The 576,716-nt window shown below is 39.1% G+C and overlaps 3 protein-coding genes and 3 non-coding genes across 21 annotated transcripts; 3 read left to right on the top strand and 3 right to left on the bottom strand.

The window, feature by feature from the left end:
- Positions 1-1,116: 1,116 nt before the first annotated feature.
- On the bottom strand, positions 1,117-20,835 carry Mns1 (meiosis specific nuclear structural 1). The gene is made up of 10 exons (XM_048424212.3): positions 20,697-20,835; positions 19,896-20,117; positions 13,357-13,484; positions 12,262-12,364; positions 10,559-10,788; positions 9,910-10,126; positions 9,718-9,825; positions 6,281-6,538; positions 2,818-2,943; positions 1,117-1,389 (listed from the first exon to the last, which is right to left on the bottom strand). Exons 1-10 carry the CDS (start codon positions 20,697-20,699, stop codon positions 1,297-1,299), a joined length of 1,488 nt encoding a protein of 495 aa, XP_048280169.3. The 5' UTR covers positions 20,700-20,835; the 3' UTR covers positions 1,117-1,296.
- A 58,331-nt stretch (positions 20,836-79,166) lies between these two features.
- Positions 79,167-79,282, bottom strand: LOC125393786 (U5 spliceosomal RNA). Its single transcript, XR_007229945.1, has one exon. It is a non-coding gene; the product is annotated as a U5 spliceosomal RNA (small nuclear RNA).
- Positions 79,283-98,893: 19,611 nt separating this feature from the next.
- Positions 98,894-181,983, bottom strand: Znf280d (zinc finger protein 280D). The gene is made up of 22 exons (XM_085689339.2): positions 181,835-181,983; positions 168,023-168,084; positions 165,284-165,445; positions 162,784-162,849; positions 162,545-162,684; positions 158,447-158,564; positions 154,229-154,399; positions 153,736-153,845; positions 151,655-151,729; positions 148,294-148,517; positions 143,561-143,718; positions 143,064-143,164; positions 141,951-142,097; positions 137,720-137,854; positions 135,519-135,826; positions 135,262-135,402; positions 131,244-131,306; positions 126,953-127,071; positions 126,771-126,807; positions 113,215-113,260; positions 102,669-102,724; positions 98,894-100,756 (listed from the first exon to the last, which is right to left on the bottom strand). The coding sequence occupies exons 2-22, from the start codon at positions 168,048-168,050 to the stop codon at positions 100,156-100,158; spliced, it is 3,006 nt and encodes a 1,001-aa protein (XP_085545465.2). The 5' UTR covers positions 168,051-168,084; positions 181,835-181,983; the 3' UTR covers positions 98,894-100,155.
- Positions 144,556-144,697, top strand: LOC125393815 (small nucleolar RNA SNORA67). The gene has a single exon (XR_007229968.1). It is a non-coding gene; the product is annotated as a small nucleolar RNA SNORA67 (small nucleolar RNA).
- A 13,071-nt stretch (positions 181,984-195,054) lies between the features above and the next one.
- LOC148122223 (U6 spliceosomal RNA) lies at positions 195,055-195,158 on the top strand. The gene has a single exon (XR_015737775.1). It is a non-coding gene; the product is annotated as a U6 spliceosomal RNA (small nuclear RNA).
- Positions 195,159-317,972: 122,814 nt separating this feature from the next.
- On the top strand, positions 317,973-567,373 carry Tcf12 (transcription factor 12). Of its 16 annotated transcripts, none has more exons than XM_085689327.2 (22): positions 317,973-318,112; positions 318,816-318,912; positions 319,896-319,968; positions 403,635-403,708; positions 420,379-420,481; positions 469,114-469,185; positions 476,990-477,054; positions 495,575-495,710; positions 501,067-501,119; positions 528,477-528,582; positions 529,904-530,043; positions 530,464-530,608; positions 530,928-530,992; positions 537,920-537,998; positions 543,986-544,059; positions 544,985-545,056; positions 545,786-545,992; positions 555,461-555,575; positions 556,224-556,347; positions 558,606-558,838; positions 561,303-561,456; positions 565,062-567,373. In XM_085689327.2, the coding sequence occupies exons 2-21, from the start codon at positions 318,838-318,840 to the stop codon at positions 561,443-561,445; spliced, it is 2,154 nt and encodes a 717-aa protein (XP_085545453.1). In that variant the 5' UTR covers positions 317,973-318,112; positions 318,816-318,837; the 3' UTR covers positions 561,446-561,456; positions 565,062-567,373. The 16 variants fall into 16 exon arrangements, with proteins under 16 accessions (XP_085545453.1, XP_087761488.1, XP_085545451.1 ...); XM_087905362.1 differs by having other exon boundaries at positions 556,185-556,347; positions 558,609-558,838; XM_085689325.2 differs by having other exon boundaries at positions 556,185-556,347.
- Positions 567,374-576,716: the final 9,343 nt, after the last annotated feature.

Genomic DNA, 576,716 nt, shown 5'->3' with positions numbered 1-576,716 from the left:
CTAGGCAGAGGTTTTTTGGTTTTGTTTTCTTTTTAAGATATGAGCAATAAAGCAACTGTTACAAAGCTGTACAACAAAGGAAACAACTGCACAGAGAGGAAACAACTACATGGAGAGGAAACAAACTACACGGAGAGAGAACAAACTACAGAATAGGTTAAAAATGTTAAAACCCAAAACATGAGCCTAGCATGCTAGCGCACATCTTTAATCTCACTATTAGGAGGTAGAGGCCAGTTGATCTTTGGAAGTTCTAGGGTGACCAGGGCTACAGAGACCCTGTCTCTAAAAAAAACAAAACAACACACACAAAAAAAAAAACCCAGAAAACATGAACTCTAACTCAATAGCAAAGAGAGAGGGAGAGGGGAAGAGTGGGAGAGGGGGACAGAATGAGAGCAAAAAGACCTAAATAGACATTTCTTGAAGACGTACAACCAACCAGTAAGAATGTGAAAAACTGTTAACATTACTCTCAGGGAATAAACAGTAAAACTACAGTGAGCAAACACCTAAGACAAATCAAAACAGCTACTGTGTGTGTGTGTTTATACATATATATGCATATGAGACATAACATCACACATATCACACACACATATATCACATATATGAAATATGAACTGGAGAGATGGCTCAGCAGTTCTGAACACTGGCTGCTCTTGAAGATCCTCTACCCCCAGCAGGCAGCTCACAGCTGTCTCTAACTCCAGTTCTAGATCTGACACCCTCTTTTGGCTCCTCCAGTACTGTACACACATGATGTACAGACAAATGTAGACAAATCCTCATAGGCATGAACTAGAAATAAAGGGTAACAAATGTTTGAGAGGATATGGAGAACAAGGAACCATTCCAGGTTATCAGGAATGTAATGAGCAGACACATATCTCATAGCAAACAGCCAGTATGGGGGTTTCTGAGGATAATAGCCATTATCAGGAATCTATAAGTTTAAAAAAGCGCACTGAAGAAATATCTGCACTGCCATGCAGATGAATATACAGAAAATGTCTGAACAACAGTGGAAGCATTGAGTAGTTAGCTCTGTGGTCCTGTGGAATTCTGTGACACGACGCCATCGGAGAATGCACGATGAATGAAAGTGACTGATCCTTCAGTTAAACTACTGATGTGTTTAATTGTTGTCTAACTGTTTATAAATGGAGAAAGAGGAGGATGTTTTAGAACATGCAAACACCGGGACCCACTGTCACCAACGGAAAACAGCAGTTACACTGACATCTAGTGGTAGCATCTGAGAAACCCAGGTTTCCTCTGTCCTGCTGGTGTTGATCACTTCTCTTCACAAGCTTCACCCCTTTTCTGATATGCCTTCCTAAACTCTTCACCGAGCATGTCAACGTCGTCCTCTCTTTTAAACACTCCCTACGAAAAAGCATTTTGTTGGTTACTTTTGAATGTGAGAGCATTTCACTGAATGCTCTTGGGGCTAACTTGCGGGGACACAAAGCTAAAAAAGTTATCCGAGATAATGAAATCCATCCAACAGGTTAATGAAACTTAATTTAAAAATATTAGTACTTTCCAAAGACTATGTCTTCAAGTATATCCTGAATATTCTTGAGCTGCCCCAATTTCCTGATTTGTCACCTTCAGAGTAGAAAGGGCATAGAGGCACAGACCTAGAACATGTAACTGCAACCATGACTGCCTACACTGCCTGGAAGGGATGGAGCTTTGTGCCTACTGTACTCTACCCTTGTCTAAATGAGCTGTCAGAGTATATGGGGTGGGGTGGTAAGGGTGAGAAGGCTAGCCTGGGCTACATTACTGCATGGCTATGTTCTTCACACCTCAGTTCGAAGCTCATTTTGGGACATTGAGTTTAACTCTAATAGGTCCTGTCTGCCCTACAGACTATTTTCTCACTAAAATGTTGAAATTCAAAAGTCTTCTTCGCATTCATAGTCTGTTTTATTAAATAGAGCAATCATAGTAGGTTTTAGCATCAGTATATCATTCTGTTTTAAATCTGCCTAACTAATTAGACTGTAAGACCCTGTGGCCAGGAACTTTTAATAACTTTTCTTCTCCTTTCATTGGTTAGGGACTGAACACAAGACACACACTTGATTCTGCACAGTCAATAAAGGCCTCAAGCAATATGACTTGTGTATTCGAAGGACTATGGCTTTATGAACTAGGAAGCTCGTTATTTGCAGCCATATGTGTCTCGGATACACATGAAAATCCACGTTTACAACACGGTCTCATGTCAAGCATGTGTGTCACCAATGACATGGCCTTCACGTTTATCATCGTCTTCAATGTTGGCCTTATATAGTTGCTCTAGGGTAGTTTGTTTTTAGATTTCCCATGCAACAAGAAGAAAGAACCTCAAAAATGTTAGCTCAGGAACTGGGGATGTAGCTCACTGCATAAAGCACTTGCCCAGTGTGTACAAGGCTCTGGGTTAGATCCCCAGCATCGAATAAACTCGGCAAAGTTACCAGAAGTTCCAGCCCTCAGGAGGTAGAAGCAGGAAGGATCAAAAGTTCAAGGTCACCCTGAGCTACAGAGCGAGTTCCAGGTCAGCCTAGACCCTGGAACTAGACCCTGTCTCAAAAAGTAAGCAGGCAAGTAAACAATAATAAATAAAAAAAAGTTCAATAACTCTGGCTCAGATAGCTACTTATGTTCCAAGACCAACTCTTCCTATAGAGGTGTTTAGAAAGGACTACCAGGCTTCAGCCTGAAAGCACATAAAGTTACACCCTCCGACATCTAGAGTCGGGCTATTGTTTTCTCCATTATTACAAGTCATGAAGATCACACACTAAAGTTCTCACTCACTTTGGGGAGATAGCCTAGTAATTTTGCAGCATGTTCTTTGAGGAGTCTCAGCCTTTCTTCTTCAATAATCTCATTGATGCAGCCTTGCCGTCTTTGCTGTAGCTGCAATTCCTCCAGCTCGCGTTTCTGGAAACGAAGTAAAAGTGTCTTAACTGTCGCAAAATACATTAGTCTCTTATGGAGCTTACAGATTAAACTGTTCTTGCAGACACACGCCTGATGGGCTCATTGTAAGTTTAGAAGACAAGAGTGTATGACTTTTACATATATAAATATACATACCTGCATTTTTTAATAAAAAGATTAATTTTTTATTTTTTATTTATTGTACATCCTGGCCATAGTTGTCCCCCCCGCCCCAATTCTCATCCCCTAATCCACTCCTCCTCCTTTCTGCTTAGGAAAGGACAATGTACCTGTATTTTCATCATCGCTATTTCTTTAAATTTTTAAGAACAAGTTATGTCCCACCCACATTTTTGGTTTTCTTTATTAGTAGTGTTGGTGTTTGGACCCTGGGCCCTGCACTTACTGGGCACACACTCTATTACTGAGCTACAGTCCTAGCCCTTATGACAGGAAGTTTTAAAGAGGCAAGTATGTATTTTTAGGAAAGTTTTCAATCTCAAGAAAAAAATGTATTCAAAAGAGCAATTCCCTAATAAATTTGGCAAACATGTATGGAGTTCCCACCATATACCAGGTACCCAATACCCAAAACTGTTTACAGTATGTGAGCCAAAAAAAAAAAAATTCTAGTGCATGAAACAGACCAGGCTTGTCTGAGGGCCCATCTTCCATATGTAGGCGTGGAGCATGGCAGAGGCCGCAGAGGCGCTCTAGTGCTTCCCTTGAGAATCCCAAATTCTTTGACTGCCCTGAGCCATACAGTGCAGATGTGATGCTGTCTGAATAGTTAAGGCCCTTAGGGACACACAGAACTTTACCCAAATAAGACAAATAACAGGGTCAGCAGCGGTGGAACGGAACTTGGGTTTCCACACAGGCTACCTAAGAACGCTACCATTGAGCCAAAGTCCAGCGCCGCTTACGGCATTTTTATCAGATGACGTAGCCTCTCTAACTTGGGCACAACACAAGGTTTCCCTTCTTGTCCCGTGCTCCCCACACTAACTGTTCATCCCGGTGTCGCACAATTCTACAGTAAGTTAGCGCATGTGGGACAAGATCTGAAAAGATTGCCAGTAAGAAATGCCTTGGGGGATTTTTAGGATTTTGTCTAAACCACACAGATTGTTAGAGGTAGACAGGATGATAGACACCTACTTAGACTCTTTCTAAAATATAAATGGGCAGTTTAGTGCTTTCAGGGCTATACAGTGTCATGAACTGTTAAGACATCCACATCTGCCCCGGGGTCAAAACAAACTGTTGCCATTTCTACAGCATAAGTTGTGTCTGTGTGTCACTGGGTGGCTTTAGTACTTCCGTGTGTACATGTCTTGCTGGGTTACCTATGAGTGTTCTCGGCTCTGTAACCCCTAGACAGGACAGTCCCATCACTGGTCCTACCCTTCTACAGGAGAGAATTCAAGGCCTTACAGGCAATTCCAAAGCGGTTTCCTCTTCTGCCTTCTTAATTACTGTGCTCACAGTTATTGCCTTCATTAACTCAACATTTATAAATATTTAGCACGTCAGGCAAAGTGCACTTTATAGATCATCGTCTCCCCTAGTGGCTAGATTCAGGCCAAGACTGACTTACACCCAGCCTGAGCAATGGAGGCTTTAATCTGACTAAGAGCCACTGAGGCTCAAGTGTGAAAAGGACATGCTAATCTTAAAAGCCGCTGACTGGCAGACTGACCAGTTACAAGGAGACCAAGCAGAAACGTCAGGGAGCAGGAGACCCTGCTGGCCTCTGTTTTCTGTGATTGTGCCGTTTACAGTCTCTTAGCTTTCTGAACATGTCTTGGTCTTTCCTTCCTCCTCTTCTTAAAACTACAGTGTTCTCCAAGACTCAATCCTAAGCCCCCTGATGCTTTCTTGCTATTACACCAACGTCTCACATAAATCTCTTTGTGCTACTTAATTCCAGGTAAGCACTTCTCAAACAACAAACAAACAAACAAAAACAACCCAAGCTTCCCTCTAAAATGTAACTACACACGTGTTTCTTGAGTTTGACATACTTGGGATGTTTGGATTATTTTGATTCCTTCCTTCCTCCACCCTATATGCAAGCGGGAAATATCATACACAGTTTCATTTTCTTTTTTTTAAGAAAAGAATATTCAAACTCTTTCTGTGGCCTCCCACTGCTGCTGTTTACAGTGCACGTCTACTACTCACTGCCCAGGAGTCTGTGTGCCCAGGAAGCTGGACTTGCCACACTCGGGGTGCGCCATCTTTTTAAAGCCCTCACACATGGCTATGCCAGGTGCTTCAAACACCCACTCAGTCACACATCCATTTGAGTTCTCTTTCAGTTTTGTCAATGGAACATAAATATTTAAGTCGGAATGTCAAACTTACAATCTGGTTTCCTGTCCAATTCCTAAATCTATGTTTCTAACAATTCACCTCTTTTGGTCACAAAAATCAATGAAGGAAAATACCTATTCCTTCAAAATCTACTCTCCCTGTACATAATCTTTAGGACATGGCCTTCTCATTGACTATATTTGTGATCCATAGCGACCCCTCCAGGATTAACTCCCCCCACCATTGTCAGTGCTGCATGTCCGGCCTCCGAGGAGCCCCTTCTGTTAGCACACACCACCTCTTCTCACTGAGGTCCAGCGCACTGTCCACTGGTTTCCCTAGCTACAGCATCACCCACTGTACATCTTCCCTTTCTGCTGCCACGCCAACCTGAACATGTAATTTTCCTAATTCTTCAGTGAATTTTTGCGGGGGTGGGAATCCATCTTAATATACAAAGGTATGATAATGTGGAATTCCTCTCTGCTATACCAACACCTCCATACCATTATCATCACACATGAAATATGATTTATGTTTTTCTCAACCAAGACTGTAAATTCATAGATGACACAGATGTTGCCACATAAAAGCCTCATAACCAGTTTCCAGATGCTGTAATAAATGATCGCTCAGTAAACTTATAGATCATATGATTAATAAACAAATATTAACATAGTAGGACACATAAAAGGCTCAGTGGATAAAGTGCTTGCCACACTAACATGAGGACCTGCGCTCACATCCCCAGTACTCAGGTGAAAGCAGGTGTGTGTCATCTCAGGTTCTAACGAAACAGAGACAGCAATAAAAGAATCCCCGGAAGCTGCAGACTGTCTGGCCTCCAGGACCTCTGCAGCAGAGCTACAGAGACCCTGCCTCAAACAGAAGGAGAGGACCATGTGTAGAGTTGTCATCTGCTCTTCACACACACAGAGGTGCTCAGCAAATGTTTACTGATGAACAGAAAGGCTGGTTGCTGTTCAATGAGAACCGAAGAACCCAATGCTTTCCTTACTTTGTCTGCAAGGAACTGGCTGCGCCGCTCCTCAATGAGTTTCTCCACGGCCCGCTTGTGCTCCAGCTGCTTCATTCGTTGTTTCTGGGCATTCATGAGCTCTATCCGGTCGTCTTCAGCAAACTTAGCCAGCATGGCTTTTCTAAAGGTTTCCTCCTCCTCTTTTGCGGCCTGTAGTATTATTTCCTTCAGTGCCATTTGGTCTTCAAAGTCTTGCTTCATCTCCCTCTGCTTCCGCAGTTTCTGCTCTGCTTCTTCCTGCACAAGGATGGAGCGAGAGTTAAGCATTTCCTTGCACATTCAGGAGAGGGCAATCTCGGCACACAGGGGGCAGAAGCAGGAGGATCAGGGCCTTGAAGCCAGCCTGGGCTAGTGAGCTTGTCTCAGGAAACAAGATAAATGAGAAGGGCAGATTTGAGTTTGATATGCATTATACTATGAAATCATATAAACAGAACTAAGCCTTTCCATAACAACACTCTGTCTCACTTAAGTCCATCTGAATAAAATGTCATGATATGTTTACTTATATGTATATGTGTGTGCACATGCATATGCACATGTATATGCAAGGGGCCCAGAAGGCCAGAAGAGGATGTTGGATACCCTGGAACTGGAGTTACAAGACCTTGGGTCCACCAAGAGCAGCAAGCGCTCTAGTCAGTGGGTGCTATAACACGGCAGTCACTGCTTCTCAAATCTTAGCTGTAACGGCTGCTGTCTGATTTCTAAGCTCTGAGTTAACTGCGCTGAGAGGAGCTTCTGGGAGGGCCTCTGGACAACCCGAGTTTACTGATCTGGAACCACGGACAATTCTACCATCTGTCCACGCCACTTCCAGATCTCCAGTTTCCCTCTTCTTCCCTTTGTAAAATCAAAGCTGCATGTACCCACTTTAGTATTCCAAACCTCCTATCGTTTCCCCAAAAGCAAAACACACCTCCAAAACAGCTACAACATACTCATTTAGCAATGAAATTAAAAGTTTTTCAGGGAAACAGAAACTTACTGGACACAACTATTTCTTTCCTGTATGCTTGCATTTTCTAAATGTGAAATTTTTCATATTCAAAAAAATGTAAAAGTTTTATAGTAATCATTCACGTTCCTAGCACCTAAATTCTACTAATTACATCTTGCTCCTCTTGTTCTATCATCTGTCTATTCAACCAGAACTGGTACAAATTTTAACTCATCTTTTCTAACCTAATCATTTTGCCCAATCCCAGCACAAACCCTAGTCACCTAACATCCGTATGTTCAAACCCTTACTGTCTGTACCCGCCACTGCGTTCCATGTAACATGTGCCTTCCCGCTCCCTTCTGGAAATAACCCCACCACCCCTCAAAGACATACGTTCTTCTCTTTGAGGCTCGGGCACACGATGTTTACACTGAGTGTTTTGCACTTATTTGCCACATGCTGCACAGACATCAAAGGCTCGGAGAAGACAGTGTGGTTTGTGATATTTAGTCTGGAATGTGTCTTGAGTTTATCACATCCCATTACACTCAGTAATGTGCTCCATATAGTACTAAATCTAACACACACACACACATGACATTGGCAGTCCTGGGAATCTACCACCTATGCAAAATTTGATTTAACTCAACAGTGAAGACATCTTGAAAGAGTAAAAAAAGAGGGAGGTGTTTGGCCAAAGTACTGTTCTACTGTGAAAATGTCCACACACCCTCTGCTAGGTCTGTAATGAGGACTGTATTAGTTATCAGGATGAGCTGCCAAAGTTCCTGTCCTTTCCTGTGTTCTAAAGGTTGTTACATGGACTCGAAAACCTTCAAATCATTTGTTGTACATAACTGGAGTGGTGGTGCACACCTTTAATCTCAGCACTTGGGAGGCAGAGGCAGGTGGATCTCTAAGTTGAGGCCAGCATGGTCTACAAGCGAGTTCCAGGGCTACACAGAAAACCAGAAAAAAAAAAAAAAAGATCATTTGCTACAGTCACTCTTGACCCCAGCAAGTTTGCAGAGATTGTTTAGGTTCTCTGCCAGAATCACAGCACTAAACAAGGACACGTGTGTAGGAACTGTGTACTGTTTTATGGAGACAGTCCCAGGAAACAGTGGTGAGAAACAGAGTGTAGCAGGAAAGAAGAAAAGCCAACAGAGGGCATGCAGGGAAGATGGGCACCCGTGGGCACAGAGGCCGTCCTCTCAGGGCCTTCCCTGGCAGGGACAGAGGAGCGATCACTCATCAGTAACTGTCCACTTGGTGAGGGATGGGTGACAACTCGTCCCCCACAGTGGAGAAGGGCCAGCATGGTTACTCTAAGCTCTTACAAAGGTGCCCCGCAGCTGTCCCTGGATGGCAAAGCAACATGAATGAACTTCCGAGAATGATGCCCCAGGAAAGCAGCTGAGCTCGTGAGGCTCCACTCTCGTCATCCATTCAGAGCATTCTTGAGGACTCTCTGACACAGCCGAAGGCTCACAGACAGCACCATGTTTATGCACATCAGATGATGGACATGCAGGTTACTTTCGTGTTTTAGCGATCAGAAATCCTGCTCTGAACATCTGTGTATAAACATGTGTATAAACACAAGATCATTGATTTGTACCTATCCCTTTCCAAGACTGTATTTAAAGATAATACTTTCCACTAACCTCTGCTATGTCCCATGTGTTTTACTACATTTGTAAAAATTATTATCATTCAGTGCGAAGTATCTTTCCTTTGCTCATCGCTTTTCTACAAATACACGGCTTCATTACTGTATACTTTAGGACTAGACAGTCATTCTCATTATTGATTCTTCATTGTAGTGAGAAAACAGATTGGATATGACAAGATCTTGTGAATGCATAGGGCTTTGCTTTGTGTCCTAGGAGCATTTGTTAGGTGGAATCTTCTCTAACGTGGGCTGGCCCAGTCGGATCACACTCTCATCAGGCAGTGTGCTCTGCTGCTGAAGACTCAGGCACACCAACGGCAAGGACCGCTGAGGTCTCCCACTCTGGCTGAGCTATTTCTACTCCCCTCTCCCTCCCGTCAGTTTTGTCTCGTGTATCATGAAGTTGTGCTGTTAAAATTCATGTATCTTAGGGTTATCACAGTTACCTGGATAGATTTATTTTGATTAAAACATCCCTGCCCCGACGTTAACTCTGTCTCATATTAACACACACACTCCAGCCTGCTAGCCTTTCACCGGTATCGAGTCTTCCTCCATAATGCCCTGAGCTTCCTTCCCTGTGCGCTCACGTAAGCTGTGTGGACTGTGAACAACACAGGGCATCACGTTCTTCAGGATGCTCTACTTTGATCAAGTTTGAGATCTTGGTCTTTTAACTGCAGTACCTATGCTGCTTACAAACAATGCAATCACTAACGTGGCTGGGTTTGACCACACTATCTCCCTACAGCTTCAGCCCCAATCCTCTCCCCAGTCACTCTCCTGGCCCTGACTCACCTTCAGTTTCAGCTTCAGGATCTCGGCTTGCTCCTCCTGGTACAGCTCTTGCCGCACTTGCTCCAGATCCTCGCGCTGCCGCAGCGTCTCCTCCAGTTTCTGGATCAGCTGTTAAGCAGGCATGGTTAGAGGACCTGAATGGGTGACTGATTCAGGAGCTCAGGGCTCTTTAAAAAGCAGCCATTTCCATACCAGATTCTGACGCTGGGCCCTCTTTTCCTCAGTCTCTTGAACTCTGGCTATCCGCTCGCCTTCTCTCTGCTGCTGTATGTTGGCAAACTCTATAATTTTCCTGTTCTCCTCCTCCATCTCCTCACGCTTCTTCTGTCTCCAGAGGGCTTGCTCCCTCTGGAACTCGTCAATGTACTTCTGAGTTGCATTCATTTTTTCTAATCTTTGCTGTCTTTCCCTAAAAAGCAATTAGGGGGAAGGTTTTATAGTTACAGAAATAAAATAACAAAAAAATAATAGACTGTTTTGGAGTCACTAATGCAGCACACTTTCTGGGTATCAAGGGTGGACTTTCCATGAACACTACTGGGCCTCTCTTCTAATGGTGACATTTAAAGCACCTCATTTCAGAAAGGTGACTGTCCGCAGAGCCATACAGCACTCTGCACTTAAGCTGTGTGCCATCAAAAAACACGTGTTCTGACATACAAGACGTGCAGATTTAAGAAGAACAAAAGTTTAGGTCATTTACCAATTACATGCCCATTATTTTTCAGATCACCTATTAATATTCATGCTAACAAAGATGAGGAAGAGCTGTCCAACACACGGAACAGCTCGTGCTGGCCGAGGACGCACACTGGGCCAGGCACCTCTGGGGTATGCTTACAGCTGGTCCTCCTCGTAGATCTTCCTGACAATTTCGTCAATCATGAGTTTCTCTTTCAGCATCTGCTCGTAGGCCTCCTGCTTCCTCCGCTCCTGCTCTTCGAGCTGCTTCTCCAGGTCCAGGTGGTACTGCGCCTTCTCCCTGTTCCGCTGGTCTTGCTTGACGCTCTCTTCCTTCAGAAGTCTCTCGTGCTCCTCCATCATGGTCCTGGCTATCTCGGCATCACGTTTCTAGCATGGAAACAGAACTGAGCCTTCCACTTTTGGAGGGAACACAGTTAATTACAGCACTCTAAACAGACAGCTGCACGTGGGAAAACCGGCTATGTAAATATTTTTGATCTATTAGGTTAAAAGCAAGAGTAAGTCTTTGTTGTGAATGATGAGTCAGACCCTAAAGAAGTATTCTTAATCCTTCCAGAAGCTTAGGGCAACACCCGACAAGGATAATAAAGTCCACATTCAGAAAATAAAATGTAAAGTTCAAAGTATTTTATTAGTAGCTAACTACTTCAGCCACCAAACCATGGCTTCCTCTGGAAGCTGATCTATGCAGTGTCCGTTTCTAAGGCTGCTGTTTTCCAGCTACTGCTGAGGACCCCTCCTGCCCATCTGCTGTTTGAGGGCTCTGAACAACTCTCAAGCTCCCCCAGCTGAAGCTCTTTCCTGCCACACAGCCTTCTATGTATTAAGGCTCAGTGTGGTTGTTTCAACTGAAAGGTCCCAGCGTCACCGTGACTCTCATTCTCTCTCGTTTTCATTCTCGTCCGCACAGCGCCACGCCCACTGAGTTACAGGCGAGCCTCTTGGGAAGGTAAAACCCTTGCCTTTCTTTAGCATTTCCAAATCACTTAACTAGTAAGTTTAAACATACTGGAGTAATGACTAAAACTACCTTTTGTCTGTGTGACCCTTTCACAGGGTCGCACATCAGACACCCTGCATATGAGATACTTACGTTATGGTTAATAACAGTAATAAAATTAGTTATGAATCTTAGCAATGAAATAATTTTAAATTAAGGGTCACAACATTAGAAAGGTTGAGAACCACTGTTCTATAACCTAGCATAAGCTGTGACCATTCTTAGGAGTTCTCATGTTGTACCACACTGGTTTAACATTGTGTTATCACATCTATAATCCTATGTATATACACATGTTTGCTGGTATCCACAGTCCACATGTATAAACATACACTTTCATATTTAATTGTCTGGGTGACGCCATGCACCTTCATTTTGTTTGCTAACTCAGCAAACCTTATTTTCACACCACATGACAGGGCCACTGTAGTATCCCCTGGAACTTGCTCTCCTGGGAGCAACCTGGCCTTCAAGAATTAGACAAGGATGAAAACAGAAAACCAGGAAAAAGGGTTCCTTTAGAAAACAAGAGTTAGAATGGGGGATGGAAACAGGAGCCTGGAGAAGGGGGGGCTTCTCCAGCAGGAAAGCTTCTGCACAGACCCACCAAGCAATAACACTCAGACATACAACTGTGGAGAGCACTGCAGCCACATGCTAGGATACAGACAGTTGTACCGTGTTAGCTTGTCATAGCAAGTTCAAGAACAGTGAACGTGGGGGTTGCCTGGGCCTGACAGCTCGGTGGAAATTTCTCAGGGTCTTCGCAGAGGCCCTGCTCTCAGAACCTGGCCTGAGCACAGAGCCGAAACAACCGTGCAGATGCGAAGCAGCTTTACCATTTGCTCATATTTGATGGCGTCCCTCTCGGCAATCTGGGCAGCTCTCTCCTTATTCATGTAAGCAGCTTTCAATTTCTGTTCCAATTCTCTGAGTTCAATACTGTGGGGGAAATGCAGATGCAGCTTTAAACTTGAGAACAATGAAAGGATTCAGCCACACAGAAAATCTGGCGAATTCTTCTTTACTCATACTACAACTGGTATTTGAAGTTCACAGTTAACTCATTAGATTTAACGGATTATTCTTTCCTAACTTAATCTTCAAAGGAATGAAACGTATTTATTTATTTTAAATTGCAGGGGTCCTTTCCTTCTACCCTAAGGATCTGCAATCAAACCCAGGCCTTCAAGCTTGGCAGCAGGTTAATACTAAACTACCCAGGCTACCACATTTTATTCTGTCCTAGAGTAGTCTCTATCTTTGGTTGTCTTCGTAAAGTATTAGCAATTCTCTGGAAACTGTATCTCCAGTTCTGGTGCTCCTAAGCTGGAGTAACAGTAAGACATGGCTGGCTTAAGTAACTCAATCTTAAGCAGCATGAAGAAACGTAGTATAGGACAAGGAGTGGTGGCACACGCCCTAGAACCCAGAACTGGGGAAGCAAAAGCAGGCGGAACTCTAGCCTGCTCTACACAGGGAGTTCCAAGCCATCCAGGGCAAAACAGTGAGACCCCATCTCAAACAAAATAACAATAAAACCCAAGTATTCTAGATTCCGTAAGTCAGGACTTTTGTACTTAGAAATCATTTTAACATTCATCCTTAAAGGGAAAGACCAAAGGAACTAAAACTCAGATTTCCCTGTGAGCACTAACACTCCCTTCATCTGCTGGAGCTGATTTTCTCAGCTCTCTCTGCGGCTAAAGCCGTGATTCAGTGGAGCACGTGTCTAGCACATGCAAGGCCCTGGCCTCAGTAGTCGGCACCGTAACAAACAGAGCAGTTTAAATGAGCGTCTTAAGCTAAGGCGGCGTTTCCAGGGAGAACGTTCGCTGTAAGAGTGATGATCTAGGTAGAGTCTCACTTGCAGGCGCTAAGGGTGTCGGCGCGCAGGGACGGACTACAAATGCAAGTAGCAGAAGCCACGCCACCTGTTCTCTCGCACTTGCTGCCTCATCTTCTCGTCCTTCTGACTCTCGTGCTTTAGTCGGGCCAGCTCGTTGGCAAGTCTCTCCTCCTGCTCCAGCTGTCGGTTCCTCAACATCTTGTTCTCTTCTGCCTGACCAGGAAGTGCAGCGTTAGTCACCCGCATCCCCGGCAAACAGCAAACTAGCCACCCTGACAGCAACAGTCGACTGTGTATTATAAAATAAAAAAATATTTCAGCCGGGCGGTGGTGGCGCACGCCTTTAATCCCAGCATTTACAGATCTCTGTGAGTTCGAGGCCAGCCTGGTCTACAAGAGCTAGTAGACCAGGACAGGTTCCAGAGCTACAGAGAGACCCTGTCTTGAAAAATAATAAATAAATAAATACTATTTCAAAAAATAATATTTCAAGTATCTTACCAGAGAAAAAAATAAACAATACTAACATTGTGAGGAATAGTAACACACCTGTATCTTCATTCTTCTCAAAATTTATCAAGGTTTTACAATTTTTTCTCTACTCTTGCATTCCATTCCATTTTCTTATTATCTCGCTATCTCTACTACAATATTTTAAGTCAAATTCCAGGGGGCTAGAGAGAAGCTCCGAGATTACAGGCACTGGCTGCTCTTGCAGAGGACCCAGGTTTGGCTCCCCAGCACCCACGTGGTGGCTCACACCATCTATTCCAGGGGCTCTGACGCCCTCTTCTGGCTTCCTTGGCACCAGACAAGCACACAGTGCACAGATTTACATACAAATAAATACAGCTTTAAAATAAAACATAGCTTTGGCCACTGCTGCCCACCAGGGAAACAGCGACATTGGATCTACCTGACAAGCAGTTCTTTTTATAACCACACCACAAATTAGCAGTATTTTCTCAGTGAGGTCAAAGGTCTTGCCTACATTCATTTCCTAACCATCTCAAAGATGTCTTTTTCAAAACCAAACAAGGTCCACACATTGGACCTAGCTGTCTTTCTCAAGTCTAGTCTATTTCACACATTGGTCACCTGCCCACACACATACACATTTTTTATCCCCTAAACCATTGATGAGTGGCAATCACAGCCTGTCTAAGTTAGGGTTTCTGACGCTGGGATCAAACACATGACCAAAAGCAACTCGGGAAAGAGAGGGTTTATTTCTGCTTACAGTCCCACCTTACAGTCCGTGGTGGACAGGGGCCACGAGGCAGGGGCTGATGCAGAGGACGAGAAAGGATGCTTCTTAGTGGCTTGCACCTCATGGCTTGCTCAGTCTGTTTTCTCACAGAATCCAGGACTACCAGAGGTCCATGTCATGAGCTGGGCCCACCCACAGCAACCGTCAACCAAGAAAATGTACCACAAGCTTGTCCACAGGTCAGCCTGGGTCACTTTCTCAACTGGGGTTCCCTCTTGCTAAATGATGCTAGCTTGTATCAAACTGACACAACACCATCCTATTGTCTCCCCCGTGTTCTCTGGCTGCTCTCTCAGAGGTCCTTGAACTACCTTCTCTTACATTTTCTGCGAAATGGTGGACAGACATGGAGGCTCCGTGACTTCCTGAGTTAGGAAGTACATAGCAGAGCAGGCCTGTAACCTAGAATCAGGAGGCCGAGGCAAGAAAATCACCAGACATCCAAGCATATCTTGGTTCTTATCCTGAGTTCCAAGCCAGGGCTACATATTGAGACTGTCTCAAAAGTAAGTAAACAAATAAAACAAAAATAACATATGAACAATAGTCAACATTGTTAGCATCAAGAAATGCAGATCAGGAACTGGAGAGATGGACCTGAGTTTGGCTCTCAGCACCCACTGCAGGTGGTTCACCACTCCCTGTCACTCCAGATCCAAGGGATGTAATGCCTCTGGTCTCTGAGGGCACCTGCGTTCCCATGAACATAGCCAAAATTTAATCTACACAATTAAAAATAAGAAATCTTATAAAGCAAATTAAAATTACACCAGGACATCACAGCATACAGACTGGAATGTCCATTTACAACACAGAAACATCGGGTTTATCCAATAAAAAGATAGGTAGATAACTGGAATTTGAATTTCAGATTAAAAGAACAAAATTTAGACAAATTACTACTTTGCAAGTGTTTTCCGTATATAGTAGACTATGTATCTAAGAATATGTAACTACTCAGTACATACTTAAGCAATATTTGTTAGTTACCTGATATTCGGTTTTAACTTCTAATCTTGTGTTCTAATTTGTTTTGGCATCCTTACCCCACTCCTAAGGGTGTGTTATCTGACCAGAGTACAGCATACTCCACAGAAATATGTAATCTAACCCAATTTTAGAAATTATCATCCTTCTAGCTCTTTCCCTCTCCTTGGTCACGTGGTGATGTGCATTCCCCTCTGTATGCTGTGAATATGTTTTATTGCCATTGGTTAATAAAGAATCTGCTTTGGGCCTCTGGAAGGGCAGAATAGAGCAAGGTGGGAATTCCAAGGAGAGATAGAGGAAAAAAGAAGGTGGAGTCAGAGATATGCCATGTAGCTGCCTGCTGAAGGAGATGTACACCAGGGATCCTCGTGGTAAAATATAAAATAATAGGAATGGATTAATTTAAGATGTAAGAGTTAGCTAAAAGGACACCTAAGCTATTGGCCAAGCAGTGTTGCAATTAGTGTGTAAAAAAACAAAAACACAGACACATTAAAAAAAAAAAAAAAGACAGTGCAGATACCAAATAGTCAAAATTTCAGGAGAAGAAAACATGTTTATTTAAAAACCTATATTTAATATAGCACAATAAATACAATAAAAAAAATAAAAAGATCTCTTAAATTTTTTTTTTAAAAAAATCTGTATTTAAGCCAGGCAGTGGTGGCACACACCTTTAATCCCAGCACTCACGGAGGTGCAGGCAGGTGAATCTCTGTGAGCTTGAGGCCAGCCTGGTCTACAGAGTGAGTTCCAGGACAGCCAGGGCTGTTACACAGAGAAATCCTGCCTTGAAAAACCAAAAACCAACCAACCAACCAACCAAAAAAACTGTATTTAAATATTTACAGCAAATTTATTCCTAATATCCAGTATTGGAAATTCTTCACCAGGTGAAGGGTCCAAGCACACTGTGATACATCCACACTAAGGAACACTACTTAGCAATAGAAACAAAACAAACCATAAAAATAAAAAATAAAATGCACATAAAAACACAAATTTAAAAAAAATCTTAAGGAAGACGGGATCCCAAACAAAAACACTTAATTGGCACTATCTCTTGACTCCACAAATCAAAAGGGCATTTAGGCTGACAATTAGTCGGATCTGATTAATCAGAAGGGACTATGCCTTGGATGAGGCCAACCTCGTCAGGGGCCCGAACCATGGCCAGAAGCAGCTGGGCTCTAGGGAAGCAAACTCCACCTTGACTCCGGGGGGGGGGGGGGGGGGGGGGATGCAGCCCAGCACCTGGGTCAGCCCGAGAGACTATGGGGAATCCAGTATGCCTGTGTTTGTGACTCAGACAGCGTGGTAAACACCAGTTGTTGCAAGCTAATTTTGCAAGAATGTACTATACCATGGAAAACCACACTCTGAGCTGCACTCTTCAGAGTCAGCAAGGAACTCTCCCCGTCTGGAAGAGACACAGGAGACATGACACTACCCGTAACTTGTGATCTTAGACTAGAAGAAGAAAATTGTACATCTGAGTAAATCCTGTAGTTCAGTAATAGAATGTTAGGAAGGCTAATTTCTCAGTGGTGATAATTTTATGGCTTTTCATCTTCTATGTAAGACACTGGCATAAGAAGGCAGGAGAGAGATTTATGAATTCTCTATACAATTTTGAATTCTTTGATCAATCCAACTTTGCCTCAAAGTAGAAAGCTATAAAATGCATATTTCCCACATCTGTTCACCAAATAGTCCTAGAAGGAATGATAATCCGGGACCGATGACCACTCCCACCTTGGCACAATGGCTAATTCCAGGTGCGGCACAGGACATTTACAAGACGAGCCCTGTGCCGGCAGCTGCTCCAGAGTCAGCAAGCCCAGAAGCCGGATGGTGAGCCGACAAGCTGAAGAGCTAACTGTATCATCCTACTCCGAGTCTTATGTTGAAGAACCAGCCCATGAAATACTGTACTTCACGTTCAAGCCAAGGCCAGTGAACTTAAGGCACAGGAAGAACTGATGTGACAACCAGAGTCCAAGGCAAAAAACAAAAACAAATCAAAAGCCCCAAAGCAGATGCCTCAGCTTGAAGGTGGCTAGCAGACAGAATTAGTTCTTTTGGCAACGAACGGCCTTTGCTTTCTAGTCAAGCCTGCAACTGACAGGATAAGATGCTCTCTTTGGGCAAACTGTTTACTCAGCCTACTGATTCAAATGTTACTCTCATCTAACACACCCAGAATAAGGTTGGCTGAGGGTCCAGTAAACCAATAAATAAAATCAACCATTGTAAGCTATTTTTCTTTTTCTGTCAGAAAGCAAGAAAGATATCAAAGAACAAAGGTGTTTTATCAAAAGAACACAGAAGAAACATAAAAGAGCGCCATCTAGTCAAGGACAGGATGCTCTAAGGATCCAAAGATACAAGAGGCTACTAAGATGGCTCAGTGGGTAGGGGCTTACAGCCAAGACTAAGGCTTGTGTTCAATCCCCAGAACGCACAGGATAGAAGGAGACGCGATTCCTGCAAATGGTCCTCTGACCTCAAGATACACAACCTCAGCACACTTGTGCATTCTTCCCCTCCCCTATACACACAGAGAGAGGAGACAGAGCCGGAGAAAGGGGGGAGGGAGAGAGGGAGGGAGAGGGACAGAGAGAGATAGGAGGAGAGGATGAGAGAAATGAAGAGGGAGGGAGAGAGAGAAAGAAAAATTTAAATATTTCCTTAAAGTGAATAATAGAGGCTGGGCTGTAGCTCAGGGACAGAGTGCTTGCCTTGCATACATGAGGTCCTAGGTTCAATCCCAAATAATGCCAGGGGGGAGAAAAAACTAATTGTGATTAAACATGTACAAAGACTCCTGACTTTATAAAAATATGAACATGAGTTTTTAGAAAAGACTTCTTTTCATGCATATCAATGTTAAGCCTGGATGTGTGCATATGCACCATGTGTGTGCCTGGTGCCCATGGAGACCAGAAAAGGGTGCTGTATCCCCTGGAAGGGGAGTTACAGGCAGTTATGAACTGCCACATGGGTGTTGAGAACGGAACCTGGGCACTCTGCAACAGAAACAAGTGCTTTTAACTGATGAGCCATCTCTCCAGCCCCATAAAGACATATTTTTAAAGAAAAAGAAAAAAAAACACAAGAGACGAAAACTTTAAAATAACCACAATGTGTGCAGAAACAAATTCATGAAAAAGTAACTATTTTCTCCACAGTGTCCTAAGTCTTCCTGGAGACCTTTCTTTACAGAACACAGAAAAGATGAAGGCACACACCAAAGGAAGCAGAGGCAGATCTAAAATGTACAGTCAACAGGCCTGATGTCTCCATGAGGTTAGAAACAGGAAGCCCACAAAGGATGGAGGAAGAGCTGTCTATACTAACAGAGCCCTAGGTATAAAAACCATAATCACTGCATGAACCTGGCCTGGTCCTGATGAGAAGCCGACCCGAAAGGCAGATTTTGACGCAGTACTGGAATTTGTCTAAAGGGTGAGAGGATGACGCTATGACAGATGTGAAAGGAAACATCCCTGCTTCGGCAGGTGCACACCGGCAGTCGCTAGGCAGAGTGCAGGTGTGGGGGATTTTCCGTATAGAAAAGATGGAATGTCCAGGGTTTGCCTGCTCAGAGCTGAAGGATCGGGTCTAAGTTGCTGGGACTTGGGACAGAAAGAAGTCAGCACCCTTAGGCCCTCTTTTGCTATGCCCCGACCCACCTCAAAACACTGGACACACAGCTCGCTAGTGCGCAAAACTTAGCAAAATATGAGGACACTCTTTTCACACTTATGAGAAATCACCTATCACTTCCCGTCTGTTTCCTCTACTACAATCTCCTAAAAATATTTAGAAATACCCATGGTAGATTTAGCCAGTAGTACATCAGGACATAAACACATGCATATGGTGCCTGAATTCTTCAAAAATCAAAAATGTGACTATATGTATACCTCATACACGTTCATCTCCCACGGCTTAATAATCTCTATGCTTAATGTTGGGAATTTTTAAAAAGAAATCCTTAAAGATTTTTTATTAGAAACATATAGAAGGCAACACGGTTGTACTTACATAAAAACCTGTGACGTTAGCAATTGTGGACTTCATTTATGCTTAATATCAAGACTGCTTATTCTTATCACAGACTGTTCTAAAGGTTTCACATTTGCTCATTATTAAAGCAATCCTAGAAAGGGCGTACCATATCAGATTTTATAGACAAGGCATAAAAAGGGACGAATCGAACCAAGTTCTTCAGCTAAAACAACCCATACTCAGAAGGATTCGGTCACTTCGCAGCTTTCTCTGTTTCCTCAACTCCAGACTGGCAGTCATCTTCCAGATTTTCCATGAGAAGAAAATTAACAGCGAACACTGAAACTTACTTTTTGGATGGCTTCTTCCATGTCCAGCTCAAACTGCTCATTCTGCAGTATCCTGAGGAATCTCTTCCGTTCAACCCTCTCGTCGTTTTCATTTTGCACGACCTGGTTCCTGGCTTGCCTCTCTAACTTATTCAAGACTTGGACATGCAACGATTTGCGGAAGTTTTCATCTACTAACTTCTGGTGTCTTTCACTAAAACTCAAAGCTCTCCTTCTGGTGGCCTACGAAGTGAGGGGAGGGAAATACACATAATTCAATATTGCACGATCCGTTTTTCCAACAGACACTGCTGAAAATCCCTATAACAAACGGTGTAAAAATAGGCAACAGGCTAAAGGGTCTTTGACCCCCTTCCTGAATTCATAGTATACCAGATGAAAGTTCAAATGTGATAGGGTAAAATGATGACGTACTGATTAAATGGGTACTAATAACATTCCCTGTTTTGTAGGGGAAGCGGGAAAAGTTGAAGTAATTTACCTCAAAACTCAACAGTACCAGTGAGAGCGAAGGTCTCCAGCTGCAGTTTTACCACCATTCTGAGAGCCGCTCCCCACAAAAAGCAGATTTAAAGACATATTTATCTCGGTGAGAAGGGGGGAAAGTGTAGAAAAGCCTAGAGGGACTCTCATAAAACAACCCGGAACCTTCTAGAAAGCAATCAAAGTTTCTCACTGACCTCTCGGATTACGCACTTCGAATTATATTTCAGGCAGCTGTTCAGGCAGCGTGCTCTGAACTGTACATATGCATGCAGTCTGGAGGTCCCCGATCCCTGCCCCGGCCTCCAAGCTGCTCACCATGCTGGCTGGCTGACTTTAAACCTCCTCGGGCTAGGAAAGTCTCCGGTCTCGGTTGCAAACGCGTCTTCCCGAGCAGCAGCCTCCGCCTCACAGCGCGCGCTCGGGTGTTTACGCTGTGTCCCGGCAACCGACAAAGCGCGCCGCCCACCCGAGCTCAAGGCAGCCTCCCATTGGCTGGAACGATATCCAATCAGCCCGAGGAATCTTCGTTGCCAGGCAGGAGCGCGCCTTCCACAGGACCAAACCAGAAGGCGCGAAGTTCGGATGCTGCTCCCTAGCAGGAATCATTTACATCCGATGGGAGCTGATCTCCGCCCGCTGGAGCCCAGCAAAAACCTCAAGAGACACCACCACCACCACCAACAACAACAACAAAAACCTCGGACTTCTCACTGCGATGGACTAAGGGAGTGTCCTCCCTAGAGCGACCCCAGGTGGTAGCGAGCTGCCCAACTGTGGGTGCTGGGAGCTGAACTTCCTCTGGAAGGGTAGCAAGGGCTCTTGAGCACCCAGCCATCGCCAAGTCCTGATAAACTCATTTTAAAGATGATACATTTTGAGAATTCAGAAACACGGGCGAGACCTATTTGCTTAGCTGGATCAGAAGCCACTGGCTAGCTAGGGGAGCTAGTGGAAATACATTTGATTTTGAGACACTGCAAGAGATCAACGTGAGAACCGAGAACGCGCGGAAAAGCAGAGCAGGTGTGGTTGCCCACCTGGGATCCTAGTGCTCTGGGACCCCTCAAGCAGGCTAGAGAGCAATCTTTCTTCTACAGCCCAGACCCACCTGCCTACGGATGGCGCCACCCACTATGGGCTACGCCTGTCTATATCAATTAGCAATTAAGAAAATGCCCTACAGGCCAATCTGAGGGATGCAGTTCTTCAACTGAGACTCCCTCTCCCCAGGTGTATCAAGTTGACAACCAAGTGAGGCTATCATGAGTGGTCAGAATATATTGTATAACTCTTTTCAAAAAAGAAAAAAGATTGGTCATCATTATTATATATAAAACTGACTTGGGGCGATACAATGCAATATGGTTTTGAACTCAGGATGCAACTAACAATTCCTTGGGAATCTACACCAAAAAATATGTTTTTTTTAATTTTAAATAATATATAAAAACAAAAAATGTGTGTGTTATAGAATATCATGTAATGACCTGATGCATGAATGTATTGTATAATATTTAAATAAGTAAACATACATCAAATGTTATCTCCTCGGGGTGAAACCAAAATTATTTTTCTCTGGCTTTTTGTAAATGCACAGCACGTTACGGCTGTACACCCGCCTTGCTGTGCACACCTGTATCTCTGACTATATCTTAGTAACTGCAGTCCGGCCTTTCCTTATTTCTCCCCGCCCTCCCTCTCCCCAGCCTCTATTGTCAGTATTCCAGTTACGATTTCAACACATTTTTAAGACTCTCGCGTTCACACAATCACGCATTATCTTCTTTTTTGTCTTGCTAAGAATTTTTTGAGATTTGGTTTTATTCTATGTGCATGGATGTTTTCCTTGCATGTGTGTCTCTGCACCACTTGTATGCCTGATGTCCACAGAGACCAGAGGATGGTGTCAGCTCTCCTGGAACTAGGGTTGGAACTGATTACTGGAGCTGCCGTGTGGATGCTGGGAACCAAACCCAGGTCACGCAAGAGCAGGAGGTGCTCCAAACCACTGAGCCGTCTCTCCAGGCCCATTCCAGTCATGCAATACCTGTGTCTAGCACCTAGATTATTTAGCAGACGTCTCTAGTTCCATCCACACAGTCATTAATGAAAAGGCTTTGTTCTTCTCTGTGACTTTGTCCATCTCTCAGTTGATGGACAGAGGGTGTTATCCACGATGTGTGAGTTCGGAGGCCTCTTCGCATACTGATTCCATTTTCTTTAGATATATACCTACTAGGGATATGGCTAGATCAGACAGTGGTTCTACTTTTAACTTTGCAGGACCCTCGATGCTGTATTCTATGGTGGATGTACTAATTCACATTGCCATCAAGAGTGTACGAATGCTGCCCTTTCTCTGTGCTCTCAACAATGTCTATCAGCTTGTCTTTTTGAAAACCATTCTTTTTTATTTTATTTTTTAATACATCTTTTATTGATATTTATTGAGCTCTACATTTTTCTCTGCTCCCCCTTCCCCCTTCAATCCTCCCCCAAGGTCCCCATGATCCCAATTTACTCAGGAGATCTTGTCTTTTTCTACTTTCTACTTCCCATGTAGATTGGATCTATGTAAGTCTTTCTTAGTGTCCGCACTGTTGTCTAAGTTCTCTGGGATTGTGGTTTGTAGGCTGGCTTTCTTTGCTTTATGTTTAAAAACCACTTATGAGTGAGTACATTTGATAATTGTCTTTCTGTGTCTGGGTTACCTCACTCAAAATAATGTTTTCTAGCTCCATCCATTTTCCTGCAAATTTCAAGATGTCATTTTTTTCTGCTATGTAGTACTCCATTGTGTAAATGTATCACATTTTCCTTATCCATTCTTTGGTCGAGGGGCATTGAGGTTGTTTCCAGGTTCTGGCTATGACAAACAATGGTGCTTTGAACATAGTTGAGCACATGTCCTTGTGGCACGATTGAGTATCCTTTGGATATATACCCAAAAGTGGTATTACTGAGTCTTGAGGAAGGTTGTTTCCTAATTTTCTGAGAAATCGCCACACAGACATCCAAAGGGGTTGTGCCACATCCACGGCTGTCACGCCGGTGTAGCAGAAATGCTGACTGGACGGACTGAGGCTGGAGGATTGGGGTTTGTGCTCCATGGAGTTTATGCCCTGGGCTATTCCCTGGCAATCAGCTGTGGTCCTGATGCCACCTGAATTGCCATCTGCACTGACTCGACCCTCGCTGTCACTGGCACCACTGAAGCTGTTTCTTTCTTATTCTTTTGTTCTATTCTCGTATTTTGCCAACAGACCATGTTGTTCCAATGAATGAAACTGCTGAAAGCCTTTAAAGAAGTAGCTAGTTCTGGGAATTGGGAGTCATCGTTCGGATAATTCCTTAATGATGTGGAGCAGAAGGAGTTAGTCTTACTGGGAGAAACCTTAGAAGCCTTCTGCAGAGAAACAATTACAGCAGCCCCCACTAGGCATCTGCCTGGGAAGACACGTACAGCTGCAATTAGAAAGCAGATGGTGGACGCCCCCACGCTGACCCTAAAGTCTGGTAATTACCTTGATCCATTCCCATACACAGAAGGCCTATAAGGCCTTTCCTGTGGGTAGAAGAGGCCTAAACTGATAACAACATCCGAGCCTGGGTATCAGGAAGAGAGTTGAGATCAATGATGTGAAACAGTCTCAGAGAAATGTGAGATCATGTCTTTGAGCAACAACCACAACTAACGTTTAGAATAGACAATGGACACATAAATTTGCTGTTCTTGTTAAATGACAGTGCTGTTCCTTTTCTTTGTTTCTATTCTATGATCTGATGACGTATGCCTTTGCCAAGTTCCTTGATTGTAAAAGTATAAAAGCCTTACGCTAATTAAAGTAAACACAGCAACATATTCAACTACATCGAGTGTGTTTGCTTGTCATTTCCTTCGCCGTATCCTGAAATCTCCTGTCCCTTCATCCTGTTTTCCCTCGGTCTGAGTGTCTCCACGAGAGACGGTCCGTGGCAGGGTTGTACCAGCTTGCATTCCCACCAGCAATGCAGAAGTGTTCCCTTTTCCCCACAACCTCTCCAGCATAAGTTGTCATCAGTGGTTTTGATCTTGGCCATTATTACAGGTGTCAGATGGAATCTCAGAGTTGTTTTGATTTGCATTTCTCTGATGACTAAGGATGTTGAACATTTCCTTAAGTGTCTTTCAGCCATTTTAGATTCCTCTGTTGAGAGTTCTCTGTTTAGGTCTATATCCCATTTTTTTATTGGATTATGTGATCTTTTGGTGTCCAATTTCTTGAGTTCTTTGTATATTTTGGAGATCAGACCTCTATCTGATGTGGGGTTAGTGAAGATATTTTCCCATTCTGTAGGCTGTCATTTTGTCTTGTTGACTGTGTCCTTTGCTTTACAGAAGCTTTTCAGTTTCAGGAGGTCCCATTTATTAATTGTTTCTCTCAGTGTCTGTGCTGCTGGGATTGTATTTAAGAAGTGGTCTCCTGTGCCAATGCATTCAAGTGTACTTCCCACTTTCTCTTCTATAAGGTTCAGTGTGGCTGGCTTTATGTTGAGGTCTTTGATCCATTTGAACTTGAGTTTTGTGCATGGTGATAGATAAGGGTTTATTTTCATTCTTTTACATGTGGATATCCATTTATACCAGCACCCCTCGTTAAATATGCTTTCTTTTTTCCATTTTATATTTTTTGCTTCTTTATCAAAGATCAGGTGTTCAAAGATGTGTGGATTGATATCGGGTCTTCTGTTTGGTCCCATTGGTCCTCCTGTCTGTTCTTATGCCAATACCAGGCTGTGAAAACCATTCCTGCTGCAGTGAAGTGATCTCTCATTTCAGGTTTGACTTGGATGTCCCAGATCATTAATCATTAGAGATGTTGGGACAGATAACTTTCCACAGTGTCTTCTTATGTCTTTGTTGTTCGAAATGTCTAGGCATGTTCCCCTCCACATGGACACCCGGTTTCCCGAGCACCCCTACTGAAAAGACTGCCCTTCACGTAGTGGATTTGGGGGGCTCTCATGTTGAGCATCAGTGGCTTGCAGATGGTGGGTTTCCTTCAGGCTCTGCATTCTGTTGCATTGGTCCATAAAGTCATGTTGAATGACAGTTCCACGTGGTTTGATTACAGGAGCTTTTCAGTATGTCTTGGCTTAGGCCCCTGCTTTCTTTGTTTTGTTTCTCATGACTTTGGCTTGTGCAGATTCTCATAAAGCAGCTTCTAATTAAACTGTGTTCACTGACCTGTCACCAGCAAACTATCTCTTCAACCTTAACTCTTCCAGGAAGTTAAAGCAGTACCCAGAACTTATCAGTGAAGAGATGGTTGACGTCATATTACTATTTTGCATGTACAGACAGTACTCCCTTGAAATCACTTTTCAGAGGTAGTGGTCTTTACTAGCCCAGTGAGAATTATAAAATTGATAGCAATTTTATCTCTATTTTCTGAAGACATACTTTTTGTTTCATTTTTCTATTTCAATTCTGATTTCTCCTTTATCATCAGTATTTCCTTACTTATGTTTGCTTTTGGTATAGTTTCTTAATGTAAAGGCTTAAATATTTTAAAAAATTTATTTTAAGAAAAATATTAATTTTTCTCTAAACTTTAAACTTTAGCTAACTCTCGTTTAGATTTTGGAAGGTTGTGTTTAATGCTCATTTGTTTAAAAATAGTCAGGTTTATTAGTTGATCATTGAGTGTCTTAATAACTTTTTTATTGCAGTGATAAAACACTTTAATCAAGGTAACTTATTTTAAAAAAAAGTATTGCCAGGCAGTGGTGGCACATGCCTTTAATTCAAGCACTCGGGAGGCAGAGGCAAGTGGATCTCTGAGTTCAAGGCCAACCTGGTCTACATAGAGAGTTCCAGGACAGCCAGGGCTATGCAGAGAAACCCTGTCTCATAAAATCGAGGGGAGAGAGAGAGAGAGAGAGAGAGAGAGCGCTTTTAATTTGACCTATAGTACTGAAGGGCTAGAGTCCATGCTTGTAAAGAGGAGGCATAGAGGCAAGAAAGGCTTAGGGCTCACATTGAGGACTGTAAGCAGGAGAAAGAGTGAGAATTCTGGGAATAGTCACACCCCAATGACACATCTCTTCCAGAAAGACCACACCTCCTAAAAAGATCCTTGCCAAACAGCTACTGACTAAGGACCAAGCATTTAAATGCCTAAGATTTAGGGTGAACACCTCACTCAAATCACAGCATTGAGTTATATAGGCATGTCCTCTTTCCCTTGGTTTCTATTTAATTCAACAACAGCCAAAGTACACATTTTGTGTGGCTTCCATTCTTCTAAATCTGTGCTGGCTTATCATGTAGAGTACAGTCCTACCTTGGGTCTGGTCCATGTGCATCGAAAATTGTATTCTGGAAAACAGGATGTTCTGGTGTTGCTGGGTCCAAAAGATCGAGTTGGTTAAAGTCATAGTTTGGCATCTTCACAGTCCTTCTGTCTGTCTTATCAGTTACTAGGGTGTGTTAAAACTGTTGGGTGTGGTTCCGGATTGCTTCTCTTCTTGGCTTTTGTTTTGTTTGTTTGCTTCAGCCGCGTGTCTCCTGGGAGTCTGTGGGTGCACATACTTTGGGATTGTCTCCATGTCCTGGTAACATTTTGAAGTAGCCTCTCTGGACTTGATAACAATGTTGGCCCTGAGGTCTGTTTGATACTAGTCATCCAAGTTTTTTTTTTCACATTTAGGTGCTATTCCCATGCATAGTTATCTTTGCGTTTTACTTTGGATCTGTGTCTTCGTTCTTGTTCAATGGGAACAGTGTACACATCTTTGTGGTTAAAGTGACTATAGCCAAGGTTATTTATTTGATCTGACAACCTAGCTTTCAGTTGGCTTGTGTGTGCCATTTACATGTGATGTCATTCTGGGCATACACGGACAGAAGCTACATTGTGATCGTTTTTTAGGTATTTGTTGGGTCAGTGTTGGGGAATAGTATTTTAAGGTGTGCTACTTTTCTTTATGTTACATTTGTTTGACTCTGTGAAACTGTGATTCTTTACCTGTCTAAAACACCTGGTGGTCCTAATAAAGAACAGAATGGCCAAAAGCAAGGCAGGAGCAAGGATAGGCAGGGCTGGCAGAAAGAGAGCATAAATAGGAGAGACGAGGAAGAGGAGGAGCAATGAGAGAACAAAGGGAAGAGGACGTCAGGGGCCAGGCACCCACCCAGCCACGGGGTAAGAGTGAAAGGAAGATGTACAGAAGTAAGAAAAGGAAAAAGTCCAGAGGCAAAGGTAGTCAGGATAATTTAAGTTAAGAAAAGCTGTCAGGAAACTAGCCGAGCTGAGACCGGGCACTCATAACTAAGAATAAGCCTCCGTACATATGGGAGCTGGATGGTAGACCCCTCAAACATCCTAAAGAATAAAACATCACACAATAGGCCATCACACAATGGTTCATGGGGAAAGACACTGGCCACCAAGACTGATGAACTGAGTTTCAGTCCCAGGACCCACACGGTAGAAGGAGAGACCCACCTCCCACAGAGATGTCCTCTGACCTCCACACTCACATCGAGACATAAGCATGCATGTGCACACACAATGAATGTAAAATAGTTAACTAAAAGTAAGGTTATTTTTACATTTTTTCTTTGTTCATTTTCTTTATTGTTTCCCTGATTCCATTTTATTTTTACTATTGCCTTACCTTACTTCCTTAAACCTTTACTGGTAAGTGACATAATTCTACCTATTTGTCTTCAAAAACCATAAGACAATACTTATCTAGTGCTTCTGAGTCATCTTGGCTTTTGGCTGCTGTTATGCATTTTACTTCTATATATGTTGTAATCCACAATACATATGTTTCCAAAAATGTTAAATTGTTGGGTTTGTCTCAAAGTTCCCAGGTAATGCATGCATTCAAATGTGTTTGCCTTCTGCCTGTGATGAGCCACTGCAGGTATTCATCTTTGTTAGTTTTATTTTCCAGATTTATTTTATGTGTATGAGTATTTTGCCTGCATGTGTGTATGTGTGACATGTGTGTGCAGTGCTCTCAGAGGCCAGAAGAGGGCACTGGCTCTCCTCAGCTGGAGATTATAGACTGGCATGAGCTGCAATGTGGGTGCTAGGAACCGAACCCAAATCCTCTGGAAGAGCGAGTGCTCTTAACTGCTGCCTCTCTCCAGTCCCCAGTTTTGTTTCTTAGCTGACAAGTCCAGTTAACCCTTTCTTATGTTTACTGTCTTCTCAGCTGAAATTGCCCATTTTCCCATATAAACTGTCTGCCTTTTCTACCAGATCATTCCTGCATTCTGCAATTAGAATTTTCCTCTATCTGATAATTTTGATATTTGACTCATATGTTGATCACCACCCTTTTACATTTTGATTTTTTGTTGTTGTTGTTTTATAATTTCATTTTGTTTGTTTTACTGGGATTTTTTTGTTTGTTTGTTTGGTTTGGGTTTGGGGTTTTTTGGGGTTTTTTTTTTTTTTTTTGGTTTTTCAAGACAGGGTTTCTCTGTGTAACAGCCTGGCAGTCCTGGAACTTGCTTTGTAGACCAGGCTGGTCTTGAACTCCCAGAGAGATCCACCTGTCTTTGCCTCCTGAGCTGGGATTAGGGATCTGCACCACCACCGCCCAGATGTTTTATGATTTTGTATTGAATGTTAGACATCACATGTGAGACAGAAGCAGACTACAATAAACCAGAGCTACAGAGGAAATATGCAGGCCTCTGGCACTAAAGAGTGCTACTGTAACAGGCTGAGGCAGCGTAGCCAGGAGTGAAGCTGGATTTGAGTGATGTTGTTGCCATGGTTACTTTCAGCATACTTCTGCCTTCCGATTCTCCCGGGTCACCTTCATTCTACTTCCCAGGTATCCCCCTACCCCAACCCCACAGTGGTCCTGATCCTGCCTCCACTGTCTGCCTTCCCAGTGTTCCTGCCTCTCAGAGTATCTCTCTCCACCTTGCTACTTCTCCTTCTAGCAGTAACCAACACTTTTGATTGTGCAGGTTTACTAATAAGGTGGGGGAGGACAAATCTCTATTGTCCTGGCCAAGTCTTGATAGGAGAAAGGCCCTGTCACAGAGTCCTGGAATATATAGAAAGCATTAACAAGAATTCCCTGCACCCAAGAGCCTTTAAAGAAAGTTCAAGATCCTTACCCCAGTTTATAAATACCTTGATAGATCTGTTCAGATTTCTTCTTCGATTTTCAGGATTTCTTTGAGCTCCTGTCAGCCACAAAGCCTTTGCTGTGTGGGTCTGTCTGCCCAGTAGCTGCTTCCAGCTTCTCCGCCCTCACCCCCATGTTTTTAAAAAGATAATTTTACAAAACTTACTTATTATAAATTATGTGTGTGAATGGTGTGGGAGAATTGTCTGTATTCTGTCAATCATATTTTAAATAAATGCTGATCGGCCAGGCAGGAAGTACAGGTGGGAAAACCAGACAGGAAGTAGAGGTGGAGAAAAGAGAAAGGGAGTATTCTGGGAAGCAGGAAGCTTCCTCTGGCATTCCTGCCCAGATCACCGAAGAAACAACATGTGAGCTGACTGCTGGAAAAGGTACTGAGCCACATGGCGAACACAGACAAGAATTATGGGTTACCGTAAGATGTAAGAATTAGTTAATAAGAAGACTGAGCTAATGGGCCAATCAGTTTATAATCTTATGGAGTCCTGTGTGTGATTTTCTTTGGGGCTTGCCAGCTGTGGGGTACCGGGCAGGATAGATACCCCAACAAGCCAGCCCCTCATGTTACATGTGAATGTGTATGAGAATGTCCTTGGAAGTCAGAAGAAGTTGTCAGATCCTCCGGAGCTGGAGTTATGGGCAAGGATGAGGATTCAGGGAACTGGACTTGGGTCTTCCGGAAGGCCAAAAATTACTCTTAACTGCAGGGCCACTACCCCTCTAGGCTTGCCCGCTTCTGTTATGAGACCATGTGACAACTAAATCCCAAGTTCATCTGTGCATGAGGTGACTACCAGACACATACTGCCAGACGCAGACTGGAGAAACAGGCAGCCACTGTCCAAACCACTCCCGACTTCACGCCACAGGAAAGAAAAACAAATGCTTGATTTACGTAGCCTCTAGACCATCCTTTCCGTTACTCCAATGCAACCCTGATTTGATATAGCCACTTTTGCTCCCTCTCCTGGGAGAGACGCCTGAGAAAAACAAACTTCTGTGACGTGGTTTTTCAGCTCAAACTTGGTGAAGGTTATTTGTCCATAGAGTGAAAACTCCAGTCTCACCTTTCCCCTTTCTCCTTTCCATTCTGAAGCCACAAGCCAGTTTCCTTTTTTGGGGGGTGTGTGGGGTGAGGCAGGGTTTTTCTGTGTTGTTTTAAAGTCTGTCCTGGAACTAGCTCTTGTAGACCATGCTGGCCGCGAACTCAGAGATCCACCTGCCTCTGCCTCCTGAGTGCTGGGACTTTAAAGGTTTGCCCCACCAACCGCCCGGCTTTCATTTTCACCTGTCTTATAGCAAAAGGCAGACTAGATCTGGAAGAACACAGCTCTGACCTACATCAGGGGCATCTCTCCCAACAGAAGGAGGTCAGCAGCCTTTGAGTCTGCTCAGCCAGTGGGTTTTGACTTCAGTAGTATGCTTCCAGGATGACTATGTGATTTTACTAGGAACATGTTCTAAAAAGACTTCTCCAAAGCCCAGGTAAGTTATGCTTTCTTAGTTCCCTTTATCTAACAAGACTCAATCGATTTCTTGTCAAACAAATGATTTGCCATCCTGGCTGTGTGCAGTGGAATCGCCACTGTTCCCTTGAAATGTCCACAGACCAATATAAATGTCTATTTAAAAAATTGACATTTGAGGAAAAGGACTGCAAAGGAGGGTGGGGTATCAAAGAAAATTTTTAAAAAATTTAAAAATTGACATTGTATAAATCTTGTCACCACATACTTAAGGGGAACACAGTGCCGTGTATTGCTAACTTGAACAAAGAGACATATGAATGGTACTCATGCATTAGTTTGGCCGGGAAATAGTTTTAACTTAGAGACCAGTCCATTAATCAAATGTACACAGTACTAAACTCATCAATACACAGATATCAGCTTAGTCAGGCAATTAAATATATCCATAACATTCCCTTTGTAAAAATATGTAGATAATATTTTAGAATACTATCCACAATAGTCAATTGTTCGACTGTATTGCTAATTGTCTTAATTTATCAAAACATGCTCGGTACAGATCCTTAGGCATAAAATATCTTGACAAATGTAATTGAAAGAGTGACTATATATTTAGGACAGGGTAATCTGCATGTTAGGATGATTAGAGGTAAAAATTCAGAAGAAGGGCCTGTGTGGGATGAAGGAAGGGTGTCATGTGTAGACAGGGTTATGGAACTGAAGAGCCAGAAGAGCTTTTACAGAGCTGACCCACAGAGGGGATTTACAGTCACAGAGAGAAAAGCCAGGAGGTCAGTGGGGTCTGACCAAGTGGCGGCCTCAGAGTGCTCACATGGGGAGCAGCAAATGTGAGCCCCTGTTGAAGGCCCACACGTGAGGACTTGAGCTGAATCTCTTGAACCCACGTAAAAGTCAAATGCATTGAGGGAACATCTGGAATCCAGCACGCCTATGGGGAGAAGGGGCAGAGCCAGGAGAATCCCTACAAGTTCATGGGTCAACTGGCCTGGTGCACACAGTAAAAACACAACAGAGGGTCTCAAACAAGGTGGAAGGCAAGGACTGACACCTGAGGCTGTCCTCTGACCTCCACATGTGCCCTTGTACTCACAGAGCCTGTACACACACACACACACACACACACACACCATGTATGCGAAAGAAGAAAGCGCTAAAGGTGAGGCCATAGGCAATTGGGAGAGCACGTGAATGCACGAGATGAGAGTGAGAGGAAAAGGCCATAAACAGTGAACAAAGCTAAGCCCGAGCTTTCAAACAAGGTCGAGAGCCGCAAGTCTCTGGTATCTTATACCTCTGTTCTGAACTTGCTGTTCACCCTCTGCGTAAAAGGATGCAGGGCAGGGTCAGGCACACAGCCTGCTGCGTCCTTCTCCCCAGAGGGTCAGAGTCTCTATAGTGACGAGCCCAGGTTTAGGGACAGCGAGCATAACACATGTACTTGACTGTTGATTAGAATTTAATACCCAGCAGCACTGCAAAGCCTCTCGGGAAATGCGTACTCCTCCGTCAGTATTTACCTGTTTCACTGAAGACTTTCAGCTCGCAAAGGGATCTTAGTCACGGCTGCTGACTTCTTAACATGTCTGGGTGTTACAGGAGGATTGAAGGCATAGCTGAACCATCCAAGAAGAGAAACTGGGAAGAGGTCTAAACAATGATTACACTTTCTCAAGTTTGTGGGCTGTTGTGGAGCAGTTTGGGGTTAACAAGAGAGTGGGAGGTATGTGTGTGAGCCCCCTGTGACCCAAGGCTCACAGAGTTTCTCCTACCATATGTTAACATTATCAATCTTATAATTAATAAACCGTTACTGGTACATGATTGATAATCAAGGCTAGAGCCTGGCCTTAGGTTGGCATTGGTCTCCTGGATGGGACCAAGGCAATACAGGTCAAATTCTAGCGCCAATCATGAGTGATAGAATCACTAGCATCTAATTCTTCTGTGCTCCATCTACTCAGTCTCTCTCCCTCCCTGCTGCTGAAGCCCTGGAAACTGCTTGTCTTTCTATCTTGTCTACTGCTGGCCTTTTCCAGGATGACGTCATTTGAATCAAGAGTATGTAGCCTTTCCAACTGACTTCTTTCCCTTAATAATATGAAAGATGTTCTAAACTTTATGGTTGCTTGAGAGCTCATTTCTTTTTATCCCGGAATAAGAAGTCATTATTTACCATGAAAAACAGTTACTGGACAGGTAAGATGGCTCACCAGTAAAGACACGTGCTGCCAAGTCAGATGATCTTAGTTTGCTTTCCCTGGTGATGTACATGGGAGAAGGAAAGAATGGAGTTCTTTAAGTTGTCCTTTGACCTCCACATGTGTGCAACGACACACATACTCACACACATACATACATATATATACACACACACAAATAAAAAGAAAAAGTAGTTATTACATTTAAAGATAATTTCTAGTGGTAAATTATGGTTATAATGATGTTTATTATTAAAAGGTTATGGAAATAAATGGAATACCTGGATATCAATTCACCTACAAACACCTGAGTTTTGACAAAGAAGCCAAAAAATATTAAATAGAAAAAAGAAAGCATATTCAACAAAGGGTACTGGCATAACTGGATATCAACATGTAGAAGAATGAAAATAGATCTATATCTATCACCATGCACAAAACTCAAGTCCAAATGGATCAAAGACCTCAACATAAAGCCTGTCACACTGAACCTTATAGAAGAGAAAGTGGAAAGTACACTTGAATGCATTGGCACAGGAGACCACTTCCTAAATACAATCCCAGTAGCACAGACACTGAGAGAAACAATTAATAAATGGGACCTCCTGAAACTGAAAAGCTTCTGTAAAGCAAAGAACACAGTCAACAAGACAAAACGGCAGCCTATAGAATATATCTTCACCAACCCCACATCGGACAGAGGTCTGATCTCCAAAGTATGCAAAGAACAAAAGAAATTGGTCATAAAAAGAACAAATTCCAATAAAAAAAAATGGGATGCAGAAGCCAGGCGGTGGTGGTGCACGCCTTTAATCGGGAGGCAGAGGCAGGTGGATCTTTGTGAGTTCAAGGTCAATCTGGTCTACAAGAGCTAGTTCCAGGACAGGCTCCAAAACTATAGAGAAACCCTGTCTCGAAAAACCAAAAAAAAAAAAAAAAAAAAAGGATACAGACCTAAACAGAGAACCCTCATCAGATGAATCTAAAATGATTGAAAGACACTGAAGGAAATGTTCAACATCCTTAGCCATCAGAGAAATGCAAATCAAAACAACTCTGAAATTCCATCTGATACCTGTAAGAAAGGCCAAGATCAAAAACACTGATGACAACTTATGCTGGAGAGGATGTGGGAAAAGGGAACACTCCTGCATTGTTGATAGGAGTGCAAACTGGTACAGTTGCTTTGGATAGCAGTATGATGGTTTCTCAGAAAATTAGGAAATGATCCACCTCAAGGCCCAGCAATAACCACTTTTGGGTATATATTCAAAGGATGCTCAATTGTGCCACAAGGACATATACTGAACTATGTTTATAACAGCTTGGTTTGTCATAGCCAAAACCTGGAAACAGCCGAAATGTTCCTCGACTGAAGAGTGGATAAGGAAAATGTGGTACATTTACACAGTGGAGTACTACACAAAGGAAAAAAGATGACATCTTGAAATTTGCAGGCAAATGGTTGGATCTAGAAAACATCATATTGAGTGAGGTAACCCAGACCCGGAAAGACAATTACCATATGTTGGTGCGGGAGAATTATCTGTATTCTGTCAATCATGTATTTTAATAAAACGCTGATTGGCCAGGCAGGAAGAATAGGCGGAAAAACCAGACAGGAAGTAGAGGTGATGCAATGAGAACAAGAGAATTCTGGAAAGCAGGAAGCTTCCTCTGCCATTCCTGCGCAGACCACCGAAGAGGCAACATGTAACCTGCCCAACTGAAAAAGGTACCAAGCCATATGCCTAACATAGATCAGAATAATGGGTTAATATAAGTTACAAGGGCTAATAAGAAGCCAGAGCTAAGGGCCAATCGGTTTATAATCTTATGGAATCTTGTGCGTGATTTTCCTTGGGGTTTGCCGACTGTGGGGTACCGGGTGGGACAGAAACCCCAACAAGCTGGCCCTCATGTTACAATATGTACTTACTCATAAGTGGTTTTTAAACATAGAACAAAGAAAACCAGTCTACAATTCATGATCCCAGAGAACCTAGACAACAATGAGGACCCTAAGATCTAATCTATATGGGAAGTAGGAAAAAAAACAGGATCTCCTGAGTAAATTAGGAGCATGAGGACCATGGAAGAGGATTGAAGGGGAGTGGGGAGGAAGAGAGTAGAGAAAAATATATAGCTCAATAAAAACAAGTAAAAAAGAAAAAATAAAAACAAAGTCCATAAACATAAAAAAAAATACTTATGTTCTCCCTGCCTTAACAATAAGTTTTGGTTTGTCTTTGTCAGGAAAATAGCTTTTCACCTACAAACCTTCATGAAAGGTCTCGGCTACTGCAGAGATTTCCCCAATAACAAATAGTAGATCATGCCAATCAACTCTTCCCGATAGTCACAGCGCAGCAGGGTTGCACACGGCAGAGTCACAGGTCTGAGTTCAAGCATCCGCTAGGTTCTCACTACAAGTTGGTACTACACAGTAGAAATTATTTCCGAAGTTGCATTGCTTTCTCAAACGATGCAATTAGAATCAAACAACTCTCTTTCATTCAGAAAAATGCCCCAAAATGATCTAATTTGCTGCATCTGGACCCCCACCTGCAGAGGATGGGTAAAGCGCTCCGAACATCACACACTTATCTTCTCAATATTGATAATGCCATTTTTCATTTCCTCGACATGAAATCCCACAGGGAATAATTATGCTAATAAACCTTAATGATTCTTGCAAATAAATGATCAAACCAAATTGCTGCTGCTGATTTATATTAATGGACGCCTTTAGGAAGAGCCTGCCAGCGAGGCGCTGCCTCCTGAATTCTCAATTCATCTTATTTAGCTGAAGAGCATACAAAATTTGTTAAATGGATGAAGTGTTTAAAATATAATGTGTTTGCGCAGATTTTGTACTTCATAATGTTCGCGCATTACCATCGTGCCTTGTGGCAAATTCTCACTTAATGGCTTCGTGGTACATAACTTCCTTTCATACTTTGTCTCCAAGCTGCAGTGACAAAGTGACAACTTTCTGATTGGTTTGGGCTGAACCAGCTCTCCCACATCGAACACCGCTACTTCACTCTGCTCCTGAGTACTAAAGCCACGGTCTGTGGAGATCAGTTTGGTCACCTAACGATGCTGTGACCCAGCACTAACCATTTGCTTGGAGGGTGAGAGGACTTTATCTGTCATTAGTGACCTTCTCTCTCTACCTCTATGCTTTCGCACCAAGTCTACAAGACAACGAGGGGCTTTGGGACCAATCTGGTCTCCACAGTAAATTCCAGCTCAGCCAGGATTACATAGGGATCTTGTCTACAAAACAATAGACAAAAACATGGGGATTGTTGACTTTAAACTATAACTGGGGTCTGGAGAGATGGCTCAGTAGTTAGGAGTACTTACAGCTCTCGCAGAGAACGTGGGTTGGATCCCCAGCACCCACGTAAGGCAGTTCACAACCTCTTGCAACCCCAGCTCCAAGAAATTCAACACTTTCTTTTTACGTACATGGGCACCTGCATACGTGGGTGTACATGCATGCCCACTCACTCACACACATACACAATTTTAAAACGAATCCTATGATTAGAAGTGAATGACAGGATTGCTGGGACCTGGGAACACCAGACAGAGTCCTGGTCTCCCACGGATGGGAATATAAATTTAGCTGAGTAATTCTGTGAAAAGTCACTTTCATTTAAAATACCAGGCAACTGAGAAAAATGTCCTTGATCCAGACAACTGCTTCAGCTATCCAGACAACTGCTTCAGCTCTCTCTCTTTGTATATTCAAAGCCACAGAGGAAAGACACAGAGTGAAGACAGAACAGATGCAGACAAGGGAGCTGAAAAGCTCCAAGCGAGTCGGACCACTAGGATGGGCCCATCCCTCCCTCATGTCCATACCCAGGCTATGGCCCGTGCAGTCCAGTGCCGGATGCCGCAGGACTCACTGCACTGTGCTCAGAGACTGAAGCAGTGGGGGGAAGGGGGGCATGGTATGATTAATCTATTGTTAAAGGCAGAAGTGCTCACCTCAGATTGTGCATATTCTTCAAGCCCCTCCCCTCGTGGCTCACTGTGTAGCCCTGGCTGGCCTAGAACGCACAGAGATCCTCCCGCCTCTGCCTCCCAAGTGATGGGAAAATCCTTAAAGGTTAAAAATATGGATGTTGTATATACTTTCTTTTTTCTTTCAAAGCTAACACCTGAATAAAGAAAAATTTGATCTATTTATGACATTTTTCTCTTATGGAAAAATTAACCTAATCAAAAAATTTAAACTAGTTAGCGTAAATTTTTATTTATTGTGGAATTTGTTACTTAGCAAAAATGAGAAAGAAGCAAATACTCAGGGGCCAGTTAAGATAGTTGCGGTAGATGAGCGCTATGCTAAAACATGCAGCTACAGGGCCAGAGGAACAGGCCTTGGAGCAGTGACCTGGGAAGCCAGGGTGAACACTTTTATGGGAAGCGAGGCTGGCTGGCCACTCAGCTCTGAGGTCCTTGGGAAGAGAAGGATGCTATCACTCTCTGGGAAGAAGGGCAGATAGGAAAAGTGGCCCTCACTGAGGGGACTGGAAGGTACCAAGCTTGCCAAGAGCACAGAGGCAAGAAAAACATTGACACCAGCTGTTTACGCCTTCAGACCCAGCACCGACTTCCACCATTGGGGAGAGGGGCCAAGTTAACTAACTACAGCAACAAACAAGAATAGGATGGCAGTACCAGGTGTCAAGACCTGTGCAGAAATGAGGGGATGATGTCTGGTCATTAGAAAGCTAGCATGCTACCTTAGCATTTACTGTGTACTGCCTGCTGGTCACTTTATATATACTGACTACTTTACTCATCAGAACAAACTCACCCACTTTACATGGAGCAAGCTCATTCACAGGGAAAGAACGAGCCAATGGCACACACCAGTCTCTTCAGTTCATAATCCTTCCCGGAGCCCAGGGATTTCCAGAATGAGGATCATAGCAGAAAATAACGAAGTGTGTCCAACCTTGTAAGTGAGGCATCATTTCCTGAGATGTTTTAGTGAGCCTTAGAACTCAAATATTGTATCGTTGGGCTTCTTGCTACATATCTGATGTGTTTACTATTTTAGTATGCGTCTGTGTATGGCATGTGCTTATGTGCGCAGTACCTGCAAAGGCCAGAAGAGGGCATCAGATCCCCTGGAACTGGAATTACAGATGGTTGTGAGCCATACACGTGGGTGCTGGGAACTGAACTCTGGTTCTCTGTAAGAACAGCAAGTACTCTTAACCTAGGCCTGTGGGGGATAAAGAGCGAGAAAAAGCAGGGGAAGGCAGGAAGTGCCTTCAGCATAATGCAAGTGCTGACACCTGTCACACACACAGGAGATGGGAAGAAACAAAGGAGGAGTCTCAGTACAAAGTACAAGCCTGAAAAAGTCTCTGCCGGGCCACCAGGAAGTCCCCATTCGTGGTTTCCTGGTAGAGGCTCCCATTTAGGGGCACTGGTGGTTTGGGCATGGACTGGCAATCCTCAGGGGGATACTGGTCTCCACGTGGGCGTGGCAATGAATCCAAGGGGCTCCAGACAGAACTTTCTGAAGGAAAGTGGCTATCGGGTTCTTAGCGTAGTGTGACTGCGGTGCCGGCGCGGATGGCCACCATGCTCTCCTGGGTCCAGCTGCCTCTCCTCTACTAGTCTCATGTGTCACCTCCGTTGTCACTGATGCCTCACTGGACGTCTCTCTGACACAACTACGTGGGCAAGTTTGCTCTGCTCACAGCACACAAGCAGGAAGGTGGGATCCCTGGGGGACAGCGCAGCCTGCAATGTGTCACCAGGCTGAGACACCACGACCCCTGTTTCTCTAGGAGTCCGCATTCAGGCATTTTTCTGTGCCCAGAGTTTCCTTTCGGCTGTGCAAATAAGATAACCTCCACTGTCTCGCCTCTCCCCTCTTGTGGCCCTGCCTGCACAGGTAGTATGGAAAAGCCTTCAGAATTTGAAAATGGAGGCTTGAACCTTTGCAAAGCAGCATGAGATAATCCCAGATGACTTTTCTGGAAGGCTGTCACACAAGGACTGAGTCTTAGCCAGGTGTCGGGGTGCACACGGTTAGTCCATGTGCTAGGGAGGCCAAGACAGCAAATCTCTGTGAGTTTGAATCCAGCCTGGTCTATATAGAGAGTTCCAAGGCCAGCCAGAGCTACATAGTAAGATCTTGTCTTATGAAATTAAAAACAATAACAACAAAGACATTCAGCAGTATTTCACAATGGAACTCAGACAGACACTCACAAGGGCCCTAGGATGCAATGCTGAATCAACTTGCAGGGAACAGCGGCAAGGGTAGAAGTAGCTTTGACCTTCAACAAGTCATTTAACCTTTCTGACATCTGCTTCCTCCTCTCTGAAATGAAGAGGCTGAGCTATGTGATCCTTGAGGCCTCTTCGAGCACTAACGTTCTTTGAAATAAAAGTCAGCTCACAGATTAATTGGGTTTCTGAGCCTCAAGCAATTAATTCCGCCGTGGCTGCCCTTTAGCAGCCCCATCACAGAAGAAAATGAGACTCAGCCGGCAGAATGTAATCTACACCAACTTGCGTTCATTTAAGTTCAACACTGTTTTTAAAATTTGTAAATTAACATGTTGGCAAGGAGTTCCAGGCAAGGAGTTGGGCCTGGTAGATAAATGGTGACAACAAGTCCTCAGATCTTTCTGTTGAAACAGCGACTGTAGAGACACCGTGTTCCAGACCTGGGAAGGCGCTTGAGAGGTCTGTAAGAAGCTATACGGTAGCCTCCTGCAATTCCTCACCAGTTTCTCCAGTGCTCGGGGCTACGGGTGCCCCAGGAGGTCAGTCCTCCTAAGCCTACCTTACTATGTTTTCCTTATTCTTTGCTTTTCTGTGTTGTCTGTGTGTGCGCTGTGTGGATTGTTCATGAGTGTGAGTGTGCAAGTAGCTGTCACTCCACACACAAGTGGAGGCCAGAGTAGGATATCCGATATCTTCCTTTACCATTCTCTGACCAAGCTGCAGGCTTCCTGTCTAGGCGAGGCTAGACGACCAGTAAACTCTCGAGATCAATATCTGGGCTCCTCAGTGCAGGGGTTCCAGACACAAACAACTGTGCCCAACTTTTATGAGGTGCCAGGGATTTGAACTCAGGGCCTCATGCTTTCACACCCCGCACTCTGTGAAGGCCCAAAAATGTGAGCCTGATTCCATCCTGACAGATGGTCAGGATATGCAAACATACTCCTGTTCCTTCTCCTGTAATGTGTGGTTGCCTGGGGAGAGACTGCCTTCAGGATACTTGGTCTAGGGTAGCTTCATGGCCTAAACAATGTAATACTGATGACTTGATATCTCAAAGTGTTCAAGCAATTATATATATAATTATATATATATATATATATATATAATAACCGTTTAGAGTTGTCCTTTGTATCATGTTAAAGAAGTCTTTTGATGCCTTCTTTATCTTTTGTATTGGGGTATAAAAGTGTATGAAAATTAAACACGGATGATTTCATTATTCACTTAAATTATCCCATCTATCTTTTGCCTCTGGGTTTTTACCTTTCTCTATTTCTGTATATCTTTTCTTTCCTTCTCATTCCATGTCTGGCTGGGTGTCTAGCCCCTTTTTTTCTTGCTCTTTGATCTTTTCTTCCCAGATCTCTCTCCTCCTGTTTATTCTCTCTGCCTGCCATCCCTGTCTACCTTCCTCCTACCTTGCTATTGTTCGTTCAGCTTTTTATTAGCCTAGTCAGGTGTTTTAGACAAAGTAACCCAGCTTCACAGAGTTAAACAAATGCAACATAAAAGAATTAACACATTTTTGCATCATTAAAACAAATGTTCCATAGCATAGACAAATGTAACACACCTTAAAATAATATTCCACAACAGACGGGTATCATCAGTAAGCCGCTCTCAGCTTTGCTTCCTAGAGGAGATCCCAGTCATTCATGCTCCATGTCTAATACGACTCCCTTGCATGCAACACCAGCATGGCATGGTGGTGCACACCTTTAATCCCAGCACTCAGGAGACAGAGGCAGGCGGATCTCTGAGTTCACGGTCATCTTGGTCCACAGTGTGAGTTCTAGATCATCCAGGGGTATACAGTAGCCCCTGATTTAAACTCTCACACACACACTTTATTAAATAAAAATGTGCTATCATCTGCACTTTTACCACATTGTTTCTTTTTGATGGTGGACAGTCTTGTCTTAATGTTGACGGCTACAGACATGAAGGCTGGGATGTCAATGGCAATTTCTTAGAACCAAACAGTAAGGAGAGCTATCTTCCTTTCATAAACCAGTCCTCTGTGGCATGTACTACCTGGCAGCATCTTAAACTCATCTTCAAAGATGGAGTCTGTTTTCACAAAGCTACTGATGTTTGATCAACTAAGTGTGTATGGTTCTATTTTGTTGCTTTTGTTTTGTTTTTTCTTTTTTTTTATTTTCCAAGACAGGGTTTCTCTAGGTATCCCTGGCTGTTCTGGAACTCGCTCTATAGACCAGGATGACCTCAAACTGAGAAATCCACCTGCCTCTGCCTCCTGAGTGCTGGCATGCACCTCCATGACTTTTTAAATTTAATTAATTTATTTGAGGGGGTTGTTTGTGTGGTTCTAAACACTCTCTTATCAGAGTTCACAGCATCTTCGGAAGGTGACTCTGCCCCAGGTAAACCACTCCCTTTGCCTGTTCAGGAGCACAGTTCTTCCCAAACATTTGGTGGTGACCTTGCCTTGAGCCCATCCCTTCTATTTCTCCACGTCTAGTTCTCTTGCCATTTCCTCCACATCTGAAGTCACTTCCTCCCCTAAAGTCTTAAATCTCTCAAAGTCCCACATGAGGACTGAAAGTTAGCTTCTAAAAAAAATCCCATTGATTTTGTTTTAAACCTTGCCCCGATGTGACGGGTTGACGGAGAGTGGCTCCCATAGGCTCATACATAAACAGTTGGTGACGGCTCAGGGAGGAGTAGGCGCTCTGGCCTTGTTGGAGAAGGTGCGCAACTGGGGTTGGGCTTTGAGGTTTCACAAGCTCATGCCAGGCCCAGTCTCACGCTCTGTTTGAACTTACAGCTCAGATGTGAACTCTTAGTTACTGCTCTAGCACCTGCGTGCCAGCCTGCCACCACGCTTCCTGTCACAGTGGCACCTGCGTGCCAGCTTGCCACCTGTCACAGTGGCAAGCAAGACCCCAATTAAGTGTTTTCTTTTGTAAGTGGCCTTTTCAAGTTGTAAGTTGTCTCTTTCCAGCAAAAGAACACCCATGACCCTTGTGTCCTCAGTGGCATCTACAATGGTAGACTCTTTCCAGAAGGTCCAGATCCATCAGCGTCCCGCTCACGGCTGCTGTGTGGTCCAGATCCCTCTCATGGCTGCTGTGGCTCTATGAAATCTACTTTTTATTTGGTACGATTCAAAGGGCTAGGATGTAATTAGTAATATATAACTTAAACAAGACAATAGAAATTCTCTTGAGCTGTAGGCTGCCGAATGAATGCTATGCAAGAAGACATGAAGACAACATTCGTGTCATTTTTACATCTCTGCCAGTTCTTGTGCAGTGGGCCCCGTGTACTTCAGTCAGCTGTGACATTTAGAAAGGACTCATCCTTCTGAGCATGTCTCCACCATGAGCTAAAAAGAGTCAAGACAGTGTATACTAGCTACTTTCCTGTTGCTCTGGTAGAACGCTTCAACCAAAACCAACTCATGGAAGAAATATTTGATTAGGTTTGTGAGTCCAGAGAGATGTGTCGTCCATCATGGCAGAGCGGCGTGGTGGCAGGAAGCCGATAGATCACATCTAAACCTCAAGCACAGAACAAAACGGAAATGAGGGAGAAATGTGCAAATCCTCCCCGGTGATGCACCTCCTCCAGCAAGGCCGCACCACCTAAACCTCCCCAGACAGCACCATCGACTAGGGTTCAAGGGTTAAATATGTGAGCCAATGTGGGACATTCCCATTTGAACCACCGCGCTGTGGTGTCCTGCAGGCTGTGGGCTTTGTTTCCAGAGCACAGGCAGAGCAATTTCCCATAATTCTTAGCAGACTGAAGATGTTCAGGATGGTCAGTAGCATGGCTTTCAACTTTAGCATCTGCATTAGCTCTTAACTGGAGAGTGAGCTTGCCCATTCAAAACCTGAAACCAGGTACTGACATCTCTCTAGCTAAGAAACCCCTGGTGGCATATTCCCAGGAGGGGGCTATGCTTTGAGAATCTGTGTTCAGTAAGGCTACATGCATCCACTCATGGTCAGACCTTCTGGGTGATCTCCTGCCACTTCACCTGTCAACTGTATGTTATGGAGAAGGTGCCATTCCTTAAATTACCTGGACCGACTTCTGCTACCTTCAGCTCCCATGAAAGCACCCTCACAGGCTAGAGGGAATTACCACTCATTTCAACTCACATAAAATCTACCATCAATTACTATTTTAGAAACTTAGTTGTATAAATTCAAAGTATTTTCAGACTAGCCAGAGCTGGAAGCTCCACCCTTACCCCAGAAAAGGTACAAGTTCCTCTTGATAACATCCTATACTTCTAAACTCAGTCTTAGCAAATAAAGACCCATGTTTACTGGTTTTACTACCTGCTACCAGCACTCCATCTTTATTATCTAATTTTACCCTCTAGCCAGGTAGCGTGGTTGTTGTCAGTTTAGAGTTGCAAAGAAAGATCGCAGATTTAGCATTGTCTATGCCTACTCACCCATGAGGTGATAATGCTAGATTTGAGGGTCCGCATGTCAAGCCAGTGGACCACACTGCCATCTAACAAAACACTGACAGCAGCGATGGGAGCTGGAGGGAGCAGATTAACCTCTAACCTCGTCTCCAAAAGCTTAGGGCGGTTCAGAGAGAGGAGCTTGGAAGTGCTAGCCCAGATCAGAATTAGCTTTTTCTGGCAAGTAGATCATATGATTCACTGATTCTAGGTCAAAAAGGAGCAGAATTTACTAAACGAAACCACACAGGACTGCGTCAACAACCAATATGGAGTGTCAATATGGAAACCCTGGGTGGCTTAGGTCTGAGGACTAACCTCCCCTGTGCTGTAAGTGCTGTTACTGCCAGCTGCCTCCAGATAACTACCCTTGTTCCTGGGTGCTCTCTCACTGGGGGTCAGCTTACATCCAGTGATGTGGAAGAACGAACACCCAGACAGAGCCAGCTCTGAGAGGCTGCTCGACTTCGGGGCTCCCACAGAGATGGCCTGAGGCCTTCACTGAGGCTGCGCTGAGCCCGGCGTGCCTCCTTCCCATCCATGGATGCCCCATATTGCACATGTTCTGCGTACTCAGCTTCTTGGGAAGTCAAAATTGCAATTCTAGGCCAATCAGATCCTTTGTTTCTAATACATGTGTATGTTTCTTAATTACTTAATAATAGAATATGATATTGCGTGGATATTTTGGTATGGGTGTTCATGTGTGTTTGTTTGCATGCATCTGTGTGTGTGTGTGTGTGTGTGTGTGTGTAGGCCAGAGATCAACCCCAGGTGTCATTCCTCAGGTACCACCTAACTTGTTTTTTGGGGATGGAGTCTCTTGTAGGTCTGGAGCTCCCCAATTAGGCCAGGTTGGCTGGCCAGTAAGTCTCTGGGATCTGCCAGCAGGGTTCCCGGCACTGAGATCACACACACGCAAGCCCTCTCTGTCCTCTACTGGCATTGCACAGGTGAACATGGCAAGACATATACATAAAGAAAAAAATACCTGCAGTGTTTAGGGTAGAGGCTTGCAATACCCTCAGTGCAGATTGAAATCATAGAGCATTTAAGACTGAGCCTGCATCTGTCCTCAGGGGTTATGAATGAGTGAGTTTGGGTTTGGATCGAGCCCAAATGTTCAGATTTCAATTCCTCAGTAATTCTACCCTCTCTCCTTCAGGATGGACTCACGTAGCCCAGGCCAGTCTCAGACTTACTACAGAGCAGAGAATGTACTTGAACTTCCGGCACTCCTGTCTGCACCTCCTGGCTGCTGGCGTAGCAGAACATGCCACCACCTGTGTTGTGGCTCAAACCCAGGGCTTCACGAATGCTGAGCAAGAATTCTGCCAGTTAAGTCATATCCCAGCCCCAGCACGTCTCCTGTCAGAGTTTTCCAGAGAATCCAAGTGCAAGACCACTGCTCTGTAGATGGGTGATGAAGCCCGAATGATTAGAACAAAAAAGATCCTTGAAGAGACAGAGAGAAAGTGAGTGCAGCTGTCCTGAGACTGAGAGGCCCGTGGAGGCCCAAAAATGTGAGCCGATTTCCACCTTGACAAAAGGTCGGAGAGTTGGAACTTACCTCTATTCCTTCAAGGCTACAGTGTTCCTACCTCAAACAAAGCTCCCACCTAGGTTCAGAGCAGAGAGTTTTGCTCGCTCAAGGTTATTGTCAACAGGTGTGACTAATAGCCAGACCTTGTATTTCAGGAATAGAGAAGTAGATATAGTTCTACCTCAAACAAAAAGTTTAAGGATCCAACTAAGGTTCCAGTTCTCTTATGGAGATAACATTGGATTCCACCCAGGGAGTGGTTTGTCTACAGAGTGTTTTGGTCTAGGGTGTGAGTGTGACTTGTTTTGTCCTAGCAACAGAATATTTAACCACGGACGGACGTAGCCTGCGACTTTCAAGTGGTCTATTCAAGTGGTCTATCCATTTCTTTGTATTATGTTAATGCAGTTTTTTATCTTACTCCTACCTCTTGGGGTCAGGGTATTTTAGGCAATTGGAAATTAAACGTGGGCGATGTCAGTGCTGGAACTCCCTCCTGGTACTAGTTTATGTTTTTCTCTTATTATTTTTGTGTCTTTACATTCTTTACTATTTCTCCTAAATCCCCACGCCTCTACCCTGGAAAGTGGTATTTTTGTTGAGGCTGGTTTACAGCAGAGGTCTGTTCCAAGGATAAAATGGTAAATAGAGACAGATGTTGAGGAGATGCTAAATGCAGCAAGGAGAAGGTCAAGTGTTGAGGACACAGACATGCTTGCCCGACATGAACACAACTGCTGCCTCTTGAGTCCACTTCTATCTCAGATCAGGATCACCTAAGTCCTGGACTCAGTTTTAGTCTCTCCTGTTGCCTTTAGTCCAAGGGCTTGGATATCCTTTTGGTCTCTGGTCCCTTTAAGGGACAAGCCACGCCCACTCCCAGTACTTCTGACCTCTTGTCACCAACTTTCTCTCTTTCTGTTCCCTCTCTTGGCGTGTGCACATGTGTTTTCTGTCTTTTCTCTCTCTCTATTTCTGTCTTTCTTTCTCTCCCTCTCCTTCTCCCTGTCCCTTTCTTTCTCTGCTCCCTCCCCTTTTCCTCCATAACCCCGAATAAATATTTTAATCTCATTTTACATGTCCATGTCTCTGTCTCCTGCCTGCCTGCCCACAGCCAGCTCTGCCACTCGCCGCGGGGAATCTGCACCGCTCTGGCAGCCATCTCTGCCTGGATGAGCAGCTGCGTCCATGGCAATATTTTTTAAGGAATATTAATACCCAAGGACCCTCAAATAAGACCATCTCAACAACTTACTCAAGCAACAGAAGTTTCTCAAACTCATTCAGAATGTTCAACAAGCTCATACTGCAAACCGTCATTGAGCTATATATTTTAGGAGCTAGAAAGATAGATATCTTTCTAGCTCTGCAGTTCAGAGAGCAGACCACTCTCGCAGAGGACCTGAATGAAGCTCCAGAGCCCAGGCAGCTCACAACTGCTTGTAACTCCAGTTCCAGTGGATGTGGCATCCTCTTTTGGCCTTCGTGGTCACCTCCACACAAGTGCACATCTACCCACATATAAATAAAAGTGAAATAACTTAAAAAATAAATATATCCTTTTTGTTCTTATAGTTTCCAGTTCACTGACAAAAAAAAAAAATGTAACAACTAGAAGGCAATGATCTTATGGTCACTGTGTACGTCTGTTCTCCACCCTCCTTTCCGCCAATCCAGTTCTGACCTTGACATTTAGCAATGCTGTTCTCACCTTCCTGTTTATATCCCCTCTGGCCTGCCTCATTAATATAGCTAAAAAGCTATTGATATTTTCCTCTTTCTACAGCACAGTTATGCTCATAAAATTTTTTTATTGAAGAAACATTAAGTGGGCACCTACTAAACACCAGAAGAAATTTTAAAAATCTTCCCAATGTATGGCTGGGCTAATTTCTATTTCAAACACCTAAAGTGTAATCAGATGTGACCTTAGTGGGGATCTAGTTCATTCATGAATCTACTTTTTAGGAATCTCTTTACAAATAAGCAGAATGCTAAATAAATGCACATCTACCTTAAACTGTACATGTACTGATGGGTATTCCCTTCCCTTTCCTTCTTTTTTCTTTATTGGAGACAGGGCTGGCCTTGAACTCCTGATCTTCCTGCCTTCACCTCCCAGGTGTTAGGATTACTGGCGTGTGACGCCACTCCTCACTCCATTAAAAAAAAAAATCCCCTTTGGATCTGATGACCAAACTCAAGGCAGATGCTGCTGAAGCAGGCTCTGCATCCTCCAGTCAGTAGAGCATAGACTCTGCTTTAACCCGAGGAACATAGGCTGAGCCAAGGACACTAGAGGGAGCCAGGGTACGCGAGCTGGAGAGAAGGCTTCCAGCTCTGTGAGCCTCAGGTTCACTGACTCCAAACCATCCACTTAGATTGGCCAGGAAAACCCTCATTGTACATTCAAATGCTTACTATTTGGGTCATTTTTATTTTCACTGGCCCTGAACCTCTTATGAGGAGACAAATGTGAACTATTTGATGACTGTGCTGCTTATGATGGTTTGGCCAATACTAAACCATCCTCCTGAATCCCAACCATTAACTAAGCAGACGTTAAACAGCACCCTGCTAGGGGTTGTGAGGACTGGGAGCAGTCGCTGTACCTCCCCATATAGACGAGCCCAGAGCTGGGCTATCCCAGTGTGCCTAAGTGCTGGACAACTGTACCCTATCAGGGCTGGAGTCCAGGATGTGTTCTGAAGCGAAGCTTGCAGGACTGGTGTCGTGTCACCTTGCAGGACTGGTGGCATGTCACCTTGCAGGACTGGCTGCAGGACTGACGGCATGTCACCTTACAGGACTGATGGCGTGTCACCTTACAGGACTGGTGGCGTGTCACCTTGCAGGACTGATGGCGTGTCACCTTGCAGGACTGATGGCGTGTCACCTTGCAGGACTGGCGGCAGGACTGGTGGCATGTCACCTTACAGGACTGGTGGCGTGTCACCTTGCAGGACTGGTGGCATGTCACCTTGCAGGACTGGTGGCATGTCACCTTGCAGGACTGGTGGCGTGTCACCTTGCAGGACTGGCTGCAGGACTGGTGGCATGTCACCTTGCAGGACTGATGGCGTGTCACCTTGCAGGACTGGTGGCGTGTCACCTTGCAGGACTGGCGGCAGGACTGATGGCGTGTCACCTTGCAGGGCTGGCTGCGTGTCACCCCATTGCCTCTCCACACTACCCAAGCCCACAGACAGCCCTAGGCTATCAATGTTTCAAAGGCTGTGGGCAGCAGGATGAGGTCAGCCTGTCCATCAGCACCAGACAACTCTGATTCTGAGTCGTGATGGACAACTGAGACCAAGGTTGAAGCTCCTTCCTCTTCATGGTCAAGTAACGTAAGTAAAGAGCATTTGGGAGGGGAGGAAAATAATTGAGCAAATTATTGCCCTCCTTCAGAGTGCCGCCTTAAGCAACAGGAAACTGTACATCTGCTAGAGCCTTTGATCATTATTTTTCCAGCTATATAATAAAGGTGGATTTGTCCTAAACCTTGAGACATAAAATAAAAGATAACATGGTACTCGGACCCAAAGTCCAGCTATTAAACGGTGGATTGTGACCGCCCACACGAGCGTAACTGAATGTGGGCTGTGAACAATGAGAGGTTTCTCTTATGCAGCAGTCAAAAAATAACTCACAAGTAAACATGTATTGCATCCACCTGTTTCTGGCAGTGATTGCCTTTGTTGCTTCAGGCAACTTTGTCGTAGCCTCAGATCTGAACACACAGGGTGCCAGTCTGTACCAGGTGAGCCTTGTGCGTCACCCGTAATTACTGTCTGAGTCACCTCAGCGCAGGTTAGAGCTGTTGCATGTTCTCAGTTGTGTTTTTTCTGTACCCATACCAGGTACCCATGGAGGTCTCTTACCGAGACATAGTGGTTTGATTATAGGAAACAAGGGCGTTTAATATTTTTGTTCCATAATACCTTACCCTGCGAGTATCAAATTAGCATGCTGTTAGGCAGTGTTGTGTCAGAATGCTTGACTTTAAAACCTATTTGTATCAATTGCTGGATTGAGTTTCATAAAAGAAACCAAAAAAGAAATTTTGGCTTCAACAACTTTTGAAATGGCTCTAACGATGTGTCTAACATTTTGGGCTACACGTTTACGCAAAGTGACATTCTCAGCTTTTGACAATGATGAAATCAAAGGACTCACTCCACAGAGCAAAGCCTTCATGACAGAGTTCAGATACCACTGTCCCCATAAAATCAACCAAGTCCCTCGGCTGCTCTGTCTTTCCCCTGCCTGAGCTCTCTCCAGCTGTCTTCGCCTTCCGCAGAGCAATGGTTCCTCCTTCGATGACCTGTTACTACATCCTTTTTGTCAGGCCTCAGAGAAAGGCCTGAGACCTTGGCTCGGCTCTCAGGTACCTCTGTGTCCCAACAGCGCCCAGCGGAGAAACGGTTCCTCATGCTGCTCAAGGGAAAAGCTGCATAAACACTTCCACAAATGCTTGTGGAATGAGCACCAACCATATATTGGTCCCGTGTGTTTCTGACGTCAAAGATGTACAAGGCATGGCAAACAAGGGATAATTCGATATTAAGACTGAGAAGAATAAAGGACTAAATGATCCAACCCTAAAAGGAGCCAAGGAATAGGAGCAAAGCAAGTGGTCCAAGGGAAGAGCCAGGTGCTGAGAGAAAGAGCTGTGGATTGAGCTTTTGCGTGTGGGAGTTGCGGCAGCCCTTGCCTCTGCTGGGCTATCCATCCAGTGCTTCCCTGATCACTGATGCTTGAAAGTCGAAGAGCAGCCGGGAGCCCAGAGCAGCCCCTGGCAGAACAAGACGCCACATCCTCGGACTGGGTAGTAAGCCCCCAGTTGAACTTGTAGCAGTTATTGGAAGGGTCCAGCCTTCAAGGCTTTCTTGATTTCTCACATTGAGATCTTGAGGAAACTGGCATGGTCTGATACTTGGTCATCGCGATGAAAAAGTACCCAGTACAGGCAGCATCTTTGTCCGCAGTTCCTAGCGGGAAGCCTAGTCTTCAGGAAGCAGCTTCCTGACGATACTGAATCCCAACGGAAATGCCTGGCAGATGAATGACACCAACCAACGCAACCTGAAAGGCCTTGCGCCACGCAGTGATAAAAATCAGTATTCTCTGTCTCACTTCAGACAGTTAATCTGAAGCCTGACTTCTGGAAAAGCATCATCCCCATTGAGCGGGTGCCAATGGTCCTGCTTTAACAGATTCTGCTGTGGGTATGGGACGGGCACCTCTAGCTCACCTATTTTCCTAAAGGAGTCCAGTCACATTCAGTCACCGGCTCGGCTTGCAGCCCGTTTATCAATCAGGATGAAGCCTGCTCTCTAGAGAGAGCCCGACAGCAGGATGGGCCAAGCTCAGATGACAGTTTGCCCTGTGGAGATTGACTTGAATGAAGCAAGGAGAAACAGGAAGATTAAGTACAAGCAGAAACCAGCGACACGCTCTGAGCTCACCTCTCTGCTGGAACTGAAGGGCTTTCAGCAGCTGAGTACAGGGAGGCACCGTGTGATGGGCACTAATGATCCCCTTCCCCACATTGGCCCCTGTGTGAGCGAAGAGAAGTTTTCTCTCAATGTAGAGAGCAACTTCTGTGAGTTTTATTTAAATCTACCCACAAGGCATTTTTTTTTAAGATTAGAAAGTTTGAGATTGATTAGGTTTGAGTTTTTTTGTTTTTGTTTTTGTTTGAGACAGGGTTTCTCTGTGTAACCGCCCATAGCGGTCCTGGAACACGCTCTGTAGACCAGGCTGGCCTCAGACTCACAAAGATTCTGTCTACCTCTGCCTCCCGAGTGCTAGGACTAAAGGCGTGAGCCACCAGCACCCGGCTGAGAAAATAGTTTATAGACTGAAAATGACACCCTGTTAGGGATTAACAGTCACTCGCATTACTCTGCTATCCACACTGAGAACTCATGCCTACTCCGGTGTGGTGTTCGTGGCAAAAACGGGGCGCGTTCTGTCGGGACGCCTTACAGAGGAATGAATATCCTAGAGTAAACAGACAGACCAGTTGATCTTCATAAACAGTCACCTCAGAGGGACCTAACCCATCCCAGGACCCCACTGTTTCTGGCTCTTCGTTTCATGTATGACTTTTGAAAAATAAACTTTTAAAAAGCTGTTTCCAGACAGACAGTGGGCAAGTCCAAGATTCCCATCCACCTTTTGGAGCTTGAGGTTTCGCTGGCACTGATTAGCGTTTGTACCAGTAGATGGCGCTCCGATCCAGACTGATGCTCTACCCTCCCACTCAGAGGGTTGAGGGATGGTGACTAAACAGGACTCTGTTAATCTGTCAGAGTGTGCCTAAGTGAACACATGTGGCAATCCCTGCGCAAATCAAACATTTGCCAACTCTTTTATAAACGCCGATGTGGACAGCCCTACAGTGCCCACATTTAGCAAGGTAACCAGAATGCCTGAAACCAGATGAAGCCAGTATGCCTTTCCGGAAGGGCTTGGCTAACCAGCCTTCTCTGGATCGAACAGAAGGGACGTGAGACTTCAAGGCAGACATTCTGGGTAGTCAGGGCTTCTAAAAAGGTTTTGTGAAATCCAGAGACGTACATGGGAGGAAGATGGAACAATTCGGGCCTGCTTTGAGCAAGCCATAGGGGACCTGCTCACCGTAGCTATGCTTCCACTGGTGAGAAATTCGTGGAGAAGGGAAGGGAAATACACTCGGATAAAGTTTTGTCTTCTACTTTTGATTAGGAGGAAATAAAATTGAAATTAGTCAAAAGTACTTATATTTTTACTTTACATTATATAACTGGACTGTATACATATACATATACATAGTACATATATGTGTAAATATATTAAAAATTAAAAAGTCTAATGGATAGCTGGAGATATGTGGGTTTTTTTTGTTACCCTAACAAATGATTTCCTTCTAACTGCCTCCTGCAATCTTCATGGGTGCTTTTTTCTGTGTGAGAGTATACGCGCATACATGCTCATATATGTTCATGTCTGTGTTAAATATAATAAAAGAATAATAAAACAGGAGCAGTCAGTCCAGGAAAACAGCAGATACACAGTTCCCTTCAGAAAACCCGTTCGTTCATTAGGAGAAAGGGCCTAGAAGCCAAGATCACACCTAGATGTGCGGGGAGAGCATCAGACAGAACAAGTCAATATAGAGAGCTCGAAGCATGATGGAGAGGGGCTTCCCTTTAAAACTGTAAAGGACAGGCTGGAGGCTTGGTGCTGCACACAGGAGCACCTATTGCATGTACAGAAGACCTAGGTTCAGTCCCCAGCACCCAAATGGTCGTTCACCGTCCTTAACTCTAATTTCAAGTATCCAACATCCTCTCCTGACTTCAGTGGGTACCAGGTGTGTATGTAGTGCCCAGACATACATGCGGGCAAAACATTCACACATATAAAAGAAATGGTTTTAAGGAGCTTCATTACGAGTTGGGGGTGTGTGAGATGGATGGGGTGGGGGAGGGTGGAGTAGCCTCATTGGAATGACTGTCCTGAACAAACTCTAAGAAAAAAAAAATCACACTTTTATAAGTTTGGGGGAGCAGGCAGGAAGTTTCACATCATGTAATTTAGTTCAACATACTGTATGTGACGAAGGCCGTGAAGGAGTCAGTTATCACAAATTAAACGCTGTCAAGCTACGACACAGACCGTTGGTCACCTCTCCGTCCCATAGAGAGAGCCATGGGGAGGTGTCCCCTGAGCTCCCCAGGCTGTGGATCTGGCCCTTTAAAAGCGACTATTGTCTCTCAGGGACAGGTCTGTGTTCTAACAATGTAAAGTCAATGTGTCTGTGTGCACAGGCACCTGTGTGTGCGTGGGGGGGTGCAGGCCAGAGGTCAGAGCTCAGCATCTTTCTTCTTTTCCACTTGCTTCATTTTTAACACCACCAAGCTGTCCACGTGGCGCTCAGAAGACAGTTTGCAGGAATCTAGTCTCTCTTTCCACCATGTGGGTCCCCAGGATCACACCCTGGTCTTTGCGCTCGGCACTGAGTGCCTCTACGAGCTGAGTCATCTCACCACGGGTCCCCTTTATTTTCTGTGTGAAGACCTTGCCGAACCTGGAGCTTGCTGATTGACTAGTCTGGCTAGCTAGCAAGGCCCAAGGATCTTCCTGTCTCTGTCTCCTCAGTGCTGAGATTTCAGGTGTGTGCCAACTACACCAGCTTTTTATATGGGTGCTAACGTAGGCCTTCACGTGTGCGCATGGCAAGTCCTATATGTGATTTATTCTACCTAAGCTTGGGACAACAGAAAGGTCACAAGCAAAGACAGGTGCCACATCCAGCATGGCTCTGGGGATTGACCTGACTGGGGTAGCAAGGTAATGAAGATACGACAAAACACACAGGCTCACCCAAAAAGGCTGGGATCAGGGGGTCTGGGTGCTCTATGAATATCAACACTATCAATATCAATATTACAGCCCAGAAGAAGTTTTGTCATTCCTCTGAGCCTCACTGGGTCACAGAGGGGCTTTGCTTTTCCCATGGGGTTGAAGTACTGGGGCCCTTGACATGGTCATACATATCAACAGAACATTCACTCAGGACTGCATTCATGCAGGGCTTCGTCCGTTCCCCATAGGCATGTGTGTGTGGTTAGGATTAGCCTGTTCTGGTTCTGAGATCTCCCAGGGACTGAGGAGACCTACTGGTATGGTACTCTCTGGTAAAAACTCAAAGCTAAAGCAGGAAGGTGGGCTGTGGAGGGCCGCAACCACATTCTCCATTGCTTCAAGGGACAAAGGTAGAGATTGACCTCTGTGACCTCAAGGTGTGGTGGTACACGCCTTTAGTCCTGATGCCTGGGAGGCAGAGGCAGATTGACCTCTGTGACCTCAAGGTGTGGTAGTACACGCCTTTGGTCCCAATGCCTGGGAGGCAGAGACAGGCAGATCTCTGTGAGTTCAAGGTGTTGTAGCACACGCCTTTAATCCCAGCGCAAGTGCTTGGTAACTCTCTACTGCTGTGTCCCTGCCTACTTATGAGGCATCATCTGGGATAATGGGCAGCGGACCAATCCAAGAGTGACACGTCAGAAGCGAGGACTGTTTCCTTTATAAGGGCTGGGTTCCCCTCATTCTGGGTCTCCGCCATGTAAGCTTATGCTCTCCCTCTCAAGACGCATTAAAGCTTTTCTGCAGAAGGATCCTAAGTGTCCCGCGGGCACTTGTTCTTGCGGGCGAGACGGTAGGGCGGGACAGTGGGCTCCAAAGAATTCAGGAGAAATGACTGGTGAAATTAGCACTGACTGAATTGAAAGGCTAGAGAAATGTCTTTAAGGTTTCTAGGGGAGCACAGAGTTAACTTCATCTTCTACAGGAAGGAATTTCTATTCTCCATGGAACCAAGACTATTGTTAAAGTGGTCACTTGCTAGGACAAGCCTGAAAAACGCTGTGGGGGGGGCGGGGTCAAGTTCTAGAACCACTGGCTAGGTCAGCATTTGGCTTGTGGTTTTGAGCAGCATTGTGTTTTTGGTAAAAGAAAAAAAAATGAAGATCGTTTTTGAAGCACCTTCAACTAAGAAATCTGGTATTTACCCTTCCTCTAGAATGGGGGAAAGCAACCTTTAATGGGCTAGATATGTCATTGTTAAGCCTCAAGAATAGCAGCCTGCTGAGGTCGAAGGGATAGTCCAGGTTGCTTCATTACAAAGTATTAGGGTTTGCTGAAAGGAGCAAGGAATTTATAGTGCCACACTGTGACCAAGAGTCTGCAAGAAGCAACAATGTTAGCGGAGTCTGGGAAAGGGGAGAGGAGACAGCTGACTCTCCCAGGACCTTCAGCCTTGTCAGCCTTGGCTCTTGAGCTTGGCATTTTCCCCAGCTGCCATTGTCCTGTGTGGTCGTTGGCCTCACAGTTACTGTAAAATACCCACAGGCCTACAATATGGAGGTGTATGTGTTACCTGAGACGTGGGCTGAGTTAAGTGTGCGAGGAAATAGATTAACAGAAAGATAGGCAGGGGGTGTCACGCTGTGGAAAGCCTCTGATAGCCAAGAGTTTCTTCCCTCCCTCTCTCTCCTTCCCTTCCTCTTTCTTCCCCCTCCTCTCCCTTCTCTTCCTTTCTCTTTTCAGGGAGGGTCTCAAGTAAACCAGGCTGACCTCAAACCTGTGCTGTAGCCAAGGCGACCTTGAACTTCTGTTTCTTCTGTTTTCACTTCTCACGTACTGGGATAACAGACTTACATCCCGGTGCTCAGCTTGTGTGGTGTTGAGGGTTGAGCCCAGAGCTTTTAGCAAGCCGGGCAAGCACCTGAGCCACATCCTAGTCTTGGAGGAACAGAGTTGGGACCTAAGCCACACAGAGTTTTAATCTTGGCAGTTTGCTATGTATTTGCCAAAGCACTTGCAACCTAAAATTTTTATTTCCAACCATAACCCACAAAAGAAATTGTACAGCCCCTAAAATATTCATGTTACTACTGCTGCTAGGATTTGAGGGCTCGCTTTCGGCGGTACCTAGTGGAAAAGACAGCCACTGAAGATAATCAGAACGAAGCCATCCACTTGCTCATTTGCTCTCTTTCACTGTGAGACAATAAAAGAATTAAATCATGCCTCGTTTGGCTTTACACATTTGCATACTTCAATGTTTGGATACTGCCCTGTTAAGTAAATGGAGCCAGATAGGGCAGAATGCTAGTGTGTAAATACCTAACATCCCCAAACAGACTCATTCTTCTGACTGTAGGTGATTAGTGTTTTGAAGACAAGTGAATGGACTTTAAATATCCACTCCAGTCACCTGACGTCTAGAACTTTCTTACCCGTCGAGGCAGCGGTTCAGGGGTGACATGAAGAGTTTTCTCTTCTCTTTGCTCAGCTGTCTGCTGGCATCTCCGTTCAGAGCCGTGTGGTGCCACCTGTTCTAGCTCATGAAAGGCACACATACTTGTGTACACATGTGCATACGTACACTCACATATGCCTATGTACTATTGTCTTTCTCCAGACTGCGTGGTAGCCACAAGTCTTACATGTAAGCAACTTTTAAACACTTTCTTGGTGGAGCCAGAGAGACGGCTCAGCCAAATAAAAATGTTTGATACACAAGGCTGATGACCAGTTTGATCCCCGGAACCTATGGAATAAGACAGCACACATCTGTGATCCTGCATTCCTAAAGTGAAATGGAAGACAGAGAGGAAACTACCCAAACTGTCTTCTGATTGCCATGCATGTGCTGAGGTACAAGAGTGTGCGCGCACACACACACATACACACACACACCATACACACATGTTAAGCATATGTTTAACATCCTCTTGAACACCCCTTGGAGACAATCAGTAAATCTTCTTTATATCCCCTTCTTCCAAAACAAAAAACATAAAGCCCACACCTCAATTTAATGAGCTATCAGTGTAGCAGACTCAAATTGGATACACGGGATAAAAATAAACAAAGAAAGTCAACTCCCTTCCCCACCTCTCAGCCCACAGCCAATGTTTTCTCCAGTACTGAACTCTTGTTGTGAGACTTAAGTTCCAGGGGCCAACTTTCATTCAGACAAAAAAAAATTAATATAAGGAAGACTCAAATAACAACACTAAGAACTTGAGTCTATCAACAAAACATTTGTGTTTGCTGGTCGGGTTTTGAGATAGACTCTGTATAGTGCCGACTGGCTTGGGACTTGCTGTGTAGCCCTGGCTGCCCTGGAACTTGATTTGTAGTCCAGGGTGACCTCAAACCTGTGTTGATCCTCCTGCCTCTGCAGCTTGTGCTGGCTCATAGGTGCAGCCACCACCCCTGGCTTCAAGTTAGCTAATATGTATCTATTATCTCTAAAAGAAAATACATTTCTTTTTCCTGTACATCTGAAACATTTACACATAGCACTGCATAACAGAACACAGAGAAAGCCATGATCAATTCCAAAGAATCAAATGTTGTGCTACCTGACTAGAAGCAATAAATGCAAAAATCAATATACATGCCTAGAGACTAAAAAAAAAAGTATCAAACCCCTTTGAAAAATGAAATAATATGTGCCAGAGAAAACCTGTGGGGCTCATTATATCATGAGTCAGAGGGAAATGTGTAGCTCATCTTGGGGAAACTAAAATGGGGAAAGAGATAAAAAAATTTAAAAAAATATTCTGGGGAGAGAGCTGGCGGTAGGTAAAATCAAGATACTCCGTATACGTGTATGTGATTTTAAAAAATACGTTTCTTAAAAATAAATAATAAAATACTGAGCAATGGTAACACACACATATACACAGAAAGACAAAGAAACACAGCCAAAACAAGCCTAAATGTTAAAAGATCAGCCAACCAAACAAGCTTACTGCAAAAGTAACGAAAAACTTGCAAAGGCTGTGGGGCTCAGCAGGTAAAGGTGCTTGCTGCCACACCTGAAGATCTGAGTTCCGTGCCTTGGACACACACGGTTGGGGGGTGGCACCAGTTCTCACGGTTGTTCTCTGACCGCCATGTGCACGCTGTGACACACGCCTGCATGTGTGTGTGCTACATTCCCAAGCCATTGCAAATAAGATACGGGAAAAATTATAGATGTGAAACTACAAAGACATATAAACACACTAATGTAGTGAAATACAGGCAAAACCTACGTGTCATAAAGTACGCAGCACCAGAAATGGTACAAGATACGATATACAGTGAGAATAGAGTCAATGGAATTGGAAACATAACTCATTCTTCCCTTATATACAAAACCAAAACCAAAACCCTCCAGCCTCAGAGTTAGACAAGTTCCACCAAATTTTATAGAACTACCAATACCCACCACATGAAGGGGGCGCGGTTAAGGAGTGGGAAAAGAAGCAAGGCTGCTCACACATCCTGGGTTACAATACGATATGGAAAACATGGAGGATCATCAGCCTACCAGAATTCTAAAAATCAAAACAGGACTTTAGAGATCTGCCAAATACAGCATCAGTTCATAAAAACCCAACAGTGTGTCCATCCTACCAATAATAATTAAGGAGAAAACATGACTTGAAAATGATGTCATTTATGATTGCAACAACTGCTAAATAATATCTACCAGTGAAATAGTAAAGCACAAGGAAGACCAATGCTGAGAAGGAGCTCGCTCTTTTTTAAGAGAGAGAGAGAGAGAGAGAGAGAGAGAGAGAGAGAGAACCAGAAGAGGGCGTCAGATCCCCTAGAAGTGAAGTTAAAGGCAGCTGTGAGCTGCCCTAATGCATGCTGGGTCATCAGCCAGAGCAGTACTCTCTCCCAACCGCTATTGGTCTCCAGCACTGTCTTAGTTAGGGGTTCAACCGCTGTGAAGAGACAACATGACCACGGCAACTCTTGTAAAGGAAAACATTTCATTGGGGTGGCTTAAAGTTCAGAGGTTTAGTCCATTTTCATCAGGGTGTGACAAGGTGGCATGCAGGCAGACAAGGTATCGGAGAAGGAGCTGAGGTCCTACATCTTGACTGATGGAAAAAGGAAATGCACTGAGACCATGGGTATGGCTTGAACATAAATGAGACGTCAAAGCCTGCTTCCGCAGTGGCACACTTTCTCCAACAAAGCCATCCCTACTCCAACTAAGCCACACCTCCAATGGTGCCATTTCCTATGGGCTCATGGGGCCAATTACATTCAAACTACCAAGAACTAAAAGATCATTAAAAATACTTAAAGAAACGCAAAGATGTACTTGCTAATGGGTGGAAGACTTACTGTTTTAAGAGGGCAGTTTTCCTCAAAGTAACCATTTAAAAAAAAAATCGCATCTAAATTTCAGGAACTGTCTTTGAGGAACTTGACAAGCATTGCAAAGCATGCAACAAGGCTCTTTTCACGTTGTTTTATACAGAGCCTCGGTTTGCTTTTTCCTTTCATTATAACACAGGTGATATTTAGAAAAAAAATGTTAATGTGTTCACATCGTTTGCTTTGTAAATATAGACATCCCCCTACCTTGCTTGGGATACGTGTGCATAAGCTCCTGCATGTGAGTTGGGAGGAGCTGTGGGCTCTAAAGTCACTGGCATTCTGTCAGTTTCCCCCAGGAATTCCAGCTCAATGCAGATCCTGCCACATGAATGACACAGAGGGTCCCCTTCACTGCCTCTTTTTTTTTTTTTAACTTATCCACTCTGGATTGCTTTTGCATTTTACAAACCCAACTTACATGTCAAAGTTGCCCAAATCCACTGGGCAGTGGTGGTGCAGGCCTTTAATCCCAGCCCTTGGGAAGCAGACAGGTGGACTCTGTGAGTTCGAGGCCAGCCTGGTCTACAGAATGAGTTTCAGGATAGGCTCCAAAGCTACAGGGAAACCCTGCCTTGAAAAACCAAAATCAAAAAAAAAAAAAAAAAAAAGAAAGAAAAGAAAGAAAGAAAGAAAGAAAGAAAGAAAAAAAGAAAAGAAAAGGAAAGAAAAGAAAAGAAAAAAAGTCACCATCTCTCTGCTCGCTTCTACTTCACCCCTCCCCCCCAACCCTGTTGTCAAGTTCTTTCCATGGGCTGTGGGGTATTTGTTCACACCCACTGTCGGAGACAGTCAATGAAGTTTATCTTGCTCCTGAGGGTGGAGTTGGCAACTAGTTGACCAGAATTAGCTATAGAGGTTTTGGAGGAGCCAGAATACAGATAGACACAGGAAGTAGTAGGGAGGGACTTAGATTCCAGGGCCCTTTGGATCGAGGAAGGAGAGAGGAAGTCACAGGTCACTTCTCCAACACTTCTCTGATCAATGTTTTTACCCTGAGATCTGACTCCCAAGTTTTATTTAATAATAGAACAATATAAATAAACGCTTCAATGGGCTCCAGGTTTTGGGGTCACATGAAGTGTTGAAACAGAAGTATAGCATCGTCTTTTTTCTATGTCACCTCAGCATTAAGCAACAACAAGTCAACGTCTCCATTCCTCGCTTCCTTTTCTTCCACTGATGTTGTCATTTCGGAGGACTGGCGAAGGCTTCGTATCTCTTTCTGTGTTTTATACCAACAAATTCTTTCTAGGCAGACAGCTCAGTCTCCGTGGATGTCTTCCTGCATAGCGGGTGCAGTGTAATGTCTGTCTGAGCTCCCTGGCAACTTAGCTCCCTACACACTATATTTAGAAACTGCAATGTACTCTCGGGTCCCTCAACCATTCTCAGGATGGTGAAGCACAGCCATCAAGAACACATAGGTCTTAGAGGAAGATGAGCCCACTGAAATTTACCCCGAAGTTTACCCCCGGACTTCCCAACTTCACTTTCCCGCTGGGAAGGTGGCTGCTTTTTGTGTGTCATATCACCCAGTCAGGGCAGAGATTGCTGTGCTGCTGGCGTGGCCTGGCTGCAGAGACGGGCGGGGGGAAGGGGAGGGCGGAGGTGCCGGAATTGAGACACGAAGGCTTCTTTTCAGGTGGAAGAACGGCAAGCTTTATTTTACCCTGAGCTTAAAGCCTTTTTCTACCTCTTCTGCGTCTATGGAAAACCACCGGTCAGAAAGAACACAAACATCCTTGTCAATTACAGACCACAAGGAAGTTCAGCTGTCTATCAGGGGGAGTGAGGGCAGCTGGATCACAACAGAGATCAACTGGATTACAGAAGGAGACACTCCATTCCACACTGCGTGGAGGAAGGGAGGATGGTCACATCAGGATTCCCTCTGTGTATGCTCTACCTTAGCTTAGTTTTAGGAATGTGTCTTAACTCCCAGAGCAGGAACAAAGTACCTGCTTTTCCCCCAACACATCTTATCCCTATCTAGGCACCAAGCGTTGCATAAACCTGTCTAGGATAAATGTAAAACACTCACTCACCCTAAATAGGGTACCAGTGACAAACCAAAGAATTCAACCCAAGTCTGACTTAATGAACCAGTGAGTTTTTTGGGTTTCCTTACAGGAACCAAGTGACCAAAACAACTGCATCACCAAAACATCTTAACCCAGTATGGATAATGACTTCTCCGCAGCTGCAGTAGAGGGCCTTGTCCCCTCCTCCTAAATTAACCTCCCACACTCTACGTCAGTGGTCCTCAACCTTCCCAATGCTGCAGCCCTTAAAAACAGATCCTCATGTTATGGTATGCCCCCTCCAACCACAAAATTATTTTTGTTGCTACCTCATAACTGTGATTTGCTACTGTTATAAATCACAGTGTAAATATTTTTGGAGCTAGGGAGAGTTGGCATAGGGGTCCCGATCCACAGGTTGAGAACCACTGCTCTACACACTGTATACAGCACCTCCCAATACCACATGTAGCCGGGCCAGAATTACATAGAGCTGGATGCTGGGGAAGGACAGGACAGAGTATCTGGAATCTCAGTCGAGGACCTGATGGCCCTCCCCAGACTCTCCTAGGAGGAAATGTCAACCGGTCCAGATGTTGAGGGCCGCCTGTGGTAGTGGTCACCACTGCTTTGACGACAACAGTAACGGCTGTGCTCAGAGGACAAAGCTCCACAACACACTCATGACACATGACAAGGTACATAGAACACATGACACACACACTCATGACACATGACAAGGCACGTAGAACACATGACATACAACATTCATGACACATGACAAGGTACATAGAACACATGACACACAACACTCATGACACATGACAAGGCACGTAGAACACATGACATACAACATTCATGACACATGACAAGGTACATAGAACACATGACACACAACACTCATGACACAAGACAAGGTACATAGAACCACACTGGGGCCTGCTCTTCTTACCACGTGACCTGGCTCTGAGTTGGGGCCTACGAGGATTTACCCTGAAATTTTAGAGGTGAGCCAAGAAACCTGTAGGGGTAGCTGAAATAACGCCTGTGGGTCAGATCCATTTCTGTAAACAAACACCCCTCCTTTCCATGCTATGGGCAGCTTATCTGGAGCTGCGGAATTGGGTGATTTCAGCATAGACCATATAGCCTTCCAATGCATAAAATCTCTCTTCTCTGACCCTTTGTGCCCCAGGCCTTATGAAAGTCAGCAGGACAGACAGACAGACGAGAGATGGGGCCTTGGAGAGGCAGGAGCCAGAGGACAGAGCAAGCCTAAGGAAACTGACTCCCTTTTCCAGTCATGACACCACATAACAGAAGTCGGTGCCCTGCTGGGGACACACAAGTCCATCCAGGAGAGAAGCTGGGGTTCCGGGCCTGTCTGGCCAACATAGTGAGACCCTAAGACTGATCAAAGAAAGACGAAAGACTAAGCATTTCTACCGACAATTATGTTGTGCTGTGTAAAGGGGGTTACATTGTTTCATTGAGTCAACCTGAATACATTTTCCCCAACCAAAGGGTGGAGGCTGCCACCAAGTCCAGGTCAGTGGCCGGGGAAGGAACAAGGCTATGAGCCTTCCCATGTAACTTACAGTGTACAAAACTCCTGCCAGCTTACAGCTTCTCAGACCCGATGGATGCCTTAGAGACTTCAAACCCTGTCTCTACTGTGCAATTAAGAAGGGCCAGGAAAGTCCTTGTTCTTTGCTGGTCAGAGAGTAAATTGAGTCTAGAATTCAGTTTCCTGATCCAGTAGTTTCAAAAATACCCAGCGTTGGGGATCTGATGAGTGTTGTGTCCTGGAGGTCTCAGAAGAGAAGAGTCCATTTGAGCATCACAGATATGGGGATGTTTATTAGACTGATTGCGAAGCATACTCACAGAGGGGAACTGTGTGCAGGGCGTGCAACAGAGCGGAGTTTTTAACCTGTTGGGAGCTAAGAAGGGGGGGCACTACCCAAGGAGTATGGGGGTACTTAGGAGAGAAGGGCAACAGGAGTAGAGGAGCACAAAGTAACTCATCCATGATGGAAAAATCAGGTGCGTGTTTGGGGGCTTTGCTCTGTTTACACTCCAACATTCCTGTTGTCTCAGCTTTCATTAGCTGAATCCAGAATGTGTAGAAGCTCTGAAGAGCAGACCCCAGAATCCAGCCTTCTTAGATACAAAAGGATGAAGTTGAACTGTGCGTGATATGGAACCACGCCTGAGCCATGATGGCAGCGCAGGAGACACGCCACTGTGTTTTGCATTGGGGGGTGTGTTTCTACTGATCAGGAGACTCTTGCGAGGTTTTGTGAGATTGTTGCATAGTACAATATCCAGCAAACAAGCCACTAATCCCAGAAGCAAAGTCCTAGAAAAAGACGTTTCTTCTTTTCTTTTCTTCTCTTCCCCATCTCCCTCCTTAACTTCATTAGGTTTTTGTTGTTGTTGTTGTTGTTTGGTTTTTTTTTTCTTTGAGACAGGTGCTTGCTTTGTAGCACTACTAGCTATGTAGCCCAAGCTGGTTTTGAATGCTATGAAATCTGTTAATCCTAAAAATTTGAGGAGAAAGACTACTGACCCAAATCATCATGGCCAAATTAATTAAAACAATCAATTAACTAAAGAAAGATTTTTTTAAATTTGTTTATATGAACTCCTTCCCACTAAGGTGGGGTTTGAGAGGCCAGCCTTGGGTGTGAGGAAGACAAGGTTTTTGTAGCTCAGGGGTAAGGGTTTTCAAATGGGGAATTTGCCAGGCAAAATAGGCAGTTAGAGAAGCAGAACATAACAGGGTAATCATAACAAGGTGGTGGTAACAATGTTTCAAAACAAAGGTAGGGTTGCCAAATGATCATCACAACTGTTTGCAAAAAAGACACAGTTGCCATTTCCTGAAACAGGAAGTACAGAACCATTTGTAGTTAAGGTTACAGGTGGGACATAGCCCAAACCTTGGGGAAAAGATTTAATCATCAACAGGAATGAGCCTGGTTTGTCTTTACTGTAACATGACTTTTGAGCCTAAAATGGAGGCAGGCTTGTTCATCAAACCCTCCAGTCTCAGCCTCCTGGGCACTGTAATTATGAGCATGCGCCACCATACCCAGCTTTAGGCACAGGCTTCGGTTTCCTGATTGGATTTTTGTTTTCTGTTGCTGCTGAACAAATGGCCACTAAGGGACTTAAATCAACAAGACTGTGTGAACTCCTGGTTTGTGTGGGTTAGGAATCCAGGCACAGGTCAGCTGTACTGGATTTTTCTGTTCACTGGACAAATCAAGATGTTGATTCCAGTTGGGGGTCTCATCTGAATCTCGGGGTCTTCAAGTTGTTGGAGACTTTCATCTCCTTATGGAGAGAGAGCTTTGGAATGGCCACCCAATCCTCCCCTGCAGCTCCTGCATGTACCAGGAGAAAGGGCGTGGGTCAGAAAATGTGGCATTCTCTAGTTGCAAAGGATCCATGTTCTGGGTTGTCGTAGGTGTGGCTTCTTTCGTTGTTATGTGCGCAGCTCTCTGCTCAGCTTCTCTGGTATCTCAGGCATGTCACTGGCTCAGTACAGAGGGTCCCACAGCACCAGAGTCTAGAAGCTACAAGTGACAGTGAAGAACTGGTTGTCACAGGATGATGAATAGCTGTCCTCTGACATTTTGATTTGATTCTGAAATGACAAAGCCGGACCCACCAAGGCAACTTGGTCATTTTCTCCTGGGCTGCAGAGAGGCCTGCTGCTGAATACTGGGACACAGTCACCAACCCTCTGGCGGTGGCTGAAACAGCAGCTGTAATTATAAGAAGCGGAGAGGAGACTCTAAAAATCTCTTCTGGGTGGCAAGAATTCTGAAAAATCAAGATAATTACAAGCCAAGCTCACCCTGATTTGCATGGCTATTTATAGCTGGAAGGCGCTGCTGCTGGGGCGCTCTCCCTTCCTCCCGACTTTCCAGTTGCATGAAATCCTGTGTGGCTCTTCTCTGAAGTGTGTGCATATGCTGAGTCCGTGTGAGATGCCACCACGGGCACTTGTCAGAAGAATTAAATCCCTCTCAAGGTTGTTTACAGCTCAGTGCCTGTCATTCTGCTCCCTGGAGCTTCATGGCTGGCTGGGCTCTCCCCCACCCCCAGCTCTGCGGAAGATTTAATTTCTTTCTTTTTTTCTTTTTTGTTTATGTGTGTACTTACCCTCGCAGGTGCAGGCTAGAAAAAAAAAATGCTGTACCCAGATGTTTTGAAGCTGCGGCTGCATACACACAACTCAGATTAAATAGAAAAATTGCATAAGATACAGCAGGCATTTCTAGAACAGTAGCCTACAGGGTATTTAATAAACGCATCGTGTTTTCTTGACAATAAGACTCTCAAATATAAGTTCGGCAGCAGAGGAATAGTTTAAGGCGTCATTACTTCAATTCATTTACAGGTGACTTTACAATGAAATTTGTCATTTCTGAGTGGGGCTCATTACACGAACCCCATTTTCACTTTGCAAGTATCTTCCCAGAACAGAACAGCCTGGGAATTGGGCGGAACTGAGGCCCATCAAGCTGTCGCAGTTCATTACTGCATTAGTTAGACCGCAGGGATCCCAGACCAGATTGCACCTTTGCTTTGGAACATAGCGAACATAATCCATGCTCAAACAGCCCTCTTGCTGCTTGTTGGGATCTGCACTAATATGCAAGAGCCGTGGCCAAGCCGCAGATGGATAATGCTTCGGTGGATCCCGCTTGGCTTTTCAGTCACCCAAGGCGCTGGGTTAACTTACTTTGTACATAGCAACTGTCTGGTAAGGGGGGAGACTCGTTCCGGAGGAGAGAGGCAAGTTTAGAATTCTCAAGGCGGTCTGCCAGCTTCCAGAACTGATTTCCCAGGACAGCATGGAGGAGGGTGGCTCAGCCTCCCCCCCCCCCCCCCCCCCCCCCCGCAGCTAGTGGTGGTGAACATCCCCTCACAGCAGAAACCTAAGCCACCGGGCTAGTCAGCAGGCCATTCGGAGAACCCCGCCCCTCCCCCATGACACGCTACTGTATGGAATTTCTCCAAGGGGACCTGTTTAAGGTGTTAGTTTAAAAGACAGTCCTTTACTCGTTCAGCAAGGACCCTCAGGAGTATTGGGGAGTGAGAATTTCGGACTTCCATTTCTTCATAGAAGAAAGGTGGGGGGAAAGAGGAGAGAGACGCTCACATTTCAGCTTCAGCCTCTGTCCCGAGGCCCAGCTGGAAAGGTTGTTATCGTAAATTCTTGGCCCACAGTTCTGCTTCTGCGAGATCAGAGTTAATTAGCATCATTTCTTACTTGTGCCTCCAAGTTCTGCCAACCAGAGAGCACGCAGGGATCAGACTGCGGACCGGATGTTCCCTAACTGTCACAGAGCAGGTTTTCTGCTTGCACCGAGAGATCTGTAGTCCCCTCGGCATCCTAACAACATACAGACCCAGAATCTCTTCTAGGCATCTTCTACAACTTCACTTGGGACTCACAGATGTTAGGAATCTACATCTCCTGAGATGGCCACCTGGGGATTATTATTTAGGGTTAGTCAAAGACAGCAGGATGAGCCAAGCAGTGGTGGCACACACCTTTAATCCCAGGACTCAGGATGCAGAGGCAGGCTGATCTCTATGAGTTCTGGGGCAGCCAAAGCTGCACAGAGAAGCCCTGTCTCGGAAAAAAACAAAACAAACAAAAATCATCAACCACAAAAAAGCAAGCTGGTAGGATGTCGGAAGCATCTAAATTCTGGCAAAATTCTGGCTGAAAACCATGGATCAAATATTGCAACAAAATCATCATATACACGTGTATGTTGTGTGTGCGTGTATGTTCAGATATATGCACCCGTGTTTGCGTGTCCTCAAGAGTTGCTGTCTACATTATTTTTGAGCTGGGGATTCCCATACTGAACCCAGGGTTGCCTTTTTAGACTGGCTGGTCAGTAGCCTCCGGTGAGCCTTCTGTGTTTGCCTCCCAGAACCGGGTTTACAGATCCACACCCCTGTACCCAGCTTGTTCATGGTTGCTGAGGACCCAACCTCAGGCCCTCATGCTTGCTTAGGAAGCATATTCACCCATGGGGCCATCTCTCCAGAGTTTTACTATAGTTTGGATAGAGCCTATTATAGGGATTTCAGACACAAGAACCTTTTACATCTCAAAAGCCCATTTGAGCATAACTATTTACTGCCAGGCAGTCTACAGGTGAACTACAGTCTACAGGTGACTACAGTCTGTTTACAGGTGACTACAGTCTGTTTACAAGTGACTACAGTCTGTTTACAGGTGACTACAGTCTGTTTACAGGTGGCTACAGTCTGTTTACAGGTGGCTACAGTCTGTTTGTTTACAGGTGACTACAGTCTGTTTACAAGTGACTACAGTCTACAGGTGACTGGCTACAGCCAAATTAGACATCAAGATGGTAGCGGTTAGAAGGCGGCCAGCTCCTCACTGTGGCATGCAAATCCAAGTGATGGATTCAGACCAAGAAGTATCTGTTTCCCTGACCACAGAATATCTGCATAACCACATACAAAAGCATGCATGCACCTAATTGCTAGATTCAAAGTTTTATGCAAAGCAGTAAAGACTTCTGCTAAGATTCAAATGTACTGACTTCAAAGTAGCACGGGGAAGCCACTGTGTTTCTTAACGTGCTTACCAGATTCATTTCTTCCAGAGCAACGGGAAGCCAGGGAAAGGAGGGTCTGCAGTTAGCCGACGCTGACTCAGACCACAGAAGAAAAGGACCAGGAAAGTAAACTGGAGACAGAGGATACACTTGGGAGGAATGGAAGGAAAGCAGAGTGAACAGAGGCCTCACTGAATCAGGCAGGAGCTTGCTGATTTGGCTAGTCTGTCTGGCTATCAAGCCCCAGAGACACACCTATCTCATCTCCAATGTGTTGCAATGACAGGCGTGCTCTGCCAGGCTTTGTGGGCGTGCTGGGGATCTCAAATGTGGTCCTCGCGCCGGCATCATAAGCACTGATCTTACTGACTGAGTCATTGTCCCAGCCCCCACGGTGCCCTTTTTAAGAGACAGAGGATGAGGTATTAACAAATGAGAAAGCATTGCTAAGGTGCCAATCAAAGCTCCAGCTTCTTTGCTACAGAAGTTCAGTTTTTATCTCCAGGCAGGTGATTCTCAACACTTTCTTCCACTTCCATGGCAGAACTCTAATCCTGGCAAGTGCCACACAACCTGCAAAACCAGGGGAAAAGGCTTGAGGTCCTAACAGTTTGGAGGTGGACGCAGCAGCATTGCCAGCTCGCGTTGCTTCTTCTTGCATTTGATGGCGTGCCTGCCTCTCACACCTGGCTGCGGCTTCACCTCAGATCTCCTTTGCCCTTGCCTCAGCACCTGTTAACCACATGGTGTGGTTCCTGCCTTGGCCTCGTCTTGATCTCTGGCTGTTGTTGCGGTGGTTTAACCACAGCTCTGCAGCTGTGATGCTGGCCGCCACCCCAGGTACAGGGATGCACAGACTTCAGGGCTGTAGATGGCTCCCTTCCTCTTTGTTCATTCTTACCTGGGATGCCCATCACACTTCATCAGTTAGTGTATGTAAACCTCCCCCTCTTTGACTGCAAATTGGGTGAGGGAAACATCGGAACCTCTCCAGCTTCTTTTTCCTCTCACACTGACTAGTGCTGACGTTGGGAGGAGGAGGAAGGAAGAATGAATGGATGGATGGGAATGACCTCAGAGTTGTTTGTCAAAACTATAACTCGTCATTCCTCCCAGCAGAATGCTATAGCAGATTGTCTTTAGTTGCTTTAGTCTTCCCTTTGCCCTTGGAAACAATTGCTTTTGATTACTGACTACTCATACCAATAGAATGAAGGACAAAGGCACGTGATTATCTCAGTATAAGCAGAGAAGGCATTAGATAAAAATTTAACATTTCTGTAGGATAAAAAAAAATGAAGCAAAGCAGGAATGTAGCTCATCGCTTTAAAACAAAGTCAGCACCCTGCAGTGAAAAGCTGAATGCTTTCTTAATAAAGCCTGGACTGACAGGAATGCCCGCTTTCACTACTAATGCAAAACAGGGCTGGAAGTGCAAGCCAGAATAATCAGCAAAACAGAAAAGAAGGCATCCAAGGTGGAATATAAGAAGTCAAGCTGTCATGCTGCAGTTGACAAAAACTCTGAGAACCCCCACCAAAGAATTATAGGACTAATGTATCCACCAACATTGCTAATGGTGAACTCTCTGGAAAAGACACAAGAAAAGCAACCCCATTTACATTATCTACAAAATGTATCCAGCTTTAACCAATAAGGTAAAAGATGTCTTCAGTGAAAACTACAAAAGCATTGATGATTATTAGGAATATACACGAAAACATGGAAAGGCCTCCTGTGTTCCTGGGTTGGCAATGTTGTTAAAATATTCATGCCACTCCAAGTGTGAAGCACAATTAATAAAACTCAGAGACAGAAATTGGGGTTCAGGGGGCTGGAGAGATGGCTCAGAGGTTAAGAGCACTGACTGCCCTTTGAGAGGTCCTGAGTTCAATTCCTAGCAACCACATGGTGATTCAAAACCATCTGTAATGAGATCTGGTGCCCTCTTCTTGCCTGCAGAGATACATGCAGGCAGAACACTATATACATAATAAATAAATCTTCAAAAAAAAAACAAAAACAAAAGAAATTGGGGTTCACCCTTAAGGTCAGAAAAACAAAACAGCCGGCCACTGACTCTTACCTCTAGCTCAGTCTGAAAATGGCAATCCTGCCTCCAGGAATCACAGAATGATATTGAGATCTGTTTCCTCCTGTTTTATAATCCTCTCTAGTTCTGGATTAAGGGCATGCAACACTACCACAGCCTGGTTTCAAGCTAGTGTGGCTACTGGGATTAAAGGTGTGTGTCATTGCTGCCTGGTCTGTAAGGTTGGCCAGTGTGACTATTTTACTTTGCTGATCCTCAGGCAAGCTTTATTTATTAAAACACAAATGAAATGCCACTACATTTCCCCTTTTGGTCTAAAATAAAAAGAAGACTATAACTAATATAAGAAAAACTATATATAATATATACTGGCAATAAATACAGCAACAATGTCTAGTCCATTTGCATTTGACAAATACAGAGAAAATACTCCTTATCTATCCTATCTTGATGAGTCCAAAGTCTTGTACCTAATTTACTTTCTATCATAACTTACTTTCTGCATCAGGTAAAAAAACGATAATGATAACTGTCTAGTCTTCATTTCCCTCAGAGACCCAAGAAGGGAATAATATTAACTGAGTAAGCAGGAAGTGCAAACTAGTGACTTCCAAAAAATGTGAGTAATGACAGAAACAGCAACAGAGGTTGCCTCAACAGTCACCCAAAGTTCCTTTGCAACATTGGGGCATCGAAAATATATCTTTGTTTGACCTTGAAAACATACCTAATGTGACTACAGGTTCAAGTACAGTTTATAATAGAAGACTAATTACTAACCTGTATTTCCTTATTTTCCTAGACAGTTGGTAATAATAGCTTTCAAGGACTATAAATTTGCATTATATTGTTAAATGAGCTGTATAGGTAACTAAAATAACTTGAACAAGATTAGAAATGTATGTACTGTATGTTTTAACAAAATTTATCTCAATATACAAAATTTGTGTACAATATACAAAAGTCAAATCCAATTTAAAACCAGTAGTTGCTTTCTAAAAGTTGATTCAATAATCTACGTTTTTATCTTATCATATCTATATCCTCCCCTTTTTTTAAATTTAATTATCTACCCTTTTATCCTATCATACATATACCTCCCCCTTTTATTTCTTCTCAAAACAAGAACCTTGAATCTAATTTCCTTTGTTTAGCTTTTTTCCTGACCATTATCCATAACAACTTTCAACCAACACACTAAACAAAAACAAACATCCACAATTCATTTATCGGGGGATTGTGGGTATAGTTTTCCAGGCTACTTCCTACTGATTGGGGGTACTGATAATATTATGGGGAAACCAAAGAAAATTTAGTATTATGGTCAAGTCCTGACTAGAGTATTCTGTGAGGCTGGATCATCTCAGCCAACAGTCTTGAAGCTGTTCTGATGTAGAACTCAGGGGAAACTGCAAAAGAGCTGTTCTAAAATATTGGATCATCTGGGCCATCCACTCCGATTTTTCAGGAGGTCTTCCTTGATCAAATCTTAGTTTCCTTAATCTAGAATGAATCCACAGCCTCTCACTTCCTATGAAAACAAAAGCAGAATCTCTTTCCCAAAGTAACATATCTTTTGGCCTATATCTTGAAGTCGAGATTTTAAAAAACATTTAGATTGGTTTAATCCAGCAACATTTACAAACAAATGTCTTTTAGCAGCTGTTGTTCCTTCCTTCGAGTCAAACAATTCAAAGACAGCACAATAGCACACAGTATCCAGACTCTCTGTGTACTTTTCCTCTTTACACGGATGCTAAGCCTGGTAGATGGGAGCTGGGAGCGAGCACCAGTTTTTCTCCTGAACCAAGGTGGCTAGGCTAGGTTTGGGTCCAGCTCTGGCCTGTGCCGGTGGCTGAAAAGCCTCAGGCATATGGTTTTTTTCATGTATTGGTGCCCCAAAAGTTGGCTGCCAAGTAAAGCATGATTAATAAAAACACAGAGACAGAAATTGGGGTTCAACCTGAAGGTCAGAAAAGCAAAACAGCCAGACACTTCCTTTTACCTCTATCTCAGTGTGAAAATGGTAGTCCTGCCTCCAGGAATCTCAGAATGAGACTGAGAACTGTCTCCTCCCATTTTATAATCCTCTCAAGTTCCGGATTAAGGGTGTGCACCATATCTGTAGCCTGGTTTCTATGTTAAGATAGTGTGGCTTCTGGGACTAAAGGTGTATGTCCTTGTTGCCTCATCTGTTAGGCTGGCCAGTGTGACTGTTTTACTTTTCTGATCCTCAGGCAAGCTTTATTTATTAAAATACAAATGAAATGCCACTATACAAGTGATCTATGAATTTAATGAGATCTCTATCAAAATACCAACTATATTCTTCTCAGAGCTAGAAACAACTTGCTAAATATTGTATGGCATCACAAAGCACCCCAAATAATTAAAGCAATCCAGAGCCAAAACAGAGACATGCCATTACACTGTCTGATTCCATAATATACTTCCCAAGATATGGAAATCACAACATCATGGTATTAGTGTACAAACACTCAGGGCCCAACGGAAGCAAACCCACATCCCTGCCACCCACAGCTCTTCAGGAAAGGTGGTAAAAATGTGCACTTAAGAAGGGCAATTTCTTGAAAACGTGTGCTGGAAAATCAGATATCTACTCTAACTGGAGAAGAATAAAATTAGGCACCTATCTCTCATCACATATAAAACTCACCTAAAAAGCTTTAAAGACTTAAGACCTAAGTCCATAAACTACCAGAAAAAAAAACAAAAACAAACAAGAACTGAGTGTTTCAGAACATTGGAACAATTAAGAATATTTTGGATAAGACCCCATAATCTCAGACAACAAAAACAAAACTATGTAAACGAAAAATTTTTATCAAGTGGAAACCCTTCTGTATGGCAGAATAGGAGAAAATGCCTTCAGGCTATACACTAGATAGAGGCCTAATACAGAGCATGAACCGTACTCAATAGCAAAAATAAAAGCAACAAATACTATGAATAAATAATTATGTAGAACTAAATAGGTGTTTCTCAAAAGAAGTTATGTAAATGACCAGTGGGTCCATGTAAAACCATGTAAGACCCCCAGTGTCATCATAGGCATGCAGGGCTGCAGTGTTAGTGTAGACAGGAGAAACGGGCATGGAGTCATAAGTAATGGCAGCATGCTGTATATTTAAAATAACAAAACAAAATAAAAACAACCTAAAAGATGGGACTGGAGAGACACCCGGTGCTTCAGGGAACTGGTTGCTCTTGCAGAGGACCCAGGTTCAACTCCTAGCACTTACATGGATACTCACAAAGCCTTTAACTCCAGTTCCAAGTGATGCAATGCCATCTTTTGTCCTCTGTGGGCATTGGGCACACATGTGATACACATGCAATTAAGCAGACAAAACACTCCTATGCATAAAATATAAAACATTGAAAAAATAAAAAATTGAGTGTTTCATCACAAGAGAGCAAAGAATTCTGGGGACAGATATGTGCCCTGCTTGAACATTATACAATGTAGACAAATGTTGAAGCACCATGTGGTACCCCATAAATCATATCAATTTTGTATACTCATTAAATTAAAGCCAAGCGTGGTGGTTCATGCTTGTAATCCCACCACGCAAGAGGCTGAGATAGAAAGATCAGAAGTTCAAGGTTGACTTCAACTACATAGTGAGTTCGAGGCCAGCTGTATGAGACACTGGCTCAACAGACACACAAAAAATAAACACACAAATCAATTACTTAAAAGAGAGCTATTGGTTTTCAATTTGCCTAGATTTTTTTCCTTATGCAAATTGAGTGATGTTGTCTAATATAGTTCATGTCTTGCCAAAATGCTACATCTTGAACATTTTTATTTACTTAGAATCCATTTGAATATCTTCTTTGCTTACATTTTTTTCTAATAAATATGTCCATGTTGCATTTCACTATTGAATTGTAAAATTTTGCTCATTTTAATGTATTATTTAGAAACATTTTACCAAGCTTGCAGTAAGACTTTTTCTTTTTTAAAAATGTCTTAAATAAGAAAAGTTTAAAACATAGCCCACTTGACCAGTTTTAAAATAAATTATGCTTTAATCATCCTTCCTGATAAGTCTTTATCTAACTCAGTGTCACAAGAATCCTGCTCGTGCTTCCTTCTAGAATTCTATAGCTTTAGTTTTGCATGTAGGCCTCTGTCTCTGATTCCTTTGAGATGATTTGTGTGTGAGGTGTGGCTCAAGTTCTCTAACCAGGAAAGGAAATCGATGAATGCAGGTTGATATGTAACTAGCTCAACTCCATTTCCTAAGGAAAAAAGACCACCCTCTCTTCAGAGAACCGTTTTAGAATACTGCTCAAAACTCAACTGACAACAGATACACATATCTATTCCTGAACTGTCTCTTCCTTCACATTGATTTAGGTGTCTATCTATGCCAATACCACACTGCATTAACATAGATACAGAAAAAAAGGAAGTGGACCAGACAAACAGCATCCATCTCATTCACAGTGAAGCATTTCATTCTCATTCTGAATATTAATTCATGGCAAAGACAACTGTTCAGCCTTATGCAAATTAACAGAAGGGAATGATGTAGTTTTGTAATTTTTCTATCATATGGAACTACACTGGAAAATGGTAAAAGTCTGCATAATTATACTATTAGGAAAGGTCACATGAACACACATCACACAGGTCGAACCAAGTCACTGAGTAACCCAAGTGTTATTTCCAACTGGCTTTCCAGGAGGCTCCCATGGATATTCTTACTAATGTCCCAGCCCTTTGAACTTCTTTGATGTTCAAGTCAGCAAGCCTTGGAATGATGTGGGAGGTCCTTCTGTGTGTGTTGCTTTATTGGTTGATGAATAAAACTGTTTTGGCCAATGCCTTAGCAGAATAAAGCCATGTGGGGAAATCTGAACAGAGATATATAAAGAGATTAGGCAGAGTCAGGTAGATGCCATGTAGCTGCCAAAGGAAAAAGATGCCACCAGAACTTTACTGATAGGCCACAGCCTCATGGTGATACATAGATTAATAGAAATTGATTTAATTTAAGATGCAAGACCTAGCTAGGAAAACACCTAAGCTATTGGCCAAGCAGTGTTGTAATTAATATCGTTTCTGTGTGATTATTTGAGTCTGGGTGGCAGGGAAACAAAAGATCAGTCTCTTTAACATTGGAATCTCTACCAAGCCCTCATGCTCATTCATAGGTGGCAGTGGTGATACTGGGACTCTCTGCCACTTATTTATAGATGGCAGTGGGGTTGTGTTGTAGAGGCAGAAGGAACACAAGTCTTCATTTCTCTAGGATAAAGGACCAGGATGACAATCCCTGAGTTGTATCTCTGTGCATGTTCCATTTGTTGAGACGCTGCCAGGTTGTTTTCCAGTGGGGCTCCACCATGCTACTCCCACTAGCAGTGGAGGGGCCAGGGTTCTGGTTGGCATCGGCATTTTTTAGCCAATGACCAGATGCACTGTAATGCTTTATTGCGGTTGGAATGTGCAGTTCACTACCAATGACTGGCGCTGAGCACACTGCCACTTGCTTTTCGTCACTCATGTATGTGCCTCTTGAGTGAAATGGTTCTTTACATAGATACGACAAGGCTGTGGCCTCATGAATTCACAGCAGCGGCAGTGGCCTATGTAAGAATGAGTCCGTAAACTTTCAGTCCTGGTTTGGGAAGCGCATCAGCTGAGGTGGGCTGCTGGAGGAGAGGAAGCCATCGTCTTTAGTGACAGAGCCACTGCTGAGTTACTGCTGCTCTGGTGGGGGCTCTGGCTCTGGCTAAACCCAGCAGCAAAAACAAACAAATGAGACAGGTAGACCGGGGACTTGAGGGATGAGGCTGTTGAAGAGGGAGGAGGGTAAGAGAGGGTGTGACCAGAATGCATTATAGACATGCACTAAAATACTGAAGAATAAATCAATGAGAAAATAAAACCAAAACACCAGAAGTATCCCTTTATGTGTTTGAGCAATTTCTGATTAGACATGTTCTTTGCTGACACTTGAGCATTCTTGATACATTTTAGGCACCGGTACATTGAGGGACAAGATGTCTCAAACACATTCAGCTGCTGTTCTGAGGAGTGTTTCATTGTCCAGGTTTCAGAGTTGTAAAGAAAGCACCTCAAGACAAGTGTCTCATATACTTGTAATTTTGTTGTTATCATTGTGTCTCTTGCTGACCAAACCTTTCCTAGTGCCTGGAATGCAGCCCTTGCTGTCCCTAGCTGCCTCTTGATGTCTGAAATAGTTCCCTCCTTTGAACTGAAGTTTCCTCCCAGAAAGTCAAAGTTGATTGTTTGCTTGAGGTTCTGATTCTTTATTACAATGTTTAAATTCTTGGTGCCCTTCCCAGATGTTGTACCTCAGCCTTCTCAATGTTTACTTCCATACCAAGGTTTTCACTTTCTTCCATCACTCTGTTTACCAATGGCCTGCAGCTCATTTGGACGTCCAGCAAGTAGTGCTGTATTATCAGCAAAATGCAAGTTATTGATTTGCACGCCACCTAGGTGCATGCCTATCTCCTCATCCTCCAGAGCTGTTGCTATTATTAATTCCAGGATTATATTAAAGATTAGTGGCGAGAAGACGCATCCCTGCAACACTCCTACATTTATCTTAAACCGATCACTTATTTCAGGTCTCAGGAGGAGTCTAGGCATCAAATGAAGAGATAGGCTGTGCAACCATGACATTAAGAAATCTTCATCTACAGAAGGAAGTAAATACGTTGGGTGGCAAATCTGATAACTCTATCCTACATGCTGAAGGGTTTCTCTTATTTTTCCTAAAAGTCTTTTAGATTGTGCTTTATATTTACATGTGAGATCCATTCTGCCTTAATTTGCCTGAGTTGTGAATTCATCACTATTTGTTTAAAGGGCTGATGGTGTGTTCATTGAGTTGACTTCACACATTAGTCAGAGCCTTGAGGAAGGTGTGTGGATCTCTTGCTTGGCATTCCTTTCTTTCCTCTTAATCTAGGTGACTACCATGCAGCAATGCTATGAAGTCTTGATTGTTTTCACTAATCCATCTATTCATTCCACATAATTTCAGAAGAATCTTATCTGCTTCTAAAATGCATCTTGCTGAACTGTTAATAAGGACCAGGTACCCCTGCACACAGACCCTCAGAAGACAGATAAGGACCAGGTACATCTGCACACAGATCTTCAGAGGATGGATAAGAACCAGATATCCCTGCACACAGACCCTTGGAGGATGAGTGAGGACTGGGTACACCTGCATGCTGTAAACAGAAGTTTCTGTCCTTCCCAGACTGCAGCAGTGTTTCAGTCCCAAAGAAACACACAGAGGCGTATAGTAATTATAAACTATTTGATCTATTAGCTCAGGCTTATTATTAACTAGCTCTTACAACTTAAATTAACCCATAATAATTATCTATGTTTAGTCATGTGGCTTGGAACCTTTATCAGTAAGGCTTTCTCATCTTACTCTGTGTCTGGCTGGCAACTGCTCTTCTGCCTTTACTCTTCCCAGAATTCTCTTAGTCTGGTTGCCCCGCCTATACTTCCTGCCTGGCTACTGATCAATTAGTGTTTTATTAAACCAATATGAGTGACAGTGAACAAGATAGTGTAAAAGAGCATTATCCCACAGCAGCATGCAGATCCTCGGAGGACAGATAAGAATCAGGTACACCTGCACTCAGATGCTCAGAGGACAGATAAAGACTGGGTACACCTACGTGCAGATCCTCGGGGGCTGGATAAGGACCCGGTACACATGCACACAAACCCTCGGAGGACAGACTGGATCACCTCTTCAAGTCAGGAACTACAGCTTTACTCCTCACTTTTCAGCACTTTAATTCTCAGTCCCTAAGTCATGTACATACTTTGTTGAGACTCCACATTAGCATTTTTCCTGTGGTTGTAAATAAAACTTTAATTTTTAACTTTGGTGTTTACATGTTTATCTTTGGAGCATAAAAATAACTAATTTGTTGATATCCTAAACTTTGTTGATATCACACATCAGCACTTGATGGGATAAAGATACCCTGGATACATCCCACCAACAGCGGATAACTCACGAGGGCATTTGGGGTCCAGTCCCAAGTCCTCTTTTCTTATGGCATCTAGGGGCAAATAAAATCTCTCACACCATGCTTCTCCAAACAAGTCTGTTTATGCTTCTGCCTCTATTGTGATTCACCTGTTCTAATTCTAATTCCTCCCAGCTTCTTCTCCTCTAGCCTAAAATCTCTCTCCTTACAGGATTCTTGAAGTGATTAAAAAAAAATTATAAGAGTTACCTCTCATTAGTCAAAAGCACCATTTCTAGGGTAAGCAATAAGGACTTGAGCCATTTACCATGGCAACATAAAGGTTTCAGGAGTAAGACTGTGACCAGACCAGGGGCAGAAGGTGCAGTGTCCAGTGACAAACTTGAGGCCTAGGTCTATTCTCAGCAAACTTGGCAAGCAAAGAATTGGCTGATTTTCTCAGGGTGCTTTGTGCAGTAACCTTCGCTGGACATCTGCATACTCTGACCTTGTGCATAGCTGTAGTTTTAAACTTATAATCTATTTGCAAAAAGCCTTTATTTTAGTTTGTATTGCAGTAAAGGTTAAAGTGAGAAAATTGTGTGCCATTAGTCTGAGCAGAAGGAACAAAGCAGGCTTTTAAGTGTCTACAGTTCTGGTGGGACAGTATATCTAGTTATAATTTGTCCTAGTATATTTTCTATATATCAGTATTATACAGATAAATGAGAAGTCATCTTCCTGACCACTCAGAGATATATGTGTGCCTAGTAAATGGAATATTTTCATGAGATAAACACAAAAGCAGTGGGAAAACACTGGCTCAAAAAACAAAAACAAAAAATTATGTGTTGGATAAACACATAATTTGATTCATGCCATTTTTACATATAAAATATGTTGTTGCCCATATTTCTTTAAGATTTATTTTATTTCATGTGCCTGTCTGTGCACCATGTGCATGCCGATGCTTCACAGGCAGGAAGAGGACATTGGATCCTGTGTAACTGGAGTCACAATAGCTGTGAGTCACCATGTGGGTGCTGAGAACTGAAGCCAAGTCCTCTGGAAGAGCAGCCAGAGCTCTTAAACGCTGAGCCATCTCTCCAGCCCCAAGGTTTACTTTATTTTTGCTTGTGGACTCAGGAGGCTAGAGGTGTTAGATATCTCTGGAATTGGAATTAAGGCAGCCATGAGCTGCCTGGCACTGAACCTTCTCTCCAGGGTTACCAGCCCTGCTATTGCAAAGACTGCAAAGAAGTGGGTGAGAGTAAGAGTCGTTCCTCACCACAGAAATCTTTAGTTAGAGAGGAAAGACTTATACGGGGTGAAGAGAAACCAGAACAAAACTGGGAAGTTCTTATAGGACCTTTTAAACTTTTTATTACACTTGAATTAATTTTTCTCGTGTAAAATCCTGGTTCGTGAAGCACATTAAGATTACTCCAAAATGACATGGAATGAACTGGTTCTTCCTGTACTTATGGAGTCATTATCTTCATTACGTTTTACCGCACGTAAGGTTTACTTTGGCATAGGTTGTCTGGCTAACTGGAGACCCCATCTTTTCCTTATAACCCATATTCATCCTATACTAAATTCCCATATTTGTGGGACCTTATTGAAGGACTTCTTTCAATCACATTCAAGTGTTGATCAACAAACATACCTCTCTATATCTTCAGCTCATATCTTAGAGACAATGAGGAATTTCTCTGCTTGACTTATTTTCTTCCCTCCTTTCTTTATAAAATTTTGAGACAGGGTCTCACTCTGTAACCCTGGATAGCCTGGAACTCACTATGCAGACCAGGCTGGACTTGATCTCAGAGATCTGCCTGCCTCCTCCTCTGGAGCAGCTAGAATTAAAGGCACGGGCCACCACTCTTGGCCTAGCTAAATACTTTAATAAACTCAAAGCAAAACAGCAGCCTTTGAAATGTACTGCTTCATATCTAATTATAGTCATATTCACAGGCAATGAAAGTAAAAACTCTACAGCAAAAACTGTAAAAACACACACAGGCAGTGAGAAAGCACTTAATGTCTGACATCAGCAAATGAACTGGTGGCATAGATTATTTGCTAGAGACCTCTAACATAACAAAATCTTTTTGTCATTTTTAATGGACCCCTCCAGGGGATGAGAGGCAATTATGTTTAGTGAGGCAAATGGCGCTTCTCTGCTTTGCCACTCTAGTTCATTAGCACAGGGTTAGAGCGAGCTTATGCGCTTTGAATTACTCTGGGAACATGCATTCAAGTAAGTGGACCTTGACAGCTTTTCCAGACCGGTGTGCAAAAACCCCAAGGTGCCTTTATCCAGAACTGTTCCTTTACAAACCCAAAATTTGGCTGCCTACCTCTGTCCTTGAGAAATGGAAGGCATTAAAATAAGAACACAGGAGGAAAGAATCTTGTTTTAAATAATGGGGTGAGAATATATGAATTCTTTGCCAGAAGAGCTGCCCTTGGGATTTGTTGTTGAGTTTAATTGTGGTGGTGGTGGGGTTTTGTTTGTTTGTTTTGTTTTGTTTTTAAGACAGGGTCTCATGTAGCCTTGAACTAGTTGTGGCTCATCTTGGTGTACGGAGCCTTCTGCCTGCACATCCTAAGAGCTGGGATTAAGGTATAGATGACCACACCTATCTTGTGCCATGCTGGGGATGAAACCCAAGGCTTCATGCTTGCTAGGCAAGTACTTTCCCAAGTGAGTCACGCCCCAGCACCAGCTCTGTCACCGAAAGTAAACTATTTCCCATGGCCTCACCACCATGAGGTAGCCCCAGAGGTAGCCTCAGTATTCACTGGAAGTCCTATTGTGATGTCATCCTGTGTTCTGTGGATATTTTTTTATAAAATATGTAACTAGACCACATTTTGAAATTCATTTGGCAATCTGTTGTAGAGAGAGGGAGCGGGCCCTTTGTTTGTCCCGCCCACCCAGCTAGCTTACACCAAAAATAATCACACAGAAACTGTATTCATTAAATCACTGCTTGGCCCATTAGCTCTAGTTTCTTATTGGCTAATTCTTACATCTTAATTTAACCCATTTCTATCAATCTGTGTATTTCCACGTGACTGTGGCTTACTGGCAAGAATCTAACCAGCGTCTGTCTCAGGCAGAAGATCTATGGCGTCTCTCACTCTGTCCTTCCCAGCATTCAGTTCTGTCTTCTCTGCCTACCTAAGTTCTGCCCTATTCGGCCTAAATCAGTTTCTTTATTCATTAACCAATGAAAGTAAAACATGAACAGAAGAACCTCTTACACCAGCAATCTTTGTATTTCAAAAATCATTTTAAATCCTTATTTCTTGTGATTATTCATATCTTAAAACTCCCCACCACAATCACACTATTTTCTATTTTATTTGATTTTGGTTATCTATCAGTTTGTTTTTTGGTGTTTTAATTGATTGAGATTTAATTTTTCTTCTTTTACTGATTTCAAGTTCTTGAGCTCCATGATAAAAAAAAACTAAAATCAGCTGGGCAGTGGTGGCACATGTCTTTACTCCCGGCATTTGGAAGGCAGAGGCAGGCATTCTCTGAGTTCAAGGCCAGCCTGGTCTACAGAGTGAGTTCCAGGACAGCTAGGGCTACACAGAGAATCCCTATCTTGAAAAAAAAAAGTAAAAAGAAAAGAAAAACTAAAAATCAGTATTCTGTCTTCTTTTTTAGTTATTTTAGGTTGATTTAGGTTTTTTTGATTTTGTTTTCTGTTCTCATGAGTATGAATGTCTTACCTGCATTTATGTGCATGTACTATTTCTGACCTTGGAGGTCAGAAGAGGGCGTCAGATCCCTGGAACTAAAGTTAGGTTGGTTGTGAGCTGCCATGTAGCTCCTGGGAACTGAACCTGGTCCTCTGAGGGGCACTGTGCTCCTCACTGCTTAGCCTCTTTCCAGTCCCTCACTAGAGCCTCTTAACAATGTAAGCCTCTGTTGCAGTGTAAGTATGAACAACCCCATATGCTCACTGTTTGCACATCTGGTCACCAACTGCCAATCTGTGGAAGGCTGTAAAAACTGGAGGAATTAGAGCCTTGTTAGAGGACGTCGGTCACTGTTGATAGGTCTTAAACCTTTACAGCTAAAACTACAATTTTTAACATGTGAATAAGTTTTTATTATATTGTTATAATCTATTTCATTGTTGGCTATTAAAATCTTACTGTGCTCAATGTATTAATTAAATTCATCATAGCTATCTACTCATGAGGGAAAAGAGGAGAAGGCAGAATCTGGAACTAAACCTTTGTGGCTTCAGGCATCCATTGTGTGACTGAGAATATTTTCCTTGACAACAAAACAGGACTACTGTCCAGGGAGACATCAATGGACACAGAGGGAGGATTTACTCAGCATAGAATTCCTCTTAGAGATAATGGTTCGGGCAATGGTTATAATCCTGAAAATGTAGTCAACTGCCACTACATTTAACAAGGTTTTGCATACAGTGGTAAAGTTTGTATGGCATATATTTTATCACACACACACACACACACACATACAATTATTAAGTTAAAAGCAAATCTGATTAAGGTCCTAGAAGGAAAACAAGAAACAGAGTAATGTCTTCATTAACACTCCTGGGGATGGAATCATTTCACAGTTGAGAAACTCAGTAGAACTCCTTCAACCAATCTGGTTTCTTTAACAATAAAAATCCATGTGAGAAAAAGGAAGTTAAGTAGAAAATCGTAATTTTTAAAAAAGGACTATTTTATTGTATGTGTATGAGTGTTTGCCTGCATGTATGTATGTGTGTTAATAGAGGTTTCTGTCCTATCTAGTTCTGCAGTTGTTCAGTCCCAAAGAAACACACAGAGGCCTACATTAATTATAAACTGGTTGGCCTATTAGCTCAGGCTTCTTACTAGCTAATGCTTATATGATACATCAACCCATTATTTTTGTCTGTGTTAGCCACGAGGTTTGGTGCCTTTTATCAGCGAGGCATTTTCATCTTGCATCCTCTGTGTCTGGGTGACGACAGCAGACTGAGCCTTTCATCTTCCCAGAATTCTTCTGTTCTGATTGTCCCACCTATACTTCCTGCCTGGCTACTGGCCAATCAGCATTTTATTAAAGCAATACAAGTGACAAATCTTTACACGGTATAAGACCACTGTCCCACAGCATATGTATGCCATGTATGATGTGCCCCAGGAAGCCAAAAGAGTTTCAGATGCTCAGGGAATAGAGTTATAGACATGTGTGAGTCACCCTGTGGTGCTGGGCACTGAATCAAGATTCTCAGCAAGAGCAGCAAGTGTTCTTAACCACTGAGCCATCTCTCCACCCCCGAGCTAAAACTGTAAAACTCTTAGAAGATAAAGTTTATGATGCCAACTTTCACCATAATGACATAGAAAACACAGGCAACATAAATAAAGACAAACTGAACTATAAAAGTCTAAATTTTCTAGTCATCCAAAAACACAATCAGCAAAGTAAAAAATGAAACAAAACAAAAAACTCAGTCCATATAACAGGAGAAAATAGTTTAAGTAAGTTATGTGATAAAGTAGTAAAACTTACAATTCAGAAATAATAAGAATTGGGGCTGGAGAGATGGTTCAGTGGTTAAGAGCATTGCCTGCTCTTCCAAAGGTCCTGAGTTCAATTCCCAGCAACCACATGGTGGCTCACAACCATCTGTAATGAGGCCTGGTGCCCTCTTTAGGCATGCATGTAGACAGAATATTGTATAAATAAATAAATAATTTTTTTAAAAAAAAGAAATGATAAGAATTGAAGCAGACTTGAGTAGGGATGTCTCTAACAAAAATATAAAAGTGGTCAGGAGATACTGAAAAGATGCTCAACATTAACGATCTGGGAAGTCATAAGTGCAGGGTAACACCTGATTCACTAAGGTGATCCACTACCGGAAAGACATTAACTGGCTCTTACCTCTACCTCAGTCTAAAATGGCAATCATGCCTGCAGGGATCTCAGGATGAGACTGAGACTGAGTGATGTCTCCTCCTGTCTTATATTCTTCTCTAGTGCTGGGATTAAAGACATGCACCACCTGGTTTCTATGACAAACTAGTGTGGCTACTGTGATTAAAGGCATGTGTGACCACTGCCAGGTCTGTAAGGCTGACCAGTGGGGGCTGTTTTACTCTTTAACCTTCAGGCAAGCTTTATTTATTAAAATACAAATGAAATATCACTACAATCATTAACAACCAAAAAGTGGAAGCCACTCAAACATCCACATGAGTGAATAAAATAAACAAAATGTAGCATGCCTAAAGGCATCTGTAGTGGTTTGAATGAGCATGTTCTCCCATCCCACATGGGCTCACATATTTGAATGCTTGGTCTCCAGTTGGTAGAACTGTTTGAGAAGGATTAGGAGGTATGTCTTTGTTGGATGAGGTGTGTCACAGGGGGTGGGCTTTGAGGTTTCAAAAACCCACACTAGGTTATTCTCTCCCTCTCCTTCATAACTCCTCTTTCTCTCTTTTTCCAAATTTGTGGATAAGACATAAACTCTCAGCTACTGTCCAGTGCCATGCTTGTCTCTCTGCTTCCATATTCCCTATCCCCATGATGGTCATGGACTCAACCTCTAAAACTGTTAAGCAAGTCCCCAAATAAATGCTTTCTTTTATGCATAACCTTGGTCAAGAGGTTTCTACACATCAATAGAAAAGTAATTAGGATAGGAAATGAAACAAGTCAGTCTGAAAGACAAATACATGAGGAATTTGGTGAAGTCACTCATAGAATTGTAAAGAGAACAGGATGTGGGGCTGGGGAAGATGATAGTTTGATGTGGGATTCCCCTCTGTATTCTATGAATATGTTTTATTACCATTGGTTATTAAAGAAGCTGTTTTGGCCAATGACTTAATAAAGCAAGGCAGGAAATCTAAACAGAGATATAGAGAGAAAGTAGACAGAGTGAAAGAAACACCATGTGCTGCTAAAGGTGAAAGATGCCAGATGCCAGCTATAACCTTACCAGTAGACCACAGCATAGTGATGATACATAGATTAACAGAAGTAAGTTAATTTAAGATATAAGAGTTAGCTAGAAATAGGCCTAAGCTATTGACCAAACAGTGTTATAATTAATATAGTTTCTGTGTGATTATTCATGTCTGGGCAGCTGCGAAATGAACAAGCAGTCTCTTACTACAAAATGGTGTGCCAACATGGGGCAACTGCATCCACATAAAACATGAGAGAGCTAGGGAAGAAATTCTAGACACAAAGAACAGTTTAGTGCAGCTTCTTGGTAGCCACTTTTTTTTCAGATGGGTTTTGTTTGCTTGCGATGAGCAAGGGTGCCATGACTCCTTTTAGAGAGGTCTTCTGAACTCTCGGCTTCTTTAGGGGGAGGACTTCCTGGTTCTTGCTGACATGAAAAGCTCTGGCTCTTTTGGAAGGTTCAGCTATGGAGCATTGGGGTTTGTGAGCAGAGTTCTACAAGTTGTTTAATGGCAACATAGACCTGTTTTGCCCTTGGAGCTGGGGTGGTGAGCATGGTTCACAGAGCTGACAGACAACATGTCTATGCCATGTTAGACTGGGTGGAGCAAACAGACAGGACTATGGAATTGTTTCTTGTTATGCCTGCTTAGCATTTTTTTTAAAGGCACTCCTGGTCAGAAAATGATTCCAGATACACAATAAAGACAGATTCAGACATAAAAGACCTCTAAATGAGTCACAGTGTGTTTAAAAAATGTACATAGTCTTGAGAGAGTGAAGAAAAAGAGTCTAGACAGTTATAAAAAGAAATAGTTTAAAAAAATAAAACAAAGTATTTAAAGAGACAGAATACAGACAATCATAGATTAAAGGAGTAAAGAAAAACAAGCCAGTAAACATAGAAAATACACAGAGAGTCTGGATTATGTATATTATTGTGTTTTCTTTGAATTTTTGACTGTGAATGAGCTAAGTACAGAGAGACATTTCATTGTATGGCTGCTAAGCTAAATCAACATATATGTTTTAAAGATATCTTGACTTCAAAATTTGGGTCTAAAGATATGTTCCTTTGGAAAAGAGGTTCTACTTTTGTTTTCACAGAGGATAGAAAACTGTGAATTCCTTATTGTATAGTATGGTTTGATCAAACAAAGATAGCACAGATGGACCAACATCCATGACAGCTTCAAGACTGCTAGTTGAGATGGACCTACCACACAGGATACCCTCTTGACAGAGATTTCTGCCCCACTCAGTCCCACAGTCATTCAGTCCCAAAGAAACATGCAGAAGTCTACATTAATTATAAAGTGGCTAGCCTATTAGCTCAGACTTCTTATTAACTCATATCTTACAGTAGCCCATACTTCTTGTCTGTGTTAGCCATGTAGCTGGGTACCTTTTATCAGTGAGGCATTCTCATCTTGCTTCCTCTGTGTCTGAGTGATGATAGCTGACTGAGATTTTCCTCTTTCTAGAATTCTCCTATTCTCATCACCCTGCCTCTACTTCCTGCTTGGTACTGGACAAGCCGCATTTTATTAAAACAACACAAGATCATTGTCCTGCAGCAATTCCTTTTTGAAAAATCTGATTAACAATGTCCCCAATCAGCAGGAAGCAGTCTAGAAAACAATGGCCAAATTCCCTAAATGATTTGTTTACAAATGTTTGTTTACATTTAAAGGGGGATGTGCTATAGAGATGAATACTTTGCATTGATATGGATCTTGGTTTATTGATACAAATTTAAAGTCAATTTTGTTATATGTACATTTATGCTCTTGATTAAGGTATTGTGTTTGTGCAGCTCATTTAAAAATGTAATGTATAATTAAGAAATAGAGATTAATATATAGTCATCTATAATAGTCAAACTATAGTCATGTTAGTTAAGTTTTCTAGATGTACAGAGATATATTTCAGTTAGATAGGTATTCTTCAAACCTTTCAAAGACTAAAAGAATATGGCATTTAAAATGGTTTAAGAACTTAGGACTTAGCAGCTTGAGCTGTGGCTCAGCGGCTAGGAGTGGCTAACGCTCTGCTCTAGTGCCAGAGGACCCGGGTTCGAGTCCCGCCTGGTGCCGATAGCGATCGATAATCGATCGTTATCGATAATCGGAAAGAAAAAAAAAGAACTTAGGACTTTTCATGACAATGAGACTCATCTGTTCCTGGCAGCATCAATCTACTTCAAGAGAATAATGGGCATCAAAGAGGCTCCTTTTGGAATTTGTTAGCCATTTGGGTAAGTGATTGCTCTTGCCTGGACTGCTTGATGGTACACTGTATGAACTAGACTTTCAGGACCCACAGAAAAATGACTGCTGAATTTTCCTAAAGGTGAGGCTATCTTTCAGGGTTCCTGCATCATCAAAGAATCTGCTAGACATTCTGCAGTATACAGAAGAAAGTGACTGACAAACTGCTAAAAGAGGCAAAACAGTCTTTCAAATTTCCTGCTTCATGGAAAAGTCTGCCATATATTATTGGCCTGTAGGCTGAAGATGGATGCCCCAATGTTACAGAAAAACTTTGGGTGACTGTCCAGGCAGTGAGATATCTCTGTCAATTCTAAAGTTTTGGAAGTTGCTTACAATGCAGTTCCTGTTTATTTAGGTAATACATCCTTCTGTAGTCTTTGATGGAGTTGAAGAATAGATAGTTATAATTATAGTTTTCCTTAGTTATAATAAAAGATAAAGTAGATATAAATATTGTAACTGTAAGTTGTGCTTGATACCTGTTTTGTTATATGTAATTTTACTATTTTAAAACCTTCCTTTTATTTAGAAAGAAAAGGGGAGATGATGTGGGATTCCTCTCTATATGCTATAATTGTGTTTTATTACCATTGGTTATTAAAGAAGCTGTTTTGGCCAATGGTTTAGTAGAGTAAATCCAGATGGGAAATCCAAACATAGATATAGAGAGAAAAGTAGGCAGAGCCAGGGAGATGCCATCTAGCTGCCAAAGGAGAAAGATGCCAGTTGCCAGCCAGTAGGACTTACCGGTAGGCCACAGCCTTGTGGTGACTCACAGATTAATAGAAATGTGTTAATTTAAGATGTAAGCGTTAGCTGAAAATACGCCTAAGCTATTGGTCAAACAGTGTTGTAATCAGTACAGTTTCTGTGTGGCCAGGAATGAACGATCAGCCTCTTGCTACAGTAGTTGTTAGATGTCTCTGTTTCCCATGGTGGAAAGCATTCTGAAGATTGGTTATACCAGAGGGATGTGGTTAGTGCTACTACATTCTACAGTCCAATGATCCAATGGTATGTGTATCTGCTGTGACTTATTTTTAAATGTTGAGCATAACAGTGAAACTTTTAGAGAGACAGGAAAGGATTTCAGTGAGGAAGAGGTATGTCCATTTGTTGTCATTCTATCCATTTACAATAGCTGTAATAGCATTCTGGAAAAAAAGCAAAATATGAAGTTAAAGTATAGAAAGGTTTAACTTTTATTTTCCTTAGAGATCAGACCAACGGCCAATGTGTGAAGAACAGAGTAGCGTGAGAAAAACCTGAAGACAGTGGGGACCTGCTTTTGGAATGGACGTAGTCAAATTTGAATATACAAGCAGGAGGGTCACTTAGGATATATTGGAATTAGGTAATTGGTCATATGGTCTTTAAGAATATTTTCATTTTTTTATATATCAAGGATATCTCACTCCAACCCTCCTGCCTTGCTTATTTTGAAAAAAGCCCAATTGTCTATAATTTAGCTGTCAAGTGCTGTCCCCAGCAGCCACCAAAGCTCCAGACAGAAGAGCTTTTTTTTTTTTTTTTTTTTTTTTTTTTTTTAGATGTCTGGGTCCCTCTGGAGTCGTTTCATTGTTAAGGGCTTCAGTAATATGATCACAATGAGAACTTCAGAGCTTTCATTGCCTACAGATCTGGAAACGATGCTGAGGATACAGAAGGGGACAGACAGAAACCCTCTGTTCTAGGTCCAGTGCAACAAGAGCAGCTGTGTGCAGCTGCGAGAGGACTTTCCCATCGAAGGCTCTATAGAGTCTTGGGTTGGGTCTTAATTTCTCAGAATTACCTTCTTTTGGGGAATTCAAATAACTCTACTCACAGGGCAGTTGAATAGTTTGGTATGAAACTAAGCTAAAACAGTTCCTCCACAAGGGACTTATATTCCTGGGTCAACTCTGGCCAGGCTAAAGAAGCAGACAATTCTAATTTCTCCATTACTCATAAGAAGTCTCTCATGAGCACCCACAAGGCTAGTTGCACCAACCACCCAGTTTTAAGAATTTGAACAGTATGAATCTAAAGTCCTTCTGAATTTACAGATTCCAGGCCCCCTCAGCTTTACTTCCTTTCAATATTGGAATCTGGTTTGGATTATTTTCATCTCCAAAATTCAGTTCAACCTCAGGTTAATACTGGATTAGTATCCAGGACTGCCCATGCTATAGGTTCAGAAGGTGGCAGATTTGGAAAAGAGTTGCCATGACATGAAATTGCCAGCCATATGGAAAAAAACAAGCAGATCACATCCTTAAAGAGGGCTCCACATGTATCTACATGTGACCACTTAACTAATATGCATGAAGTACTGGGTTCCAGTCCCAGCACCACATAAAACTGGGTTTAAGAGATCACACCTGTAAGCTTAGCATTTGGGAAGTGGAGGTGAGAAGGCCAGAAGTTCAAGATCATCTTCAGATACGCAAACCTACTTTGCAACACAGGTTCTGCCGTGTGATATTTGTGATAATCCCATGAGGTTCATACATCTGTATAACGTATATATAATATGTGATATATGCAATTATTTCCTTGGAAAGCTTTAATTATTCTCAGAATTAAATTCACACGGAGTGAAAAAACACTTCAAACTGTACCTCAGTGGTGTTCTCTGATGCTTCTGTCCTTCCTGGAGCGGTCAGGTCTGAGTGGATGACATCCATCTTGGCTGAGCTGAGAATATACGGCAGACAGGTCCCGTTTTGTCTTGTACATCTCAGTTAGGGTGGTAAAGAGGGTCTACCCTTGACCAGCAGGAACCAGGATTGGCTCCACAGCTTGGCTTCAGTTCTTGCCTTAACCCAGATGACAAACAGATATAAATTCTGTATTTTGAAATTTAGGGTTGTAGAACAAAACATCACAAATTCAATAACTATGTTTATGTGTTGATTTATTCTTGTTGCCAAATGACGAAGAAAATGGCGATGATCACTGAGTTTGCACCAAACCAGACTTGGTGCTTACTTATTCATGAATGCTACACTGAGTTTTCCCCCAACTCATAAAAGATCTATAAGCATGAAAGCAGGAACATACTGAAAATTTTTTTAAATATTTAGTAATCGAATGGCAAGTTTTCAAATTGTGCTGGAAAATTAAAGTCATCTTTCTCGTTTCCCACACCAAACCTGCATTAGGATTCCAAAGTGGTTCTTTTGTTTTTGGTTTTGGAATCTTACCTTTCATGAGGATATGCCACTAGATTCAAGAAGAATGAAGCTTCACTAGTTCACTTCCTCTGATTTCCTCATCCCAAATGATCTGTTCAGACATTCTTTAATTTCTACTTTAAAAGCCACCCAACTGGGGCTGGAGAGATGATTTACCAGTTAAAAGTACACGCTGCTCTCCTTGTGAGTTCAGTTCCCGGAACTCACAGCAGGCAGCTAACTTAGAACCCTCCGGTAACTCCGGCTTTGGAGAACCTGAATCCCTCTTCTGGACTCTGCTGGGCACCTGCACTCAATGCACACATACCCTGTGCACATATATACACATTTTAAAAACATGCATCTAAACATTTAGATAAGTATTGGCCCCTTGAAGACAGTTTGGAGCCACGTCCTTGTCAGAGCCTTAATGGTAGTTCTCAGCATGGCTGATGGCAAGAACTAGTAAAGAGAACTAGTTAATTTAAGATGTCAGTTTTACTGCCCATTAGGTACCAACAGCCTTGGTTACACATTATTTCTGAGTGTGTCTATGAGAGAGTGTCTGGATAGGATCAGATTAGAATGAAGAGAGTAGGCTATTCTCCCGAAGGTGGGCAGGGCTCATGCAATCCAGTGAAGGCATGAACAAAAGAAAGTGAGTAAAAAAATGCTCGCCTCCCCCCCCCCCCAATGTCCTTATCTCAGATCAGACTGGAATTTTCTCCCTTAGCTACCTGGTTCTCACCTTTCAGATGTATCCTGCTTCATTGCTTCCTGGGGTTCCCCGACTTGTAGGTCACAGATCTTACATCTGTCTGCCAACTATTTCTAGTTTCTCAGTGTATATACGTACGAATGGGTGGTTGGGGTTGGGGTAAGATGGAAAGAAAAGAGAGAAGAACGAGAGATGACAGAAAGCGTTATATTCATGGCACCATTCTGGCAGCAGGTGCAGTTTGACGGTGGATTGTTTGTCTAACATACATCAGGCCAGACCTGATGTTCAATCCCAAGCACTGAAAAAAATTTGAATTGTGATACTAATATAGAGAGAAACATATAGACCAAGGGAATAGGTTGTAAGTTCAGAAGTAAGCCATATATCTTTGATCATTTTCAAATTTCAAATTGTGGTTAAATACATATTTAATATAACATAAATTCACAGTCTTAATTTTTTTGAGGTATAAAGTTCACAACATTTATTGTTGTTAAATTTTCACAAGATTTATCTATAGAATTCCTTTTATCTTGTAAAACTAAATCTTTATACCTTTTAAATAATAATTCTAGAGGCTGGGAGATGGTTTAGTGTGTCTAGCAAGCATGAGGAACTTCTGTGCAAACATGAGGAACTGAGTTCAGATCCCCAGAACAGACATAAAGTGCCAGGCACAGTGGTGCTTGCCTGTAACCTCAGGCTGTAACCTCAGGGCTGGGGCTGTGAAGACAGGCAGAAAATAGAGGCTCATTGATCAGGCAGTCGAACTGGATTTGCAATCTGTAATTTCAACAAGTGACACCATCTCAAAACAGATGATGGAAAGGTGGTTAAGGAAAAGCTTTGTGATGTCAACCTTTGGCTTCCCCACTTGGCTGCATGGGTAAGTGAACACACACACACTAATTACACAAAATTAATGTTCCTTAATATTCTTTTTCCTAAGTGCCTTGACACCACCATTTTATTCATGCCCTCTATGAATTTCAGACTCATAGAATATTTGTATCTTTATGACTGACTGTCTTAATTACTATCGTTTTGCTGTGAAGGGACATCATGAACAAGGCTACTTATAATAGAAATCATTTAATTGCAGGCTTGCTTACAGTTTCAGAGATAGTCCATAATCATCATGGTGGGGAGCATGGAGGCAGGCAGGCATGGCATGATATTGGAGCAGTAGCTGAGAGCTTACATCTTGATTCACAGGCAGAGAGACTGAGAGATGATAGAGAGAGACAGGGACAGAGACAGACACTCTGGGTCTAGTGTGGATTTTTGAAACCTGAAAGTCTGCCTCCAATGACACACACTGGAAGATGAGAACAAAGTCTATATATGAAATTCACTGATGTTTTACATATACCTTACATGCACTGGCTGAAGGTACACTTTTGCTCACCTATACACTTAACAAACATGTATTGCAGTTGATGGGGTCAGGAGGCCTTTTATCCTTTGAGGGTGCTTAGAAAACCGTGCAGTATACTTGTATTTTATCCTGTGAGATCAGGCGTGAGATTGCCTATCTAAAGTGCTCTATCAGCTTGGATGCTTGATTTTAGGCCATGACTTCAATACATGTAACTCCATCTGTATAACTGGAACTGTTGTGTTTGTCCTCTGTGACTGGCTTGTTTCACTAACATGTCACTGATGTTTTCACAAATAGCAAGATTATTCCTTCTCCTTTTGAAGTATAATGGATCGAAACCAGAGCACACTCTATGCAGGTGCTCTGCCACTAAGTTACTTCCCCAGTCTGAGAGAGTTCTTAAATTTTGTTTTGTTTTGTTTGAGACAAGTTTTCTCTGTTTAACCCTTATCTGGAACTTGTTCTGTAGACCTGGCTGGCCTTAAACTCAGAGATCTGCCTGCCTCTGCCTCCTGAGTGCTGGAATTAAAGGTGTGTGCCACCTGCCTAAGTCATTTAATTTTGAAAATGAGTATGCACACACATGCCATAGTGAGGACATGGTTTCAGAAGAAAGCTTCTGTAGTCAGCTCTTTCCACCATTACATGGGTTCTAGACAAGGAACTTGGGTCATCAGACTTCAAAGCAAATGCCTTTATCTGCTGGCATCTCCCTAGCCCAAGAGTTCTTTCTTTTAAAAGCTCAATAATATATCAGTGCATGTATATCCACATTTCTTATCCAGTCATCTGTCAATGGGCATTTAGGTCGCCTCCATGTCTTCACCACCGTGAACAATGTTGCAATGAACATGGGGATGAAATTAGCTCTAAGACCATGGCTTTGTGTGCTTTGTGTGTATGCTCAAAAATGAGTGTTGGGTCATGTGGTAGTTATGTTTTTGATGTTTTGAAGAAGCTCCATACTGTTTTCCATAAAGGCTGTAGAATTCACATCCAACAGTGTACAGGAACCCTTTTTTCTTTTCCCTACACCTTTGTATTTACCCCTCCCTCAACAGACATGAGGCACTACCTCAAGTGGCTTTGACTGATAATATCTTAGTTGTGTTTCCTGTTGCACTGATAGCACACTCTGACAAGAGCAACTCGAGGGAGAAATGGCTTTCGTGGTTCACAGTTCAAGGTTACAGTAAATCACTTTAGGTTAATCAAGACGGCAGGAACTTAAAGCAGTTAGTCAGGTATCATCCCTAGTCAATAGCAGGAAGCATGCTTGTTTGTGTTCAGCTGGCTTTCTCCAAAAATATAATGCAAGATCCCTTGTCCAGGGAACGGTGTCACCCACCGTGAGCAAGTCTTTCCACTAATCAAGACCATCCCCAACAGACATGCCCACAGTCAAAATCTCGACCATCTCTTATGACCTCCTTCCACAGGCTTCTAGATTATCTCGTTGACAAACTAAGCATCACAGCCAGTGATATTGAGTATCTTTCCATTCATCTGCTGATCAAATGTCTTTGTTCACTCACTTTCTGCTCAGCTCCTCGGTGTAATGTCTGGTCACAGTGGCTGACTTCAGAACACTTGCTACTCTTCCAGAGAATCCAGGTTTGATTCCCAGCACCCACATGGGCGCTTACAGCTGTCTCTAACTCCAGTTTCAGGGGATCTCCTGATGTCCTCACCTGACCTCAGTGAGCCCTGCATGCATGTGGTACACACACATGCAGACAAAATACCCATACATATAAATAAAACAAAAATAATTTCCTTCTTCAGTAAATAGTATTAGTGCTTCACTGTTGAGTTGCACCAGCTTTTTGTCTTTCATTTTACTGTCTCCTGTGCTGTTTAGGTTCTAGTCTGATGTAATTGCACTTTGTTTTTATTTTGTTGACTGTGCTTTTGGTACCATACCCAAGAAATTCTGTCAAAAACAATGTCAAGAAATTTTTTGCCTTACATAGTCTACTTCAATAGTTTCAGATCTTACATTCCTATGTTTTTGAATATTTTATTAATTCTCTGAAAATTCTTAGTGTATTTTGGCAATAGCTACTCCCAACTTCCCCCTCATCCACCCACTGCCCTAACCACAACTTTGCCTTTTTGAAATTTAAAACCTATTAAGCCCAATTTAAGCTGTTCACATTCTTCTGGTTGTGGGGGCATCCATTGGAGTGTGCTTGACTTGCTAGGGCCTGTACCCTTAAAGAAAACCAAAATTCTGACAGAAGCCGTCAACTGCCTAGAGTTCTTCAGAGAGGGTGGGAACTTGCATTCAGTGAGGTCAGGTCCTGTGTCATGACTTTGCACATGGATTTCCATCTTCCAAGCATGGTTTAACTGAAGACAGTCTTTTCCCTCTTGCGTATTCTTGAGAGAAGATCAGTTAGCTATATATAGACACATTTATTTTTGAGTTCTCCATTACTTTGAGTTTACACAGTATATTACTTTGATTACTATAGCTCTGTAACACTTTGTGAAATTAGGGAGTACAATGTTTCTAGCTTTTTTCTTGCCCAAAATTGCCTTGACTACTCAGTGATATTTGTGGTACTATAGATTTTTAAATGTCACTGGGATTTGGCTAGGGATTTCATTAAATCTGTTTGGGGATTATGAAGGTCTAGATAGCACTAACTAACTTCTAATGAACGTAAGATACCTTTCCAGTTATTTGTATTTGCAGGCTGCAGATGTAGCCCAGTGACTCCAAAATGTCACTTGCTATATGGTTTAAGACACCAAATATCCAGAAAAGAAAACAACTCTACAGCATGGATACCGTCGGTTTCCAAGATTGTGGAAAGTGGGCAATGGGGAGAAGCTACTTATTTGGTAAGACAGCTTCACTTTGGATGGAATGACTGGGAAGTAGATGACAGGGTTGCACAACCAGGAAACACTGTATGTGCTACTTCCATGTTTCCACTACTCACCTTAAAAAGCTTAATTTCCTGTTGTATGGTCTCACCTTAAAATTTTTAAAACAGCCAGGGCTACACATAGAAACTCCATCTCAAAGACCAAACAACAACAACAAAAAGATACTCTGTGTATGTGCAGGCGTGTGCAAGTGAGTGTAAGTGCTCTTGGAGGATGAAGGCATAGTATCCCCTGGAGCTGGAGGTAACAGGCAACTCTAAACCACCCCACATAAGTGACAGAAACAGAACTCAGGTCCTCTGGAGAGCAGCTTATGTGCTGGACCACTAGCAAGCCATTTCCTCAGTCTTCACTTTATGTTTTCAGTGCCACTCACTGTTGATGTGAGACAAGAGTTGAGCTTGCAGAGTGTACATAGGCACTGCTGCCCCAAAAGAATATTGATGTATCACTGTCAAAAGATTATTGCTTCATTGTTCCTGGTTCATTATCTCAGAGTGATGGAGGAGCACACCTACTTAACTGTCAAATTCAAATGCCCACACATCAATTCAAGGGAGCTGGTGAGGTGAGAAACTCTAATGTTTCATATATATATATATATATATATATATATATATATATATATATATATATGTGTGTGTGTGTGTGTGTGTGTGAATATATATATATATATGGAGAAAGAGGGGGGGCTTGCATAACTCATAGGTCAAAAAAATTACAACAGAACAACAGAAGCCTTTCCCTTCACAAACTAAATGGGTGCTACATGTCCAACTACTTCAGAGAACCCATTTTGATACTTAGCAACCACTTTATGCAGCTAACCTCCTGTAAATTCTAGATCTATGGATCCGATGCTCCTTTTATAGGCTCTGGGGGCACTCTCTCTCTCTCTCTCTCACACACACACAACAACAACAACAACAACTGTTTCTTTTTCTGAACTTTAAAAATGGGCATTTCATTTTTTTAAGCTGAACAGGCACTGGCATTGTAAAGTCAGAGGTTTGTAATTCCTCTTTAAAGCCTTTAATGCCTGATTTATAGTTAATAAAAGTGAATGGTCTTGAAGTTAACAAGTGTGTTGATGCATATGTAGTGTGAGTACAAGCATGTGTGCTTGTGGGTGTGTGCATGTGTGGAAGGCGAAAGGGCTTTTCAGCAGAGCTCAGAGCTTGTCAATTTGGCTAGTCCAACTAGTCAGTTCACTCTGGGGATCCCATCTCTGTCACTTCATTGACAGAACTGGAATTCCAGGCTGTGACCACACCCACCCTGCATTTATGTAGATGCGAGAAATCTGTCCTCTGGTCCTCATCCTTGTGCAGCAGACGCTTTACCATGGAGTCCCAGAGGAACAATTTTGATGGGAACAGAAATAATCATGTTAACCACAAAAACCATCTAACAGATGACTATACTAGTGTAATTACCCTAAAATTTCAATAAGCTACCGAAAGTTTATCTTTAAATTACATACTTTCTTTTCTAAATTTAAAGTTATATGCTAATCTCTCCCCTTGAGGCAAAGTCTTCAATTGCTAATAATACGAAGTACCACCAGGCCCCCTTTCTTTCATTTTAAGACTTGCTGCTGCTGTTTTGTGAGACAGAGTCTCACTAGAGAGTTAGGTTGGCCAAACCTGGAACTTGATCCTCCTACCTCAACAATCTAGAGGCTGGGTTATAAGGCCTCTGCTACCACACATGACTGGTTAAATCTTTGATTTCATATGTATAACTACTGTACAACGATAAATTAAGTTGTAATGACTCGCCAGTAAGAGTTATCAGTAAGGAAAATAGCAAGAAAAATAAAAGCTTAATAAGAGAATATTTAGTGCTAGTGATCATAGGTGTGGGGAAACACCAGCTTTAGAATCAGGTAAAGTTAGGCCCAAGTCCTAGCATTGTGACCCTATGCAATAATTGCCCGGGGCATTGGTTTCTTCACTTTTGTGTGTATAGCCAATATAACATATCTCATTAGCTTCTTTTACAAATGTTTAGAATAATTCTTTAAATATTCATGGGATAAGAATTGGAGAGATAGCTGGGCGGCAGTGGTGCATGCCTTTAATCCCAGTACGCGGGAGGCAGAGGCAGGCAGATCTTTGTGAGTTCGAGACCAGCCTGGTCTACAAGAGTTAGTTCCAGGACAGGCTCCAAAGCTACAGAGAAACCCTGTCTCAAAAAACAAAACAAACAAACACAAAGAAATGGAGAGATGGGTCAGCAAGGAGAGGGGTTTGTTGCACAAGCTTGATGACTTGAGTTTATTCCTGAACCCACATAAAGGTAGAGATCTACTTGAGTTTTCTGACTTCCACATTCCCACCATTACACCAACACCTCCCCAATCCTACATCACACACACAATATACATATATATATACATATATACATACATACATACACACACACACACACACATATATATAATTCATAGGGTGAAAACCTTACAAGGTCTTCTGTAAAACACTGAAAGGATGCAGAGGGGAAGAAATAACACAAGGTATTCAGTTTTAATATAAATTAAAAAGAAACCTCACAAAGCAATATTATGCTTCTCAATGTCATTTAACTGTAGTGTACCCACAAGGTAAATGATCTACTGAACTTGAGTGTATCACTAGCCTTTACCCAAACTCAAAGTAGGTAGAAGTGAATTTATGACCCACATCTACCCAATATACTTTGCAAAAAAAGTTATACTGGCTCACAAACAGGCTCAGTATTTACATACTCTCCTCTGCAGTTTCCATGCTATAAGCCACACAGACCTCAATATTTACTGTGCTTCTTAATTGCTCACCACTACTCAAAGGCTTGTTTTGTGTATCTGAATTGTTAGTTCCTGACTGGGAAGGAGGGGAGGAGGTTATAGAAGGATGAACGGTACTTTATTACCAAGTACAAGGCTCTTTGTCATTATCTTCCCTCTCTGGTTGTTTTACTTTCTCCACAAAGAAGAGTTCAGCACCAGTCCCTTCTCATCCAGGGCAAGCACAAACAGTTCACTCATCAGTGACTTTGAATACTACCACTCTGTATATGGGATAGAAGTGCAAACTCTACAAAGCTCAAGGGGTTGGGTAATTTGGAGCTTTACTTTGATTCTAAGGGTTTTATACACCAGAGTTTTATAGCATAGGGAAACAGGTTTGACAAGATACTTAGTGCTACTGAGAAAGTGGTCTTCATACAGACAAAACTTTCTTCTATGCCCTGACTTTTCTATAGGTTTATATTATTTCAAAGCAATCCCCTAAAGATTTGTTCAACTTGTCTGAGAAGCAAGAAAGATGAAAATATTCTCTTCAAATATTCAAGAAAACAATTCTATTATGTGTTTTTTTCTATTTAACTTCTTTTAAGCTGATGAGACGACAGTGTATAATAATACAGTTTCTCATGGTGTGAAGGAATGACTCTACAATGATTAGCAGTGCATCCCTTGTGTTTTCAGTTCTCGCTGTGTCAGGACAGCACATGGAATGGAACCTGCTGTACAAAGGACTACTGCATGTGACGCGCATAACAGCACCAAAGACAGGCTGACCAAGCGGGGATCTGAAAATAAAATTATCCAAAGACAGGTTTTTATTGTAAATACTTATTCAAAAAACTACTATATACAACAGAATTCTAACAGGCGTTGAAAACATTAAACATTCAGTGAAACAGTTTAAGAATTCAAAGCACATTTTAAGAAGTAAAAATGCAGCATTTAAAATAAAAATTTATTAGTACGTCAAAGCAAATTATTGTTTGTTATATTCATTTCTATATCTTAAAAATCAATTTAGTAGCTGACTTAAGAGATAAATCAGACTAATTTCCGCATCCAATTTTTTTTTTTTTAAAAATCTGCTTTAGGATCGCATTTGAATTTCTACTTTTAAAATTAAGGAGTGCATGCCAAGGTATGTTTTCAGTTCAATGCTTTCTCCTACACTATACCACACTTTGGTTTGGCTTCCAGGCCATTTTTATGGGTCTACTGCCAAAAATCATTGAAACAATATTAAAAGCATAGTAGCTACAAGAGTTTCAATAACAGATTTCTACTTTATACAACTAGCCCATGGGGGCAAGATGGGGTTCTGCAGAGCTTATACACTGACTAAAAGCACAAATATAAACTTTATTTTTATAATTTCACTTTCACTGAAAGTTTTATAAAGGTCAGCTGACAGCCTGGCAGGCTAATACTTGAATGGAGGTGCACAGTTTCTAAAATTCTGTTTGCATGCTTCTGACAGACTGGAATGTTATATTAAATCCAAACTTAAGTTTATATTCATCCAAATTCTTAACAGGTCAATTTAGCACTCTAGGCATGCTTCATTACCAGGATCATATTAAAAAATAAAGCCTTCATTAACAGTAACAATTGATAGGTAGTTTAAAGGTATTTCCAAAAAATGCATGGTTTCAAATCTCTTCCTTTAAGTTTGTTTATTAAAAAGGAATATACATGTGATAAGAATTTTAAGTTCAGGACTAATGAAAGTTTGAAAAGTCTGATTAACATAGCTAATATTCTTATAATAATTTCATACTGGTGAACAAGATTTCTTAAAAAGTGCTAAAAGACCTTTGGATGGCAAACTTAGTTTTCACTAAAGTTCTGCTCAGGTTTTTAAAAAGTTGGAAATTCATACTAACCATGCTATTACTGGCAAACTGACTTAACAAGATAGAACATACAGGTGAAGTGTATGAAGGACCTCCCTCAGATCTCTCACTGCTGACCTCTGCCACGGCACTTCCGTGCTCACCGGACAGCACTGCTCTAAGTGCTTTCTGCTGGGAACTAAACTTGGAATGACTACATTGCTTCAGCTTCTTTCTTTCTATCTGCCAGGTCTACTGCTGTCTCTGCTCTACTTCCTCCAGGACTGCCACCTGTTTGATCAGACATCGCATCATTGATACTGGCCGAAGAACCATCCCCCTTATGAAGAATCTCCGTAGCTTCATACTCAAGTACCTCTGATGGCGTTAAAGGTTCCAAACGAACACTGCCTTGCTCACTAGCATCAGAACTCACAGTTTCAGATTCGTCTCTTTGCCGTAGAAACTGATCAATGCCAACACCCCCTGACATTAACTGCGAATCCTGCGCAGACTCTGAAGAAAACTCAGCTGCAGGGGAGTCATGCTCTTCACTCTGTTCACACGAATCTGTGTTTTCTGAACTCTGGTGTGCCTTCAGTTCCATTTCCTCACAGGTGTGCTGTGTCTGTTCTTCCTTTTCCGTATTATCTGTTCCAGCATCTGAATCGTGACTGAAGATATTCTTTGAACTGCTTTCCTGTTCTGTATCTGAAACTGTTTCGTTTCCTGCACAGTCTACTACTGCTGCAGCTTCACATACACTTGCATCACACCCACCGTCTTCTTCTGATGAAGGAGCTTTATCCTGCTTACTGAAAAACAAAGCTGTTTATTATCCATTCATAAAGCAATATAACTCAAAGCTATCAAAACCTAAGCAAACTCTAAGAAGTAAAACAACTTAAAGAGACTTGCCTGCCCAAACAGATAGCCCTGGCTATTCTTTCACAACTTGGGAGGGAGCAGTTTGCTAGCAAAACTGTAAGAAATGCTGAAGGCACAAATCAAAAGGAACTTGGACCCTTAGTGTCTACCAGCTGCCTTTGTCATAGCTGTGATTGTTGCTGTCAGTTCAAAGCTCTGCCTGTGTCCAGGTCAAATTTAAATGTCCCTAATAGTAAGTAAAAGTATCTAACATAATGAATCTATGGAAAAGTTAATTTCTTTTGTTTTATATATTCTTTGCTTTCTTATATAAAATCAAGTGTCTTTCCTATATAAAAATCAAATCATCACTCACATTTTTCTGATTTTCAATAACCTAATATACTTGAAAACATGCAAAGAATATATACATGCATGAATACACGTCTATCTACACACATATTTAGGTATGTTTTTTCTGAGCTTGGTGTGTAAACTGGAATAATTCAATGAACCATAAAATGGTAGCTACAGCTTTGTAATAAGGAAGATTGTCATGGAATATTATTTGAAGGTGTACTACTACATTTGTATATGCATTGGAATATTTGTTTAAAGATGCAAAGATGTGTTGTATTCTTTTATGTTGCATTTGTTTAACTCTGTGAAGTGGCGTTACTGTGCCTGTCTAAAACACCTGAATGGTCTAATAAAGAGCTGAACGGCCAACAGTGAGTCAGGAGAAAGGATAGGTGGGGCTGGCAGGCAGAGAGAAAATAGAAAAAGATAAAAGCCCAGAAGCAAAAGGTAGATGGGATAAGAAAAGCTGGCAAGAAACAAACCAAGCTAAGGCCGGCATTCAAAAGTAAAAATAAGACTCTGTATGTGATTTATTTGAGAGCTGAGTAGCAGGCCCTCCAAGAGTAAAAAGTAAAAAACAACCAATTGCAGATGATTACTTTAATAAAAGTGAATCACCACACATTCCTGTTTATAGTAATTAAACTATCTGGAATTTAGACTCTTAATGTGCTGAGTGTCTACCCCAGTGAGGATCTCAGGTGTCATCTATTATGAAACCACTGAGCATACAAGCTACTTTCTTTGTAATTTACTTTGTTCTATTGATCTGCATTTAGACTGATCTTGGGGGGCAATTCTCTTAGTTTCCAAACAACACCCCACTGAGATTTTCAACTAAATATTGATTAAATTCATTTGTTGATGAATGAACAATTCATTCAAAGATTCATTGTTGTTCAGATTATATGGGACAGACTATAATTCACAGAAAGTCCGAGTAGTGTATAGATGATGCATTAATTTCCCTAATTGCTTAGATGACATTTTGTTTACCTTGTTTGCTCAGAACTTTAGGACAAAGGGGTAAGGAGGTTAGATCATTTTACTAGTGAAAGTGCAAACAACACCTTGACAAGGCCTTTACTCGACATTTTACTTTTTTGGGAGGATGAATGATTATTCTTGACAGATTAACAAGTAACCTACTATAAAATATAAAGATAGAAATGAAAAAAACTACATAATCTAACTGTCTAACTCATAATCTGTAGTGTCTTATAACTGTTTCCATGTAACAGGCAATCATTTAACAGATAGAGCTAAAGGTTAACATTTTACTTACAATAAATACTTTAAGAAATTTAATTAAGATATTACAGACATTTTAAAGATTGAAAGATTTTAAAATGTCTTGCTAAGTTTGAAATTTCAATTAAAAGTCATTATTAAAGCTGTATCATATACAAAAATTCAAATAACTCTTTGCCAGATGTCAGTGAAAGTATTAATTTATTTCAGTAAACTTGATCAAGAGACTCATTTGTCCCTTATTCTTACCCTTCAGAATGTGATGCTCCTGTTTCTCCTTCAGCTGTATTATGTCTTGCTGTTTCCTGAAACAATAACACTTTTACATTCATGGCTAAACTTAAGTAGTATCATAATACTAAACATCCTGGATAGGAGGAACTTATATGTACAAGCTAATAAACTAAAGGAACAGAAAATGACCTTTCTGATCTTAAGTGTACACTACAGTATTTTTATAATAGATAATAAGCATTTTTTTTCAAATTCATAACAATTTCAGTATACCAAAAAGTTTTGAGCTGAAGTCAAGAAGCAGAATACAATTTTATTAAGAGCTTTTTATTTCCCAGTTGAATGTAGTGGTACACATCTTTATTTCCAGCATGGGGAGGCAGAGGCAGGAGGATCTCTGTCAGGTCAGGTTGACAGAGATCGCCTGGTCTACAGAGCGAGGTCGAAGTCACTAAAGACTACATAGTGAGATGTTGCCTATTTTCCTCACCAAGTTTTTTAAATGTGGACCATAGTTACTAGGGGAGAAAACTAGTTGAAACCTGAACATAAATAACAAGATGACGTCCCCGCCCCTGAATCTTATATAAAATGCAGATACTTAGAAAAAAAATACCTTTGACATTTTTATTTCATATTTAAGAATTACAAAAATTTTGATAATTCTACTGTCAAGTCAAAATTGAAGAAATATTTTGCTTATTTCAAATGCTGAGGAAGGAATACTTAAAAACCTTGGTATACTGGAAGCCGCTCGGCATTCCCTAACAACCACCACTTTCCAAGCACATATGCTATGTGGAGTGTACTAAGAACTTTAATTTCATTAGCCCATAGTGAGATCACAAATGATATCTGTACAAATGAGAAGTAACTGGAGGAAGCAGAACATCCAGGCAATACAGCAAGGTGCTGACGTAAGTCTAGGTCTGGTCTTGCTCTAAACCCACTGCAGATTGACTCAAGACTGTGACATGAGTAGCAGCCTAACCAGTCACACACAATTAAGTTCTTATTCTCCCCCAATTCTGCTAAATAGAGACAAGAAATAATAGATATTCACTCATAAAAAACAAACAAACATGTACTTCAAAACTGTTTTAGAAAGTGGCTGAAGTAGTGGAAAAGACTTAAGATGGTAGAGGTGACAAGGAGATGTTTGAAGCAGGGCAGTGCAAGAAGTGAGTCACTTTGGACAACCTAAGACACATGGTTTTTAGAGAAACCTAGTCTAATGCTGAGCACATCAGAGAAAACTGAAGCACAGGACCTGCTCAGAGTCCAACTGCTCTTTCTCCAATACACACAAAAGGTAGTGATGCCTTCCATCCCTTCCCACAGAGACCCACAGTCATCTCTCTGAATCACCTAGTCAGGACTTACGAGTACCAGGAACAGCAAAGGCCAACATGAGTAAATGAGAAAACAAACAGACAAACAAAAACCAGAAAGATCTGCATTTCTCTTTGTAGAAAATAATCAGTCCCAAAGAAACATTTCCCATAAACGCTGTGGGAAAAATCTCTTTATAGAATCCCTCAGCTCAGCACAGCACACCTGACGTCACTTCAACAAAGTCTAAACAATATTCATGCAGTGTGGAGATTATATGCACAGAAACTCACATTAAAATTTATATCAGCGGGCCTAAAAGTTGTGATTTACAGATATCCAGGGATTCCATGTAACTTTTTAGGAAATAAGTTCTAACTCTTAGTATAATATAAGAGGAGGGGGGAATAAAAATGCTGGCACCACAACACAAACCAAGACAAAAGCACAGAACTGGTACCAGAAGTCACTGTATTCTCCATTACCACACACGCATAAGCAGAACTAACTTACTTTTATTATAATACTATTATTATTACAGTGCTGAGGGGGCAACCCATGGCTTGTAGGTTATACGGTGGTACTCTACTGAGCTATAGTCCACCTCCTATTGAGCTATAGGTTTCAATCTCTGAACTCATGTCTCAATGTTTTGTGTGTGTGTTTAAAGCACCAGGGTCCACGACTGAGTTGTGGAATGAATATAGACTTTCCTCCATAGAACATCACTTTTGCTTTTTGTTTGTTTTGATTTTTTTGAGACAAGGTTTCTCTGTGTAACAGTCCTGACTGTCCTGACATTTGCTTTGTAGATCAGGCTGGCCTCAAAATCACTGAGATTTGCCTGCCTCTGCCTCCCAAATGCTGGGATTAAAAGCGTGCTCCACCACCACCACCCAGGTATCACTTTTGTTTGGAATGAAAGTGCGTATTTTGATTTTAGTTTTCAGCAGATATGTTTATAGTAAAGTTTGAGTTTGTCATATGAAGGGAATAAATCATGTATTTATTGCTAGTCATAAAAAAACAAGCAAAAACCTCCTACTTCTGGAAAACTTTGTGCATCACAAATAAACTTAGTGCTGGTATTAATGAACGAGACTGACATTATACAATGCAGCATGTCAACATTTTGTAGGTCTAACTCAGAGAACAAAAAATTTTCCAGTCAGCAGTACAAAATTTATCCATAGATAAAAGATCTATTCAAAATATAATAGAGGATATCAGGACTAAAAATGGCAGTGTTCTTACAAGCAACCTATATGTGACTTTCTTCTTTTCATTATAAGATAATTTTATAAACTCTGTTGGTTATGATGGCTTGGACATGATTTTGACTCCATAAATGACAAGTAGATTTTATTCTAGAGAGAGGAGGAGGCAAAACATCAGGAATTAAAGATGGATAGCTGTAGCGCTGGTGACACAAAAAGGCTACAGAAATGACAGTGGCTAACATGCCCCAGTGCTAGCACATCCCCCAGGGAAGAAAGTAGAAGCTGTATCCACAAAGCCAGGCATCTTATTAAACACAGGTTGGCCTAGTCACAGGGTAAGCCCACAATTCTCACAGGCCTTAGGTCTAGTACGGTAATTAGTAGGATACAAACTCCTGTGTAGCAGACCAGCAGTAAATGGAGAAGAAATCCATTCACTACACCCCATACTGCATCACAATAGTCATCTTGAGAGGGAACCTACTTTTGGGGCCTGAACTAGTCTGAAGACCAAAAATAATGGACAATCAATCACAAGTCAGGGTGAGTGGAGACACTAACCACAGACAAGAGGATGGACGGTGGACAAGTTAAGCAGGTAGCTCATGTTAGGAAGGGCCAAAGGTCAGAGACACCCCCCCCCCCCCATTTTACAAGTTTGGGAACCTGCATTTACTAGGGAGGTGATAGTCGTCCGCCTGTGGCTGGCAGACTGTTCAGACTCTAGAGATGCCTCCTTGTAGAAAGAATGAGAAACTTGAAGTTTCCTTTCCCATCCCCAGGGTGATTCACTGCTACGCAGGCTCCTAAACTATTGGATTCCCTCAGATCTCTTCAGCACAGGTCAGTTTGATTGTTTCCTCTACTCTCTGATGCCCTTGAGAGAACTCCTTTGACATGGATGCTCCTCACCCAAGGATACACAGAGGTGGAAAATCTCTGGAGCAAGTAAGAACCTGCCTAGCCTTCAGTCCACAAAGCCAAGAGAGTGCCAGCAGTGGTTCCTCACGAACAAAGAAAGGAAGCTTCCACGGAGAATGACATACCATGCAACACTGGGCTCAGGACAGAGCAGTGGAAAAGAGAAGGGACTCCCAGTCCACACCACAGCTACCAGTCCGCAGGGTCAGAGGATCCAGAAGGCAGGCTCTAAAATCCTTCATTCTTTAAAAAATTTGTCTTTATTACACTCTATTGTTCTATTTTTCATTCTTCTCTCATAGCCACTTAATTGTATTCATATCTTTATTTTTTACTGTGTAATCAGATTCTCTTATTTTGTGCTCTTTTTGCTTTTATTTACATTATTCCATCATTTGGTGTAGGAGGTCCTTCTGTTTATGTATTGCTTTCATTGGTTAATCAATAAAGAAACTGCTTGGCCTGACAGGGCAGAACTTAGGTAGGTGGAGAAAACAGAACTGAATTCTGAGAGGAAGAAAGCTGAGTTAGAGAGCCACCATAGAGATGCCAGGTCAGACATGCTAAATCTTTCCCGGTAAACCATGACCTCATGGTGAACACAGATTATTAGAAATGGGTTAAATCAAGATGTGAGAATTAGCCAATAAGAGGCTAGAGATAATGGGCTGGGGAGTGTTTAAATGAATATAGTTTCTGTGTGATTATTTCAGGTGTAAGCTAGCTGGGTGGAGGGGACGAAAAGCAGGGCCTCCCTCCATCAACAATCATTTTTTCTTTAAACTTAAGCCTACTGCTTAAGTAAAAGGTAAATTTTATTTACACCATTACATGTCCACTTTTTAAAAATTAGCCCTTTACTTGCCTGAGTCTTTTACTTCATTTGTTTATTCTTATTAACTGACTATAATTTCTGACTTCAAGGCCTACTCAATACTTACCCATGTGTATGTGCATGCATGTGTATATCATGATGCAATACTCAATATTTATCCACGTGTATATGCATGCATGTGTATATCATGATGCTTGTGTTGAAGTCAAGAGGACAATTTGCAGGAGTCTTACCAAGGACAACTCAGGTTATTTGTGCCTGGTGGCAAGCACCTTTACCTCCTAAACCACCTTGCTGGCCTGTGCCATTTTATTTTCTCTTAGTTACTGGTGGCATAGTATTTGGCTTTAATTAATCTAAATTATACTTTCAGGCCTGGTTTTGTTTGCTGTTAAGGCAGTTTGTTTTCTTTTCTTGGAGTAGAACTACATACCGAGCTTTCAAAGAGGAGGCTGCTTACTTCCAAGTAAAACTGGGAAAGACACCCATCCCAACGGATACACAAGCCACAACTGAGAAACACAAGAAACATTAAAGAGCAAGGCAACATTAGAAATGCAAAACATAATAAAATAAGAAACACAATGCAACTTATCACAAATAGACTAGATCCAGCAGAGGAAAGAATAGAAGGGATGAAAAACAAGACTTAGGAAATATTACAGTCAGACATCATTAAGAAAGGAAATGAACAAACAAAAAAGATAACAAGCTTTATCACAATTTTCAGTAACTCTGGGACATGAACAAGAGACCAAACCTAAGAATCCATAGGTTAGAAGTAATTGAGATAGAAACAAAAGACACAGAAAACTAGTCAATGAATCTATAGCAGAAAAAGCCACAACTGGAATAAAAGATACATTCAAGTATAAGACAAGTTTAGAATTCCGACAAGACCGGGGGGGGGACGACGACGACAACTTTGTCACATTATAGTTGAAATGCCTTCACTACAGAACACATAAATAACATTAAATGGCTACTAAGAGAAAAATCAACGAACAAGGTTAAACACACAAAAATCTCTCAGTAAGGGAGTCAACCTCCCTCAGGACCCAGCAATTCCACTCTTGGGAATATACCCAAGAAATGTCCTATCATACTACAAAAGCATTTGTTCAACTATGTTCATAGCTGCACTATTTGTAATAGCCAGAACCTGGAAACAACCTAGGTGCCCCTCAATAGAAGAATGGTTAAAAAAAGGTGTGGAACATATACACATTAGAGTTTTACTCAGCGGTAAAAAACAATGACATCTTGAATTTTGCATGTAAATGGATGGAAATAGAAAATGCTTTACCGAGTGAGGTAACCCAGACCCAAAAAGAGGAATATGGTATGTACTCACTCATAAGTGGTTTCTAGCCATAGTTAAAGGTCTTTGAGTCTATAATTTGTGATCCTAGAGAAGCTGAATAAGAAGGTGAACCTGAAGAAAATCATATAGTTATCCTCCTGGATATTAGAAGTAGGCAAGATTGCCAGGCAAACTTGGGTGCACGGGGGTGGGGGCGGGGTGGAAGTACGGGGAGATGGTTAGGGAGAGGGGAGAGGGGGAGGATCAGGGATGGATTGGGGGAATGGGAGGGGGAGGGAGGAAGGATGGTTATGGGAGCAGGGAAGTTTATATCTCAATTAAGGGAGCCATTTTAGGGTATGCAAGAGACTTGATTCTGGAGGGGTTCCCAGGCCCAAGGAGAGGTCCCCAGATTGTACTCTGGGCAGCAGAGGAGAGGGTGCCTGATCTGGCCTTGGCCCATAACCATACTGATGAATATTTTGCATATCACCACAGAACCTTCATATGGTGATGGATAGAAGATAGAGACAGAGACACATATTGGAACACTGGACTTAACTCCCTAGGCCCAAATGAGAAGCAGAGGGAGGGAGATCGTGAGCAAGGAAAGCAAAATCAGAGGGGGCCTTCATCTGACGATGGATGGAGATAGAGACGGACACCCACATTGGAGCACTGGAAGTCAGGACCGCGAAGGGTGCGTTCACCCAATGATACAAGGGGTCCGATCGAATGAGAGCTCACCAAGGCCAGCTGGACTGGGACTGAACGAGCATGAGATCAAACCGGACTCTCTGAATGTGGTTGACATGGGGGTTGACTGAGCCCCCAAGGTCCAAATGAAGACTGAGAAGCCATTGACAATGGCACTGGGTCTTGTTTCGTCTGCATGGACTGGCTTTTTGGGATCCTGGCCTGTCTGGATGCTCACCTTCCTGGACCTGGAGGGAGGGGGGAGGAACTTGGATTTCCCACAGGGCAGGAAACCCTGACTGCTCTGGGGAATGGTGAGGGAGGAGGAGAGGGAGTGGGGGGAGTGGGGGGAGCGGGAGGGTATTGGGAGGAGGGGAGGAAGTGGAAAGAGTGTTTTCGGATACTTGAATAAACAAGTCTAACGGAAAAAAAAATAAAATAAAACTGTCCAAAAAAAAAAAATCTCCCAGTAGAAATTCTGAAAGCCAGGTTTATGCTAAACCCTGAGGGAAAAAAATGACTGCTAGTAAAGATTACCATGCCTAACGAAGTTACTGCATAAAATTAATAGGGGTAACAAGACCCTCCAAGAAATTCACATGCTCAGCAGTTAAGGGAGCTTGCTGCTATAGCAGGACTGGGGTTCTGATTGCGGCACCCACATTGAATGACTCTTAAATGCCTCTAAGAAGCTCCATGGATTCTAAATCTGCCTTCTGGCTTCTGTGGGTACCCACACATGTGAGTACACACAGACACAGACATACATAAATAAAATAAAACGTGACAAAGCATTCAATATGCATATATAATTTAAGCACATTTTAGAAATATGATTCCTATATTTCAAAAGTGACTTCCTTGACACCAAAAGAAAGGAAATAAAATAAAATTTAAGAGTCTGATGATTTATTCGAATTAAATATGATGTTAGCAGGACTGGATTAATAAAGTTTCTTCATATTTAGACCTTCACATATTTAGAAAGGAAAGGAAAAAAGCCTGTTGCCCTTGAAGGACAGGGACTGATTACAGCTATGGAAAAGAAGAAAAGAAATTCCAATCCTCAAGACCCAGAGTTAATTTAACAACTCATGCCAATCCTTACCTCCCATCACCAGGCTAACAACAGTGGTAGGTACTGCTATAAACAAGTAATAGAATACAGAAAGACACTCCAGAAGGCTCAGCTCACAGAAACAAAGAGCTGAGTATGTGAGCAAAGAAAGTATACAGCAGTGTAACCCTTACCCTCCATGTATGGATTTATTAATAAATTGAATCTAGTATGGCCTTGCAGTATTCATAGCAATGAAAACTCAAAAAGTCAGTCCCTGACTGGATGGACACAAGCCTCACATGAAAGACATAAAGCAGGAAAAAAAAGACATGTAATACACAGACTGTTTTCTTTAGTCCTAAACTTGTCTTTTAACCAAATATGTTATTAGAAAACAAGGGGAAAGGTGCACAATACAGATGCAGGAATTACCAGAGGGATGAATTTCACTTTTGTGCATGAGCACGTTCATGGATGAAGGTATATATGTATGAGCAAACATGTGGAAGCCAGAGTCAACATCAAGTGTTTTCTTCAAATTTATCTACTTTATTTTTTGAGACAGGGTCTTTCTTTGTGACCTGGGGCTTACTGATGAGGCTCAAAGCAAATCCCAGGAAATTATCTGTCCTTGCCTACCTCGAGCTGAGATCAGAAGTATGTGATACCATGACTGGCTCTTTACATGGCTGCTAGGATTAACCTCTTAATTCTCATGCAAGCCTGACAAACACTACACTACCAGGCGAGCTATCTTCCCAGTACTTCAGACAGAAAATACATTCATTAAAGATTTATTCATCTTTTATGTGCATGAATGTTTTGCCTGCATATACGCATATGTACCACATGAATGCTTAGTATCCACAGATGTCAGAAAAGAGGGTTGGATACCCTGGAACTAGAGTTATAGATGGTTGTGAGCTGCCAGGTGGGTAATGGGCAATAAACTCAGATCTTCTGCAAGAGCAGTAAGTGTTTTCAAGCGATAAGTATTCTCTCCATTCATTACCACCTCCTTGAAAACTTTTAAGATATTTATGTGTATAGATATTTTCCCTGATTGTATGTCTGTGTACTATATGCATGCCTAGTACCCATAATGGCCAGAAGAGAACATCACATTCTCTAAAACTAGAGTCACAGATGATTGCAAGATAATGTGGCTGCTGGGAAGTGAACCTAGGTCCTCTCCAAGAATAGTAAATGCTCTTAATAAGAACCTAGTCATCTTTCCAGCCAAGGAAAGTTTAAATTACTACAATTAATGGGCTAAATGCTTAGCTGAAAAGGCCACAGTATGCATAAGCAGAATGTAAATTTCAGTAGAGAATCATAAATGACAGCGAGAAAATACTCAAGTCAAACACTGCAAGTTTTTACAGATAATGGCACAAGTGAAAATTCAGTTGCAATTGTGGGTAGTCAGGACACAGACAATATCCAAACTGAAAAACAAAGAAAATGAAAAGAAGAATGGATTGAGAAATGGAAACCAGAACAAGACTTTTAAGAATAGGGGCTAACATCAAATGGCTTTAATAGATAAAGCTGGAAGTTAGCATGTAAGGACAGTTGAAAAAAATATCAGTTAGCATAAATGTCAAAAATAATTGAAGATATGAATCAGCCCATAAATAAGCAAATGCATCAACAGACTCAGGCACTTGAAATTCTAAGAGGGTACAAATAAAGATAAAATTATGAGGGAAACAAAAGAAAAATGCCAAGTTACATATGCAGAAATAATCAGGCATCTTGTCAAAAACCAGGAAGTAAGAAATTCTTTAAACAACTGAAGAAAATGACCAAACACTCCATTCAGAAATCTATACCCAAGCCCGGTGGTGGCAGCACACACCTTTAATCCCAGCACTGGGGAGGCAGGGGCAGACATATCTCTGTGAGGCCAGGCTGGTCTACAAAAGTTAATTCCAGGACAGTTTCCAAAGCTACAGAGAAATCCTGTCTCGAAAAACAAAACAAACCAACAAACCAAACAAAACAAAAAAGGAAATCTATACCCAACAAAAATATCTTCCAAAATGAAAACTTTTTTATTAACAAAAACAGCAAAAAGCTATCTAATGAGATATATGAAAGGAAGAAAGGTCTTCAAGTAAAAAAGAGGGGGGAAAAAGTTTACAAAGAAATGAAAAGCATTAGAAATGGTAAAATAAATAACAAATTGATTTTTAAATTTTTAATAACTCTAAAAGATTAGCCACGTAAAGTGCAAAATTTCATTCTTTGTATTTACAGCGTATAAAATGTAAACATGACATTACAAGGTCAAATTTTACTATTAAGAACAAAAGAACCATCACACCCTATAGATATTAAAAAGTACAACACAGAAACCACCATAAGCAACACTGCATTCAACATAGCTCAGCATCTTAGGGAAAAATGTACTGATTCCTTGAAAATCACCATACAGAAAGTCATTCAAGATGAAGTCAACATAAAAATCCTATCCAATAAAGAAATATATTTGTAGCAAAAATCTTTTAAATCAAAGAACACTTTCTATAGTTTAAAAAAATGCTGTTCAAACAAATTTTAAAACCTGACTCTCCTCTTCATTCTACTCATAAAGAGGTAAAAACATTGAAGAATTAAAAATAAACCACCATTAAGAAAGCAAAGGCTAGCTCAAAACTACTTCTATATTTCTGGTTGTGAGCCTAGCTATCCTTTAACGGTTGAGTCATTTCTCCAGCCCCAAAACCACTTCTAGATGATCAGGAAGATCCAGACTGTCTAGCAAAAGATGCTTACATGATGACTCTAGGCATCTATCCATACTGAAAACATAATCTACATGCAAGATACTTTTATTCTAAAAATATTATATGCTTTTGCCAATTTAAATGTCTCAAAATATTAACTCATCTGGAAATACTAATTTCTCATGAGGTTCTCCTGATGCTGGGATTCCACTCACAAATTTATCACCATCACTTTACAGTTAAGCTAAGCAATAGACAAATCAAAATAGATGATCTCTTTGTCAAAACAGAAACACCTTACAATTTACTTTAAATGAGACATTTTCAGTCTCAATTATCTTCATCCTACTAACAATAATAATTGTTACTGATATTCATTTGCAGTTGAAGTTTTTGAAAAATCGTGGCAATAATTCTTTCAAATGATAAAATTATGAAATTATAAAATAAAACAAACTTTACCTTAGACACAGATTCTTGTCCCTTAGTGGGAGCTTCAGTTTTTAATCTTAAAAACAAAATAAGTATTGATTATTTTATATTATACTTACAATTAGAAAATATGAAATTGGTTTTTGGCATGCTTAATTAAAATGTAAAATCTAAAGCAATGTACAGTCTATAATAGAATGAATGACGGTGTAAATACTTAATGTAAAAATAAAATACTTAGAACAAACAACAGGCTGAATGGGTATGCAAAGTAAATGAATGACATGTACTTCAGGATAGGACCCTGGTTGGGTTAGAGTGCTCGCCAAGTCTTGTGGGAGGCCCTTGGTGTTATCCCCAGAACAAGAAAAAAAGACATGTATTTAGACATCTCTTTAGGAACAACAGAATTTAAGAAACTGTCTCTCTGATAAGTATGGTTACAAAAAGAAAGAAAATAAAATATTAGTAAAACAATTTCCAAAAAATAAGAATGAAAAACAAGCAAAAGACCTGATCTTAGGATATAAAAAGTGAGAAATGATTTTGATTTATTGAAAAACTCAATGTGACAAACCTACTGCAATATATATTAATTACAATAACTTACTCTGAAGGCAGTAAAAAGTCAAAGAAAAATAATTTTGAAGGCAAATCCTCACAAATCTGCTATTCAAAACACATTTTAAAAATTCTTGAGTGCCAAAAACACTATAACATTCTAATTTTAACAAAGGCATGTGTTATTTCTATCATCTTTTTTAAAAAATTAACTTATTGGTAGGCTGAGGCAGGCAGATCTATGTGAGTTCAAGGCCAGCCTGCTCTACAGAACAAGTTCCAGGACAACCAGTGCTGCACAAAGAAAGCTTGCTAAAAAACAAACAAACAAAATCAACTTAATATAAATTAAGTTTTTCTTAAGGACCTTTGTTTCAGAAACTTGAGAACACTGAATTTGATTTTAAAATGCATAAGTAGGGTACCTGACTGACCTGAAATATATTAAGAGTTAACTGATTTGTAATTTTAAAAAGACTAGCTACATACAATGAATAATATACTTAAAATAAAGCTATTGTGAAAAATTTCATGTGTATTAAGTGCTAAAGAATCTGCTTCAGATACACAAATTTCTGCACTTAGTCCATAGTGCCAAAAAAGAGAAAGTTGTAATAGTTTTCCTAGATATTAGTAGTGAAGTTTAGAAATTACTTATCTATATTATATTTGTTAAATAAAATTGTAAACAAAATGGATAAAGAACTCTTTTTATGTACCACCATGTTAGAAGTATATTACAACAAATTATAATTAGCTTAAAATTGAAAAAAAATTTGCAAAATAAACTTGAGAAACTTAAATTTCTATTGCTTTTTTGGGTTATTAATTGTTTTAAATACTTAAATGAGAGCAACAACATGCAAAAAGATAGTGTAAATTATATATAGTATAACTACATTGTTTTAATGAAGTATATAGTAAAATATAAAGTTTTATGAAAACTATATAAAGATAAGAAAATAAAACAGTTGCCTGAAAAAGCAAAAAATTATATTTATGAAGTTTTGAAATTAAATATATCTATTGTAACTGGTTTCCATTTCTAAGCATTTAAACACCTTAAATTCAGTCTGAAAAACTTAATCAGTTCAGAGAGTATTTAAAAATATTAAGGTTTTCTTCCATTTTACTCTACTATTGAAAAAGGTAGCAAATATCATTGTTAATCACCTTGACAGGTCTCTAGCATTAAACTGGGTGAAAATGAGTCCTCTCATAAGTTCTGCAACAAAGGCTGGTGAAAGACTCACTATTCATTTTACTAGCTAAGAGACTAAGAGGTTAGAATACAAGAAGTTATTGAAATAACTGGCACTAAGAGGCTTATTATCTCAATCTTGTTTTGTATCTTTACCAAACTAGCTAGTGGTTTCTTTACAGTACAAAACTGCAACAATTATTAGGATTCAGAAAAGAACTCTAAAATAAATTAGAAATGTACACTGTAAATTTCATCAGTATAAACTTATCAATGAAAATATACTATAATTTATCAACAAAAGAATACTTTAAGATTCATAAACTTAAATATACATAATATATTATTCACACTTAGAGAAAAAGAATTATACCTAAATTAAATATATTAAAGATACTTGCTGAAATAGTTGTAATTTGAAATGTAGTCATTTTCCTAAGCTCAAAGTTCTGAGCTAATGACCTGCTACTAGGCAATTACATGGCTCAAATGTGAATATGCACTGTTTTTAGAGAATGTAGTACAGTATTTTAAATAAACAGTAAGCCTTCACTACAAGGAAAAGAAGCACTGATTTCATCATTAGTAACCAGATTTGCAAATAAGTTATTTTTATTCTCCATGAAAACACACTGAAATAGATCTCGTAATTTCTACATGTTAACTCCCTTTCTCTATTTTCTACAGATCGGGTGCTCAACACAAGGGTACACATGAAGCGAATATTCTGGTTCAATTTACAGTGTTACACTCTTCCGAGATTTCATTCATATTATAAATATGCCATGAGAGAAGGGAGAATCCACAACGACAAAAATACTCAGGTTCATTCTAGGTGGATCACACTCTTTTTGTTTCTAAAATATTTTAAAACTCAATACTTTTATGCTAGCTTTATAAAATGTAAATTTCAACGTGAGGATTTTTCCTAAAAGAGGGCTGTGGCTCAACGGGAAGATGCTTTTGCCCAAGCATGAGAGAACTGAACTCAGACTCCCAGCACTATGTAAAAAGCAAAGAAACACACATCAGTAGTAAAGTGAACCAAGTCAGACAGTCAGGACTAAATAGGACAACAGCAGACTATGGAATAACAGGGAAACACTATCAGAACATCTTTCTGACCATTTTCTCTAAATTGTGTCAACAAACAGATGCATGAACTAGATGTCTTAACATGACATTTATCATCTTGTGCATAAACCTGTGTGGTGCTAGGGTTCTGGTCACAACAAACAGTCTCTCCTCTTGAGGAGGTCATTGTCAAGGAAACTACAGAAACTAATACCTTGAAAAATGCAAAGTTTTAGAAAAGAAACATCTATGTGATATACTGGCCTCTTGAAGGACGGAACTACTATAATCAGGAAACAGCAAAGGGGCCAGCAAATAGCACAATGAAACTTGACTCTTTAGGAGGAACAGACATTAGCAAAGCAGAAGACCAATTCAAAAGAGAGAGGGAAAATAAAGGTAATATAAAACAAGATACAATATAAAACAAGATAAAGCAGTAGTTAAAGGACAAAAATCAAAGAAATAGCAGAGGTTACTCATTCAGAGAAGAAGACCATGATGTATATGTATGTGTATGTACTAAATCTAGGACTTAGGGATCCGATAAGTAAACTGGAAACAGAATTTAAGTCGACCAGACAAAGGTATATCAGGAGTAAGAAACACACCTCAGCACAAATGTCTGCCCTGACTAATCAGAACAATGATAGAGGCATTAACTAAGATAGGAAATTCAGAGGGTATGAGTCATTTCTGCCAAAGATAAATTCAGATCTGGGAACAAAGATATGATGCCTGCAGAACATCAGTGTGCTGGTACCAATCACTACCAAAGTTATTTCTATCCAGGTAACTTCAAAATCAACATCCAGAGCAAGATGTCCCATTTTTCTTAGTTTCCCAATCACCTGATAATTCAAATAAAAAATATAGAATATTTCCCTGGAGTCCTAAGATTTCATTATACAACTTCCTTAATCTTACAGATGAAAGAATCAGAAGCTTAACATGCTAAAGTTGCAGAACAAAATCAGGTTAAACACATGGGCTGCACATCACACTCTACCGCACTGCTTCCCAACAACCCTCCCTACCCTAGTTAAGTAGGCTTTCTTATGGCTACACCAGAAAAATGAAAAAAAAAAAAGATGATTTCTCAGCCTCAAACATTTTTGATCCTAAAACTTGAGTGTGGCTGTCAGATTAATCTTGCCAAAAGATTGGTTCTATGCGGCTCCTTGCTCTATTTTGTTGTCATGCATCAGAAGTGCTGCCCTTGACAGGGGGGAAGAGATTATTGTCCAAGTGTTACAAATTTGTCACTTGTCACCTGCCCTTCTGTTGAAAGAGAAACTTCTTATCTAGTTCCTTGGCTAATCAACCAAGACAGAAGAAATGCACCAGGAAACATAAGTACAACCAAATAAACAACAGTACCTAATAGTTTTATTTCTAAAGGCAGAGAGTCAAAACTGAAATTGAGATTACCTACTTAACAGTTGCAAGACCTTGGAAAACTATTTTGCTAACAATACCCCAGTTTTCCATAAGCCCAAGATAGCAAGAACACTTAACAATTTCTCAGAATGAATAAGTGAATGCAAAACACCTAAAGGCCATCAATAAACGTTACTTACTATTACCACCATGGAGAAAGTCTAAAACCAATTTTATGGCTCAGAGCATGCGAGTGTACAACAAAGGATACTTGAGTATCTCCACTGCTTGATTCTTCAGCCATGCTTCTACCACACCCTCAAACATATCAGACATTTATTTTGATTAATACTCCCTAGGACTAGTCTTACTTTCTTGAGTACAAAATGACCTATCTTTGTTCAACATGATGGTTTGATCTGACCATCTAAAGTTAGACCATCCCCTCAGCTATTCAGCAGGCGGGAACATGGCCAATGATGGACCACTTTCTCTAGTGTATGCTGCATTGGGGCTACTGCTCAGTGGTAGAGACATGGCTCTGGTACTTGCCTAGGAAAAGCTGGCAATGTAGCCAACATGTTCCAAACTCTAGATTTGATCTCCAGCACAGAAATAAATACATGTTAAGGAGCAGAACTATCATTCTATATCTATCATTTTATATAAGATTTTTTTTAAGTAAGTGACATAAGGAACAAACAAAATGTGCACAAAAATGTAAAAAATTAAGATCACCAATGTAGGCACAGTTAATGCCAGGGCATAACTCCAAATTACTTTCCCCACTATGTGAAATCCCATTTACCATCTATACCAAAGTCCTCTACCAGATGGCTAAGAGTGGACTGACCTCAGAATCAATGGTAGAGACAGGAAAGACTGTCTAGTGGCCTGACTACAGGGAAGTTCATTTATCTTTCCACCTCACATAGTCTCTCATTCTCCCCTGCTTATCACAAGATGCCAAGGCAGAAAACTGAGCTGCAGAAACCACTTTACATCTATGTACATTTCATACTATTTCACCAAAGCCCATATGCATTATATCTGCTTTGATTAGGAAACAGCTTGAGTTCCTGAAGATTTGGCTTAAGATTGAGATCCGGAAGGAAGATGTTCCAGGATCTCCAATCACAGTCACCAATAAAGAAGTACATAGAAGAGAAGAACCCCAAATGACCTCATAGATTATCCTGATTTACTTTTTACCCCACACTAATCTAAATACATGAAGTGAATATGACATTTAAGCACTACAATTTAGATTATGACCAGAGTCAGAAATTTCTGACCTCCAACTGAGGTTAGACATTAATAAGAAATAATGGACTAGCTCCGTACATATTATTCACCGACCACAGATTCAGAAAGACTGCTTTTTAACCAACTCTGTATTTTCAAATGTAAATCTGAAAAGGTTGCCTCTACCAATAAAAGTTCACTATTTGCACACATGAAAAATGTTGATTACTGATTTAGTTGACAGTAGTATAACAAAATGGCATTTCACTTTGGGTTCCTTTTGATGTGATATTACACAAAAATCATACATGTAACTTACATGTGGTATGAAATATTTGAATCAAGTTCAAATGGATCGAAGACCTCAAATAAAGCCAGCCACACTGAACCTCATAGAAGAGAAAGTGGGAAGTACACTTGAATGCATTGGCACAGGAGACCACTTCCTAAATATAACCTCAGCAGCAGAGACACTAGGAGAAACAATTAATAAATGGAACCTCCTGAAACTGAAAAGTTTCTGAAAAGCAAAGGACACAGTCAACAAGACAAAATGACAGCCTACAGAATGGGAAAAGATCTTCACTCACTCCACATCAGACAGAGGTCTGATCTCCACAATATACAAAGAACTCAAGAAATTGGACACCAAAAGATCACATAATCCAATAAAAAAAAATGGAGTAAAGACCTAAACAGAGAACTCTCAACAGAGGAGTCTAAAATGACTGAAAGACACTTAAGGAAATATTCAACATCCTTAGTCATCAGAGAAATGCAAATAAAAACAACTCTGAGATTCCATCTTACACCTGTAAGAATGGCCAAGATCAAAACCACTGATGACAACTTATGCTGGAGAGGTTGTGGGGAAAAGGGAACACTTCTGCATTGCTTGTGGGAATGCAAGCTGGAACAACCCCTTTGGATGTCAGTGTGGCGATTTCTCAGAAAATTAGGAAACAACCTTCCTCAAGACCCAATAATACCACTTTTAGGTATATATCCAAAGGATGCTCAATTGTGCCACAAGGACATGTGCTCAACTACATTCATAGTAGCTTTGTTTGTTGTAGCCAGAACCTGGAAACAACCTAAATGCCCCTTGACCAAAGAATGGATAAGGAAAATGTGGTACATTTACACAATGGAGTACTACACAGCAGAAAAAAAATAATGACAGCTTGAATTTTACAGGAAAATGGATGGAGCTAGAAAACATTATTTTGAGTGAGGTAACCCGGACACAGAAAGACAACTATCACATGTACTCACTCATAGGTGATTTTTAAACATAAAGCAAAGAAAGCCAGCCTACAAACCACAATCCCAGAGAACTTAGACAACAATGTGGACCCTAAGAGAGACTTACATAGATATAATCTATATGGGAAGTAGAAAGTATAAAAGGACAAGATCTCCTGAGTAAATTGGGAGCATGGGGACCTTGGGGGAGGGTTGAAGGAGGAGGGAAGAGAAAGGGAGGGGAGAAGAGAAAAATGTAGAGCTCAATAAATATCAATAAAAAATTTAAAAAAATATTTGAATAATTATGAAATCAGCTGACCATGGGTCCCTGTGAGGACATGAATTCAGTATAGACTTCCTGTTGACTGTTCTGGCTTCCTTTTTCTATATTACCTTGTGACACAGTATAACCTTCAGTTATATTTCCAATTCCTGACAATCCTGTGCACAGAAGGTGGGCCACTAGAAGTGCCATGAGTATACTACCTGTATCAGCCCATGAAAGAGCTACTGAGTACCACTGGTCCTAAGCATAAAACTTAGCATTCAGTAATTCTAAAATTAGCGAAAGGAAGTCAAGAAAAGTCAGTTTTCAATTTTTATTTCTTCCTAGTAGTATTTACATTTGAGGAGTTAATAAAGTATAATAAACATATTTGTATCTGCAAGTGCATCTTACTTCATTTAAATCATCAAAACGAAAACAACTTTCAATATAATTTGAAGAAACTAAAGTAGCCTTCCCACAGCAGGAAGACCGTGGGGTTTCTGCTTAGCACAGACTTGGTAACCACACTCAGAACTAAGCAAGCCTAGAAAAACTATTTCAAAATGTATTTTATAGGGCATTTTATTCAATGAACTAGATTCTCTTTATAAGCTTGAGCTATAGACAATATTTTACTGTGGGTTCTTCTGATATGAAGAAAGTTAGGAGATTTTCTTTCTCCCTTCCTTCCTTTTTCTGTTTTTGAGAAAGAATCTCACTAAGCAGTCCTGGCTTCTCTGGAACTCGCTACATAGACCAGACAGACTGGCCTCAAACTCACAGAGATCCACCTGCCTCTGCCTCCTGTGTACTGGAATTAAAGGCATGCACAACCACACCAGGTGAGATTCATCTTTCTATTCTTAATTTTTTAGCAAGGACAAACATCTCAGAAGAGAAAACAACAGTTGACATCAGTTCTGTTTTATAGTTGGCCTATACAGGCACACTGGAGAATACAGGAGGAGGAGACAGAAAATGGGTAAACAGCAGCAACCTCGTCCCTAAGTTCAGTACTGACCTAACACAAGAGAAACATGTACTACATTTCAAAATCACTTCAGTGCTACAAAAGAAAGAACAACAAAGCTACTGCAAACTAATACAATAAATGTATTTTAATAAAATTGGGTTGTATAAGCAGCTAGGAAATCTTGAAATGCCTACTTGAAGTCAATTAATAAAAACGGCTGTCTTTAAGGACAGAAATGTCAGTTTAAAAGGACTGTTGTCCTAAGCAGGGAGGTGTTGTACTAGATTTCAATAAAGGCAGTGCTGTTCTACAGTCTTCAGAAAAAAACAGGAAGAATCACACTCAAGTCCGGTGTTAGAAAATCTCACAATATTTAATTAAAGCACTGTGATGCCATTGACCAGTAGTTGAGAAAAACATATTGCAAGACTGAATTGTAAGTTAGAACTGTAAATAACTACAGTGTAGATAGACTGTCACTAAAACGCTCAACCATGAGATTCCACAGATAACCAGGCACCAGGGTCTCCTGTCATCAAGAGATAATGGCAACAGCGGCAATAACAGCTGAAGCAGGAGAAACAGAAGTAGAGACAGCAGCAGCAGAGATAACAATGTACATTTACTAAGTGCCTAGTCTCTCCAGCCTGTACCTAGTAATTTAAAAGCTTAAGTAAATAATTAGTAACAGGACCCACTGGTTTCCATACATTGCTTTCATTTGTTATAGAATTACTGTTTCTTTTAGTGATAAGAAACCTGAGACTTAGCAAGGGCTAAATTTTATTGGAGCTACAGAGTATTTAACTTGGATCTCAGTCTGTATCTGTCGACTTTTATTTCAGGCAGACATTCCTTTCATAGCACCATCTGTCACAGCGGTGTGCATAAACAGATTTGCAGTGTGTTGGATTAAGATCACTAGGGTTTCATATTTCAGTCAGATACAAAGAGGAGCAGTAAGCCTCTCCAAGGAGTCAAATACTAAGCTGGTAAGAGTAAGGCTAAAAGAAGGCTCTCAAAAATCCCAAGTGCATTGAAAGTATGATATAAGCCATAAAGTATCAAGAATAAGGCAGCACAGTTTAGAAGACTGTGATCAAATTTAAAAAGATAGTATTATGAAAAACTAACCTAGGATATTCATAAATATTCCCTCAAAATATAATGTCGTGTACTTAAACACCAAAGTCTAATGGTATGACACAATAACACATTCTGCAAGACTAACTTGGTACAAAGGGAAGAAAAGAGAATTAGCAGCAATGGTTTGTGAAAAGACATGGGTGAGCTATAATGAAAAAATAAGTTGAAAATCAGGGTGATTATCTTTCAGTAAAATGTAGACAAAACTATGTATGCCAACATAAGAACAGTAACAATCGCACAGCCATTTTCACACTGTCTCTTGTACTTTCAGAGACCATAAACATAAGACTAATTTCTTTAATTTCCTCAACCTTTGTAACTAGGCTCTTTTGTGATTTACATTTTAAGAATGGGGAATTGGGGCAGAGAGGTCAGGTAACCTGACCAAAGTCACTCATAAATAGTAAACAAGGTACAAATTCCAAACTTTGCAATCTACTACAAAGCCTATATTCTTCCCACATCATAGAATCTGTTTAATGGTCAGACAAAGTTCAACGTGGAGTTGTGCACCAACTCTGGAAGCCACTTAGGGAAGAAGTAGGACTGTATAAAGTATTTTTTTAAAAAAGGAAACCTCTTAATAGATGATGTAAACTCTAGAAATAATAATAGTCTCAAAAGGTTACTAAAATAACCATGCTCTTGAATAACAGCATCTTTTATGCCTACAATCAGAGGCAGAATTAGCTAATACTTGGTCTGCCTCTGTTACGCACTATATATAAGGATATTTTTCCTTATATAAGTGAGAGCGTGCACATGTACTTGTTAGCAGTTAATTATACATTATACCTTATGTGATTCAGGAATATTTTTTAGGAATCCTAAGCCAACTATTTAAACAAAGTTATTTTTAAGATGCAATTAATAAAATGGTAAATCTATATATTTGGATTTTACATGATTTATTAGATTTTAATATCTGGAGATTAATGACAAATGAATATTGATGGAAAAGTGGGTCAATATTCACTATCATTCACTATAGAATTAAAACATTACATTAATTAATCTTTTTGCCCTTCTTTTTTCTTTCATTTCTTTGAGACAAGGTCTTGCTATGTAGCCTTAGAACTCAGAGATCTACTTACCTCTGTTTTTCAAGGGCTGGTATTAAGGATATATGCCACTACACTAAGTTTCACCTACATTTCCTTGATTTATTTGACTTATGCAGATTTTCCCCAAGACCATGTATAAATTATGAACAATTAGTTATACAGTATAGATATGGAGTAAGTCACCTTTCATAAATATATAAGAGGATACTTTCTATAAGAATACATATTGGATCCGTAGTATTGAACTGATCCAAGACTGAAACGGGCATTTAATTTCTCAACATCAAGTATTCTGTTAACTATTTTTGGGAAAAGGGATTTCAGATGCTGAATTCAACTCCTCTTAAGACCAAAAAAATAAAAATAAAAAATAAAAAGGACACAGAGACATCACCAAGTTAGTGCCCAGACCTTATGCTTCCTCACTTCTTTTGCGTCTTTACTCAAATACTGTCTCTCAGTGAGGCATTTTCTGATTCATCAAAACTAAAATGGCAACCCATTTGAAATCCCACTTCATATTTCCTTTATCCCCCTTATCCTAGTTCAATTTCTTCCTATTACTGAGCACGTTCTAACATGCTGTTTGTTTTACTTTTTCACTTCTGTTTTCAACATTAAAGTGTAAACTCCATGAGGACAGCAATTCCAGTCTATACTTTTAAGCACACAGAACAGAGACAAGCATAAAGTACATGTTTAATAAGTATTTTATGAATGAATAAATAAAGTCAAGAGATATGATGCTGTTCCAGAAATGTTGAGAATCCAAAGCTATACCAATCTAGAAGTGGCAATGGATTCCAAGTGTACAAACCACCTTTTACTCAGCAATAACCCAAAAGCACATGGGCTTTATGTGACCAGTATATAAACTACTTTTAAAAACTTAACAGTAAAAACAGGTAAGAATTAAGAAACAGCTGACTAGTACTAAACGAATTTGACTGTCTATAATGAAGTTTTATGTTGCCTTAAAACATTTTTTAAAGACAAAGTTACAGTTGTGAGTATGTTCTCTGCCACAACCCAGAGAAAGTTCTGGGTATCGTGGCCATGCCTATAATCCCAGCACTTGGAAAGTTGAGGCAAGACCATGAGTTCCAATAAGTTAAATAGCAAGACTGTCTCATTTAAATTGAAAAAGAAAGAAAAGAGAGAGACAGAGAGAGAGAGAGAGAGAGAGAGAGAGAGAAGGCAGATAAAGTGAACTTGTTGAACATTAGGAAAACCAGTTCTGTGAAAGAGGAGATAATATGCAAATACTCAACCATCACTAAGGAAGAACAGATTCTCTTGTCTGTCAATGATAGAGAATTAGTGTTAAAAATGGAAACAAATCATTTTAAAAGTAATTATAAAGTAATAGAAACTAGTGTATCAAATTCATGACAACACAACAAGCTGTTATTAGGGATTTTAGAAATGTTTTATGTATAGTATAGAACTAATAAAGTTTTAATAAGAAGGTTAAAACTAATGGAATCCTCTTTTTTAATTATTAATTCCAAGGAAAGCAATAAAACAAAAGGCGGACATCTGAAAATGGCTTTATCTCTGCTCCAAAAGCAAATATGAAGCTCCGATATTGGGATGGGTAAATACATATTTTTAAGATGCAAGAAAAATAGGGTTAAACTATAATTTAGAGCCTGCTGATTCTAACTGTTAAAATCATAAAAAGCACTTCATTTGTCTCCAAAATCCACGAAATCAGTGCTGTAAGAATAGAGGCATTTTAGTTGGGCTAAGGGGAACACAAATGTACTAAGTGGAAATATTCTCAGTAGACATGTCAATCCAGACTCCATATAAACAGTTAACACTCCTATTTGCAGGATAAATTTAGTTTTATATAAATAATTTCTGAGACAAATACAAAATTTACTAAATAATAGAGCAAAGCAATTTATTTGAACTAATGGCTAAGATAAGAAGTGACAAGTTTAATGTTTAAGTAGAAAGAAGCTCATGCATTACTGGTTCACACTGTATAAATAATATTACCTTTATCCAAAGGGATGCTATTAATGACTTAGCAGAGCTTACATATCAATTAAATGTTACTTTAAAACTTGTTTTTAGAATTTTCAAAAAGTCTCGCTAGTTTGTTATACCTTAAAACTCACAATTACTTAGATTGATAATCCTCAAATAGAGACAGATGGCAGTGTTGTAAGCAACACCTTACTTAAAAAGCTACAAACAGGCAGCCTACATGAGCTTTTGAAGTTCTTGACAAAAATGAAACAAACATTAAAATTTTAGAAAAATAGACATCAATAAATTCAGAACAGAAAATCAAGCTATGAGAAGTAACTTAAATTTTATCTTAATTAACTTAAATTATATTAAAATTATAGTTAGTATGGGACAATATATTTTCAATGACACTGTAATTATAGAAGGTGTCACTGAGAAAGCTGTCTGAGGACTAGACACAGCTATTATCTCCCAGCACCAGTGTCTTCATGTCCTGGAATGCCTGCCTGCCTTTCTGCTGGAGCAACATTAAGGGCAGTAGTCAAAATGGCTATATTTTAATTTGGCTATCAAAAGCACTGATTTGATGGGCTTTTCTTGTTCACAATTGGCCCATAAGATTAAGATCAAGAGCCAAAGCCACCAATGGGAGCCATGCTCAATTTGGTGGGCTTTGAGGCTGCCTCTGGCCAAATCAGTCAGCCTCAGCCTGATGTAGGCCAGAACCTAGAGCAGGTCCCACAGTCAGTTCATTCTCATTCCTGGGAAAGAGAGAACAGGCAGCACTTGTGTCCATCGAAGGGGACACTGTCCAAGTACACCCTGGACATGTTTTGAAATCTCTGGGCTGCTTCTGCATCTGAAAAATAAGAAAAATAGCACAATGACAGACAACGAATGAGGAAAAAGACAACCATCTGACCTAAAAACTCAAGGCATAAGGTATGAAGAAAGCAGACAAAACAAAAGATTAAAACAGCTATATTATTTGGAATACATTATTCTGGAGGCAAGAATAGCAGAGAAAACAAATTATTTTAAGCAAAGACAAGACCACGGCAATAAAAAGTTATTTTTAGAGAGCCAACTGGAGGGGGAAGAAATATATGTTAAGACACGTGAATCTGACACAATGATAAGGCAGAGCAAGAATCTAGATGCATGCGAAAGCTGAAAGAGCAGAGTAAGGAGCACTGGTGTAATGGACTTGTGTAACTGCCTTTGTGTAACAAACATCTCAGAACTTTGAACATAGGAAATCCCAACTTCTCTTGCACCAGGTCATGAGCTCCACAGAGCAGGAACCTATTTCAACAAGCAGCTTAAAAATAAAAACAAAAGACTTCAGTACTTTTTCACTCCTATTAAAGGCACACTTAAGAATTCAATTGTGCTAAAATTCTACCAAAGAAAAACACACTTAATAAAAATTACACTTACTCAGAAAGACGTTCAGAAGTTGGGATACAAACAGAAACTGAAATCAGAAGAAAAGTTTCACATTTACAAGAGTATATAAACAATGCTGAGTGAAATAAAATGACTTAGTAAAGACTCCATATTTTGGCTGACCAAAAATAATGATAAATACAATATCTAAAACAGTTGTTATGTATACGTACCTTTCTCTATTAAGACTTGACAAGTATGAGTTTCATGTTGACTTAAGTGTGTGGCCATATTATCTAAGCCAGAAACATCAGTTAGGAAATCACAATTAAGGCACACTAGAGAAATGCCCCTATTAAAAAAAATAGTAATAAAAGGTTTTATTTTTTTTATGAAACTATACACAGGTACTATACTATTTTTCTATGTTTTTTGTCATAACTTACATTTTGTTATATAAATTTAACATAACTTTTAGAAAATGGTGTAGTCACATCCAAATTATGTCATTTAAAGTATTTCGTGTTTAAAAGATATGGGGAAAGCTTAGTGGTAGTGAAGGTCTAGAATACTCAGTCTTGAGTTCATTCCCACTCCACACTCCCCCCCAAAAGTATTTTTTAGGAACATTCACCTTTTGTACCAGCTGAAAAAAAGTCTACTGCTAGGGAGTCTTGGCTCTGCTAAGCGCTTGCATTAATATAGGTAAGCAGCACTGTTCCTCCATCATCAAAAGTGAGGATATAGCACTCATTTACTTAATATGCATTTAATAAGGCTCTCTTTATATCATAATCCAATAGGTGTTATGAATATAACAGTGAAAAAAGTGTAGTCCACGTTTTAAAGGAACTTATAACACAGGGCTTCATTTAGTAAAAAAAAAAAAAAAGTTAAAAAAAAGTCTCTAAAAATGGATCACGTGACAGCTACTATCAAGTGCATGACATGCTTAAAGTTCTCACAACTGGTGCAATTTTCACTTAATACTGAATTAGCTAAAGTAGCTAATTAGATCCTAAAGCATACATGCCTGAATATCTCATGGCAGTATTATTAACTAGCCCACCTGCCTATCTGCTGAAGTCTTAATGAAATGTTTGATGATTACAAATTATTAATGTATAAACAAATTTCTTGATTTGGCAAAGCATGGGAGGTTTGAAATGTTATTTCTGGGTCTTAAATAGAGGAAGTTGGTATGCTGAAGGTAAAGAAAATCTAGGCAAAGAGAAAATAAGACAATGTTCAGAGGTCAAACTAGAGACTTTGTTTTCCTTATTAGATCTTGGTATGGGAGAATGGTCTGTACGCTGTCAATTGTATTTTAAATAAACGCTTATTGGCCAGTAGCCAGGCAGGAAGTAGAGGAGGGACAACCAGACAGGAAGTAGAGGCAGGACAATGAGAACAAGAGAATTCTGGGAAGGAGGAAACCCATCCCTCTGCAGTCCTGAGCCTGCCAGAGAAGAAGCAGGTGTAACTGCCTCGCTGTAAAAGGTACCGAGCTATGTGGCTAACATATAATGGGCTAATAAAAGTTGTAAGAGTTAATTAGAAGCCTGAGCTAATGGGCCAATCTACTAATGTAGATCTCTGTGTGATCTCTTTGGGGCCAAACAGCTGTGGGACCTGGTGGGATGAAAGTAATCAGGCAGGACAGAAAACCCGAAAACAAGATCTGGCTGTAATTCTTCTGCTGTGAGGGGGACAGTAACACAAGATTTTCTGGATTTTTTTTATCCTCCCCCCCTTCCTTTTTTGATTTTTGAAAGAAGGTTTCTCTGTGTAACAGCCATGACTGTCCTGGAACTCATTCTGTAGAGCAGGTCTGCCTCTGCCTTCTAGGATGCTAGGACTAAAGGCATGTGCCACCATGACCAGTGACTGTAAGATTCTTAAAGAATCTCCTTAATAAATTATTTTTGCTTAGGTGAAAAAAAAATGATCATGCAATGTAATCATTGTTACTGTCATTTTTCTTTTAAAGTAACAAAAACAAAAAGGCATGAAACTAGTGGCAGCAGAGATAGTTCAGCAAAGGCACTGGCTACTCTTCTGAAGGACCTGAATTCAATTCCCAACACCCATATGGAACAGACACCATCTTCTGGCCTTTGTAAGAACCAGGCATGAACATGATGCATAGACATACATGAAGGTAAAATATCTATAAACATTGTAAAATGTTAATTTTTGGAATGTGAAAATAGGTCACAATATTTCCCCTGAAAGTCTAATATACTATGCATTACACCTATGGGCTACTCTGGTCAAACAAACTGAAATTCCCAAATTAGTTCTTTCTGGCTGATCTTTTTAAATGATATTTTATCTGACAATGAGGGTCCAACTAGACTCTGACTCTCTGCTTTCCTAAAAAATTTACTCTGAAGCACTTCATGGTATCAGTAGTGGTATACTCTGTGTACAGCTGGTTTTAGACATCATCTCATCGAAATTTTACAACTTAAAGAAGTAGATGCAATAATTACCATCTCTTTAGCTAGTCTTTGCTTAAATACTTGATCTTATCTGAAAGGCCAACAAGTAGTATTGCTGGCATTTTAATAGAAACAAAATGCTTTGTCACTGTGGTTTGCTGTATCTTTTTAATTAACCCAATGCCAGTGTGTGTCAGTTGGATGCTTGTGACTCGATGTTACAGGATACTGTAACTATCATTAGATCATAATCTACCAAAGACAAAGCTGGTAAGGATAATTAGGTTGGAACTAAAGCATAAATTCAGTCCATTAATTCATATCATTACAAACTCAGTCCTAACTAGTTGACAGTCCCAAACTACATTACTGATGCACCTACAACTAACCTCAAATACAGTTGAACTCAACCGTCTTCAGTATTTGAGAAAGAAAAGTAAAAAGACTATATATTGATGCAAGCATTCCAGTGCTTTAAATTTACTAAAAACTGAAGCAGGTTGACGAGACAGTTTAGCAAATAAGAGCATTTGCCAGGCAAAACCAATGACTTGGAAACCACAACAGAATGACAGAATCAACTTTTGAAAGGTCTCTTTTGATCTCTACATATGTGCTATAGTATGTGTGCATGTGTGTTTTTATGCAAACACACACAAAAATACATAAAATAAAAAACATTATTTACTTTCATATTATATCTTTTTTGTTTTGTTTTATTTTTTTTTGAGTCGGGGTTTCTTTGGGTAATGTGGAAAATCTTCATTTCTCACCATAAATTAAAATGTCCCCCTCTGAAACTACTACAATGAATTTACCATGATACTGAGACATACCTATGATCTAACGATAGTAACACAATCCTGTAACATCTAGTCACAAGCACCCAACTGACACATTGACATTGCGTTAATTAAAAAGATACAGCAAACACAATGACAAAGCATTTTGTATCTATTAAAATGACTGTAGTACCACTTCTTGGCCTTCTGGCTAAGATCAAGTACAGAATGCCTATAGTAAAAACAAGTACCAAGTGCTAGAAAGGATGCAGGAATTTGTAACTCTTACACAGTATTAGTTGAGTATGTAAAATAGTGAAACTATGATGAAAAACAGTTTATCAGTTTCTAAAAAGGTTTAAAAGGGAATTAGAATTTAACCAGCAAACCTAATCCTAATTACACACAAGAAAAATGGGTCTTTGAAAGAACTTATACAAAAGTGTTCATATCAGCATTATTTATAATTACCTCAAAATGCAAAACTAACCAAATGAATAATCTATGGTATATCCATAAAGTAAAGTAGTGTTCATCAATTTAAATAAATATTGCCATATTCCACAACATGGATAAATCTTGGTAGGAAGTCACTAAGGGCCCCAGAGAATACCATCCCATTTATTGACAAAACACCCAGAATGTACTAGTCTACACAAACACAAAGTACATTTATACTTACTTGGGGATGGGCGGAGTTGAAAGAAAATGGGAATGATTGCTAATAAATGGGATTACTTTTTAAGTACTGAAAATGTGCACATTTCAGTAAAAACTATGACTGATATACAACTGAACATTCTAAAATTTATTAAGATTACATGTTAAACATGTGAGAAATATAGTATGTGTAATAGTTAATCTTGATTATTAATCTGAGGGGTTTAAAAAACTTCCAGCGTTTCTATGAGGGAGTTTCTGGGTTAAGTGAATCTGGGAAACCCCCCCCCCCCCCGCCCAAATATAGGTATGCCATCCCACAGATTGGGTCTTGGACAGAGAGAAAAAAACAAAGGGAATCAAGTAGCAGTATTCAGCAGGCTCTGTTCCCTGACTGTTGACACAATGTAAACGGTACTCCAATCTCTTGTCACCTGGCATCCCTAAAACAGACTATACCCTTGAATTGAGCCAAAATAAACTCTTCCTTCCTTAAGTTGCCTGTCAGGTATTTATATCATAGCAACAGGAAAAGTAACTAACACAGTATGTGAATTCTAGCTTTAAAAAGTTATCACATAGGAAAAAAATTATAATCACTGTTCAACAGAAAGATTTTACAGAAATCACTCATTTACCTGAGATTTTCCGAATGCTTCTTAAATATACAAAACCTTTTACTTGGACGGTTACTATGAAAGCTGGAAAGACAAAAATCATTACAATACTTTTATTGGACAGAAAGTCACACTGATTTAGAAACGCATTTAAAGTCTATACTTAAGTTTCTAACAAAATATCATGAGAATACTACTATCACTTCTGTTTAAGTCACTGTGTGTCTTCCCCCCCCCCGCCTTTTTTTTTTTTTTACACACTGGTCTCAAACTTATGAGCCAAGGGGGTCTCCTACTTTGACTTCTGAGTAGCTGAAACTAAAGGTTTGTACCACCATGTGTGACTATATCCTTTGCTTCACTTTAAGTTTTTAGTTTATGCATATGGACATTTTGCCTGTATGTATGTCTATGAACCATGTGTGTGCCTGCTGCCCATGGAGGGCAATGAATTTTCTGGAAAGAAAGGTACAGATGATTGTAAATGCCATGGATACTGGAATCAGAAGCCTAATACTATGAAAGAGCAGTGGATGCTCTTAACTGCTGAGACATCTTTCCAGTCCTGTGGGTATCATTCTCTATTGACATCTATTTTCCCTAAGCATATTCCCAATCAAAAGTTCAAGATTACATAAAAAGGGAAATAAAAAACTACAGAGCAATATACTCAAGTTTTACCATTAAACATTGAAAACAAATTTAAATTTCTGCAAATGGTATTTTCACTATAATATGAAATGTTACCAATCATAATTTACCACTTTTTAGTCTTAGCAAGCTTACATAAATGGAAGGGGATTCAATCAAATTTCAAAAAATTTAAATGGTACAGATAGTAATTAATGTATACATTTTTAAAGCCAAATATTTCAATAGGTCTTTTGAGATTACCAACAGCAGTTTAAAAAACAAAATGAAAATAAGGAATCCGAGGTTAAAATGATGCCCCTCTTAACACAGAAAAATACCTAACCACACTTTCAGCCATATGAACACAGGTCTTATATGCCCTTTATCTCTTTCTTGTACTAGAAGCCAGGGCTGGCTTAGCACAGTTATTTCTAAAAGTGAAATCACACACAACAATCCTAGTATCACCTGAGGACTTACTTAGAAATATAAAGTCTTAAGTTACCCACAAACCTACTTAATTCACCTCTGGCAATGAAGTTTTAATGTACCTTCTCAGTGATTATAATGTATGCTCAGGTAAACTTAATACAAGCTGTGGAAACAGATAACCATTCTGAGTTGCTGCAAACTTAGGAAATAGTCTTCAAAGATGCAAAGATTTCTTATCCTCAGAAAGAAATCTGAGGTTAATTCTTCAATTTGGGAGTAAGTATTACTAAAGAATTTACATGTATATGTATGATGGTATCACAAAAATCGTGCTTTTAACATCAACCAGCTGAGAATACTCAAAACTATTTTCAAAAATTTGTACACACAATTGTTCCCTTGAGAAACTAGTCTAAGATTCTGTCTGATTCATAAAATATGAATCAAATATTGCCTTAAAAATAAAATTCAAAAATTATCTTTAGATAATAATACTATTTTGCTTTATTATCTATTAGGAAAGTGAGATTAAAATTATATTATAAGGTCTTTGTGATGCTTTCAAATATGTCTACAATTTGTACCACTAAAATATTGATAACAATTTTGAAGTTATCTGAGCCTTAGCTATAAATAAAAATTTATATTTCTTCTCTTTGTATTATCTAGATTTAAAACACAAATTCTGGTCCTGGTGATAGCTCAGAGGTTAAGAGCACTGACTGTTCTTCCAGAGGTCCTGAGTTCAGTTCCCAGCAGTTACATGGTGGTTCACAACCATCTATAAGATCTGATGCTCTCTTCTGGCCTGCAGGCATACATGCAGACAGAACACTATATACATAATAAATAAATCTTTTAAATGATGAAAAAAATAAAACACAAATTCCACTATTTTATAATTAACAAAAAGTGGGGAAAGCCAGATGTGGTGACACACACTTATAATTCTATTACTTGGGAGGTTGAAATAAGGGAATTCAAGTTCAAGGCCCATCTGGGCTACACAGTGAAACACAATGCCTTATTTAAAAAAGAAAGAAAGAAAGAAAGAAAGAAAGAAAGAAAGAAAGAAAGAAAGAAAGAAAGAAAGAAAGAAAGAAAGAAAGAAAAGAAAAGAAAAGAAAGGAAAGGAAAGGAAAGAAAAAGAATGAAAAATGTGCTGGGAAAGAAAGAAATCAAGCACAGAATAATTTTCCAAAAAGCCTTAAAGAAACAAACAAAAACCTTGGGATGACCTAACAAAGGAATTGCCAAGACCTCTCCAATAAAAACTTGCAAACACAGAAGAAACTGAGGAAGAAACCTAAAGACGGAAAGGCTTTCCATGCTAATGAACTGAAAAAATTAATTTTGTAAAATGGCCATCTTAACAAAAGCAATATACAGACTGATGGAATCCCAATAAAAATTCCAATATCAATCTTCAGAGAAACGGAAAAAAAAATCTTAAGATATATTTGGAAGCACAAATAACCTCAGAAAAATAATCCTCAACAAAAATAGAAACCCTGATTGTATGACTACACTTTAACAAATGCTCTCGTGAACAACCTTAGTAAAACTCCCTGGTGCACCCAATGCATGTGTGTGTACATACACACACAGACAATAATTAAAATTTTATATTGTGAAGTAAAACTAGCATGAATATCACATACATTTCAGAACTGAACATAATACAAAGAAAGGGAAAAAGAGAAAAGTTTGAAAGTTATGTTGGCCTTTATGACAAGTGAATATGACTAAAGAGTAAATGAGAAAACAAAAAGCATTGAAAATGACCTTGATGACCAGTGACAACAGAGCTCAACAGATACTTAACATCATAGACTAAAAGAAATTCAAAGGAATGAAGCCCAGACAGGTATTCAAATGATCCTATTAGGTAAAAAAAAAAGAGGACTAACACGATGGAAGTGCTGGAACTGTCTATGACAGGATACCAGGAGGCCAGGCTGAAACTTACTGAAGGTACCTTAAAGGTAGGATGACCTTCGAAAGTAGCATCTGGCAATAATCAAAAAGCAACAAGAAAGACAGGCTATGACCTAAAACGAACTCAGTTACACATAAATTTTATCCCCCCCCCAAAAAAACCAAACCAAACCAAACAAACAAACAAACAAAAACTCACAACAGCATCATTCCGAATAGGCAGTATCAGGTTTATTTATACAAGGAAAACTATGGTGCTTGTTTCTCTCCAGAGAACCCAAGTTAAGTTCCCAGCACCCATAAAGGCAGTCACAACTGCCTATAACTCTAGCTCCAGACAACCTCTTCTGGTCTCCACAGGCACCCATATACATGTGGCATACACTTACAAAGACAAATACACATATGCATAAATAAAAACAAAATGTTAAAAGATATATTTTTAAGAAACAAAAACAAAAAACAACCCTGGAAGAGTAACGTGTTCGATAACAGCAATATCCAAATGTAGTTCATGAGAATCTATTATAGAGCAAGTGAAAGGTACTCAATGTAGAATGAATGCATTATTGGAAAAACTTCCCACAGTGGCATCATGACATTCATTGAATAGATGTAAGCACATACAGTTTCAAGATGGACAGACACATGGATAACAAAAAGATGGATTACAGAGAAAGATGTGGGGGAAACAAAGCCAATAAAGTTTCTAGCATCACTGGACATCCTCAAGACTCTGCTTTGAAGAAAATGACAGTCACGGGAGTGCATGGAGTTGTTAGTTAAAACATTTAGATTTGCTGAGAAATAACCATTTTAAAACATTTTTGGGGAAGAAAAATAAATCTGACACAATAATTACTCCTTTAACAAATATATCTTAATTTCATTAGCTTAATTAACCATTTCACACAGTAATTTCTTGGTTTGCTTTATTATAACAGAAAAGACTACTAGGCTTCTAATACAATTTGTTTTCAAAACAAAAGCTTCTCCAATTATACTTATAATAGGCAAAACACTGAACTCATCTTACCTCATCATATGATTTACATAGGCTTTGCTACAGCTAGTGTTGTATCTGCAAAAACTACAGTGGACATATGTAGGAAAATGGTTTGCAAAATCTTTTATTTCAGAACAACACTCAATACACTCGTGAACACCTCGACGTAACCTTGTGGAGACATAAAAAAGATATTTAAAACAAAAGCAGTCAGAGAGAGCTATTAGTAAACACAATGCTGCTATACATGAGTTTGACTGGGAGTGTGCGTCAGAAGCAAAGCATACCTTAAGTTCCTCAATGCTGTATTCACCTTACTTTTCTTATTACTATTAGCGAGTGTGCTTTGTTTCTTCTGTGTAGTACAGACTTTTGACCTGATTTTAGATTTATTTCCATTAGACTTGGTTTCATTAGGTTGATTGGGATTAGATACAGTTGTATTCGGTGTACTTGTATTCAATTTAGTGGGATTTTTAGCAGTTGTATTTTCAGTCCTTGGAGGTGAGAGCTGGAGGGTAGAAGTGCTTGCACTGATGGAAGGTATAGCTGAAGATCCTGGTTGAAGAGGTCCAACTGAAGCTCGAATAGTAACCTACAAAAATGAAGGAAATACTTACTTAAATCAAGTTAGCCACTGTATAAAATAAGATAAATCTTAAGTATTCTTTAAAAAGCGCAGTCATCTATTCGCCTTAAATAGTCAACCAATTAAATAAATTCAAGTCACATAAAATATCTATTCATATATCTCATAATTTATTGTATGTTAACATTGTTATTAATAAATAAGATTAATACAAATTGTATGACTCTAAGAAGATCACATTTCATAGCTACTTTTATGATTTAATATAACTAAATGTAATTTCTGAACACAAGAAAACTTACGTAATAAAGACTGAAAAAAATAACTCTAAAAAGGCCTATTACCCTTTAAAATTACTAGCATTAAAAAATATTGGCAGCAAGAGTGACTTGTTCTTTTTGGATCACACTTCCTAGGATTTATGCAAATGGTTTTACCAATTCATTATACTATAAGGAGATTATAACATTTAAAATTCTTGCTTGGCAGTGGTGGCTGCACACCTTTAATCCCTGCACTCGGGAAGCAGAGGCAGTGGTTCTCTGTGAGTTCATGGCCAGCCTAATCTACAGAGCAAGTTCCAGGACAAGCACCAAAGCAACACAGAGAAACCCTGTCTCAAAAAACCAGGGGAAAGAAAGTTCTTTAAAAGAACTAATAAGGTTTATTATTTACTATTCATACAACAATTCGTTGTATCTGTTGGTTGACAATGAAAATGCAATCACCTACCAACATTTGCATTAATCATTTGACTATACTCTCCTCACATCTCAGAGACAGTCAATGCTCAGACCCAACATGTGCTTATATGATGTACAAAAACACTGGACCAAGAATCCAAAGACCTGAAGTTAATCTGCCTTTCTAGCTACGTGACCTTGCAAAAGTAACTGAAACTTAAGCCATTTCATATCTTTCACACAGGGTAATGCTGGCTTTATGTACATAATTTATGTTGTATGGATTAAGTTAAATACATGAAAAAGCACATTTAGAAATAGATAATTCTAAGGTGCTAGAAAAACATTTAGTATCATTAATATTATTACTATTAACATGGGAAGAAAGGAGAGGACTGCACTGCTTACATTAGTATCTGCATGTGTAGTCCCGGCATGAAAGGAATGGAGTGCAGGGAAGGATGTTGGCTAGCTCCTCTTGCTCTAAGTCTTCAGAGCAGGGCTTTATATTATTTAGTCAATTCAAATAAAAGACATACCCACATTCAAAGGTAAGTACCCAAAGGCAAATATAAATGTTTTGGGGATTGTTTCACTTTGGATTATCCATGCCTCTGTTTTCCCTCCACTGGAGCAAATATTCAAGAGCTGACTGTATATAAAGAAGTCAGAGAAAACAGATGTATATAAGGTAAAAGGGGAACAGTAAATTACAATCATCAATTTACAGTCAGACAAATGCTTGCTCACAATGCTGTCCAGAAGCAGAATTTGCTTCTGTGAGAGTAGACACAGCATTAATAATTTCAACAAACATCTGAGAACCTGTAGCATTAGGCACTCTAAAAAGATACTAGAGATACAAAGATAAATGAAAGAATATGATTCCTGATATCAAATGCCTTAGTGTACAGCTATTAAAACTAACACATATACTACTAACTAGAAAAGTTGAAACAGTCATACAGAATTGAAATAACCCACTGATCAAGGGAGCAGTTTATTCAATTGTACTTTTTGTGAAGGAATATACTCACACAGGAACTGAAAACAATGGTTAGATATTCTTCATTCTAAGCATAAAAGCAGTAAAACCTAAAATTAGTCTTAATAAAAATCAGAAGTCATTTTCTAACATATTTTGTTCCATAGATAAAACTAGGCAGGAGTTAGTTTTCAGTATACAAACCAAATAATGCCATATACTTGAACGTACTTTTGTTCCAGGGGGCAGTCCTTCTAGCTGCTTGGGCTTTACAAATGTTCGATGATGTTGAGTCTTGTGATCCATTTTTTCCTTGCATGTCAAAAACTGCAATCTGCATTTGGTACAACGATGTATTCCCTTTTTCTATTAGAAAAAAGGAAAATAATTTCTATAGCTATAAATTCTGTTCTGAAAATCTTAGTTTTAATGGTATTTTGCAATAAACACTACCAAAGAATCATTTCATTTTTAAAACTTGTATTAATTAGTACTGGATCTCAAGAGTTATATCTGTTATGTGGCAATCAAACACGAGGGTTGAAGAAATGGCTCAGTGGTTAAGAGCACGAGCTGTTCTTCCAGAGAACCCGGGCTTGATTGCTACCACCCAAAGCTACAGAGAAATCCTGTCTCGGAAAAAATAAATAAAATTATGATATGAAATGTCTTTTAGTCATAAGCCAACCATCTGACCTGACAAGGTATAATTTAGTTATTCTATGTTTTTATGTAGAAAAAATGTTATTTGGAGGTTAAAGAGATGGTCCAGCAGTTAAGTGTTCATACTTCTCTTCCAAGGACCCAAGTTCAATTCCTACCATATGCACATATCCACACACACACATATAATTTTTTAACTGTTATTTTTTAAATTTTGCTATTTCCCATTGGTCTGTATGTAGATAAAATGACTAACATGACCTCTCTAAAACCAAATAAATTTAACAGGACATTTCGAAGAAATGAAAGCAGTATTATTCAATGAACTTCCTATAGTAAGAAAGCATCTGTGTCTGTGCTGTCCAACATGATTGCCATTAGTAACTCATGATTACTGAGTACAAATATGCAGTAATATTAAAGGACTGAGGAGAATGTTATTGCTCTGACCTGCTTATTGCACACTGTATATTGTACCAAATTAGCACACAGTATTTCACAAAATATACAAATGTTACATGTCAACACAGCATTTTAAAAGGAGCTGAAGAGATGACTTCAGTTAAGAGCACTGCCTTCTCTTCCAGAGGACCCACATGGTGCTCAAAAGCATCTGTAACTTCGGTTCTAGAGGATCCAATGGAAGCCTTTTTCTGCTCTCTGCAGGTGCCAGGCACATACATGGTGTACAGACTTCAATACAGGCAAAAAAACAACACACATTAAAGAAAAAAAAATTTTTTCTCTTACAGAGATCCACCTGCCTCTGCTTCTCGAGTACTGGAATTAAAGGCTGAGCTACCATAGCCCAGCTAAGAAAAGATTTTTAAATGAATTTTAAAAAAATCAAACAGACAACAGTTACAATGCTTAAAGCAGTAAGTAATAGTAAGATGCTACAGTTCTAACTTCATCTTAAGATTATTTTATAAGCATGATTCACTGGATTTTTTTTCACAGATGCATGCAACACAAATTCATTTATTCTGTACTCAAGAGGATGAATTAAGACAGAAAATACGGCCAAGAATCAGAAACTAAACAGGCTGAAAAAGATAGTTCACATGAATTCATCTCCCAGAAATGTTTTTCTTTATACTCACATCAGTTCACAATTTTATTTATCACCCCTTGTGGTTTACATGAGTAGATTGGCAGTCTCTCGAGCTGGTCTCTATCCAAATGTGAGCTCTCAGGTACTCCAGTCAACATGCCTGCCCCTTGCTCACATGCTGCTCAATGAACTCAACTCTCCAAACTATAAGCCCAATTAAACACTTTCTTTTATAAATTGCCTTGGTCATGTGGTTCATCACAGAAATAAAAGACTAAGATAATTCTTGATGTCTAATATACTTTTCAAATAAGCATGAACAAAACTGAACTGATTTCATGTCTTTATCCCTGCCTTCACCCTCTTAATGTCTGGTTTTCCTTTTGAATTTTCTGTAGTTTAGGATACGAAAATTTGTAATTCTTATAACTAAGCTGCTTAGGACAAAAATGGTTACTCCGTCACACTCCATATACAATATAGTAATAAAACATGTCAAAACATTTTCCCCTTGTTTTATTTCCAACCAACACTACCACACTGGTCCATGACATTGAATTCACTGTGATTAAAAAAAAAAAAACAACAACAGAAAAACCTATTTTCTTCTCATGTCCTTTGTTTCCTGTGATCTATGCTTACCACAGGATTAGGAGTTGAAGGCCAATCTGGGCTACAATAGAACCTCTCTCAAAACCCACAAATCAATAGTGATATAAACTGGGTTATTAGTTCTAAAAATCACTTGGAATGTAGGCTAGAGAGATGTCTTGGCGGTTAAGAGTCATGAGGACTATGTTACAAGCTAGACATCTTGTTCGCACCTATAGTTAGTTCCAACTCTGAATGGGGTGCAGACAGGAAAATTCCTTGGTGTTGCTGGCTTTCAGTCCAGCTGAGAAAGTCTCAGATTCAGGGAGGAGATACCTACCTCAAAGGAATAAGCAGAGTGGTAGAGGAGAACACCCAATGCCCTCTTCTGGCCTCTGAGCATGCACACACACATAGGTACACATATGCTCATACACTCACAGACACACAGAAATACATAAATATTATTATTACTTGATATAATGCAATCTTCTCAAGAAAAAAATATATAAGGTCTTCAAAAACTCTAAATTAAGACACAGAACTTGCAACTGTCCTTAGTATCCAACAGGACATTAGAAATGTCAACTCAGTTTCAAGTTTATCTTCTCTCCTGGCTATAACTTCCAGTTTTTCATAACTTTACAAGTTTTAAATACACTGAAGGACTATTAACCCTTCAGATTAACAGCCTGTCTCCTATTTACTGCTGTCTACCCTATAGGCACTGCAAGCAAACAAACAAAAGACCCATCACCTGCAACAAGTTAAGACAACTCTAGTTACGAAGACTTAATAAATTACACAGCATACAAACAGGGTCCATGTCATCCTGATCCTAATTACCTTTAAAACTAGGTTAAGTATTTGAGTGGATAAGATTAAAAGCCTTATAATGAAATAAGAGACATTTTTACACCTACTCTCCTTTTTAAAAGTAAAACCCAAAGATGAAACAGAATAACAAGAATAGTGTCTCCTAAACTCTGTTTATGAGGATCCAATAATAGCTATTCCTCAAATAAAGGGTCTGGTGGTCAGGTAAATTGGAAAATTATATATACTATACATTTTTTTAAGTTCCGGGAAATACTATTTTAAAAGGATTTTAAAACTCTTTAATTTTGCAAACCTGGTATTTATCAAATTTATCACTGATAATATTTGAGGAAAAAACCAATGGAACAATGTGAAATTCTAGAATAGAAGAACTTTCTGGGCCTTTTCAATGATGTATAAATCTCAGCCACAACACAGCTGCATGCACCAAAATTTATTGGAAATTTTACTTTTATATTCTCTACCAAGTAAAAACACAAGGTAATTTCATGATTTTCTAACTGAATCCAACAGACAAGTACATGACAATGAGAAATACTTGGTGGGCAGACTTAAAAAAGTACAAATACACTGAGCTTCACAGTGAGCTGACAAAACCTGGCCACACCACCAGATCCATTGTAGACAAGGGTTTCTGATTCCAACATAGGCATTGTTGCTAAGACAGGTTTCAGTAACATTTTTAGCTCAAAGATGGTTTAATTGCTCCAGGAAAAGAACCAATAAGTATCATATCAGAGAAGTAAGGAACAACTAACGATGAGTTCCAGACATCACATAGCTAAAGCTAGCAGAAGTCACTCAGGAAACAAGCTATGCTGAGGGAGCACTTGTTTCTTTTCTCATGTACTGTGAAATGTTACCCTAGGTCTGTAATGACAATAGCTTTTATCATAACACCAGGGTCTGGACAATGGGGTGAAAACATTTTATCTAGAAAGGATAAAAACAAGATTAAGAATTCTCTATCTTGATTCTTTCAATTCTAACTCATTTTTTTCCTCTTGAGAGGGTACTTCAAAATCATTCCCACATCTACTGAGACCCTGAAGTAGTCAATCTTTCCCATACCCATTTGCCTTTTGTTTTGTCTAAATCCTAGGCTTCCTATTCCTTCTTGTCTTTGAGACTCATCACTATTTATAGGCCATGAGAAAATTAGAAAAGAAGGAAAGAAATGGAAGTTTTACAAGCGATTCTGTACATAACTTAAATCATTTGTATTCGTGGAACAACTTTATTTCCTTTGAAGAACAAACTTAATATTCTGAGTGATAATCAGGTAATATGAAAAAGGAAAATTACTAAACTCACCTGATGTTTCATGTAATGATGCATATAGGGTGTGGCAATTTTAATAACTTTGAGGCAAAACGGACATAGCAAATTCTTAGTGTTTTCATGCGATGTTCTAAAATGAGATTCTACATCAGAAAATAATGATGATCTGTAATTGCAAACCTAGAAATAAAAAACATTAAGTTGAAATGGAAAGTTTGTAATTGATTTGAAAGTACAAAGTGACAAAGAATCACTTGTTAGATTATATACTACCTATCCAGCTCTGATGCCTATCCATGCAAGAAGATCACTGACGAAAGCACCAAAAGTCAGAATAGCATGATCCTTCAGAACTCAAGACTGCTTCCCAAATATAATAGATACCGTCATTTTTATCACATCACTTCCTTGCCACCCTGTCTTATCTTGAATTTTGAAGCTTTGGAACCTTCTGGAGGTTGCAGAGTCCTATAAAATACTTTATCTCTACATAAAACAGTTCTTGCCATCAGATTATCAATACAGCCTCCAAGCAGTGACAGTGGCAATTCATCTCCCTCTAGCTTTCCTATTCCTTCACATTCTAAAGAAGTGCTTGTACCAGAGCACATGACAGAGCTCTGTATAACTAAGCATTTTCACATTGGTCATATGGATGCACTATTCCCTCTAGGGTAAATTAATTGTAAATCCACATCTATTTTTATGACCAGGCTCTTCTCTTTCTAGTGGTTAGGAGGAAACAGCAGCCTTTGGGCCAAATAAAGTTCACTATCTTTCCTTCATGTAATGTATGAAATATGCAAGAGACGTTACATTAGTAAACTACGTAGGAGGGACTTTAATTTTAGCTACCCTTTTAACCTAATTGGTGAAAAAAAAAGAAAAACACATGAAAATTAACTAAAATTCAAAAATTGTAGTTTTATTAGAACACAAACACATCCATTCATTTTCTTACTCTCAATGCTGACTTGCCACAATGGGAGAGTTGACGAGCTGTGAGAGACTATAATCTCTCTAAAATTAAATGTTTACCATTGGTCCCTTAACTAAAAAGAGTTCTAACAATTTATCTAATAACTACAAATCTTAACACCAAAACAACAAATAGTTAAGAACACTATAAAACATGGATGGATGTACCTGGCAGATGTACGGCATTTCACCAGGTTTATGATTATCCTTCATATGTTGTAAAAGAATCTGTTCAGTTTCAAACGATAGCTCACAGATTTTACAAATGGCTATAAATAGAAGGAATAAAGTTATTACAACATTTTAATACATAAATATAAAGGTTCATCCATTTCTGGTAATAGTAAATGGAGCAGCAGTGAGAGGTCGTGAGCAATCATACACAAAAATCAGTGCAAATCCTCTAATTCTTCTTTTAGCACTACCGCAAATGCATGTTCATCATCCTACTGTCTCAGTACCAAATAACCTGCCTGAGTTCATATAGCAATGCATGACACACAACTGGGACTTCACCTGAAGCTGTTGGAGTAAGTTAACTTTTTCAATTTTGCCCCCAAAATTCAAAGTCTGTTTCTTGTTTCTATTTCTGCAATAGTTTTCTCAAGATTGCGTAGCTTCAACAGTAAAGAAACACTCGACACTGAAAGGCAGCTCTAACTCACTAGAAAACTCATGAAGCGTGTGTGTGCTCTCGATGTGGCACTGCAGCTGGAAGGGCGTGGGAAACTGGCGGTAGCAGTGCTGGCAAGTAGTGTGCTTCTCCCAGCTCTCACTGCTCTGCTTCTCAAGTTCCAAATGGTGTTTCATGTGGTTCATAAACCTGTAAGATTGTCAACAGGTGCAAAGATTCAAATTAAAACACTCAAAAGAAAATCTCAAACCCCATTATAAATAAAATCGTGAGTACTATTCAAAACCTAGAATCTTCAATTTCTCTAGAAAAGTGCATGTCTTAAATAATGACCTCAAGTGGACACTTTTTCATCTTAGTTCCCAAATGTCACTAGTTTCAGATGACTGTTTTTAGATAAAATGGCAGGCTTATCTACATTGTTAAGGACTATTCACACTGTAAAATTTAATAGTGGAAGAGAATCCTATCAGCAAAAGCAGCTAGAGTCATGGGGGAAATCCTTTAAGACCTTGAAGACACATAATAAATTCCAGCTACTAGTATTTTTTACTTGTATCTTTGTTTTAAAATGCATAAGAGCAGTTTTAATGCCTGCAATTGTAACTTTTCATTTTATTTAGTGACTTTGTTTACCGTTCGCATAAACTGTTCATTTTGTATACTGTGCCCTTTGTAAGACAATCTCCATTTTTTAGTTTTACACTTTGCTATTTCAGCATCCCTACAAGGCTTCCTATGAGCAGAACTATGACCCTAAATGCAGAGTATAGTATACCTATTTAAAGGTACTTACTTAAGCTTTTGGTTGACATAGAAAGTAGTATTACTTGATCAAAATAATTTTCAGAATGGGTCAACTATTAGTAAGTTATTCAGTTGGAGGCTTCAAAGGAAATGATCATGAAATTATATAGCAATGTTATCAATCCAAAGAACAGCCATCATGAAGGCTGTGACATACTTTTTTTTTTTCCTATCTCTAAAACATAGTATCTCTTCAAAGCAGGTTAAAATACACTTTGAGTCCAAGGTGATTGATTCCCTCTCCAAGGGGCTGACTAGTGCCCCTTTCAGGAATGTAGTAACTTGAAGAAAATCTGGCATGCCTGAGGTCTGGGGAACAAGGGTTGCTTGTTGCCTTTGCCTGCCTACACGTATGCCTAGTCAGTCTGGGTAGATTATCTTCTGACAGCTCTATCATCTTTCTTGAACTTGGCCAAGGCATTAATGTGCAGCAGGTCTCCCTAGTCTTCAATTACGACCTTCCCAACAACAGGGAGACTACATCCACAGAATTGGCCACGGCAGTCGCTTTGACCATAAAGGTGTGGCCATTAACATGGTGACAGAAGAAGACAAGAGGACTCTTAGAGACACTGAGATATTCTACAACACCACCATTGAAGAAATGCCCCTCAATGTTGCTGACCTCATTCGAGGGGCTGCACTGCTACCAGGCCATAACCAGAGTTCAGTCTTGGGGGGCTGAGAAACAGCTGGAGAGGGGGAGGGAAGGGAACCAAGGGATGGGCATCTTATTTTTTTCCCCTCTCCCTCTTAGAATAAATGTCACTTTATGAGGCAAAAGGAAAAAAAAAATACACTTTGAAATATACCTTTTTCCTTTGGTTTTATAGAAAACCCTAGTCTTGGTTAAATATTTATATATAGGCAAAAGACCACAAGCTAGTAAATTGTCAGCTAACACCTTGAAGCTAAATATACTAAAGTATATTTATATGAATGCTGGTTAATTTTTCATAATGTTTACACAAGAGCTAATTGGAATGCATAGTTCTCAAGTCAATATATGGAAAGAGTATAAAAGGGAAAATTCTTACAGTGACCTGCTTTTAGCGACACCCAAACAGTAAAGAAAAACCAGTAATGATAAGTCAGAACAGAAACCATTACATAAATTATAAACAGCTGCAAGGTCACAAGCATGGTGTCACATACTTTTCCTAGAACTTGGGAGTCAAAAGAAGGCAAATCTCTGTGAGTTTTGGACCTGTCAGGGTTATATGTAAGATTTTTATCTCAAAAACAAATACAAAATTACAAAAAAAAATACAACTTCGTCTTCCCACATTTTACTGAGAAAAATTGGTGCAAAATACTGTATATTCAATTCCTTTGGTCATGAGGTATTTACCATTAATGTTACATTTCCCAAGTAATAGTTTCCAATATTCAGTTCCTGTATGTTACTAAAGGTAATATGTAACATGAAGGGCCTGCTTGTTTGTATTTTTGTCCTGCCCAGCCCCCCATCTATTTAGCCCCAAAGAAAATGACATAGAGGATTCTGTAAGTTATAAAGCTGATTGGTCCGTTGGTCAGGCTTCTTACTGGCTAACTCTCATATCTTGATTAACCCATTTTTTTTTTATCTATTTTAGCCATATGGCTCAGTACCTTTTTCAGTAGGACAGCTCATATCCTTCTGCTTTGGTGATCTGGGCAGGAGTGGGACAATCAGCTTCCTCCTCCCCAGAATTCTCCTTGCATCATTTCCATTTCCTGTCTGGTTTTCCCACCTACACCTCCTGCCTGGCCAATCAGCGTTTATTTAAAACATGATTGACAGAATACAGACAATTCTCCCGCACCAGTAATAGGCTTACATTTTATAAATATTCTAATAACATAAACATACAGAACTATGTCCTAAAATAATTCCTAGAAGTTACTTTTTTTTAAAAAATATTTATTTATTTATTTATTTATTTATTTATTTATTATGTATACAATATTCTGTCTGCATGTATGCCCGAAGGCCAGAAGAGGGCACCAGACCTCATTACAGATGGTTGTGAGCCACCATGTGGTTGCTGGGAATTGAACTCAGGACCTTTGGAAGAGCAGGCAGTGCTCTTAACCTCTGAGCCATCTCTCCAGCCCCTAGAAGTTACTTTTTATATTGACTATTAAATAAGCTAATCTTAAAAGATAAAAATACTTCTCCTAAAATCAATTCCAATACATATCATATTTAACAGGGAATGAAGACAGTGAATCATCACTCCTATACAGTTTATACCCTATCTCCTGACAGAAACTTGAAATAGTAAGAATACGAAACTCAGTGGTGAAGGTCTACTTCAATACTGCTTCAGTAGTACATCCAAAGCACAATTTCCCAGATAAACTACTGGGACCACGAGCTCTTAAAGAAGGTGAAGTAGTGTAAGAGCTTGGGGAATATACAAAAATCACACACACACACACACACACACACACACACACAAAAAAAAAACCCTGTGAGCATCATTGTATCAGCGAGCCACAGAAGTATAAAAAATGAATGAAACCTGGAGTGAAAGAGGTAACTGATGGTGTATAAAATGCTAATTCACAAGATTTTTAATAAATGTAAAAGATACGGTAAATATGTGTATTTGTATACAATAATCTTTTCGTTCGTTTTTTTTTTTAATTAGTATGGCCCTCTATGAGCCCTTACTTTTCGTTCGTTTTTGAGAGTTTTGAGTATGTTACTATGTTCTCATCTCTCAACAAATTTGTCCCATATCTACTCCTGAAGTACAACGTATCTACAATAAGTAAACTCAGGTCTGTAGCTTATTTGTAAAATGTACATAAAAGAAAAATAAGTTTTCATCAACAGCTTAATTTTTAAAAAATAAGATTATTTAAAAGAAAGATAAAGGAAAACAATAAAACAACTATAAGAAGGGTAGAAGAAGCAAGGTGGCAAGTGTCCAATGTAAAACTTTAAAATTCTTGATGAATATTTAAAAATTTTTATGAAAGAGTAGAAAAGTCTTACCTAATAAATAAAAATTTTAGACTATATGATAAATGAAAACCATCATTTAACATATCTCTTTGCCATTTTTTTTCTTCTTTTTGGCTTTTCAAAACAGGGTTTCTTTATGTAGTTCTGGCTGTTCTGAAACTTACTCTGTAGACCAGGCAGACCTCGAATTTACAAAGATCCACCTGCCTTTGCCTCCCGAGAGCTATGATTAAAGGTGTGTACCATCACTGCCTGGTGACTTCTTGCTATTCTTATAAGTTTTTTGGTTTTGTTTTCTGTTTTGGGTTTTTTTTTTTTGAGACAAAGTTTTTCTCTGTAGACCTGTGGTTGTCCAGGAATTCATTCTACAGGCCCATGCTAGCCTCGAACTCACAGGGATCTGCCTGCCTGGCACAGGTGCTATTTTTATAACATAGGCCACTCAAAGAATACAAGTATAAATTCCTAAAACTTAAAAACATTTGTATGTAAAATTTTTTAAATTCCATTGAGAATGATATACCTAAGTTTTATTTAAATTTTAAGATTAAGACAGACATGTTTTTTGGTAGTACTTCTCTAAAGTGGTCACAATTCTTATAAGATATATATAATAAAGATGATAAATATAAAGTGGGAGGTTTGAGCATCAAATAGTATTAGTAAGGAGAAAGTCAATCTGAAACCTTCTGAAGAAGTGCTTCTTGTATTGTGAAGAAATTAAACTATTCAGAGACATCAGAATATTCAAAACACACAATAAATTCCTAAATCACTAATAAGTTCATTTTGATCCAAATTAAAATAATCTTTGTCCTTTCTTAAGCCATATGAAAGAAAGACATAAACAGCAGGATTTAAGAGGAGAATCTGAAAATACAACAAAGGAGAACATACTGAAATTGCTATCTAAAATGGCAAGACAGTGTACGATAAAGACACAATGATAACATCTCTAATATTTCAACTTTCATTACATAGAAATTCCTATTACATACCTAATATTATTTTTGAGAACTTTCAAACAACTGAAGCATTTAAAGGTTGTGTGAGTCTTCAGTTCTTCTTGGACATCTCCTTCATGTTTTCCATAATAAAAGTCATTAACTAACATGATCAATTTTCCTTTCTCTGAATCAAGAGCTTTAGTGTCATTTGTTGTATTTGCAATTTCTATTTTAGTCAATCCCAAAAAGTTATTTATCATGTCTGGACAACAATACTAGAAGAGAAAAAAAAAGATGCCTTATTAATAACAAAATTACAGCAAAAACAATTATGTTTTCAACTAAGGGTAAACCACATAAAACTATGCTTGATATCTGGAAGAAACAGTAAAATTCTGTGGTGGATATTCTAAAACATTAGAAAAGTAAACATCTTTTTTTTTTAAGAGTAGACTATTTGTTTAGTGTGTGCATTATGTATGGACGTGAGTGCCACAGTGCACTTGTGGAGGTCAGAGGACAACCTGCGGACGTCGGTTCCTTCCTTCCACCATGTGGGTTCCAGGGATCAAACTCAAGTCGTCAGGTTTGGCGGCAAGCACCTTTAACAGCTGAGCCATCTCGCCAGCCCATAAACATTATCTTAACAAAACAAAAATTTAAAAAGAGATGAAAAAAACCTTAACACTAAGACTTGGCTATAGCTTTTAAACTTTTCCCATGCAATATGCCTGCTTAGATACATGTTTAATAGTCATTTGTTTCTTAGCCAAAATTCATTCATTTCATAACTATGTCAGTAAAACAGGAAGAAGGTTAGTGTTAACATGTTTTGATGTATCCGGTTATATGAAATCTTCCTGCTGGACAGTGGTGGTGTATCCCAGCACTCAGGAGGCAGAGGCAAGCCTAGTGAGTTCCAAGAGAGCCAAGACAGCCAAGGATACACAGAAAAACCCTATCTCAAAAACAAAACAAAACAAACAAAAAACAAAACAAAAAAAAAACAACCCTAGGCTGCAAGTTCCTAAACTAGCTAAAACTAGCTCAAATGCCATTCTCTGGCATTGTGTCTGGTTTGGGACACAAAGACAAAAGCATCTGGTACATCTTGGAATACAGAATGCTCAAATATTTGAAGATGAAATTTACTTCTCAGTAATAAAATCAAGTTATCACATAAATGGTTATATGAAAATTTCCATATATGCACATTTTAAAAATATGTAAGCTACTTATTGTATATAATTTTTCAATTGTAAGGCTTTTTTAGTATTTTTTTTTCAAAGGCAAACCTAGAAAAATCTGCATCAGAAAATTCAGGGGTGCTCATTAAAATGGTAATTCCTGCCTGATGGTGGCACATGCCTTTAATCTCTACACTTGAGAGGGCTTTACTCTCTACACTTGGAAGACAGAGGCAGGCATTCAAGGCCAGCCTGGTCTAGAGTTCCAGAACAGGCAAGAACCCTGCCTCAAAAATCCAATTAATAAATAAAAATGGTAATTCCTGGGACTGCAATGTCTACAGGTAGAAGCCTAAGAAGTTGTTTTTGCTTTTTGTTTTTGAAGAAACACAGGTAATTGTTTTATAACATAAAGCTTCTTAAGTGTCCTATTAAATCAGCATCTGAAAATCTTAGCACAATTATTCTGTCCTATGGTAACAACATCCACTTCCTCTATTGTCACATGTAAGTCTTTAGATCATTATCATTCATGAAACATTCAGTCTAACATGAGGAGCCAAGCCTGTGATAAGACAGATGCACAGCATCTTCGGCAAGGTTACATTATTCCAGTTTCATTTCATGATCAACTTTTATACTCTGTTATACTCTGTGTATGTAAATGCAGGTGTGCACATGTGGGTGTGAGCATTTATACATTCACAAGTATATGCAGGCCAGACAACAACCTTGCTGCCATTCCTCAAGCACCAGCTATCTAGCTTGGCACCTCAACATGAACACCACCTAGATCTTTTTAAATGTGGGTTCTGTAAGGAACAGATTGCTTGAATTATCTTCACATACCGTAACTTTTGAATTTCTAATCCTACAAAAGTAAAAACATCAAGAAAAAAACATTTAAAATATATCTAGCAAGTAGGAAAAATACTGAATAAAACTGACTCAGAGAGGAATAACTAATTTATACTTATGAGTTAAGGTTATACTTAAACAAAATTAAAATAAGTACATTAGCTGAGCATGGTGGCTTACACCTTCAATCCCAGCACTCAGGGGACAGAGGCAGGTGGATTTATGTGAGTTAAGGACAGCCTGGTCTATACAGTGAGTTCCAGTTCAGACAGGCTAGATAGTCTTAAAGGATAAGTATATTAGTATCCTAAAAGATGATCTTTTTTTCGTTGATAAAAAGGAAGCACAACCCCCTGCCCCAATTTCTTTTAATTTACAAAGAGAGGCAAGGAAGGTTTTATGTTTCTGTATTTCTTTTTTGAGACAGAACTGGCTGGCAATTTACTAAATAAACCAGTCTGGCCTTGATTTCACAAAGATTTACCTGCCGCTGCTTCTAAGTGCTGAGTCTAAAGTTCCAGCCTTATTTCTAGATTTTTCCTGAGGTACACATTAACATATATGAGCTCAAAATTAGGAATATCAAGCTATTTCTAAGGACTTTTATAAGACTAGTAGAATAATGCTACTTTTAATTTTAAGGAAAAGCAGCACGATATGGTGCAATCTGACTCTACTATAAAAAATCACTCAAGAGCTGTGGCTGAAGTCAATGGTAGAGAACTTTCCCAGCATGCACAAGGCTCTGGATTCAGTCACAAAAAGACAAGTGTCAGGAGGCAGATTAAAAGAATGAACTTACTTCAAATTTATATATTATAAATATGTATCAACGGTATTATTTTGACAACAAAGCACTATCTTATTTAAAACTCTCCTATGGGGAAAGAAAATCACAATTATCACTGGAAAATTGGCTGCAGAGTCTTCTAATTACTAATGGGTTAATGTTATGCCCTACTGTGCTATATTCTTAATCAACATAAGAACTTACCTCCGATATAACTACAACAGAGTATTAGCTGCTAACCTCTCCAACCCTCTTTAACCTCCTTAGACTCAAAATATTTCTAATTCTGAGATAGCTTTTTTAGATCATGTAATTTTTGTCTTTCTTTGCCAAAAATATTGCCCCATGGTTTTAAATTTACTGTTCCTAGATTTGATGACTGTGTATATGCCCATTATGAAATAAAGAATATATACAAGAATAAAATATACAAGAAAATACATACATGCACATTGTATGAATTATGTTACTTTTATAAAATGCTCTGGTGTTCTACTATTTGAATATGACATGACATTTGGCAATTTCCAATAAAAGTAATCATAAATAATTTTAAAAGATATTAAAACACACATACATTTAGGACAGAGGTCATCAATCTTTCCAAGTGCAGGATTAGCTTTTTGTAAACTTGACAAAAAACTAGAGTCATCTGGAAAATGGAAACTTCAATTAAGAAAATGCCTCCATAACATTGGACTGTATAGGAGTCTGTGAGGCATTTGTTTTTTTTATTAATGACTGATGCGGGAGTGCCTAGCCTACTATGGGCAGTACCATACCTGTGCAAGTAGTCCTGTGTTGGATAATAAAGTCAGCAGAGCAATTCATGGGAGGTAAGCCAGTAGGCAACATTCTTCCAAGGTCTCTGCTTCAGTTCCTGCCTCTAGGTTCCTGACCTGACTTCCCTTCATGATAGACTGAATGTAAGCTGACATACAACCTTTCTTTTCTACATAACTTTTGATCATGATGTTTCCATCACAGCAACAGAAAGCCAATTAGGCCAAGAAGATTATACAGTATAATATAATCTATACATACAGGGAAAATAAAAACATTCTATATTTACTTGTAAACACAAAAAGAAAACCAGAGTACATAAAGCAAACTAATATGAAGTTATTTTCTTTAAAGACTACCTCATGAATCAGGCATATGTGAATTGGGGCCAGATTCCTCCCTAGCATCCCTGAGTAGGCCTTTTATGAATCATATGGTCAAAAAATGAGTGAGCAGAACTAATGTACTCCCCTTTGCCTTCTATCTCTAACATCAAACATATAAACTGTTATTAAGTCTCAACAAAATATTACAAAGAAAGTGGAAATTCCATGAACAGGATAATTTTCCTGGATGAGTGAAGCACAGACGACAGTTGGCAAGGCGACATTCTGGGAGCTGGAAGTAGGGTAAATCAAATATAATTCTGAATAAAAGAGACTAGGTTTGGAATAAGTTTTATGTCTATTAATCGTTCATAAGCATGGGTTTCACTATGATGTTTTATATTTGTACATAATATATTTTGATCACATTCGACCCTCCTTTTCCTTTCTTGTCCTTCTTCCTACTTTGCCTATTCCCAAAGAGCAGTAGGTCGTCCTCCTGTCTTCAGCTTTCTTTTTGCTTGTTTTTCAAGCTCAATAAGTTTGATTAGGATTACTTTCATGAATAAAGGGTTATGTACAGTAGTATACGCAATTTAACCAGTGGCTACACCACTGACAAAACCAGAGTTCCTCCTGGTTTTGTTTGTTTTTGAAAATGACGAATAAAAAAATGTCAACAGGTACTTAATTCTTTTCTCTCATTCACTTCCTTTCGTACTCTATTTTGCTGTTCTTCTTATGTTCTTTTGCCTTCCGGCCATTTATAGTAGGAACAAGATTACATAACATTTTTATAAAAGCACAGCAGAGCACAGTAAAAGCTAATAACTGAAGGAAGTCTTAACTGAAGTTTATACTTCATAAATACTTTGAAATTTCCTTAAAATCCAAATCAAAAGCTTCCTAGTAAACCTGAAACAAATCTGTAATAATTGTGCAAACTATATTCTGAACTTTATTAAAACAGTATTTCAAGTGAAAAACATGAGCATTTGAAGTTTATATCTGAATACTGACAATAAATGTGTATCTTAGATCTTCATCATCTAATGCAGAATATACACATTAGCATATATACACACACAGTATAGAATTTTTTAAATTATAAAAAGTGTTTTACAAATCTGAATGACTTAATATATTGTGTTTAAAATCAGAATACAATAAGCAAATATTATAAATATATGAAATAAGGAATTTCACTATCTCTGTTTTTGTTTTTTTTGTTTGTTTGTTTTTTGAAACAAGGTTTCTCTGTGTAGTTCTGACTGTCCTGTAGACCAGGCTGGCCTTGAATTCAGAGATTCATCTGCCTCTGCCTCACAAATGCTGGGATTAAAGTCATGTGCCACCATGACTGGCAGAATTTTATTATCTTATAGAATCATTTTGAATATAAATTTTTACCTAAGTACTCACTATGAATATATCCATATAAGATTTCATCCCTAAAGTGTTTGAACAAACCAAAATTTACTATAAATAGGTCATTAACATTTTTAGAGATTTTCAAACTTTTTAAAATTAGAATCTAAAAAAATTTTACCGTCATGTGATTTTTCAGAGGATCCAAAAGATTGAAGTGAATATTACACTTAGGACATGCTCTTGGAAAAGTTGTTCCATTTTTAGATTGATTTGATGAGCAATTTGCACCTAAAATGAATTCAGATCAATTATGAAATAAAACGCATCACTTTTCAGGGTTTTTTTCCGAATTATTTTTAATTATTATTGGGTACACACACATGTGTACACGAATGTCACATTTGTTTTGGTGGATGTGGGGCAGCCAGAGGACAATGTTTGGCACCCTGAAGCTCCATGGAATAGCTGATGGTTGTAAGTCACTCAATATGGATGCTGGGGATCAAACCCAGGTTTTCTACAAGAGTTGGAAGTGCTCATATCCAATAAGCCATCTCTCCAGGCCCCAAATTCTTCACTTTTTAACTTTAAATAACCACTATTAGTCTCTGAATTTGTAACAGTTTGCAAAACTTACCTTTAAATATTACAGTAATTTCATTCTCATTTACCTTGTGATGGTGTCACCTGCAGAGACATCACTGATGGAGGCTTTTCTAAAGAGACTATAGAAGAGGCATCTGCTCCAGAAATATTGTCACCGGGTTTAGGCTTTTTTGGGTTAACACTGCTTATGTCAGAACCAGAAGGGCGTTTTGATGAAAATAAAGTTTCATTCAAACCTAAAATGATTTAAACAGTGGAAAAAGATTTTAAAATATTATAAAATACTGCTCATAACTAGTTAAGTTTATATGTGGGAACTAATATATATGATATAATGGAACTATATCAATGATATAAAAATTAAATGATATTCCTAGGTACAGTGGCACACACACCTTTAATTCCAATTCTTGGGAGGCAGAGGTAGGCAGAGGTCTGTGAATTTGAGGCCAGTCTGATCTACCTAACCAGTTCCAAGCCAATCAGGGCTACATAATAAGACCCTGTCCTAAAAAAAGCAAACAAATTATATGATACAAACTTAGAAAGTCTAAGGAAAAAGCATAAAAATTTATTAAGGACTACATTTATTCAATCAATTTGTGAAACTGCCTTTCTATACAAGTACATTCTCAATATGGCTTGAAAAAAAAATTATGAAACTGAGGAAAGATATTCTGAAGTTCCTAAGAACCAATAATCTTCAGATGCACACACACACAGGCAAACATACACAATAATTTGTTCCAAACATTTACAGATCCTATAATTTCTTTCATTTTTTTTTCCCCCCCGCAAGACAGAGTTTCTCTATGCAACCTGGGATGCCCTGGAACTCACTCTGTAGAATAGGCTGCCTCAAACTCAGGGATCTGCTTGTCTCTGCCTCCTGAGTGCTGGGATTAAAGGTGTGCACCACCATGCCCAGATAAAATTTTTTAACTACCTAAAAAGCCTAATGTGATTAGTCCTTTCCCACCTAACAAAGTGATCTCTCATAGCTTATGACATTACATACTTAATGCTATATACAAAGTAGAAACTTCTATACCTGAATAATATTATAGTCATTCAAATGAAAGGGCATAAGAGAGGGACCTGTGTCTCTTTTAAGGGACTATATAAAGGCGTCTGACAAAAAGTAAAAAAACAAACAAAAAACTCTTCCTTTTGATTTATTAGACTTCTGCATGAATCTTTGTTTACATGGATATTTCATTATTAAAAATAATTTTGCATTTAGCTAAATCATCATAAAAGGATTAAACAGAGTATCAGAAAGAGAAAAAGGGACAGTTAGACTCTAACTAGGCCAAACGAAGTCCTTTTTAAAAATAAAATATAATGCACATTGTAGCAAAGACTCTCAAACTACACATTAAGTAGCCCCATCTGTACACTAACTGTAGAAACAAACCCAGAATCTGTCAGTCTCTACTTATGCATTCTTATTTAACTTCTGAGTTTCAATTTCCTTTTTTGCTACCTTATTTTACAGTTACTTTAATGTCAAACAATGTATTCAAAGAACCTTAAAATACTTGGTACATAGAGAAAAAGAAAAATTATCCTTACTAACAAGACATTTTATACCTTAATTTGTTTTAAAGGATAAAATTATTCTGAAAGATCTGCCTATCAGTATTTTCAATGAGGACAAACTTGCCAAGAAAATAAGAATATTATACTAGTTCATTTCACTGTTTCACCTATTTTTCAATTTTTTTAATTTTTTAAAAAAGAAAACTAACTTTTTGCATTTTACACACGCATTTCAGTTTCCACTCCCTCCCCTCCTCCCATCCCTTCCACTTTTCCCCCATCCCATCCCACATCCACTCTTCAGAGAGGGTAAGGCACATTGCTTTGAGGAAGGACCAAGGCCGTCCCTATATATCTAGGCTGAGCAAGGTAAACATCCAAAGAGAATGGGTTCCAAAAAGCCAGTACATGCAATAGGGGTAAATCCTGGGGCCACTGCCAGTGGCCCCACAGTCTGCCCAGTCACTGTTTCATCTTTTAAGACAGTAATAATGGTTTCTCTCAATCTTCAAAACACTTGATCAGAGACAGACAAACTGTACATATATGAAATAGATCTCTGGTAGTGTAATCATATTAACATGTTTATGTTACTTGGAAAACATATATGTGATAGAATTTTTAATTAATCAACTAATTATAAAATAGATTATAATGTAAAAATAGACTTCTTCAATGTAAGAATTTAACATGAGAAATCTCAACATTAAATAAAGCCACTGCATTCATTTCAATCTTTTTTACGTTTATTTATTTATCTCTGTAGATGAGTGTGGGTATGTACAAGTCCTTGTATTTGGGTGAAACTCAGAACAATTTGTGAGTCTGTTCTCTCCTTCCACCAAGTAGGTTCCAGGAATCAAACTCAAGTTGTCAAGACTTGAAAGTAAATGTTTTTATCAACTGAGCCGTGTCAATTTGTCCAGCTTGTGTTTTAAATTCTGACCCTTTATCTGTTTTGCTAGACTTGTGCTATTCTCTATCCCCAAATAATTCTAGTAAAAATTCTACTTTCTTTCATAGTCAAACTCCAACCCCATAATCTCCACAGACAGTAGTCTGTCAGTCAATCATGCTACTGAAAGATCAACACTGATACTGATATTTGTTATAAATATAATTCACATTTCACTTATCTTGTTTGGGCATTAAAAAAGCCCTGTGTGAACCTGAGCAAGAGTCAAAATGCTATCTTCAGGTGCCTTGCTCCATTTGGAGAATTGAATGAATTATAGAAGAAAAATGAATAGCCCCATCTCTTAATATGAAAAATAGAAACTATGAAGAGGTCAGCTGATCTGATAAAAACTAAATCTTAAGAGCAGAGGTTCAAACCTAAAACTTCCTAGTTATCCCACTTAATGAAGTTCCACTCACTGTAGTAGAAAGCTGAGAGGGAGAATAGGAGTCTTTATTGGTTCTTTCTTCCCAGAAGTTTCAAGACTGTAGACTTTTTCTATGAGTAAAGTCTATGAGCTTCCTAATGCCAGATTTAATACAAATATTTTTTCTCCGTTTCTTTTCGCTTGTACCTATTTTATTAACAAGATATTAGTAAACATTTTAGTAAACTATGTATGTGACATTCAGAGACGTGTTTATCACATAAGGTACTTTTAAAATGGAAAAGCACCTTAAGCCCTATTATTAAAAAAAGTGCAGGAAAGTCTGTTAAACACCTCATTAATCTATTTATTAAACAATCTAAACATTCCAAAAAATCTTGTACATCTTAGTTAAAAATACTTCAATAAATACAAATTGCTATTGCTTAAGAACTAACTTGCCTTGATGATGAGGAATTTTCACAAAGACAAAAATTCCTCCATGGTATGCTAATATATTTCAAATTAATGAAGAACGCTTATCATATGCAATAAAGGAACATTAAATCATCAATAGATAACTTTTATTACTCTTCTAAAGACCTTTTTTTTTTTACTATGTCTAAGTCTCTGTCTTTCTGTTTTTGAGACACAGTTCCACTCTGTAGCATAGGATGGCTGTGAAATCATTACATAGTCCAGCTTGACCTCAAACTGATAATAATCCTCTGCCACAGCCTCTCAAATGCTGAGATTATAGATGTGCACCACCACATTCAAAAACTAGTTCTTTAAATTACCTTTAGTTACAAGAGGAGGGGAGGGAAAGGAGAGTATGATAAATACACACATGCCACAGCACACATGTGGAGGTCAGAGGACAACTTGCTAGGAGTCAGTTCTCTCGTCCCACTATGTGAGCCCCAGGTATGGAACTCAGGTCAATATGCTTGGAAGAAAGTGCCTTTGCCTGTTGAGTCATGTCACTAGTCCAAAATCTATTTCTTTATTATAGCTACTTTACAACATCATAAAATCATACTTAACTATATAATGAAATCACTTACTGAACTAGAAAGACACTAACCAAATTAAGAATTCAATTACAACCATATATTTTTTTATACTAGGGGCAACATAAACTAAATTTTCTTAACAATGTTTATATTATCTGAAGCCTTCTCTAATTCACTGATGTTTTTAAAGAATTTTTAACATTGAATTCATAGGAAAAATGAGTACAATGTGACTTTGTGAAGATTTTACATAAAACCTCACAAAGACACTTAAAAGTGACTTACAGCATTCTATATAATAAATACTTTCACAAAAAGATATGGGTTCCAAAACAAAGGAGATTCCATATGATTATCCATCAAGTTTAACTATTTTAGTAAGAAAAATAGTGGCACCAACCTGCAATAGAAAGTGATGGTCCCGCTTGGTAATGTGATAATCCTGTAGCCTGGGTCAGGTCAAACAGTAACTCTGAAGAGTTATTAGACACAACTCGTGGAGAGTTTGTTATATAACCCTGTTAAATTCCAAGAAAGAATATTACGTGTATTGGACATAATTATAATTACTGTTTTAAACACATGTATAAAAGCAATTAATGGAATACCTAAATCATTAAAATAAAAACCTTTGATGGTTCAACAAGTTAAAAAAGCACAAAAGTAGTTACTAGTTGGGCAAAACTGTCAACTATCAAAATTGAAAGCAATAAAGCTCATTTATTCCTGTCTGCCCAGCTAAAAATAGATCACCTACCCCGAGTAGCAAACTCTAGTGTTTTTAAAGTAAAAGAAATGCAAGTTTACTTTATATCTGTAAGACCAATACATGCTTAGAGGTTCTAAAACTACAATATTATCAAGAACTAAATAGCAGAACTCAGTAAAATCTCTGCATAAATAATAAACAAGAAAAAAGAAAACATAGCAGACAAGAAAGTGGTTTTTCTCTTGTTCGTTCGTTTGTTTTGTTGTTTAAGACAGGGTTTCTCAGTAATTCTGGCTGTCCTGAAACTCATTCTCTAGACCAGACTGGCTTTGAATTCACAAAGATCCACCTGCCTCTGCCTCTCTCTATAAATTCAAGGCCAGCCAGGTTTATAAAGTGAGTTCTAAGAAATCTATGACTACACAGAGAAACCCTGTCTCAAAAAACTAAAATTAAATAAGTAAATTTATAAATATAATAATTCATATTCATTAGTCATGGTTAATATTGATTTTACTGATGATATTGACAGCAATATATCTCAATCTTCCCTGAATAAAGTGCTGAGACACAAACCTATTCTATGAAAAATTAAAGAAACAAAACATGACATTAAATGTAAACTATAATTATAATTTAATAAATTAAAATTTAAATCAATAAAAATAACAATTAAAACCAGTAGTTTTAATGGTGAAAGCCCCTAAAATAAGACCATTCATTCCAGAACACAAGTCTGTGATTTTAGTTTTGACCACAAAGATAGCTGAGATTTAAATGTATGATTTCTAGGCTCCCATACAAACAGACAAAAATGGCTGTAAGTAAGATTTCTTCCAGTAAGATTCCAGGACTACAAACCTTCAATTGAGGTGGTTTATGTTCACAGAAATAAAATATTCTTAACTGAAAAGATTCTAGTTTCTAACTTTTATAAAAGTTAAGATACCATCTCTTTGCTTTCTTCTTGAGACTGTGAGATTTATTTATCTAACTAAAATAGTCAACTTTTTTTCTCCAGCTTTCTACTCTAAATGCCAAACAACTAATGACAAGAATAAGAAAACAAGTTAACTATAACATTTACTGTATTTAAGAACATGAATAGTAATAACCTTTGGAACCTTACAGGATCCAAGATAGAAAGTCAGTAGTCTCTTAACTGTTTTTTGTCTAAAGAAATATTTTAAGGATATTTACTATTCACTAAGGTAACACTCACCTAACTTTCCAACATCAAAATGATCGTACACATTTATTTTTGCTATTTGATTAGATTTAAGCTCCATACCTTTAGATGGAACCCAAGCCTGACACTTGTTCAGGGAGTCAAGAACCAGTTACCTTGTTCTGTTTTATTTTTGGTCTTTTTGCTATTTTATCTTTTTTTTCCCCTCAGAGCTGAGGACAGAACTCAGGGCCTTAGTAAGGACTCTATACCACTGAGTTAAATCCCCAATGATCTCACATATTTAAAAATAACTAAACCCCAAAACAGTTTTGCATTTACAAACTAGAAATTAAAACATAAATATTAAATATTAGTTTATTTTTTAATTACATTAAATCCATTATAGAGCATCATGAGGATCTTATAAAAAATTATTTGCAGATACATAAAAGTAGTATTAGTCTTTATTTTTGTAATTTTTATCTTCATTTTGGGAGCCAGGGCTGCCGGTATCTCAGGTTAACCTCATAAAGTTAACTTTATGATACTGATACTGAGGATTTTTTTTTTAGATTTATTTATTTATTATGTACACGATGTTCAGCCTCCATGAATACCTGCAGGCCAGAAGAGGGCACGAGATCTCATTACAGATGGTTGTGAGCCACAATGTGGTTGCTGGGAATTGAGCTCAGGACCGCTGGAAGAGTAGTCAGTGCTCTTAACCGCTGAGCCATCTCTCCAGCCCGATACTGAGGATTTTTGTACAAAACTGAGGACTGAATAACTAAATTCTAAGGTGGATTCCGTGATACCATCTCCTGTACAGATTCCTTTCCTTTTAATGGGGCTCAGACAGCTGACATGATTCTTAACAAAATAACATGGTAAAGATGACAAGGTATATAACATCATTTTAGGAACAGAATTATTTCTTAAGACTAATAAAATCATGTCGGGCAGTAGTCCCAACACCTGGGAGGCAGAGGCAGGCAAATCTGTGAGTTGAGGCCAGACTGATCTAGACTGAGTTCCAGAACAGCCAGGATTATACAGAGAAAAGCTGATTAAAAACAAAACAAAAAAACACTATCACCTCCACCAACAAAGAACTCTCCCTTTCTTGAAGGAGGCAAGCAGTCATTTTGGGAAGACCCATATGGCAAGGAATTAGCCAAAACCCAGGATACTGAGACTCAGTCTGATAACCTCTTAGGAAACCAAATGCTACCAATAAGCATCTGAAACTTAGGAGATACTTTCCCAGTAACGCTCCGGATGAGACTGGTTTGAGAACCACATCCTGAATGGTAGTCCTATTAAAAACTAAAGCAGAGGATCCAGTTAAGCTACGATCTGCCTCCTACCAACAGAAACTATAGACTATAAGATAATTAATGTATGTTGTTTGTGTTTAAGTCATATAGCTTATGGCAATAATGATATGAAGAAATAATGTACCACAGCTTGTCAGCCATAATTTCAAGTAAAATGCAGAGAGTATTTCAGCTTACTAATCATGCTAATGCTTTTCCTGAAACAACCATCAAGATATTTCAGACACAGAAATGTTGTTTGTATACTACCACCCACTTTGCCACACAGAACATTTAAAAGACACATATTTAAGGGTATAGTTAACAAAATAACATTAATGGAAATTTATGTTTAATGTATTGAAAAATTTCATTGTGACACCGTCTGTAAGTGAAGTACTTCACTAAGAGTGCATGGTAGGTGACTAACCTGCAAACACTGTGCAGACGAGTCCTGGTTTTGACTCAAACTAAGCCATCAGTGGCTTGGCCAATGTTGTTTATTTCATCAACGCTAATGTCAAACAGTGAAAAAGAACAATGGGGTTGAATCCCAAACACTTGAAAGTGTCTTGAGGAACTCTCCAGAATTGCATACCATCCTTAGAACTGCTAAATTGAGGCAGTACTTTCATTTTGCGAACAATACACTCATATACAACATAAACACATGCATACGTGTGTGTGTGTATATATGTATATGTATTTGTGTATGCATATATATAATGAATTAGTCTATCCTGAGATCTGAGATCCACCCAGCTACGGGTCCTCAGTGAATCATTCAATCACTGTAAACCTCAGTATTTATTAAGCTTTAAAAATGGGGTAACAATGCCTGCTTTCTAGGTATATATAAGAATTAAATGAGATTAATTTATGCACAGCACTTAGTACAAATATTTATATCCATTATTAGCTTAAAAAATTTTAATTATTATCACTACCTATTACTAAAAATTTTTAACTAAAGTATGAAGGTACATTTCTCAGAATAAAATGCTATCAAGGCTTCTCAATAATTTCGAAATTAAAAATATCTGGCCGAGTTTGCAAACATAAATATTTTTCTATCATATGATATTCATTATAATCCTTTTATTTATACTTTGACAGCCTTGGTTTTCAAGGCTATACCTGAACAGTTTGAGCATATTCCCCATCTTACTAAGGTCATAAAGATGGTGACCTTGAGATACCCATTATGCTAACTAATAGGTGGCTACTTGTTGATAATTGATAATTTTACTTGAGTATTGCTAATATTTCCTGAGCTGGCTAAGGAGTTTCAAAAACACTTACAGGTTTAGAAAATGGTTGAACAATAACAGAACTATCTGAAGGTCTAGATTCAGGATGAAAATTTACTGGCAAGGCAGCCACAGGATTTGATGCTGGATTTGGGAAGCGTTGACTTGTAGGCTTGAATGAAGTAGTAAAACCTGTATTTTAAAATTACACAACACATTGAATGCATTTCTATATAATCAACTTTTCAAAATATTTTAGCTTAAAATTAAAGTAATATAATAATATTGTACCTCGGTTAAGTGCACCATTCTTTATTCCTCGTGAATGTGAGCTGGGGTTAACTCTGTTTAAAATATCTAAAAAATATAGAGATATTTTAAATTTGTTCGCATGAAATATACACTGAGATATTAAAAATTATGAACTGAAAGAAGATATTAGGAATATTATCACTAATTCAAAAAGCTTATCAGTATTAACTGTTTTATAGAATAAGCACAATTTTTCTTATTATAACTAAATGTCCAAAGGCCAGAATTATATTAATAAACCCAAATACATATAAGCCAATCATTCTGCAAAGCAAAGGCAAAAAAAAAAAGTTTTGCCCCTATAAAACCTTCCAAGTCGAACACGGTGGCGCATGACTTTAACCCAAAACTCAGAAGACAGAAGCAGGCAGATCTTTGTGAATTTAAAGTCAGCCTGATACATGTAGAGCTCTAGGAAAGCCAGGAATGTTACACAGGAAAAAACAAAACAAAACAAAACAAAACTGTCTCAAAAAGACAATAACCAAAACAAGCCAAAACAAAAACCTTCTAAAAACACATTTAAATGTGGTTGCATGTGCTTTCCTTGGGATGGTGACAGAACTGTACATATATTTGGATTTCTACGACTTAAAATTAAACCCTGATCTAGCCTCCATAGTCTATTCACAATTCTAAAAACCCTGAAGTTGTATAAAGGAGAATCTCCATGGACTATTTATCTTTATCTCTGAGTTTCAAAAAGGAAAACTACTAGAAGCTATAGTTTACTAGTATTCTATAATAATATAGTAGTATAATACTGGAATCTAAAGTCTACCTGAATATCTTCTAAGATGCTTCAGATCCATTATCAAACCAGAAATTAAGATTGGTATGACGTTGAGGGTATAATTTAAAGTTCTAACTCTTATATACATATGAATGTGTAAAGTTTCGTTTTTCTTTTGTGAGACGTTTCTCTGTGTATCCCTGGCTGTCCTGGACCTCTCTCTCTGTAGACCAGGCTGGCCTCGAACTCACAGAGATCCGCCTGCCCCAGCCTCCGGAGTGCTGGGAATAAAGGCATGGACTACCTCTGCCTGGCTCATTTCAATTCAATTTCAATTCAAAAAGAATCTAACATCAATCTCTTTCTAACAGAATTATTTTAAAACTACTATACATTGTTATAGTTGAGTACTGTTAATAGTCATCTATAATCAGTATAACTTCAACTAGAATCCTGTCATATTTTCATTTAGAGAATTTGAATAATAATGTTGCATATAATAACATTCAAGTGTAAGATAATCAATACCAAGGAAACAATAAATGAGAAAACAGACTATTCTGATATTAAACACATGCACACTAAACTCATCTTATAATCCAAATAGCATCCCACTTAGCATTGCGTGGGAAATTATCCATCACAGGAAATGATACTGACATTTCAGTTGGTTATTCTCTCCATAAAAAGCTGTATAAAAGTGCCATTCCAATATTACAGACAAGACAAGCAAGAAGGAGGCTTTCAGAAAATTCCATAGTTAATATTCTCTGTTAACCAAGGTAAATAAGAAATACTAATATGCTGGATACATTAACATTCAGTGATAAATTGTTCTGGCTTAAAACAAACATAATTAAAATGAGAAAGAATCTTTTTATCTTTGAAAGTTGTACACTTTGTGATTTTTTTCCATCAGGACGAGGTCTCACCATCTAGCCCTGGCTGGCCTGGAACCCAGAGATTCATCTGCCTCTGTCTCCCCAGTGTCTCCATAGTACTGTGAATAATGGTGTATGCTATGATGCCTGGGTCCAGTTTAGACATTTTTGAATAGATAGCTTAACAACTATCAGTTTTCTAATCTTAATACTTTGACAATGTTAAGTTCAAGCAGTCTAACTGAAAGTTAACAATCCAAAGGCTGTCCTACTAAAAAGCCTGAGATGTGAGGGTACTGACTGTGACATGGTAAAATTACAATGGCTAGAGACAAGACCCTCCGTATCACATATGTAACTAGCTGCTGGAAGACAGCTGTGGTCAGAAGGTATAAGCCACTGTCACACATTCTCTCTACATGTTGTAGCCAGGTGGAGATGACACTACAGTAGGGCCTGGATATGAGATTCTCATCTCAGACTAACACAAAATTTATTTAGTACATCTCAAAAGTTAAAACTAAACATTCTCCATTTTTCCTTTAAGCTATGCTGGGTTTAAGAAAGAAGAAAAAAAAAAAAGAATTAGATAAACTGGGTTTTCAGTACCACTAAAATTTTAATTTAATTCCTGCTCTCAGAAGACCTCCAATGCCACCAGCAAATACTTGCATTTCCCAGTTTGTTCTGCTGATATTTGGTGTCTACCCCTTCATAAAGCTCCAACCAGTCAACCCTGATCAGTCTCCCCAGGTAGTATCTCATTCCTAACTTCTTATGGTGGAATAGGGACATTTTCATAACAACCCTAAGAAATAACCTTATCCAACTGCTTACTTACTTTAAGTAAGTAGTAAATGCTTACTTGAAATTGCTGGTTTTGAACTTGCTATCTCTGCAACAAAGATGGGCTCATCATCATCATCATCATCATCATCATCCTCTTCAACTTCTTTCACTTTCTTCTGCCATGGCTCTAGCTCCTCTTCTTCACATTCCATAAAGAGTTCTGCCATTTTTAAATTATCTGATTTTTAAAAGAAGCAGCATTCTTTTAATTGAAAAAATTATTTGCTATATATATTTTGAATCTACTTTAATAATCCTAGTAACAATTTCTGAATTGATGTTTATGGTGAGTACATGAGAACAGTAAGAAACTAAGATCTTACTTTCTAAGCTATAATAAACCAGTAGACTTCAGACAAGCAAAAGTAATTTACGGCACCTAGAAAATACAGTCAAAATGAGTTTCAGTCATACATCTAGAAGGATTATATCCTATCCACTGTCCAAAAAAAAAAAAAAAAAAAGACATAACTAATAGGGAGGAGGTGGACTATAGCAAGAGCCATAGATGGGAAATAAATTAGAATGAACCAGATTTAGAAATGCAAGGCAAAAGAGAAAAAAAAGAGGGGAAGTAGTGCTAGAGGAAAATATAGGAAAGGACTGGAGATTATCTCAAGTAAAACAAATTACACATTTCTCCCTAAAGAAATTGAATTAAAGGAATGCATATAGTAAAAACTACTTAGAAATTCTGACCAAGTAACTCCTCTCTCTTAAGCACCAGGAATGTTAGTAAGGAAAGTGTTCTATCTAAAGATCAAAAGACGGGAAAAAAATTAAAAGGATTCTAGGAAAAAGATGACACAAAGCAAGAAAAGTAGAAAAGAAACTGGTATATTTAAAGGCATCAAACAAAAAAATTAATGTTTGAATAAGAATGAAACTAACAGGGCTTAGTGGGTGGGTAAAGGTACTCGCTGCCAAGTCTGATGATCTGAGTTAGATCCCCAGTCCTTAAGTGGTGGAAGAAAACCAACTCCCATAAACTGTCCTGACTTCCCATACATTTTTGTATATAAGCACACTCATGGACATGCATGCACACACGCACACATACAAACAGCCTAATAAACAAAAGGTGAGACATAGGGAGCAAAGGACATGGCATTCGATATAAAATAAGTCCCAGAAAAGAGTAAGTCAGTAGGTCTAGAGAACAACCAGATGTTCTTTCTAGTTGGATGGATGAAGGATAGCAACACTTCAAAAGGATTAAGTTAACTGTAAGATCACCTCACAGGCCAAGAGATAGTGGAGCACACCTTTAAAGATGATCTCAGAGTACAAGGCCAGCCTGGTATAGAAAGCAAATTTCACAACAAGCAGGTCTACACATAGAAACCCCGTCTCTCAAAAAATAAAACAAAACAAAACATAAAAAATAAAATGGGCTGAAGAAGTTGCTCAGCAGTTAGGAGCATGTACTGCTCTTGCATATGACCCAACAGACCTGGCACTCTCCCCTGGAATTTGGGGCACCTCATTCATACATGAACATAACCACCCTCCCATACACACACTACACATAATTAAAAATAATGAATTAAGAATATAAATAAAAAGAAAGCTAAAACAGGGCTGGAGAGATGGCTCAACGGTTAAGAGCACTTGCTGGTCTTCCAGATGACCCCAACCTCTTTTCTGGACACCCATACTGGTGGCTCACAGTCCCCTATAACTCCAGCTCCAAAAAATTTCAATGCCCTCTTCTGATCTCTGCAAGCACCACATACACAAGATATAAACTCAACACACACATACACATAAATTAAAAATTGTGAAGAACACATTTTTTAAGAGAAATCAAAAAATCCATCTTTAATTATATAACATTCTTAGTAAAATTGATGATTATACACACACAAAAAAATTCAAAAAACTTTGGCAGAGCTCCTGATTCTTTAAACTACAAGCATATATTGGTTCACACTGTAATGGATAAAAAAGAAATACATAAACAGAGGGAGGCAAGGTGGGGAAAGAAAACAATGTTAAGGGCCTCAACTAATAACAGGTATGTATATGAACATAACTGGAGCTTGTCCAGACATGAATATAGTAATACTACCAAAGAAATAATCTGAGGTTCTAGTTTAAAGAATATCTTTAATTTATCATTTCTAAGTATTTTTTCTATTATACCAAAGTGCGCCATTTCTGCTTTTAAGCCAAAATTAAGACAACATTCTACCATGTTCTTAATATGCTCATAATTAATCACAGATTTAACATGAGCTAGAGCATTTCTTTCAGCATTCACAAAAGACATTAAGCCAAGCAATACTTTGGTCCTGACTTTCTACCCTCAAAAATTATCCAAAAATAAATTTCTACCAAATTAAACCAGCTAGTCTATAACAGTTTGTTATGGCAACCCTTGTAAACTAATATAGTTTATAGCACATGCATGCATATATATGTTTGTGTGTGTGTGTGTGTGTGTGTGTGTATTTAACAAGGCTAAGCTACTGTTAATATATCAAAGACTGTTAAGAAAAAGCTATAATTCTTTTATATAATTTTTATAAATGCTTGTACAAGCATAGAAGAATAACATGTACTAATGTATACCAAACTGATAAATAGTAGCCATTTCCATTAGTAGAAATAAAATACTTCATTTCTGCTTGACTTGTTAGTTATCAGTTACCTCATCAATACCAAGGTTTAAGTCATGCCCCACCTCTCACCCTTCACCACACAGTGCACTTACCCGTTGCCTATGAGCATCAATCATTGAAGCAGCACTCACCTTTCTGTCGAGAGGAACTGTCACCCATCAAGTTGCAGATCTGACGTTCTGTAAGTTGTCACCTAAGTATTGACATTGACATCAGTCAATTTTGAGTCATTTTAACTGCAAATATTGATATGTAAAATTTGCAATTAAGAAATTCTCAGTCGGGGGGCTGGAGAGATGGCTCAGGTTAAGAGTACTGTCTGCTCTTCCAAAGGTACAACATTTAATTGCCAGCAACCACATGGTGGCTCACAACCATCTGTAATGAGATCTGGTGCCCTCTTCTGGCATGTAGGCAAAACACTGTATACATAATAAATAAATCTATCTTGGAAGAAAGAAAGAAAGAAAGAAAGAAAGAGAGAAAGAGAGAGAGGGAGGGAGGGAGGGAGGGAGGGAGGGAGGGAGGGAGGGAGGGAGGAAGGAAGGAAGGAAGGAAGGAAGGAAGGAAGGAAGGAAGGAAGGAAGAAAGAAAGAAAGAAAGAAAGAAAGAAAGAAAGAAATTAATTCTCAGCCAGGCAATAGTGGTGCATACCTTTAATTCCAGCAATAGGGAGGCAAGGACAAACAGATCTCTGAGTTCCTGACAAACCTGGTCTACAGAGTGAATCCAAAGCCACCCCAACATTGCCAAAAAAGAAGTAGAAGAAGAAAGAGGAGGAGGAGGAGGAAGAAGAATGAAGAAGAAGAGGAGAAGGAGGAGAAGGAGGAGGAGGAGACAAATTCTTGATAAAGAAATTGGGAAAATGGAACAATAGCTAAGAACATTTGTTGTGCAATCAGGAAGACCCCAGTCTGAATCCCCAACACCTACATAAGCCAGGCATAGAAACATGTGCCTGGTACCTGTACCCTCAGTGCTGGAGGACAAAGGCAGGTATATCCCAGTAGCTTGCTATCCAGTCTAGCCCAAATAGTGAGCTTCAGGGCCAGTATGGTACTATATAAAGGGAGTAAGGCAGAGAGTAATAATAATATAACAGGGACCCAATGTCATTCTTTGACCTTTGCCCAAACACACAGAGCATGCACCTGCACTCACACTCCATAAACAAATACATAAGAAAGAAGAAACTGTTGGATCTAATTGAAATATTTAAACTTACCATGTGACCACAAAAGGCAGCAAGTTATCTCAATTTGCCTTTTTAGAAAATAAAGATATCTACCATTAGGGCATATTACATAAAAGTATATACAATTTACCCTTTATATAAAAATCTGTTAGAGTTGGATGTTTGTTATGCACATAATTTATTTAAAATAATTGGTTCGTTCCTGAATAATTCCAAACTTCAGCAATAAAATTATATCAAGTACTTCCAATTTCAATAAATATGATAAATTAGTAAATTAAAGCTAAGTTTTTGTGACAAGCATGTGAAACATATCTATAATCGTGACAGAGGCAACGTTTGATGCCTGGACTACACAGTGAGACACTGTCTCCAACAAATTCACAACAAAATATATGCGTAATTTCATAATATATGGAATAATTTCCTCATAATGCAGTTTTAGTAAATGTTACTTCCCAAATGCTAACTGACACTAATCTGTTCCTATTCACACTCAAAACTATACTTCAATAACAAGACATAATTTTAAATATATTTTAGTGTTGTGGAATATTTGTTCACTGTGTGAAGATGTGTTGCTCTGACTGGTTTAATAAAGAGATGAGCAGTCATAGCCTGGAAGCCAGAGATGGGAATGCTGGGAGGAAGAGAAGAGACACCAGCGAGACATGGAGGAAGTCGGACATACAGAATGGAAAAGAGGTTAAAAAAAGTCACAGAGCATAATGTAGATTGATAGAAGCAGGTTAATTTAAGTTATAAGAGCTAGTTGGAAAGAAGCTAAGCTAAAGGTCAAACTTTCATAATTAAGTCTCCGTGTCATTATGTGGGGGCCAACAGTCTAAACAAAGTCCAACAAGAAAGATTTGTTACATCTGGTACCCTACTTTGGGCACCAAATGATGCTTTTCGTTGGCTTAAAGAGGCTGTGCAAGAACTTACTGATATTTTAACATCTGTGAGCCCATAGCCACTCAGGCTGTGCCCTGGAAGGCCTTCTAGTCTCTCAGCCCTGGTAAACTAAGTCTCTATCATTTTTTTTTTACCAATAAAGACTTCAGAGTCAGATGTTGGGGTGAAAACCCGCTAAATCAGAGAAGCTGAGAAGCAACCAGCTAAGCATGCTCTTTGGCCGGAAAGATAGCAAGAGACACGTCTCTTCACTCATTCCCAACAACTAAAGGAGTGTTGGACGGTTCCAGCACTTGACTGAGGAAAGTGTATCTCTGTAAGTTCAAGGCTAGCATGGTCTACAAAGTGAGTTCCAAGACAATCTGGGCTGTTTCACAGAGAAACTGTCTCAAAAAAGTAATAACAACAAATCACAATTATACTATCTGTTGTGGAATATTACTTTAACTAGGCAAAAATATATTACATTGGTTTATGCTGTATTTGAAAAAATAATAACAACAACGAATCACAATTATATTATCTGTTGTGGAGTATTACTTTAACTAGGCAAAAATATATTACATTTGTTTATGCTGCATTTGTTTAATGATGTAAAAATGTGTTGTTTTGCCTGCCAAAGGCACCTGACTGGCCCAATATAAAGCTTGAATGGCCAATAGCTAGGCAGTAGAGGGCTAGGCAGGGCTGGCAGGCAGAGAGAATAAGAGGAATCTAAAAGGGGGAGAACAAGAAGAGAATGAGGGAGAAAGAAAAGAGAAATTCTCAGACCCAGTCAAGCAGCCACTACCCAGTCAGACACAGAATAGGACATACAAAATGAAAGAAAGGTAAACAAATAGAAACAGGTTAAGTTACAAGAGCTAGTGGAACAAGCCTAAACTAAGGCTAAGCATTCATAACTAATAATAAGTCTCCGTGTCATGAGTTGGGGGCTGGTTAGCAGCCCAAAAGAAAGTATGCTACAACTATAAGACTCATATAATTCTATTAAGTGGTTAAATGAATTCCATGATATATGCTTCACAATTTAGGAGTGAAGGCATTTATTTCGATGACTAAGTCACCTGAAAGAGAAATAGAATATTCAGCAGAGGCATTAGCTTGAATTTTACAACTCCAAAAGTTTTCTTGCCTCTTCAAGTTGCTTCTGAAATAGCCAGAAAAAGATTACTCTACTTCAGCTACAGAGTCAGGCACAGACTTCATGCTCATGTTGAAAAATGAATTCCAAGTAACTGATTTAGTGAGGATCCTTCAGAGGCATAATGATTTGGTGCAGAATGGGCTTGGAGCAAACCTAAAATCTTCAACTCGATCCTTGGAATCCACATGGCCAAAGAACTGACCCATGCAAGTTGTCCTCCTACTTCCACAACATGTGTGTACAGGCACGCATGCACAAAAGGAAGAAAGGAAAGGAGGGAGGGAGGGAGGGAGGGAGGGAGGGAGGGAAAGGAAAGGAAGAAAAAAAAGAAAGAAAAGGAAGGGTAAAAAAAAGGTTAAGACTTCAAAATACAACCTAACCTTTTGTAGATAAAAATAATTATAATGTCTATTTTATTAATTTTTCAGCTTTTACATAAATAAGATTAAACTATGCCTTAAAAGTGTTTTTACCTAGAAGTCAATGGAAAATCTAAATACACATAATTTCTTATTAATGTTTGGCAATTTATGAACTTCTGGACTAGAGATATAGCTCAGGGGTAGAATGCTGGCCTAACATGCAGAGGGTACTGAATTCAATCAAAAAAAAACCTAAATCTCTTAACTATGAAAAATTACTAAAACACTGAGTTGTGAAAACTGATTTACTGTGGTTGAGAGTAAAGCGGGTAGAGTGCTTGCTTAGAATATTTAACACATTGTGTTTGATCTCCTACATCCTCCTATCTTCTCGGCTTTGAATAGTAAGATAAACTCTGAAATCAGTACACTTCAACACAGTTTTGTACCATCAAGGCGCCTCAGAAAGCAGAGTGCTTGCTATGTAATACTGGCAGCATGAGTTAAAACCCTAGAGGCCATAAAGGTAGAGAAAGAACTGACTCTGCAAAGTATATACATGCCATGGCATGCAGGCACACATGGTACACACACACACACAAACAACAAATAAAAAGAATGTCACAGTTTTAATTTTTAAACAAACCAAAAGCACCAAATGTCATTTTAAAAAGTATACATTTGGAAATCTTAACAGCAATAAGAAAACAGAAAAGAGGAAAAGTTGGGACTCAGTCCTGACAAAATTATAATTATAATCCACTTGCCTCTGTCAAGTGCTAGGATTAAAGGCATGCGCCACCACCGCCTGGCCTTGATTGTAATATATCATTACTTGGGAGGTTGAAGAAGAGGGATTTTAAATTCAGGTCAAGCCTGAGCTACAGAGGAAGGCCCTGTCTCTCAATCATTATCATCTTTGAGTAAACTATACAATTTCATTCTTTTGTTTGGCTGGTTTTTGTTTTTTTGAGATAGGTTTCTCAGTGTAACCTTGGCTGTAATGGAACTTATTATGTAGACCAGGCTGGCCTAAAACTCAGAGATCTGCCTGCCTCTGCATCGCGAGTGCTTGGACTAAAGGTGTGTGCCACCACCACCCAGCTACAAATTCATTCTTAATGTCAAGTTTTAACACAATTACTTCCATTCATTATATTTTACTGCAAATTATCGTTGTAATTTATAGTCATAAAATAATTATAATCATTATACAATTATAGTTGCCCTAATTAAAAAATTATTTCATCTAATGCTCAAACCATATCATTGTGAAAAGTGAGTTATAGAGGCAGGTAAGTACTTTCTCTAAAGAAATACAACTATGTGATGATGGGAAGAGATTCAAAGATTGGGGAGATTGTTTGGCAGTTAGGGTACTTGTCTTGCAATCGAGACCTGAATTCCAGTCCCCAGAACCCACACCAGTAGTTCCTGAATAAATTGACCAATGGAGTACTAGACTAGCTTATCAGTGAGCTCTTGGTTTGGTTGGGAGACTCTTCCTCAGAAAATAAGGTAGATGAGCAATCTAGAAGATTCCCAACATCAACCTTTGGCCTACACACATGAGTGCACATAGAACTCCCCCCATCCTCCCAACACACAAATATACGAAATTCAAGCACATTCATTTCAAAGGCCAGAGATTTCAGAAACAGCACTATTTCAATATTCATGAGAAATAAAAGACAAAAATTACAGGGAGGAGGCAGATTTCATTGTAATATAGCAGTTAAGAGGTTTCAAAAGATGAATTCTAAAGAACACACATCACCAAATGGAAAAATATGGAAAATTTCAACCATTATGAAAATGACAATGTCCACTTTCAAGGTCCATGCCAATTCTAATCTAGTACAGGAATATAAATTTTTGCCTAAACTGACAAATGAGGAAGGATCTTTCATTTGATCACTTTTAAAGTGCCATATTTAGGACTTAAACATTTTGGTTATCAAGCTATTACTTTCAGTTTTTTTCTAGAAGCTTCTAGGTAAAACAGAATGAATGAAGAAGTAGAGTTAAAATCCAACACTATACCTAAATCTATTCAAAACAAGCAAACTTCTGGTGAAGAGGAAAAAAGATAATTCATAATCTTAAGTAAGCAATACAAATTTCATTTTAGCAAAGCTGTGATAGTTAAAAATACAACTCTCAAAAGATACAGATATAGAACACAGATTTCTCCATCAGGCATATGGCTAGGGTTAATAGCTTTATTAAATACTGTTCAGAGTATTAGCTTCCTAGGTCTTGTTGCAAGTTCTACTTAGGAGTTGGAAGTAGGGGTTTTGAGTAAAACTGTTGGCTGTTAAGCCCTTAGAATGACAGCCATCAGATCCTTCCTTTATGCTTCTTCACTGCCACCCATCCCCCTTTTTCGTTAAGTGCAAGACCCCTCTGAGGGTTGGGAACCTTTCTGAACCTGAATCACTCTAAAGAAACTACTCTAGCAGCAATAATCAAGGTCTCAATGCTGCTGAAGCCACATCTCTTTCATGTCCAGACTTGCTGCAGCCACGACTACGTAATCTGCTCTATAGTTAGAATTTCCCACTGCAGAAAAGAGAAAACTCGGTGAGCTTTTGAAGCTCTTGCTCATTCTGCAGTTATCATTGGGGATGGGAGATATACTACTCCTGTGATTCAATTAAAAAAAAAAAAAGTCTATCATTGGTGCACCAAGAGGCCTGTGCCTCGTGGAACTGGCATCCATGCACATGCAAGACTGTATTTGATGAAATTACAATCTGAGCACAAACATGTAACATATAAGCAGGCTTTTTTCTAACAATATAAGCAGGCTATGTCTTAGTTTGACAGGTGGTCTGGTCTGGGAGATGTCTACTTCAGTGTTCTAAGATTAGACCCAATTGTCTTTTTTTATCAAGAATAAATCAGGCCAGCACATGGTGGCACACACCTTTAATCCCAGCACTCAGGAGGCAAAAGTTGGTGGATCTCTATGAGTTAGTTCAAGACCAGGTAAATCTATAAGAGTTTCAGGACAGCCAGGGCTATTCAGCGAAATCCTGCCTGGAAAAAAAACAAAAACAAAAAAAACAAAACTTCTTTATAAAGGAACTTCTTCACACCAGAACAGGAAATCCCTTTGTATCAACTCATCAATTAAAAAAATCTTGCAAACTTGATCTAGGCTATAAGCCATTTGTTCTTTATACTCATCAGTCAGAATTGAACTGAGCAAGGCAGCCCAGCTACAGTCCTTTCTACTGCACACTACTCTGCTAAAAGTATCTACCTGAAGATCCCCCCAAAACTCTTAACAGCCAAACCACCTTTAAATGTTCATGTCTTATCTGTAGCTATTTTAACTCCATTTCTTGAAAATAGTGCACACAACTCTCAATCAGCTACTCCTTTGAACCCTTTACAGATTCTCCATATCTTTTCCCCCTTAAATCATGTAGAAATGAGTTTTCTGTAGCATGAGACCTCAGACTGATACCCAAAAGACAATGAATAAATTCCATAGCTTAAGTTGTAGAATTATCAAGTATGAGCCTCTAGCTCTGTCATCTTGCCTGTGGTTTAGTCCCTACTGAAAACTGTCATCTGGATTTTATTTATTTATTTGAGACAGGGTTTCTCTGTGTAGTTCTGGCTGTCAGGGAACTTACTCTGTAGACCATGCTGGCCTTGAACTCAGATCCACTTGCATCTGCCTAAAGTGCTGGGTGGGATTAAAGATATATGCTACCACCTTCCCATTTGCCATCTGGATATTTAAAAACCTGAATTCTGTTTTTCTCAATCCTTCCCTCATAATTGAGGTTTGAAGTCTACTATGTATTATTCATTCACAATAATCAAATAAGTGGTAACAACTCCAATGTTCAACTGCTGGATTTTTAAAACTGTGGCATTCCATACAATCTATTATCACTCAGTCATTCTTTAAAAAAGTACTGGTATATGTTACATAAAACGTTGAAATATGTTAAATAATGAAACAATTCCTAAGAGCATATATTGCTATATGCATAGATCAGTGCATCACTCAACCCTCATCAGAGAAGCTTCTTCTTGTAGTAGACGATAATTAACAAACCCATAACAGAAATTGTGTAGGAAGAGACTTTTGTTTTGAAACAGTCAGCCCTCAATGGGTATCTATCTTTATCACAACTCTCCCCTCAAGGCTCGTGGACCTATGTAGAAAAGGAAATGAGGCAGGAAGACTGTAAAACAGTTTCTGGAACAGCATTTTCCAGAAACAATTTGCACAAGATCTGCACGAACTCAAGCCCAACAAAATCCCAGCTTGGAGAAGAAGAAATAAAGACTGAGTCCTGCCTGAACCAGGAAATCATTTGCAATTGATAGCTGCTAGGAGAGAGAAAATCAGTTTTCATCAAAAGAGTGACACTGAGTATATCAACAACATCCCTGGGCAGATTCCATAATCAGCAGTTAACCAACAAAAATCAGACTCCATGTGGTTTTTTAAAAATTTTTTGTTTTGTTTTTTCCCTAAGAGAAAGAACATGAAGGTGGTTGGGTGGGGTCGTGGTGAAGAATCTGGGAGAAGTTGGAGGAGGGAAAGAATATGACCAAAATATAGTATATGGAATTCTGAAAGTCTCTTTTATGCCTATCTAGTCAACTTATTTAGTTTGCTTGTTTATTTTTTGAGACAGAGTTTCTCTGTGTAGGCCTGGCTATTCTCAAACTCAGAGATCCACCTGCCTGACTGCTGGGATTAAAGGAGTACACCATCACCGCCCAGCATCTATTTGTCAGTCTTACAGCTGTCCTTCAAAATCTGTATTCACTCAGTCATTTTCAAGTGCTTAGAGTCTTTATATCAAAAGTAAACAGATTTACTTTCCAAGATTCACTTTATACTTTGTCTCTTGACATACAGATCACACTGTGTGGATTTCAGTCATTTAATACAGAATCTCAACCGGTATCAAACACGGATAACTTTACACCAACCCAGGCACAGCTGGGCTGTCTTTCTGCTAAAGTTTCCAGTGTGCAGTGAGTAGAAGAACAGACCTCACACTCCAAGGGACCAGACTTTCAAAAGTGACTCATACTACTAGACCACTAGGACTGTTCAGATGAAATGAAGAAAACCCAGCCTCACAAAACAGATGGAGAGCATGACAGTTAATCTTCACTGTCAGTTTGAGTGGATTCAAAATCTCCAAGTGTGTTTGGTGTCTGACAGGACTAGCAGAGTAGGGAAGACCTATCCAAGATGTGAGTGGCAACATTCCAGGTGCTGGGGATAAAAGGCAAAACAGAGAAAGCGAACTTGAACGAAGCACGGTCTCAATTTCCTGGCCTGCCATGAAGTGAGATGTTGTGTGCTCTGTTACACTCCCTCAGCCATGAAAGACTCAACACTCTGAAATTACACGCCAAAATAAACTTTTCCTTTCTTGATTTTGTAGTATTCCCTTGCACTCCTTGTTCCATGTAAACACAAGTCACAGACTTTGTGAGGGGGTTGGGGGCTAAATTTACTATAGTGGTCAAAAATCCAAGGAATTGAAACAATAATGTTGTAAAACATTAGAATACATAAATTTAGTTAATTCTCAAATAAATAAAGACATCCAAGTGGTAAGAGCAACACTCTTTACTATTATTGGTGTAAAAACATAGCGTGAGTGTTTACGTGTATATCCAAAATCATGTGTTCATCATTATAAGTTAAACTAAAAATGACTTTTAAAAAATATTTTGACTTAGTCTCATTAATCAAAAAGCCTAAATAAAACATCTTGATTCTAAGATTTCAGTTTATCATCTTTCACTACGGAAGACTTTTGAAGGTAAAGTCCATTTATCTTCAGAGGTAAATGAAGGGAAGGAAGTACTGTTAACAAGAAAAATATTTTGAAACAGATCTCTCAAAAACAACTTTCTAATACTGCTTAAATTTGTTAACAGATGTAACAAATTAGAAAAAAAAGCTAACATAGAAGGTCAGACAGACAGGTGTAAGTCATGCATTAAAGAGGTAGAACTCTGTACAATTAACTACTAATCATCCCCACACTACTAAGTGTCCACAGAACACTTTAAATTTTTTTCCTTCTTCAAGTATTTCAATTCATGACTTTTGTTGTTTCCTAGAGATTTTCAAACAAGGGGAAATTTGCTGACTGATTTAAAATAAAATTTATTGCATTTGTTTGTGTATGTACATGCATCACAACATACACGGAGGTCAGAAGACAACATACAAGGTCATATCTCTCCTTTCAACATGTTGGTCCAGGGAATCAAACTAACATCAACAGGTCTGGCAGCAAATACTTTTACCCACTGAGCCATCTCACCAGGCTTTGCTGCTCTTAAATAGACTCAAACTCACTCTATCTTACATCGTTCTACAGAAGTATCATTTTACATATTAAAGTACATTGTGGGACCTTACTGATTTGTATTTTTCCTACATCTTGAAATCTTTTTGCTACTTACACCATTTTAAGTTACCACTGTTCAATCTTAACTATGCTAAAAGCAAAGAAAATAAAAATTGAGGAATAATTCAATTGCCTAGAAAAAGGACAAGCCAGGTGGTGGTGTCACATGCTTTAGTCCCAGCACGTGAGGCAGAGGCAGGTGGAACACTGCAAGTTCGAGGCCAGCCTGGTCTACAGAACTAGTTCCAAGACAGGGAGGGCTGTTATACAGAGAATCCCTGTCTCAAAAAAAAAAAAAAAAAAAAAATGAACAAAAAGTATTAGAAAAAAGACACAGGAGTGAACTAAATCTGACTAATGCAAAATCTTTCACTTTTTTCAGTTTTCTTATCGGTTTTCACAAAATATTACATTGCTTCTCTTCTCAGTAGGTATAGAAGACGGACAAGATGATCATCCTTGTAGTCAGTGTCTGAGAACACAAACTTTTCTTCTACTCATTCACAGACTCAGCACCTAAAGGCCTGTGAATTAAAGAAAAATTAGGAAAGGGTACATAAACTTCATGCTCAAGAATTCACAGAAGATTGAAACTCACAGAAATGGCTAGATTTGGAGGTTTATTTATCATCTGAACAGATAAGTTTAGGATCTGAGCAAGAATAAATCACTGAGAAGCTGGTAAGATATCACATGTCTCAAATTTCAGAACTCAGGAAGCAAGGTCATCTTGGGACATACTACCAGTACCAGGCCAGCCTGAGCTACATAAAACTCTGCCAAACAAAATAAAAAAACTAAAAACAAAAAGACTGGAAAGAGACTAATAAAGAAAAAAGCTATTTTAGCAAGGTATGTTTATGCAAATTAAACTCTTGCAAATATAGGAGAAAAATTTAAGTCCTGCCCTTAGCCAAAGAGAGCAGAATTCTTCATGCATCTTTTCATTCTTAATTGCCTTTTAACTCAAAATACTCTTTACACCAAAGTGACATTATTTTGTGATAGTATGTCCTGATCCTCATCTGTTGTTAGTTTGCACTGAATGTGGTTAAAATTTCTGATTTACTACTCTTTGCCTATATAATGGGAAAAAATTGACAATTCACAATGAGATAAACCAGAAGATGAATGAAAAGAGAGCAGCAACACAGACTGTGACTGTGATACGTAAGTAAGTGTACTGTATAAAGGAAATCTTGGAGGCTTCCTAAGAGGTACCGAAGACAAACTTTCTCAAACTTAACAATCAATGAATAAGTAATATTTGTTTTGTTTTAAGAAAGAGAGACTATGCCAGGCAGTGGTAGTACACAGCTTTAATCCCAGCACTTAGGTGGCAGTGGCAGGTGGATCTCTGGTCTACAGGGCAAGTTCCAAGACAGCCACGGCTGCTGCAGAGAAACCCCCATCTCAAAAAAACAAACAATGTGTAGTTATAAATTTTCTATTGAATAAATACAACAGGTATGCTAAATATTTATTGTATTACTCTTTTCTACTTTTAGTCTTTCGAGACAGTCTTTCTCTTTGTAGCTTTGGTGCCTGTCCTGGAACTCCCTCTGTAAACCCGGATGGCCTTGAACTCAAGAGATCCCTCCAACTCTGTTGGGATTAAAGGTGTGCTCCACCATCATCCAGTTTACTCTTCTCTACTAAAAAAGGTAATGTTGAGAAGAAAAACACTCAGCTGAAGGAGTGCATAGTATGCATAACTAGAGAGAAGTGAGATACTAAGATTTATAGTTCTCCCCCATAGCAAGCTACTTTAGATCTAACTCACTGTGGTTCACTATTGCTACAAAACTCCAAACTTTCCAAGGCAAAATGTTTTCCAACTATTCTCTCTTTACCTCTTACAGGGTAGAAACAATTCCAAGGGTTTTTGTTTGAGGCAAGGTCTCACTAGGTCACCCTGTTGGCCTAATCACAAAGGAAGATCCACTTGCCTCTGCCTCCCAAAGCATCACACCTGGCCAATTCCAAGTTTCTTAAACTGGGCACATTCTACTCTCCAAAACTGTTCTTCTTCTTCCTAATTCTACTCATTCCTAGAGAATGTCTCCCTCTAAATCCCAGACAGATGCAGGTAAATTCATACTGAGCACTAAAACCAAGCAAACTGCAAAAGGAGGTTTCAAAAGTCAACATTTGAACTAATAGACTAAAGTTATGATTACTAAGTCGTCTCACACTTTATGATATGAATTATATATCTGCATGATTTATAAAATAATAGAAAAAAATATGTAATACAAATAGTCTTATTCTTCTTTGGTGTGACCATGGTAATGTGCTATAGTATAGAGGAAAATAGCATCTATCTTTTATTTATCAATGTACATATCCAGTACTTAGGGGCAAACTGTCACATCTGCAACCAACACATGTTCAGCAGGCTGAGACAAAGCAAATGTGGCAAGATGTTTACAAAATCTCACACTAGGCAGACATCTGAACGCGCTATACTCAAGTTTCCAATATGATCAAAAAACGTGACCACTAATAACATTCAAAGATAACATGAGCTCAAAAATTAAAATGTAAGAGTATGGTAAATTGACGGATATTCCTTTAATATAGAGGCCTATGCTTCCTTCCTTCTCTCACCCATCTCACTGTAATGAAAATGGGGCACACAATGGTGAAGTGAGTGCTGAATGAGGAGTCAGAAAACGCCAAGCTCTGTAATTGGTCCTGGGAGCCCAGGGTTCTCACTGAAGCCATCTCTGAGGCTGACCTTCCAAACAACCCTTTGGCAAGGGGCCCAAAGGAATACATTAAGTGACATCAATGACAGATACAAATACAAAAATTAAAAAAAAATTACAACAGCGTTAGTGCAGATGTTGGACAATCAAAAGCATTAGGTCCTCAAACCAAAGCCTTCGCCGTCATATTATTTACATCCAAACAGCCAGAGTTGGTTCAGTCACCTCCCAGAGCAGGAGACCTTACAAATGCCCAAGAGGGGCTTTTGTACTCTCTACTTCCCTCGTGTGGTTATGCTTAAGGGCACTAAAAGACATCCAATTATTTAGACGATTCGGTCCAAATTTGGAAACAATAAAGCCGAGTATCTAACTATGGCAGACTGAATAGAAAAACAGATCTTCGCCAAGCCAAAGGCCTCCATGCTGGCAGCAGGTTGCCGTCCATTTTTCTCTTTAGAACGCTTCCTAATGCTTTTCCAACGGCAGGTGAGTCGTGAAAACACCATCTCTTGAGCAACCTAAAATCTCAAAAGGCTATCACTGGCTTGTGGTTTATTAAAGGGAAACCTGCAAAGCTCGCTGGAAAATCTGTCCGACTCGACTCGCTTCTGCTCAAGGCCCTTCTCGTGTAGACAATAACGGGACTCGTATGACAGAGTGGGGACATCCCTTTGACAAGAAAGAAAGCTGTGAGCCTGCAAAGGAACGGTCGTCTAGCAAAGGCAGGGCCTCTGTGGCTGTTACAGCGGACGCCATTGGGGTTCGGCTCTTGCTTGAAGAGTACAGTGGGTTGTGTTGTGAGGAGGTCGGGTCTCCGCCACACACCAGCGGACAGGGTACAAAGGACCAAGGGGGAGTCGCCTCCTGAGAACGAAGCCCGGCCGGGGAGAGCGCGACGCTCGGGCGGGCCTGCGCTGCGGTGTGGCGGCGAGCCGAGGCGGAGGCCCGGCGGCCTGGACAGTGGGGCCGCCGCTCTGCCGTCCACCTCGCCTCGTCGCGCCGGGATCCCTCCCGCGCCAGGCCCGGCAAGATGGCGGGCCAGTCACACGCGCAGCCGGCCCGTGCCCGGCCCGGGCGCTCCTGCCGACGCGCCGCGGCCCGAGACCCCCACCCTGCGCCCCCGGAGTGCGGCGGCGCGGCCGCGCGGGAGGGCCTTCGCGGGCGGGCGGGCGGCCGCGCGGGGCGGGGGGCGCTTACCGTGAGCGAAGCGGCTCGGCCTGACTGGAGCCCTGAGGAGGAGGAGAAAGAGGAGGAGGCGAGGGAGGAGCGCGGGCCGTGCGCCGCAACCGCCGCGGCTCCCATCGCGGAGCGGGCTGCCGAGCACCGCGATGGGGGAGGGGGCGTCGCGAGCCGCGGCGCGCTGCCTCATGGGTAGGCTCCGAGTCGGCCTCACGCGTCCGCGCTCCCCGTCTTCCCGCCAACGCGGGAGGCGAGCGCGGGCATGTGCGTCGCGTCGCGGACCTTCGAAGGCCACGGGCCGGCGGTGCCCTGGCAGCTGGAGAGGCCACCCGGGGACCGGGCTGAGGTAGGCCGTGGTGCCCTTGGGCCACCTTAGGCCTGGAACCATGGGCACCTGAGAGGAAGAGGAATTGGTTTCCCATGATGTTACCAGATTTTTTTTTTAGCATAACTCTTTTGTTTGGATATCTCTTACATTCCTGTCGTCTAAATAGTAGCCTATAATTGGAGGAAAGAAAAATAGCCAATGTAGTTATAAGAACACTTTGCAAGTCAGATCTATAAAGAAACTGCCCCGCGCTTGTCAGAAACGTCAAAAATCCTTGTTGCTGCTCTTCCAGAGGGCCCAGGTTGGGGGTCTCAGCACCCGCATGGCTGCTCACGCGGCTCCTAACTCCAGTTCCGGAGAATCTGTCTCCCTCTTCTGGCCTAAGTAGGCACCAGGCACTGAAGCAAAACGTTAATACATATAAAATAAATTCGAATACTGTGACGCTTTCATTAGTTACTTTCTACCAAGTAGCCTATATTACCACAGATAGCGGTCTGTTGGCATTTACAACTTCTTTTATTCCGGTCTCAATTACTAAGACAATATATTTCACACATAGAGAATGGCTACAAAAGGTTTCAAGAGGCCTCAACAGATTTCAAAGGAGACAAGAGCAGAAAGCTGGTCTCTATGCAAAGTGAGTCACTACAGGTGGTAAGGAAAGGTGTCTAAAACCCAGCAGGAGGCCCACAGAGCTGGGGCTACTCAGCCTGGTCCACAGAGGCAAAGAAGGAAGCAAGGAGCAAGACCCATCAGAAAGACAGATGGAGGGCACTTCATGTAGGCTGTATGCAGCAGGTGAGAATAGTTATGAACAGCTAGGAGCTGCCTGTCTGGCACACCAAGATGTCAGCTGACAGGTGGGCAATGCAGTCCCGGTCTCAGTGTTAGGTACCTGTATTCATTCACCAAGGTTCCCTAGAGTAACAGAAATTATAGAACGAATCTCTCTATGCACAAAGAAAGGGATTTTATAGAATGGTTAGGTGGCTCAGCTGGGCTGTAGAATGCCCTGGAATTCCGACGAAGCAGGCTGTAATGCAGTGAAGGATTGGGATTGCTGGAAGGGGAGGGCGAGCAGGCAGTGAGCAAAAGCTTTTTCCTTCCCTGTTCTTAATACAGGCTTTCTCAGCAGCCCTCAGGTTAGAGGTGGGGTTTCCCACTTCAAATGGTCAGGATGGAAGGTGAGTCTTCCAATCTCAAAGACAAAGATTAGAAGTGGATCTTCCGACTTCAGGTTAAGCAAAAGTCCCTCAGGGGTGTGCCCTCCATTTCTGCATTTTAGTTAACTCCACTCGTAGTCAAGTTGACAACCAAAGTAAGAACCAGCACCGCGTCCCTCCTTTTATGATCCAGGTGAGACTGTTGCTGCCTATTGACCTGGTGTGTTCTATAAGTTCTCGGGACTGCTATTTTTTTTATTGACTTTTAATTGCTCATCTGCCCACACGTTCCTAATCCAATTTATAGGGCCTGCCTTTTTAGGGTTTGGTTGGTTTTTTTGTTTTGTTTTGTTTTGTTTTGTTTTTTGTTTAGTTGTTTTTCTCAAGTCAGAGTTTCTCTGTGTAGCCCTGACTGTCCTGGAACTCATTCTGTAGACCAGGCTGGCCTCAAACTTAAGAGTCCTCCTGCCCCTGCCTCCTGAGTGTTGGGCTTAAAGGTGCCCTCCCACCACCCAGCTATGGAGATGCCTTTTTATTTGTATGCATAAACTATCCTTCTACCACAGCGGGGCAGTGGTAAGGCACACCTTTAATCCCAGTATTTGGGAGACAGGCAAGGGATGCCTGAGTTGGAGGTCAGCCTGATCTAAAGACTGAGTTCAGGGGCTGGAGAGGTGGCTCAGCAGTTAAGAGCACTTGTTGCTCTTCTTAGAGACCCAGGGTTCAATTCCCAGCATTCACATGGCAGCTCAAAACTGTCTTTAACTCCAAGTCCATGGAATCCAACACTTGCACACAGGCATATATGCAGACAAAACACCAATGCGCATGAAATAAAAATACTAAAAAATAAAAACAAACAAACAAAAACTCTTTGAGTTCACTCTGTCTAAAGATGGCAGCCAGGGCTACACAGAGAAACCCTGTTAGCATTCACCCATTAGGCTGGCCTGCATCCTATCACCTGGCAGGATGCACTCAGGCGATATCCTAGCCAGCCCAGGGTCCTACAACTGCTAAGTCACTATGGAGTCTTGCGCATGCGCTATGCCCCCTCCTCCCCTCTCTTTATGTGCAGCTCCTCTGAACAGGCCTTTGCGCCTGCTCCCGCACCCCACACCCGAGTCTCTGCCTCCCTCTCCTCTCTGCCTCTTTCCCCCTTCTACCTCACTTGTCTCCAGAGGTCGTCTCTCCCTTCCTCTGTCCCCTTTTCCATCCCTTTCCCAATAAAAACTCTTCCATGCAAACTCTGTCGCTTGTTGGCATCTTTCTTCTGTCCTTTCTTAAATAATAACAAACCCTGTCTCAAAAAAACATAATAAATAATAAAAATAAGTTAAAATATCAGTCAGCCTCCCAACAGTGTCTATCTATATGTTCAAATAAAACGTGGTGTCATTCTGCTGCTGCATCCGTATTCAAGATGGAGCCAGTCAGGGCCGGTACGACGGGATCAGAACTGCAATTTTCCTACACTGAAAGCTCTGGGTGATCAATGACATTAGTGGCCTAATCAATGACATTCTTGCCTTACAAGGGTAGAAATTCCATTCCAAGGCCGCTCCCCTGGGAGTAGCCTCAGTCCTGACTCCACCTCCGAGAAAGCCCGCCAAACAATGAGCCCTTCCCCCCCCCCCCATATGCTCAAGACCACTCCCACAGGGTATTTAAATTGTACTTCAGCGAAGAAACGCAGTTTTCCGGCCTTCCTTTTTGACTCCTTACTCTGGGGCTGGAAGCATTGGTATCCATTAAACCTGGGCTTTTACTAATTTGGTTTGACTGGGTCTGACTTGAATCATTGCGTCGGTAGAGAGGTTTATCAGGGTACAGACACTTTTCACCACATATTTAATTTCCACACCTATCAAACACCAGATCTTACAAACCTGTCTTCCTATGTTAGGTTTCTTTTCCAGCTCCAAACTTTTGGCAAGTATTCGTCATTCCTGTAGCCAACATGCTGATTACCTTCCCAGATTAACTTTCCCAAGAAATATTCAAATAATTTTGATTACTGCATCCTTAAAATTCCTTCTTGGCTTCTAGTGGCAGTAGCAAGGGGGCTCTGGGGATACAGGCAGGTGAAGGTGTGATTTTTCAAGTTGTCCCCGAAAAAAATTCAGTCTGGACCAATATTTGAAGTTTCTTTGGAAGAAAGTTTAGCACACATTCAATCATGGGGTGAGAGGGGAGGGGAGTGTTAAGAGAAAGAGGAGGACGTGGGGCAAATGGCACTAATGTTAGTATTCAGGCATCTGTGCTGGCCTGCCCTTGGGGTCCCAACTGGGTCCATCCTCAGCTGCGGTCACTAAGAGTACCTCCTGTGCGTGTTCACTACGTTCCTTTAAAAAGGTGGGCCTGCCTACCTGCTGTCGCTTTGACTGTCTCTCCCCTCCCCCATCCTTCTCCCTCTCTCTTTCTCTTCCTCTTATGCCTCTCTTGTCCCCCAGGGACAACCCCCTTCTCTGCCGCTTCTCTCTCCTCTACCAATAAACCACCCTCTGAGCACGGTTACATGGCATGACTTCTCTTCGCGTTTTTAAATTACAGCTAGTATTAGAAATAACATAATAATAAGCTCAAGAGACTAGTGGAAAAGAAGCCGTTTTTTAACAGACGATTATGCAGAAGGGGTGTTGATTTAGAGAAAAGGCAAAAAAAAATGACCACTAGATTATGAATTTGGCAGAAGACAGTGGTTTTTAAAATCCTCCAATCATGAGAATTTCCTGTTCTCTTCTCCAATCCTGAACTTGCTCTTCTTCCAAACTCCCCATCTCATTGGCCCAGGACACAAAACCTTATTCAATGAAAAATTTGAAGCTTAGACTGCACTCCTCCAATCCTGGTTCAATTACAGAACTTTCTAATTGAGTTCTTCCATAGTCAGACACAGCTATGGAAGGAAAGTCCTATTGAAAATGGACTATAACAATCTATTTCTTACAATAGTATGTATTATGAGCGCCACACTCCAATGCCAGGAAAGGAATGGTGTTATTTGAAATTACAAGGTTGAAAAGAATTCAAGGAGTTGCAAGCAGATCAGGAGGCAGAGATTCCTGTTATTCTCCGTAGTCTCCAAAGAACTCCCAGCACTAGGGAGATGGATCTCTGTGAGTTCAAGGCCAGCCTGGTCTACACTGCAAGTTCCAGGACAGGCTCCAAAGCTACCAGAGAAACTAACTCGTCTCAGAAAAACAAATAATAATAAAATAACAATAAAAGACAATTTACTTACCAGCACACAGGTCTCTAGACACACAGCTACATCAAGCACTCAGGCACACACAAGCACACATGGACAAGCACAGGCAGACATACACAGAGAGAGAGTCTTACACAAAGTCCTACAGGCAGGCTGGTTAAGGCAAAGGTCAATGCTCAGACTTGAAGACAACACTTATACAGAATCACACGCGCACACAAAACGGCAACCTGCCAAGACTACTTAGGACAGATGGCATCCCTTCGTCACTGTTTGCCATCCCGTATGCGTCATCTCGTGCTGACTCCCTCCACTCGCACCTCACACCCTTGTCACAGTGTAGTGCTCGCCATTTTGGCCCACAATGAATATCTACACCAGTTCTCTGTGGTCTAAACTGGCCTGGACAGTCCTCTGTTAGTAGCACACACAAGAGCAAGAGCCAGGAAAGTCACGATTGAGTGTTTTACAGAAGCCATATGTCCCAGTTTGGTAAAATTGCATCTGGAGAGCTTTCTAAGGAGCCTTTTCTTCTTCTGACAAGTGAGCTCATAGGGTGTTTCCGATAGGTGTTGATGGGATCACAGCTTGATAAGGTGATCAGGTGGATCAGGTCACCTGGTTTGTAGGGGGAAACTGAAATAGTTTTACTGTAAACAAAGGATTAAACTTGTTTGTGAGTTCCCAGAAAGTCTTTACTGGAAGGTCACACAGCCTTAGACCTTGAGTCCGGCTCCTCCCTACTTCAAGATTCCTAGTCTGAAAGTCTTACTATAAAAGGAATGTGCGGTGGGGCACTGGTGGCTCAAGTCTTCAACCCCAGCACTCGGGGAGGCAAGGGCAGGCGGATCTCTGTGAGTTCAAGGCAGGCCTGGTCTACAAAGTGAGTTCCAGGACAGCCAGAGATACAGAGCAACCCTATCTTGAGAAACCAAAAAAGATAGATAGATAGATAGATAGATAGATAGACAGACAGACAGACAGACAGACAGACAGACAGACAGACAGATAGATAGATAGATAAGAGAGGGTGGTGGTAGAAATGTTGCATTAATGTGACCAGCCTTACCAGAAGAAGCTGTTGCTGTTATGGAATTCTTGATTCTCAGCTGGTGAGAAGCTCCAGGCTATGAAGCCCTTTACCCTCCCCCGCCCCCATCTTGCTTCACTAGAAAACCTCTCTTGTGGCTGTCTTGACTCACTTCCCACACCTTTCTAAGAGTTCTGTTTCCTCTAACCACTACACTCACGCGCTGTGTCGTCAACTCTGGGTACCGGCACAGTTCTCTCCTTATGTGAGCTCATGCTGCACCCCCTTCTCTAATGGATTCCAGCACAGTTCTCTCTCCCCTATGTGAGCTCACGCTGCACCCCCTTCTCTAATCGATTGTGACAGACACAGTTTTCCAGCTTCCATCCCACAATTCTTTTTTTCTTCAGCCCATGAAGTTTTGGGGTGGAATGAATGCTATTCTCCTAAAACAAGCTTGCAGATGGTCCTGCTGTTTTTAAGGTAAAAACCTGGGATCCAACAACACTAAAAAGGTAGGTGTTTAGGTGGAAGCTCCACCTGCCATCACTCCTTCCATTCCAGATTGCTGCCCCTGAGAAAGCAGGCCAAGGGTCAGCTCCCCCCCCCCATGCTCAAGACCATGCCTACAGGCTATTTAAGGTGTGGTCTCCCAACCTACTGCACGGTTTTTCCTCCCCCTCCCCCAGAACACCCGGGAACCGTTTTGATCTTTAAAACTGGACTTTTAATTTGGCCTGATCTAATTTATTGCATCGGCAGAGAGACTTATTATCGGGTACAGAAACCTTTCACTAGGATGATCCACCACCCTAGAATGCAAATCAGAGGGATGAGTAATGATTTGAGAGAGAGAGAGAGAGAGAGAGAGAGAGAGAGAGAGAGAGAGAGAGAGAGAGAGATTTGTTGTGTGGCCACATTTGGAAGAGGAACAGATCAAGGAGTCCAGTGACCTCCCCAAACCCAAGCCCATCTTTGTAGAACTGAAATGAGCTTTGCACTCTTAAATAGCAAGTAGGACAAGGTGTGTACATAATTATGCAGTCCTCAGAATGGTCTTACTGGTCCTTGTTTGCATCTAACTCAATGATTCTCAACCTTCCTAATGCTGTGATCATTGATTCTCAACCTTCCTAATGCTGTGATCATTTAATACAGTTCCTCATTTCATCATGACCCCTATATTAGTCAGGGTTCCCTAGAGTTACAGAATTTATAGAATGAATACACATATACATATACACATACACACACACACACACACACACACACACACATGGATTTTTTCTTGGAAATGACTTACAGGCTGCTGTCCAGCAAGGGCAAGTTGTGAATGGAAAGTACAAAAATCTAGTAGTTTCTTAATATCACGAAGCTGGGTGTCTCGGCTGGTCTTATGTATATGCTGGAATCCCAAAGAAGCAGTCTCCAATGCCCGTGAAGGAACAGACGTCAGACAAAGCGAGGGAAAGCAGGGAAAAGTCAGTCCCTCCCCTCTACTGTCCTTTTATAGGCTTCCAGCAGAAGACGTGGCCCACTTAAAGGTGTGCCTTCCGGTCTCAAGAGGGTGTATCTGAGGCTGTGTTGTCCCTAAAAGTCAACGATAATGACTGGCACCTCTGCCTTCAACATTAAGGAGAGTGAGAAACGTTAACATTAGGCTTTTTCTGTCTCTGTCAAACACTACAAAACTTTTCAAATTCAAATCTTTTCATCTCCCTGACCTAGCAAAACATTTATGCAAATGTTTGAATTCTGCCCTACCCACCTAAACCTTTGCTTACACTAAGACCCTGCTGAGTTACCCTACCTGGAGTGTCTTTCGTAGCTGCCCACTTTCTGCTTTCCTTCATTTTCTTTTCCCTGATTCTTTTAAAGGTAACCAACCATGAAAAGCCAGTGGGAAAAAGCCAGTTACCACTTGGGTTAGAATAAAAACCATGTAAGTTTCCTGTCCGAGAGTGCACACTGTTTTTTGTTTGTTTGTTTGTTTTTGTTTTTTCTATGAGCAGAGCACCTTTCTGATCAGGAGGAAGGCTTTACCTGTTGAAACACTTAAATCGGAGAGGTAGCGAACACTCTTTTTTTTTATTTTGGAGACAGGGTTTCTCTGTCCTGGCTGGCCTCACATTTACGATCCTATTGCTCTCCGTCTCCCAAGTGCTGGGATTAAAGACATGCACTACCACACCTGGCCACAGGGACACCCTTAAAGCCAAATAGAAAGTCTCTATTGCTGTCCGGCAGCTGCATGGGGAACTTGCCCAAATCATGAAGCCCCAAGCCTCACAATTCTTTGTTTTTTATGCACAGAATCCAAATCCTTGTTGACATACTTAGATTAGCAAGAACAGTTAGCGAGAAGTGAGACTACAGAGGCCAAAAAGCATAATTAGTACATTTAGGGAGTTTTCTGGAACTATGGAATAGTTCCTTGGGTGTTGGGTCCTATGTACCGAGTTCTAACATGGCGCCAGTTGTGCCACGGTGGGTCTTGGGGTCTGTCACAGTGGTCTCTTTCTCTGTGATTCTGGAAGTATTTCTAACAGAAGGGTGAGCTAGGTAACGCAGATACTCCTTAAGTGGTTAACAAACTGACCTGCCGATAGGTAAACAGTTGATCCAAAATATGTAAAACACAAAATTAAGGCAAAGGTACTAGGCTCTTTCCTAAATTTAGTTACCTTGTGCACATAAGTGAGAAATCCATACTTTTTTTTTAAAGCAGTTTCTGTGTGCCTGTTTCAGTCAAACTGACCAACAACAGTTCTTGTTTCAGGGTGTATAAACAGGACCACTCCACTGTATGGTGAAGGGGAAGGTTTTTGTAGATGAGAGAGAGAGAGCCAGGCGGTGGTGGCACATGCCTTTAATCCCAGCACTCAGGCAGGTGGATCTCTGTGAGTTCGAGCCTGGCCTACAAGAGCTAGTTCCAGGACAGGCTCCAAAACGACAGAGAAACCGTGTCTCGAAAAACAAAAACAAAAACAAAAACAAACAAACAAAAAAACCACTGACTTTTATGGGGCTGGAGTGGTTAAGAACACTGAACTGCTCTTCCAGACGTCCTGGGTTCAATTCCCAGCACCCACATGGAAGCTCATGACTGTCTGTAATTACAGTTCCAGGGGACCCCACAACCAGGGCAAAACACCTAAATACATAAAAATAAAAATTAAGAAAATTATAAAAAGAGAGAACAGCCAGAGGCAACTGGAAAAAAATCTAAAGCAGAGAGAGAGAGAGAAAGAGAGAGAGAGAGAGAGAGAGAGAGAGAGAGAGAGAGAGAGAGACTGAACATGGCAAGGGCTGTCTTCGAGAAAGGGAAGAATAGCAGGGGACACAGAGTAGAGAAAACTTAGTGAGAGAAGAGCAGAGGAAAAAGAGAAGATAGCGAGAACAGCAGTATTATAAGGAGAATGAGTGGGGGGCAGGAGGGAGCATAGAGTCGGGGAGGAAGAGAGAAGGCTAGGATGCTTGCGTGAACCTTGAAATGTGCAACAGGTACTTGTGATACTGAAGGTTCCTGGAGGCCAGCACGAGCTTTGGAACACTAATGGGCATCACAGGTAGCACAGGTCACTTCTACCAGAGGTAAGGGAAATGACTCCTTTTGGTAGATGGGAACCGGTTAGACGAGTTCCTAAGGAATGCTAGCTTTATATAACCACCAGAAATCTTCCTATAGCCCAGGTTGAGCTCACTGGACGGCCTATTGGAATTTGGGGAACTGGAGTTTACTTTGGACCTAACACAGAGGTCTATCAACACAAAACTCGGGTCTCTTGTCTGAGGGAAATGAGATTTGTTTTCTTCCTCTGGATAGTGTAGTAGAATATGAATGCAGGAAGCAGTGTAATCTTTGTTTATTCTTCTGTTACTGAAGAGAGTCAGCTGATAATAAAACTAGCACCGGAAGCAGAAAGGGCCAGAAAGATCAATGGGAGGAAAAGCAAGCCAGAGAGGTTCATAAACCTCAAGATCAAACCCAGCCGGAACCCCTTGTTTTCATTAGACTTTTTAGTCATGTGACTTAATGGATGCACCTGGTGGGTTAGGGGAATCCTATGGTATCTCTAGAGTTCTTTATTATATGGGTTAAATTCTCCCCGTTATTCAGACTGAAGAATTCCAAGAGAAGTTGCTGTGGTGTAACAATTATATCTAATCCTGGAGAGATGGCTCAGAGGTTAAGGACCACTGCTCTTCCAGAGGTCCTGAGTTCAATTCTCAGCATCCACAAGGTGGCTCACAACCATTCACAATGTAACCTAGTGCCCTCTTCTGGTGCACAAACACACACATAGGCAGAACACTATATATAAAAAAATTGTTGTAAGGGAGAGGGCCCGCTTGTTTGTCCTGGCCACCTGGCTAGCTTACACTTGAAATAATCACACAGAAGCTGTATTAATTAAAACACTGTTTGGCCATTAGCTCTAACTTCTTATTGACTAACTCTTACATATTAGTTTAACCCATCTCCATTAACCTGTGTATTGCCATGTGGCAGTGGTTTACCAGTAAGATTCTAACCGGCGTACATCCGTCTCAGACAGAGGATCCTTGGCTTCTTTCACTCTGCCCTTCTTCCTCCCAGCATTCAGTTCTATTTTCCCCACCTACCTAAGTTCTGCCCTATCAAAAGGCCAAGGCAGTTTCTTTATTCATTAGCCAAAGAAAGCAACACATAAACAGAAGGACCTCCTACACCATTTCCCCTTTTCTGTTTAAACAAAAATGAAGGCTTTAACATAGTAAAATTACATATAACAAAACAGTTATCAAGCAAAAATTGCAGTTACAATATTTATTATCTTTTATCACAACTAAGGAAAACTATAACTATAAATTCTTCAACTCCATCAAAGACTCCAGAAGGATATAATATTACCTAAGAAAACAGGAAGTACATTATAAACAACTTCCAAAACTCTAGAATTGACAGAGACATCTCGCTGCCTGTACAGTTACCCCAAGTTCTTCTGTACCATTGGGGTATCCATCTTCAGCCTACAGGCCCATAGTATCTGGCAGATTTTGCTATGAAGCAGGAAATTTCCAAGACAGTTCCACCTGTATTGGCAGTTCCCAGTTACTTTCTTCTGTGTCCTGCAGAATATCTGGCAGACTCTTTCATGAAGAAGGAACTCTGAAGGATCATCTCACCTTTAGACAAGTTCAGCAGTCATTGCTCTGTGAGTTCTGCATATATATGACAAAAAAGTTGTATTTGACTGAATATATTTGAGCTCCTGGAATCTTTTATCTATCCCAAAGTGGAACCTTTCAAAATAATCCCCAGTAATCCAGTTGTTATGAATCCCTTCTAGAGAGCAACAGAAAGTTTGGCTCCTGTTAGCAGAGACAATGAGAATTGGTACCACACCAAGACAGACATCAGGACAAAACCTTCATACTGCTTCCGTCCTCCAAAGGCCAGCACAGCCTTCCCACATCAGCACTCTCAGCCCCCAGCTCTGAGAAGTCCTTTGTTTTCCCTTTGTTCTCTCCCTTTCCTTTAGGGCACTAAGACCCAAATGCTAATGATCTCTTTGAGTCAGAGTTCTTTCTGAGCTCTTTTACAGACAGAGATTTAAATATGCATCTCTTCTTGCTAATCTTCAGGCTAATGTTCCTGCCCTCAATAACTGAACCTATGAGGATAAAGAGAAAGGTTTTCCTTTCACAAAGCACTGAGTTGTCATCAGCAAATGAAAAACAAAGAAAGCAAAGCATGCTACTGACCATCTATTTTCCTCTCCTGATGCTATGGACGATCCATTTTCCTATTCCAATGCTATTGACTGAATATCTATTTTCTTCTCCCGATGCTATTGACAATCTATTTTCCTCTTCCAATGCTTTGACTATCTATTTCCCTCCTTCCATCCATGAAACACACATTCTCTACCTCTCTCTATCCATCTCAGGCTCTCTGACTACTAGTAGCTAGCAAAAATGTAAGGATCACCCAGCATAAACCTATTCAGAGTTGTGGTTTGATTTTTCAATGTAAACCAGAATTAAAAAAAAAAAAAAAGCATGCAAAGCTAGGGGGATGGCAGCAACATTGTAAGGACATTAGGTCTCTGAATGATTACACTGAACATATCACTTACCCTCTTTGGACTGACTACAAGAAAAAAATAGTCCTTTATTGGTTTATAATGTTAATCCCACTGGCAAGAATAAGACCACTACCACAGTTTAAAACCTGATTTGAGGGTAGTTGTGGCAGCTCACACCCTTAATCTCATCAAACAGGCAGATCTCTATGAGTTCAAATCCAGGCTGGTATACAGAGCAAGTTCCAAATCTAGCTCCACAGCTACTGACAAATCCTGTCTTAAAAAACAAACAAACAAACAAACAAAAAAAAAACAAAGATACACAAGTCATGGGTTAGAGAGATAGCTCAGAGGTTAAGAGCACTGACTGCTCTCCCAGAGGTCCTGAGTTCAATTCCCAGCAACCACATGGTGGCTCACAACCATCTGTAATGAGATGTGGTGCCCTATTCTGGTGGGCAGGGATACATGCAGGCAGGATACATGCAGGCCGAACATTGTATACAATAACTAAATAAATAATCTTAAAAAAATAAACAAAACAAAAACAACATTTGAAGCAAGTTTTGATTAAATACTGGTCAGGTGAGTGGACTCCGGACAGGTCCATACCGAGGATTCTAGGAATCAAGTATGACAAGGACTTTAGAAGGAAAACCCATAATTCATTGTATTTCCCATCAGGTCCAATCAGGAGCAACCATACATCCTGAAGTACTTTCAGCCTGTGAACCTCCTGCCCACATGTGATCAAGTATATCTGGTGCATATGGGTCAAGCAAATTTGTTTGGGGGTGGGGGATGAAAAACAAGTGGCTTGTTATCTCCCATAAACAGCACCCTGCATTTCAGAAACAATCTGTCCTTGGGCAAGGGGCTTGCAGATCAAAGGCATTTTTGCTTCATAGATCTCTTAGGCATAGTAATTAAAACTTAAAATGTAACTTTGACTATCACAATAAAACTGAGATTTAGACTGGGCAGTGGTGGCGCACGCCTTTAATCTCAGCACTCTGGAGGCAGAGGCAGGTGGATCTCTGTGAGTTCAAGGTCATCCTGATCTACAGAGCCAGTTCCAGGACAGCTAAGGCTGTTACACAGAAAAATCCGGTCTCAAACAAACAAATAAATAAGCAAACAAACAAATATATAAGGCTGAGATTTAAGAGATATTGGCTATGATAGGCACAATGACTTATCCTGGTAAGTCATAAACGTGGTGGTGTGCCTTGCACACATGCATACATGCATACATGCATACACAACACAGCATCACAGCCCACTGACTACAAGCAGGTGTTGCAGACGGGACAACTGAAGACTGATGATAAGCAGTGGCTAACCTGTTACTTACATTACATTACTTCAGAAGGCAGACACCCCTCTTGATAAAGTATAACTCCAAAGGAAACACTGAGAATAGCAGATGCTGGTGTTCTGCACAACAGCGCATGTACGAAAACTGAGATGACACAGAGATGAGCCTAGCCCTTGTATAAGGCTGAAAGTCAAATTTGCAAACCATTCTGTATATTTTAGAAATGCACTTATGTTTTGTATGGCAGGGTTGGGGGAAGTGTATATATGTGTGTGTCCAAGTCTGGAGGCCAAAGAACGCCACTCATGATATCTCAAGACCAGCTATAACACCAGTTCCAGAGGATCCAACGCCCTTTTCTGGTCTCCACAGGTGGTGCACACATGTGTTGCACAGACAGACTGGCAAATCATCCAAACACATAAAATAAAAATTAAGTAAACCTTTTAAAAACCAGACTGAAAGCTATGCCTAAATCCTACTTCCCTGAGTAAAATACCACCTGAAGCAGGTGCAGGTACTGGGTTATAAATACAGGCCTACGGTCTATTTCTTAGGGGAGCTCAGGTGTTTGAATGTGGGTCTAGGTAAGTCTCCATGTGGCTTCTTCACATAGAGGTAGATTTCAGTGTACCAGGGAAATGGATGACTGTAACCCTGCAGGCAGCTCGCCTCAGTGTTACTTTCAACTGAATGTTGAGAAAATACTGTCAACTCTGAATTTGAAAATCACCCCCCAGAAAAATCTAGACTACTAAGGTTCATTATTGTTAATTGAATATAATGGTTTATGTTTTAATAATCACTAGGACTAGAGGAAGGACTAACATTTTCTACTGAATATTAAAACACGCAAAAAGCTAACTGGATAGAAATCACTCTACCAGGTACCTGGAGTCGTGCCAGGGTAATCAGGTTAGGAATAAGGATGAGGTGTCTTCAGAAAGTAATTTGTGTTCCACTGTAAACTACAAATGGGCTGCAAATGTTCTAGAGTTCAATACCATAAGCCATAACTATTGTAGGAGGTCGCTTGTTTGTTCCCGGCTGCTCAACCCCAAAATAACCACATAGAATCTGTATTAATAAATCACTGCTTGGCCCATTAGCTCTAGCTTCTTATTGACTAACTCTTGCATTTTAATTTGACACATTTCTAGTAATCTATGTATCGTCATGTGACTGTGGCTTATCAGGTAAATTTCCATCTGGCTCCAGTGGGGCTACATGGCTTTTCACTGACTCCGTCTCCTTTCTCCCAGCATTCAGTTTAGTTTTCCCCACCTAGCTGTGTTTTACCCTATTAGGCCAGGTCAGTTTCTTTATTCATTAACCAATAAAAGCAACATATAAACAGAAGGACCTCACACACCACATAACAGCAATAATTTAGCCTAGAAAATATTAAATAACACCTTTTCATTAAAATCTGTATGCCAGAAGTATCTGTGGAACATCAAGATGCTAATTTCTTATTTTGGAGTTACCCACCTGAAACCAATGACAACTTTGTATACAGTTTATCTAGTGTTAGGGTACCCCCCACACACACACCCATTTTGAGCCAAGGGTTGAGCCCAGTGCTCAGAGTTAAGCTTATACTTAATTCTCTGTATACACTGTATGTCTGGCCCAAAGGTGACTCAAAGGTGACATTTTTAATGGCAGGTAACAACATATAAATGAAATGTATTTTCAGAGCATGAGGATATTAGGTTTTGGGGGTTTGTTTGTTTTTGCTTTGTTTTGTTTTTTTAGAGACAGAATTTCTCTTTGCAGCTTTGGAGCCTAGAACTCACTCTGTTGACCAGGCTGGTCTTGACTCACAGAGGTCCTCCTGCCTTTGTCTCCCAAGTACTGGGATTAAAGGCATGAGCCTGACATCATATCAGTATTTTAAAAATATAATAGCCTGGGCCTGATAGATATTAGTAATTAATAGCATGACTAACCTTGAAGAGGACCTGAATTTCATTTCAGCATCCACATCTAGCAGCTCATATCACCTGTAACTCAAGCAGCAGGAGATCCAACACCTTTCTCTGGCCTCCAAGGACACCCCCACACAGACATAAATACATAACTGCTGTGGGAGCTCCTTCTGCTCCTTCAGCCAATAGTCGCTGGGATACCAGCCCACTGGGGGTGTGGTCTCTCTCTCTTTAAAAAAGCAGTGGCTATCCTCCATTCTCTCTCCAGCCCCCATTCCAGAAATAGCACCATTACAGATGGTTGTGAGCCACCATGTGGTTGCTGGGAATTGAACTCAGGACCTTTGGAAGAGCCGGCAATGCTCTTAACCACTGAGCCATCTCTCTAGCCCCCGCATTCCTGCCCAGATCACCGAGAAGCAAGATGTAACCTGCCCAGCTGTAAAAGGTACTGAGCCATGTGGCTAACATAAATTGAAAAGTTGAACAGAAAATACAGAGAGCCCCCTCACATTTCCCCATATTCTCTCATTATTAACATTTGACTTCAGTGTATGGTACATTTATGACAGTTATCCACAGTTTTCATCAGGATTCCTTCTGTGTTGTGCGAGTCTATGGGTTTGACAAGGTCCTGTAGGTGTCCTACAGTGTCAGTAGGAGTGGTTTCTACCAAAACCTCTCTCTCCTCTGTCTACCCATCCCTCCCTCCTTCCAGTTAAACTTCTGCAACCCCCTGATCTTACTGTCTACATAGTCTTGCCTTTTCAGAACATGATATCCTTAGAATCAAGTGTACTGTAGCCTTTCAGTTCAGTGTACTTTATTTAGTGTGGTAGTGTCGATGAGAAATGTCCCCTGCAGTGTATTTGAACACTGAGTCCCCAGTTAATGACATTATTTGAGGAAGTTATGGAAGCTTCAGGACAGCGTTTCTCAACTTGTGGGCCACGACCCCTTTGGGAGTCAAACAACATCTTCATAGGGGTCATGTAAGACCATTGCAAAACACAGATATTATGTTATTGAAGGACCCCAACTTCATTGGGGTCACAGTTAAAACTGGTTTTTAACCTTAACCACAGTTATAACGCTCTGCAAAGGTTTTCAGATAGCAAGCTCCATTAAGGCCTCCGGAGTCAGGACCTCCAGAGTGCTGAACAAATAACAGGCCTAATTCAGGACCTCCACAATGCTGAGCAAAGACACCTGAGCAAAGATAGCCTCATCTGGCTGCGAGACATAAGATTTATGGATAGGTCATAGGAACAAAGAAAGAGAAGATTGCGAGGCCTGAGTCACGTAGAAAGCGGGGCTCATCACGGATCAGGGGCTATGCTATCAGACATCTAGTCGCCAGCCAGAAAAGGGGAAGGCAGGATGAGAGGAACAATAAACCGCCAAGCAGTCCCCTCAATGTTATCTAGGTTAACAATTTACCACCCTGCATCTCGCTTCTGTAAACCTTGCTTTTTGCTCCCCTATAAAAACCCCTCACCCCCAACCTGCGGCGCGCAAAGTCCCCGAGAGGCTTTGTCGCCCGCAGGTACCTGTGTACCCCAAATAAACCTCTTGCTGCTTGCATCCGGCTGCGTGCTTTGACTGGTCTTTGGGCTTGGGGTCTCTCCCGAGGGAAGACGCCCAGCGGGGAGTCTTTCATTATGATTCAAAACAGTAGCAAAATTGCAGTTATGAAGTAACAATAAAGATAATTTTGTGGTTGGGGGTCACCACAACATGAAGAACACTATTAAAGGGTCGAAGCATCAGGAAGGCTGAGGACCACTGCTCTAGAAGGTAGCCTAGCCTTACTGAAAGACTGCTTCATTACAGGGCAGGCTTGGAGGGACTATAGCTTCATGTCATTTCGTGTTCCAGTTCTGTTTCCTGTGCTCAAATGAAAGTGTGATGGGCCAGCTACCTGTGCCTGCTGCCATCATGGACCTGCCTGCTGCAATGGTAAGCCAAAATAAACCCTGTCTTTAAACCGCTTTAGGTCATGGTATTTTATCAGAGCAACAGAGAAGTAACTAACCAGAGTCTGCACACAAACCCGCTACGGAACTGCCTCTCCACTCGTGATAGAAGAATAGGGAAGAATAGGAAGACTTCACTGCTGTAGAAGTCTGAGTCGATTGAGAGCGAGACCAGGAGTCATAAGCAGAAGTTGTGAGAAAATTTCAACATGTGTTACGGCAAAATGTTGCTTGGAAAAGAGGGATGATGGTCACACGGCGATGTAAGTGTATTATTAGCTAATGTGGCTGAATTGTAAACTAACAGTAGCTAAAATGGTAATCGACATATTTTACTTTAATTAAAAGCAAGATGTTGAGCCTGCTTAATGGCGAATCAATCCCACACCAATTATGTTTTAAGGGGGTATTTATTTTGGGGGGTAAAACTTACATACACCATAAACCGTCAGGAAGGGAGCCTAGTCGCTGGAGCACGAGCAAGGAGCAGGAGCCGGAATCAAGGGCTGGAACCAAGAGGCCAAGCCGAGCTTGCGGCTCTTCTTTTAAAGAGAAATATACCACGCCCCAGTGGGCTGGTATTTCAGCGGCTATTGGCTGACGGAGCCGAAGGCGCTCCCACAACACTGTGGGCTTGTGCTTCAGCGACTATTGGCTGAAGCAGTGGAAGGTACTCCCGCAGCACCTGCTGATTTGTGGGTAGGGAAGTAAATTAATCTGACTAAAGCTAAAACTTTATTATGAGAAGGAGCTGAATATGCACGTGATCCCCAAGATGTGCTCAACAAATGAATTTCTTTCTTCCTAAAAGAAATTGTGTTGTTAGGGCTGGCGAAACAGCTCAGCACTTAGCTGAGTTTCTGCCCTACTACAAGACATGGATTCAATTCCAGATCCTTGTCTGGTGACCATCAAGTAGGTTTAACTCCAGTTCCAGGGCATCTGATGCCCTCTTGTGGCCTCCACAGGCATCAGCACTCTCATGCACATACAGGCTGCCAGCTGCACATACACACACATAAAAATAAAATAAGATCTTTTCAAAAACTGTGATGTTTCTCTGTCATTTACTTTGCAGCAATACACAAATAGAATTGTTGATGCTATTTTTGATTTCTTATATATTAAATTTAGATTTTTCTTACATTGACAAATGCTAATTTTCACACGTTAATCTTTTTCTGGCTAAGAGAAACAGACATCTTACTAATTAAAGGCACAGACTTCTAAAGAAAAATTATGAACATGATTTGGAAACTCATGTACATATTTATTTAACACCATTTCATATCTTTAAGAATCCTTTTGGAAACTTATTTAGAAAACTGAAAAGTCCTTGAATACCAAGTGGTTTAGCAGGAATTTTTTAATGAGTTAAGTGTAAATGAATCAAAAACACATGAATTCTATTTTCTGTAAATAACACATGGTTTTGAAAAGGGAAAACGTAGTTGGAAAATCGTGTCTCCTGTGTACTATTGACTCAGAACACAGAAGTGGCACTTCCTAAACTGAGGCAGGTCCTATTTAGAAGGCAGAGGATGATCTGTTGAGTTCCCCCTGGATGATCACAGGAGTTCTTGTGAGATTGACTTCTTTTTCTGGGTATAACTTTAGGATGGTGTCCAAGGCTGCATCTAATGAGACTTTGGGTGTCCCTATTTCAAAAAGGATAGGATTAATCATGCTCTTTGGATAAAAGAGAAATCAATTACTTTCATCACCACACATTGTTCATTCATATGGCACAATCACAGAACCTTAGATATGAGAATAGTCAGAGGTGCAGGGCAGGGGTTGGGGGAGGTGTGGGTGAAATGGGCATGACAATCCCCAGGAAGAAGTTATTCTGTAGGAAAGGCAGGAAGATGAGCTGGATTCTCACCAACGTATTAAAGCCTTTCACTAATACTTCCAAGTAATGTATCTCTAGTGATTTCAGTTATATTGTACCTGTGACCTCCTCCTCCTTCTGTCCTACACCATTTGTCTCACTTTCCCTCATTCTCTCTCTCATGGGAGATCTGAGATTCACATGAAGCAGGCGTGATTTCCTCTGGTTGAAATCATCCAGTTTTTTCTTTTGGTATTCAGAAGAGTTTTCATTTGCTTGAAGTAGTAGACATTCTCTAACCTCATTCAAAATGGAGAAACTGACTATATTTTGTTAGTTTTAGAATAAAAAAAAACTGATCTCATTACAGCAAATCCCGAAGAAGAAAAAAAATGCACAAATTAACATCACCAATGATGAAAACTAAATTAACAGGAGATAGCCACCACTGGTCATTAATATCCCTTAATGTAAATGGACTCAACTCACCTATAAAAAGACACAGGCTAGGGGGCTGGAGAGATGTCTCAGTGGTTAAGAACACAGCTTGCTCTTCCAAAGGTCCTGAGTTCAATTCCCAGCAACCACATGGTGGCTCACAACCATCTGTGATGAGGTCTGGTGCCCTCTTCTGGCCTGCAGGCATACATGCAGAATACTAAGAATACTGTATACATGATAAATAAATAAAAATCTTTAAAAAAAAAGACACAGGCTAACAGATTGGATATGAAAACAGAATCCATCCCTCTTCTGCCTACAAGAAACGCATCTCAACCTCAAAGGCAGACATCGCCTCAGAGTAAACAGTTGGGAAAAAATATACCAATCAAATGGACCTAAGAAACAAGCTATCCTAATATTTAACAAAATAGACTTCAGTTAAAATCAGTCAAAAGGGAAAAGAAGGATATTTCATATTAGTCACAGAAAAAACCCATCAAGAGGAAAATTTCAATATTGAAATCTATGCCCCAAATACAAGGGCACCCTCATATGTCAAAGAAACACTTCTAAAGCTTAAATCACATACTAAACCCCACATTCTAATAGTGGGAGACTTCAACTCTCCCCTCTCACTTCTGGACAGGTCAATCAGACCAAAAATGATTAGAGAAATAAGAGAAACAGACATCTGTAGAATATTCCATCCAAACAGAAAAGAATATACCTTCTTCTCAGCACCTCATGGAACCTTCTCAAAAATTGACCACATACTAAGTAACAGAACAAACCTCAACAAACACAAAAAAATTGGAATAACCCAATGTATCTTATCAGATCACCATGCTTTAAAAATAGAAGTCAACAGCAATACCAATTTCATAAAACTCACAAACACGTGGAAAATAAACAATGCTCACCTGAATCATCAAGGGGTCAAGGAAGAAATAAAGGGAGAAATTAAAGACTTCCTAAAATTCAATGAAAATGACCACACAACTTACCCAAATTTATGGGACACAATGAAAGCAGTGTTAATAGGAAAGTTCATAGCACTAAATGACTACATAAAGAAGCTGGAAGAATCCCACACTAGTGAATTAACAAAACATTTGAAAACTTTAGAACAAAAAGAAACAAACTCATCTAAGAGAACTAGATGGCAAAAAATAAATTGAGAGCTGAAATCAACAAAATAGAAACAAAGAAAACAAAGAGTTGATTCCTCGAGAACAACAAATCAACAAAATAGACAAACCTTTATCCAAACTAACCAAAAGGCAGAGAGAGACTATCCAAATTAACAAAATCAGAAATGAAAAGGGGGACATAACAGACACAAGGAAATACAGAGGATTATCAGGTCATATTTTAAAAACCCGTACTCCACAAAATTGGAAAACTTAAAGGAAATGGACAACTTTCTGGATAAAATCACTTACCAAAATTAAATCAAGACCAGATAAGCAAATTAAACAGACCTATAACTGCTGAAGAAGTAGAAACAGTCATCAAAAGTCTCCCAACCAAAAAAAAAAAAAAAAAAAAAAGCCCAGGACCAGATGGTTTCAGCTCAAAATTCTACAAGACTTTCAAATAGGAACGAATACCAGTACTCCTCAAATTATTCCACACAATAGAAACAGAGGGAACATTGCCAAACTCTTTTTATGAGGCTACAATTACCCTAATACCCAAACCACAGAAACACAATACTGAGAAAGAGAATTACAGACCAATCTCACTCATGAACATTGATGCAAAAATACTAAATAAAATACTAGCAAATCAAATCCAAGAACACATCAGAACCATCATCCACCATGACCAAGTTGGCTTCATTCCACAGATGCAGGTATGGTTCAACATACAAAAATCTGTCAATGTAATCCACCATATAAACAGGCTGAAAAATAAAAACCATATGATCATCTCATTAGATGCCAAAAAAGCATTTGACAAAATACAACATTACTTCATGATAAAGGTCTTGGAGATAGCAGGGACACAAGGAACATACCTAAACATAATTAAGGCAATAATTACAGCAAGCCAACTGCAGTATCAAACTAAATGGAGAGAAATTCCCAGCAATTCCACTGAAATCAGGAACAAGACAAGGTTGTCCACTCTCTCCATATCTATTCAATATAGTTCTTGAGGTCCTAGCTAGAGCAATAAGGCGCCAAAGTGAGATCAAGGGAATACAAATTGGAAAAGAAGAAGTCAAACTCTCACTGTTTGATGATATGATAGTTTACATAAGTGATCCCAAAAATTCTACCAAGGAACTTCTACAACTCATAAACACTTTCAGCAATGTAGCAGGATACAAGATTAACTTAAAAAAAATCAGTAGCCCTCCTGTACACAGATGATAAAAGGGCTGGGGAAGAAATCAGAGAATCAACACCCTTCACAATAGCCACAAATAGCATACAATATCTCAGAGTAACTCTAACCAAACAAGTGAAAGACTTGTATGACTAGAACTTTAAATCTTTGAAGAAAGAAATTGAAGAAGACACCAGAAAGTGGAAAGATCTTCCATGCTCTTGGGTAGGCAGAATTAATATAGTAAAAATGGCAATCTTACCGAAAGCAATCTACAGATTCAACACAATGCCCATCAAAATCCCAGCAAAATTCTTCAAAGACCTCAAAAGAATGGTACTCAACTTCATTTGAAAAAGCAAAAAACCCAGGATAGCCAAAACAATCCTGGGCAATAAAAGAACTTCTGGAGGCTTCACAATCCCTGACTTCAAACTCTACTACAGTGCTACAGTATTGAAAACAGCCTGGTACTGGTATAAGAACAGACAGGAGGACTAATGGAACTGAATAGAAGACCTGGATATCAATCCACACATCTTTGAACACCTGATATTTGATAAAGAAGCAAAAAAATATCAAACGGAAAAAAGAAAGTGTATTTAACAAGTGGTGCTGGCATAACTGGATATCAACATGTAGAAGAATGAAAATAGACCTATATCTATCACCATGCACAAAACTCAAGTCCAAATGGATCAAAGACTTCAACATAAAAACAACCACACTGAACCTTATAGAAGAGAAAGTGGGAAGTACACTTGAATGCATTGGCACAGGAGACCACTTCCTAAATACAATCCCAGCAGCACAGACACTGAGAGAAACAATTAATAAATGAGGCCTTCTGAAACTGAAAAGCTTCTGTAAAGCAAAGGACACGGTCAACAAGACAAAACAACAGCCTACAGAATGGGAAAATATCTTTGCTAACCCCACATCAGACAGAGGTCTGATCTCCAAAATATACAAAGAACTCAAGAAATTGGACACCAAAAGATCACATAGTCCAATTTAAAAAATGGAGTACAGACCTAAACAGAGAACTCTCAACCAACAGAGGAATCTAAAATGACTGAAAGACACTTAAGGAAATGTTCAACATCCTTAGTCATCAGAGAAATGCAAATCAAAACAACTCTGAGATTCCATCTTACACCTGTCAGAATGGCCAAAATCAAAACCACTGATGACAACTTATGCTGGAGAGAATGTGGGGAAAAGGGAACACTTCTGCATTGCTGGTGGGAATGCAAGCTGGTACAACCCCTTTGGATGTCAGTGTGGCGATTTCTCAGAAACATGAATCTGTGCGGTGAAATTAACACTGCGCTATGACTAGCGATCGCCTGGAAGGAGCAGAGTTCTGTTGGGAAACAGATGTGTAAATCGAAGGATCAGAATTAAGAGTCTAGATTAAATCTTCAGGCTGGGTCGGCCTAAAATTCCAGTACTCCGGAATGGAGGAGGTCAAAGCAAGCCCCTACTACATCGTGAGTTTAAGGCCATCCTGGGCTGTAAGAGACCTTGACTCAAGAAAGCAAAACAAGGGCAAAGGAGATGGTCCAGAGGTAAACGCACTTACCTCCAAGGTCTGACAGCGATTTTTGGAACGCACATGGTGGAAGGAAAGAATTAATTTCTTACATCCATTGTGGTGTGCACACACACTAAGTTTTTTGTTTGTTTGTTGTTTTTTGTTTTCAAGACAGGGTTTCTCTGTGTAACAGCCCTAGCTGTCCTAGAACTTGCTCTGAGTTCAGGCTGGCCTTGAACTCATAGAAATCCACCTGTCTCTGCCTCCCAAGTGCTGGGATTAAAGGCGTTCTCCTCCACCACCCGCCTCTAGATAAAATTTTTAAAGGCAGAAAAAGAAAATGATCTGGCCATTGTTCAGAGTTAAACATAGAATCGCCATAAAATTCACTCCTTCCCCTACTGGCTATAATAATTAAGCATTGTGACAATGTTTATCGCAGGCCTGGAGAAAGCAAGAATGCCAATCATGCAGGGGTCTCCTTAAAATAGGATGTAAAGACTTCTTTTCCACACCGAAAGCTGGGAATGGATGCTGTTAATGACCTGGTGACTTTGGCTAATTATAGAGCCAGACCTCATCCAAATCTACCATAATGTCTATCCCAGACTGTCCTCCCCTCGACTTTTAGTCAATAGAACCCATCCTCATGGAAGAGCCACATGTACTTTATAGCCTGCTGGCCTTTTTACTGTCTCAATCAGAGGCCACACCAGATCCTATGGCCTTAAAATATTGACCATCTTCATGGTCACACGTTCAGCTCAGTTTCAATGTAATTATGCCTCCTTGTGCACTAGGGATTGTATTACACCAGGAAGCTTTTCTCCAACATTGTACTGCATTTAACTATGCTTTATAATAAACTTCCTGATGTCAGACTACAGACGTTTTTGACCCAGAACGAGATAAGTCAGGCTGAACTAAATTTTCCTTTTTAGTTCACTTAGATCATTTCCCTGGCAGCAGCTTTCGGGGACACCTGAAATTGACTACACACTCAGAAAGATGGAATGACAGTGTCTGTACCAACATCTGTATGAGAACACTTCCAGCAGCTATGTTGACTATAGTCAAAGCGATTGACGTGAAAACATAGTAACTGTGATAAATGTTTGTCCACTATGTAAAGACCATGGTCTCAAATGAAACTCCTGCATCATGGATAACAAGGATTCTCTTTACTTACTTGTTGCATAAAGAAATAGTGATGGAGCCAGGAGGTGGTAGTGCACGCCTTTAGTCCCAGCACTCGAGACACAGAGGCAGGAGGATCTCTGTGAGTTCAAAGGCAGCCTGGTTTACAGAGTGAGTTCCAGAACAGGCATGATTATTTCACAGAGAAACCCTGTCTCATAAAACCAAACCAAAACAAAAGATAGTGATGGCTGGGCTGAACAGGTGGCTCACTGGTACAAAGACTTGCCTTGCAATCATGAGGGCCTGAGTTTCAGCCCCCAGCACCCACGTAAAAAGTTGAGCTCGGTTGCTTGCACGCCTATAACTATGTGCCAGGGACAGAGACAGAAAGATCACTGGGGTTGCTACCCAGCAGCCTAGCTCCACGTTCAATGAGAGATCCGGTTTCTAATGAACAAGGCACAGAGTGAGAGAACAGAGTGCCTACCATCCTTCTTGGCCCTTTGCAAGCACACAAGGCACACCTATTCATATATGTCACACACTCAAAGAGCACACGCATGTGTGTGCGCGTGTGAGCACACACAGAAGTAGTGATCTGTTGTTCAGTACAGATGATGACTCATGGCTATTGGCTTCATACTGGAATGTCTTTTGTACTGGCTGGTTTTGTGTGTCAACCTGACACACACTAGAGTCATCAGAGAGGAAGGAGTCTCAGTTGAGGAAATGCCTCCTTGAGATCCAGCTGTAAGGCATTTTCTCAGTCAATGATCAATGTAGATGGGCCCAGACCATGGTGGGTGGTGCCATCCCTGGGCTGGTGGTCCTGGGTGCTATAAGAAAGCAGGCTGAGCAAGCCAAGGGAAGCAAGCCAGTAAACAGCACCCTTTATGGCCTCTGCATTAGCTTCTGCCTCCAGGATCCTGCCCTGTTTGAGCTCCTGCCCTGTTTTGCTGCAATGGTGAGCAGCAATATGGAAACATGAGCCGAATAAAAAACCCATTCCTCCCCAACTTGCTTTATGGCCATGGTGTTCCATTGCAGCAACAGAAACCCTGACTAAGACAGCTCACTCGTTCTGCTGGTTTTTAAAATCTTTCTTCTATAAAAACTTTAATTACTCTGTTTATTAGACATTCGGAAAAGGTATGTATTTTAATTACTTTTTCGTTGCTTTAATAAGATACCCTGACAAAAGCAATTTTAAGCGGAAAGGGCATATATCCTGGTTCACAGTTCAGGGCATCCACTGTGGTAGGGAGGGCATGGTGACTGGCAGGGAAGACGGCATGGCGACAGGCAGGGAAGGCGAGGCAACAACGAGGGAGTCTGTCTGGACACACTGAATCCACACTTGGGAATCAGAGAGTGAACAGAAAGTGGGACTGGGCTATCTAGCGCCAAGTCAGTCTTCCTACTTCCTCCAAAAAGGCCTTGCCCCTACAGTTCCACAATCTGTTCAAACAGCGCCACTATCTGAGGACTAATGGAGATAAGAAAGCTTATGTCTGGAGTACAGGAGATCTTAGGGTGTCTCTTGGTGCTACCATGTCCTATAATTAAAGTCGGTGGGATCTACAACAAACTAATACAGCCAGGATGGCAAAGGACACAGACCCTTTAGGAATGAAAGTGTGGGTCACTCCTCTGGGAAAAGAGTCAAGCACTTGTGCTTGCTGAGGGTAGAGGAAAAACAGATCCACTGTAGATAGGGAGATTATAATTGACATGTGTGTTTCCGTGGGTGGTTTGAATAAGAATGACCCCCATAGTCTCCCAGATTTGAATGCCTAGATCCTAGGGAGCAGGAACTGTTTGCACGGATTAGGTGTGGCCTTGTTGGAGGAAGTGTGTCACTGGGGGTGGGCATTGAGATCTCAAGAGCCTATGCCAGACTCAGGCACTTTCTTTCTTCCTGCTGCCTGCAGGTAAGGATGTAGAACTCCAAATGCTCCAGCACCATGTCTGTCTGCTTGTGTGCCCCACCATGCTCCCCACCATGATGATAAGGGACTAACTTCTGAAACTGCCAGGAGCCCCCAATTAAATGTTTTCTTTTGTAAGTGTTGCCTTGGTCATTGTGTCTCTTCACAGCAATAGAACAGTGACTAAGACAGTTCCTGTCGTATTTTCTTAAGAATGTATTTGTGCGGGTATTTGTTTTATTTCTTTATCATGCAATATCAATTGAGACAATATTAATGGTTTTCATATTTAAGCTTTGAAATAATAAAAGAATGTCCTCAAAGCGACTTTGTCATATATTCTAAAATACGTAATGCATTCAAGATTATGTAAGGTATAGTTATATCATGTTAGGCATAATTTTGACCTGGTTGTTCATTTAGAAATCAAGCCTGACGTAAGAAGGTATGATTGTTTCAAGTTGACAAGGGGTTGTCTTGTGATAGCTTTGCCTGGTTGTCAGTTTGAATACATCTGGAATTAATCGAAAACCCAAACAGCTGAACATACCCGGGAATGCTTTTTCTTGAGTGGATCATGTGATGTCTGAAGACCCACCCGAAATCTGGCCACACTTTCTGGACATGCAAGAAAGAAGCTTTTGCCTTTTCCCTGCTTGCCCTCATTCTCACTAGTGAGTTCGTCTGCTCTGCTGCTGAACAGGCCTTCTCTGGTCTTAAAGGCTACTTCCTCAGGACTCTGATGGATACTGAAGACCAGCTGAGAAGCCGTGTCAGTGACTGGACAGTTATTGGGTTCCTGGACTTTCCATTAGGAGACAGCCATTATTGGAATAGCTGGACCACATATTCTAGTATATATAATATATATGATTTATATATATATTAGAATATATATTCTATCAGTTCTGTTCTTTTAGATTTTAAAACTTGAGAATTCTTTTTGTTTTACTTTTTATTTATTTATTTATTTATTGTATCACAGTAGTTTTCAATCTGTGGGTTACTACTTCTTTGAGGGTCACATGTCAGTTCTCTTGGATATCGGATATTTACAATTAATGACAGTAGCAAATTTACAGTTATAAAGTAGCAACTAAATAATTTTTTGGTTTGCAGTCTCCACAACATGAGGAACTATATTAAAAAGATTGCAGCATTAGTAAGGTTGGGAACTACTGCTTTAGAAAATCCTGACTAGGACAAACATACTATCTAGACATTCAGTTAGTCCCAAGCGACATGTCCCTTTGAAGATAGCTTCTCAGATGAGATTACCATTAAAATCAGTGGCCTTTGTCTTTCATAATGTGAGTGAGCTGATGGGGGAAGAGAGAAAGAATATACAGAATGTGCACATGGTAGATATATACTGTATATATACACAGACATGTACAAAAGGTATGTGTATATATATACATAGATATGCATAGTAGATTATATATAAGTATATATTACACATGGAGAGAAAGAATATTCACCAATATGCACAGTCATACACATGCTTCTCTAGGTTCTGTTTCTCTGAAGATTTTCACCAACAACTTGGGAAGCACCAAGCCAAGCATTAACGTAGCAAAATCATTTTGTCCAGTTAAAAACTTACAGAACTTGTAATGACTATAGCATATTATACTCTCTATCAAATGCCATTAAAATTTTCCCTGTAGATATTGTCTCAAAAATGTGACTGATATGTTTTTCCCCTGTGTCTTTTTAATGCCTTTAATTCTTATTTCTTTAGGATCTTGGAATTGAATCAAAGTTTCTCATGTGCTAACCAATACTCTCTGTCACAGAGCCACATCCTCCCCCCATTAATGGCTTTATTTTAGATACAGTTCAGATTCCACAATAGTCATCTGCTCAAAGTATAAAACTGAATGATTTTTAGTATCTTCACAGAGCGAACCGCCACTTCTACTATACATAACAAGTCCCCCTAGCCCTGCTCTCTCTGCTTACATCAAGGAAATCACAGAGCCCTGTATCTGTAGACTTACTGATTCCAATAGTCTACATAAAAAAGTATATAAGGGCTGGGTGGTGGTGGCGCACGCCTTTAATCCCAGCACTCAGGAGGCAGAGGCAGGTGGATCTCTGTGAGTTTGAGGCCAGTTTGGTCTACAAGAGCTAGTTCCAGGACAGGCTCCAAATCTACAGAGAAACCCTGTCTCAAAAAACCAAAAACAACAACAGCAACAACAACAAAAAAGCGTATAAGGTGTAGTCTCTCATTACTTGCTACTTTCATTGAGCACAGCGCTTTCAAAGTTCATCCATGTTGATGCCAATGCTATTGCATCACCTCTTTTTATTGCCAAGTAATATTCCATTTATGGATGTGCCATTTTAGGATTGTTTTCACTTGGAGGGCTCTCATTGTTTTCTTTGTGAGGTGTCAGAAAAGTAAGAAAGAATTTTTAAAAAAATGAACCATGGAAAAGTTCTCAAGTGAATGATTACTGAATCAATCAGTCTTTCAAGTACAAGACTCATTAGAGGCACCATTCCTATTAGCAAATAATTTCCAAAGTCCTACTGTTAAAAATACATTCTTATGCAATTATTTGGGTCCAAGTACTTTTGTTTATGGGAGAAGAAATTGAAATGAGTCTTTTGGCAGTGTCACTGCGGTTGTATAAGCCAAGGGATTAAGAGTACCTTTGAGAAGGGACAGCATGTGATCACTCTGGCTTTGGAAATAATGGCAGATTCATACGTAAAATGTATGGATGATGATTTTATTATATCCTTTTGAGACTTTCAGTCAAAATTAGCCTGTTTGTCAGGACACAGTTTTCAATCCACAAGACGTGTTCCGTGTATCAGAATCTTTTCTGGGTTCAGATCACATGCAGTGTCCACAATTCTCTGTTGATTCATTTTTTTTTTAAAGATCCTTTTCTAAAATAAAATGACTCTGTAAATCAGAGTTGGAGCAGCAACTATCCATGCTGGCCTGGCCCAGAAAAAATTAAATCTAATCCTAACACCATTCTTCATGTAAAATAAGAGCCAAGTGTTGCCAGGTCCCAAGGTAGAACTCCTTTTGATTTTCTCTGAAGTAACTGGTGCCCGGTATTGCTTCCCAGGGTGTAAACAGAGCAGTAGCTATCCTTCCATGGAGCAGACACATCCTCGAGAAAGAACAGAAAAGTCACAGGACTTTACGGCAAGCAGAGGCATTCAGGAAGGGCAGCTGAGACCTGCTTCCCTTCCCAACACAAAGAGTGTGCTCACCAGCTTTCGTGTTTGGTTTCCTGTTGGTTTGCTTAAACGATTAGAATGACTAGTGACGTTTAAGTCCAGCTGGGCAGAACTGTTCAGTGGGCAGTGTTGGTCTTGGGTGCTACCTTTGTTTCCTCTCCCCGTTTCCTTTCTCCACATTCCTTCCTCTTGAAACATCTTTCAAGTTTTAAAGGCATTTTTTTCCCAAGAAATATAGGTATTTAAAAGGTAATCAGAGGGATTGGAGAGATGACTCAGAGGGTAAGAGCATTGACTGCTCTTCCAGAGGTTCCGAGTTCAATTCCCAGTAACCACATGGTGGCTCACAGCCATCTGTAGAGAAATCTGGTACCCTCTTCTGGTATGCAGGCAGAACATTGTATACATAATCAATCAATCAATCAATCAATCAGTAAATCTTAAAAAAAAAGAAAAAGAAAAAGAAATCAGCTAAAATAAACCATTTAAAAAAAATAACAGGTGATCAGAGAAACGCACAGAGGTGAGGCTACTGATGATGAAATGTTACATCCTGTTCATGGGTCAGAGGTGACTGTCAGGCTCTTCCTGCACCTGCACTTCCTCTTCCCAGGGATAGAGCATGTCCTACATTCATAGCCCTATCCCCACAGGAGGAGCACAGAGGGTGGAAGGACTGGTCCTTAGGTCACAGACCCCGCTATCTGCCAGAAGTCCTTGTTCTCCTCCAAGCCCAAGGCCTGAGAGGAGGACCGTGTGGTAGAGGAGACGTGCTGGCTCAGCTCCTAGAATTAAGAACATGAGATGCCGCACACAGAACAGACAATTAGAAATCAAGCAGGTCAAGTCTTTTATGAAGGTTTGTTTCCTGTTCTGCTCCCTTAAAATTGTCCTGACAGCCATTGCCAGGCAGGGCATTCGGGCCCACATGTCCATAAGATTTCTTGAAAGCTTCTCTAATCTGAAGGTTTAAATAAGGACAAAGTGCTCATTTGATAGACCGAGGCTGTAGTGACCCCTAACACCTCTAAACATGGTGGGGCAGTGCCAGCCTTTATCCCAGCACAGGAGAAGTAAAAACAGGAGAAGCAGACGTTCAAGGTCGTTTCTAACCATGTTTCACTTTAAAGCTCAACCCTGTGGCAAAATGATGATGATGATGATGATGATACTCTACATTTGAGACATTTATATCTTAATATGAAAGGAGAATTGAATACATATTCCCAGTTTGAAAATAGTGGAACAATATCTGTATTCCTCTGTTTCTAGAAAATCACCCAAAAGAAGAATAAGAAGCAAATAGAAATGCAATCTGGGATACCTATGAAAATTTAAGCTACACAAAGGTAAAAGGGCTTCCAAAAGCAGCAAAGAACAGACAGGATGTGGAGGAAGAACAGGAATTGCCTGTTAACGCAACCCCTAAAGAGCCTGCAAAACCAGGAGCATGCCCAAGATACCCATGGCCCCGCCCGTCTAGTGCATCCTAATGGGCAGTGAGATTGTGAGAGACACAGAAGGTAGGACTGCGCTCATGGGAGTAGCTGTAGAAAAGCAGTTAGTGGGGAAGAGGATTGAAAAATCAGCCTGAGATGAATCTTCCAGCTGCCCGTCTGACAACGGGGAGAGGTGACAGGTTGGGTCGCTCCGGCTCCGTTTTTGCCAGCTTTGGACACAGCTCTGTTATCTCTCGCTTTCAACCATTTGTAAACGTTTGCTCAAAATCAGTCCACGGACCTAAAATGAGAAATGAAAAATAAATCTGTTTCTCTCTCTCTCTCTCTCTCTCTCTCTCTCTCTCTCTCTCTCTCTCTGTGTGTGTGTGTGTGTGTGTGTGTGTGTGTGTGCACTGATGGAAAGAGGAAAGAATAGAAAAGAAATGCAGGGGAGCACTGATCACAGACGCTTTCCATAAAACAGAAGAAAGCTTGAATCAGTTTTCCCTCAAATTTGACAGTTAATAAAACAACTTACTTATAAAGCAAGAAAACATACATACATATATGGATACTGCGCAGCCTTACAAAGAAGGAACTGTTGACACATTACTGAATGAAGAATCATTGAAAATATTTTATTGAATGAGATGAGATAAACCAGTCACAAAACGGCAAATAGCATAGATAAGGGCTAGTCTTGGTTGTCAACAAACACCCAAGCATCTGGGTACACTTGCGAGAGGTTTTCTTGATTGGATCATTTCATATAGGAAGATTCACACTAAATCTGGATCATTTAAAGTGGAACACCCGCCCCCCGCCCCGGCAAGTCCACCTTCTGGGGACAGCCTTTATAAAAGGGCATGGAAGAAGGAAGCTTTTTACCTGCTTGCCTTTCCTCTTGATGGCAAGTTTATCTACCCTGCCACTGCAGCCTTCCTTTGCTGGTGTTAGAATCTATTTCTTTGGGATCCCAGTGTATACTAAAACCCAGATGAGACATCCAGCCTCATGGGATGAACAACTGTCTGATTCTTGGACTTTCCATTGGGAGACAATCATTGCTGGACTAATTGGATCACAGCTTGTAAGCCACTCTAATAAATCTCCTTCCTGTATATGAATAGATTCAGTCCATCAGTTCTGTTCCTCTAGAGAACCCTGATTGATGTACCTGGATGATTCCACTTACTAAATTCCTTGAACAGTCAAATGTATAGGCATGGGTGTGGAATGGTAGCTCAGGGACTGACAAGAGGGAAGAATGGGAGTCTTTAATGAATATAGTTTAAGTTGAGGAGGACAAAAGAGCTCTAGGCTAGATGTTTATACAGTGTGATGTATGTGCACTTAATTTTCAACATAAACGAGAACAACAAACAGATACAAGAATCAGGAAGATGGAGAGATAAAAGGTGGGAAATCTCTAGAAAGGAACTAAGTGTGATGGCACAAGCCTTTACCCCAGCATTCAGGAGACTGAGTTCCAGACCAGCCTGGTCTGTACAGTGAGTTCTAGGACAGACAGGGCTAGGTAGAAGACTTTGTCTCAAACACTACACTCCCAAAAAAGCCTCTAGAAGGAGAGTGTCCTAAAAATGACACGAAAGACATTAAAGGTGTGACAGCGCACACCTTTAATCCCAGCAAAGGCAGGTGGATCTCTGTGAGCTCGAGGCTAGCCTGGTCTACAGAGCGAGTTTCAGGACAGCTAGGACTGTTACACAGGGAAACCCTGTCTCTAAAATCCAAAATAAATAAATAAAAAAATACGAAATGGGATGAAAATTTGTAACATGAGGGAAACTAGATTTTGATCAGAGTACAAAGGATTAGATATAAGAAAAGCAAGCAAAGTAAATGAAAAGAAATATAATTTAAAATAATTGCAGATAGTAAGGGGCATAGTGAATATACCCTTAATTGCATCACTTGGGAGGCAGAGACAGGTGAATTTCTGTGAGTTTGAGGCCTGGTCTACATAGCAAGTTCCAGTCTAGCATAGTAAGACCCAGTCTTAATAAATAGATAATTACAGGTTAAAAAATGATATCTATGGAAGATACAGAAAACAGATCCAGCAGACAAATATTTAAAATCCACTCTTAATGAATTAGAGGAAATATTGCAATACAGTATTGTGACTTGGTCTCCAGTTGGTGGAACTGTTTGGCAAGGATTAAGAGGTGTGGCTTTGTTGGAAGAGGTGTGTCAATGGGAGTGGGTTCTGAGATTCCAAAAGCTCACATCATTTCCAGGAAGCTCTATAAATGGAGTTTCCTGTCTCATCTGTCTGCTCCCAAACACCTGGCGGTCACTTCCCAAATTACCACACAGAGGTTTTTAGTAATTATAAATGATCAGCAATAGCTCAGCCTTATTACTAACTAGCTCTTACACTATAAGTTAACCCATATTCCTTATTTTCACTCTGTCATGAGGTAGTACCTTTTTACCATGGCACATTCATCTCCTGTTCCCTCTTTGTCTGCCAGAAATTCCTGATTCCACTCTTCTCCTTTCCATCATCCTTTGTTTGGTTGCCCCACCTATATTTCCTGCCTGACTACTGGCCAATCAGTGTTTTATTAAACTAATAGAAGGACAAATCTTTGCAGTGTATAAGAGGATTATTCCACAGTGTAGTGCTCTCTCTCTCTCTCTCTCTCTCTCTCTCTCTCTCTCCTTCCCTCCCTCTCTCTCTCTCTCTCTCTCTCTCTCTCTCTCTCTCTCTCTCTCTCTCTGCTTGTGGGTCAGATATACACTCTCAGCTTCTTCTCTAGGATTATGCCTACCTACCTGCTGCCATGTTCTCTGCCATGATGGTCATGGGCTCTATCCCTCTGGAACTGTGAGGCCCATTAATTTTTTTCTTTGATAAATTGCCTTGGTCATGGTGTCTCTTCACAGCAATAGAAAAGTAATAAAGACAACTGGAGAAAATAGTCCTTTTGGGGGGCCTTTTGGACTGGGCACAAGTTAGTGGGACTTACCCATAATCATAGCTACTCAGGAAGCTGAGGCAGGAAAGTGAGAAGTTCAAGGTTAGGCTCTGCAACTTGGTGAGACCCTGTTGCAAAACAAAAAGGTAAGAAGAAGGCTGGGAACCCAGCTCAGTGGTAGAATACTTGCTTTGAATGTTTGAGGCCCAGGCTTCAACTCCAATTACAACAACAATAATAACAACAATAATAACAACAAGTTGGGTGGTGGTGGTGCATGCCTTTAATCCCAGCACTCGGGAGGCAAGGCAGAGGCAAGTAGATCTCTGTGAGTTCTAAGCCAGTCTGGTCTACAGAACAAGTTCTAGGACTGGCTCCATAGCTACAGAGAAACACTGTCTTTAAAAACCACCACCACCACCACCACCAACAACAACAAAATGTCATATTTCAAGGAAAATTTGACACATAATGATCTACCCTAAAATGTAACCTCATATAACTCAGGAAATTTGAATGTTTAAAAAAAAGGACAAAAAAGAATTACTTGAATAATAAAGTAAAACAATAACAACAACAAAATAAGTCATTCATAAAATATAAAAACAAAATATGCTGGTATAAAATTCCTCTACATCTGCCAGGTGTGGTAGTCTTTAATCCCAGCACTGGTGGGGGTCAGAGGCAGGTGGATCTCTGAATTTAAGACCAGTTTTGTCTACAGAGTGAGTTCCAGAACTGGCTCCAGAGCTACTGAGAAACCCTGCCTCAGAACACAAAAAACAAAAACAAGCAGATACATTGAATTTTAGAGAACAGAAGGGAATGTCTCTAAATCCTCAAAGAAAGAAAATATGACTCAAAATATCTATATAATCCAATTGTCATTTAAATATACACTTTGAATATCCACAAGTTCTGTGCCAGTATTGGGAAAATATTTGCAATTCCTACTACAGTAAAAGTACCAACTTAAAAAATATTTTGTGTGCATGAGTGTTTGCTTGCATGTATGTACCTACACATGTAGACGCTGTGCCTGCAGTGCTCATTCAGGCCAGAAGAGGGCACTAGATCCCCTGGAACTAGGGTTACAGATGGATGTGAGCCACCATGTTGGTGCTTGGGAAATGGACCCTGGTCCTGTGCAAGACTAGACAGTTTGAGGGACTGGAAAGATGGCTCAGTGGTTAAGAGCATTGCCTGCCCTTCCAAAGGTCCTGAGTTTCAATTCCCAGCAACCACATGGTGGCTCACAACCATTTGTAATGAGGTCTGGTGCCCTCTTTTGGCCTTCAGGCATACACGCGGGCAGAATTATATACATAATAAATAAATAAATATTTTAAAAAAAGACCAGCCAGTTTGTTTAACTACAGAGCCATCTCTCTAGCCCCAAGTGCTAACTTTTTGGAATATATAAAGGTTCTTTTAAAAGGTGTTGCACATGGTAGTCTTCTTGAGAGCCAAGAAAGGCAGAAGAAGGAATTTGAGGTAAATTTGGGTAACGTAGCAAAACCCTGACTTAAAACAAAGCTTAAATTTTTAAAAAAAAAATAAATTTAATTTTGGTTAGAATATTAAAAAAATGTGGACTGGAGATGTGACTGAATGATACAGAGCATCTGCTAGCATGTCTAAGACCCTAGGTTAAACCCCGGCACCACAGAGCTACACACAAAGGTATAAACAAATCAATAACCTAGATGATAAATGTATAAAGAGTGTGAGTTATTTACATAAAAGGAAAAAAGTCTCTCTGTCATATATGAGAGACAACCTCATGTTCGTGAGAAATACAAATGAGGCCAAAGCCCAATGACTAGGAAAAAACAAGGAAGCTCACTGATTCTGGGGAGGGCAGAGTTTTTGCATCTGTAATTCTACCTCTGGGAATTTATCCTATGTCATATAAAATGTTATACATGGGAAGCAAGTCTAAAGAGCACTTAAGTGTCCATTAATGTCAGCCTGGTCAAATAAATTATCACGTAGCCAGTCAGCTGCTAAGGAATGGAGCTACTTTTCTTTTTTTTTTTTTTTATTTTTTATTTAAAAAAAAATGTGTAGCCCAGGCTGGCCTCGAACTTGTGATCCTCCTGCCTCTGCCTTCTTCAGCAAATCCTACCAGCGTGCGCCACCACTACCGACGCTACTTTTCTTTTTTAACTGATAAATAATAATAAGTTCCAATTATTGTTTAGTGAAAAAACGAAACAAGCTCAAGTGTATAGCGCTTAGCATAAAAGGCAAAAGCTGTAAGTACATATTCACGAGTATTGCACCGAGGGATGTATAAGATTTTGGTAGCGTTAGTTGTCTCCGAGGACGTGTCTAGACAGGACCTGAATAGGATTTACCACGATATAGTCTCGAGCTGTCCAAATGTGAAGACATGAATGCATTATCTATTCATAACTGAATAAGGAAGCCGTGTGTGGTTCTGTCTGTGGGATCTCTCTTCTAGGAGATCTGTGAGTTCCCTCAGCTGGGCGTGGCTACGAAGGGTCCTTGTCCTGCGCAGCTGCTGCTTTTGTCGGCGCCGTTCTGGGCTGTCTGCCACCTTCTTCTGAGCCCTACCCTGTTCGTATTACCACGGCAGTCTGAGTCAGGATGGTGCTGCTTGCCGCAAGGCTTTGAAAACTAGTTTCAGAAAATTCCTGGGCTAATTCGCAGGCAATCACTCAGAACTTCATACTTGAAACAGTGGTCTTCATAAAACCTGTTAGCTACTTTCTTAATTGCATTGAACTTATGGAGGTTTCCTTGTTTATCTGAGAACACGCCTAATTAGGAATACTTTCCCCTCTGGGGTAAGCCACATTTCCCTTCTCTTTCTTTCTTCCTGTCTTCCTTCTTTTCTCTTTCTTTCTTTCTTTCTTTCTTTCTTTCTTTCTTTCTTTCTTTCTTTCTTTCTTTCTTTCTTTCTTCCTGTCTTCCTTCTTTTCTCTTTCTTTCTTTCTTTCTTTCTTCCTGTCTTCCTTCTTTTCTCTTTCTTTCTTTCTTTCTTTCTGTCTTCCTTCTTTTCTCTTTCTTTCTTTCTTTCTTTCTTCCTTTCCTCTCTTTTTAAAAAACATTTTTAATTGTTATGTATGCATTATAGTGAGTTTTTGTACCCGCCACCTAATTTCATCTTTCTTTCTTTTTATCTTATTTATTTATTTTTGGTTTTTCAAGTCAGGGTTCTTTGTGTACCCTTGGCTATCCTGGAACTCACCCTGTAGACCAGGCTGGCCGTCAAACTCACAGAGATCTGCTGCCTCTGCCTCCGGAGTGCTGGGACTAAAGGCGTGCTCCACCATTGCCTGGGTCCTTCCTCTCTCTCTTTCTTTGTTTCTATTTTGTTGTCTGAGCAGAATCTCATTATATAACCCAAGCTCACCTGGAAGTCACCACATAACCCAGGTTGGCTTCAAACTTTCTCGCTGCTCCATCTAAGCCTAGGTGCTAGGGTGGCAGCTGCGCACCCCCACACCCAGCCCACATCTTACCTCACTTGTAGCAATGAGGTGGACATTTAGGACTCTAGAATAAACAAATCAACTAGCCAGAGATAATTGGTGTGCCTTTCTAATCGTCTACCAGATTTTAGCCATATTCTCCTCAGCTGTTGAGAGACTGGAAAATCTTGATTGTCCAGGCTTCTGAGCTTACTGGTATTTTCACAACTAGACACAGGTCATCCCTGGAGGGTATTTTTTAGGCTATTTTGCGGCAGATTGCAGGGGTACCTTGACCCCATATTTTTAAACACATAATTTTTCATGAGATAGAGATTATGGCCTCTTAATGAAATTTACTGCAATCTCCTGATACCTTATTAAGCTTCCACCAATGGCAAGGTCCCATTAGACCTGCCTAAGCTAAAGCCTATTTGATATTAGAACACAAGGAAAGGTCTCTGCCTAAGTAGATTAAGGACACACAAATCAAGCAAGTCAGATTTCTAAACAAGGGAACCCTACGCACAGAATTTGCATGCATTATTCATCCCTGCTCCGTGCAAATACGCAGATATTGCTCCGTGAACTTTGGCCCACCGTGCTTAAGAACAATGGCTAGAACATTAGTACAGGATCCCTCTTTCCAGGACTGCTGCCAGAGGACTTTGAGGCTCCGCTGGGGGATTTGCACAGTAATTCCCTCCTAACACCCTCTGGTCTCCCTCGTCTGAAATGTCACTGGGAGCTTTGTGGGCAGGCTGGTTTCTTTACCTCTGTGTGGCAAGTCTCCACTTTGTGCATTCCATTCCGATTTCCTGTTGGCCCTTCTCCTCCTGGCCTCCGGCTAAAAGAGTAACTTCTCCAGGTCGTATTTCTCTGATAAATATAAATCTTTAATTTGATTGTTAAACACTGAAGAAGCAATGCGGTCCGGGCTGTGCTCTGCCCAGCAGTACTAAACCCCTCTTTTATTTGGCCTTAGGCATGTGCTTTTGTGATCAATTAAGTCTGTGCACATTCTATAATGGGATCTGCTCTTTGAGTCACATCATTCTCCACCTTCCTTGAGTTAGTGTCCTCACTGACCCGTGTCCCTGTCTACATTCTGTTTATAGAAGAAAAAGGATTCTACTATTGTCCTTAAAATTGTTCTCTAGGAAGGTGAGATGAACGGCCTGGTCCACCACCAGGCGAAGCCTCCTTAGAGTTCTGACTACTCCAGTGAGTTAGGAAAACCTGTGTCTTCAGGTCTGGAGCTCAAGGGTCGGTTTCAATAGAGATAGGAGCCTTTGCCTTACAAACAGCACTGAAAGCCGCAGGGCGGAAGGAGATAACCGAAGGAATGCGGGCGATAAAGAAGAGCCGAAAACAGCTGCAGGGCCTTGCAGAGATTGCAACAAGAAAGGGCTAGCAAGGATTCCTACTCCGGAAAACTGGAGGAAAGCTAAGAGCATGTAGCTTCCTTGAAGTCAAGTAAAGAAGGTGGTTTTTTGGGGGGGGCGGGGGGGGACGGTAGATGCAATGGGTTTGTAGAGGACTTTCCTAGCATGCCCTGGGCTCAGCTCCAGCATGGTGCAAAACCGGGCCTAGTGGAACACACATGTAATCCTAGCACTAGGGAAGTGGCAACAGGATGATCAGAAGATACGGGTTATCCTCGGCTACACAGAGAATCTGAGGCCAGCCTGGGAGACCCGAGACCCTGTCTCAAAAACAAAACTAAAAGAAAGAGAAAAGGAAAAGCCTTTTAGGCCATCGGTGGCAACCGTTGATGGGGATGAAACGGTGGAAGGAGCGACGGCTGCTGAGGAATTTGGCAAGATGGGAGCAGCACACAGGAAGGCAGTGTGAGTGGGGGCGTAGGGCCGAAGCCTGAGCGGATAGCCTGGCACCTGTGGCAACACGTCACTCCAACCTCCTGCCACAGGGGGCAGACTTGACTGACAACCCCAGCTGAAGTGCCTGCAGATCCACCGCTGGATCTGTGGTTAAGACCAAGTTTACCCAGTCAGCAACCGAACCCGGCTGGAGTGGGTGCAGACTCCTCTAACCGGCAACTTCGGCTTAAAGACTCACTTTGGTCCCCACCCAACTTTCTTAGCACTGTGGGTGGTCTGAGAGGCCTTCTCAGTCCCTTCCCTCTGACGCCTTCATAGAAGTGTTCTCTTCCACCATTCCTGTGTCCTTCCTCTCATACAGGCATGTCCGCCTTGTAAATATCTTACACATCTAATTCCTTCCTGACGACTGTTTCTTTATTTTGTTTTATTTCTGTTTAGTTTGGTTTTTCGAGATAGGGTTTCTCTGTATAACAGTCCCAGCCGTCCTGGATCTCGTTTTATAGACCAGGATGGCCCTCGAACTCACAAGGACCTGCCTACCTCTCGGCGTGCACCACCGCACGCGGCTCCTGGTGACCGTTTTTTAGGAGTATCTAAACAACAAATGGAACAAAAAGTGGGGCATTTCAGCATCTTCTGTACTTCCCTCACGGTCCCACCAGCGCTTCAAAGTAAGAAGGTGTCTCCCGGATAGTCATCGGCATGCATTGCTCGGTGTGTGTCTCCACACCTTTCCGAGAATTGGCAGCGTTAGCAGTGTTAGAGTCTCTATGTAACAGATGAGAGAGTTATTGTTGAGAGCTGGGGAGAATCGTCGGGGTCCCCGTGGTTAGTGGAGGGAAGACTGAAAGAAGCAGCATGTGTTCCTTAAGGATGGAGACCCAGGGGAAAAAGCTTCATTCCTTTAGTTTCTGTGCAGACTCCGTGGAGTGTGCTTACCTGAGGCTAGATAAATGGCACGGGTCGCTTCACACCTCACTATATTCCAGTCTTCTGGAACCTTCATCGTGTGAGAAAGCCATCCTTGGCTGGAGTACTAGGACATAGGACTGACTCCAAGCCAGAGTTCTTTCTGTCACAATATTCTGTAGCCCCTCTTCCTTTCCTATTTCCTTTATCTCAATAAACTCCACACTCACTCTGTCTGCATGGCGTTTTTGTCACCTGCCGCGGTGAGATGGGACCCGCAAGGATCCCACTTGCGCCGTAACAACAACACTCCTTCTTCCTTCTTCTTCTTCTCCTACTTCTTCCTTCGGCATTTTCAAGATTGGATTTCTTTGTGTAGCCCTGGCTGTACTGAAACTTGCTCTGTAGACCAGGCTGGCCTCTAACTCAGAGATCCACCTGTCTCTGCCTCCAAGTGCTGGGATTAAAGGTGTGCACCACCACACTGCCAGGCCCCCTATTCTGCTTCTTTTTTTTATTTTTATGATTTATTTATCTTTTTTTAATTTTATGTGCGTTGGTGCGAAGGTGTCAGATCCCCTGGAACTGGATTTTCAGACAGTTGTGAGCTGCCATGTGGGTGCTGGGACTTGAACCCGGGTCCTCTGGAAGAGCAGTCAGTGCTCTTAACTGCTGAGCCATTTCTCCAGTCCTTAAAAAATGTGTAGCCCAGGCTGGCCTCGAACTCGTGATTCTCCTGCCTCTGCCTCCTTCAGCAAATCCTACTGGCGTGGGCCACCACAACCGGCCCTATTCTGCTTCTTGTAAGGTATTTATTTGTTTGCAGCAAGAGAAGAGAAATGTACAACTCCGTCCATTGTTCCCACCAATGTGTAGGCGGGTCCTCCACTCTTCAGGAAGTTCTCACCAGTACTGACAAATCCTTCGGAAATACCTTTGCTTACAGGACTATCCTCTGAGCCACACTGCCACCAGCCTCAGGAGACCTGCTGGGTCTGTGCACAAAAGATCATCATAGAGCCCTGAAGTGGTGGCGCACACCTTTAATCCCAGCACTCGGAAGGCAGAGGCAGGCAGATCTCTGAGTTAGAGGCCAGCCTGGCCTACAGAGTCAGTTCCAGGGCAGCCAGGGTTACACAGAGTAACCCTGTCTCCAATCACCCCTCCACTCCCCCCCAAAAATGTCACAATTGGTCTTGTTGACTCAAGAGAAAAGGCGGGGTAGAGATGGGGGTCCCAGGACCCTCACCTGAGTGTTCAGCCACCCCTTCTAACCAGTTGTGGGCAATTCCACTTGTGGCCTCAAGTGTATAGTAAGGGCTAGAGAGTGTAGGTGGGGAAGGACTAGAGCCTTCTATACAGCTAGGGGGAGTAATCATCCACACTGGGTGCAGGCTGTCCAGTGTGACACTCCTGCCTGTCACCCCTCACCCATTGCTCTGTCAGTAAGGCTAATACAATCATTGGTTCCCCAGAGTGAACTTTGGTGAAATCATACTTCAGACTGTCACCGGTACCTTAGTAGGAGAGGGTAGGCAAAGGAATTCTAGCAACATCCACCAACCACTCCCAGCCCTTTGGCCATGTTTTCAGGGGCTGCTTTCCATTGCTAGAATAAAAATCAGATCTTGTGGAGGCTCAGAACATGCTACTCTAGAATACGACATGTTCGCGTGTTGTGTCAGATGCAGCATTATTACAGTGTAGCAAGGCAATGTGACGGCACAATGGGTCACCATGACTTCACAGTGCACTGTGGTGATGGGAAAAAGGAGTATTGTGATGAGATCACAAAGCATTGTGATGTCACAAAGGGATATTGTGATATCAAAATGCAGCACTGTGATGTCACAATTTAGCAATATAATGGCACAATGGATCGCTGTGATTTCTTACTACACTGTGGTGCTGGGAAATAGGAGTATTATGATGTCATAGCGGAGCATTGTGATGACAGACAGCAATGCTGAATCACAGTGCAGCATTGTGATGTCACAAAGGGATATTGTGATGTCAAAATGCAGCATTGTGACATCACAATACAGCAGTGTGATGGCAAATGGATCATTGTGATTTCACAGTGCACAACAGTGATGGGAAAAGCAGTGCTGGAATGGCACAGTGCGTCATTGTGATGGCACAATGGACCGCTATGATGTCACAAGGCATCGTTATGAGGACTCAAGGGATCAAAATAGAGTACTGTGATGGTACAACTTATCAATATGATATCACAGTACAACATTATAATAACAGAATGTATATTAAACAGGAGCACTGACTTCACTTGGAGAATTCAACGACACAGTTTCAATGGGACAATGGAAGATTGTGATGGCACAAGAGAGCCTTGAGATGTCATTATTCAGCATTATGATGTCACAATAAAGCAAAATTGGAGAATAAAATATTGTGATGACACACTTCAGCATTGTGATGACATTATGGCACTTTTAATATCACAATACAACATTGTGATGGCACAAAGGGAATTATTTTAACTACATTGTGTGCGTGTGTGTGTGTGCGTGCGTGCGTGCGTGTGTGCAGGCACATATACTGCAGTGTACGTGTGGAAGTCGGAGGATAACTATTCTCTGCTTTTACAACTTGGGCCCCAGGGATTAAACTGTGGTCATTAGGCTTGGTGGCAAGTGTCTTAATCCATTGAGCCATCTCGCTAGACCCAGGAAAAAATTTTAAGAGATATTTCTGAAGGCAAATGAGACTTAAATATGTTGGTGCTGTAGAAAGGCTTAATTGGAGCTCTAGAGCACTGGTAATAGGAGTCTAAAGACTGGCTAGGACAATTGTCTGGGTGGAACATCCGGAGGTAAGAACAAAATGGAGCCTTTTCTCACCAGATTGTGAATCATGGCTATTTCTAAACAGATGAGTGTCATAAATAGATGTATGTTTAAGGTAGATAATTTGACCTCAATAAGTTGGATGAATTAAAATGTGGATATGTAGAGACAGGAATAATGTGACATCTGGGTGCCTTTTAAAGATGATATTTTCCTGTTTTTAAGCAAATAGCCACTCAATAGAATGGAGAAACTGGGAAAGCAAGGGAAAGCGAGCACTCGATGGCTCTAGGCATTCTCAGCCCGAGCCTCTGACTCCTGAGCTCTGCATTAGGATACAGACTCAAGATCTGTACCCTCAGTTTATACAATTATCCTTTCCCTTGCATAGTTGCTTTGGCAAATGCAGGAAACCTCAGAACACAGTGCCTAACACGTGAGTTTGCTCGGTGAATTACTGTCTCTCTTTTCTTGACAAGTTCGGAACCTTTAAGTATTTATTTCCACAACCAGCTGTTAATATAAGCTAAATTAGTGAACACTCACACACTCTGTATTTTCCATGGTGCTAAAGTCTGACACAGAAGGAAACATTGTGTCACATTTGCATTTGGGAGAATAAATTTACAGCCAGGAAATTAACGAGAACTTTGAGTTTACGCGACAGTCTGAGTTTATTCAACAACCACTTGAATGGTGTCTGTGCAAAGAGATAGAAAGACGAACATAACTGTGTTGCTGTCAAGGAGCTCAGAGTTAAGAATCAGAGATCAGTCAACACACAGCCATCACAATGGTTTACAACAGCCAGGTGGGAGGCAGAGGCAGGCGAAGTTCTGTGAGTTTAAGGTCAGCCTAGTCTATAAAGCGAGTTCCAGGACAACCAGGGCTGTTACACAGAGAAATCCTGTCTCAAAAAGAAAAAAAATTGGTTTACAACAAACCATAACACTTTATTGAGTGTTATGTGGCACAATGGGCAATTAGCTGACTTTACAAATGGAAAGTAGACTTTATAAGGAAGCCATTACTTTAGATAGTCTCCAAGCGTTGGCTGTAGACCCACAACACACATAAATACACACACAGGCACATGCGTGTGTGTGCGCGCGCACACACACACACCCACACCATCCTTTTAATTTCCGAAAGATGCTTACAGGCAATACCCAGCTGGTACTTACTGTCTTGACTCTATTTTTTAAAAAAAAGATGTGTAGTGTTCTGCCTGCGTGTATCCCCGCAGGCCAGAAGAGGGCACCAGATCTCATTATGGATGGTTATGAGCCACCATGTGATTGCTGGGAATTGAACTCAGGACCTCTTAACCTCGGACCCATCTCTCCAGTCACCTTGACTCTATTTTTAATGTTATCTACTAATTTACTCTCTGCACACAACTGATCTGTGATTCTACAGAAACCCAGTGGTGTCCTACTTGGGCAATTTCTTGCTGTTCTGTGGTCAGTGAATGTTGTGACTGGCTGCTGCCATCTTTCCTGGTATGTCTATAATGTTTTGTACTTGTTAAAGAATAGCTAAGATGAACTTCTAGAAGTTTAATGGATAGAGTGTAGTTTTAATATTTTTATGAATATCATCAAATTACTTTCTTAAAAGATCATACCAATATATACTAACAAGACTATGTTTTATATTCATTCTAGGTTTAATTTTTCAACTTTGCCATATTATTATCCTGGTGGACTTTTTAAAGTATATATAAGTCAATCATGATATCACAAGTTTGTGGTCCCTGTACTCAGGAAGCTGGGGTGAGAGGGTCAGAAGTTTGAGGCTAGCCTGGGCTCAGTAAAGAGACCCTATGGTAAGCTAAACAACATGAATCAGAAAACACAAAGCAATAGCAACAAAGGTAGATAGAGTTTTCATTATGAGATTCATTTATCTGCAAAGTTGAACAAGTTTTTATTACTCATTTGCATTTATTTTGATATAAACATTCTCTCTAAATGATTTGCCCATTTTTATGCTGATCGCTTAAGTCTTCTCTGGTTGGTTTGTTCAAGTTTTCCTGCACATTAAGTAAATTTGCCTTTTGCCTAATTTTTCACACACTGACATCTTTCCAACTTTTTCTCTGCCCTTCCCCTCTCCTTTTGGACTTTTAAAACACATTTCTTTACAGCTTGGGCTTGATGTAATACTTAGGAGGTGTTTTTAACTCCATGGCAACAATGTTAAAACCTTCACTATGTTTCTGTCAAACACCCTGTGTTTTTTTTGTTATACAAAACCACCACAATGTTAACAGTCATTTGCTGTTAGACTCTTACGCTGTTTCTAGCTTTCTGAATGACACATCTTGAACCTTGGCTTCCCTAAGATGCTGGAGAGCAGCAGATGCTCTTCATGAAAACCTGTTTTCCTTCTCTAGTTCAATAATCTCAACCACTTGAACCACATATCATTTCTTTTTTTTCTTACTTCATTTTTGATGCTCTTAAATATCCCCTGCTGCTTCATGTGCACCCTAAAAGTCAGTGCCCCAAACTGGCATGATACTTTAAGGCTCTGACTAGTTCTAAGTTTAGCAGAGGGATAATTTCCTAGCTCTTGGATGTCATAGACCTATTAATACATTTCACTATCACAGTTAGCTTTCTAAAACCACCTGCCCGATTCTGGCAGCCTGGAGGCAGCTGGCGGGCGCTGCCGGCTATCAAACTAGAAATAATGTCAAATGTACTAGATGACAGGAAAAAAAAGATTTTTAAAAAGATCCTAAGAATTTAGAAATTGGGTGAAAATGATCAGTAACAACACTACAAGTTTTGCATTTATACTGCAGAAAGTATAAGACAAGTTTCATTGACTACTTACGAAGCATTTTAGATTATCATAAACTTCAAATTGACCACGACATGAAATCACTGCCAAAAAGTTAATGCATTTTTGACTGGAAAAAGAATTAATAGCTGACTGTTCACAGCCTCTCCCCTCCCTCCTTTAGCCAAGGAAATTTTTTTCCTGGCAAGGTTAGTCACTTGGCCTCATTAAGAGATTAGTGGATTGAGTAAGAGAGAAAAGGTTCAATTGATCTCCTGGAAAAGTCAGGGAGTTGCACAAGCAGAAAGAGTCTGAAGAACGGGAGTTCCTGACGGGGGCAAAGCGAGCTAGCACCAGCTAAAAGAATAAATTGGTGACGTTTACAACAGGAAGAAAGAAATTGGATTAGCAGCTGCCTTGTAGCAAGGGAGGTTTTTCAGACGAGCTTTGGGGGCTACGGGAATTCTTGCCAGACATCAGGGATACCGCCCCACGTGGTATGCGTTCTAAGAGACATACGGAAAATTAATCTTCCCCCAGTTATTTTGGAATGTCTGAAATGTGTATCTGAGTGGAACTTTCAGCTGAGGTAAAAGCAGAGGCTCTCTCTACACACAGGTCGTGAAATCTCACGTTACGTCAGCGGAACTATCGTGTTCGCCACCATAAAAATGACAATCACGTCAGTTGGCCAGATGACGTCTGGAGGATCTCCGGCTCTGGGCGCCACGTATTTATAAAGTGTGCCAGCTCGCTAGGGCTGCCTTTCTAACAGTCTATAGCCTGGAGGGCTCAAAAAAGAACCGACTTCTCAGGGTTTTGAGGGAGAGGAGTCCGTGGCCCAGGTTCAGCAGAGTAGTTTCTTCAGCAGCGCTTCTCCTTGGTGCGCTCTGTCTCCTCTGTCTGTAATCCCACCAGTCGTGCTGGAGTAAAGCTTGCTCTGCCAACTCATTTTAGCAACCCTCTTTAAAAACCCTCTATCCTAATATGGCCTGAGGATTTCAACATGAATTTGGTGGAGAAGACACAATTTAATCCATAACACAGGCTACCAAAAATTCACTCCATAGCCTCATTTTATTGAGTTTTATTATTGATCTTTTAGGACTCTCAGCCAAGCTCTTGCAATTTGTTAGTAGAATATTTCACTGTTTTCATTAAATAATTGTTCAGAGTAGTACATTAACCTGATTGGTATATATTATTTTATATTATATATTATTTTTTAGCTCAAAGTCTTTAGAAATTAATGATAAGTTAGTTACATGAAAATAGTATTCTGTAGGATGGTATTTTGGAATAAAATATTTGGAGGCACAAAGAAATGAATTGTTTTTCTGTAAGATGAGGCATCTGAACCCAAGTCTCCAAGGCCCCACATAGTTGTAAAGACCTACAATTCTGGTTCAAGCACATAACAAAAGTATAACATGTTGTTAAACATAACTTTAAATTATTGGATTGGGTTACAAATAATAAGCAAGAAGGAAAGGCAGAAATCTGGTTAAGGCCTAGGGAAGGTCTTCCTAAAATTCAATTGGATGACACAAAATATTTGGGAGAAAGTCCTTCAGATCCTACTGCTGACCTCAGTCAGGCTTCGAAGTCACAATAACTCACATTGGTGGTATTTCAGATTCTATAACCCCTTCCTTTGATACAAGCTGACCTTCAACTTCCTGTGTCTCCAAAGAAACCTCGAATGGAGGATGCTCTTGCTTCACCTCCAGCAAGTTAGGTTACAGGTGTGCCATCATGCCTGGTTTACGCGGTGCTGGGGATTGGTCATGGACCTCACGCATGCTATGCAAGCACTCAGCTGAGTCACGGCCCCAGCTAGCGTCTTAGTTTTGCATGCTTCAGTAGCCAACATTTTCTTCACTACTGCACTGTAAAATAGTTAGAATCAGTCATACACCCAAGTGTCGCCCATGAGCCACGCCATGCACCCCAAACCTCTGCACAGCTGCTTGAGCAGATGCATCTTAGGGTTTCCTGAGCTCGTATTTTATAATTTCTTGCAGAAATAGCACCGTTTAATCGGTTTTAACTGACTTTCTATTTAGGAAAAGAATAGATAATAAACTCCTATAGTGTATAGATAAGTACCACACTTTGCAGTGTTATACACATTAAATTGACTCCTATTCCCTAGCTTACGTGGAAATGTATTCATTACTTTTCAACAAGCCATGATTACACAGTAGATCTGCCAATCCCTATAAATTAGTTTTTAAAAAACACTTTGTATAAGTCAGAAAATATGGCTCATCTCTTTGAAGGTTGAAGACAGGTTTAATATTTTGCTTTTCTTTTTTTCTTGTTGTTTTTTTCAGGACAGAAGATAAGGAGCAGCTATCAGGAGGAGCTCTGAGTATGCAGCAGGAACACTCAGGGACCGCTCTCTGTGGTGAATCAGACTTTGAAAGACCTTCTCAGACTGAGGCTCATTTCTGACATCAAGTTGAAATCACCTTAGCATGGATAATTTTTAAATGAAATAGTTTCTGAGGGTGGAAAAGAGCCATATTGGATTTTATCTGGTTATTAAATTCAAAAAATGTCTTGTATCAAGAAAGTGGATATTGTCCCAGCATTATTAAAATATTCTATTTAGAAAAATGACATTGTTACTCATATGAAACAGATGTTGGTCTAGATAAAGGTAAATGCCTTCATGGGTCTCAAACACATGCATGTGGGATTACAGAAAATAATTATAGCTCAAGCAGGGAATGCTGCGTCTTCGGCTGCGCAGACAGTGTCTGGGTGATCTGCTGCAGTCTGACAAGGTACCCCTAGACTTTATGGCTTAAAATAAGGACTGGAAAGCTTTTCCTGAAAAGTAGATCCATTTAAACTCTCTGTGGCACCTGCTCAACTCAGGTGCTCCAAGTCAAAAGCAGTCAGAAACAGTATGTAAACTGGGGGCTTGGCTTCACTCTCCAGAGAGGCACTGGGCATCAGTCTGCGGGCTATAGCTTCTTGGTTTCTGGTTCTTCAAGGCTCATAATTTTATAGGTTGATATTGGGGCAGAATATCTGACTTCTTGTGGTTAACCATTAACCCGGGCAAGGAACACTGGTCCTTATTGGTCTCCATCACACACCCACAGCGGAGAGGACGGTTGGCTGTGAGCCTCAGTGTGCCTCAGTGCGCCTCAGTGTCCCTGCACCAGCCTGTGTTGTTGGTTAATCTGGGTTTTCTCCACAGGAGCGAGGCTTCATGGAGACAAAAGCATATGCTTCAAGACCCTTCAAGGTTTGGTTAGTAAGTCACATTCGTTAAAGCGGCCATTCCCTCCTCATGAAACCCTCTTGGCCTCCCACGCACCCAATATGCTTTTTATCCTTTAAACTCTCAGCTCAAAGAGTCCTCAAACAGCCCCCAAACCACTATTATGCGCTCAAAAAGCACAGTCAAAATTTCATTTTGATAATGGTAAGTGTCAAATATTTGCATTTTGGGGGGATTATGTCAATTAATGTTTCTGTCACTTATATGAACTATATGCCCAAAACTGTCTTCTCAATTATAGTTCCTGGCATGCAGTAGGTGCTCAATTAATGTGCAGCTGGGCAGTGGTGGCGCATGCCCTTAATCCCAGCACCTGGGAGGCAGAGGCAGGCGGATGTCTGTGAGTTCGAGGCCAGCCTGGTCTAAAAAAACTAGTTCCAGGACAGACTCCAAAGCAACACAGAGGAATCCTGTCTCGAAAAACCAGAAAAAAAAAAAAGACCCCCACTGCTTAAAGATTCCCCTACTTTCCAATACCATACCTGGGCCCACGCATTTACATTTGGGCCCCGGAGGACCCTTCATCAAAACCAAAATGCTACTGAACAGGTGAAAAACAGATTTAGCAATATTGAATACATCCTACTTAATATGAATAATACTATTTATCAATAACCAATACTAATAGGCCATGTACCTAAGAAGTCATAGAACAGGGATTTGGATTTTCTCTTATTTAAATCTCCGAAGTACATGCTTTGTGGTATGCCATTGGAAGCATCCTTTTACGATAGCCAATGTGATTTCAGCTCTACCAGGGGACACACTCAGGGCTGCCACAAGAAGAGAGGGAAGCAGCACTGAAGCTTTGATTGTGACTAAAAATCAGGTACAGCACAGAAGGGCCAGCAGTGGAGGCTCCAGCTTTCTGAACTGAGGTCCTGAGGGGATGTGATCTCGCAATCTGCATGTGGCACCTGGTTGTTGCAGGGATGTCTCTGCTGGACAGGTGGGCTATGTGACGAAATGCTGGGAGTTTTCCTGCAGGCCTGGGCCAGGTGCCTCCTCAGCCGGTACTTGTCACAAGGATGACCTACTCCCTACACCCATGTGTTACTGCTGGAAGACTCGACTGGTTTTTGTGGCCTGCTTCTGAATTCAACCTAACACAAGCATGTGGAAGGGCCAGGCGCCATTTAACCAAGGGCAGAGTCACCAACTGCCAGCGTAACTTGTCGTGAAGAGCCCAGGCTGAAGGATTTTGTGCTGCTGAATTTTTCCCTAATGCTCACAGACTGAGCTTGTTTATTCTTATAAAGCTAGTCAACACCACCTGTCCAAGTGGTGTGAGGGCTTTCAGCTCAGTTTAGCGCAGAGAGCAAGAAGTGGAAGCCCCTCAGAGATCTTGCTGAAAACGTTTAACAGATGAGGAGGCTCTTAGGAAAATGAAACAAATTCTTCCAAAGTCACACATCCAAAACAGTTGTAGAACGAGAAGGCACACCCAAGGCTAATTAATGATGCCTGCACCACACCGACTTCCATGACATCAGCGAACATCCACACTGGACACAAACTGCTCGCTCCCAAGCGCCCGACCGCGATGCAGCTGCAGCCAGAGTCTTGCACATCCTCTGTCTTGCTTTTATTCTTGTCTCCCTCTTAAACATTTGACAGAGAAGCTCAATTCCAAAGACGCCGTCCCTAAAAATAACTAAAAGACACGCTGGAAGAAATTAGCATAATGTATTTTTTTTTTAAATCTATAATTTACAGTGTAATCTAAAAATGTGTGACAAAGTAATTCTTGTGCCGAGAAAACTCCCCTGGGATGTTTGGTTCCTTTGAAAAGCATCTCCGGATGGGGGCTGAGGGAGCAGCGGCCTGTGGCACTCTTCCGCTAGGGCAAAACGTTGTTCCTGTGATTCACGGCGGGAGGCCTGACAAACACTGCGTCGAAATAGAGGTTCTTGCCATCAGGATAAAATGAGAATTGTAGTGGGTGGTCCCAGTCTAGCCTTCTGCTTCTGTCCTGGCTCAGGTGGTTGCCCTGGAAACAGTGGGGTGGCAAGCAGATCTATTTGGAACTTTAAAAGAGCGCCTGCCGGTGATTTGCCACCGGCTTTTCTGAAGGCTCCCTTCCTTGAAGAAGGCGTGCCCCTTGGACTACTTTGAAAGCTGGTTCGGTGCAGCATCTTTGGCAAGGTCCAGTGGGCTGACTGGCCAGTTTGGCAGACAGCAGCGAAAGGGGCTCTGTCGATCATTATTTAGCTTTGGCTCCTCACACAGATGGTTCTGATCTTCTCCTCCCCCACCTAAGAATTTTTCTAAAATGACACCCAAGTTTTTCTTGGCAGAAGTATCATTCCTGGCAAACATCACTGCAGCTCTAATTATGATGACAGCTTTAATGGAGAAGATAATCATATTAAATGGTTCTTATTCCGATCTGTGTGATGAATTAGTGATTGCCGTGGAATGTGTTCAACAGCCAGAAGTAAAGAGGAAGGGTAACATGCCCGTGGGACAAGTTAAGCTTTTAAGGGTTCCAGAAACGGGTGGGGGACACACAGAATGATACCCGAGTAGTGCTGGCGATGAGGGCTTAGACCTCCCTCGCCGATCCAGAAACCCCATTCTTCTCAAGGGTCTCTTATAGCAAATGTGATTCTGACACTCGGAAGCATAGCAAGGAAGACTTTATTCAAGATGGTCTCAGTAGGGGTGGACTGTGCCCCAGAAGGTGAGAGGGATCAAATGGCGTCCAAACGTTTGGTCAGCATTGTCTTTGTCTCAGAATGGCCAAGAGGGCTCACTGGGCTGAGAAGACTCTCTAAATTGATGTACTTGCTTTGCTGGTGAGCACAGCCCACATATCAAAGGGAAGGGATAAGAAAGTTCCTCAGATATCAAGGGTATTCAGGAGTCAAACGTCTCAATAAATTGATGGGGGATTCTTACTAAGCAAGCCAAAGATAGGCAGATTGGCCAGAGGAAAGGCCCAGTGGAGAAAGGGATTCAGCGAATTCAGTTATGATTTGAATCTAGAATGTTCCTCATAGGATCATACTTGAATACTCAGCCCCCAGTTTGTGGTACAAATTTAAAGGCCGTGGGAGACTTGAGGTGGGGCGTGGCTGAAAAAAGAAAGGCAATCTTTGGAAGCTATACCTGTTTCTGGAGCCAATCCTAAGATCTTTGCTTCCTGGTTTACATGCTGGGGGAGACTGTCATATGTTCCCACCACCACAAATTCTGTCACGCCCTCCACTCTGGGTTGGACTGGACTGCTCTGAAACCATGAACCAAAGTAAAGGCCTTCCTCCCTTTGCACATCTCTGTAGGGTAATTTGGTCACAGAGAAGCCAAAGTAATTAATGTAGAGGCCAAGGGAAAACAGTTCCCGATACAGGATGGGCAAGGACTTCCTGAAAAGTATTCCAATAGCATAAAACACAGCCCAAAGAGTTGACAAATGAGACCTCATGAAGCTAAAAGACTTCTGGGCAGCAAAGGATACAAAGGAAGAGAGACAACTACCCAATGAGAGAAAACCTTTGCAAAATTCAAATCTGACAAACTTTAGACTCACAAAGATAAAGCAGAAGATAGTATATTTTCTTTAATTTGCCAGATACATATAGACTAAATATTGTAACTGTAATTCTTGCTTGATACCTTTTTGTTATATATAATTTTACTATGTTAAAGTTAAAGCTTTCCTTTTTATTTAGACAGAAAAGGGGAGATGATGAGAGATTCCCCTCTGTATGCTATGAATATGTTTTATTACCGTTATTAATAAAGAAGCTGCTTTGACCTATGACAGGGCAGAATATAGCTAGGTGGGAACTGAATGTAAGGAGAAAGGAAGAGGCAGGCAGATGGCATGTAGCTGCCCAAGAAGCAAGATGTAAGGTAACAAACTACGAGCCTTGTGGTAAGATATAAACTAATAGAAGTAGGTTAATTTAAGATGCAAAAGCTAGCTAGAAATATGCCTGAGCCATTGGTCAAATAGTGTCATAATTAATATAGTTTCTGTGTGATTATTCGGGTCTGGGCAGCTGGGAAATGAAAGTAATCTCCGGCTACAAAAGACTGTGGATGGAAACTCTAACTTGGTCATTCTTCCACTGTCTGTATCCTGTAGTTTGTGTTACTTGAATGAGTTCTCAGCCGGGGTGGAGACATGTCACATCTCCTCATCCAGTTGGCGTCTCTCTTAAGAGAAGTACCAGAGCAGGCTGTGGTGAAGCTGGGGATCCAGAGCTTTGACTACTGGGCTCTTCTATCCCAGCCTCAGGGTAAAGTGGAGGACATTAAGTCTAGGGAGATGTCTCAGCACAAGACGAGAAGAAACTGGCAGAAACAAGCTCCATCATCCCTTTTATTACCAAAGCAGAAGCAATCCGAAGACGACTGTGGTGTTTCCCAGCGTTACGTTTACTAATGTTTTCTTTTCTGTCCTGTGATAGCAAACCTATTCTGGATGCCAAGTCCTCTTAGACCCTGCCGCTTATGGCTTGGATCCCCTCTCACCTACGGAAAGACTCCCCAGCACCAGGTCTCTCCAGCACCAATCTCAGTATTTCCCTTTCCAGTCATTTACTCTGGCAGCTGCCTACCTATCATTTACCCAGCATTTATATATCTGTTCCCCACCCACTATCTATGTATTCATCTACCTATTCATACATTCATCTATCATCTACCTACATTTTTGTATCTGTGTTTTATTTCATCTTAAATATGTTCTCCTAGAATAGATGCTCTTCTCTGTCTATCTACCCACTGCAGCTACTCAGGTCTCCACATCATCCGAGCAAGTCTCTTACTTGATCTCTTAGTGGTCCTAGACCACTGGTTCCGTTTTGCTGTACCTCGTTGGCTTCTTTGGTCTGCTGCCTCTTCCCTTATTCCCAATTTTTGAGTCATTTAAACTCTTATTCTTTAGATACACATGCTCGCTTTGTGGGAGGTCTTATCCCAGGGCTTTAGCTTCTATCTCTCTGTCAATAACTCCCATCTATGTTTTCCAGCCCTGACATTTCCCCCGAGCTGTAGACTTAGCAGATCTTTCTACTTGACATTTCCATCAGATAACTAATAAGCATTTCAAATCAAACATCTTCAAAATAGAGAGTCTGATCTTCTCTCCCAAACTTGTTTGTCCCAGTTTTTTCCACTGCAGCGGCTGGTTTGTTTATCTTGGAGCTCAACTCATACACTTAAACCTATGCATACAAGCCCAGTTATGGGAGCCACTGTGTTGCTGGCCCAATGACCTCTTTGCAAAGACGGGGACAGAGTAACCTGGATATTCCTAGCAGATGATTGCCTGGCGTGGTGCTGTAGTCTCTGCTCGTGATTCTGCAGCATCTGAAACAGTAAAGTGCTTGGGGAAGGTGACTGGTTCTGAGTTTCTGTACCTAAATAACCACCCCAGTCTGGTGGACAAACAATCTTGTTCTTAAGAGGGTGAGCAATTCAACTTTTCCAAAAGCCAGTTTCCTAGAGAAGGAAACCCACGGGTGAAGTCATCAGGCCTGTCCCCCTGGAGCAGAATGTTCCCATTCCAATGGCTGGAGACATGGACTGGGCTGTGTGCGGTAGATTACAGGAGACTGTTGGAGTTACACAGTAATTCCAATTACTTGTCAGAAGCCTTCATTTATACCTGAAAACCAAGAAAACCCTTTTTCCTACTGAACAAGTCAAAGAGCAGAAATGAATGAAGAATCATCTACTAAACTCTAGGACCTGAGCCATCTGGTAATGAGCCGTGTGGGCCCTGACTCCAGGTTTCTGAGTAAAGAAGCCCAGTGCAGCTCTTTTGGCTGACAATTTGGTCCAGGAACACCGCCATTTTCTTGGACATGTACTTTCCAGGGCTGGCCTGCAGGTGGTGGTGTAGCCCACAGAGGACTGCACAAGCAAGAGCCCGATGGGACGTTAGACCTAGATAAATATCTGTATTAGGATTTCGTCCAAGTGTGGCTTGCCTATTTGCTTCCGGATATGATTCATTAAGCATGAGGGAATGACGATGGAACAGAACGAGACCTTAGCCTGCCAAGTAACTCCTTGCCTATTGATCTCAAAACCTCTTCCTTGTCCAGACCAATGACAAAAGACGTTCCTTCCAGGATGTGCTTAAAATGTCCTTTCTTGTTAGGTTACAAGTATCCACCAAGAAGGCATCCATGAAGGGAAGTGACCACTTCTGTCACGATGCTAGTGGAGCTGGTCATTCCTTGTTCTTGCGCAAGCTAGCGTCTAGACGTCCTGGGGTCTGTATGAGCTGAGAAGGCACGTGGCAGTGGAGGTGTCTTACCTGGATTCTCATTGGTCAGTGAGCCAGTGATGAGATTTTTCTGCTCTCTGAAGTGTTGTTTTCCCAGTCTCGACTTTTGAGGCAACCACCTCTGACATTCATGGCTCTGGTCATCTGAATGCCCCCCACCCCACTCAGCTAACTCTGGGCTATGGCCACAGCCCACTGATGTACATCTGTGTTCTCCAAACCATGGCACCTGTCAGAACACTCAGGACTCACAGGATCATCTGTGCAACCCCAAGTCACGTAAGCTGAGCCTTGACGATGGCTCATGCTTGTCCGTCACCTTGCCTCCCACTGCCACCTCCTCACCTGCACTCATAGCCAAGAATCTGGACTCTGGTCTTGCATCCTCTTTGTGTTCCTTTTTTCCTTCCACTTAGAACCGGGTGGGGCAGCCTTTCAGCGGTTCGTTTGCTCATCGTCTGTATCATTGCAGGCTCCAGCAGTGAGCTCCATTACCTTGCATGGGCAGAAAGGCTCTTTTCTACACTTAAGAAAAGACACCCAAAATTGCACCCCTCCCCATCTTAGTCATTAATAAATTTGAACCCAAGAAATCCTCTGGGAGCATGTCGGAATCTTGCCGTGAAGCCAAAGCAAAATGTAATCAAGGCAGAGGTCAGAACTGGACTGTTCGGAAATATGCTGTCCACCAAGCCCCAAGTGGGTATTTACATTAAAAACAAGTTTGGGGCTGGAGTTAAGAGCTCAGCAGTTAAAACTGAGTTCATGAGTTCAGTTCCCAGCACCCGCATCAGGCAGCTTTTAACTGCCAATCGCTCAGTTCCAGGAGAGTAAGACACCTTCTTCTGGCACCGATGAGCAATTGCACCCACAAGCATATACCACCTGTACCCCAGACACAAGCGTACACTTTCGGTAGTCCTCTGGGTAGCAAAGATAGGACCTTAACATGAGAGCTCTTCCAGAGGACAGCTGCTCCTCTGGAAGCTCTAACAGCCTCTCTCTAGACGTGTGGGAAACTCCCTGGAAGAATACCTTCTACAGGACACAGCACTACATCTGAAAAGACTTTCTCAAACAATTATTCCTGATGTTCTTGCTCTGGACTCCCAAGAGGTCAGCTTAGTAAGCCTCGCCCACTTTCTCAGTGGGCAGTGTTGTGTTCTGTCCTTCCTCACAGGAGGCTATATGAGTTCCGAGGCTTGGGTTAAACCAAGATTTTATACATGAACTGTTTAAGATTTCCATACAGCAGCATCGGAAGATTAATCCAAGAAGAGGGTCCTCTGAGTGTGGGACCTAGTGTGGCTGCCTAGTTTCATACCTATGGAGCTGGCCTTGCTCTAAGATAATCACACCCGAAAGAGAAATCAAGGCAGTCCTGTGGGCTTACTAAGGAATTTACTCACGAGCAGCAATGCCAAAACCCACAGCTGCACCAGAGCTGGCCAAGCTCAGATGTTAATTCAGACAGCTGCTCAGGGAATGTCTGTGGCTACAGCGTGCCATCCGGCCAAAAAGAAGTGGCAGGAAGCAGGGCCTGAGGATGCATTGGAAGACCAGCTCCTGGAAGGTCTGAATGTGCCAGGCGCTTCCAGCTGCATATGTTTCCATCACAGTCAGGGGTGTGCCCAGTGGGGAAAGGCTGAGACTTGTCACATTGTTTCAAAAAAAAAAAAAAAAAGAAAGAAAAGAAAAGAAAAGAAAAGAAAAGAGAAGAAAAAGAAAAACAAAGAAAAACTGGAGAGCAGGGAAAAGACAGCCCACGGGGACCTTCAGCACTGGGAATGGCATCCTGCTTTCCTACCTGGACTCTGAGTGTGACAGCCAGCGGCAGCTAGCCTGCCTCCATCTGAGAGAAGAGGTTTCTAGAAGAGAGCAGGACATCAGAGCCTCAAAACAAGTCTCGTCAATGCAGAAAATCTGCCTGTCTCTCAACAGGAAGGGAACCAGGAAGCCAGACAAAAACGGAAGGACTGAGGTGGAAGGACATGCTCAGATGTTGCAAACACTTTTTTAAGGTCAGCCAGCTGACCAGGCAGTTATTTCCCATAGCTTATTTGAGTCTAGCAGGCTGGAACCTACGCATAGAAATGCTGGTGAAAAACAATAAAAATAACTTTAAAATGAACAGTTGAATGCGAAGGTTGTGGGAAATGGCTCAGAATAGAGAGAGATGAAGCTGGAAAGATGACTCGTCCTTAGGAGCACTTGCACCTCTTTCAGAGGACTGGTGTTGGTTCCCAGCATCCACGTGGTAGCTCATCCAACTCCAGGGGATCTGTCACCCTCTCCTGGCCTCCACAGACACTGTGCTCACATGAATGCAAACAGAGTAGACATAATTTAAAATAAACATTTGTTTTAAAGCATAATATTGGTTGGGTGTGGGTGGTACATGCCTTTAACGCCAGGACTTGGCAGGCAGAGGCAGGTGGTTCTCTGAGTTTGAGGCCAGCCTGGTCTCCAGAACGAGTTAAAGGACAGCCAGGGCTACAGAGAAACCCCACCCCACCACGACAAAAAAGAGTAACATGATCAAAATATACTTCAGGAAATTCTCAAAGAATTGATAATAACATCTTAAATAAAAAGGACGAAGAGATAACAAGAAAACAATGGGTTTGTTTGTTCTGGTTGACCTGTGGGTCATTTGATGTTCAGGTTGAGTGGTCACTGTTTCAGTGACTTTGTCCCTGTCTTTGGGCAGATAAAAGCTGACCCAGAGCCCACAGGGGTGAGGGCTGGATGCCTGCTCTGTGAAAACCCAGAAGCTGCACACAGAACAATGAGCTCTCTGAGATATGGACTCCAGGGACCCCGGAGAAGTCCTTAAAGGGGACCCTTAAAGTGCTAAGCCTGTCATAAAAGCAAGAGAACTCAAAGGCCAGACTTTTCTCAGCTTGAGGAAGTAGCATGGAAGCCTGAGACTTTAGTCTCTCTAATATCTTTTTATTTCCGTCCTAATTTGTAATTCCAACAGAGAAGAAAGGGAAGAGTAAAGAAGGAAAAAAACAAACAAACAAAGAAACCCAATCAATCCAACAGAAAGTAATAAAGAAGGGCTAGAGAGATGGCTCAGAGGTTAGAAGCGCTGCCTACTCTTGCAGAGGTCCTGAGTTCAATTCCCAGCAACCACATGGTGGCTCACAACCATCTATAATGAGATCTGGTGCCCTCTTCTGGTCTGGTGGCATACATGCAGACAGAACACTGTATACATAATAAATAAATAAATCTTAAAAAAAGAAAGTAGTAAAGAAAACGATGTTGAAAAACATAAATATAAAACCCAAGATAAGAAATTTTTCAATTATAAAATGAATATTATTATTCCAATACTGAATTTGCCAGCTAAGAACAAAATCTCAGAATATTTCTTTTTTACACAGACATGGTCTTTGTTATGCCACCCAGGCAGTCCTTAAACTTCTGGGCTTAAGAGATTTTACTAACTCAGCTTTTATAGTAGCTAAAGCTGTAGTCATGTGACATTGTGCCCAACTGAGATTTATAGAGTTTTAAAAATATCAGCTATATCCTACTCAGAGATACACCTAAGACTTGATAATTCAGAGAGGTCATTATATAAACAAATGGACAAAATATATTTTAAAATAATTTTAATTAAATTATAACAATATTATCAAGTTTTCACATTTGCAGGAAAAATATAATGGATAAGGGATGTCATTGCACAGTGGTAAAAAGAGTAAATGAACAATTCACTCTGAAAGCCTGTCATTTGGAGCCTCAGCATGCCTATGTGTCGGCACAGGGCATGTGTCTGACGTCAAAAATTGCAACGAGAAGACAACAAATTCATGACCGTGTTGTGGACGGAAATGACAATGTTGTACTCCCGAGTCACAGGGAACACATCTCTCTCGCCCACGGGCAACTTGGACAGGAGCAAATTTCAAGCAAATACCAATGACCGAGAAAAACATTACCACAGACATGTTTTTCTCACAGTTCAATGAGCTTAAAAATCAACATAATCATCACATTATAGAAATCACTTCAGAACTCCTAACTACTAATGGAGAAAATTAATGCAAATTAGCAAATTTTAGTATGCCTCAGACAATGAATACACTAGTACCAAGGTATACAGAGCTTTAAAGGCATATATTGAAAGAAAAGGAAGCACAAACCCTAAACATTATAAAAAAAACCTGACCTGGAGGAATGACTCATCAGTAAAGTGCATGCCTGATATATAGATAATTCTGGATTCAGTCCCTAGTACTGAGAAATATATAGATAGTTTGATTGATAAATGAGAGATAGATAGATAGATGATAGCTTGATAAATGATAGATAGATTGATAAATGATAGATAGATACATAGACAGACAGACAGACAGATAGATAGATAGATAGATAGATAGATAGATGATAGATAGATAGATATATAGATGATAGATAGATGGATGGATAGATAGATAGATAGATAGACAGACAGACAGACAGATAGATAGATAGATGATAGATATAGGTAGACGATAGATAGGTTAAAACTGACCAGAGAAACTAAAAGAAAGAATAAATAACAAAGGAAAAAAGTTTGAAAGGGGGATAAAAAGGTAAGAATTCAACAGATCTAAAAGCTAACTCTTTTTTTTGTTGTTGTTGTTGTTTGTTTGGTTGGTTTGGTTTTTCGAGACAGGGTTTCTCTGTAGATTTGGAGCCTGTCCTGTAATTAGCTCTTGTACACCAGGCTGGCCTCAAACTCACAGAGATCCGCCTGCCTCTGCCTCCTGAGTGCTGGGATTAAAGGCGTGTACCACCACCACTCAACTAAAGCTAACTCTTTTAAAAGATTAGTAAAATAAATAAACACGAAGCTGGAGAAGTGGCTCAGCAGTTGGAAGCATTTATGACTCTTCCAGAAGACCTGAGTTCAGTTCCCAGCAACCTCATGGCAGCTCACAACCTCCTGCAACTCTAGCTCTGGGGGATCCATGACCTCTTCTGGACCCCAGGGGCATCTGCACTCACCACTATCCTCCACCAATTAAAAGTAAATCTTTTTTTTTTAAAAAATGAAATGCAGGCTTCAGATTGGGAAAGGTTAATAATAATAGTTTATGCTTCTAATTATAACAATTAAAATGTTACTGGGTATTGGTCTCCAGAAAAATGAAAGTGCTCTACAAATCAACAAAAATAAGCAAATAATGCCATAGAGAAATTGTCATAGGGTCAATATTTGTCAGAGGGAGCCTAAGTAGCCAAAATATATAACAAAAATATTCAAGTTCAGTAATTTAAAAATTCAACAATTTAAAACCATATGAGGTCCTGTTTCTCAGACATCAGTTCTGCAGCATTAGCATGTCTTCAAAGTCTGTCGTGGTAAGGATGGGGGAGGTGCAAGACACACACATACACACACACACACACACACACACACAGAGAGAGAGAGAGAGAGAGAGAGCATGGCAGAGAGAGAGGGGGTTAGGAAAGAGAGGAGGAAAGGAGAAAGAGGAAGATGCAAAGGAAACAGGAAAAGGAAAGAAAGAAAAAGTTTGTTTAGATTTATTTTTATATAAAATTATATAAATTTTATATTTATATAAATATAAATATTTATATTTATATTATAGATTATAATTATAGATTTATTTGTATAAATGTTTTGCCTTTGTGGTATATGTCATCATGGGCGTGCACGGTTCAGAAGAGGTTGTCAAATCCTCTGGAACTGATGGTTACGAGCCACCACATGGCTGCAAGGAGTTGCATCTTGGTCTTCTAGAATAGCAACCATCGCTCTTAACAGCTGAGCCATCTCTCCAGCCCACCCAAAAGAACGTTTTATACACAGCTGATTTGAAGGTATTATTATCAAAACTGATGTTGGAGACTAGCGTTGCAATATCTGTTACAGTCGGGTACACAGTCCGTGCATGACCAGGCAACTCTACTGTGGGAATGTATCATTTAGGAGTTCTCACCTGTGCTCTCACGAAGGCATGAACTAGAATGCTTACCGCAAAAAGAAAAGCAACCAATTGGAATGCTCGGATATTGAACCGCGGATGCATGTCATCACAGTCACATGGCAGAATATCTAATACACACGAACCAAACTGATAAAATGGATGGGGAGGACGGCTGTCCACTTCAACAGGCATTACCTTTGGGTGGAGAGCAAAGAGCTGGCAGGGACAGGTGGGCACTAGTTCAAACGTATCTGCACTATCCAGACAAACAAAAAGCCACTAAAGCCACTATGACAAGACATGAACCCAAGTGAAATTTTCTAGAGACGGCGACTGTGGTTCCTACCTACAGACTAAAAAATGATTTCCAGACTTGCTTCGGAAAAAGCTAAACTACAGAAGAGGGTGAACACTGGACTACCATATGTAAACCGTTGTAGAGGGGCCTGGCTGCAGGAGCAATCCCTGCTGAGGGAGGGGAGATTGGAGAGCCGAAGACAGCAATGGAAAAAACATATGGTCTTTGTACATCATTGGGCTGTTTAGCATTTGCATATAGTTTCTCCACAGGAAAGACTTAACATAATAATAATAATAATAATAATACATTTCAGTTGTGGTTCCTACTACTAAGTAAAGCCAAAATCACTATTTGAAGAATATTTTCTATAAACTGTAAGCATAGCTTTATGCCTGCCTCCCTCCCAAGCGACTGCTTTTTGTCACAGGCATTCACTAATAAGTTCCAGTCAGAAGCACACTCCCCGCCTGCTGTGCGTGCCTTAACTGTGCATCTATTTATACGGGATGACGGCTACTTTCCCCAATAAATCTCACCGCTTCGCCTGCTAAGAAACCGACTGCTAACTAAATGGCTTGGGTGACAAATGGAATTATCCCTGCACTTTCCCCACCAGTAAAGGAATCGTCTATAAACGTGAATGGTTCTGGAGCATAGCAGAAAGAAAGGGCGTGCAACAGAATCCACCTTTCTAAACTTTCCTCCCGACAGGCAGCTTGAGGAAGGGCGGGAGGGATCTGGAAGGGGTGGGGCTATTTCTGTGAGTGAATGATCAAGAAGAGAACCCTGAGTCTGCCAGACATCGAGAGCCCAATGCTTTCCACAGCGACCCTTCCTGTGTTTAATAATACATTTCAAAAGTATTTATGTCTTTGCGAGCCATTTACCTTCCTAGAGGCTTGACTTTAATTCTCGAATTTAGGTCCACCCTGGGGACAAGGCAACCTAAAAACAACAGAATGTCCTTGCCCTCTGCTAGAACAGCTACATTTCGAGGGCCCTAAACCCTCCGGGAATAAAGGGAAAGTTCTGGTTTATACCAGCTTGCAGATGCTGATAGTGAGGAAGCTGGGGAAGAGGTTCAGGGTGAGGCACGCGTGGGGGTGGAGAAAAACGCGTGGGTGACAGGGTGGGGTCAGGGAGAGGAGAGGAGAGAGGAGCATCATGCTCATCTCTTTTGCGTGTCTTTCATTTCACAACTTCTTCCTTTCCATGCCTGCTGGTGCGTTTGCTTGCCTTGTGTTGGAGCCAAAAGACAGGTCAACTCCATTGCATCTTATCCAAGTTGGCAGAGGCTGTGGCAGCAGGGTGGTAACTCTGCCCGATGTTCCCAAGCTGTGGCTGGGACGCTTCCAACAGCAAAGTCACTCAGTAAACAGTTCTCTGTTTCTTCCTTGGGTTGGTGGAGATATCACTAGGCGCTTGTACTACCCACACCTTACTTTCCAAGAAGCCCACAGACCGGAAACTTTCCAGGTGACCCTGTCTTCAAAGAATCTTTGGGAAGGTATAAAAGACCTCCAACAAAACCATCAACATGCTGGCATTTCAGCTCTAAACCCAATACATGGCTTCCTGGGGATCTCTACTTTAAGTATTATTTCCTGTTACATAGCTGAGTTCGATATTCAAAAACTTTATTTAATGCCTTTGTTAAGCCTAGCTTTGTTCCAGAGTAGCGTGGAAGCAGAGAGACAAATAAACACTGCTCTTATTGCCTTTTATTTTTATAAGTTTTCAAACGAATTGGAGACAGAAACACCCATGTGGAACTTGTATAGCACCATGAAAAATGTCTATAACCATCAAAAGTGTAGGACTAAAGATGTGAGAGATGACATGGTGACCTCAACTGGAGGTGGATTTGCAAGAGGGGCAGAGGATCAAGATGGACTTTCCTCTAGAGGGGAAAGATGACCAAGGCTTGAGAGGTTGACCTCAGTAGAGCAGACCGGGGCTATCAGAGACCAGACAAATACAGCAGCTTGGACCCCAGAAGACAGTAAAGCACACAAGCAAACCAAAGTGAGGAACCAGCATAGGGTCATTGGCCACCAAAGACTCTCCTGTCTTGATATACGCTGAGTCCCAGAGATCAAAGGAGCCTCCTGAAGCACGCTTCCCATGCCAGGAGGCCACTTCACAGGTGAGAACTGAGGATTAGCGCACAAAGTTATTTCACCATCTCCAGCAACAGACCCGAGTCAGAGCGGAAAGTCACCTCCAGCTCTCTTGATCCCACTGTTCGCACCCCGCTTCCATACACACTGCTCTACCCAGATGGTGCAAGCCCTGCCAGGCCAGTGACATGCTAAGGGGAAGGACGTGCGTTCTCAGGCAGAAGCATCGAGAAGGGCAAGGCTCACGCTGTGCACGGTTCTCTACTTTCCTTGACTTCCATTTCGTGCAGTGTCGTATTTCAGTGGCTCTGACTGACACTTGGGATCCTCCATGGGCCCCACCCGGCCTATATGACCTGCATTCCCAACACTCCCTTAACCTATAGTCTCCAGTCAGATGCATCTAGTCAATGCCTCAGCTTTTGCTGGCCTCTGCTTGTGGCTGGGACACCTCCCTGTCACCACCTTCTTCCCCAAGTCTGTGCCCCCTATTATCACTTAGATGTAAAGCTCAGGGCTCAAGTCTCTTCTACACCATTATTTAACTCAGTGTGACCTGATTCGATTCATTTCAATAAACCTTACAAAGGAGCTATTGTGTGTCGGGCGTCCTACTAGACACTCGAGATTCCAGGATAAGTAAAGCCTAGATATAAAGAATCTAGAAAGGGAAGGGAGACACAAAAACAAATCAATCATAGGAATAAGTAAAAGAAATACAGTCTAGAACAGTAGTTCTCAACTCCTTTGGGGATAGAACAACCCAATCACAAGGTTCGCCTAAGACCATCAGAAAACACAGACATTTGCATTACAATTCATAACAGTAGCAAAATTACAGTTATGAAGTAGCAACCAAAATTTTATGGTTGGGGGTCACCACAACATGAGGAACTGTACTAAAGGGTTACAGTATTAGGAAGGCTGAGAACCACTGGTATAGAAGGAAGGGGAAGGGGCTTCACAGATAGAGTGGTATCTGAGGTCAGTTGGAGGAATGGGAACACTCAGGGGCTCGGTTTGTAGAAAGAATGGAAGAGAAGGCCAGATTTGATAACTCAGGGCACCGGTGACTCGGGTTTAGTACTTAACATTTTACCCTGTTAGGACTGGGGTTGGTACCAGGACTGGCTGTGTCTTCAGTGCGGTGTACAGATACAAGACCCGGAAGAGGAAATGCAGGAGAGAGAGGAGCTTCTCCCCAGGCTTTGGTGAATGGTTGAAGACAGCCAGACTTGGTGCTTAGAACCCACGCGGAGGAAAGTTCTGAAGACAGAGCTTGAAACAACACCTCCTTAGCATTGGACACCGAGAGGAAGTCACCTTACCGCTGGAATGAGCGGTGCAGTTTGCCTGTTGCATAATTATTTCAGGCACGGGACTTTCTCCTGAGACACCTTTCCTAAACTCTTCAAGGACAGGAATTACCTTTCCAACGTCCTTTTTACAGTTCCAAGTCACTCGTACAGCTCGGGAGGCACAGTGGGCGTTTGATCAACCATCAAGCTTCTCTCGGGGCATGGCAAAATTCTCAAAGGAAGAAAGGAAAGGAGAAAAATCCTCCTATTTGTTCACGACGGGAACTTGTTTTTATTCCCCAAATCTGTGACTAAGAATGAAAATTCATAAGCTTTTACAAATCCACATTTGAAGGAAAGATGGTGTGTATAATCAGAAGCTTGTGCTTGTCTAATAAGGGACAGAAGATTCCAGTTAAAGCCAACACCTCGTCTCAGAGCAGCCTTTCTCACTGTGTGGGCACCCCAACTGCTAAGTTTGTTTAATAGATCAAATTAAATGGTTGACTGCTCGTGAAGGGCATCTCGGGGACTTGGGACTTAGCTTGGCTCTGGGGCTTGTTTCCCCAAGCTTGCTACTGACAGAAGTACTCAGTCCTGTAATCTTAAAAATCAAGCCACTTTAAAATCCAAAGCCTCATAGAAGACCGGGTGTACATACTGATTATTTTCCTTGAGGAGAAACAAAAAAAAGTTTCATTTATGTATTTTATTTTACCAATTCTTACCCCATTCCTCCCAAATCTGATCAGGCTCTGAAAAATGCCTTGACCATACATACATACATGCATGTATGCATGCATACATACATACATATATACATATATGTTTTAAGTGCAAAGGGTTTTAGTTCCATAAAGACAAGAATCCTTGTGTGCTCATATTATAGCACATACACCGTTACTGTGGGCTGGCAGTGTGGCACAGTGGTAGCGTACTTGTCTAATGTGTGCAAGACCCAGCTGACCCCACCACAACACTTGCTATTTTAAAACCATAGCTGTAGTGTTCGGGTGGCATTCTGAACAGTGGACAATGGTACTGCATGTGCCTCAGCTATTGCTATTAGAGCCCTGAACTACCTAGAGAGGGGCCAGTTCGTTCATGAAACCGACACGTAAGAGTTCTGTGTCAGCCCTGGAATAGCGTGCTGTTAGGTACCCTTGTTCAGCCTCTTCCCTCTCAGCTGCACCTACACGCCTTCCTCTGGAGAGCTGCCTCCTCCTCCAGAGGACAGCGCCCTGCACTGAGCCTCTGCTCTCCCAGGCCACAGGCAGAGGCATGGATCCAGAGTCAGTCAATAGGTGTGGTGAGACAAGGGAGGAAAGGATTTGGCCAATTAAACTGTTCTGTCCTCCTCACCTCAGTAATTAACTGACTGAGAAATGGGTGTGACATTGGCTAAGACGGAACAGTCCTCAGAACCTTTCCTCATCAGTTAATGAGGATGAGTTCTCTCCTCGGGAGATTGCTAAACTTGAAGGCTGTGAGCCTGAGGCAGCTGGAGGCCATCTTGCCATTGTAGAGGAGAAATGGTAACTGAAGGCAGAAATTGAGAAGAAATAAGTGAGTCTTAAAGAGGAAGAAACAAAAGGGCGTGACATCACAGCTAGGAAGACACAAAAGGGCGTGACATCACAGCTTGACTCTGGATCTAACTACAGCCAGCTACAGTCTACTGGACTCTCTAGTTAATCAAATAGTTTTTTTTTTCTTTTCCATTTCTGCTTACATGAGATTCAATTAAACAATTTCTGACTTTATCATTCAAGTAAGAGCTGATTAATAATTTACCTACATAAGGTGGTTCTATAGAATTTCCATTACGCAGTGCTTATAAAATCTTGGACCTAATTGAAAAGGCTGCTTGTCCTAAGACTCCAAAGTAGTACATCATACAACCAGAAACCATCACGGGCTCTTAATCAGAGAATAACCAAACACAGATGCCGGCAAAAGACAGATAGAAATAATCAAAACAACATATGCTCATTCAGAAGTGTGTGTATGTGTGTGTGTGTATTCTTAATTTTCAAAGATGCCAAATACCATTTCTCTCTGCTAGCATCACAGAAAAGAATTAAACTTAAAATAATTGGAATTCTTTTAGTCTATTTATGACACTGAACCATGGATTTATCTCATCCATTTATTCTATAAGCGTATTTTAAGAAGTTGTACAGACCAAGTGGATGGTGGCGCACGCCTTTAATCTCAGCACTCAGGAGGCAGAGGTAGGCGAAGCTCTGTCTCGCGCTCTCGGAGGAGCGTCATTGAAGAACTACTGCGGCAAAGTCGGGGAGGGTCCTTGACCAGGAAGCTGTGGAGGCTGTGATGTTTCCCTCAGTTCCTCCTTGGAATTTCGTGGTATTTTAACACAAGACAGCAATTGCTTCCTCATCCCCGTCCTTGAGTCTTTCTGTTTGGCTTTGGTGGACGAGCGGTGTATCTAGGAAGCGAGAGTGAAGCAAGTCCCTTTCTATTCTAGCTGACTTTTCAACTTTCCGCGTGGATTTTTCAACTTAAATAGAATCCAAAATGGCCTATGTTTTTTTGCTCCATAAACCCCTCTTTTAATGGGAAAATAAAGTATTTATTGGGTTAGTTGACTTATGAGGGCTTTAGTGCTGAGTTCTAAGGCCAGAGAGCACTTCAGAAAATTTTAGTTCAGATGTTTCATTCCGAAAATATTGGCACAAGTTAAATTACTTGTCCAATTCACAGAGTTAGTTAGATGTCTGGCCAAGATGAGGACCCAACATTACTCTTAAATCCCCCAAGTCCCAAGATGACTCGTGTACTGCTTTTGTGATCCTTGTAATGCAGTCACACCTCCGGTATCACCAGAGATATTCTTTTATTTTCATCAGAGCCAAACATGAGAATTTCTATATTCAGTCCTGTTTGATGGTGCACATCTTTTGTTCCAAGAGGTGGAGGCAGGTGGATCTCTATGAGTTTGAGGCCACCCTGGTTTACATGATGACTTCCAGGTCAGCTCCGTAGTGAGAACTTGTTTCAAAAATAAATGAATAGGGACCAGAGAGAAGACACAACAGTTAAAGGCACAGGCTGTTCTTCCAGAGAACCAGGGTTCAATTGCCAGGACCCATAAGGCAACTCACAACCATCTGCTTAACTCTCTTCCGAGGGACTTGACGCCCTCTTCTGGACTCCAAGGATATTGCAGGCAAAACACCCATAGATTAAAAAATAATAAATAAAATTTCTACACTCATAATTTCTATTTATTTCTCCAACTTCAAAAATATGACTTTTTAAAGAGATTTGTTTATTTATTTATTTATTTATTTATTTATTATGTATACAATGTTCTGTCTGCACGTATGTCTTCAGTCCAGAAGAGGGCACTAGATCGCATAACATGGTTGTAAGCCACCCGGTGGTTGCTGGGAATTGAACTCAGGACTTCTGGAAAAACAGTCAGTGCTCTTAACCTCTGAGCCATCTCTCCAGCCCCCCAAAAATATGACTTTAAAAACTGTTTGTCAATGAAATATATGAGCCAAGGGCATGTATGCTTTTTGAGAACATTTTCTAGTTCTTACCATTTCTTCTCTCTCATCTTCCTTAACCTTCTTTTATTGCTGTCTGTTTCTCTCTCCCTTCTCCACACTCTGTTACTGATGTTTCCCAAAGTTCTTTTCTCTATTGTGACAGTTTCATTAATATACCAATCCTCACACATAAATCAATACCACACACAGACACCATTTAAAGAAAAAGACTGAAGTTACCTTTATTATAATATCTTTTCCTGTCTAATGTAATCTTTCTCTCTCTCTCTCTCTCTCTCTCTCTTTCTTTCTTTCTTGAGACAGGGTAGCCCTGGCTGTCCTAGAACTCTTTGTTTGACCTCAAACTCACAGAGATCCGGCCTACGCCTCCCGAGTGATGAAATTAAAGGCATGTACCACCACCGCCTGGCTCAAGTGTAAATTTCTTATACTAATGTCCTACAACTAAATTTTGTGTAATGGAAGCAAATAAAACTAAAAACTGTATAACTCAGAAAATAGCGCATTAATTTATGTAGCTAGGGTTTTTTTCTAATTTTTTTTTTTTAACTACACTGTCAGTCTGTCTTGGGTATGCGGAAGTGGCCGCGGCCAACAGAGGCTCTTCTTTGAAACAGAGCCTTGTGCCATTTGATGACTCAGTTCTCCCACCCCCTTGTCTCCAGCCAAACTGCCATGACACCTTCATTCACAGGAGCAAGCAGGCACACAATGACCCTTGACCAGGTTGCGTCATTTACATATTAAGCCTGACTCTGTGATACTTGGCACCAGCAAGAATGGTAAACAGAAACACAAATGCAGAAACTAGAGGACACCAGCAACACTCATTCATAAGATGGCCATCCTGATAATCCAGGTTATTGCTGAAATTGAGGTGTAAGCATAAAATCAATTTAGTGAACACATGGACTATCAGGCACACAGCTGAAGGAGCTCAGAGACTTCGGAACCCCAACCATGTGAATTTGAATCTGTAGCCCCCAAGTCCTGGGCCTCTGCTCTGTATTTACAACTGTCAACCAAAAATGTCTCTACCTACATGACATCTTGCACACAACATGTCCAAACTGAACTTGTTATTGTTCCCCACGCACACACCCACCTTAGCCTCTATTCCCAATCTTAGTCAGTGACATCATCATCTACCCAGATACCTAAGCCAAAAACCTAAGTCTCATCCTAGATCTCATCCTCCCACACGAAAGCCTCTTGATTCTATTTCCTGAACTTTTTACAATTCAATCATCAAGTTTCTTTGGCCAAGAAATTCTATGAGAAGTTACCTCAAAGCAGTAGTTTAAGTATGGCATGACATCAGCAAAAGAGAAAAATGTTCATTCACTGAAATACTAAGTATAGAAAAACAGGTTACCGAGGCGGGTGGTGGTGGGAGCCGGTCAGTGGAGGATTAAGTCTTTAATCCCAGCTCTTGGGAGGCAGAGGCAAGTGTATCTCTGTGAGTTTGAGATCAGCTTGGTCTACAGAGTGAGTTTCAGGACAATCAAAGCTATACAGAGAAACCTTGTCTTGAAAAACTAAAAAAAAAAAGAAAAAAAGAAAGAAAAAAGAAAAGAAAAAAAGAAAGAAAAGAAAGAAAGAAAGAAGAAAGAAAAGAAAGAAAGAGAGAGCGAGAGAAAGAAAAGAAAAGAAGAAAAGAAAGTAGGAAAAACAGGTTACCATTCTTGAGGAAAACATAGAAAAGTATAATTCTTAGAATGCTGACTATCAAAAGAAGTTTTTTGGTGGGGGTAGGGACAGTGAGCTAGCTCAGCAGGTAAAGGCATTTGCCACTAAACCTGATGACCTAAATTTTATCCCTGGAACTCATATGGTTGAAGGAGAAAACAAACTTCTGCAATTTGTTCACTGGCATGTGCGTGCGCGCGTGCGCATGCGCGCGCGCACACACACACACACACACACACACACACACACACACACACACACGTATAATCAAAGAATTAAGGACCAAAAGAGATGGCTGAGGGTAAGGGCCCTTGCTGCCAAGCCTGACCACCTGAGCTTAATCCTGGTGGTTAATCCTAGAGAGAATTGATTGACACAAATTGTCCTCTCGCCTCTACATATACACCATGGCAAGTATACAACACACACACACACATATTAACTTAAAAGATTAATGCTAAATATAAGATGCTTTTAAAATGCTGGTTATATTTTTAGATCTGACCTTAGTCAAAAGCAGGTGGTTACTTTTTCTAAAATTATTTTTATTTATTTATTTATTTATTTATTTTTTGAGACAGGGTTTCTCTGTGTAACAGCCCTGGCTGTTCTGGAACTTACTTTGTAGACCAGGCTGGCCAGGCTTTTAGAAAAATGCTTAGACAGACAAAAGCAGAAAAGAAATCCTCTAGAACTATAATGAAAAGCAAGGAAAATAGGCTCATAAAGAGTTAAAACTCCAGACCCGGCTCGTGCCTGGGGTAACTATCAGCCTTCAGTGGCCTGGAACTCTTGTTCTAAAGGGCTCTGAGCAGGGAAGACAAGGGCAGTGTCAGCCTGCATGTACACAATATGAGCTGGACTTTGCATAAAGCAAGAAAACTCAAAACAGTGGTGTTCCGGATGAATGAGAACACAATATACCCATGAAGAAAGACATTGCCAGCCTTGGTCTTGAGAATAAATGGAGACCAAGAAATGATTTGCTCTTGATAAATTAAAACTATAAGTCCACCCTCAAGTGGCTTTGGTAATAGAGTTGGTAAACTTTTTTTTTTTTTTTTTTTTTTTTTGGTTTTGGTTTTTCAAGACAGGGTTTCTCTGTAGCTTTGGAGCCTGTCCTGGAACTAGCCCTTGTAGACCAGGCTGACCTTGAACTCACAGAGAGTGCGCCACCACTGCACAGTAGGCTGGTGGGTTGCAAGCTCTTAATGGTGTGAGAAAATGCAAGGAACAAAATTTTATATTCTGACTAATACTAGGTTGGTGTGCTTCACATATTTATAAGAAATGGAACCACACCTCTTAAATTCAGCTTCACCTGATAGCAGAAGTGGATAAGGGTACAACAACAGAAAGAAAACTATAGACTCATTTCCCTGACGAGTGCAGACATCATCCATTTCAATGAAATGCTTGTAAACTGAATTGAGGAGCACATTAAGAAGATAATTCACCTTGGTTTTTATTATAAATCAACCAATAATCAAGTTGGTTTCACCTCCAGTTTGCAAGGCTGGTTCAGTATCTGCAAATTGATCCATCAGTGTAACGCAGCACGTGAATAGACTCAAAGAACAGAATTCCCAGGATTGCCATCTTAGTTTTATTCCCTGTTGCTGTGACAAAACACCCTGACAGAGGACTTAGAGGAGAGAGGATGCATCTGGCTCAGTCCAGGTTAGAGTCCATCCTGTCAGAGATGTCCAAACGACGGCAGAAAGCCATGAATGCATACATGTTGTGCTCATCCGGCTTGGCTTCTTTTCCAGTCCGTCCAGGGACTAGCCCATGAAACGGCAGGACCCACATGCAGAGGTGGTCTTCCCACCTCAATTAATCCAAGTAAGAAAATCCCTTAAAACCTGACCGAGACAGTTTTTCCCCGGGACCCTCTCCCAGGTGATTTCAGATTATGCCAGTTGGCCGCTAAAACTGACTGCCGCAATCATGTCAATAGTTATAGAAAAGGGCTTTGAGAAAGTGGAACACCCTCGTTCATGATAAAAGTCCAGATGGAACTGGGAACAGAAGGGACATACCTTGACAGAAAACAGACTATCTGGGACAAACCAATTAGGGAAAACAGAACTCATGGAACGAGACAGGGTTATCCACTGTCTACACTATCCTTCGATGTAAGATTTGAAGTCTTAGTGGGAGCAAGAATCAAGGGAACAAGGTAAAGGGTTACAAATAGGAAAGGAAAAAGTCAGATTATCCATATGTGCAGATTACATTAGCCTATAAAAGACTGTAAAGACTATGTCAGTCAGCCTGGTCTACAGAACCAGTCCCAGCACAGCCAGGGCTACACAGAGAAAGCCTGTCTCAAAAACTCAAAACATCAACAAAACACAAAAACAAAACAAAAAACCCTATGCCAGAAAACTCTCAGATAAACATTTTCAACGAAGTATCACTATACAGAATTGACATATAAAAATCAGTAGTTTCCCATATACCAATAATGAACTTGGCAAAAAAGAAGAAAAGGAAAATAAACTTTCATTGATTATAGCTTCACGTAAACACATAAGGGCTGGGAACAGCTCCGGATGTAGAGCAGTTGCTGTGCGATCATGTTCGGTTTTAGCACTCACATGAAAACATTTTTCAGGCTGGGCGGTGGTGGCGCACACCTTTAATCCCATCACTCGGGAGGCAGAGGTAGATGAATCCCTATGAGTTCGAGGCCAGTCTGTTCTACAAAAGCTAGCTCCAAGACAGGCTCCAAAGTTACAGAGAAACCCTGTCTCGAAAAACCAAAAACCAACCAAACAAACAAACAAAACCACCAAAAAAAAAAAAAAACCCTACAACAAACCAAACAAACATTTTTAGAAGCCAGGCATAGTGGGCGTGTCTGTGGAGACAAGAAAGCAGACAGATCGCTGGATCTTGCTGGTCAGCCAGTCTAGCAGAATTGGTGAGTTTATCTCAGGGAGAGACCTTATCTCAGAAAATAAGATGGAGAGAGATTGCAGAAGACACCTGACTTTTAGTTCTGGCCTCCCCACACATGCGCACACAGGCAGATGTAGATACACACATAAACACACTCATACATATACATTCACGGCACATACATACAAAATAATAACCATAAAATAGTTCCTATTACTCAACAGGAGGTGTAAAATATCTCTAGAATGAAACATTTAAAACATGAAGAAATTAAAGGAGATAGCAAAAAGTGAAAGGAACTTACACGCTCACGGACTGACAAAGCCAATTCTGTAAAACTGGGGCTGAGGAGATAGCTTAGTGGGTAAGGAAACTCGCCACCAAGTCTGAAGACCTGAGTTCATTCCCCAGAGCCCACGTGATGGGATGAAAGAACTGACTCCTACAAGTTGTCCTCTGACCTTCAGATGTGTGCTACGGGGCTCCTGTACACACACACACACACACACACACACAGACACTAAATTTATTTTAAAAGACTTTGAAAAATGACTATATAACCAAAACCAATTCACAGATTCAATGCAATCTCCATAAAAATTCTAGCGACGTCCTTTACAGAAAAAAATAAAGACTCATATGAAAATACAAAAGATCCTAACAGCCAGTGCAATCCAAGGAGAAAGAGCAATGCTGGAGGTATCGCTTAGATTTGATCTCAAACTATACTATAAAAACCAGAGTAAGAACAATGCGGTGAACAATCACAATGGAGGGCTTTCTTCAGCTCTAAGAAGAAGAAAACTGTGTGACCTGCAAGAAAATACAAGGAACTGCATTTACATGATGTTAAGAAACTAAGTCAGACTTAGAAAGACAGATACATATTGCACGTTTTCTTTCATATGCAAAGTCTAGAGTAGAGGTGACAGGGAACAGGCAGGCAGGATAAGAAGGGACAATGGGGGAAGCTGATCCCAAACTCTGAGAATTCTAGTGGAAAAATATATGCATAGGCCAGGGCTTTCTGTAAAGAATTCCTAAAGCATCCTGGCGGTGGTGGCACACGCCTTTAATCCCAACACTCAGGAGGCAGTGGCAGGCGGATTTCTCTGAGTTCGAGGCCAACCTGGTCTACAAAGTGAGTTTCAGGACAGCTAGGGCAGTTACACAGAGATAGCCTATCTCAAAAAATAAATAAAAAGAACTCTAAACCACAAAAAGGATGCTTCATGGGATACTTCATGTTTTCTCTTATGTGGAGTCTAGACACACACATATACAACATGAAAGCACAGGGACTATTTGGGAGAAGGAAGAGGAGCAGAGGGGGTGCTAGGAAGCAAATGTGAGCAAAACGTATTGCTGTATGTATGAAAATGTTAGAATGAAACCCCATTATTTATTTTGTATACTAAAATAATGAAACAATAAAAAAGTTCAATTCCCAAAAATATTACTAATACTTCAAAGAGTATGAACATTTAATAAGAACAAGACATGAGGAAACATTACACCAAACATTAGTCTTAAAAATTTTGTTGAGGGAGCTGCAGAGTTGACTCAATGGTCAAGAGCACTTGTTGCTAAGAACCAGGGTTCTAGTCCCAGCGCCCACATGGAGGCTCACCCAGGCATGCACGTGGCGCACAGACAGACATACGTGCAGGCAGAGCACTCATCCGAATAAAATAAATTTATGAAAAGAATTTTAAAAACTCTAATTGGAAAGATTCACGAAAGCTTGATGTAGAAAATTATCCTCACACAGACTATAAAATTAGACCGGGATATGGTGGTGTAGACCCGTAACCTCAGCACGTGGGAGGCTGGGAATGGAGGATTTTAAATTCAAAAACCTCCCAAGACTACACACAGTGAGACATTATCTCAAAAACAAAAGAAGAAGAGGAGGAGGAGGAAGAAGAAACAATACAAACATGTTCAGAAAACCTTTTTTTTTTTTTTTTTTTTTTTTTTTGCACAGGGCTTCAGTATATATCCTTAAACATGTTATGTATCTCTGGTTGACTTAAAACATACTATCTTCCTGCCTCGACCTCACAAGTGCTAGCCTTGAAAGTGTGTGCCACTACAGTCCCCGAGGTTTGTATTGACCTGTGTGGTCACCGGAACCAAAGCTCTTTATGGGGGACTGAACTAGGGCCATGTGCAGCGAGGATTGCACTGCACCCGTGAACTGCGCCTTTGGACCCTTGGGCTCCCGCTCCCTGTTTGACGTCCCTTTGTTTCAGCCTACAGTACTTCTTTTAGGACAGTTTTCTAGGAATGAACTCTCAGGTTTGTTTGCTTATCTGCCAATGTTGTAAAATACACCTCGTTATTGAAGAATAGTTTCGTACTTCAAGGATTTTGGTTGATGTGAAGAAAAAGAAAATATTCAATGAGGAAAAAGAAAGAGTGAAGGGAGGAAAAAGAAAATTTTTTTTCTCGCAGTCTATAGCCTGGCTAGGTGCTGCCATACTTTCTCAGTGCTTAGTCCGGCTGTGACTCCTCTGCCTTAGCTCTTACTTCCTGTTTGCATCCTGCCTAGAGGTCAGTCAGGCGTCCATCCCAGCGTGGAGTCTTCTCCGACCTTTTCTTCCATGTGTCCTATTATCACTGGAGAACATAAGCCCCTTTGCAGGTCTTTAGCGTCATAGATAAAATAATCTAAAACCGACCCGGAAGGAAACGAAGACAATTTTATTGGAGTTTGAGAGAAAGACACAATGCAGTGCGACAGGCGGGCTGGGGGGGTCTTTGCAGAAAAGGGGCAATGGATACGAACGGGAGGCGGGGATGGGAGGTCCTTTCTAAGTCAGGGGTCAGGGAAAGCGGGCGGTGTCCAAAAGAGGGAGACAGAGGGAGGAAAAAGAGAAAAGGCTGCAGTTTCCGGGTAGTGAAGCAGGCTCAGCAGTGAGGGTCTGCACCGACTGCAAGGGGTGGCGTCTCGAGAAGAGAGCAGAGCGCATACCTCATTAAGGGGGTGGTTACTCCTGTCCGCAGATGTCCTCTGTTTATTGGCAGCTTCTGGCTTCAGGCTGTCCCCCTGAGGTTGTAAAACAGGATTTTCTCCTTATCCAGGAGGTCTTGGAGGCAACTGCTGTCTTCTTCAGTGGGTGTTATCAACCACTGGCGCCATTCACAAAGGGGCTACTGACCATCAACTATCTTATTTAAATTCTAGGGACGAGCAGTTTTGCTATTTCCCCCTTCCTTAAAATTTATGACTTTCCAGCATATGGGGTCCAATGCTGACTGAAGGAAGAAGGGTCCATCTTCAATGATCTTCAAACTTGTTCATTTCTAACTAGCTACCTAACTTCCCCAGTCTGTATGCTGTGTGTGGCTTTCTAAGATCCTGTGTGTGTGTGTGTGTGTGTGTGTGTGTGTGTGTGTATGTGTGGTGTTGCACTTTGGGTTAGCTTGTTTTGTTGCACTGGGGAATGGACCTAAATGCTTCTTGTCCACCCACCTTTAGAATGCCCAAAGGAATTCTCTGGCATTGCCAGGCTTTTGGTTTGTCTGTTTTTATTTATTTTTGCCTCAGGTGAAATCTTGAGTTGCTCATAACAGTAAGAGGTGATTGATCATACACTGTTTTCGGGGAAAGCCCCCTTGCACAATGACCTACCTGACAGGAGTAAGTCTGGGTCTGAGAACAAAGGCAAGTGCTTGTGTTGTCTTTCAGAGGACAGACCCCACTGCTTGTGACCAAGACCTGCTCTTTCTCCTCGGACCCAGAGTCACACACTGAGCAAGTCACTGATACCTTCAGGTTTACCAGCGAGCCGGCAAAAGGGTCAAGGGTGAGGAAGAGCCAGGTGAGCCAGCCCTATATTGTCTTTCTCCTTCTTTCCCCTCAGCTGTGCATCTGTTTGGTGGTGTGTGTCTGTGTGTGGAGGTGAGAGAACAGCTTTCAGGTCTCTGTATGGAGGTTAGAGGAGACATTTTGGGAGCTGGTCCTGGCCTTTCTCCTTGCACTGGCTGGGTCTCTTGCTTGCACTGCTGCTGGGTGTGCTTCAGGAGAGCCTGTGAGACTTCATGAAACCTGTGGCAATTTTCAGATTCAAAAAAGCTGACTTCAACATTTCTTCCCCTTAATCCATAGGTTATTTTATAATGGAAGAAGGCCTTGGTGCTACTGACTCCAGCATGCAGAGTTTGCCAGCCCAGCCCAAGCAGCAAGCCACAGGTCCCAAGGAGAGGTTCTGGGGCAAAGCACAAGACAGGGCACTGAGAGATGACAATAAACAGCACTTGCTGTCTTTCCAAAGGATCCAGGTTAGGTTCCCAAAACACACACCAAGAGGTTCACAGTAGCCTGTTATTCCAGTTTCAGGGGATCCAGGGCCCTTTTCTAACCTCTGCAGGGACCTGCACACACATGACATTTACACACACACACACATACTCTCTCTCTATAATAATAATAATAATAATAATAATAATAATAATAATAATAATAAATCATCTTTTCTTTAAGACAGGATTTTGTTGTTGTAGTCCTGGCCGTCCTGGATCTTGATCTGTAGATCAGACTGGCCTCAATCTCACTGAGATCTGCCTGCCTCTGCCCTGCAAGTGCTGGGATTAAAGGTGTGCACCACCACCACCTGGTCTATAATAATAAATTAAAAAAAAACATTAAGGTGTCTAGATCTTAAAAAATGACCTTCAAGATTGACTTCTGGCTTCAACATGCACAGGCACCCATGGGCACATGCACATATCTACACATAGACAAACACACACAAAACACACCAAAATAAGGGGGACAAAACCATTGACATAATTGAGGAGAGAAATACAGATTTTATATTGGTTCGAAACTATCAAAGATGGTTAGACCATCTAGAGCAAAAATCAATAAGAAAATAAAAGTGCTTTTGAGTGGCATAGATCACTTAGTGCTTTATAAGCTAATCAGACAGATCTCCAGACACATGTCAAGCATTGCCTGACAACAACAGATTAGCTACTCTTCTTCAGCATGATGGGAGCATTATCTACAACAGATCCTATACCGAGCCACAGAACAGACTCCAGGCATTTTTTAAAAATTAAAAACATAGAAAGTTCACTCTCTGCTGTAACTTCACTACTGCGCAAAAATGATTTAAACAAACAAACAAAACTTAACAACAACACTCAGACCACGAAGAGACCAAAGAAGAAATCAGAAATCAGAAGGAACAGTTAAAAACAGAGATGGCACCAGGTGGTGGTGGTACACACTTTTAATCTCATCACACGGGAGGCAGAGGCAGGCTGTGAGTTCGAGGTCAGCCTGGTCTATAAAACGAGTGCCAGGACAGCCAGGACTACACAGAGAAACCCTGTCTTGAAAAGCTATAAATAAATAATAAAGATAGAGATGGATGAAAATGAAAGCACAACACAGAACTTATGGGACTCCACAAAAGCAGAAGTAAGAGAGAAACATGCAGGAGTAAAACATCTGTGGAGCCCCCTTGACGTGACAGGGCCCCACAGAAGACTGAAATCATCACAAATTAAAAGTTTATCAAGCCAAGTGGTGATGGCGCACGCCCTTAAGCCCAGCACTCGGGAGGCGGAGACAGGTGGATCTCTGTGAGTTTGAGGTCAGCCTGGTCTACAAGAGCTAGTTCCAGGACAGGCTCCAAAGCTACTGAGAAACCCTGTCTCAAAAATACCAAAAAAACAAACAAAAAACAACAAACAAACAAACAAAACCCCAAATAAAAACCCAAACAAAACAAAAAAAGCTTATCATAGAGAACAAGGCTCTGAGCACGTGGGTAAGTCAAGCTCTCGAGGTTTTAGCCCAAGTTGTCCTGTTCCAGAGTTGCAAGTATTCATTATCTTTGCACTTCCTCCATCATAAAAACAAAGTAGCAAATGGTGAGTAAGTCTGGCATTTGCTCGTTTTTATCTGGACCCAGCTGGCTTAGCAGCGGATTGGGTGGCCCTCTCTCTGATCTGCGTGGCTTTTGTTGAGGGTAGTGGTTAGTCATACAGCTTCAAGTAGCCAATTCTAACATCCTCACATGACCTGTCCAGACAGGTGATGATGACAGAGGTGCTTCTATGTCCATTTCTCGATATTTTTTAGCATTGGAATCCTCCCTAAAGTTCCAAGAATGGCCCACGTGCTTCATGGCCCTGAAATAGACTGGCTGGGAAACCCTTAAACTAAACAGACATGGGATTCCCTTTGTCACTTCCAAGTCACTCCCCTGACCGCAGCTGCATTCCCTTTCCGCCATCCAGTGCCTGAGAAATGGAGAAAGTGTCTCTTAGGGTGGCAGCCCACGTAGTTGTCAACAGTGAGTTTTGAGTTGTATGTGTGTCCTGTGATTAAGCAATCCTACACCGATAAATTGTTAATTTTCTGAGACTATGAAGCATGCTGAAGTCAACATATTTCTAGCTTTTTCACACTTCCAAATTTTTCCCCAAGACAAATTCCTAGTAGAATTTTTTTTTGCATAAAAGCTAATTTTAAGGTTTGAAATCGTCACACATAGATATATATATATATAACAAAATTACCATCAAACATGTTTATGCAAATACACATGCTCACCAGGAGGAGGGCAGCTCCCTTCACACTTTCAAGGATGTTAATTAGCTTTAGAATTGTTTTAAATATTTGTAAATATAAACAAGAGTTGCCCAGCTGTCTTCCACTCAACAGCGTACTGTAAATGTCTGTCTATATTTTGTCCACGTGACCTGCTTCACTTAAAAGAACAAACGCTGTGCTTTCCCTTGCACCATAGTGCTGGTCTACCACACTCCTGCTCAGATGGCTCCAGTGTCTCACCTCTGACTCCTTCCTCTTGTTCGCGTCCTTAGGACTCCTCAAGCCTTTTCGCCTTTCACTCTTCACGGTCATTGCTCTTTGAGGGCTTTCTCACCCGTGAGTGAATCACTGCCACAGTCTCGGGCGAGGGCTGCCAGGCTCTGGTCTCACTCTCCTCCAGCCCATTTTCTATACCATGACCGGAGACGCATCTCCAAAGCCAAAGCCTGACCGTGTGACTATGATTTGTAATTCTCCAACGTGAACTCTGTCCTCTATAGTTGATGACCTTGTCTACTTATCACAGGAGGTTCTGTTTCCCCCATCCCTATACTTCCTTGGTGAGTCTTTTCCTTTTCCTTTATGACTTTTCTCACCCTGTAGAGCTGTTTCATTTGCTTCTTCGCCTAATTATCTCTTCCTCCCCTAAACATTCAGCTCAAGCTTCATCTTTCCCATAAGCAGCCCTCTGTGATGGCACATCTAGTGCATATATACATATATTCCTTAAATCCATCAAACCACTCATAGCAATTGTCCTCGTGCTAATCAAGACAGTTTAAATGTCCATCAAAAATAAAGTCATTTAATAAGGTAGGGCTTTTTCATGCATTGGAATGATAAGCATCAACAAAAGCAAAGAACAAACTACTGAGAAACAAACAAGATAAAAATATCTTGCAGACATAGTGTTAAGAAAAGGAACAGACTCAAATGAGCATAGTACCATCCCACAGGCTATGGTGGAAAGCTGAATGGATCCTAAGGCACCGAGCAGAGCACACAGGAGACACACGCCTCTGAAGCAAGAGGTAATTGCCTGTAGATTGACCCATGTCTCATTCCGTATAACAAATCTTTAAAATAAGACTAGAAGGAACCAAACTATTTCATAGTAACTTACTTGTGTTCCTAGACAAAGACAAGAATGTTTGTAGGAATGCAGAAATAGCTAGAACCCAGCAAGATAATACCACAACATCCCAATAGAAAAGTGGTGTCGGATATTCAAAACAGCAGAGAAAACCACTCAAGAATGACCACTAATGAGAAAATTAAGTCACTGAAACCAATCCCAAGGTGTGGAGCTGAAAAATTATTACCAGGCATTAAAAGAGCTGAGGGAACTGTGCACAACATGCTTAGAAGAGTACGTGGAGACATGGATGGCCTGAAAAATGTCTAAAACAGACGAAAACTATGATGGACAAAGGAAAAACGACCCTGGATGATACTAATAGTATGTTGGGTATCACGCATGAGAGGATCAGCACATTTGATGCTGAAGAAAAGAATAAACTCGAAGACATAGTAATAGAAATAGCAAAACGAAGCACAAACAGATGATGTTTCAGTCATCACAACAAAGGTGACCCCCAGGATAACTATAAAAGCTTGACATTTGTACAGGCTTTCAGAGGATAACAAAAAAAATATTTAAAGAGAAAAAGATCTTGAAATCCTAAAAACTTTCAAACCAAATGAAAACCATGAGCCCACATGTTCAAGACGTTTAACCAATCCTAAGAATATGCAACATGGAAGCACTGTGCCAAGGAACACTGTAATTTAATTACTCCAAAAACAATGATAATGAGACAATGTTTAAAAAAAAAACAGCTAGAGGAGAACAGATGTTTTGTGGAGAATGGAGATAAGGATAATAGTAGGTTTCTTATCAGAAATCTGAGAAAAACGGGAGGAGGAGCATAGTTAAGGTACTGCAAGAAGGAAAACCCTGTCAACCTAGAGCTCCGTATCTAATAAAAACATCTTTCCTCAGAAAGGTAAACCAGAGGCTGTTTACAACAAATAGGAACGCAGCATTCCTCCTGAGCAGGCCCTGACGGTGAGCGGTGTTACAGGAAGCCCTCCGGGTAAGAGAAAAAGAGGGCAGCTGGAAGCCAGAGTCTACATGGAAGAAGGCAAGGGAACACAGATCTAACTCCCTGGACAGATATTTAGAAGTTAACCTTACTGAATAACTTTAAAAAGCAAGCATTGGAACAAAATAGTAACAACGTATTGTGGAGTCTATAACTTGTGCGAATGTGCGGCAGCAACACTAATACTATAAGGCAAAATAAATAAATAAATAAATAAATCAACCTCCCCCGGCAAAATAAAACAAAAAGCAACCAAAACCAACAACAACAACAAAACAAAACTGTCCAGCAGTGGTGGCAGTGGCACTTGCCTTTAATCCCTGCACTCAAGAGGCAGAGGCAGGCGCATCTTTCTGTGAGATCAAGGCCAGTCTGGTCTACAAGAGCTAGTCCCAGTACAGGCTCCAAAGCTACAGAGAGACTCTGTCTTGAAAAACCAACCAACCAAACAAAAACCATAAAAATAGAGGCTGGAAAGATGACTCAGTGGTTAAGAGTATTTGCTGTTCTTCCAAAGGACCTGAGTTCAGTTTTCAGAACCCACACTGAACAGTTCCAAACCAACCGGTTCTGAAGGATCAATTTCTGGCCTCAACAGGCGTCTACATACATATACACACACATACATAAATAAACATAAGGGAAGTCTTTTTTAAATGAAAAGCATTTATTGACAAATGTATGAAATATTTAGAAGCAAAGATGATAATCTTACATACTGGGAACTATAGATCATTTTTGAGACTAATTAAAGAGAATCTGAGGAAATGAGAAGACATGCTTCATTATTGGTCTAGAAGCCTCAATATTGTTAAGATGTCAGTGCTTCCCAATTTGTGTTCTGCCTCCTCACCCAGCTCTCGGTAGGAGTTGGTGATGGTTAAACAGAAATGGAATAAGTCTTTAATATCCAGAAACAATTTTGAAAAAAAAAACCAAATCAGTTCAACATATCATTATAGAGATCAATCAGTAAGGTCTGGTATTAGTGTAAAGACTGACAAAGAAATTTTTGGAAGAAAGCAGAATCCAAAAAGATACCTATTATATGCCTATGGAAAAGTGGTCTATTTTTACTCTTTTAAAGTTTATGTGTAGATGTTTTGCCTGAATGTTTGCCTGTGCACCACATATGTGCCCGGTGCCCGCAGAACCCAGAAGAGGGCATTAGATACTCTGGAACTGGAGTCACAGATGGTTGTAAGTCACAGTGTGGTGGGACTTGAACCCAGGTCCTCCAAGACAGCAGTCAGCGCTCTCAGCTGTGGAGCCATCTCTCCAGGCCTGAGAAGTAATTTTTATTTTTTTTGAGAAACACAAAGAGACAATTCAGCGGGAAAGGTTTGTTGTTAGCACCTGGTAGTGGAGAGGCATGGGGCCAGTGGGAGGGGAACATGAGCTGCCCTGAATTACAGAGCGCTTTACAGGATGCGTCAGATTTGGCCACACAAATATTTAGAATTTATGTATGGAAGAAACAGCCTGAATAAGGCACAGTGCATGGGATTTGGATCTTAACTGTCTCCCAAGGACCCACTTACTGCAGGCCCCGCCCACGCTGATGGCACTGGAAAAGACAGAATTTCTAGGAGGTAGCTCATGGGGGTGGAGGTTGGGTGATGGTGGGTGTGTATTTTGTTTTTCTTTTTTGTTGTTTTGAAACAATGTCTAAGATATCCCAGGGTGGCCTTGAACTCACTTTGTAAAAAGTGAAAAAGCAACCAAAACCTGAAAAAGAATTACTCTGTTTCCACTTACCTGTCTATTTCCCCTGAGAAAGAATATCGACAGGACACACTGGGGTGCTTGCTCAACACCTGCCTGCTGATTTTAAATGTATCATTATGGGGTGTGTGTGTGTGTGTGTGTGTGTGAGAGAGAGAGAGAGAGAGAGAGAGAGAGAGAGAGAGAGAGAGAGAGAGAGAGAAAGAGAGAAATATTTGGGAGTGTGTGCCACAGCCTACTTATACAAGTCAAAGGACAGGTTTTGAGAGTTGGTCCCCTCCTTTCTGCCTTACACAGGCTCTGGGGATAAATTCAGATCCTCAAATTTGCATCACAAACCATTTTCCCACTGAGCCATCTTGCAATCCCCTCCCTCAAAAGATTTTTTTAATATATATAGATCACAAAATGAAGCCCCTAAGCAAGCAGCAGCTGCACACTCCTGTTCTTACCACTTACAGCTGAGAATAACTGAGTTCTTCGCTAGAGAGAAGAGTACGGAGAAGGCCCTGAGCAGGCACTCAGTGGACCATAATTATAATCAGTAGATGCTCCACATGGAAAGTGAGACATTTTATGGCTGTGATAAAAACCATGACATTGTTTTTATAACTTTTACGTGCAAAGCGCAGTGGCGTTAGAGGTAGAAGCATAGGTCTGCAGCTTATCATTGGTGTAACTCTGAACCCAGTTCTCCACACTCAACCCTGACTTTGCAGGGATCCATTTGGCCATTTGTAATTCTGTTGTTATATTACCCATGGTATCGACCCGTTTCATGCCTGATTCATGTGACTGTCTTCCCAACCAATGTTTAGTGACCACTTTCACCACTGACAGCCTCCCAATAATTATTTGTGTGTAAGAATTTCATCACAGGAGAAAAAGACAAGATCTGTTGAGTAAATTGGGAACATGGAGGTCACGAGAGAGAGTGGAAAGGGAGAGGAGAGGTAGGGAGGGGAGCAGAGAAAAATGTATAGTGTAAAAAAAAATTTAAAAGAAGTCTAATAAAAAAAGAATCTCACCACACCTATTTATTTAATAGATACAGAATTAGAAAGATGTGCAATACTAAGAGCTGACAAAAACTACAGGCAGCAGTCTGCTCAGGAAGACGCAGGCCAATGATTATTTAACAGCGCTGTTTAGTCAAGTGGTGACACGTGCCTTTAATCCCAGCACTTGGCAAGTGAAGCAGGAGGATCAGGGGTTCAAGGCCAACCTCAGTCACATAGCAAGTTTGAGGGCAGCCTGGGCTATGAGTCTAAATGATAAATGTATAAATATTTATTTATACATTTATAATTTATAAATAACCAAATAAATAAATAGTATGCAGAGTAAGACCCAAGTTGGGTGTGATGGCATGCACTTGTAATCTCTGGAAGCTAAGGCAGGAGTTACTGGGGTTCAAGGCCAATCTGAGCCTCACAGGACAACCTTAAGAAAAGGGGGGACAAAAAAAGGAAGGAAGGAAAGAAAAGAATAAAATCCAATGTCTTCCTTAGATATGGAGGAACAGAGCAGCTCGGAGTCCTCCTCACCTCCCCGTGCTTTGGTCCTTTTTGACTTCCTTTCAATTTCTTGAATTGAGAGAAAAATTAGAACAAAGCCAGTGTTTTATTACCTTGAATCCCACAAAATAGCATCATAATAGATGTCTGCTGGCATGGACTGAATACTTTTGAGAAAGAAGGCATCATTAAGTGCAGACCAGTCCTCTCTGGAGAAAACGTCACAGTCTCCATTCATTTCCTCTTGCAATTCCTTGGTAAGTAGAGAAATTCTAAGCCAAAGACTGAAGAAATCGCATCCTTAAGTTGAGCTCAGTTCTGCTCTCTCGGCTCTTGATTCTCTTGGCCCTCTCTTGTCTTGGCTTTCTCACTCTCCCTACCTCTCTCTCCTCTCATGGCCTGGTCAACCTACTGGTAAATACTGGTAAATCTATTTAGTCTATTTTCTCTCCCTACCCTGGACTCCTCCAGGTGCCTCTGGCGGTACTCTCTCTTATATCTACAATAAAAACCAATAAAAAACCTTCTCCTCGACCATAAAAAAAGGTAGGTCTTATTCCACACAGGGCTGTGTCAATCTTAGCCCAGGGTGCACTGAACTTCGGTGATTCCTGATTCGCACACTTCTAATGCAAATATATCAACCCTTTGATTAGTGAAGAATGAATTATCAAATTCATAGGTACCTTGGTTTTTGCTTCTACTCTCTCTAGCTATGGGCACAGACTTGAGGGCACCTTCCTCTTCTTTCTCGTGCATGAATGGTGGTGGACTGACTCGTGAATAAAGGAAACCTACGCCTTGCATAACTGGCAAGGAGGAATATGGAGAAAGCCAGTACCACCTGCGGCTAGTTCTACTGCTGGTCATAAACTGTATTGAAATGAAAGTGTCTTGGGATTTAAAATTCAGGAGTATTTATTGAGGCAGTTCTTCAGAGAAGACTCTTTCCTTGTGACAAAAAACAAAAAACCCTAACTAAATGCAGTCTTCTAGTATTGTATTGCCTTAGATCAGTGTCGTTGTCCATAGACAAAGCATGAATGTGACGTCACTGAAACTGTGGTCGGTCATGCCTGTCCCGGCTTGACCATACTCTCTTTAATAGCGGGAAATCTACCATCTACCCCTATCACTCATGGTCAGTTAACTGAATGGTTTGATTCTGCTTTGGTACGACTGTAATTACTTCATCAAAGAATGAAAAAAAGTCTCCTATATATCCTGTCCAGTGTAATTCAGCCTTTATTTCTTATGCTTTCCATCTCCATAATAATTCACATGTGTGAAAATTTATGGACACAGATGAAAGTCAACATCTTTAGGGAGGGCGAAAAGACTCATAGAGGAAGATGGGTGGGTGACGCTTTAACGTGTGTGTGGTATCTTGGTTGCGTTTGCCAACCTATGTATAAAAAAATCACATGTTGAAAATAGAGAGAAGAGCAGGCTGGGAGTGACAGAATGCAGGGCCTGCTGCTGTGGCCACATGGATAGCTTTGCCATTTCTGGAGCAGCAGACTTTCTGACCATGGGCTGGACGGAGTCTCTAGAGCGATGCAGCACGGCCCTCCTGTTGGACTTTAGAACTTGCTTCTTTTCACACTGCTTCTTCTCCCAGTATGCCTAGAAGTGACTTGTTCCCTCCTAGGAGATGTAGAAAGGAGGAAATAAAGAGAAAGGGTGTGAAATGTATATAATGAGCTAATTAAAAAAACAATAACAGCTAAAATGCTTTTAAACCTTCTCTATCTGTCAGGTATGCCAGAAGGTGCTATCATTGTCTAGATTTCACAGATAGCAGAACTGAAACCCAGAGATGTTATGTAACTGGGTAACCATAGAGCAACAAATGGAGCAGAAAGGAGAAGAAGACTAAGAGACAAAAGATTCTATTATTTGCAAAACTGTGACCTTTTGTGCAGATCAGAGACTTCTCTGATTAAAAAAAATATTGATTTCTTTCCAAGTATCCTTATGGGGAAAGCAGTACTCAGGAAACACTGCCTTCCGTCATGAAATCGGATTTAAGCTGGGCCTGGTCACACAATAGTAATCCCAGCACTTGGAAAGCTGAGGCAGGAGGATCTTGAGCCCTACTCAGCCTGGACTACATGACAAGATTCTCTCTCTCTCTCTCTCTCTCTCTCTCTCTCTCTCTCTCTCTCTCTTAAATTTATATTATGTCTGTGTGTATGTCTGCAGGCCAGAAGAGGGCACCAGACCTCATTACAGATGGTTGTGAGCCACCATGTAGTTGCCGGGAATTGAACTCAGGACCTTTGGAAGAGCAGGCAATGCTCTTAACCACTGAGCCATCTCTCCAGTCCACAAGATACTCTCTTAACATACCAAAAAAGAGTGAAAAAGAGATAAAAGGAGGAGAAGAAGGAAGAGGAGGAGGAAGAAGGGAAGGGAAAAGGAAGAAAAATAGAAGGAAAAAAATCAGATTTTTTAAAATGAAGAAAAACTAAGTTCTAAATATCATATTACCAATACAATAATTATTCACAAGTAACCCACAAATAAAAACATTAAGTGCCTAGGTTACATTTACACATAGCACAAACACCAAAGGGGTCAGGAGTAATTCTTCACTGATTATCTAGTACTTTGTAGATACTTCTATCTTTTACAATGGATAAAGGAATATTAGGAAAGGAGGAAACCTCACCAAAACACAGAAGAGGAAGAGGAGGAGGAAAAGGAGGTAGAAGAAGAGGAGGAGGAAGGAGAGGTGGAGAAAGAGGAGGAAAAAGAGAAGGTGGAGGAGGAGATGGAGGAGGAATAGGAGGAAGGAGAGGTGGAGGAAGAGGAAGATGAGGAGGAAGAGGAGAAGGAAGAGGAGGAGGTGGAAGAGGAGGAAGAGGAAGAAGAGGAGGAGGAAGAGATAGGGGAAGAGGAGGAGGAGCCGAGCTGAGGAAGAAACAGTCACAAGAACCTCCTTGAAGGAAACAAATGGGAGTTGACCTAAATATTTTGAAACTGAGTCATCAGCACTCCGGTCCCTAACTGATTTCTTGTTTCCTAACTTTGAGCTATCCAGATTTCTGCACATCCGATTTATTGTGTGGGATCATATTCATGTGGAAATCCCACCAACTTCACTAGAAATTCTATCTTGAAAACCCGATTCCTGAAATGATGACTTCAAAGGCAAGAAGAAATCACCAACAGCTAGCTCCATGGTCCACTGCAGAGTCACTGTGATACGGTAAATCATTTGAATGCTTGAAATATTCAGTGCTATGGAGGTGTATTCTGAAGGCCAAGATGCAACAGCATTGCTGTTTGACTGCTAATGTTCTGTCCTGCAGACTGCTGCCTGACAGTCTATTCTGCAGCTTGTCAAAACATCCCATTCTCAGAGCATGGCCACGGCTTGCAAAAGTTCTTCATTTATACCAGAACATTTGGAAAACGATCTGCAGTATACATTGTTCTGTAAAATATAGAATCAAAAGGTGGCAACCCATCAAAGTCAAGAAATGTCGCTTGGCTACAATGGGTGGGCTGCAGACATGGCCACCCACTCACCAGCTGCAGGAAATGAATTCAAACTAAGTTGGTCATTTGTCTCAGGACAAAGTACGACTGCCAAATATTTTATCCCCATTTGTCAGCCCTTCTCTATTCCAGTGAATTCCATCAATCGGTGGGTAACTGCGTTGCTTATTCTCTGTAGAACAATAAGCTTAACCCACTAGGTTTATTTGTTTAAGTCATCTGGTGAATTCTTTTAAATTATGCCTTGTTTCTAGTACCGCTTGTGTTTTGCATTCATGTAAGCTCCTGCTGCAGCTGCTCCGGAAGAAAAGAAAAGGCGGCTCTTGCAGAGCAGTGAATAGAGAATGCGAGTTTAAACTTTCCTTTCTTTCTCCTAAATTTAGCACCTGGCATATGGAATATTCAGCGGGTGGCTCAGCAGGGACAGGCTCACTGTTTTTCATACCTGCCACTGAGGTGTTTGACATTTTGGCTTGCTAAAGAACAAATTTGTGAGCACATTATTGTGCCCACCTGCCTTGTGTGTGTGTATGTGTGTGTGTGTGTGTGTGTGTGTGGTTTGCATGCACCTTCTTATATTTATGGGCATGGAGAGTGACCACTCAGGTCTCTAGAGGAATCTAAGAGATATTAGTCACTAATAGACAATGTACTACAGCTAAGAAACACAGTGAATGATTTAAATCCCTCTAATGGTGGAGGAGAAGGGGATTGTTTCTAACCCAAGAACTACACTTACAATTTGATAAGAATCTGTGACTGTTCTTTGAAGAGCCCAGTTTTAATGCTCACAGAGGTAACGTCTCCATTGTCGGAAAGGCAGCTACAGAATCAGAATTCCAAGCACACTTATAAACATGGTATGTGATCTGGACTAGTCTAAAAAGACATGGACAGAGAGAGGGTAGAAAAGCCCCAGGAAACCCCAGTTCCTGACTTGGTGGATAGACTCATTAATGTTCTGATGAGAGGTCACTCGCTGCCTAATCGTTCTAGTCTGGATGTGAAGCTGTTCTGCACCACCACCATTATCACCATTAGAAGTCTCATGTGTTGAAGGCTTGACCCAAGATATGGCACTATAGAGGTGACTGGATCCTGAAGACACCAGCTTCATCAGTGAATTAACCTGCTGATGAGCTGGTACCTGAAAGGGCTATTAGGAGATGGGCCTTGTTGTGGGAGGGTCATGGGAGAGGCCTTGTGACTTTGAGGGACAGATCTTGCTCTCAACACTTCCTTTCTGTTTCCTGACTGAGCAGCTGAGCCCAGAGTTCTTTGGAAACAAAAGCTAATGAACGATCCAGCTTTGGGACTAACCTTAGTGGTAAGCTAGCATCACCTCCAGCCGGGAATCTGGCTTTTTTTTTTTCAGATGATGGTGACATAAGGAAATCCTATGCTACATTTGGAACACTTAATTAGGATTTTCCTTCGCATCCAGGCAGGCTAAAACTATAAAAATGAGACGGCAGACTGGGATAGTGCCAAGCAATCTAAATATCACCGGGAGAATTAGGACTAGCACATCATCTTTACAAGTTTTCTTTAGAGAAAGATACATAGGACTGGAGAGATGGCTCAGCAGTTAAGAGCTGACTGCTAGCTCAGAGGACCCGTGTTCGATTCTCAGCACCCACGTGGATGCTTGCATCTGTCTGTAGCTACAGTTCAGAGGATCTGATGCTCTCTTCTGACCTCCATGGGCAGCAGGTAGGCATGCAGCACACAATCCTATATGCAGTCAAAATACCCATACACATAAAATTAAAAACAAATAAATCTCAATTTTTAAATTTTTTTATTTATAAATTTTTATTTTATTATTTATTTTATAAATTTATAAATTTATATAATATAAATATATAATAAAATATGTATAAATAAAATATAAATTATTTATTTATAAAATTTTTATTTTATTATAAAAATTTATTTTTTTACTTTTAATTTAATTTTTTTTATTGAAGCCTTCATAGGAGTGCTATTTTCACATCATTTCCATCTCTTCATCTCCCCCTCCAACGCCTCTCAAACTCCCCCAACTCCCTCTCAAATTCATGCCCTCCTACTTTTGTTACACACACATATGTATGTATGTAAAGAACCTAAAGAATACATGTAATGCTGCTCATATGCACGTGTGTTGAGGCCTGATCACTTGAGAACGGATAACCTATCAAGGCAGCTTGTCCCTAGAGAAAACTAATTCTCCCCTCTCAGCAGGGCAGCTCTTAATCTAAGGTAGGACCTCACGAAATTTCCCGCTCCACATTGGCATGTCAGCTGGTGTTGCCATGATGCAGGTGGTTAGGCACATGCTTGAGATTTCATACGTGACGCTTCCTTGTTATTCTGGAAGACACTAGCAGAAGGCATCCTAGATGCATCTGGGTGTCTGCGTGTGATTTTCTGCATGTGAGGACAGGTTTTCTTAAAGGCCAGAAGAGGGAGTTAGATTCCCTGGGGCTAGTGTCGCAAGTGTTTGTGAGCTGCCCAACATGGGTGCTGGGAACCAAACTGGGGTCCTCAGGAAGAGCAGTAAACACTCTAAACTGCTGATCTGTCTCTGCCGGCTGACATTTCAAAACCTTAAAATGGTTACTATTAGTTATACATGTATAGAGGAAAGGAAGAAGATAGTAAAGCTGTTGTTGTTCATTTAGTCCACTGGCATGTAAGGTTTTAGAAACACTGCGACCAGGGGTGTTTTACTTCTTTGTTGGATAAGCAGAGAGAGCGGTTTAAACCTTGCCCTCCTTTGTATAGTGTACTATTTGGAGGGCTAACCTGTTGGCGAAGTGTTTAGTGGCTTCCCAAGTTTTGATCGGAGTCCATTATTTTACTCTTTGCATAATCACGTGAAGAATTTCTGAGAGTTTAACATGGAGCTTTTGCTGTATAATTTTGGGGTTATTTGCTGCATTTCTTGCCAGCTAACCAAGTCTGCCCACTTTTACAAACTGTCCTTTGAAGGTGTCACCAAGACATGCCACATATCTAGAGATAGTGTACTCTTTCTGCCTGCCTGTGGCTGAACGGAAGATACAGTGTGACCAATCCCTGACAGTCACTGAATGAACTCAAGTGACTGGTCCTCGATCATGGTATGTTTCTATACTTCATGATTTTTGACTTAAGAGCTATCAACAAAAATTTCAACCCTGAGTTGAAATGAACTATAGCTAAAATAAATAAATAAATAAAAGTTGAAGCTAGGCATGGTAGTGTGTGCCTTTAATTCCAGCATTTGGGAAGCAGAGACAAGCAGATCCCTGTGAATTCAAAGTCAGCCTGGTCCACAAAATGAATTCCAGGACAGCCAGGACTGTTATATAGAGAACCCTGTCTCAAAAAACAAACAAACAAGAAGTTGAGCCATGAAAGTTCCTGCATGGTCTCCAGCAGGGATACATTGTGTCTTCCTCCCTCTGCCCTTCTTCCTCCCAGCCTTCAGTTTCATCTTCTCCACTTACCTAAGTTCTGCCCTGCTATTGGTCCAAAGCAGTTTCTGTATTCATTAATGGTATTCAAATATACAGAGGGAAATCCCACATCGAAGTCTTATGAATGTGAGGTAAAATAAGTAGCTACAAAAATGCACATAAATACTTTCTGAAGCAACATTCAGCAAGCAAACAAAATCTTTAAATGCATGGAATTTGTTTTTTCTACAGAAGAAAGTCACTAACACTCAATCACAAAAGAAAAAGACCAAGAGGGTCGAGAGGAATTACATGATGAATCAGTGGATGACTCTGCACCTTTGTTCATTATAAAATACTTTAAGTATACTACTCTACTACTGAAAGCCCAGTAGTTTGTTATGAGAAAGCTCTGGAAGAAGGTAATGTTAAATGTTGTGAAGCCTCACCTCAAAATGCCAAGATACACTTCCTACCGCTCTTCACAAAGACAACATAGAACTCAGAAGAACAGTGAGGAGAGGACCACTGGACCCAGCCTCATGTATGAGCTATGATTAGACTATTGATCAGGATCTAGTGCTGAGCTAAATAGACAGTAATGAGTCTCTAGGATGACTCATAGGAGTGTCTGGAGACAGAACAACCTCACTTGTTTCTTTTTTCTTTTCTATGAGGCTCACATAACCTCATAGAAACGAACTTCTATTTTCTTGGGAAATCTCTACTGGAACAGAATGGTTTTTAAACAATTAAAATTCAGTACATATATATCTTTTAGAATAGAAGAATATCAGTTTTCTCACTATCTTTTGTTCTGTTTGGAACACTGATTTTAAATCACGTTTTAGAAGAAACTTTTGCTCTTTGCCTGCTTGTCCTCATCTTGCTAGCAAATCCATTCACTGGTGTTAGAATCTACTTCTTCAGAATCTACTGAAGCACAGCTGAGGCATCCAGTCTCGTGAACTGAGTAACTACTGGATTCTTGAAATTCCTGTTCATAGCTAGCCATTGTTGGATCAGCTGGATTACAGCCTGTAAATCATTCTAATGAACCCCATGTGTATATATATATACTTTTTCCAAAGTACAGTGACTGAATTTATGTTACTTACAGTAAATTTTTGACCTAAGTTTATCAGATTATCTCTTTAAAATATATTTTTATTTTATGTGTATGAGTTTTGGCCTGCAGTTATGTATGTGCACCATGTGTGTGCCCAATGCCCACGGAGACCAGAAGAGGGTATCAGATCCCCTGGACTTGGAGTTACAGATAATCTTCACCACTGAATCAAACTAGTGTGGCTACTGGAATTAAAGGTGTGTGTCACCATTGCCTGGTCTGTAAGGCTGGGCAGTGGGTTGTTTTACTCTCTGAAATTTAGGAAAACTTTATTTATTAAAATACAAATGAAATGTCACTGTATTTCCTATTTTTGTCTAAAATAAAAAGAAGGCTATAACTAATATAAGAAAGCTATATACAGCAAGTACAATAACGATATACAACATATACAGGCAATAAATACATCTACAATGTCTAGTCCATTCGCATTTGACAAATTCAGAGAAAACACTCCATATCTATAATATCTTAGTGAGTCCAAAGTCTTGTACCTAATTTACTTTCTATCATAACTTGTTTTTTGTGTCTAGTAAACAAGGAAAATTATAACTATCTAGTATTAAACTCCCTCAGAGTTTAAGAAAGGAAATAATATTAACCAAGTAAGCAGGAAGTGCAAGCAAGTGACTTCCAAAAAATGTGAGTAATGACAGAAACAGTTGGTTGCCTCGACATCTCCCAAAGTTCCTCTGCAATGTTGGGGCATCCAACTTCGGCCTACAGGCCTAGCATTTCTGACAGACTTTTCTGTGAAGCAGAATATTCTGAAGGTCTGTTTCTCTTTGTCTTGATAATGTTTGACAGTCACTTTCTTTAGTGTCCTACTTGTCCAATTAGGACAAGCATACTGTCAGCAGTTGAGGCAGGGGCATTTTCTTGCCCAGTGAGTTACTTTTGCCACAAAGAAAATAAATTCAGGGCTGGAGAGATGGCTCAGCGGTTAAGAGCACTTGACTGTGATTCCAGAGGACCCAGGCTCAATTCCTGATACCCACATGGCAGCTCACAACTGTCTGCAGCTCCAAGATTTGAAGCCCTCACTCAGATATACATACAGGCAAAGAACAAAAATGCACATAAAATAAATTTAAAAAAAAGAAAATAAACTCCATGTGGAGTTTCTTCAATGTCCATTATCTTCTCTGAAATAGAATGGTGCTGCCAGGAGAAGACATGTTTCATTGTCATAAAAAAAGAAAAAGAACCTAGGTAATTAAAATATCTTAAGTACCATATTCTGTAGATCTTTGAAGTGTTTGAAGAAGACCTATCTATCTAAACTATATCTTTATTTGACATTGAAAGCATACCTAATATAATTACAAGTTTTATTATTACAATAGGTGACTAATTACTGACCTGCATTTCTTTATTATCCTAAACAGTTGGTAATAATAATTTTTAAGGACTAAAAGTTTGCATTACATTGTTAAAGGAGATGTATAGGTACTATACCTTGAACAAGATTAGAAATGAATGTACAGTATATTCTAACAAAATTAATCTCAAATTTGTCTTAATATACAAAATTTATGTACAATATAAAAAAGTCCAATCCAATGTAAAATATTTAAAACTAATTGTTGCTTTTTAAAAGTAGACTCCATAATCTACATTTTTATCTTATATCTATGATATCCATAATCCACTGAACAACAAAAACCACCCATACTACCCTCTGAAAATGTGGGCATTGTATTCTTTAATGAATTTAATGAAAATTCTCTGAAAGAGTAGTCAGTGCTCTTAACCACTGAGCCATGTTTCCAGACCTCCAATGTCTTAAGTACTTTTCTGGGAAGAAGGGGCGGGTCTCATGTATGTAGCCTAGGCAGGCCGTGAACTTGCTATGCTGCCAGGGATGATATTGAATTTCTGATCCTCCTGTCTCCACCTCCATGCCGGGATCATAGGCATGCACTAACCTCCAGATCTAGTTTGTTTGAGGACAGGACTCATGTTAGCCAAGCACTCTCCTAGCTGAGCTACAGCCCCAGTTCATAAAGCTTCAGTACTTCACTTACTTCATTCTGTCATTCATTAGCTTTACTGAGCACCTGCTGGCTCAGTTCTAGAACTACTGAGAGTTCATTCCTAAATTATCTAATTCATAGCCTCATGGACATCTCTGCAGCTTGTGCTGAGTTCTTCCAGAGACAAGAACTTTCTTTTTTTCTTCTCTTTTTTTATTTTGATTTTTAAAGGCAGGGTTTCTCTGTGTAACAGCCTGGCTTTACTAGAACTGGTTTTGTAGACCAGGTTAGCCTTGAACTCACAGAGATCTGCCTGCCTCTGCCTCTCAAGTGCTGGAATTGAAGGTGTGCGTCACCACTGGCCAGCTAAAATCTTTCAAACATGAGTAACTACCTGATTTCTTCTTTCCCAAGGAGACCTGAGAATATGGTTAAGGTTCTGGTCCTATATAGGGAGACTCCCTGGCCGTAGAAGTAGGTTTTAGAGCCAGCTCTCTCAGTAAGGACAGGAAGCATTTTCTTCACTTCCCTGAGCTAAGCCTCCATGACGTTCATGAAGGCTGGAACCGTAATGAAGCAGAAACAGAGCTTGCCTAGCGTGGGTGAGTCCTCTTCATTCAAGGAAAGTACAACAAAACAAAATAAATCATTAAAGCTCCTTTTAAGTAATATTCAAATAAAAAATCATTTCTACCCAAGTAGAAAAATATGTATTAGTTTTATTCATGTGGTTCCTTTTTTCTCTATTGCTGGAAAGGTCAAGTCTATAAAAAAGAGTGACATAACTAAAGGGATTTGGTTTTATCTCCCTCCATCCTCCTCCTTTTCCAAGCATTTTGAGAACCCTCGCAGAGTTTCGTCTGCCCCAGCACTTCCCTGAGTTCCTTTTCCACACAGAACCACATTTAATAGCCGTGTAGTCTTACCTCTGCCCTAAATTTCCTCTCCAATCTTTCCTGCCCCTAGCATAACCCTCAGGGCCTTCTCTTTGCTAGGTAGCTGTTGTGGTTAATTAGCCTGAGCCAGCAGGCTGCTTTATTCTTTCAGGGTGGTTTGTGAGCAGTAGGACACTTGCCTAGGATGTGCAAAACCCTGCGTACTACAAATAAAGAAATAAATCAGTTGGCTTTTTTAAAAGACTGTTTTGCACAGGTGAATTCAGAGAGTGTTATCCCTTGCACAGGGTAGGTTCAGAGAGTGTTATCCCTTGCACAGGTGAGTTTGGTGAGTGTTATCCCTTGCACAGGTGAGTTTGGTGAGTGTTATCCCTTGCACAGGTGAGTTTGGTGAGTGTTATCCCTTGCACAGGAAGTGTGAGTTTGAAAATAGCATTTGATGAATTTGTCTAACTATCATTGCTGTCCAGATTTAGCAGCTCCCTGCTCTGTGTATTTGTAAGATGTGGCCTTTGTAACTCACAAGTTGAGTGCCTGAGCATTTTTTTTATTTATAATTTATCTGTCTATCTATTGTGTATACAGTGTTCCGCAGGCATGAATGCAAGCATGCCTGCAGGCCAGAAGAAGACACCAGGTAGGTCTCTTTACAGATGGTTTTGAGCCATCATCTGGTTGCTGGGAATTGAACTCAGGACTTTTGGAAGAACAGGCAGTGCTCTTAACCTCTGAGCCATCTCTCCAGCCCCACCTGAGCGTTTCTGACAAGTACTGTTTTAGTTTGTTTGTTTCATTTTTTAGTTTTTTGAGGCAATGCCACATGCTGTGTAGCCAAACTCACCACCAATTCATGACAACCAGCTAGCTACTTTAGTTTCCCAAACATTAGGATTTCTGGTGAGTCCCCACATCCAATTAGGCTTTTGTCTCTTGAGATGGGGTCTCAGTATGTGACCCAAGCTAGCTTTGAATTCTGAGACTCCAGTGATCACTTCATTCCAGCTCCCAGAATCAGATATGTGCCACTACAAACAGCTAGAGTGAGTCATCCCTCATCTAGAACCTCTTCATTGAACTCGGGGCCTGGACCATGCTACGCAAATGCTTTGCCATTGAGCTATACCCACAGCATCTGGCTAGAACACCAATGATATTCACAGAAGAAACTTCAAGGTAGAATGAGGATAAAACATGAGCATTATAAATTCTACTTTTAAATGGTAATTTTGGTGGATAAGCTAAGAATGAAGATCATAATGTCTGACGCTCACACTTTGTGAAAACATAAGATACCAAGCCTGTTGACAGGATGGTCACTCGGCTCTATGTTCACTCTTCACTACTTGCTCTACAGCATCTCCTTATCCATGGGCACAGTGTTAAGACCTGTCTTATCTGTCCATAGAGCGCTAAAAGGATGTCGAGGGAGGAGGGGTTTCCTCCTTGGTTCCTACTGTTCATGTTGGTCTTTTCTAGTACCTGTCATGCTATCCATCAAGACAGCAAGAGACAGAGATGACCTTTCCTGATGACCCAACTATGCCCCCAAAGTGCATAGTCTCTCAGTGACTGTACAGTTTTGAGGCCAAGCCCAGTGACCTTGTCACTGTCATTTTCCCGTGTAGCCTCAGCCTGTGCTCATAACTGGACTTCCACTCCTTCTAAGTACTCCAGCCTTGGATCACCTACACTGGTGATGGAGAGCAGGCAGGGTGACTTCCTTCAACAGTCCAGGCAGGCCATAATGATAATTGTTGTCAATTTGAGACACGATCTCAGGCAGTCTAACCTGGTCTTGAACTTTCTAAAAGCCAAGGATGATCTTAAAATTCTTATGATCTTCGTCTCTAGTCCCCTGAGGGCTAGATAATGACATTTTAAAATCAGCGCTATTGTATAAAACCTATACATAGATGGGATGTGGAATTGGCATTCAAGTGAGAAATCAAGATAATTATACCAAGCAATAGAATAAATGACAGTGACCGTGTTGGGATAGAAAAGAATTAGGGAGGCCTATGCGGGAGAATTGTCAGTATTCTGTCAATCATATTTTAATAAAATGCTGATTGGCCAGGCAGGCAGTATAGGCAGTATAGGAAAACCAGACAGGAAGTAGAGGTGATGCAATGAGAACAGGAGAATTCTGGGAAGCAGAGAGGTTCCTCTGCCACTCCTGTGCAGACCATCGAAGAGGCAGCATGTAACTTGCCCTGCTGAGAAAGGTACGGAGCCATGTGCTAACATAGATAAGGATAATGGGGTAACATAAGTTATAACAGCTAATAAGTAGCCTGACCTAATGGGCCAGTCAGTTTATAACCTTATGGAGTCCTGTGTGTGATTTTCTCTTTGGGATTTGCCGGCTGCGGGGTACTGGGCGGGACAGAAACCCCAACAAGCCGGCCCTCATGCTACAGGCCTATATTAGGAAAAGGGGGAAGGCAAATGGAAGTCAAGTCTTAACCATGGTTGATTTGAATACCCGTTAAACATAAAAGATAGACATAGCACTTAGGAAGCCATCTTTACTAACGTAAAAGAGAAAATAAGAATATATGCACGTATATATTCTTACATATATATGATATATATGAAAAATATATACCACTGTAGAGACGCTTATTACGCCATGGTTCTGGATGAAAGTGTCCAAATCTCCACAGAGGAAGAGGACAGGAAAGAAAAAGAGGAAAAAAGAAAGGAGGGAAGGCAGAAAAAGGAGGAAGAGCGCTGAGACAATAGAAAGTAGCAGAAGAGGGAGGACTGCCTTCCACGTTAGCATGCCATTGGTGATCTTGATAAGAAACTCTTCAGGGCACCAGGCTAACCAGAATCAGCTGCACAGTCCTTCTGCTCAGTGTCCTGAGGGCTCATTTTCTGGACTCTACTGATTAGATAAATGTCTTCTATTCCTCCAAACCCCTCACTTCTACACACCTCTTGGGTCTGATTCCCTCCTCTCACTTTGAATATTGGTTCATTAACAAATTGGAAAACGCTAGTGGAACCCGATGATACCTGAGATACTTTTATTGCCTTGTATTTTAGGATCTGCACACATCCCATCTAATCTCCAGGTTTTGCCTTCACAAGTCCAGTTTTGCCTGAGCACTGATTACATAGAAATCCATCTGGGAACTGTGAAGATGGATATAGGACAGAGTCCTCAGGACAATGATGGTTTTGGCTTGGGGTGAGAGCTACCCATCATCCTTTACCTCACCTTGCTTGCCCTGGTAAATGGTGCATTTCTCAAGTCTACTTTCTGGGTCTATTTTTCTTAATAATATTCATCACGAGCTGATAGTGTGTTGTGTAATTCTATCTATCTGTTTACAGTCTATCCTATCCAACTCCCATAGAATGGAAACTCTGTGAGGTCACGGGTGTGTGTGTTTTGTCCACCTCTGCTTCCTCTGTCAGTGACATGCATGTGCACAGACACAGGTTGAAGGTACCATCTACAGAGGAGATGCCCCATATTTATTCAACAAAACAAAAACCAGGCTTGAAAAAAGTGAGGAGAAAAAAAATCATGTAGAGAAAAACATGTTGCTGGACACTGGTGGTGAAAGCTTTTAATACCAACACTGGAGAGGCACAGGCAGGAGGATCTCTGAGTTTGAGGCCAACCTGGTCTACAACTAATTCCAGGACAGCCAGGGCTACACAGGAGAGAAGCCCTGTTTCAAAACAACAACAACAAAAAACAAAAAAACAAAAAAAAAGAAAGAAAGAAAAAAGAAAACGAGTTTCCTCAAAAGTAAGAATGACCTACTATATAATAAATAAGATTACTGCAATAAACTCAGTGCAGGTTTTGATAAAAGTTTCAAAAAGACGGACTGCACTTCAAGTGCCATCACTAAGTAGGACGATCACGCAGGCTTTTTTAGTTCAGTGTGAAGTCAACAGACTGGGAGGGATGCATCTCTTCCCAACAATATCTCTGCCTTCCTCCTGAGAGCAGACAAAGAAGGAACATGTTAAAGAAACATCCGAAGGTCAACGTTAGGGCCATCAGCTCAGGAACAATTGATATTTGTTAAGTACCAAATACTATTTAAAATGGCAGCCTCCAAAATATAGTACTTAGACATAAATCTAAAAATATGTAAAAGATAATATGAGGAAACCTGTGCTTAAACAAAGGCTGACTAAATAAACAGGAGATAGATGTTCATGGGTAGTTATGACAGTTCTATGCTGGGGGTGCAGCTCAGAGACAGAGTATTTTCCTAGCATAGCATGTATATGTGAAGCCGTGGGTTTGATCTCCAGCCCCAAAAGAAAAGAAAATAGGAGCATCTGGAGAGGAAAAGAGAGGAGAGAGAGAGCTGCTCATCAAAATCCCAGCAAGTTGTTACGAAGACATTGTCTACCGGGTTTCAGAATTACAGGGAGGGGCAAAAGATATGGAGTAGCCAACATGTTTAAGAACAAAGTTGGAGGACTGATATTATCCAACTTCAAGACGTTGAATTGTATAAAGCTATAGTAATCAAGACAACGTTCCTTCCTTTTCTGGTCCTAATTAGAAGGATAGCACAAGTATTACCCAAAAAAGAAAGAACCTTCCCAAACTGTCTGCCTCAGACTTCATGAGGGCCTTAGCAACCTTTCAGCGATGGCATCCCAAAAGGCAGGGTTTTTGTTGTTGCTGTTGTTTGTTTTTTTGTTTTGTTTTGAGGCATGGTTTCTCTATATAGTCCTGCTGGCTGTCCTGGAAGTGCTCTGTAGACCAAACTGGCCTTGAGCTCAGAGATCCACCTGGCTCTGTCTCCCAAGTATTAAAGATGTGTGCCATTATTGCCTGGCAAGTCTATCTTTTAAAGACTTTTGTCAAACTCTGTATTTTATTGGTGAATGAATAACCAAACAGAACAGTGTAATAGAACAGAGGGCCCAGAAATCAACACCACACAATACAATCAAGTGATCTTTACAAAGAAATAGAGATGACACAACGGAAAAGCGGCTACTTAACAGATAATGAGGGAATAACAAAATACCCACATGCAAAAATATATCGTGCATCGACAAATCTCCTATGCCCTTCATAAAACGTGACTCAAAATGGACTCCAGATCTGAATGTAAAATCCAAAGCTGGGGGCTGGTGGGAGAGCTCAGTAGTTATGAGTACTTCCTGCTCTTAAGGAGGACCTGGGTTTGGTTCCTAGCACACACATTGTGGCTCACAGTTATTTCTTAACTCCAGTTCCAGAAGAAATGATGCCCTCTTCCAGCTTCTTTAGACACCAGGCACACACAGTGCACAAACATACATCCTAGCAAACAACTATGCATATAAAATAAAGATAAACAAATCTTTAAAATGCAAAGTTGTAACTCTTCTAGCAGGTAATGCTGGAGAAGATATAGACGACCTTAGGTGTCCTGATGACTGTTTGGATAAAACACCAAAGGTACAGCCCCTAAGAACTAACTAATAAGCTACGAGTCAGCAAAATGAAACATTTCTCAAGCCAGGCAGAGGTAGGCGGATCTCAGTGAGTTTGAGGCCGGCCTGGTCTACCGAGTGAGTGCCAGGACAGGCTCCAAAGCTACAGAGAAACCCTGTCTCGAAAAACCAAAATAAATAAATAAATAAATAGATAAAAATAAAAAAAAAAGAACAAAAACATTTCTGCTCTGTTACGACACGTGGAGAGAATGAAGACAAGCTACGAGAGAAAATATTTATCAAAAACTGATGACTGATAAGGGAATGTTGCTGAAACGTTACAAAGCTTCTTAAAACACAACAGTACAAGCAAAAAGCATTCTGATTAAAGATGGACCAGCACCTGAGCAGACACAGAAGCACACAACAGATGCTCACACAGTTTGCTAAGAGAAATGTAAAGAGAAATGTAAACTGAAGCAACAAAGTGATACTGCTTTCCAACTACTCCACCAATTTGGAGGTGGCCAAAATCCAGACCCCTGACACCAGACACTGAGGAGGTATTGGAGCAACAGAAATGCTCACTGCTGCTGCTGGGAACACAGAATGGAGCAGCTCCTTTAAATGTAGTTTCTTATAAACAAACCGTCTTCCTTCTTCCTGCCTCTCTCTTTCTCTCTTTCTTTCTTCTTTCTATCTTTATCTCTCCTTTTTTCTTTTCTTCTCTCTCTCTCTCTCTCTCTCTCTTCCTCCCTCCCTCGCTTCCTTCCTTCCTTCCTTCTTTCCTTCTTTATTTTTTAGACAGGGCCTCTCTACAAGTCCCAGACTTACTATACAGCCAAGACCCAGACTCAAACTTGAATCTCTCCTGCCTCTGCTTCCTGAGTGCTGCGATGACTTGTATGCACCATACCTGGCCTAAACATAATCTTACCATACAATCCAGCAGTTATGCTGGATTATACCTAAGGAAGATGAAAACTTGAATGTGCGTGCATACACACACACACACACACACACACACACACACACACTCTTTAACACAAATGTTTACAGCAGCTTTTTCTGAGTCAGAAGAAACCTCCTTCAGTAGGTGGATAAATATACAATCTATGATACATACTGTGAAACATTAGTCAGTGCTAAAAAGAAATAAATTAACTCAGTCACGAAAAGAGAAATAAAGAAAGTTAAATGTGTGTACTAACAGAAAGAAGCCTATATGAAAAGTGAACATGGTATATTATTGCAATGTTATGACAGTCTTAAGAAGGTAAAAATTTTAAGAGTAAAAAGATCAGCGTTTACAGTGGGTAGGTAGAGCATAGGGTTTCTGAATATGTTAGGGCAGCAGTCACGTGGAAATCTGGGTGCTTAATACTCAGTTATACTAAAAGCCTAAAATTGTTTTTAAGAAATTAAGTTCATTAAAAGTTATATCTGACGAGTTTATTGGTGCAATATTGGCATAACTATTACGGTAGTAACTAACCACTCTCTGACTTTGAGGCCTGCCTCACAGGAGGACATTCAGGCCTGGTACTGAAAACACACCCAAAACCCATGTCCGAGGAGGCCATAGGAGTTAGGGGAAATTTACTGTATGTAGCTGGTTAGCTAAACAGACATGCCACCAAACTGCCTTCTAAATACTGATGTGCAAATCCATAGACAAAAGCTTAGACAGCCTTAATTAGAGAAGCTTCCCTTTACAAGGGACTACACTGAACAAAGAGCCATGGAGAATAAGTAGTGGCTGAGTGCTCAGTCCCAGGCAGGACTTTTATTTCGCCTATTCTAAGGCTCAGGGGACGCTTCAGAGGAGGAGACCAAAAGAGTGTAAGAGCCAGAAGGTAGGGAGAAGGGCTTGATATGTTACCCTCTGGGCATGAGTTAGCCGTTGCAAACATTCTCTCCCAGCAGCTGCAGTAGCCTGCAGAGAACTGGGTTTGCTGTGGGCCACAGAGGCACTCACAAGGCCATACTTTACCCTGCTGACCTATCACCTACTGAGGAATTCTGGGCCAAGCATTCTGCCTAAGAATGTGCTGTTTTGGTTAATGTACCGACTACCATTGCCTTTAATTTGTACCCATGGATGAGCGTATCAGCGCCAGTGAATGGTTCAAAACCCATGATCACACAGCCCGTCAGTGGGTCACAAGAGAAAAGACAAAAAGATATGAGTGTGAGACTTGAAGGGAGGAAGGAGATTGACAGGGTGAAAGGGAGATTTGAGAGGATGGGTGTGTGTGAGCGAATACCATATACACATATATGAAGTTGCGAAGAGCAAATTTATCAAAAACAAATTTAAAGAAACAAGTTACATTGCTTTCAAGTTTTCCTTTTTTTTTTTTAAAAAAAAAGACTTGTTCATTTTTATGTGCATTGGTGTTTTGCCTCAGTGTATGTCTGTACATGGGGGCCAGATCCCCTGGAACTGGAGTTATAGACAGTTGTGAGCTACCATGTGAGTGCTGGGAATTGAACCCCAGGTCCTCTGGAAGAGCAGACAGTGCTCTTAACCTCTGAGCTATCTCTCCAGCCCTTACTTTTAATTTTTTTATTTACATATTTTTTTTAAGATTTATTTACTTTCATTTTATGTGTATTGGTATTTTGTCTGCATGTATGTCTGTGTGAGGGTGCCAGATCCCTTGGAACTGGAGTTATAGATGGCTGTGAGCAGCCATGTGGGTGTTGGGAATTGAACTGGGGCCTTTGGAAGAGCAGCCTGTGCTCTTAACCACTGAGCCATCTCTCCAGCCCCTTATTTGTTGCTGTTGTTTGTTGTTGTTGTTTTCAAGACAGGGTTTCTCTGTGTACCTCTGGCTGTCCTAGAACTCACTCTGTAGAATAAGCTGGCCTCGAACTTAGAGATCCAGCTGCCTCCGGGACTAAAGGCATGCACCACCACATCTGGCTGTTTAATTTTTAAAATAAGAATAAAAATATGGATAAACCTTGAATAACATACACACAGTGAAACAGGTCAGACAGATGCATGATTCTACTTGTTCCTACCAGAATGGTTGAACTCACCAGGAAGGCAGAAGGCTGGTTGTCAGGCGCTAGGGAGGGAAGGAAAAGAGGATTATGGCTTCATGGGCACAAAGTTCAGTTTGGGAAGATGGAAAGATTTTACAGATGGATTATGGTACAAAACATATATATAACAGAAAGTCACTGAATTAGACATCTAGAGATGGTTAAAATGGTAGATTTTGTGTATGCATAATTTTCCATAATAAAAATAGGTCACTCCATGTTAACATATGTATTTTTACACTTGGCTATGTTTTCCAATCAAAACTATTAGTAAGAGGAAATGGCATTATTTTACATTTGCAAGCCTCTTGAACATTTGGTCTACTAGAAGATAACTTGATTCTATATCTATGTTTCCAGGCCATCACAATGTGTTGTTTTTTGCTGATGTATGAGATCACTTAAACTACCCTTCCAGCAATTGTGAGCACTTTAATACTTCCTTAATGGTACTGCAAAACTTGACAAGTGGGAGTTTTGTAGAATGTAGGCTCACTCAGTAATTCAGATCTTCCAAATGTCACATTTCAAAGTATGTCAGAAAAAAAAAAAAACATTTGTCGATATCACCACCAATCTCAAAGAAAAGTCTTACTTAAAGTACTGGGAAGATGCTAAACTCCAAGATGGCAAATGTGTTTTCCAAAAATTTGAATTATTTTGCAAGTGCATATTATAGCAGTGTTAACAAATATAGCCAGTTGTTTCTCTCAGAGTGACAGGCTCACACATATTATTTTAGAAGGTATCTGTCGAAAACCCAAGTCTCAGTGACCACAGCTGTCCTTTGGGTCCTTCAGGTGACAAAAGCCACTAATTCAGTTCACGGCACAGCGTGTTTTCTTAAGACTTTTATATGAGCAGTCCTTTATATGTACTTCCTATTTATAATACAACATGTTAAGAACGCATGTACTAATCTTAATAACCTTAGTCACAGAGGGGGACCTCTATTATCTGGTGAAACACTAGGCAATACCTATTTCTACTGTAATAATAAACTATAGCAGACTAAATGTTTCCTCTTTTGAGACTGAACGTAAGGTAAAAATGTCAGCTTTTGTCACTTCTATCCAACAACAAACAAACCACCAGCCCTGTTTTCAGTAGTTATACCTTTGAAGATGTGAGGATTGAACCCAGGGCTTCCCAAATGCTAGGCAAATACTCTATCCTTGAATCACACTCCAGTTCCACTTACATCCATTTTGATGAACATAAGAAAAGAGGGAAAAGAAATCAAGATTTGGAATGAGACATAGTAGCCTAGGCCTTTAATTCCACAGCACTTGGGAGGCAGAGGCAGGTGGATCTCTATGAGTTTAAGGTTGACTTGGTTGACAGAGGGAGTTCAGGACAACCAAGTCTGCATGGTGAAACATAATTTCAAGCCATTTGGGGAAAAGAACAAATGGTGGAACACCATTTAGTGGGTGCTAACACCCACTTAGCACCTTATTTGCTAAGAATCCCCCCCTTTTTTTTTAAATCAATGTACGTCTTAGGGCTGGATACACGTTGGTTCCCTGAGTTCCTCCATTCATGTAATAATGGTTGCCCGAGCATGTATGTGCAAGGAAGGTGCCTGGTAGGGCCTGGACATCTGATAATAGACTCAGGACTCGGCAGATTTTTGTTAATAGTTGACAATTTCAGCTGGGCTTCTGAGAGACTGTGGCTTTCTTTTCTCTTAAATGCCATGCACAGGATCCTATGGACAATGCTGGGAAAATGAGGACATCAAGACCCAGAGATTGATTCAAATGACTTGCTCAGGGGCTGTGTGCTTCTTCACAAGCTGAGTGAGGCTTCAGATCCCCTCTGGCTTCTGTCCTGTATGGAGATGCTAGAGGGACTCATTCAGATTGACTGGATTTCATATTTCATTTCAACGCTCTCATCTCACTGCCGCGACATCCACCTTCTCGGGCTCATATCTCAGAACCCGGAGTCTGAATTGGTTTACTTCCACTTCAGCCACTGTCAAGATAAATTAGACACCAAGGGTCCGTGACACCATCTGAAGCAGATCTGCTATTAGCAGAAAATATGTAAGCAGTTTTGTATTTCAGTATAGAGGAGCACTGTTCAGGAAGACACATTTTCTACTAAAAATAAAAGTGGGAATAATAAAACTGAATGAGTTTAGAATATTAAAGAGATCAGAATTTGGTCTCACTACATCTGCAAGCAAGCATAGCCAAAGGAAGGGAGGCAACAGTAAATATTTTTCTCGCCTTTCGGAGCATCTACAAACTGTTCTTCTGAATAAGATCTGACAGGCTCCTGACTGTGAGCAGAGATAGGGTAACAATTCTGATGATACATAAACTCGCATCAGATACAGGCTCCGGTTTTGCTGTATTCATCCATCCATAGCCTAGACTGCTCAGCTGACAAGGCGTGTTATTAATACAGCATATTGTACCCCGAGTGCATTGCCCTACATGGTGTTTATCTTGTTGAGAACTGTAATCGCCTGAAACAATGGCCTCAGCAAGAAGATGTGAAATGTTATGATCTGTGGAGAGATCAAAATAATTTGTAGTTGTTGGAGAAGCATTGAAACAGGAGCAGAGAGTTGTGCTACACAGTTAATGCTGCTTGGAGTTAAGGGTTTGGTCTTGATTTTAATTCTTATTTCTTTTCTGGTCCTTGTAAGATAACTGAATTCTGAGCCAAGCCTTGTGGAGAAACAAAGGTCCCCTTCCGGAATGTGAGTTCCACTTTGGTGTCTCCACCAATGTCTCCCTAGCAAATGGCAAGCTACTTGGAAGGGAGTGAATATATAGTTGTTTGTTTAATAAAAAAAAAGGAGAGGGAAAAAATTGAGTGTTAGGGGTATATCCAATCTATTATCAGAGTTTTTCTTAGATGTATTTGAAGAGAAAAAGAAAAGAAGGAAAAAAAAAAGGAAGGAGGGAAGAAAGGACAGGACCCAATTTCCTGAGAAGTGGATTAGTATTAAAGGAGCCAGCAAAATGGAAGTAGCTCTCCCACTGAGAGGCTGAAGACACTACATGGCTCCCACACTGTTGAACCAAAGAAGGATCCCATGTACACTAAAGTGCAGGAGAATGAAGCATGTCCTTGGTCTGCTTCCTCACCTTGGCCATAGTCTTGTGCCTTGTAGCCTGGCTCTTGGAGAACAATAACAGGGACTTTGGTGATCCTTGGATTCTAGAAAATGGAGGAGGAAGTAGAATAGAGTAGGCTAGAAATGCAGTGGGAGTCTGGGCTGAAAACAAAGTCAAGAAGACAGACAGACGACCACAGTCAAGAAGACAGACAGACGGTCACAGTCAAGAAGACAGACATTGGGTCACAGCTTGAAATGGCTTTGGGTTACCTGTCCATTGAGATAGTGAAAAGGGAATCTGGGAGAGGACAGAAAAGTTTAGAGGCTGGGGGCTGAAGAGATGGCTCAGTGGTTAAGAGCATTGCCTGCTCTTCCAAAGGTCCTGAGTTCAAGTCCCAGCAACCATATGGTGGCTCACAACCATCTGTAATGAGATCTGGTGCCCTCTCTGGCCTGCAGGCATACATGTAGGCAGATATTGTATGCATAATAAATTAATAAATATTTTAAAAAAGAAAAATTTAGAGGCACTGGAGGAGACAAAATTAAATATTCTGAGGTACAGAAAGAAAGCCTAGGGGATCTAAGCCAAAGTCTTTTTGCCTTCGGGTCTTGTTTTTTTTCCTGGCAAAATTTGATGCTCTTTGGATTACACCTTTCTTTGAGCAGCATGATGGATAGATTATTGTTTTGTTTTATTTTTCAAGACAGGGATTTCTCTGAATAGCCCTGGCTGTTCTGGAACTTGTTCTGTAGATTGGGCTGTCCTCAAACTCCGAGTGCAAGGATTAAAAGCATGTGCTACCACACCTGGCACACAAAGAGTAGATTACACATGGCATTCCTCTTACAAGTAATCAGTTTAGGATAGTATGCCAAATAATGCTGCACGATAGGACCCAGTTCCGCTAGAGGTTTCAAGAAAGAGCTTTGTTCCCGAGAGGGAGAGAAACACATTCCTTTCACATGTGCTGCCAAGCCTTCCTGAAGCTGTGGTCCAGCAGTGAAGGATCCCTGTCCTCTGAAGAGGGCACAGCAGGAAGAAGCGCGCTGAGGACCTGGGTAATGTCTGTGAAAGACTCCTCCCCTCCCCTAGGCTTCTGTACAACGGCCCAGGAGATGATAAAGTTCTCATTTTTTTAAAGCCACCTCTAGTCAGGACTTTGTTGCTAGCTTGATCGTTTCTTCTAACGCTGCAGGTGAGAGCATGTGTTACAAATGTGAATACTTGGGTTTAAAAACCCCTGAAAGGGAGGCTTCACTTTAGCTCCTTCCCTACCCTCTTGGATTCAGACAAAAGCACGTCTCTCTTCCCCAGAGTCTTTCACCCCTGCTCAAGCTCAGTAGAGAGGCTTTCTCCTCCCTGGGACCTATTCTGTCCCAGGAGATTCCCCACTTAGCCAGTACACAGGTTTCTGGAACCTTGCCTCATAGGTTCTGTCTTAGGGTTTCTAGGGCTGTGAAGGGACACCATGACCATGACAACTCTTATAAAGGAAAAACATTAATTGGGCTGGCTTACATTTTTAGAGCTTTAGTCCATTATCATCATGGTGTGACAGGGTGGCATGCAGGAACACATGGTGCTGGAGAAGTACCTGAGAGTCCTACTTCCTGACTCACAGGCAACAGGAAGTAGTCTGAGATACTGGGCGTGGTTTGAGCATATATGAGACCTCAAAGACCACCTCCAAGTGACACACTTCCTTGAACAAGGCACACTCCCTAATTGAGCCACTCCCTTTGGGGACATCTTCTTTCAAACCACCACAGGTCCCATAGGCATCCAAGTCTGAAACCCGAAGTCACAGTTTAGCGGGAGCTCATCCACAGCACTATTCTGTATCTAGTGGTGGTTTTACAGCCCTGGGTTAGAACATATGGACATGTAGTCAGAGGATGTGGAAATGGCTAGAACATAGGCATGGGAAGGCATGAGAATGCAATCAGCTCGACTGACGAGCTTATAAACCCCACATAGCACCTAACAGGAGTCTACCTAGTTTCTCTGTGTATACACATGAGATGAGACTATAGGCAGATGGCCAAGTGGTTTTTCTCTCACAGAATTTTCCTTTCAGTGTCTTTCAATGGTATCACTTCCCCCCTAAAAACTAAACCTTCAATATTCTCAGTTGGTTAAGTTTATTTTTATAACACACTTTGAGACAGGGAGTGGCAGGATAGTTTTATTTAACTTGCCAAGAAGCAAGACACAAAGAGATGATCTGACTTGGCCACCATCCCAGAGGGCATCTACAGCGGAGCCTGGATGGTCCTTTAGTCCCCAGGGTTCTCGGGCTTTTGTTCTGATGTCCCTGTATATAATTGTTTTGATAGCAATTTCTCTGTTTCTCTCTCACTAGCCTGCTTAATCGCTCATGTCAATCACATTCAAGAACATCATGGGCCTAAGGGTCAGCCACAGTCTCAGTAGAACGGAATCCAAAAGAAGAAATTAAGGCATAATATATATATAGCATTTTCTCCTTCCAGCGTGTATGTCAGTTGTGGCCTCATAAATCTGACAGCATGTGCAGGAGGAAGTTGAGGACCTCCGCCCTGGGCTGCAGAAAGAACAGGGTCTATGATGTGCTCTGACCGGAGCTTAAACCAAGTGAGCAAGAACCCTCAAGGGGATCGATGGGTTCTCCACCCAGTCTCTAAAGAACCAGGAAGGAAGTCCTCCTTTCCTTCCTCTTCAAAGAGTCGCCCCTGTAACGTCCCTGTGGTGTCTCCGGACATGGGACTGTGGTGGAGCGCACGTGCAAACCTCCCTCTCAACCCTTGGCCATCTTGCTCCAGTTCACTTTCACTTTAGAGAGCTGAGTCAAGGGGCCCGAAAAAGCGGTGCCCAGGTAAAAGACTCAGGGTGATCTCGGGGCTCGGACCCCGGAGTGCGAGTGCGCGCGTGCGCGGGGAAGCCCCGGGCTAATCCCCTGCCACTCATCCCTGAGGACGCTGGCGTGCGGGCCGCAGCGCCTGGAGCCTCGCGCTGGGGCCCAGCTGGGCCGTGCGCGGAAGGACAAATAGTCCCGTCGGCTGCTCCGCGCGCCCCTCCGAGACCGCGCTCGCCCCGCCCGAGCGGCCCGGCTTCGGCCTCGGGCGGCGGGAAGTGGGCGGCCGCTCGACCCCCGCTTCTCCCTCTGGGGCCTGGCGGGTGTGCGAAACTCCTCAGGGAAAAGTAATTGGATTCCGAGCTCGGCGCTGCCGAGGACGGCGGAAAGCCGCAGCTGAGGCTGCAGCGCGTGGGCGGAGGAGGGCGAGGCGGGGGAGGGACGGCGGAGACGCCGCCGGCTCTCCCGCGCCCCGGCGACCTGGCCAGTGCAGGCCGCAGCTGAAAGCTGGCCGCCGCGGGGGAAAGGGCCAGCGCGGTTGCCCCGGGGTCCGAGTGCGATGCTCCGCACTCCTTTCCAGTCGCCATCAAGTCTGTGGAGCTCACCTGGCTGACAACACCCGCCCAAAGAAACGTTTGGGAGAGCGTCCCCCAGGGATTCTCTCAAAACTCCATGTGCAGCTGAGGTGGAAAAATAACCCTTCATCCAGTGTGCAAGTCGAGATGTCTCTCCTTCAAGAAAGTCACAGAGAACACTGTAGGAAAGTACCTCAAGTCCTTGCTTTGGTGACAGACTCCCTCTAAGTTCCCTGTCCTCTGAGATTGATCACAAGTAGGAGCCTTAAGCAGGGTTTGTTGTTGTTTTTTTCTCTCCCCAGCTGAATTGGTAGGAATGTTCTAGAACTTTTAAACGACTAACTCAGTAGCCCTTTTGTGGTATATATATTTTTCTTCTTTCATTTCCTTTATTACATCTCACACACTGTGCTTTTATCGAGGAATTTCTTCTGTGTCAGGCTCTATCCTGCTTATCAGGAATGTATCAGGGAATAAGCCAAAACTGAGTTCTTGGACTTCGGTACAGTAGATTAGATGCAGTAGATGTGATGGTAAGTGCTGTGAAAAAATAAGACTGCAGGGCAAAGAAGGATGCTGGTAGAAGGGATGTTCAGTTTAGAAAGATCTTCCCGAAGAAGATGTGTTAAAAACTGAGGCCTGAGTTAAAAAGCCAAGCAAAGCAGACCTGGACGGGTAACCTTACAGATGGAGGGGAGAGCAAATCCCAAAGTTCCGAATCCAAAGAAGTCTAGTGAGTGATTTAGCAATAAGCGAGTCCAATGTGGATGCTACTCAGTCAGCAAGAGCAGTTGGAAATGAGGACGGAGGTGGGCTGAGAGGTTCAGGGCCGTGTGGACCCATGGTGCTAAGAGCTTCACGCCACCGTCACTTTTAGATTTTTAAAAGTTCAATGTGAATGAGTGTTTTGCCTGCAGGTCATATATAAACTATGTGCATACAGGTTAGAAAGGCGTGTTAGATCCCTTGAAACTGGAGTTGAATCACTATGTGAGTGCTGGAAGCTGAACCCAGGTCCTCTGCAAGAGCAGCAAGTGTTTTTAATCGCCGAGCTATCTCCCCCCACCTTTACACTTTTAATGTGGGACTTTTGCATAGTTTTATGCTCCTAGTTGCCAAGCTGTCTCCTGTAGTGATATTTTGTTTGTGTTTTAGCAAATAAAGCTTGCCTGAAGATCAGAGTGCAACACTAAGCCATTCGAGGCCCAGAAGTGGTGGCAGGATCCGGGAGACAGAGGCAGAGAGAGCTCTGTTGGTTCAAGGCCACCCTGGGCTACACGAGATTGAATCAGTCTAACAGAGAAACAGATCACGCAAAGGTGATCCCAGCGCTTGGGATCCCATGCCTTTAACCCTAGTACTAGGGAGGTGGAGGTAGAAACAGATATGGCTGGGCAGAGGGGAATATAAGGCAGGAGGAGACAGGAGCTGAGTGGAGTCTGAGTATGGCCCCTGTAGTCTTGAGTATGCAGTCTGAGGAGACAGTCTAAGGACAGGATCGTCCCTTTGGCCCCTGATAGATGTAAATGGTTTCTTTAGTGGCCGGCCACACTGCTTTTCTGATCCTTCAGCTTTCGCCCCCATATTTGACTTTAGGTTTTATTTATTAAGGCCAATTAGAAATCATGCTAGAGGCTCCTCCTCCTCCATCAGACACTAGATCTGTTTGGTTCTGATGTCCCCTTTTCTCTCCAGGTCTCCAACAGTAAACGCGAGTTTCTGCTTTTCCCCTTACCCTCTGACACTCACTTACCAGCAGTGCTTCAGGTGGTTCTTACATGCAACCCCCTTACTTCAGCCTCATGTTTATTCCTGGTTGCTATAAACTTTGTTTCTTTGAGATAAGGTCTTGCTATATAGCCTTAGCTGGTCTGAAACTTTGTAGGCCAGGTTGGCCTCAAACTCACAGAGATCCACCTGCCTCCACCTCCTCAGTGCTGGGGTTAAACGTGTGCTTCTACCATGTTTCCCGCCATCTCCCTGATTGCAACAGCTTAAAAACAAATCTTGCTGCCTTTGCAAAACCTGTAACACACTCCTTTTAATACCACTTCCCTCTCTGCCACCCACACTTGTCATTGTCAACACAATAGTTCTTATTTATTTTACCTGGCCTGTTACCAGAACCTTTAGTGTCTGATTTGGAGTACCTCGTATCAAATTTCTTCCTCTATCTCTGCTTCATGGTTTTTGCCCAAGACCTTGAACATTGCCAGCCCGGATCAGTTCAGCAGTCTTTTTATGGTCTCTCTGACTTCCTTTTCTATCTGTTCCAATGGAACTTGCCAGAATAATTGCTCACTTTTAGCACATCTCTTCATGCCCAGATAGCTTTATGGTTATATTTTCTCTTGCATTAAATTTAAACCCTAGTGATTGACTTTCAAGCTCAGTTTCCTTCTGTCTTTTGACCCACTCTTTAGCCTGCCATTACACCCCCACCCCGCCCCAGTTTTGGTTAGCTCTGTCCAACAAGCACCTTCCTATTCATTTATTTCCTTGCGTATGTTTATATATTCACGCTCACATAACTAAGTATTTGACTCATTTGGATCTTATAAGTGACAAAAATATAACTCAAATGCGCTTAAATAGAAAGGGGGATCCTGTTAGCTTTCGTTCCTACAGAGTGACACCAGAGACTGTCTAACGGCTAAAGAGCAGAAGCTGCGGAGGTTCAAGTCATGGCACCTGCACCAGCTCGGTCCTGGTAAGGGCTCTTTCTCAGCTGTCAGTTCACAGCCATGGCAACAGTGGAAGTGTGTGCAGAAACAGTGGCTACACCTCTGTATAGGAAGCCAGAGAGAGGCTGGGTGGGGCCAGGCTCCTGCTTTCATAGGAAACCTCTCCAGAAACCTAACCAAGGCCTAATGAAAAACATTTTAATCTCTTTCAGGCAAGGGCACACCCTCGGTTGCCTTAAGAACCTTTCACTTGGCCTCAGCTCCTGAAAAGTTCCGTAGCACTTCCTGAAAGCACTACTCTGAGGCTGAGCTTTCCAGTACACAAACCGTTAGGGAACGTACAAACCAGAGCAGGAATTCATTGGCTCATATCACTGAAACCTTCAAGTGTGTTAGACATGGCTTACTAAAGAGTTCACATTATGTCACTGAGGTTCAGTCTCTCCCCCTGCCCCGTATCAGTTTTCTCCTCTGTTGTCTGCTTCACCCTGAATCCTCACAGATGAGTACCAGCAGTTCTAGATTGACACCAGCCTTACTAAGAGCAGGGATGTTCCTTCCTAACTCAGTCACTGCTGCCTAAAGAACGCCGTGCTTAGACTGGTCTAGAGTGACAGACATGTGAGTCTATCGAGTACTCAGATGACACAAGATGATATGACTAGAAACAGCAGTAGGATGACTATTGGAAAAAGGTGGGTGCGTGTAGGTAACAAAACAGCAGGCATATCATATGTAAAGCCCTGTATATGCCTCTTAAATAAAAGTATCAACATTTTCTACCACCAAAAATGTACTCACTCACTTTAGTAGAGATAACTCTCAAGTGCCTAGAGCTAGGTGTTATGGTTTGAATGTGAAATGTATCTCCTATATTCATATTTTTGAACACCTGGTCCCTAGCTGGTGGCTCTGTGTGAAAAAGTTGTGGAGTCTTTAGGAAGTGGATCCTTATAGGAGGTATGGGTCACTGGAAGCTTTATAGGGAGCCCCCCCCCACAACTGTCTGTTTTACTTTCTGCTTCCTGACTCTAGATGTAACTCGACCAACCTGTTCCTGCCTGTTCCCATGTCATCCCTGCCATGGTGGACTATTCCTCTGGAATGGTAAGCCAAAATAAGCCCTTTCTCTTTTAAGTTGCTTTCTTTAAGGTATTTTATCACACGGATGGGAAGGAAGTTAAGCCGCTATAATATACAGTCTTCTCTGTTACACAGCAGCAGAGTTCTTCAGTCTAATCACCTGAGGTTACATGATCCAGTTACCTACAAAGTACTAATACATGATAACAAAAAAAGACACTACAATGGAAACCACCATTTGAAAAAATTAATAGTGGTAAATACACAGCGGCCTACAAGTCCCAGCGTGTTTCATATCCTGCTAGACAGTAAAGCAATTTCCTGACGCGAGAAGGGAGGAAGCTCTTTGATCATCTGGATGGTCTATGCTCTATTCTTGGAGGAGCTCTCTTCTGGTCTTCCATAGTTACAGCTAATGAGTAACAGGAAGACACTCCTCTAGGATCACACTCTTCAGCATTCTCTTTCCGTATACAGTGGAGTCCGAAAACAAAAACAAAACCAGCCAGGCGGTGGTGGTGCATGCCTGTAATCCTAGTACTCAGGAGACAGAGACAGACAGATCTCTGTGAGTTCAAGGCCAGCCTGGTCTATAGAGCAAGTTTCAGGACAGTCAGAGCTGTTACAGAGAGACCCTGTCTACAAAAACGAAAAAGTAAAACCCAATGCCCACTTTGGCAAAAATAACTAGCTTTTACCAAAAACGGTTGTGATCTTCTTCTGTTGTAGAGAATTGTTGCTATTAACCCGAGGTTAATCTTAATAAAGTGATTATCTCCATTGGAAGTGATGTTTCTCGCTTTTACCCAATGCATTTAAGAATCAGAGTCAGTGAGTAAAGGTGCTGCCAAGACGGATGACCTGGTAGAAGGAGAGAACTGATTCCTACACGTTATCCTCTGGCCCCCATCAAGTGTCTCTCTCACACACAAATGTATGACAACAGTTAAGTTAGCCTTTTCTAATCTTTTCCTAGCCTCTGGCTGCAACGAAAGTAGTTTTGAAGAAAACCTGCTGATTAAGTGTTCTGTTATTAAACTTTTATTTTTATTCTATTTCTTAAGTATGAGTTTTTTGGCTGCATGTATGTTTGTGGACCACTTGGCATGCCTGATGCCTGTGGAAGCCAGAAAAGGAGTCATGGATGGTGGTTAACTGCCGTGTGGCTGCTGGGAAACAAACCCTAGTCCTCTGCAAGAACAGTGAGTGCTCTTAACCTCTGACCATCTCTCCAGCCAGATATTAGACTTTTTTCAAGTGAGGAATATGTGTCTGCCACACTTTAGTCCTCAACCATCTGCATGCCCCATTACGGTACTTATGCTGAGTGTAAGTAGCCTGGCCTTTGCTATCTAGATTTAGTGCACCTTTTACAGTACAGTTTTAATTCTTTGTAAGCCTCCAGTGTTTGCATCTGACCAGTTCTATCAGGGGAAGAACCCAAAGCTGAGTGTTTGCTGTTGTTTAAACTGCAATCTTGACGCTAACGCTATTAGTACTTTTGTCTTTTAGTGATAGACCTCGGTAGTCTCCTGGCTTCTAATTTGCTTTCTGCCTGAGGACAATTTGGCAGTGTTCTCTTAGGGATTCTCCAATCCTTTATGACCTCAGATTATTAAAATTTTTGTCATTTTTTTATTTTACTCTGTAAGCAAAAAATAGTCACTCATTACAAAGTGATTCTTTTCTGCCTCAGATAAATCAACCTCAGTCTTAAATTTAACTCTCTCATAGGGCCTTATTAAAAGCTAGGAAGTAATACTTGATGTTTTCTAGAATCTAATCTTTAAATAACAATCTCTTTTATATTTAATGTTTGGTAGGCACATGTTCTGAATACCAGTATACATTAAGTACTGAAATAACCAAGCTCAGGATAGATGAAGTCTTTTCTTTCTTTCTTTCTTTCTTTCTTTCTTTCTTTCTTTCTTTCTTTCTTTCTTTTTTTTTGATTTTTCGAGACAGGGTTTCTCTGTAGTTTTTGGTGCCTGTCCTGGAACTAGCTCTTGTAGACCAGGCTGGCCTCGAACTCACAGGGATTCGCCTGCCTCTGCCTCCCGAGTGCTGGGATTAAAGGCATGCGCCACCACCGCCCGGCTAGATAAAGTCTTTTCTAGATCAACCAGTTCAGTAGTTTGGATTTTTCTCTAGTAATCCCCCACTCTTGATACTAATTTATGAATCATTAGAAATATCTTAATTGCAGATGACAAAATTAAAGGACACAATTCAAACTGACTTATTGGGGTGGGGGAATTGAACATTGGCTCACATAACTAAAAAATATATCTAGTGATATATTTAACTTAAGGCATAGCTTGCTTCAAGGACATAAGCAATGCCATTAGAATTTTATTCCTTTTCATCTCTTGGCACTGTGCTCTGAGTTGGCTTCCTTCTCAGGCTCCATGTGGTGGCTCCTGGCAGCTCCAGTTCACATAATCCTTACTGTTAGCAATCTCAGTGGAAGAGTACATATCACTTTGCTGCATGTGCCAGCAATAGTCTTCTTACATTTGCTGGCTCTGATTAGGATACACAGAACAATATAGTGTATCAGACCTGATTTGCATGGCTACTCACGTTGTTGAGCAAGGACTCAACACTGCCTAAAAGACACTGAGAGAACACATCAGGTCAGGATTATCAGGAAAAGGGTGAATAGATACTGAGTGGTAAAACAGAAACAAACGAAAAAACAGATGTGTCTCATTAGACACCAATGTCTGTTTCCTAATGTGTGGGTTTTATCTTCTTCCCTGGACTGTCAGTGTCCCAGGAGCAGGATCTCACACTATTCTGTATCTTCCTAGTGCCAACCCAGGAGGCAGTCCTTAGAGACTAGCTGCTTGCTGTTCTCTCCTTCTATTACTAGAGAGGGCACACTAAAAGAGGCAAAAGGTAGCCTAATAAAGGAACAGTTTACAGAGGTGTGGGAAGGGCTAAAGGAATCAACAAGGAATGATAAAGCTCTGAATGACTGGCAGCCTGGGAGGCATAAAACCTAAAGGAGTGGGGAAGAGAGCTTTAAGTGGAATCCGGGAGAAGCTGTAGCTGGGAAGGAGATGTCTGACAAGAGCTGTGACTATAAATAGAGAAATGTAGCCAACTGCCAAATGTGGTCCAGTAAAGGACTGGGGAAAACACATTTGTCTTCCTTCTATCCTCCAAACTTCGTTTGGAACCTCTCATGAGCTAAACCCAATCAGAAACCAGAGGGCTTAAGGGATAGACTCTGTAGAACCCAGCTTCTAGCATAAAGCAAGGCAAATAGGATGAAAAGTGAGTCTGGAAGAACATAGGGAAAATGATCAATGTGTCTCTATCTTCTCCCACAGAACAACTCCCAATAAAAGGAACCCCTATTATATGCTGATGATATAGAATGGATATACCAGGAGAATACAGTTTTATCTTTTTCAACAAATTTGTTAAACGTGGTTTAATTTTATTAACATTTTAAGATTTTTAACATTCATGAATTCGTATACCAGAAAAAGCCTTTTGTGAGCCAGTATAGTTAAAAAGCTATCATTGTTCTGATATGAAACTCCTCGAGAATATTATACCTGGCAATCCATCAGGAAGCAGCAGCTCAGCGCTTGTCAAGGAGTGACAAACTTGATAAATGTTTGATGATTTTTAAAAATGATTGAATGAATAAATTAAAATATTTGAAGCCAGAAGACTGTAAAGAGAAAACTAGTTGCATTTTACTTACTGGAGCTTGATGCTATAGAACTCTACAGTGTCTCCTGTCCTGTCTCCTGGCGTCGAAGTTGCTAATGGAGGTTTTATCTCTTATAAGAGATCGAACTGCAATAAATTATCAATCTCTAGTAGTAACATGTTCCATAATTAATGTTCATGCTAATAAATCCACCATGAAGTATTTCAGTTAATGATCCATTATGTTTTTAGTCTGAAGGCAGGTTTTTTTCATGTATGTGCCCTTCAGGTTTAAAAAAATAAATATATTTTCATCATTATATAAACTAGTATTATGAAGTGCCAGTCCAAGTTGGTTTTTTTTTTTAAATGGATTCATGTCACAGTCAAGCAAAGAATGCATATTCTTGTTCTTTGGCAATCTTGTATATATGGACTCCTGCTTTCATGTGTATCTCCATTCATTTATTCATTCAACAAACATCATAATGTAGGTACCATGTGCCAACATAGCCCATGCCCTTACAGTGCTTATTTTCAGAGTTAAATGAAGACCATTATTTTCAGCAATACTTTCAGAATTAAATGAGAGCCTGAATTAATTGTCTAAATATCTGTAAAAAATAAATATTCTTATTTACAAAGTCTGGGGTGTCACTAGAGTACATTTTTAACCATGTCCTAAGTGAAGACAATGTTGATCTGCAGACCACACTGGGAGAGCAAGGGTGAATTTATTCAACCGTCACAACAATAACCTTATCAATATTGAATTTTTGTTATTGTTGCTATCTGATTCTATTTTCATATACTTACTGTGTGCAAAATACTGTTCTATATATTGTAGAAATTTTAGAGAAGTCACTACACAACAGGAAAAGCTAGTTTGGTACATAATTATGGTTCTATGAATCTATTTAAATAAAATATCCAGAAATGGCAAAACTATCATGACAAAATTAGATAGTTGGTTTCTCTGGCTAGAGAGGGGTTTAACTGTAAACGGCTCAAAGAGGTCCTATTGAACTGACAATAATTTTTTTTAAAAAAGAGACCACTGTAATGGCTGCATAACTTGGTAAACATACTAAAATTCATTGAGATGAATAAAGGTTGTATGTAAACACCTCAATAAAACTCAGATAATTTTGATACAATATGAACAAATACAGTAGAAACATGTAGTCTCGGCTTCCATTGACAGGGTACTGGAGCTGATAAAAGCGATTTGCCCAGAGTCATGTAAGCAATTGATGGCAGCATATTAATCTGTCCTATTGAGGCAGAAGTCTTAACCAGAAATTTAGCTGCCAATGAGATGTGTGTCAGCAAATTGATCCCCCTTTCATCAAGATGTTTCCCTTCTCTCAGAATTGCCCCCTTCCCAGAGACAGAGCTCGTCCTAAGTGTTGATCTCCTGGAATTGAAGTACCCCAACTGCCAGGTGGCAAGTCACAAGCGGGGTGGCTTTGGCAGTTCCTTTGGCTTCATCAGAATTTCTAGTTTGCAACAGCAGCAAACAGCCCTAGCTTGTTAGTGAGGCAGGTCACACCATCATGAAGATTGGGAATCAAGCTCAAAGCTGGGCAGCTAAGAACAATGCCCATAAACCATGAACAGCAGGAACCCAATGAGGGTACTGCTGAACATGGTAGATTCTGCCTCTTAATCCAGCACAACTCAGGGAACTCAATCTGGGCATACGTGCACTGTTGCATGAGAAGACTGGCTACTCTCCTTGTTTTTCCTTTGTGTTACTAGTTCTGGGCAAGGTCATGCAACTGCTCCTGACTAGGGAAAGGCAGACTGTTCACCCAAGTCTCAGCTGCAAGGAGGGATGAAGGGAGTAGATAGGCAACAAATAAAATCTCTCCACCCCTAAACTGGTATGTACTATAGCCATTCACAACTAGAGGTCCAGGGACCAGTCCCAGCAAAATCACCTGAAAGCCTGTTAGAAGTGGAGAGTCTGGGCTGGGCAATTAGTGTGAGCAGGAAGACCTGTGTTAAATCCACAGAACCTACACAGAAAAGAAGTCAGGCATAGTGACACGTGTGTAATCACGGCACTGGCCAGACAGACTGGTAGATCCCGGGGACTCTTTGCTAGCCAGACTAGCCTACTTAGCTAGTTTCAGGTCAGTAAGAGACCCTGTCTCAAATAATAATAATAATAATGTAAAATAAAATAAAAGCCCATACCCCCAAGACAAAAAAACAAAGCCAAAAGCTCAAGGAGATGTCATCTTAGGATCGATGCCTGAGGTAGTAGCACTTGTGAATGTGTGTGTGTTGTGTTCATACACACAAACAGAGGGAGGACAGGATTTGGTGGTGGTGGGGCTGTTCCAGAGCTTCAGAAGTGGGACCTACCAGTTAATAATGTCTTATGAAGTTTGAGAAATGTCGTTCTGTTATGGAACATGCAGTTCTTTTTAACTCTCAAAAATAAGTTACCCTTGTATTCTACTCATCCGCAGAACTCTGTGTGTGGTTTTCTTTCTTTCTTTTTCTTTTTCTTTCTTTCTTTTTTTTTTTTTTGAGACAGGGTTTCTCTGTAGCTTTTTAGCCCGTCCTAAAATCCTGAAACCAGCTCTTGTAGACCAGGTTGGCCTCAAACTCACAGAGATCTGCCTGTCTCTGCCCCCCGAGTGCTGGAACTAAAGGTGTGCACAACCACAACCCGGCAAAACAGTGTTTAATACAATTAAATTTGAAATAAACGACAAATAATTTTTCTCTTTTTGTTTGTTTGTTTTTTGTTTTTTGAGACAAGGTTTCTCTGTAGCTTTGGAGCCTGTCTTGGAACCAGCTCTTGTATACCAGGCTGGCCTCAAACGCACAGAGATCTGCCTGCCTCTGCCTCCCTAGTGCTGGGATTAAAGGTGTGCGCTACCACTGCTCGCCAAATAATTTTTTTTTAAATATTTCTTATAGTTTATTTAACTTTATTTTTATTTTATATGCATTAATATGAAGGTGTCAGATCCCCTGGAACTAGATCTTCAGACAGTTGTGAACTGCCATGTGGGTGCTGGGAATTGAACCCCGGTCCTCTGGAAGAGCAGATACTGCTCTTAACCGCTGAGCCATCTCTCCAGCCCCCTCGCCAAATAATTTTTGAGAATAGGAATATTCTTTGGATCTGTGCAGTGGTGACACATGCCTTTAATCCCACCTCTTTGGAGGTAGAGGCAATAGGATTTTTGTGAGTTTGATGCCAGCCTGGTCTACAGAGCTAGTTCCAGTACAGCCAGGGATACACATAGAAATCCTTGTCTCGAAAAATCAAAAAAAAAAAAAGTTCCACAGAAGCTGGGCATGCTGGTTGGTACATGCCTTTAATCCTAGCACTTGAGAGTCAGGACCAGGTAGATCTCTGGGAGTTAAAGATCAACCTGAGCTTTAGTGAGTTCTAGGTCAGCCAGGGCTACCTACTGACATTATCTACAAACAAGCAAACAAACAAGTTAAAATAAATAAAGAAAAATGTTCCTTGGAGTATTAGGGGACATTCTTAACTAAAATTTAGATTGAAAATTAAATCAGCATCCTCTATTTTATCCCCATAGCTAACATAAACGAATACAAAGAAAGGGATGTTAATTGGCTGCAAGACTGTGTTGATACCAGTGTTCTGTTTTGACCTAGGAGACCCGAAGTTTCACGAAAGCTGAGCATGGAAATGGCAGTTTCAAGCCCACTTTGAATTCTACTCAAGCATTTCATGCTCGTGGCTCCTTTTAATTTGAAGAGTGAATGAATGCAAAGTAAGGCATGCTGTGTGTGTGTGTGTCCAGAGGACAGCCTTCTGGGTTGTTCTTTAGGGACCGTCCACCATTTTATTGCTGTTGTTTTGAGCCAGCGTCTCTCCCCAGCCTGAAATTCACCAAGTATACTAAGATAGCTGGCTGGCAAGCGCCAGGGACCTCCCAGTCTCCATCGTCCCAGGGTTGGGGGTTACAATCACACCAACCTTCTGAATGTGTGTCCTGGAGATCTGATTCTGGGCCTCAGGCTTGCAAGGCAAACCATTTCATTGATTGAGCTAAACCCTAGCTCAGGTTTTTAAAACATACACATGGTGCAAACAGAGTGATGCAGAGACGTGCAGCCTGGCCCCTGCATGTAAGAGACATGCAAATTCATGAAGTGTTCCATGTTTGTTGGAGGTGCTACCTTCCCCCCTGTTTTGCCAGAGAGAGAGCATGGTCATTATTTGTCTCAGTCCTTCCCTTCTGGTTTTCTCTTGGCAGTCACTTGGGTTTTTTGTTTGTTTGTTTTAGAATTTCTCTTCTGGAAAATAATAAAATATATCCATGAATTGCAAGTCATTTAACGTGAATAGTTTTGAGCAATAACATGTTTATTTTTACAGAATTAGACTGTGAACTAGTAAGTAAAGAAAATGATGGCAGTCATTCCTGGCTTAATTCTTGAGACTATTAGAATTTCATTTTCTCCTAAAGGAAGGAGTTGCTTAGGGGCTGAAGAGGAGTTGGCTCAGTGGTTAAGAGCACTGATTGCTCTTGCAGATGACTGCAGTTTGATTCCCAGCGCCCATGTGGCAGTTCACAGTGTGTACCTCCAGCTCCAGGGATCCAACACTGCCTTCTGGTTTCCAAGAACACTGCATGCACTCGTTACATGAACATATGTGCAAAGAACCTATACACACAGAATAAAAATAAATCTCTTAAATATGTTGTTATCTATGCCCAAGAGTTTTAGAAAACAGTGGCTTGCAATTCTCTGGGAAAGAGACAGATTGTGTGATATATCAATCACATTAGAAATATCACGCCCAAGGGGACTGGCGTGATGGCTCAGTGGTTAAATGCACTTGCTGCTCTTGCAGAGGACCCAGGTTTGGTTCCCAGAACCCACCTTGGGTGTCTCATGCCTGCAGCAACTCCAGCTGCAAGGGATCTGATGCTTCTGACTTCTGCAGGCACTGGCATTCACATGCACATTCCCACACGTGACACACACACAAAATTAAGAAATAAGTACATAAAAAGAACATCACATTAAATTATAGACAACTAGTATAAAATATACACCAATTGCATCAATTTAGAAGGTAGTGTAATTTGCTTTAATGTTTAGCCATTCAATTCAACCAGCCAAATAGGACATTTGGGGTAGTTTTAGAAGTGACTTCCGTTTCGTCACTCTGTGTAGTTATAAAGGTTGCTTGCCATACACTTCAGTATCCTTTCACCAAGCCTTCTCGTATTCTCTTGGCTGATGATGACGTGTCCAGGCTTTATGGTTCCAAGAAATAGATCATCCTTAGGGACTGGTAAGCATTAGGGACCAAACATATGTACCTTCTCTTCTCCCTGCCACCAGAGGTTTTAAAGTGTGCTTTTATTTGCAAAGTGCCATCCTAGATAGGCAAAAGTTGTATTTGCTCTTGGAGAGACTGGAATTCAATTCCCAGCACCCATGTCAAGCAGTTCAAAACTACTTGTAACACTACCTCCAGGGGAATCCGATGCCTCTGGCCTCCTCAAGCACCTTCACTTTCACACACATATCCACACACATACACGTAATTTTAAAAAATCTTTAATGTGCAAATATGTATATAGTTTCATTGTGAATTTTACTAATTCTTTATCTCCATCCAACTGAGCAGTGTTCATGTATATCTTTCATTGCATATCCTTGGCACTGATCATTCTGTTTCCTATTGTTTATTTATTTATATTATTATTTGTAGGGTTAGGGATTCAACCGGTGCTCTCTCAATAAGCTCTACTCACTTTGCTGTGTTTTAAAAATAGTCTTCTATTTTAAAGTTTATTTTATTTTTATTTATGTGCATGTGTGTGCATATATTTGATATGAATATGTGGATATACATGTGGGTGCCTGAAAAAAGCATTCGATCACTTGAAGTTGGAGCTACAGGCAGCTCTGAGGTTTTCCATGTAGGTGCTGAGAACTGAACTCTGGCAAGTGCTCATAAGTGCCATCTTCTCTGGCCCCTTAAAAACATTCTTATTGTTGTTGTTTTATTGTTTTTTGTTTGTTTTTCTGAGACAGGGTTTCTCTCCTGGGTGGTGGTGGTGTACACCTGCCTTTAATTCCAACACTTGGGAGGCAGAGGCAGGCAGACCTCTGTGAGTTCGAGGTCAGCCAGGTCTACAGAATGAGTTCCAGGAAAGGCTCCAAAAGTTACAGAGAAAAATCCTGTCTCCAAAAACCAAAACCACCAACAACAATAAAACCCCAAAAACTTACTAGCATGTTTCTCATTTTGCCTTTTTTTGATAGTTAAATGTATATATTAGCCAGTGTAAGTCTTTTTCAGGATTATCTATTATATGCTTTGTCATTTGAACAGTCTGTCCACTGTGTGTAAATTTTTGTATCTGTTTAAATAGGAGACTAACCAAGAATCATGGACCCATTTAGACTCTGAGTGAGTCAGCTTTAAGAAGATCGCACTGCAGTGCAGACAACTACCTCTCACTTGAGCATAAGTCCTCTTCCCCACCCCCAGAGTCTTCTGTCTTACCTATCTGCGCATACTAATCAGCCCTGTATTTCAAACAACTCTGGTTCTCTGCATGTACCTATCTATAAATCAGGTCAATTCTACAGATGGCGCTAAAAGCAACACAGTTGGTATTATTGATGGGCCAGCACCATTCTTGTGCTCTGCCCTTCTGGGACCAGTACTCTTTGAGGTGGCCAGGAACAGAAGACTGATGTGTGGTGAAGAGTCCCCTGTTTCTCTGAGAGAAGTTAACAGATCCTTTGGGGATATGTGTATGATTTTGACTTCTCATTAGCATTGTGAGCTCCAATGAAGTGTAACTGACATTTACATAAGTCAATACAAGTGCACTTTGGGAGAGCCGAGTCTCAGATTTTTTTTTCTTATAGATTAGGGCTCTGTTCTTTCAGAACTCACTGGGAAAACAAATCAGAGCACTGTTGATTCAAGAAATGAATGCAATGAAGCTACATCTCTAGGAAAACTGTCGTGGCTAAAGGGAAATAAAATGCTAAATTTGTTGATCAAGTAAAGCATAACTGGGGGAAAAGAAAGCCCATCCTAGACACTTGTCAGTGCTTTCATTTTTCCTTCATCTGTAGTTCGTGTTTTTATAAAGACAAAGGCAGATTTACAGATTTACAATGCAAAGAACATTTAATACCACCAAGCATTTTTTCATGAGATGTTGGGGAATATCAGTATGGACTGTACCAGACAAACAGAAGAGGGGAGAGTGACCAAATGAGTCAGTTCCAGCCACTATTACCTGATTTTCATTCCCAACTTGGAAGATGGGTCAGTCAGTTTTTGCCAAACAAGCATGAGAACTTAAATCTGAATCCCAGATTCCACATAATAAGCCAGGTGTTGGCTGGGTGGTGGTGGCACACTTTAATCCTAGCACTTGGGAGGCAGAGGCAGGTGGATCTCTGTGAGTTCGAGGCCAGTGTGTTCTACATAGTGAGTTCCAGGACAGCCAGGACTGTTTCACAGAGAAACCCTGTCTCAAACAAACAAACAAACAAAAGCCAGGTATAGTGGTGGTATGTGTCTGTTGTCCCAGCATTGGGGAGGTGGAGACAGGCAGATTCCTGGGGCTCATTGACTGACCAGCTTACGTGAATCAGTGAACCCCAGATTTAGATGAGAGATGCTGTCCCAGAGGAGGTGCATGGTATGTAAGGAACAACAGCCAAGGTTGACCTCTGGCCTCCACATATGCATTCACACACATGCCGATGCACCCACATGAATGTACACATACACCCCCAAAATAATGATAGCAAAATAAAATCTGACCTATATTCTAAAATGATATGTAAAATTTCTCTAGTGTTCTTTTATCACACTGCTGAATATAGTTCAAGGGTTTAAGGTGATACATTGAAAGACTAGAAATAAAAAATCCTGTAGGCTTATAGTGCAGATAAAACAGGAAAATTATCGTAGATGTTTGGATTTGGAGACATATGTGCCAGTCACCAAGGTTTCCTGTGTAATTGCACCAAGATGCTGCTGGTGTGGTGAAATTAGAATTGCAATGAGCAGTTCCAAGATGGAACATTTCTGAGGAATGTGAGTGCACTTGTGCCTTCACTTCCCTAAAACAATGGATTACTTCAATCGTTCTCAACCTGTGGGTTGTGACCTCCTCAGAGCTGCATGTCAGATATTTACATTATGATTCATAATGGTAGTAAAATTACAGTTATGGAGTAACAATGAGATGGTCTTATGGTTGGGAGTCACCACATTTGAGGAATTAAAGGGTCACAGCATTAGGAAGGTTGAAGACCACTGGATTATTAATTAAAATTTAAATCAATAAAACCAGTTCAAATGACTCAGTGAAATGAACTTCAAGAGAGAGTATACTTGCATTGAAAATATAATTTTTTTTTTTTTGGTTTTTCGAGACAGGGTTTCTCTGTGGCTTTGGAGCCTGTCCTGGAACTAGCTCTTGTAGACCAGGCTGGCCTCAAACTCACAGAGATCTGCCTGCCTCTGTCTTTCAAGTGTTGGGATTAAAGGCGTGTGCCACCACCGCCTGGCCGAAAATATAATATTTATTTAATTAAGTAATACTAAGCGGCTGTTGACCAGAAAGAATTTTTTTTATTTATTTGTTTTGAGACAGTCTCAAGATGTAGCCCTGGCTATCCTGGAACTCCCTGTGTAGACCAGACCAGGCTCCCTTTAAACACACACACAAATGAACGCTGGTGCCTAAGGAAGCTAGAGGTGTGGCATCCCCTGGGAGCTAAAGTTAGGGATGGTTGTGAGCCAACTCATATCGGTGCTGGGAACCAGACTCAGGTTCTTTGCAAGAGCAGTACATAACTGCTAAACCACCTTCCCAAAGCCCCAAGATATGTTATTAATATAAAATATACAACCTTTACCCTTGAAGACTTCTGAGCTGAGGCAGATGTATATACATATTGAGAGTGCTGATTATGCATTTTGATAGTGAATGTTAAAATAGAAAATTAACTTGAATAGACTGACTGTAAAATAGCAATGACTTGTAAAAGAAAAAGCGTTATGTGATATCAGACATCCATGAGGGCTGAACTAGTGCCCTTTTTCTTCCCAGCAGCAATGACTTTGGCATCTGCCAGCCATTTGGCTAATCTGAATGCATGTGTATTCGCTTCTGCACCGTGGGATCTTGTTAAGTGCTCTTGCCAGTAGCCTCTATCTACTTAAGGTAAATACGACCTTGTGGTCCATTTCCTATGCACCCTCATTATTCTTCCTGTAGCCTCAGGACTCCTACTGTAGAGTCCCCAGTTCTAGCATACACCAGAGTCACAGGGAGCCTCAGATGCAGTTGGAGCTCAAGAACCTGCATCTCTAATTAGTTGCCAGGTGACAAGGATGCTATGTGTCCAAATTTTTACTTTAATTTGCCTTGAGTACATGCTTTTTGTTTCTTTGTTTTGTTTTTTGTTTTTTGAGACAGGGTTTGTCTGTGTAAGAGTCCTGGCTGTCCTGGAACTCGCTCTGTAGACCAGGCTAGCCTTGATCTCACTGAGATCCGCCTGCCTCTGCCTCCCAAGTGCACCACCAATTGCCTGGTCATCCCCCAATCCCATGGCATGCTTTTCTGTATATCTGTCTGTATATATTATGGACATTTTACAATTTTTAAATTTTATGTGTATGGGCTTTTGCTTGGATGTATATGTCTGTGTACTCCTTCCATGCCTTTCAGTGGAGGCCAGAAGATGGGGGAACAAATCACCTGGATCTTATATATGGTTCTGAATCACCATGTGCATGCTGGGAATTGAGCCCTGGTCCAGAGTAGCCAGTGCTCTTAACTCTGGAGTCATTTCTCCATCCCTGCACTGTAGTGGACATTTGATGAACAAGCTCACTTTGATAACTCACAGTTTCTTAGATTATTTCATGGATGGTGATTCCTTTTTTTTCCTCTCCACTTTATTTTATTTTTTTTTTGGATTTAAACATCCCGAAGTAGTCTTCTCTTTTTTTCTGTGGAATTTCCTTAACTTCTTTTCCAATACCTCTAGTTCTCATCTCTACTATTGCTAACTCTTGTTTACTTTTCTTTTTTCCTTCCTTTCTTCCTTCCTTCCTTTCTTTGTTTCTTGAGACAGGGTTTCTCTGTAGTTTTTGGAACCTGTCCTGGAACTAGCTCTTGTAGATCAAACTGGCCTTGAACTCAGAGAGATCCACTTGCCTCTGCCTCCCAGGTGCTGAGATTACAGGTGTATTTGAGTGCCAATGGAGGTCTGAGGAGATCCCCTAGAACTGGAGTTGCAGTTACAGGCGTCTGTGAGCTCTCTAATATGGGTCCTGGGAAACAAACTCGGCTCTGCTGGAGAATCCATATTCTCAACACTCTTTGCTTTCTTGTTTTCCAAAAAACAAACAAACAAACAAAAAAACAAAAACCCAAAACAGTTCAGTCTAATTTTGTTTCATGATTGCAATTCTCTTGAACACTCATAAAGAACACCCCCCCACACACACCTCTTTTCCTTGTGCTGTCTATTTCTACTACCCTTGGTCACTTCTTTGTTTTCAGTCTTCCATGAGAAAGGCTTCCCTCAGAAGTCTGAGAGTCTTTGGATATCTGCTTATATTTAAGAAAAAGGCGCCAGTATTTCTGATAATCAGAAACTGAGCGAGAAGATGGGGACAGGTAAGGGCAAACTTCCCTCAGAATGATCTGTTTAGGACTTGGAGGTGGCTCAGTGGCAGAGTACTTGGCTCACATGTGTAAATTCAATCTCCAGTATTAACAAAAAGAGAAAGAGTAAAGTAAGAGAATAAAAAGTATAATGGTTTGGCCTTTAGTTTATAGTTCAGGAATTTCCCATGTCCTCATCTTAATTGTTTATAGCCTAAGGGCAATTTTTCCTTCCTTCCTTCCTGAGATATGCTTTTCTTTTCTTTGTTTCTTTCCTTTTTTTTTTGTTTTTTGTTTTTTGAGACAGGGTTTTTCTCTGTAGCCCTGGTTGTCTCAGAACTTGCTCTGTAAATCAGGCTGGAGATCCACCTGCCTCTGCCTCCCGAGTGTTGGGCTCAAAGGTATGAGCCACCACCTCCCAGCTAGTTTAAGGACAACTTTATTAGTGTTTGAGAGAAAAACAACGAGGCAGGCAAGTTGTAAATCTTCACAGCTGCAAGAGAGGAAGGAGATGGAGACAGGGAAGAATCTTGCTTTTAAGAAAGTAGGTAGGGTGAAAATTCAGTCAGGTCAGCAAGCAGCTCCATGGCAGTAGGGGAGCGGAGAAAGTGAGAAAACCTGAAAGCACTCATAGGTTTTGGGCTAGTGTAGAAGTTAGCTCTATTTGGGAAATAACCAGGCTAGCTAAAGGATAAGACAATTATATTTTTATTTATTATAAGGGGAAAACTCACAAAACAGGAACGAGAAGTCCAAGCTCAGCTGTGCTGTGAGGGAACCACACAGAGAGAGGGCACCTTGGCTGCACACCATTTTTCTCCGGGTTCCAGAAAGCCACACCCTAACTTGGTCCCACCTCTTAAAGATAACTGAATGGCAAAGATTCTCCATCACCTCCCTCTTTTGTCAAACAAGCACAATCCAAATCCAATACAAAACTATATACAATAGAAACAGATATTAAGTATAAAATTACAACCAACATAAACAATATTAAGCAAGGTACACATGATAAATGTTTTAATAGACATTCTTTTCCAAAGAGTCTAAGTCTTGCATTGGATAAGCTTGGCTAAATCATAAGAGGATGATAACTACAAGTATCTAATGTTCAACCCCATCGAAGGCCTGAGAAGGGAGATAATATTACTTGATTAGGCAGAAAGTACAATCAAGCAGCTTCCAAAGTGAGCAGTATATGATGGAGACAACTGGCTACCTGAACAATCACCTAAAGTCTCATTTGCAACATTGAAGCGACCAACTTTGGCTAAGGCCTAGAGTAACTGACAGATCATTTTCAGAGGCAGGACATTTTTTCAGAACCATCTTACCCTGTCTTGGCAAGGTTTGTTAGTTCTTTTCCTTGTGTCCTTCTTATCCAGTCCATACACCATGTACTTTATCAGTGGTTGAGGCATGGGCAGTTCCTTGACCAAAGGCCAATTGTGCCAAGAAGAAAACAAACTCGAGTGGAGTATCTTTGGTGCTCAACTTTCTCTCGGGAATAGATTGGTGCTGTCAGGAGCAATCATGTCTCATGTCAACAGAATCCTAAGTTATTTAAATGCCATGTTCTACAGATCCTTGAAATGGTTGAAGATTACCTATCTAGGCAGAGAATACAATCTCTATGTATCTAAAGAACCTAATAAATCTGACTATATGTATAACAAACATAAACAACTATTGATCTATAATATTTAATACCTGCATAACTTAAAGACTAAAACTTCATGTCAAAATATTAAATAATCTGTAAACAGATGTGCAGCAAATGAAGACACTGACCTCAAAATGTAAACAATGTATAAGTATCTTGACCAGAGGTAAGAATAATATATAATGCAATTCAAAAATATATCCCAAAAGTTGTATCAATATACAAAATGTCCTAAACAGAGGTAGAAACATGCATGTATACAATCTGACAGAATAACTTTGCATAGGTGTACAAATATTATAAACAGAAATAATAAATATAATTTGAACTTGTATCAATATACAAAAACTATATCAATGTAAATCATCCATAAATAATAGCTCACATTACCCACTATTATTATTGGTGTGATTAAGTTCACAATAAATTATCTATTATCTCATTTGATCCCCACCTTTTCTTTGGGTCTACATAGTTTCCACCTCAACCCTCTACCTTATACAAGTAATAGTCAACAACCCCTAAATGGTGTTCCCAACCCTAAGGACAAACTTAATTGGGAGCGAGGATGTCATCTTCTAGAATTGCTTCTAGCTGTCATGGTGATGTGGGATTCCCTCTGTATGCTATGATTACCATTGGTTAATAAAGGAACTGCTTTGGGTCTATAGCAGAGCTATAGGGGAATAGAGGTAGGCAGGAAAACTAAACAGAATGCTGGGAGAAAGGAGGTGGAGTCAGAGAGAAGTCATGTAGCCCCTCCTGTGACGGAACTTTACCTGATAAGCCACAGCCATGTAATGATACACAGATAAATGGAGATGGGTTAAATTAATATATAAGAGTTAGCCAATAAGAAGCTAGAGCTAATGGGCCAAGCAGTGATTTAATTAATACAGTTTCTGTATGATTATTTCAGGGTTAAGTGGCCAGGAACTAACCTGAAGTCTCCTCCAACAGACTAGTGTCTGAAAGAGATAGAAAAGAAGGAAAAGGAAAATCAAGAGAAGCCCACCGGCTGAGTGGCAGAGGCTCCATAAACAGTGGCCACAGGCAGTGTCTTTAGGTCTTTTCTCTTGGGTTGATCAACATACAATGCAAAGGATCTTCTGATCCTGAGAAAAATGGAAAGGTGGTACAGGATTCTGGAAGTCAAAATGGTTGCTGGGAGCCTTAGCATTCCACTCAGTATGTAAACGTGGACTTAATAGATCTATTTTCACTCTCTGCCTGGAACCTGCCACCTTTGTAGGAAATACATTTGTAGTAGTCTTTTGCTTTGATAGAACGAGGTATTTGCATGAGTGCAGGAAGTAGGGAAGGGACTGTGGAGACCAGAACCCAGGTTTTATGCAGGAACAGTAAACACTCTCAACTGCGGAGCTATCCTTCCTGCCCTAACCACTCACTTTTCAACAAGTGTTCATTGACACTGAAATGTCTGGCTAAGTATAATAGAGCATTTGGTTTATTTTTCTTTTCTGATATTTGAATTTGTTTTGATTTTGATTGGGATGGATGTTTTATGAAATATAGAAGAAAGAATCCCGTAGGAGTAAAAGGCATTGAGGTTAAGATGGAGCACTAGGGACTATCACCTCAAATCTGGGGCTTGGCCTGGTGTGGGAACACATGCCTGCAAACCTAGCGGTTGGGAGGCAGAGGCAGGAGGAATGGGAGTTTTGAGGCCAGCGTATACTGTATACCCAGTCTCAAAAAACAAAAAACAAAAAACAAAACAAAACAAAACAAAACAAAACAAACAAAAAAAAAAAACAAAACTAAGCAAGTAACTCTCCCCTACCCCTCTTTTTTGATTTGGGGTCTTTAGCTCAGGCTGGCCTCCTCCAACCTCAGCTTCTCATATATGGTGTTTGCACTCAATGACCAACCCACTTCCTTCTTCAGTCTGAAAACGTTTGTATAAGGTATTCAAATGGTTTAAATAATGAGTGTAAATGATACTAGTAAGGACTAGACAACTATTTTAACTTCCTGGCATTCAGGGAGAAGGTACATTTTTATTACATTCAGGAAAGTGGGAGATTCTGAAAGGAAAAAAAACGAGAGCATTGGTGATTGTATAATCCATATTACAGTAGCTTGAAGAATCTCAGCTTTTAGTTGGCCTGGGGTAGGAGTGCCATGAAGTAAAGGTATTACTAAATTGTTACATAGAATTGTTTCCATTTGTTCATGGATCAGCTGTTCCCCCTTGGAGCAGACAGCAGCAAGAGTTCATGAGTGTAAACCCTGCTTCTAAGAAACACTAGGAGGCCCTTCAGTTTGTCCAATAGTATTTTGTTATACCCACTTATAGCTTGACTTGAGGAGCTCCCTTCTCTTTCTTCTCCTCTGAACTTTCTAGAACAATCCTCTTCTAAAAAGGGCCAAGGCCAAGTTAATCTCCCAAGGAAACAAAAGCCCATTGCTTTAGCTGCCTTTTCTCTTGATCATTAATGTTTCTTGGGATAATTCCAGTCTTGTTTATAAAATGTACATGTGTTTGTGTGCACAGCTGGGACTGAAGCCATTCTGATAGAATTCCTGTGTCTGCTCATGGCAGTGAGGTAAAAAACTGTTGAATTATAATCTTGTTGAGGACAGGGTAGAGTTTAGACTTTTGGCTCCAAAAGCGTTTATTTAGCACCATGCCTTGGATGTATGACATGTGTATTAAGCAATTTTTTCATATTCATTTGTTGATATTAACCTGTCAGTACTATTAATTAACATGGAATTTGTGCTGCTAGTTCTTTCTCAACAGAATTCTAGCTCTATCTGACACAGTCAAGAAGTAGTGTAATAAATGATGTGAAAATCTAATTAAATAGTTTTAAACACTTATTTATTGTGTGTATGCATGAATATATCATAGAGTGCATGTGGAAGTCAGAGGACAGCTTTGGGAGTTGGTTCTCTCCTTCTGCCATATGGTTTCTAGGGATAGAACTCAGGTGGTCAGAAAAGACAAAACAAAACAAAAACCGGCTCAGGTTATGCAACAAGCACCCTACCCATTGAGCCATCTCTCCAGCCCTAAAGCTCCACTTTAATATTGGGTCTTCCGTATTTGTCAGGAATAGCATTGGCTCGTCATTGATGGGAATATTACTACTTTATTTAAAAACACACATACAGAGACCATATGAAAGCATGAAGATAATTTCATCTTTTAATTTCAATATTCCAGCTTTTCTTTAAAAAAATTAAAGCCACATGTTCAGCAATACATTGACATATTAAATAACTTTTTAAACAGAAGAAAGAAATTCAAGTTACCATCCAACCTCTGTACCAGGTATGTTAGGTGCGTGACAGTCCCAACCCTTAAAAAACTCCAAATCAAGTGACAGAATCAACACACAAATTTGTATTTGCCATAATAGATGTGAAAACCTTCCCCAAGTGTAGCACTAACTCTAATTGTTACTAATAATAAAAACTCGGAGTCAGCTATCGGGGTGAATGCTGAAGATCAGAGAAGCAGAGGGGCCTGCCACTAGAGTTCATACCTCTACCAATGCTCAGAGCAAACGGACAGACTGTTCCTGTCCTCAGTATGCTGCCTCAGACTGTATCCTCAAACTACATTTGAGCTCCTGTTTCCTCCCACCTTATATTCCTCTCTCTACCCAGTCATATCCCTTCCTGTCTCCACTTCTCTAATGCTGGGATTAAAGGCGTGTGACTCCCAAGTACTGGGATTAAATATGTGAGCCGCCACCACCCGGCTGTTTCTCTTTTAGATTGGATCCTTTTCGTGTAAGGTGGGGGGCGGGGCGCGGAGCTTGGACTCAGAAGAGATTCAAGTGAGATCCTAGCACTGTCTTCCCAGTGCTGGGATTAAAAGTGTGTGCCACCACTGCTTGACCTCTATGGTTACCTAGTGGTTTAGCGCCACACTCTGATCCTCAGACAAGCTTTGTTAGATTACAAACAAAATATCACCACACTCGTCAGTTTTTCATAGATGTGGGAGTTCTGTGACTTCCTCTGAAATAGTTTCCTGAGAAGTATAAGAAGCTGTCCCTTCTTTCATCCCGCATGACTCCATGGCATCTCCTGTCAAGATTTTCCCCCCAATTTTACTCGTCAGTCTTACCACAGAAATATGGCTTTACAAGTTACCTAATCAAACTTCCTATTTGATGGTTAAATCTTTGTTATGGGGGCATGTGAATTTGTGATTGCTGTTTGTCTCACTTAGAACATACCCGATTCCAAAGAACAGATACCCAAACCCTGTTCATTTAATCAATGATGATGGACCTGGTTCAGAACTGTTTGATTTAGACTGGAAACATCACCAAATATCAGACCGCTCTTTGGGAAGGCTTTCTTGTCTGTTCCATTTATTCTGGATAGACCTTGTTTGGAAGATTTTATTTATTTATTTTGAGCATATGCAAAAAGGTTCTCAAAGGTTTCAGTAAATTTACTTATTTTTATTCCAATTAACCAACCAGTCACTGTAGCAGGAAACGGGATTGTGTTGATATTTTTTGGTGAAATTATGATACTTTGTTTAAGAAGCGCGCGCGCGCACACACACACACACACACACACCAGTTGCTTGAGCATGTATGGGCACATGGGGAAATGGATTTGGAGGAGGGTAGACTACGATCAGATCTGGAATAAAGTCTAGATGTAGGCCCCGCATCCAAACTCCAATCTTCTCTAGTCGGACAGCTTCGGTTAAGCACAGTAATGGCCTACTTAACGACTCTGTCTTCTTTACATGAAGTTCAGAGGCCAATGGCTTCTTACAGTCATGATCCTCAAGAGTTGGCCACTCTCTTCAGTTTGTTCCTGTGGAGGCTCGTTCGTCTTCAGTGTTTCTTCTGCTGAGGCCTGGCTGGTCTTCTCTGCACCCGCCGACCCCATCACAATCACCGGCCCGGCTTCCCCTCAGGAAAACCTTCCTTGCAAGGCCGAATCTTTCTTTTGTGGGGCTTTTTCAGGCCAAGTTCGGAACTTGCTCATCAAGACTTAACTTCCCGAGGCTGTCTCTGGTTCCACCAAGGGCCAGGCTCAATCCTCTCGCAGAACTCGTTGTCCCCCGTGCGGGGCTCAGGTGGGCCGGCGCGCTCAGGTGAGCGAGCTGATTTGCGCGGCGTGAGGGGCTTCGCGCTTTTCCCAGAGTCCGCCCACCACAGCTGCGGCTTCACAGCCTCCCCCGTCCGGCGAGGCTGAGCTCGGGAATGGCTGCGGGTGGCGAATCCAGATGCTACCCAGCTGCGTCCCCGCCGCTGCACTTGAGGGCGCCGCCAGCGTGAGGAGACGCCCGCTGCCGGCCGCGGGCTTTGTCCGTCCGCCGCCCCGCCCCGCCCCGCCCCGCCTCGCGCCTCCCCGCCCCCTCCGCGGTCCCACTTCCTCGGCGCGGGAGGCGGGAGCGCGCCGGGCAGCGAGGGGTTAAGCCGACGCGCTTGAGGCGCGGAGGGATCCGGAGGCGAGCGGAGCTCGGTGCTGAGGCCGCCTCAGCGAAAAAAAAATGTCCGCCTGAGGAGACCCACAAGTTCTATCGGGGGGACCGCCAGCCCGCCCGGGGAGCCACGGGCGGCCAAGCCCTAGAGCCGCCCGAGCCGCGCGGACCCAAGCGCTCGCGCGGGCCCGAGGCAACCGAGCCGCCGGCTGCGCGAAGAGTGTGTGGGGGGAAGCCTGAGCCCGCGCTCCCGGCCAAAGTGAACTTTAATCGGGGAGGTTGGATGCAGAGCCCGGGCGGCAGGTAACCGCGGGCGGCGGGCGGGACGCGCGGAACTCGGCTCCCTTTGTACCGCGCGGAGCCCGGGGCCGCGTCCAAGTTGCGGCGCGCGGCGGGGCGGAGGCGCGAGCCGCGGGGTCCAGGCCCGGGCAGTGGCGGTCGGCCTGCGCGGCGCTCGGGGCTCGGCGCTTGGGGCCCGGAGCCCGGGAGCCGCCGAGCCCGTCTCATTGTTCCGCAAGTCCGGGGCAGGGCTTCCCAAGTGGGAGGAGGAGGCCGGGCGGGAGTTTGCGGTGCGCGGACGCGCGTGGGGCGCTCTCCGCCACCCCGGGGACCCCCGCTGGGGACGTCCGGGCCGCAGACGCGGGCCTGTGAGCGGCGCGCTCCCCGCAACTTGTCAGCTCTATTGTTGCCGAGCGAGTGAGTCACTTGGTCTCCGGGTCGCCGCTGCTCTCTTGCTCCCTCGCTGGGCGCGGGCTCGTTCGGTACTCCGCTTCTGGGGACCACGAAGCCGAGCCACCTCGGAAACTTGCGGGAGCCATCGAGCCACGCGTGGGTTCCCGCAGCTGAGCGGTAGCGGGCTCACCCGCCTCTGCCCTTCCCTCCCTCGGTGGGGATGAGTGGGGGTCTGGCGTGTCGGCCGGCGCCCCCCGACCACGAGCGCTGCCCCTGTCCCTCTCACGTCGGACCCCCGGGTCTCCGCGACTTAGCTTGTCTCCTCCGCCCGTAGGACCTGCTAGAAGTGGCTGAAGATGAATCCCCAGCAGCAGCGCATGGCCGCGATAGGGACCGACAAGGAGCTGAGCGACCTGCTGGACTTCAGTGCGGTAGGAGAGCTTTCCTCCGCATCTTGGGGTTCTGCTGCGGTTTCCCGAGATAGCGAGCTAGGGAGGAAAGGGGGAAAGCGACATGGCAGCGGCCAACTCCATCTGCTTTTCAGCGATACTCCCGAGGGCTGGAGTCCAGCTCCCCCAAGTTGGACACCTGAACTTTGATGTAATGTCTAGACTTGCAGATTTCAAACTTTAATGCCAGAGGGGTCATTGGATTTAACCAGTTAAGAGAAGAACAGTGCAATCATGAGCTTTGGTTGAGCCTAGCCTTGATGATTATTAGGGATTTTAGACTTTGTATGAAAGATTTCTTTCCCCCTGAAACTCTTCTCAGTATCTCCCTCCCCAAGATTTCATGTGGCTTGTGGTACCTGAAAATGTGTCAGCTCCAGAGAAGTCGACCTAGCGTTAGAATTCCAGGCCTTCTGAGTTGAGTACTTTAACTATGCGTATGCTGTGTGTGTTCGTAAGGTGGAAAATGATTTAAAAGTAAAAGATGAAGCCACAGAGCCCATTGCCCTTTTTTGTTGCTAATGGTTTGAATTTCAGTGTTAACCGTGCCTCGGAGGCGGGACCAATACCTACTATATTAGAACTGATATTTATTATCTTTCCGGTGTGTGGTAATTTCATCGGACGCAATTCTGATTACAAGTGCTATAAGTAATGTTAATGCAGTGGGAATCACTTAGGGCCAAAGTGTGAAGATCATGGATAAAAATTTACTGTTTAGACTTAATTATCTTGGAATCTTGCCTGTGGCCAGGTTTTGATAGCAAATGTCACCAGTTTTCCCAAGCAGTATTAGTAGGTAATATCACTTGTTATTGCCATCCTTGGTCTGAATGCTTCTTCCATTTTTATTTCAAATTCTCTATGAAAATTAAGGAACTAATTGATGACACTTGGTGAACTTTTCTTTGCAAGGAGTCTAGAAGAATTTCAGGATTAACAGATGCATTTGGCTTATTTTGCAGATGTTTTCCCCACCTGTTAATAGTGGGAAAACAAGACCAACGACCCTGGGAAGCAGTCAGTTCAGCGGGTCAGGTAAGTCGACACTGAAAATCAGAAATTTATGTTTTAGTGCTCTGGCACATTCTAGTAGAAAGCATAAAGTGTTTTAGTGCCCCTCACACATTCTGTACCGTGTCGGGTTAAAATAATAAACTGAAAAAAAGTCTCAAACTTGGAGCCTTGTCTTAAAATGATATGTTTTAAAGAATTTCAACATAGATTTCAAGTTGCTCTCTTTTTGTGACTGTCAAGATTGAAAATTGTCTTGAACATAGTTGATTGGGTCATGATTGGGTTTAGGAAAATTCCTGAAGAAGGTGCTCTGTGTTTCATGCGTGTTCCTTTTATATGCAGACATTTAATATATTTTTAGCTCATTAGCATTATTAAATCCCAGCTTCTGAAATGGATAAAAGTATTACTGATATATGTGCATAAAAGGTAGAATTGAGACAAATAATAATAAGTTGTATTTATTTAAAAATGGCTCTTACATTAGAAATCTTTAGAAAATCAGTAATTTTGTGAACATTAATTTAAAATGTTAATTTTATGTTAGAAATAAATAAAAACTTAGATTTATTTTAAATGATATATGTTCAGTGACTGAATTTTTGTCTTGTAATCATATTCTATTAGGATTTTTTTTTAAAGTTAGATTCCTAAGCCAATACTAGTAATGTTAAATTGGTTTGCTTTTGGTATATTGTTTTGTCATATTACTAAGCTTAGAATTTAGAAATGAATATTCCAGAGCAGGGTATATTCTAGTTCATAGAAGCTGTAACTTCTGTTTCACTTAAATTTATTCTTCAGTGTCCGAAGAGCTGGGGAGAAAAGCAGTGAGAGCATCATCCTGAGAAAACCGGCTGTTAGGTTTCCGGGCAGAAGCTCAGTCAGTGCTTATTGTTTACCCTAGTAAAATCATAACTGGTTTCCAAATGCTGTGAGAGCAGAACACCTGGAAATGCGGTTAATTTTATAACCAGATTTAATGTTTTAATCTATTTCTACTTCATATTTAAAAAAACATTTGTTTAAAATCACACATTAGGTTGGCTGACATTACACCACGTGGGAAAACTATAGGATACCTGTCATTTAACGTATTGAATAGGAAAGCATTTTTGAATTTCATATAACCTAAAGGATAGTATTCTTGATTATAAAGATATGAAATGTTAGCCAACTTCCAACCCTTTCCCACCTCTTTTCTTTCGCTAGTAAGCAGTGGACCATTTTCTGCTTTTTGGCATAGAAGTAGAAAATTATTTGTAGAGAAGTAGCTGTGTTGCAGCCCTCTGCTAGTGTTTAGAGGACATCTTAATTTTTATAGCTAAGAGTTCAATGTTAAGAACTTTCAGATTTACTTTTTGTAAGACACGGTAGGTGCTTGGTATGCCCTCCTGTGGGTCCTGATTGCTGTTTCATACTGTTAGCTTCAGTTCAGGTTGTGGAAAACGTTTAACTGGGCATTGATTAGGATAGGAACAATAGAAACTTGTTATGAGAGTGCAATTATACTTAAGAATTGAGAATGGCTTCTGATTTGAAAATGTCTGGTGGATTGCAAGCATGCACTGGCATTTGCCACCATTCTTCAAGGCGTCACACAAATATTTGTGATGGAAGACACACTCATTTCTCTGGATTAAGATGTTATTTGGGAATTTCTATATTCTGTGGACATAGCAATATTTAGCTATGAGGTTTAAGAGAATTATAATAAAAGATATGTCCTTGAGTAATTAGTGAGAAGATCTAAATTTTGAAATGAGAAAATTGTGTGAGGTTGTTTTACAACAAGATATCTGGTGGATACAGTTTCTCTATAGACTTTCTTATCTCAAAGTGAATGTTTAAAAGAAATTGGCACAGTAATATTCTGTGTATGTACTGTACTTGTATCTTATTGACATTTGATTAACCTATGCTGATTTCAAAGGATATTTGTGACACACTATAGTTTCTATTGATGTGCAACACGTAGGACGTGAAGGTCTCATGGTCCTTTTGAAGAGTTGCTTGTAAAGACTAGAGGTTTTGTCTTTGGAGTAACATTTGTGACACTCACCTTTTGCTTTGTTTTTAGGGTGCAGTATTACGTCCTCTTTATTCATCCCTTTAAAGAATGACTTAACTTTGTAGTTGATTATTTTTGAGATACCACTTAAATATGTACAATACTTTTGTGTTTTCTTTTTACCTGAAGTACCCAATATATTTTATAGAATGAGATGCTGCTTTTATCTTGTTTCTGAAGTAAAACAAATAACGTGCATAGTAGCTGCCACTTGAAAGTCATTATAGAGAAGATGAACGTGTATTTATTACTTGAATCTGTACAGTGTCGTTTCTTCCTCAAGACGTTATTTCCTTTACATTATAATTAGACTGTAAATTAGTCCACTTGGTGTGATAGGCTGTGTGAGATGTTCCGTAGTGACCTTGTGTTAAGTGTTTTTTTGGAAATGAAGAGTGGGGTACACCAGCTTCAAATATAGTTATAGGAAGCAATATATGCATCTGAGTATTTTGGCTCATACTTGTAATCTCAGCTCAGAGGCAAAGGTCATAGAGGAATTCAAGGTCATAATTGGATACATAGTTAAAGGCCAGTGTGGGCTACATGTAGACTGTGGAAACGGACCAATACCACAAACAACAAAAGAGAAACTATACAGATCCAGTGTTGATTTCTCCATTTTCCTCTAGTGGTAATGTCTTCCTTAAGTGTAGCGTGGAGTCACAAATAGAGTAATGATACTGGTAAGGTAAAGACAGCCTCATGCTGCCCTTCTATAATTGCATACACTTTCCTACTAATTAAAAAATCCATAGCATTATAAAGTATTTACTCTCTCCATTATGTATGCTAATATTATTAAGTGTGGACCCATCATATAACTTCAGATTGCTATAGTGAAATTTGAATACATCTAGTCAAAAAGAAATGAAGACAGAAAACCAAGATTTTATTAATGTATTTTAAAAGTGAACTACAGTACAAACAGAAATGGTGATTTTTAAATAAAATGGAGACTAAGTTGGCCTGTCACTCAAGGTATTTTCAGGTTATGAGTGGAGTGTGGGCCTCAGTGTATACTAGTTAGAGTTGAGATTTAGGATAACTATGTTTTATTAATATGTATATGATAAGATCCAACATTTTAGATATTGCTTTACTGATGAATAGTGACGACGGAGTAAGCAATTGTATGGGGACACGTAATATTTTAAGTTAAAATGGTTTATTAAGGTAAAAGATAAGTAGCAAAGAGGTCTTTTTGGAAAACCTTGTAAGTACAAACATGGAAGACAGAAAACTGAAACACAGGTGTGCATGGTGCCCCTTCATCAGACCACAGTGCTTGAGACTTGCTACATTTAGTGAAATGTGCTTATAATCCATCATTTTTGTCTTTTCATCAACAGCTTGAATATAAATTTATATTTCTGTCTTTAAACTATCTTTTGGTATAGTGTCTTCCCTGAGTTTCACAATGGTTCTTTTGGCTAGGAAAATAAAACATTCAGCTTTAATTATAATCACAGTTGTTTCTACATTTTGATTTATCAGAATCATGGAGCATACACAATTATTAAAGCCAGATAGTCTTTTCTGTTCTTAAACAGTTCGTAACCATTCTTGAAATTCACTGCCTGCTTTATATTGTTGAAGACTTGGCATCTTGTTACAAGAGAGTGCTTGTAGATAGAGGTGCTTATTAGGATGCTGTTAGGTGGGAACTGAGGAAGGAAAGAAAATCCTGTTTCTGCGCAGTGCATAAGCTACCTTAAAACAAAGCCAAACTAAGAAAAAGAAAAAAAAAAAAGGACCAGAAACAAAAAACAAAAAAACAAAAACAAAAACAAAGTCCCAACCATACAAAATACCGAACAGTTCAAGATTGCTTTTGGGTGTCACCTGAATGTTTACTTTTAGTTGGGAATGTTGAAATTACAGATCTAAAGTGTTTAAGGAATAAAGTGAGGAAACCAACATATCACCACAGAAGGCTAGAGATTGGTATCCTGCTTTGTTAAATAGTTGAGCCATATGATTGTCAGTCAGATAACCATTTGTTAATTACTACTTTATGCAGCCTGGTCTTGTGTTACTAGCATTTGGGAAGATGGGAAATAGAGAAGGTCATAGACTGGAAGTGGAGACATTTCATTGTTTATGTGTAAAGATAAAATATAAAACTGGATGGTAAACTTCTGTATGTACAGAATATTAAGAACTGTATATTAATGTAATTTATGTTGCGTCCATAAGAGGGTTGTGCTATAGAGTGAGGGAACTAGCTTAACTTACAAGGTTTGATTTAGTGTTGACTTGTGAACGCAATGTGCAGGATTATTCAGAGAGGAGAAGAATTCAACTTCCCTGAAGTTGGGATAGTATAAAATAGTAATTTGATGTAACTGAAGAGTCTGTACAGTTTTAGAAAAGAGAAGTTGGCTTTAACCTGTTGGCATTCCAGAATTCATGTTTGCAAACTTATCTAGAGCTGCATTGTTGGGGTCACATTCCAATATCATCACTTACTAGCTTACTATAGGCTACTGTTCTTAATCTGTTCGGTAATAGCTACTGGTAAGTTTGTTTTAGGATCAGAGGAGCTAATAAATGGGAAACCCCAAGAACAGCCTTTGGTATGCAGTAAGTTGTGGCGGAATGAATTGTTCCTGGGAAGGCACTAGGATAAGGAAGGTATTTATTTGGGAAGTTGTACTAATCTAGAGATGAGATACTAAGGTTTGAATTTAGTCACAGTGTGTATGGGAAGTAGAAGGAAAGAAAATAGTAAAGGATTCACAGAATCTGAAGAGTCAGAATTCTGTGGCTAAGACAGACGACAACTCAGGGTTACAGTTCTGGCACAATTAGAGGGTGGTGGTTCTGAAAATAATGAAAGTGAATTGTTTTGAGTCTTAAATTGAACACAACCTCCTTGGGGGAGTAGTTAGCAGTGGAACAGTTACCTAGAGTGATAAATCATTGCGTTTGATTCCTTGTATTGTGAAAAACCAAACCAAATAAAAAACAAGGAGCATTCCCTACATTTTCCCCCACCCCAGTAACAAAAGACACATGGATATTTAAAGGACTGGAAACCCTTGTGACTAATTTGGAGATTTTTGAGGGGAAAATGCTGGGAAATGAGTTAAAGTGTTGTTTTAGAACAAAACAAAAGCAAATAACTCACCCTTACATCTGCCTATAAAGTTAATGTATAGTTGTCAGTGGTCAAAATTGGAGAATAGGAAAAAAATTCACCCTATTTCACTGTCTATAGAAAACTGTTAGGTTTTTGATTTATTTCTTTTAGTCTTTTTTTCCCACCTGGAAGTGCTGTATTTATATTCCAAGGTGAAATCTTAATGGTAGTTTTACTTTATATCCACCCTCTAAAAATTTCACTACATACTTTTTCATGAACATTTTATTTTGTTTATCCTCTACCAACTTGGTTTAAAAATATTTGCATCTCTTGCTTGGAGTGAATACAGCAATGCTTTAGTTTTCTGATCGTTTGAATATAGGGGTTTTGTTAATTTTCCTTTTGATAAAAATAATGTGGTAATTAAGACTTTTTTTGTACCTATGTGTATTTACCCATATATATTTTTTTCTTTGATAAAGGATACAGATTTTTTTCCATACCCTATAAGTTATAATTAAGGAGTTAATGAATTCTTTAGGGAAATGAACTCAGTGAGATAAATGATGAGGCTAAGAATTGATGTTAATGGTGGATTTAGGTACATATAATCTGACTTTGGTTGATTATTTAAGGTAAAAGTACAGTGCTTATTAAGCATGAATAGAGTGAGTGGTGGTGACATTTCACTGCATTGGTATTATATATAGAGGATTTATGCATTTACTGGGGAGAATTACCTGCTGTCTTTGACTTGTGCTTATTGAGAGAGAGGAACCAATTGAATTAATGAGAAAGTCCTTGAATTCTGGCTTTTCAGGAAAGGCAGAGTCCTTTAGTGGGAGGAGTTGGCCTTCAGATCCATGCTATTGGCCTGGAATCAGTGCTTTCAATTTACTAGCAATGTGGCCCTAAGCACATCATTCAAATCCCCTGAGCACACTTTTCTTATTTGTGTAAAGTAGATTATACCTATTTTCAGAATCTAGTGAGGATCAGATAAAGTTGTTTATTTTGTATTTTGCATACCATAAAGCTAACTCAAATGGTTACAATTACTAGTGTGGCATCTACCATCCCCCACTTTTCAACAGAATCTCACTGTGCTGTCCTAAAACTCACTGTGGAGTCCATAGCAGACTTGAATTTATGGTAATCCTCCTGCCTCAGCCTCAAATGATGGGATTACAGGCATGAACTACTATATTCACGATGCAGTTTCTTCTTAACTAGAATTTATGGGTATATTGACAGTAAATATTATAATCAGTATTATAGCCAGTGTTTTTTAATTGTTACGATAGGCATTGTCCTAAGTCGTTTACAGTATTATCTTTGTGGTGGTGGAGTTGAGTAAATGCTTCATGAGGGCAACATATCAAGCTGCTCTTTTGATGTGATAAAGTTTTATCTGTTTTTATATGTTACATGTATAAGATATAAAAAAGTTCAAGAATAGCTTTGAAAGATCATTTGGTTACTAAGGAACTAAACTGCTGTATACTTTCTTCTCTTCCTCCTCCTCCTTCTTTTCTTAGATTATTTCTTCTTAATGTTATTTTGTAGATCTCCAGGTACTGTAGGGTACAGAATAGTGGAATGAGTATACTTTTTGCAGACCTTCCATGCTTAGGTATTATCATTCCTTTGATATAGGTAATGTTTTCTCCATATTTTCTCTACCTGCTTGAAACTCTTAAAGGAATAAAAATGATATAACCTGAGAGAATAACTGGGAGACAGGTTTAGAGGAACTGCAGAAGGTGTTGGGTTAGAACAGTGGTTCTCAACATATATATGGCTTGTGACCTTTTTTTGTCGAGGGGTTGAGTGACCATTTCATGGGTTCACCTAAGACCATCATAAAATACAGATATTTACACTACAGTTAATAACTAGCAAAAATCACAGTTATGAAGTAGTAATGAAAATAATTTTATTGTTGGGGTCACCACAACATTTGGAACTATCTTAAAGGGTCGAGGAACTGTATTAAAGGTCGCAACATTAGGAAGGTTGAGAACCACTGGGTTGAACTTCTCCACTTTTCTCAATGGTAGAGAAAGGATGCACTGCAAATTACCAGAAGCAGTCTTAACTAAATTTCTTGTATTTCACTTCCTAATGCCTAGCACAAACATGTTTGTTGTAAAACTGGGGCTCTGAAGGTTACCATGCTTAGCACGTGGCCCTGTTGTCTTCTGCTCTGCTTTGTGTCTAGAGATAGGGCCAGGGATGGGTTACCATCCCTGGGATGAGACTGGCCTGCCCTCAGCTAGGTTCAGTTCTAGAGCACATTCTTTAGCTGTCTTTTCTTCTTACAGAAGACTATGTTTAAAATAAGAATGACTTTGTAGGTAGAAAACTGTTCATAAACTAAATCTTAGGTGGATAAGTACATTGTATGACTATTTGAACCTGCTTTCTGTTTCCAGTCAGGTCATTCTATAATTAAAAAAAAAGATTTATTATTTTTATTTTATGTGTATAGGCATTTGCCTGCATGAGCCTGTCTGGTGACCATGGAGGCCAGAAAAGGATGTTGGATCCCTTGGAACTAAAGTTACAGATGGTTGTAAGCCATCGTGTGAGTGCTGAGAGTTGAACCCAAGTCCTCTGCAAAAACGGCTGGTGTTTTTGACCTGTTCCTCTAGAGCTGTTTCTCTAGTCCCCATCCTATAATTTTTAAATACACATTTTAAATGGGAAAAATTCTATTTTTATAAAAATACCTTAATTTCTGTTTTATGTTTAAAATGTGCTCTCATGTGTTGCAGTTTAAAATTGTGGTCTTAGAGTGGCTGTGATGAGTCATTTGAGCTCTTCGAGGCTGCTTGGGGACGTAAAGATCACACAGAAAAGAAAACAGATTAAGGATTTGTGACTAGTCTTCATTCTAGCCAATCATGAGTCAGAAATGAAATCTTCAGAGTAATATAGTAAAACAATTCGAGATACCTTACAGGATAGACTTGTTTTTTTTTTTAAACCTTGCTACCACATCTCAAAATACTTTTTGTTTGTTAATAGGCATGGTAGTTTATACCTATAATCATAGAGTGTAGAAGGCTAAAACTGGAGGATTGTGAATTTGAGGTTAGCCTGGGTTTTATAGCGAAATCCAGGTCAGCCTAGTCTAAAGAATGCCAAACCAAAAGAATCAGAAGATAAAGTTTGTCCAAGATGTCATTTTGTCTACTGCTTTGGGGTTAAGAGAGCATCTAGTTTGGGACTGGGAGGTTTTCAGAATTGTGATAATTAGATGGATGAAGCATCCTTCTTGGAACCAGGTGGAAGTCCTGGTTTGACTGTGTCTTTGCTTCTGGTGACCTAGTGTGAGTTGGATCACTTCAAATTAGTGGCTGTAGCACCATTTCATTGGCGACTGACAGAGTGTAGGTTGGACATAATGTGGCTGACTTTTCACTCTAAACAGAGTTGTGAGTATTTGTGAGCATGGCAGGATTTGTGTTCGAAGCTACCACACTTTAGTTCTGGAGATATACCTTGTTTTGAAGTTTTTGGAGACAGATGAAGTTTGCTTGTGCTATTGGACAGGAGAAAACACTAACCTCACTTTGAAGTTATGGTAGAAACATGCTATGGCCATATTTAGGTTCTGTGTTGGCCATTGTGGAGCCAGCTTGACATTTCTGAGTTCTCCTGATTTTTAAGTTTCTCTGAGGCTTTGTTTGGAAGCTCTACCTAGTGAAGCTGCTGTTGTTATCTGGTCAGAGGCTCATGTACTTTCTGGTTGCTGTTGTCATCTCAGGTTTTTGTAAACTGTCCCTTCCCCCCTCCCTCGAGACAGGGTTTCTCTGTAGCTTGGGAGCCTGTCCTGGAACTAGCTCTTGTAGACCAGGCTGACCTCGAACTCACAGGGATCCTCCTGCCTCTGCCTCCTGAGCGCTGGGATTAAAGGCGTGTTTCACCACTTTTTGGCTTTTGTAAACTGTTTTGCACTGTTGGTTCCAGTATGGAATAAAACTAAAGAGAAGGGTTTTCTTTCTTTTTTGTCTTTTTATCTTCCCACATTGATTCTCTTGGGACTGTCAAGATAGGTCAGTGGTAACGGCACTTACTGCCAAGCCTGACTACCTGAGTTTGATCCCTGCAACTCACTTGGTGGGAGGAGAGAACTGACTCTCACAAGCTATTTTCTGACCTCTACATGTGCTTTGTGACATATTTGCATGTCCCTCTCCCATAAACAGGGCAAAAAAGCCACCTCTTATGTCAAATCTCTTGGTGAGAACATAGAACAGCTTGAATGAATTAAAACTTTCCAATTAGGCTTGTTTCTGGAGGTATTTCAATACTCTCCAGGTGTCTTTAGTGTCTCTGACCTGAGTATCAGCTGTCTATTTCTAGTCCAAGTTAAGTATGTTTTGTTTGCTGTAACTCCCATTTCCGGGATGTAGGTACATAGTCACTCAGTTGTAATTTTGAAATCCAGAAAAGTCTAAAATTTTTACCTACAAATTTAGTAGATATCTATTTTGCTGGTAATGTGTGGTTTAATATTAAGGGAGTTCATTGATACTGCTTATGTTCCCAGTTTTTGTTTGTTTATCAGACGTTGGAACAATTTATAACATAGTTTATATACTATATTTTTTTTCTAAAATTGGAAAACCCCCACCTACCAAAACTTTTTTACCTTCTCAAAAAGAATTTCTTTATATTAAAGTATAGACTGGAAACTTGAAATACAGGAAAAAAAAATGTGGTAAGTTAGTTCAGTAACAGGTTCTTGGCTAGAGGATTTTCAGGCTGAGTTTTGTTCTTTGAGAGTCTTCTTTAATAGATTAATTAGGGACTTAGATTCTACTTTAAGGATAAACTAGCTGTCTTGTCTTTGGGTCAAGAAATACTCACACTTCTGTTTAGTTAAATCATATAGGAAAGCATTCAAGGTACTCTTGGTGTGATACTTATATAACCAGCATTAGATGATCCTTTCAAAAGGAAACCTCATTCTTTACCATTTTCTTTCTGAATTTTGTCAGTTTCTGGTAGCAGATAGAGAAGAAAATCCTCCCAACGTTACAAGGAAAATGTGGAACCATGATACTTACAGGTTATAGACAAAAATTGTTCTTTGGCTTTTTTTTATTTTTGAAAAAGTTTTTAGATGAGTGGCATAGTTGTTATTCCTATGATACACTCATGGCAATATTTTTTATTTTTTTAAATCATGATTTTAATGAGTGTGATCTTTAGAGCCTATGATTGGTTCTGTGCCACTACTATTAATACAGCTATGGAAGTAACGAAACTTCCATAGTATAGTGAATTGGGCTTTTGTAGAGTCTGCTCCGACATCTACTTTGCAAACCTGTATGTTTCACTGCTCCTAGTGTTAACTGTCTGAAGAACCATGATACAGTATTGGATAATTAGCTTTGCTGGTAACTGTATGGTAGGAACACAAAGCAGGCTCTATAGCTAAGGTTTCTCTTGCTTTCATATTTACTTAGCCTCTCTTTTCTAGCCTATGAGCAGTGCTGCAGTGAGCAGACTCCATTTACATCAAGATAGTTAAAAGCTGGAGACTCACTCAACAAGTTGTAATAGCAGTTGGGTTCTGCCCAGTGACTGCCGGAAGGGGCAGTCTCAATCATTATAAAATTACTTCATAAATATTTGCTCATATGTTGTTAACTTCATGATTCTTGTAAGAGCTTGGTAACTGTTCATTTCACAAAGGAAACAGAAATCAAGAGGGATGCATGTTTGGTGTGGTTTCCCACTGTCCCTCTAGCAGCAAGCTGATGAACTAGCGGTAGTCGCACCTGCACTGATACCAATCTGCACTAGGCATAGTTTGTCTAAAGAAGGAACTTACTGTCTCTAGAAATCGTTAGAATTTGTTGTTAAAACAAGGAGTCTAATGTAGGGTAAGGTTTATATTCTCCAAAGTAAAGTGTTTCAAAACTTGTTTTTATTAAAAAGAAAACAGTATAGTCATGAGTTTACATAAAACAGGTAAGCATTTTAAAAAGTATTGAAGATGTCATTTGTAAACAACTACAGTCTGAATCATCTCTGGGGGAATGAGACTTTTGTGTCTTACTGTTTAGTTGTCTTTGTACTTTTGGAAAAATAGAAAATTTTATAGTTGTTATGTATTGGGATATTCACACCTATTTCAGTTGTGATGATAGAAGAGATTACATCTCCCACTGGCTTTTCTAATGATTTGGTTGTAAATGGCATTGAAAAGCACAGGCAAGTGACGTACAAAACTAAAAACTATCGGAATTTCCATGAGGGCTCTTAAATTCACCATAACCTACTTTAGAGTATTGTCATCTGCCTTTATCTGTTTATTTGTTGTGATTGGCTATTATTGTTATTTAGACTATAAGGTCCTTGAAAACATGGTGTTTTACCCTTGTGATTCAGCAAAATACCCCCTTTTAAAGTTCATAAACTCTTGATTTAGGTTTGGTTTTATGTGATAATTTGGAAAGAGATTAAATACCCCGGTATTTATTTTATTTTTTTCCTTAATATAGTCTGCCTGGTAAGAGAAATCATTAAGATTTTATGAAGATTAGCTGACTAAGACTTGAAGTATGCACCGTTTAGTAGAATACTGTTTAGTAGAATGTTTTACCTGTCCTCTCATTTCTTCCTCAAAACTCGTAGCCCATTCAGGACTCCACATTTAAGTATCAACGATAAGCAGGAAGTGGCCAAGTGGTAAAGCCATTGAGGTTTTAACATGAGTACAGCTGGCTCTGCAGAACCTGGCTCTAAGCAATGAGAAGTGATACTTTGATGGTGGTGGTGGTGGTGGTGGTGGTGGTAGTGGTGGGGTGGTGTGTTTGTGTGCATGTGCGTGTGCATGTGTATGTGTATGTGTGTGTGTTCTGTCCCCAGCCTCCCTGAAAAGAGTGTGTGGTACGTTTGTTCTTAGTAATGTCACACTGTGGAGAGAGGGGATAACTTGTTTGGTTCTTGCCTTAGCTGGTCATAGGATCTCAGTTTTGTAAGAGCTGTAGGAATTATTTTACTACCATATGGAACTGTTAAATGCCCAGGCCAGGACTTTGAAAGTTAGGCTTCTTCCTAAGCAACCTTAATTTTTGCCCGTTGATTTGGGCTTTGGTTTGGAAATGAGGTTGTGTAGTTTGCAGTACAGTAGATGTGGAGAAGAGTTCTGAAGAGACTTGATAAGTAGAACTGGGAATCTGGTTCCTGCTTAACTTGTGACAAGACTAGTTTTGTTGATTATAGAAATATGTTGTCTACATGTGTTCATGTATAATTTTGTTCAGTGCTAGACTCTATTTCAGGGCCTCATGTATACCACTGAGGTATACACCTAATTCTCTGAGAGATTATACAGCTAGATATATATATCTTTAGCAAGTATTTCCTCCTCCTCTTCTCTTCCTCCCCTCTTCTTTATTTACTTTTATAAAGAGTTAGGTTGGCCACTCTGATGTAATTACTCTGAAGTTAAAATGTTACCAATGTATATGTGATTTGGAAAAATATTGTTTCATCTTCTGTTGATTGATAGGACACCATGGCCAAAGTAACTTATAACGAAAGTTTATTTGGGGCTCACAGTTTCATGGCATGGGGCATGGCAGCAGGCAGGCTTCAGGGTATGGATCTGAAGCAGTAGCCGAAAGCTTAGGTCTTGAGACACAGCTCTTGAGGCAGAGATGTTGTAAGAGGCTGCTTGTTTGTTTCAGGTTGCCCAGACTCCCAAAATAACCACTCAGAAACTGTATTAATTAAGTCACTGCTTGGCCTATTAGCTCAAACTTCTTATAGGCTAGCTCTTACATCTTAATTTAACCCATTTCTGTTAATCTGTGTATTGCCACGTGGCTGTGGCTTACCAGGTAAAGTTCCATCTGTTATCCTGCGTCTGTCTCCAGCCAACCAAGCTACGTGGCTTCTCTTTGACTCCGCCTACTCTTTTTATACAGCCTGGCTACATTCTGTTAAGCCATTGACTGAAAGCAGCTTTTTTATTCATTAACCAATAAAAGCAACACATATGCAGAAGGATTTCCCACACCACAGAGAGAGCTAATTGGGAATGGTTTTTGGAAAACCTTGAAGCCTGCCCCCAGTGACACACCTCCTCCAGCAAGGCCTTCCTCTTAATCTTTCCCAAACAGTTCCACCAGCTGGAGACCAGCTATTCAACTATATGAGCCTATGGTGGCCCTTATTCAAATCATCGAACCTCAGTTGAAGTAATATATCAGGAGACTTCTTGTTTTATATCAATCTGGAGCTGTGATAAGATAATAAAAATCACATCTCTATAATCTTCCATTTTATACTGGAGCAACTCACTGATTTAAGACCACTTAATCTGAGCTATCAGCTGTTGGAATACTCACTTCTGCATCTCAGCACTCACAGCTTTCCTCTACAAAAGTTACATTTTCTTACATAGCCTGATGGAGTAGATACTATTTTTCAGAACCTCAGTGACTTCCATTGCTTGTAAAACCTTTCAGATTTCTGAGAATACCTTGGTAGACTTAGCGTTGATGGATTTAGTTTCTGAAAAATGCCCATTTGCTCCCTGTGAAAAGAGCAGGTTTGTGTTTATTCAGTGGTTCTGAGATGAGATAATTGGTATTTTTATGATATGAATGGAGCCTTTGTGTTTTTGAATGTTGTAAAACAAAGCTGTATTTATAAACACATTTCAAAAAATATAAATGACACTTTTTGGTGAAGATGTTCACTGAATAGCAAGAAAGTTCAGAAAAGGGAGCTTTGTTAGCAATTAATAATAACCTAACTGTTTCTACTGACTGTCTCACTGATGTTTAGAGTACCTGATTTTAGAAATTTTTGCATTAAAAATAATCTTCAGATGGTGCTATAGTTCGAAAATACTTTATGAGATGAAATGTTCCTTTTACACGTTTAGAGTTTTAAAATTATTGTCTTTGTTTATAATGTATTCCAAATAAAAATAGTCACAAAAGTATCTCTCGGAAGGCCTTGCTTGGTGCCAGACACAAGATGAACAGGGTACTGTGGTCTAGCTGATTTAGTGTAGATAAGCAATATCAAAGTCTTCAGACGAAATCTAAAGTCAGTCTTTAGGTTTTGAAATTAAACTGACTAATTTTTCTTATTGTCATTCCCCTTTTCCAAGATTTAAAACAAAGGTTTTGCTTCACTTTTATGTGTATGAATATTTTGCTTGCATGTATATAAGTGCATCCACTGTGTGTGTAGTGTGTGAGAAAACCAGAAGAGGGTGTCTGATACCCTGGAACCACAGTTACAGATGCAACTGAACCAAGGTTCTCTGCTCTTTTCTCTCCTTTCTTTTTCTTTCCTTTCCTCTTCTTTCTTTCCTTTCTTTTTATTTAAAATTTTTTTATTTTGCATACCAACCCCAGTTCGTGCTCCCGCCTCTTCTCATGGCCCCTCCCCCAACCCCCATCTCACCCCCATCCACTCCTCAGAGGGGGTAAGGCCTACTTTGGGGAGTCAAGGAAGTCTGAGCAAGGTATCCCACCATAAAGAATGGGCTCCAAAACGCCAGTTCACATACTTAGGATAAGTCCTGGTCCCATTGCCAGTATCCCCTCGCCCCCAACAGATCAAGTCACATAATTGTCATCCACATTCAGAGGTCCTAGTTTGGTCCAGAGTTGACCCTCCCCCCCTTGCTCATATGATCCATCTTCCCTCTTCTCAACTGAAATCCAGGAGCTCAACCCAGTGCTTGACTGTGGATCTTTGCATCTGCATCTATCTGTTATTGAATGTAGGTTCTATGATGACAATTAAGGTAGTCACTAATCTGATTATAGAGGAAGGCCAGTTCAGGCACTCTCTCTATTGTTGCTAGAAGTCATTTGGTGAATTTCTGGGAATTTCCCTAGCACCAGGTTTCTTCCTAACCCCATAATGGTTCCCTCTCATTGCTTTCCCTCTTCATTCCTCCCCCAACTAGGACATCTCTATTCCTCATGTTCCCATCCCCCATCCCTCCTTTCTACTCTCCCTCCCAGTTTACCCAGGAGATCTTAACTATTTTCTCTTCCTGGTGCCCTTCATGTGTGTCCCTCTTAGGGTCCTCCTTTTTATCCAGCTTCTCTGGGCTGTGAATTATAGCCTGGTTATCCTCTAATATCCACTTATGAGTAAGTACGCACCATGTTTATCTTTTTGAGTCTGGGTTACTTCACTCAGGATGGCTTTTTCTAGTTCCATCCATTTGAATGCAAACTTGTACAGCCACTTTGGAAATCAATATGGCAGTATCTCAGAAAATTGGGAATGAATCTACCTCAAGACCCAGCCATACCACTTTTGGGCATATACCCAAAGGATGCACAATCATACCACAAGGACATTTGCTCAACTATGTTCATAGCAGCATTATTTGTAACAACCAGAACCTGGAAACAACCTAGATGCCCCTCAACTGAAGAATGGATAAAGAAAATGTAGTACATTTACACAGTGGAGTACTACTCAATGGTAAGAAAAAAATGATGTCTTAAAATTGCAGGGTTTTCTGCTCCTAACTGCTGAGCCATTTCTCTAGCCCCCTTTCCAAGATGTTTATAGGCTTTTTAACAGTTACCCGTTTAGTATAAAAGAATTATTTTAGAAGAAGTGCATTTTATCTGTTGGAAGTGATTTTTACCAACATTTTAGATGACAGGAAGAAAATGCCAAGTTTTAAATTCATTTTAAGTGCTTACATGTGAGTTATAGAGCATTTTTTTTTTAATCAACTACCTTTGAAAGCTTAGGAGACTACAAATTAGTGTTAAAACAATTTTAGTGGTTTGGAAGGGCAGAAGCAGACGTTGTCTTTCTTCCTGTACCCTTTCTTCTCCCTTGGTACAGATTCATGCTTTTGAACATTTTATAGTTTTTCATGTATGTGCAAATGATACATAACTCTGATTACTGGAAAACAGTAATTCTACAGCTTAGCTTTTGGTATTGTTGAATCTATACTGAGTTTAGGTTATTTGGTTTCGTCAGTTACTTGCAATATTTGGCATAGTGTAGAAAGTGATGTAATTTTCTAATACATATGACTTAATGAAGTCCTTGATGGCCAAAAGCCAAACCCAAACCTGAAAGCATTAGCAGTTCTTCCTAGTGTTAGGATTTCAGTTTCACCAACTGAAATGCATGTAGGAACTTTCACAGGTTGGAGTCTCAAGCCTGCAGTTTTCCCAGCATGATGTTGTGGTAGGGTTCCTGGCTGCACAAATTACTGGGCATTGTCCTCTTTCTTTAGAAATGAGTCAAGAAAGGGAGCTGACTCTTGCCTGATCACAAAGTCCGGAGTTCTGTTTTGGCAAGTTCATACTCCTGGATTCTATCCCCAGATATTCTAACTACCCAGTTTATAATAAACAGAAATTTATCTAGTTACTTCAAGGTTATGTCCAGCATCAAGCATATAGCAAAGGCCTCCTTCCTGTGTCATCACCAAAAGCACGGGAAGGTGAGTGGTCAGAGACTAGTATCTATATTAATGAGCTTAATCCATTCCTGACCTCTCTCCTTGAACTCTGCCTTCCAATGTGGAAGATTACGTTTTCTACACAGGCTCTTACAGGGAACACATTAAGATCACAATATTCTGCTTCTGATCCACCCATTTTTATCCTCATATGTGAAATAAAATAAAACAGAGTTCTAACATGTAAGTTAAATAGAGTTCATACCAGTAGCCCCTAAAGTCTTAAGTCTTTCTAATATCAACTTTAAAGTCTTAGTTTAAGTGCAGTCTCATTTAAATATATTGAAATTGGATTTCTCTTGGGACAAACAATTCTTTTTTAACCATGAGCTTGTGAAATCAAAACAAGTTATGTGTGGCCAATATATAATTGTGGGGCAGACATAGAACAGACATTTTTTACTCATGAAGGAAGAGATAGAAAAAAGTACCTGGCCCCAAATAAGTTCAAAACTCAGCAGAAAGAACAACATTAAATCTTTTAACGTTAAAAGAAATTTCTTTCTTGTGAGCATGCATGTGCGCTCATACTCTCCCTCCTTCCCTCTCTTTTTCCCTTCCTGTATGTGTGTGTGTGTGTGTGTGTGTGTGTGTGTGTTAGTGTGTTAGTTAGTTACCAGGATAGAACTCAGGTGGCAAGATGTGCTCAGCAAGCTCTTTTATTCACTGAGCCATTTTCCCTGGCCCAGAGTGTTAAATCTTAAAGATGAAGAGAATATTCTGCCCTCTGAAAGTCTCAGGAAGTTCCTTCCTTGTGGCCATGCTCGATTTAGCAAATGCATGTAGGAACTTTCACAGGTTGGAGTCTCAAGCCTGCAGTTTTCCCAGCATGATGTTGTGGTAGGGTTCCTGTCTGCACATTTTACTGGGCATTGCCCTAATAGTGACTACAATGTTTTTACCCTTGATACAAGTCTCTGGAATCTCACGTTGTCTGCAGTTTTCTGTTAACATTTAGCTGGAGATAGGAAATCAGATCCTTAGCAAATCTATTTTCTATGGATAGTGCTAGTATTTGATGCTTGTGCCTCCCTCAAATCGTAGCCCAAGCCATGTTTAGGCTCTCTTGAGCCTTACCTAGGGGACCCAAGGAGAATTGTTGTACCAGAGTGCAGGGAGCGGACTTGAGGTAGCCTTGTGGTAGCCTTGCTTCTTATTTCAGTCTGAGACTCTATCAGAATTTCCACATTTCTACCAACTTTCTGGTCACAAACATTTCTAGCATCTCAAAGAGTTTGAAACTTTTCTCTGTTGCTCTCTTCATCTTATAGCTCTTTACTAGAGTCACCCATCACTAACACCTTGTCCAGTATTCACTTCAAAACTCATTCTTAGCTTTTATTCAATCTCCAGTTCTAAAACTGCCCCTCATTTTAAGTTAGTTATTGTATTAAATTCTTCACTCTCAGGTACCATATTCTTCTCTCATAGCTTTGCTGCTGCTGTAACTGACTGCCTGAGACTAAGCAGTTTATGAACAGAGGTTATTATCCCATAAGTCACATGTCACAGTTCCAGTGTGTGACAAGAGCCTTCCTACATCATCAGGTGCCTGGGTGTGAGGACAGTGTGGGCAGGTATCAGATCCTTTTAGACATTAATCCTTTCACATGAGTGAAGCCCTCATGACCTGAACGTTTCTACATAGACCTCAACTCCCCAAACTGTTGCATGGGCCTTGGTGGATGCAGCCAGCTCAGACTAGCTAAATAATAAGATTCACCAGTGAGGCCTTTTATGTCACTTTTTTTTGTGAAATAACAGAATTTTAATTTAGTTTCATTTATATAAAGCTAGTCAAAGTTTATATTTTTAGAATCATTTGATACTGGGTTAGAGCACTTAGGTCTTTGCTTCTGTTAGTCAAGCACTTAACTACTGTGTCAGCTCTCTAGCTCAGGTTTGTTATCCATGGTCCTCTAAGCGATTTGTTTTCATTTATTGTCATGAAATTATTTATAATATTATTTTATGTTTTTATTGGGTTTAAGATATGTAGTCATGTTTTCCTCCCAGTGTTGATAATTGTGTTTGTCTGTGATATTTTTTGTTTGTTTTGAAATAGGGTCTCATGTATCCCAGGGTGGCTATAAATTCATACTTACTGTGTTACTAAAGATGGGCTTGAACTTGTGCTTGGCTACCTCTGCCTCACAAGTGGTGGGATTATAGGTTTACACTGTCATGCCTTAAAAAAAGTTGCATTTGTCTATGTATTTTCCATCTCTAACATTGCTCATTCCTTGGTGTATACATGTTTCTCTAATCTCATTTTCCTTCTACCCAAAACATTTCCTTTAAATGTAAGTAATGATTGTCTTTATTTCTGTTGCTCTAATAAAAGTTTAGACTTTACTTTTTTTTTTTTTGAGACAGGCTTTCTGTTTGTAACAGTCCTGGCTGTCCTGGAACTCACTCACTCTGTAGGCTAGGCTGACCTTGAACTCACAGAGATCCTCCTGCATCTGACTCGGGATTAAAGGCGTGTACCGCACAACCGCTGACCAGCCTTTACATTTAAAGGATAGTTTTGTTGGGTTTACGATTCTAGACTAATTTTTTTCTTTGTTGGCAATTTAAAGATTTCTAAAAACGCTGTATTTTGGCTTATTTATCACCATAAGTCAGTAGTGATTCTATATAAGATATAAATCTTTTCTATATAAGGAACAATTTTTCTTCCTGTGGCTTTTAAAAGATTTCCTAGTTTTCTGTAAATTATGAATTTCTTGTGTATATTTGATGTTTATGCTTATACAACATTTTATAGAATTTGAAAACATTTTTATCTTTGTATTTTTTTTTTTTTTTTATGAGACATGGTTGCTCATGTAGTCTTGACTGTCCTGGAATTTACTTTGCAAACCAGGATGACCTCAAACTCATAGAGATCCACCTGCCTCTACCTCCTGAGTGTGGGGACTAAAGGCCTGTGCCTCAGTTGGCTGAGGATTTGGGGGGTCGGGTTCTCGGTATCTTTAAATACTCCCACTTCCTATCCTTGTTGATAGAACATAGAGATTAATACTGTCACAGTTGTTACTGAGGTAACAAAACCTTTTTTTCCCCAATGTTTTATTCTACAATTCAGTTTTAACATTTTCTAATATTGTATCTTTTGTTTTTATTGAAGACAAGCTCTCTTTCTCAGAGTGAGTGCTTTGAATTATTTATTATTTTTTATGTGCATGTGTTCCAAAACCCTACACTAGGTCTAAGCTAATTTGTATATATCTCCCCATGCCCTCTGGACTAAAGCTCACTGTGCAGAACAGTTCATACTTGCAGCTATTCTCTTGCTTCTGTGTCTTGGGCATTGGGATTGTGAGTGTGTCAGCTGCTGATTATTTTCTTCCACCTTGTCTAATATAGAAGGTTTGTATTTTAGATTATGACATTTCTTGAAGCTCGTGTTATTTTGGTCATTTTTATATCCTTTCCCATTTTTCCTTTTGTTTTTCTTAGATGAGTTGTTTTCAAGTCTTTGATTAGTTGTTTTCAAGTCTTTGTTTAGAATTCTGGAATTCCAACGTTTTATTTATTTATTCCAACGTTTTTATTCCTGTTGACAATTTTTTTTGTTTTTGTTTTGTTTTTCTGTTTGTCTTGCTATGGGTCACATTTTCCTGCTAATTTACATAGATGGTAATTTTTTATTTCCTTACCTTTGGATTTTTTTAATACTAAAAAAATTTACTTCATTATAAAATTTAGTTTTTAGACTGCTGGTGTACAACACCAATCTTTACTTTTCTGCTTCGTGGTAAGGAAAGCCTGCCTGATCCTATCACAGACGCCTTCAGCACACATGGACCCAATGTAGACATTGCTGATTCATTGTTGTTTTCATTTTAGAGCATGTCATAAGGTCTCTCTGCATAATTTTCTCTAGGTCTACCTGGGCCCATGTTAAATGGCAATTGTGGTGCTTTTCTTCTGACTGTCTTGGTCTAAAGGGAAAACTTCTTTTAACCAAAAAGGATATTAACCAGAAGGACAGCTTGTTTTTGTTGGAGGCTGTGTTGCAGGAAAGTCTATGATGGTATGTCTAAAACCAAACCATTCTTAGTGCCTCTAAGGTGTCATCTCCAGAAGCAGGGAATAATAGAGAACTTTGATTGGATTTTAGGCACTGTGAATGTTATACTATTGAATATTTAGAATCTTTTTTTTTTTTTTTTTAACTTCATCTTATGAGACAGGTTTTCTCTGTATAGACCTGGCTGTCTTGGAACTCATTAGACTAGGATGGCCTTGAACTCACAGAAATCTGCCTTCCTGTTCCCTGAGTTCTGGGATCACAGGTGTGCATCACCACAACCTGGTGATTTTTGTCCCTTTTTAGACTCTAGAACTTTGTTCTGGGAGGAAATTAGAAGAGATCATCTGTATCCCTGCATATTTGTTTTTAAGCATTTCTCAGGACAGGATAGGTCTAAGGCAGTGGCTCTCATTCTATGGGTCTCACCCCCTTTCCAAGGGGGTATCAAACGACCCTTTCATAGGTGTTGCTGTGACCATGGAAAAACACAGGTATTTATATTTTGATTTATAACAGTGACAAATTTACAGTTACAAAGTAGCAAGAAAAGTAATTTTATGGTTGGACTTATCACATCATGAGAAACTGTATTCAAATTGGGGTCACAGCATTAAGAAGGTTGAGAACAACTGGTTTAGGGTAACATTTTTCTTAGGATAGGTCAGCCATCTTAGTTACTTGGTATAACACTTCTGAGATTCTTCAGAGTGCTTTGGATTTTCAACATTTACTCCGTGTATGTACTGCTTCACACTTAAAATATCTCACAGCTCCATTTTTGTTTTAGCCTGCTATTGTGGAATGTCACCATATACTTGTAGGGTTTACCATTAGTAACATACTTGTGGGTTAGCCTTGAAGGTTCCTAGAGATAACTTCTCTAAATAGCTCCCTCCTCTCAACCAGTGCCTTAGGAATTGCAGCTGTTGTTGCCTCCTGGAGCTCCGGTCTGTTGTGTTCCCTCAGGTCAGGGAGACCACTTTCTGCATACTGATCTGCAGATTATCTCCACACAGGAAATGAAAATGATGGTAGGGGTCACATTGTTATTCTTTTTTAGGGATTTTAGTTTATAGTTTGTTTTCTACTGTTGGAAAACAGACATTTGATAGATGTTTTCCACTTTTCTAATTGCTTTGCAGGGGAAGGTTAATTAGTGCCAGTTACTGAAACTGACTTAAAGCAGAAATCTGCCTTTCTTGTTATTAGAAAGGTAAATGTAGCTGAAAGAAAATATATAATAGGAAGAGAGAAATCGTGATACTTGAATGTGGACAGTATTGATGAAACCAGGACAGTTGTATCCATCTGGTTACACTGGCGTGTAAATTACACTTTTGGGTTGTATGGTGAAAGCATGTAGAGACTGCATAGACCCTCATCCTGATTGATCAGATAAGGTGAGGCAGAGTGAGTCATCGAAGATGATGTCACGGTTTTTATATGACTTACCATTTTAGTGGGGTAGTAAGCCCCTTTCATTAGGATTTGGTAAGACCTGAAGTGCATGTGAAGATGCTTTTGTGGTGTCAGTCTGGAGTACTGTTCACTGCAGAAGTCCACACTCGATCTTTCGTAAACGTTTCTAAAAAGTGTATGTTTGCCATCAGGACCTGTAATGGCAAACTCCTGTAACTTCTAAACTCCACATAAATGTCAGGGAGAGCCTTTCCACTCCTTTAAGAATACAAAGCCTAGTATATGGTAATTCTTTAATTTCATGGCAGTCTTTGTATAAGATAGTCATTACAAAATAATAATAATAAAAAACCCAAGCCAGGCGATGGTGGCACACACCTTTAATCCCAGCACTCAGTGAGGCAGAGGCAGGCAGCTCTCTGTGAGTTCTAGGCTAGCTACAGAGTGAGTTTCAGGACAGTTGAGGATACAGAGAGAAACCCTGTCTTGGAAAACCTAAAAAACAAGCAAAATACCAAACAAACCGTAGTTCTAGCTATTCAGATAAACAAGAGTGATTACTAGTGGCATAGTGTGATTTATGTGTGTGTGTATGGGAAGTAAAGCCTATTTACTATGGTGCAGACTCCTTAGGATGAAATCAGTCATGAAATGGTAGCAGCAGAGATAGCAATACTTTTTAGGCTATAGAGCATCAACATATTTCATCATTGTTGTTCATTCACCTTCCTTTATTATTCACTGTGCTCAGTTTCCTATATCATTAGAGAGAGAAAGCGTTTATACTTTTAACTATTAATGGTAGTCTTCCCACGGAGAAACCACAACCTGTAAGACACAGACTAAGCCAAAAGTGTCTTACCTTTAACTGATTTTCTGTGCTTGATTCTCTTGAATCCAGCAAGGTTTTAAAAAAGAAAAATATGATTTTATGATTTCTTTTTCCTCTTTAAGACACAGAGTCTCATGTATCTCAAGTTGTCTTCAAACTTACTATGTGACCAAGGAAGACCTTAAACTTATCTTTTCTGGGGACTGGAGAGATGGCTCAGAGGGTAAAGGTACTGGCTGCTCTTCCAGAGGTCCCGAGGTCAATTCTCAGCAACCACATAATGGCTCACAACCTCTGTAATGAGACCTGGTGTTTTCCTTGCCAGCAGTACATTGTATGATTAATAAATAAATAAATCTTAAAAAAACCCCAAAACTTCTCTTTTCTGTACATCTCAAGTGTTTGAATTACAAGCCTGATCTAAACAGTTCTAAAGTTCGAACTTAGAGCTTTTTGTATAGTAGGGAAACATTCTACCAAGTGAGTTACACCCAAGAGATCATTTTCATAGCACTTTGAAAAGGCAAAACACAATAATTAACTTTGAGTAATATGGTTGAAATTCCACATTATCTCTATTCATTTCATTAAATGCTTTAAATGTTTCCTTATGAGACTGGAAAGATGGCTCAGATGTTAAGAGCATTGACTGCTCTTCCCAAGATCCTGAGTTCAATTCCCAGCAACCACATGGTGGCTCACAACCATCTGTAATGAGATTTGGTGCCTTCTTCTGGCATGCAGGCATACATGCCAGAGCACTGTATCTTAAAAAAAAGTTTTCTTATATTTTCAAGTATTCATAACTGCTTGTCATATTGGATTTTGCATTATCTTGTAACCTAATTAAGTGTACTTTACACGTTTCTATATTTCTTAATATTATGAATATGTATTAATACACAATTTTTATCTATTAATTTAAATAGAATTTTTACTAAGAAAAATTAAGTTCCAGTCTTTTATTTATCACTAAAATGTATCTTTTTTAATCAGTAATTATCCCAAAAATAAAGACTATTCAGTAGGCCTTAGTAGGTTTACATTTTCATTTTATTTATTTTCTTGACTATAAATATTAGATGTGAAATTCATTCTGCATTATGGAATAAAAGAGTTTGAAATTCATGCTTGAATGAATTAAAAGTGCTTTAAAATATTTATTTATATTTTATGTGTCTTGAGTGTTTTGCCTGCATGTGTGTTTGTGCACCATATGTGTGCCTGATGCCTGTGGAGGCCAAAAAAGGGTGACAGATTCTGGAGTTACACACAGTGGTAAGCTGCCATGTGTATGCTGGAAGCGTAACCTGTGTCTTCTTCAGAAGCAGCCTGTGGTTTTAGCTGCTTGGACAGCTCTCTTGTCTTAAAAGTGCTGCATTTAGACAAAGATCATTTAGTAATTTCTGTATCATATGTACATAGCTGATTGTTACAGCTTTTGTGTGTGTGTGTGCTTGCACGCACTGGTGTTTTGCCTGCTTGTATGTCTGTATGAGGGTTTCCAGTACTCAGGATCTGGAGTCACAGTTGTGAGCTGCCTTGTAAGTGCTGGGAATTGAACTCAGGTCTTCTGGAAGAAGAGCTGGTGCTCTTAATTGCTGAGCCATCTCTCCAGCCCTTGTTACAGCATTTCTTGGTAAAGAAACTAAGATAAACCATTTTATGGAAAAGTTTATAAGAGTTGAGTTACAGGCTTCATGCAGTCAGTGTTCATTCCACATATGTTTTGTGATAGCAAATTCTCTACTTGATATTAGTACGCAAAGGTGACAGGAACAGGGTCTTTTGGAGGATTATTTTTAGGAGATTTTAGATAAATTATCTGTTCCCTGGGTGGTGGTATAAAGTACATTTAGTGGTGGATCTTGGCTAAAAAGAAAACAGAAACAAAACCTAGAAAGTTTGGAGAACTTCTTAGTAGTTAATTTTAGGTGCTTCTAGAGTGTCAGTTTCTTTTTTTGACTTTGTATGTTGTGAAAATGTTTGAATTTGTACATTGGATTTGTGATGTTATTGATAAAGCTGTTCGCTATGGTTTGAACACTGGTCTAAGTTTTCCCATATTAGACAAAAAGCCAATTATACCTCATTTTTGTTGTTTGTAGTCTTTACTCTTTAGAGCCACTGGCCTTTAATTTTTATTAGACAGCCTCTTTTAAAGAAAGTAGCTATATTGGGAAGGGAGGTAATCTATCAAACTTTCTAAACACAGTAAGAAAGATATTATTTCAGAAACATGATTAAAAAGCTTTGGAGTATTGTTAATAACAATTCAGTTCAAACCTCTACTGTTCAAATAGGAGAAATACTTCCCAGTTTTTCATGTTTGTTTTCGATGCATATGTAGACCTCAGATAGTTTCCCCTTCCTTTCTTCTGTGGCATTCCAATCATGTGCAGAATGGTACTATGAACAGCTTGACTCAGGAGTTAAGCTCCATGGTCATTTCTATTGAAGAGGAAATTAACTGTGCAAGGTATGTGTCTAAATGACTTGCAGTGTCCTGTTTGCTGGTTAATGGCTTTTACAGAACTAAATGTTCACAGTTTGCACACTGTGAGAATATTCCTTAAAGGAAAGGAAATTTTATGAAGCAAATTTAATGTGTAATGATGTATCATGGCCAAGTTCTTTCATTGTACATTTGTTGTCTGAAATGAAAGTAAATATTAATTACAAAAGATAATGCAGCATTTAGGTAACTTTTTACTTTATCTTTTATTTTCTAGGCACACTGGATTCATAAAATGACTTTTCTGACTCTTCAGGAGTCTTTTATTTATTTTAATGGTACTTGGTTTTTGGATTTTATTGTCATGATATTTACTTTTAACTTAGAGACTTTGAATACACAGAAAGTACACCTTGCTTTGTTTCAGAATATGGGATGATATAGATTGAACAGAGAGGAAAAGAAGTTTACTTACATTAGAGGTAATATATATCTGGAAACGTACCCTCTGTGTATGCCAGTTGCTCACTCATATACCATACATATATCTTTTACATCTTTGGTGCTGTGTATAGAATCTAGGGCCTTCTGCATTCTAGGCAAGTGCTACCTGTCATTGTATCTGAGGCATGAGCCCTACCTCCCCTCCTACTTCATTTTTGTATTTGGAAACAGGGTCTTAAAGTTACTCAAGTTCATCTTGATCTCAGTTTAACCCAGGCAGGTCTTGAACTTGGGATTCTCTTGCTTAACCTCCTGTGGTGTATAGCTGGATTATAGGCATTTATCACCAGGCCTGTCTCATTCATGTATTCCCTTCATATTTTGTTCTTAGGAAAACCAGTTTTGATAGAATTTTGCTTTGTTGCTTTTGACTAGAGTGTTGGATCTTTAGTATTTTTTTTTCCAAATGAATATAAAAGGGTAGGAAACATTTAAAATCAAGGTACGACCTTCATTTTTATTTTGTAGAAAAAATATTTTGATATCTGGAAAAGGAAAAAATATCTTTCCTTAAGTTTGTTGATCTTTGTGTTTTATAACATTGATCTTCGTAGCCTAAAAACTTCTGGTTTATAACATGAAAGATTACTACTCATAATCTTCCCTTACTCTTTCTGGATGCAGCTTTTTAAATAATCTTTGCTCTGAATTGTCAGATTTAATTTCATATTTATGTATTATAGCAAGTAAAAATTGGTATGCTTATGACAGGATATGACCTGTACCTCAGAGGAATTGGAGTTTGGACTCCCTTCTTGGATGCTATCAAAGGGTGCTGCTGATTTGGTTCTCAGGAGAACATGAGATTGCCATGGCAACATAGGCTCTTTGAAGGTAGAAATCCTGGCAGAGTGGTTGGAGCTTTTGAAGTGCTGGTTGTGTTGATAGGAAAGGGTCCAGACAGCAATAAGCACACAAATGTAGGCCAGCAGTCAAGGAAAATAAGCATTTGGTTTTTAGCTTTAACTCGGAACAAGTACCTTTTAAGTTTGCCTCTTAATTCTGGTATTCTGTCAAGACAAATATTTGTATGAGATTTTCCACATGTACACTGTTTCAAGAACAGGTTTCTATGTATATACCATATGTATAAAACTAGTGTGGTAGTGTACATCCTAGTATTGTTGGTTTCTGATATTAAAAGATAAAAAAATTACAAGTTCCCCTTTTTAGAATTCAGTGTTGTTTAAAAATTAGTGGTAAAAATATACTCTGAAGGTCTGATCTTTGCGTAGTTGTTACTGTCCTTGTACTAGTGTAGTAGTAACCTTATGTTCCATCCTGAATTTAAGCTTTAATTTGCATTTCTGCTCTGTGGATCTTCATACTTGTTTCTGGCCCCTTACTCAAATGAGCCTTCTGAGTATGGTTTCATTTTTACTGTGTCTTTAAATGCTGTTTGGGTTTCATTTTTGCTACTAAGCTTTGCTTCAGGAAATCTCTTCCTCAATTTTTTAAAGATGAATTTTTTATTTTATGTTTGAGCGCTTGCATGTGTCTGTGTTTACCACAAGCTTGCTGGTGTGGTGCCCTTGGAAACTAGAAGAGAGTATTGGCTTCTGTAACTGGAGTTAGAGGAGGCTGTGATGCATGTTGTGGTGTTGGGAACTGAACTTGGGCTTCTGCAAGAGCAGCAAGTTCTCTTAACCACTGAGCCATCTGTCCAACTCTCCTTACCTTATTTACATACTGAATCACTTAGAACTTTGCAGTATTTTATGCTTTTAAAAATGTGTTATATGTTTGTCTTAAATTACTTAGGAATTTACACACTCTGATCTTTTAATAGGTTCGTGTGTAGTTAATATGTGGCAAACTAATTAATTGATGGTTCAGTTTTATTTTGTTGCCAATAAAAATTCATATTCAAATAGTAGATTACTTTACTTTTAGTAAGGTCTGTAGGCAATCTCCATAGTGAACTCAGTTAAGTATGCTTTTAACACTTAGTCCTAGGATTGATAACTTGTGTACAGTTTCAGCTTGTTGTCTAAACTGAAGATTCCAGCAAATAATTTTCGAGTGGTGAAGAGTCATACATAACCATTCTAGATGCTTGACATCTAGAAGCTGATTTACTATGTGTAGTAGAATTTGATAGGGTAGTAGTCAGTGCTTGATGCTTGATTGCCATTCCTTTTTTTGTTTGTTTTTGTTTTTTGAGACAGGGTTTCACTGTAGCTTGGGAGCCTGTCTTGGAACTAGCTCTTATAGTTCGAGGCTGACCTCGAACTCACAGAGATCCACTTGCCTCTGCCTCCCAAGTGCTGGGATTAAAGGCGTGTGTCGCCTCTGCCTGGCTTGACACTACCATTCTTGAGGATGAGTATTTTGTAAGTTCTCACTGTACTGGGTTCCACATATTTTAGTAGCTGGACTGATAAGCTCTTTTGATAAGTTCATTTTATTATTATCATCATCTTTTAAATTTATTTTTTTAAAGAAATAAATCTAGGAAAATGATTTCTAGAATTTTTCACTCTGTAAAATTTAGTGTATAAATTTCATGATGACGTAGTGCAAATATATATCATTGCACATTACTTATATTTATTGTTCACTACTCTTTCTTGTTTCTCTCCCAGTTTTCACTGGCTATCTTCCTCTTGATCATGTTCATGTTCTGTGTATAAATCTAGATTCTGTGAGAGAAAAGGTATTTTTCTTTCTCAGAGAGTCCCAATACCTTTTTAAAAGTTAGGTCTCATACATGAGAGAATGTTCATCCCTATAATGAAGTCAGCTTGATCATAGTGTGTGACTTTTGAGTGTTTCTAATTCAGTTTGCTTTATTTTATTGAGATTTTTTTGCATATATGTCCAAAATGATCTATAATCTTTCTTTTTTTTCTTTAAAGATTTATTTCTTTATTATGCATACAGTGTTCTGTCTTCATATATGCTTGCATGCCAGAAGAAGGCACCATATCTCGTTACAGATGGTTGTGAGCCGCCATGTGGGTGCTGGGAATTGAACTCAGGACCTCTGGAAAGAGCAGCCTGTGCTCTTAACCACTGAGTCATCTCTCCAGCCCCAATCTTTTTTTTTTTTAAGTCATGTCTTTTTTTAAAATTTTTTTTTAAAATCAGTACAATACTGGTGTTAGAATCATTCTATAGAATGAGCTTTGCAGTATTCTCTTATTTTATGAAATAGTTTTAGGGGTATTGAGGTTATTTCTTTAATTTGCTGGCTCCGTGCTTTTTGTTGTTGGGGAACTATTATATTAGTACTATAATTTCATTGTTCATTATAGATCCCGTTATGTTGTTTATGTCTTCTTAATTGGTAAGTTATATGTGTCCAGGAATTTAGAAGTTTATTTTTTTCTAGATTGTTCTATTTTTTTGAATAGGGGTCTTCAAAGTATTCCTAGTGGTCCTTTGGATTTTATAGCTCTCTTTTCTAATGTCTGTCTTTTTATTAAGTTTGTGTTTTTCTTTTAGTTTGTTTGGCTAAAGGTGTGTCAGTTTTGTTTATCATTTCAAAGAACTAACTTTGTTTCATTGATTCTTTGTGTTTTTTTTAGTCTCCATTTCTTTTAATTCCTTCTCTCATCTTGTCTTTTTCTATTTACTTATTTGGTTGACTATTTCTTGACAGTCTAAGATCTAAAGGCATACCATTAAGTAACTTACTTGAGATCTTTCTTTTTTAATTATAGTACTCAAGCTACCATAGAATTGCTTTAGATTGATCCTAAAGGTTCTGATAAATTGTGTTTTTGTTTTTATTTCATCTTAGAAACTTCAAAATTCCTTCCTTTATTTTTTCAGTGTTTGGTTATTCAGGATTATGTTGTTTAGTCTCTATGTGTGGGTGTAGATTCCTTAGTTCATCTTGCTCTTTGCTCCCAGATGTATTCTATTATGGTTTAATAAAATATAAGAAATTTATAGTATTTGATATTATGACATGCATTATGGTCTGAATGTGATATATTTTAGAGAAAGTTTCATGACTGTTGAGAAAAATTTGTGTTTCAAAGCAGTTGGGTGGAATCTTCTGTAGGTTTTTGTTAACTTTAATTTATCTCTAAAGTCACTTGTTGATTTTTTTTTAAATGTAGGCCTGTCTATGGGTAAGGGTTGGACATTACGTTGGTCACTGTATTACATACTATAATATATATCTTATTTAGTATATTATATAATATATATTATTATAGCTGGACCTGTTCCTCTTGGAGTCTGGTAGTGTTGTTTTATGAAATTAGCTACATCAATGTTTGTTGTGTGTATGTTTGTAATTGTTTCATTTTCTTGGTGGAATATTTTCTTTATTCTTTAATTTTTCAATTTTGTTCTGAAGTCTACCTTGTCAGATAGGAATATAGTTACTATTGCTGTTTTTGATTATTGTGTATTTTTATATTATTAATTAATATTTAACTTTTAGTTTGTGTCTTTGTCAGTGAGGTGTGTTTCTTTTAGACAACAAAATAGTTGATCTTGAGTTTTAAATCCAAGAAGCCCGTTTCTATTTATTGGAGAGTTGAAGCCATCTAAGGATACTGTTGCTAATGGTCTGCAGATCTCTTTATTTTGTTGGTTGTTTTCTTGCTTGGTTCAATTGCTTTTTTTTATATTAAAGGTTTGCTGAGTGGGTGATGGATTCTTTTCTAATTCTCTTTTGTTTATCTATTAATGAAATTTGTTCATTCTTTTGCTCTCATGGGCATAGTAAAAGTTTTGCCATTTTGATTCAGTAGAAATGATAGACATTAACATAGTTTTAAGTAAAACTGCTGCATACACAACAAAATACAGTTCTCATTTTTGAAACTAGTTAAATTTGGAATTAAGATTTTCTTTTTTCTTTTTCCAATCTGAATAAAGAGAAAGGTGAAAACCAGCAGTGAAGATGAAAAAAGTTTAATCCTTACTTTCTAAAAGTTATTCACGTGTATTTTATTTATAGAAAAGTTTAAGCTTCACATTTTATTTTTTAAAGTAATTAAGCTTGGAAAAGTATTTAAAATAAGAATTAAAATTAGATCTCTGGTTATATTAGTTGGAAGGTACAGTGAATGCCTGGTCCCTAGGAAACTGCCATGATCTATCTTTATTTATTTATTTATTTATTGGTCTTTTTGGGACAATGTCTTACTATGTAACTCTTGTTGTCCTTGAACTCACAGAGATCTGCCTGCCTCTGCCTCCTGAGTTCTGTACTGCACTTTGCTGTAACTGCATATTTATATAAATATTGTGTTTTTTGTTTCATTTTTATATATTATTTTCTTTGGTTATTTTTTGATTTTTAGAGAAAGGATCTCATGTAACTCAAACTAGTCTTGAATTCACTAGGTAGCAAAGGATGATCTCGAACTCCTTATCCTCCTGTTCCCAATTCCTGAATGCAGTATTTATTATAAGCTTGCATCACCATGCCTGATCTTTGATGCTGGGGATCAAACCCAGAACCGTCTATATACTAGAAGCACTCTGCCAGCTGAACCCCATTCCCATGAATTTTTTTCTTAGTTTGCCAGTTTTTAGTAATTCTCCCCTAGTTTTTGAATATTTAATTTTTGTGGTGTAATCTAGCATTCTAAAAACTGACCTTAGACTAATCAACTATTTCAGATTTATTAAAAATCAGATAATGAGCACTTAAGTGATGTCTCAATGGCTAAGAGCACTGACTGTTTTTACCAGAAGACATGGGTTTGGTTTACAGTACCTGCATGGTGTCTCACAACTGTAACTTCAGTTCTAGAGGATCTGACACCTTCTGTCTGGTCTAAAATTATTGTTGTTGTTATTATTACTACTTTATTTTTATTTTTCCAGACAGGGTTTCTCTGTGTAGCCTGTCTATCCTGGAACTCACTGTATAGATCAGGCTGTCCTCAAACTCAGAGATTAGCTTGCCTCTGCATCCTGAGTGTTAGGATTAAAGATGTGTGCCACCATGCCAATCCATACATTTTTCAAAATTATTTAAAAAAAAAGTCAAAAACTATATGTAAAGAGTCTTGGATGTATTTCTCACCTCTGCTGTGGAGGACAGTTCCTAGGTTTGTCAGAGCTCCCTTTCTAAGTCATTTCTTTGTTTCTGGGTATGAATATGGTAACTTAATTCTCTTTCAGGTGAGTTCATATTAAAAAATTTTAAATCTTTTAATTCATGTACTAGCAATGTCCTAGGGATTTTCTGTACTAGGCATTGAACCCAGGAATTTGTGCATAGTAGGCTAGTGCTCTATAAGTGAGGCATAGTCGTAGTCTAAACATCTGAATTTCATTCTTTGGAGGTTTGCTTTCTATGGGAACTTGAACTTTTCTTTTTTTTTGAAAGTAAATTTTATTAAATTATAAAAGTTTCCATTTCCGCCCCTCTTCCCAACACCCTCCCACTCCCCCCACTCCCTCTCCTCCTCCCTCTTCGTCCCTTAGGGCAGTCAGGGTTTCCTGCCCTGTGGGAAGTTCAAGTTCCTCCCCCCTCCCTCCAGGTCCAGGAAGGTGAGTATCCAAACAGACTGGATCCCCAAAATCCAGTATATGCAGAGGAAACAGGTCCCAGTATCATAGTCAATGGCTTTTCAGAAAGACTTCGGGCCAGCCACATTCAGAGAATCCGGCCAAATTCCGAGAATCTGGTTAGATCACGTCCTCGTTCAGTCCCAGTCCAACTGGCCTTGGTAAACTCTCATTAGATCCGTTCCCTTGTATCAGTGGGTGATAGCATCCCTCGCAGTACTGATTTCGTTTTTCATGTTCTTCCTCCTTCTGCTCCTCATTTGGACCTCGGGGGGCTCAGTCCGGTGCTCCAATGTGGGTCTCCGTCCGTATCGCCATCCTTCGCCAGATGAAGGATCTATGGTGATAAGCAAAATATACATCAGTATGGTTATGGGCCACGGCCGATTCAGGCACCCTCTCCTCTGTCCAGAGAACAATCTGGGGGAATCTCTCCTTGAACCTGGGATCCCATATATAATCAAGTCTCCTGTAAACCCTAAAATGACTCCCTTAGTTGAAATATATTCTTCCCTGATCCCATATTCATCCTTCCTCCCTTCCCCTCCCATCCCAGGCCACCGAGCTTTCCCCATTCCAGGTAACCTCGGGTGCATGGTGGGAGGGTTGATGGAAGGGGAGTGGGTTAGAGAGAAGGGAGTAGGGGAGGAATGGGGAACTTGAACTTTTCAACCATGATGGAATTGCTGAAAAAGTGGGAGTGTTTTATTTTATGCCAGTGTAATGGAGAAAATTGTTAAATAGATAAATTGTCAGTCAGTTTAACTACTAACTGGCTACTAATTGATTATAATTTTGATCTGTTTCTTGTTTTGATTTTACTTGGAGACAGTGGAAAAACCTGACTCCTGTTATTTTCATTTGGGTCTGTTTACATTATCCTTATAGAGCCATCTTGAGAGGAATAAAAATTGCTTTTCAGTCACTTTGATACAGGTGGGAACTCTGGACATTCACTGATATTATGACTATGCCCTTTTCTCAGAGTGGGAGCATTTATAGAGATCTTTACTAGAATCCCAAACTGGCCTTGAACTCTAAGTGATCTTCTTGCAGCTTCTTGAGTGCTAGGATTATAGGTGTGAGATCTACCATGTCTGGCAAATTTTCTTTTTACTACTGGCAACGGGAAGGTGTTGGATTGGATGGCATCTAATTTTTGTCTTGTGATAACTACAATTCTATGATTGAAGAATAGGAGAAAAAGAGACCTGATAAACTATAGGAAGATATGATTTGATTTTGGATATTGAAGTTAGTATTGATGGATATTGGGCCCACACAGAAAAATAATGGTGTTACCATGAATTAAGGAATAAGAACAACTAAGGAGGAGCATGATCTGTTTTGACCTTTGAGAAATAAGATAAAGAATACACTCTGACTTGGGATTTATCTGGAGATAATTGCCAAGAATTGGAATTATACTCTTTTATTTTTTAAGATTTGTTTATATATTTTATGCATGTGAGCGCTCTATGTGCATATAAATCTGCATGCTAGAAGAGGGCATTGGATTCTATTGTAGACGGGATGAACTATCATGTGGTTGCGGGGAATTGAACTCGGCCTCTAGAGGAGCAGCCAGTGCTCTTGACCACTGAATAGTGCTCTTGACCACTGAACCATCTCTCTAGGTCCCCGTTGGATGATATTCTTATTTGAGATGCTCATGAAGATGTGAACTGAAAATAGCCATTTGAAAGCTACTTGATGATGTTTGGATCTAAGCTGTGATTGGATTGACTTTAGGTGAAGAAAAGATTAAAAAATTTTTGTAGGAAGATGAGGCTTACAAGATCAAAGAGTTGAGCCAATCTGGAGTCTGCCCGAGGGCCTAGCAACAGGCGCTGTCCGAGGTCCTGATTTTGCCTAGCCAATGAGGGGCAGCTATTGCAATATCAACAGATCTGAACACTGCTTGTGTGCTGGGAGGAGAGTATATAAGGCTTTCTCCATTGCTGAATAAATGAGTCTACTTTGCCACTTGCCTGACTGCCAGAGTCTGTGCTGTTGACTCCGTGCCTTCTCACCTCCTTCCTCCGAGGGAGCCAGTAGGACCCAGCTACAACTATTGTCCTTCAACATTCTCTCTGTCCCTCACCTCTAAGCAGGCTCTCATACTGTTCTCTATACTATTTTGAAACCAACTTTTAGTTTCCACACTTAAATGAGAATTATGTGGTACTTTTCTTTGTTTGATTAATAAATCTTCTGATTTTGTTCATGTCGTCACAGATTTTGGACTCTATTTTTTATGGCTGAAGAATATTTTATTGTATATATAGGGCACATTTTCTTTGTTAGGTGAATAATATCCTGTGTGTGTGTGTGTGTGTGTGTGTGTGTGTGTATAAACATTTCATTATTTATTGTTGGAGACATAGGTTAACTGAATATTTTGATTACTGTGACAAGTGTGGTAGCAAACATTTTTAACTTAATGTACAAATGGAAAATAACATTTTTGTAGCTATCTTTTGTAGTTAATAGATTAAATTAATTTTGGCATTTAAAGGATATGTATGTATAGTACTCATGGACATGATCTGTAATCAGAATGGTAACAGCTCATTTAAAATGATGTTAATATAGATTTTATTGTTTTGTTTTTGTTTTTCGAGACAGGGTTTCTATGCGTAACAGTTTTAGTTGTCCTGGAACTAGTTCTTGTAGTCCAGGCAGGCCTTGAGATGCGCCTACCTCTACTGGGATTAAAGGCATGTACCACTACTGCCTGACTAGTAATCTAGATGTTTTTATTTGTGATTGACAAAATGTTGTCCTAAAGAATGAAGTAAAGCTGTATTTATAGTGATTTGTTACTAAGGCTTACATTTTAAGTATTTAATAATATAATTTTTGTATAATATTCATGCTCTTTAGGGAAGAAAATATATGAGTTATGGGTATTTTAATGATCATTAATAGTTAATGGTTATATTTTCTTTCAGTGATTTCAAGTTATTAGAATCTTTTTTTGTGTTCTTCAATTTGAGACAGGGTCTCACTGTGTAATATTGACTGTCCTTCAACTCACTATGAAGATCAGGTTGGAGTAGAACTCACGGGGATCCTTTGCCTCCTGAATGCTAGGATTAAAAGCATGTGTCACCTCTCCTGGCCAGATTCTGTCTTAAAAAGTTGAATTTGTTTATCTTTATCTATATGAGGAATGTTAACAAAAATGTTCTTAACCAAAAATTGGTCTTTCGTTTCTTTTCTTTTTTTTTCTTTTTTTTTTTTTTTTGAGACAGGGTTTCTCTGTAGATTTGGAGCCTGTCCTGGAACTAGCTCTTGTAGACCAGGCTGACCTCGTACTCAGAGATCTGCCTGCCTCTGCCTCCTGAGTGGTGGGATTAAAGGCTTATGCCACCACTGCCTGGCCTTAGTCTTTTGTTTCTTAAGTTTAAGATGCAGTACTTGTAACTTTTATGACACAGTTGATCAATAATTAAATAAGGGCTATAATGATAACCAAGCTTCAAGTTTAATTTTTTTTTACAAACTTAATTATGAAAAAACATGCGAATAAAAAAAATGATATGCCAAATTTAAAATTGAGTTTTCATGGAAGCCTTTTTTGCTTCTGAATTGAAGTTTCTTTCTATTAGTTTTCATGAATAGTCAGTGAGATTTAAGAGAATAGACAAAGAATGCAGAAAATAAACTTGGAGTCAGAGAACTATGAGTCCAACTTTGGGCCAAAAATAGGACAATTTGAGCATTAAACAAGAGGACCTCTTCAGTGGTTTGAGATTCATGCATTTAAACACATGAGTTTGTAGTGATTCAAAAAATGACTGATATATTTTTGTGTGTGCCCCTGGAAGTGTTAAATAACAGTTCTAATCAGAAAGATTCAGATCAGGAAACTTGGCAGGATAAATAAGTATGTCCTTGTCCACTCACAATCTCAGTGAAAAAATGTGAGAAGACATGTTTGCAAGGACAGTAGTAATGATGTAGAGCTAGTCCCAAATCTAAGAAGATCTTAAGTTGAGACCTTTGATTGAATTACATCTACAAAGACCCTAGTTCCAAATAAGGCCTCATGAGGTTTTGCATGGTTAGGTCTTGGATATAGTTTTTTTTTCCCTCTGTCATTTTGAGAAACAATTTACTTTCTGTAGCAGTGCTCTAATTTAAAAGGTACACTAGGCAGTGACAGGATCTTGTCTTTATTTGGTTTCTGTTGTAAGAGGAAAACGTTCTGAGATGCTGTGCATGTGAAAGCTGGATATGTAGTAAAGTGTAAACTCTTTTCATTGTGAATGGTGTTTTTTATATAAAGAGGTGTAGGTAGGCACTGTTTGCAGTTGTCGTATGGTGATTTATTGGAGGTTCTTTAGAAGAGGTCCTAGATAATAGGCCATCCAGATTGTTTCTGTAAGTGAAGTTTTACTGAATCATAGCCATGCTTACTTGTTTATATGTAGCTTGTGTTTTTTTCCCCCCAAATAAAAAGACTGGGATAGTAACTGTGGCATGAACACTTGGGCCTTGCAAAAGACCTAAAATAGTACTTTCTAGATCATTACAGAAAGTTTACTGGCCCCTGAAACAGATAAAATGTGGTATTACAAGTTGACAATAGTTAAAGCTGTCTGATTTTTTTCCGTCAAATACTTAAGATTAAACTAGGAAAATCTAAAAAATATGAACAGAGTTTTCTCTATAAATTATTTTGTTCTTTCAGAAACAATTTGTTTTTTATAAATCTGAAACTAATAATGATAAGATACTAACAGTTTTTAAGTCAGGATTATGAGTTTATAAAGTTCCTTATTTTGTTCTTATCTATTGTCTGAAATGTTTATAATTTTATAAAGCTAAACTGTACTGTGCTGTGAATTACTGTACAAATGGGAAAGCTCTTGCAATATGACAGCAAAGTGCAAGCTTTGATACTTAAACCATAAGAAACTTATTTATTATTACTATTATTTACTTACTTATTTTTTTATTCTTTGAAGACGGGGTTTCTCTATGTAGCCCTGGCTGTCTTGGAACTTGCTCTGTAGACCAGGCTGACCTCAAACTCACAGAGATCTTGCTGGGAATAAAGGTATGCACCACCACCGCCCCATATTTTATGATATAAATCATAAAAAATACGCCTGTTAGAAAAATTTGAAAAGGATAGATGATATTTGTCATGGCAAGCCAACAAGCCAACCGTGACAACTAGGTGCAAATAGGAAAAAAAAATGGTTAAAAGTTACTGCTATTAAAAATGGTTAATTAAAAACTTACAGTTTGTGGCTGTGGTACTTGGCAGCTATAGTTGTTTGAATAATTGAAGTTGTAGTTTGTAAAATTCAACAATAGTAAGTAGTAAGCAAGTTTCTTGGTAACTGTGAATGAAGTTTCTGTTGTGTGTTTACTCTCTTATGCTTGCCGGTTGGTGGATGCTTGTGTAGAGGCTCTCAAATTCTATCGTGCATCAGGGTTACTTTGAGGCGGATGCATCCTATCCTTAGGGTTTTTGATTCATGGAGTTTCAGATGAGGCAGAAAATTGTATTTCTTGACAAATTTCCCCATGATCTTTTATTACTGTCTGACAGGACACCACTTTGATAATCACTGCCTACTAATTATTAAGAGAAAGATAAAGTAAGTCCTTTGTATCCTGATGACTCTGTGTCTGGTGTGTAGAGTCACTTTACCATTTGGATCATGATCACTTGGATGTGTGTTTAAAGAAGACATTTGTTTTATAGAGGCTTATTGAGAACCTCTGTTTTTTGTTTGTTAAACAACATTAACTTAAAATCTGAATAAAAGTAGGTTGTTTGTATACTATACTATTTATATAGATCAGAATAAACTTAGCAGTACTGAAACTATAAAAATAGGTAATATAAAAATAACTTTACTAATATAGAATTGAATACAAGAAACTGATTTTGGTAAAATTCATTTAAAAAGCAAGTAATTTAATACTGTAGTTCAGGAATATTATAATCATTGCTTATTTAAGTAAGTAATCTTTCCTATTTAGTCCCCTACAATACTAATTAAATATTAAAAACAAAATATCTTGTCTGTTCCCATAAAGAATAGTGTTCTCTTAGGCTTCTTTGGGCCTTCAGGAAACATAGACCAATACTGCCTGGTAGACTTTCAACAGTGATGAAGAGCTGTTTTAAAATCTGTTCTGTCAAATAAATGTTGCTGTTGAGTGCATGAAATGTCACTAATGTGACTGAACTGAATTTTAATTATTTAAAATTTATATTTGAGTAGGCACACTTGACTGGAGGCCACCTCATTTGACAGCTAGGCAGTTTACAATGACTTATCTCTTGAGTTATTAATATATTAATACTTTTTCAACAGAATATGCAGTGTTTACTTTGCTGACATTTTGCTGACACTCAGTTTTGATTGTTGTCTTGTTTACTTTGAGTAATATTTTTTATTAACCATAGCTTTTTAATTTACTTTGTGCTTTATATACTAAACCGTCTTTATGATCAGCTGATACTAGATTAAAGTTTATTGTCAGGAATGCTAATATTTTACTCCTTTTTTGAAATTGTCATGTAATTCTTTTGTATATCAATTTTATTTCATTTTTGTTGAATTTTTAAAAAACAGTTTTATATTGACCTACAGTTTTTCTCTTCCTTTCTTCTATCTCTCTGCTCCTCTCCCTTCCCTTCCTTTTCTACCCCCCCCCACTTTTTCTCCTCTTCTTCCTCTTCCTCATCCCATGCTAGGTACATGTTTTACCATCGTGTCATAGGTGACATTACTTACCATGTCATAGGCATGTACCACCATGCTATCAGATTTTTACATGTGTCTTGGGGCTTTGAACTTGGTTCCTCATGCTTCTGTAGCAATCACTTCACCAGCTCAGCCATCTCTCAAGTTCCAGGTTCCTGTAGTCTCTTGATTCAGCTTCTTAAGTGAATGTTGCTTTTTATTCTTGCTCTCTCTTTGCAACTTTTTTTTTTCTTAAATGTATTAGTTTGCCAAGTACACAGATTCTCCAATTTAAGCAGCATTTCTGGGTTAGCTTTCTGACTGTAACATTCAAGGTAGAGAGCATCATCTGGTGACTAATGACTTAATAAATTAACTAGTTTTGGGTTGACCATCTAAGCATATCTCATCCTGTTGGTGGGGTTATGAAAAGTATTCATTTGTAACGGGTATGAAACATGGCTGCTTAGGTATGCTCATTCAACAGCACTGTGAGTGATTTTTGTATGAGGAGACAGACTTCAGAAGTAACTAAATGGGTTCTCAGTTCCATCAACAGTTCCATTACTTTCAGTTTCATTAATAGCCATTTTTGAGGACTTATAAGAATAAATATGCAGTATTGCACAGCAGTGCTTTGTAGGTGACTAGAAGCACAGGTATAATGTTGTCTCCAAGGAGTTCATAGTCTGAGCAGTAGGAGCCATATACCAGCAGCAATGGATTACAGTGATACGTAGTTCTAATGTAAGCAAATGGCTTTATAGTCATACCAATTAAAGGTTCAGAGCTGTATTTCTATTCTTAAGACAGACTCTGACTTTGAGTCATTTTCATAAAATACATAAATACCATTCCTTAAAAGGAGAATGGTATGGAACTTTATAGTATAATCCCAAGTAATGTATGCAATCAAGTCTGGAGTAAAAATTTGAATAAGTAACAAAAAACTGTAATTGTAGTGGTTGATGATTCATTCATGTTTTAAGTTGTGGCAAACCCATATGTTATGAAGATTATTTTCCTATTCGTTCACCTAAAATATCTTTTAAGACCTGACCTTTGTTTTCTTTTTATGTAAATGTGAATTTTGTTTTCTACTGTATTGCCCTCCTTTAATATAAACTACTGCTTTTTTAGTCCTTGTCGTAGAATCCTTGACATTTTATGTGGTTCTTTCCTTGTATTCATTCATTCTTTTGTTTTTCTGTACTTTAAACTTTCTCTTGGAGTTTAATTACAATTGGGCTTTGTTGCAGATATTTGAAGCAAGGATTTTATCTGTACATTGCTTACATAAGTTATTTTTTTAGAGTAGAGTTTATGTTAGAGTCTTATTTTTGTTTAAAAAAATCTGTGCTAAAAAGCTTTATATCAATAATATTTAAATGATCAATCTGGGGAATAAGTATCTGTTACTTGTGTGAACATGAACAAAATATTTTAAATGCATTTCAACTATATATTTTGTGTGGAAGGTAATAGTTACGTTGCTTCCATGAAGTAATTTTTTTTGGATCCTTTCACCTTAATTTTTGATGGCAATTAAATTTCAAATGAATTGAAGCCATAGTGTGTATGTCTGTGTGTGCAGGTATGTATAAGACATACACACACATACATAAATACATGCAAAAGGTAAAGCTACAAATTGGTTTTTGTCTGTTTTTATAATATTATATGTGGTGGTCTGAATAACAATGGCCCCCAAAGGTTTACATATTTGAATGCTTGGTCACTAGGGAGTGGCACTACTTGAGAGGGATTAGGAAGTGTGTCACTTGGGGATGGGTGTTGGAGTTGGTTTTTTGACTTCCTTTTGTCTCTTTCACTTCTTTTTGTCATGTGGGACACATAGTGTTTCGTACCATCTTGGAAAAGAGAGAAAGGTCTCACCAGACTTGAACCTGTGGTGTATTGCCTTTTATACTTCCCAGTCTGCAGAAATGTGAGCAAATGAGTTTCTGTTTATAAAAACCCAATCTGATACCCTCTTACAGAAGCACCAAACTAGCTAGGGCATTCTTTGCATTCTGTGCTTGCTGTCCCTTGTCTTCCCTGACATTTTGGAATTAGCATTTCCTCAACTTCCATGTCCAGCTTCCATCACTGTGGTAAGCTGATGGAATTCCTAGTGGAGTTGTCGTTTCACTGTCCTTTCACATTTATGCTTTTCTTGAAGATGGATGCAGCCATGCATATATGTAAATGTATCATTTCATGTTAGAAACATAAAAGATAATTGGTGAGTAAATTATTAAATTACCTAGATTTTCATACTTAGGAATAGAAATTTGTTTTTGACATTTGTGGAATGTTAGGTTCTCATTATGAAAGAGTTATTTAGATTTGGTGCTGCATTTACTTTTCTATATTTTCAGAAATAAATACAAGCTGAATGATTATTTAGAAAATTAATTTATAAAATCTCTTTCTAAGGATAGGAGTATAGTTCATTTGGTAGAGTACCTGTGTAGCCTGTCATCTCCAGATTGTATAAACTGGGTGTGGTATGCATACCTGTAATTCCAGTAATAGGAAAGGAGAGGTGGGAACATCAAATGTTCAAGATTATCCTCACCTACATTTTGAGTTTGTGGCCAGCCTGGGCTACAGCAAGAAAACCTGCTTAACTTAAATAAGAGAAAACAACCCTGAAAAATCACTTGTTATGACAGAGTTTATTGAAGTAATGAACTTGGACCACGAGCTTCTTTGCAGAAAGATTGTGCCTTAACCCATTTTATGTGCTGCAACAGAATATTTTAGACCAATAATTGATAAAAGGGCAGAGAGCTCTAGGCATTCTGGGTAGCAGCATTTGATCGCTCATTCTGAGATGGTGGTTCTTTGAGATGGAGATGAGCAGCACCGTGATCTCACCTGACACACGAAGAAAAAAGAATGGGCCCACCCTGCCTTTAGACCTCTGTGTACAGCAACTACAGTCCATTCCCGGCACTTGGGGAAGTCCTCACAACCTAGTGGTTTCTATTTTGGCCTTACTTTCTGACCTATTGCTTGGAGGATTAAGCTTCAGCAAGAGTCTTGGATGGTACAAAATAGCATTTTATATATACAGGTTTATTGATGCTCTATTTAGATGGAATTTTTAACTTAATATAACAGATATTTGTTGAATAACTGCTTAACGGAAGAACTGAAATAAATTGGATGAGGAAGACATTATTAGCACATTAAACTATTACTTTAAAAGATTTAAAAGGGTAAAGTGAATATGTTGAATAGAAAATTTATTTCTTCAGTTGATAAAACAACTTACTAGAGGATGAAATTTTGTATCTAATGTAGTTTTATTGTTCAAAACAAGGTTTAGAATACGTCTGCTATAAAAGATAATAGATAGGTTCAGACTTCTGTTAATTTTATAAATATAGAAGAGCTCATAAAACCAGCAGTTCATTGAGGTGGAGCTGGGTTACTTACTGTCAGTGAGTTTGTAACTATCTGCTATCTGCTATTCTGACTGTTGTGAAGGAAGCAGATAATCATTCAGCTTTGAGGTAAATTTGCAAAAGTCGTCTTAGTAAATATTAAACATATAAATGCTTTACTTATCTGCACTTGGATTATATAGAGAATACTTTGAATAATGAGTTCTTTATTGAAAGCAAATGGAATCTTGACTAGTGATTTAAATTGATTTAATTTAAAATCACATTTTATATCTATTTGTAGGAAAGAGTTTCTCATCAAATTTAAAAAGCAGATGCAATTAAAAAGTAGATAAACATTCTTAATTACTTTTGAGGTAGCTGTTGGCATCTTAATGATAGATTTAGAGTGGGATCAGTATTTGTAATAGTTCTTCATGAGTTACCTGAAGTACCCAGCTGAAGGAGTATATAGTGTATAAAGGTCACACGACCTATTTTAAAGAACAGTGGGGAAAAATACACACGGTTGTTATTAGAAGTAGTAGTAGTAGTAGCATTTGTAGTATAGAAGGATTTTTAAGGTTCAAGATTGCTGGCTTGAGTATTCTTTGAACCTTGATATATTTTCAGCCCTGTCCTATTACCACTGGGCAGATTAAACTTTCTTTGGAAAAGAGATTAAGAAGCTTTAAAGAGAGAAGTTGAAGGCATGAACATTATTGTGAGTCTTTGTTGTATGATTGAGTGATATTATATTAGGAAGGTGTAGAGGTGAAAAGAATAAAGAAGTGTAGTTTGAGCCAAACATTGGTTGTTGGATGGATTCTAATTAGTATTAATAATAAAAACTCAGAGTCAGATATAGGGGATAATGTTGAAATTCAAGAGAAGCAGAGTGGCAGCCACTATGGAGTTCTTTTACCTCTACCAATGTTCAGACCAGTAGGGCTATCTTGTCCTCAGACTGTCTCTTCAGACTTCATCAGACTGTAACAGCCTCCACCAAACCTCAGGCTGCATTGAGCTCCTGTCTCCTCCCACTTTATTTTCCTCTATGTGCCCAGCCATATCCTGTCTTCACCTCCCTAGTGCTGGTATTAAAGGCACGTGATCTCAAGTGATCTTATGTGAACTCTGTTTCCCTTTTAGACAGATTCAGTCTTATGTAGCCACAAGTGTTCTTGAACTCACAGAGATCTGTCTGCCTCTGTCTCCTGAGTGCTGGGATTAAAGGTGTGTGCCTTTACTTTCTGGCCTCTAGTGGTTTAGCTCTGCACTATGATCTTCAGGCAAACTTTATTTGTTAAAACACAAACAAAATATCACTACATTTTGTATTTGATTTGTTTTAATTTTTTTTATTTTAGAAGCTGCGTTAGTTAGTATGTAGTATTCCCTATAGCACAATGTCAGTACCCTGAAATCAAGGGCATCAATATTTATGAATTGAAATATTGACTGACTCTCTCTCTCTCTCTCTCTCTCTCTCTCTCTCTCTCTCTCTCTCTCTCTCTCTGTCTCTCTCTAGGATAAATGAAGACTATAATTTTCATTTCAGTTTAGATCAGATTTTACTGCCAAATAAGTAATGTAAAACTTCTCAATTTATGTTTATAACTTTTAGATTTCTTTGAGATTTTCGTTATGTAATCTAGTCTGGATTTGAACTCATGATCCTCCTATTTTAACTTCTAAAGTGTGGGATTACAGGTGTACAGCACACTTGCTTATACACACAGATTGACACACATGTATGTAAATATATACACATTTAGGAAAATAATGTTCATAAATAAATAAAATTTAAATAAATTAAAATTCATGTTGAGAATACAGACAGAAGTGGTGGGCCTATTGGCAGCATCCTTGTAGTAGTTTAGGTTTGGTTTAACCTAGTGTGATATAATCTTAATTGAAGTTTGGCAGCTATGTTAGCACTTTAGCTGATCACTAACACATTCTCTTGACATATATACTACTTAGACCCTCTAGGACTATTTAAAATCATAAACAGGATATACTGGGTGCCATATAACGTATTTTAAATAAACACAGTAAAATAATAGCTTAAATTATTGCTTTATTAATCCTAGCAGTGAAAAGTGTTGACTGTTATGTAGGCACCCAAAGAAGTCATTTCATTTTGCCTGCTTAATAATTAGCACACAGATTGTGTTTTGAGATAGGAAACGGAGAATCTTTGAGTCAATTGAAAAGGTAATAGGAATTTGGGGAGGGAGGAACTGATGATCCATGTTGGAAAAAGGCCAGCCACAGGGAATTAACACCCTGATATTATGAACAGATCTCAGGTGACCTCAAGAGACTTGCACTTTTTGTTTGTTAAGAGCCTTTGTGAGATGTGCTATGATGTACACTGTGAAAAGCACTGGGGCTCTATTGTTTATCTCCATGTCTGCCAGTAAATGTCATAGAACAATACATTTACTTTGTGTAACCATGCTACAGTGCATGTGTATCTGTGGATGTGGGTATGTATGTATGTGTGTGTGTGTGTGTGTGTGTGTGCATATATGCGTGTATGTATGTGTGAGCGCGAGTGTGTAGGTTAGAGAATTATTTGGAGGACTCTGCTTCTACCATGTGGATGCTGGAAATGGGTCTTAGGTGATCAGGCACTGGGGCTCTATTGTTTATCTCCATGTCTGCCAGTAAATGTCATAGAACAATACATTTACTTTGTGTAACCATGCTACAGTGCATGTGTGTCTGTGGATGTGGGTATGTATGTATGTGTGTGTGTGTGTGCATATATGCGTGTATGTATGTGTGAGCGCGAGTGTGTAGGTTAGAGAATTATTTGGAGGACTCTGCTTCTACCATGTGGATGCTGGAAATGGGTCTTAGGTGATCAGGCTTGGTAGTGAATGTCTTATTAACTAAGCCATCTCCTGAGTTTTTTTAAAGTTTAAAGTTTCGGATATGGAGAAACATTATGTGAGGATGAGTAATTTATTTTTTTATGCTTTTCTTCAGCCTTCTGTCCCTTGCTGAAAACAGCAAGTGTCTGTACTCTGTGAGCTCATTTGTTGAGTGCTGACTGTTGCAAGAAGAAAACTTAGGAAGTGTGTGTAGACATTGTCATGAGGAAGCATAAGGAATGAGGCAATTTAGTGAGTACTGCAAAGATGCTTTCAAAGTGCAGCCTAAAGTCAGATTTTATTTCCTTCAGATTACCAGTAATCACATGACATTATGGTCTATTCTGTACATTTAATTTTTTTATTCAGATATAGAAGGGAACATGCTGGTATTATCAAATTATCTCCCTTTTTAAACACAAGGTAAATATTCATATAACTATAATTACTGTCTTTTTAAGAAATGATATCAATGAATTTGAAACATTTTGTTTAAGGTTATAGACTGAATGGTATTAGTGAAAAAAATAATGGTCTTATTTTTATCCCATGAATGAAACCTACTTTGTAAATCATCCTCCTTTTTTAAAAAAAGTTTTTCAAGGTTTCTCTGTGTAGTTCTGGCTGTCCTGGAACTCACTACATAGACCAACTGGCCTCAAACTCAACAGAAATCCACCTGCCTCTCTGCCTCACGAATGCTGGGATTAATGGCAGTGGCAAAATCTACTTATATTGACTTTTCATTCTTTTAGGGAAATGTACTTAAGAATTCTGCTGTAATAGCCTGTTTAGTTCAGAGCAAATCTTTTATTTTTCTACTTAAATAAAGAGGTTAGTTAACTAAAACTTAAAATTTGGGAGTTATTTGGTAAAGCCAGTGGGAACAAGTGTGAGGCTAGGACTGTATCTATGGTAAGTTTGTGTTTTTATTAACATACTTCATGTATTTTGAGGGAGAAAGCAGGAAGAGAAGAGCATTTTATAGTCATGCCCAGCATTTTAAAATAGATCTTTGTTCTTTTGAGATGGGGGAATGACTGTAGTCTGTAACCTCAAGTCTTGAAAGATTGTGCCCTGGGTGTGTCACAATGAGTGTCTTGAGTCTTTTATAGAAATTGTTTAAAAATAAACAACATGAGGAGTAGTCTACAGGACTCAAAAGGAGAGTAAGGTTTTATTTACCATTATTAACAAACGACTGACATTGCTGCTAATAATTTTGGTTTTGGGTGTGTACTGTTTCACTAACACTTAAGTGCATATGATAGAAGATTGGGGGTGGGGTGGGGAAGAGTATGTGTTGTTAATAAAATTTAGTGCTAACTTTAAAAAATAAAATCTTACTCCTACAAACTGCTCTGTGTGATCTGTTTTCATGAGGAAATGTTGATTAAGTAGTTTCCATTTTGGTATTACAGTATGTCCTGTTGTAACTTGCTGAGTATGTAAAAATCTGTTAAGTCAGAAAAGCAGCTCCAGCTTTAGCCTCTACTATTTATTATGGGAGAAACCAGAAATAGAAATCTACTAAGAGTTTTACAGTGTATTGAATTCCTGCACATCTCTCTCAGAGTAAGTAAAACTTTTCTAAAAAAGCTGAGATTTTAGAACCAAGTCAGTTACTTTCTGTGTTACCACAGAATGTCTTTTTTTTTTGCATGAGTTTTTTTTTTTTTACATACATGTCTGACATTTAAAAAAATGTTATATATTTGAGTCTTGGTATTGCTGTGTAGTCAGCACTGGTTTAGAAGTCACTTACCTCTTCCTCCCTGCTTGTAGATGCGTGAAATACACTAACTTGCATAATGGACTTGTTGAGTACAAAACTGTTCATACAAAACACTAAGGAAATGTATTTTCTGATTTTTTCCAATGCATTCTTCTGATTTATTCAAGAAATTTGATTATCAAGACCAATACCTGACTTTTGGTATCTGCTTGCAAAATGTAGTAGTTAAGTATTTACTTAGTTGAATTCTTAACCTTTAAATGTTGCTAACAATGTGTATTGAGTGTAATTTCTGAATAAGTGTTTATTTCTATCAGTATTTCCTTCTATCAGGGGTAAGAGGGAGAGGAAGGAGACTCAGATCTTGGTTTTTTTTTTTTTATTTTTGAAATACGAATTTGTACTCTGGTCAGTGTTTCCCTCCCTCCTTCCCTTTCATTTTGAGACAGGCTCTCTTGTAGCCCAGCTTTCCTTTCTGATCCTCCTGTCTCCATCTCCCAGGTGTGATGTGTTCCACCATGTCCAACTCATGTGCTGTTGGGGATTAGACATAGGGACTTGTGCATGCTATACAAGCACTCTTGACTGGACTGTATCCCAGCCCCTCTGGTCTGTTAGCTATAGAATTTGGTACTTTGTAGTTTTTGCTTTGTGTCATGGTCAGAAAAGTTTTGGTTTTTTTTTTAAATATACAATCTTTTATTTTTGTAAATTTATTTATTTTATGAGCATTGTGTTTTACTTGTTTGTATGTGTGAAGGTATCAGATCTTGGAGATATAGACACGTGAGCTGCCATGTGAGTACTGGGAATTGAACCCGTGTCCTCTGGAAGACCAGTCAATGCTCTTAACCACTGAGTCATCTCTCCAGTGCCTGACTTTTTCTTTTTCAACTGTGTAAATTAGTTTTGCATAATAATGAGGTTAAATTGTTCACCACTTAAAATTATACTGTACAGGGAACAGAAATATCAGTGACACATGAAAAGAAAAGTTGTCAACTACAGTCTTGTATGTGGTATTCATTAAACTTGTGATTTGGGAGAATTTAGTTTGAATTATTTTTGTGTTTTTGCTTTTCAACACAAGGTCTCATGAGTCTCTGGCTGTCCTGGAACTCATTCTATAGACCAGTCTGGCTTTGAATTCACAAAGATCTGCCTGCCTCTGCCTCCTAAATGCTGGGATTAAAGATGTGCACCACTAAACTTGTTTGGATTTTAACATCATTAACAACTGGATTTAAACTCACTTTCAGAATAGACTCAGGAAACAAACTGCATGGCAAAAATTGTTTCCCCCAGACCACAGTGAAGAGTGACGTTGATTGATGATTGTTTTGACGGGATCTCGTTTAGCTCAGACTGGCCTTAAAGTTACCCTCATGCATCCACCTCCTTAGTGCTCAATTTACAGGTGTGTGACTCTGTGCAAACAACTACAGTTCTTTAACTATATCTCAATTTTACCAGGATACCTGTCTTGTATAAAAATTATTTTGTTTTTTGGTCAGGAAAGATATATTTTTCTTTGAACAAGAAACAAGAATGATCCTATTCAGTATAACTTTAAGTGTTAATTGCTGTAGCTATAAAGAGTATGTAGACTTTTAGGGGTTTGGTCAGTGTACTTTGAAAGAAACTTTGATGTAAACATGAATAGTGAATATTTTTTAAATTTAATTTTAAATTATAAAGATACTTTATAATGTGTCAGAACTACTAATTCCAAAACAGTAACCTGAGTCCAGATCAACAATTCTTTCTGAAGGCATTCAAAATAGAGGATAGTCTCTTTTTTTTGTGTTGTAAAAATACTGTTTTAGTTATGTGTTACATGCATATGAGGTGCACACGTACATAGTTCAGAGAAGGACGTTCTTCTATTGCTCTCTATTATATTTTTTTTGAGAGAGGGTCTTTCATTGAACCAGAAGCCAACATTTTGACTAGGTTGGCTGCCCAGCAAATGCCAGGAATCTCTGCTGCTATGTCCCAGTGTTACAGCTACATCTTGCCATGCACTACTTTCTTTTTACATGGATGTTGAAGATTCGTACTCCAATCTTCATGTATGCTCAGTAAGTGCTCTTAGCCTTTGAATGATATTCTTAGCAATATGAATTATAGTGGTGAATAGTAATGTTGACTGAACCTGTGTTCAAGTAACTTTATTTAAATTCAAGTGGTTAACATTTTTGGCTCTATATTTTCTTGTAAAGATATTCTATAGCGTTTTAAAACTATATAATGATTATAAGATGATTACTCATTTTAGAACTTTTTTGAAGTACAGAAAATAACTGCTTATCAATAGTTAAACAGCTTGTTGACACTTTCATGTTGATTTCTTTACTCTCCTTTTTTCTTTTGTTTTAAAATTGTTTTTATTGAGCTATATATTTTTCTCTGCTCACCTTCTAATCTCTCCCATGATCCCCATGCCCCCAGTTTACTCAGGAGGTCTTTTTCTACTTCCCTTGTAGGTTAGATCCATGGATGTCTCTTTTAGGATCCTCTTTGTTGTCTGGGATTTTCAATTGTAGGCCTTTTTTTTTTTGCATTATGTCTAAAAGCCACTTATGAATGAGTACATATGATGTTTGTCTTTCTGGGTCTGGGTTACCTCACTCAATATGGTGTTTCCTAAATTCATCCATTTGCCTGCAAATCTCAAGATGTCATTATTTTTCTGCTGTGTAGTACTCCATTGTATAAATGTACTGTATTTTCCTTATCCATTCTTCAGTCAAGGGGCGTTTTGGTTTTTTCCAGGTTCTGGTTGTGACAAATAATGCTGCTTTGATCATAATTGAGCACATATCCTTGTGGTACAATTGAGCAGCCTTTGGTTATATTCCCAAAGATGGTATTGCTGGTTCTCAGAGGTAGATTGTTTCCTAATTTTCTGAGAAATCGCCATACTGATAACCAAAGTGGCTGTATCAGTTTGTACTCTCACCAGCAATGCAGAAGTGTTCCCTTTTCCCCACAACCTCTCCAACATAAGTTGTCATCAGTGTTGTTGATCTAGGCCATTCTTACAGGTGTAAGATGGAATCTCAGAGTTGTTTTGATTTGTATTCCTCTGATGGTTAAGGATGTTGAGCATTTCCTTAAGTGTCTTTCAGCCACTTTAGATTTCATCTGTTGAGAGTTCTCTGTTTAGGTCTGTACATTTTTTTTATTGGATTATTTGTTCTTTTGGTGGTCAATTTCTTGGATTCTTTTTATATTTTGGAGACCAGCCCTCTGTCCGATGTGGGGTTGGTGAAGATATTTTCCCATGCTGTAGACTGCCATTTTGTCTTGTTGATCATGTTCTTTGCTTTACAGAAGCTTTTCAGTTTCAGGAGGTACCATTTATTAATTGCTTCTGTCAGTGTCTGTGCTGCTGGGGTTATATTTAGGAAGTGGTTCCTTCTGTCAGTGTGTTCAAGTGTACTTCCCACTTTTTCATCTATGTCCTCTCCTGTTTTCTTATGTGTGTTTATTTAAGTTGATATCATACTGTTTCTGTATAGGGGTTAGATGCTAACATTCAAAGCATTATAATGGTATTTATATTATAGCTAGAATTTTTATGAAGCAAGGCATTTGTGTTAGGGTTCAGTTAATTTTACCTGAAAAATTCATAATAGTATTTTATTCCATATTTTCAGCCAACAAAATTGTACATTTTCCTGTTTAAACTATAGCCATTTATATATGGCTATATATGTGTATATGGGTGTATTGCCTACAGGTATGTCTGTGCATCACATGTGCAATACTCTTGGATGTCAGAAGAAAGGATAATCTGGACCTTGGACAGGTGGTTGTGAGCCTCTATGTGGTGCTAGAGATTGAACCCAAGTTTTCTGTAAGAGCAGCCAGTGCTCTTAACTATTAAGCCATCCCTCCAGCCCCTAAACTATAATTTAAATGTGAAAACACTCAGATCGAGGGTCTTCCTGAAACAAAAGCAAAAGTAAAATCAAAACAAAGTAGGCAGTTGGATGTATTTGGCTGATGGCTTATTTGTCAGCTCCATCTTTGGAAGATTATATATATATATATATATTTATATATTTCTGTGTGTGGATATCCCTGCTCATGTGCCATAATTCTTAATGTTTTTTGACATCATTACTTCAAAGACAAGGAGCCAGCCTGTTTTTAAAGCCCACTGATCGTGACTGATTTAGCCTTGTTATTGCAGAAATCAACCTGGCTCCTCAGAAGGAGGACTGACCTTGGTTGTTTAGTAAGATAGGGCACTTAAAATTTCCTGGTAGAAATACTGAGCTTTCCTACAAAGGCTAATGAGCTTCATCCAGCCTTCGTTTGAAAGAGGTATAGTGTGGAGTATGGGGTCTTTTGGTAAGTGACTGGGCTGCTCTCATTAGCTACGTTTTCCTTTACTTTGCTGCTGCATTTTAGAATTCATTTTTGTAAGTTTAGAGATGAACTTAAACAAATGTATTTGTTAGTATAGAAAAATGAAGATTAAAAATGCAGAAAAAATAAAGTAATCAAAAATAACTATCATGAAGTCCCTTTTTTGTGGTAGGGTAAAAATTATGTCTTGAAATGTATCTATTGGGACTGGAGAGATGGCTCAGTGGTTAAGAGCATTGCCTGCTCTTCCGAAGGTCTTGAGTTCAAATCCCAGCAACCACATTGTGGCTCACAACCATTTGTAATGAGGTCTGGTGCCCTCTTGTGGTCTGAAGGCATACACGTAGACAGAGTATTGTATTCATAATAAGTAAATGAATATAAAAAAAAACCTGTTTGATTCAAAAAAAGAGAAATGTATCTATTGTATAAAAACAACCATAGTTTTGACTTTGCTATGTTTCTGTTTGTTTTGGATCATAGTTTATTTATTTATTTATTTTGGGTGTTTGTGTAAATGCTATAATTCTTACTTTCAACTTAAATTCAGGACTTTCTAGCTGATCTAATGTGTTGGGGGCAGAAATAGAGAGTAAAATAATATCATATATATTCTTATTTTATTGTCTCTAATGATTGTACAAAGTTAAAGTGTTAGACTTTGAGGGGAGCCAGATTTACACATTCAACTTAGAGATTTATCATTACTGGACAAATACCACTTTTTTCCAGCAGTGCTCAGGTGGACTTCGGTCATAGTACTGTGTTTCATAAGAACATTTAAAAGGAACACAGTAACTGTATTTGCCTTTCATCTTATAATCAGCTGTTAAACAGTAGATTTGGGGTTAAGAAGTAAATTCTAGATTGTCGTTCATAGTGTGTGTTTCCTTTCAAATGTAAGTGCTTAGTTTAAAAAAGGAAGGAGTGGTAATGAGGTTTTAAGTTTTTAAATTAAATTTATTTTGTATGTACATTTTGGCACACATAGGAGGTCAGAGGACAACTTGTAGGAGTCTGTTCTCTTGTACTATGTGGTGTTCAGGGGTCAAACTCAGGCTTTCATACTTGACAGCATGTTTCTTTATCTGTTGAACCATCTTTTCAGCCCAGGTAAAAAGTTTTTTGCTTTTAATGGGTTTTTTGTACCTTGATAATAGGTTTCTCTGCCGATGCAGTAAGCCAGATCAAGCCAAATCAAACTAAATTGAAAAGTAAAATAACAGTTTGATTTGAGCAAAGCAACTCCCCAGTGAGTTCTCCAGTCTCAGAGATTGAGGCAGAAGTCACAGATCCAAACTAAAGCAGGAAGCTTATATAGTTTGTAGGCCAGGGTTGGTGGCATGTGTGCCATAAGCTGTGTTTATGCCCAAGTACAGTTAAAAAAAAAAAACAAACCTGAATACTTTAGTCAGGTACTTGGATTGCTGACAACTTCAGGGGAGGAAGCTGCAGTAGCCTCCAAGAATGCAGAACTGGGCTTTTTGGTCTCTTGATTTTGTTAGGAGATTCTTGAGTGGGCAGGGTTTGGAGAGACAGGATTGGGTCTTTCTAGATTATGCAGGGGCAAGCTGGAGGTTCCAGCTGAACAGTTTTTGTTTTTCCAAGACAGAATTTCTCTGTGTAGCTCTGACTGTATTTGAACTTACTTTGTAGACCATGCTGGCCTCAAACTAATGGAAATCTACCTGCTTCTGCTTCCCAAGTGCTGGGATTAAAGGCATGCGCCACTACCGCCTGGCTCTTGGTAAAAGGTTTTCAAAATGAGATGGTTTTCTGTTGTTATTTCCATTACAAAGTTTTGCAACATACGAAAAAGTCCTGTCTTATTTAAGTATCCATTTGAGAACATACAAAAGGGCATATAAGAGAGGCATTGCTGTAGAGTACTGGACCTATGCACAATATTTAATGAGTACCTTAGCCACAGTTTTGAGGAGATGGGAACCTGCTGCTAAGATCTGAGGCAAATGTATTGAGTTTATCTTGGTCCTCTTCCAGAGAATATAGTGTTTTCCATGTTTGTAGTTCAGATTGGCATTATTGATAAGAATATCTTTTTAAACAGATCCTTTATTATCCCTAAGGAAAATAAGCTGAAACCCTGAGAGGGTTTCCATTTTTAACTTGTTGCCTATTTTCTTAGTATAGTTTAATTTCTTCAAATGTTCAGGCTACTTACAAGATACAAAAATAGGAAGAACCATTATGTACTTCCAAAGCTAAAGCTAATACAAGCAGCTACGTGTATTATAATACATGAAAATTTGTCCAGTTAAAAAATACATTGTTTAAGTGGTTTATTTATCTATGTGAGCAATTAAGTAAACATGTTATTTCAGGTGGAAGTCTTGGCCACTGTATGTAGGAGGAACAATACTAAGCTTGCTTTTGTTAGGAGGGAAGACTTCATGGAAGAAGATGACTAAGTGAGTAAGAAGCTAAGGATGGTATAGTTCTTTGTAAATAAAGGGAACCAACAAACCTATATTTGAAACCAACGGTAGGAAGTAGATGGAGGGGAAACATTGCCTGTAGTTTGTATTGTCAGTGTATGTTAATTTTACGTTTATACCTCTTTCAATGAAATAAAAATTTTGAATGTGAAAATTTTCTTTGCTGTGTCATATATGTAGCAAAACAATGTGCTAAAAAAATCCAAGTTAGAAGAAAATTACAGTTTCAAATAAGGAAGGTGTAAGAACAGTTTGTTAGCTATTGAGGCAGAATATGTGTCAATAGAGGACTTACAACCAAGAAGTAGGAAGGACCTTGATAGTACTAGGTTTGAGGGCTAGACTGAGTTAAATTTTTATGTTGAAACAGGAAGACTTAAGGTAAACTTCCAAGGTTCAGAAGGAGGCAGATGAATGAGACTGGAAGTAGGACTTCAACAGTGGCTTGGCTTCCAGATATGGGCTCTGGCTTTTCCCAGTTATGAGGAAGCAGTTTGGGGGATGCTGTTTAGAATGAACTACTTCCTTAGAGCAGCAGTTCTCAACCCGTGGGTCCCAGTCTCCAAAGACCATCAGGAAACACAGATGTTTACATTACAATTCACGACAGTAACAAACCACAGTAATGAAGTTGCAACAAAATGATTTTATGGTTAGAGTCACCACACAAGGAATAACTTGACACATGAGGGTGGGCAAAGGTGAATGTGTGGCTCATTCAGCTTATTAGCACAATAATATAACTTTCAATATTTATAATTTACATAATGTTCATATAAAATATTGTTAAAATTATATTTGCTAGACGGGAATAAAACCAAATTCAACTTAATCCTGTCTGATTTATAGGTCTGCCATTTGTACCAAATTATATTTGGTGACATTTGTTTCAATTTTTTGAATACTTTACAAATCTGTTTTTTTAGAAATATGTATGTGCACATATATGCATGCCTGTGTGGAGGCTAGAGGTCATATCAGGTGCCTTCGTTAGTTCTTGTCTAAATTATTTATTGAGACGGTGTCTCTTTTGCCACCTCCCATTTCCTCTTTTCAAATATCTTAACTATACACCCGAATTATCCCCTTGCAACTTAAGGCTACTGAACCTGTTTTGTTTCAGTCAGCAAAATAATTCTCAAACTGGAAGTCTTATATCAAGCAACATAATGGAATGGAATTATAGTGTAGAATAAGGGATGAGAAAGATAATTGCTATATCAGAGCTTTAAATTTTTGGAATGCACATATATAATTTTAAAAGTGAAATTCTCTATAAAAGGTATCACCAGTATGAAGAACATTTAATGAAACCTTAAGCTGCAGTAATGGAAATGCAGTGTCAGTGTCATAGATGTTAATGTTCCTATCATAATCTTAGTTGTAGAGAAGTTCATTTTTGAATTTTTTAAGGTTACTTATCAACTATATATAGTGTCTATGGGAACATGTTTAGTTGTGCTACTCAAATTGGTTTTGTAGTAAGAATGGTTTAGAAAATGGAATGGAAGAAAGGACAGTTAGAAAGAATGTCCAGATTTTTTATGCTGTCCTTTAAGAGAGAATATAGGCTTCTCTGTTGTTCCTTTGAAATATGAGAAAAGCTTTTTTGAGGAATGGGGATACAGGACCAGAATGACACTTGTGGGTGGTGGGTATTATAACCATTGATCCCTGGCAGTCATCATAATGTGAACAACAAATGTACCAAATGTATATAGCTTTATTGGCTCAAAATGTTAGCAGTGGGCATAAGTAGTAGGCAGGGTTTACTCACAGGGTTAGGTAATGAGTGTGTCAGCTTCTGCTCTGGAAGAGCGCTGTTATCTCAGTTAAGAACAAGAAATGAGTGTCTTTAGGAAAAGCTTTGTCTAGAAAGGCCCGAGTGTCTCATGACTGAATCCTGGTAGTCATCCACCACCTGCTGTTAGTAGAAATCATCTAGTAACTGTAAAGGACCTTTGCCAACTTTTCCCCACCATATTTTCCATGCTTCCCTAGTGCTTTTCTCATTATTGTGATCAGATACCTAACAAGTATGTAGCTTAAGAGAGGTAAGATATATTTTGACTTACAATTTGAGAAAGTAAAGTTATCTCCTGTGGGGAGTGTGTGGTCATAGTGAATCTGTGGGTCACCTTACATCCATAGTCAGAAAGCAAAACATGGACAGGAAGTGAGTCTGTGTTGAGAAACCACAAGGCCTCCCTCTCACTTCCTTCAGCCAACTTCTACTTCAGAGCCAACTCTCATCAGAAACAAAATGTTCATATACCTGAGTCTTTGGGAGGCAATGTACATTTAAACTACAGCATTCCTTAATTGATAAAGTTATAAGAAAAGCCATTTGAATTCAGTCTAGTGGAACAAAGATTCAATACAGAAAATAAAATATGTATTCAACTTAGTTTTGTTTGAGTTTGCTGAATTTCAGTTCTTTTGGAACTCATCCAGTATTTCATTATAATAGTTTCATTGTATGTTTGCATTTCTCTGTATATAATTAATAAAGCACTGTTTTTGTTGCTGTAAATATTTATAGTTTTCACATAGTCAATAAAATACACATTTTTGCTTGTTTTACACTCTAATCAAGACCATACCCATCCTTTCCAGAAGTTTCCTTCTACTCTTTTCATTTTCCCTAAACAAGCCTCTCTGAAGCCACTCCTGATTTCTATCACTGGAAATTGGTTTAGCCTGTCCTAGAAGTGATTCCATGGTAATGGAGTTATACAGGATGGCCTCGCTTCTGGCTTCTTTGTCTTAATGACCTTGGAGAGTCATCCAGCTTTTTGGATGTGTCTGAAGTATTTGAGTTTTAGTCCTGAACCACAATTTTTTATGTCTGAGTGTTTATTCATTTATTTCTTGATGTATATTAGTGTTTCTTACAGTTTTTTTCCTATTATGAGTAAACTGGTATAGAGTTTCTGTATAAACATTTTTTAGTTGTTTGAAATTCATTGTTTTTCTTGGGTGAAAATTTTTGGGTTGGGCCTGGAGATATGGCTCAGTGGTTAAGAGCACTGGCTACTCTTTCAGAGGTCCTGAGTTCAATTCTCAGCGACCACATGGTGTCTCACAACCATCTGTAATGATATCTGGTGCCCTCTTTTGCGGGCATACATGGAGGCAGAATGTTGCCTACTAAATAAATAAATACATCTTTTTTAAAAAAGAAAACTTTTGGGTTGTAGTAGAAGCATCTTGCTAACATTGTCAGAAAATGGAAAACTTCTTTTCCATGTGGTAGTACAGGTTTGCACTCCTATAAGAAGTGTCTGGTGTTGCTTGGCATTGTCTTTAACACTTGGTATTGCCTGTCTCCAAACATCCCCTCAGTGTGTTCACAATTCATTGTGGCTTTAATCACATTTCTATGGGGATTGATGATGTTGACTACTTTTTCCTGTGCTCATTATTCATCCACACAATTGTTTTTTGTGTATGCCTATTTTTAAACTGACTTGTTAGCATTTTACTTTAAGGCTTTCTGTAATATTGGCTACAAATCCTTTGTCCGTTATTCTCCTAGTCTTACCTTTCTGTTTTCCTAACAATTCTTTGGTGAAATAAATATTTTAAATATTCGTTTCTGTGATGAAAGCATCTTTAGTTTTTACCAAAAACCTTCTTTTCTGCTTAAAAAAGATCACTTCTACTGTGCTGAGAAATTTTGTAGTTTTTTTGTTTTCCATGTAGTTCAAAACTTGAAATACTTAAAATGTTGAAAATCTTAAAGAAGTTTCCTATGAAATATTGAGTAATAGCACTGGGAACATAGGTAGGTCAGTGGTAGAGCACTTGCAGAAAAAAAAAAAGATGTCCAGCTGCTCAGTGCTCTTCATAGCTGCCCTTGATCTACTGATGTAGTTGAAAATCATTTCAGCACTTTTGATTGTGTATTTTTGTTCCATGTCTCTTAAATTTTTCCTACTTGACTATGTTTTAGTTATTCCATTAGTTTATGTCATGAAATTAGATTGTGTTCAATTTTTTAAGAAAATTTCTTCTCCCATTCCCTGTGGAGGGATACCTTGCTCAGTCTAGGTACAGGGGAGGGCCTTGGCCCTGCCTCAAGTGATGTGACAGATTTTGGTTGACTCCCCATGGGAGGCCTCACCCTCTCTGAGGAGTGAATGGATGGTGGTGGGGTAGGAAGAAGATGTGGGGAGTGGGAGAAAATTTCTTCTTAAAAAATTATTTTGCCTTTTCTAGGTGTTTGCATTTTCGTGTGCCTATTAACTCATTAATTTTTACATCAAAGCAGTTTGGTAGCACTTTGGTTGATGCTTATTTTATTGTATTAATTTTTTTCATTAAGGAAAATGTATTTTGTAACACTTACTGATTTTTGTCTCATGAAGTTATCTTTGTTATTTTGTGTTAGTTCAATTTTTAAATTAACATACAGCAAAATTGGTTTCCCTTTGCTTACAACATCTTAATATCTGTGTTACTCTTACCACACTCAAGAGCCTGTAGTTCTTGTCCTAAACAAATGTACTGGTCTGTTCTCTGATGCTGTGATCTTCTCTTTTGGAAACTACATTTAAATATAATAACAACAGTGTGAATGCTGCCTCTCCCTAGGCATGTTCCTTTGAGTGTTGACTCAATGATATATTATTATAGTATGTGTATTACTAGTTCATCTTGTTATTTGATCAGTAGCATTATATTTTATGTTTACACACACATTCAATTCATTTGTGTTCTTTTCTTTTCATTTGTGTTCTTTGTATTTATTGGAAAATAATCATTGCAATGGTTATGAATGTTTTTGTAAAAATATTAGTTTTCATTTTTGCAGGGTGGTAGGTCATGGTACCTTCCCCCATTTCTCAAGTCATGCTGTATTGTCCATGTTGTCCCTCATACTATTTGCTGGGATTATAGGCATGCCAAAAAATGTTTTGTATTCTCTTCTCCCGATGTAAAGATTCATCCCATGTCTTCACTCTTGCTGATCAAGCAGAGTTCCACTGGCCATTCCTTTTTTTTTTTTTCAAAGAAATAATGCTTATTCTTAAAATAATAGCATTCGTTAAATTTAGAATATGTAGACAAGAAGAAAAATGGAAAATCTTGTCCATTGTTTTTTGTTTAAACCAAATCAAATACTGAGGCTTTTAGTGCTCCTTTACCCATCCTTGCTGTTTCCTCCTCCTCACCATTATTTTCCTCTTCCTCCTTCTTCATTTGTATTCAGTGTTAATCATCTTGAAAGAACAGTTGGTACCTCTTTTTTTCCCTTGTTAAATAATCATTTTAAAAATTTGTGTGGGTGTTTTGCCTGCATATATCTGTGTACCACTTTTGTGCCTAGTGCCTGTATATGGCAGAAGAGGGCATAGGATCTTGAAACTGGAGCTTTCAAATGGTTGTGAGCTGCTATGCTAGGAATCTGCCTGGGTCCTCTAGAAGAGCATCTAGTGCTCTTAACTACTGTCATCTCTCTAGCCCCAGAACAGTAATTTCCAATTAGCATGTGGTAAGTATTTGCTACAGACACCAAATTTATGGACATAGATTGCTGTTGTGGGACCTTAGGAAATGTGGCTTACTATCTTGAGATCCTTCTCACTAACATTTGTTTTATTCATTCAGTCCAACCACTTGCTTATCCTCCTGGGACTACGTAGTTGATGGTAGCCACTGACTTGCTTAGGCTAGTAAGAGGCACCTGCTTATTTGGCTTTTTAAAAACTGTGATGATTTTTGAAGTCTAATAGACTTACTTTTAGACCTAAGTACAGCACTGTTGTTACTTATAGTCATGTAACATCAATGAACCATTTCATGAAGTCTTAGAAATTAGCTGCCCCTCCCTCCCTCCCTCCCTCCCTCCCTCCCTCCCTCTTTCCCTCCCTCCCTCCCTCCCTCTTTCCCTCCCTCCCTCTTTCCCTCCCTCCCACCTCCTTCCCCTTCCCCGCCCCAAGACAGGGTTTCTCTGTGTAGCAGTTGTAACTTGCTTTGTAGACCAGGCTATTCTTGAACTTAGAGATTTACCTGCCTCTGCCTCTGCCTCTAAGTGCTGGGATTAAAGGCATGCACCACCACTGCCCAGCCAGTTTCATGTATATTTATTTTTAACTTTGCTTTTAAATTCGTGACTACTTCTGCCAGGTTATGAGTGAGGCATTCATGTGGCCTTGAGGAACTTGGATAAACGCTGGTTTATGGAAAGAAGTGCTAACCAAAGTGTTTGTCAATGATGTTTCTGTTATGTTTGAGATAGGAACTGTATTAAGGCATAATAAAATACTTAAAAGACAGTGTGAAAGAAAAACTATTTTGTTACAGTAAATCTAGACCTTTTTTGGTCTTGGGGACTACACACACACTTTAACTAGATAGGGAAGAAAGCCAATGTTTGTCATTGAGGAAGGGTTTCATTTTTAGTGCTATTGATACATACATGAATATTGAGCCAAATTATGTAACCTATTAACAGCTACCACTATTATTAATATGAAATAAACTATCCTTAAGACATCTTGATGGATTTCTAGGGAAAAGTTTCAGTTACAAAGTGAAACCATCTTGAAAAAGAAAAACAATCTAAATAATTTCTGTTCTAACTTTTAGAAAGATTGCTAACTATAAATTCATGAAGCCGGGATGGCTCTGTCAGTAATGAAGGTGTGTCTGGATCCTTTCTGCCCTGTCACAGGTCTGGTTTTCAGGGGCTTCTGTTTTAGATTTCTAGAGATAAACTACTTGATGGAAAATATGCTATTTATTTCTTTATTATTGCAAAAGCATGTCCTTCCTTTGAGAAGACAGTAAAATATAATTTTATGGAAAAAAGAAAAAGAGACAAGCAGGGATTTATTTTTAAAAAGATATATATTGTTATTTAAAATATATTTTTCTTCTCAGTTAAGAGACTGTTAATTTGGAAACAGAGAAAAAAGGGAGGTTGTGGAGAGCTGTATTTTTCTTTGGTTCTTGTTCAGATGTATTAGTAGACATGGAAGTAAATTTTCTATCACATGTGCACATGTCACATGTTAGATATGTGGCTTGGCCCTTTTTGCCCACATTTCCCCAAATGAAGTACGTTGTTCTCCAAATGCTATGGTTACATTTCTAAATTTTTAAATGTCAGGTGGTTCTCTTCCCTTAACTTTCTGTGTTCTAGCACACAGAACCAGTATTGGACAGACTTTCAAACTTTCAGGACCACCCTGACACAAAGACCTTATGCTTTTTTTGTGTGCGCTTGTTTACTTTTTGTTTTTAATTAGTATGATTTAGGGGCGTGCATTGATGGTTGTCTTTTACATCTAGTGTACTAAAAACTTGAGCAAGCATACCCATATTCAACTCTGTAAGTGATGATTACTTATAAGAGTTCATTACTGCCTATTGTGTAAATAAAACTTTGGTTGTTTCCCAATGTTTGCAAATAACTGAACAAATAAACATGATCAAGCATACAGAAAAAGTTCATGGAATAAGTTCTGCACTTTTCACATTCACAAGGAACTAATCATGTAAAACCAAGAACATATTAAATAGTATGTGTTCTTGTGTAGGTCAAGGAGTTCAAGACTTTGAGGAGACACAGCTTTACAGACATGGTTGCAAGCAGCCTCTCCACGTGTCAGGACTACAAAGCAGAAAGAAGGCTTTATATACTTTTTTTTTAACAGCTTAGTACCTGTGGAGAACCAGAAATGGTGTGTAGTTGTTAGCACACATTGCATTAGGTGTATGGTGATGTTGGTGAAAGAACTACCAGCATGGAGAAGGTGGATCATTGTAAAAGCAAGTACTGACAAAAGGTCTTCCATACCTATTTCTAGAAGAGAGGAATCCAATGCTGGGGAAATGTAATAAGTTTGTCCCTAGAATGGAAGGTTTATATTTGCAACTAAATACTGTATAACAACTTTTGTTCTGTAGCAGAACTTTAATGAGGTTTTATGCTGGAGCAGTTTCCCCTATAAGATTTAGTATTCTTTTGATCTTTATCCTGTAAACACTAAAGAGAATTTCACAGGTTCTAGCACATTTTGTCTCAAATGAAATACATATATATGTGTATATATATATATATTTAAAATCTAAACACATTATTTTTCTTAGATCTGTCATATCTGCTACTTCAAGAAAATCATGCATCTTTCTGTCCCTTTCTTTGCCTGAGGAACTTGACATATTCATTCTGAGTAAGCTGTTGTTTCTACTGCCCAGACAGAGGTGGGTTGATTCTTTTGATACTTCTTTCTATTCAGGATCCAGCTGTGTTCTTCCTTCATTTTCAAGTCTGAGTGCAGACATTTTTTTTTACCCAAAGATCTTCCCTATGACTATGTCTGTACTTCTCATCACACACAGAAGTCCTCATTGTTTCAAGAAGCCTTCTTGTTTTGGGACAAAATGTGTTGATTCTGACTCTGCTCTTCCGCCCAGCCTTTGATCTTTAGTGTGGCCATCTGACTGTTGAAAACTGTAATGATATGAAGCTATAGGAGGGGCAGAAGTTCTTTTATTGCGCAGGATTGTTTTGGCTATCCTGGGTTTTTTGCTTTTCCAAATGAAGTTGAGTATCGTTCTTTTGAGGTCTTTGTAGAATTTTGCGGGGATTTTGATGGGTACCTTGTTGCTCTTCTTATAGGTCATTTCTATTCGTTACTTTCTGTCCTAGATTGTCTTTACTGTGATGATAGCCACTTGGTTTCTGTCATAGCTTTCTCATTTGAGTAAAAGCAGTGGAAGGCTGATAAGTAATCAACTCCTTGAAGAGATTACCTAGTTTTAGCATGTTGTTCACGGACCCAGAGTCTGTTAAAATGATATGATGAACAGTTTATGTTCAGAAGTCATCATTGGCTTTAAAGACAGGCAATTTTGATCCTTTGCTGGTATTTCATCACTGTCCACCATATAAAACAGGCCACAGCCTAGCGTGATAGCACATGCCTTTAACCCCAGCACTTGGGAGGCAGAGGAAGATCTCTGTAAGTTTGAGATCAGCCTGGTCTGTATAAATTGAGTTCTTAGGACAGTCTGGTCTACATAGTGAGACTTTGTTTATCACCCTCCTCCCCACAAAAGAGAAAGAAAACAGCAAGGTTAGAGTGCTATTTACCTCTCCAGGAGAGCCCAGGTGCAGGAAATCACCAGAAGCAAAAACCCTGATCTGCCATCGCTATACACCAGGCCCCAGCAACAGTTGACGCCCGTATACCTTAAGACTCAGACTTCACCCGTGGCTCTGCTGCTGCTGCTTTTCTCACTTCAGCTGCCATCACTGATAGAATGAATTCTTAATGCAACAAATTAGCAAAGAATTCTGCTATATTAATTTGTGGTTCAGTCTAGATTACTGATTTTGTTTATAACATAGGTTGTATGCTTAATTGTGGAATCTTTTGACATTATAAATTACAGCGTTACATTCTTTAAACTAATGTTGTTTGGTTTAAAAATGAGTAAACTGATTTTTGAAAAATTCTGTTTATTTTCACCAGTGGATTTTGAATCCAAAGAAAACTTTTGGCAAGTATGTAATCTGACAGAAATGTCAGTGAACAGATGGAAAGGAGTTCCGTAAGAATTGGCTGAAAAGTAGAAGTTTGATTTTTCTGAAAATAGCTCTAGTGCCTTTTCTCTTCCCTGTAAGTGATTTGAATAATAAACAGCTGTTTTTAGGTTGATACTTGATAGCAGATAAATACTGTTTAAAATAAGGTATTAACTGTATAATTCATTTTTCAGAACATTAATATTCTCTTCTGAGCAGATATGAGTATAAAATAGTTCAAAGCCAATAGGAATACTTTTTGAAATTTTCTTAATGATACTGCTGCTTTGGTTGGGTAAAAAAATGAAATTAAGGTAATTGACCTACAGTATGAAAATTAGGACAGTTGAGTTTATTCTTGATTCTATAGTTTTTGCATTTATAACCTTTGCTATGTGCGATAGGCTCCTCATACATCTTAACATGTCACTGAAGGGCATAGATTCAACTCATAAATTTCTTTTTCATATTGATCTATTGCATGATCATCTATGCAAACCTATAATGAGCCTATGCCATTAACATAGCAAGCTCTTAACTTTCATAATAAGAGAAGAGATTTGAGACAGAACATCCTCACTGACATCAGGTATTTCTGTATTAGATAAAAGTGAAAATGTACTAGAAGGCAGATATGATATATTGGGAAATATAAAAGTACAGTAGAGACAGAAAGATGGTAGTTTGATAGCCAAATAGAGTAGTCAGACTGCTAGAGTTCTCTCATTTGTAGTTATTCAGCTCTTTACCTTAAAATTTGATGTAAACTTGTTGAATCTGTTATGAAGACTTACTGAATTAGTATAATTAGTCACTACTTGTCTTTTTTGTGCTCAGGTAGAAAAGTCAGATGCAGCTTATCTCAGTTACAGTGATATATTGTTTGTGTCTTAATAATTAAAGCTTGCCTGAAGATCAGAGGGCAAAGCAACCAAATTCTAGTCAGCCACATAGGCTAAGGAGTGGTGGCACACACCTTTAATCCTAGCACTAGGGATTAATCTTGTGAGACAGCGGCATATGGATTTCTGAGTTAAAGGCCACTCTGGCTACACAAGGTTAAATCTGTCTAAAAGAGAAACAGATCTCACACAAAGGTGGTCCCAGCACTTGGAATCACATGCTTTTAATTCGAGCAGTAGGGTGAAGATGGACGCTTAAAAGAAATACACACAGAAATGACTATAATAGAGTTATTGATTTAGAGGTAGATTCAAAGATTGCAGTCCTCTTCATGAATTGGTAACAAGAACTGAATCACGCTGCTGGGAGAAAGGCTGGACTTGTGCTTTACATCGGCATATATAGTATAAGAGGCCACACCCAAGTGGGCAAATTGGCTGTAAAAATTCCTACAGCACCTCCCACTTTTAAACAAGAAAGTTCTAAGCCTAATACAAAATTATATACAATAAGAACAAATATCATGTATAAAAATTAGAATTACAGCCAACATAAACAATATCAAGCAAGAAACGTGATAAATGTTTCAATAATTATCCTATCCTAATGAGTTTAAGTCTTGTATAATAAATAACTTGGCCAAGTCATGAGAGGAAAGTAACTACAGCTATCTAGTCTTCAACCTCAACAAAGACCCAAGAAGGGAAATAATATTACTTGAGTAAGCAGGATGTGCACTTGCTGCTATTGAGCATTCCCTGTGGAATGATATCTCCTAGTAGACTGAAAGTTATTATAAGTAGGCACAGTGAAGGCAAATTTTTCTGTCCTTTTCTTGTAATGGTATAGTGAAGAAACAATCTTTTTTATTTATTTCATCACTCACAACAGTATGGTTTTTTTTTTTTTTTTCAAAAGGCTCTGGATTTTTTAATTTCCTGGTGAGACATGTCTTCCATGGTGACTGGGAATGACTGGGACACTTTTGGCTTGGGGACTTGTGAGAGGCCACCCAAGGAGTTTCCTGATGGTATTGGGTTGCCTTGTCTGTCTTTTGTTGATCTACATTCATTGGTCCAATGTCAGCCTTTGCCACACCTTCTACATATCCTGAAGGTTGAGTCCTCCTATTTTTGGCATTCCTGGAGGAGATATTATTCCTAGGAATTCTCTGTCTACAATCCTTTCTCAGATATCCTATTCTACCACAATTAAAACATTTAGCATTTTGATGGTTCCTCATTCCTTTGGAAATTGCTTCTCCTATCCAAGATTCAGTATTACAGGAAAATGTCTCAATGTTCATTGCATGCAGAATCCATTCATCCATTGGTGCTGATCTAACCATTAAAGGCCCAGGTATCTTTTTGCATTTTAAGTTGGCATTTTCAGAAGCCAGAGATTCAATAAGTACTCTTCTAGCATCTGGACCTGTTACTCCTTTTTGTACAGCCTTAGTTAATCTTTGTAAAAAGTCACCAAAGGGTTCTCTCTGACCCTGTTTAACCTTGGTATTTGATTCAATTTGTTTTCTTGGTTCTTGAATCACATTCCAAGCATTTAAGGTTGCTTTGTGGCATAGGGACAAGATCTGTTCATTGTAAATAGCTTGAACCTGTGGGTCAGCATAAGCGCCTTCACCAAGAATTTGATTTTGGGAAGTCTCAAGTCCTTTTGCTTTTCCATGTTGTTCCAAAATTTTAGTGTCTTCTCTGAAATAACATTTAAACATCAGTTGAGGCCCATCATCTATGACTGCTGAAACTAACTGAAGCCAGTTGTGTGGCGTTGTTTTAATGTTAGAAGCCCACGTCTTTCCCATCTCCCTAACAAATGTGGAATGAAGCTGTAAGTTACCATTGCTTGCTTAATTTCTTTGAGATCATTCATTCCAATAGGTATCCATTTGTCTTCTTTGGATCCTTTAAGGTATTTAGAACTTGATACTTTGTCAGAGTAGATTACAGGCTAAGAAGCTAAAACCCTGGCTAAGTCATCTCTGACAGCTACTGGTGATGTTAAATCCTGTCCTTGTGCCTTCTTTCCCTGCTCATCAGCTCCAATATTTTTCTCAATTGTTTAAAATCTTTTTACTACTGTCTTTGTAAAGCCTGAATCTCTTGGCCTGCATATATTTCTAGTGATTTCATTGAGGCACCTAGCCTCTGGTCCTCATTCTGCACATGTGATTCCAATGTCTGAAGTTTTTCTTTTAAAGATAACACCTCATTCTTGGACATTATTTGGATAGTGTGCAGATTGCCTTCCTGGAGAGATACTCTATCTGCTAACTTATCAAAACTTTAAAACAAATTTTGTCCAGTTCACAGTATGAATTCTTTCAGGTATTTTCTCAGTATCCTTTGACATGGATTCAATTTTGTTTGTCAAATTAGTGTTACCCTTTTCAATAGTATTAATTTTTTTCAGGTAACTTTTGATTTTCAATGGTATTAGTCCTGTCATTTAGCTGTTCGTTATTAGTCTGTAAAGACTGTACCATTTCTAAAAGTGTCTCATTCTTGGCTCTGTTATCAAACCATTTTCTTAAGGATATAATATGAAGAAAAATATCTGAGTTCCAATATTCAATAAATGGATGTATCACAAGAGCCATATAAGCCTTGCAGAATACAAATCATAGTGTTAGCAAAAAAGTCACTAAACTTTTCTATGTTAATGTTGTCTGCAATTATATAACTTTAAAGTTTATTGATTTATTAATTACCTGTTATGAGGTTTGGTCAATTGTTTTAGGTGTAATAATCTTTATTGTCCAGCAGGTGTTGTGGTTTCAGAGTCACGATTAGTGACATAACCTGGTGCCATAAACAGTCCTGAGCCACTTTGGTTTTTTTCACCTTGGTGCTGGTTAAATACTGAGAAATATGGTTTGCTTGACAAACTAAAAGCAATTAAATCAATTCCATATATGGATCAAGAACATATATGGAAGTCCAGAACTCAGGAGTACAAACTGGAAGCAGCACAAGTTGCCATGAACGTGGCAGTAGTGGTGTGTGCACGAGCTTGGCAAATTTCCAAGTCGTCTCATGCAATTACCTTTGCTGTGGTTGGGGTTTTACAGAAAACCACTTAGGTAAAAGCAAACCAGGCAGTGGGGAGGGCTTTCTGAGTTGTGGACTGATTAGGCCTTTAAGCTGGTTCACCTGGATCCACATGGGGCTCCAGATGAAGCCGGATGCTTAAAAGAAATCCCATACTAGCTCAGAATTGACTATAATAGAGAGTTATTTATTTAGGGGTAGACTCACAGATTATAGTCTTCTTCACGAATGGGGAACAGGAACCGAACAGGAACCAAATCTTGCCTCCAAAAGAGAGGCCAGGCACACACTTTACATTGGCATAAGTATAAGAGGCTACGCCCAAACGGGCAGGTAACATATAGGCTACTGGTCCTAGGAATTCCTATAGCGGTAGGGAGATGGAGACAGGAGCAATATGGCTGGGTGGAATATAAAGGGGAAAAGACCAGAACTCAGTGGAGTGTAGAGTCTGAGGTTGGTGGAAAGCATTGCAGGATCACCCTTTGTTTTTCTGAGCCTTGGTAGAGATCTCTCCAGTGACTTGGCTTCTTTGCTTTTCTGATCTTCAGATTGACCCCTAATATCTGTCTCTGGGTTTTTATTATTCGTGCAACACTCCTTTCCTCCCCTACCCCCCCCACCTTTGATCACCTTAGTATAGTTCAAGGGCTTCCATCACATTGAGAATTTATTGTTGTTTAAGCTAAACTGTTGCTTCATGCTAATTTTATAATGCATATGTATACACACACACACACACACACACACACACACACACACACTACATATCAACAAAAGAACCAAGTTAAGCCAAGATCTAGAGCTGCTGCCAAATGTGAAAACAACAATGGCACACAGAAGAAAACAGAATGTGGGGTCCAAAGCCAACAAAACCCAAGATAAATTTGTTACTCTACTTGGGCTTGTTTTGGCAGCTTTGAAGTTAAAAATACAAAAGGCATCACTTACACACAATCAAAAGTAATTGAAGTGTGAATGTGGGGCAGAATGGACAGGACATTTACAGTAGCTGTTTCATTTGAATGAAGAATTGCTGCCGTTAGGTTTTGTTTCATTTATTATTTACTTAATTTCATCACTGGTATGCTTCTTCATATTCATTGTTGTTATTTTCGGTAACAGAAGAAGACACAACCATGACATTCAAAATTCATCAGACACATTTTTTTTCTGAGCCTTTCATTGCAGTCTGTAGGGTAGAACCCTTTCTTGGGGTGTTTGCAGCTCGTTTCATATTATCAGTGTAGTTACCATCTCCCAGCCCTTTCCTCTATGGCTGTTTACACAGTATAAGTACAAAAATACCTTTTGTTTTGTCTTAAGGGAAAGAATAAAACAAAGTGACTTCATACATAGTTATGAGGCTGGTATATTTGTAGATCATCTGGTGGCTGTGGGTAAAGAAAACAAGAATAGATCTTTATGGAAGACAAAAGAAAAAAACATGGTACAAAAATAAACAAATAAAAACAGACCCTTGGTAAAAGGCATGGACATCTGTGTGTGGGTGATATGTATTCAAAACAGCAATTCCCATCTTCCATTGGATAATATTGTTTACATCTGAGTATTTTCATTTTTGAATTCCTACTTGTACTTCTTTATTATGATAAAAATTCATATAATACAAGATCTATCCAGTTAACAAATTTTAAATGTGTAGTACAGTATATTTGTAGTACGGTTGTTGTACAGTAGGTCTTATCTTGCATAACTGACAGTGGGAGTCATTGAACAGTAGCTTCCCAACAAACCACCTCCCCCAGTCCCTGACATCTGTTTTACTTGATGCTTCTGTTAATTTGGCTTCCTTTTAAATAAGGATTCTTTCAGGATTTATTGTCTGGTACTGCCTTGTTTTTTTAACATACTGACCTCCAGGTCCATCAGTGTTGCACATGACAGGATTCCTATGTTTTTCTATCTGAAATAATATTACATTGTACTGTCTATATCACATTTGCCATATTCATTCATCATCCACATAGTTAAGTTGTTGTGCTAATGCTACAGTGGACATGGAAGTATGGTTTCAGTGCTTTGGTATTATGACTTCATTCGTTCTGGACAGTTGTCCAGACAGATTTGTTGGCTCATAGGGTTGTTCTGTGTTTGGCTTTAGGGTATGTGTGTGGTGGCTGCATGCCTTGTATGTTCATGTTAGGTGCAAGTATATTCTCTGTGTGTAGTCATATAGGCCAGAGGAAATTATCTGCTATCCTGTTCTGTTGCTCTCTGTCTTATTCTCTTGATATCCAGTCTCCCATTGCCAGCAATCCCTGAATCTAAGCTCCTCTGCAGTATTGAAGTTACAGGTTTATGTGACTACACATGACTTTGTGCTTATCTTTTGGGGGATTTGAACTCATGATTATGAGTCTCGTGATTATGCAGTAAGCATTCATAGCCAGTGAGCTTTCGCCCCATTCTTAATAGTTCTAATTTTTAATTGTTTAATGAATCTTTGCAATGTTTTCCCTAAAGGCAGTACCATTATACTTCTGTCAATAGGGCAGAAGAATTTTAAAGATTTATTTTTAGCTAGACATACTGGCCCATGTCTTTAATCTCAGCACTTGGGAGATAGAGGCATGTGGAGCTTTGAGAGTTGGTGGCCAGCCTAATTTACGTAAAGAGTTTTTGGACAGGCAGGATTATAAAAGAGACCCTCTCCCTAAATAGATAGATAGATAGATAGATAGATAGATAGATAAGTATGATATGTGTATATGTGTTCTGGATGTACAAATATGTTTGAGTATCTGCAAAGGCCATTAGATCCCCTGGAGCTTGAAATTATATATGATTTTGAACTGTCTACCCAATATGGGTGTTTGAAATTGAATTCTGGTCAGAATTGGTAAGAGTAGCAAGTACTCCTAACCATTTAGCCATCTCTAGCCTGTAGAAAGATTTTGCTTTCTGCTTTATTTTTTATGTGTAGTATATGTGTGCATTCATACATGTTCATGTATGTGCAGGTGTCTGTCATGTATGTGCCCATGTATGTAGGTGTGGATACCAGAGGTTGATTACAGTATCTTCTTATGTTTCTCTTCACTGAACTAGGACATAGCCAGCCAGTGACCTCTGCAGACCCATATCTCTCTGCCTGCTTTCTGGAATTACATACAGATACTGAATTGATTTTTCTCATGTTTTATGTTCCTCCCCACCAGGCATGAGTGCAGTTCTTCTACATTCTTCTTACTGTCCTGGTTATTATGCAGTCTTGTACTTAATACACTTTGCATGTTAATATAAGACTAAGAATCTAGAAGAGTATTATTCCACATATACTTCCTTATTCTTTGCCATAAAAATGTCATAAAGGCCTTCTGCGCGAAACTTTATTTATTTTACTTATTGTCTGTTATTTTTCTTCATCCTAAAGCCTTCATTAGTATTTTTGGACTTGTGTTCTTTTAGTTTGGGACGATGGTTGTTTTTCATCTTGCTCTTACAGGATGTTACTCCATTGTCATCTGACACTCACTGTTTCTCATGAGACGTTCATATTTCCTTGAATTATTTTCTTCTTACATAATACATTCTTTTTTCTCTGCCTGAACTAAAGTTTTCTATTTTGCTTTTTACTTGTCATAGGCATTTGTGTGATTGGTTTATAGTTCTGCATGGAGATTGCTGAACTTGCCTTGCTTGTAAGTTGATGTTTTTCACTGATTTGGAGAAAATCCTGTCCGTTGTGCCCCCCTCCCCAACGTTATCTACTTGGATGAATTTTAGACCTGTTAGTATTACCAAAAAGGAATTTTTGCATTTTCTCCTTTAGTTTTATTTTTGTTGAGTTTTACTTATAACTTCTTTTGATATTCTAGTTATCATTAAATTACCCCATGCAGATTTCTTTTCATATAACATATTATTCTTGAATTCCATTTTAGATAATTCTTCCTGCAAAGAATATGCCCATTTATTGTAACTATTTTTTCTTAGAAAGTGTTTGAATATTTATACTAGCTTCTTTAAAGTCCCTTTCTGCTTATTTAGTTTACAGTGTGGAGCACTTCCTTTTACTACTTTCATGTAAATTCTCATTTCTCTACATAGGTAGCTATTTTTTTAGGCCTTTTTTTGAAAGCGTTGAAAAGTTGTAGAAACTTTTATTTTTGTCAGTTTCTATAGTTGCTCTGGTAAGTGGTTGCCTTTATTGGTTGGCCATCTCAAGGCTGAATCTCATGCTTCATTAGAATACTTTTGTGGAAGCCCAAATTATGACCCATGCCCCTGTAATTAACATCTTTGAGCTGGTGCTTTCTTTTGGGCTCCTTGATATTTTTTTTATGCTTAGTTCTTCAGAGATTAGCCAAAGGCTTCAGGAGGCGATAAATGTAAACTTTTGGACCTTCTGCTACTTTGTGCTTTTTATTTATTTTAATTTTTAGCCATATTCTAGCCTCCAATTTTCTTTTCTTGTTCTGTAATCCAACAAAATAAAAAAAATTTAAAAAAATTTAATGTCTTGAGTGAACAAAGCCTGTAGATTAGGATCTCATTCCCTGACTGACTTTGTTCCTTGTTTTCTTTTGGCTTTTCCCCATTATAAGATCCTTTCCAGTTTCTAGTATTTTTTGATTCCCTTTTTGTTTTTTAATTGATCTTATTTCTTTATCCAATTATTTATAATTGCTGTTTTCAAAAAAGTTGCTCTAATATGTTAGTGTGCCATGACTTAAAAATAGAAGCCACACTTTCTTTGTGTAGAACTTAGAAGTTCCCGTTTGCTATTCAGTTTTTTATTGCAACTTTTAACTATACCAGTTCTTCTCTACTCTGGACTAGTTTATGCATCAATATATCTTTTTAATGGGTCTCTCAGTTTCACAGATTTCCAGATTGATGACTTCTTAAAGTAGTAAATTAGACGCAATGCTCAATAACCTAATCCATAAGTAGCCTGATTATAGTTCTTCAGATTATAGAAACTGCAAAGGGTCTTTTAGAAAGCTTCATCTTTTTGTGTTTCCTGATTTTATGTTTCAGATGCTAATAATATTTTTAAAAGCTGTATGAACGTTTATCGTGATTTACCTTTTTAAGTTTTGAAATGTACAGCACAGTAGTGTGTTTATAGCTCTGGCTGGTGGTCTGAACTTGGGAAAGCAGGGCCTAAACATGAATGGGACTAAAGTCTCCAGCACTAACCTGTTTTATTCAGAGCATCAGACAGTTTATACTTGAGGGTTAAGAAACGTCACATGAGTAAAGCTTACAGTCACAAGGACAAGCCAGACATGGCAAAAAAAATTTCCATAGAGTCATATGAATAGCAACAGCTGAAGTAAATACTCCTATCTGCTATACCTAGAGGAGCATGAAAACACATTCTCAGAAAAATTCTGTGTTTGGAAGAAATTGAGGTCTCAAGACCTGTTTTTTTGGAGTGTTCTTACAAGCCCCCAGAATTCTCACACTACTCCTTTACTGGACTATGTTCCAACAGTAGTGTATGTCTAGAATCCCATTTATCCTATATAAAGGTTCCCTTTCTCATTCCTCAAATCCCTAAGCTTCTGCTTTGTGCTTCTGTGAGTTTTACTTTCTGACACTAGCAATTTCATGTACTATTTATGTTTTGGTGGTAGGCTTATTTCACTCAGCAACACACTCTTGTAGGTTTATCCCTGTTGCCTCCTGTGGGAGAATTTTTTTCTTGTCAATGGTCTACGTCTAATTAATCCCCTATGTGTATTAAACTTTTTAAAAAATTTATTTACCTATTTATTAATAGGTGGATGTTTTTACCTTCCCCATCCACTAGTGCTGGAATTTAACCCAGCAAGTGATCATCAAATGCTCTACACTGAGTTACATCTATGTTGATTTATATCTTGGCTGCTGTGATAACTTTGCAGTGAATTTGGGAAAGTAAATTCACTTATCACAGTTTTGTTATGTATAGATAGTTAAATTTTAGTCATGTAAATATATATCTCTATACGCGAGTATGTACTTGTGAGTTAAGTGCTGGTGCTTGTGCCAGAGGAACTTAAGTTACAGGTGGTTGAAAGCTGCTTAACATGGGCTCTGTATTCATCTTGGGTTCTCTAGAAAAGCAAGTACATGCTATTAATGAAGAGCCATCTTTGTAACCTGGTTTTCAGTTATTTTAGAAGTTTTATAGTTTTTCATCTCTGTGTAGAGCTTATCAATTTTGACTTTAATTTTGCACATGGTGAGATTGGAGTCTACTTTCTTTCATACAAGCAGCCAATTTTCTAATTATTGAGATCATTGTTTTTAATAGTAGCATTCACTTTCATAAATTCCTTCATTATACAACTTTTGCTGTATCTCATAGGTTTGATGTACCTTTTTCTGGATGGTTTCTCATTTTTCCTTCTTCACTGGGTTTTCTACTTTCTTTTGGGGTGCCAATTTCTGAGTTCAGTTTTAATGTTTAGACTTGTTTGTATCACACATCTGTTCTGTTCTAGAAAATACTCCAGAAGCAGCGCTTGAGAAGAATACATGTTGTGTACTGCTGTTGCGTAGGCTTTGGCATGTGTATGCAAAGTGTGTTTGTTCTGTAGTAGTGTTTACATTGAAACAGCTTTGATAATGTTAATTCTCGGACCATTTCACAATTCTTAGGGTTTTGATAGGAAAGTAACTCATATATATGTAACTAAAAAAGCCACAGGAAAATGGTTTTAGAACCCATCAATAGACTTTTATTTTTTTCATTTAAAAATATTAATAATTTTGAGACAAGATACTGCATATTTCTTGGTTATCTGGAGCAAATATGTAGACCAGGCTGACACTGAAGTCAGCTATCTGCCTGCCTCTGCCTCCCTAGTGTTGAAAATTAAAGGTGTCTCACCATTTTTATATGTTTGCATGATTTTTATGTATTTTATAAAATGCTTTACTTACCCTGTAAAAGATTTTCATACTTTTTCCCAGATAGCTAAGTGAGAAGCAAATAGAATGATTTTTAAATTATATTTATGTTTAAATTGTATTTCTTTTTTTTTGTTTTGTTTTTTGTTTTTCTTGACAGGGTTTCTCTGGCAACAACCTGGCTGTCCTGGAACTCTGTTTTTGGACAAGGCTGGCCTCAAACTCACAAAGATCCGCCTGCCTCTGCCTCCTATCTGCTGGGATTAAAGGTGTGCGACACCACTGCCCAGCAAAGAGTTTTTTTTTTTTTAAATCATTATACTTTTGAGATTTTTAGATTGATCTATGTATTCCTGTTACCACCTGGCTTGGTGATTTTGAAAGTTAGGCCGTTTAATATGTCTATTACTAGCCCATGTCTTTGTAATGTGTTTAATGAGTAGTATGATAATTCCTTAATACATTTTCTCATTGATGATCTTCTGGATTGTTTCCAGTTTAGCTATTATGGTAAAACTGTTCTTCACATTTCTTTGTGTAGAATACTCCTTCAGGGCATATTTTGTCTATTTTATTTTATTGTAGGTGAAAACTTGGAGGTAAAATTAGGTTTAGGATATATGAATATTTTTAAAGAAATTACCAGTTTTCCAGAATGTATTGTTTTATGCCCCCACAGGTAATGCTTAGGATTTGAGTTGCAGTTTATAGTTTTGTCATAATTTATGCTAATATAAGTTGATTTAACATAGCCTTCTCACTGTGGTTAACTTTGTTCTGTTCGTCGATTGTTTTCTTTATTAACAGTGCTGTGTAGAATCATGATGTTCACCAGAGTTGGTGACAGTAAATGTGCATGGATAAGTAAAAAGCTGAACAGCATTGTTGTTTTGTATGTAAAATCTTTTGTGTTGCCAGGCAGTGGTGGCACACCCCTTTATTCCCAGCACTTGGGAGGCAGAGGCAGGCGAATCTCAGTGAATTCTATGCCAGCCTGATCTACAAAGCAAATTCCAGGATAACGAGGATTGTAACACAGAGAAACCCTGACTTAGAGAAAAGAAAAACAAACAAAACCCTTTGTGTTAAGTCACTTTATGTATTCAGCTTTGAGGTTCAAAAATTGGAGACATGTTAGGTGGCTTTTTCTTAAGAAATGTGTAACTTCTCTATTGTGACATAGATTTGTAATTGCGATGCTTCTATTAAGGAGAAGCAATTAGGTTAGTAATGGAGGGTGCATCTGCATCAGGGAGGAGTTGGGAGCAGTGGGCAAATATATTGCAATTCACTGTAGGAAATTTTCAAAGAATTAAATGTATTATATTCAAAAGAGTAAGATACTATTATCCATTGTGCTTTATAAATACTGCTTTAAAATGAAAAAAGTTTTGCAGAGCAAGTTGTACAGGAGAACATTGAATCTGTGGGAGAAGGTAAAAGTGCTGAAGAATAATAAAGGACATAGAAGTAGTCATGGCATGCATGCTGTGTATCCTACAGTGTGAAGGTGCTTTATTGTTACAGTTGGCTGCAATCAAATACACCACAGTGATACTACCTGACTCTTGTGTTAGTGCTATATTAAGAAATTATTTGTGTGTGTGTTATAGTTAGAAAAAGAACAATTACCAGTGGATTTTCAAAGATGTTTAACACACAAGGGACAGAATTTAGCATTTTTCACTACAAACATTTGTGGACTAGATTAGAATAAACATTTCATTTCAAGTTAAAGAATTTTACTCTGCTGGCAGTGAAGCACTTGAAAATGCAGCTTCTAAATTTGGGAGGAATGTGTATGAGAAGTGTTTTAGCAAGATTTTGCTGGCAGTACTTCTTAAAACAGGTGATGTATTGTAAAATAGTGCTTTAGGAAGAGCAAATGAGATGCAGGAATATGAGTCTAAATAGATACATTATGAAAGCCTAGAAGAGAGAAGGTAACTCAGGAAAACTCACTGTCGAGGTAATGGAGAGAAGAAACAAGGGGAAGAATCAAAGATTTTGAGTTTCCAAGATTCTTTGACTTGGGCTATTACACTACTCCCTGTGGTACTAGAAATAGTAGCAGTTAAGTGTGGGCTCTCATATAGAGGCATAGGGGGAAGAGATGAAAAGCATATAGAGTGTGGCTGACATACAATGAGGTGACGGCGAGGTACTCAAGAACACTTTCCGCAGGAATGTGGAGATGGTTGTTCCACAGTCAACACTGGATTTAAGATTGGGAGTGTAGGGCTGATGAAATGGTCCAGTGGGGACAGGAGCTTGCTGCCAAGCCTGACGACTTAAACCCCATCCCCAGTGACCCATGTGATAGAAGTAGAGAACCAGCTTCTGCAGTTTGTCCTCTGACCTCTAAAGTGTGCCATAGTTTGCACACAAGGTAAATAAACAAGTAAAAAAATGTTTTAAAAAAAAGACAGGAAATGCATGTTTGTAAATTGATAATATGAAAACAAAAATTGTAGAGCAAAATGACCAGCGTGGGGTGGAACATAGATTGGCAAAGTGGGATAAGGACAGGCCTTTCAGCTATTTCTTTGTTTACATATTAGCTGTGGCTGCTGGCTGCTTTTGTGCTGTGTTAATAGAATTGAGTGGTTGGTGTAGAGAACAGTTAGTTGGTCTCCTGTCATCTAAAATATTTACTATTTGGCTTCAAAGCAAAAGTTTGTTGAAGTCTGTTACAGAGACCTAAGAAATTAAGAATTAGAGGTTAGCTTGCCTCATTGATGACTATGTAGAATTCAGGTTTTTTATGTAGGTTTTTTTTTTTGTGAGCAAATATTTGTGGACAGACTGTTGTCTGTCTGGCATTTGGTTTTGTGATGTGGTCTAGGAATGGGCTAAGTAGCAAGAGATTATTAATATGTAAATGGTTAGCAATGAAAGTGGTAAATATAAAATTTTCTTTTGTGTGAATGGAAAGGAATATATGGGATTTTGAGGAATAGAAGAAGAGAAATTTCAATACAATGAAAATATGGAAAGGATTTTATGGCACTTTTGTAGAGAGGCAGTGTGATGCCATTACAGGAATTAATGGTCTAAGACTTGAATGCAGAGAGTGCATGGGCCTCATTACAGGAAATGAATAGAATTGTTTGTGGAATTGAGTTAAGAATAGTAATTGCTCACACAGCTGTTTTTAAATAGCAAATGTGTTAGGTAATCAGCAAAAATTCACGAAGATGTACTTGATAGTTATGCAGAAATCGCCGTGTTCTTACAGACTTATGATCCTGATGGGAGCCATAAAAACAAACTAGCTAAAAACCTGTGCATGCAGTTTTCACGTTGGTTTAATATTGTAGTTTTTGTTAAAGTGCAAGCATAGTTTTATTTTCATCTTTTTCTAATCACTGAATCTAAATGTACTTATTGTGTTTAAGAAGAGCAGTGGTATGAAATGATGGCTGTACAGAGAGAGCACTGTGGTGTGTGCTTGCTGAAAGGAATGTCTGCTTGCTTGCTACTCTGCTTTCCGTCCTAGGCAGAAGTATTGAATTGTGTTGTTTGTTTCTGTTTGTTTCATCTATATTTGTTTCATTTTATCATTTAGTTTTATTTTATTATTAGGCACTGCCTCTGTTCATTTTCCTCCTTCCCTTGTACCTTCCCAAGGATGTTGAAATACATCATTAGCGTCTTAGAGACTAGAGACTACTTTGTGTTAATACAGTACAACATCAGGTAAAATACAGCTGTCTTTTGAACTTTCAGGTCTATTTACCTTGGGGGTCTATTTGCTGCTTTCTCTCATGCTGTAGTTGTGCAGGCATTACTTCTAGATGCATTCATTGCAGCTCCTAGAAAGATGGTTAGTTTTGTTTTTTAAATAGCTGTGTGTTTTGCAAACATTAATAAGAGTGCTGTCTTATTGATACTTTTCCTTCCTCTGGTAACATTTTTCATCAGTCCTAAGAACTACTTTTAGTGTTTGTTTTGTTTTAACCAATGTTGAATCCTTAATTCTCTTTTATGTGAAAATGTCATGATTTCATTCATCTTTAGTATTGAAGGATATTTTGGTTTGATGTAGAATTTTGGATAAGAGTAGGTACATTAAAAAAAACTTTTTCTCTATCTTCCGTGATCCAGTTTTTGAAGGCAAGTATGTAGTGATTTGAATTTTTCCTTTCTAGGTAATATGTCTCTTGCTGGCTGTTTTTTTAAATTTTAATATTTTTGCTGTCAGCTTGATTTTGATGTGGGTGGATAGGACTTTCTTTGCATTTTTACTGTTGGCATTCACCACAGTCTTATTTGGTGGATTTAACCTTTACTCATCTGTGCATTCTCTTTTGCTTATTGTTTCTTCAGGTAAATTTCCCATCTTGTTCTCTTTGTGCTCTCATTATATTCCTATTGGTCCTATATCATAGTGAATTCCTGAGAAAACATATTGGCAGATTTATTTCATGTGTATACAAAACCTGAAAAAAAATATGAAAAACTGTTGGTATTCAGATGTTTATTAATTTAGAATTGATTGCAGCCTTTGAATCTTATATAAAACAGTATCATTACTTCACAAATAAAAATTGAAACTATTGAAGTAAGACATTCGTCGTGTTGGCTATTTAACACAGTTATTTCCAATTAGCTTTTCCTTACAAATCACTTACTGAATCCTCCTGATAGCAGATGACAGTCCTACAAAGTATGTTCTCTTTTGTTTATTTATAGTGGTACTGGGTTTAGACTTGCTGGAATAAAGAACTCTTTTTTCAGGGTTAGAAATGACTCTGTGGGCAGGGAAGTGTGCAGTTTCCTGACTTGTCCTCCTAACCTGACAGATACCTGCTTTCTCTGTGCAGATGCTGATGTATACACACGTCTGTATTGAATTGCCATTTCGACATCTTTGCTGTGAGCTGTCTCCATCGTTTTTTACATTCTTTTTATTTCCTTCTTTCATTGTTTTGGAGCTTGGTCTTTGTTGCCAGCAGTCTTGCATGATACCATCCTTTTTATCTTAGGCAGATCTTTTCTAAGTTCACCAAAGATTGAAGCATAGTGTTAATAATCCTTGTCTTCAGCACCTTCATGGAAAAAACCAGGTTGTTAGGGCATGGAAAAGTCTCTCCCCTCAAATAGAATATGTTTTCAGGCCTGGCGGCATTGGCACACACCTTTAATCCCAGCGGGTCTCTGTGAATTTGAGGCTAGCCTGGTCTACAGAGCTAGTTCCGGGACAGCTAGAGCTGTTATACAGAGAAACCCTGTCTCAGGGAAAAAAAAATGTTTTCAGTTTTTGCTGGTGGATAAAATCCTAAAGAAACCCCTAGGTCCATATACTAGCATGCTAAAGGGGAATGAATGGGATGGAAACTGAGGAATAGGATTTTAGAGAGCATTCAGAGTAAAATATTTATGGTGGAGGCAATGAGATAAATGGGCAGACTGTATTTGAGTTTTTCATGGAAAAGAGAGTAATGCCAGACAGACATTGGACTTGACCAAAAATTTGCCTAGTCCTCCAAGAGTTTTATACATTTGATTTCCATCAAATTTGATTTATTCCTTCTTGAAGTTCCCATCCTTGCAGGAAGCTGCCTGTACTTAAAGTAATTTCAGATGTAGTTTTAGTGACTTGCCTTTTTTCTTTTCTTTTCTTTTTTACTAGCTCTGGTCACCTGGAACTCACCATGTAGGCCAAGCTAGCCTCAAACTCATAAGACACCTCCCAAGTGCCAGCTGTGACTTTTCTTACTAAATGTTTTTTTTAGAGATGTATTTATTTATTATGTATACAGTGTTCTTTCTGCATATGTGTCTACAGACCAGAAGAGGGCACCAGATCTCATTACAGATGGTTGTGAGCCACCATGTGGTTGCTGGGAATTGAACTCAGGACCTCTGGAAGAATAGTTGTCAGTGCTCTTAACCTCTGAGCCATCTCTCTAGCCCTTACTAAATGTTTTTACAAGGGAAAAAAGGCCAACTTTTTTCATTCAATCTGCATCATTGCTTTTAGAAGCAAGGCCTTAAGTTTAATGTCTGTTCTTAAATGTGGTGGTCTTAATGAGGTGTTCCCTATAATCTAGGTCATTTGAACACTTACCTGATTCCTGTCCGTGGTGCTGTTTATTCACATGTTTGTTTAGAAGGCCTTGTTGAAGGAATTATGTCTTCAAGAATATGGGGCTTTGAGAGTATAAAGAGTCCTATTTGCTCTCTCAGCTTCCTGCTTAGCATTCAAGGTGTGAGCTCAGCTTGCAGTTCTAGCCTTCATGCCTGCTGCTCCACCATCATAAACTCTTACTCCTTTTGATCCATAAACTCAAATAAACCCTTCTTTCTGTAAGTTTCATTGGCCATAGTGTTTTACCACGACAATAGAAAAGTAACAGTACAGTATACACTTTTATCACAGCAATGGAAAATAACGGTACACTTAGTAGATAGAAATAAAAATTAGCAAGCTAGGCACAGTGGCACATGCCTGTAATCCCAGCACTTAAGAGGCTGAGCTAGGACTTTCATAGTGAGTTTGAGTTACACAGTAAGAAAATAAAACAAATTGTATGCTATTAAAAATGGGACTCATGAAATAAATAGTTAAAGTATATTTTATGTAATTGATTCCATTCAGAAAAGCAGGCTCTAGGGCATACTTCGTACATATATGAAAGGTTAAAAGAACAAAATGAAAGGAATGCTTCAGTGTTATTGTGAGTTTACTTATTGCTTACCCATTTTAATTCTGCTGAACAGAAACATAGTTTCAAATAGTCAAAAGTACCTCAATCTTTTAATCATTGCTTAACATTCTCATAACAGTCATTAGATCTCTGAATTATAGAATTGCTCTAAAGTTGTTGATTTGCTATGTAGCTTCTAAAAATGAAAAGGTAAAAAATATATGGAAATGATTTTTTTCAGATATTTAAAAACATTTGCTTTCCTTCTCTATTCTGTTGTAATTCTTGTTCATTTACTTGTTTTCCACATTTTTATCAGTTTGTTTAATATCCTTACAAAGTTTATCTTCAGGTGTCATTTTGTTTTTGTTGTGGTTGAAGCTTTGGAAGTTTTATCATTTCGGTCATATTTTTGTGTTTGTATAGCCATTGTCTTGAGCAGAAAGGAGTCATTGATACAAAATGATTACTTTTGTCAGTGCCAGCCACGACCTTTAGTCAGTCTGGCTATGTTGACAATAAAACCACAGAGTTCGGAGTTGAAAACCTAAGCCAGATCCTTATTACTCTGAAATAGCCTGTGTGCCTCTTTCCTTGTCCAGTTGCAGTGGTATTAGTGTTTAACTGGTGGCTAAATTGCTTAATAAATTACCATTTTATTAATAAATTAATCTTTGTCCTTTCTTCCATCTTGTGGAAGGAATTTAGTCTTTTGAAAAAAGTTGAGCATTTGATTTCTACTGCCCGAGATGGTTTCTACATCTAGCACTGTGTGTTTTTTTTTGAAATAAACATATTCAAAATAATGTAGAAATCTCATATTTATTAATTGTTTGGTATAAATACATTAAGGTAAGTTTTGGTCTCATTTTCCTCATCAGAAGAGTTTTCCTATTTATAATCAATGAGAATACCTTTTGTATACAAATTATATAATTACTTGCAGTTTTATATCATGTTAGTATATTCTGTGGGTTGAATCATAAATCCTATGGGCTACTTTATATTTATGATTTCAAAGAAAATGATTAGAAAGTAGCTTTCAGGTAGCACATGGTGCTGGAAAGGTGCCAACTGTATGCTTTTCCATGACATGTGTAGTCCCTTTATTAAATTAAGAATTTAATAGGATTTTTCTAAGAGCAAATAAAATGTGTGTGTGTGTGTGTGTGTATTTTGAAAGCTGGTTCCCTGTAAATTGTGCTTGAACTATTCTCTAAATTGCAGTTCCTCCTTACCTGTGGGAATAAATTCCAGACTCCCAGCAGATATCTTAAAGATTTATCCACTCTTAATGCATATATCTGTATCCATACATAAATGTTTTTCTACACCATACACGCTAGAGAATTGCTAAAATTAGGCAGAAGGATTAACATAACTATTGTGTAAATAGAACAATTATAATAACATGCTATAGTAAGTGTTATTAAATTTTATTTGTAGAATATTCTCTTGAATATTTTTCTGCAGGGTTCATTAAAAACTACTGTTCTTACCTAGTATCATCTTCATGTTAATTTTTTCATTTTCCTCCTTTTCGGTTTTTTGAGACAGGGTTTCTCTGTGTAATCCAGGCTAGGCTGGAACTCAGAGATCTCCCTGCGTCTGCCTCTCGAGTGTTGGAATTAAAGGCATGTACCACTATGCTCAGCAATTTTTTTTTTAAGAAGACAGTTAAGCCCTAGTAACTGAATTAGTGAGGAGGACAGTCTACTGTGGAACCTATTGTCTTTCTTTTGTTTGTTCAGTTTCCCATACCTTCAGCTGGTTTCTATAAAGACTTGGATACTCACAAATTGTCACAGAGGTTGTGGCGTTTTATGACTGAATGCTGCATTTTCACCTACATCACAGAGGACTTCAAGGAAGAGTCTGAGAGGGTTCCTAAACTTAATAGTTTCTAACATCTATGTTTTTCTCATATACAAATGAAAGAAAACCAACATTCTCTTCCATCATAGAAAACAACTCACAATGGACTAGGGAACACATACTATTCCTAGGAATCAAAGATGAAAAAACTGGACTTTTAAATTTAGAAAATGTAGAAATAACTAGATTGAATCAGAAAAATACAAATGACTGGATTGAGAGATTTCCAATTTTTCTAGGACTGAAGGTGAAAGTATAGAATCATCAGAAGAGCATGGTGGTGACTGAGTCTTTACCCTTGTAACACAGATCTTCAGTTTGCACATTCAGTCACATCGTGAATAAAAGCTTTGAAGAGACTGAAGTGCATTCTCACGTTACAACAGTTAGCTCTGTATAGCTAGTTTGAGATTTTTCTATCCTCAGTTAAGAATATTAAATATCTCTAGTCTGATAGAAGCAAGCTTATTAAACTGAATAGTTTCTTGACTAGATTTATTTTTATGGTAGAGGAGCTGAATTCTTCATATTTTCATATAGAGAAAGTTTGAGAGGAAAAATGGAAACACCTATATTAATCCATCTGAAAGTTTCCAAGGAAATATTTTAGTTCTGAAATTTCATGATATATAGGGGAATAATAGTGAGAGTATTTGAAGAAACTAACTTGCTATATGTTACTGAGGCAGGGAGTGAGGTAAATCCAGTTCCATAATGATGCTCACACCACCGTGTGGACTGTACTCTCTTATGTACTATTCTAAACTTCCTGAGAGTGTGTTTTTATATTTTATATTGTCTGCTGTCTTCTTTCCTTAGGTATGGATGAACGTGGAGGAACAACATCTTGGGGCACAAGTGGTCAACCAAGCCCTTCCTATGATTCATCAAGAGTAAGATTTTTAAAGTCTTATTTAAGTCTTTAAGTCCTATGATTCATCTAGAGGTTGTTTTTTAAAGTCAATTAATTAAGCTGAATTTATTCTTATCTGTGTATTGCCACGTGGCTGTGACTTACCAGGTAAAGGTCCTTCTGGTGTCTGTTTCTGGCAGGGCTACATGGCTTCTCCCTGACTCTGTCTCTTTTCTCCCAGAATTCAGTGTACTTTTCCCCACCTATCTATTTTGTAGAAGGAGGCCACTTGTTCGTCTTGACCACCCAGAACGAAAATAACCACACAGAAACTTTATTAATTAAATCACTGCTTGGCCCGTTAGCTCTAGCTTCTTATTGGCTAACTCTTACATTTTAATTTAACTCATCTCCATTAACCTGTGCATCACCATAAGGTCATGGCTTACCAGCAAAGTTTCAACACGTCTATCTTCAGCGGTGAATCCATGGTGTCTCTCTCTGCCTTCCTTCTCCCAGTATTCAGTCCACCCCCCTCCCCCACATATACCTAAGTTCTGCCTTATTAACAGGCCAAGGCAGTTTCTTTAGTTACCAATGGTATTCACAGCATACAGAGGGGACTCTCACATCAGTTATATTTCTTGTTACCAGGACAAAAATATCTGACAGAAGCAATCCTAGGTGAGGAGAAATTTATTTTGGCTCATAGTTTAATAGTGGGGGTAAGGTTCCTGGTGTTAATGCTATATGGTTGGCTTCTGTTTGTGTGGGGCAGCTTGCTGACATCTTAGCTCATCAGAAAACAGACTTTGGGCAGAATGGGGCTGGATTACTTAACTCCTAAGACTTGCTTTTCTTTCTCTACTTCTGTGGTGAGGTCCCATCTCCTAGAGGTTCTAATTTTTTCTTTTATTTTAAAAGGTTTATTTATTTATATATTTCATGCATACAGTTACTATACCTGCATGTAGGCCTGCATACCAGATGAGGGCATCCAGTCTCACTACAGATGAGCCACCACGTGGTTTCTGGGGATTGAACTCAGGACCTCTGGAAGACCTGCCAGTGCTCTTAACCTCTGAACCGTTTCTCCAGTCCCTAGAGGTTGTAATTTCTAGAAACTGTCATCAGATTACACCACAGTATTCAAACCTATGAATCAGTCGGTCAGGGACATTTCACATTTAAACCATAATGCTGCATGTAAATGAATAATGGTTCAATTCTTATTTCTCTCATAGTAAACTTAAGAAAAGATAGATAAACATAAAGTTTATGGACATTTAACTCTTGAAGCAAAGTTTCTTACGTAATAGAAAGAAAGGAGCATGAAGTTGGAGCTGTAGTCTTGGCATGGACTGCTTGCTTTTACACTGAAAAGGTTTTATCAATGTCAAAGCACTTCTGAAAACAAGATGTTTTGTATTTGGGCCATGATCTAGTTTATTTTAAAATTTGTTGGAAAGAACTGTGATTGTTATTTGGAGGGAAACGGGTGCTGACTGACTTTATTAACATAGTGGGAATCAGTGCCCAAGAAAGAGCCATGTTATGAGGTGAAGTGCCTTGTCAATTGTCTCAGGATTTAGACTTTACTATTGATTCCTGGACTCATTGTTGTTCTTTCTTTTTAAAAATCTTATTTACTTTTATTTTATACGGGTTGTTTTGCCTGTTAGTTAGTCTGTGTGAGATTATCAGATCTTGTAGTTACAGATGGTTGTGAGCTGTGTGTGGGTCTGGGATTTGAACTCGAGTTTTCTGGAAGAACAATCAGTGGCCTTAACGGCTGAGCCATCTCTCCAGCTTTTGGCTATATTATTGTGTCTTGGGAATTTTAAACTTGTAGACGTTCAATATTGTCTGCATTCTTAAGAGAGTTTCTGATTCTGAAAAATATATTTTGAGTGTGGAGGTGTGTTTTCTGTATTTTTGAAATAGTTTTATATAGCAGCAATTTATAATACAGTTTTTATAAATAGTCTTAAAATTCCTTCCGAAGCTCAAGTTACTGTGTTAGAATGCATTATGTGGTTCTTTTGCAGTTTATATTTACTTCACTTTCAAGCTCTGGGTTTTTCTACTTGAGCACTAGATGGGATTTTAGGAGAAGAACATATGACAATGTATTCAAGCACTTATACCAAATTGATGATTCCGAAGTTTTTTACCTCCAGTGATTGGACTCAGAGGAAGTCTGCTGTTTTTGTTATTTGATCTATAGGTTAGGTAGAAGAACTATCTTTTACTTGTAATGTATTTATTAGCTTATTTTTAATGTAGGTCGTGGTAGAGAAAGTTAATCTGATTCTGTTAGTGTCACCCAGCTTCCTGTTTAACCCAGGCAACATTCCTATACACTCATCTCACTGCTTTTGGTTACCTTCTCCAGAAGTAGGCAAAGTTTCTCCAGCTGAGTTTTTATTACATGTGACCTCTCCAGGTCTTATCAGATCCAAAAAGTAGCCTCATAGTACAGAGGTTGTTAAGTTTCTGGTTGGGTGTTAGAGTTACTCACAGAAACCCAGCTAGCAAAGAGTTTTTTGTGAGGAAGATACTGGAGCAGATATGATCCTTAATGGTGATGTTAGAGGGAATGATAGACAGACATATGTAGTGTTCTTAGGCTGGATATCTTCTTGAATGGAGCCCTGCTTTTGTGGAAGCCCCTGTGCCCTCTATCTTGTCTGTGCACTCTTGATGGATGGTTTGACTATTACTGAAGAACAAACATAAAAATGAAAGGAGTACCATGATATGAAAGACATAGTTTTAAAAATTAATCAAAGTTAAAGCACCAGAGATGAAGAAGATTTAAATATTGCGTAGTGAAGACTTATAAAAAGTGTAGACAATATGATTTTATACCTCTTTTTATCTCCTTTAGTGCAAGAAATGTTTTCTCTGCTTAAGGTTGTGCTAGGTGTAAAGGTCAGGAAATTGGATTGTTCTTGTTGACTGCTGTGTTATATCTGTCTGTCTTTCTGTCTGTCTGTCTGTCTGTCTATCTATTCCCTTCTTACTAATAGTGTTATTCTGGACAGGTTATTTAAACTTACTGTACTTCAGTAATTTATAAAATGATAGCTACTTCATGAAATTGTAACAAAGATTAAATGGAATGGTCAGGGTCTGATTTGCACTGTTCTGTGAGTATCTTTAGAATTTGCTTTGTAGATGTTTATGTCTAATCAAACCAGCTACAAATGAATGACAACATTCACAAGAGAAGCTGCTTTATAAATCTAATAAATGATACTTATTTACTTACTCAGTAATTAAAATACATTTTTCTTTTGTATCTGTAAGAAATATAAATAAAATCAATTTCCCTTGCAATTATGCATTTCTTTATTGGTTTAAAAACAGGTTTTTTTGTCAAATGATGATTTAAAAATATTAAAAAAAAATAAAAAACAAAAAATGGGGCCAGAGTAAGAGTACTGACTTCAATTCCTAGCAACCACATGGTGGCTTACAACTCCCTGCAATGAGATCTGGTGCCATCTTCTGGTCTGCAAGGATACATTCAGGCAGAACACTGTATAATAAGTAAATAAATCAAAAAACAAAAACAAAACAACAAAGACAACTAAACAAAAAAAGAGTGTCAGGCAGTGATGATGCTTTCCTTTAATCCTAGCACTTTGGAGACCAAGGCAGGCGGGTCTCTCTGAGTTTAAGGCTATCGTGGTCTACAGAACGAGTTTCAGGATAGTCAGAGCTACATAGAGACATCCTGTCTCAAAAAATGGTTGTTTTCTAAAGCAGTGTTTTATTCATAGAAGGTGTGGTGTACTGTAATTATTTGTCAAATATAATCAAAATTTCGGAAGTAACCAGATATATTAGGTTAATGGAATTTAGTGGTTGAGGGAGAAAAGCTCACAATGCCTTAACCCCATACAAAGAACTACAGACAACCAAGGAATGCTAAGAGTAGTACAAAAATTCTTTTCTAGGGAAGAGCACCCCAATAGGCTACCCAGTACCAAACAGTAATACCTGAAGAAATACATACAGATAACATTATATAAACTGAGTAGGTTGTATTTAGGAATGTATATGTAGATACATATTTGCATGTAACAGCAATTAATGAAAAAAGAGGCATTTGAAAGAGCAAGAAGGACGATATGTGAGAGTTTAGAGGGAGGAAAGGGAAGGGTGGAAATGATGTAATTATAATTTCAAAACCAAAAAATGTTAGAACGGGAATCAACAATTTATTTTAAAGGAAAGAACAATGATGGAAGACTGAGGTTCACAGTGGATAGTAGCCTTAATAATAGGGAACAGGCCCCCTGTGTTTTTACATACGCAAATTCCTGATAGAGAAGAACCCAATTCAGACATTTTATATGAGATCAGACTTGAAAACTTGTATGAAAACTTGTACATATGACCTTAGAGAAGATCACTTTGTTTTAGATTCTTTATTATTACACAAACCTTAAAGGGCTTAGATAAAAATGGATATTATAGCTATGAAATATGTCTCTTATTGATACGACAAATAGAAACTATTACTGTTCCCAGTGATTTATCTCAATATCAAATAATTCAGTATACATTTTTATCATATATTTCCTTAATACAGATTCTGTTTCTGAGATGTGACTGATACCTGGTTCTGTTGCTCTTACAAGTGACCATGTTGTTTGGTTTTGTCTGTTCTTTTGCACACTGGTACCTAGCCTAGCCCAAACTCTACTATGTAACATTGAAGTCTGTACTTCACAGCCTGCATGAGATGCAGAACTCACCTGCTGATATATAGACCAAATACTTTACTGTTTGTAAAAGTCTATATAGGCTCACTGTTAGCAAACCACTAATAGGAAATCAATTTCTACATGTCATTAGTGTCTATGAGTTTTTTTTTAAAAGTCATTATTTTCCATAACATGTGGCAGTTAAGGTGGGTGGGTATCTATCTTTCTTTCTTTCTTTCTTTCTTTCTTTCTTTCTTTCTTTCTTTCTTTCTTATTATTTTTACAAAGAACTTGAATTGTCTTGAATAGAATTTGAATGCTTCTAAATTTTACCTAGGTTTTTTTTCCTTCTTTTTCTTTTTTTGTATTGTGCTTTGCAGAACAAAGCACAATATAATTTTCAATTTTACCTTTTTCTTTCCTCATCATTTGCTGTTTCATAGAATTTTCACAACTGAAAAATGTGTTAGGTATCATTTGCCCCAGTTCTTTTGTTTTATAGAGGAAAAGCCAGATTTGGAGAGTGTGAGGTTGGTCAGGTAACTCCATTATTCACATGAGGAGGATTGCACTTAGCTCGTCAGTCCTTGCCTCTGGCCTGTGAATATATTACACGTTGCCAATGTGTTTTAAGTCCCCTTGCCTTGCCATAGCAGTTCCTAATTCAAAGAGTAGGCCTAAATTTTCTGTCATTCTTGCAGGGAAAGTAGAAAGTTAGAACAAGAAAGGGAACCTGCAGCTGGTGAAAGAAAATTTGGAACATGATGCTACTTAGCCCTCTGGAGATGTAGCTCAGTTGGTAGAGTACTTTCCTATCTTCCATGAGGTTCTGGCTTTGGTTCCTAGCATCTCACAAAGTTAATGTGGTGGCACACTCTTGTGATTACAGCTCTTGGGAAGTAGAGGTTGGAGGTTCAAATGTTCAAGGTCACCTTGGACTACTTAGCAAGCTTGAGCCCATTTGGAGGGAAAAGAGGGGCAGAGGAGAAAGGAGACAGGGTTATTTACATAGCAAGAGTAGTGTGTAATGAGGCAGAATCATAGAATTAGTTGTTGAATATCAAACTTGATCTAGTTGATAGATGGTACTGTCAGTGTCTATTTCTGACACCCCTCACACCTTGCTTTGTGATACTGAATAAGTTAATTTTCTTTACATCAAACTTTTAATCCCTTTTTTCTTCACTGATACAAATGGAATGCACATTAATAATGGTTACATCACCAGCCTTCAAGCCTTTGCCATTAAGTGGAGAGGGGAAAAGCAGCTATGTGTTGATGGGTTGGCCTTTAAATAAAGTAATTCACTTATCAGTTGTGTGTGATTCAGCACAGAGTGATTTCAGGAACTTTACTTTTTAGGTGGTGAGCCTAGCCTCTAATGGCTGAACAGTTTCTCTCAAGAGCCCCAGGAACCTTCTCCTAAGGGATGAATAGTAGACACATTTTGAGTTCTGTAGTACTTGTTCTGATTTTTGCTTCCATCTAGCAGTGGGTTCACAGGGAGTTGAGTGCTCAGAGTATTAGCGGTGTTCCCTTTATGGAATGCTTGCCAGAAGCACTCTGTCAATAACCTAGTAGTCTACTGGATAGAAAGCAAGGATACAAAGTTAAAAAGATTTTTGAGTTGCTGGTCTTCCAAAGTTTGTTTATAAAGGCATAGATTGTATAATTTAGTTAAAAGGGTAAAAAAAAAAGGCTACTCAGCTAAAGGAAGAATATAGTTTCTACAAACTGTGAAAACTGAAACATCTGTAAGGTTATCTGGATGAAGCTGATATTAATTTCTCTTAAGGCGTCTGTAATATTTCTGCCAAATGTGACTAAAGGGAACTTTAATTTTGTTAAATTAAATGCTCTCCATTCTTAACTGGCATTCATTATCTTTTCATTCATATCGAGGTTGACTGAGAGCCACTTAGTGAGCTAGAATATGGGGTAATAGAGCCTTGGATATCTTCATGTACTGTCTATACAAAATACACACAGTAAGGGGTTATATTGGCTGAAGTTTTGGATTGACCTGATTAGGTTTACATGTCATAACAGAAGCCTTAGTAGTTGCTAATAGAGCAAGAGAGATTCTCTCTGCTTCTTTTCCCACTGGGAACTCAGTGTTATGAGGAAACACCATAGTAAATAAGAATATTAATGCAGTCTGTTCCTCAGTACTAGGAATTGAACCTAGGGCTACACACATACTAGGTAAGTGCTCTACCTTCGAGCTGTATTTCCAGCCTCTTATTTTCAAAATTATTATTTTGGAACTGGAGAGAAAGCTCAATGGTTAAAACACTTGACTGCTATTGCAGGGACCTGAGTTCAGTTCCCAGCAGCCACTCAAAGTGCCTGTAATTTGAGCATTGAGATCTCAGTCTTTTGTGATGCCTGAGAACACCTAAACATATATGTGTAACATATACTCAGACAGACACATAAACTTACTTTGTTTTATAATCTTATACTCAGACAGACACATAAACTTATTCTTTTTTTTTTTTAAATAATCTTATTTTGAGGTCGACTCTTTCTAAGTTGCCCATTCTGGCCTTGAACCTATTTGTAGGCCAAAGTTATAATCGCCCAGCCCCACCTTCCTGAGTAGCTGGGATTGTGGGGCTTCACTTAGTTTTCTTGCCTATAAGGGCTTTTTCTGGCATGGCCTCCACTTTGAATATTCTGCGGTTGGTAAATGTATCAAGTTTTTGAAATGCTTGAGGTAAATAATTGCATATTTAAGAGTTAAGGAAGTATGCTTAGAAATATGCCACATTTGCCTAAACAGTTGCATTTTTTAAAAAATACTTTTAACTCTTTTAGGTAGTAAGATGGAAGGTATAATTAGGTAGCCAATAATTTCAAAGTAATTTTATTGCTCACTCTAAATATTTATCACAATAATTTTATTGGTTAGGAAAGATATAATTGAGAGGAAGTGTTAACTAGGCTCAACAAGCATTTGTATAGAATAGAAAGAGAAACAACTTTCTTGAAATCTGTCTTTACTTAGTAGGTGAATAGTATGAAATAAGAGGGGTAACTTTTCATTAGGGAAAATGTAGTCTGTACTTTTGGGACTAGACTCAATTACAAATAGACTTGTTGATAGGGAATGGCCTAGCGCTTTACAAGGACTGGTTTATTGTGGTGTGAATGGTGGGTCCAGCATGAAATATTGACAAGAAATAGGATGCTCTGGGCAGATTAATTTCACAGATCTGCTTAGGATGAAATCACACTTGGTTTAGGGCATTAGGAGCTAGACTGCAGAGTAATGGAAAGAAAAGAAATTTCACTAAAGGTGGTAGTATTTGTGGGGCAGCTGGCAGGACTAGGTGACTGGGGAAGTGAATCCTACAGACTCTTCCCTGCTACAGAATGGTAACCCTGGAATTCAAATATCTGTGGTTTTTAGGATGTGACAAATTTGCTTTTGTTGTGTTAAACAACTACCTGATGGCTGGATTAAAAAGAAAAAACAACATTTTGTGCGGATGAAAAGCTGAAAATAGCTTTTCTTCCTTGTGCCCATTTTTCAGGACTCGGATGGTAAAGCTTAGTGTTAACCACCTTTCCTATAGAACAGAAGATACAGTCTCTAAACTGTTTATTATTTGTTCTTTTTTTATTTTTCTGAGGGAGAAAGGCACAGATTTTATGGTTAGTAGGAAGTTCAAATGCACTAATTAGAAAGGACACACAAATTTTGAAATAGTATTTTATGCCTCTTGATCTCAGGTACAAAACAGGAGATGAAGCAGTTAAATAGCAAAGCAAGACAGAAGGGACAGAGAATTAAAGTAAGTGTTTTCTATGTGTTGCATCTATGTTCCCATTAATATCTGTTTTGTTATGTAACTGCTCCTTCACTATGTTTTAGATGTGAAGAAAGCTATGGGTGAGAACGTGTATATTTTAAGGTTAGGTTTAAATGAGTCTAGAGAGAATTGTGATTCTTAGTGCCATTCAAGACAGCATCAGCCTGAATTGAATCTATTCTTTCTTAAGGTGGATTATGAGATGTATGTAAGCATTTAAATCTCTACCAGCTCAGATTTAAGGTAAAAGAAATTATATAACTTTAAATTGCCTACTATTCAGTTTTAAGACAGCCAAAGTTTCTTTTTCCAGTCTGTCAAATCTTAGGGCAAACCTGTTGAGACTTGAAGTCTATATGCCTATACAGTCCTTACTAGGACAGATTGACCTTGACAGTTTTCTTTTAGGTTCTTTAGACTTCATAGCTAATCAGTGGGTGACTGAGGTCTAGCCCATTATACAGTAGCAGAGATCTACTAGCTACAGTTACTAGGCTGGCTACTAGACATCTGTTCAGTCTTCCAGAACACTCACTTAGCATAAGTTACCAGGTAGCGCTCAAGTATATTTAATTTTTAATCTTTGATATTCTTTTTTATAATTGTTGAGCTGGATCTTGATAGTAGTCTCTTTAGTATTTCCTGAGTTTAGAGATCTCTTATTTATGAAAAAAACAATGTAGGATAGATTCTAGCTGAACAAATTCTTATAACTAGCTTACTTCTGTTAATAACTTAGAGTTCCCATTTATCACAGTTTATATTTTATAGATTTAGCTTTGATGTGTGTGAGACTGCTTTGATCTTCAGACTATTCGACCAATAAGCCATTTTAAGATTCTTTCCATTTTGAAGATGAGGACATCAAGGTTTTGAGTAGGTCTAGTAATGGCAACCAGTCTTGATGACTAACTGGCCCCTTTACTATGCTGACTTGTCAGAGTGTGTAAGAGGCCTTAAAAACCCTTCCCATTCTTATCATCCAGGACTTTAAGGAACAGTACTCTAGAAAATTTAAGGTTATGCTGCCATCAGCATTTCTTTTTTTTTCTTGTTTCATTTTACTCTTCCTCCTCCTCCACCTCCTTATTGTTATTGTTATTATAGTATGTGTGTGTGTGTGTGTGTGTGTGTGTGTGTCTGTCTGTCTGTCTGTCTGTCTGTCTGTCTAGAACAACTTGGGGGAGTTTGTTTCATTCTTCCACTATGTGGGTCCTGAGTATGGAGCTCAGGTCATCAGGCTTAGTGACAAGCACCTTTACCTACTAACCCATATCACCAGCCTATCATTATTTTCTTACAAAATTTTATTTAATATGTTGTAAAAAAATGAGCTGTAGTACCAATCAGACAGTCAGTCTAAACAAACTGACTTCTTATTTTTTTTTAATTTTCTATCTGGAAAGAGATTTTTTTCCCCTTCTAATTGATAATTAAATAGAGGAAGTTTTATTCTAGGTAGACTGATTTGAAAATTTGTTAGTGTTTATTCCTGTTTTTATGTTTAGTCCTATGAGAAGTTATATATCCATTCTGATGCAAAATCCTGTCAGGAACGTTCAAATTCTAAATATTTCCTTGGAAAGGCAGCTATTTTGAATTCCTAGAGTATGTCCCAGACACGATGGTGGGCTACTGTGATTTTTAAACGTCCAACAAGAAATCTTGTAAATCATGAAATATAAATTTTTATTTATTTATTTAGTTTTTTTTGGTGGGTTTTTGGTTTTTGTTTTTTCGAGACAGAGTTTCTCTATCACTTTGAAGCCTGTCCTGGAACTCACTCTGTAGATGCGGCTGTCCTTGAGCTCACAGAGATCCCCCTGCCTCTGCCTCCCAAGTGATGGGATTAAAGGCGTTTGCCACCACTCACCCAGCAATTTTGAATTATTGAAAATCGGAAAAATTTATTGTGTCACATATCTTGGTACTTAGAGATTTTTGGAGAGACAATGGTGTAATCCAATTCTTAGACCTCCATTCTTATAACAAAATGTAGATTTGTACATTCTAAAAAAAGAAGCCCCATATCTTTAAATCTTTGGAACATGTGCACCCTTTACAAAGTAAGAGTCCCAAAGGAGATTTTGAATGCCAGAGGTCTTAGCTTTATCTTTTTGTATTTCTTTTGTGACATACTTATGTTGTCCCATGTTCTAATGATTGTTCTAAAACGTTCCTCTTCAATACGTTAAACTTTCTACTGTCAAGTGAAACCGTTATTTCTGTGATTCTACATGACATTCGGCTTTGTAATACCTGAGAAAATAAAGGAGCAAAGATGTATTTGTCTCCACAATTCCTTGATGTGAACTGGAACAAGATATAGTGCCCAAAGGGCACTTCCTAAGAATCCAGTCTTTTTACTTGAGTCCTACCTATTAGGTTTCTATCCTTCAGTAGCTCAGCAAACATTGAGCCCATTAGTGCAGTCATTCCTCTAAAGCCCTACCTTTGAAAATGGCTTATGCAGCTGGTCATCAAGTGACCAGTCTCTGGAAGATACTTCAGACTTGTACTCCAATGTGGTATAATCAGTGTGATGCTAGAGAAGAGAATATATTTTTGGTGTTAGAAACTTATTTTTTGGTCAAACAATAAAGTATCACCTGTCCTGGTAGGTGAAGAATGTCTGAAGTATGCATGTCATTAGGGGCAAACATCAAAGAGTTCCTTACACCTCATTCTGTACCCTATTTAATAAATATGGACATTGGAGTTTTTTCTGCTCCTGTTCTCATGGTTTTTCTTCATAGTGTGTTCCTATGGGAAAAATGAATACCATTGTTTTCTAATGTTAAAGTAACCTTATACTTGTAGGCAGATAGCATTGACTGTTGTGGAGTATCATTTTTATTTTTATGTAATCAGTTTGTTACAATGTTGCAGGTGTTCATGCCTGAGAAATTGATCTTCGATTGGTTTTGCTTTTTTCATTGCCTTTGTCAAAATTAGGTAGAACAATAATGCTAACCTTAAGTGAAAAATTACTTATTTATATTTCTGTAAGAATTCCTGTAGTATTGATGTTATTTTTGTTTTTGATAGAATCACTATCAAAGATAATATTGACCTTAATTCTCTTTCAAGTAATTTTGTAAAACATACTTATTTTGTATGTGGTATGGAGGTCGATGGGCAGCTTGTGGGTTTTGTGGATCAGACTCAGATCATCAGACTTGACCAAGCATTTTGACCTAACTAAGCAATCTTACCAGCCCTGGAATGGTTTTTAATTAAATTTGTCTATAAAGGGTTATTCAAGTTTTTTTTTAAACAGATTGACTTGAACAACTTAACAATGTGCCATTTGTCCATTTCATCTAAATTGCATTTACGCATTATAGTTCTTTCTTATCTTTTTAGTATTTGAGTCAGTTGTCCCTTATGTTGTTAAATGACCACAAACTTAGTAGTTTAAAATGATACATTTATTTCTAATAGTTTCTGTAGTTTAGAAATCTGCTATAGTTTGGCCTGGTCCTTGGCTTCAGTGTTCCTTGCTTGGCTGTAGGTAAGGTGTTAGTCAGGACTGGGGGTTTATGTGAAGGGCTAGTTGGACAAGTATCTGCTGTGAAGATGTAGATTGTTTTGTTTTGTTTATATGAAGGGGTTCTGAGTGCTAAGATATTCTGATAACCTGAGAGTAGCTTAACCAGTGGAAAGATCCTGCAGTAACATGCTTACTACCCTTTTATCAGATTTCTTGATACTAAAGTTGTTTTTTTTTTAATGGCTAACATTAATTAACATTCTGTCAGACTGTCTGGATACATGTAATCCCTTAAAAGCTAAATCACAGAAGACACTCAATAAAAATTAACTGTTATGAACATGGCCAGAGCTTTGCTTATATTCTCATTATCTAGCTATTTTCTAATTATCAATATGCTTCATTTGCTTTAAGTGTCCTGTAGCAAGTTCTACCTACCTGAAAGTTACTTTCTGCCTTGATGTTCCCATTTGAAGCTGTGCTGACATTTGGTCATCTATGCTATTTATGTTTTTGTACGGGGAGTTTATTTTGAAATTTGACAGGGTGATTGTCCTCAATTTAAAATTTACTGGTCCTGTTTTCCTGTCCTTTGTACTAATGAAAATTTAGTAATACTAATGAGACCTTGGAGACTGATCATAGTTGAGAGAGAGAGAGAGAGAGAGAGAGATTGAGAGAGATTTCCTTCTTTTCCAAACTGTGAGCTGTTTAAACACAAGGATTGCTTTATTCATTTTGTAGCCTAGAATAGTGGATTGTTTAATATGATACAGACAATAATACACACAATGTATTATGTGCATATATTCCATATGTACTTTAATTTCATTAGTAACTAGATTAAAATGACCTGATAAGACAGATAAAATATACAGGAGCTAAGGGATGGGTAAGAAGAAAATGAGAGGAAACATCAAGAGAAGGAAAGAGATTGACAGTGTTGACAAGCATCTATGTTGATGTCTGAGATAGAGATTGGCAGTACACATTGAAAAAAATAGAACAGAGAGGCAGTAAAAGAGAGAATGCACTTGTTCTCTTTAATATTGAGAACTGCCATGTTGATCATATACATACATACATTCACACACGTGTGTGTGTTTCAGTTTATGCTGCTATTAGCCCTAATGTTAAAGAGGTACACTTTCCAATCTCTTAGGGAGTACATAAAAATGAAAAAAAAGGTACTACTGTGAGCTGTTGAATATCAAAGGAAGGCTAGTCTGTTTGTTCTGAAAACTTTGTACTATATGCATTCATTCATTTTTGTAACTTCTGAATCTTTCATTGAGACAAATTATAAGGCAGTACCAATTTGGACTAAATGCCTGAATTAGAAAATATTTTTAAAGGACTCAATTACTGTTTTACTTGCACTTTAAATCTTACACTCATTATTCTTTTAATGCAGTGCCCTTAAACTTGTTGACAGTTTGATTGAATTAAGCAGAATGCACATGTACATAAACGTTATCATTTTCTTCGGGTAGTAGATTAGGTTGCAGTTCCTTTTTGTACTAGATGCAATTTCTTTTGTGTTTTCATAATTGCTGAACTATCTTGCTAGCTCCACACAATATTTTTTAAAATTAAAAGGAGGAGGGAGGGAGAAATGTGCATATATATATGAAGATGTGGAGGGGTGGCCACTGGGTGCTCAGCTCCATCACTCTCTGCCCTATTACCTTGTGTCAGGATCTCTCACTGAACCTGGAGCTAGGCTAATGGCCAGCAGCCCTAGGGATCTTGTGCCTCTAGTAATACTAAGGTTACAGGTGTGCACAGCTACTATTCATGGCTTTGTTTATATGAGTGTTGAAAACTCACTCCCCTTATCCCCCCCCCCCCAAGAGGTTTTATCTGTGTAGCCCTGGCTGTTGGGGACTTGCACTCTAGACCAGGCTGGCCTCAAACTCTGAAATCCGTCTGCCGATGCCTCCTGAGATGGATTATGGCCATTAACCTGGCTCAGGTTCTCTTTTTTAAAACATCAAGTGTTCTTATTTACTGAGCTCCTTTCCCTAGCCCCCTAAAAATTAAGATTTAAATTTTTTTTCAACAATAGGAGCAGGATTTATCCTGGGTGCATGAACTGATGTTTTGGAGCTCACTCTCTAAGATGGCATACCTTGCTTACTCTTGATACGGGGGAGGTGGAGGGAGGGAGGCTTGATCAATCAATCCTGCCTCAACTTTATATGCCAGACTTTGTTGACTCCACAAGAGAGGCCTTACCTCCTCTGAGGAGTGGATAGAAGGGTGGAATAGGGAGGATGTGAGGGGGGGCAAGAGAAGGGGAGGGAGGGGGAATTGGGGTTGATATGTAAAATGAAACAAAAAATAAAATTAGTTTTTGCTAAAAGGTGATAAGCACATACGTATAAAAGTCCCAATTATTCAGGCTGAGATAGGAAAACCACTTGAGCTTAGGAAAAAAAGACTTTATTGATCTTTGATTGATTGGTTGATATATCAACTGATAAATCAACTGGATTTTGTGTGCTAGAGCTTATGTATAGAAATTTTAGATGATTATGTGTGGCTTAAATTTGTTAATATTGAAGCAGCTTTGATTCATCATTTCAAGTCTGTTTTCTTATTTCAGCAAAGGTTAAGCTTTCTAAGTTTATGCAACATAATGTGAGCATAAAGTAGGAAGTGAATCTTATAGAATACATTTTATTTATTGAGCTGTGCTACTCTCTGTTTACTTTGAAATATATAGGTAAATACAGACATTGAAAATATTTTAATTGCTTTGAGTTTTAACTGGAACTCTTAATTTTCATATATTTATTTTATTCATCTGTTATGGAATAATATGACTGAAAATTACCCTTTTTCTAAAGTCATACTGCTTTATAGCCTCAGCACATCTCAGTGAGTATATATGCTGTAATGCCTTGTTTTCACACTGCCTAAGAATGACAGTGAGAAGGGTGTGACAGAAAGGATACTGAGGTATATTGGATCATGGTATGTTAGTTAGTACTTGTACAGTCTTTGTTTTTTAAAATAAAAGTAAGTCTGTTTCTGCTCCTTTAATGTCTTCTTGAATGCTAAGGTACACTCGGGAGAATGATAAATTGTTCAGTGATACAGCCCCAGGAAATGCTGAGTGGTCTCAGGCAGGCAGGGCACGTTCTGTCTTTTTCTCTTCGGTTTTCGTCATCTTTGCTGTCATAATTTTAAGTTATCAGAAGGCTGGTTATCACCTGAAGTTTTAAAAAATTAACTAGAAACACTCCAATTGGAGGCAGTGCTGTGTTGTGTGTGGGAACCTGAGAACCACAATAGCTGTAACCCTCTGAGACTTTTGGAAAATTTCTTCTGTTCTATCCTTGCCTTTAAGAAAATGTGTTAGAAGGTAAGAGAAATATAATAACTGCCATGAAATATTCTTAGCATTATTATTTTATGGTGTTTATAATTTCCTTTTCAGACTTTAGATTTAATGAGCTATTTTGTTATTTTCCTTTTTAATATGGTCCAGATTCCATAAGAGTCGATCTTATCATATTAATTTTGTTCTGTATTTGTTTTACATTTAAGAATGGGTCTATTTCCAGTTTATTGATTGTAAATAATTTAAAGCATTTTGGGTACAGCTTGTAATTGCCTGCCTTTGTAAGAATGGTAACTAAGGAGGAATAGATGGAGATAAGCATTTTTCTAATGCTTTACAGCTTGGTAGTATGTTTTCTATTTTGTTTTTCTTCATTTTTTTCTTTTTAATTGTAGTGGCATTTCGTTTGTATTTTAATAAATAAAACTTGCCTGAAGATCAGAAAAGTAAAACACCCATACTGGCCAGCCTTATAGACTAGACAGCAATGACACACACCCTTAATCCTATTAGCCACACTAGTTTGCCATAGAAACTATGTGTTAGTGGTGCCCTCTGATAACTTAAAATTATGACACCTTTAATTACAGCTAGAGAGGATTATAAGATGGGAGAAGCAGCTCTCAATCTCAGTCTGATTCTGAGGTGTCCTGGAGGCAGGATCACTGTTTTCAGACTGAGGTGGAGGTAAGAGCCAGTGACTGGCTGCTTTGCTTTTCTGATCTTTAAGGTGAACCCAATATCTGTCTCTGAGGTTTTTATGAATTGTGCTTTATTTGGCACCCAACATGGGGTTCAAGCCCATGACCCTGAGATTCAGTCTCATGCTCTACTGACTGAGCTAGAACTGTCCTTCTGAATGCAATGGGAGCCTGTCCAAATATCTTTCCCTTTCCATGACTTGAGGTCTTAGATGATCTTAGTGATGGTCTGTAGAATATTTATAGCCTTTCTTTTCACTGGAAGCATTGAGAACTTTGAAGACATTGGGCTAATGTTTGTGTTTGCTTTCAAAAACTCATTTTCCTTTAAGAGCATAAAGAATTTTTTTAACGTAAATTTTGTTTATTGATTCTTTTTTGTGAGTGGAGGGTGTTGAGTTGCTGAGGTTAGCACATGGAAGTCATAGAATAACTTGCAGTAGTCAGTTTTTGTTTTCTGTAATGCAGATTCCAGGGATTGAATTTGGGCTGTTAGGCTTTCAGGCAAGTGCTATTCAGTGCTGTGAATGACAAAAACGGAGCTCAGTTTGGAGACCCTGTGTAAACTTGTGCATTAATAAGGTAAGTGCTATTGTACTCCCATTAACATTGTTGTTGTTTCTCCCCTTAGGGCTTCACAGACAGCCCTCATTACAGCGATCACTTGAATGACAGTCGATTAGGAACCCATGAAGGCTTGTCCCCAACGCCTTTTATGAACTCAAATCTGATGGGTAAGTTGGTGACTCTATATTAAGTGTCTGTGCTCAGAGACCCTTTCTTTTACCATGTCCTACATAAATATATAAAGTAAAGCTCCCTTGTTGCTAGAGAAATCCAAGTTCTCCTTGCTTAATTCAACTCAAGGAACTAGCATCTGGAATTTGGGGTCTTTCCTTTAGAGCAATATTAAGAGTGGATAAAGGGAAGTAGCTGTGTTCTGTTAGTTTAGGATATGTCTCTGTGATGTCATACACTGCCGGTTTTCTGGGCCAGAGAAGCATTCTTTCAAGGACACTTATGGTTTACTGTTTGTTGTATTATAAATATTTTTGTATTAATTAAAAATACAACAGAATAGTGACTTCCACAAATTTAACTTACATTGGATCTTTTTTCTTTGGGTACTATTTGATAAGAAATACTTCATTTATACTCCATATAGGGCCTGTTTAAGCACATAGATTCTTATTGACATTTTAAAAGTTTGTCTGCAACTAAAGTGAAATTTAAAGGGGTCTGATCTTTATGTTTTATCACCACTCTTCTTGTTGGTCATCCTTTCTGTCTCTTCCTGTCACATGCAGATCACTCCTCCTTTTATATGTCTTTCTTAAGTGGTAATTTGTAGTTGTTCAGTCTGTTTTATGCCGGTCAAACCTCCTGGTTTGGTTACTACTCCTTTTTAAAAGGCAGTATTTAACCTTCTTACAAAATCTGTTTGAAAAAAAAAAAAACTATGCCTTGTAACAAATTTTTTTTTTGTTCTTGTTTATGCTGAAGCTGAACACATTCTGAAGGCTTTATGTAATCTCTTGTATTGTCATTGACATCAGATAAATACACATGGTTTGTGTGATTGACATTGGTTTCACCATTCTACCTCTAAAGGGTTGGTTACACTGTGATTTTAGAATTGACCTTTTGCGTCACAATCATGTATATGTAAGTAGATTACTCCATCCAAAGTGTTGGTGGTCTGTAGATGCTTTGTAAGGGATCTTGCTGTGCGCAGTCTTTATTTTCTCTTCTCTAGTTTTGAGGAGTGAGAGTCTGATATTCTAGTGTGGATTTTGCCTATGGCAACTGACAGTCTAAAGCCAGAATCATTGAGTGTGACACAAGACCTTTACAAGCAGTAAAACGTGTGCTGAAAACCACTGGCTTTCAACATAAATGCAAATAAAAGTTATGCTGGTAAGTGGGTTACTCCAGGTAAAACCCATAATTAAATAAAACAACATCATGAAAATTTCTACATTTTTATTTTAATTTTCTGTTGAATCTTCCATCAAGGTAAAATGTTACTCAGTTTAAAAATTGCTTTTTTATTTTAACTTTTCCCTCAAGCAACTTTTATTTATACTGTGTGTAACAGGGCAAGTGAAAATTGATGTTAACTGAGGCTGTCACTTTGAACTATAAGAATTCATGGCCCCTCTAGGATGTATCCTTACCATCAGACTTGCTTATAGAGATGGTGCACACCTAGTGGAATTACATCTTTAGCACAGTTCTGGCCCAAGGTAACCTAAAATTGTGAGAGACAAATGAAGTCTCTAGTAGATATATGTTTCAGTCACTTCTGAACAGCTGTTAACTAAAAAGTATTCCCTTCATTCAGTTTGAGCTTATATTTCCTCATTTGTGGCCTTTACGAACATATGTTCCCTCCCCCCCAAATTGGAGATTATTGGAATACTTTTAAAGGTTATCCCTATGGTAAAATCTATATCTAAAGTAAGTCTGTAAGTAAGACTTGTAAACAGACTGATCTTTTTCACTGTTCAAATGGGAAAAAAATTTATTGAACTACCTAGTATAATAGTGAGTCCAATGCAGTTGTTCAGATCATATGTTAATCACTATATCTTAAGTGCCTAATTTTAAAGTATTCTTTTTATATTTAAAGGGGAAGGGGAGAAATAGTTCTTCAGTCATTAATTAGATAAATATAGTCAAAGGATTTGCCAGCCATTGGCATTGTCCGATTTACCCCTCTTTACCATTTTTCCCCCCAGTAAAATGATTAGATGAGTACCTCACTATGGAACCTTAAAGAGTGATGTGCATAGTAGTAACTTGCTTTGAATGTGACTGTTTCTTAAATTAGTCAGTTTCATAGATCAACAGGCAATTCGGCAAGGTGTGAGATGCAGTAAATGAACTGTCAAGACACCCAGATATATTGAGTGATCATACTAGATGAATTATAAGGGAGTCTCCTTTGTACATGTGTAATAGTGTAGGAGAGTTTGAGGTTTTTGCCTAACAAGCGTTGGTAATGAATTTGATAATGAATAATTTGCCACAGAAAACAGATTTCTATATTCATTTAGGTATTTTGAAGTATTTTATATGTAGGAAGTAAAGCTATGTCAGTATTTTTTTATGAATTTAAGAATTATTTTGTTGATTCGTCAATATGCAATAGTGGAGTACTTTTCTTATGTTTCAAGATAAATAACTATATTCTTTTGGCACATAAGCAATTAGTAGCAAACAGTTCTCCTAAAGCTGTGAACACTGTCTTGACCATAGCCTTGAGTTGCAGTGATATCATCATACAGTTTTGTCTGTTGTAGTCTCCAAAGCTTTGGCTTATCATTTCACTCTTGATTCCCTCAATAATTTTCATACAGTTTGTTTTCTGGGGCTAGAAGGAGAACTCAACAGTAAAAGAGCACTTGCTACTCTTGCAGAGGATCTGAGTTTGGTTCCTGTCATTCATATAGCAGCTCCAAGAGATCTAACAAACAGCCTTCTTTGGCCTCTGGTCCATATATATGTAGCCAAAACATTCACTCACATAAAAAACTCTTTAAAAACCCAATCTTGAAAAACAAAAACAGAAAAAATCAGTTGTTTATTGATTGATAATATTTTGGGTAAAGAGAGGACCAGTGAATTGAACTGAGAAGTGGATTATTCCTCAGGTGATGTGGAATGAATATCTGCACCCCCCTTCCTCCATACTCACTTTGCTCGTTTAAGAGGACATGTGCAAGTGTGTCATAAACAGAAGACAAGGCTTTGGGTCATTTTGAATTTTTCTTTTTTCTAAGACATTCATTTCTGTTCCTCTAGAATTGGCTTTATTAGTATTCTGTGAAAGAGTGACATTAACATTTGGTAGAATAGGGACATTGGAGAGTTGAAAACTAGGACCTGTAAGCGGCCTTTATGTTTCAATTAGGGTTTGCTTGGGTTCTTGGAGGTATTCAATAGCTCTTGGGTTCTAAGATTCCATAATGTTATCCTGGAAAAGACTAAAGTTAGAATTATAATTTCTATCTTGCAAATGCTGAAATAGAGTTAGAGGGAAATTACATGTGTATTTGAGGCCACAGAGCCAGTAAATGGCAAAACTGAAAGTAAGAAAGCCAGACTCCCACTTGACTTAAGCTGCCCATTTATATAGGTGTTTGTTTTTTCGTTACAGTGCTTGTAGGATTTGAGTAGGCCAGCAGTTCCTAGCCATAATTATCCACATTTTGATCTTGACAAGTAATCATGAACAAAGGTTCCATAGTCAAATAACCTCAGATAGTATTTTCTGTCAGTTCTCTCTCTCTCTCTCTCTCTCTCCCTCTCCCTCTCTCTCCTCTCTCTCCTCTCTCTCCTCTCTCTCTCTCTTTTAAGAGGCTCAGCTTGTTCATTTGTTAAAACTTTCAGAATAACAAGAGCCTATTTTTTCTTGGTTAGCCAACTACATCCAGATTTATATGATGTGTTCAAGACTTTTAATAAATAAAAAACACCATTAAGTTTTAGAAAACTATAATTTTCTATAGAACACATGCCAGAAAGTGCTTTCTAGCTGTATAAAGAAAAGTAAATGCAAAGTAAAGTAGCACAGTGTTTACTGCGCAGTGGTGGTGCTTACCTTTAACTGGGAGGCAGGGACAGGCAGATCTCTCTGAGTTTGAGGCTAGCCTCATCTACAGAGCGAATTGCAGGACAGCCAGGGCTACTCAGAGAAGAAACCCTGTCTCAAAAAACCAAAAGAAAGAAAGGTGTCCATCAGATTGCTTTGGGTGTTTCTATAACTCATTGTAGGCATCTTTGTCACGTAGTGCCAATGCTCCAGTAGTGCAGTGCACTGTTGTCAAGTCTCTACTTTCAGCTGTCCTTTTTTGCTGCTGCAGTCTCTAGCTCAGTTTCTCCATTCTAGCTCAGCTCCTCCCTTCTTTGAGAGCTTAAAGCACCTTTCTGATAGTAGCCATTATTTTGTTTCATATAAGTAGTTAAAATAGAATTTTGTGGGGTTTTGGGGGGAGGGGGACTCAAGTCCAGGTGCTTTTTCTATGCACTGGGTATTTCAGAGAACCAACTTTCAAGAAAAACTTTTTGTACAGTTGATATTGCACACACTGAAATTAATAATAAACCCAGAAGTATTATATAACCTTAATAAATGTAGTATCATCAACATACTACACTACAACAGAACTCTTAACCCTAATGATTTGATACATGTGAAATTTCTTTGCTGGTATAATGAAAATGAAAATAATTTTGATTAGAGAAATCAGAATGACTTAACATCTGACTTCATAGTGTTTCAGAAGATGACTCTTTTATGCTTTCTCAGTGTTTATTCACTCCAGATTTTTGAAAGGATATGATCTTACTGACGACCTGCATTGTAACACCCTTTTCTATAAGTATGAAAAATAGTAGTGAGAGTCTGTGCCTAATCCCAGCCCAGTGAATATGAGCTCAAAAACTAAGACTCTTCTGGGTTCTACCTGTAATAGGGTGAATTGCAGTTACTGTGGCTATTTGGTTACTGATGAACAAAAGCTTTGGATTTTTGATTTTTTTTTTTTTAAATTACAGGTTACCTAAATGCATTGAATTGGAGGGAAGCAACTTAGCACACAATTGAGCATTTTGGCTGACATTTTGATTTGAAAAAGTTATAGGGTAGCATTATCTGATCATACCTCCTCCACTATAATGACTCATACTCACTGCTTAGAGTTGTAATGATGATTCCTGATTTTTTAAATAAAGGTTATTTAGTATTTCATTGAAAATTGTATTCTAACTTTCAGTTTGATTTTTTTGTTTTATTAATTCCATATTGCTGTGGCCATGAGCTTGATGTGATCCCTGACACACACTCATCTTTCCCTATGAAGTAAAAAGATAGATGGCCTAACGCGCGCACACACAGACACGCACACACACAGCAGAAAGCTGCAAAAATAAATTTTGTATATATCTGCCTTTTACTTGGTAAGAGACAAGGTTTGAAGATTAGGTTGGCTGTAAAGAATTATCTTCCTTCCCTTAAAATTCTACTCATAGTTAGAAAGCTCCTAAGCAGTTTTCAGGTTTTTTACCAGCTGCAGGAAACTGTCTCCACAGGAATAGTATAAAGGTCTAGGTGAAGCTGTTCTGGGTACCCAGGGCTAGGTATTTTAGGCAAACAACCTCTTCAAGCCTCTTGAGCTAACCAAAGGGAAAAATAGGGAATTTGTTCTTGGAAATTAAGTTGAGAAAAACACCAGTAAGCTAATGCATAACTTCCCTTGATATTTTTTTAAGGGTTCTGTTGAGCTTATCAAAACACCTTGAATTTGGTTAGAAGTATTTGAATGTGTACAAAGAGCTAGTAGTAAATACAAATTTTTGTTTTGGAAAAAACAAAGACTAGTTTTTTGGCTGCATCATAATTAATGTGTGCATAACAAGTTGAAGTTAAAAGTATTTTTTTATATCATAGGTAGCAATATGGAGGAGTCCTTAGGGTCATGCTTTTTTTTTTTTTTTAAAAAATAGTATGAAATCTAAAGCAGAACAAATCAGTCTTTCCTTAAAAAGAGTCTGAACATGAAGTATCCATATCTTGACTTTCTTACTTTGCTTCAGTGTGTCAGTTAATGTGACTGTAGGGTGCATGTGTCTGCTATGCAGTCGCTGATGCATGCAAACTGAGCAGAGGGTCATGCTCCTCCAGTGGGCACTCTTTCTTGGGGCATTTGTAACTATGACAGTCTGTAGGGCCAGCAGAGAAAGCTAGAAGGACTAAGATGTCAGCTGGTATAAAGGCAGTAAGATTCTATTTTAAGAAAAGATAGGGATATTTTGCTTTTAATGAAAAGAATAGTCATTTTTAAGTTTTCTATAAGGCAGTTTGGTGAATGCACAGCGATGATTTAATTGATATTGTAAATAGAGTGATCTTTTAAAATTTGTGATCTATAATTTTTTAACTTCAATTGCTTTGTAAGACTATTTGAATTTGTTTCCCTTTTCTTGATAATTAATTTGTTCTTATATTTAGTAACTTAAACCTATGGCATAGGGAGCTATTAAGTAATTAGACAGACTAGTTCAAATCATTTATCATAACCAGTTCATATATTATTCATATTTATATTGAGATAAGTTCTTAAATATTACTGTGTAACTTATATGAATTATTCTCACCAACTTCATTTGGCTTTCAATTTTCTATGAAAATTTTCCAGTGCTTATTTTCTGTGATTCAGTATTCTCACTGAGATCATTTTCACATCTTCATAAGTCAGGGTTACATATAGACATGGTGATTTCCCAATCAGTGAGAATAAACGTGTCTACATTGAGCTCTAGAAGTAGCAGGATAGAATAGCCACCAAACTGTTGATAGAGAAATTCACTCAAGAAAAATAATAGTGAAAATATCTCAACTCAGTAATAGGCCACCTCTGTACATTGGAAAAAGTGAAAATCACTTCTGAGTTGTCCAGCAGATTGTAAAGCTACATCTCTCTTTAGTGTGCCTTCATGGTAAACACAAGGGTAATATTTCTAATTAGTGTCTAACAGTCTAACAGTGTGCTTGAAAGCAATGTTTCCAAGCATTGGTAGTGCACACAGCAGGAAAAAAGTAAGCAGTATAAGTAACCAGTCTCAGTTCAAAATAGTGGTAGTTTTTGTTGAGCTGTTGATGTTTTTACTCCACAGAATTCTATTTGCAGATATTTAATATCTGGATAGCTGGAAAGAGGACCATGCTCTTGCTTTGAACACATAGGCATGGTCAGGTAGTGTGAAGATGACGTACATGGAGTCATCCTGACTTTTGTTAGCAGGCTCTAACCTTGTGTATCAAATTTTAATTTTAATGTTAAAACTAAGCAAATGCTGTCCTACTGGAGAAACTTAAGTTGTCTTTTCATAATTGAAAGTTTGTTTTCAGTTGGGGAAATTAAAACTGTAGTGTTCAATAAAGAAAATAATGCATGAGTTTTAATGTAGGCTGCAGCTTTTTTCCAGTGTGACAAAAATTTGTAAGTTTGGGATTTGTGTCGGGTGTGAAGAACTGTAAAGGAACTTGGTTCATTTCACTGTTAAAACAAGGAACCAGAAAATAAGCCCCAATGTGTAGTTACAATGACAGTTGATTTCTTAGAAGCATTCTTTTCATAATATTCTCATTTTTTTTGTAAGCAAGAGAGTCATATAGCAATTGTATGCTTAACAGCTCCAACTGTAGCTTTTTATGCAATGAAGAACACACTTCTAATGCACGCAAACACTACCCTGGTATCAGTCCCACATGTGAGATCCTGAAATAAGACATCTTTTCAGTGTTCCTGTTCCTGGTTGTTCTGATCTCACTATGGGTTTTTTTTGTTTGTTTGTTTTGTTTTGTTTTTGTTTTGTTGTTTGTTTGGTTTTTTTTTAACAGTGGAGTTCACTCACTACAGAGGTGGCTAGCTGAATAGGCATCTGGTTGGTTTCTAAGTGGAATGTGTGTTTTTTTGTTTTTGTTTTTGTTTTTTTTACCCTACAAAGAAGCATGGAAAAACTGAAAACTAGTTAGTTTCAAGCTAGACTTGCCTCTGGATCTTCTTAGAGATTTGTTGTGAGACTTAGAAAGATGTTTTGGATTAATTGGAAGAGTGTGGTGGCAAGTGCTTTTGGTGGAAGATTACACTAAAGGTGATTCAAGAATTTCTTACTTTGGCATTTTGTCTGTATGGAATAGTAGAATAGGTTGGTGATTTTGCTTATTTTTCTTGAAAAGAATAAAACACTTTGTAAGTAGGAGAGGGCCAAAGAGAAGAATCACCCCAAAGGGGCCACAAGAACAAGTGGTCACTCCTTTACTTTCCATGCCATAGAAGATTAAATTCCTGGGTAATTATAACAGCACACCTGGCGTTTGTAGCTTGTGCTTTCCTAATGGAATTGGAAAGAAAGGAGTTGCAATGATGCTCTAACTCTTCAAAGCTGAGAATGAGAATTGTTCTGGAAGTTTCCTGTCCAGAAACACAGGTTTCTGACATCTAAGGACTCAGCTCTCTAGAGAGGGGTAGGGAACCATGGGACTGGAAAGTTCTCAGTACCACACTAGCCCCGTGCTCTGGCAATACTTCAGTATCCTGGTGATCTGACTTTGTAGCCATCTGGGTAACTGCAGTGTAAATGAACTATTTCTCAAGTAGCATTTTCAGGGACAGACTCTGAGTTAGCCCCGCTTGCAGGTAGATAGCCCTGCTTTGGCTAATAACTAGGGGAATGAACAGGTATCTTTGGGATGCCCACAGCTGTTGTCAAGCTTGGAACGTGATCTCAATAGCTGTTTGAATAAGGGCACTGCAGTGGACACTTTGGCGTTCACACTGCTGTACTCTATCTCCCCTTCCTTCCACCCCACCCCCCACCCCCACGTGCACCCAAGGTTGCCTGGCAATCTTGTCTACTTCTAATATCCAGGAGGATAACTATATGATTTTCTTCAGGTTCGCCTTCTTATTTAGCTTCTCTGGGATCACAAATTATAGGCTCAAAGACCTTTAATTATGGCTAGAATCCACTTATGAGTGAGTACATACCATATTCCTCCTTTTGTGTCTGGGTTACCTCACTCAGTAAAGCGTTTTCTCTGTCCATCCATTTGCATGCAAAATTCAAGATGTCATTGTTTTTTACCGCTGAGTAAAACTCTAATGTGTATATGTTCCACACCTTTTTTAACCATTCTTCTATTGAAGGGCACCTAGGTTGTTTCCAGGTTCTGGCTATTACAAATAGTGCTGCTATGAACATAGTTGAAGAAATGCTTTTGTAGTATGATAGGGCATCTCTTGGGTATATTCCCAAGCGTGGAATTGCTGGGTCCTGAGGGAGGTTGACTCCTAGATTCCTGATAAACCGCCACACTGATTTCCACAGTGGCCGCACAAGTTTGCATTCCCACCAACAATGGATGATTGTTCCCCTCACTCCCCATCCTCTCCAGCATAGGCTATCATTGGTGTTTTTGAGTTTAGCTATTCTGACAGGTGTAAGATGGCATCTCAAAGTTGTTTTGATTTGCATTTCCCTGATCGCTAAGGAGGTTGAGCATGACCTTAAGTGTCTTTTGGCCATTCAAACTTCTTCTGTTGAGAATGCTCTGTTCATGTCAGTACCCCCGTTTTTAAATTGGGTTAATTAGAGTTTTAGTGTCTAGTTTCTTAAGTTCTTTGTATATTTTGGAGATCAGGCCTTTGTCTGATGAGGGGTTGGTGAAGATCTTCTCCCAGTCTGAAGGTAGCCTTTTTGTCTTAGTGACAGTGTCCTTTGCTTTACAGAAGCTTCTCAGTTTCAGTAGGTCCCATTTATTCATTGATTCTCTTATTGTCTGTACTACTGGGGTTCTACCTAGGAAGTGGTCTCCTGTGCCTATATCTTGTAGACTACTTCCCACTTTCTCTTCTATCAGGTTCAAAGTGGTCAGATTAATGTTGAGGTCTTTAATCTATTTGGACTTGAGTTTTGTGCATGGTGATAGATATGGATCTACTTTCATTCTTCTGCAGGTTGACATCCAGTTATGCCAGCACCATTTGTTAAAGATGCTATCCTTCTTCCATTGTATACCTTTAGCTCCCTTGTCGAAAATCAGGTGTTCATAGGTTTGTGGGTTAATATCCGGGTCTTCTATTTGATTCCATAGGTCGACTTCTCTGTTCTTATGCCAATACCAAGCTGTTTTCAATACTGTAGGTCTGTAATAGAGTTTGAAGTCAGGGATGGTAATGCCTCCAGAAGTTCCTTTATTATATAAGGTTGTTTTGGCTATCCTGGGTTTTTTGTATTTCCATATAAAGTTGATTATTGTTCTCTCAAGGTCTGTGAAGAATTTTGATGGGATTTTGATGGGGATTGCATTAAATCTATAGATTGCTTTTGCTAGAATTGCCACTTTAACTATGTTGATCCTCCCAATCAAAGAACAAGGGAGATCTTTCCATTTTCTGGTATCCTCCTCAATTTCTTTCTTCAAAGAATTAAAGTTCTTGTTAAATAGGTCTTTCACTTCCTTGGTTAGAGTTATCCCAAGATATTTTATGCTATTTGTGGCTATCGTGAAAGGTGAAGTTTTCTGATTTCCCTCCCTGCTTCTTTATCCGTTGTGTATAGGAGGGCAACTGATTTTTTGGAGTTGTTCTTGTACCCTGCTACATTACTAAAGGTGTTTATCAGCTGTAGGAGTTCTTTGGTAAAGTTTTTGGGGTTGCTTATGTACACTATCATATCATCTGCAAATAACGAGAGTTTAACTTCTTCCTTTCCAATTCGAATTCCCTTGATCCCCTTATGTTGTCGTATTGCTATTGCTAGAACTTCAAGCACTATATTGAAGAGGTATTGGGAGAGTGGACAGCCTTGTCGTATTCCTGATTTTAGTGGAATGGCTTTGAGTTTCTCTCCATTCAGTTTGATGTTAGCTGTTGGCTTGCTGTAAACAGGTTTTATTATATTTAGGTATGATCCTTGTATCCCCAATATCTTCAACACCTTTATCATAAAGGAGTGTTGAATTTTGTCAAATGCTTTTTCAGCATCTAATGAAATGATCATATAGTTTTTTCTTTCAGTTTATTTATATGATGGATTACATTGATAGATTTGCGTGTGTTGAACCAGCCCTGCATCTCTGGGATGAAGCCTACTTGATCATAATGAATAATTTTTCTAATGTGTTCTTGGATTCGGTTTGTCAGTATTTTGTTGAGAATTTTTGCGTCGATGTTCATGAGTGAGATTGGCCTGTAATTCTCTTTCTTGGTTGTGTCTTTATGTGGTTTTGATATCAGGGTAACTGTAGCTTCATAAAAAGAATTTGGCAGTGACTCTTCTGTTTCTATATTGTGAAATACATTAAGGAGTGTAAGTATTAGCTCTTCTTGGAAGTTCTGGTAGAATTCTACATTGAAACCGTCTGGTCCTGGGCTTCTTTTGGTCAGGAGGTTTTTGATAACAGCTTCTAATTCTTCACGACTAACAGGTCTATTTAGATTGTTCACCTGGTCTTGATTTAACTTTGGTAAATGGAACTTATCTAAAAACAAGTCCATTTCTTGTACATTTTCCAACATTGTGGCATATAAGCTTTCGTAGTAAGATCTAATGATTCTCTGAATTTCCGCAGTGTCTGTGGTTATGTCCCCCTTTTCATTTCTGATTTTATTGAGTGTTCTCTCTCTGCCGTTTAATTAGTTTGGCTAGGGGTTTGTCAATCTTGTTGATTTTCTCCAAGAACCAACTTTTTGTTTCATTGATTCTTTGGATTGTTTTCTTTGTTTCTATTTTGTTGATTTCAGCGCTCAGTTTGATTATTTCCAGTCTTCTACTCTTCCTGGGTGAGTCTGCTTCTTTTTTTTCCAGAGCTTTCAGGTGTGCTGTTAAGTCTCCAGTGTGTGCTTTCTCTGTTTTCTTTAATTGGGCACTTAGTGCTATGAACTGTCCTCTTAGCACTGCTTTCATTTTGTCCCATAGGTTTGAGTATGTTGTGTCTTTATTTTCATTAAATTCAAGGAAGACTTTAATTTCTTTCTTTATTTCTTCCCTGACCCAGGGGTGATTCAGTAGTTGACTGTTCAACTTCCATGAGTTTGTAGACTTTCTGGAGTTAGAATTGTTGTTGAATTCTAAGTTTATTCCATGGTGATCTGACAAGACACAGGTGGTTACTAATATTTTTTTGTATCTGTGAAAGTTTGCTTTGTTACCGAGTATGTGGTCAATTTTCGAGAAGGTTCCATGAGCTGCAGAGAAGAAGGTATATTCTTTTCTATTTGGGTGGAATGTTCTATAGATATCTGTTAAGTCCATTTGATTCATTACCTCTATTAATTCTCTTATTTCTCTGTTGGGTTTCTGTCTGATTGACCTTTCCATTGGTGAGAGAGGTGTGTTGAAATCTCCTACTATTAGTGTGTGTGGTTTGATGACTGCCTTGAGTTCTAGAAGTTTTTCTTTTACATAAGTGGGTGCTTTTATATTAGGGGCATAGATATTCAGGATTGAGACTTCCTCCTGATGAATTGTTCCTATTATGAGTATGAAATGTCCATCTCCATCTCTTCTGATTGATTTTAGTTTGAAGTCAGTTTTGTTGGAAATTAGAATGGCCACACCTGCTTGTTTCTTAGGTCCGTTTGCTTGAAAAACCTTTTCCCAACCCTTTACTCTGTGTAGATGTCTGTCTTTGTGGTTGAGGTGTGTTTTTTGTAAACAGCAGAATGTTGGATCCTGTTTTCGTATCCATTCTCTTAGTCTGTGCCTTTTTATAGGTGAGTTGAGTCCATTAATATTAAGTGATATTAATGACCAGTGGTTGCTGACTCCAGGTATTTATTTATTTATGTAGTAGAGTTTGTGTGTTTCCCTTCTTTGAGTTGTGCTTGTGAATGGTCGCTAGATGTCTGAGTTATTGTAGGCAGTGTTGGCAATCTTAGATTCCTTGGGTTGCGATTTTCCTTCTATTACTTTCTGTAAGGCTGGATTTGTGGCTACGAATTGTTTAAATTTGTTTTTATCCTGAAAGATTTTGTTTTCTCCATTGATAGTGAACGATAGCTTGACTGGGTATAGTTCATTAAATTGCTGACTTCTTGAAGAACATCATTTTATCGTATGTATATTATTGTGCCCTATTCTACCTAATGCTAAGACAATGGAGTGTGAGATGGCTTCTTTCCTTGAGCCACCCAAGTGAGCTCATAGATATGAGGAGCTGTTGCAGAGAGTCTGGAAGAGTGTGATTAGTAATTGACCTCAGCAAGTGCCTGTTATTCTGCCTTATAAATAGACTGATACTGAAAGATGATCTTGAATAGGAGTTTAGTGCATTTCAGTTTTGGAAACTACAAGCAATGGCAAAGTTCTTAAGACCCAGTCTGTAGGTGATATGCAGTTCAGAAGCTATAATGACATCTCCTAGTGAGGTATTCTCAGATGGAGACTTTGACTTTTACTAATTGAAGGAGCCAGGCTTCGTCACAGAGAATACTATTTTTGGTAACTAAATACAAATTAATTACATTCTGAATTAGAAGTTAATAAATTTATTTACAAAGTAGTATTTGCTGTGGTTTGAATGCTAAGGTTTGTTTCCTCCAAGATTCATGTTGAAACTTAATCCTCATTGCAGTAATATAAAGAACAGCTTCTGAGGGCTGGTTGAGTTATGGTTAGGTACTGCTCTCTATACGGAGTAAACAATCTAGTCTGGGACCTGACATTGAAGGCAACACCTTTTTCCACTATATTTTTCTACTCTTTAAGTGCAGTTCTCCTCCCCTTCTCTCCTCTGTACTTTGTTTTGTGAAGCAGTATTCTTCTCAGAAGTTACAGACATCTTAGAAGCAGAGCGCAGCCTTTAGCACACTGTTCCTATCCCTTTGGTCTTGGATTTCTCAGGCTTTGCATGAGAAACTGATTCTTATTATTTATAAATCACCCAGTCTGTGATACTTTGTTAGAGCTGCACAGATGGAATAAGAAGGTTTTAGTTGGTTTTTTTGAGAGTTGGGGTTAGGATTGAATCCAGGACCTTGTACAGGCTTATAAAACTGTATCCTCAGTTCAAGAGAGGCCCCCACGTTTGTTATTGCTTGCTTACAAAAAGAAATAATGTTTATGAATAAAAATACTTTTCCTAGCATGACCTGTGGAGAGTTTCTTGGAGTGTTGCCGTCCAGCTGTAGCCTATTAGATTGTCTTCAGTGTGTTTTCATTATATATCCATAGGTAAATTCGGAATAAAACAGCTTTTGTTCATGCATTGCATATTTAGTCAACATTTACAATCTGAAATATTCAGTATTTCTGCTTCTCATTTCTCTTTCCTGCTATCAGAAATAGAAACAAGCAGACAAACCAAAACAAAAAAACAGCCTATGTGTTATAGTGCAGTCCAGATGTCACTTGTTTTGTTTTTCCCTCCAAGTAATTTTTTTCTTTTTCATGGTGTCTTTAAGGCAGTGTGAAATTTGTTTATACCACATAGCTTAAACCCCCTTAATCTTGAGTAACAGAGAAGAGTTGCTTATTTGATTTACTCAGTCACCATTACAGAATTTTTAATGTAAATAATAAAGAAAAAGTGCTTTTCGTGATAATGATGGTATAATAGTTGATGCCCGTGTGCCAGAGTCTATAAGAAGTGCCTCAGCACTACTTCTTTCAGTTCTTACTGCATGCAGTCTTGTTTCGTGTGTAAAGGAATGAACTTGGGACCACCACTGGCAGACTTGTCTCAGTTGGTGTTGAGTTGTGATTAAGGAATTAGAGCTCATCTGTCCTTGGGGTCCATACTCTTTAAATACAGTTTATCTGCTGTTCGTTTTCTCTCTTCAGATAGAAGTACCAAAAGAACTAGTTCATTCTCACATTACCATTTCCTGTTTTCACTCATATTAGTGCCCTTGGAAAATCTGAAATAAATTAATTGTGGAATGTAATTTTTTAAATGTACATTTAGTAGGCCTCTTGTTAAATAAGCTAGTCATAAACTAAGCCTGGTTAAAAAATAAGGTTCATAAATTTGAGGATGTGTTTATGAACCATGGAAAAATGACTTAATGGGACTTATTTTTAAAACATAAAATGGTTATTTGGGAGAATTTCAAGATTCATAAAAGCAATATTGTTATATAAATTAAACAGGCAGCACAGTAACTGAAATGGCTCTAGAGAATGATTTAATGGAAACAGGTAGTAATGCTTGTACTCAGGAGTCTGAAGTATGAGAATTGCTGGTAGTTTGAGACTAGCTTTGGAGACCGTGTGAGGTAACTTAAAAAAAAAAACAAAAATAAAACCAAAAAACGTAAAATCCTTCCCCAAGGGGGTTGGTGGGGGTGAACTATTTATTGGCCTTGTTGGAGTAGGTGTGGAATTCTTGGAGGAAGTGTGTTAGTCACTGGGATGGACTTTGAGGTTTCAAAAGCCCATGCCAGGCCCAGTCTCTCTTTGCCCACTGAATAGGATGAAACGCTCAGCTACCACTCTGGCACCATGAATGCCGCTATGCCATCACCGTGATGATAATGGACTAGACCTCTGAAACACTAAGCAAGCGCCCAATTAAATGTTTTCTTTTATAAATAGTTACCTTCATCATGATTTCTCTTAATTGCTATAGAATAGTAACAAAGACAGCTAATGAAATGAAGTGAATGTATGGCTGGCTGGCTTTTGAGTTGCTAAGACTGGAACCCAAGGTCTCAAGCATGCTAGGCAAGTGCTCTACCACTGAGCTGAAGCCACCCAAGGGAATTCTTGAGTTCAGGAATGCCTAACGCTTTGGCAGTAGCAAGTATGTAGTTGGTATTATTTTTGTTAATTGGCTTTATTTGAAGCTAAAATCATTGCTTAACATTTTATTTATTTATTAAAATTTAGGATCTAGAAATACAGAGTCCTGTGGTGAGAATCATTTTTAGTACTCTTCTAATATCTCCCTTCTGATTAGGTACACAGTTCCCACTAGCTGGTAATAAAAAACTACACTGTGAACTTAATTTGGAGTCTCCCATTGACTGGAAGAGAAGCTGGTGTTAGACTCAGAGTGTGGAGCAGAAAGCTTTTATTTCAGCAGGAAAGCTTTTTCATCATGTTTTAAGCTTTTCACATGCTTCTGTCTCTGTATCTACTTTGTTCCAAGTGGGCATGATATTTTAGTTTTCAGTGATTTGATTTAAGAAACATCAAGAAAATATTAATTAGTAAGTATACCTATAAATAGTACTGGAAATGGTCTGAGGCTGAGGGTATGTGTGTGTGGTGATTGGGAACTAGCATTCCTGGGGTATCTTTGGTTATGTTTGCTTCTCTGGAATCCTTAGCTGTCTGGCAGATTTCTAAACTGGATTACTAGCGAGTTTTTCATGGACTAGGTCAGATTGCCATGTTTCTTGGCTTCCTGGGTGTTGGCAGGTGACAGATTTGTTTCCTTGACAAAAATGAAGAAGGCACAGCAGCTTTGTCCAGAAAGGTAGTCCTCTGTGTTTGCCTCCAACTGCTATGTCTTCAATGTGTTGATAAATCCTGGCTCTCAGAATTATTCATTTTTTTTTCTTCGATTGGTCACAGCATCGTGATTTTATTTATGTTTTGTAATGGCTGTGCATTGCCTTACCAGGAATGAAGTAATTGCACAGATTCCACTGGGAACAAAGAAAGTGAGCTCGTGAGCCTTGGATCAGCGAATCTTTTTAGGTCTAAGTATGCAGGGAAACCTAAGAAGCTCAGTGTGATGTGAGGTTCTGTTCTTTTGTGGTGAGATTGTCCAGAAGTCACAGAGGCTGAATCCAGTGTTTCTATAAGTTTTATTTTCCTGGTTTTAGAAGTATGATCTTCCTAGTGAAGTTACAGCAAACAGCACCTGAATTTCTATTGTATTGCTGCACTGGACCAATCTGCAGTATAGTGAGTATGGGACTCAGGAAAATACAAAATTATTATGTAGTAGCCTTTAAACCCCCAGATGGCAAACTAGCTAACAGTTAGCTTTTGATCAACCCTGATGGTAGGCTAAGTATTAGTCTATTTCTTTTTAAATCATAATTTCTAGGAAGTCAGATGTCTCTTTCCAGTGGTGAATTTAATATTTATGGTGTTTGTAATAAATACAGAATATTCTGTACTTAAACATAGTTTCCTACATGATACAGTTTAAAATTTTATTTTATAGCACTTTAGATTAATGCTATGTGTATCTGTAATGCGCTATAACTATAAGCTGGTCTTAGATTACGTGTTTTATTTAAACAAGGCTAGAGCTGGAGAAAATATATTAAAGCAACTAATAATTCCATTGAACTTGAGGATAAAATTTTATTTATGTTCTTAACTCTGGTTTTTAAAAGCAGGACCTGAATTGTATTTGTTTTTTCTTTAGTGTGTTGTCTGCTTTTCATGGAAGTTGTGGCAGAAAGATGAGAAGTTTGAGGTCATCCTCACCTATATAGGCAGTTTCAGTTTGAGTCCAGTCTGAGCTACATAAAACCCTGTGTCAAATAAACAAGCGAAGAATGCTTCCTGTGTTACCATACTTAATACCGTTATAAGTAAATATGTAGTTAATCTCTGCATTCTCTTCAGGTGTATTGGAAGACCTTTGAGTTTCTACATAGTGTCTAGTATAGTGTGTTCTAACTCAATGTTGCTGGAGAATATTGCTCATTTAGTTTAAAAAACCAAAATCTCCAAACTACCCCTAACCTTTATCCACTTACTAGAAAAGTTCGGTTGCTGGAAGTTAGTAATATCTCTGATAGAGCTAGTGCCCTGGTCAGATTCCATCTTTCTTAACTAATGTACCTTAAACCAGGCAGCATCTTCCGGTCTTTATTGTTATCTGATTATCTGTCTCGTTTTCCTGTTGAGTCCAGAAAGGCCACAATTTAAGCTCCAGTCCATATTTGTTCATGTTTAATGGAAATTTCCCTTGATAAGGCCCCCCTAGGTGACCATTATGGAGATTATGGAGATTTTCTGTAATTTTCTTTAATTACGTTAGTCCAACATTGTAGTCTATTTGTAGGAGATGTGTAGGACTTTTTTATTTTCCCCTCCCCAAGCAGGGTTTCTGTGTGTAAAAGTCGTGGCTATCTCGGAACTCACTTTGTAGACCAGGCTGGCCTTGAACTCATAGATATCTGCCTTATTCTGCCTCCCACGTGCTGGGATTAAAGGCATGTGGCACTATACCTGGCTGTAGGACCTTTTTCTAATGGAAACATATCAATAACTGTACTCTTTCCTACTCTTCTCTCTCCTCATTTTTTAATTCATGTACTTATTAAACATTTATAAAATACCTAGAATATGCAAATTCTGATAAACTTTGAGGAGAAAAGAGTGATTAATGAACATTTTCAGTATTATTCCTTGTTGGTCATCCAGAGTTTAAACAAATGCAACCTGTAAGGGAGGCACTTACATAAATTACCATCATAGTTTAAGTATGAAATTTTATATTTCCATAGATTTGCTCTCCTTAAGGTTATCTTACCGGTGCTTCACACAGTGGTTTAAGCAAATTGAACTCCCCTGTTGAGTTTGAGGAGTATTTGTAGTGTGTGAATGAGTAAACATAAGACTGTACTTAGAAGTAAGGTCAGTTTTCTGCTTATTCAGTGATCATACTGCGTGAAGGACTAAGAACAGATGTAAAGAACTTCCTGAGAGATGTCTTCCTTGTATTATTTACTGTTCCTGAGGTGATCAGTTGATTAGCATAGAAAATTCTGTTTTAATCAGTGTTACCAATTCTTCAGCGAGCCATGTGTTAGGATGGCCTTAAATTTGTTTTTTTTTGTTTTTTTTTTTGAGACAGGTTTTCTCTTTATCTTTTATTTTATTTTATTTATTTTTGATATAGGATCTTTCTGTTTAGCACAAGCTTATCTGGTGCATCCTCTTGTTTCTGCTATTTATTTGGTTGTCTTCGGTATATTTTAATTGCTTTTAAGTCAACTTCAGATACAGGTTCTTAGTACATTTTCATTCATATTAGTAGTAGGTAGACACTGATGTTTGTAACAGCACTGTACACCTGTAAGATTGCAGTTGTGTTAGTTACTTGCTGTTTAGGTGTGAAGAAATGGGTAGTTTCATACAGTCATTAGATTAGAGTCAAAGTCATATTTAGCCTGAAGTGTTTGTTCATTTGAGTAAGGAGAAAGGAGATGGAATTTCATGAAGAACCGTCACTGTGACCCAATTACCTGCATGATGCTTTACCTTTATTAATTACATTTGATGGCTCTATAGAAGTATTATTTCTTAAACCTTTGAAACTCAGAGAGTTTATTGTATATTCTTGTTCTGTGGTAATCGCCATTACATTTCTCTGCTTTAGTATTTTGAAAAATAACTTTTGGGTTTTTTTTATTAAGCAAATTGACTTTTGTTCAGTTTTGTTGTTTGTTTATTGAAGACTGAGTTTTTCTATGTAACGGTCCTGGTTGTCCTGGAACTTGCTATGTAGACCAGGCTAGTCTTGAACTCATGAAGATCCACCTGTCTTTGCCTCTCAATGCTGGGATTAAAGGTGTACACCACCACCCCCTGGTTTGAATAACAGTTTTATAGAGATATGATGATACATGAGTGTCTTCAGACTTGTGCAACTATTTCCTCTGTCTGGTTTCAAGAACACTGCATACCCCATTCATGAAGAAATATCATTCCTATTAGAACTGAGTCTCTCTTCTTTCTTCCATTCAGCCCCTGGCAACAGTTCGTCTGTCTGTTTCCATGGATTTATCTGTTTTGGACATTACATATAAATAAATCATAAAATAAGTATTTTGTGATTAGCTCTTTTTACTTAGCATATTTTCAAGGTTCATTCATGGTGTAGCTTATGTCAATACTTAGTTCCTTTGTGACTGAAAAATACTCCTTTATTTGATTGTACTACATTTCATTTATCTTTTCATCTTTTAATTAAAGTTTGTTTTGTTTTACCTTCTAAGGGGTTGATGCCAGAGTAGTGTACACTTTTATCAATGATTTTCCAATTTTCTTGTATATAGTCAAGTATCATTTACAAGGTTTATTCTTAGAAATGTATCCTTATATATAAACATAGAATATTCTTACACAAGTGTTGGTTAACCTAACAGTGTGGCTTCTTAATGTATTTTAAAGATGTGGTAAATGGAAGATGAATAAAACTGCTGCCAGTTTAGCACTATGGTGTTTAACAGTGTACTTTAAAGTTACAAGTATAAGGTATACATCCAAATATGGTGGTGTGTACCACACCTGTGGTCATAGCACTTAGGAGGCAAAGATTGAGAATCTTTTGAGCCCAGGAATATAAGGGTTGCACAATGAGACTCCAACCTCAAAGCAAAATTATAGTAGAAATTACATGAACAGATAACACAGCTGTTACCATTGTTGCATATAATGGACTTTTCCTAATGGTGTGTGTTGTACTTTTATATCATGGCAACCTAGTATGTATGTTCTACCAGCATCACATTAAGTATGTGAATATCACATTCCTTTAAGATATTAAGCTGGTACTTAAGTCCTAGTTGTTGTCTGACACATCAATGTGTATATTATGACTGTACCTAGGACAACTCTATTGAACCAGTTGAGGAACTGGCAGACTTCTCCAGACTAGGTTCAGTTCTTGATTTTTTTTTTTTTTGCCGAAATTTGTCTTTAATTTTAGACATCATACTAAGTATGAAACCCTCACTGAAAGCTTGATGTCTATTTTTTTTAATGGTTAATAATGTTGAACAACATGTCATCCACTTGCTGACTATGTACCTTTTCAGTTTGGAGAAATGTCTGCTTGGGACCAGTGCTTTAACTCTCTAAATGAAAATGGCAGGTCTGGTCTGTTTTCTTGAGGTCAATGTGTTGAGAAGGTATGTCTCATGCTTGACATGGTCCTAGCACTTAGAAGAAATTTTTCATTAACTTTTTCCCATTCCATCTTAAATCTCACAGATGTAAGTCTGAAGTTTAGAGGAAGAAGCCACATAATTCACCAGAGTTCATTGGATAGTTGTAAACACTAGTTGCAAATCTACATTTTTCCAGTGTTCTTGCCACAGCTCTGCCTTTTACCCATGATGAAGCTCTTCTCTGTGAAACTGTTAGTAGTCAGCTTAGTTATGCAGCTGGGTTTTTTTTAAATATATTTGCTTTTTAAAAAAAATAAAAAAGCAAACATAGCTGATTTAATCTAAAGTTTAAGAAAGTCTTTCTTTGGATTGACTTGGAATGTTCTGTACCTAGTAAACATAAGACTGTCTTTTTCATACCTTCTCACCTTTCTGAGATAAAATACCGTTAACAGTTGAAAGGCTCAATTTGGATGTATTTCTTACATGACCACAAGTGCTGTCTCAGCTAAAATGGTTGAAGAGCTCCCTTTTCCAGATGATGGTATCACTGTCAGACTAGCCTGCTTTAAGATCTAGTTTATAGTATACAGAATAGCTGACACATTTTATTGACCATTTGACTTTTTTTTTTGAACCTAGAGACACATCATCTCTAAATCATGTGCAAATTCACTTTTCCTTATGTGTTGTACAACTAGCTATTGAAAAAGGAAACGACAAAATAAATCATTCTAAACAGAAGAGAAACTAATGTTCTTTGATTGGATTAGTTGGGTATATTGATCAATATGTGTATTTAATTCTTTTTTCCATAAGATAGCCATCAGTTCTGAAGCACTCATATGAATTACTGATCTTTTAAAGCAACAGTTGAGATAAGTAATTTCTGCAAATCAAGGTAAGATCATTAGAAATTGTTCTAATTCGTGTACTTTCAACTGGAATGTTTTTTTATTTAATAGCAAATGATTTTGAAAAATATAGTGCTTGTGATTAGCCACATTTCTAGATATGTCTTACACATTCAGTCTTCAGCTGCATGAGCTGTGTCTTTCAAATCAAGAAACCAAAGCTTAGAAAGCTTAGGTTATTGATTCAAAAGTCACAAAGTTAATGTCACTGAACTAGAATTCTGCCTGATTCTAGAGCTCTTCTGTTGTGTCTTTTTTATGTTCCCTTTGAATAGCATTTTGTATTCATACCAGCTAAACAAATGAAAATTCAGTTTTGTATTTCACTTTCCAAAGCATCATTAGCAGGCAAATTTTGAAAAATGTATTTTGGTGGTCAGACAGGAAATGCCCCCTGGCTATATACGCTTGTATCATGCCTTCTGGCTTGCATGAGTCCAGTGGCCATTCTTTCTTTTATTTTCACTTCTCTGGTCATTCAGTTAATCTACAGCATCCTTAGTGTTGTTGCAGTAGCTATAACACAGTACTGCATAGAAAGCAAATCTCTGTGTAAATCATTTCAGAAATTTATTTTCTTGTTATTTTAGAATTATATTACTTCAGATGCTATTATTGTATTTGTGAAACAGCGTGACTTCAGTTCAAATATTATTTTTTCGCATCCTTTTGGTGTTGGGTATTAAATATAGTGTATCCTAAGCACTTCCTCCTACCATTGTCCTTCAACTGTCAGCTCCTTACTCATACTTCTGTTAAGAGGAAGCAATGTTTTTCCTTTACCTCCTCATGAAAAAAACTACAAAGTATCCATTCGTTTTGCCTAGCTATCTGTGGTAATGTTGAACAAATATCAGTATGCTCCTTGCTAGATTTTGGAATTGGCACATCTAGTTGCTGGTCACCTCCTGAATACTTGGAAAACATCTATACACTGCTATTAGTGTAAGCTGTGTCGGGGCACAGAAAAGGACCATGAATTAGGAGAAACCCTAATGTTCTTTCTAGTCACTGGCTCTATCTAGCCGGATAAAATCTACATGATTACAAGCTGTCTTTGACTTAGAATGATTGATTTACTATTTTTGACTATGTAAAGGTTCAGTATGCATTCAGAGAAACTGTTTTGAGTTTTGAATTTGGTGTTTTGTTAGGCTAGTGGTATATACTGACATTACCCTGGTGGAGCTGAGCAGAGGTAGCAAGGTGTGAACACATTAACGTTACAGGTGCTAACCTAAGGGTAATGTGTCACCAGGATTTTGTTGTTGTTGTTGTTGACTGATAATACTGTGAGATATACCTTTGTTATGAAATAGGCTTTGTGCTAGGTGATTTTTGTGTAGTCATAGGCTAATGTAATATGAATGATTTAAGACAACCTGAAATATGCTTACTAGACTAGATGTTAAAATGTATTTTATCTGCTAATTTTATTTACAGTGGGGTTGCCAGAATATAAACTCTTAAATCAGGAGCACCTGTAACAATTAAAGACCTAACATAAAAACTTAAGTAATCTGTCTGAAATTTTGTATCACTTTCTAATTAATATCTCCATTTGGAGAGAAGTTAGATTACTTTCAATAGATGTTAAGTAATAATCTACCAGTGAAGTTCTTTCTCCAGTTGTCTCTTTGTGGAGTAATCATTGTATCTTCCTTTTGCTAATCACTCCTTTTCCACAAGGACTCTCTGTTAAGTATATTTTATTGTATGCATACATTTTTTTTCCTTTTGGTCTGCAGAATATATTATCACTATTAGCCTTATGTGGACAAAGAATGGTATTCATATCTTTAAGAAAGTAAATTCATATATGTTTAGAATCCAAATCTCAAATATAAACTAATGAGGTTGTTATAGACTGCCTTTATGAGAGATAAAATATCCATGGTATTAGCATAAAAATCACAAGTCAACTTTTAGGGTTGTCAGAAGGTCAGTTTATATTCTTCTACATGTCTGCATGAACGCTGTCATGGTAATTGATGTTCCTAATGGGTTTTAAGCCCCCTGAATTATCAAAGAAATCTGTTAAGAGCAGATGTATACCCGGCCTTTTTCCACCAAGGATTTCAACTGACTTGTTTACTTTTTTAGGTTGAAACATGTATTTTTTTTTTGCTTTTCTTTTTTAATTAGGTCATTTGTAATGTTATATCATGATTAGGTTATTCAGAGTATTTAGTTATCCCAGATATCTCTGCCAGCATACTCTCTGAGTAAAAAGAACAAACTGGAGCTCTATCAATGTTATCTAACAGACTAAGGAATTCTGAACTTGTAGAGTTAAAGCAGTGTTTGCTGAAAATTAACCTATTTATCCTCTTATGTAATTATGAACTATACAAAGTCACCCCTCAAGCACTAGAACCATAGGCGGCAAACAAAGCCCATCAATACACATTTATGTTTTCTTCCTGCTCACCTACTTTTATTTGCAGTTTATTTTTGTTTAGATTGTTTTAGAGGGATGCAGAGCCTTTTTATTTCCATACAGAATTACCAACTACCCTTTTATTTTATTCTCTTTTGTCCTTTATCTCTCCAAGTATAGTATTGTTTAACAGTTGCTTTGTGTACAATACCAGCCTTGCATACCAACTTTAATGTTGCAGAATGAATCATATAACCATTGATCTTACTCCAAACAAAATAGACATTTTTAAATAGGAAGACGTTTCTAGCTTTGGGTTGCTTCAGTTCTGCATACCTTGCCTAGCCTGCCGTGTAAAGTCAGTTGCTTCATTCCAAACAGCACTGTATTAATATGCACAACATGACCATTTTCAGTAGAAGGTTATTAGAATGCTAGTTTGTATCCTCTAGTGAATGAAATGATGTGTGATTATGAAGTCATCAGGCATGGACCAGTAAGACTCCAGAGAGCCTGCCCCCTCTGAGGTCCTCAGGGTGCCATTGATTGGTGGCCATGTGTTTGTGCCCGATAGACTGTGAAATGGTGTGTTGCTACACGGCTGTGTTGCACCTGCGCCCCACCGAGGTGATTGATTGGTTTGGTCATGTGGAATGTTCCCATCTGGTCTGCAGTAATGTGGTTTTTTTTTTTTTGTCTTTTTTTTTTTTTTTTGAACTGCGAATAGCAAGTACTGGCTGAATAGTTATAACAAACTGTTTTAGGAGCTAAATAATCCTTTTCCTCTGAGCGCAAGTCAGAATGTAAAGGAGTTTGTTTTGCTACCATTATTTTATGAATAGTAATTCTCTATCAGGTTCTTACCCTTTCCATAGGCTGTTACATGCCTCTCTCTCTTAGTGGATTCCTCGCTCCTCCTCACACAAGATTAAGATATACTTTATATATTTCTAATTTGTGCAAGCTTAAAGCAGATTCAGGTCTCCTTTGCTGCTTGTTTTTCTGACAGTGCTCCTTGAGGTGGCTTTCATTTTTTTTCTTCCCAGAAATGGTTTTCGTGATCGTAATTGGATTATCAAAGTACTGATATATTTTAAGCCTTCATTTAACCTCACAAAAGTAGTGCTCTATTTATCGAAAGCTACTGATGTTGCAGTTTAAATGTCAAGAAATTATTTATTAGGTTCTTTTAAAAAAAAGATTCTATAGCTACGTTGGGCGGTCTTGTTTGATATTTCTTAATCTTAGTCCTTTTTCATAATTGATCTATTCATTCCACCTAATGACTAATTACATATCAGAGCACATCATCAACCACATTCATCATAGTAGAATGTAATAATCAATGACATTTCAACAAAGGAAAAAATAAATATGCAAATAAGACCTCATTAACATTTGCATGAGTTGTTTGAATAATCACGTTGCTGACAAGGCTGTAATTAACAGAAATTGATGCTGAGTTCAGTATTTGATAGTGTGTTTTCTCAGCGTTTTATTGTTGTCACTGCGGGGGCTGAAATGAAGTTCTGCTCTACTTGTACCTTTCTGGAGTTGATTTGCTGGGCTGTGCCGGGTACCAAAGGCTTCTGGGAGCCCTTGGTTCTCTGTGACCTGCACTTACTGCATATAAAGATACTTTACTTAAATTATGTTCTTTTTTTGTTTTAAATAAAGCTCAGTTGCATTTTAGCAATTATGAAACAAATGTAGGAAGAAAACAAATACGAGAATTTAAATTTTGTTATTTTTCCAGAACTGATTTGTCTGAATCAGATTCCATTAAAATTTCAAGGTTTAGGTTTGCTCATACCATGGAAAATTGCTGCCATTAAATTTTTTCCCGTCTGCCCCAGTAGATCACTCTGGAGAGGTTGGTGTGCTTGCTGTAATTGGAAATCACTTGCTTAGGCCAACAGAAACAATGACAAAAGCCTAATTATAAAATGTAGTTTGAGGGTGTGTGTGTGGTGATTTTTTTTATTTCATATAGCACTGCTCCCCACATTCCTCCTCCTTTTCCTGTACTGTTTCCTGTTTTTGTCATGGATATTAACTGAAATGTGCTAAACACAATAAAGCTGTTTATGTCAGTTTTTTGGATGACTGCAAGTGCTGATTATAACAAGTTTAAGGAATTTCCTTTGTTGAATGTGTACCCGTGCCATATGGCTCAACATGGAACATTAACTTGACAGGGATAATGGATTGTGGTGTATGGAGACAATTTTGCCTGCAGCTTTACTATAACTCATTCTGGTTGGGGATCACAAGTTTCTAGTATGGTATGGAGCAAACATCCAGATGGATTTACTTTACATAAAAGAGTTGCATTTCTTTTTATTTCCTCTCTGTAATTGGAAAAGGGAGTTTTTTTTTAAGAAGCAAAAATATTAAAATGAATGAAAGATTTTAAAAAAGAGAAGATCCTGGATTTTGTGTAATCTTTTTGTAAAGTGCTTTGAAAGAAGGTTATTTCTGTGTATTTAGTGTGTGGGTTTTTAATATCAGATTTACATAAGCTTAAGACACTATCTTTTGGGCAGTATCTAAAGCTCCTCCCCTTCATGTTGAATTTCAGGACTGGGAACACGAGAATCAGCGTCTTTTCTGACGTATTTTAGCAGTGTTTTTCCTAAAATGATGTGGGTTTGTAAGTCTCAGAAATTCTTTTTTTTTTTTTGTACTGATATTTTAAAACCTAACAAAGTTTGTTTTGTTAACAGTAATAGAACAGAATTGCTAACTATTGGCTCCTTGGTTCTTTTCTGTATCCCTATGAGAGTCACTTTAGTTTAGCTAATGAGAATAGGAAAACCAAAAGCAACTCAAGAAAACAATAAACGTAACCACATGTTAATTCCTGGGCTACTAGGAATACTGAGTTTAGGTCAGGGAAAGAAATGCAGAACATATTCTTCATGGTATGCTCATCTGCTAAGAAACTGTAAACTTTAAGTGAGATGTAGAACTGACATTATCCATTAAACTCTGTGCATTTCTACACTTTCTATGTGAATTACATCTTGATGATATGTATATGTGTGTGTGTTCTTTCATTTTCAGTGTTGTAGGTTGAACATAGGCTTTTTGTGCTTTAATCAAGTAATCTACTCTGTCAGTGGGCCCCAGCCGTGGATTTTGGAGACAAAACCTTGTGCTCATATTTCTTTTGCTTTAGCTTATTAAATGCTGGGATTTCAGGTATGTGCCTATATGTCTTACTGATTTTTGTATCAGAATCTCTTGATACAAAGTTAATCTTCTTCCATTGTCTTACTAAACTTTAGCTTTCAAATCACTGCTGTTTTTAAAGTTCTACTTTAAGTTCCTAGGACATTCCCTGAAGTCAGAGACTACTGGGACCTCATAGGAAACTGGTCTGTGAGCTGTGCGGAAATCCACACTTTGCCTTTTCTCTTTCTTGTTGTTCGTAGCATTTTTTCTTTATGTCTCTTATTCGTGACCAAATAGAATGCAATGCCCTTAAAAGCATATTTAGGACATACCTGTAAACATTTTCTCATATTTTTGGATTCAAAGTATAAATTAATCATGGTTTGCTTCGTACTACCTTACTAATATATAAAAATACAATACAGAACTGGCCCTCAAAGAAGCAGTAACATTTCCAGACATGAGTTTTATATTCACTTCCTTAATTTTATAAAACTTTCTATAAGTCCTAGCATGTCCTCAGCAACAAAAAATGATCTTTGTATTTTTTAGTGCTTGTGTGCATACATTTACATGTGTGCAAGTGTGCGTGCATGCATGTGTGTGTTTGCATGTTTGCGCATGTACATAGACCACAGTACATGTATGGAGACCAGAAAACAACTTTATGGTGTCAGTTCTCTTCTTTTTTTCTTTTCCTGGGTTCCAGGTCATTAATTTTTCACAGTTAGTTTTCTTAACCACTGAGTCATCTTGCTGGCCAATATTTTTTAAATGCTGTAATTTTCATACTGTATGACTGAATAATGAGATAATGGTTATTTTACTGTTATAAAAGTTTGGTACTAAACAAAGGTAGTGGTGCACACCTTTAATCCCTACACTTGGGAAGTAGAGGGAGATGGATCTCTGGTCTACAGATCAAGTTCCAGAACACAGAGAAACCCTGTCTTGTGGGGAAACGTTTGATAACTTAGATATAAAAGGCTTGTATTGCTTGGAAGTACAGTGTACAAAATCCTGTGAAAGTTTTTGTTTGTTTGTTTGTTTGTTTTTTTACTGGCAAAGCTTGTAGCTCCAAGACACTGGTTCTCCCATGATAAGAAAGATCTGACTTAAATACCACCTGTTCTGATTTTTCTTCCCTTTTTCTGACCTGGCCTATGTCAGCACTCTCCTTTATAGCCTTTATCAAAGGTAACCCAGATAGAGAAAGAGAATTTAGAACTCTTCAGTTTTCTTTTAACTTATTAACATCAGAGTGTTGTGAAACTTTTTCTTAAGATTTGGCTTTGCTATGTATATGTCAGAAGTGAGGCGAATACTATCTGAAGTGCACGGCTTTTCATGATTGTTGTGACGTTGTTTCTCTGCAGTCAGTACTGGCTCTTTAAATCAGGTCCAGCAAGGATCTTTCCTTAACTTGGAATGAACCTTCAATTTTCTAACCTTTTCTACCTTAAAAAAGCCTTTGAAAGATAGTGCAAGCAGGATTGCCTGGGAGTATGCTACTTTGCACTTGGGCCTCTCTGTTAACCAGGTCTGTTTACATCTGTTTCAGAAGCTTTATTGTTTTACATAACTATTTTCACAGCCAATTGTAGGATAAGGGCATCCATCATCTTCTTTTAGAAATAACTTCCTGTCAAAGAATTGATTTACAGACTTGGGATAGAGGACTAGGCAATAATCTGAGGTAGATTTAGAAAGAGTGTGGGAGAAGGAAGAGAGGGTAGATATGATAATCATAATGTATTTTATTCATGTATATAATTGCTTTAAAAAACTTAAAAGGAAAATAATGGTTTGAAGTTTTTATTTGCATTTATAGAGAAAAATATACTTTTATTCAGAGGATAGTAGATATTTAAAAGACTTTGCTGAGGCTCACTGACAAGGATCAAGTGATGGCATCCAAGAGTGCTTTTTTAATTTGTTTTCATTGAGTACCTTAGCAATGTTTACTGTAGAAATTGCAAATTACAGTAAACCAAATGGAGACTGTACACTTTATTCACCCATCATCAAATCACAGCCAGCAATAACATTCACAAGAACATTTCTGCAGGTCCCATGTCTTTGAATTCAATCAGCTGTATGTTTAAAAATACTCTGATAAAAAAGTAACAACCAGAAAATTACAGTTAAACAATATAACAACTATTTTTATAGTCCTTACATATTATTTGGTAATATTAGGAGTCTAGAAATTATTATTTAAATATAGGCTGATGTGGGTCAAGTCTTTGTAAATATTGTACTGAGTTTTATAAGGCACTTACATCTTTTGGTTTCCCTGGGTGGTGTTGGAGCCAGGAAGTAGGGTCAATTGCATAGTAGAAACCAAGTCCCCACAGAAATAGAGCAAGTAGTGTGTCATTTAACTAAAAGCAGTTCATCCCTCCAAAAGTTGAACAAAATTATCATATTGTTCACCAGTTGTACCTCATACTCGAGTTAAACAGGGCCAGGAATAAACTTTCATAGTCTGAAATTCTTGGCATTCTTCATGACTGTAATAAAATTGCTATTCATAAATAAATGATTGAACAAGTATTCACTGATTGTAAATAAACATAAAGTGAAATATTCATGCAAAGGAATGTTTGTGTGCTTTACATCTGCTTCAGTATGGAAGGACCTTGTGCTCATTGAACGTGTATGCTTGAAACAAACCAGGTATTATAAGGTAGATTTTGTGTAGTTCCATGTGTAAGGATGCTCATCTCAGAGAGGTAGGAAGTACAGTAGTTGTTTGGGGATAAGGGCTGAGTTAGAGAAGAAAAGTCGGTAGTTATTCGGTAGGTAGTTTTGCAGGAAGTGGACTCTGAGGTTGATTTCTTTAACAGTGTCAATACATTTAATTTTTCAAAATGGTTAGGATCCTTGTCATATTTGCGCTGCACATACTGAGAGAATTTGGTGAAGCAAGGATATTTTAATCAACAGCTATTTATGTCTTTAGTATATATGGTGTGTATGTGTTGGTATAGGTGCTACTGAGTGTGTTTAGGAATCAGAGGATAACTTTTGAGAACTGGTTCTTTCCTCTTACCACCTGGGTTTGAAAGATTGTATTCCAGTTATCAGACTTGAAGGAAAACACCTTTACCTGCTGAAGCATCTCTTCAGCACAGGAGTATTTGAAAATTGGATCAAGGATGTCTTTAATGTAGGGATAGTTTGAGTTCCAGTTTACCTTTCTTGATTAGTTCTTTGTACTGTCTAAAACTCACAGTGGTAAATTACAATTACAGATTAAACAAAAAATATAGTCTGTAAAGGCACAGGAAAACCTAAACCCTTGTGGACCAGTCATGTACTTTTATCACAGCCTGTCACCTGACTTCAGAATATGTCCAGCCATTGGATGATGCTGTGAGTGTAAGTCCTTGACCTACTCAGTTTAGTTTTCATTGACATAACTACCTTTCTTTTCACATTTACATTTCTTTAGTTTGTTTCCTGTGGTTTTGTGTACAATTAGTGCAGAAGTACAAATAGTACAAAGCAGATTTTGGTGCTAATAAAATGATCTTCTGTGCTTCAGTTGTGGGAGGGTACAGGCATTAAGAAAACAGCTTCTCACGTATAAACTTGGAGTTCCTGTGAAGATAGCTTGCTCTTGTTCAGAGAGAACAGAGAGCATCAATGAATCCAATAGGTTAATTTACTCAGTGTCTTTCTGTTTTCCATAGTGTTTCTTAAACTGGAAAATTCTAATTTTTTTGCTTAATATTGTAATAAACTGAACATGTCTCCCCAAATTTCATATCTTGAAGCCTAAACTCCAGTGTGATGATATTTATAAATGTAAGCCTTTGGGAAATGAACTGATCACAAGGCTGCCCATCGTCATTATAAAATAGACCCTAGGAAGCATCCTTGTTCCTTTCTAGTGAAGATAACAGTCAGTGAATCTGAAAGCAGCCTCCTGGACAGCAGGCTTCCGATATCTAGAACTTGAGCTTCCCACCTTCCAGAGTTGTAAGAAATACACGCTTGTTGTTGGCGCTCAACCAGAAAAGGCTAAGGAACAAGCATGGTCCATGAATATAAATTTGACAAACTTTCCACAGTAGTCCATTATACAGATACAGTGCTGCTTTCTCACCTATTATGAGTCATTTAAATCATTTATTTATTTATTAACAATTTAGTATTGAATATTTTGTGTATAAAGTTTTATCTCTCTTAACTTGATTGTTTTCTACTAATTTCTAATAATTATATTGTTTGGTTCAAATTAATTAGGCATTTTTTTAAAGATTCCCTAATATGTACAGTGTTATTTATTGATTCTGACACATAACATTATTCATTATTTTCTCCTAGGATATAGGTTTGGGAAGTACTCAATGCCTAACATATGCAATGGATTGTATGCTGATACATGTTGAACAGATATTGTGCTGTCTGTTTTGAGTCCTGACACTCAATATCTTTTGTACCTTCTTTGTTGTTGTTGTTTTTCTAGACAGAGTTTCTCAGTAGCTTTGAAACCAGCCCTGGAACTTACTCTGTAGACAAGATTGACCCTGAACTCCACAGAGACTCGCCTGCCTCTGCCTCCTGAGTGCTGGGATTAAAGGCATGCGCCACCACCACCCTGCTCTTTGTACCTTCTTCAATGGTCTATCTTATTCATGCAACATTTTCTGCAAACCTGTCTCCAACTTTTTCTGCCTCTTATGAAGTGCCACATGTAACCTTTGTCTACTAGCTTTTGCTTTTTGAATTACTTTAAAAATTTTGAACAGTTATACATACTCAGAAACAGCCCTAAACAGAACACATTGTTATAATTTCATGGAGCTTTTATTCTCTGTTGTTACAAGCATTATGCCATGTTTTCTCATTTTGCCAACTGGATTGAAGGCAAATTGTTAGCCTTATCAACAGGTAAGCATTTTACATGAACCAAAAAGGAGTTCACCAGAGGTTATGGAAATCCACGCCAAGATTTAGAAGTAACATTTTTTTAAGACTCACCATCTAGCAATCCTGTGGTATTTTAATTCCCCTGCCCCCGCTCCCTCTCTCCCTCCTTTTCTTGCTTCCACACATTAATCAAAGCTCATAGACAGAAAATGGGGGTTCAACCTGAAGATCAGAAACAGTGAACAGCAGCCAGCCACTGGCTCGTGCCTCTACCTCAAGTCCCAAATGGTGATCTTTCCTCCAGGAATCTCAGAATGAGACTATGTCTGAGAGCTGTCGTTCTCCTGTTTTATAATTCTCTCTAGGGCTGGGATTAAAGTGTACACTGCCTGGTTTCTTTAGGTATGCACCGCCCAGTTTCTATGGCAATTCGTGGAGCTACTGGGATTAAAGGTGTGTGTTACGATTGCCTGGTCTGTAAGACTGACCAGTGTGGCTATTTTACTTTCCCTATACCTCCAGGCTTTATTACACATTTATTGAAATGCTATACTACGCATTCTTCCTTCCTTCCTTTTTTCCCATTTCCTTTTCCTTTTCATGGCTTTTTGAGACAGGGTTTCTTTGTGTAGCCTTGGCTGTCTTGGAACTCACTCTGTAGGCCAGAATGGCTTTGAAATCACAGATATCCAACTGCCTCTGTTTCTCGAGTGTTGGAATTAAAGGTATGAATCGGTATTTTAATCTTTTATTCAATAAGTATTTATACATCATTTGTAGTATGTTAAGGACTGGGGACTGAAAGGGAATAAAATGGATTGGATAAGTTTTTGCATGCGTATATGGAATGTCTAATACCAGCTGTGTCCATTATTTTGGATTTGCTTATCTCAATGTGATACATAACTATAACAGCATATATTAGTCATATTTTAAGGACAAATATTGGGTTCTGTCTTGTATATACTAAGTTCACACAGTTCAGTGACGTGGACTTGTTTTCATTTTACAGTTTAGGCATCTGAGGCTGAAGTAATAAATTTACACAGAACTGAAAAGTTTACATCCCAACTCTCCATTTTGTGTGGTTCTTCGTTGTAATTTTAGTCAGTAGTTTGTGACTTCTGACTCCAAGTCCAGTATTTTCCTCTTTGTTCTTCTCTGCACCTATATGTAATGTAATGTGTCTGTCTGTGCTGTGCTCAGAAGTGGCTTTTCTCTTTTGTGGGAACTATTCAACCTGTGGTTATCTCTGCTGGGATGTTTTTTTATGATAGGCTTTTTTAAAAAAAAGTCTTTCACCTAGGATTTTCCTATTTCTGCCTAAATAATTTAGATATCTCTCTCTCTTTCTCTCTCTCTCTCTCTCTCTCTCTCTCTCTCTCTCTCTCACACACACACACACACACACACACACACACACACACATCTTTAAGGTATTGAAACTGTCAACATCCCCACCACCACCAAATCTTCGCTGGTAGACACATCCCATTATTTTATATGTTTCTAACATCTTTAATGATTTCAGTCATGACTGATAAAGTTTAAGTTGCTCATAGGTTTTTGGTGTGTGTGTGTGTGTTCACATGCACTGTGGCCCCAGAAAATGCTGTACTTTCTCAAAATAGAAAGGGGTTGGGGAGTTGTTTAGTCATTAAAGATGCTTACATGTTAGGATCAGTTTTCAGATTTCAGAAGTCACATAAATATAGGACATGGTGGCCCTCCTGTATTTTCAACCTTAGAAAGTGAAGATTGAAAATTCTCAGAAAGAGCGTAGCAACTAACAATTGATTATATGCAAGGGAGTTGATTAAGTAAAATATATTACAGCTAAATGGTTGGTATTTTACTTTGGAGAAGAAAATTATAAATATGGAAGAAAGAAAACTAGAAGAACTCTTACAGTGTTGGGTGACTATTGGTTTGAATTCATAATTCAAATTGCATGGTAAGAAACAGTAATACAGATATAAATGTGGCTTGTATGTATGTATGCCATATGCCACCCACACTCTCTGCTCAGGGAGCCTCTGAGCAGTAGAACCCAAGTATCATTCCTTGTTTCTAAATTTTGACTTCTACGTACCAGCACTCATTAGGAACCAGCATTCCTCAGAAAGGCCTAGTTCTTGGGCTATTGTAGAAGAATATAAGGTGAATAAGGATCACCCTTTGCTGTGAGGTAAGGATGCTACTAAAGAATGATGGCAGCTTATTAGAAGGCCGGGGAAGTCACTGACCTAATCTTTCATCCACTTTTTGAGGCAAAATAAGTAATAGTAGCTATAAAATTATATAATCCCTTGTATAAAACAGTTAACTCACGTCTCATGTTGATGTAAATTCAGAGCTTTATGAGAAACAGGATTCTTACCTTACCACAAAATACTTTGAAGTTATAATTGGATAAGGTAGTTTTTCAGTTGGGAAGCACGGCAAATACCATCTTGATGCAATGGCTGCTAATAATTCAAATTCATATGCCACCTGACAAGATGAGTAGAGCAAGTCACATCACTTCTGTGATGCACCTCAAATATGCATAGCCTGAGACATAGCCTCTAACAAATTAAGAGCTGTTTTGGCCTGTGGCAGCAAGGACCTAACAGTTAAGAAAGCTAAGAATCTAAAGAGGATGTATGCTGTAGAACATATTGTTTCCTAAAGAGTTATCCAGGTAGCGTTGAGGGATAAAAATAGTAAATGTGTAAAGATTAATTAGGTCATTTTGGCCTATTATGTACATAGTAGGTATTTGTAGATAGTAGAACGTAGTCTATAGCTTATTTTAAATAGTCCCCAAAGAAAAACTTCCCTTTAATTGTAACCTTTTTTTTGTAAGTTTAGAACTTTCCAAAATTAAAATAGTAACCAAAAAGATTGTTTAGAACCTGAATGTGGAAATCTTTGGGTCTTTAAGATAGATGTTGTGAACTAGAGAAATTAAGAGCTACCCCACAAACACGATGGCTAAGTGCAGATCCCTAGGACCAATAGAAAAATCTTCGTGTAGTGGTATGTGCTGGAGGTCACTTTAGTACTTGGAGGTAGGAGGATCTCTGCAGCTCACTGGCTTGCCAATGTAGCTGCTTTGTGACCTCCAGATTTCAGTGTGTGTCCTTATCTCAAAAAATAAGATGGAAGGTGATAAGGGAAGATACCTGGAATGAACTTTGGGACTCCATACACATACACACATATGTATATAACACACAAACATCATCAAATAATTAACAAATTTAATAAAAACCAGTTTTTTGTCTATGTATAAGGAAAAAAGTTCTCTTCACCTATGTTAGATTCTCCTACTAGATCCTGGCTAAAGACATGATAACAAGAGAAACACAACTTTACTACTACCATGTGTGCATCCAGAGACCAGTAATTCAAAGGGATGACTAGAGCTGACCTTCTAGAGGGAAGAAAAGACACTTAGGGAAGATGACTTTCTTTTAGTGACCATGTTTATCTGGGTGTGATGCTGAATCCTGTCTGTGAGAAGAGATTAGGGTGTTTTCTATGGAGATTTTTTTTGAGAGAATTTGCATTTAAACAGATAAAAGGATTTTAAGAACTCATACTTTCAGCACAAAATGATTGTGACAGAATCTCACTGTATAACCCAGGCTGATCTCAAATAGTGAATCACTGCCTCAACTTCTCAAGTGCTAGGGTTACATGTGCACATCCTTTCCCAGTAAAATATAATTCTTATGACCTGCTTTGATGTTGTATTCCAGTCCACTTTCATTGCTCTAGGAAGTTGTCCTTAAGTGTCTGAACAGTTGACTATAGTGGTGGATGGTACTCTCAGAATCGTGGAATTGTCTGAATGGATAGTTACTGTCAGAGACTGTGATAGCTTACATGCTGGAACCAAGTTAAACTGAGGTAGTGGCAGTTGTTGGTGAAAAGGAAGGTATGGGATATGAGACATGCCCTAAGGGTTGTCTTTTGGGTATATAAACATCTAAGTGTAAACTACAGGGGTAAGTGGGTGGTATATGGTTCCAATACACTCAGATTCTGGCCAGCATTATTGGTGCTCCTGAGCTTATTTGCAGATAATGACATAATTATACTTTATTTTTTATATGTATTAGAAAAAAGAGGTTTTAGCGTGTGCTCTGTGCATTATTGTTTACTTCACTGCTCCATATGCTTATTCTGTAAACAAATGATACCAATTACACAGGAAACTGAAACTCTTTACTGTAGATGCTCTTATGGTGTCTGCTTTGTATTGTAATGATAATGTGGCATATCTTTAAGGGATATATTATTTGTGTTTTAAAAATTGTCTTTTATATATTAGGTATAAAACTTCAAAATATAAATGATTTAAAAGAAAATAAGAACATTTCTGTAGTATCACCAAAGCTTGACTGTTCCTTACTTTTCAACATTCAAAGTTTAGAAATGAGAGATACCACACAATGGAGTTGGACTTCATTCAGCCTGTGTCTGTTTCATTCTGAGTCTCTCACTTCTTCCATTTGAAAGTCTGTCTGTTGTTCAGTGCTTTAACAGTGTATCACCCATTCTTCATACTGATATTTCTCTGATTGACAAGGAAGTTTGTCACTTCATGTGGACATATGAACTGGCTTGTGAACATGTGTGTTCTTAAAGCAGTTTGCTGGTCATTGGAAGCTTGTACATTTGCCCCTGTGAGTTGCACTGTTAGAAGTAGTAAATAGTCGGTACTGGTTAACATGTGACACATAATAGATATGAATTTAAGTCCAGCAGGAGGAGTGTTGCAATACAGGGCCAAAAGAAAAAGTACTCAGAAGAAAGGATTTGTTGTCTTATGCCTCACCCGGTCAGCGATAAGTGGAGTTTGTCTTTGGAACCTCACTGTCCTAGTGTCTGTAGCCCCTTCTGTCCTGTATCTGGAAGCAGTTTTCAGTGCCCCTTATGGCCATGCTGCCCTAAGTGTATCCCAGCTTGTTCCCTCTGTACTTAGCTTTTTCTCCAGTTGTTTCTCCAATGAATTAGCCTCAGTTTCCCAAGAGTGCCACTACAGAAATGATCTGTGGGACATGGGGGTACGGTGCAAGGAGTCAGTACCCCAGTCTTAGTCATCTGCTCAGCCTCTACAACCCATGGGAAGCTGGGTCATTTAGTGACCTAAATGATTCTTAGTCACTTCCTTTCCGGTTTTTTTTTTTTCTTTTCTTTACCCCTCTTCCTTTGAGACAGGCTCTCTTTATGAGTCCTGAATATTCTGGAACTTGCTGAGTAGATCAGGCTGGCCTTAAACACATAGAGATCTGCATGCCTCTGCTTCCTAGTGGTGGGATTAAAAGGGTGTGCCACCACACTGGGCATAGTAATTTTATTGTCAAAATGAGTTTAGTGAAACTGTGGTATCAGTTGAAATAATGTATATATTAAATATGACTTGAATGTGTGCTAAGTACATATCTATGTGGGCTTCTTTTTTTGTGTTTTAAAAAGTTTCTTGATTATCAAAATGGCAGAATTTTAGTGATTATTTCAGAGGTAGAATAAAAAGAGTCGGAATAGGGTAGGGCTTACATAGTAACAAGAGAGCAGTTCAGAGATATTTCCCAAAGCTATGAGTATTCTTTAAGTCCACCTGCTTGGGAAACAGAGACAGGAGAACCACAGGCTTAAGGACTGTCTGCAGTGTGGAGTGAGTTGGCCTGGGCAGGTTAATAATGCCCTTTCTTAAAATAGTAAAAAGAAGTCTGTGGATATAGCTCAGTATAGGGTACTTACCTAGCATGTGCGAGACGGGGTGTGTGTGTGATGGTAATAGCAGTAGTGACTGATGTGCTTAGACCCCTTCTCTGGCTCCATCCTGTCTGATGTGTGGTGTGCACCATGAGGCCACAGAGTTCAGAGGACTGCTTCTCTGGTTTTTGTTTGTTTGTATTTTGCTTTTTCGAGACAGGGTTTCTCTGTATAACAGCTCTGACTTTAATGATCACAAAACATCTAAGAAAATACAGTTCTAATTCAAATCTTCTGAAATAGCCCTGGGATTCTTGTAGTTTCGCAAACTTTAGTATGAGTGTTACATTTTGAATAAGGTTGAAACATGAGAATATCTTTCTGTTAATTTCTAAAACTCTTTGTAACTTAAAGAATTATTTGTTATCATGAATACTTCTTACATTTATTTCCTCTACTTGGTATGAATTGTTCTCCCTAAAAGTAAAGTGTGGAGCTTTTTGTTGCCCATGTATTACAGTGAAGAAAACCTGTATATAGTGTGACGCAGTTACAGAAAAACCAGTACCAAAGGAGAGTGTAGCTGTAGTTTTAGGTTTCCCTTTTCATTCTTAAAGCTTAGTTAGTGTGTGTTACTATTAAATGAAATTTAAATAAAATTCACTACTGAATCTGTAGATTTATTGTATGATATTAATATTACAGAGAACTCTTTTTAAAACCACATACTTAAAGCTACTGCACTTATAATGTATTTAATAAGCTGGTATTTTTACTTAGAGTTACTGCTGAGTATCAAGTTCTCTTAATGTATATATTTAAAAAATTTTAAGTAAAAGTTTAGAGCTCTAAGTAATACAGAATTTAATTAAGGGAGAAGTACCAAGACACAAGGGGGCACTGTCCTCCCATAATCTGAATGAATTTTACCTAGCTTTTTGCTCACTGTAAATGTTCTTCTTTCCCAAATTTTATCTTCTTGATAATCATGTAAGCTAAAATATTGAGTGTTTGTCTAAAGCTACAATACTCAGCCCCACTATAAGCTTTCTTAGTTTAAAATCAACCATGACTATAGCAAAATGCTGAACCTTTCTATATACATGAATTTGGGAAAGGCAGGTGATTTTTTTTTTAAGAGTGGAGATAGCATGCTCAGCTGTTGCTGTTTGGGTTTGGGTAGGGACTACTGGCGAAGCAGTTGGGTTGCTCTGGGGAAATAGAGTGCCTGTGCTTCTATAGAGGAGCAGGATAAAGACTGAACTGTTCTGAACTGCAGCTGCATTTTCCATCAAATACCAAGTTGGTCCTGATGACTGTTTTGTTTTTATTGTCATGGAAACTTGGATCTGTAGAATGGATATTCTATTCATCTGGGAAAATAGCAGCTCCTTGCATAAAACATAGGGACTTCCAGAGCAGTTCCTAAAATAGATATTGTCTGAGTATGATCCAAAAGTTTGAGTAAGAATGGAAGAAAGCAGTTGTCTCTGATCAGAATTAACAGGATAATTCCACTAAGCTCATTACTTTCTATTAGAAAGTTGAAAAGCATGAATTTATTTAAAACCAATGTAATTTCAATCCTATATCTAGGCATTTCTTCCTGATAATAAGATCTGTTGGTAATTCTGAGCATATGTACTATGAAGCAAGTGCTCATAATCCCCAAACAACACTTTAACTTCATAGCTTCATATTGCTTATCTGTTAAAATCTCCCACTCAAATATACTAAGTCATTTAAAAGTTGATTTTATTTTTTTAAGAATCTTTACCCAAAATGAAGAAATACTACTAGAAATTATGTTTGGTTTGGGAATAAATAGAAAGGACAAATTTAACGGTGAGGTAAAAAGGTATACTGTGTCCTTATACTTAGTTTTATAGAGTTGTGATTGGAAAGTAATAATCATGGAGCCGTTTTCTATGTAGTCCACAGGAGTTCTAATTTCAGTTAAAACAAATGTGATTTAGAAAATGCAAATGTTAGTAAATGATAGTAAGATGTAGGTAAGATGTAGCAATATGAGTTAAAAAGAATTCTCAGACTTGTATTAAGAAAGGGGATAAGTATCTTATGATAGTTTATTGAAAGTTACTGGTGAGTCTTTCTACAGGGCTAAAAAAAATGACAGAAAGAAAAATCAGAGTGCTTTACATAAGGGAATCAATGGTCACCTCTAAGAGGAAATGTCGTTTGTACAGGGCACCACAATGCTCTTCCAAAGAATAGTTTGTACCAGAGGGCTATTGAGCCCAGTGGGCTTTTGTAGGATTTGAAATGCTGAAGGGACAAGAATGACAGAATACAGCTAGAAAAATGTTCAAATTGAAGGACAGGAGAGGTGGTTCGGTTGAAAAAGTACTTGTAATATAGGCCTGGGGCCTTGAGTGGCAAGTGCTTGTAACTCCAATCCTGGGGAGGTAAAGACAAAAGGTTCCTGGGGTTCACTGGCCAGTCATTCTTCTACAGAGGACTGTCTCAGGCTCCCAGTGGGGCCTCAGTCTATAAGTGATGAGATCACAAGTATATTGGTTCACACTGACTCTAAAATTAATTTTTTAAATATGAGGGTTTTTTTAATGTATATGTTTATGTGGGGTGAAGTAGTTGTGTGGGGTAATTGAATATGAGTTCAGATGTTTTTAGAGTCCAGCAGCCTCAGACCCTTCTGGAGCTGGAGTTAGGCAGTTGTAAGCCATTCAATATGAGTGCTGGGAATTGAACTCAGGTTCTCTACAAGAGCAGTATGTACTCTTATCCACCGAGCCAGCTCTGCAACACCTTAAATATCAGTTTTAGTGTTGTTTTTTAAAAATATTTTACAGATTAGTCATTTTTTGATTATATATAGTCTGATTTAAAATTTTAAAATCAAGTGTAATTCTTTTTTAAATTTATTTATTTATTAAAAATTTCCACCTATTGCCATTTCCCTTCCCTCCCCCTCCCTCTCAAGTCCTAAGAGAAGTCAGGGTGCCCTGCCCTGTGGGAAGTCCAAGGCCCTCCCCCCTCTATCCAAGTCTAGGAAGGTGAGCATCCAAACAGACCAGGCTCCCAAAAAAGCCAGTCCATGCAGTAGAATCAAAACCCAGTGCCATTATCATTGGCTTCTCAGTCAGCCCTCATTGTCAGCCACATTCAGAGAGTCCGGTTTGATCACAAGCTTGTTCAGTTCCAGTCCAGCTGGCCTTGGTGAGCTCCCATTAGATCTGTCCCATTGTCTCCATGGGTGGACGTACCCCTTGCAGTCCTTACTTCCTTGCTCATGTTCTCCCTCCTTCTGCTCTTCATCTGACCTTGGGAGCTCAGTCCAGTGCTCCAGTGTGGGTCTCTGTCTCTATCTCCATCCATCGCCAGATGAAGGTTCTATGGTGATATGCAAGATATTCATTCATCAGTGTGGCTATGGGATAAGGCCAGTTCAGGCACCCTCTCCTCTGCTGCTCAAGGATCTACCTAGCTGGGAACATCTCCTTGGACACTCTGATTTAATAAGGAGACAGATGTTCTAAGAAATAATGACTTCTAAATAGTATAACTTAATAATAGTTTTTACAAATACTTATGCCAAGAATTTTAAAACTTACACAACCATATGACATTGAAGTTAACTAGTCAACAGTTGATGGCAGAGAACTAAGAACTGGATGTTATATTCTGTGAGTGAAATGATGGGAGAGAGCTGAACTGTCTCCAGCTTTGTAACCTTTGATAAATAACTACATGGTTCACAGTTTGTTGCTGTCTCAAATGTGTCATCTCACTAATAAATTTAAGGTGCTTTATAAAGTGTTCCATGTTAGAAACAAGGCACTCTCTACCACCTTGTAAACAGAAGTGGCTAAATACAATTTTAGATTTTTCAAGAGGGTTTGTTTGCTTGTGTGTTTTGGCATCCACTATGAATTATGATAAAATATAGATGAATAGGATTCTTTTTATTCAGGTCATTTCAAAATGTAATCGTGTTAACAAATTTTGGACATGGCATTTTAGGTTATTTTCTAGTGTTTTCTTTATCAGAGGGTGATCTACAAGATTCAAATTTTACCATATTCTAGATAATTCATCTGTTCAAATGGGTTCACTAAAGAAAGTCCAGAGGAAAACTGCTTCCATCTTCTCTGCCATACTCTGCTTTGGGCTTTCTGTGGAACAATTGTAAAGAGAAAGAAACAGTACAGGAATTTTATAACAGTCCTAGAGTCTTGAGTGACGAGCAGTTGGCAGTCTTTCAGAGGAGGGAAACAAAACCAGATGGAGTGCTACAGCTGCCCTAACACACTACCAAGATTTCAAGCAGCACTAGGTCGAAGAGGAAATAGTCGAACATAACTTGACAGTCTTCCCTGAAGTAAAGAGTTGAAGAACAGAATTCAGGGAAAACAGGTAGCTAGGATTTGAAAGACTGCAGGTGAGGAAGGGAGAGAAAAGACAGAGGAGGCAACTCAATATTCACATTGTTTCCTGAGTACTGATCTATGTGTGCATGGGAGGCAGTTTAACTTGAGACCAGAGAAAGATTCCCCAGAAGGAATAGGCTGAGTAATTCCTACAACTCAGATGACGCTAAAAACGATTTTTCCAGGGCTGGAGAGATGGCTCAGTGGATAAGAGCATTGCCTGCTCTTCCAAAGGTCCTGAGTTCAATTCCCGGCAACCACATGGTGGCTCACAACCGTCTGTAATGAGGTCTGCTGTCATCTTCTGGCCTGCAGACATACACACAGACAGAATATTGTATACATAATAAATAAATATTAAAAAATTAAAAAAAAAATTTCCATACAACCAAAGTAGAAAAGGCTCATATTTAGCAGGTGTTTTTAGAGCCCTTAGAAGGAGTAAATTCGTGTTTTGGATGTACTGCTACAGACTTAAAGGCAAATCTGGGAAGGACTAAACTAATTCCAGTTGCTTGACTATTGCCAGAGCAATGCCTTGGCATTTTTAAATGAATACAACAAAACCTAGCATCCCCCCCAAAATACAGATTTTCTAAGATATGTCTTTGACTTATTCACCACTAGGGCATGAAATGGAGCAAGAAAATTTCCTAGCAGCAGAAACTTGGAGAAACATTCATCAGTAAAAATACTAAACCCAGAAATTATGGGGATATGGGATCAGCAAAGAGGGATATTGAAGTATCTGTTAGAAATATGCTTACAAGCTCAGGTGTGTACGAGAGATGGGAGAATATAATGTAGAGTAAAATGAAATTACAGAAGGAGAGAAAGCTCCTGGAATTTTAAGTAAGTATATTTCCTGGAGTGAAATGTGGAGTGTGAGATTGACTACCTGTTACTTGAAGCAACATAAGCTTTTGTAACGGATCAGAGATCTGAGTTGTAGTCATATGACTTAAACACCAAGGAGAAGATAAATTTGGTAACAAATGCCTATTTACCATCTCAATATTCAGGAAACTGAGACAAAATTGCTACAAGTTTGAGGCCAGTTTAGGTTACAAAGTAAAACTATGTCTCAAAACACACACAAGCACACCCAAGAACCCAAGGGCACATGGACATGATACACAAACTATCTTAACAGTGACAGCCTAGAAAGAACAAGCATCACACCACTTCCAAAAACCCAAGTAGGTAAAGTGGCAGCAATTTTGAAGCTCTCCAAAGTGTCAGGTATGAGCTAATATTATGCTGGTTGGAAAGAGGGAGGGGAATCTTAGCAACAACAGTTGCCTTTACTAAGGAAATAAAACAAACAAATAAATAAGGAAATAAAATAAAGGGGTGGCTTCATTGTTACTGTCAAGGCTTTGTTCTCAAGCCTCCTATTGAATCTCATAGGAAAGATAAGATTGAACAGAGATCAACTTCCCTGGAACTCATTGCAAAAGATTTGAAAGAATCTTGACCATGAGGCAAGTGTTTAAGGAAGACAGGAAATTTGTCTTAGACCTAACTGGCTACCAAATATAGGTCTTATTCCTCTCATTAAACCCAGAGTCAGTTCAGTTGCAAACAAGGCTTGGCTTCTATAGAAGGAAGAGAGAGGGAAGGGAAATGCCCAGAAGCAGGGTTTTACAGGACTGTAATGTTTAGTGCTGATTATCAACTTTTATAGATAGGGTCTAGACTTTCTAGCAGACAAACCTCCAGAATACATTTTTGAGATTACTTAGTCTCTAAGCATTCCTGAGAGGAAGGGATTATGTTGATTAGGTTCTATCAATGGAAAGAAAGATCCACATTAAACGTAGGTAGCACCATTTTCTCAGCTTGAGTCCTGGATTATATAAAAAGGAAAAAAGTATTTGTCTGCTTCCTGACTGAGAATGTGATGTAACTAGCTGCCTTGAACTCTTGCCACCAGGGCTTTTCCACTGCAATGAGCTGTATCCTTAAACTGTGAACAAAATTAAACCCTTCTTCTCTTAAGGTTTTTTGTTGTTGTTGTTGTTGTTCTTTTAGACAGAGTCTCTCTGTAGCCTAGGGTGTCCTGGAACTCATAGATCAGGCTGACCTCAAACTCACAGGCATCCCTCTGCGCCTGCATCCCAAGTTATGGGATTTAAAGCTATATGCTGGTTATCTCTGAAGTTTTTGTCTTGTCAGGTATTTAGCCACAACAACAGGACAAGTAACTAACACAAGGATGTATAGGTAGTTGAGCCTGAACGAAAACAGGAGAGATGTACCCCAGCAGAAGCCTAAAAAGTATAAAGAAAGAACAGAGTGTGACTTGGGCAGTACAAGAGAATGGAAGGAGAGCTCACTGCCTACATTTAATGCCTTGTATAGGAAGAGGCATGCCCATTTCTTGGACTGGGCTTTCTTTTCTACACACAATATCTTGAATTTAATCAAAATTATAAGCCAAATACATGAATTAAGAAACAAACATTGTCAGGAGGCAAGACAGTAGAACAAGACTCTTGGCAACTCTGAAATTAAAACTAGTAGACAGTTTTAAATGTAACTGAATATCTAGTGGCAAAGATACACACCATGCATTTATAAGTGAGTTTTTTTAGCAGACAGAAATAATGAAGAATCAGCTGGAAACAAGGAGCATGATATCAAAATTGAATAATTCTGTCAGGATCATTAGTAGTTAATACAGTTGCTACAGCAATATAAACCTGAATGTAGGCTGGTGAGAATTAACACAAAGAAAAATGAGAGTTGACAAGGAACAGCTACAGGATAGTGATTGTTATGTGGAGGCTTGTACCTACAATCTCAGAGCTCAGGGCTTCAAACCAGCACAATTGCCATTAGTTTGAAGTGAGTCTGGACTGTTAAGTAGTAAGTTCACAGCCAGCTTGGGTTATAAAGTGAGACCCTTTCTCAAACTCAAACAAACAAAAACCCAGGTGGAAGAGACAAAATAAAAAGATCTTAAAATGGTAGACTTCTATTACCCTGATCAGTAACACAACATTAATTGTAAGTTACCTAAATAATACTCAGGTTGAAAACAAAAATTGGGAGGAGTTTGTTCATTCTTTTTTCTCTGCTTCATACACACATTGTAAGAATAACTTCTTCCCTAAGATGAAAACAAAGTTAATATAGCATCTCTCTATACACTGCTCACTAACATCAGCCCTCCTTTGTACCAGATGAGGGTGCTCTGCACATCTTTTCCTATAAACTATAGACAACAGTCAAACTATACTGAAATTATTTGGAACAAAAGTCCCAGGTGATCTCCTGAAACATTTTTTTCTGCTTATTTGGAAAAAGGAGACTAAGAAAGTTTACATTCAAGTCTACCTACTTTGTTGCCTTACATTGCAAAAATCTGAAACTCTATTAAAACTGCTTTTTGTACTGTCTTTTATGCCTCCTCTTCTTTTCAGATAATTCTGCCACATTGTGTACTTTTCTTTTAATCTTTCTACTTATTCTAGTTTCTGAACTAAAGCTACTTGTGGTTATATATACACAAAATGGTGCTGTGTGACAGATTGGGTCTTAGGGTTTTTATTGCTGTGGGGGTACACCATACCCTAGTAACTCTTAAAAAAGAGAACATTTATATGCCAAGCTTATAGTTTCAGCAGTTCGGTCCATTATCATCATTGTGGGACATGGCAGCTTCAGGCTGACATGGTGCTGAATAAGTAGCTGAGAGTCCTACGTCTTGATGCAACAGGAAGTTGACTGAGACACTGATAGTATCCTGAGCATAGGAAACCTCAAAGCCCGCCCCCCCACAGTGATATACTTCCAACAAGTTCTTATCCACTCCAACAAAGCCACACTTCCTAATAGTGCCACTCCTGATGAGATTGTGGGGGCGAGTTGCTTTCAAACTACTACAGGGCATGCACGTACCTGTTTGTTAGTGCTAAGGAATTCAAAGTCTTTTAGGTTTTAATGAATTTTGGTGAAATGAAAGGCATCATGAATCACCACATTTGCCAGCTGTGGTGGTACACTGCTTTAGTCCCAGCATTTCAGAGGCAGAGGTAGGTAGATCTCTTACGTGCTCAAGGCCAGCCCAATATACAGAGCTAGTTCCAGACCAGCCAAGCTACGTAGTGAGACCCTGTCAAAACAAAACAAAACAAAATCTTAAAACTTTTGGATAGAAGTACCCAGAAATTCTCTTTAAATTCTTTTCATACAATTTATTTTTTTCCTATAATTGCCTTTTTCTCAGGTACTAATATTTATGGTACTATTCCTTTTTTTTCTAGTCAGTGATTTCGTTGAAAAGTAATTAAGGGATTTGGTATATAGTAGCCCCATTGATATGGTGTGTTCACTCATCTAACCTGCATACGTCAGGCTCTAGATTTGATTTCAAACACCATATACATGTGTCATGGCAATGCTCACTTATGATCAAGCATTCAGGAACTTGGGACCAGAGGATCCAAAGTTTAAGGTCATCCTAGTCTACATAAAACCATGTCAGAAAGAAAAATAGTGATATTTGAGTACCTTTTTTTTTAACCACTGTTCTAAGCATTTTATATGTCAGTGCATTTTATCCTTGCAAAAACAGTGAGGAAACTGTCTTTATTCCTAGTTCACAGTTGCAGCAGCTGAGGAATAGAGAGGTTCCATCCTACAAATAATCTGCTACAGAGTTTCAATTTAAAATGAAGCTGGTCTACATCCAGTGTCCCTTCTGAGCATTGTGTGTCTCATTATCAGTTTCTTTTCTTTCTCTTTCTGCCTTCCTTCCTGTCCTTCGAAAAATAATACACTCAGATATACCGTTTTCACTTGAGTAGCCATTTATATGGCTTTTTCTTCACCTTTTTTATATTTTGCCCAGCCAGGCCTGAAATGCATGATCCTCTTACGTCTACTTGTCCAGTGCTGGAATTACATGCAGGTACCACTACATCTTTTTGTTTTGTTTTGTGTTTGGAGTTAGTTTGTGTGTGTTAGCCCTGGCTATCCTGGAACTAACTTTGTAGACAAGGCTGGCCTCAAACTCAGAGATACCTATACCTGCCTTTGGCTCTGCCTCCAGAGTGCTGGAATTAAAGGTACCACCAGCTACCACCACACCTTTTATATCTCTGTGGTGTCTCTGTCTCTCTGTCTCTCTCTCTGTCTCTCTCTCTCTTTGTGTCACACACCAGAAGGAGACACTAAACCATCAATCAGCCTTTCCAACTCTTTACCACACTCTTTTATTTAGCCATTTGATTAGTATTTAAACTTTTATTTTGCCAAATGTCTTGAGCTTTGAATTTTGATCCATTGAGAAATTGAAACTAGTTTTTACTCATTTTTAGTTTGCACAGTTAGTATGACAGTAAGTTGTAATACTTCGTGAAAATAGTATGTGGCATAAGTTATCCTCAGAGTACTTGTCTTGTAGCAGCACCTCTAATTAATGTTGAGCAGACCATAAAAGGGATTTAATTCTGGGCTTTCACCATCTGTTTCAAAAGAATGGGATTGTCTGCTTTGGATGGTTCTGTATCTGTTTTTCTATTATATTCAAAGTGCATTGTATTGGTAGAGGATACATTAAATAGACAGAGGGTGTTAAACCCAAGTGAGAAAATACATGAACATGGAGACCTTTTCCTCATGAGTACAGTGAAGCCTTGGTGGTTTTAGTTAATTTTTTTAGTTAACTGGAGTTATCGGAAGGTATGCATTGCCATGTGTGCACGGTAAACTGAACTCAGATCCTCTGCAAGCTCAGCCAGTGTGCTCTTACCTACCTGCTGAGCGATCTCTCCAGGCCTCGTGATTTGGGCTATATTGACACAGAGTTAGCCTTATTTGCAGATACCATAGGATATGTCGAATAGGCACTTGATGCTCTGCTTACATGCTCCATTTTTGTAACTGCTTATTATCCAAGTCCCTTCGTTTCTTTATAGCTTGTTCTTCCCTTCTACTGCATGCTGTACCTAAGTTTACATCTCAGAACAAGGAGAGTGCCTGACTCATAGTTGATACGGTTATTAATTTTAGGTGCAATTAAATAGAGAAACCATTGTAGTTCAAGTTTTCTGTATTAAGCAGGACGAGAAACTGAGGGCTAGAGAGGTTTAGTAACTTGATCGTGGCACCACAGCTAGTGCAGCAGAGGTTTTGCTCTCACTCTGACCAGTAATGATGACTATGGTAACAGTTCTGTTGAGTTCTTTGTCGTCGTCTTCAGTTCTCACTGTCAAGAGAATTTGCTGATTAGCAGTCATTTATTGGCCACTATTTTACAACATAATTCTTTATGCTGTTTTGTTCCCATGTGACTATATAATTTAGTTTAAAGCCTTGGAATACTGGCACACAAGTCTAGAATTCAAGACTAGTGTTCCCTGAACAAGTGGCATCTGCCTTCTGGCTCTAGGGTGCCATAAAAATCAGACTTCCACACTGACCTTGCCTAATTAAAGCTCCAGAATACAGAAAATTTGAGAGTATTATTGAACAAACAATACTGACTTAATATTCTGCTCATTTTTATAGTACAAGACGTTTCTGAGAAGATTATTGGTAATGACTTGGTAGGAACAAAGTCAGTCTGTGACAAGGGGTTAGGTAAGTGTGTGGCTACCAAGATATGCTAATGCCAGAAAGGAAACGCAGTGCCAAAAGTAGATACATTTTAGAATTTGCTGTTTTCAGCCTCCAACTAGGTTATTTGTTGATGAAGTGTTAGTTTATTTTGAATTACTTTCTTGAATTGTGGGTTATGAGCCTAGCCCTCTCTCCAGCCCTGTATTTATTTCTTTTCTTGTGGATATGGGTAAGATGCTGGGTAACTTTGATTTACTTAATCACTTGGAAGCCACTAATTTTTAAATACTTTAAGATACAAATGTTATTTTATTATTTTAACAGATTACACATTTATGACATTTTCTCCTGAAATGTAGCCAAAAGACAATCTTAATCCTCTAATCTGTTGGATTGCTATAAAGATGAAACTGTCTTTTCTAAAGTAAATTAGACATGTGGTTGAACAAGTATAGAGACATCAAGTCAGAAAGCACACAGTGACAGTGCAACATTAGCAGTGCATAATTGACTGGAGTGTTTTTAAAGAAAGCTTAAGGATTATAGTTACTGAGTTGGGGTGATAGTTCCATGGTAGAGTGAGGAGTGAGGGTAAGCAGAAAATGCAGTTATTCAGTAAAACATTTTAGAGAAATGAAGTTTAAGTTCTGCTCCACATATAATGAGCACCTTATTATCTGTTTTGTACGAGACATTGGAACATAAGATAGCCCACAATTTTGTCAATAACAAAAATTGCTAGTTTGTCTCAGTGCTAATTTCTTATTGTCTATTCACCTCACCTTTCTGTGTGTGACTAAAGACAGATTGTTCTGTATAAATTTGCTCCTCCTTAACTGTTTGATTATACTGAATTCATGAATATGATGGGGGAAAAGAGAGCACGAATAATAGAACCAGAGAATCCTGGATGACTTGATCTTGGGGTTAAATGTCACAAGAAGCCATATTTAAGGAACTTTCAAATTATTCTGCCTTGGCAGTTCTGCTGAACTCTGGCTAAGAAGCTGTTTGTTGCTCTGCCTTTAACAGCAAGTTGGTATGAACTGGTTAAAACAGTAACTACACCTGGGTCTTTGTTAATCACTGGCCTTTGTAGGGATCCTCGTTTTTTATCTGAACTCATTTGACTTAACCATTTGCTTTGCTGTGGGCTTCCTCTTTACTAGCTGTGTAATTTGACACGGAGTGAACAAACAGGAGGGCACAGAGTTCGGCAGCTGTGCTGTTGGCACTAGGTATTTAAGTATCTTAAGTATAGTCGATGGTGTGCCTGGCACAAATACTCACCAGTAATACTTGAAACAAACTGTTGTGAAGAAAATATGTAGACATTTGTTTGAAAACCCTACTCAGTTTTTTTTAAAAGAAACTGTTTGATTAAAACCATTTTCTGTGTAAATTTGAGAAAGTTACTACCCAAATGAAGTTTTGATGGTAGATAGCATTGGCTTTAGGTTCTTTCAGACAAGAATTTCCAGATACTTTATAAATGTCAATTCAACTGAGCATGCCTATGTGAAGTATGTGTTACTGAGTTGATTATCCTAGCTGAATGAGTGAAGTCGTTGATAGTAAATGACTTTTATCTTAGTTCACTTAATAAAAGAGAAGCAAGAGTTAAGAGATAAATTTAATAATCAGATTTCTCAAGTCTCATACTGGGTGTGTGACTCAGTGATAGAGCACTTACCTAGCCTCCAGAGTGCTGGGATTAAAAGCGTCAGCCACCATATTCACAACGTCCCAGCTGAGTTACAGCATTTTAAAAATATGAACTATCATATTTTTCACAAACTGCTAAAGTCAGGTAATTTTCTCTACAAAAAAAGATGTGTCAGCATCCTCAACCAAACACATAAAAGCCAAATTCTGGTTTTGGTGTGAGAAATAAAACAGTAAAGCTTTCTGTAAAGATTTATAGCAATGGATAGGTAGAGATTTCTTAAACTGTATGCATAACAAAGTAAAAATGCTTCCCCTTTGCTTCTTGTTAATAAGCTCACCTAAAACCTTATACAGTTTTCTGGACAGGTTGCCTTATTTTACCATTGGAAATTTTTTTTCAGTGCTTTCTTCCTTGTGTGTGATTCCCCTCTGTATGCTGTGAATATTTTTATTACCATTGATTAATAAAGAAACTGCTTTGGCCTATGGCAGGGTAGACTGTAGCTAGGCAGATAAACTAAACTGAATGCAGGGAGACAGAAAGTAAAGTTAGACAGACACCATGTAGCTGCCAAAGGAGAAAGATGCTAGAACATTACTGGTAAACCACGGCCTTGTGGCCATACACAGATTAATAAAAATGTGTTAATTTAAAATGTAAGTGCTAGCTAAGAATACGCCTGATTCATTGGCCAAACAGTGTTGTAATTAACATAATTTCTGTGTAATTATTTGGATCTGGGCTACTGGGAAACAAAAGCACAGTCTTTCTGTCTACACACACACACACACACACACACAATCCTTTATTGCTGGTTATCTTCAAGGAAACTAGCCCTACTTCTGGTTCCTTGTTATATGATAGCTCTGTAAGTTTTAAAGCACAGACACTACACTCCAGTCATGTCTCCTTTATAGGCGGAGATTCTCAAATTTTGATCTGGATTTCAGATTCTTTGCTTGCTATCTTTTGACTTTAACAGTGTTCTTATGATCTGGAAGATAGTGAACAGAAAATCACCATTGGCTCCTTTTGCTGAGACCTTTGGATTAGGTAGCCTCTCAAGTCAAATGTTCTTTTATCACCTTGTTTTTCTTAAGTGTTGATGAAGTCACCTGATTACTTTCTCTAAAAAACAAACAAAACAAACAACAAGCTTAGGTTCTTTTATCACCTTGTTTTTCTTAAGTGTTGATGAAGTCACCTGATTACTTTCTCTAAAAAACAAACAAACAAAAAACAAGCTTAGCTCTTTCCATACAATAAGAGATGGGAATGTCTGAATCCCCGGGACCTGCTGGATTCTCCCTGTATAGCTCTAGTCTTGCATTTTACTTAGGTGTTTGATTGGCTTGTCGTAGTCACTATGTTTTCCTTTTATCATTAAGAACACTTGTTCTTACAGGGTTAGATAACATTAATCAATATCTAAATGAAAATCAGCTTGAAGATTCTAGAACTATGTGTTGGGCAGAGTACAGCTTAAATTTGCAAGACTACATTTGTTAGTACTTACCCGAAGGGCTATATTGTTCTCAAAATACCTACCCCAAAGTGCCTTCGGTGTTTCATCTTCATATTCTAGTGGGAGTGGAGTCTGCAGCTCTAGGTGCCCCTGTCTCCTCTCACACCACTCATAGTTCATTTCAAGGCTGGCCACATGGTTCATAATCATCTACAGTGCCTCCCTGCAAAGCTGCTTCCAACCACTTTTGTGAATTGAAAGTAAGGATAATTGCTATATTCAGGGTGCAGACTGGCTTTATTTAACTTGTGATGTTTTTTAAAAAAAAAGTTATGTGGAATATAAACTGTATCCAATGAAAACAGCAGTACTTACATGACTTATCATCTCCTCCAGTGAATTGTATCATTTTCTTTAAGTTAGTACTAAGAATCTCATAATGTACTGTTTCTCATTTTTCAGTGAATTGTAGCATTTTCCGTAAGTTGGCATTAAGAATCTCATTATCCACTGTTTCTCAGAGTCACTATCTCATAAATGTTTGGAGGAATCCAGCTTGTCCATTTTCAAGGGATAGTGTCCTCTACACCTCTTGGTGCTCAGATAGTAACATTGTTTTGGGAGACTGTGGACTCTTTGGGATATAGAGCTATCCTAGCAGATAGAAGCTGCCAGTAGCAAAGCCTTGAAGGATAACACCCTAGATTCCAGTCTGGCATCTGTTTATGGATCTGTCAGGAGCTAAGACACTAATCACTGCCTTACACTACATCCACTGCTGCAAAGAGCAGCCCCAGCTTCTTTGCCTTCCCCGCCATACTGCATTGCATTTACAGAAACTGGAGGCCAGATGATCTTTCCTCCCTGATGTTTCTCAAGTCAGGAATTTGTCACAGCAACAACTACAGTACAGACTCAGGCTCCTCTATCCAGAGATTTTGCAATATCACTCTACTCCCAGAGATCCACCTACGTCTGCATCCTGAGGAATAGGGCTAGAGCATATACTACCACATCCAGCTGCAAACTTTTTTTTAAAGACAAGTTTATTAACCTTTTATTTTTATGTGAATAGATGTTCTGCCTATATGTATGTCTGTCTATATATCATATGTGTGTTGACTCTCCTGGGACTGGAGTTACAGACAGTTGTGAGCTGCAATGTGGGTGCTGGGAATTGATCCCAGGTCCTCTGGAAGAGCAATGAGTGCTCTTAACCCTTAAGCCATCTCTCCAACCCCCAGCTCCAAACTTTTAAGTCTTTGGAAAAATAGCTAGTTCCACATGGTGAAAGATGAAATGAAAGCATACTTATATTTCAAAATCTCATTTGAATAAATATTTTCATAAAAAGCCATTTATTGTATTAAATGAATCTTATAATGTGTAATACTTTCATCTCCTGTTAATTTTCATCCTCTCTGAGCTGAATATATCTGTAAAAGGAAGATAGTTTAGAAATATTTATAGACAGAGGTTTAAAAGTTATAATATTTGGATTTTTATTTGTTATTATTGTGGGGATGGATGCACCCATGCCACCATTACACATATAAATATCAAGGTCAGAGGACAACATGGTGGACTTGGGTATCTCCATCCCTCTTACATGGGTACTGGGCATCACACTCAGGTCATTAGACTTGCATGGTAAGTACCCTTACCTGCTAAGCCATCTGCAAGGTCAGTTTTATCTCAAAGTCAGCCTCTCTACATATCACTAACAGTCTAAAGGGCTTTGTTGATACTCAAGTTAATATCCACATGTTCTATTGTTTCCTTTTGTACCTTGGCTTTTTAATTTCTTACTAGTATATTTGAGTCTAAGTAAAATACGGTTTAGGTTGTTGGTTCACTTTGAAGTCTTTCAAAGCTTGTTTTTAATTGACCAGTAATTGTATTTGTGACTTGTAATATGTTTTGTAAATGATTGTATCAGTTTTGTCTATTGATAACTGATAGTTGATGATGAGAAATTTTTAGGGTACAAAGGGCTTGGTGAGTATTTTAGCAATGAAGTTGATAATATACTGTGTTACGTTACTGTCTGCACAGGTGTAGTGTCTGTTTACAGTGTTAACATAGTCTCCCAATTCTTTAACTAAATATATGAGGTCTGAGCTTGTTTACATTGACAGCCATTTCTTAAAGATAGTAACTGTGAAAGGTTTTTTGTTTTTGTTTTGTTTGGTTTTGGTGGGGTTTTTGTTTATGCTGTTTTGGGACAGGGTTTATCTGTAGCTTCGGAGTCTGTCCTGGAACTCGCTCTGTAGATCAGGCTATCCTCAAACTCACAGAGATCTGCCTCCGAGTGCTGGGATTAAAGCCGTGCATCATCACTGCCTGATCTATGAAAGATTTTTAATAGTTCACAAACTAACTTATCTTGTGTTTTTTTTTTTTAAAGAATGCCTGTAAATGTAGATGTGAATCTTTTATATTTTTCCCCCCACTGAACTCTACAGGTCATTCTTTATGTGAAAAAAAATATCGTAATAATGGAGCTGTAGCTGCATGTGGTGGTACACACCTTTAATCCCAATATTCAGGAAGCAAACTCAGGAGGATTTCTGAGTTTGAAACTAGCCAGTGAGCTCCAGGAAAGCCAGGACTACACAGAGAAGGGCCCGTCCATACCCCTGCCCCCCAAGAATGGAACTGTGAGTCGTAGTGCATGTCTGTTGTCAAGTCATGATTGGGAGACAGAGACAGAGGGATTGCCATGAATCTGAGGCTAGCCTGGACTCTCTAGCAAAACCCCATCTCAAAAAAGAAAAGGAAAAAGAAGACAAAGGATAAGAATGTGAAACAAATAGACCACATTTATTATCAGTCTTTTTTTTTCTATTCTAAATTCATACTTTGTGTGTTGCCTCTACTTCACCAGAAATATGTATTGTGTCCCAGTAGCCAACAGGCTCAGAGATACTATCCTTGGCTGTTTGGTAATAGCTAGACTCCTGTGTATCTACGGTGTTAGTTGATGGTAGGTTTAAAGTTTTCCAACGTGGACCACTTGTGCATCTGATCTGTATGTAAACTTCTAAAATTAACAGATTGTCCATTTTATTCAGCTACAATCTAATAAGTCAAAGGATAACATGTAATTGTAATAATGTCCACATAATCTCCAAATAATTTGGATGAATTTTCATCATATTTAATTACATGATGATTTTTTACCTTGAAATGGAAGAAAATATCTTGGCATTGTTTTTCTTCCACTTTTCATGTCATCATCAAGTGGTGTTATCTTTGGTGAAGTCTTAAGCAGTATGTTGTTGTGATGAACTATATTGTATTTGCAAGTTTATTTTACTGAATATACTTAAACTATTATAAACAAATGTGTGGGTGCTAGAGATGAGCCAGAGGACCAGGGTTTAATTTGCAGCTACCATGTGGAGTATCACAATTGTCTTTTAACTCCAGTTCTTGGGGATCCAATATCCTCTTCTGACCTTTGTGAACAACAGGCACTCATGTGGTGCAGACATACATGTAGGCAAAATCTTCATAAAATACATAAAATAAAATGGTATTGAAGATATTTTGAGAAAAAGAAAGATAGTGTGGAATGTTCTGTTTACAAATTAGTACAGTGACTGGACATATGATCAGTGGGTGAGATATCTGTGTATTCTATCTCCAGTACCTACATCAAAACTTGACATGCTTGTAATGCAATAGGGGTGGGGTAAGAAACAAGAGCTTCTCAGAATTATTGGATAGTTAGCCTATCCAAAACAGAAAGGTCCATGTTCAGTGAAAGACTCTCAGAAAGTAAGCTAGAGAGCAGACAATATCTGGCATTAACCTCTGGTCAGCATGCTTGTACAGGTAGGTTGATTCACCCACACACATAGGTGCACTCGTGTATAAGCATAAGCACACATACACACTCAAATGATGTGCACACATAGATATAAAAATTGCTGTTGGCAGTTGCTGGTCCTGTGAGGTCACTTCTGTCCATCCCCTCAACAACTGCCAGAACTGGTCCTATGCTTGACTGGCTAACTTCTGAACTGTGACTATGGGACATTTTGAGGAATTCTAAAGGAGAGTCAGTATTACCAAAGACTGCAGCAAGGAGTAAAGTAATGCCTTTGGAACTAAGTGTAACCTGTAACTAGCCACCTTCTATGTGTACTACCTGGAAAAAGCTGCATATCAATACATTCAAGAGTATTTGTTCGTGGCTCTCTGCCCACAAAATTGGAAACTTTCAGCAGACAAGCAGATAAACTGTGCTTTTATGTCCATAAGGAGACAGCAATAGAACTCATAAAACTAGTTATCAGTTTATCTTAAATATATAATATTATATAAAAATTCAAATTTCAAAAGGATATATACCATATAATTTCATCTTTTTCAGTGTATTCAAACTCTTATGTGTATTGTTTGAGTGCATGAATGTACATTCATTCAAAAACTGTACATGAGACTCACAGGGAACAGCTTTCTAATAGAACTGCATGCGTGCATGCTCATTCAGCTTTGTACTGTTTTCATATTTGAGAGAAGAAAATGTCCAGTTTGAAACAAATATGTGTAAATATTCTGAGTCATGTTGTTAACTCTTTAGGTGTCAAATATTTATTGAGTCTAAATTGAATAGTTTTTAAGCTGAACTGGTTATCCATCAATGAAATTTTTAACACAAAGTTGTTTTCTTGGTTTTATAGGAAAAACATCAGAAAGAGGCTCATTTTCCCTGTACAGCAGAGACTCCGGTTTATCAGGCTGTCAGGTAAGTTTAGTAAGACTTATATGTACAGAATGATAGAGAAGATAGAAATTTATCCACATAATTTCATCATTGTATACTCATATAATCTTGTGACTTCACGTAGTGAGGTTGTTTTGTTTTTAGCAGCTTAACATACCTTTTTTTCCATTGTCTTCCTCTTGAAATGGTTTCCCTTCCCCAATTTATATTTTTTTAGCTTCTGTTTAATTGGAGACAAAGTATACAAATTTTCTACTGCTTTCTAAAATACATCTCATTTCTGGAAATGATTGTTTCTTCCAGAATTCACCTTAGGGAAATCAGATCATTGGTACATGCAGCAAAGAGCTTGTGATTTAGCATATGTAACTTCAATGTGCTGTACTGGTGACTGTGTTGTGGTTATGAGAAGTGCTTTTCATTGCCAGTGTGCAACTACCAAGTGTTTCAGGCCTTAGCTGGCTTTGATCTTGTTCTACTGACCTGGGTCCTGAGCATAAGCTTGGGAAATTCAAGAGTAAGAAAAAGTAAAGGTGTTGTGGGCATGATGGTTCTCCCTTGTAGTTGTGGCACTCCAGACGCTGAAACAGGAAGGCCCTCTAGGACTGCATTTAAGACCCTGTCTGATAATAATGATGTTGGTAGTCATGATGAGCAAAAACCAAAGCATAGTAACTTTCGTTCAAAGAAAAACATGTATTCTAGATAACACGTATTTTAATGGATTACCAAAAACTATGCTTAACTGAAACATTGTCATATATATTCACAAATGACAAAAATACAAGCGAATATATAAATGGCAACTACAAAATTATATCTAAACGCCCCCCCTTTCTTCAGTAGCATCCCTCAAGGAACATTGACTCTGCTTTTAATACATACAAAATGCTGCTGACATTTTGCAGGATTCAGGGTAATTTAATAATGCTTGATGGGCCTTACTTCAGGTTAAGATTATATAACATACATTGCTAAATGAGTCTTCTTATATTATCTTCAATTGTAGAACTGATAGGCCATTAAATGGAAGGAGTATAGTAGTTTTACTGGAAGCACTGATAGATTATTGTACAATTGAGTTTTTAGTTGATCCTGCACAGAAGATAATTGTCCCATTTATAATTAATAATAAGCACAGAAACTTTTAAACTTCGTAGTAACTTGAGTATTCTTTCATCATTATGATAGTTTTTCTCTTGATACTTATACAAATATTTGTTTGCACAGCTTAAATAAATTATTCAGAACCTGAAAAGTTAGCAGTATTAGTTTTTCCCCCCCAGAAGTTTAAAGTTTTATCTAAGTTCATTATTAAGCCCTTAGGAACAAGAACTTTAAAAATTCAGTTAACTCTTTTCTCTCTCTCTCGCTCTCGCTCTCGCTCTCGCTCTCTCTCTTTCTCTCTTTCTCCCCCCCCCCCAGTGTGTGTGTATGTGCATTTGTATTGAAAATTATGAGTGAGATTATTAAGAAAATGTTGGGGCTGGAAAAATGGCTCAGTGATTAAGAGCCTGCTGCTCTTCCAGAGGTTGCAAGTTCAATTCTCAGCAACCATATGGTGGCTAACAACCATCCGTATTGAGATCTGGTGCCCTCTTTTGGCCTTCAGGCAAACATACAGACAGAATACTCTATCACAATAAACAATTTTTTAAAAAAGAAAAAAAAAGGAAATTGTAAGCGACAAATGTGTTTACACCTGTTGAGAACTTAAAGATAAGTAAAGCAAAATAGTGTGTAAAGTTAGAAATAAATTTACGTAAATGAAAATTTGAAGATAACTAGGTGCTGGAGAGATAGCTCAGCCATTAAGGGCAGTGTCTGCTCCTCCAGAAATGACTGGTTTGATTTTCAGGACTCACATCCAACTCACAGCAACTCACATCCAACTCACAGCAACTCACATCCAACACCCTCTTCTGGCCTCCGTGGTCACCAGGCTCTCAAATATTACACAGATATTTGTGCAGATGAATACCTGGCACATAGTTAAAACAAAAACAAAAAACAAAAAAAGAAAGAAAACAAGATTTGAAGATCTTTTTCTCAGTAATTGTCACAATAACCATACAAAATCTTAATAATAGATCTGATTTAACTCTGAACAACTTGGCCTTATTGGTACTTACAAATCTCTACATCCAACAGTTGAAGACTATTTCTTTCAAGGATGCATGTTATTACAGTCAAAAGGTATTAATCATATACCAGCTCCCCCAAAAGAACACCACCAAGAAAAAAATAAAGGTAGCACAGTGACTGGCATAAGCCTGTAATTCCAGATACTCAGAAGCCTGAAGCAGAACCACTCTTAAATCATATGAGTCCAGGAGATTGAGGCTAGCCCTGTGCAACACAACCAAATCCCATCTCCATGATGAGGGAGGGAGTGAATGGACATACATATATAATCTATTCTAATCGTATGCCATTACTCTCTTCTCCTTTCCTGCTGCACCCCTTCCTAACAAATTCCCTTCCTATTTTCATACCTATTCCCCACCACCACCAAAAAATAAGGAAAATAGAAAGCCTGCTGAGTTTAATTAGGTCTGGTTGCATGAGGGTAAATAGGAGTTACTTACTATGTCATGGGCCACTTACAAGTAGGTACAGCACTGAAGAAAGTGATTTCCTATCTTTACCTACTTGGGGAGGAATGGGACTCCCATGAGACTCTCTTCCATTCTTGATGGAATATTGACAGGCCTAATCTTGTGTGAGTAACCACAGCTATTGTGAGCCTTCCTTAGGAAACTTGTTTTGGTGGTGGGTGCAGATAATGCAGAAACTCTTTTTAACTAGTCAAAGTTTGGAGAGAAAAATGACTTCTGAGTGTTTAGCCCCCCCCCCCCCCCAAGCAAGACACCTATATCACTTCTTCTAGGGACTAGAAGAGTCAAAGGATGGTAGAGGGATGCTGTAAGCACTCAAATATGAGGTGTACTAATAAACTCATAGCACCTGTGGTTACCTAGATGGGGTTTTTGTTTTTGTTTTCTCTAAACAAAGAGAAGCCAAAATTTATAACATATCATATGTATTTTCTAAAATTATAATTATCTTCTAAATTTAAATTTATAAATAAGCACATATATCTAATAGATCTTGTGTATAAAGTATGTGAAAGTTCATGATACTGTAATATGAAAAGTTAACCCAATTTTTTAAATGGACTTGAGCACTTGGACAAACATTTTATAAAAGAAGAAATATAGTAGGCTGATTCACATGTGCACACCACATTATAGCTATCTGGTGCATATGAATTAAAATTGTCTTGGCATATCACTACATATCCACCCAAATAACTAAATTTAAGATAATGAACACCATCAAATATGGAGCAACCTCAGCTCTTTCATGTTGATAGTGGTACTCTGTGACTTCAAAGAACTATTACTGAACCATCTCTCCAGCCCCAAAAGTAAGGAATAAATTTTAACAGCAACCAAAAATATCTTTAAAGCCTCCACTGAAAACTAGGCAGTGCTTCAAAATGTAGGTGATCTCAGCAAATGGGTAGCTGCACTACTATCCCATCTTGATAATTTTAGAATATTATAAGTTCTTTCCAAATGAATCTAAAGGTTTTAAGGCAACCTCAATTATGCTGTCAGGGATTATTTTGTGTGAGAATTACTCACTATAAAAACTTTAGAAATGCAAATGGCCTGGAATATGACAAGCACTGTTTGTTGTTGGGTTTTTTTTTTTTTATTTTGAGTTGAGCAAAGTTGAAGAATTTGTCAACTTAACTACATGACTTAGTAAAAGCTATAGTAACTAAGCAGTATGACACTAGCATGATTAGAAACCATTAGCCAGGCCAAAATGTCCAGCACTATAGATCCCAGAACTTAAAAACTCTTGACTGATCTTTTGATTTTTCAGTTGTATTTTTCTAAAGAAAATGTGTGCATATCTATATGGGCAAATGTGAGCATCATTCTTTCTTTACACTAAACACCAAAAGTGATGATTCCTGGGCTTGAATATAGAACCTAAAACTGTAAGATTTTTTTTAAGAAAGAAAATGCAAGAATGTCTCACCAATGTGATGGTAAGCAAGGATAAAACCAAGAGAAATAAATTCAGTTAGACTTGATCAAAACTAAGGGATTTTACTAATCAAAAGTTAATACTGTGATACAAAAGAACTGTGAGGCTTCTGTGATTTTAGTTGGAGTGTTTGCTTGTTTGTTGTTGCTTTGAGATAGGATTTCTCTGTTAACAGTCCTGGTCCTGTTATTATCTGTGATGCTGGCTGGGTAGAGCCTGTTGCCTCTGGTTTGGTTTGGTTTGGTTTGGTTTGGGGATATTTTCTTCTGGTTTTTCAAGACAGGGTTTCTCTGTGCAACAGCCTGGCTGTCCTGGAATTCACTTTGTAGACTAGACTGGGCTTGAACCCACAGAGATCCACCTGCCTTTGCCTCCTGAGTCCTGAAACTAAAGGCATGTCACCACCACTGCCTGGGGGATTACAAGTTTGCAGCCCCTTTCTAGTCTGTTTTCTGTGATAATTTTGAAACATGATCGTTTTTATTTGGGAACAGATTCATAGCTATAAATTATTTCAGTAAACTAAGTAACTTAGTTTTTGATTTCTAGGTAGACTTTTACTTAAGGTCATTCATTCTCTTAGAAATTTCTGTAAATTTTAATAAATTCTTTAAGAATTTTGAGATGATGATTCTTTACTTTCGTTGTTCTTTTATTGATTGGAAAATGTCAAGGAAACAAGTCCTTGTATATTATAAGACTATTTAGATAATAAGGAAATGAATTAAGTGTTTTTTTTTTTTTTGCTTTATAAATAAAGAATTGATCCAAGCAACAGACTAAAAGATCTGCTCTCCACAGGCTGGAAGAATTAAGCTATATATGTGTAGAAGGTAATTAAAATTATTGAATAATTTATAATAAATCTCAAATTGTGTCACTATAATTTGACACTCAGAAAAAAATAGCATAATTTTTATATAAGAAGTTTTTAAAAGATGTAAAATTCGAAAGCCATACATGACAGATTAAATTTGACATAGAAAAGAGGGAGGCTTGCTGGGAAAAGACAGCAGAACCAAGTACATCCTAGGTTTTTCTGGTTCCTTTTTTGTAACCCCGCAAAACTACAAATATTATGAAGGTGAGTGCATATTTCTACTGCTTTATTTCATAACAAGCAGAAGGTATCAGTCAGTAATCTATTATGTATAAAAATTTCCTTAATGTGTGTTCTAACAATAACAGCATTTTTGTTTGGGTTGGATGGAATATTTACTTAATATTGTGAGACGGCTGAATGATAAGGAAAGGGCTAGCATACCTAACCAGAGTTTATTAGTCATCCCGCAAGAGTTTTACCGTAAGTGGAGGCATGGTTTTGTTTTGTTTTTGTTTGTTTGTTTTTGTTTTTTGTTTTTTAGTAAAGTGAGACTCTGATATGGATGTGTGGGCAATTGGCCAGAGACATGAAAACTGTTTTGAAAATAACATTGTTTCCAGTCTGTATGAAAAGAACACTGAGATGAAAAATAAGTGTTAGCGCGTCTTGGGTATATAATACTGTGTTATGAATAATTTAAAAGTTCTTAACAAATAATTTTTTAAAGAAAAGGTTAAATTTACACTCAATATGATTTCAACACTTGATAGTCAGAGTCAAGAGAATCAGCATTTGAAGCCAGCCCTGATGCCTTAGTGATTCTGGCAAGTCAGTTACATCAAACAAGATCGCTGAGAGGTGGCTTAGCAACTAAGAGTGCATATACTCTTGAAGAGGACCAAGGTTCAGTGCTCAGCACTGACACTGGATGGCTTACAACCATAAGTAAATTCATCTTACCAGTAAACAGATGTGTTAAGATGATGTTACACAACTAATTTAAAGGAGAATCCAAACTGTGATTTTCATTGAACAAAATACAGACCTGAATGCTCATTTTTCCTGGGAGTATGGGAAGTGGATATGTTGAAGATGGTGTAGGTTGTTCATTCCTCTACTAGACAGAACTATTTTTCAAGTCTTGACAGTTATTTTGCATTACTACTAGTAATTTATAACTCGAGGAATTAAAATTGCTATTAGAGTAAGAACAGATAATTTGCAGGAGAATGCCGTAGACTAAGTTAGCAGGTCGCCAGCCAACTCCACCTACTTTCTAATTGGAAAGTGGCCATTTCCACTAATTACAGATTAGCAGAATCTTTCTGCTTCAGTGTCAGAGTTGTTGTCGTAGTAGCAGAGATGGTCAGGCCTGCTAGGTTTGTCCATTTTCTATCTGGTTCTTTACAGAACTCCTTCCTCTGTTGATACCAATTTTCTATCAAAATATTGTTTTCCCCAAGCAGTTATGTTTTTGATAATTTTTATAATCAGCACCTGTCATTTGTGGCCAGTGTTACACTAGCCTGTTCTTTTCCCAAGAGACTTAAAGATAAAGGTTTTAAAGGAGCACTCCAGTTTTTTCTTTGTATAACAACAAACCTACAGTGGTTTGACTGAAGTGTCTTCATATTCTCAAACACTTGAAATTTGGTCCCCAGGTGGTAGTGCTACTTGGAAGGTTTAGGAGTTGTGCCCTCCTGGAGTAATTTTGTTACTGGGGTTAGGCTTTGATAGTTTAAGTACTTGAACCACTCTCAGTTTATTATCTCTTCTTCATACTTGTGTTTCATGATGTGAGTACTTGATTTCTGCTTAGCCAGTGTGCCTGTTGCTTACTGCCATGCTTCCCCACCGTTGAAGACTCTTCTCCCTCTGGAACAGTAAGCTAAATAAACTTTTCTATAAGTGGCTTTGGTCATGTTTTTTTTTATCATAGTAATTTTAAAATAACTATTACAAAACCCACTGTATGTATCTTGCCCTTAAATTTCCAAACAGACATCAGTTAATCAAAATTCACTCAGTGAAGAAATTACAAATTGTAATCTAAATTGTAAATTCTACCATATGAAGAATATAAAGAATTTAGGGTGTTTAATTTTAAGAAGCAATAGGAGGGGTTGGGGAGATGGTTCAGTCAGTAAAGTACCTGCCCCACATGCTTAAAGACCTGAATTTGGATTCTCCAGGAATCAAGTAAATAATGGTGTATGGCATCATGTATCTAGATTAGGGAAAGGGAGATCAGCAATAGGTGCCTGGAGTTTACTTTCCAGGTACCCTAGCTAGATAAGCACCAAGGTTCATGAAAAGTCCTTGTCTCAAAAAGTGAGTTTGAGAGCATTAGAAGACAACTGACTTCTGGACTGGACACACAGCACATATATACACAACCTGCCTGCATACTTGCATACCCACACACAAGCATGTACATGTTCAGTCCTCACAACCCACATGGTAGGAAAAACTGACTCCAGAAAGTTTTACACACACGCACACACGCCTAGTTTCTCTCTTCCTCCCTGTCTCTCTCTCACACACACACACACACAAATAAATAAAAATGTAAAGATTTTAAAGTAAGAAATACAGTTTTTTAAAAAATAAATTCTGTGATCCATAGTGACAAATGAAAGGCTTTCTAATTGGTATTGGTGATCCATCTAAGTCAGGAACCAGACATTATTATTGACACTAAATTATATATACAAGTATTCTTACTATATTTGTAACCAGCAGACTAAATGCCTAATTTGCTAAAACTCCTTCCTAGAGAGAGATGCAAGCAACATTATTTTTTTTTCTCCAAAAATCAAGACATAATTCCACTGAAAGTTCACCCTGGAAAACCAATAAAATAAGTTCATTGGACTTCCTTGCAGAGCATAGGTAAGGGTTTTCTTATAAGAGTGTAGGTGGTGTTTCTCCCCTCTGCAGGCCATAGCTGGAAAACCTTTACCCAGCAGGAATGAGAGCTTCCCTGTAACATATAGATGGAACTTCTTGTCTCCCCATTCTGTATACTCCAGTGCCTCCCCCAGGCCACATGCAATTAAGGGAGAATTGCATTCGGCAGGTAGTGTCTGCAGGTTACTCAGATGAGGGTCTTATGACCCTTCCCACTCCTAAGTCAGTGATCCCGATTGAATACTCCTTTTTGTAAGGGAATGCAGCTGAACTCCTAAGATGGTGGTTGATTGGGTTGAGTGACAGTCACTCACATCACAAAATAACAGGTGATTAAATTTGATATAGTGATTAGATTTCTAGGTGTGTTGGACAGGTTTCTGTGGGAGATGCATAGTGGCCTTTATTTTTTAACCTTATGATCATTGTTTAGTTTGGTCACTGAAATACTCTATGAAAAAGCATTGGCTGATGCTGGTTGCTATCTAAGGAACTTGAAACCCCAAACTGTATTATCTACCTAAGATGAAATAGCTTATAAATGGCAGTGCTTAGGAGAGAGTGGTTGAAGTAATACACTTCATGTTCTAGGTTTCAAAGGAAGGAAATGAAATCATGATTAAACTTTAGAACTAGGCAGGGGCGCGAGGGACAGCACACCCTGTGCACTCCCTCCAAGAAGTTTTTCTTAATTGATCTGTAACTTACATCTCTTACTCTTATAACTTTTCATTGGCAGATATAAAATTTGGGAGAAAGGCTGAAAGTTTTCATTAAAAATTAATTATCAAGATAAAATTTCTCATAGGGTGGTGCTAATGCATGCCTTTAACCCCAGCACTCAAGAGGCAGAGGCAGGCAGATCTCTGTGAGTTTGAGGCCAGCCTGGTCTACAGAGTGAGTTCCAGAACAGTTAGAGCTGTTATACAGAGAAACCCTTTCTCAAATAAACCATAAATAAATAAACAAACAAACAAATATTAAAAGAATAAAATTTCCTCTTTGCTACTGATACTCAAAAAAAGTTAAACTGTAAGCTATTTTGTTGATATGCTTTTGAAATTTAATCACACATAGATAGTTTATTTTGTTTTAAGTCAGGAAAAATTGGACAGGATGCATGTAATGGATGATTGTCATTATCTTCTCAAACCTGCATGATATTTAAAAACATAGACAATGATAATTAAATATTCAAGATTTAATGTTGGGACGATATGATTTGTAATGTGTTAGAAAACCTGGCTAATTGTGGCTAGTTACTGACCTAGGTCGGCATTCAGAGAAGTTTGTGTTCTGTTACAGTGTCCCTGAACATGCTCCCTTCCAGCTCCCACCCTGAATCAATATGGTGTCCAAAGTGTTGATAATGATTTGAAGCTATGCAGGTTACACAAAGCGTTTAATGAAATCTTGTCTTAGACAAAACACTTGTGAGGGTTGTAATTAACGACTCGTTTTCTGCAGTTCTATTGATTACTCATTCATGATCCTTTGTTCTCAGAGTGATAACCACCAGCATGAATGCCACTATCTGATGAGATTCTCAGGACAGAATTTTTCAATAGCTTGTAGATAATTGCTGACACCCCTGAAATTTCAATGTAAATGAATTAGCATCACAATACAATTATTTTATGAATATCATTATTTGCCAAAGTTAAAATTTGCACTCTGTTTTTTAGTCATTTGTAGAAAATTAACTGACTGATACGTTAAAACCTATTTATTGTTTGCCTTGAGTTCTCATCCTTTCAGAGTTTGCATTGAGTGCAACTTGAAGTGAAGGACTTCTTGGTCACCCTGCTGTTGCCTGTCATAATCTCTGAAACTTCAAGTTGGGCTACAGTAAAACTGCTGTGATTTTTGTTCTGAAAATGAAAGAAGTGCACATAAAAGAAAAATTGCTGTAACATTTTCCTAATTTTGCTCTGAGAATAGTTTTATGTCTTGATCATTAGCAGGAGAGCTTGAGAGTCGAGAATGGAGCTGTGGCCATGATAGTGCTTTGTTCTCTGTTTAGTTTAAGCATGTTCCTCTTGAATAGACAAACCTTTTAACAGCTGTCTGCCTTTATGTTGTAAGGCTGTGAACTGTTTCATAAATGTAAAGGAGGCCTGAAATTAGCCACTGCATAGGCAATATGGAACAGGTATACTTTGAGATACATAACTCTAGTATCCCCAATCTTAATTTCCTCGAAATCAAATTAATGATAAGGACTCAGTACATCAAGTTTTTAGTCATAAAATAATGCTTACTTTAAAAAAAAGATAAAAGGAAAAAGATGGACTCTTATTCCACAGACCAGACTGACCTCAGTCTTTTAGCCCTTCCATCTTCTGCTTTCCAAGTGCCAGGATTAGAAGCGTGAGTCACCACTTCCAGCCTGGTGCATATAGTTTTTGACATAGGGTTAATTAGGCCCTTATTTAACCTGAAGCTAGAAATAGTATATTTATTTAGCATTCACACCAATCCATTTTATGGTAAAAATAAGTAATCTGAAAAAGCAAGAATACATTTGCCATGTGCTTATATTTTCCCTTGTAAAGATAACAAGTACCCATATTATTGTTGTCTGACTCTGAATCCTTTTAGCTGTTTTGCATAAATGTTCTTCTTTCTTCCTATAAAATTACATTTATAATCTTTTCAAGTCTAACAGTTCACTTTAATAAATGATGTTGACCAAGCTCATCACTTTATTCCTTTACTTCACTTTCAGGGCATACGTAAACTAAGGAGCTTTCTTGAGCTCACATTTAAGAGCCTAGGTAACTCTTGCCCATAAAGAGGGAGATAGATCTTAAAGATGAATCTCACACAAATTTCTAAAGTTTTTTATAGATAAGTTAGTCTTTTTGGTTACTGGTGTGTCATATATAATTCAAAATGTTATATCCTAGAGGCTTTTTATATGACTTAGATACTAATTCATTGAGTATTACTCATTGTTCAATATGTTTTTTACAGATGAAGTTCTAAAAGACTATGAGAAAGATTTTTTTCTAGCGGTGTACTAAGAAATGAGTGCTATCTTGTTTCAGAGTATTAGTTTTGTCCTGAATAAGACAGCTTGTATGAACAAAACTGGTTTGCCTGGTTTTCTGTCCTCTGGGACATTAGTATTCTTTCTGCTTAAGATACCTCTAGGCCAAGATCAGTGATAATCAATATTGTTTCTCTTTTATATTAAAGCAGGCAGAAAAGTCAATAATATGAGCTGGTATCTAATTTTATTTTAGGAGAATAAAAGTAAAATAAAATAGCTCATTATGTATGCTTTGGTGTTAGGCATTTGTTTATGGGAACAAATAAGAGAAATTTTATCATTTTGTTATTGGTATATTAAAATGTAACGCTTTTATAATTTTGCTCTATTTTTTTGGTACATTTTCCATTGATTTGTTGGGCATGGTTTTATTTATTTTCAGGTCCTTTCAGATGAAATTGTGTCCTAAATTTGGTCCTTATTTCTTTCAGTGCTGAATTGGGTCTGTTTAGTTAACAGGATAAATTAGCGCTCTGAAGTGTTAAGAAAATAACCTCCACTGTGTTTACTTTGGCTTACTCATTTGAGCCATAAGATTTTAAAAACGGGGAAATAATTATTCCTCTGATTCAGACAGTGAAATGAAGTAACAGCCTCTGCATGTTTTTGTCATCAATAATAATAGTGAAACAAGAAGATTGGGCATTTCCTTTCCAGGTTTGTCTATAGTGGAAGAAAAGGCTTATCAACACTAGTTAGTAACAAGCATTCATTTTTCCCATTAAGTTTACTTTGTCTTTTTCATCCTGTAGTCAATACACATTTCCGACTCTCCCAGTTTGTCCTCTGTAGATACCTCAGCTTTAGGATTTAGACTACAGAGTCATTTATAAATTACTCCTTGTTTTTTCAAGTTAACATCTTTGTGTATGCTAGTGAGATTCCTGGACTTGTGTGAAGAGTCTTGTGTGGAGGAGGAGGCTCTTTTAACTGGCCTAGATAAGCTGCTGTGAATGGTAACTGAGATGATACATTTGGAAATGCCACTGGCGAGTCTTTGGTGGTGTTTATTATTATTTCCTCCAGGCTTTTATTTTAAAAAATTAAGATCCAAAGAAAAGGTAGATAAGAAGACACTTCTTGTTATATATCCTTCATCAAGATTTATCAGTTAACATTTCACTTTTCAGTGTGTGCAGACTCTGTACACACAGAATCATGGGAGAACATTGATGTTTTTGATTGTTTGTGATTGGGCTAATACAGCTTGAGTATATTCTTTGGCTTTGAACTCTTAATTGTTACCTTCTCCCTCCAATGGTTTGCTACTTCTGTCTCTTCTCTCTTCATCTTACATTATCTATTGGGAGTTAAACCTATGAGCTTAGAGAAAACCAGGTCTTTTGAAACCTCACACTATTACATAGGATAAAAAGTATTATGCCTAAGAAATAGAAAATTAAGTACTGTTTATCTTATTTCTTCATACACAAAGATAAACACATATACACAGTGATTTACCAAGGAAAGAGAAAATTGAAAGGAATGTTCTATGATAGCCAAATCGTCATCCATACTTACACTGTTAAACCTTGCCCTTCCAGGGCAAAATGGAGAGAAGAGAAGAGGGAAGATTTGTTCATGTAAACCATTTGCCCAGTGTCATAATTATGTTTTGAACATAGGTGGCTAGTTTGCCTTTACTTTTTCTAGGTCATTACTATGTTTATTTGGTCTCCTTATACAGACATGAAAATGCACTTTTCTCTTCCTCATTTAGGTCATTTTGTGCTTCTTTACTGTAATCATCTTGACATTGGAAGAAGATGGTCAAATTTTACTCATATGCAAGTTTGTCCTTTGTGTGTGTGTGCATGTGTATTCTTACCTAAGCAAACGGATCTTTCTGAACTGAGCCCTTTAACCACCATTGAGGTCTCGGATTAGGGGTCAAAAAGCATATTCTGTAAAGGGCTAGAGAACTGGATTCTAGGCTTGCCAGCCTGATTATCTGTTATGATGCTCAACTCTTCCACTGTAACCTGAAAGGTTATAGCTGTTACAGAAATCAGTAGCAGCACTGTGTTTCATTGAAAGTTATTTCAGAAAGAAGTCCAGTTTGACTGACAGAATGTCACTTGTTAGATTAAAAAGTTTGTATACCAGGAGGACAGTGAGATGGCTCAGTAAGTATAAAGTACAGGCTAAGCAAGCCTGGTAACCCTACTCAAGTTCATTTCCATGGAACCCACATAAAGGTGGAAGGAGAAAACCAACTCCACAGAGTTGTCTTCTGACATCTAGACATGCACCATGGCATTTGCAGGCTCACACACAATTATATATAGATGTCATTAGTTTTTTTTTAAATTTAAGGCTCTGTAGATATTCAACAGTTAAGAGCACTTGTTGCTCTTATAGAGGACCTGAAATTCATTTGCCAAGCACCCACGTGATGGCTCACAACACCTTTAACTCCAATTCCCGGGGATATGACACTCGCTTCTGAACTTCTAAGCACTAGGCATACTTGTGGTGCACATACGTACATGCAGGCAAAGCACTCAACACACATGAATTTTTTAATTAATAAAAGATTGTTTCAATAAGAATTTGTATAGCAAGAACAGTATAAGAGGTCTGATAAGAGAAATATTCATGTCTGTCTCTTATGTATTATTTTTACATGTTCAGTGAACTGCTTCCTCTGTCTTCCATGTGAGAAAATACGGATAAGATTATCAATGGTAGTCAGTCTGACATTGAGCAAAGAGCAATCCTATTAAAAGAAATTCTCAAGGTACATAACCTGTACTTTCAAGCATGTGGAGATTGTATGTTCCCTGTATTTTGATATCACTGTTTGCCATTTAGAGAATGCTGCATCTGCTTGTCAAAGGGAAAATAAACAAAACAGATGTAGTGACTAAAATTTATGTATAATGTCTGTGGGAGACAATGACTTCTAGGTCCCTGCTCTCAAACAGAGTATCATTGGAAGATCCATAGCTAAAGGTTTGTTGTGTGAAGAGGAGATAAATACATGTGTGATGTTTACGTTTAAATGGCTCATTTTCTCTCTTTTCATCGTTACTCTTGGAACTTTTTAATTTTGTTTTGTTTTGTTTAAGACAGAGTTTCTCTGTGTAACAGCCCTAGCTGTCCTGGTACTAGCTCTTGTAGATCAGCCTGGCCTCGAACTCACAGAGATCCACCTGGCCTCTGCCTCCTAAGTGTTGGGATTGGAAGGATGCACCAACACCACTTTTGTGTCTAGTCACCACTTTCTCTGCTAGTTTGTTAAATGTTGTATCTGTTGGAATTTATATAATTGATGCTAAATAGTTGCATTGATACTGTATAGTCTTTTTATTCACATGCCATGTTTAGTAATTAAAATTACTTTTCACTTGCCTACTACATAAATATATATATTTATATTTATATATATATATGTTCTTTCTGAAATAGAATTTGCTTTTTGAGGAATCTGAAGAGTACTATATTGTTTTGATTTAATTTGGTTTTGATTTTGGGTTTTTGTTTTTGAAACAGGGTTTTTCTATGTAATAGCTCTGACTGTCCTGGAACTTGCTCTGTAGACCAGGCTGGCTTTGAACTCACAGAGACCCACCTGCCTTTGCCTCCCAAGTGTTGGGATTAAAGACATGCACTGCTGCCACCACCTGGAGACACTGGGTTTTTAAAACTATTTCTGAAAGTTGTACAGACAGCTTTTGGATGATACAGTACTTTGTTTCATGTGTGCTTGTAGCATCGTCACATGAGCTATAAAGAAGTTAACATACATGAAGACAGCTTTACAAAGGTGATAAGAGAGGGACATTCACAGAAGAAGCAATTGCACAGAAAGGAAGTAGACTACCCTTGCATAGCTGCATGCATAGCTGTGCATTCCTCCTAGGGTCTGAGGCAGAACAGTGACAAGCTCAAGGCTACCTTTGTCACATAGCAATAGCAAATGTCGAAAACTACAGAAGCAAACTCTGAAATAAGAACCCTCAGAGTTGCAATTTTATAAACTAGAAAAGAGAAAGGAGCCTGGAATATAGTTCAGTGGTTCACTGTACCGGTTGGTCTTGCAGAAGAACCCTAGTTTGAGTCCCAGCACTCAGTGTCTCACAACAACTGTAACTTTAGTCCCAGGGCATCTGATGTCCTCTGCTGGCCTCCCTAGGTACAAGGCACATATGTGGTACACAAACATACATTCAGGCCAAACACCCATACACATAATATAACTTTATTAAAAAGAAACTAGACAGAAAAACAGACTAAACTGAAAGGCAGGAATGAGGGTGAGATATAAAGATAAGAGCAGCTATAAACACAACAGACTAAGACAACAAAGTCAAAAAATTGATTCTTTGTAAGATATGGTGATCAGCATTTGGGAGGCTGAGCAGAATTGCAGGTTTGAGTCCTGCCTAGTCTATATAGTAAGTTCTAGACCAGATGAGTTATATAGCAATACCATATTTTTAAAAATATTAAAAGTTGGCTCCTTGAAAAGATCAACAAAATTGGAAAACATATCTGAATTGCTAAATAGTAACTTAAGTCAAAAGCAAAAGGGTCACATTGCTACTGACTTCATAAAAATAAAAAGAGGTAAATACCACAAGCAGTTACATACTACATATTTTAGAAGAAATGAACAAATTCCTAGAAACATACTGTCAAGCCTGACTTAGACTTAAGTAATGAGAAACAAGAGAATCAGTAATAGAAGTCTTTGCAGTTTAGGAAGGCCCAGAGCCAAGTGGCTTTTCCAGTAAAGTATAGAATCCTTCAAAGAAGAAACAAGGCTACTGCATTTGAAACACTCCCTCCCTTCTTTAGGGGCAGCATTGTACTGATACCAAAGCCACAGATACCACAAGGAAAATGAACTTGAAGACCATTATCCATTTCAAATAGCAATACAAAAATCATCCATAGAATGCTAACAGACTGAAGGCAGCAGTATAAAGATTAGACACTATGACCAAGTAAGTATGTCCAAAAAATGCAAAATGGCTTAACATAGGAAAGTTGATCAATGTAGCTTATCATAGTAATAAATAACATGAAGTGGAAAAAAGCAAAAAGTCAAAAATCAAGCAACTGATGGAGTGGGAGTGTGCATCTCAAAAAAAAATAACAACAACAAAAAAACTAGTGCCTCTGCCATGTAGAGTACAGGCCTTTAATCCCAGCACTTGGAAAGCTGAGGTAGGCATCTTGACCTTGTATAGCAAGTGTCCGACCAGCTGGGACTGCATTGTGAGGCTGTCCACACCCACTCAAAAACAAACAAAAAACTAGTACTCTTTCATGATATGACCATTTAGTAAGGTAAGAATAGGTAGCTAGAGAGAAGGCTCAGTAGTTAAAAACATTTGCTGTTCTTCCTCAGGACCTGAGTCTAGTTCCTAGAACTCATACCTCATGGCTCACAACTGCTTATAACTCTGTCTTCAGGGGATCTGGTGCACTTATGTGCATGTATGAGCTCACACATATATAAACACATGAATCTTAAGAAAAAAGCAAGCACTTGGGAGGCAGGGACAGGAGGCTCTCTGTGAGTTCGAGACTATCCTGGTCTACAAAGCTAGTTCCATGACAGACTCTAAAGCTACAGAGAAACCCTGTGTCAAAAAACCAAAAAAGAAAACAAGAAATAAAGAAGAAAAAAAAAGCTAACAATAGGAAGGAACTTCCTCAATTTGGGAAAGGTATTTTTTTTTTATGAAAAACAACCAATCACATATTCAAGATTAATATTGAAAGCATTTCCCTAAAACAAGGCTATTTTCACGAACTCTTATATTCAACAATGTATTGGAAATTCCAGGAGAGTTTAAAGAAGTAAAACTACCCTCATTTGCAGATAATTTGGCCTTTTCTCTGTAAATGCTTACGGGATTAACCATAAAACTATTAGAGCTAAGAGCTCTAAACTTTTAGAGATGGCTCAGTGGTTAAGTGCACATTCTGCTCTTTCAGAAGACCCAGGTTTGGTTCCTGGGACTACCTTTAACTCCAGCTACAGGGGATTCAGTACCCTCTTCTGGACTCCACTAGCACCAACAATTACCCCTCTCCCTGCAACGTACACAAGATAAATGAACTTCAAAACTACTATACTAAGTAAAATAAGTCATGTGTAGAAGGTTTACATGGAATAGCCAGAATAGGGAAATCCACAGAGGCAGAAGGCAGAGGAGTGGTTGCCATAGGCTGAGGAAAGTGAAATGAGTTTTACTGCTTAGTATGTGTGGGCAGTCGAGGAGAGGAATGACTGCTGTAGGGCTGTGGAACTTCCTTCAGGCAAGTCATGGAACTTAGTTTTTCTTGACTATTAAAATGGGAGCAGTGGCTAGAATACAATGGCTGTTCTTCCCAGGTTCTGCTCACTCTGAGTGGAGTTTGTTCTTTTAGTATGTCATGATGCTCAGTACTAAGAACATGAAGATGGCAGTAAGGGTATTAAGTATATAGCGGGAGAGTAGCAATAACCTGGAGGAATCATGTTTTCATGCCTGAAAGCATCCTCTGAGGTCCTTTTTCACCCCTTTCCCCAGTAAAGTCATTTTCCCTTTCTTGTCTCACATTGGTATGATACTTTTTCATTTCATCTGCCAGAAATCTCAGACCCAAATTCTGCCAACTATAACCTCATTTTGTTTGTGATGAGATCACTAAATCAGTGACTTAGGTTAGGACTGTTGAATCTCTAAATTTTTAGTGTTGGACCCATGTTGTATCCCTAACTTTTGTCCTCTTGATGGGTTTTTCACTCACATTTTGGATGCCTAGACATTAGGAAACCTAGCATATGTTAACAGACTCCAAATCTAAAGAGAGCAGGAGGGGATGGATAGTTATTCGGGGTCAAATAGAACAAAATACAGTTTTATCAAGGAATCTGATACATGTGACAGATCTTAGGTTTTGTACTTGAGTCCAAGAAGCATAAACTGAACAAGTCTGATGTAAGGGGAAAACCAGCACATGGAGCAGAGTGAAGAGCCATGAAACTGGACTACTTTCAACCTGCGGTTCACATGGTGGATGGTATATCATCTAAAGCATCTGAGGCATTGTGCTCTCTGCCACTTATAAGACACTAAAGAGAGTCTAGAGGACCATGTCAGGGATAAGGGGGAAGGACACCTCTCCCCCTCAAAGCAAATGAAGAAAGCCAGAGGGATTAGTCTTATAAATATGGGCACTCTTCAAATGGTAAGAATATCCAAAAAGAAAAGGGAAGAAAAACAGAGTCAGAAGTCCTGTGATCATGAAAGCAAAGTCCAGGTGACTGCTTTCAAAAGTATTCCTATAATTAAAGGATCCAATCACAAAGTCACCAAAATGTATTTCAACCCTGAGATTAATGAGTCTACGTAGACAATTACTAAAAAGTAGACCAGGGATTTGGGTATAGTGGCACATGCCCTTAACCCCAGCACTTGGGAGATGGGCAAGTGGATCTCTGAGTTTCAGGACAGCCAAGGCTACACAGAGAAACTGCTGCAAAACGAAACAAAAAACAACAAAAGGCAGGCAAGAGAAGGGTAAAGAAAAAGGATGGAGTTTAAAACTAGTGACCTAATTGAATTTAAAAAGTACTTATTACTTCTAAATTTTAAGGCATTGATAAAGGTACTGTCAGTAATTCAAAAGTGATGTGCTTGGTCTATAGTAGCAAGATGACTTGTTTCCTTGGCTTTGTTTTATAGTCTAGTCTCCTGAGACAAGATCTAGGACTTGGTAGCCCAGCACAGCTGTCTTCTTCAGGAAAACCTGGAACACCGTACTACCCATTCTCTGCCACAAGTTCTAGGAGAAGACCGCTCCATGACTCTGTAACTCTAGGTGAGTGTTTGACTTGTCTTTCATATTTTCCACTTCCTTAGTCTGTACTTGTGTCTGTGCTTTTAATGAGAAGAAATTTACTTCCTTGGCCCTCATTTGTATGTCAAGGTATATGTACATATAAATAATATACAGACTGAGTATTCCTAATCTAAAATCCAAAGTGCTCTAAAGTGTGAAACCTATTAAATACTGACATTAGAAATGTCAGAATACTACTGGCCATAGAAAATTTTATACCTGACTTCTTGAGATGGGTCACAGCCATATAATACACACTAAAGTATATGAAATCACCCTTGAACTACATATATATGGAACATAAATGAAACTAATCTTTATGTGTGGATTCTGTCTCCAGGATACTGCATTATGTTTATGCAGATAGTTCAGATCTGAAGACTAAAACACATCTGGCCATGGCATTTCCGATAAGGGATACTCATCATTTATGCATTAGATACACAATAAATGGAGTTGTCAAGACTTCTCACTGTTGTAAAGAACTCTTCCACTTTGTATTCAAGGTTTAACTAACTATAGGTAGTCTTTGTTGATAATTTTCATCAATATGAGCACAGTGAGGTATAGATATATACACTGTACTTTTAGAGCCCCCTTGAAGCCATGGTTTTTTTATTTATAATAAATTCTTTATTTTTGAAATTGCAATAACATTCTCCTTCCCTTTTCTCCCTCCACCCCATTCCTTGCAACTCAAACTTGCTGTCAAGTTCATGGCCTTGATTAATTGTTATTTTATATGATTATTCCTAAATATATGAATATAATATTTTCAATCTTTATAATATTACCTTTATGTGTATAATCTCATAGCTGAACCTTTAGTATTTCATTAACTGACTGAGGAGTTCTTCCTTGGGGAAGAGACCATTTCTCTGGCTGTCAGCCTTACCCAGTTCTTTGTAGACACCCTCAAGTTTTCCCCTTCTTTGTTAGCATGTCTATTGATGTTGTCATGTTTTTCAGGTCTTGTTTAGGCAGTCATATGAAATCATAATTTTAACAGATTTTAAGCAGACAATTTAATATTTTGCTTTATGAGAGGATTTAGCCATTTTTTTCTTTTTCTAATTAGCAAGTGTTTTCATCATAAAAGGAAATTTTATATTCTATTATTAATACCTAGTTTTTAACTAAAATGAAAATAGTACTGAAAGGTTTATAAAATTGTTTTATAAATTCCTGTCTCAATAGTAAAATAATCTTGTTAGTCCATGATTTTAATCCTGAATATAGCATAAAAGCTAAAGTTCAAAATATGTCACATATGTAATAGTAGGTTGCTCAAATGAGATAAATTTTAAGGTTTTTGTGAGTCTGAGTTCAATGAGTTCGTTGTTATTGTTTGTTTGTTTGCATACTAGTTCCTCCTATTCTCTACTTTTCCTTTAAAATTGAGATAAAATTAACAAGCACTTAACTTACTTACATGAAAGTATACAATGGAATCATATATAGTACATTCACAGTGTTGTTTAGTTCAGAGAAGCATGCAGAAAGAATCCCTGTATGTAGTAAACATTGTACTTCTTCTTTACAGCTTTGGATTTTTATATCAATTATGTGTATGTGAATGTATTTCTTCATTCTTCCATTTATCCTGACAAAGCTTTTTTCTGCTACTGGATATTCTTTCTATCTAATCAGTATTTAAAGTGAAAATTTTGTGTGTTTATTTAATATAAGAAACTTAGAGTTGTAAAACATGTTTATAATAAAATAGGCCAGCTGCTAAAGAAATATAAATAAAAGTAAAATGTGTTATAGTTCCTGATTACACAAATATTTGTTGACTGCCTCCAGCTAATATATCAACCTCCTATCTAATCTCTATGTCTAAAGTATGAATGAAATACATGATACAGTGATAGATTGCTACTTTCAGAAGAGAATTTTGATGTCTTTATTTCATAGGAGCATGGTCATGTAATATGCATGGGTGCTATTAGAGTCAGCCCTGATGGTTTAGACCAGTATTCTTTTTGTTATCAAAGAAATGACATCTTACAAAATGTTGTCCCTACATGCTCTGCTTGTCTGCCTGATGAGTTAACCCAGTAGAGGCCTCAATTGAGTCTGTATTGGGTTAGTCTATATGAGTGTCTTCTTCAAAGACTCCATGCACATAATGTCGTAATCAGTAATCCCTGCCAGTGTGCTGCTACGAAAAGAAAACCATTGAGTAACTAGAAAAGAATAGGGATATGTTCCATTAAAATCCAGGCTTAATATTCAGGTTTTCCATGGATTCAAATTTTGTTTCTTTTTGATTATACTATCATTGCTGTTGCTTATCTAGTGCATCTTTTCAAAACTCTGTGAGGTTGTAATGTTAACAACAAATGAGGAGCCCAAATGAAATGCAGCATACAGTGTTTCTTTTAAAGCTTGGAGAAATCCTATCCATTTCCTGTTTGGATACCAGCTAGTAGATTATTATTATGCTGCCCATTGCTGTTACCAATCTTAGCCTCTCCTTGGCATTGCAGTGTCTGGTAAAGATGTGATCACTTAGAAGAACTGTAGAGAGCTACAATATTAGGTTTTCTGAACGATTTAGGTACTTTAAGAAACTATCCTGGAGAGCAGTAATTATCTAATTTATAATTGTTTTAATCTACATTAATAAGGGCTGAAAGTTATTAAGTGTAGTACAGGAGAAATGACTCAGCATTTAGAGCTCTAGTGGTTCTTCCAGATGACCTAGGTTCATTTCCAGCACCTGTAAAATGGCTCACAACTGTCTAGCTCCAGTCCCAGGGGATCTAACATTCTCTTCTGGCCTCCACGGGCACAGTATACATGTGGTCCACAGACATAGAGGTAAAACATTGAAGTGTCACAAATGTTAGGCAATGGAATGAGCATATTTCACATATTATCACAGAACATGAAACTCACGGGAGAGGTGAGGTCCACCACTTTATGCATCTAAAGGAGATGAAGCACAAAGAGGTTAAAGTAACCTTCCTGGGTTCATATGGCTGTTTTACTGAATATAGCCAGCTTACTGTCCATCACAGTTTACAACTTCCCCAAACTAGACTGTGAATCCCAAACTGGTGATAGTATAGTATCTTGCTAATAATGAGATACAAAAGAAATATCTTTATTTTGATAACTACAAGCCCTAGAAGCCATTTTCTTAAATGATTTGTATAAAGTGTAGCTTTTGCTAAAGGAATAAGTTGTAAGGAAGTAGACTGCTGAAACATTTCACCAAGAACAAAGGTTTTGCTGTAAGTCTTACAGAATATGCCAGATGTTGTTTATCTTTGGCATTTCTGTTTTGAGGAAATGTCGGCTACCTCTTGGGGAAGGGATATACATGCTGATGAGTGCTTTTTGACCCTTTTATTGTGTGATATTTTCCACATGATGCTTATAAAGCTGCTTTCTTAGCTTTACAGCCTTCTGTGATATTACCTGTAGAGAATCCACAGACCAAATTTAAATAAGTTTCAGTCTTTATAAAATCACATATTTATTGTGTAGTATCATTTAAAGCCCAGGAAAATGCTTTTCTTATTTAATTCTCATTTTTACAGTTTTGAAAAATATAGTTTTTCACATCAGCCTTCCTTGTAACAAATCCCTCTGTAAATACTGAATTTGACCGTTATTTGCATGTGATTTGAAAGCTATGCATATCACTTTTCAAAAAATATGAAGGAAAAATTATAAATTTTGTATATGAGGGAAATTAGAATACTAAGTTAAGTATATGAAAATAGTCATATTTTCATTTATATTAATTTATCATAGACATAGATTTTTGGATCTGGAGCAATTAGAGTATGTACTGCTCTCGAAAAGGACCAAGTTTAGTTCCACACCCATATGGCAGCTTGTAACTCTCTGTATGGAATTCCAGATCCAGAAAGTCCAGTCCTGGACTTGGACTCCAAGGGTACCTGTACTTAAACATTCACCTATACTCACATGTATGTGCGCACATACACACACAGATACACACACACATGTAGACAGACATTTTTCTCCTTCCCGCCTATTCCTAAATATCTGGTGACTGCTTCCCAAATAATTGACTCAAAGGCTTAATATTACTTATAAATGTTCGGCTGATAACTCAGACTTGTTACTAGCTAGGTCTTACATTTTTAAGTTAGCCCATATTCCTTATTTATGCTCTACCATGGAGTGGTACCTTTATTAGCATGTCAAGTTCATCTCCTCCCTCTGCACCTGACTAGCGAGTGACTCCTCTCTCTGCCCTTCTCCTTCCCAGCGTTTTTAGTTTGATTACCCCACTTATACTTCTTGCCTAGCTATTGGCCAATCAGTGTTTTATTAAACCAATTCGAGTGACTTTACAGTGTACAAGAGGATTGCTTCATGGCACACACATACACAAACACATATATTCAAATGCACATAATTTAAAATAAGAGATAAGCTTTCTCTCTGTGTTCATTTCCTTAAAAGCGTATGCAAACTTTTAATAAAAGTTCGAATTATACTGTAGTGCTGAAGTTTCAGTTTTACTAACACATTACCAAAGTAAATGCTCATAATACTAGATGTGCATATTGCCTGTATTTCATAGCGTATGGAACATGTCTTGATCTTATTATAGTCTTAGTTTTTCATTCATTCCTTCAATTTTATTTCAAATTTTCAGCATTGTAATTTGTACTATAGTATTAGCTGTGAGATATTAAGTTTTTAAAATGTGCCTTTCGGCCTCATTCCCTCCCCCCCTCCTCCCTTCCTCCCTCCCTTTCTCTTTCTCTCATCCCTTCCCCAGTTCTTTTGGTTTTTCCAGATAGGGTGTCTCTCTGTAGCTTTAGAGCCTGTCCTGGCACTCACTCTGTAGATCAGATTGGTCTTGAACTCACAGAGCTCCATCTGCCTCTACCTCCCAAATGCTGGGATTAAAGACGTGCGCCACCACTGCCCGGCTCTTCCCAATTCTTGATATCATGCTTTGTCTTTGTTAGAGAAGTGTACTGTTAGGAATACCTGTTGCACAGAGTTCATTTCCAGTGGGCTGACGTATGTGAGAAGTACTCAGAGACTTAAGGCATAGCAGGATCTTAAGACACGTTTATTCTCCCTCCTTATTTGTGCTATTGTTGTGTTTTTTTGTTTTCCTGTACCTTTCCAAACTTACTAGAAGAACTAGTGCTGCCATTCTTGTATTCCCCTTAACATGCAATATTAGAAAAAGTAGAAATCATGATGGGGATGCAGCGGAACGTGAAGCATGGCAACACGATGGATGACTTATGGTATTTGTTTCCTATTCATTTGAAGTTTTTTTTTCTCCATAATGTAAATGCTAATGAAACATTTTGTTTTCCATGTGCAGATCCTTTGCAAGCAAAGAAAGTAAGAAAGGTACCTCCTGGCCTGCCTTCTTCTGTAAGTACTTTTTAACAAAAAAAAAACCCAAAAAAACAAAAACAAAAAAAAAACTTGATGTTAAATGAATTGATGTCAAGTATTCAGTATTTATTTGCTACAATGATTGATTCAATTGTTGCCGGTGGGCATACCTTACATAGTAACTGTTCATTGCTTAACAAAATCATTGATTGAGATAAATCCACACTTAATGTTAGGCTTTCGTTTTCTGTGCAGTGATTTGTAGCTTTCTCTTCTGCTGTCACTCCCTGTCCCTGTCATTTGAATTCCCCTCTTGGGAAGAAGACTAGGCCTGTAGCTGTCAAAAAAGATCTCCTGTGCAGGTCTTTTGATGTTTAATTAGTCATTATGTTGCTGAACAGGAGGACAGACAGAGATTAATAGCTGAGAATCTTAGAAATTTACATTTGTAATAATCCCAATGGAGCTAAAGACATTAAGATTCGGAGGACATGTTCGGCTCAGCTTGCCTCAGTAGGGCTGAGGTTATTAATATGCATAAATCACCAAGTCAGATGTTCATTGTGAAGCCCTTGTGGATTTTAAAGCCTTCATTAAGCCTTTCCCAACTTCAGTCTAGCATCAGGAAAGCTTTCACACAACTAGTTTGTTGATCCTTCCATGCTCAAAAATGTATCCTTTGAGAATACAGAGCTTTGATGCAGGAGGTTGGGAGTGGTTGGTAAAACAATCATTAATGGCTGCAGTAACCTAATACTGTAGGAGTGTTTGTGCTGTTATTATTCTTATTCTTTGAAGCAATAGAAGTATTTGTAGATGAACGTACATTATAAGTCAACCCACAGTTTAAAAACCTGTGGTGAGAAAAAGAAAAAGACTTTTTCTCTTTGTGTAGAATAAATGGACAGTGATGCTGTTAGATTGCAGCCCTGTGCCTTGAAGGGTACATTCTTTGTTGTATAAATGGGTGTTGGGCTTTTATTGGGCAATACTTAACACATGGGCGCAGGTGCTGCCAGATGAGTCACAACTCATCCCAGTTTATACTGAATGGAATATCGTGCTTGACAAGTGGCAATCTAGAAGGGTCAGCATGGGCCTGAGCTTTTTATTTCTTGTGAAGGGTAGAGAAATCATTTTGGTTGTTTGCATTTCTTCTCTCCTGTGCCACCCCCCTTCTTTTCTTTGTGATAACATGAAAAGTCAAATTGGAATCTCTGAAACTAAATTCCATATGGATCTCATCTGAGTTTTGAGAAGCATAGGACAGCTGTGCTCTGAACCTGCAGCCTACCTGGAAAGCTGAATTGCTGCAACAAGCATCCTAAAAGCTTTTGCTTGCATAAGCACTTGGATCCACTAGAGGCTGAATAGCTGCTTGATAAACAAAATGAACAATGCCTCAAATCATTATTCCCAAAGACAGGAATTTCAACAGTAGCTAAAAATAGTTGTGTGATTTACATTTTAACAGTAGGTAGGTAGTATAATCTAATAGAAATCATACTTAGTAGACAGAACTGCTAAAACATGGAGCAGTGTGATTTCTTGTAATTTATTACTATTATTCTATGAAAGTAATAAATGTTAAATTGCATATTAATATTAGTAGAACCCCACATTGCTTTTAAAAAGATGAGTAAGTAAAAAAGTTTGCCATATTTATTCTTGACATAACGTTGGATATAAGCAATAAGATAATTGTTCATGTTTCCTAGTTACTTCATTTTTAAACAAATGTGCAAAATGGACAAAGGAGCCTGGAGAAAGACTTTGAGGACCCCTTTGTTCTTACATTTTTAATTATAACAGCATTCACTACTTTGAGATAGTTCTCTGTATTGTTATATGTTCAGGAAAGGAAACACTACTGTGCTTTGATGAACTTTTGAGAACAATTAGGAAATTTTGTAAGCCAAACTTATATTTTTCTAGCTCCTTTGGTACATACCTTTAATATAAACTTGGAGTCAGAAACAGTCAGATCTAGAAGTTGGAGGCCAGCTTGGTCTCCATAGGGAGTTCCAGGCCAAGCAGGATTGTATAGTGAAACCATGTCCCAAAAATACACACATGTGTATATGTTCATATATAGCACTGAGCATGTTGGTATATATGCTTGTAATCTCAGCAGTTGTGGGACTGAAGTGGGAGGATTGCTGTATATTCTAGGCCCACCCAGGCTCTATAGCAAGACTCTGTCTAACCAAAACAAATAAAGAAAATTAAATTTTTTCTGATTGATTGCTTATAATGAATATTTGGTTCTTTACACTGTGAATTGTAAAAGAAGTGGGTACAAAAATGAATATGAAGTGTGCATATTTTGTTTCATGATTATTTGAATAATGAGTATCATACTTCCAAAATGAAAAATTCAGCCAAATGTTCAGATTTCAAATGGGCTAGAAGGTAAAATGCACAGAAATGTGGAAAACATTTTTTTTTTTTTGCCTAAATTTAGAAGTAAAGCATTCCTAGCTTCTATGATAGCTTTAACTTTTGTCATTTTACTGGAGTAGGAGTACACTACTGAGCCTAGGGTAGATCCGCTCTGAGTACAGACTCCTGACTTGTAGTGATAGGAGTCTGTTGGATCTGTGCAGAGTTCAAAATATGTGCATGCTACTGCACCACGACAGTGATTTCTTTTCCCTTTGAGGGTTCCTTAGCCTCCCTTCCCTCTTATCTGAACACCTGATATGTCCGCCTGGTTTTTCTCTATCAGATCATTGCTAAGATTAAAAAGTAAAAGACAGAGTCTTGGGCATTGCGTAGGGATTCTCCTGGCGATCTTTCTGTAATCTACAAAAGGAAGTGTATTCCTTTTCAGTAGCATCTCAGCCTCAGTGGCATTTTGTTAGACATGCAGGACTTAGGAAGTGTGAGATTCTCTTTATTCTTTGCCACTAATCTACCCTGGCTCATACACAGTTTAATTTTGTGCAGATTTATCTACTACCATACCATGCTTACTTAGATAGTGCGAGTCCTTAAACAACAAAACCAATTTATGGTAGTAGATAGAGATACACAGAATTTCCCTTTATGTAGATAATGAGTTTTATCTGGCTTCTAGCCTCTTTTCATTTTTATGACCTGAGAGGGATTGCTTGTGACTCTCTGAACCCTAGGGATTTTTGTTTCTGTGGTGTAAAGGATTGTGCTAAGGACCTCCCGCATGCTAGGCAATTGTTCTACCACGGACGCATCCTTGGACTTTAACCTAAGGTTGCTTGGCTGCTTTATCCATTTTTATGGTATTGGGGATTGAGCATATAGGCTTTCATATATGCTGAGCAAGGACTCCTTCCTCCAAGTTGCATGTCACAAGCTATTAGGGAAGTATCCAGTACCAGACATTTACCTGGTATATCAGATATAATCCAGAATTCCTCTTTCTTCATTTTTTCTAATTTCTATCACTGTAGCTTAAATTTATTTTTTTAAGTCATTTTACCATATTTGTTTAAAAAGCATAGCTTTGTGGAAAAAGAACTTTCAAAGAGAAGGTGGATTTGCTGGATCATAGTCTGGTGCCTAGATATACTCTGGTCATTATTATTTCCTCAAGTCTCAGGGGTATATTTTTTCCTTTTTTTTCCTTTGGTTGAACATCATTATAGCTCCGATAATGCAGTCTCAAATGTAGGGAGAATCTCTTTCTCTTCACTTGATATTGTACTTACAGGTATAGATTATATTTTTTATATATTACAGAAGATGCAGAATTTGAAAGTAAGAAACAAGATTTCATCATAAATCTGTCCCAGAGTAACTAACCATTTATATAAATTCTGGAATGCCTTCTTATGTAGTAGAAGGCATATGATAGATTGATGGCACTTTTTTTCTTAATCAAATATATTGCTATCCTGTCTTATCATATAAAGTGCGCATTTATTTTCCCACAAAACTATTAATCTCAATATATTTTACCACCCCATTTAGAAGTTTTCTAACTCCTATTTCCCCCAATGAACTTCAGTTTTCCAAGGTGAACCAAAGCAGTTTAACCTACTTTCTCTTGCTTTGAAGCAGTAAAGTTCTATGGCCTTAATATCGGTAATTATAATTAGGCATGGTGACTCACACCTTTTAGCCCAGCATTCAGGAAGCTGAGGCAGGAAGATTGTCGTGTGATGAGACCAGCCTGGATTACATAGTGAGGAGCAGGCCAGCCAGAGGTATATTTAGAAAGATACAACAAACAACAGCAAAAAAAGAATTAGTAATCCTAGTTAGAAATTATTGTTTTCTTTTTCCAGTGTTTGGGATTCAAACCAAAGGTTCCATTCTAATGTGTGATAGGCAAGCACATTGCCTCCTAGTGACATTTCAAACTATATGTATTTTTTGAATTAGTGTGAATTTTGAGTTAATATAAAATCTAAATATGTATGGACATCTCTAGATAGTTGGATAGATTCTGAAGTGCCCCAAACCATAAAAGCTCCTGGATCCATATGTAAAGCTGGAGTATTGCTGTGTAATATCTAAGACTAAAAACTATAGAGACGGAATATTAAGTTCTGAACACATCTAAACTAAATAGGAGAGATGATAAGCAGTGGGGGTAGGTAGAAATTATTAACTTAAAAGTTAGATACAAAATGGTTAGCTCTCTGATCTAGTGAGATCACTTTCAGGGAATAGAACTATACAGAGCCACTTTTAGCCTAATCTCTGAAAATAGCAAGAAGAGCAGTAACTGGCATTCTCCCAAAGGACTCTCCATTGGGGACCACCAGGAAGCCAAGGAAACAGTGTCATGGACAGTTGCTTGACACCTCTAAGAATAGCAAGAAATAAAACATTTTTACAAGCCAGTGTCAGTTTCAATGTAACTTCACAAATGAGCTCTGCAGTTCTTGATTGTAGATTGAACAGGATTTTTGCTTATTCCTTAGGCAAACAAGCATAGAGGGTATATCTCAATTATGTGCAAAAGAAATTCTTATTTCTGCCTGTTATGGAGGATATTTCTATTAAAAAATTGTTCCAATACAACCTTTCCAAAGTGCTAGTTCATTCTCTTGACTGTACAGTTAGATCTTTGAAGGGTAGATCTAACTTACAAATGTCAGCAAGAAAAAAACAACCCCTTTTGAGGTTGATGGTACCTACTGTTGAAACGGTGTCAGAATTGTATCAGTGTAAATGATAAGGTTTTGTTTGATTTTTGGTTTTTCGAGACAGGGTTTCTCTGTGTAGCCTTGGCTGTCCTGGAACTAACTCTATAGACTGGGAATGACTTTTGTCCAGTGTCACTGACTAGTATTATCTTGTCACAGATCCCTACTTCGTTCAGCTATCACTGATTGTACTTGGAAAGCTATTTGTTCCTTCATGTGTATCTTGTTTCAAGGATTATGATGTATGCCATACAGATTTTTGTGTAATCTTTCAACCATTTTCAAAACACTGCAAGTTCTTAAATTGTTTCTAGTATAGTCATGAATCAGATTTTAAAATTTTTAGACTACTGACTGGTCAAAAAATTAAACTGTATTTTTTTTTTAGTATCTAACCCAATATATCTGTTGTGTTGCCAGTATTTTATTAGTTTTCAAAAAAAAATAATTTGGTTCTGGCTGGGCATAGTAGCACATGCCTATAATTCCAACACTGAAGAGATGGAGTCAGGAGAAGAATCAGGAGCTAGGGGTTTTACTTCTGTATTCTTCCTCAGTATTATTATATCAAGGGGTTTTTTTGTGGGGAGGAGTGGACAGAGTCTCACTGGGTAGCCTATTCTGGCCTCAGACTCACAGAGTTTTGTCTGCCTCTGCCTCTTTTAAGTGCTGGGATTAAAGACTTACATCACTAGCTCAACTTTTTCTCTAAAGAGGTTTATAGTAAATGTGGGGATGAGAGGACAGATGGTTCTGTGTTAATAGCCTTGAAAATAGCTACAGGTGAGCTGGGCAGTGGTGGTGCACACCTTTCATCCCAGCACTTGGTAAGCAGCAGCAGGAGGACCTTTGTGAGTTTGAGGACAAACTCATCTACAATGTGAGCTCCAGTACAGGCTCAAAGGCTATACAGAAGAACCTTGTCTCAAAAAAAACGAAACGAAGGAAGGAAAAAACTAAGGTGATACCTAAATAAACAGACACATTGTGTTGCAGTAAAATTTGATAAGATAGTTGGTAGATCAGACTAAGCTCACTAGGCTTAAGTTGTCACCTACAGTAGACTCAAAGAACGCAAGTGTGCCCCTGTGTCATCAAGGCCCTAGATATAGAGCCGTTTTTATTGTATTATCATCACATGCTCTCCAAGATCATTTGCCATATTCAAAAATGTTCCCACTAATACAGTCAACTGTGTTCTATTTTCTGGTGTGTAAGTGTTACATTAGTTAATGATCTGATGATACCGTAAATGTGTGTGTACTTAAGTCATCATCTTTGTCCTAGCCCAACTTTGTGGTGAAGTTTGCTGTGTTCTGTTTTCTCTGGAAATATGACAGTGTAACAGGTACTCATTTAGGCGCCATTTAACATGAAGGCTTCACTGAAAACTAAGACAGTTGCTCATGCCTTGAAAATTCATTTTCTCAATGTTAATCTTTATGAATGTAGGTGAATTTTTTATGGTTCTTACATAGTTCCTTTTTTAACTTTGAAAGCTGTGATTAGTAAGTAAAAGCTCAAGTTTTGATATGTATTTGAGATTTTTTTTATTTAATATTGTTTGAAATCAGAAGCAGCTGTTTTCTCCCAGCATCATTAAAAATATGTATGATTTTCAAAAACCAAGACTGGGGTACCCAGTCCTCAGGAAGAATAGCAATTTGAAAATCAGCAACTCTTTGCTATTAGATTCCAGTGAGACCCCTCTGTTAAAATCATTGAGAGTGTTATGTATACTTACAGTAAATAAAGAATTCTCTTAAACAATTGGGATTTAAACATAGGGAAAACATAGACCTATCTTCAAGGTGATTATAGTTAAAAGATAAAAATTATCTTCTACCTGTGAAGAGAAGTAACTTTTAAAACTTTTTCTGTTGAGTTATTTCCCTCCAGTCATAGAGTACACTATTCACGAAATTATTTCAGCCAAGTGAAGTGAAAATGATGTCTGTATAGCCATTGCCTTCCTCGTCTAGAAAGGAACACTTGTTGATTTCCTGTTCAAAACAGTACTTTTCAATTTCCGTCTCTGGTTGTTCAACGGTGAAAAATAAGCCTACTTTCTTTTTTTTCTTTTCTTTTCTTTTGAGACAGGGTTTCTCTGTTGTTTTTTTGTTGTTGTTTGGTCTTTTTTTTTTTTTTTTTGAGCCTGTCCTAGATAGCTCTTGCAAACAATGCTAGCCTCGAACTCACAGAGATCTGCCTGTGTCTGCCTCCCAAATGCTAGGATTAAAAGCGTGTGCCACCACCACCCAGCTTGCTTTCTTTATGTAAGCAAAGAACATTTGTTCCCATTTGTCTTCTAAAATACTGTTAAATTATATGCAAAATGAAGAATATTTTTACAACATAAAATAATTCAGCCATCATCTTCAGTTCTATATTGATTCAGGATTGACTAGACCAACAGTGCTGGCACACACTTTTATTCCTAGCACTCAGGAGACAGAGGCAGGCAAATCTGTGAATTTGAAGCTAGTCTGTTCTACAGAATGAGTTTCTGGACAGCCAGCACTACATAGAGAAATACTGTCTGGAAAATATATATAAGGACTTTCTCATAAAACAACATTAGCGTGGAAACCAGAATATAAGAGACAGATTATTTTTTCCCTAAAGAAGTTACAGTTTTGTTTAATACAAGTGTAATCTGGTCCTCCTATGTTGTATTTCTCATACTAAAACACTCTCAAGAATTTAGCCATCTGTTAGCACCTGTGTTACTGTCATCTTTGTCCAAGCCCCTTTCTCTTTCAGTCTACTGCACCATCTCCCCAGCTAGTCTTATTTTCCTTCAGCAGTGTCTTTCATGAAGGAAAACTACTTAACAGTTTAGGTCAGATCATATCATTCCATGTCATTCATTTCTCCACTTCAAATCCTGAAGTAGCTTTCCTTATCAGTGTTAAGCCAGAATCCTTACTGTGGCTTACCAGACACTCATGACCTAACATCTTCCCCTCCCTCAGTCCAGCCTCAGGTTCTTCTGTGTATTTGCTGTTCTTTCTGCTAGACCCCACTCCTTTGTACCTGCATGACTAGTTTTCTCTCTGATCAATGGTGATCTCTCATGACCATCCTGTATAAAATGGCAACGTAACACTCAACCACCTCTTTCTTCCCTGCTGTAATTTTCTTTGTAACTTATCTGGTTTATTCTTTACCTTGGTCACTTTATATAGCAGGGATATGGTTAATGCTGGCTTTTTTTTGTCCCAAGTTGCTAATGGATGATAAATTAATAAATTCATCTGATTAGCACTATAGCTGTAGCTGTCTTTGCCTCCTGTACCTTGCCTAATTGACATGAAGATGGTCTGAACTACAAAAGATTATCCGAATTATCTTCAGAGAAGGAAAACTGTAGCTATATTTTAGCCTTTACATTATAGAACATTAACTATGCTTAAACTTTATAAATACTTGAAGATGGGAGTGGGAAGAGCTACAGTTTTTCATTAGAAAAGTAAAAATCTTTTGAGTGATAAAGTTTACCAGTGTTATTTCCGTTCTTGTGAGCATAGGCTCACAGTTTAGATATATGAGAACTAGGAGACGTGCATTTCACTTCCATCAAGGAGTCCTAGTGTTAGAAAATAGGTGTTTTCAAGTCATAATGATCTTTATGCAAGTTTAGCTGTAATAACACAGATTGAGTCTTTCAAGGTTAGGGAAGCAGAAAGCCTCAAAGTCACATTCTAAAGTTAGTATGGTAGTATGGTGGTGTTGCCTGGTTTTTATTCTGTGAGTTCCTTGGGCTGTCTGCTCCTTGCAGCTATTTTTGTTTATAATCCATTTTATAGTCCCTTTTACTGCTCTACTAAATTTTTCAGCCAGAACATGCAAAGAAGCATGCCATAGTCCCTGCACTATAGTTGGAGGATGGTGTAGGAGCCACAGCCCACTCCTTTGACAGGCTTTCTTGTCAGTTCGGTTACTCGCTGCCCTCTCTGTAGAGAATTCTGTAGTTATTTCAAGGCTTTGACTACAAATCTTTCATTTTCCAGAGGGGCCAAATTAATTTAAGTGTCTGACCTATGTATAAATGCACATTGTTAAGATGTCAAAAATTGTTATTGAGTAAGTAATGACAGAGTTGGATAAATTTTTAACTATTGGTAGCCTGCCAGCCTTTGTTGTTGTTGCCATTGTTCTAGATACTCCATAGCTTTTAAGATTGCTTTAAATGAGCATAACACCGGGCAGTAGCCACATATACTTCACTTGCCAGCATACATTAGAGTTTGAAGCTTTTGGATGCTTATCTTAGTGCTCAGAAGTTGTAATGTGGTTTTCAAGGATCTTTTCCTGGATATAACTTTCATTTCAAGTAAAACTTTAGGCTTTCCATTAGGTGTGATTGTGAAAATGTGATCTAAGGTTGCTGTGGACACGATGTAAACTGCAACAACTGGGCTTCAGAAAGAGTGCATATATATTTCAGGATGACAGTTATGGAGCTCACTAGAATGAAACAAGGCACACTAACAACCATGAAAATAGACCCTTATCTTCCATACATCCCATACATGGACAATTTACTTCAACATAGCAGCACTTCACTGCTTTTGATTTCTTTCCTTTTAACAGTTAAATCAACAAGTATAAGATAAGTCAGACTTCATGAATATGTCCATTGGTCTGCATAGGGGCCATGATGATCTTCTCTTTGTCCTTCTTGTTTTAGTGCATTCCTGCATTTCCCTGCATTCTTCTAATCAAAAGTCTTAGTAGCAATTATATACCTTTGGTTTTGTTTTAAACAGAGAAAAATACTCAGGGTAACTAAATAGAAAAGAACTTAAACCAAAAATCTTTCAAAGTAAGAATTCAGAGTTTGAGGATGCAGTTATTAATAAAACATGCAAGTAGTAGGTTGGTTGGTTGGTTGTTTTTTGTTTGTTTGTTTGTTTTGAGACAGGATCTCACTGTGTAGTCCAAGCTAGCCTGAAGTCATGGTAATCTTCCTACCTCTTCCTCTTGAGTGCTGGGATTACAGGTATAATCTTATGAAAGACTTTGTCAGTAATGAAGTTGCTTGAAAATCTTCAGTATAATTTGATGGGTACCTGTATATGGAAGAAATAATTGAATAGAATGATCCAAAATCTCATTTTCTGAAAAGGCAGAGCTAAAACCTGAGTCCTGGCTCCTAAACCAGTACTCTTTTGCATCACATGCTAGTTCTCTGTGACATGAGCAACCTGGCAGAGAGATTGTAATACTCTTGTACATCTGTATCTAGAGAGTCTAGACCAAGCAGCCTAACAGATTCCTATCAGATTTTGTGTCTTTCCCCCAATGTATCTGTAGGGACAGGGACAGTTGTCATTGTTATAGTGACATACCACCTTTCCTAGTAGCTTGTTGTAAATAGTAAACAATGTTTGAAATACATTTTTAAAAGATTTACTTATGGGTATCTTGTCTACATGTATGTCTGTGCAATGTGTGTACAATATCTGTGGAGGGCAGAAGAGGATGCAGATCCCCAGGAACTAGAGTTACAGAAGACTGAGTTGTCATGTAGGTGCTGGGTATCAAACCTGGGACCTATGGAAGAGCAGCAAGTACTCTTAACCACTGAGCCACCTCTGCAGCTTCTTGATTTTTTTTTCTCATGTTGAAAGAGCAGCATTGACATTCTCTTCATCACCTTCCCTGTTTATTATACCTTTCTCAGATATGTATTCAAAATGAAGTGTTATCTGGATTTTGTTAAGAGTGATCGGCAGAATTTAGAATTAAGAAATGCTTCTTAAGATGAGACATAAGTTTAGAATCTTCATGATTTCTTTTGGTAAGTATGGCAGAAGCTAGCCTTGCTTTATTCCTTGAGTGTTTTAAGTGTGAGGCAGGTGTTTAGCAGTCTTAGTGTCATTTGTTCAGAGATAAGAAGTCTTTTAAATCACTGCCACCAGCAAGAATTTTTATTGAAAAAAAAATAGATTGTCAACCAGAAATAACTTAATGTCTATACGTTTGGCGCTTTGGATTGCGTGTTCACAGATGGTTCTAAGCAAAGATGTGGACATGACAATATCTTGGCATACTTTACTTCTGTTAAACTTTTGTCAGACCAGAAGAAAAAGAAGAGTATGCCTAGAAAAGAAATCAAAAACTGTAACATGATGAAAGAAAAAACTCTGCCTAAAGCCTTGTTTACATTCACCCTTATAGATGATTTAATAAGACGTTTTTTGCTTGCAGTTTTTGTTAGGTTGCTTAACAAGTTCAAAGCCTGTGCCAATCTGGAACACTTTTCAGAAGTGCTGGTGTATTTGTGGAAGTTAAGACCTGTGAATCCTTGTCATTTTGTCGTTTTGTTTTATGTGTGTGTACATGCACTGGTACTCAATCCTATGATTATAGAGCCGTCTGCAAGAAAAGCATCAAGTTGCAGCAGAGTTAATAACTGTTACCAGGTTGTTTTAAGTGATAAATGAGAAGTGGCAGACTACAGTTCATGGGGTGAAAGAAATGAGCAGTCAAGAGTTACAGGAACTGTTAGTGCTGTGGGGGGAGCCAGCGACACCCCCCCCCATCTATCTTTTTAAAGAAAACTGCTTTGTCATGGTAGTGTGTGATCAAAAGAAATATTTTCCCGTTGCTTTGGCACTTGAAGATTTCAGTAGTGGCAGGTTCTGCCTCATTGGAGGAGCTGTGGATGGAGTGTCATAGGAGTGACCTGACAGTTCTGTTGGTATCTTGTCAGACAGTGCTATTTATCTGCTTGCTTCTCCAGGAGATTGGGCTGCTTTCAACGCATCTTCAGTATAGTCTTTTGATTGATTGATTGATTGATTGATTGATTTTGTTTTGCGGGGGGAGGGACAAGGGTTCTCTGTATTTTAACTCACTTTGTTGACCAGGTTGACCTGGAATTCACAGAGATCCGCCTGCCTCTGCCTACATGAGTGCTAGGATTAAAGACCACCAAACCCGACTAGATTTGGGCTTTTCAAAAGAGGAATTAAACTTTTATTCTTGCCCCTACCCCCAAAAAATTCAGGTCATGTAGTTGGTTTCCATTAGCTATACAGATGGATGGATATTTTCTGTTTTGTTAATCATGAAACATTTCTAGACCTCAAAATAGATTTTTAGATATTTTTAAAGAAGCAATAAGAAACTTGCTACCCCGTGATACATGAATTTTATCATGTGTCTTTGCTCTGTGCTGAGTAATGGTGTTAAGAGGGAGTCAGTCACTTTTTTGTTTGTTTTGCTGATAATATCAGAAGTCCCAACCAGGACTATGGAACACTGAGCACACTACCACTGAGCTTCATCTTCAGCATCCAGGTGATGTGTGTGTAGCATAGTCATTACATTTTGTTTAAAAATGTATGTCTTCACAATTAAGACTTAAATGGAATTTTTTTCTATGATCATAAATTAGGTCATTGATTTTTATTTTTTTAGAGTGTGGTTGCAAGATCACTGATTTCAGGTCAGTAGCTATTATCTTTAATATGGAGCAGACGTCAGAGGTTGGGTTAAGGGATGAATGATTTCACTAGTTTTATATTCTTGTTTTCTTTGTTGTAAACTTTTAGAATATGAAAGTTTTGGAGCTAGGGGACAGCCTCTTCAACACTCGGAAATTACTTTTTTAAAAAAAATAAAGTAGCATATACTACAAAAAAAATGATTAGATATAAAATCTGGAATTTGGGTGTCTTTATTTGGGCCTGACTTAGCAGTATTGCCCCAAATTCTGCAAATTTAGGAGACTGGGTCTCATAAATCATTTTAGGCTATATTGAGAAGAAGAAGCCTTAGGGGAAAGTGTCTTTCCTTTGAATTTGTATTTGCACATTCCATTCCTTGTTTTTGAGACAAGACCAGGCTGGCCTCAAACTCACAGCATTCCTATGGCCTCAGCCTTCTGAGTACTGAGATTATTTGTTTATGCCATCAAGTTAAGGTGTTTTAGTTCTTAACCCTCTAGCATCTCTCTTCACCCTGACCACCCTTGTATTCAATAATTTTTAAAGTTTTATCCTTCAAGGATTGTGAACTTAATTTTATGTGAACTTTTAAATTTGGCTTCATTACTCTTAAAGTCTACCTTCTAGGAACTACTTTTCTTAGAAATAATGTCAGCTTTTCATGAGAAATTATTTGTGTTTAGATTTACTTTCCCAGCCAGGATGTCTGGTTTTTTGGGGATAATGGAATGTGGCTTATGTAGAAGAATGTACAGTAAGATTAACTGTTTACTGTCTTTGATTAATTCAATATATATGATTCTATTCAATTTTCCTCAGAAAACTATAGAAGTTTATGTCACTTGAAACATTATTGCTTAAGGCTAATTTAAACAAGCATGTTTTAAAACAAAATATAACCTTTGCCTTGATCCAAATATCAGGAATAAGGATGAACAAATAAAAGACTAGAAAATGCAAAACAGATAATTCCAATTAGTTTTGCCTGTCTCTCCAAGGAAGATCTATTTTCAGTCAACAGAAAATGAAAAAGAGCAAAGAGACTTGTAGAGAAGCCTGGATTTGAAAGTTTCCCGAAAAGTTCTTAGCCTAGTTGACTTTCTTGAAAATAATTTTTTTAAAAGAATCTTCCAAAAAGAAGCATAGCATTTACTTACGTAGATTAGGTCTCTGCCTCATGATTATTATAATAACAATTTTAAAAAGTCTGAAAAATTGGTGAAAGGGTATAAACCTTTCAAGCCAGAAATCTTGGATTTGCTAATCAGAGCCGTGTGGCTCCAAATCATTTTCTTCAGGGTCTCTGGGATTTCATTCATCTCATTGCCTGCATGCTCAGTGATTCCCATCTTGTGATAACACATGTGTTATTTTAGGTTGTTAGACTGAATGAGGTGAATATTAAGTCTGATCATGACATAAGTTCTTCTGCAGCATTGTGGGTGGAAACCAGTCAGGATGAAGAATGCTTGATAGCACAGAGCTCCTCTACAGACTACAGGCTTGCCTGAAATCAGATTTGAAAACCTGTGTCTCCAGCTGACTCATTTTGTCAGACTGAGTCAGGAGATTAACCCTTGACTTGTTCCTTTGGAAAAAAAAAAAAGCCAAGATTAAACAACTGCTTTGACTAGGGTAGCACTTGATCAGCAGAAGCGTTCCCTGTAAGATGAGCCAAGGGAGAGGAGCTGCAGCTGCTTCATAGATTGGGGATTTTGGTTTTGTTTTGTTTTATTTTTTCCTGGAAGAGAAATAAAAACCTTGTCATAGAAGATAATTGTGGTAAAAAAAAAAAAAAACTGACTTCATATTAATCAGTTGCAGTTTTCCTTGGGTAATATACACTTCCAAAAGATAGTAGTTGAGAATAGCAAACTTAAAAGCCTTTGCTGTAATTGGCAGGTAGAATTTGGAAGAAAATATATAAATTCTCATTAATTTTCTCAGTGATTTTATAGTTTTCAGGAAGAATTATTAACAGTAAGTATTATACAGACATGTCCAGGTGGGATTTGTGGAGTTCCTGAACCTCCTCTCAATTTAAGTAGTAGTGCATATACGTGGCCGGTGCACTATGGGAGAAGGGATCTGGGGTGAATGAGGCTTTATACCATTTTCAAAAATTGTTTATTTTATGTGTATGGGTGTTTTGCCTACGTGTATATCTGTACACCACATGTGTGTCTGGTGCTCCAAGAGGTAAAAAGAGGGTGTTGGATCCTCTGGGACTGGAGCTACAGACGGTTGTGAGCCACCATGTGGGTACTAGAAAATAGAAACTAGTCCTCTGAAAGAGCAGCCAGTGCTCCAAACTGCTGAACATCTCTCTAGCTCTCCCTACTACATTTCAGCTGAGGGGTAATCGTAACCAGGTGTTGATTCTGTAGCACACCCTACCCCCAAAAGTTTGTTCAGTTTTATTTTGAATTTTTATTGAACTGATTGTTTTTCCCCCTCATTATTGCTTTTAAAATAAAAACTGGGGAGGAAATTCTAAATGTTTCATGTGTTGTAATCGCCATGATTGCATAGAGGATTACATCATACTGCTTGTTTTACCTGTTAGCAAGCACTTTCCCTGTTGAACTTAAACCCCTGCAGGCTTCTCCTTTCTTACCCATTGTAAAAGTTATTCCAGGTAGAAAGAAAAATACTGAATGTTGCCAGTGCGTTGATGCTTCCCTCTTCTTGTTCCCCCATGTTTGCTATTGAAAGGTGAGATATTTCTTTAGTAATTAATAGAAAAGAGAAATTTTATCTTAGATAATTGATTTTTTTCAGTTATTCTGTCAAAAGAGAACAGCTTGTCTATGAATGACTAAAATTTACTTAAAAGGTTTTAAGACGTGGCATTGTTAATTGTAAATCAAAGCTTTTCATGCAGTTCTCCACTGGCTGAATCAGGCCTTTGTGGTCTCTCGGGAGGGAGGAAGTTGCCTGCGCTCTGCAGACTGGCATTTAATAGCTGCTGTGCAGTGATGTTCTTTTGCAGCTGCTGCTAGACCTTTTCTCTGTCTGGGGAGAGTGGGGAGTTCGCATTGTTGGTCGATGTTGTCAGCTTTTGAATCCTGTGTTTGTCGGCCTTATTGCTTGGTGCTGTTGTATTACTGTGACTCAATCAGTATGTTTTCTAAGAATGGTGTTTGTTTGGAGTTTTTGTTTGTTTGATTGGTTTGGTTTCTGTCTCTTACAGACTTTTCCTCAAATATTTCTGTGGTTTTCTGCCTCACAAAAAGTACTTTTAAAAAGTAATGTGTCCCTTTTCACAGTCCGGTTGTTATCTTTGAATCACAGAGGAAAGGAGTAGTACAAAGAGGGTTTAATGGGGGGATAAGAAAAATAAAGGTTGTTCTTCTGTTTTTCTGGCTTAGAATCTACACAAAAGTATAAATTGTAAGACTTTTTAAATAGTAAATGTGTCGTTTTAGAGACAACGTTTCAAATCTTTTGGCTTTGTAGTATTATGATAATCTAGAAAAATTAGAGACATTCATTTTTTTTCTAAGAAATGTGATTTTTTAAACTTGAGTATATAACAATTCCATAAGAATAAGGAGAGAATTATTGTAAGCCATATTTAGTTTGCTACCTAGAATTCATGTTTTGTCTCTACACACCCAGTCTTTTATTCTTTACATTAAAATAAACCCTTTTTCTTATTCCATCACCAAATTATTTACTGCATACTAGATGTTCCAGAGGACTGCATTCTTTTGTAAACTTTTCATTAGTGTTATGAATGATAAGTCCAAGGAACTTTATAAACAAAAGTCTGTATTAGTAAACATTTCCTTTTTAAGAATATTTTAACAAAGGTAACTTATTTTTAAGATAATTTCCAAATTTTAAAATTTTTTTCACAAAACAAACAACAAAAATTTCTAAAGCACAGGATGTTCTATCCTATGAAATGGTACTTAAATGATGGTCCACTTTCTCCAGGAAGTGATTTTGTATAAGGCTTAACTGTCTGAATCCTCCTTATCCCACATGATTCAGTGTTTCCTGATTGCTTGATCATGTGTTTATCAGACTTGAAAGCAACTTTAGGCCATGCCAGATGGTAATGTTGCTGGAGGTGTAGCAAGCAAGGCTTTCTTTCACAAGTGCTCTAATTTTATTCAAACTAAGAACAGATTAGTAGAAGATTGGTCAGTCTGTCTTCTCTCTCTCTCTCTCTCTCTCTCTCTCTCTCTCTCTCTCTCTGTGTGTGTGTGTGTGTGTGTGTGTGTGTGTGTGTGTGTATGCAGTATCTCTTTTTATTTAGAGTGTATGACTTGGATATTTATTTTAGCACCCCAAAAGTTTGTGTATTTGGTATCCTCCACCATTGCGAGGACTTGATGGAAATTGAAAGAGGTTGATTACAGCATAAACCCTCCCTCTGTGCTCTGTGAGTTGGTTCAGTCCTATTTTGCATAAGTTCCTTTTGAGTAGTTCCATGTGTGAATGCATAGTACTAAGGACTTGTACTGCTTGTGTGGATATATGTCTTAGAGAGACACTGTGTTCTTCAGCTGCAAATAACATTTTCAAAATCAACATGTATTGTGCTTATCCTGTCCCTGGGATGGGCAGCAATTCTTTGATGTATTACTACAATGGAAAAACGGTAAGCCGTTTTCTTTCTTCATATAGTGCTTTATTGACTTGTTTAATGGAGAGCGGTGCAGTCTAATTGCATTTTAGTAAAACCTTTGGGTTTTTTTTTAAATTCTTTTACCATAAATTAAATTGTATAATTATTCGTGTCAGTAAAGTGTCTGCAACAGTTACTTGGAATAGTGACTCCTGCATCTCAGTAGCTGTTTGATTTTATTTTTAAGTATAGAAAATAAACTTGAGTTTGAGTTCTTTCTTTTTAGTTTTAATAGTAATATCTCTCATAGCATAAGTTTGAAAGTATATTTACATTTTGAAATATTAAAAACATCATTTATATATAAGAACAGAAACATTAAATATTGTATGATGCTTTGTAAATGGATGGGAAAGATGAACGTCATCTTGTGTATTCATAAAAAGAACAAGTATGAAGCTCTGGGAATGATTAGGGAAGCAGTTAGCCAGCGAGGGCCGTGTTTCCTGTTTGGAGTTTCAGGTCCAAAGCCTTTCCTGGGATACCATCTGCTTCTAATCATACTAGAATTTTGACCCTGTGCAGATTCATAACATAAATCACTATTTCAAAAAATACATTTTTACATTTCCAGATAATATATTCCCGGTGAATTTATAGTCTATTTTTAGGTATTTTAAAACCTAAATTACCTAGTTTAAATTACCTAGTTTTCTGTATTGCTAAGCAAAACTTTTCTGTAGTTACTTAATATTAACTACTTTGTATATTTCTGCAACTGTGTCTTTAAAAGCCGTAGGACTTTTGTATACTGTAAAAGTATCCTTAGAGATTTGGAGTTACCATTGTGAAATATTTGATATGCGTTATAAAGCATTACCTTAAAAATTCATTTGTTGTAGCATCAGTGATTTTAGAGGGAGGCATTTTAAATGTATTTTAAGTTTTGAAAAACTAATTCTGTTTTCCTAAAATAGCATAAAGTTTGGTATGTTTACCTTTTCCTTTTTGCCAATTGAAACATGCTGTTAAAGGCCTCTAAGAACTGGTAGAAGGGCTTTTTCATCTGTCGGTCGCTTTGGTGCCTTTGGATCCATCCAGTGTTTTATATGTGGGTTTTTTTGAGTAAGTGTTCTTAGTAGATAACAATCGGGCCAAAAAAATATTTAAGCTCATTGAAAGTATGTGTTCAAGCTTCCTATATTCAAGACCTTTGGAGAATGTGAGAGGTGGATTTAAGAGAGTAAGTGAAATTACTTTCTCTCTAATTTGCCAGCTACCTTTCAAATGTAAAAATATTTTTCATTTTTGTCCAATTCCAAGTAAAACAGTCTGTTGTTTAAAAGTGGCATGCAGCTGTTTGAGCATGTACACATGTATGTTCAATAAAGTTTACTTCTCAGATCCCTGGAGCATGAGACTGTAGCTCAGATCACTCCAGAACAGCCTTCCTCTTTGTTCTGCACTGAGATGGGTGGTGGGGCAGTTTGATAGTATTGAGCATTTCCAGGTTTATGGTGCATGGCATAGCTGGTATGATAAAGATGTGTAGTTTGAAAATTGATAGTCCTGTGCCTAACAGGTCAAAGGTGACTTACATGTTCTTGAAAAATACATAAAGCAGTCATGCATTGTCTCAGTCCTGTGTTGTGAGAGTCTACACATCTTACTGTTTTATACGTGGTTCTCTAATAATTATGAGAATTTCATTTAAATTATGAGAAATATTCTCTTATAACTTCAGTTTTCTTCAGTAAGAATATTATGAAGTGTGTAATTATGCTATCTAAAGAATATGTAAATAACAATCATCATTGTCATTTGAAAATGCTAGTCTACCAAGCTTTCATGTGAAAAGTAAAACTTTATTAATATTTTTACTCTAAATGAAATGTCCTTCAAATGTACTGTGTTACGGAATTTTGGTGGTGAATGGATTAAGTTTGAGGTTATTCTTTTGCTCCATTTTACTGATTTAAGATGTTATGTAGAACATTAATATTTTAAATGCTAGTAAGTTCCCATTGATTTCATTGTTAATACGGCATAGCAGGTGTTCTGAGAGAGTAAGTAGTTCTGGTCTAAAACATAATACCACCCCCGCAAGCATTTGTTATTTAAGTTTTCAGTTTATTCCATGTTCTTTAAGCGTTTGATATCTTTTTATAAAACCAATCAAATGCTAAAACAAGTGAGATTAACCAGAGAGAAAGAGAAGAGCCTGTGTTACTACAAGTAAGTGATTAGTTTTATATTGTTGGGATCATAACAGACTTTCTTCTGTTTTCCCACTATTTGAAAACAGATGTTCATGTCACTGTGTGACTATACTCTGCTTTGCACTGTATTATTAATCTTTGTGATAGGTTGGGGAAATAGAACTACTTTTGAACAATTATGTCTTTTTTAGAATTTTAAGAAATATCAAGGAATAGTAAATTTCCTGAGGCTTTATTTTAAGAATTTAGCTGGCATTCAGTCCTCTTATTGTCACAAGTGATGTTATTCAAGTAAAAATGTAGAAAGTCTTGTAGGAACATTTAAGGCTGGCATCACCTGTCTGTAATCTGAGTGGCCTCTTTTATTAATTTTTTGTTATTAGCTAGTGAAGGTGCCTTAAACCATACCTCAAACTTTCTAGATATTTTCACCAATGAGAGACAGGACAAAACGCAAGCTGGAATCATATTTTGAATGACGAACTTCTTTGGATGGTATCTGGGTAAGAAAAGACAGAAACCAATGCTATTATAAAAGCCACTCCAGGTCATGAACCATGTGGAAAACTTTATGTCTGATTCCTTTAAGTCAGAAAGCTGTCTTCATGTTAAATGCTATGAGCCTCATTTCATAAAGACAGTAAGATTGAGAGGCATGAAGTAATTTGTTTAAACCCCACCTAGATAAGTTCTGAAATTGAGCCTAATTCCATCTCCAAGATAGGTCTTTTGCTTTCTATAATCCTACAAGTAAATTTGTCTCTACACTGAACTGAATCAGTTCTTGTTACCACTTAATGCTAAAAATAGTCAATATTTCATAGCAAATATAACTGGGAAAACCACTAGAGTACCTTTACACATAAATTGTGGATGCCTGATCATAATGCTAATTGTCTCAATGTGGGGTGGCTTGTCAGGCTTTGGGTGCATGTGTGTACATCTGTGTCTGTGTGTCTGTATCTGTGTGTGTGTTGTGTGTGCATGCACATCTATCTATGTATGACTGGTGTTAGAACTCAGGGCCTCACATATGGGTAACAAATACTTTACCACTGACATACATCTTCAGCCAAGTCAAGTAGGAATTTTCAATTTTTGAATAAGACACCTGTTAATTGTTATAGGTGTTAAAAACATAAGAAATTAAACTATCTGATTCCTTCTAATATAATTCATTAAATTAAAAATTGGTTTAGCCTTTCTGTCCCCACATAATTTCTTTTTGTGTGTGTAAGAATTAGTATAGCCGTGAACTCAAATTATATTGTATATTGTTATTTTTCGAGTGCATATTTTAATAATCATTGAAAACATATACTTACCCCCACAAATGTGAAAGTATAGAGAATTGAAGTTTTGTTCTTTTTGGGGGGTTAGTGTTAGTTACCTTGGGAGAAGAAAGTATAATGAATTCAAATGTGTAGACCATCTGTGGAACCAGCATATTAACTGTAATGTTATTATGATAGGAAGCATGAAGTCATGCAAAAATTCTCTGAACAAGACACTGAATGATAAGAACATTTGCATAAATCTGTAGGGGTGCTGAAACTAATCTGTGAACTCAAGGAAGCTGTCTTTTTTTCATGTAGATGACTCTAAGGTGATGTTACACTGTTCAGCATTACCTTAAGATGGAAGGTCCAATCTGTTCCTTAGAAGTGCCATTTTCTGAAGGGAAAAAAAGATTATTTGAAAAAAACCTTTGCATTTATAAGACCAATGAAATATACTTAGTGATGTTAAAGTTAATTTTTAAGATATGCCTCATTTAACGAGGGAGAAATTTCTACACAGTTAAAAATCGTAATATTAAAATGCTTGCTCCTCAGTGAACCAGCAGTTAATTTTATGCACAGAAAATTGTAAATACCAATTGTCCTAGAGAGGAAAGCTTTTACAATGTAGACATGTTCCTGGAAATTTGGTGAAAAGAGAATAGAAATCTACTGAATTAAGCATATTTCTCCCACTTACAGAGGCCCAGTGTGCCTTACCAACTGGTTTGAAGAGGAGGACCTCAAGTAGAGCTAACTTGTGTCCCTGCACTCAGTTCACTCTGCTTGGTGGTGCCTGTGGGCTCAGCACCTTTGCACCTTGGTGGGAACTCTCTAAATCTTTCCTGGCTACATGTGAAATTACCGTAAAAACTCTAGTAACAGATTGAATTTTATGGCAAAGTTATATTAATATACTGAAAGCATTAAGATATTTGTCAAATTCAATTAAACTGCTGGTTGTAAATTGAGCTAAACATTTTTATGTAATTTCCTTTGAAGTTGTGTTTAACTTTGATTAGAGAGGAGGCTAAATTTTAGTCTTCAAATCAACTAAAGGTTCATTTGTTTGTATGTGTCCTAGTGTACATGTAGATCTGTATATTTACAAATACTTGACACAAAGTAGTTAGGTGCACATGTAGGAAATTATTTTCAGAACTGTCTGAAGTCCTCCACTGACTTTCTGGCACTTGTCAGAGCATAATTTTTAATGCCAAAATTTTATTTATTCTTTAACAGCCTTGTTTTTAAAAATTCAGATTTTAGAAATTCAAAAATAGAAACTACTCTGTTATTTACTATTGTGAGTTAGCTTAATATATGTAATCAGCAATAACTTAATTGAAAAGTAAATTTGTTTAAGAATTACCTCATTTTTGTATAATTGCATAAATCTTGAGATAATTCAAGTGGTTATTTCTGAATATAATGTTTTTGTTTTGAAACTGTAATGATTAGGTAAATTAGCCAAGTGATTTATTTTATATTTTTGGAAGTTGTCATAAATGATATTGAGTATATTGATTCAAACTTAAAGAGGACTGTTATTAAAAACATCCTGATTGAGGAGCCAATAAAAGTCTACACATAGAATGTTCATAAAAAGGTATCTACCTTTCCTTTTCCCCACGCTGGAAGTGTTCCAAACCAGGACTTAGGTATGCTAGGCAAGTGCTCTACCACTTAGCCATCCATGTTTCTTTATTCCTAATTAGATGATAGTTTTCAAAATGTTTTAAGAATTTGGATTGCTTTTTCATAGGCCCTGGAGTGTGTGAGATTTCAAAATTCTTCTTTCAAAGTGTTTTGTATAGGACCATTTACTCATATGTGGTAGTTTAAGAAAATGAAATGTAAAATTCCATTTTTTTCTTTATACCATCTACAATCTCAGGTGACCACTGAATAATGGCTGCTGTATTGCATGGCACATAGAATAGAATTTGTTTATCATCTGAAGGTTTTCTCATGTTCTGGGAAAGGGCCCTTAAATTAATAGTCAAACATCCTAAAGAACACTCTTAAGCTATTAAAAATATCAGCCATCAGACTATGGATCTATTTTTCTTTTTAGCTAAAGCTTCTGATTTACTTTTTATTTATTTACTTTGCATCTTTTCTCAGTAGTTATCAGACTCTCTATGCTTCTTTGTTGTACAGGGCTGTTTCCAATATTAATTACAAAACGGGTGCGTTGAAAAGAGATGTAGTGCACATTGCCAATCTCTAGAGCTCCAGAATATTCTCCCCCAAATTTGGAGATCATTCCTATGTCTCAACTGAATCATCCAAGGTAGAGAGGAATCTGTCTTTTACAACTTGACTCCACTTGGGTGCATGAACTAAAGTACCCTGAGCATAATTGCATAGTCACTGTTGGAGACAGTGCTGTGCTGTCTTTTTTAAACCTACCCTGGGATAAGTGGGATGAGAGCATTCAAGATATTGATAAGAGTTTGTTCTCTTCAACCAGACTTAATGATGATGGAAAAGAAGTGTGGGTTTTGATTCAGGTGTTCTCTGAGTTAAGAGTATCTGTCTGTTCAGCAGATACCGAAAATGTGCCTTAACACCGTAAAAAGCAAAATGGCACCTCTGCAATTGCTGCCTGTGCCTAACTTTCTGAAACTAAAGCTGGAATTCTAAGCAAATTCCTGTCTAAAAATTGGATAGAACACCTTAAAATACTTAGTTGTCCCTTTCTCTAATGTCTTAAGATTGTTTGACTCCTGGTAGATTGCAATCATCTTGATTGTTCGTTGTGCTACAGAATCATCCTTGAGATTTAAGTGTATCGTTAACTAGAATTTAAAAAAAAAAACCTAGCATCTGTGTACAGGTGATCGGATGACATAAGCGGTTTGGTTTTAATTTGTGACCAGTACTGATTGTAACGAGGAAAGACTTGCTCTTTTTGTGGAACTGGCTCACTGTTTCCCCACATCTGGAGCCAATAAACTCCCTGACCACATCAGTTGTGCTTTGATCTGAACTCGAGACTGGCACAACTGCTATTCCATAGCTCTGCATCTGTGTTTTGCAGGTCATGGCTGAGATACCAAAAGCAAAGTTAGAACAGTGCCAGGGGTCCTCTGAGAGCCACAGACTGCAAAGTATTTCTTTTATGATGAAAATTTGAAATTATACTAGTGTGTAAACAATAAAGTTGTTTAGGGTTTTATTTGCCATCTTTATTTGTACAATCTGTCTTTTTCATGGTGTTCATGGGGTTGTTTTGTTGGGGGTTTTTTGTTTGTTTGTTTGTGCTCTAGTTTTTTAAGACAGGGTTTCTCTATATAGCCCTGACTATATTGGAACTTGTTCTGTAAATCAGGCCTGGAACTCAGTGTTGGGATTAAAGGCGTGCATCACTATGTCCTGTTTTATCTTGTAAAAGTCCTTTTTATTCCCAAAACCTATCTTGTACAGAGATTATCTCTAAAAACTAACTTTGCCTCTAACATGAGGCCTCATTTTCCTGTTCAGCTTCAGTCTTCAAGTACAAGTGAGCATGTATGTGTTTTCCTCTAATTTATTCTGTTTACCTTAGTTTCCTTTGTTTGAGAGCCATCATTCTTTATTTAGCAGCAATTTGTGAATCAAAGTAGACATATCTCTTTACTTTTGTCGGAAGGCAAACTTCTAAAAAAGTTCTGAATCATAAGTCCATCATATTTGGCATACAAGAAACTGAAGGTACCAAAGGCAACTATAAATAAGGAAGTTATTTTGAAATTTAAGATGAAAAATTATGTAGGTCTTTTTGTTGCATGAAATGATGCATCAAAACTGGAACTTTTTTATAATTCTCGTATGTGAGTTTCACATATTTTGGACTATAACTTGAATAGATTGGATAAATTATAGAGTTATTTCTGATAAAGTGTATGTGTAGTAAGAATAGATTTGTAATGAAAAGCACATGTTCTGATACTATCTTCTATATTTGATTCTGATTTGTATTTCCTAGCAAAGGCTAGAAACTTCCTCTACTTTCTGTTTTTATGGTGTCCCTTGTCTTGGAGAATTCTGTATAGAAAAAGGCAAAAGACTCCCAGTTTTGCTAAGATTAGAAACTGAAGCTTTGTTGATTTTGCTTGCTTGCTTGTTTATTTACTTATTTAACATAGGATCTCACTCTGCAGCCTAAACTACTCTGGAACTTGTTGTGTTGCTGAGGCTCGCCTTGAATTTATGGGAGTCCTGCTTCAGCCTCCTGAGTTTTGAGGTGTCAGCTGTGAGCCACCATGCCAGACTTTGGAAAGGGAAATTTAAGAAAAAATATATAGTCAAATTCCTTTCCTAAAAAATTTTAAGACACAAACATAGTTACACAATTAAATATGCCATGGTGTTTCTTTTTTTTCTACACTAATAAAGTTAATTTTTTATTGTATGTGTATGATTGTTTTGGCTATATGGACATTTGTACACCACTTGCATGCCTATTGCCCTTGGAGGCCAGAAGAGAGTATGGGATCCCCTGGAACTGGAATTATGAATGGTTATGAACCTCCATGTGATGCTGGGGATAGAGCCTGGGTCCTCTGCAAGAACAGCCAGTGTTTTTGACTGTTGAGCCATCCCCTCCATCCCCCTAATGCAATCTTGTATGAGATAGGTTTAAAATAGAAAGTGTGCTTATACATGTATGTGTCACACTCTCCTGTCAGGACCTTTTAGTTAATTTCTAAGAATATAGCTTTTCCTAACATCTCAGGTACCACAGGTATACATTTTACTTTGAAGAGGTGACAGGACACAAACATGAAAACCAGTTCAAATGAAAATACACCTGTGTGCTAGTATTGTCAGGATTAGCAAGAAGAGATGAAAAGGACTTTCTAACCTTTATGTACAATGGGCTGTGCTTGTGTAAATAGAGTCATATCCCACAAAACCTGTGACAAATAGAATCAAAAACTGACTAGTGGCAATACTGAGCAGTGTAATTTCTTCTGTTGTCATGGTAGAAATATGGTATATTAGCTAATTCTTACTCACTACTCCCTGCACTATCAGAAGCACTGTGCTAAATATTTGATACCTCATCTCATCTGCCCCGTTAGGTACAGGATCAGTCTACCTTACAGATAAGAAAGTTGTTTGAGCTTCCAGAAGATTGAGAAATCTGTATGGTTAGTACCTTTTAGGAAGAGTAATTTTGATAGCTTGTGAACTTATAATTAATAATTTTTGTAAAAATTTTTATTGCCCCCATTTAACCTTGGTGTAAGAACCAACACCACCACCCCAGAGTCTTGTTTGTTTGGCTCATTCTGCCAGTGAGCTGTGTCCTTTGTATGCTCTTTCTCTTACCACTGCTTAAAAGCATTTGCTTGGGTTAAAAATGCCACATTATATACTAACAGTCCTTTCCCCCACTTCTTTTTTTTTGGGGGGGGGTTCAAGACAGGGTTTCTCTGTGACTTTGGAGCCTGTTCTGGTCTTCAAGACCAGGCTGGCCTCGAACTCACAAAGATCCCCTGCCTCTGCCTCCAAAGTGCTGGGATTAAAGGTGTGTACCACCACTGCCCAGCCATTTCCCCCACTTCTAAGATGTAACTGTTACAACGTTTTTTCTATATGATTTCAGAAAATCTCAATGATTATACAAAGAATGTGTGTGTTTTTGTATATGTCTCCATAATGATAATGCTAACTTTTGCTAGTTAAGTGAAATTTAAATGTTTTTACTTTATAGTGAAATTTACTGGATGTACTCCTAACAAATTAAAACAGAATTAATTTTCTATGCCGCTGAGATTAGCTACTTCTTCCTTCCTTCCTTCTGATTCACTGTATAGTCTATAAGTAGTCTTGTTTTCTTTTAAGACATTTTGATGGCAGGATTGGTGTTAAGACAGTCTCACTCTTGCCAAAGTTAGTGTTGACCTTGAAGCCATCCGTCCTCCTTGGAGTGCAGGCATTAGCCACTATGCCAAACTTCATGTAAAGCTTTATTTGTTATTTATTTTGTTTTGTTTTCTAAGGTTCAGTAGTTCTGAGAATAATGTGGTCATATTTCATTCACTGTTTATTTGGCTGCCCATTTAGTTTTCCCAAGGATTGTGAATGCTGGCCGTTTGACATTTTAAAATGTTCATAGTTTCCTTATCTGGAGCAAATGTTCACTAAAAGAAAGTATTACTGCCCTAACAAATAATCTTTTTCTTTAAGATATGTCAAACTTGGAAGTATACCTGAAATTTAAGAACTGAGACCTCTCAACAGAATTTGATTTGATTTTTCTAAGTTAAGGAAGTTACTGTGCCTTTCTTGCATGCCTTTTACCAGGAACATTTCATCTCATTCTCTTTGTTTGAACTGCTATAGTTTACAACACTGGAAAGTTTGTGTGCTGCTTAATATTCAAAGACATTTGTTTGCCCCATCAGATTTCAAAACACATGCTGCTAAGAAAATTATATTTTTCTGTCTGAGTTTCTTAGGCCTTTTTCAGCCACCTCTTATAACTGTCATAACAAGGTGGAATACATGAATATTTGAAGTAATTTATTTTCTAGTAACCAGCTAAAAAGCAACATGTAGTTAGTAACCAAATTTTATGTCAACTGTGTAGCAATCTTTCTGTTTGTGATATGTACTAATAGAGATTAGTAGATCAGCCTTTTAGGTTCTTTGTGAAACAGAACTCATTTTATGTAAATAATATAATCATTTACACTTTAATTAAGTCTCCTGTTTTGTTTTAAGGTATATGCACCATCCCCAAATTCTGACGATTTCAACCGTGAATCTCCTAGTTATCCATCTCCCAAGCCACCAACCAGTATGTTCGCTAGCACTTTCTTTATGCAAGGTAAGCACTACTAGCAGTTGTGAGAGCCAGCCAGAACAGTCAGTATGTTGGCATTAAATGTGAGAAAAAATAATAGCTGTGCAAAAATTCAGATAGTATTTTTCTAAGTATTTTTTTTATGAAATCAGTTAAAATTTAGCCATACAATGTTCTTAGGGGCATTTATTGCTAATTGTAATTTAATTAAATTATCAACAGACCTTTGAAATGATCGTCTACTACTAACTGAGAAAAATGAGCAAAGCTTCTGTGGTTTGTTGTAGAATGTTGAAATATGAAGGCTAGAAAGAGTAGTAGTTTATGGTTTGCATAACAGACCCATAAAGAGTGAATATAAAGAACTAACTGAAACATGTTAGAAGAGGTGTTGCATTTCTTCTAATTCCTGTCTGACAAATCATTTTTATTTGGTCTCCTGTGGTTTGATATTGTGATAAGTATGTATGTGGGAGCTGTACATCACTACATGAATGGTTCCTCAACTGTGCTGTAGATGAAGTCACTGCTGACATCTCATTTGAAACCTCACTATATAATGTGGTCACTTTTTACCCCAGCTTGCTGTGATAGAAACTTCTTCATTCCAAATTTTCAGAATGTCTGATATATGATGTATGTTGCATAGTATGGGTTAAGACCTTTGGTTGAACATTTAGCCAAGAATTAAATCCAACTTGCCCCCAGATTTCAAATATGTATTACCTTTTTTGGTGTGAAGTATACGTTTTTTGAGAATTGTTTTAATAATCTACCCATTACAGTTTTACTGTTTTTGTTCTTGTTTATTTATTTTACTATAAAAATCACTTCTTTTTAAGTAGTAGTTATGGGGGCTAGGAGGGAAGAAAACCTGAAAGAATATTAGGTTGGAAGGGGGATTGATATCTGCAGGCATTGCTTGTCTCTGTTGCTGTGATAAAATACCCTGACAAAAAGCAGCTTAGAGAAGGGTGATGATCCATCATAGCAGGGAAGTCAAGGCAGTGGGAATTACACAGATAAACATATCAGAGTCGAGAGCAGAGAAAAGCTAATGCATGTACACTCACTTTTTTTCACCCTTAAATAGGTCAGGGCACAGACAACAAAATGGTACCATTCACATTCTATAACCCAGTTAAGGAAACCTCTTACAGACATGCCCTCAGCCGGTCTGATCTAGACAGTCCCTCGCTGAATTACTTTTCCAGGATGATTCTAAATTGTAGTAACTGGACAGTTGAACTCGATCGTCATTATATCCGTTGTATTTTTTTGTACACAGTCAAAAGAAAAAATTCTGGCTAGGGAAAATTTTGTTTTATTTTTCTTTTTATCTTAGATGGGACCCACAGTTCTTCTGACCTTTGGAGTTCATCAAACGGGATGAGCCAGCCTGGTTTTAGTGGAATTCTGGGAACCTCAACTTCCCACATGTCTCAGTCCAGTAGTTATGGCAGCCTTCATTCACATGACCGCTTGGTAGGCTATCAAACAACATTTTGTTCTTACCTCTTTTTGTATAAAAATAATTGTACCAAAACTTGTGAACCTTGAAGTATTTATAGGCTTACTATACCATAACTTTTTTTAGTGGGAGTGCCCTGTCATACAGTACTAACTTGTCACATATCATACTCATTTTAACCTATTATATAAATTGTCAAGTATATATTCCTGTTTAGAAAACGTGCGCTTTAATTATTTATTTATTTGTGTGTGTGTGTGTGTGTGTGAGAGAGAGAGAGAGAGAGAGAGAGAGAGAGAGAGAGAGAGAGAGAAGACAGGGGGAGGGGTGAGAATAAAACTTTCATGCATGCTAAGCAAGTGCTCTACTACTAAGCAATAGCCCCAGTCTTCCGAAAACATGTAACATATCATGTCTCTTTTTCCCTTTTTTAGAGTTATCCTCCACATTCAGTGTCACCTACAGACATAAACACGAGTCTTCCGCCAATGTCCAGCTTCCACCGTGGCAGTACCAGCAGCTCACCATATGTTGCCACCTCCCATACTCCTCCCATCAATGGGTCAGATAGCATTCTAGGTGAGCTTCTGGGTTGGGAAAGCTTCCTAATCCTAATTTGAGAGTTTTATTGAAACCCATATTGTTCAATAAAATTTTTAGTAGTTAGTTTAAATAAAAATGAAAGAAGATAATTAACCTTTAAGTTTCACTAATCCAAAAACCAATAAGGAACTCATCTTTATTTGTATAGCTTGTTAAAGCACATAGAATGTTTCCTGATTCACTGTGACATGTAAGATCACAAGCCAGGATACCCTTGAAGTAATAGGTGCATGCTTAAGAAAAAGTAGTATTCCTACTAGTCTTCTTGATTTGTTTACCTGTTTGAATCATCCAGGAGCCAGAGGGAATGCTGCTGGAAGCTCACAGACGGGTGATGCACTTGGAAAGGCTTTGGCATCTGTAAGTATTGGGCACACATTCTACTGATGAACTGGGGTTAAGATTTTGTGGACAGTAAATGGCATAGTCACAACACTTTTAACATAATTACACATTTAAGACTGTTTTTTAAACCAGGCACACGTTTAATCTCAGCACTCAGGAGACAGAAGCAGGCTGATCTCTGTGAGTTCGAGGCCAACCTGGCCTACAAGACCTATTTCTAGGAACTGTTTTGTGTTTATATTGGTATATACCATTAAATTAATTTATGATACCACCACCTACTCCATACCTACAATAGCTGTATTTGTGATTTCATTTTAATATGTCTTTATTTGAGTAGAAGAAATACAGGTAAAACAAAGGAATTTGGAGAAATATATGTATTTTAAATACTCAAGTGGCCCATTTAAATAAATCAAGAAGAGCCAAGAAAAAAAAATCCAACTCATCTAATATGAAGGAAATGCCTTTATAAGGGTTTTCACAAGATGGAAAATACTGTTTGTTTGTTTGTTTGTTTGTTTGTTTGTGGAAAAAAAGCAATCAGCTACAGCTGGTTCACTCAGACCAGAGGGTAGGGCTCAGAATCATTGAAAGACTTGTGCTAAAATGAACAAAATGGATTCAAAGATTTTATAATATGCTACAGCTAGTCTTTATCACTTCAAAACAGTAGGGACAATAGTGATCACCATTTAATATATATAACTCTTAAAATGTTAAAATTAGTTTGGAATGCTAAAGTCAGAAAGGAGAGAGGGGTGTTTATTAATAATCTGTAAGACTCAAATATACTTATTCAGCTTCAAATTATGCTTTCTGCCTTATGAAGTTTCTCCTTAGACTTGTATTTTTTTCTCATCCTTTTATCTTAAGCAGTATGCTCTTTAGAATTCTAGAGTTGTCTTATATTTTGTCTGCAATACAATGAACTTTCTCAAACATTTGCTGTTGATAGGGAAAGTAGAACTCTGATATGTGAGCAGGTGTTGAGCTCTTGAAGAAAGAAACTTCTTTATGTATTGTTTGAGTAAATGAACCTTTCTCTATAGCTGTAAGTCTGAGTTTTTTAAGAAATGAAGCCAAGTCAAACCCTTCTACCACATATTGAAACCCTGTACACAGTGGAGTCCAGTAAATGTTTGTTGGATTTAATTTTGGAACATACATAATAATGGTGGTGGTACAAACCCACAGAAATGATCAACTGTGGTCTGAGTGCTTTCTAGTTGCTCGTCACCACACTAACCATTTCCATGCCCTATTTCATTTAATCCTCAGGAACACCCTGTAAGACTGCCATTATTGCCCCCATATTATAGATGGGGGAACTGAGGTTTAAAGGTTAAGGAATTGGTCTCAAAAGATGAAGTAGTTTGCCCTGGGGATCACTAGCTAGTAAGAGTAGAGCTCATATGCAATAGAATCCCCCTGTCTAACCTCAGAGTGCTCCTTTCCACTGCTTTGGGTATCTACGAAGCTGTGCAATAGGGACTGTATTAGTTCAGGATGATTAAAGGGAGTTGTCCTTTTTTTCTGAATTTATTCCCTGAAGAAAGCTTCTTGTGTAGAAGAGAATTGCTCTTTGGTATTTGATTAGCATGCCATGTTCCTCATTTCAGAAGAACTAGTAGCAGATAGTTTATTCAATTGTAAAAGGACATTTACATTTGACTCTTACTATTAAGCAAAATTTAAAAATAAAACCTCCATTTGGGAATCATTTTTTTCTCATAAGGCTTTGTTTTGTTTTTCTAAGAAAAATGTATATAAAGAAACCATTGTAGGGGCAGACAAGATTTTGTGATGTTCTCAGTGGTCCTTCAAGCTTTCTTTAGTTATCCTGACATCCTTGATTTTCCTTCCATATTATGAACAGCATAGTAGCCAAACCAGGATGGTATTTGGAGAAAAAAAAAAAAGGTTTAATCTAGCTAGTGGGTGGGCTTTAGTTGCTATGGAAACTCAACTCTGGATTGAATGAAAATCAGTCCTGTGTTGTTCCGAGGCAGGAACAGCCAGGTCATTCCATAAATCATTTCTGTCATAGCTAAGAGTGATGCCTTCCATCTGCTCCATCACTGCAGAGCCTCATGTGCACACTTTCTATCCCTTTCTTCAGACTCCCTTTATCTTCCCAAACAACATTGTTTCTCCAGTTTTTCTTGTAGACTCCCATTCTCATAAGTAATGTTTAGTGTTTAAAATGTGCTAAAAAAGCAAAAACAGTTGTCTGGTGATTTGAAGAATTAGGAGAGATAAGAGGAAGAAACTTAATGAGGATTACATCTGAGAACCTGACATACATATCAGAATTTTATGTTAAATATTACAGATAGCTAGAATATGGTATCTTTAATATAATATAGCTTCTACTTTTCATGAGAAAACACTGCTATTGTCATTAGAAGTTAATTCTAGTTCCCCAATTGCCTTAGAAGGTCTTTCATGTGTGAAACACCGGAGGGTACAATCTTTGTTCTTCAGTTTAGGTATTAAAGAACACACAGAATACTGCGTGATTAAACATGTAAGGCCAGATAATGCATTTGCAAAGGTTCTTTTATTTTAGGTTTAAGCCTGGATAATTGTGGTCTTAATCTCAGGATAGCAAGCAAGAGAATTGTACATGAAGGTATTTACACAAAGTCCCCAAAGCCCTATGGATTGTACACTAGTTTAGATAATACACATGAGTAGATAGAAGGAAAGGAAAAATCTGTGTATCCCTGAATGTTTGCCAGACAATCACCCTTTAAGACTGTGCCCATGGAGAGTTATATGGAGGAAGAAACATCTGGTTTATTTCAGTGCTTAATACCATATCAAAACATTCAGTCTTTAATTTAGAAGAGATCAAACGAGAGGACTGTTTAACTTTGTTGATTATATCAGACTTCTTTGTGATAATTTATGTTTTGATTTCAATGAGCTAGGGAGGGAAGAAGAGAGGGAGAATGTGTGTGCTTTAATCTAGATAGTTAAATGGTCAGTAGTCTCTAACAAAAGAAAAGAAAATCCAGGGAAGTTGACAGTTTAGAAGTAATTCATGAAATAAGTTTCTTTGTTCCTTAGACTCAATAACATTAGCATAATAAAGATTAACTGAAATGTGCAAAAGCTTCAGTGTTTAAAACCTTAGACTTTCAGTTCCAGGGTTGGGCCTGGAATTCCCCATTGTTTCTTTTTGTCTGAGGCTCTTTTCATTAGCCTCTGGCTTTATTGGCACCCTACTGATTGGAATGGACCATGACTGATAGGAGGAGGAGCCTTATTTGTTGCAGTAAAATGAGAAATATTACCCTTTAAGCCTGGCAGAAGGTACTAGGAGTTATTCATCATTGGCCATTTAACCGTAGGTGCCTGTGGGCTGCATGTAGAATGAGCTCTGACTTTGTTTCTGCCCTAGACTTTAAAGTCACTGCCACCTCCATTTTTAAAATGACTTTTTTCTTCTTTAAACACCAATATTGGAGTTCTTTAAGGTCAGAAAGGTAAAGAAAGAAATCTTCATTTAGAATTTTCATTGCCAGAAAAGCCTGGTGTTTAGAATTTCTAAAAGAATAATGATTTTTATGAAATAGTTTAATTCACTTGTGATTCGATCTGCCATCTGAACGGCTTCAGTGTATATTGGTAGTGCTGCACTAGTCTTCCTCTCTCTATATATGAGAGTAAAGCAGCTGTTTGTTTTGTTGGGGGGGCACAAACAAGCATGGAGGTCAGGGGACAACTTTCGGGAATCTGGTCTCTTTCCAGGTGGATCTTGGGGATCAAACTGAGCCGTCTCATCTCCCATGCCCATAAATAACTTTTTATTTTCTGTGCATTGGTGTTTGCCTGCTTGTATGTCTGTATGAAGGTATTGGATCCTGGGAACTAGAGTTACAGGCAGGTATGAACTATCATATGGGTGCTGGCAATTGAACCCAGGTCCTCTGGAAGAGCAGCCAGTGCTGAGCCATCTCTTTAATTCCCCACCCCACCTCACCCTCCAGTTTTTAAGTGTAGATAATAAATGAATAGCAATTGTGTCTGGTATCACATCAAACTGCAAGTGTGATGGGTAAATGGTAAAAATGGCTTCTATTATACAAACGGAGAAGCTTATTTTGGAAAAGATAGATTTTAGTATGGTTTCTCCTATTTCCACCATAATTCCCAAAAGCTCACTGCTGCTTTGAGTTTACAAGCAGAACCATGTCCTGTCCCTCCAATATCATATGATCATATGACTTTAAAGTATAGCCCCTGTTTTCTTTGACTTAAAAGGACTCTCACCAGCATTTGACATACTTAGGGATTGCTTCACTGAAAGAGCAGAGCTGAAAGACTTGGCAGTTCATTCACACCTGAGAAAGCCTATGTCTACCTAAGTGTGAGATACTTATAACCTAGAAGATTAAGACCAATTCTTACCAAACACAGAACCTAACCACATAATTGATCTCAAAGTTATGCCATGCTGCATCTATAACAAACTTTCACTTTCTTCTGTTATTAAAATACATCTCACCATTTAAAGAATCTTTTTACTGATATGGTATTGTAGCAGATTTTATCACTCACTATAATCCCAACACTGGAGCCAGGTGGTGGTTGTGCATGACTTTAGAAAGTTACTTCTTTTGCCGGGCAGTGATGGCTCATGCCTTAATCCTAGCACTTGGGAGGCAGAAGCAGGTGGATCTCTTTGAGTTTGAGGCCAGCCTGGTTTACAAAGCCAGTCCCAGGACAGCTCGGGCTGTCAACACAGAGAAACTCTGTCTTAGAAAAAACAAACAAGTCTCAACACTGGTCCAGAGGTCCAGGCCAATGAGAGATCTTGTGTCAAAAAATAAGGTGAACAACTCGTGAGGAAGAACACCTGAGGTTGCAGACACAGGTTTAAAGTGGTGTGAGAATGATGTGTACCTATCCCAGAAACACAATTGTGAATATTGGTATCTACAAAGGGAAGAGCCAGGCCAAAGAAAACAGAGAGCACAAACCAAAATAGAGGAAAAGAAGGGGAAAGGTGGGGGGAATAGGAAGAAAAGTGGTGATTCAAAGTTCAGGTGTGTCCTACTCAGTCTGTCCAGGTGGAGAAGTTAGTTCAGGAGTCATTCGCCAGGTTGTGTAAACATGGCACAAAGAATGTCATTACCAGGTGACTAGAGAAGAAAAGTGTACTTGGACTCTACGGAAACCTTTAAAGGAACTGGAAAGTAGAAGAGATTAACCTTCAGGTAAACCTGAAGCCCAAAAGTCACCCCAGTGAGAATTCCTAGCACAGGCTCTGCCATTTCTACCATACCCCATCTCTTGTCAGCACAGCAGTGACTAAGCAAGCATTGAGAGTAGGAGACAGATAATGGATAGCTTGGAAGCACTGTAAGCACCAGCACAGAACTGAGAGCTGCCAGCTACTACAGAAGGTGCTGTTTCTCCGGGGCTTTCACGGTTCTCACAGCTGAGGAGTAATGATCAGCAAGGCCAACTAATCTGTGAATGCAGCTGTGTGAATATTTTCTGACTTAACTGTTCAGCATCAGTGAAATCATTCTTCCCTCACTCATCAATATTGTATTACATACTTTATGAAGTTAGCATTGGTTGCTCATAAAGGTGTATAATTGACTTCTGAACATAAGAAACAATGAGTCACAATGATAAAGATGTTGAAACATGTTTGTAGAAGTTTAGTGTCCTTTAGAGAAAGCTTAATTTAATGCACAGTCATTGGAACTAAAACAGATGAGTAGCTTTTTAAAGGGGTAAGTGGTAACTGTTAATCTTTAGTTAGCTTTTTAGAAGGGAAAACGTTTAAAAAAATGTTTTTCAGGGGCTGGAGAGATGGCTCAGGGGATAAGAACATTGACTGTTCTTCAGAGGTCCTGAGTTCAATCCCTAGCAACCATATGGTGGCTCACAACCATCTATAATGAGATCTGATGCCCTTCTTCAGGCCTGCAGGCAAACATGCAGATAGAACACTATATTTATAGTAAATAAATAAATCTTTAAAAAAAAATGTTTTTCAAAGCTTGTTTGTTTTCTTTTGGTCAAGGCAGGGTTTCTCTTTGTAGCCCTGACTGTTCTGAAACTCTCTCTGTGAACAGGCCTATCTCAAACTCAAGAGAATCACCGGCCTCTGTCTCCCAAGTGCTGGAATTGAAGGTGTGCACCCACCACGCCTGACTTAATAACCATTTTAATGCATAGTAACCAGGCTTTCTGTGACACACCCGCAATTCCAGACCTTGCAGGCCGAGTAGGGAGGATCACAAATACAAGGTCTGTTGAGATCCTGATTATATAACCTGGACTCCGACTCAAACCACCAATAACCAAACAGCCTAAAAGACTATCTTTTTATTTTTAAGGGTTTTTTTGTGGAATTATCACTTTTATATTACTTAAATGGTATTTTTTTAAAGATTATTTACTTTCCAGATATTTTAACTTTACAATAGCTTGTTTTATTTTTGAGATAAAGATGCAGCTCAAATATGGGACCTTAAAGTTGCAGTCTCACCTCTGCGCCTTGTACTAGTCACAGGTGTGGACTACTCTCCATGGCCTGTTACCGCTGTTTAACCCAGGCTGACTCTGAACTTGTCAATAATTGCAGAGGTGCACCCATACCCAAACTCATATCTTGATTTTCTGCTGATAATTAAACTTTCCAAAAACAATAATTAAGAAATATATATATATGTATATATATATATTTCTGTTATTCCTCTCACATTTGAAACTGTGTAATATTTTTTGTCCTAGTTTGAAAACTGAAGCTACTTTGGTATCTAGTGAGAAAATAATGTACAGTTGGATGAAAGTGTTTTCATTGTGAGCCTTGGAGTGAGTGAGTAGTGTGACCAAGATCGCAGAAACAGCTCCATGGATGGATTTGTATTTTTGCTGCTATCTGACTCATGTGTATCTTATTTTTCTTATTAGATTTATTCTCCTGACCATACAAGCAGTAGTTTTCCATCAAACCCATCAACACCAGTGGGATCCCCTTCACCTCTCACAGGTGAGTTTCTCTTTTATTTATAGCACTTACAAGTCTACTTGAAAATAATTCTGATTCAACAAAATTTCAGTAAAGTCCTATTTAAATTATGAAACAATCATTTTGACAATAAATATCTAATCAGAAACTACCTGGAGTTCATTTTGAAGAAATACTAAAATAATTCCTCATCTTGAATTATTTATGCATAAGCTTCCTAGGTTTCCAATGCCAATTGTTGTAACATATGTAACTTCTTTGAGACTACTAGGTTATAAGTACACATTTTTAAATGAAAACTTAGCAGAGGTTGTATAATTTTTCTGTTGAGGACAAGACTCTGCTGTGGATGAGCAGCAGTAGTGGAGCTGCCTAAATGGTTCAGTTTGTTTTCCTGTGTCCTGAATTTGAACATTAATTTTGACAAGTTCTAAAACTATCCTCTGGAATGAATTTGTTGAGATAATATAATTATAAATAGTAATTTTTATTAGTATTAAGTAAAGTCATGAAAATACTTTTCTAGCAATAGTTTTAAAACCTTACCGATATTTTTTCTAAGCAACATTAGGGGGAAGGAAGTACTTGCTGACAGAAATGTGTTTGTTTTGAAGAGGAGCCATTATTCCACAGCTGAATGAAATCACCCCATCCCCCACAGCGGTCAGCCTAGGCAGAGGCTGCTTTCCTGTCTAGCCACTGTGTGGGAGTTTTTACTAAGCATTGTTGTGTTGTGCAGGGTTTCATGAAATCAGGGTTCTTGTTATCTGTCACCTGTGCTTTGTTAGTCCTGTGTCTCTACTCAGCCACATTCCAAGATGGACATGTTGAGCTGCAGCAGCTGCTCTTCGCTAGTAGCGGGCTAGGCCACTTTTTCAGAGATCATGGCTTCAGCTGTCTAGTAAATGAGAAGCAGCTGTTGCCCACATAAGCAAGATGATGAAAGGCCCATTGACTTAGAATTGTTTAACAGAGTTAAAATTACAGGGAGAATGATGTAACTTATCCTTGCTCATTATCTTGGCACTGTTTTACCAAAATATTTGGCATAATTTTTGCCACAGCCTGTTTTTGCTCTTTGTCATTGGATGTGTCCATGTCTGCCTTTACTATGCTTACTACTCATGGGAGAGGAGCCTGGTACTCAGCACCTAGGAAGGCATGAGTGAAATTTAGACTGGTACAAGTCAACTTTGAGGTCTCTTGCATTGTTAAGTGAGGTTTGACTAGTTAGAGTCTTTTCCCTGTAACTCAGATAGCTGATCAAAATGTAGGCTACTGATTATATATGTTTAGTTGGCCTGCTTTGAATTCAGTAGTCCTCATTTTCACATAATGCTACAAACACCAAGTAAAGTGTATTTAGAAAGGCACATTTCTCCTGTCTTTGTTGTCTCTACCTCCCTTGCATATAATGAGTACCCACACTATGACAGAACAGAGATGGGGAGGAAGCGCTATGTGATAAAGGAAACAGGAAACCAGAACTACTGTTTGTACAGATTGCTTTGTACCTTATATGCCCTTGTTCTGTTATCTGGAATAAGTAGGTCATCCATAGTTAGCCATGTTCCCTATGCCTGACCATTGGTCTGACTCGGCACAGGATAAACACACTGGCAACAGATCCTCACAGGCAGTTTCATGACTGTCATTCTTGAATAAATCGGTTTCATCTTCCTCCAGAATTTTCCAAACTAGTACTATACATTTTTATCTAAAGAACTTAGGAGGGCACTTCTAAGGCATTGTACTTCTTAAGAAGCTTAGGATGAAAGGAAAAGGAACTCTGGTCCCTCCTAGCTTGAACATTAAAGAACCATTTGTTCTTAGAGTATTGGGAGTGGGGGCATTGAGACAGAGTGCTGCTATATATGTAGCCTTGTCTGGTCTGTAACTTGGCTGTGTTGACCAAGATGGCCTTGAACTCAGAGGTCTGTCTGCCTCTCTCTCCCAAGTGCTGGGATTAAAGGTGTGTGAGCATTTGTTCTTAAGTAACAAGAAGCCCAATGCAAGCTAGCTGTAAATCTGCATGTCACCAGAGTCCCTGTTCTACCTCCTAACAGTTCTTTGCAACTATTTGAGACACTACAAACAGTATCCAGTAGAAGAAGAAAAGAATCATTTTTTTTCCCATGTCTCTTAAAAAAATCTTTTCTAGAAACTTCCCTTACAGAATTATCCTCATATTACATTGACCAGCACTGGGCCTACCTCAGTTACCTGCATCTGAAGTGGACCTGCCATGTTTATTTTAGTTATTGGGATCTAGCCAAAGTTGGCATAGAATATAGTCTCTCATTGTGAAAGAGAAATGGCTATGCCTACTATAGTTTAGAAAGTAACACACACTTGTGTTAAATGTTAGAATATTTTCAATATGGGAGCCTGGGAGGCAGACAAGCTAACCATTCCTTGACTTTCTTTCTTTTTTCTTTCTTTTTTTCTTCTTTTTTTTTTTTTTGTTGTTGTTGTTGCTTTTTTGTTTTGTTTTTCAAGACAGGGTCTCTATGGAGCTTTGGAGCCTGTCCTGGAACTCACTCTGTAGAACAGGCTGGCCTCAAACTCACAAAGAGCTGCCGGTCTCTGCCTCTAAGTACTGAGATTAAAGGAATGTGCCACCACTCCCTGACCATTCCTTGACTTTCTTTACCTTCATTTGGGATATAGCTGAGGAAGGTATGTAGTTTTAGAGCCTGGTGGCAGCCCTCAGAACCTCCCAGTAAAAGTTGAGTTTAGGTTTATGTCAGTTTAATCAAAACATTCATGTATGTCATCTAGGAACATGCCAGTATTAAATCGCTTGCCTGACTTCAGCAAGTTTCCAGATTAATTGAGAAAATAAAACCACAGAATTGACACTGAGTCATAATCAGGTTAGGGCACAGATTTTATGAAGAGGATTTTAACAGGAGGAAAGCAGCTTTTGTGAGTATAAAGGAAGTGCAGAACAAATCTGGACATGAGAAAGTGCCTGCCCTCCTCATCTAGTCATGTGTAGAAAAGGTGACTCAGGTACATTGTGGCAAATTGTATTAGGATTTCAGTGGAGGGCAGGATTCCTGAAGGCTTGAGTTTAGGGTGAGGTTACAAAGAGAAACTACTGGAGGTCTGGAGTAAGAAATAACTGGGAACCAAGCATTGTGGTACATACCTTTAATCTCAACACAGAGGTGAGGGGGACAGAAGGCAGATAGATCTCCAGCTTGGTCTGTAAAGCAAGTCCCAAGCTGCCCAATGGTACATAGTAAGACTCTGTCCCAGAAACAAGAGAACTAATAAATGAACTAAGGCCTAGAAATGTTCTTAGCTATACAGGAGGCAGCATCCATTCTCTGGGTGAAGTACTTGCTAAGCACTGATCAGAGTAAGAGCAAATCAGAAACACTGAATAAATTTAGATATGACCAAAGTCTTCCCAGAAATAATTCAGCTCTAACCCTATTCACCACCTAGCTTGCTTCCTATAAATATGTTCAATAAATTTTACTAAGTAAATTTGCTATGATTCTTCTAAACTAAGAGCCACATTTCTAGAGTGGATAGTTAGTTTTTGTTTTTTTTTAACAAAACAAAAGACCACAGGACAGTTAAAGAAATTGTTTCCCACAAAGTACATGTTCTCCCTGTGGGCATGTCCAGCCGCAAGCAAATGATGGGCTGGAGGAGGGAGAGCAGTCTATTCTAAGTCACACCAAGACTTCTAGCCTTTGCACTATTCCTTTTCTCTATTCTCCTGCAATGCAATAGTTGGTAATTACATGCAAGAGACACCAGTTTGATTCTAAATTTGACCTGTGTATTTTCTTCTCATTCTAATTTTACAAAAGGGATGAAGCTATACTCTATCTAGTATCAGATACATGCTAGCTAGTATTATTGTCTTTGTTTAGAATGTGCTTCCCACCCCACTCAGATATCATCCATAGCTAATAAAACACCAGTACTCCGAGACTGCCAAGATTTTGGTGTATTTACTATTTTTTTTTTTAATTTATTACATTAGAATCTATACACAGAAGGGAATGGTATTAGTGTTCCATTATCAGAAATATATTTATTTAGCTTGGTGGCATGCTTACATCTCTCTTAAGATCATTTTTATAAGGCAGATTAAGATAAAACTGTTTTGGTTTTGTTTTTTGTTTTCTTGCTTTCTTGTTTTATTTTTGTGTGTACCACATGCTAGGGATCAAACCTAGGGACTTAACACATTCTAAGCAAACATTGTACCACTGAGCTACACTCCCAGCCTCCACTAAATGCTTGTACTCTGAACTTTACTAGATCATGGTGCTAACTTCTGAGCTAGCTCTGTCTTGTGTAACTGTCCATCAACCCCTTTGTGATCAACAACATAAAATATTAGGTAACTATTACAGTCATAGGACCCTTGTCCATGAAGTGTAGCTCGGAATTTATGTGACGTTCATAGAGATATCTATCACTGATTTAACCTTGCTAATAGTCTGCTTTAACCTTGTGTTGTAACAGTGGGTAGACCAAGCAATAATAAAACAACAACAAAGTAAGTTTAACTATGTGTCTTTTTTAAATGATTTATTATTATAATTTTTTACATCCTGAACACAGTTTTCCCAAACTCCTCTCCTAGCCTTTTCCCCATCTTTTTTTAATATATGGTTAAATGGGTGGTATTTTAGATCTTTGTGTAGTTTCTTTGTATGTGTGTGGTGGGAGGGGAACAGCTGCCATAATTTATACATCTGGAAGTCAGGACAACTAGCAAGAGTCAGTTCTCTTCTTCTGTTATGTGGGTTCCAGGTATAAAACTCAGTTGTGAGGCTTGACAACAAGCATCTTTACCCACTGAGTAAAGATGACCCATTGCATGCTTTCTTTATATTACTATCAAAAAACTATAAATATAAGGCTGGGGAATATAGCTTATTGAGTTGTAGAACATTTATCTAACATGTCTGAGACCCTGGGTTCAGTCCCCAACATACATGCATAGTCTTCTGTGTATAGATTTCTCGTGTGAGTGGTGCAGTGCATCCTTCTGCACCCTCAACACTAAGATCATGAGGAACCACAGAAACTGCCTCCTTTGCAAAGCATTTGTGTGCCCCCTGATTGTCCTGTCTTCAGACATTTCAGAACACCTGATTTGATGATCTGGCTCCTGTCACAGCCTGATCACACAGGGGTTTGGAGGAAGATTGGACCAAAATGATTGAAATGATTTTTCCCCCCTCTAGTTGGTTTTTCAAGATAGGATTTCTCAGTGTTGCACTAGCTGTCCTGGAACTAGCTCTTTAAACCAGGTTGGCCTCAAACTCACAGAGGTCTGCCTGTCTCTGCCTCCCAAGTATTGAATTTAGAGGTTTGCACTACCACCACCACCCTCCCATCTTGCTGAATTGATTTTTTTGTTTGAATAATTTGGAATCTATAGCTTGTGGTCAGCTCCCCACCTAATCATTTTTTTAACTGGTACACTAGTACATTTTAGCCTTTGAAACAGCTTCATTCATGCATGGCTGGGGTACTGTCAGAAGATGCACATGAATGTGTGTATACTCTTTAAATTGAGAAATACACATTAAAATATAAATTGAAAATTGCTAGTGATGAGATATGGGTAATTAAGAAAAATTATGGTACAGAGAAACAGATAAGTATTAATGTTATCATTAATAGCATTATCAAACACTGTAAAACCATTGTGGGGAAGCAAACATTTTAAAAGGATATATATTTTCAAAGATGCACATGTGTGTAGACAAAGTCTAAAGAATATACAAATATAATGCTAACTAGCTATGTTTTACAGGTTTTTTCCTGTTTAATCAACATACTAAATTGGTAAATTAATAATGAAAAAGTTCTTCAATGTTTTGTGCTTCTAAGTTGCTAATATTATGCTGAACGATAAACAAGTTTTCCATTATTTGTTTATTATTACTGAGTATCTTTACCTTTTCCTTAACATTACCAAGACACTGAGTTCATCCATATATGTAAATGCTTTTTTGGTTTAACAGGTACCAGTCAGTGGCCCAGAGCTGGAGGGCAAGCTCCTTCATCCCCAAGCTATGAAAACTCACTTCACTCCCTGGTAAGAGCCTTCTGCTGTCTTTACAGGTGTTAATAGAACTTTGCTTTATGGTTCAGAGGGGTTTTTTGTTAGTAGTGATTTTGCTTTTGTCTTTTTCTAAAATCTTACATAACAGTGAAGAAATAGTAAGATAGTGTTACACATTCTTTGCTAACAGATGACCTGATTTAGTAGACAATATGACATTTTAGATGTCTTTATTGTCATCTGTTTTATATAGACATATGGAATTAAAGGAGTACTGAAGGATTTTTGTTTTTTTTGAAAAATATAAAACTTAATTTTTCTGTACTGTCAATGTGAAATTTGTTTTTAAAAGGACAAGAAATCAAATCCATTGATTCAAAATAATGTGTTGTTATATTTATATTAGATTTTTACATATGTCAATTTTTTATTATAAAAGTATTTCTGATATCTTCTTGTAATACAGTACATACCACACAAGCACAACATTGCTTGCCAGACAAATAGAACTAGTACTCCAAGGTGAAGAATTTGTGGTAGAATGTTCTCTACTGTTAAGTTTGTGTGCTTATATCTGTGACCCAGAATCACAAAGTGTAATAAAAATAAATGAGCGTGATCCTGGTGATATGTTAAGTCATGTAATCATTCAGTAATTCTAGGTTGCAATCAGAAGCCCTCTTTTTCTGTGCCTAACAAAATATTTCAAGTTGAAGGAAAGTTGTCTTCTCACATATTTTGCAAGCAAACTCAAGCAGTGTGTGCTTAGTTACATGCTAACCTTGTGAGTCCCTGTTAAAGCCCAGCCTTTTCAGAGCTTAATACAAGTAGATCTTGCAGATCTCCACATTAACTTTACTAACAGGTTATGCCAACAAGCACATCAGCTATTTCCTCATCTCTTTTGGAGTTAATCTTAACCTGTGCTTTGCCTCCTGTTCTGTCTTGACTTTGCCAGAAAAATCGAGTTGAGCAGCAACTTCACGAGCATTTGCAAGATGCAATGTCCTTCTTAAAGGATGTCTGTGAGGTACTATTTCTTTTAGATGGTGCCTTTTTTGTGTGTTTAAATTACTTATACGTCCCTTATCCATTTAAAATTATTAAGCTGTACAGACTCCAGCGTCTTTTAAAAATCAAGCATATGAGCATTACAGCTCTTGTAGCAGTGATAGAAGTAGATGTGTCTGTTAAGAATGACTTCTTTTAAGAGCTCTACTGGCATGTGCTTTTGGTTTTCAGAATTCTAATGTGTTTGTGTGTAAGGCATGTGTGATCCATGGGCAATAGATGTCTTTCCTTCAGTTTTGTTAAAGAGCTTATCTGAATATATACACCATTGAAGATAGGTGTGTTCTGCTCACCTAAAACTTAAATGGATTTGAGAGCCTTTCCCCAAATTGACATCTTTCAGAGATCATGTTAAAGTACAGTTTATCCCTTTCCATCAACTGTAATTAAGTATTGATAGAATAGCCTTCATTTATTATAGAAACTAAAAGAAATAATCTCATGATAGATGGGTAAATTCATCTTATAAAGCAGTTGACTTGTGTCCAAACTTTTGAAAATTTAGTCTGAAGATAACTACCTGTTTTGTTGTTGATCTGAAGCGCAGGTAGTCGCCTTTAAAGCAATTTGATACTACATTGCATTTGCTGCCTTCTTTATATCCCCGAATAAGAGATGTAAAAGCTTAGTAAATTGAGTCTATATCCACAGTAACCACCCTACCCGATGTTGTTTTTGATCCTTACAGCAGTCTCGAATGGAGGACCGTTTAGACAGACTGGATGATGCTATTCATGTGCTGCGGAACCATGCAGTTGGACCTTCTACCAGTCTGCCTACTAGTCACAGTGATATACACAGTTTATTGGGACCATCCCATAATGCACCAGTTGGAAACCTGAATTCAAACTATGGAGGATCAAGCCTTGTTACAAACAGTCGATCAACTTCAATGGTAAATCATGCTCGTCCTATGTGCAATAACCCCTCTTATCCTAATTTTTTTTCGAGAAATTTTGGAAGAAAGGGTGAATGGAATGTTAAAAGGAACCTTTTAAATTTTCCTTTATTGACTACCATCTGGTCCATCAAATTCTGCTATGGCCACATATAAAAAGAAGAAACTTTCACCAGGCAATGGTGGCGCATGCCTTTAATCCCAGCACTCAGGAGGCAGAGGCAGGCGGATCTCTGAGTTCGAGGCCAGCCTGATCTACAAGAGCTAACTCCAGGACAGGCTCCAAAGCTACAGAGAAATCCTGTCTCGAAAAACAAACAAAAAAGAAGAAGAAGAAGCTTTCTACAGAGATCTATCAGCTTCAGCCTGGTCTTTTTTCCAGATCCATAGGATTCCATTGGAATGACAGTGTATGCCTTGGATAATGAGTAGGAAAGGAAAGGATGGATAGCATAACCTGTAAAGCAAGACTGAGTTTTTAAAGGCCCTATTCTAGCTGGGACCAGTGTCATAGGCCAGTCATCTCCGCTGTTCCAGAGGTTGTGCCAGGAGTAGAACAACGTCAGGGCCAGCGTAGGGAACTTAGTAAGACCCTGTTTCAAAGTAGAAAGAAGGCTGGGGCTGGGGCTCAATGGTAGAGCACTTCTGTAGCATTCATAAAGATCTAGATTCAGTTTTTAGTACCACAGTTTAGGAAAAAACTTAATCTAGGAAGACATTTTTCTAATTCAGAAAGCTTTTCTAGACTGGAAAAGTTGTTATGATTTAGAACTTGCCTTCAATAGCAAAAATTTAACAAGTGACACTCAATTTTGGCTTTTTTTCCCAAATCAAGAAAAAAAATTGCCAGTCGGTGGTGTTGCATGCTTTAATCCTAATACTCAGGAGGCAGAGGCAGGCGGATCTCTGTGAATTTGAGGCCAGCCTGGTGTGTACAAAGTGAGTTCCAGAACAGCCAGAGCTAAACAATGAAACCCTGTCTCTAATAACCAAAAGAAAAAAAAGTGAGATAAGGGAGAAGCTAGATTAATTGTTAGGTAACAAACAAAGGAAACTATTTTAGATTAATCTCCTCAGAGAATAAAATAATTTAATCTTTTAAAAACGTGGTAATCCTTAGAGGGGTAGTGGTGGTGGTGTATACCTTTAATTCCAGTACTTGGGAGGCAGAGGCAGGTGGAGGTCTGTGAGCTCAAGGTCAATCTGGTCTACTAAGTGAGTTCTAGGACAGCCAGAACTGTTACACAGAGAAACCCCATCTCAGGAAAGGAAAAACAAAACAAACAAACAAACAAACAAAAATCATGCTAATTCTTTCAAAAAGAAAAAGACTTCTAAATTATGTACATCAAAAAATTCTGTGTTGAATGTCTTGGATTATTTTTCATCCAAATTATCCTTTAAAGATTCATTTGAACCTGCTGTGTAACTGATACCACATGTTTGCATGTTTATTGCATGATTTTTAAAGTTCACTGCATGCTTCAAAATACTTGCCTGTAAAACAGATTTCAAGCTATAAGCCTAAAGTGAGATCAAGGCTAAAACTCGCTTATTGCCATAGCAGTTGAGTGCCCCAATGCTGAGGGCCTGATTTCTATAAAGTGGTATTGATTCCAGGTCTCCACACAATGGCCACCTGGTTTCTAATCTCAGTATTTCCACCTCGTGTCTTGGCAATTAGGGATGTTGTTTCTTTTTACTCCATCTTTTGGTCTTAACTCAGATTTAATCTCTTTATTGTCCTTCATGACCATAAAGTCTAATTGATTGAGAAGAAAATACAGTTTTATATTCTAAAACTACTTTCACCTTTATCAGAAATGTAAATACTTTTTCTTTAACATTAGTTAATATTTGTTTTTGACCTATAAAAATAGTTGTTTATAGCCAGGCAGTGGTGGTGCACTTTAATTCCAGCACTTGGGAGGCAGAGGCAGGCGGATCTGTTTGAGGCCAGCCTGGTCTACAAGAGCTAGTTCCAGGACAGACTGTAAAGCAACAGAGAAACCCTCTGTGTAGCTCTGACTGTCCTGGAACTACTCTGTAGACCAGGCTGTCCTGAAACTATCAGAGATCCACCTGCTCCTACCTCCCAATTAAAGGTGTGTACCACTACCGCCTGACCATCATTCCAAAAAAAGAATAAAGTTATTCTATTAGACACAAATATCTTCAGAAACTCACCAGAACATTCAAGTAGTATTTTGTTTTTCAGTGGTTTATTCTAAGAACATTACTATAGATAAGTATCCAAACTGTAGGTTTAAATATGATACGAATTTCTTTCCTAGCATTTGGAAAAGATTTGACTTGTGTTTTCTGTGAAGGGAAAGATAGAAGGAACAGCAGCTATCTTCAGCTTTGCCTACTGTATGATCTCTGTCACACCACTTGATTCCAGTGAGAATAAGGATCAAGTCTAGAGCATGCATGCTTGATGGGAAAGTACTCTACTATTGAGGCTCCGCCCCCATCCTCCTTAATCTAATGTAATATAAAGCAGTCTTTGACATATAGGGAGAAATGAAAACAGCTAAAATTCAGTATCATTTATTTACAGAAATAGGTTCCTTTATTTACAAAAAAAAAAAAAGAGGAAGACAAGATTTATCCACAGACCTAGTTTGTTAGTTCCTTATTTTGATCATAAATTGGCTTATCAGTATATAAAATGGAGGTTGGCTTGATTTTTTTTTTTAAATTTTGTTTTATTCATCTTTGTCGTCCTCTTTCTTGGAGTGTTTTGTTTTGTTTGTTTGTTTTTTAGGTGGGGTCTCACTATGTGGCCTTGGCTACCCTGAAATTCACTGGTGTAGACTGGACTGGAGCTGGCTTTGAACTCGGAGATCCTGCTTCTGCCTCACAAGTGCTGGAATTAAAGACGTGTGCCACCATGATAAGCTATTTTAATAACTACTTTAGGAGTTTTGTTGAAGTACTTTAAGGATTTAAGATGTGCCAAGATGCGCTGAGATGGATAAAAAGTTGATGTGAATCTGCATCTCAAAAAGTGGTAACAGTAGCTCATCTCAGGCCTTCAAAGCAAATAGATAAGTGAACAAGATTACCATTAGTATAAAATGTGTAGGGATAGTTTAACCAAGCCATTGTTCTTTATCAAGAAAATAGTTGATTATTAAGAACCTTTCCCTTCTATAAGCCCAGTGGTGGTGGTGGTGGTAGCACACACCTATAATCCCAGCTCCTGGGAGGCAGAGGCAGGCAGATCTCTGTGAGTTCAAGGCCGGTCTGGTCTACAAAGCGTGTTCCAGGACAGCCAGGACTGTTTCACAGAGAGACACTGTCTCAACCCCCTTTCCCCCCCAAAAAAGAACCTTTCCTCTTTTTCAGTTCTGGAATGGAACCCAATGCCTTACACATTAGTCAGTGTTCTTCCATCAAGCCACACCCCAAGCCCTCTGGATTATTTTTAATTACCAGGAAGATTATGCCATTTAATACCTATTGTTTGTAAGAGATCCATTTTACTTATAATTGTTCCAGAAAAATATTTATTTTATACCAAGATTGTAAGAAGATCATCATTTGCCAAAATATATGTTAGTGGGAATCAGTGTCAAGAGACTTTAGTTAGCGATTGTTTCAGTTGGGTATGCTTCACCAGCATCAAAGTTTAGAATGAAAGAAACTTCAGAAATTGCATTAGAGAAGAACTAGGAATGGGGGGGAATCCCTCTTGTTTAAGTAATTGGGGTAGCCCTCAGATATCCTTTTAATGCTTGCTTTTTTTGTGTTTTTTTGTTGTTGTTGTTGTTGTTGTTGTTTTGGTTTTTTTTTTTTGTTTTTTTTTTTTTGTTTTTCAAGACAGGGTTTCTCTGTGGCTTTAGTGCCTGTCCTGGAACTAGCTCTTGTAGACCAGGCTGGCCTCGAACTCACAGAGATCCACCTGCCGCTGCCTCCCGAGTCTGGGATTAACGGAGTGCACCACCACCACCCAGCTTTAATGCTTGCTTTTAATTTTGGATGAAATCATTGTTTTCATTTGCTTAATTTGCTACTACCCATTTATATATTTTTATTTCTCCACACCTGCATAAATTAATATAAAACGTGTCTCCCAAGCACATTAGTATGTGAAGTTAATATTTCATGGTTTTTTTAAATGTTTATTTTTTTATGTATGCAGTGTACTGCCTGTATGTATGCTTGCACACCAGAAGAAGGCAGCATAAATGGCTGTGAGCCACAATGTGGTTGCTGGGAATTGAACTCAGAACTGCTCTGGAAGAGCAGCCAGTGCTCTTAGTCTCTAAGCCATCTCTCCAGCCCGAGATTGATACTTCATTTTAAAATAGTGTCTAGAACTATTGAAATATCAGAATTTGGTTTTAGTTTTTTTTTTTATTTATTTAATCTAGAAATAAACTACTAGCAAGAATTTAAACAAAAACTTAAATAAAGATTAACCAAAAAGGGCGTTATACAGGTCCTTTAGCAGGGTAAGGTTACTACTTATGACTGTGTATGTAAATACCTGTGTCCACCAGCTGATGATGGCACACGCCTTTAATCCCAGTATTTGGGAGGCAGAGGCAGGTGATCTCTGTAAGTTCAATGCCAGCCTAGTCTACAGAGTTCTAGGACAGCTAAGGCTACATAGAAAAACCTTGGTTGTGGTGAGGAAAAGGGTGGAGGCAATGGGGGGGGCCAGATGGGAAAATGATGACAAACAAACCTGTGCCCAAACAGGTAGCATCTTGCCAGTGCCTGTGCCTTTCACAAAATGTCAGACAGTGGTTTCAACTGCAGACTATGTCAAGGGAGTTTGAGATTGTTTGTTTACCAGGAAAACTTGATGCCAGTCGTAAAAAAGTTACCGAAATTAGCAAGGTGCTTCTGTGGCATTTGTCATCAGACGATGCAAACCTGAAGACTTGGGTTCAATTCTGTGAGCCCACATAGAAATGGAAGGAGAGAAATTATTTCACAATGTTGTCCTCTGACCTCTTCCCATGTACTGTGGTGTACAATAATAATAAACAACATTTTTAAAATTTCTTAAAAGGTCTTGATGGTATGAAATGAAATTCTCTCTATGGATCTCTTTCATTGTTAGAAGATTTATGGAAATCTAATGCAGACTTTTTAAAATTATTTTATGATAATGCTTGAGGGTTTTGGTGTTAAAGAAATAAAATAACATTTTATTCAGAGTTTTCTTAGCCTTTTGTTACTTAACTAAAATAAACTTGAAATCTTTGTATGGGACAAATTGGCCGCACATGTTTGCACATTCATGTAGATATAAGTCAAATACAACCTAGACAACAACCTTGGGTATCTTTTATTTAGTTAGTAAGTTGTTTTGTTTGTTTGTGTTTATTTTGTTGTTGTTTTGATGTTGGTTTTTCATTGTTTTGGTCTTGTTTGTTGTTTTGGTTTTGTCTTTTTGTTTTTGAGACAGGGTTTCTCTGCAGCTTTGGAACCTGACCTGAAACTTGCTCTGTAGACCAGGCTGGCCTCAAACTCAGGGAGATCCATCTGTCTTTGCCTCCCAAATGCTAGAATTAAAGGTGTGTGCCACCATGCCTGACTTTCTTAATCAACAACCACCTTTTGTTTGAGACAGGTCTCTCATTGGCATGGAACTTCACTATATAGCCAGGCTACCTAGCCAGCAAACTCCAGGTATTCTCCTGTCTCTGCTTCCTATCAGTAGGATTGTATGTATGTCCTGCCACAACCAGCTTCCTATGTGGGTTTTGGGAATCTAACCTCAGATCCTCAAATTTGCAAGGCCAGAGTATTCTTCCCAGCCCTTCTAACTTTAAATATTCTTAGTTTCTTTTTGGGCAGGAGTTAATTCTAGTATGGGTTTCCATACTATAGAAAATTATGTGTCTGGATTTCAACTGAATAAAAGAATTATACTTATTTCTACTGTTTGAATCCATTTTTCCCCTAAATGGAAACTTTTGAATTTTTTTTTGTTTTCAGTTTAGATACTGTTTTTAAATTTAAAAATATTTGAAAATTTTTGAAAATAATAGTGCTTATGCACTTAAGGAAATATAAGGATTAAAGAGACATCAAATGAGTTAGACTAACAATATTTTTAGACAGTGTTTAAAGATCATTTAATTAGTCTATATTAATAATGGTCAAAGGAAAAACGATAATATTTAGCAAATAGTACAAATGAACAAGTTATTAGAATGGAATCAGAAAACTTCATTCTAAGAAATTTAAAGTCTGTTCTTTAATTCATCAATTAATTAGATTTAACTTTTTTCTGTTATGAGTACAGATTAAATGAAAAGAAGTTGCTTGTAGGTAATTCTACAAAGTACACAGATTGTCAAAAATCGATGTGTAAAACTAAGTTATTTAGTGAGTTGCACCTTTTATTCTGAAGTGAGGTTCTTATAAGAATTGTAATTTAGAGCATAGCAGGCCTAGGGATTTTCCTTCTCTGTTACTTCCCCAATAGTAGCAGCCAGTCAGCTGTATGCTAACGAGATGAACAATTAAAATAGTCCTATCTGTCTGGCCCACAGGCTCTGGGTACAGACAAAGAACTGTTTATACACCTGTTGTTCATGTAGACAGCCATGTCAGTGTGGAGCCACAGATTAAAGGAAAGATATGGGAGCCAGGGTTGGCAAGGGTTAAAGAGAACTATTAAAACTGTGGAAGTCAAATTCTTCAGAAAATATATGAGGGCCATTTGCAAGGGGAATCAAGTTACAAAGAAAAAGTTTCTGCTGACAGCATTAACATGGGAAGGTCCAGACTTCAAGCTTTCTACTAGTCTGAGACCATATTTTAAAGGTTTATATTTTTACCACAGATGCCAACTGAAAGGTTTTTGAAAGCCAGTAATGTGAGTTTCTGTAAGAAAATAATTTTGGACTCTTTTGTTGAGGCAAAAATACTTGCTAGCATTTATATTTCAAAATAAGCAAGACACCCCACCTCTCTGTTCCTTAAGGAAAAAGTAATGGCCCTTTGCTACAGAGCCTTTTGTCAGGAAGAGGGTCAGTACAGTACTTTTTATTAGTTAAGGTGCAGAAAGTTTCTTTTATTTAATGATGCTGTTGAAGTAAAAGGAAATGGGAATTCAACAGATGCATTGTCTCTGCACAACTCAGCTGTTGCTGCTCATGCTGGTTTCCGCTTGTGTAATGCAGAGTGAATATTTGTGTATTTTTAAGTTTATAAGGCCATTTCCTTTGGTTTTTTGTTTTTGATAATTCAGACTATTAGATAAAAACAGAATTAGTCTCTCTTACCAAAATCTTGTGAAGTTTTCATGCACATACTTACAGAAAGTTCAACTTCTGCTTTATCTCAGAGATTTCCTGAGCCATAGTTTCTCTATGGTATTTACCTTTAAAATAGGTTCACACTTCAAACTAGCAGCTGTATATTGTGTTTATCCCATGTCTTTTCATAAAATGGGGTTTATTTTGTGTGTATTCATGGAGTGCATGCTTGTGGGGGAGGGGGAGTTAACATCTATTGTCTTCCTCCCTGCCTCCCCACCTTATATATTGAGTCAAAGTTTCTCACTTGAAACCAGAGCTTGCCAGTTAAGCTGCTCTAGCTAGCAAGCTTGCTCTGGACTTCTCTGCCTCTGTCTTCTTTACACTGAGATTGCAGGCTGCTATCACTCCCACCCTGCTCATATGTGGGTACTGGGGATCTGAATACCTGGCCTCAGGTTTATGGCTCAGCCCCTAGAATAGGATTTCCAAGTGCCTTTTCTTTCCTCTTAGGCCACTTGGTAGTCAGTTGGAAGAAGGCACTAGTATGTGTTAAGGACAGACTTGACCAGGATGCCTTATGTCAGAGTCCCATGACACTGCTGAAGTTTTCTCCTTTAGTCTTCTTTCTTTACTGACTGTTAGGTTAGGTTCTTTAGGGTTGTTTTTTTAGAGAACCTAAAGTCAAAATTTTCAGTGATCAGAAGAGGTTGGAAGTCTTCCATCTTTTTTATGGTCTCTCTCTCTCTCTGCTTTAAAAGTATGATTCTAATGCATGATGAAATTTACATGGTTTAGGGGGAAAGGTGCAGACTTGAATATCCAAAGGGAACAGTGATAGAGTAATCCTCATTGGTGACTAATTCTCAGATAATTTTGAAAGTAGCTATAGAGCACATTAAAGAGTGCATAAAAGATGAGAATAAGGATAAAAGACTAGTATTTCTTTTTAAAATGTGGTGGACAGCTGATATATTTTAATTTAATTAAATTCTGCTTTGGGTCCTTTTATTTAGCTCACAAGAAATCAAAGGATAAACCCACATAAGGATATTTATACCTCTTAGGATAAAATCCACAGTCATAAAAGATACAAAGGTACACTAATTACTTGAGGTATTCAATGCTTGATAACTTGTTAAGGCTGAAGGATCTGTTGAAAAACAAATCTCCTGTATTATCCAGGCAGTAAACTATTTAATTAAAGGCTTAATATTACAGTTGACAAGTCTGCTTCTGTTCTTATAAAAAGCTTTGTTTGTAGCATGTTTCTCTTAAAGTAGTGCAGTATCTAATGGTTGGTGTTTGTGTGCTTTACCTTCTCATTTGGATCAGCTACAGCTTGGGTTAAGTTTGTTTAAAGCTTAAGAATAAATATGGGGATTTCATTGCCCAGGAATGCAAAGCCTTTAGTTAGCTTTAGGTTTGCATTGCAGGTGAGAGGGAGGAAAAATAAGCTGCTGTAAATGTGGGAAGATACCAGTTAGATGAATACCATTAGTACCGTCCATGTGGGACTATTTTACCCACACAGGAGCAGGTATGTAGCGTAGGTTTTTGGGGTTATTGGGGTTATGGGGCTCTCTAGTGCTGTCCCTTTTAGATTGCCTTATCTAGCTAGGATGTAGCATTTATTGGCAGCCCTTTTGGCCTGTTTTTTTGTTTGTTTGTTTGTTTTTGTTTGTTTTTTGTTGTTTGTTTTGTTATGGATTTTGGGTTTTCAAGACAGGGTTTCTCTGTAGCTTTGGAGCCTGTCCTGGAACTATCTCTTGTAGACCAGGCCTGCCTCTGCCTCCTGAGTGCTGGGATTAAAGGCGTGCACCACCACCACCCGGCCCTTTTGGCTTTTACTAACAACTCTCCATGGAATTTTAAATTTTGAAACTTATTATTTTTTAAGTAACATTTGGATTCAAATACTTTACTACTGTCAAGTATTTAAAAATGTTCACTAAAATTCAGGAAAAGTAACACCCATAAAGAGTTGTTAAATTCAGATGGATCGTACTGTATTCTCTATAAAATCCTCTATAAGACTCTATAAGACTACAAAGCTACGTGGAGTGGTTCATGCCTGTAATCCTGGCTATTCAGAAGACTAAGACAGGAGAGTCACTTGAATTAAGGAGTTTGGGATCAGACTTTTAGCTGACCTATCACAAAAAAATAAATAAATAAATAATAGCCACTTTGTGACTTCTTTTTGTTGTTGTTTTGTTTTTGGTTTTGACTTTAGGTTGGAACTCATCGGGAAGATTCCGTCAGTCTTAATGGCAATCATTCGGTCCTGTCTAGTACTGTTGCTGCCTCAAACACAGACCTGAACCATAAAACACCAGAAAATTACAGAGGTAACTTTTGTCATTTTTCAAGCAGTACTGTAGAAACCTTTGGTATTCTGTCCATTTGAACCGATGTCTGTGGATCAGACTCTCCCATAGTAGTGTTACCGTGGATGCAAAGTGTCACTGTCTGTGTTTATCCAGCCAGCCATCTTTACTGAACCAAGTTAACTTTAAACTATGGTCCTTGTAACACTGGCTCCAATTTTTATTTATTTGGGGGGGGGGGGTGGGAGGTTTCGAGACAGGGTTTCTCTGTGGCTTTCGTGCCTATCCTGGCACTAGCTCTTGTAGATCAGGCTGACCTCGAACTCACAGAGATCCGCCTGCCTCTGCCACCTGAGTGCTGGGATTAAAGGTGTGTGCCACCACCGCCTGGCTTCAGTATAGATTTATAAATAAATACAAATATCTAGGTAAAATTAGGACTGCTGACATTTTGACCACTAGTTTCTGACAAGTTCTTTCTGTCTCTAAATTATGTACATTCCTTTACTTCGAGAATGTTTTATATAGCCTAAACCCTAACTATATTTACCGTCCTGAAAGCTTTGAACCATCTTGATTGGAACATGTGAATCTAGATTTATATTTTATGTTTCCTTTCCAATTTGTTAGGTGGCTTGCAAAATCAGTCTGGAAATGTTGTTCCAACAGAAATCAAGACTGAAAACAAAGAAAAAGATGAGAACCTTCATGAGCCTCCTTCATCAGATGACATGAAGTCAGATGATGAGTCTTCCCAAAAAGACATCAAGGTCTCATCTCGAGGCAGAACAAGGTATGTTAGTGTCCAGCCCTTAAATCTCACACATTTGCCCTGGAGGAAAAAAAACACTTTGGGACAGCAAAGGGTGCTATGCACTAGTAACAGCCAACTACATTCCAGGTGCCAGGCTGTGATTTTTTTTTTCTTTTAATCTGTATTTACCTATTTCATCCTCACATCTCTAAAGAGAAGGCATGTGAATGTCTGACTGAAGGCATGATTTCACACCCCTTTATGTCTTCATATAGAAAGGAGCTGCCTACCTTGCCTCAGTTGCTCATAGTGTGTGTGTGTGTGTGTATACACACACACACATATATATACACGTGCGTACATACATACATACATACAGTGAGAGAACAGGTTAAGCTATTTGTTGTTTGTCAGCCAGTGAGTATTTGATCTATTACAGAACTAAGTATATGGTAGAATCTGAATGCGATTCAGACAAGCACCAGCCTGTTGCTTATTATGTGGTATTATTGGAAACCACCATATGCTTTAGTTTTGTGTCATTTGTGGCTGGGTTTGCTTTACATTGGCAGATTTGAATAGTTGCCACAGACACTATTTGGCTCACAAAACAGGAAATATTTATCATTTAGCTCCTCGTAGAAAATGTTTACTGTTCCATGGTTTCAGTAGTAATTTGAGAACATTGTAAAAAAAAGAAAGTTTCAGATAGAGTGATGCTCTCAGGAAGAGTTTTAAGTCAGTTAAAATTGACTTGCTTTCAAACATGAATTTGGACACATTAGTACATGAGTTTCAAATGATTTGTGTGTCTTCCTTCAGATTTTTTTTTAATTTTATGTTAAAATTAGGTGATTTAGGTACTGGGGGCTGGAGAGATGACTCAGCGGTAGAGAGCACTGACTGCTCTTCCACAGGACCTGGGTTTAATTCTCAGCACCCACATGGCAGCTCACAACTTTTGTAACTCCAGTTCCAGGGGATCCAACACCTTCACACAGACATCATGCAGGCAAAACACCAGTGCACGTAAAATAAATAAATCTTTTTTTAAAAAGAAAAGAAAATATTGCAAAATAAATTAGGTGATTTTTGTGTGCATATGCACATATATGTGGTTTTGTTTTTCAGACATTGTAGCTTAGGTTGGTCTTGAACTCATGATCCTCCTGCTTCAACCTTCCAAGTTTGAAGCATGATTAGCCAAACCCAGCATGACTTAATGTATTTTCAGTGCATCTTATTTTATGAATCGTTTGTCAACAGTATATCTATCACATGCGGATATTGATATTTAATGTTTTTGTGTGTTACATTATATTACAAGGGAGACTGCAATGGTGGAACTGAAAAAGCCATGACCCACCCTTTCTTCCATTTACACAACTAACAAAGAGCTACTTTGCTTTTGACATTCTCAGTGCTTTCAAAGCCTAAATATTTCTCTTAAGAAAAATGAATTTTTGCAATGCTGTGGTTTTAATATCAATGTCTTACTCATGTGAAGAATATAAATGAGAAAATAAATTCAGTTGGAGAATTCTGAGACCACTTCTAGGCATCTTAACTTACAATTTTATTATTCTGAACACATTTTAAGAGATAATTTATATCCTTTCTTCTCTCCATGTCCATTAGGAATCAATAAATTTTCTACTCTAAAGGTCCAGATCATCGATACTTACACTTTATGGGTCATGTTGTCCTTGTCACATCTCGATTGTTTGTAGCAACAAGTAGCCAGAATATTTATATAGTCATCACATCATCAGCATCAAAACTGTTTTGAGACCATCTGTGTCTTGTCTTCTGTCCCTTGTGCTCCAGGTGATTGCCAAAGTGCTTCTAAGCAGGCATGTTGTGCTCATGCTCAAGGACAGGGCCCTCAGCACTCAGTGCAGTTGAATCAGTGGCTACTCCTAAGATGCAGCTTCTGGGTCTATAGATTGGGTGTAGACTTGAAAGTCTGTGTTGAGGTAGACCTGGTAACACTGAGGCTGCTGCTGTGTGGTTCCTATCTGTATAACAAGGTGGTAGAATTTAGTTATGTTCTTGTTTATGAATAATTTGCTTTCATGGAGAGGCCTTTATGCTAAAATGTATGGTGAAGAATGTATTAAAATCATGATGCAACTTAACTGTGCAGATACAGTGAAGAGAGGAAAGTCATGGCTAAGTACAGCTGTTGCTCTGGTCTAGTAGGAGTTATAATTTCCATTTTCACCTTTATACTTTATAATTTGGCACAGTCAGCATTTCTCAGGAAGCTCATAGACACTGTTTCTACTGTTTTCCAGCAGTACCAATGAAGATGAAGATCTGAATCCAGAACAGAAAATTGAAAGGGAAAAGGAAAGGCGGATGGCTAACAATGCCAGAGAGCGCCTGCGCGTGCGGGATATTAATGAGGCATTCAAGGAGCTTGGCCGAATGTGTCAGCTTCATTTGAAGAGTGAAAAACCTCAGACAAAACTCCTCATTCTTCATCAGGCCGTGGCAGTCATCCTTAGTCTAGAACAGCAAGTCAGAGGTAAGTCAGTCCAGCAGAGACAGACAGGCAAACGTTCATTAACTATGCTTTGCTTAGGCAAGTTGTCTGAAAGCTGTCTGTGCCATCAGGATCCAACTCTCCTGTACTTCTTAGACTCAATATCTATAGACTGGGAGCTTCCCACAAACCTGTAGAGCTCAATCCTATGAAATGGGGCAGAGAACCAAAAGCATCAGCCTACTTCTCAGCTTGGAGTCCATTTCCTCCTGTGGACTCAGTGTCTATCTTTCATTTGTAACATGTGACTGAACAGAAAAACCAAGTCATAGAGAACATCCAGGCTTATCCAACTACCTCATAACTGTACTGTTCTGAGTGTAGCTCTGACTTTTTCACGTTTTGAGCTGTCTATGGAATTCTTTACTGATTAGAGATGAATGAGCTTCAGATACACTGAACTGCAACTGTCCTAGAGATTGCTTTAATCTCAGGAAGTCCTTTTCTTCTATTTCCATACTGTAAGCCTGAAGTCCAGAGCCTTTATCTTATAGCTCCTTTTCAAGACTCCTTGAAGAGCATTCAGATGCCTCTGTCCAGTATCTCATCAGCTCCCAGTGCCTGGTCCTTGACAGTGTCTTCTAAGCTTGGTGTAGTTGTCATTGCCTGAACTGTAGCTCCAACAATTGAGACTTGTAATAATGTTTATTTAGGAAGACTTGATATACTTTTAGTCCCGAACCCAGCAGTTTCTGTAAGGACATGCTTTGTTTACTTGGTTTAGTAGGCCTAGTCTGGCTCCTTTTGGTTTGCGATGTGCTCCAGACTGCATCTGACCAATCCCAACCTTGAGTCTGTAGTGGTATGTTATTTGTATTTTGATAAATAAATTTTTCCTAAAGACCAGAGGCAAATCTAAAGCCATTAGAGGTTAGGTAATGGTGGCACACACCTTTAATCCCAGTCCTTGGGAGTCGCACACCTTTAATCCCAGCACTAGAGGGAATATAAAATGGGAGGAGAGAGAGGCTTAGTCTGTTTAGTCTGTGGTCACCCAACCTTGATAGAAGTAAGACTTCTTATAGTGGCTTGGCTGCCTTGCTTTTCTGGTTTTTGGGTTGAACCCCAATTTCTGTCTCTGGGTTTTTATTATTCATGTAACAGTAGTCTCCTAAAGCAGACATATTTAGGGCTTTTGTTTGTTTGGTTTGGTTTTTACCCACTGTGCTGCACACCTTTTTATCCCAGCACTTAGGAGGCAGAGGCAGGTGGATCTCTGAGTTTGAGGCCAGCTTGGGCTACATAGCAAGACCCTGTTTCAAAAAAAAAATGCCATTTCTGTGAGTAATATGCTCATTACAGTTTAGTTTTAAATGATCCCTTTGTATCCATTAAGGTATCTTCAGTCAGTTTATAAACTGATGTGCATGACAATTGGCCTCGTATAGCATATGCTTATAACAGAAGCAAAAATTAAATAAACTGTCATAAGCAAGATACCTATGCTTACCTTTCCATTTTTTAAAGATGTACTTATGCATTTTATGTATATGTATATGCATTTACATCCACACACCAAAAAAGGGCATCAGGCCGCATGAGTCTACAGTTGTAGACATTTTTGCGCCACTATGTGGGTCCTGAGGTTTGAACTCAGTACCTCAAGAAGGCCAAACGGTGCTTTTAACTGCTGAACTATCTCTGAGAACCCACATTTCCATTTCTCGTGGTAGCTCCTATTCTTTTCACTTCTCAGAGACACCTGCATCACACATCGTATCTTGTCATCTTGTCTGTCTTCTTAAAAGGTTTTAGCATCTTCCTTGCTATACCACAGCCACAGAAAGAACTCTGTCATCTTATTCTGTGTGTACATCATGGTAGGGAAGGAAAGAAAGCCACGGTCGTCTGTTTCCTTTGCATTCATGTGTTTCCTACAAAGGCATAGTTTTCTGAACGGGTAAATGTGAAGTGCAGCACAGATGTCTTTCCAAGTATTAAGAGCATACCCGGCCTACATATTAATTCTCCGTATCCTATCATAGCAGGACCCATAAAGAGAACTTGATTGGCAAATAATAGCACTTACCAAGATTTGTTTAAATATTAACATGTGGATTTCAAACAAACTAAATCCTAGAAAACTAAATAATAATCAAAAATAAAGAAAATATAAAGTGATCCCTAAGAATTCTTGTGTCTCGTTTAATACTGAAGGTTTAGTTCAAGCATATCATGGTTGCCTCTGTAAATTAGAAAATTTAATATATAAAAATGAAATTACAGAGATTGATCATCCTCACAGAAAGAACAATAGCAGTTTGTTCAACTTAAAACTCAGCAGACTTTATCCTTGGCAGGAAGATAACCACAAGTTAAAGGCTAGCCTGGGTAACAGAGATCAGTCAGGCCTAGAGATCCAATCTCAGTGTCACTTGCCCAACCCTTGTCCTCAGCCCCTTGTTCTGCCCTCTTCCATACTGATAAGAATTCTCTCCTGCTATAGAGAGGAACCTCAACCCCAAAGCAGCCTGCCTTAAGAGAAGAGAAGAAGAAAAGGTCTCTGCTGCGTCAGCAGAGCCACCATCCACACTGCCAGGAACCCATCCTGGGCTTAGTGAAACTACCAACCCTATGGGTCATCTGTAAACATAAGCCAGGTACGTATGGGTCTGGGAAGGAAGTACAAAGACATTGCTTCATTTTAAAGTGGTTAGAACTGTGGAGCTACCCTCTGGCAGGCACTGGTGATTGTAAAGGCCACTTAGAATTTGGAATACTGTTGTCTCATCAAAACCAGTATCGTTTTAGACCAAATTACTATTCAGATCATTTGAATAGCTTGTGGCTTATAAAGAGATGCCAGGGCCTCTTAGTCAGCACGTTTGCTCATTCTCCAAGAAGACAATGTCATAGTGACTCCTTTTCAAACTGTCTCTGCTTCTTTCCTTGCTCCACATTCTTCTGTTCACAAGTACTGGGCCATACCATGGAGTAGTCTTCCGCTAACCATCTGCATGTGGCTCCTCTCCACAAAGTTATTACTGCACACTTCTACTTGGATTCCTCACACAGTGTCAAGTGCACTCTTTAAAGTGCTGTGCTCTTTAAGTCATGATCTTTACACCCCCAGAACCCACTGGTGGATGAATGTAAAGACATTAGTGATACACCCAAAGTAGCCCTCTTTCTGGTAGAGTATTATTTATTGAAGACTTCAAAGTTAATGTTTTGGAAGCTGTGTGAACTATAATTATTTTTAACAGTAGCATTTTAGCTAGCAGCATGGATTAAGAATAGAATTGATAACTTCATTTTGGGGATTTTTGGTTTTAGCTTTTCGTTTTTTTGAGACAGGGCTTTACTATGTAACCCTCACTGGCTTAGAACTCACTATGTAGACCAGTTTGCCCTTGAACTCACAGAGATCTGCTTGCCTCTACCTCCCAAGTTCTAAATTGAGGGTATGTGTTATCACTCACTGCCATAACTCCATTTTCCTAAGCTACCTTCAGTATTGTATATAGTAATTTTCTAAAGTTTTTTTGGCAGATATAAAATAGTAGGGACAAATGGGTGAAAACAGGAACAATATCAAATGTAGTTTCCTTTGGTTAGTTTTGTGACTATCTCGAGATGAAAATATGGAATTTGATAGAATAGTGAGTAAGTAAACTGCTCTTTCAGTGTAGGATTTGGTTTATGCCAACACTACCAGAATCAAATTAGATTGCAGTTAAAAATGCATATGGGGACAAAAAGGAAGAAAGGTCAGTATACTGTTAGTTAGCATTGTAACATTAGCACCCTGAAGGGAACTCTATAAACACTTCCCCACAATTATCTTCGTCATGGGTAGGTTTTCATGTCACAGAGTTCTCAGGCAAGAGCTTGCTGATTTACACACTTTCTAAAAGGCAAGCCTTGCATTCCGTGGAAAACAAAATGTTGTAGGAAAGTAACTGGTCTGTTTCATAGATACATATTGGTGTCTTCAAATAAAAACATGCCTTTGTTTCTCAGTGCAGAGGCGACATTTTAAGTTGACATGTTTGGAGAACTGTAATAAGAAGTAAATTCATACAAAGCTCAAGTCATGGGTTTCCCTCAGACTGTGAAAAGAACATTTACACTAGACTCGGAGCCTGTCTTGTTTCTTGTCTGCTATTGTTGTTCTCGCCTCAGTTTATTCTTGATTTTTTTTTTCCTGTTTTGCTTTCTGCTGCTTTGAAATCTCTAGCCTTATCTTTCTCTATAATATGGAAATACTCTCACTGAGGAGCCCCTGAGGGGCTCAGTGACCATGTAAGCCTGTTCAATCCTCAGAATCCACATAGTTGGCCTTAGACCACCATAGGCTCAAAGTGGCAAAAGTGCTTCTGTGCTTATTACTAGTAGTAATTCGGGAAACATACAAAATGTGTCCAACAATTTGCCACCATTGTAAAACCAAGTAGCTTTTAAAAGTTTTCTAGGGCTGGAGAGATGGCTCAGCAGTTAAGAGCATTTCCTGTTCTTCCAAAGGTCCTGAGTTCAATTCCCAGCAACCACATGATGGCTCACAACCATCTGTAATGAGGTCTGGTGCCCTCTTCTGGCCTGCAGGCATACATGCAGACAGAATATTGTATACATAATAAATAAATAAATATTTTTTTAAAAAAAGTTTTCTATCCCAGGAGTATCACTGTTATCAAACAATATTGTCTATGATTCTTCCTAAACTGTTCTATTACAAGTAATTTTAATAGAATTTTTCAGGGTTACTAGTAATATGCATTGTATTGGAAACATATGCATGTATAAAATTTGAACTAATAAAATAATTTCTTAAATTCCTTAGACAAATATTTAGTGAGGGCCTACCTTGGACCAGCAACTGGGGCTTCAGAACTTTCTGTTTAGAAGAAATAAATATAAACAATCAACCCAATATGGTGGACTGGGGGCAGCAGTGAGGGAGTGTTGTGGTCACAGTGCTGAGCCGTCAATGGGTAGAATCTGAGGTCAGGTATTGCCAACTTACCTGTTCCCAAAATGAAGGTTAGCATAATTGGCTTGCTAAACTGTTGTATAAGTTCTTAATCAAAAACTCTCCTTTACACACACATCAGGTAAAACTCTTATAGTCACAAATTAGCTTCACTTTCCATGATTCCAGTTAATTATAGCCAGTGTGATACTTTGTGCTCTAACAAATAAAGCTTGCCTGAAGATCAGAGGGCAGAGCTTGCCCTAGTTAACCATAGAGGCCAGGCAGTGGTGGCACACACCTTTTAATGTTAACACTTGAGAGGTGAAAGCAGGAAAATCAGGAGTTCAAGGCCACACTGGGTTACATGAGATTCAACCAGAATTTGGGATCCCATGCCTTTAATCCCAGCATTAGGGAGGTGGAGACAGGAAGTGATATGGCTGGGTGGAAAGAAGAATAAAAGGCTGGAGGAGATGGGCTCAGTCCCATTTGGTCTGAGAATTTAGTAGAGGTAAGAAGTCTCTCTGGTGGCTGGCTCCTTCTTTGATTTTTCAGCATTTATCCTGATAACTGACTTCAGGTTTTTATTATTAAGATCAATTAGAATTCTCACTACACAACAGTAGTCCATAAACAATTTATAATGAAGGCTGGGTGTGGTGGCACATCTTTTTAACCCCAATACTTCAAGTCAGAGACAGGTGGGTTTCTATAAGTTCTAAGCTTGCCTGATTTTCATAGCAAATTCCACGCCAGCAAGGAAACACAGTAAAACCCTGTCTCTAAAAAACATATATATAAAATGAAATTTCATTCAGTCCTTTTGCTCTGTCTAATGTATCTACTCCATATGCACTGCTTACCTCCTGCTCACTAAGTAGCCATTTTGGTTATCATACCCACTACCATAAGTACTTGTTGAAGCAGTCCCTCTGTCCCTATCATACTTACTAATGGCCCCCTAAGCATAAACTTAAATTCCAATATATTGTTAAAAGTGTTCTATTTTATTGTTTATTTGCCCAAATTTTTCTTTGCCTAACTTGTAAACTTTATCCTAAGCATTTATGTATAGGAAAAAAAAATCGTAGTGCAAGTAAGATTCAGTACTTTACAGAATTTCAGGCATCAGATGAGGAGGAACTTCTGATACCTTAAAAGAAAGAGACTCTTGTATAAGTCACTTGGACCACCTTAGTGCAAACCTTGGTATAGTGAACAACAATTGAGATTTGGGGGAATGGTATTATTTTTGATAATTGTATACTAACTACCCTCTCCCTGCCATAGTTCCAGCGTCATCAGTAGGCTAGATAGAAGGTGACCTCTCCTCATAAAGACTTGGACAACTCAGATTATCTGAAGACACAAACCTGACAGGAGAAGAAAAACAAAACACTTGAAGCAAGAAACTCAAATGTAATCCTATGATCAAAGCAGCTGGTCAACACTTCCATCAGAAGTGAGGATAGGAAGCTCATCAGAGAACGCCGGCCCATGAGGTGTTTGCAGTGTATCATTCTGCTGTAAGCAATGTGTCGCTTCTGCACAATCAGAGACTGTCTCATCTCTCCACTCAACGTGGAAGTTGCCTTGTGCCTAAACTGAATTGACAAATGCATTGTAACTACAAATTTTATTTATTGTTATGGAACTGTGAGGTCTACATATAAAGGGAAAAAGTTCATGTGGGAAGCTGATGTACACTCAGCTGATGCCAGCATTGTTAAAGCTGTTCACAAAGCAGTGGCAACCATTGGCCCTTAGCATTCCCGGCATACCTGTTAGTGTCTTAAAAAGGAAGGGAGTCCTTTGTTGCCCTCTCCGACCTTCGCCATATGAATAGTGTTTTCCATGAAATAGGAAAATATTACTTGGTATAGCATTCTCTCTTGTTTTTTCACTCATTTTTATTTTCTCTTTGTGGGTGTTATATTTGATCTGAGTCTGCATAGTTTATGGTCACAGTCCAGAACCCTCCTCCAGCCCTGTGTGCTTTGTTCATGTCCTTGCAGTGATAAGCAGACACCATCTGTGACCATAGCCTAGCTAAGATTTTGAGAGGGGAAATTTTGTCCCCTGGAGTTGCCCCCAAATAAACATTGCTTTATTTCTAATAATCACTAAGACTTTTCAGGCTTCTAGGTTTCATAGTAAAGCTATAATAGCAAGAAATGTAACTTACAAGGGAGAGTCTACTTTTTAGAAATTGCTTTGTTTTCCAAGCGGTAAGTACTACATAATATGGTACTTGTAAAGTGTTAGCTGTAAGTAAGCACAAAATGCATTCAATACAATACAAAGATGACTTTTCAGGCCATGATCATGGTGAGCATAACAGAACCTGGGAGTCTCCGGGACAGGCGGTCTGAATGCACACAACCACTCCAGACTAATTACCTATGGAATCCAAGAGCGATGGTCACATTTCCTTACCCTGGCCTTTACTTCTCTGTCCTTTGGTTGACTGATCAAGTGCGGTTGGGGTAGAGTGTGATTTAATCACCTACAAACCACCTGCCTTTGCCCTAGGGAGAGCTAGATTAGCGCTGAGCTATACTTGTTTGTCCATTTTAGCATTACTCATTAAAAGCCCCTCTGTCTCTAATCCTTCATACTTGTATTTAAGACACAGTAATCACTTTGAACTTCCATGAAATCTGTCTTCCACCACAGCAGCCCTGGGAGAGAAAAACATGCTGAACATGATGGTCTTGGCTAAGTAACTCCTTAGAGCCAGTATCAGTGGCAGTCTGCACACAGAAGAAAAATCCCAAGTCATTCTGTAACTTAAAACAACGGAGAATTTGAAAGAACAAAAGCTATTAAGACAGCACTTCAGATCCTCCATCAGGACTATTTCTAACAATTCAGTCTTTGGTGAATTTAGTGGACTTAGGTTGCATATGTTCTCCAGTTATATCAGACTCTACCTGTGGCCTTGTTCTTCATTTCAGTGTTAATCGGCTCAAACAGAAGTTGTTGCTTATGATGTGTGAGTGAACATAAGCCACTGCCTGGCCTTTTTCTTCAGAGCTTGTTGTCTTTTTCGCTATATTAGACTTTGCAGTATGCCCAGAAGCTTTCCTTCATAAAATAGAAAGAAAAAAAACATTTGGCTTATTTTTCACTGTAGCTAGTCTTTTATACAATAATCTTGTAAGAAAATTTCTTGAATTCTAAATATTACTCTTTCTAGATTTTTGAAATCAAAAATTTTCAGTAAAAAGTTTCTTACTTTATTTTATTATATTAGGTAGTTAAAGAAAATGTAGGGTTATTTACCATAACCTGTTCATTAATATCAGAAATTTACAATAGCATTTTAAGAGCATAGTAGGTTCTAGCATACCGTGTAGTTCCTATGGAGTATTGTGAGAGCGAATTGTTGGGAGATGAGCTGCTTTTCATCTTGTTCTCCAGTTTCCATTGTCGGTTTATTGCAGATTTGTATCCTGTGTCAAATTTAAGGTATTATTGATAAACCTTTTCAACCAGCAGCAAGAAGTTCAAATTTTTTTTCTGTCACTGTAACAGAAAACGCAGTATGTATATAACATTTATGTAGCAATAAATGTGCCATCCTTTTTTAACATAGTAAACTAGTGAGTTTTTTACACTCTTGTTTCCCACAGAATGATGTATTTTGTTTTCTTTTCTCTACCTCCTTCCTCCTAGAAAGTCTCAAACTGCTTTTCCTGTCTGCACTAACTGTGCTTCATGGTTGACCCCGCAGGACAGATGGGCCTGGGAGAGCTAACATGACACACCCCAACCTGCACAGTTCTCTTTCCCTCTCTACTGATGCTGGCCTCTTAAGCCTTTACCTGAAGGTGGGACAAACAGAAGTCTATAGTAGAGAAAATCTCCTCTTGCAGATGTAGAGAAAAATGAAGATGATGGGAAAGGACTTCAGATGAGGGTTTTTAGTTAACAGCCCTTAAAACACCCTCATAATTTTTTCTGTCTCTCTTCTCTCACCTACAACCAAAAATAAATAAGCAATCAAACCTGCCATAGTAGTGGGGTGGCAGTGTAATTAAAAGTTTATTCATCCCACTTTTAACACCACATTCATATACGCATGTATGCATGCATGCATTGAATTTCTATGAGAACTTCATGGAAAGCCTGAGATCAGGACCATCTGGAGGTCTTTTGCATGAAGAAACCAGGTGGATTTTGAGATTTGATGTTCATGTGAGGCCCAGCAGATCATTTTACTTCTTATGTGATTTGATAAATATAAACCTATTAGTTTAGTTTTATACAAAATGATAAACTAAAAAAACCTTCATACAGGAAGAAAATATCTGATATTAGAAGTGAAACACATCTGGAGAGCTAGTCACCTTACCTCACTGACAGGTTTATAAGAGCACACCCAGAAAAATCCTGTGTCTAGGATCACCTAGAGCTGGTCAAGACTTAAAACTTTTCCCACAAAAGCTCTGTCTTCAATTTTTTTCTCTCTGTACAACTTCTAAGGAATTCAACTCAATGGTTTCATTTTTTTTATTTATTTCCACTAATTTCTCTCTAGCTAATGAATTCTTTTTTTTTCCTTAGAAACTCAATTATTTTAAATAGACATCACATAAGGGGTGGGTGTACTTGAGACCGTTGTGTGTGTGTGTGTGTGTGTGGTGCGGGAGAATTATCTGTATTCTGTCAATCATGTATTTTAATAAAACGCTGATTGGCCAGGCAGGAAGTATAGGTGGGTCAACCAGACAGGAAGTAGAGGAGGGGCAATGAGAATAGGATAAGGCTAGGGAGGAAGAAACTCCCTCGCCATTCCTGTACAGACCACCGAAGAGGCAACATGTAAGCTGTCACACCGAGAAAGGTACCGAGCCCATGTGGCTAACATAGATAAGGATAATGGGGTAATATATGTTATAAGAGTTAACAAGAAGCCTGACCTAATGGACCAATCAGTTTATAACCTTATGGAGTTCTGTGTGTAATTTCTCTTTGGGATTTGCCGGCTGTTGGGGTACTGGGCAGGACAGAAACCCCAACAAGCCGGCCCTCATGTTACATGTGTGTGTGTGTGTGTGTGTGTGTGTGTGTTGCTAAAGAGTGTTAGTTTTGGCATCAGTCAGTTGATTCAAATCCAAGCTCAACATCTAATTAACTACATTTCCTTATCTGGAAAATGGAGAATCTGTACAAGAATTATATAAGTATTGAATGAAACAATGTATGGAAAGCTCTACCATGATTCCTATCACATAGTAAGGACTCAATAAATTATGAATATTTTTAAAATAAATAGTATTTTAACCAGTTCCTGGATGATTCCTCTTCAGCCACACTGTGGGAAGTGACTTGTAACCCCAGGAGATAGCAGGCTGCGTCTATGGGAGCCTACATCTTCTGCAGTCCTCCAGTGAAAGGTGGCACTGCTTCCGGTTTCCATTGTTGGTGTATTGAGGATTTGTTTTGGGTTTTCAAAATAAGGTTTTTCTGTGTAGTCCTGGAAGTCCTAGGACTCACTTTGTAGAGTAGGCTGCCTCAAACTCAGAGATATGCTTGCCTCTGCCTCTTAAGTGCTGGGATTAAAGATGTGACCACTATACTGACTGAAGATTTATCTTCACATACCAGTAGAGTGAGCCTGAAGGCTTTGCCCAGTACACGTTGTGGGTGGGTAGTGCTGTCAGTCTCAGTTCCAGGAAGCAGATGCCAAGGAGCCAGTTCAGAGTATAAAAGGTCTTTGGAAGGAGTGAATAGGCAGGGATAGCCTTTAAGCCTTGATGCAGACCTGACATCTGAACAGAGTGAGCAAGGAGGAGGGTAGACAGTTACAAATGGTCATTTGACTCCTAGAAGGACATGCACAACCCTGCAGTGGTTAACAGCCGAGAGCTGTGCTTGTTGCAGAACTGGGTGTTCAAGTCTCAGGCCTTTGCAGCAAGGCGTTAACAGCAACTCACACAACTAACAGCAACTTCCCAAAATGAGAACCTTAAATGGAGGCCTTGAAGTTAAACTACTGTGACTTCCAACCACTCCTATACAACTTAGCAGAACAAAACCAAACCTTCTGAAGTCATTAAGAAGAAAGTGGACCTTAGTCTGATGCAATGATTTTCCTTCTGGCTCTCAACGACCAGTGGACTTAAACATCTAGAAGAATGAGGCCTGTACTTCCAAGGGCTCTGGTGAGTAATTTTAGGTACAACCCCTTGTGGATGCTATGCTGGGTGTTCTGGAGTCCTTCACAGAACTTGATGATCTCTGCCCAGTGGAGAGTGGACAGTGCATGTCTTTGGGGCCAACCTGTGCAAAGCCTGTTTCCTTATTTGGGTGTTTCCCTGTGAGTACCCTGAGTCCTACTATTTTGCTGGGTTCTTGAGCATAGTCATAGGAAAGTTGACTCTAGTTTAGAATGTATTCATAAGGGTTCAGTCCCCAGCAGCCGCATTATATGAAATGGGTGTGGTGCTGCATGCCTCAGGAGGTAGAAGCAGGAAGATCAAAAGTTCAAGGTCATCTTCAATTTACACTGAGTTTGAGGACACCCTAGCTTGCATGAGACCCTGTCTCAAGCTACAAATCACAAATGAACTTATAAAAGGCATCCACTTTTCTGTCTACTAATAGTTATCAAAGACACAGTCCTCACAGCAGCTACAGAATACTGCCAGTATATGCCCCAAGACTGGAAGACATTGAAGAGACACAAGAAAATAACATGTTTGGTGTTTGAAAAAACTAATATTGTTAACGCATTCATACTACTCAAAGCAAGCTATAGGATTAATGCAATTCCCATCAAAAAACAAAGATATTTTTCAGAAATTATATAAAAAAGAGAATCTTAAAAATTGAATGGACCCATGAAAGACTCCAAATAACCAACCCAATCATGGGCTGGTGAGATGATGTAGTAGTTAAGGTTCAAGCCTGACAACCCGAGTTCAGGCCTCAGGACCCATGTTCTTCAAGTTGTCCTCTGTCCACTTGCACATGTGCACTGTGGCACATGCATACATACACACATACATACACCAACTATAAAATTTTAAAGTGTAATACTGTGTTTTTTAAACATTTTTTCCCATACTTTGTATAAGTTTATGAAACCCGAAAGATCCTTAATAACCAGAGTTATCTTAAGCAGAAAGAGCCAAATGGAACCATCACAAAATAATTCAAAATATACCACAAAACCGTAGTAGTGAAAACAGTATGAAGACAAGCACATGGATCCTATCTCAAAAATTTAATTAAAGGGTCTGGAGAAGATAGCTCAGTAATTAAACATTGACTGCTCTTCTAGAGGACCCAAGTTTGATTACCAACGCACACATGGCAACTCCCAACCACCTAACTCCAATTCTTGGGGGATCTGATGCCCTTTTCTAGCCTTCTTGGGTACTGCGCTGATGGTGCATCGATGACACAGGCAAAACACCCAGACACACAAAATGAAATACTTAATAATAACCAGCCAGGGATGATAGTTGTGCCTCTATTAGTTCCATTGCTTGGGAAACTAAGGAAGAGTGGCAGTTTTTATTTGAGTGTTTGTATGTGTGGGAATGTGCACTTGGGTGCAGGTGTCCTTGGAGAACAGAGGTAATGGATCCACTGGAGTTGTAAACCCCAATACTTGTCGAGCGGTGGTGGCACATGCCTTTAATCCCAGCACTCAGGAGGCAGAGGCAGGTGGATCTCTTAGAATTCGTGGCCAGCCTGGTCTACAGAGCAAGTTTCAAGACAGCCAGGGCTACACAGAGAAGCTCTGGCTCGGAAAACTAAGCTTTTGAGCCGGAAACCAACTTTGAGTTCTTTGAGCACCAGGAAGTGCTCTTAACCACTGAGCCATCTCTAACCTGAGACTCTTATTTCTTTTTTTATTGTCATTTTGAGACCTTAAGCTACATAGCCTTGGCTAGCCTGGAACTCACTATGTAGACCAAGCTGGCCTCAAACTCACAGAGATCTTCCTGCCTATGCCTCCCAAGTGCTGGGATTAAAGGTGTGTGCCACCACCTCATTCTTCTGTTGATGGACATCTAATCTAGTTCTAGCTGTTGTGAATAAGCATAGTATCTCTGTGGTATAACTTACAGATTTCTAGGTATTCTCTCTCTAAAAAAGCATATGAAGTAATATGCTAATTACCTCAATTGAGTCATTCTATAATATAAATATTTCAAAGCATTATGGTATATGCAGTAATTATACACAATTTAACTTGTCAGTTAAAACGTTTAAACCTTTTTATACTGATGCCGCATTTGGTTCCCTAAGGTCTTAAACCAGTCTACAGTCTGCACATTTCAGTTACCACTGTTCTTAGATTTCTGACTTACTCGGAGTTGGGATACAGATGATGTGTTTTCCCCTCCAGAGGCAAAAACCACCTTTGAGTCTCTGGAGATTTAGCCTGAAGATACCCCAAGTGATACCAAGAATCTCTGGAAGCTTTAGTCACACTCTTCTCTTGTACTCAGAACAGTTTTGTGTGTTCCCTGGCCGTCTGCAGCCATGGCTGTTGTTGGGCTAATGTGACAGACCTAGAGAAGGCTGGTGGCAGGGCTTCTTCTCAGCCTACAGGAAAGAGCACTTGGTTCTAGCCTATCATGATGTTTTGTCCCTCATTTTCCTAGTACTCTTAGTGATCACCCTCATAGATGGTGCCTCTAGCAGCCCAGTAATGAAGTTGCACCGCCATCCCCTACTCCTGATCTCCAAGGCCTTGGACATCCAGGACCTTGGACATTTGATAGCTGCCTTGTAGAACCTACCTCACAGTAGAGTAACCATGAAAAGCAGGTTCCCCAGAGACTAGTTCCCCAATTCCCAGCCCAGTTCTCCCAACTCCTCTCTTGTCAGGCTAGGTGCCCTGCCCCTTGGCCTCCATCCAAGCCTCCAGGCCATTGTGCCTTGTCTTCATTAAGGCCTGAAAGGAATGGGTGTGCTTTCAGACTCTGAGCAGCAGGTTATTGATAACACTGATAGCAGGAGTAGCTTGATCCTCCCTGAACTGCAGGGATTAATTAGCTTGATTCCCAAGCATAATTCTTAATTAGGCACAGGAAGAAAGGAAAAAAACACAAAGGAACTATTCTTCCCCTAAGGGACTGCTAACCTTCTGCCTAGGGTGAAGAGGGAGGAGTAGGAAGTGGGAGGCAGACCCAGGTAAACATGTACTGGCACTATACACACATCCTGCTGGGTCCAAACCTGTGCAGGTCATATAGACATGCGTGTTTCTCTTGTTTGCTTCCCTCCTGGCCCGCTGATGCACAGAGAAGGCCCAATCAAGCTCCAAGCTTTGAAGTTCCTACTCCAGGCTGTGCATGTCTGTGGAGAATTCAGCTGCACTTGCTTCAAGTTGTGCAGCTTCAAGTTGGGCAGGAAGAGGACAGTGTCCTGAAACTTGCCTAAAAACACTGAAGGAAACCATTTCCTGCAGCTAGGAAGTAGGAGTTTCTTTGAATTCCTGACATTTTCTAGAACTTCTGATTCATGGTCCCACTAGTTCTCTGCTGATAGGGGGAGGACAATTGGTGTAGGAAGGAGCTGTGACTTAGCAAATGTGAGAAATATCCATGAGCTCACCTGCCTCTAAACTTCGCTTTTCTCTGCACACGAGCTTCTTGGTAGGTGTTAGAATTATTGAGGAGTTGCCCGGCATATAGTAGGTTCTTGGAGCATAACAGGAGCTTCCAATCCTCCCCACTAAGGAAAGCAAACCAAGGGAACATGAATTATGGGCAATTAATTTACCAACACACACACACAAGAAAACGTGTGTTAGGTATGTTTTGATCCAGTATTTCTGAAATCCAATCACATGATGACCATAGACAAATTGTAATGACTATAAGCAGTGTGACCTGGGAAGACAGAGGACTTGGCTGCCAGGCCAGGGTCAGAGTTGGCTGCCTGGAAGAACTGCCAACCTGAGTCCTGGGTAACATTCTGTTCAGGAAGCAGTTAGAAAACAGTGGCTAATGGATGGGGAGCTAGTGTTAAGGCCACTGGAAGACTTTGACATAGATGGGAAGTCAGATTACAATGCCCTCCCTGGTGACAACCACTGCTCACACCTCCACTAAAACAGATCACCCATCCAGCTCTTTTAAGCCTCTGTAGGACAATCTTTTCCAAACAACCAGTTACAGGCCAACTCCTGGGGCAATTTGGACCCTGACCACCGGATAGTTGATGCATTCAGAAACCATCAGATGTGACTGTGGGGCTGTTTCTCTGCAAGTCTTTCTTGTCTTGTACAGGTATGTATTGAAAAGTGTGAAGACCTCATGGTAGGACATGTGAAACTCATATGGTGTGTTGGGGAGCCAGAAGGAGAATACAAATGAAACTGTACTGGCTGTTGTCCTCTGTTAAGCTGGGTGGGAGTCATTGTATACTACTTCAGAAAATACGTGAGGTTTTCTTTATAGTGAGTGTAAAGGGAAGTGCTTAAACAGGAAAGGGCTTTGTATTCATTCCTGACTTTGTCCTGGGAAGAGACGCTGCTTTCTGCTTAGTCAGATGAATAAGCCGTGAGGAAACATACATACATCGAGCACCTCAAGCTCCAGAGTCTCTGAGGGAAAAGCCTCTACCGTGGAGACAGCAGGGCAGGAGACAGGAGCATAGCACAAGTGAAGTAGGGATGTAAGGCTGGAAAGGGCCACGGGGCCAGGACAGGGACCTCAGCACAGGGTATTATAGCCATCGATGGGAAGCCGGAGCTGATCTCTCCCCCTCAATGGGGACCTGCTCCAGGATTAGATATGTCTGAAGGAAGAAGAGAGCCTAGTGTGATCCTAAAAGCAGCAGATGACCCAGGCAGAGCTGTGTCTACTGTCACTCAAGAGGAAGAAATGGCAGTTACCCTGAGTCCCAGTGCTCCCTCTAAACTCTCCAAGGCTGAGGTTGAGGACAAGGTCAGCATGCACCTCCAGTGTTGCATCCAGAGAGCCACAGGCTTGTGGGAAGACCATGGGATGACATGTCCAGATCCGCCCAGGGAGGCAGAGAGGCTGCCAACCCACAGCATGTGGGAGAGTGCTTGCTGGATGCTGTTAGGAGCTTGGGGGCCTGGGAAGGCCAAATGTTTAATATTTGGAAAAGAGGCTGTCTAAACAAAGCAATTAGGAGGCTCCTTTGTAGTGCTATGAAAGAGATAGATTGGCTCTTCCAACATCAAAGGATGGCTGATACAATGGGGACTAGTCAGGCCAAGGCCTCTGGTGGGGCATGGGATCCCCCTCCAGGGTAGGCCACAGAGTGCTTTGAAGCCCCCAATAAAACTTTTCCCAATCACTTAACACACTTCCTAAAATTCCCCACAGAGGAAGGTTATCATTCCCTAAAGCCACTTTTCAAAAATAACTTTTGCCACCTAAACTTATATGAGGATGGACTGAGAGAACCACACCCACCCACCCCATGAGTAAGCCGAGTTAGCAAAACAGGGAGTTCTGCTTATTGGCTGAGTAGTCAGTGAGTGGCTCTGCGTACAGCCAGCCTTGCTTGTGAAATAGAAAGTGAGAGATCAACAGCAAGATGAAGCTTTGGGTTAAGGCCCTCGCCACCAAGCCTGCTGGTCTGAGCTCAACCCCCAGTTGTCTTCTAATCTCCACAGATGCCACCACACAGGGGGTGCCTGTGTGTGTGCATGCAAGCGTGTGTGCACGCAAGCGTGTGTGCACATTCACATGCAGCTACACACACACTGTAATAAAAAGAAGACATTTTTAATGGCAATGGTAGTCTGTCATCACATGGGTGGGCAGTGTAAGTCAAGTGTTTTGGGGGGAGGGGTAGTCACAGAAAAAGCATTAAGAGGTTCATGTTGCTGGGTTCTGGTGGGCCCAAGAACTAAGACAGACATGCAGGAAGCCTGTCCCAGAACCCAGACTAGCTTGGCATCTGCAACATTCTATGGCCCTCTGAGATACAGAGTCTGCAGTTCAGGCTAGCCTGTTTAAACGCAGGTTGACATTACAGATACACTTAAATTCAGTGACGTTTACTTCTCAAACCTACACTTTGAAGTGGTTACAGGTAAATAGATGATCTTGGCATTTCCTGGTGAAGGACTCTAGACAAAGAAGTATGTGGGAGCCAGACGTGGTAGCACAGGCTGCACAGTGGCTACACTGAGGAGGCTGAGGCAGAATGATCTGCCTCAAGCAGATCTTGACTCTGCTGTCAAGACTAGCCTGGACTAGCTTTCCTAAGGGAAGTTTATCTCTAAAACAAAAAGTGAGCACATGGTAGATGAAATAAAAATATTAGGGCATCGATATTAACTGTGAAAAAATGGTAATACAGCTAGCTCACTGTGGCCGGCATCCTGAGCTAGCAGCCTCCTCTTCCTTAGTCCTGGCCTCCTCTCTTACAGCCTGCCATAAAAACAAAAGCCACAGGCTGTAATGTGCAGATTTACTTCAGGGAGTTGGCTCTTACAGTCTTGAGGGTTGGCAAGTTCAGAGTCTTTATGGGCTCTGCTGGCTCTCTGGAGCACAGGGATAAGCGGATGTCACATTCAATCCTAAGGCCATCACACATACTTAGACTTCCACATCGCTTGCATGAAGAGGGTCAGGTTTTGTTCTATCCAAGCCTTTCACTGATCAGATGAGGCCTACCTACATTACATGAAAGCAATGTGCTTTCCTCCGAAGCCATCAAACCATCCCATAATATACCCCAGAAACATCTAGAACGTCATTTGATCATGTAGCCCGGCTAAGTTGACTTTAACCACTCCCTTGCTGCCTATACTCAACACAGCAACCAGAAAAATACTATTAAAATGAATGACTGTCAGTGGGCTGATGGTGTTGTTCAGCTGGTAGAGTGCTTGCCTAGGAAACCAGAAGCTCTAGCTTCTGTCCCCAACACCACATAAAACCAGGTGTGGCAGCACACACCTCTATCCTATCCTTCAGGAAGTAGAGGCAG

Source organism: Myodes glareolus, chromosome 4, assembly GCF_982192425.1.
Source record: "Myodes glareolus chromosome 4, mMyoGla1.1, whole genome shotgun sequence".
Lineage (NCBI taxonomy): Eukaryota > Metazoa > Chordata > Mammalia > Rodentia > Cricetidae > Myodes > Myodes glareolus.
This window is presented reverse-complemented; position numbering and strand designations above follow the sequence as displayed.

Excerpts from the sequence above, each read along its gene's own strand:
- Mns1 (XM_048424212.3), bottom strand. Across the intron at positions 10,127-10,558 it reads ATCTACGAGGAGGACCAGCT|GGAAAGACAGCAAAGATTAG; the intron begins GTAAGCATACCC and ends ATTGCTTTTTAG. Across the intron at positions 6,539-9,717 it reads TCCTGAAGCTGAAACTGAAG|GAAGAAGCAGAGCAGAAACT; the intron begins GTGAGTCAGGGC and ends ATCCTTGTGCAG.
- Znf280d (XM_085689339.2), bottom strand. The coding sequence starts at position 168,050 with ATGGGTGACAGTTCCTCTCGACAGAAAG. Across the intron at positions 153,846-154,228 it reads GCAGGTGACACCATCACAAG|GTGCAAATTGCTCATCAAAT; the intron begins GTAAATGAGAAT and ends AATTCATTTTAG. Across the intron at positions 126,808-126,952 it reads TCAAGTCTTAATAGAGAAAG|TTTCTGTTTGTATCCCAACT; the intron begins GTACGTATACAT and ends TTCTGATTTCAG.
- Tcf12 (XM_085689325.2), top strand. The coding sequence starts at position 318,838 with ATGAATCCCCAGCAGCAGCGCATGGCCGCGATAGGGACCGACAAGGAG. Across the intron at positions 319,969-403,634 it reads CAGTCAGTTCAGCGGGTCAG|GTATGGATGAACGTGGAGGA; the intron begins GTAAGTCGACAC and ends TTCTTTCCTTAG. Across the intron at positions 495,711-501,066 it reads CCATGACTCTGTAACTCTAG|ATCCTTTGCAAGCAAAGAAA; the intron begins GTGAGTGTTTGA and ends TTCCATGTGCAG.